The 559,059-nt window shown below is 36.5% G+C and overlaps 30 protein-coding genes and 2 long non-coding RNA genes across 65 annotated transcripts; 20 read left to right on the top strand and 12 right to left on the bottom strand.

The window, feature by feature from the left end:
• Positions 1 to 2,581: 2,581 nt before the first annotated feature.
• On the bottom strand, positions 2,582 to 10,779 carry slc2a11a (solute carrier family 2 member 11a). Of its 4 annotated transcripts, XM_079884609.1 has the most exons (13): positions 10,718 to 10,779; positions 10,390 to 10,443; positions 9,987 to 10,085; positions 9,694 to 9,854; positions 9,396 to 9,520; positions 9,138 to 9,267; positions 8,814 to 8,962; positions 7,141 to 7,328; positions 6,189 to 6,299; positions 5,810 to 5,911; positions 5,248 to 5,323; positions 4,677 to 4,804; positions 2,582 to 2,953 (listed from the first exon to the last, which is right to left on the bottom strand). In XM_079884609.1, the coding sequence occupies exons 2-13, from the start codon at positions 10,426 to 10,428 to the stop codon at positions 2,735 to 2,737; spliced, it is 1,527 nt and encodes a 508-aa protein (XP_079740735.1). In that variant the 5' UTR covers positions 10,429 to 10,443; positions 10,718 to 10,779; the 3' UTR covers positions 2,582 to 2,734. The 4 variants fall into 4 exon arrangements, with proteins under 4 accessions (XP_079740735.1, XP_079740736.1, XP_079740737.1 ...); XM_079884610.1 differs by having other exon boundaries at positions 10,390 to 10,745; XM_079884612.1 differs by lacking the exon at positions 10,718 to 10,779 and having other exon boundaries at positions 2,783 to 2,948; positions 10,390 to 10,515.
• Positions 10,780 to 11,804: 1,025 nt separating this feature from the next.
• tgfa (transforming growth factor, alpha) lies at positions 11,805 to 23,912 on the top strand. 2 transcript variants are annotated; one of them, XM_079884665.1, is made up of 7 exons: positions 11,805 to 12,265; positions 15,228 to 15,368; positions 17,930 to 18,044; positions 19,066 to 19,215; positions 20,294 to 20,403; positions 21,293 to 21,313; positions 21,454 to 23,912. In XM_079884665.1, the coding sequence occupies exons 1-7, from the start codon at positions 12,223 to 12,225 to the stop codon at positions 21,459 to 21,461; spliced, it is 588 nt and encodes a 195-aa protein (XP_079740791.1). In that variant the 5' UTR covers positions 11,805 to 12,222; the 3' UTR covers positions 21,462 to 23,912. The 2 variants fall into 2 exon arrangements, with proteins under 2 accessions (XP_079740791.1, XP_079740792.1); XM_079884666.1 differs by lacking the exon at positions 21,293 to 21,313.
• A 1,602-nt stretch (positions 23,913 to 25,514) lies between these two features.
• hdhd3 (haloacid dehalogenase-like hydrolase domain containing 3) lies at positions 25,515 to 27,587 on the bottom strand. Its single transcript, XM_079884661.1, has 2 exons — positions 26,704 to 27,587; positions 25,515 to 26,420 (listed from the first exon to the last, which is right to left on the bottom strand). The coding sequence occupies exons 1-2, from the start codon at positions 27,031 to 27,033 to the stop codon at positions 26,025 to 26,027; spliced, it is 726 nt and encodes a 241-aa protein (XP_079740787.1). The 5' UTR covers positions 27,034 to 27,587; the 3' UTR covers positions 25,515 to 26,024.
• A 73-nt stretch (positions 27,588 to 27,660) lies between these two features.
• trub2 (TruB pseudouridine (psi) synthase family member 2) lies at positions 27,661 to 30,725 on the bottom strand (the record flags this gene model as incomplete). Of its 3 annotated transcripts, XM_079884649.1 has the most annotated exons (9): positions 30,636 to 30,725; positions 30,447 to 30,532; positions 30,168 to 30,302; positions 29,933 to 30,007; positions 29,785 to 29,846; positions 29,493 to 29,574; positions 28,386 to 28,458; positions 28,145 to 28,281; positions 27,661 to 28,043 (listed from the first exon to the last, which is right to left on the bottom strand). In XM_079884649.1, the coding sequence occupies exons 2-9, from the start codon at positions 30,529 to 30,531 to the stop codon at positions 27,661 to 27,663; spliced, it is 1,032 nt and encodes a 343-aa protein (XP_079740775.1). In that variant the 5' UTR covers position 30,532; positions 30,636 to 30,725. The 3 variants fall into 3 exon arrangements, with proteins under 3 accessions (XP_079740775.1, XP_079740773.1, XP_079740774.1); XM_079884647.1 differs by having other exon boundaries at positions 30,447 to 30,669; XM_079884648.1 differs by having other exon boundaries at positions 29,785 to 29,840; positions 30,447 to 30,669.
• Positions 30,726 to 36,474: 5,749 nt separating this feature from the next.
• On the top strand, positions 36,475 to 43,626 carry entpd8 (ectonucleoside triphosphate diphosphohydrolase 8). Its single transcript, XM_079884615.1, has 10 exons — positions 36,475 to 36,598; positions 36,856 to 36,990; positions 38,117 to 38,234; positions 38,324 to 38,474; positions 38,590 to 38,749; positions 39,714 to 39,944; positions 40,072 to 40,338; positions 42,009 to 42,119; positions 42,271 to 42,405; positions 42,687 to 43,626. The coding sequence occupies exons 2-10, from the start codon at positions 36,865 to 36,867 to the stop codon at positions 42,879 to 42,881; spliced, it is 1,494 nt and encodes a 497-aa protein (XP_079740741.1). The 5' UTR covers positions 36,475 to 36,598; positions 36,856 to 36,864; the 3' UTR covers positions 42,882 to 43,626.
• rab44 (RAB44, member RAS oncogene family) lies at positions 43,619 to 62,146 on the bottom strand. Its single transcript, XM_079884540.1, has 10 exons — positions 62,046 to 62,146; positions 46,155 to 61,291; positions 45,995 to 46,053; positions 45,795 to 45,907; positions 45,594 to 45,707; positions 44,589 to 44,670; positions 44,394 to 44,508; positions 44,143 to 44,241; positions 43,954 to 44,030; positions 43,619 to 43,851 (listed from the first exon to the last, which is right to left on the bottom strand). The coding sequence occupies exons 2-10, from the start codon at positions 61,287 to 61,289 to the stop codon at positions 43,767 to 43,769; spliced, it is 15,879 nt and encodes a 5,292-aa protein (XP_079740666.1). The 5' UTR covers positions 61,290 to 61,291; positions 62,046 to 62,146; the 3' UTR covers positions 43,619 to 43,766.
• A 710-nt stretch (positions 62,147 to 62,856) lies between these two features.
• On the bottom strand, positions 62,857 to 69,604 carry srsf3a (serine and arginine rich splicing factor 3a). Of its 2 annotated transcripts, none has more exons than XM_079884673.1 (7): positions 69,545 to 69,604; positions 69,008 to 69,045; positions 68,652 to 68,862; positions 66,727 to 66,861; positions 63,611 to 63,649; positions 63,318 to 63,404; positions 62,857 to 63,231 (listed from the first exon to the last, which is right to left on the bottom strand). In XM_079884673.1, the coding sequence occupies exons 2-7, from the start codon at positions 69,012 to 69,014 to the stop codon at positions 63,204 to 63,206; spliced, it is 507 nt and encodes a 168-aa protein (XP_079740799.1). In that variant the 5' UTR covers positions 69,015 to 69,045; positions 69,545 to 69,604; the 3' UTR covers positions 62,857 to 63,203. The 2 variants fall into 2 exon arrangements, with proteins under 2 accessions (XP_079740799.1, XP_079740798.1); XM_079884672.1 differs by having other exon boundaries at positions 69,008 to 69,054; positions 69,546 to 69,572.
• Positions 69,605 to 76,939: 7,335 nt separating this feature from the next.
• Positions 76,940 to 88,466, top strand: fkbp5 (FKBP prolyl isomerase 5). Its single transcript, XM_079884616.1, has 11 exons — positions 76,940 to 77,179; positions 80,073 to 80,205; positions 81,583 to 81,727; positions 83,053 to 83,195; positions 84,214 to 84,328; positions 84,437 to 84,593; positions 84,762 to 84,852; positions 85,258 to 85,341; positions 85,643 to 85,828; positions 85,923 to 86,162; positions 87,282 to 88,466. Exons 1-11 carry the CDS (start codon positions 77,136 to 77,138, stop codon positions 87,375 to 87,377), a joined length of 1,434 nt encoding a protein of 477 aa, XP_079740742.1. The 5' UTR covers positions 76,940 to 77,135; the 3' UTR covers positions 87,378 to 88,466.
• LOC307166376 lies at positions 79,490 to 79,711 on the bottom strand. Its single transcript, XR_013822618.1, has 2 exons — positions 79,646 to 79,711; positions 79,490 to 79,547 (listed from the first exon to the last, which is right to left on the bottom strand). It is a non-coding gene; the product is annotated as an uncharacterized lncRNA (long non-coding RNA).
• A 1,411-nt stretch (positions 88,467 to 89,877) lies between the features above and the next one.
• slc6a22.1 (solute carrier family 6 member 22, tandem duplicate 1) lies at positions 89,878 to 102,607 on the bottom strand. 3 transcript variants are annotated; one of them, XM_079884593.1, is made up of 16 exons: positions 102,395 to 102,607; positions 102,036 to 102,257; positions 99,206 to 99,405; positions 98,953 to 99,087; positions 97,838 to 97,978; positions 97,667 to 97,754; positions 96,602 to 96,734; positions 95,939 to 96,073; positions 95,147 to 95,250; positions 94,888 to 95,012; positions 94,667 to 94,779; positions 94,100 to 94,237; positions 93,838 to 93,940; positions 92,274 to 92,374; positions 91,855 to 92,025; positions 89,878 to 91,753 (listed from the first exon to the last, which is right to left on the bottom strand). In XM_079884593.1, exons 3-16 carry the CDS (start codon positions 99,399 to 99,401, stop codon positions 91,682 to 91,684), a joined length of 1,755 nt encoding a protein of 584 aa, XP_079740719.1. In that variant the 5' UTR covers positions 99,402 to 99,405; positions 102,036 to 102,257; positions 102,395 to 102,607; the 3' UTR covers positions 89,878 to 91,681. The 3 variants fall into 3 exon arrangements, with proteins under 3 accessions (XP_079740719.1, XP_079740718.1, XP_079740720.1); XM_079884592.1 differs by having other exon boundaries at positions 102,145 to 102,257; XM_079884594.1 differs by having other exon boundaries at positions 102,036 to 102,117; positions 102,395 to 102,571.
• Positions 102,608 to 104,298: 1,691 nt separating this feature from the next.
• Positions 104,299 to 114,889, top strand: slc6a22.2 (solute carrier family 6 member 22, tandem duplicate 2). 2 transcript variants are annotated; one of them, XM_079884589.1, is made up of 15 exons: positions 104,299 to 104,350; positions 107,038 to 107,231; positions 109,510 to 109,644; positions 109,728 to 109,868; positions 109,947 to 110,028; positions 110,184 to 110,316; positions 111,075 to 111,209; positions 111,327 to 111,430; positions 111,568 to 111,692; positions 111,926 to 112,038; positions 112,129 to 112,266; positions 112,382 to 112,484; positions 112,728 to 112,828; positions 113,107 to 113,277; positions 113,505 to 114,889. In XM_079884589.1, the coding sequence occupies exons 1-15, from the start codon at positions 104,340 to 104,342 to the stop codon at positions 113,658 to 113,660; spliced, it is 1,842 nt and encodes a 613-aa protein (XP_079740715.1). In that variant the 5' UTR covers positions 104,299 to 104,339; the 3' UTR covers positions 113,661 to 114,889. The 2 variants fall into 2 exon arrangements, with proteins under 2 accessions (XP_079740715.1, XP_079740716.1); XM_079884590.1 differs by lacking the exon at positions 104,299 to 104,350 and adding an exon at positions 104,658 to 104,829.
• A 14,384-nt stretch (positions 114,890 to 129,273) lies between these two features.
• On the top strand, positions 129,274 to 130,734 carry LOC307166517 (green-sensitive opsin-2-like; the record flags this gene model as incomplete). Its single annotated transcript, XM_079884937.1, has 5 exons — positions 129,274 to 129,634; positions 129,715 to 129,883; positions 130,000 to 130,165; positions 130,248 to 130,487; positions 130,572 to 130,734. The coding sequence occupies 5 exons, from the start codon at positions 129,274 to 129,276 to the stop codon at positions 130,683 to 130,685; spliced, it is 1,050 nt and encodes a 349-aa protein (XP_079741063.1). The 3' UTR covers positions 130,686 to 130,734.
• A 1,015-nt stretch (positions 130,735 to 131,749) lies between these two features.
• On the top strand, positions 131,750 to 133,866 carry LOC307166516 (green-sensitive opsin-1). Its single transcript, XM_079884936.1, has 5 exons — positions 131,750 to 132,265; positions 132,348 to 132,516; positions 132,603 to 132,768; positions 132,864 to 133,103; positions 133,294 to 133,866. The coding sequence occupies exons 1-5, from the start codon at positions 131,905 to 131,907 to the stop codon at positions 133,402 to 133,404; spliced, it is 1,047 nt and encodes a 348-aa protein (XP_079741062.1). The 5' UTR covers positions 131,750 to 131,904; the 3' UTR covers positions 133,405 to 133,866.
• Positions 133,867 to 135,494: 1,628 nt separating this feature from the next.
• On the top strand, positions 135,495 to 137,749 carry opn1mw2 (opsin 1 (cone pigments), medium-wave-sensitive, 2). Its single transcript, XM_079884370.1, has 5 exons — positions 135,495 to 135,906; positions 135,986 to 136,154; positions 136,334 to 136,499; positions 136,646 to 136,885; positions 137,065 to 137,749. The coding sequence occupies exons 1-5, from the start codon at positions 135,546 to 135,548 to the stop codon at positions 137,173 to 137,175; spliced, it is 1,047 nt and encodes a 348-aa protein (XP_079740496.1). The 5' UTR covers positions 135,495 to 135,545; the 3' UTR covers positions 137,176 to 137,749.
• A 1,104-nt stretch (positions 137,750 to 138,853) lies between these two features.
• Positions 138,854 to 141,431, top strand: opn1mw3 (opsin 1 (cone pigments), medium-wave-sensitive, 3). Of its 2 annotated transcripts, XR_013822599.1 has the most exons (6): positions 138,854 to 139,302; positions 139,419 to 139,587; positions 139,868 to 140,033; positions 140,123 to 140,362; positions 140,483 to 140,908; positions 141,240 to 141,407. XR_013822599.1 is itself a non-coding variant. In XM_079884369.1 (5 exons), the coding sequence occupies exons 1-5, from the start codon at positions 138,942 to 138,944 to the stop codon at positions 140,594 to 140,596; spliced, it is 1,050 nt and encodes a 349-aa protein (XP_079740495.1). In that variant the 5' UTR covers positions 138,854 to 138,941; the 3' UTR covers positions 140,597 to 141,431. The 2 variants fall into 2 exon arrangements, 1 of the variants encoding a protein (XP_079740495.1); XM_079884369.1 differs by having other exon boundaries at positions 140,483 to 141,431.
• Positions 141,432 to 144,586: 3,155 nt separating this feature from the next.
• LOC307166177 (green-sensitive opsin-4) lies at positions 144,587 to 147,210 on the top strand. 2 transcript variants are annotated; one of them, XR_013822598.1, is made up of 6 exons: positions 144,587 to 145,074; positions 145,219 to 145,387; positions 145,681 to 145,846; positions 145,930 to 146,169; positions 146,309 to 146,725; positions 147,044 to 147,210. XR_013822598.1 is itself a non-coding variant. In XM_079884368.1 (5 exons), exons 1-5 carry the CDS (start codon positions 144,714 to 144,716, stop codon positions 146,420 to 146,422), a joined length of 1,050 nt encoding a protein of 349 aa, XP_079740494.1. In that variant the 5' UTR covers positions 144,587 to 144,713; the 3' UTR covers positions 146,423 to 147,210. The 2 variants fall into 2 exon arrangements, 1 of the variants encoding a protein (XP_079740494.1); XM_079884368.1 differs by having other exon boundaries at positions 146,309 to 147,210.
• A 3,909-nt stretch (positions 147,211 to 151,119) lies between these two features.
• LOC307165974 (green-sensitive opsin-2-like) lies at positions 151,120 to 152,547 on the top strand (the record flags this gene model as incomplete). Its single annotated transcript, XM_079884058.1, has 4 exons — positions 151,120 to 151,480; positions 151,622 to 151,790; positions 152,092 to 152,257; positions 152,341 to 152,547. The coding sequence occupies 4 exons, from the start codon at positions 151,120 to 151,122 to the stop codon at positions 152,545 to 152,547; spliced, it is 903 nt and encodes a 300-aa protein (XP_079740184.1).
• A 15,508-nt stretch (positions 152,548 to 168,055) lies between these two features.
• synprb (synaptoporin b) lies at positions 168,056 to 391,891 on the bottom strand. 2 transcript variants are annotated; one of them, XM_079884656.1, is made up of 5 exons: positions 391,827 to 391,891; positions 173,351 to 173,469; positions 170,967 to 171,165; positions 170,187 to 170,378; positions 168,056 to 169,407 (listed from the first exon to the last, which is right to left on the bottom strand). In XM_079884656.1, exons 1-5 carry the CDS (start codon positions 391,827 to 391,829, stop codon positions 169,090 to 169,092), a joined length of 831 nt encoding a protein of 276 aa, XP_079740782.1. In that variant the 5' UTR covers positions 391,830 to 391,891; the 3' UTR covers positions 168,056 to 169,089. The 2 variants fall into 2 exon arrangements, with proteins under 2 accessions (XP_079740782.1, XP_079740781.1); XM_079884655.1 differs by lacking the exon at positions 391,827 to 391,891 and adding an exon at positions 175,128 to 175,221.
• Positions 188,634 to 264,148, top strand: cadpsb (Ca2+-dependent activator protein for secretion b). 10 transcript variants are annotated; one of them, XM_079884483.1, is made up of 30 exons: positions 188,634 to 189,233; positions 209,363 to 209,476; positions 212,436 to 212,768; positions 222,555 to 222,635; positions 223,480 to 223,713; positions 224,924 to 225,045; positions 230,479 to 230,590; positions 232,253 to 232,392; positions 232,972 to 233,038; positions 233,230 to 233,338; positions 233,700 to 233,912; positions 241,009 to 241,145; positions 241,308 to 241,495; positions 242,821 to 242,922; positions 243,677 to 243,740; positions 243,963 to 244,086; positions 247,078 to 247,110; positions 249,210 to 249,316; positions 249,798 to 249,827; positions 252,949 to 253,105; positions 253,248 to 253,389; positions 254,393 to 254,554; positions 256,538 to 256,693; positions 256,828 to 256,975; positions 257,436 to 257,510; positions 257,611 to 257,694; positions 257,849 to 257,881; positions 257,990 to 258,097; positions 261,614 to 261,718; positions 262,805 to 264,148. In XM_079884483.1, exons 1-30 carry the CDS (start codon positions 188,895 to 188,897, stop codon positions 262,979 to 262,981), a joined length of 3,996 nt encoding a protein of 1,331 aa, XP_079740609.1. In that variant the 5' UTR covers positions 188,634 to 188,894; the 3' UTR covers positions 262,982 to 264,148. The 10 variants fall into 10 exon arrangements, with proteins under 10 accessions (XP_079740609.1, XP_079740606.1, XP_079740611.1 ...); XM_079884480.1 differs by lacking the exon at positions 247,078 to 247,110 and adding an exon at positions 246,181 to 246,249; XM_079884485.1 differs by lacking the exon at positions 247,078 to 247,110.
• LOC307166391 (ciliogenesis and planar polarity effector 2) lies at positions 265,006 to 269,552 on the top strand. 2 transcript variants are annotated; one of them, XM_079884714.1, is made up of 5 exons: positions 265,006 to 265,224; positions 265,386 to 265,538; positions 267,847 to 267,971; positions 268,068 to 268,204; positions 268,945 to 269,552. In XM_079884714.1, exons 1-5 carry the CDS (start codon positions 265,119 to 265,121, stop codon positions 269,180 to 269,182), a joined length of 759 nt encoding a protein of 252 aa, XP_079740840.1. In that variant the 5' UTR covers positions 265,006 to 265,118; the 3' UTR covers positions 269,183 to 269,552. The 2 variants fall into 2 exon arrangements, with proteins under 2 accessions (XP_079740840.1, XP_079740839.1); XM_079884713.1 differs by having other exon boundaries at positions 265,052 to 265,224; positions 267,826 to 267,971.
• On the bottom strand, positions 269,480 to 271,471 carry LOC307166392. Its single transcript, XR_013822620.1, has 3 exons — positions 270,201 to 271,471; positions 269,926 to 270,042; positions 269,480 to 269,777 (listed from the first exon to the last, which is right to left on the bottom strand). It is a non-coding gene; the product is annotated as an uncharacterized lncRNA (long non-coding RNA).
• On the top strand, positions 270,895 to 274,995 carry LOC307166390 (WD repeat-containing protein 82-like). The gene is made up of 7 exons (XM_079884712.1): positions 270,895 to 271,261; positions 272,004 to 272,101; positions 272,691 to 272,757; positions 272,855 to 272,954; positions 273,032 to 273,148; positions 273,236 to 273,391; positions 273,474 to 274,995. Exons 1-7 carry the CDS (start codon positions 271,101 to 271,103, stop codon positions 273,561 to 273,563), a joined length of 789 nt encoding a protein of 262 aa, XP_079740838.1. The 5' UTR covers positions 270,895 to 271,100; the 3' UTR covers positions 273,564 to 274,995.
• LOC307166094 (ciliogenesis and planar polarity effector 2-like) lies at positions 285,015 to 289,162 on the top strand. Of its 2 annotated transcripts, none has more exons than XM_079884236.1 (4): positions 285,015 to 285,154; positions 287,459 to 287,583; positions 287,680 to 287,816; positions 288,555 to 289,162. In XM_079884236.1, the coding sequence occupies exons 1-4, from the start codon at positions 285,019 to 285,021 to the stop codon at positions 288,790 to 288,792; spliced, it is 636 nt and encodes a 211-aa protein (XP_079740362.1). In that variant the 5' UTR covers positions 285,015 to 285,018; the 3' UTR covers positions 288,793 to 289,162. The 2 variants fall into 2 exon arrangements, with proteins under 2 accessions (XP_079740362.1, XP_079740361.1); XM_079884235.1 differs by having other exon boundaries at positions 287,438 to 287,583.
• On the top strand, positions 290,490 to 296,001 carry wdr82 (WD repeat domain 82). Its single transcript, XM_079884234.1, has 9 exons — positions 290,490 to 290,871; positions 291,614 to 291,711; positions 292,301 to 292,367; positions 292,464 to 292,563; positions 292,641 to 292,757; positions 292,845 to 293,000; positions 293,083 to 293,152; positions 293,248 to 293,390; positions 294,862 to 296,001. Exons 1-9 carry the CDS (start codon positions 290,711 to 290,713, stop codon positions 294,889 to 294,891), a joined length of 942 nt encoding a protein of 313 aa, XP_079740360.1. The 5' UTR covers positions 290,490 to 290,710; the 3' UTR covers positions 294,892 to 296,001.
• twf2 (twinfilin actin binding protein 2) lies at positions 296,806 to 311,801 on the top strand. Of its 4 annotated transcripts, none has more exons than XM_079884113.1 (9): positions 297,014 to 297,252; positions 303,264 to 303,442; positions 304,217 to 304,312; positions 304,976 to 305,080; positions 305,240 to 305,254; positions 305,752 to 305,877; positions 305,969 to 306,119; positions 306,224 to 306,345; positions 310,418 to 311,801. In XM_079884113.1, exons 1-9 carry the CDS (start codon positions 297,156 to 297,158, stop codon positions 310,583 to 310,585), a joined length of 1,059 nt encoding a protein of 352 aa, XP_079740239.1. In that variant the 5' UTR covers positions 297,014 to 297,155; the 3' UTR covers positions 310,586 to 311,801. The 4 variants fall into 4 exon arrangements, with proteins under 4 accessions (XP_079740241.1, XP_079740239.1, XP_079740238.1 ...); XM_079884112.1 differs by lacking the exon at positions 297,014 to 297,252 and adding an exon at positions 298,299 to 298,425 and having other exon boundaries at positions 303,269 to 303,442; XM_079884115.1 differs by lacking the exon at positions 305,240 to 305,254 and having other exon boundaries at positions 296,806 to 297,252.
• Positions 312,519 to 316,484, top strand: cisha (cytokine inducible SH2-containing protein a). Its single transcript, XM_079884118.1, has 3 exons — positions 312,519 to 313,139; positions 313,748 to 313,905; positions 315,398 to 316,484. Exons 1-3 carry the CDS (start codon positions 313,120 to 313,122, stop codon positions 315,886 to 315,888), a joined length of 669 nt encoding a protein of 222 aa, XP_079740244.1. The 5' UTR covers positions 312,519 to 313,119; the 3' UTR covers positions 315,889 to 316,484.
• On the bottom strand, positions 317,328 to 327,647 carry hemk1 (HemK methyltransferase family member 1). Of its 2 annotated transcripts, none has more exons than XM_079884117.1 (11): positions 327,404 to 327,647; positions 327,101 to 327,277; positions 326,810 to 326,901; positions 325,705 to 325,798; positions 325,421 to 325,552; positions 325,262 to 325,326; positions 325,097 to 325,146; positions 322,450 to 322,555; positions 322,250 to 322,345; positions 321,418 to 321,528; positions 317,328 to 318,132 (listed from the first exon to the last, which is right to left on the bottom strand). In XM_079884117.1, the coding sequence occupies exons 1-11, from the start codon at positions 327,464 to 327,466 to the stop codon at positions 318,090 to 318,092; spliced, it is 1,029 nt and encodes a 342-aa protein (XP_079740243.1). In that variant the 5' UTR covers positions 327,467 to 327,647; the 3' UTR covers positions 317,328 to 318,089. The 2 variants fall into 2 exon arrangements, 1 of the variants encoding a protein (XP_079740243.1); XR_013822572.1 differs by having other exon boundaries at positions 317,369 to 318,132; positions 322,250 to 322,365.
• srgap3 (SLIT-ROBO Rho GTPase activating protein 3) lies at positions 333,954 to 426,592 on the top strand. 3 transcript variants are annotated; one of them, XM_079884564.1, is made up of 22 exons: positions 333,954 to 334,485; positions 358,554 to 358,731; positions 370,934 to 371,096; positions 377,419 to 377,481; positions 387,124 to 387,309; positions 392,453 to 392,581; positions 394,789 to 395,010; positions 395,427 to 395,528; positions 398,286 to 398,483; positions 399,033 to 399,117; positions 401,830 to 401,857; positions 403,935 to 403,965; positions 405,245 to 405,305; positions 405,962 to 406,039; positions 411,762 to 411,896; positions 412,515 to 412,620; positions 413,298 to 413,525; positions 414,192 to 414,265; positions 418,511 to 418,691; positions 422,766 to 422,915; positions 423,166 to 423,475; positions 425,812 to 426,592. In XM_079884564.1, the coding sequence occupies exons 1-22, from the start codon at positions 334,419 to 334,421 to the stop codon at positions 426,247 to 426,249; spliced, it is 3,213 nt and encodes a 1,070-aa protein (XP_079740690.1). In that variant the 5' UTR covers positions 333,954 to 334,418; the 3' UTR covers positions 426,250 to 426,592. The 3 variants fall into 3 exon arrangements, 2 of the variants coding, with proteins under 2 accessions (XP_079740690.1, XP_079740689.1); XM_079884563.1 differs by lacking the exon at positions 403,935 to 403,965 and adding an exon at positions 403,316 to 403,418; XR_013822617.1 differs by lacking the exons at positions 412,515 to 412,620; positions 413,298 to 413,525; positions 414,192 to 414,265; ... (2 more) ...; positions 423,166 to 423,475; positions 425,812 to 426,592 and adding an exon at positions 403,316 to 403,418 and having other exon boundaries at positions 411,762 to 411,784.
• Positions 426,593 to 453,428: 26,836 nt separating this feature from the next.
• On the top strand, positions 453,429 to 494,500 carry rad18 (RAD18 E3 ubiquitin protein ligase). 4 transcript variants are annotated; one of them, XM_079884635.1, is made up of 13 exons: positions 453,429 to 453,622; positions 453,899 to 453,977; positions 454,093 to 454,154; positions 454,309 to 454,379; positions 464,924 to 465,222; positions 465,750 to 465,849; positions 469,212 to 469,393; positions 470,049 to 470,119; positions 470,252 to 470,312; positions 479,011 to 479,130; positions 480,970 to 481,108; positions 487,168 to 487,207; positions 494,272 to 494,500. In XM_079884635.1, the coding sequence occupies exons 1-12, from the start codon at positions 453,572 to 453,574 to the stop codon at positions 487,190 to 487,192; spliced, it is 1,260 nt and encodes a 419-aa protein (XP_079740761.1). In that variant the 5' UTR covers positions 453,429 to 453,571; the 3' UTR covers positions 487,193 to 487,207; positions 494,272 to 494,500. The 4 variants fall into 4 exon arrangements, with proteins under 4 accessions (XP_079740761.1, XP_079740759.1, XP_079740760.1 ...); XM_079884633.1 differs by lacking the exon at positions 494,272 to 494,500 and adding an exon at positions 487,600 to 488,760; XM_079884634.1 differs by lacking the exon at positions 494,272 to 494,500 and adding an exon at positions 488,468 to 488,759.
• Positions 494,501 to 525,459: 30,959 nt separating this feature from the next.
• oxtra (oxytocin receptor a) lies at positions 525,460 to 537,727 on the top strand. Its single transcript, XM_079884643.1, has 3 exons — positions 525,460 to 525,557; positions 525,798 to 526,893; positions 535,448 to 537,727. The coding sequence occupies exons 2-3, from the start codon at positions 525,987 to 525,989 to the stop codon at positions 535,696 to 535,698; spliced, it is 1,158 nt and encodes a 385-aa protein (XP_079740769.1). The 5' UTR covers positions 525,460 to 525,557; positions 525,798 to 525,986; the 3' UTR covers positions 535,699 to 537,727.
• A 54-nt stretch (positions 537,728 to 537,781) lies between these two features.
• Positions 537,782 to 541,067, bottom strand: cav3 (caveolin 3). Its single transcript, XM_079884679.1, has 2 exons — positions 540,525 to 541,067; positions 537,782 to 539,125 (listed from the first exon to the last, which is right to left on the bottom strand). Exons 1-2 carry the CDS (start codon positions 540,633 to 540,635, stop codon positions 538,784 to 538,786), a joined length of 453 nt encoding a protein of 150 aa, XP_079740805.1. The 5' UTR covers positions 540,636 to 541,067; the 3' UTR covers positions 537,782 to 538,783.
• An 11,109-nt stretch (positions 541,068 to 552,176) lies between these two features.
• Positions 552,177 to 553,611, bottom strand: gpr61l (G protein-coupled receptor 61-like). The gene has a single exon (XM_079884639.1). It carries the CDS (start codon positions 553,527 to 553,529, stop codon positions 552,243 to 552,245), a length of 1,287 nt encoding a protein of 428 aa, XP_079740765.1. The 5' UTR covers positions 553,530 to 553,611; the 3' UTR covers positions 552,177 to 552,242.
• Positions 553,612 to 559,059: the final 5,448 nt, after the last annotated feature.

The raw sequence follows: 559,059 nt of genomic DNA, 5'->3' as shown, positions 1-559,059 counted from the left end.
CATTGTGTACGTTATTGAGTGCACTTATTTAATCTCACATTCAATCCCACGACTGGAACTGTGTTCTAGAAATACATTTTATATTGAGGGTAGGTAGGCAGGCGTAGATTCAGAGGCATAAGGTACTGTAAGTATTACATACAACAATGCAACAACTTTTACTTGTAATGGAGTAATATTTGACCAGTAGTGTACTTTCGCTCAAGTAAGGATGTTGTGTAGCCTACTTTGTCCACCTCTGGCTCTGGGTAAGTATTAGCTAATGAGAACGAGTACTTACAGGTGATGCCTACCCAGTTGTTAGCCCAAAACCTATCCAACACAAAAGTACTCAGTGTAAAGTTGACATTTTTTTCTCTGTTGTATTCAAGCCTCAACAGAATGGATATTTCTGTTAGAATGAACTTCTAAACTAATTCTTTAGCTCATCGACGCCATCTATTGACATGATTGTGTCATTATAACAATTATAACTGACAGAGAAAAATGATAATCTAAGGGAACTTCAGTAAATATATGCCATTACTACATATAGTACATTGCACTTCTTTTAAGTTATTTAAATGTTTGACTTTCTGTTGAAGTGTTTCAATTCTTTAAATGTGTATTCTTCCATTGAATGTTTTACTTCCTTAAATTTGCACTTCTGTTGAAGTCTTTTAGTCATTTAAATGTTAAAAGTGTTTAGCCTATGCATTCACACTCATTTGCACAATCCACTAGTATGCATCTTTTATATTTTGAAAAATGTTTATTAAAAAAAAATTGCAGTGTCCCAATTGATTTGAAAGCAAAAAAAAGAACAACAACAACAACATATAGAATAAAAATGGGTACTCGTCATTTTGGGTACTCAATCTCTGTATATTAAAAAACACATTTGTATAAAACCATAGTTAGAGATACAGGAAACCATTTGTTTAAAACATTAATACTGTGGGTACTAGGTAGAATATATATATGTATATATATATTTGTATTTAACACACAGTATAACAAAAACTCCCACTTTTGCTTTTTTGGCCCTTTGCTAAAAGGGTCATGAAACTCTAAACTAACAGAGTTATGTGTGTTGAACACCATTGAAGACAATGTTAGCATCTGTTAGTTTTAAAACTGGTTAATTTTGAGCTTCTGGGTTTAAAATCTGCATCGTGTGTCGTTGTCACACGTGGTGACATGGCAATACACTATAATACTGCGATGACACGTCGGTGTCTCATATTTTCCTATCCCATGAGAAGATGCTGTCTTAATTGTTCATGACAGCATGTGGTGCTCTCCTATGACAGACGTGTCAAACTGTGAGATCAAGTAATAGATGAGAGAGGCGTTCATGTGTTGCAAATGTTTGTTTCCGTGGTGTAAAACTTTGGCTGTGTTGCATTTGGGGATTTCCCCACAACGCTGCCAGGGCAAGACTCTGGCTGCAGGGGGTTGGTTAGCCATCAACTACTGACACATCAAAACTGTATGAAAGAGAGGGGTTTCATGATCCTTAAATAGCTAATCCATTTCGCAGTATCCAAAAATCTTTGGCAAAAAAACAGGCCTCACAAGGTTTGTTGTATTATATGAATGTAGTATTATATGACAATTTACAACTTCAATATTTCTAGGCTTTTTAACAGTCTAGCAGAGAACAGAACTATATTACTTAAGGTCAGCTAAAACAGTTTTATGTCCCTTATGTCACGGACTGCATTTCCCATCATCCCCCCTGGCACCTAACCACACACACCTGAAACTCATCTAGCCCTCATCACCAGCACTATATAGAGCACACACACTCCCTTAGTCATGGTTCTGACATCATCTGATGCTACAGACTACTTACTGCTTTTACCTCATTCAAGTTGATTTCATGTCATCCCTTGTAATAGTGTAGTTCCCTCCTGTGTGTGTGCTCTAACGGTTCTGTAAGGCAAAGACTGAAAGTTAATAATAAAAGCCTATTTCATCTAAGGAACTCAAGTATCATCTCTTACCTGCTCATGCAATGTGTTCCTGCCATATCTGCAAATAAACCTGTTTGAGTTTTACCTCAGTTCAGGTCACTGAGTCCAAGCCTCAGCGTGACACCTTCAAAGTAGGCATGCAGGACTTTAAGTATATTTGCCCATTTGTGCAGATAATCTTGCAGAAATAAACAACTAGATTTAGCTGAATAGTCCTGTTAATCTGTTCTAAACACTAGCAAGAATCATGTGTTTACTATGAACTAAAGCTCTCTGTTGCCATAGAAAAGCATCAGGGGTTCGCCGTAAGGGTGTTGCTGAGTCACATTGACCTTAAGGAGAAACATTCAGCAGAATTGTTATAACTGCACACCCTCAATGACGCTGCCAATGTCAACTTGCCTAAGTGTTATCTGAACTCATCTCCTGTATCAAATGTGCTAACAAAACTACAAATAAAGGTTTCGTTTTTCTTCCCTGATGGGAATCAAGATAAAGGAACATATTTTCTTCATTTCTGAGCAGTTAGGTCTATGGTTGGCAATATCTAATATCTATCTCAGTAATGTGAGACATTAATGCATTATTAATGGATTAATCAAATAAGTAATTCAAGTCGGTTTAGTGATGAAGAAAATATTTAATCAGCAAGTAATGCATGTAAAAAAGAACATGAGAAGATGTAAACTCACTGTGGCCATAATGAACAATTCAGGCATTATTTCAAAGATATATTTCTAAAAATATTAATTTAGTTGATGAGAATGTTTAACACACTATAAGGCAGTGGAGTGAAAGACTTCCCCTAGTTGGTACTGGGCTTGAATTACTTCTGGATCCATTTTGCCGTGTCCACGGTAGTTGAGTCTGTAAAACTCTTTAGTGATCATCGCTAGGGTCTTTCCCTTGGTTTCAGGTAGAACCATCCAAATAAATGAAGCAGTCAGGAGGCATACAGCCCCAAATGGCACAAAGCAATAATGTCCCAAACTGCTCTGCAAAAACACAAAGAGGGCATTCATAAAAAGAAGAAATACTATTCCTAACCAGTATCTACAAATCCTTGAAACATTATATATTTACTTACCAACACTACATTAGACATTAAAGGGACAGTTCACCCAATAATAAAAATTCTTTCATGTTTTACTCACCCTCATGCCATTGCCAATGTATATATCTTTCTTTCTTCAGATAAACACAAAGAAAGATTTTTAAACGATAGTTGTGTGTAAGAAAAATACTAATATTTTTAATTTTTTTAACTATAAATCAATTCTTCAGGTCTACTGTCATACAAGCGATCACGAGAGGAACGTGAAGTGAGTTGTGAAGTTTGCACAAGAAGTATGGATGACCGCCATTTTTGGTGCGAGCTTCTTAAAGGGATAGTTCACTTTGAAATTAAATTTTGGTATGTTTTAGCTTACCTCAAGGGCATCCAAGATGTAGGTGTCTTTTTTTCCACAGTAGTTTCAATTTTGATATTTTTAGGTCAAACCGTTCTTGTCTGTCAGTCATTTAATGCAGGTCTGTGGTCACTGTCTCAAAGAGCATGCACAGAGTCCAAATTAAAACAATTCCCCATCGTCCAAATTTAACAATTCCCCATCGTAAGTACACATTGATGGCCTAAGACACGAAACGAGCGGTTTGTGTGAGAAAACGAACAGTATTTATATCATTTTTACCTCTTATACACAGCCACGTCCAAGTGATCTGAGGGCGCGCGCGCATCCTGCTGTGTGACGTGTACGCAGACTGGTGCATAGATATATACACTAGATGTCGTATTAAAGACATTTGTTCCAATGAACTGCCATAGACAAGGCGACATCTAGCGTATATGCACCAGTCTGCGCACACGTCACACACCATGCACGCGCGCCCTCAGATCACTTGGACGTGGCTGTGTATAAGAGGTAAAAACGATATAAATACTGTTCGTTTTCTCACACAAACCGCTCGTTTCGTGTCTTAGGCCATCAATGTGTACTTACGATGGGGAATTGTTTAATTTGGACGATGGGGAATTGTTTTAATTTGGACTCTGTGCATGCTCTTTGAGACAGTGACCACAGACCTGCATTAAATGACTGACAGACAAGAACGGTTTGACCTAAAAATATCAAAATTGAAACTACTGCGGAAAAAAAGACACCTACATCTTGGATGCCCTTGAGGTAAGCTAAAACATACCAAAATTTAATTTCAAAGTGAACTATCCCTTTAACGCTCTTATGTCACGTTACCCCTCCTTCTCATGAACGCTCGTATGACAGTAGACCAGAAGCAATGATTTTCTACGCACACCTATCGTTTCGCTTCAGAAGACATTGATTCATCCACAGGTCCTATGGATTGACGTCTGGTCTCGGGTGTGGCTTTTCAAGCCTCAACCAAGCAGCATCCATTCAATGACATTATATAGACTCACAGAGATTGATTATTTTTCTAAAAATCTTTGTTTGTGTTTATTTGAAAAAAATAAAGTCATATGCATTGGAGATGGCTCTCAATGATGAGAGAATTAAATTTTTTGGGTGAACTGTCCCTTTAAGACTTGTATTCAGAGAATGTGTTGTCTTTTATCTTAATGCACTGGCAGTTTTTTTAAAACTTATTTTGAACTACACTTAAAATGAGTGAAAAAATATGAATAACTAATAAAGAAGTCATTTTTGCCATGAACAATAAATGAGTCTGTTATTCTCTCACCACAAGGAAAGGGAAGATCATCCCGATAATGAAGAGGTTCAGCCACATTAGAGAGCCAGCAGTCATGTAGGCGGCAGGACGTGCTGTCTGGTTAAAAATCTCTGTTGGAAGGATTCCAGTCACCCCAGCTACCATATGAAGAAAAAAACACATTGTATGAAATAACACTATGGAATTGGTTACATTATATAAACTAGGGCTGCACAATATATTGAAATTATCGAAATATTGCAAATGTATATAACGCGATATGCATATCGCAATGGCTTGTGATAACTGGTCATGAACAAAAGACAAAGAGAATATCACTCACTGCTCTTGGCTGAATAACTTTTGTAGCTTTAATAAGAATCAGTATTTAATTCGTACAGTGAAAACTAAGCAGTGTTTTATTTTTACATTTGATTATTCAGTTTGTGTTGTTAAATAAACCTAATGTAGGCTTATGCTCTTATGCCACAGTAAAACACTGCTGTTCACTTTCAGAAGTTGTAGGGATGTTTTCTTGTCACAAAAATTATTTGAACACGTATGTAGGTTCCCTGCCAAAGTAACGCATGTACTGCCCTACCTGGTCCCATGCCAAAGCTGAGAATGTAGGTGAAGATGCAGGTCATGCTCATGTAAGGCATCCAGGTAACAATATTCTATTAGGAGGAAGGTCAAATCAAAACATAACTGTTATTTGATCTATACTTACACAACCATTTAGAAGGTTGGAGTAATGGCTGCTGAAAATTCGACTTTGCCATCACAGGATTAAATGCGATTTAAAAATATATTAAAATATAGATTTATTTTAAATTGTAATAATATTTCACAATATTAATGGTTATTTTTTAAACAAAGATACAAAATACAAACTTGGTGAGCATAAGATACTAAGCCGCTCATATTTAACCGATGATGACATGACGTCCATTCTGTTGAACTCTCTAGATTACTGAAGTTGGACATTATGTGTCCACTTTAAGGTTAGACATTACATGAGGACTCTCAAAGGTCAACTTCAGAAGTATACACTACAAATGCAGTTTATAGTTTCTGAGCATGCATACGTGTATATAACCTTCCATGTGACTGTGTGTGCTGGTAAAGGGTAAAGGGGTCATACAACATTTAATAATACACACCTCAAGTGAAAGAGCCACAGTGAAGACTACAGCCCATCCTGCCATGAGAACATAGCCGCCCATCAACATCAGCTTCCTACCCAACCTCTCTATCAATAGGTTCTAAACACACACACACACACACATATTTATTAATGTGTAGCCATGTCATTCTAACATAAATTATTCTGTATACAGTTACACTATTAAAAGTGGTAACTTTGGTCCTCCAAAGAAATTATTTCTTAGCAAAAGGGACTAAAACACTGGTCTAGCCCTGAATGATCAGCCAAACATTTTGGACAAATTAATTCACTCACACTATGCAAGTGGGTCAAAGGATTGCCTCTTTTGTTCTGGGACAGTTACATAATTGATAACAGATGAAATGTAGACTTACACACATAATGCAAGCTGTGAATTCACACATCCCAGTGCCAATGGTCACATATTGGATCTGTCCTGCAGATATTCCCGCTTCTTGGAACACATATGATGCATAGAAGTAAATCTGAGGAATGAAAGAAAAAGGCCCTTAATCTTTTGAATTTCTGAGTATGCAAAAAAACCTAAAACTAAAACTAAAACCCAAACACACCAGCACTAACACTTGAAATCCTTCTGAAATCATTTCTAGTTATGTAATTAAGAAGTGTTGGGCACAGGAGAGATTTTACACAAGCTGTACACAAGGCAGGTCAATCAGTCATTTGCTTATTCAGTTCCTCAGTGAATTTACAGAAAAAGGTAAATTCCTTTGCTTTTCAAAGGTATTCCACAAATATTGAATTCTCTGGTTAATTAAAAAAATAAAAAAATTCTTACATTTCTTTTATCACAATATCAGAAGTGATTTTTAAAAGTTTTTGAAAAGTCTCTTATGCTCACCAAGGCTGCATTTTATTTTAATATAATAAAAAAGCAAAAGAACATAATTTTTTATAATAATGTAAAAGTCTTTACTGTCAATTTTGATATATTTAATGCATGCTTACTTTTAAAATAATTTATTTAAAAAAAATCGTACTGACCCGAAACCTTTGAACAGTGTAAATACAGTGAGACTGATATTTTATCAAATATGATGGGGACATGACCTATTCTGACTTCTGCTAACTGCTTTGTGTGAGTTTGTTTGCATGCATTTTTACCCCAGGAAGCATGAAGACTCTGTACATATTCTTTCAAATATTAACATTAAGCCTGCATTCATTCTCATGAACAGCTAGGTGTGTTTTCTTTGGTCAACGTTCAGTTTATGAAGCAATGCACCGGCAATCCAGTTACACTTGAACTTCCAACTGAAAGGCAAAGATATAACAGCAGAGGATTGGACAGAGGCAGGGTCTTACTGTGTCATTACCGCACAGTTGCATGGCACTGCTCAAGACTGCCACAGAGATGAGCTGCCAGCGAACGCTGCGGTCCGTGAAGAGCTCCCATGGCTGTTTGGCACGTTCTCCCTTGGTTTCATTCTGTTCCTGCAGAATCTCATCCAGCTCATCTCTCTGCACCTCACAGCCACGCAAACGCCGCAGTGCTGTGGAACAAGCATGATTAATGTATATAATCATGAGTAAGAATTACATTCAGCTTTCAAATATGTGACCCTGGATGACAAAACCAGTCACAAGTAGCACGGGTATATTTGTGGCAATAGCCAACAATACATTGTATGGGTCAAAATGATAGATTTTTCTTTTATGCCAAAAATCATTAGGATATTAAGTAAAGATCATGTTCCATATGATATTTTGTAAATTTCCTACCGTAAATATATAAAACATTTATTTTTGTGAGTGAATGCAGCAAAATTCGAACATAAGTGGACAACTTTAAAGGCGATTTTCTCAATGTTTCGATTTTGTGCACACTCAGATTCCAGATTTCAAATAGTTGTATCTCGGCCAAATATTGTCCTATCCTAACAAACCATACACCAATGGAAATCTAATTTATTCAGCTTTCATGTGATGTATAAATCTCAATTTCGAAAAATTGATCCATGTTACTGGTTTTGTGGTCCAGGGTCACATATATCAGAATGAGATATTTAAAAGGATAGTTCACACAAAAATGAACAATATGTCAGCATTTACTTGCCCTCAGTGTTAGGGGTAATCGATTACAAGTAACGTGAGTTACGTAATCAGATTACGCATTACTTTTAAATGGACTTTTTTTAATAATAATACAGGTTGCTTTGTTTTCCCATTATTGACTGACAGCTCTCCGGTCCCCATTTTGAGAGAAATCCTGAGTAAGGTGCAGAGGCGTTGTGTGCGCTGATGAATATTGTAGTTCTAGACTAAATGTGAGCACGCATTTACTCATCTCACTTCCTCAAAATTAATAAAAACAGGGAAATCCAAACTCTGAATATTACGCAAACCTGCAACAATTAAATGTATTAAAAAACACAAATATACTTTATGTATTTAATCTCACTTTATTATCCAGTCTTTCCTGCTAACCTACAATGATCCATAGAAAAATATCACATTTGTGTTTCTTTTTGTAATTGCTGATGTTAGAGTGTTGAATTTTCTTCTCTTGCATCCTATTTTTCTGCGTTCCAGAATGGCAGCACAGCTGAAAGGTTTGTTTGAGTTGCGCCCTGTAATGTAAAGGTGTGAATTCGCATTTCCTTTAGCCTGAGGCTTATTCATTTCACATTTGGTGTGAAAGGGTCTTACATTTGCCAAAAGTATAACCTTTTTTTGTTTGTTATTAAAACACAAACAATCAAGCCTAGTCCAGGTGAGAAAAAGTAACATTGTAACGCAATATTGCAACACATTACTTCTAAAAGTAACTTTTCCCAACACTGCTCGTCCTCATGTCGTACCAAACCACTATGACTTTTCTAACATATTTTACTGCTTTTTTCTATACAGTGGACGCCCTTTAAAAGTGAACATTATTAGAGTAAGGTGCTTGTAATGTTAATTGTGTAGGGTTAAGTGAGGCTATCATACCCTGCATTGGAGAGCATATTGAAATATACAACTACACCAATTCATACCCATTAGGCAGGCCTCTTTGTCCCCACAGTCAATGAGGAGGTAGCGGGGACTTTCTGGAAACCAAGGCAAGGTGAGGAGTTGGATGAAGCCTGGGATAGCATTACTGGCCAATAAGTACTGCCAACACGGCTCACTACCTAACACCTCCCTGAATAAAGACAAGCATTTCAGTCATGATAATCTTTTTCGGACATAAAAATAACAAAATAACCAATTTAAATGCACCTCATAAAGTACTCATGAAATAATTTATTTTACATCACACAAAGAAATGGTAAACACTCTCGCTAACTACTTCGTACTGCATCAAATATGTAACGTACCTCAGACTGACCACCTGTCCCAACACCAGTCCAAATGAAGTGAAGACAGCAGAGGACAGAGACACAGCTCCTCGTAAGTGCTTCGGTGCACTTTCACCAAAATACATGGGCTGTACGTTCATACTGATGCCTGAATATAAATAGAGAGGATGGATGGTTTAGAATGATACCAGGAAGAAACTAGCAATCTCAATCTCAACATATAAAGGGCCCATTATTGATAATCACATTTACAGGTATAATATATATAGACAGTACCTGCATTTATGCCAACCAAAAATCTGGAGATGATAATCATCTCAAATGACTTTGCTGTTCGGCTCAGCAATGCAAGCAGTGAACTTGAGAAGAGAAACACATTGTTCAGCAACATAGTCTTCTTCCTTGGAAAAAAGAACATAACAGGGTAAACTATAAAGATTGATTTCTTACTTAAAATTCACTGCATTTTAAATCTAAAACACATTTTAATTAAATAAAACAATTGGTAAGGAACATGAGAAACATGTAATCTGTGACTGTAAATACAACAAGATAGAGACAGAAGTGATTGTACCTCCCGAAACGGACAGACATTGGCCCTGCTATCAAGGCCCCAGTAAAGCCGCCCAATGAGAAAATAGAAACTATAAAGGTCCATATCAGTGTGACCTCATAAACCCCCAACTGTATTCCCCATCGCTCCTGAAATGTCTCATTGACAAACTTTTGAATGAACTGCAGGAAGGAACACAGAACACAAAACTTGTAATTAGCCTTAACAGATACACACAGACAAATAATATGGCAAAAATAAAATGCAACTATTTCTCCTCTTTCACACAAACCCGATGAAACACTGGTCCTTACAACAGTCGGTGCATTCATTATGGCCAGGTTGTATCCATATTGTAGTGTTCCCCCAATAGCTGCAGAGGTCACCATTAATGCCAAAGTGTACATATGACCCTGATTAGAAAAGATAACTATGATGTTATTTTATCTAGGCAAAAAAACAAACAAATCAACTTAAATTACTAAATTAAATTGCAATTAAATTCAACATATATTCTCCAAATGTGCTATCATATGCTGTTTTGCCCCATTGAAGGGATTTAAAATGTGCTTAACAATTTTGTTTAATTGACTTTAAATTTTATTTTTTATAATACATCAATATAGTGACACATGACTTTACAGTCAAATTATTGAGTCATTTAAAAAAATAATCTGACTAATGGAAAAGAACTCCAGCAATAGGACATAATCGTACCTTCTTCTCCTTTGTACTCATGATGTCTTCTTCTTGCATGTGCTAATGATTTGCCTTGAGAAAATAATCCAGAGGTTAAAAAAATCCAAGAATAGAGAATACTGTCAGTTTATTCTGTGCTCGCCATTAAATGAGATATTGGTGCTCCGAGAAAGTTGCGTAGAAAGACACTATGACACACGTCTTCAAATGTTACAGCCAATAAGAAACTTCAGAATGGTCAGTCACGATCCTCACAATTTATAAAGTTTAACTAACCACCCTCTTAACTAGATAAAACAATGATTTTCGAATCCTCTTGAGAACTTCTGTTGAATTAAAAAGGCACCTGCTCCTTACAAACACGTTGGCATTGTGTGTCCATGTAAAATGAGATCAACGTAGTTCAACTCCACCTATCGGAATTTATATATAACCGTACTGTGTTACTGAATTTTTACTTATTAAGTGTTATTTTATTTTATTTTATTTTATATATATAAAAATAGCTTTTAGCTTGTTTACATTCAGTCAGCATAGGCCTACTATGTCATATTAATGGAATAGAAGCATATAATAGCAAAAGTTGAAATAATATTGAGCTTATCCATTTATTCCACTAGAGGGCAACATAACATTATTATAATTTTGCACTCGTTTGCATCCTTCTGAAACTTTTACAATAAAGTTTTAAGGTAAAGGCTTGGTTTTTGGTTGAACTATGAAATAAATTAGCATATACTTTTGGATCAACTTCTAGTTAGGCAACGCAAATAAATGCATAACTGTCTGACCAAAACCTGGACAAAACTTCCGGTCCTTACAAAAAACAATCAACCAATTATGAATCAGGAAACGCACAAAAACGTCATATAACAAAAAGAGAATTTTTCAAATTCATTTCTTTTAAACATAACCAATTTTTTTTTGAGTGTCCCAGTATATACTATGTTCTAATTTTGGCCTTCTGTGTAATCTAATCTTGAGGAAATATATTTAACCAAGTAAAGAAATAGCTACCCGTGGGAGTGGATTGGAAACAGTAGCCTAACGTTACGCCACATCTCACATGTAAAGGTAAACTTGACAATAGATAAGAGGTAGCCAGGTCAGTGTAACCAGGAATCTGCTACTGACAATAATCTGACACTAATAATAAAAACTTCATATCTCTCTTTTTTCAAACACAGTAAACGTTTAACAATAAACTTAAAACTTTATTCACTTCACTATGCAGGATAGTTCTGAAAATCATTGTCCACAATAAAATATGCGGGCTTATAAAATGAAAGCTGAAAACGTATTATTAAATTACTCATTGCGAAAAAAATGTGTTAATAGACGTTTAAACAAATTGTGTTCCAACACTCGCGGTTTCCAGCAATGCACTGCTCTCTTTATCTCACGCTCGCGCGCACGCACACTCACGCACGCACGCACAACAGAAGGATGTCAACTTGGGTGTGGAGAGAGTCCTGCGCTATGAGTAATTTATAAAGTAATTCTGTAGTTTAACAATGTTTTACCACTGATCTTTATCATCATAGTGAATAAGAAAAAAGTTAGCGTTTCTATATCAGCGGTAAGACGGAGTTTGACGTCAAGTTCAAAATACCTGGATTGACGCATGCCGTGATTGTGTTGAGTAGGCTACATGAAACTATGAAGAAAGACGAACACAGTTTTACTATGGCAGTCATATTTCTGACCACTGTGACGGAATATTAACAATATTAGCCAATCTCAAGAATATAGGCGCGTGACTTCATCTATGTTGGCAAAGATAAATGTTTTAATATAAGAGACGACGCCTCGAATCCTTCACCAACAAGTCACATACATAAACGCCTTATAATGATGTATCGTGCTTTTTGGGATACAGTATTTCTTCTCACCGGTGAGTAAATGTATTTGATGTTGTGTTCAGACATTATTTTTATTAGATAACTTTGAAATGTAAATAATACTTCAATTAAGCAAATATTAGAATTATTTGAAATCTTGTCCTTTACAAGAAAATGATTATAGGATGTTGCCACATTTTAAATGCTCATGCCTGAAGTGGATTTAAGCTTACTCAAACTATTAGAATCTTTTTGATTCAGAGGTTGAATTAAAGATGTGAGCTATGAATGAAGCTTTTAAACTTATTTTATTGATGTGCATGTGATTTTCCAGTAGTGTGTTATATAGTTTTATCATGATTTGACAATACTCTAGTCATTAATATTAAACACATTTAGAGGGGTCCACCTTTCTCCTGACACCTGCTGTTCAGTCACATCATTAGTAGTGAAGAACTTGGGTGTCCAACATATAATTATTTTGCATTGTAGTGCAGCTTTTCAGCTTGATAGCATGCAAAATGTGCTGTCAGTGTTTACCAAGATGTGGAAGAAGCAGTGGCTTGCTCTCCTTTTTTGTCCAGCAGCTTCTTTGGCTCAGTAGTCTTGCTCCTGTCATTAACAAGGTTAACAGGGCTTAGTTTAAATATAGAGCCATTCTTTAGTCTCCATCCTTTATGGCTTTGTCCCTACGAAGGCACGTTCCTAACTCGGCAAGCAGTTTCAGTGAGAGAAAGTCAGTCAAGTTTTATGAAATGAATTAAAAATCTCCAGGACATCATGTGTGTTTTTGCTTTCTGTGTTTTAAATAGTAAGCAAATATTTATATGAGGTACATCATGGCATTCATAAACCTGCCTGATGCCCCATAAATTAACTCATTTTATTGACTGAGTGGTTGTACTAGTAGCAGCTTTTTGATTTTTCGAAGACATATATCAGGTCCCATTATCTCAGAAAGTGATTTTGGTACACCAATAGTTAAGGAATGGCAGTTTTGTAATTTGAGAACACCCTTGTTTTCTTAATCTAAATACCTAGTTCACTCATTTAATTTGAATTTGAATTATGTCATTATTTACTCACCCTCATGTTGTTCCAAATCTGTATGACTTTCTATCTTCTGTGGAACATAAAAGTCGATATTTTGAGGAAAGTCTCGGTGTTCTTTTGTCCATAAAATTGAAATCAATGGTCATCAAAACTGTTTGCTTACTAACGTTCTTTAAAATATCTTCTTTTGTGTTCCACAAAAGAAAGAAATGCGCACAGTGATGAATTTCCTTATTTTATTTTATCCTATCTTATTTTTAAATGTATTTTTATTTACCGTATTTTATTTTCTCTTTACATGCAGGTAATATATGTCCAAAGTAACATGGCTCTGACAAGAGTTTAATTTAAAATTTATCAATGTATTCTGTGAACCACTTCCTGCTTGCTGGATGCATATGTTTTAAATATTATCATGGCATGGGATATTAACACTAAAGCATTATTGTAACCAGAAGAGCTTTTCTAAGGAGTTTTCCAGTTCAATGAAACTTATTGCCCTCTCATTTAACAGGAATTTTCATAAAGTCCCAGTGCACACAGAATGTGAACATGCCTTGAGGTCCCAGACTCTCTTCCAAACCATTTTAGTTGCACAACAATGAACATTAGACAGACTGTTCAAATCTGGAAATATTGAAATTTGTATTTACAGATGTAGATGGGATGTGAATCAGTTTGCATGGGGCTTTTGTTTTGTAGGGCTGTCAATATAAAAAAAATCCTTAATTAGACATGATATACAGATTCAATTTAATAATAATAAATCTCATGAACCATTATGAATGAATAGCTCCACACAAATAGCTCTTCACAAGAGTTGCTCAACTAATTTTCAGTAGTTTGGTGTTAACATGTTGCTAAGCTAATAGACAATACTCTAATAAGCATTGAATGAAATAAGTTTATTTATAATCAACATTTTCTTGACTCAACTGTCAACTGCCTATGATGCCTTAACCTTCTTTCTAGGGAACTTTTAAAACAGAGCGATAAACTTTGGGATTTTTGGTGGAGTGCATTAGGCACAGCATGACAAAGATTCTTCTGGCATCATCTTAAGGCACGCTCACACTACACGACTTTTGGCTGGATTTTGCTTTCGCAGACAGATTTCCAAGGTCTGTGACAAAACCCCAGGATCGCGGCCAAATCGGTGCTCGTTGCAGTCTCCAGTGCTTGTTAAATATGAGCATGTCAGCGATGTGATAAGAGCCTGTCGAACAGTCACAGACGTGGTGGCATTTGATATTATCGCCATGTGATCTTTTACTGTGTGCGGTGAAACGACCAGGTGGAACTAATCCAGCCAATCACAGTGCAGATGGTATCAATGGAAAAATCTCGCAAACACTTGCTCGAATTTATGTGAGAAAACATTTTTTCCACTGTTGGTCGGGACTGCCTCTTGACAAAATGTCTTGTAGTTTGTCCACCTCATTAGCATTGTGTCAGGCAACAGATGAAAAGAAACCTTGTTGTGTAATGTGAGCACCACAGCAAATCAGGTAGTCTTTTGTATGCGGAGAGATCCGCTTCACAAATCCACTTTAATTTATCTTAACCCAGTCATTCGCTGTAGCTGTTCTCAAAATAGTTTGAAGGTTAGAAGTCAGAAACTCCCACTATTGTTCCAGGGTATTTTAATTGTTCTCTGAGTCTAAAGTAAGTGGGCTTTAAGTAGCTATTTCTCATTTGTGCTAGACGCCACTCAAGCCTTTTTCTCTCTTGTGTGTGATGCTGTTGCTCCGCTGTTTTCTCATTGCTGTAACGATTATGAGTCTGGCGTTTTTTGACTCTATTGGATCCTCATTTTCACATTTGGGTAAGAGGATTACAAAACTAGATTTAACTGCGACTCAGTAGAAGGGGTTTTGAACACCTACTTAGCTGTCCTCAACAATGCTACTGTTTCATTGTAGTGCTATTGATTTTGAATATGTGCTTGTATTTGATTTGTAGGCTCCCTTTTCACATATGGGCAGGTACAAGAGAATTCTACCTCAACAACGACCATTGCAACCACCACAACAACAACTACCACCTCTACCACAACAACCACCAGCAGCTCGACGACAACCACTACTACTACACGTGTCAGAAGTATGTTCTGTCTGCTCTTTCCTTTTTGCTCAGCTCTTTTTTGGCTTCAAAGGTCAGAAATATAAATGCCTGACTGAGGATTCCGAATAGCCTGAAATAAGTCGTCAGCAATTCCAGTCTTACTTCCCGCTCAAATCTACGTAGGTTTGTAACAATATCCCATAATGCCAGCCTATGGTCTCCATTGGTCCTGTCTCAAATGGCACACTTCATATGCATTTTCGGTCTTGTGGACCTCGGTCTTGGACTTACAATGGCTGCCGCGTGTGTGTGTCCGTTAAGTCCATGAGACCATAGGGTGTCCCATTTCATTTTAGGTTTCAGAAGGGTGCTAGCGAGCGGTCGATATACACCCTCGATGCGCACTTTTGCAGAGCCCGCACTGTTCCGAGCTCCACAGCAGACATCTCTCCGACAGTCAAATGTCATGAAAGTTATGTCGGCGTTATGTCATGAAAGTGCGGACTTGCAAGAAGACCGCGAGTGCTTAGGGTGCCATTTGGGACAGGGCCGATGGCAGCCCATAAACAATATCTACTTTGACCCGCCTCAAACACTGTAGTTGTAGCCTGGAAGAGTTTGGTTTGAGTTGTCAACATGTCGAGAAGACACGTTTTCTGTCCTGCGAAGCCAAATCCACTTTGCACTCTCTTCAAAAGGACGAGGACTTGGCTAGAATTGATAAGTTGATATGGAATTAAAACCGATGGAATCTTTATTGTTCGGAACACTGTGTATTAGAGCTGCACGATTAATCATTAAAAAAACGTCTCGATTTAAAGACCCGCACAATCTTATTCCTAAATGACAACGATTCGGTTATGTCTATTAAACCTTTGACAAGTACGATCACAGCGGAACATTCAATCTCCATTGGCACTGCTGCTGAGCCTGAGAGAGCTGGTGTCATGTATAGGTGTGAAACAGCTTCACAAACAGTCTTTTCAACCACACAGTAGAATCATTATTTCTGTGTGATAGTAATTCATATTCACAGAAGTATTGGGATAAAAGTTCATTGTTCAGATTTAAACTGATTTCTACGGTAGCGATCAAAATAGAAATCACTTTTTGAAAGTAGCTTGACACTTCATATAAAGATTGTATCATTTACATCATTACACCAGTAGGTGTTATTTTGTTTAGTTGTCTATTTAGAATCGTGGGAGAATCATGATCTCAATTAATATATATATATATATATATATGTAGACCAATCACAACAGACTGGGTCATCTGACGAATCAGAGCAGAGTAGGCTCTCGGAAAGGAGTGGTTTTAAAAAGACCTGAATCCTTTATTGAACCGTTTCAGACACTGAGAGAAGAGGTGATGATGCAGTGTATATTATGAGAAAATGTAATTGTTTTTTGGATGCATGTTAAACTCTTGTAGGAGACCTATGAAACAAAATTAGGAACCTTTAAAATATCGTAATATTTTGACTTTGTAATGTTTAATTAATTTTGCTTAACTCGATCTTCCCGTGAAAATGACAGACTTCTCTCTGGTGACACATGCTGGATTTCTCCAATCATTTAGTCTTAATGCTTAAACCCGGCCATTTCAAAGTTGAAAGCTCGCATAAATTTTTGAGTGCAACTCCCACATCTTAAAATCCAATCAACAGCCAATGGAAAGAACCAAGCCCTAAATTGTTTTCTTTTTCAATAATCTGCTTCACTCGGATGCACATCACAATACAGAATATTTGTCGCTGCTTCCATTTCATGGCAACTTTAACCACTTATTTTCTCTGGCTATTTGTTTAAAAACAGTTTAGACCCAATTTTTTACCCAATTCATGGAGTTCCAGTAGTGGACACCTTGTTTTATCATACTTTTTCTCACAATGAATTCACACATGGTAATTGTGGGCTGCTAATACAAAGAGAGCAGGTTTCATCCATTGTCAATTTCAGTTTGCTTTTTTACTCATTATACAGCAGACAGTTTTCATCCAATGTAAATACCTTCTGTAGACAAAGCTCACAATGATTAGAGAAGGGAATTTGTCCATTTTAAGAAAGTACCTCAGATCTTGACTGGTAATCCTAGCTAAGTCTTGCTCTTTCTTGTCTTACACCATGTCTCCTTTTGTACTCTCTTTAGATCAAATGTGTGCCTTAGGGAGGATAGAGTCTGAGAAACCGGCGCGTCTTGAAATAATAGAAACTAAAGGGCTATGATATTCCAGATAATATCAAATCCTCTCATTCTGATTTGTAACCTGGCTGAGAACTTGTAATTTCTCCCTTCTTCTTCTCTTTCCACCTGTGCATTCCACAAAATATCACAAATTTTGCTCTAGCTTTGATGATAACAAAGGCTGGTATTTAATTGAAGTAGATCAAATTGTTTATGTTAAAGTGGTAAAGTAACCTTGCAGGTTGTATACAAATTTATGAGAAACCGAGATACAAGGCAATGGTCATCAGGCAAAACATTTGCAAATACATTTTTAAGAAATTCATGTCTAGATCTTTATTTTTTTTTATTAAACAAGATATTGTCATTAATGTCAGCATTAAACCCAAGTTCTCTTTATTTTGTTCTTAAAGAATTTATAGCAGCCGCTGTCCATTCTCACTTCGATGACTGCCCCGACACCCACAGCCACTTCTGTTTTCACGGCACGTGCCGCTTTCTCATCCTGGAGGAGACACCTGCATGTGTGTAAGTCCTGAGATTTTTTCAGACTGAATATTAAGAATTTGCTGTGTTTAATTTAGCTGCACTCTGACTTCCCCAAGTCTGTTAACAATCCTCATGATCACACTAGTTTTTTTTTTTTTTTGTCAAATTTGATCATTAAAACAGTTTTCAAGCAATCAAATCAGATCTGTGTGTTCAAGCAGTCTTATCATTTTCTGCCATATATTCATCAGTTGATATAGTGGTGGCTTTGTTCTACAACAGCTGTAAACAACTTGCTGTCAGAAGGTCATACAGAGTGCTCAGAGTGTAGAGAATGGATAAGGGTGGTGTGCTGTTTTATTTAGTGCCATCACCACCAGCATCACTATGGCACTTTGTATATGAAATAAAATGTTGTGCATCTTGATCATTGAAAAAAATGACAGTTTCCATAAATCCTAATACTGCGATTGTGGTTTGGGTTGGATTTCTAAAAAAAAAATCTGATGTGTCTTTTTTTTTCTTCCTATTTTCTTTTTTGCTCAGCCAACATAATTTTTTTGATAATAATAGGATTAGAATCAGAAATGCAAAAAAAATAAATAAATTGTATTTGTCACGCCAGTATGAAAAAGCCTAAGCGGTCTGACATGAATTTTGATTGCTGACTCACTTGGATAAATTCTTGCTGACAGAATGTTCATTGAGCTTGTCCATGTGTAGACAAGCACGTTTTGTCCTTTTATTGCTTTTCCGTGTATACATTTGGCACAATAGCAGAATTCAAATCTGTGTTGGTGCTTGTGTCTGAGTTGTTGTCAAGCCTCCTGTTGTCAGGGAATTTGTTTTCTCCATGTCCACATCCGTATGTAGTAGTTCACCACAAAATGCCAAATTACTTTGTTAATTTGATTGATTTTATGAACATTATACTGGCAGATTCCTCACTCAGGAATTAAATGATTATTCTAACATCTATTGAATATACTCATGTTTTGCTGAGCATGTTTTCATATTTTTTCAATGATAATAAAATGGACACTTGTGTATGTTTGTGTAGATGTCATCCTGGCTTTATGGGTATGCGATGTGAACATGCAGACCTCTTGGCAGTGGTGGCGTCTAACCACAGGCAGCAGACTGTGGCCACCATGCTGGTGTTATGTGTGGTGGGCAGTGTCCTACTCATGCTGCTCTGCACTTTACTAAAGTGAGTATTATTCATTTAGCACACATTTCATTTGATTCATTTTGTCGATTTGTTTTGTACTGGTCAAAAGTTTGGAATAATTATGATTTTTTTTAATTGTTTTTGATAGGCTGCATTTATTTGACAATTTATACAATTTAAAAGAAATGTTTTCCATTGTAAGATATTTAAAAATGTAATTTATTCTTGTGATGACAGCTGAATTTTCAGCAGCAATTACTCCAGTCTTCAGTGTCACATGTTCCTTCAGAAATAATTCTTCTCAGTGTTGATGAACGCTAATATTTTAAATGAGTGATTTACAATATTGCCTGACTCCTTAAAGTAACTAATTACGTTACTTGTTATGGAAAGCGCTGTGTTACGCTACTTTTGCGTTACGCTACTTTTGCGTTACTTTTTCTCACCTGGCTGAGACTTGATCAGGTGTTTTTTCACTGAGAACTTTTTTTTCAAGTCTTTAACTCAGTAATGCATTCAACAACATAGCCTGTTAACATGCACCTCATTTTCTTTTAAAAACAAATTTCGAATATTATTATATTCTGACTGATATTTCCTGACCCCTAGAGCTATGTAATGCTATACAAAAGATCTCTTAACATTACAGGTTATATTACCTACTGTTACTGTATAACTTTTTTATTGAAAGTAAAAAAGTAATGTTTTGTTACTTTTGTACTTTTTATCTGTACCCGTGCTCGTCTAAGTGACTGTTGTGGAGAAGAATTTTAATTCAGTAGTTTAAAAAATGTTAAAGCAAATTACCTTAACCGAAAAGTAATGTGCAATACAAAAAATGTTAATGCATTTATAAAGCAATGCGTTACTTTACTCGTTACATCAAAAAAGTAATCTGATTACGTAATGCACGTTACTTTTAATGTTACACCCAACACTGATCATTCTAATATCTAATACATATGTATATTTTCTTTTTCCCAGAGCAAGTTATTTGTTAGTGTTTATTCTGTTCATCTATCTTTGCTGAATAAGCTGTACTATACAAACTTTGAAAGGTCATTTTTTGTGGAAGGTGAAAGAGGTCATTTGTAGACTTCACACATTGTCTTTCTAGTTGTTGGTGGAGACGAGGTGGTTGTGGGCGAGGTAACACCATTTTGTGTTGGTCGGAGAAGCCTAGGAGTATTCTGACGGGTGGGACATCCTGCTGTCACTCAGAAACAGGTATTTTAGTGCTGTATTTCCATTTTTACTACTTTTTTTGCTGAGCTGTTGGGTGATGTGTTATATGTCATGTGGTGCCTAATTATGATCATCAATAGGGGGTGTTCGCATACTGAGACCAGCATATGTGCGAGGCCTTTAACTTTTAATGGCCTATGATTTGTCTTTGCTCAAGGGTTTAAGCTGTTAGTTTAGCCATCTGTTGTCACTCTGTCCTAAGACTGTCAATGAACATGAGACCAATGAGAGTGTAGGATATGGTAACTTCAGTTGGTCAGGGTGAAACATTTTTTAAAAAATTGTTTATTTGGAATAGAAATCTTTTGTAAAAATGTAAAACTCTTGTCTATCACTTTTGATAAACTTAATGCGACCTTGTGGAATACAAGTATTAATTTCTTTCAAAAAATCATACTGACCCCAAACTTGAAAGACGATTCAGTCAAGTGTGTCTACACTTTAGTCTAGTAACATTTTTTCATGTTACGTTGTGAGTATATGTTCTGTGTCTTAGTGGGCAGATTATGTGTGATCACTGGTGGTACAACATATTCCCAGACATAATTATGCAATTAGAAATGGAATTGTTGGAATTTTGTCCATACAAATACCCTCAGTTATCACTGCCAGTCAGCTCACAGTGCAGCTTGTTGACAGAGTATTGCAAACCTTTAATTAGATTTGTCAACAGGACGTTGTCACATACTTTGTCAGCATCGTCAGGCATTTCTAATTGTTAGGTAGAACTGTGACTGTGTTTCCACAATAAGATTTCAATACATTCGCATGCCATCAGGTTGAAGCAAAACATTGTCATATTTGTCTTACATGTGTATGTTTTGTCAATTTTCTCTGCCACTTCCATCTTCTTGTCTTCTCATCTCATCAGAAAATGTTCCTTATGCACAAGGTACTCTTTCTGAAACGTCTTAGTGTAGTTTGATCAAACCCTTCTGTTTTTCTTCTCCCAGAGTCTTATTATGTAAAAAAACAAAGTGGGTTGCAATGACTTAATCCTTTCGTTTTTCATTTCTGTCTATTTCCTTTCAGTGGTTTGACATGCTTTATCTGGAGTTATCCTCCACCTTACTCCTGGACTTCACTATGACTGCGTTTCTCAAGCTACAGACTCGCACAGTTGGTAAGCAAAGCGCATATTGAGAGCATTTCGATGTGGTCAGTGGGAGAAGCCAATCAAACGTGGAACTTTTACATTCAGACAGACTTGAGTCGTTTCAAAAAGGATATTATTGGAACAACAACAGCAATGACAAGAGTTAAAGATGGAACTCAAAAACTGAGAAACTCTGAAAGAAGAACTCCGAACAAGCTACATGGAAATCAACTACAGGATCCAGTGATGTAGAGACAGGGCCCTTTTGAAAAATATACGGATCAATGGCCAGAAACAACTGATCTGGAAGTGAAAGATGATGAGAGAGGTTTTAGAGAAACCATTCTTACTAACAGAGCTTATCTTAAAGCTATAAATATCCTTATAGATGTATGAGACGACATTCTACCGGTTTTGGTCTTTTAAAATTCCGTTATTATAAAAAGGCTTGTAATATGCCTTTAATGGGATGTGCAACTCACTAAAAAGTAGTTTAAGATATAACAACCTTTTAACAATGATATAATATCACATTTTCTGTATCACGTTATGGATAAAGAATGGGAGACTAGTTTTGTTACAATTTAAGTCAGTCAATTAGCATGTAATAATAGAACTACGACTTTTGCCAATTTATTTTAACTTGATCTCCTTATAACAATGATAACAAATCAGCAAACGTGAGAGACTATTGCCGACTTTGAGGGACAAATATGATCTCTTACACATTATAACACTTTTACTCCAATGGAAATCAATATTTTATGTATTATCTTTTTTTTTTATCCAAAATTTGGAAATGTATGGTGAAAATTTCACAATTATGACATGTAACTTCATCAGTTACGCATAGATTCACAAATCCCACTCAATATTTCCTTCATGCACAGAAAGTGCTTTGCATAATGTGCTATCAAAGATCTGTAAGGTAAATGGAGCCTCGGTATGTGCACTTTTCAGCAGCGGTGTGGCGTCACATGACATCTGCATGTTCACATTGGAATGATTGGATGCATGCATGTCTGATCACATAATTGCACGTATTTCACTGTGCACTTTTGCAGTGTACATTTCAGAAACTGTTAACACAATCATCTTTAAATCTGCACTTTACGTTTTCCATGATGGATGTTGGTGATGGCTATTCACGCACTGATAACTCACTTCATTGGGTCATTGCATGCAGAGGCTCAAAGCCATGGTAATAGCAATAATAATGGATGATATTCAGTTTGAAGCACATTATGCTTTTCAACTTATTATGCAAGATAGCTTTTACACTGAAAAATTTTAAACCATGTGTTAATTTTGTTCTCGTTATCTTATCTGTCCCCAAGCTTTTGCCAATGATCTCAAGTTATAAAAAAATGTTGATTGACTCCTTTGGAAGGTGTCAGAAATATTTATATATCTTTATACTGCTACGTTAAAATATGTTAAGAGAACTTAACCTGGTCGGCTTAGAGTTGGCTGTCTTCTGGTATCAGATCATGGAAGCAATTGCTGAAGTCTGATCAATGTGTGGAAAATCATAAGAATTTGATAATGATCCCAAAAGCCCTTGTAAGTTGGAGGGGATTCATTCAGACATTTTTGAGTTATGGTCTTTGTAAATGATCAGCCTGAAAGAACAGATTCAAGATGGTTTATCAATTGATCTATATTTGAATGATCCTGAGACTTAATAAAAAAATATTTGATTTATATGTAAGCAACTAAATGTGATTGATTGAATGGATTGAGGATTACATTTAAGTAAAAAAAAAAAAAAGAGTTCAATGAATGAAAAGAAAATGTGCATATTTATGTTTAACTTCGGACTGATCAAATGTATTTTTCTTCTTCTTCTTTTTTTTTTTTTGAGAGGACTTTGGTTAAAACGCTAAAGTAAGTATTGGGTATTTCGGACTGAACAGTTTTGTAACATGCAGTCATTGCATAACTTCCAGATGTGGAATTGCAGTCAGCCGTGATGGCGATGTCATCATAGAATAACGGATGTTCTGAATTGGCCTTTGCACCAGAGATGATGCTCAGTGTTGCATCTCTTGCTTTGTTCCAAATGAATCCCATTTAAACCTGGTTATCTGCTTATTGACTGACGTTCATGTATGATATATTGTAAACACCAAACGTCTTTCTCTTTAAAATGCTGTCTTGTTTCATGTTGGGGGAAAAATACTTTGTAAATAGTGCGTGGGAATATTATTTTGGTTGTACTGTATATGGAGAATGAGGTGTTTCTTGACTGTCACTGATCATTAGTTAAGCATGAAGGTTAGAGATAGATGATTCCAATATGACTGTCACATGCTTGGCTGTATGACATTTTGTTGAGTGTTTTTGACCTCTTTGTCTAAGTTTGCATATTTTTCCAAATAACACAAAGTGCTGCAAATTTTGGGCTCAACCTGATTCTTTCTTCCCTTCTTATTTCATCAAATGTTTTACAAAGCACGTTCTTTCCCCCTTGCCAAGCTATCCTCCTCTCTTTAAACCACTCTGTCCATTTACATCCTCCATCATCTGAATATTTTAAAAGGGTCAAATGGAAATGCAAACAGAAAACCTCAGGCAGAGCTCAACAAAAAGCCCGCTGCCAGAGTGCTCTTTTTACTGAGGGAAAAGCTCAGCTCTTTTATTTACTTGCTCACCAATTTATTTATTTGTTTGTTTGGCTAAACCTTTTGTGAGATGAGGGGAAGGACTCTAGAGATTATGGCCGAGAGGAGTTAAGCTTGCGCATGAGTGACCAAAATGCTTGCGTGACATTGCGTGAGTATTTTTTAAATTCATTTAATTTGTTCGCCTTTTGTGCTCATAGCCTTTTTTTTTTTTTTTTTGCCTCAATTCTCTCCACTTATTTTATTTATCTATTTATAGAGTGAGAAGTTTTTTCTATCTCGTGTGCCCCAGGAAAGAATCCTTCCTTATTAAATAAAGCTTTTATAGCATCTATGATTCCATGAAGAACCTTTAATATCCATGGAACCATTCCACTACATAAAAGGTTCTTTAGATTATTAAAATGCTCTTCAGGGTTCTTTTAAGAACTGTTCACTGAAAGTTATTTGGGGAAACTCTTAAAAATAAGATTCCAAAGTTTCCACAGTAATTCCATAGAACCATATTATTCTGTGGCATCACTGTGGAAACCCCTTTTTGGAACCTTTGTTTTTAAGAGTTATGCGTCTTTCTTCCCATCTTTATTTGCATATTTCATCTTAACTGCTCTTAACCTCGATCTCCTCTCCATGTCTTCTCCTGCCACGATCCTCTGTTGATGGGTTTGCCAATCCCTTTAAGGTTTTCAATTGGATTGGAGCACAGCCCCTCATAGCCGACTGGCTGAGCTTCTAAAGCCAGCTTTGTTTTAAGCGCTCTGCTGAGGGAACTCCCGTAAAATAGGCTTACGGAGCAGGGAGATAGAACACAAAATAAAGGATATATTCCAGTTGTAGGCTAGTTTACGTGAACATCACCTGGGAAAATAAATACTCCCGAGAACAGCGCTTCTGTACCTTACGTGGAAGAGGACAGTCGATGTCCTGCTGGTGTTTGCCCTCGTAATTCGAGATTTGCCATCTCGTTTTTCGTCCAATTTGATATTCTTTTAATGTCCATCCATAACTGGTATCTGTGCCGGAGCAGATGGGGAGGAATAAGAGTATTTGGGTATTAGGGTTAGTGATCTCCCTCCACGTGTGCCCAGCAGCCTCGGCGGGGAAACAATCATATCAGCGCTCTACAGAAATACTTCCATTGTCCTTAGACATTATTATCTTAACTATATCACTCAAGAATTTCTGTTCTGAATCATTCGGATAATGACGTAAAAAAACAAATTATATAAACGCTTTTGTTTGTTTTGGATTATTTAGTTAATGAAAATGCATATATGGTTACATTTGGTTCCCATCAGTCTCCACACAATAATAATGTAGGCTACTACAGCGCCATCTGCTGACCACCACAATGATTTTTTTTTTTTTTTTAAACAAAAAATATTCTGCACCAGGACAAAAAGACCAAATTAACAAATAGGCAAATGACACATTTCAGAAATATTCACTTTGTTGTGAGTGCTATGAAATAATAATAGGGGAAAGCAATGTAAGATTTCTAATTCTGAAATAGAATTGGTTAAGGGTCCGAGTTTTGTTTTCTGAATAAAGCATTATATGAACTTATTCAATATGTCTTATTACTTTTGTATTTGAGAACTGATATCTGAGCAGTATTTAACCAGAAACCACAGTGGATAACAATCAGACAATTGTCACAAATAAAGTGTCATTTATTGGCAGATCAACAATATAACAACAGTATAATTTAGTGGCAGTATAATTTTATTAAAACTAAAGTGGAACTTTTTTTCTCCCCAGTCCCCACATTCTGACATTCAGGCTTACATCTTCTGTTTCATCATACGAAATGGGCAACTGCAAAAAATATGGTCAATTTAAAAATGAGTTTAATCCTGCAGCAACATTACATCAACAGACTCTCAGTCTGTATCCTGCTGCAATCGAGCTGGCAATTCATCTAGGCTCTGTAATCTATGTTGTGTGGGAACATCAAGGTGCCCATGAGAATCTTGTCTGTCAAGCAGGTAACCTCGAATACCCAATGAGCGTGAGGTCAGGTAGTCGTTCACATAATGGTCCCCGACATGGACTACACTGGAGGCCTGCACACCACATCGCACCAGCGCCTGGGTAAAAATGGCAGGGTTTGGTTTAGCAACCCCAGCTTCTTCTGAGGTCAGAAGAAATGAGAAGTGAGTGAGAAGGCCACATCCCCTCAGGATCCCTTCCAAACGCTTGTCAAAGTTGGAAACAACTCCTTGCTTCAGTCCCAAAGCGATGCAGAACTTCAGGGTGCTATTAGAATCAGGAAACACCTAATGATGACACAATCTCAGATTATGAAAAACAATCTTCCTAGATTTAAATATAATGTAAGACACTTGAGCATAAGTGTATGTACTTGTCTGGCATCACGCATGCATTCAAGCTTTTCAATTAGTCATTTAGAGGGTAAGAAATAACTGGCAATGGAAATTTGTATTGAACAGGCGACCCCTATTGGGGATTTCTGGAATTACTAATAAAAAACTGCTGAAAAACCAATGTTAGTTAGAAGAAAACAAAATAGCTGTTTCATATCTAAAAGGCAGTTCTCACCTCCCAGTTTTCTGGTCCACAAAAGTTGTAATAGAGGTTGTTGGCTAGTTTATCTAGTAGAGCAGGTTCATCTACCCCACACTGGACGAAAGTACTCCTCACTAGTCCAGCCCACCAGACCTGGCTGTCCATTCCCTGAGCTCTGCCATAGTTGGGAAATAGTGTGGATTGCTGCCGGTAAGCTTGTCTGAAAGCAGTTTCGACTTGTGCCGCTGGCAGCTTCAGTCCTGCTCGCTCTGCTTCGCTGCAGTACTGCTCCCCAACCGAGCGCCGGACCTTTAACAGTGTGTCCTTCACATCCCATAATACCCAACGCACTGGCACTCGCATCACCAAACCCGTCTGACAACGTTTTGATCATACAAATTACAAACACACAACCTACAAAAGGTAACGTAGCGCTAGAAAGCAACGTAACAAAAGGTAAACAGACGGTTTACTAGGATGTGAAAAGAGTTTCCCTCTAGGGGGCGCTTGGTGACTCGAAAAGCCAAATCCCCCATTGGGCCGAAATGTCAGGGAGATTACCTTTTGAAATGTAATAATTGAAAAAAATTGATTTTTGTCAATAAATAAATTCGCACTAGCAATTCAATTATTGAAATGCCGTTTTTAGTAAGCCATTATTACAACTGTGGTTGGTCCATCGTGAAAAGTGCGGAGTAAAGTAACAAGTACCACGTGAACGAGTTCGTCATTACAAACGTCCGTACAGGATTTGATCAAGCGATTAAAGGTTCCACTTTTAAAACTGTTTATTTAAACGCGTTATCGTAAATATATCCTGGTATATGTGTGTGATCTATCTACCTACATTTATAACACCAACATTTAACACTGTAAAATTGACAATGAGAATATCATATATTTTTTTTATTGATGCACAATGACAGTATAACAAATCTATAAATTATAGTGAAAAGATAAACTCAGAAATCAAATCCTTTCGTTTTCCCCTCACCCAGTCCCAGGCGTCACTCCATCCACAATCCTATCAGAAGTAGGGCTTGTGAGTTCAACATGCTCTTGACTTATTTGATCAGACTGTCCAATTTGACTTCTGATTTGCTCTTGAACCTTTGCGCTCGAGTTCAACTGGCCAGCAGTCTGCCTGTACATCCCAGATTTCCTGATTTTGCGGGTAGTCTTGCGAAAGTGAGCAATAGCTTGTATAATGCAGTCAGCAGTCCAGTGTTGTCGGGTGAGAGCATTCTCTGCTTTGAAGGGACCGTCTCGTGTACGACGCACTCCAGAACAGACAGCAGAAGTCCGCAGCTCTAGTCCTACCTCATGAATCAATTTACGCAGATACTTCTGAGTCTCATTCACACACCGGACCTCTTTTTGTGCAGAAAAGAACAAATTTGTGGTTACTGGCCTTACAAGTAAAGCAAACCTATACTAATGTATATGTACAGAATATATTATTCAATGTACTAACCCAATGTGAAATGTGGCGGATTGAAATGTATGCATCGCAGACCAGTCAGAATAGGTGGACTTTTACCATGAGGATACAACAAACCCTTCACTGCAAGCTCGTAAGCCTCTTGAGTGCGCAGATCCATCTGTGAATACCTGCAGAGAGACATAATAACATACTCAGAAACACACTATGCATTAACCAAATGTATACACATCGTCTGACAGTATGAAATGTAATATGTAAAATAATGACTCACATGATTAAGGCTTTCTGATTGGCTCCCTGTATCATGGCAAGGACTCTCTCTAGCTTATCCTGGGTAACATGGTCTAAAAAGACATAATAAAGACAAAGTTTACTACAAATTGTTAGTCTGTATTCCATACATAACAAATATGTTTGTAATTTATTATAGCAGTTTCTTGATATTAAAGTCACCATGAAACCAAAATGTACAATTATTGTTGTTTTTTATGGAATATTGATAGCCTGGCAAGCCAGACCTACATCAAAATGTTAGGTCTGGCAACTCACCATAGACACGGCTCAATCCGAGGGGCGGGATAAACGGTTGTCTTTCAAATTCCCTCTGCACGCATCAACCAACCAGAGCGTTTTCCCAACAGCGGAGCTAACGTTAGTTGATAGATTCAACTTTTGAATCTGGCCGGCAAAACTACGAACACATCTTCCTTTTTTAAGAATGACTTAAGTGCCGTTCTTTGCTCTTTTCTCAAAGAAAAACTTAACTCCAAGTCCTCCAGAGTCACGGCCAAAGCCGATTCGAAAGACTGTTCGCCAGAAGCAGCAGCTCTTCTTTGTTTTCAAGTAACGTAGCAGGGAACCGTCGCAACTCTGTCGTCATTATGTTAAGCCCGCCCCGCCTACTCTGTACGCGATGTGATTGGCCTGACCCAATTTAGGTTTTTACAGCTCCGAAAGTCAACGGAGAGTTTCTAGACTACCCTGGCTGCAAAATACATTTTGCTGCCGCTAGGGTGCATCTAGATTCCTAGGCTAGAATATTTAAGTATCTATTATAAATGATTTATCAGTGCACATCATTATTTAATTCATTTGTCTTTATAATCTTTAATCAAAATGACCTCCCCTCCCACTTCTGCAAATCGCTTCTCTGATGACATGTTTTTCGGCACAACCAGTCACATGACAACAACAAGAAAACAACAACAACCATCCAATCAATTCCTGATGGACAAAATTAAGTACCACCCTACATTTTTTTCTAGTCTGAGAAGCCATTTCACTCAGATATACCTCGCAATATGGAAGAAAAGACTATCAGAACTTCCATTTCATGCAGAATTTAAGGTTATGATAATTATTGTAATGTACAAATTACCGTATGTGCTTTTCTCTATGACTCGGGTTGTGTGAGAGAAATCATTGGTGGCTCTTCCAAACTCCCCCTCAAGCGTGTAGTCCTTCAGATATAAAACAAACACAAAAGGCTGCATAAAATTGTCATTATTACAATTAATGCACGTCTGCTAATAGTTCTGATTTGATCATCTCTTATTATAAATTCGGAATCAATTAGGCAGGCAAATATAAAATAAAGAAAAACAGTAAAGCATTCAAATATGAGATGAACTATTACATAAAATAAATATAGGCAGAGCCTCATCCTTTACCCTGGTTACATGTGATCCGCACAGATGCTCCAGCACTCCATTTCCTTTCCCAACACCTAAAACTGAGATAGAAACATTGGGAGAATTGAGCACAGAACACATCACACAATAAATCACTTTAGAACTCAGGGTTTCAATTGTCGGTCACCTAACACTCCAGAGGAAAAAGCATCCAAGCGATGACCAACTCCGACATGAACCTTGTGAAACTGCGGCCCTGTAACTGAAACAGAGGAAAAGTGAATAGCAAGATATATGTACATTATGGTAGTATTTGTTGCACTGCCTTTAATGCATAAAAAACATCTTTGTAATATGATTTTTTTCTTTTGATTTCGGGGTGACCTGGACATGTTTTTGTAAGGTCTAGGCTACCCACTAACCTAGAGGATGGTCTGCCAGAGAGGGAAGCATAGAGGGGGACAATATGAGATCTTTGGAGCCGTTGTTCTCTCCACTGGACAGAAGCTGGAACTTCACTGCAAGCTGAGGAGCTGGTGGAGGACAGGAGTTCAGCTCTGAAGAGAGAAAGATGCAGATGTCAGTTTTATTGATAATCATGTATCACAATTTGAAATAATTTAAATTTGAAATCATTTATCACAAAGAAAGTATACTCGTTATCTACAATGCATTTAATGTACAAGTGACGCAGACACTACCTTTCAGTAAATTGGACTCTATGGTGTCACGAATAAGTTTCCAGTGAACTCCTTGCGGTTTGTACACAGCAAACAGACCATCCATTCTACGGAAAAGACGTGCAGCCTGCGTGGTCATTTTCGTCCAGAAATAAATGTTACAAGCATCAGTCAAATATAAACAAGAAGTAAATGACCGGAATGACTGACAGGCAGGGAAGCAGCAAATTCACACGCTGCTGTGTTGAAATTCTGGCGTCACGTGACCGTCTTCTTCTACTGGTGTTACAGCATCACAGTAACAGTAGCGCCCTTTACTGGATGAAATACTTCAGTTCAACGTGAACGCCATGCTGCCAAGCCAAGGTATTGACCGGTAATTGTTGAAAGTATGCATAACATTGTCGTCTTCCCATCATAGGCTACATTTCTTAATAAACGGGAGTCTGTCCTAGTTTTCAAATTGGGGGGAAAAAAGGTGTCACAAGGTCTAGACCTCACAAGGTCTATTTTTTTTACTAGCATTTTTCTCTAGTAATGGTTTTGTAAACATCTCTTTCAAAACCCTCTTAAATTGGAATATTTTTGTGAATTTTATTCCACTCATCATATTGTGTTGTAGGCTAGGTCTTGTGTAAACAAGTGAAAACAGTAAAACCACACTATTAGTCCAGTCATTTTAAGCAAAAATGGGGGTCAACCTTGGACAAATTGCAACAGAAGCAAACTCAACTGATTTTGTATCCTCAATATGTCCTGAGTAAGGAAAAAAAAAGCATCCCATTAGGGGAAAGTTTCGAAAAAGACCCAAATACAGCCTATTCATATACTTCATTTTTTTCTTAAGTGAATAGGGTAAACATTTTTAACCTTTAGATATCACCATGAAAATTACCGAGTTGATTACTTACATCAAGACAAACAAAAAATGTATCACAAGTTTTTTTAAACGGTTTGTTAACATGGACAAACGGTGCATAATCGAATTACTTATGTGCTAATTTGCATAAATACCACAACAGATGTAAACATTGGGTATAGCCAGGTGAAAATGTCTTGTTGAATCTTTTTGACACATAACTGTAAAATACTTAATGTTAAGGTCTGAATGGAACCCATTTAGGCTACCCATGAGCATTAATACATAGAGGCAGGAAGAAGTACTTTAGAAACCAGCCTTTATTAATTTTTAAGAGATGGGGTTTGGCGCTGGGTCCGTGGGACTGTTTATAGGGGACGAGTCTGAGGGAAGAATAGGAGACAATGGTAAGGAGAATGCAGAAGACAAAAGGTAGTTAAAATAAAAAGTGAATCCCCAGGAACAGTCCCACGGACCCAGCCCCAAACCCCATCTCTGCAATAATAATGAATAAAGCCTGGTTTCTAAAGTACTTCTTCCTGCCTCTATGTATTGATGCTCATGGGTAGCCTAAATGGGTTCCATTCAGACCTTAACATTAAGTATTTTACTGTTATGTGTTAACAAGATTCAACAAGACATTTTCACCTGCATACCCAATGTTTAGATCTGTTGTGGTATTGATGCAAATTATATGTAATTAGATTATGCACCGTTTGTCCATGTTAACAAACAATTTAAAAAAAAACTTGTAATACATTTTTTGTTTGTCTTGTTGTAAGTAATCAACTCAGTAATTTTCATGGTGATATCTAAAGGTTAATTTTTTTTACCCTATTCACGTAAGAAAAAGAATGAATAGGCGTATGAATAGGCTATATTTGGGTCTTTTTCGAAACTTCCCCCTAATGGGATTCTTCTGGGCTTTTTTTTCCCTTACTCGGGACATATTGAGGATACAAAATCAGTTGAGTTTGCTTCTGTTGCAATTTGTTCAACCTTTTTTCATAAAATGACTGGACTATATAGTGAGACTGGTCGTTGAAAGGTGGAAATATGTCAACACACCAAAAGGACAAGAATGTAATTCATTAATGTCAGATTTTATAGTACAATATTTTTAGGACAAAAACAACTGTTTGATATTTTGTATTACGCAAAAAAAAAATATCTGTTTGAATTTTAATAAATTAGGTTTTCCCCATAATCTCAATATCATTTTTCATTCATTTCTAACAAACATAAAGGAACTAGCATCCCTTTTGGTGGGAAAATAGCACAAACATCAGTAAGTTTTTGCAATAGATTTTATGATATTAATAAATGTGACATTTTGTGTAGGCCTAGTTGATTAATCTAATACTTTTAGACATTCAGTCTGTTATCAAATTAGTACATCAACATTTCAAAAGATGGTTAAACAATATCTTAACTTATTTAACTTGTACTAACATTATTATGTTTGTTGCTTTAACTAAGAGATTTTGTTAAAAATGTAATTACACTAATGTTTTTTCCCCCTGGTTGGATTCAACCACCTATTTCAAATTCAAAATACTCTTAAATTATAGAACAATTTTGAGAATTATATCCAAACTTAAATGCTAGTGTAAACTAAAAGTCTTATTATATTTTTGTTATAGTGGTTTGGGATAATGGTGAATGTAATAAAACCACACTGATATAAACTCAAATCAGCTGATGAGATAAGTGTAAAACTCAGCAGTTTTCATTTTGAAAGATATGTCTTTAGTTACACCACTGCCGCACCTATTGATAGAGCAGGCGTGGTTCACATGACTAAAATTAGGCTACACAAATTTGTAAGATTAAATATGATATTGTTTACACAATATGCACAGTGATCCCAAAACATATATTGCAGTTGTAATAAAATTGTTTGAGCAGGTAAACAAAGTAAATGTTTAAACAAATAACATAAAGTGCATTCACTGACCATTCACTCGCCATTAAGGTCTATTTTAAAGAGTCTTCTCCATTGTTCAAAATGAAAGCTTTGCATAAAATGAAGATTTGACCTTTACTTTTGTTTCAATTACTTATGGCATAATTTTAGTCACAATTGACCCTTTAAAGACAATAAAAGGCTGATCAAACATCATAAAAACATATTTCAGTGCAATAATGGAATTAAAGCAAACCACACAGAAGGACCACACTCGTCCTTAAAATTACAGGATATTACTAATAAAATATTACTGATTAGACTAATGAACTGATGAGTATCTGTGAAAGGATAAACAATAATATGAACAGTACACTGACAAAAACAGCCACATGATCTGTTATACATTATTATGTAATTGACAGTATATGAAAATAAAAATGCTCAAAAGTAAAAGCACAACTATGAATTTTTTTTAGCATATAAAATAAAAGTAGCCCTATGTATTTATGTGCCCTCTGTAACCGTAGCAATCCTGTAGTTTTCCACTGAGGAAAATGATTTGTTAAAAGCATTCAAACAAATGCATGGAATTATATGGAAATTAAGCTTTGAACTTTTAGTGAGCTGAAATGGAAAATGGAAATGTATTTAAATATATTTAAATATTTAGATGAGAAAGAGTTCTTTCCTCATCTTTCCGTATTTCGCCAACACTTGATCCATTAATACTAACGCTTTCTCTTCTCTTCTATTCTATATATAAATCGATTTTTTTTTTTTTTTTTTGTTAGTCTAAAAGGGTCATAGCACTTACATATTGTTGTCCTATTGTTATTTTAACTGCTTCTATTATTCTCCCCATTTGTAAGTCACTTTGAATAAAAGCGTCTGCTAAATGATTAAATGTAAATGTAAATGTATTTTGATTTGTAAAAGCACTATACAAATAAAACTGCATTGAATTCATTGAATTGAAAATAAATATACTGTAGGTCATATGATGTAATACTTTATACACGTATACACCCATATTGTTTAACCTTTTTCTTAATGTCTCACCAAACAGAGAACACATGAGCATATGTATCACAAGAAACCGTTTCAAAATTCCTTTTTACAGCTGATTGTGCATTGACACGAATTCTGTAGAGCACAAAAAAGAGGTACGTCATTGTTTTCTCCCCATTTTTTGGGCATCTAAAGTTACATAACTAAGCTGTCACCAACCAAAACCACAAGGATATGATAGAGTGCGATGACCTTTATGCCTCATTATTTGCATATAACCGCTTCACTGCATAGGGTGTTTATATGTTATATGTTAGGGTGGAGAAGTATTTTTCAGGCCACAACAGTAACATTGCTGAATGCGACCAATTAAGAAATTAGTTATAGCAAATAGCAAGTATAAATGAAAAAAAATCATTCTACTTGTGTTCACTTCTCAAAGTGTAGTGAGTTTTAAACCTGTTTTAAGACAATGTCACTGTCCCCACAGGATTATCAAACAGACATTTATGCACCTGCCATTTACTGCTATTACTTATCTCTATTGTATAGGCTCAAATGTTCAAAACATGAATATCTGAACATAAGGGAGTGAGCAACAAGTGTGATCGCGTGATTGAGAACAACAGCTTAGGATAGCAGAAGGTATTCATACAAGATTTAAGCGGTGATTTACGATATGTCCTGACTGAACCGTGTCTTTTTTCTCGCTAATTTAAAATTGAGCGTGACCGTGAACAATTCGTTTTCTTTGTGTTGAAGTACATGCTTAGCTGCAAATCCCTATATCAGGATGCTGAGGTGATTAAACCAAAGGGTGTTTGTCACACGTGTTCCAAATCTAATCGCCCATTTCCATAGCACAGAAATGCACAGAAAGAGTCTGTTTACACTAGTAATGTGTTATCCATATAAAAGAATATCAGTTTTTCTTGCCATATACAGTATCTAAGAGGTAACTTTTACAGTAAAAGTTGCAATGAATTCCAGACTGCTCATGAGTCTGTGAAGGAAATATCCATCCATCAACCAACTACTGTTGAGTTTTGAGTCATTTATTTATTATTTATTTATTGTTAATTAAGGAAAAAAAGAATAATCAGCAAATCAGTCCTATAGAAAAAAAGGAAGACTGACAAGTATATTTTAACATTTAATCCAGAATATACTGCTGTTGCATGTTGCAACTTATTGGTGGACAAAAAGAAGAATGTTGGACCTTATTGATTTCAAGACAAAAACATTAAATGTTTCAAAATATTAATTTTTATGCTTCCCAAGATAATATTCATAACAGATAACCTGAACTGTGTCTTTGTTAGAAATACCGGTTTTCGTTATGTTACTGATACGCAAGGATGCTTAGTCATTTTGCTTTGACTTCACTGAATGGTGTTCAACGCTCCTGTTTTGTTTTAATTTTTAAAAAATTTCCCTGGCCTATACATTTTTGAAAGAAAAGGTTCTATATAGAAAATTAAAGGGTTGTGTCAAGTGCTTCATTTATAGAACCTTTTAGGGGTTCCCATCATGGGATCATTTTATGGATTTTAATTGATTATAATTTCTTTTAATTAAACAGCTTGTAAACATAATTTTTCACAACATTAAATTTAGAAATAACTCATTAAATATGAAAGTATATCATGTAATTTAAGACATTTGTCCTAAACCTTTTTTTACGCATTATTTAAAATTGAGCCAAGCACATATAAGCCTATAAAACTTTTTTCAATGAGTGTATGCTTTTCTGTTTTCAGCCAATTTTTTTAAGACTATACTATAGGTTAATCAGATTTTATAACATTGTGAAGGAGGTTTAATTCTGACAACGTTAACACAACTTTAGCTACAAATGGCAAATCTGTATAAATTAGTCCACCTGTGTAAATTTGTGTTGTGCTACAATGTTAAACCAAGGACGTTAACACAGCAGAGTCACAGAGAGATTAGTTATTAAGTAACAGTTGTTATTGGATGAGATTAGCGTATGGTATCGGTTTTATTCAGATAAAGTTGTTTATCAGTTCCCACATAAGGACGTCCTGTCAGATTCTTTAAGAAAACTTCAATTCAACTTTTGACATTAATACATAAAAAATAAGAGAAGATATGCGGTCCAATGAAGCATTGAGCTTGTAATCCAGGGAGTGTGTGTGTAGCACCTAACTGTGTGTGTGAAAAAGGAAAAGTTAGTGAGTGTGTTATGTGTGTGTGTAATGAGCTGAAGATATATAGGCTACTAGGGAAGTGGGAGTATAACGTCAGTTCTCAGAGGCCGCGGCAGGAGTAAAGGTCTGGAGGTATCAACACTGTACTTACCTGTCTTTGTTATTTGGCCACGTCTCATACGTGTGTTCATAAAGAAAATTCAAGTGGTAAAGGAGAGGAAAAAGGGTAAGACACTTGCTTTTTCTCTGATCTGTTATGTTATATGTCTCGACCTGCCATTCAGCTTTAAAATAACAAAGATCAGTGGAAGATCTGGTTAATCATTCACTCTCTTAAACCTGTAGACTTGAATGGGCATGTGAAGTATAAACAAAGCTATAATTTATTGTGTCTTAACCAGGATTTCACTGTGGCATGTCATGAAATGAACTTTCATATTTGTTGATGAACCTGTAATGCTTATTTTTTTCGTTTCTGGATAGACTGCAGTTATGGGAATTCAGATGAAAGTTATATTATTGGGTGCTGCAATGGCAGCCGTAGCTTGTACAACCATCATCGCTTTGGTTCTCTCTCTTGCTAATCATCAGACTTTGGATCAGCCATACTCAACACAGGTGCAAAGCAAACACGCTCAACTGTCAGTCACGATGTGGTTTTGTATAGACTTTTAATAGATCAGGAGTAAGTCAACCCAAGTAGAAGGCATTCACCAGATAATTTCCTACCAAGTTATTTTTCATGCCTGCTGACATGTGGTTTATTTAATGTAGATCACCTGAAACAGATGTCAGAATTTGCTTTATCGGATACTAGTATTATAAATATGTGTTGGTGGCGACTGAGGATATTTGTAAGCATGACTACTCTGGTCATTCCTAATTCAATGCCTTGATCAACTTTTCACTGCTTTAAAAAACATATTCATGACCCTTTTTGTAGAGGACAAATAAGAGACAGGAAAGTGGAGGGAGAAAGAAGGGAAATGGGATCGGGAAATGACATCCCTGTGAACACATGCACTAGTCATATTTAAATGAACACATTATATTTATATATTTTTTAAAACATACTGTTTAGTGTTAAGATATTCATTAGTAGAATTTAGATTTTTTTTAAGGACACACATTTAACCCTATTTTGAATCATTTAAAATAAACAAATGTTTAAAAATATTTTTTTTTTGTTGATTAAATTAAACATTATCGTAAAACTAGGACCAACAAAAAGATGTACAAAACCTTCTAAAAACAAACAGCAAAATAACACTTTTAGTGTATATTTGAAATGAACGTATATTTGAAATTAACATTGATCTAAATTAATACATTCTGTTGAAGTATTGTTCATTATTTGTTCATGAGACCTGCATTAACTAATGTTAACAAATGGAACCTTATTGTAAAGTGTTACCAAAATAACTATAATGTGCTATTATTTGAAAAATCAGTAATGTAAATTTCACACATGAAAAGTCGGTTTCTTAAAACAATCCAAGGTAACAACAGGAAATATGCATAGCATGTCTTTTAAGACCACAAGCATAATGAACAAGCAAACAAATTCTAATTTCTCACCATAAACTATAATAGTGAAGCACTGTTTTATTAATCCTGTGGAATAACATAAATATGAAATAGCTATTGTCAAAAGTTTTCTCTCAGGAAAGTAATCACACCCAATAAATCAAGTTTCGCCCAAGTTTCGCCCTAATTTATGGAACTCTTTGTCTGACTTCCTCAGTATGGGATTGTGTTTGATGCCGGCTCCACTCACACGGCCCTCTTCCTGTACCAGTGGCTGGGGAACAAAGAGAACAACACTGGAATAGTCTCTCAGAAACAGACCTGTGATGTGGATGGTGAGGACAGCACTGGAAACTTAGACAGCTTTTTGTTCTGTTATGCTGCAAGTTCAAGTACATATGTATTTCTTTTCTTTTTTTAATAGGTGATGGCATATCAAGCTATGTCGAGAACCCTCCGGCAGCCGGAGAAAGTCTTAAGAAATGCTTGGATATTGCCAAAGCAGTGATACCAGAAGGACAGCGGAAGGCAACACCTGTGTACCTTGGTGCCACTGCTGGCATGCGGCTTCTTAGGTGAATCAGCTGATCAACATCTGGTTGATTTATCAGAAAAATGAAAATAATGAAAATGAAATGAAAAAATGAAAAATAAATTTTGCATAAATGATCAGTGTTATCGGTTTCACAGATTACAGGACCAAAGTCTAGCAGACAGCATCCTCGCAGAAGTCACCAAAACAATCCAAAGTTATCCATTTGATTTCCGCGGGTCCAGAATACTCTCTGGCATGGAGGAGGGGGCTTATGGCTGGATCACCATCAACTACCTCTTGGAGAGCTTTGTCAAGGTGACTAATGGCTTTCCAGTACTGATGGAAAACTTTCAGCATTTTTACATTTTCAAAAAAACATCTCTTAGTACGATTTATAAGCTGTTTTCTTCATGGGGACCAAAAAATGTCCCCACAAGATTTTCGGATATTGCCATCTTTTGGGGGACATTTTGTCCCCATAATGTAGGGTTTAAGAGGGTTTAATTTAATATTATGAAAAAGATTCAAATTTGTACACTTATCTATGTGTTTAGAACAATAGTTCATTAATTAAACAACCAACAACCAACATCAATGCAACATCAATAACTTTAAACTAGATATGTGACCCTGGACCACAAAAGCAGTCACATGGGTCAATTCTTTGAAATTGAGATTTATACATCACCTGAAAGCTGAATAAATAAGCTTTCCAAATAAGATGTGTGATTTGTTAGGATAGGACAATATTTAGGCCGAAATGCAATATATGAAAATCTGGAATCTGAGTGTGCAAAAAATCGAAACATTGAGAAAATCACCTTTAAAGTTTTCCATTTATGTTCACGATTGTGCTGCATTCACTCACAGAAATAAATGTTTTATATCTTTACGGTAGGAAATGTACAAAATATATTCATGGAACATGATCTTCACTTAATATCCTAATGATTTTTGGCATAAAAGAAAAATCTATCATTTTGACCCACACAATGTATTGTTGGCTATTGCCACAAATATACCCGTGCGACTTGTGATTGGTTTAGTGATCCAGGGTCACATGTCCTTATCATCTCATATATTTTTATTTGCCATTGGTTCTAAAGGCCATTGAACATTGGTACAATGGAAGTTGCGATACTATATTCATTCTTGCTTTCCAAGTTGTTTTGCCAACACTGAATCAATCCAATCAATAAACAGTAGAAATTATTTTAATGACTCTTAATTACTTCCCTTTGTTAGAACATCCAGTACCTCTTAATGGTTTTCCTTGCAGCACACTTTTGAAGGCCTTTGGATCCACCCTAAAGCAGGAAAGATCCTTGGAGCTCTAGATCTCGGTGGTGCATCAACACAGATCTCATTCATCCCAAAAGACCCAGTGAGATTACCAGATTCAGCTTTTAATCTCCAGCTCTATGGGTACAAGTATGAGTTGTACACCTACAGCTACTTGTGCTACGGCAAGGACCAGGCTTTGAAGAAACTTCAGGCATACCTTCACAAGGTTGGTTTTTAAAGGCCTCACGTATCTGTACCATACCAGTTTTAGCGCTGTTATGTATGTTTAGAAAGAAAGTGTCTTAAATTATGGATACATTAAATGTCTGATGTGGTGTTTTTGCTTCATCCAGACTGCTGGACCAACATCTGTTATCAGTCACCCATGCTACCATGAAGGATATCAACTCAATGTTACTTTGGCTGAACTTTACAACTCCCCTTGTGTGGCCATACCAAACAATTTTAACCCCACGGCTATAGTCACTTTCTCAGGAACGGGAAATTCATCCCTCTGTCTTTCTCTAATGGAGAATATTGTTAACCTCACCGACTGTGCCTTATCACCAGACTGTGGTATCGATGGTGCCTATCAACCTCCTGTCAATGGCGAATTCTTTGTGAGTGTTGCTTTCCTTATCAAATCAACTTCATTAATATAGCATTATATTTAAGTTAGGAGTTTTAATGTAAGGAAGGAAATGAAAACACAATTACTGTGGGAAGATATAGAATAACACAAAACACAACTTATTTTATATTGAATGTATTTTACATTACCTTACATGGACATGCAAAAACACAAAAAGTTATACAATATTTGATTAAGTCTATTTTGCAGTGTTTCCTGCCACAGCAAAGGAAATAAATCTGCCGTCTTAAATATGATGTGTATCTCTAAATAATGTCAAGAAACAAGTTGCCCTAGAGGACTTCACACGAAAACAACATTGGCTTCAATGCAGCCAGTTAATCAGATTAAATTACAAATGACTTTTTGGTTAATCAAAAACATGCAGGGTGACGAATACAGTCTAAATCCTGAACGATTGAGCTGGTTCTTTTAATGAACAGTAACTAGTAATTTATTACATGTAATTTGGATTACGTAATCAGATTAAACAAATGAAGTACTTGTAATTAGATTATATTACTGTTTAAAATATAGCCTACTCATAATCAGACTATAGTTACTTTTTTATTGATTACATGATTACATGTTATTCTCACAATGGCAGTAAATTATTTATGAGTCTTTTAAGAAGTGTTTTCTGCAAAATGCAGAACATTGCAACATTGCATATCTAATCAGCTCCTTGCGAACACATTAATTATTATTTGAATTATCACTCAGAGAGTCATTTAACCACGTATACCTGTCTTTGTAAGGCAAACCAGTCAATCACATTCAAATGTACAAATAATCGTCATTTCATAATTAAATGCAATCCAGGGATTCCCCAACTTTTTTTGTCAGCTGAACCTTTTTTACCTAATATTTACCTGAAGTAAGTTAATAAGTAAGGTCAATAATAAAATAAAAATATTAATAACGACAATGATACAATTAAGCACGGTTCTCTGATGTTGGTTAATGGTCACATGACATGCTGGTAAACAAATAAAATATTTCGGTAACACTTTATTTTACAGTGTCCTTGTTACACGTTACATGTAGTTACTATAGGAATTGCTATAAATTGTGCATAATTACATGCAACAAACCCCAAACGACACCCTAATCCTAATCCTAATCCTATAGTAAGTACATGTAGTTAATTAATATTACTCAGTACTTAAATATATCATTACATTGTAAAGTGTAACCAAAATGTCATCTTTTTTAGTAAGTGTTTTATTTTGATTGTTTTTGTTTCTAAATTAATTTAGATTTTATGATATAATTAATAGCTTTTCATTAAACTCACAAACCCCAGTCTGGGAAACCCTGATGTAATGTTAGGTCAAACGTAATGTAAGTTGTAATGCAAGTTAGGTCCAAAGTAATCTAAAAGTAATCCAAAAGTAGTCCAATTATATTACCTTAAAATGTAATTGATTATGTTACTAACTAGTAACCGACTACAATTTGTAAGTAATCTTCCCAGCACTGTTCACTCTGATGAATCCTTCACTGAACTTAGTCCATCAGAGCGGTTACTAAATGAACAAATAAAGAAGCTCATAAGTTACTCTTTTCAGTGAATCGAATTATCCTCTTTTTTTGTTGTTGTTGCTTTAATTCATAATTTCCATGTCTTAAAATAACTATGTTTCATGTCCATCGCAGGCTTTTTCAGCATATTTCTACACCTTTGACTTCCTTGGTCTCGCCCCAAAAGCTCCACTGACACGGGTTCTTTCCACTATTGAGACTCACTGCAACAAAAACTGGATCACTGTGAGTCCACAGATACTATCACAATACATTGTAATCCTACATTTTATAGTAAAAAGCCTAGTCAGACGCGAAGAGATCACATATGATTAAATGTTTTGTATATTTGATAATGCTGATCCTAAAATCCATGGACCGTTATTCCTTTCCGCAGCTTACTGCTGAAAATCCAACCATTAAGGCGAAATATCTGAGAGATTATTGTGCTTCAGCTCATTATATTATGACTATTCTACTGAAAGGATACAAGTTCAATAGCACCTGGGATCAAATCTCTTTTGAGAAACAGGTAAGGAAAACAGTTTCTTCAATGTAAATTATTAGTCTTCCTTTATTGCAATGCAGCTGTTCAGTGATTCATATGGGACAGTAATGTAATCTGCATTGCTCAAAAGCACAATGACAGTAGCTCATAAACTGATGTCATACCACGTGCCTCAATCAATGAACCAGATGACCTCTGCTCCAGCAGTATAAGAAAAGCACTTTGAGGAATCACCCTTTATATGGCTTTTATCTTATCAGTGTGATGTGGGGATTTGTACTCATATGACCTTATGATGGTTCCAGGTAGCAGACACGGATGTTGGTTGGACTTTGGGATACATGCTGAACCTGACCAACATGATTCCCTCTGAGCGTTCCAGAGCGGTGACAGGAGTGGTGCACAGTCAATGGGCGGCTCAGACTTTCTTCATCGTTTTTGCCCTCTTCCTCAGTCTACTTATTATAGTCATCCTGTTTGTCCGTGATCCAAAGCACTAAGTTTGTGTCATGAGTGAATGTGTATGTTTACAATAATATTTATCACTTATGTTTCAGATATGAAGATCGACAAGCAACTCTTTTGACTACTGTTTGAGATGTTTCCTTTACAAAGAATGAATCTATATTTTGACATTATGATAACAAAAATGAGATGACTTGCCAAAAATATTGCTTTTTGCGAGTTTAATTTATTTAAAGTAGTGTCTTGTTTTGAAGGCTGACTAGTTATACCTCAATGATTTAGTCTGTTCTAGCTAATAATTCAATAAATTGAGTCACAGAGATTTTTCATCATTTATAAACTCGTAGAGTTTATAAAGAATCGTAATACTTTTTTTTATTTGTTTGTATTAATTTTCACCTCCACTCAGCACTTACAGTTGGACTTAAAGCATTTAACAGACATTAAATACATTTATAGTTACATTATGATATGTGATATTATAAAAATGAAGCCATTATTGTGCTTTGTACATATTTATAAAACACTGAAATTATATTTCCCTTAAACACCGATATATAAGCAGCTTATATTTTGCCTTAAGTGTTTGTACACTACCTTTAAAAGTTTGGGGTCAATAAGATTTTAATATATATATTTAAAGTGTAAATAATTCCTGTGATGGCAAAGCTGAATTTTCAGCATCATTACTCCAGTCTTCAGTGTCACACGATCCTTCAGAAATCATTCTAATGTGCTGATTTGGTGCTCAATAAACATTTCTCAATGGTTGTTCTTATTAAAATGCCTGTGGAAGTTGTGATACATTTTTTTCAGGATCCTTGTTGAATAAAAGTATATATTTTTTTCTTTTTTTAAATGTACTGACTAAACCTTTTGAACCGTAGTTCATCTCTGTGTGTGTGTGTGGGAGAGTGTTTTTAACAGCAACCAGATTTCTTCGGTGGTGGTTCTCTTCTTAATGTTGTGTGTTCCTCTTTTCGTTTCTTGCGCTGCACTAACAACCTAGTAACAATGAGAAATGAGTCATTATGCATGGATAGAAAACACACACATATTAAACGAGTAATAATTAGTGTAATGGGTTTTATTTGTTTTGAGTCTTACTCTGCAAGAGTCCTCATGGATTCTGACACATTAGCCCCAGTTGCAGCACTGCACTCCATGAAATGTATATTATACTCCTAATGAAGGGAAAAATACAACCAACCTTTTATAAAAGTTTATAGATGTAGTAGAAATAGATTTATGCAAAACAACTAAGACAGTACTGTTGAAGTCACAATTAACTCTTACTCTGGCCAGATCCGCCCCTTCCTGAATCTGGACTTTACGCTCAACAGAATCGTTCTTGTTTCCGAGCAATATCATGATGGCATCATCAGGGGCCTTTTCCTGTGTGACATTGTCATAAAACAATTAAGGGGAGGAAACAGAGATATAGCCTAGTTTCTCAGCAAAATCACAATTTAGATTTACTAGAAAATATAAGGTCTTATGTTTTGACTGAAATATAAGGAAATTTAAGGAATGAAAACAATGTCTACCCGAGCTTCCGAGATCCAATCTCGAACAGAAATAAAACTCTTTGAGCACGTGATTTCATACATGAGCAGAAGCCCATCAGCCTTGCGGAACACTTGTGAGGTGATGCTGTGAAACCTTACAAAGATTTTTTGGGGTTAAATCACACACCACCAAAGCTCTTTTTTCATCATGTTTTGTTTGTTCTGATGTCTTACCTCTCTTGACCTGCTGTGTCCCATATCTGCAGTTTAACAGTTCTGTCAGGCAGCTCAACAGTCTGTATACAGGTATCAACACCTGCGTGCAACACATTATTAATGTGATGTACGCAAACAAAATAGCTTTAAGTTATAATATGAATTTATACATTTATCATTTAGGGTTTCTTTGTGCATTTTTTTTCCTTTCAGAAATAGTATGTTTTATTTAGTAACTAAATAATATTAATTTAATAATAATTTAGTATTTATAATTTAATATTTAGTAAAAAATAATTATATGATCAATAAGTTATGACAACAAATGTTTTTACATTGCTTTAACTCATCAAAATAAGTTAAGCAATTTTTAACAAATTTTTAAGTCAGTTTATTATAATTTAAATTCATTGTAATAGTGGAGCGGCTAAGTGCTTATGTTTGGCAGAATCGTTCAGTTTATGATACAAGCGTGAAAATTGGCATGAGCAGTCTCCATGGGTCACTTGACGAAAATTGTCCGAGCCACTTGAAATTTCAAGATGGTGGCCATTTTTCAAGATGGCTGACACCTTAGTGGAGCAGTTAAGTGATATAGTGGTTTATTTGGTGATACAAACATGAAAATTGACATGAGCAGTCTCTGATGGTCACTAGACAATAAGCCACCCATCTTGAAAAATGGCCGCCATCTTGAAATTTCAAGTAGCTGTGGGTGGCTTATTGTCTAGTGACCATCAGAGACTGCTCATGTCAATTTTCATGTTTGTATCACCAAATAAACCACTATATCACTTAACTGCTCCACTAAGGTGTCAGCCATCTTGAAAAATGGCCACCATCTTGAAATTTCAAGTGGCTCGGACAATTTTCTTGTCAAGTGACCCATGGAGACTGCTCATGCCAATTTTCACGCTTGTATCATAAACTGAACGATTATATCACTTAGCCGCTCCACTATAAGTTGATTGTACTTTTTTACTTCAGTAATCAATAATCCCTCCTCTCCATCACAACACTCACCAATAGTGGAACGGTAATCCTCAGTGTACTGCCCTTCATGGAAGCGTCTTATGAAGGAAGTCTTCCCCACACAACTGTTTCCCACCATGACCACGTTAAACTGTAATTCACTATCTGAAATTATATGACAGAGTTTGTTGACATGAGTATTAGATATTAAACTATAAGTATTCATTTACAGGACAATGTTTTATGACTCACTCCTGTTCTTTAAATTTATTGTCTGCTTAGTTCCAGTGCTTCTATCATGTTTTATGACTTGGTCCAAAGAAACAAGACCAGCACCAGTGCCTTTTGGAGTAGCTTCTTCATTTCTAGGACAAAAGAAAGTGAAAAAAAAAAAAAGATTTACTATTTTATTTTTTTTATATAAAAGAGATTTGGGATGAACTCTCTCATACCTGGCTTCCATGTTGCTCCGCTCGGAAATCGGTTGGAAAATTGGCTGTGGATCACAAACCTTAACAAAACAGACATTTATTAGTGTTTTTAAAACAAATACAATTTCCATAAAAGATTGAAGTACAAAATCTATGGACATTAAACAAAAGTTTAACATACCGTTAAGTCATCTTTGCGCAGATTGTCCTCGACCTCATCTCCTAATTCGCTCTTATCAGAAGCGTCCAGCCTACCAAGGCCTTGTTTGCCCTTATTAGTGCGTCTGGACCCAAACTTCCTTTTAGTTGAAGGCGACGTCCTTTCTTGGACAACAGGGTTACTGCTTTCTTCTAGCTGACTGCTACTTGTGTGTGCACTGGGGACATCAAGATACTCTTTATTCAGTTTATTTTCAGGGATATTATGCACTACAGACGTCTCAACTCTTTCAAGGTTCTTCATTTCTTGCTTATTTGCCTCTAAGTTCTCCTCTATCTCCCCATCCTCTTTGTCTTCATCCTCCCTTTCTGTTTTGATCTGCTGTCTGGGATTCCTGCGAGTTGACCCCATTTTTCTTCTTCGTCTTTCTGGTGAGTTGGGTTCACTGTGAGTTTTGGAGCTCTGTGATGGTTTCAGCTGAAGAGATTGGATTTCTGAGTTTTCTGGCTTATTGAGATGAGAAGTATTCACTAAGTCATCTGAGTTTGGCTCATTGACGATCAATTCATAATTCGATGAACTTTGAGAAGTCTTATTTAAAGCTCTCTCTATCTCACTAAGAAGTGAATCCTCTGACTGATTAGAGTGATCGTGAATTGTTTGTTCTTCTTCAGCTTTTCCTACTAGGCTCATTTCAGAGTCCTGAGACATCTGCAGATGTGTTTCTGCAGTCTCTGTGTCCTCATATACATCTCTCTTCCCCCGTATTCTTCCTTCTTTGACATTTTTTCGAGTCGAGCCCATCTTCCTTCTTTTCTCAACTGGAACAGTCTCTGGCTGTAGATGTTTGGTAACATCAACACTTACTAACTGATTTTCAGTATTTTCAGGTATTTCAGGTCCAGTTGTTCTACTGGGGTCAGAATTGTTCTGATAATCATTTTCACCTCCTTTTAAATCAGTTGCACTAACTAACATTTCTGATTCAAGATCTATGGTACTGACAGCTTCTGAGGACATTTCCTTGGGCTGACTAATGTTTGATGCTAAAGGCATATCATCCAAATCATCCTCTGCTTTTTTAGTTTCTCTATCCATTGCCATATCAAGTATATCATCCTGGTCACCCATGTTTTTCCCATGCATTACTCGAGGATTTCTCCGAGTGGAGCCGATCTTTCGTCTCTTTTCTTGGGTGGAGGGTATTTTTTGAGAGCTGTTTTCATGAACAACATCATCTTGAATGTTTTTTAATACTAGTGTTGGAAAAACTTGGCACATGGTTTCAGTTTGTTCAGGCTCTGATCCTCCATGAACATGCTGATCAAGGTAATCTGCAGACATGGTCTGATGAATATCTTCGCAACTGACTGTCAAGACAAATTTGTCCGTTGTCCCCCCATAGAGATTGATTGCCTCATTCAGACTATTACTGTCATTTACAGTATTCTCCATTCCCCTTTCCTCACTCACCTCAGATGAGTCATGGATATTGAGAGAAACTTCCTTCACTCCATCTTCTGATTCAGAAAACATGTTTGAAATAGCTGCTTGATGAGAAAATTCAACAGGGAAGTTTTGTTCATCCAGTTTACATTTATTTTCTCCTTCACTGATTGCTAAATGTGGGTCTGTATCCTGCACCTTTGCCATTCCTTTACTATCTGCATCCATTTCTTTGGACTCTACTTCTCTTCTTTGCCCTTTGTTCCCTCTGAGTGTTTTACGTGTTGACCCCATTTTTCGTTTTTGAACAGCTGGAATCGAGTTTGATTGTACATCTTTTCTGTGAGACTCTTCAGGAATGATGCTTGTGATTTCACTTTGTTCAGGAACTGAGTATGTCTCAACATCTCCCAAAGGAAGGTCTGAAACAATCTCAGCAGCTTGATTTTGATCATTTTGTTCTGAGTTTTCTGTCTGCACGTCTGATTTACAAGCAACATCCTGAATGTCATGGCTTTCTTTACCAGCAGATGAACCGAATGCTTGCTGATGTACAAGAGATCCTGTAATGGATTCTTCAAGAGTTAATTTCTCCTCAGACTTTGTGGTACCATCATCAGTTGTATTTTCAGCTTCTCCCTCTTTCTCTTCCTCAACCTCCTCTGCATGTACCATCCCCTTCCCTCTCTTCCGAGTTGATCCCATTTTTCTCTTCTGCAAAGATCTGTTGGAGACTGAATGCATTTCAACTACCTCTGTTGGAGGCACACAAGTGACAACATCCTCAGATGACACATGAATTTGAGTTTCCTCCATAAGCAGGGCATCAGACAAGACAAGATCAGAATGACTTGTAAGGCTGTCTCTAGCAAAATCTGGAGTTCTCTCAGGGACATCTAATAAATGTGAACCAGTATCATCCAGTGCTGGACCAGTTTGTGTTTGAGATCCATCTGATCTTTTCTCTTGCTTTAAATCATCACATAGCTTCAATGACATATCCTCTAGCTTTGTGGTCATTCTCTCCTCATCTTCATCATCTCTTATATTCATGATATCTTGTGTCACATTGTGATCAACCACATTATCCTGGTCTTGAATTTCTGAGAGTGTTTCTGTGTCTTCTTCTCCTGACAATTCTTCTTTCTTTTGTCCTTTGTTCCCTCTGAGAGGTCTTCGAGTTGAACCCATTTTTCGCTTGTGAACAACTGGACTAAATTTAGTGTGTACCTCCTCTCTGTGAGAGTCTTCAGGAATGAGGTTGATGTCACGTAGCTCAGTAATTGTTTTTGTTTCTCCTGAAACTTTATTCTCAACATTTTCATATTTCACTCTTTCAGCATCTCCAGTTTTTTCCTGGGACTCTTCATTAATTTTTGTAAGGGTTTGTGATTCTGTGATGTGAGAGATAGTTACTGCAGTGGATTCCTCAGACACTGAATCTAAACTAAATGATGACTGTATGAAAGCATATTCAGATCCTTCAACAGGACCAACATCATTCTTCTCACATATTTCCATCTCCTGTTCTTTAGCTCCATCTTTTGAGCTTTGTGATGTAGATTTATCTGGACTGGGTTCATCCTCCAAACTGAATGTTTCTTTCTCTACGTTCATCGTAGCTTCACTGTCAAGTGTCTCATTTTCATCATGATATTCTCTTCTTTTTCTTTGCCCTGTATCTCCTCTGAGAGGTCTTCGAGTTGAGCCCATTTTTCGCTTGTGAACAACTGGATTCGGTTTTGAGTGTGCCTCCTCTCCGTGAGTATCTTCAGGAATGATGTCGATGTCACTTTTATCAGGAATTGTGTCTGTTTCTCCTGAAACTTTATTCTCAACATTTTCATATACTTTCAAGTCTTCTACATGTGCATCAGGGGAAGAGGCATTTTGATGAAAATCAGACTCAGTAGTCATATCACTATCCACTGTAACTTTATATCCAATAACTTCAACATCTTTTACTAAAACATTAGCTTCACAGATGTTTTCTTCTGTTCTTTCTGCTTCAGATGTTAAGTCAATCGTTTTGTTTTCTATTGTAATTTCTGAGTGTGATTCTGCGTCTCCCTCTGCTGGCCCTCTTTCAGCGTCTCCAGTATTTTCCTGGGACTCTTCATTAATTTTTGTGAGGGTTTGTGATTCTGTGATGTGAGAGATAGTTACTGCAGTGGATTCCTCAGACACTGAATCTAAACTAAATGATGACTGTATGAAAGCAGATTCAGATCCTTCAACAGGACCAACATCATTCTTCTCACATATTTCCATCTCCTGTTCTTTAGCTCCATCTTTTGAACTTTGTGATGTAGATTTATCTGGACTGGGTTCATCCTCCAAACTGAATGTTTCTTTCTCTACATTAATTGTAGCTTCACTGTCAAGTGTCTCATTTTCATCATGATATTTCATTCCCTTTCTTTGTCCTTTATTGCCTTTGAGAGGTCTTCGAGTTGAGCCCATTTTTCGCTTGTGAACAATTGGACTCGATTTTGAGTGTGCCTCCTCTCTGTGAGTATCTTCAGGAATGATGTTGGTGTCACTTTGATCAAGAATTGTGTTTGTCTCTCCTGATCCTTCAGAGGCATCATCTTGCACAAGAAGACCAACATCAGTCACAGAAGAAACATTCTCAATATTTTCAGATACTTTCAATGTTTCCAGATTTGCAACAGTGACAGTATCATTTTGAAGCAGATCAGACTCAGTCATGTTACTCTCCACTGTAACTGTATCAACAATAAACTCAACTTCTTCAACTGAAACAGTAGCATGATGGATGCTTTCTTCTGTTCTTTCTGCTTCAGATGTTGTTAAGTCTGTCGGTTTGATTTCTGTTTGAATTTCTGAGTGTGATTCTGCGTCTCCCTCTGCTGGCACTCTTTCAGCATCTCCAGTATTTTCCTGGGACTCTTCATTCATTTTTGTAAGGGTTTGTGATTCTGTGATGTGAGAGATAGTTACTGCAGGGTATCCCTTAGACACTGAATCTAAACTAAATGATGACTGTATGAAAGCAGATTCAGATCCTTCAACAGGACCAACATCATTCTTCTCACATATTTCCATCTCCTGTTCTTTAGCTCCATCTTTTGAGCTTTGTGATGTAATTTTATCTGGACTGGGTTCATCCTCCAAACTGAATGTTTCTTTCTCTACATTGATCATATTTTCACTATTAATTGTCTCATTTTCATCATGATATTCTCCTCTTTTTCTTTGACCTGTATCTCCTCTGAGAGGTCTTCGAGTTGAGCCCATTTTTCGCTTGTGAGCAATTGGACTCGGTTTTGAGTGTGCCTCCTCTCTGTGAGTATCTTCAGGAATGATGTCGATGTCACTTTTATCAGGAATTGTGTCTGTTTCTCCTGAAACTTTATTCTCAACATTTTCATATACTTTCAAGTCTTCTACATGTGCATCAGGGGAAGAGGCATTTTGATGAAAATCAGACTCAGTAGTCATATCACTATCCACTGTAACTGTATCTCCAATAACTTCAACATCTTTTACTAAAACATTAGCTTCACAGATGTTTTCTTCTGTTCTTTCTGCTTCAGATGTTGTTAAGTCTGTTGGTTTGTTTTCTATTGTAATTTCTGAGTGTGATTCTGCGTCTCCCTCTGCTGGCCCTCTTTCAGCGTCTCCAGTATTTTCCTGGGACTCTTCATTCATTTTTGTGAGGGTTTGTGATTCTGTGATGTGAGAGATAGTTACTGCAGTGGATTCCTCAGACACTGAATCTAAACTAAATGATGACTGTATGAAAGCAGATTCAGATCCTTCAACAGGACCAACATCATTCTTCTCACATATTTCCATCTCCTGTTCTTTAGCTCCATCTTTTGAACTGTGTGATGTAGATTTATCTGGACTGGGTTCATCCTCCAAACTGAATGTTTCTTTCTCTACATTAATTGTAGCTTCACTGTCAAGTGTCTCATTTTCATCATGATATTTTATTCCCTTTCTTTGTCCTTTATTGCCTTTGAGAGGTCTTCGAGTTGAGCCCATTTTTCGCTTGTGAACAATTGGACTCGATTTTGAGTGTGCCTCCTCTCTGTGAGTATCTTCAGGAATGATGTTGGTGTCACTTTGATCAGGAATTGTGTTTGTCTCTCCTGATCCTTCAGTGGCATCATCTTGCACAAGAAGACCAATATCAGTCACAGAAGAAACATTCTCAATATTTTCAGATACTTTCAATGTTTCCAGATTTGCAACAGTGACAGTATCATTTTGAAGCAGAACAGACTCAGTCATGTTACTCTCCACTGTAACTGTATCTACAATAAACTCAACTTCTTCAACTGAAACAGTAGCATGATGGATGCTTTCTTCTGTTCTTTCTGCTTCAGATGTTGTTAAGTCTGTCGGTTTGATTTCTGTTTGAATTTCTGAGTGTGATTCTGCGTCTCCCTCTGCTGGCACTCTTTCAGCGTCTCCAGTATTTTCCTGGGAGTCTTCATTCATTTTTGTGAGGGTTTGTGATTCTGTGATGTGAGAGATAGTTACTGCAGTGGATTCCTCAGACACTGAATCTAAACTAAATGATGACTGTATGAAAGCAGATTCAGATCCTTCAACAGGACCAACATCATTCTTCTCACATATTTCCATCTCCTTTTCTTTAGCTCCATCTTTTGAGCTTTGTGATGTAGATTTATCTGGAATGGGTTCATCCTCCAAACTGAATGTTTCTTTCTCTACATTGATCATACTTTCACTGTTAATTGTCTCATTTTCATCATGATATTCTCCTCTTTTTCTTTGACCTGTATCTCCTCTGAGAGGTCTTCGAGTTGAGCCCATTTTTCGCTTGTGAGCAACTGGACTCGGTTTTGAGTGTGCCTCCTCTCTGTGAGTATCTTCAGGAATGATGTCGATGTCACTTTTATCAGGAATTGTGTCTGTTTCTCCTGAAACTTTATTCTCAACATTTTCATATACTTTCAAGTCTTCTACATGTGCATCAGGGGAAGAGGCATTTTGATGAAAATCAGACTCAGTAGTCATATCACTATCCACTGTAACTTTATCTCCAATAACTTCGACATCTTTTACTAAAACATTAGCTTCACAGATGTTTTCTTCTGTTCTTTCTGCTTCAGATGTTAAGTAAATCGTTTTGTTTTCTATTGTAATTTCTGAGTGTGATTCTGCGTCTCCCTCTGCTGGCCCTCTTTCAGCATCTCCAGTATTTTCCTGGGACTCTTCATTCATTTTTGTGAGGGTTTGTGATTCTGTGATGTGAGAGATAGTTACTGCAGTGGATTCCTCAGACACTGAATCTAAACTAAATGATGACTGTATGAAAGCAGATTCAGATCCTTCAACAGGACCAACACCATTCTTCTCACATATTTCCATCTCCTGTTCTTTAGCTCCATCTTTTGAGCTTTGTGATGTAGATTTATCTGGACTGGGTTCATCCTCCAAACTGAATGTTTCTTTCTCTACGTTCATCGTAGCTTCACTGTCAAGTGTCTCATTTTCATCATGATATTTTATTCCCTTTCTTTGTCCTTTATTGCCTTTGAGAGGCCTCCGAGTTGAGCCCATTTTTCGCTTGTGAACAATTGGACTCGATTTTGAGTGTGCCTCCTCTCTGTGAGTATCTTCAGGAATGATGTCGATGTCACTTTGATCAAGAATTGTGTTTGTCTCTCCTGATCCTTCAGAGGCATCATCTTGCACAAGAAGACCAGTATCAGTCACAGAAGAAACATTCTCAATATTTTCAGATACTTTCAATGTTTCCAGATTTGCAACAGTGACAATATCATTTTGAAGCAGAACAGACTCAGTCATGTTACTCTCCACTGTAACTGTATCTACAATAAACTCAACTTCTTCAACTGAAACAGCAGCATGACGGATGCTTTCTTCTGTTCTTTCTGCTTCAGATGTTGTTAAGTCTGTTGGTTTGATTTCTGTTTGAATTTCTGAGTGTGATTCTGCGTCTCCCTCTGCTGGCACTCTTTCAGCGTCTCCAGTATTTTCCTGGGAGTCTTCATTCATTTTTGTGAGGGTTTGTGATTCTGTGATGTGAGAGATAGTTACTGCAGTGGATTCCTCAGACACTGAATCTAAACTAAATGATGACTGTATGAAAGCAGATTCAGATCCTTCAACAGGACCAACATCATTCTTCTCACAAATTTCCATCTCCTTTTCTTTAGCTCCATCTTTTGAGCTTTGTGATGTAGATTTATCTGGAATGGGTTCATCCTCCAAACTGAATGTTTCTTTCTCTACATTGATCATACTTTCACTGTTAATTGTCTCATTTTCATCATGATATTCTCCTCTTTTTCTTTGACCTGTATCTCCTCTGAGAGGTCTTCGAGTTGAGCCCATTTTTCGCTTGTGAGCAACTGGATTCGGTTTTGAGTGTGCCTCCTCTCCGTGAGTATCTTCAGGAATGATGTCGATGTCACTTTTATCAGGAATTGTGTCTGTTTCTCCTGAAACTTTATTCTCAACATTTTCATATACTTTCAAGTCTTCTACATGTGCATCAGGGGAAGAGGCATTTTGATGAAAATCAGACTCAGTAGTCATATCACTATCCACTGTAACTTTATCTCCAATAACTTCAACATCTTTTACTAAAACATTAGCTTCACAGATGTTTTCTTCTGTTCTTTCTGCTTCAGATGTTAAGTCAATCGTTTTGTTTTCTATTGTAATTTCTGAGTGTGATTCTGCGTCTCCCTCTGCTGGCCCTCTTTCAGCATCTCCAGTATTTTCCTGGGACTCTTCATTCATTTTTGTAAGGGTTTGTGATTCTGTGATGTGAGAGATAGTTACTGCAGTGGATTCCTCAGACACTGAATCTAAACTAAATGATGACTGTATGAAAGCAGATTCAGATCCTTCAACAGGACCAACATCATTCTTCTCACATATTTCCATCTCCTGTTCTTTAGCTCCATCTTTTGAACTTTGTGATGTAATTTTATCTGGACTGGGTTCATCCTCCAAACTGAATGTTTCTTTCTCTACGTTCATCGTAGCTTCACTGTCAAGTGTCTCATTTTCATCATGATATTTCATTCCCTTTCTTTGTCCTTTATTCCCTTTGAGAGGCCTCCGAGTTGAGCCCATTTTTCGCTTGTGAACAATTGGACTCGATTTTGAGTGTGCCTCCTCTCTGTGAGTATCTTCAGGAATGATGTTGGTGTCACTTTGATCAGGAAATGTGTTTGTCTCTCCTGATCCTTCAGAGGCATCATCTTGCACAAGAAGACCAATATCAGTCACAGAAGAAACATTCTCAATATTTTCAGATACTTTCAATGTTTCCAGATTTGCAACAGTGACAGTATCATTTTGAAGCAGAACAGACTCAGTCATGTTACTCTCCACTGTAACTGTATCTACAATAAACTCAACTTCTTCAACTGAAACAGTAGCATGACGGATGCTTTCTTCTGTTCTTTCTGCTTCAGATGTTGTTAAGTCTGTTGGTTTGTTTTCTATTTGAATTTCTGAGTGTGATTCTGCGTCTCCCTCTGCTGGCACTCTTTCAGCATCTCCAGTATTTTCCTGGGACTCTTCATTCATTTTTGTAAGGGTTTGTGATTCTGTGATGTGAGAGATAGTTACTGCAGTGGATTCCTCAGACACTGAATCTAAACTAAATGATGACTGTATGAAAGCAGATTCAGATCCTTCAACAGGACCAACATCATTCTTCTCACATATTTCCATCTCCTGTTCTTTAGCTCCATCTTTTGAGCTTTGTGATGTAATTTTATCTGGACTGGGTTCATCCTCCAAACTGAATGTTTCTTTCTCTACGTTCATCGTAGCTTCACTGTCAAGTGTCTCATTTTCATCATGATATTTCATTCCCTTTCTTTGTCCTTTATTCCCTTTGAGAGGTCTTCGAGTTGAGCCCATTTTTCGCTTGTGAACAATTGGACTCGATTTTGAGTGTGCCTCCTCTCCGTGAGTATCTTCAGGAATGATGTCGATGTCACTTTTATCAGGAATTGTGTTTGTCTCTCCTGAAATTTTATTCTCAACATTTTCATATACTTTCAAGTCTTCTACATGTGCATCAGGGGAAGAGGCATTTTGATGAAAATCAGACTCAGTAGTCATATCACTATCCACTGTAACTGTATCTCCAATAACTTCAACATCTTTTACTAAAACATTAGCTTCACAGATGTTTTCTTCTGTTCTTTCTGCTTCAGATGTTGTTAAGTCTGTTGGTTTGTTTTCTATTTGAATTTCTGAGTGTGATTCTGCGTCTCCCTCTGCTGGCCCTCTTTCAGCGTCTCCAGTATTTTCCTGGGAGTCTTCATTCATTTTTGTGAGGGTTTGTGATTCTGTGTTGTGAGAGATAGTTACTGCAGTGGATTCCTCAGACACTGAATCTAAACTAAATGATGACTGTATGAAAGCAGATTCAGATCCTTCAACAGGACCAACATCATTCTTCTCACATATTTCCATCTCCTGTTCTTTAGCTCCATCTATTGAACTTTGTGATGTAGATTTATCTGGACTGGGTTCATCCTCCAAACTGAATGTTTCTTTCTCTACATTGATCATACTATTAATTGTAGCTTCACTGTCAAGTGTCTCATTTTCATCATGATATTTCATTCCCTTTCTTTGTCCTTTATTGCCTTTGAGAGGTCTTCGAGTTGAGCCCATTTTTCGCTTGTGAACAATTGGACTTGATTTTGAGTGTGCCTCCTCTCTGTGAGTATCTTCAGGAATGATGTTGGTGTCACTTTGATCAGGAAATGTGTTTGTCTCTCCTGATCCTTCAGTGGCATCATCTTGCACAAGAAGACCAATATCAGTCACAGAAGAAACATTCTCAATATTTTCAGATACTTTCAATGTTTCCAGATTTGCAACAGTGACAGTATCATTTTGAAGCAGAACAGACTCAGTCATGTTACTCTCCACTGTAACTGTATCTACAATAAACTCAACTTCTTCAACTGAAACAGCAGCATGACGGATGCTTTCTTCTGTTCTTTCTGCTTCAGATGTTTTTAAGTCTGTTGGTTTGATTTCTGTTTGAATTTCTGAGTGTGATTCTGCGTCTCCCTCTGCTGGCCCTCTTTCAGCGTCTCCAGTATTTTCCTGGGAGTCTTCATTCATTTTTGTGAGGGTTTGTGATTCTGTGATGTGAGAGATAGTTACTGCAGTGGATTCCTCAGACACTGAATCTAAACTAAATGATGACTGTATGAAAGCAGATTCAGATCCTTCAACAGGACCAACATCATTCTTCTCACATATTTCCATCTCCTGTTCTTTAGCTCCATCTTTTGAGCTTTGTGATGTAGATTTATCTGGAATGGGTTCATCCTCCAAACTGAATGTTTCTTTCTCTACATTGATCATACTTTCACTGTTAATTGTCTCATTTTCATCATGATATTCTCCTCTTTTTCTTTGACCTGTATCTCCTCTGAGAGGTCTTCGAGTTGAGCCCATTTTTCGCTTGTGAGCAACTGGACTCGGTTTTGAGTGTGCCTCCTCTCCGTGAGTATCTTCAGGAATGATGTCGATGTCACTTTTATCAGGAATTGTGTCTGTTTCTCCTGAAACTTTATTCTCAACATTTTCATATACTTTCAAGTCTTCTACATGTGCATCAGGGGAAGAGGCATTTTGATGAAAATCAGACTCAGTAGTCATATCACTATCCACTGTAACTTTATCTCCAATAACTTCAACATCTTTTACTAAAACATTAGCTTCACAGATGTTTTCTTCTGTTCTTTCTGCTTCAGATGTTAAGTAAATCGTTTTGTTTTCTATTGTAATTTCTGAGTGTGATTCTGCGTCTCCCTCTGCTGGCCCTCTTTCAGCGTCTCCAGTATTTTCCTGGGACTCTTCATTCATTTTTGTGAGGGTTTGTGATTCTGTGATGTGAGAGATAGTTACTGCAGTGGATTCCTCAGACACTGAATCTAAACTAAATGATGACTGTATGAAAGCAGATTCAGATCCTTCAACAGGACCAACATCATTCTTCTCACATATTTCCATCTCCTGTTCTTTAGCTCCATCTTTTGAACTTTGTGATGTAATTTTATCTGGACTGGGTTCATCCTCCAAACTGAATGTTTCTTTCTCTACGTTCATCGTAGCTTCACTGTCAAGTGTCTCATTTTCATCATGATATTTCATTCCCTTTCTTTGTCCTTTATTCCCTTTGAGAGGCCTTCGAGTTGAGCCCATTTTTCGCTTGTGAACAATTGGACTCGATTTTGAGTGTGCCTCCTCTCTGTGAGTATCTTCAGGAATGATGCTGGTGTCACTTTGATCAGGAATTGTGTCTGTTTCTCCTGAAACTTTATTCTCAACATTTTCATATACTTTCAAGTCTTCTACATGTGCATCAGGGGAAGAGGCATTTTGATGAAAATCAGACTCAGTAGTCATATCACTATCCACTGTAACTGTATCTCCAATAACTTCAACATCTTTTACTAAAACATTAGCTTCACAGATGTTTTCTTCTGTTCTTTCTGCTTCAGATGTTGTTAAGTCTGTTGGTTTGTTTTGTATTTGAATTTCTGAGTGTGATTCTGCGTCTCCCTCTGCTGGCCCTCTTTCAGCGTCTCCAGTATTTTCCTGGGACTCTTCATTCATTTTTGTGAGGGTTTGTGATTCTGTGATGTGAGAGATAGTTACTGCAGTGGATTCCTCAGACACTGAATCTAAACTAAATGATGACTGTATGAAAGCAGATTCAGATCCTTCAACAGGACCAACATCATTCTTCTCACATATTTCCATCTCCTGTTCTTTAGCTCCATCTATTGAACTTTGTGATGTAGATTTATCTGGACTGGGTTCATCCTCCAAACTGAATGTTTCTTTCTCTACATTAATTGTAGCTTCACTGTCAAGTGTCTCATTTTCATCATGATATTTCATTCCCTTTCTTTGTCCTTTATTGCCTTTGAGAGGTCTTCGAGTTGAGCCCATTTTTCGCTTGTGAACAATTGGACTTGATTTTGAGTGTGCCTCCTCTCTGTGAGTATCTTCAGGAATGATGTTGGTGTCACTTTGATCAGGAATTGTGTTTGTCTCTCCTGATCCTTCAGTGGCATCATCTTGCACAAGAAGACCAATATCAGTCACAGAAGAAACATTCTCAATATTTTCAGATACTTTCAATGTTTCCAGATTTGCAACAGTGACAGTATCATTTTGAAGCAGATCAGACTCAGTCATGTTACTCTCCACTGTAACTGTATCTACAATAAACTCAACTTCTTCAACTGAAACAGCAGCATGACGGATGCTTTCTTCTGTTCTTTCTGCTTCAGATGTTGTTAAGTCTGTTGGTTTGATTTCTGTTTGAACATCTCCAGTATTTTCCTGGGACTCTTCATTCATTTTTGTGAGGGTTTGTGATTCTGTGATGTGAGAGATAGTTACTGCAGTGGATTCCTCAGACACTGAATCTAAACTAAATGATGACTGTATGAAAGCAGATTCAGACCTTTCAACAGAACCAACCTGATTGTTCTCACATATTTCCATCTCCTGTTCTTTAGCTCCATCTTTTAAGCTTTGTGATGTAGATTTATCTGGACTGGGTTCATCCACCAAACTGAATGTTTCTTTCTGTGTTTTAATTTCTAAGTCTGTGTCTCCCCCTACTGGCACTATGTCAGTATCTCCTTTATTTTCCTGGGTCTCTGAATGAAATGTTGTAAGCTTGTAAGAATCTTGAGAATCTTCAGGAATGACAGGGCTGATATCACTTTCTTTATTAACAGTGTCTGTCTCTTCTGAACCCACAGCTACTTGCAAAATGACACTAGAATCAATCTCTAGCATCTTCCCAGCATTATCTTGTGGTGGACCACTTTGTGTTCGAGATATAGTTGATGAATATTCTTGTTCTCTATGTAACTCCTCTTTTTCAGTTGAAACTTCACATGGTTCCTGATTTGAAATCAAAATTGTCTCAGTGCTCTTTCCTCCGTCTTCTTTATTATTTCTTACTTCCATTATTATTTGTGTTACATGGTGATCTCTTGCATCACCCTGGACTGTGATTTCAAATCCATTGTCCGTTTCAGATCCTCTTTCATCTTCATCACACTCTAAATCAGTCAGAGTATCACATGTCATTGAAGCAACATCACAGACATTATTTTCATACTTCATTTCCACATACATCTCTTGGCTCTCTTCAACAGCATCAGTCATCTCATGTGGTGAGTTGGTTGTTGTGGGTTTAGCATGGCTAATAGTAGACGCAGGCACATCAAAACTGCTATTTCCTCCCTCTATAAGTTGAGCAGTAGAATGATCACAATTTAACTCAAGTTCCTCTAATTGTGCATCCTGTCTTGATGATAAACTACTCATTTTATTTTTTCTAGATGGTTCCTCTTTCTGCTTTAGAACCTCCTCCTTGCCTTCTACTGTGTTTACATCTCTACAGTTGTGAGATGTGTTTGTATCATTTCTTGTATCAGGCACATGTTGATTGTCATCACTTAAATTACTTCCTGCTTCTTCCAAAACTTTGTTTGGAACATCAAAATCGTCAGTGTTTGAACCAAATTTAAAATCCAATCCCTTGTTGAGTAATAGAGTACCACGGTGGCTAGATGTTTCAGGTAGGGGCTTTTCTGGATCGACAAGGGGAAAAGCAACCGAATGGTTCATAGTTTCAGTTCCAGCCGAAATATCAGGCTTGTTCAGCTCAGCTCTCTCAGCCAATAGAGACTGATATGAAACCAAAGATGATTCTGAGTGGGACGATGGATCATCTCTTGCCACATCATCCCACGTTTGCACCATCTCTTCTGACATGCTAAACTTTGCTTCGTCTATGACTTCTGCTTTCCTTTCATTCCCTGTCATGCTTCTCGAATGTTCTTGCAAACCTACATTTTCACTGTTTTTCCCTCCGAGAGGCCTACGGGTTGATCCCATCTTTCTTTTTTGACCAGAGGTGCTGGCTAATGGGGTTTCTTGGTGACTCAATGTCTTTAGTTCATTAAACATGACTGAATCCTCCCGCAACAAATCACTTTCAGCTACTGTAGCTGCACCAGAATAGACAGATCCCCCCATTGCCTTGTCTATAGGCATATCACTAACTACCTCATATGAATGAGTGGTTATTTCTTGATGGTGTATTGCATCTTTTTCTTCATTTTCTGAAACCACAACCATAACAGTTGCTCGAGGCTCCCCTCCCAACCCAGAACTTTCAGTTTGAAGGGATAAATTAGAAGAAAAACTTGATGACCTTGATTGCTCGTCTTCTGTGAGAGATGGATGTTGTTCTTCAGAGGCTGATGTGTTTGATTGAGTTACATATTCATCTAAATCTTCAGTGGTCCTCACCTCAAGTTTCCTCTCAACTTTAAACCCACCAGCATTCTTGCGAGTTGATCCCATTTTTCTTTTCCGTTCTGGCAGTTCAGCCTCCATGAGCGAATCCTTTAGACTCCTTGCATGTGGAGGACATTCTAACACAGATGTTTGTTGATCAATACTTGAGCTTTGTGGAAGATCAAACTGGGCTGAATGGTCAATGATGGTGTGAAATTCATTTTTCCCATCACCACTCTCTGCAATCTGCTGAAACCCATCATCCTCATCATCATCTTTCTCAATATTTCTGTTAAGACCTTTAGGACCTCGCCGAGATGAACCAAGTCTCTGGTTCTTCTTGGATCTTCTACCTGACATGGCTGTTCATATGTTTATTTAATGAGACAAACAATGGGCATAAGTCATTTCTAAACATCTTTAACACTTTTATAACAAAACGATTAAAAAGGAAACCAGAGAGCATTAGTGATGCGTCATAGTGATGTATGACTCATAACAAATGTCACGCATGTGCTCTCAAAGCACCCTAACACGCTAGATATAAGTAGATAGATAAATATAAGGTCAAGTGTTATATTTTCAATATAACAATTGTGTCAAAAACAACACATTTATCATCATTCTTTTCATTTGCCATCAAGCCACTATACTCTACAACTACAGTAGTCATTAATGGCATTCTCCTTCCATTCAGCATGTGCATCATTTTACCGTTTTAGGCAGTTTTAGTAACAATATATAACAACTTATGATGATTCTCACATCCTAAATGGAAAACAAATGAGTAATGATAAAGCAACTTTCCATCTATTGTAATCATCTAAATCCAAAAGTGAAAAAAATAAACTTTATATGTAAATGCACATATTGTTGGACAGATGGATAAAGATTCTGTCATGACATTATCACAAAAATACCAAAATGCGTGCGAGACCAAGAGTCTACTCAGATGGCAAGTAAACAATGTGAAAACACATTCCATTAATAACTAAATAACATGACTAAGTATAAATCTACATAATTTACATGGAAAACTTTGCATTTCCAAATGCAAATGACAGAGCCCCCTAAAACTTGTGACGCTAGGAAAGTACCATGATAAACGGATGTTACCTTCTGGTAATCCTTCAAGAATTCATCTACTTTGCAGTCTTGGGGGTTTTAGCAGAGCACACAGCAGAACACTTTAAGTTGCCTATGTTTCTCTTGTGAAGGAAGCTGGGCTGTAGCTTCCTTTTTGCTGCTACCCTCAACTTCCTGTATTGTTGACACAAGTTGCATCGCATTTTAAGTGTGAACGGTAAGCATACAGTTCATGAAGAGAGTTGCTGATCGTTCTTCATGTGCAACTCAGACAAGTTTTTGTCCTTGAAAATTTGCACTTTGAACCATTAATATGTTATATATATATATTTTTTTTTTTTATCTTTTTGTGCTTACAGTACCATATATTGAGGTTTCTCAAACATTTTGCAAGCATGTCCAAAACAAACAGCACAGCACTCTGCTGGCTCTCCAGCGCATATTTTAAAGCTCACTAATGCAACCCATTTACCTTACCATTTTAAACTCTAAATACTATATGATACATTAAAAGGAAAATTTTCATATTACGCTGCATTTTATTTTTTACCTTGAAATACCCTTCTGGGTTGTTCTTTAAAAAAAAGCATTTACAATAAGGTTAAATTAATTACCATTAATGAATTGCACATGAACTATTATTGCAGCATTATAGGTTAGTGATAATTCATAAAACTATCATTCATTGTTGATAAATGCATTTGTACATGTGGAAATATTAATAAACTAGATTAATACATGCTTTAAAAATGTAATAGCTAGTTCATGATACCTAATGCAATAACTAATGTTATTGTGTAATCAGAGTGAATTGTTGAGCAAAGAGAAGTCATGCAGTGAATTCATAAGGAACTTTTTTTAATGGAAGTACAAACAAAAAAAAGCATACAAAATTGGTTTCAAATGATCAACAGACATGAGTTACTCCATTCAGAACCTTTCACTGCCTAAACAGCATAAAATTACATTCCCAGCATTTAGGCAGGATGAAACAATTGCTACCCATTAAGCACAGATATCTTAAGTAAAAAAGGATCCTCAGAACACTATAGGGAAAACACATTTTAAAAAGACTTTGGGGCCAAAAAAAAAAAAAAAAAAAAAAATCCATTGTTTCCCATCATCCTAGTCTGTTGAGGAGGAACGCACAGACATGCTTTCTCTGACAAGGCTGAACTTGAACAATTCTCACTTCCGACCATTGGATCGTGAACGACTGAAAAGAAAAGAAACAAGACTAATTAAATGAGCATAATACTCCAAGCTATGTTACTACACAACTACTTATAACTATAAACTTACCTGCGTGATCTTGAGAAAGACCTTGAAGGTTTATAGTTTCTATCATTAGATAAAGACCTCTCTCTTCTCCTCTCTCTGGAAAGGGACCTATAAAAAACAAGTAAATACACCTGAATGAGTGTTCGTCATAATTACTCACACTGCTAAGGAATTGAAGAAATGAGACAAAAGATGGAGGGCAAAGTTACAGAGCTATATCCATAAGAATAGCCATAAATATAAGTGATGTCAGGAAAATATTTATGGTCATGTGAATACTTCTGTATGATTCTGAAAACATTTAAGTAGCTCACCTGCTCCGACTACGGCTAAAGCTCTGCCTCCTGGGAGACCTAGACATAGATGCAAGAAATACTAACAAGTCAGGGGTCAATATGGTCAAAAATATTCATGACATATGAAGCGCCACGCAATGACAATTGTAGTTTTTTTGCAGAACAGATAATAATCTGCCTTCAGTGAAGGTTTTAGGAAACCCACTATGGGTGAATCAATTTTTAAATCAACTAACTATCAGAAGCAGCAGTTCCAGATCAGCCTTTTATTTGCCAAACCTTTGTGCACTGATCAAAAAGGTTTCAGTATGAAAACTACTGAAACAGAGGGATATAAATGTACTGTTTTGAAGGGGAGAAACTCACTCTTTGGATATTGTAAAATACAAATTACCATAACAAAAAAAAGGTCATACCTCAAAACCACCAAATAAACAATTCAATGTCATTAAGCGGGAGGAAAAGGCATTAACTTACTATTCTGTTTTCAACAAGCTAGTTATGATGCAGTGAAGCTGAGTGCTGATCAGGAGGGCGTAATTTGCGGGGAGATTTTGCCAGATGGTTGCTAGATGTTAACAGCTATACAGTAGTGGCTGAAGATGTCAGTTAGATGAGGACTGCTGAGGATATGTTGTCATGTAGACATTTGGGGAGGGGCATAAGACCCGTTGATTGGTAGTAATTGTGGCGTGGTTGGTTTTGCCGATCAGGTTAACGTTGGAGGAGGTGAAGGAGCCTGAGAGAGGCATGCTCGGGAACCAATGGGCTGGTGGCCATGCTTGGATCATGTGAGCTGATTGGTGTACGCTGGTCACATGATGTTGAAAGAGGGCTAGTTGACTGACTCAGAGGTAGATGAGTAGAGGCTTGGTGATGTCTCTGAAAGGGGGGTGGGGTGGTCAGCTTCATTAATATAAATAGAAAAATGACATAAAACCCAAACAATGAGAAGATTCTTTGGAAATAAGTCATGTGATCAGCTAAAGACAAAAAAGAAGGAACACCTGGGCCCGGTTGCATGAAACCTCTTAAGTGGTTTGACTTAAAGGGGGAAAAAATCCCTGAGGCAAGGGATTTCTTTAAGTGCGTTGCAACAAACGTCTTAAGGCCTGGGTATATTCATTTTCCACATTCCACTCTGAGTCGCGCACAATTGAGTGTGTGAGCTTTTTAAAGTATACTCTTTTGGCCATGAGTGCGGAAAGAGTGCGAGTGCCAAACTTTGTTAGTGGACTCAAGTCCCTCACACCTGCGCTGTTGTAGACGCACCGTCCACACGGACACAAAACTTGGGCAGCACGTTGACAGTTTGCGTGGATGTCCCTCCTGATGACAAAAAATATGTCACATGGCCAGTGCGGAACGTGGACGGCCAGTGTATACTCTGGGCTTTAACCATCACCCTTCTCTAAGTGTTTATATTAAGCGCATTTTGTGATAGTTTCTGGCAAATCAGGGTAATGGAGAAGCGGTTGCTATAGTTACAAAATCTTCCACAGTAAACAGACAACTGACTTTAACATTTAATAAACTATACACATACAATTACAACATGTTATGGAGATTATTATTAAAGGGGGTCTGACGGACAACACAGAGCATCCTAAAATTCGAGCACATTGTTTCTATGAGTGTACGCACACAGGAAGTGTCCAGCTACGTCACACCGGTGGATGCTCTAAATCCTGCCGTGCAAATCACATAGTTTCCCATTTAATTACATTATATTTGTCCACCTAACAAGAGTAACAAGAAATCTAAACCAAACTAGACCAAAGACAAAAAAAAGACTTTAAGGTGAAATTAATCACTAAGGACTTTGTTGCAATGCATAACAGAACTTAAGGGAACACTTAAGTAATTAAGGGAAATAATACTTTATGACAGCCTTAATGTTCCTTAAGTGGACCATTATTTTTTTTCCTGAAACCCATGTTTCACTAAGGGTACCCTTAACCTTAAAAATTTGGGTTTTCTTAACTTACGGGATTTCATGCAACCGGGCCCTGACCCCCACAGCAATTTTTCTTTTTTTCTATCAAATTAATAAAGAAATATCTTACTATTGCAATAATACATACTATTGCACTGTAAAATAAAAATGTACTATTTATTAATAATAATAATAATATTATAGTACAATGTTAAAATAAAAATATGAATAAAATTGTAATTATTATTATGTTATTTTACAGCACAACAGAAAAATAATACTAACATTTATGGTGGTCCTAAGTTTTTGGCTTTCAAACGTTAAACCATTGAGCTTTTATTTTGAAGGAAAACCGCAGGAAGATCTTAACGCTTCTCTTTGTAGGCAACAGACTTATAAACAATTCTCATAACAAATTTGAGAAAATGGTTGGTGCATGTTGCCTTAAACTGCAGAATAGCATTTAGTGTGAATCGAAACTGAAAATGAACAGTGCCGTGCTTTGGCTTTACTCTGAAACATGCAGCACAGCCGTTGTGATTTGATGATCGCATTAAACTATCACACTCACAGCCATGCATTGTCAAAATTCATTTAAAAAAGGTTACCAGGCAACTGCCATTATTTTAACTTGCATTTGACGCTTTGAACCCCCGGCTAACATGCTACGGGTGTCTCGCAGATGGTGCCGCGAGCTCGTGCAGCGCTGTCAGAATCAATCCGTGCATTTTATAAATGGGGTTAGAAAACGTAACATTTTGCAGTTTATTTAGTATTCGTTTAAGGCTATTTCGCGATTTCAATCATCATAATGTAACCAGCCACACACAAAAAAATCCCTCAGATTTAAGCAATTCATGTGGGTCCTACTTTTCAGGACGAAAACATTTTTAGAAATAGGGAAAAATAATATTCAAGGAAACCCGTGAGTACAATTTAAGTAAATTAATATCCCTGATCAAAAACTCAATGCAGTCATTTAGAATAATGGACATCAGTTAGGGGGAATAATGCATTGGTCTTATCAAACTTATCAGGGCAAGCATAGCAAGGGGAAGGTTTCGAACAGCTCTCCCAAATTCATGAAAAGATGCTGGTTTGTCAGTCTCCACACCTAGGCTCATCATTCTGCCCATAACTAAGCTTGAGGTGAATGGGTTAAATCAAAGTTCAGCTCAAGACAAAATCAAAACTGTACCGGCGTCTAGCGGGTGGGCTGCGGCGTCTAGAATCATCACGCGGGCGGCGATTCCAAGAGGGGGGTGGTCCTCGATACCTTGATCGCTTTTCACCACTGGACATTTCAACTCGCACCCGACAACCACATAGTGTCCTGAAGACGACAAACATAGGGTTATAAAAATACTTTGCGGTCAAAGCAAGGCACATATTTCAAGATCATGCAGTCCAACCACCGAGAAAACAAAGCAACTAATAGCAATTAGCTGTTATATTGGTGACATTTTTAAAAAAACATTTACTTCTCAGAGTTATTTTAGTATCAGTGATAAAAATATTAAAACCATAATTGTATATGTAATGTATATATTTGATATACTGTTTTCATTTTAGTTTAAGTAATTTTGTTGTGTGTTTGTCATTTTTAATGTTTTCTTTAATATGTCTATATAGTTTTTATTAAGTTTGGTTATTGTAGTATTTGAAAATAAATGAAAAACAAACTTAAGCTAAACAAAAAAGACAAATGTTGCCTTGGAAACTAGCTGAAATATTTTTATTTTATTTTAATTACCGTTTATTTTTATTTCAAGTACAAAAAAAGGTTTTACCGTTAGTTAATGATAACCTTGTTACATTTATATATATTTTTGTCCATTTTCAAACACACAAGATACAATTCTTTAATCCTTTGCTTAAAGGGATAATTCACCCAGAAATGAAAATTGTCATTTACTCACCATCATGTTGTTACAAACCTGCATGAGTTTCTTTCTTCTGTTAAAGGAGAACTCCGGTCAATTTTAACATTGAGCTCATTTTTTTGTAAATTTGGAGTGCTGTCAATACAGAGAACAACGACAAAAATCGGTGTTGCCTACACCGTGTTATCCTCTTTTTAAAATTTGCACCCTGTTGACTTCAATGGGGCAAGTTTTAAACCTGCTTTTAGCCTCTTAACATCCTTGATGTGTCATTACAAGTGCACAGCTAATGTGAGTGATTCTTTCAGAGTGATCACGGGTGAATCTGACTGCAGTAGATGTGAAAGATATTAATAAATATGATGTTATTTCAGCCAGCGCTCATACCTGTATTTACATCCTGTTTTCGGTCGAAGTCCATAGTAATCGATTGTCGAGTTCACACGCATAGATCACGCGCGTGAACTCGACAATCGATTACTATGGGCTTCCACCAAAAACAGGAAGAAAATACAGGTATGTGCGCTGGCTGAAATAACATCATATTTATTAATATCTTTCACATCTACTGCAGTCAGATTCACCCGTGATCACTCTGAAAGAATCACTCACATTAGCTGTGCACTTGTAATGACACATCAAGGATGTTAAGAGGCTAAAAGCAGGTTTAAAACTTGCCCCATTGAAGTCAACAGGGTGCAAATTTTAAAAAGAGGATAACACGGTGTAGGCAACACCGATTTTTGTCGTTGTTCTCTGTATTGACAGCACTCCAAATTTACAAAAAAATGAGCTCAATGTTAAAATTGACCGGAGTTCTCCTTTAAACACAAATGATGGTATTTTAAAGAATGTTGGTAAACAGAGAGCTGACGGTAGCCATTGATTTCCATATTTTGTTTATACTATGGGGCAATTCCGCGCAAAACTGTCACATCCATAACGCCAACTAAATACCATGGCATTGTGTTGGCATTATGGATGTGACAGTTTTGCGTGGAATTGCCCTATGAAAGTCAATGGCTACCGTCAACTGTCTGGTTACCAACATTCTTCAAAATACCATCTTTTGTGTTCAACAGAAGAAAGAAACTCATGCAGGTTTGGAACAACTTGAGGGTGGGTAAGTGATAAAAGTTAAATTTTTTGGGTGAACTATCCCTTTGATCAGTATAATCTAATCAGCAGGAATCTAATCTTTTGTCTGTTCCAGAGGACTTTGTTCCTAACATATTCTTACCTTCCGTCAAGTTCCCTCACAGCATCAGCCGCATCTCTGGCGTCCTCAAACTCCACAAAAGCAAAGCCGGGAGGATTTCTGGCCACCCATACGCTCCTCAGTGGACCATAATAGCCAAATGCTCTCTCCAACTCAGTCTTGTTACCAGTGTTGCCCAAATTACCAACGTAGACCTTACAATCCAGTGGACAATCACGGCTTAGGGAAGGGTCTGCGGAGGGGAAAAGGTTTAGTTAAATAATTTCTATGTTCTGTATAATTAGTTGTCGTATGTCTATCCAACCTTTTTTTAAGAACATTAAAATGTCTCATAGCTAGGGTGGTATATAGAAAAATGTAATCAAGACGTATGTTACCTCCCATGTCTTCACCAATCCCGAACTCAACTCCACACCTAAAAAACCTGCAAGAAATAAGATCATAGCACCGAGACTATGAATACGCAATAAAAACTGGATGATAAAAGTATCAACTGTTACTTTTAATATGTAGCACAAAAGTGTAACTAAAGAGGCTGTACATTTTGGAAACAATGAAAACACTAGCATGCAACACTGGATCACTCACAGGAGTTATGAAGCTAATTTAAAAGCGGCTTTAAAGGAAAAATAAAATACAAACATACAAACGACAGTAAAACGGTTTAAAGGGAGACAGTGTTTTAACATTCAAAGTCTAGTTCAATTTAAAGCAAGCAGATTTGTTACTCATTACATTCATGTACCAAGCTAAAAGGCTAACATAAGCGTTTAAAGGCCTAAACACGACATCAAAGCAATAACGGCTTATCAGACTGATTTAATAAGCAAATCGGACTACATTATAAGTTATACGCACATTATACAATTTTTCGAGGTAACGTTAAGTTAATAATTGCGGTTTCGCTTCCTTACCGGTAAATCTGCTTTGTTTGTGTTAGCGAAATCGAAAACGCGCCACAGCCACTAACACCTCGTTGCTAACGCGCGCTAATAGTAACCACAGGCCCTCGCGAGCAAATCTACATGTGAAGCACTTCCGGTTCTCTTCATCTTCAGCAACACGGACGTCAAATGAAAAGCTCTCATGCCTAAATAATATGGGAAGGGCGCTACATTTCTTCTCTTTAAACAGCAATCACACACCTGAGATAACAATATATTAATGCTACATGGAAGTGTCGAAGGATGAATGTTGACGCATAGGTCCAGCACAGTTATTTAATAGTCTACCAACATTTCAGGGCTACTCAACATTGTTTTTATTAGTTGATAACATTTACTAATTATTTAAATATTTTATTCATAAATAAATTTGTGTATGTAGATATGCCTACTGTTTATATATATATATATATATATATATATATATATATATATATATTTTTTTTTTTTTTTTTTTTTTTTTTTTTTTTTTTTATTGTTTTATACAATATATTTGCTAAAAATCATTAGGTTACATATTCTGATAAAAATAAATAAAATTATATAGATAGACTAGTGCTGTCCAAACGATTAATTATGATATTATACATATATATTATTATTATTTTGTATATTATTTTGGTGGTATGAGCTGTAAAAGATATTATGACCCTTTAATTAGGAAAATATGGGGTCAATATGTGTGTCAGATCCTCAACAACTCATTTAGGCAAAATCTTGGGGGCAATAGTTCAGCCTTTGTTTTAGGTTAAGTAAACACCAGGGGAGTTATGTAACACGGCTGCCTCATATTCAAATAAAGAGCACTATGCTGCCTGCCTTTATTTTTGTCTCACTAGGCACAGGCAGGTCAGTAAGTATGAATGTATGTTTACATCTACCTCACCCTTTTCATACGCCAACTCCTCTGGGGTTTTGTCATTTATATTTATTGTTGTATACTTAAGTAATTTCGAAACAAAAAGAGCATCCCATTGAGAAACCAACATATATTTTCCTCATTCTTATGTTCCATGTATATTTGTCTGCAAGACAATGTGAATTGGTCTGTTACCACACACGGCACAGAATGTTTTTTTCCGCCCAGATTAGTACGGCACATTCTGTTCTGTTTTTCTTCCTGATGACTGGTTAGCCTCTCATGAACCCTCCCTCTCACTCTCCATAAAAGATATACATACAGACTAAAGCACACACACACACACACACACACACACACACACACACACACACACACACACACACCTTTGGTTTGGCTTTACTTACATGTTGATAAATTACTTGCACCCACATACAATGAAATGACACTGATACAAAATTTTATGGATTTAATGGAAAGCTTCTTTTTAATACATTTAATCCAAAGTTCATACATCTTACAGATAGAGAATACTTCAATACACTTCAGTAGAAGCATTTGTTTGAAAAAAGAACTTTCCATTCTACAATATCTGTTAAATGTCATTTTACTGGTCTAGTCTGAAATCTAAACACGCGTGAGATTAAGACATAAGAGGTACAAATCAGGTGTTTTTGTGAAAAAACTCAAAAACTTTTTAAACAGATTTAAAATTCAATTAAAAAATCTAACATTGAATTACACTGGTAGACTGTTCACAATTTTGTCTGCCTTACATATAGCCTTATATATTGCAAAACAGCAAGTGCCAACTTTTTCACTCGTCTTGGTTCCTGCAAGTATTTTCCCCTTTAGTAAAAGATTGTTTAGATTGCCGCAAATGTCCCTACCCGACTATCACTAAATCATTGAAAAAGGGGTCCTGAATGAAAAAATCCATCTGTTATCACTTAGCCAGACGACTTTGAGGTGCTTTTCTGCCCGACATATCATTGGAGGGCAGTTTTTTTTGGTTATGGCCTATGTTTGGAAGAGTGGTATGCAGCACTTTTAGATTCATGGATGACCAACTACATTTATCAAAATGTGCAATACAAAGAGCACATTGCAGAATGCTGTATCCCACAATTCTGGCTTGGCCTTACATTTCCAGTGAGACAAATGAACAAGTAATATCAGCTGTGACCAATCTGTATTTGGACTCATTTCTAGAAATTTAACAAACTATTTCTAGAAATTTAACAAACTAAACAATGTCTGTTTAACCTTACTATTTTTTTTTAAACCAGGAGGCAGTATGTACTGCAATTTACAAGTAGTTTGAGAGCGCCATTCAGATTTGCAATGCTTTATGGGAGTGGGTGGTCACTGTTGAGCTCTTTTGCCAATAATTACATTTGTATTTCCATACTAACAACAACTTATCCGATTGGTGGATCACTCAACAGGATTATGGAAAGTTCTTCACCGGATATTTGGCAATTAACAATATTTTTTTTTAAATAAGTTGAAATCACATTTGTGCCTTCTATAACCAACGCTTAATCCCTGAGCTTATGCTATGTCTGTCTCAAAAGGTTGTTATTTTATGGAGAAAATGAATGGGATTTTTACTTTCTGGACCCTATTGGGCTCTTTAGTAGTCACCTATAATATAATCCATTATTTACACCGCAAAGGCGGCACAGAAGCGCTTCTGAAGTGGAAATTGTCTTTACAGACTGTTTAATGCTGCTTAGAGGTGGCATTAATGCATTTACACAACAATTTTAACTGCATAATACGAGGGGCTGAGGTAGGTCAGAGCAGGCATAATTTAGTCTGGCTTTTATTCTGCATTGTGTCTTTACACAGAATTTTGAGCAGGCACAGAGCAGCCTTAACTCAGCTGTGGAAAGATAACATATTTGTTTCATCATTTCCAAGTGAGCCTTCAATCTCTTAGATGGACTCACTGTTTTTACAGAATCCATTTACCAAAGGAGGAATATCTGTAATATAAAATAATTCATCACAGTTGGAATGTGATGTTTCATTAGAGCATGTAAGAGCACCATGGCAAGAAGACCTTGGAATATTGCAGACTGGCAAAGGGAAGAACCACAAAAAAGGGTTCACTCTTCTTCTTTGTGTATTAGACATGGTTTAATACAATTCAAGATCTTACATAGACTTCACCTATCAAACTAAAGCTCTCTAAGTTGTTTTCTTCTGTGAACTATGTGATAGATGCAGTCAAACTCCATCATCAGGACGTGTTTTGGAAGTATCCTAATATTTGTAATTATTGGATTTCAGTTTTTCAATTATTGTCAGAGTTGTTGGGGAAACCATTGGACCCAGACCCAATTTTGGCTATTTTTGGTGTCAGTGTTGACAGTGTGGAGCTGTCTAAAAATCAGTGTATTGTGCTTGGAGTCGTTGATTGATTTTGCTCAATTGAAAAAAAGAAAGAAAAAAAACAACAACTTTTTATTAATTATTTTTAAGACAGCAATAATTGAACCCTAACCCCACTACTTATAGTTATTACCCAAAATCTTAATGAAATACATCAATACATTTCTAAGTTGTACAAAAATGTCCTGTTTTTGTCAAAGTTCCGTTATAGAATGCCGGTACAAAGAAGGTTATAATAGACTATTACCTCTCGCTTTTTCCTATGAGCAGGTCTAGCATTCGGGCGAATAAAGACAGTGACACATGCAATGTTAATTCCACTTCCCAGACGTTTGTATTAAATGTAGTTGTAGGCTGAAAACAGACGACGCGTTTGTCAACCATGTTTGTCAAGTTCAGTACCATTTCTTACCTCCGTTGCGCAGATGAGTCAGTCAGAGTCTCCAGTCTCCACAGCACGTGCCACTGTGAACTAGAACATTTAGTTCTTGACGCGCGGACCAATTGATCTGAGAATCCAATGGATAAACGGACAGGATTATTCTCTTGACTGTTACTAAAAAATAAATAAATCTACATTATTTGACGACAAGGTGAAGCTCCTATAATCCTTATATTGCATGCAGTTATTTTAATCGCTTTCCATGCACAATCCCCAATATCCTATCCTATATGAAATATATGTTGTTTAATGTTAACATTTGTAGCATATATTGCTTAGGCTGTGGAGCCATGCATGCCTCATGTTTGTAACTGCTAAAAGTGTAGGCTAGCATAATTTTGTAAAAATTTGTATTATACAAAATAGGAATTATTTGAACAAACTTTCATTTGTGCCATTTTAATGTCTTTTATTTATACATTTGCCAAATAATCATGGGACCTCTTGAGTGTTTTGCATCACAGTGCAGATTATTGATATTCTCTCACACATCTAAATCAGCATGGTGTAATAATAGGTTACACTGTGATCTACAGCAAGTGGTGGAACAAGAACAGAGAAGTTGTACTTATGAAAGTATGGGTTTGTGAAAGTGTGATGCTCAATTTAAACTCAGAGTATCAAACCAAAAATGATCCAAGATTAATTGCAGGCCTACTTAAATATTTAAGAGTAAAAATTTTTTATTTTTTATTTTTTTAGTTTAAATCTAGAACACACCAGATGTTTATTTAATTGAACTGAAACCAGTACCCTAAACCCTGTCACTTTACATGTTTGGAATAATTACTACTGAAACGTGCTCTGCAGATAATGGACAAGTATACCGTAACAGTAAACATTTTTTGACATATTATCACTTAAAGTAAATTGTGGAGGTCTCTGATACTACATCATTTTGTACTTTGATTTATTTGACGCACTAATTATTTAGTAGCTAATTTAAATCTCGCATTGTCACGATTCCCCCGTCCTTGTTCAAGAACTTTTATTTTGAAATTCTTTTGTCTTGTATTGCCTGTGTTCTGTTCCTGTGTGTTTAGCTCCTGTTTCCTTGGTTACCATAGTTATTCATTGATTAGTGTCTTACCTGTTCCTCATCATCCTGTGTATTTACTCAGTTATCTTCTGTTCTTTATTTTGTGTTGACATTTTGTGCTACTTATGGTTCCTGATATTTATTAAATGTGATTTAATCGTTCATCTGCATCAAGCCTCTTTGAATCTGGATTATAAAGTCAAGCCAGCACGTAACACAAATAGGATATGATGGTATGCTAATTAATTTTTTTAATCTCCAATCTTTCAACTATCCTAATAAATTAAATCGGGTTAATGCAAACATACCATGGAATTAAGTGACTGGTTGTGATGGGCCAGCACTATTCATTAATTCCTTAATTGCTCTGTAAATGCAATTTTTTGTTCTTTTGTACGGAGTGGAGATGAGTCAAAATTCTATTCAGTGGTTAATAAACCACAAGCTACAGAAGTTTTAATAGATCTAAATCTCTACCTAAAATATTGCTTAAATTAAGTACATTTATTAAAGTACTGTAGAAACACTTTAAGAGTAAATGAACTTTTCCTGAACTATTTTTATTTCATCTTTTCTAAGCAAATGAAACCATAACAGGCTGTTTACCTCTGACAGAAGAAAACCTTAATCATATTCTGAATCACCACAAAGCCTTTAGTCAAGAATGTAATTTTTGTAATCACCAAATGCCAGTATATTGAAAACATGACCACAAGTGTTTTTTTTTAAACATTTAATTTTCATGTCAGAATCGTGGGGGGAAAATGCTGATGATGAATTAAATTATAACTGAGTGATTTTGATCTGCTAGATATGATCACTGAACACGAACAGGAAAAAAGGTCAAACAAGTTTGGAGTGTCCCCACTTGGACCTTGTTGGCAGCGTGACATATTGGTCTGAATCCTTATCCTTGAAAACCCCCCGCTTGTTTTCTTGTGCCATCCGTACTGAGCTCTGTCGCAGATCCCTGCTGCTAAGATACCAAACGGAGGCAGCATTTTGTTCTACTCTTTTCTATCCTTAAATACTTTAATAATCCAAGAAAAGCTAAAGGTCTGCTGAAAAAAATATTAGAGATCTGTGATTTTAATTCATTACATTTTTGCCACATTTGACAATGTATGTATTCTAAATATTTCAATATTACAAATCAATCAAATAAATGAGCTAAATAGCATTTCTCTGGAATGGATTAACATATCTGCAGAGAATCTTTAATAAACAGAGCCAATCTGTTCTGACACTCACACCATGTTCCTGGATTAACTATCCATCTGAAATGATTGTTTTAAAAAAATCAGGCTTGAAAAGGGAAATCAATTCCAGGCAATCACATATGCCATTGTGTTCCTGCTGACACCTCTTGTTGCTCTGGTGAATGAATCGGGAACATTTTGTTACAGTTCCAGTATAAGAGGTTTTTGAGGCAGGTATAACATGTTGCCCAGTGCTGCTGTTATTCAACATTTGGCATACTAACTTGAAAGGCTGGATTTGATTTAAACTCTTAACATTAATTATAATTTACATTTAATCATTCTGTGTAGAAATTAAATCCAAATATCATTTACTGAAGATAATGCATAGCTTTAAATGTCCAACTGTCTGGCCTACAATAATCTTAAACAGAAAAACATTTCTTTATACACTTTAAGAATATGTTTTGACTTTAAAAGAAAATAAATGCAATTATTCTTCAGTAAAACCTGTTAAATGATAAAGTTACCTTACAATACAAAGTGAAATATATTTATTAAAATTAACAATAAATGTAATTTTACTGTAAAATACTATGTATGGAAGTCAAAAGTAGGCATACTACTTAATGATTTGAAAATTACATTGAAAATGTGAAAATATATATTACATTCAACAAAACAATGCATGTAGGTTAACATTTACAGTATTATTAAAATTATGTGTTTAAAAACAAACAAGTTTCCTTAAAAATTAAAGTAAAGTGACATTCCCAGAGATCCCTGCATGAGGCATAACATTTGATTATATTTTATTTAAATAATAAAGTTTGATTTTGGTAACCAGTTATGTAAAAACAAACAAAAAACAGTTAATTAAAACTATTAATGTTTAGGCTTACAGTGTTATGTGTTACCCTGATGGTGTTTAGGCATGATTAATGGAAACCATTCTGATGAACATTAATTCATCATGTGTTTTTTCCTCATCACCTATATTATTATGGTAATTGTAAAACATATGGAGAGCAAAATGCCATCCAGTAAACGTCTTCATTGTATTTCCCCAGTACATTTCTTTCAGCTGTCAATTCTACCGTAGCCTAACCTTTTTTTTTTTTTTTTTTTTTTGCAATGCATCATATCACTTTAAACCTCCACGTTTTAAAAAAATAATATAGTCGTGTTGTTCTTTCCGCGTATCGCTGTGCTCTGACTGTGTGGTTGTACATGCTGTTCCCAACTTGAGCTGTTCAGTCAGCACACAACGGGTTACGGGTCAGGGTGTCTACTAGGACACTGTGTTCTCATCAGCGCGAGCTACAGTACACAGCCGGAACATTGTGTTACTTTGTGGACAGTTTCCAAGGCCTGCCCTTAATTTTTACACTACATTGCCCTCCCCCGCGTTTACTCCTCCTCCTGTAGTCTCATTTCATTTCCCCTGTCCAAATGTCTCGTAGAGGCGTATCGTGTTGATGATTATTGGTGTGGAGAAGTGTAAAACACTGTCGGTAGAACATCTAGTACTCTCGCGCTGAGAGGGCGGGCTTATTCCTCTTTAAGCCGCTAGGCACAGGTTGTATTTGCCGGTAAGACTGAAGTTGCATGCGGACGGATATATGGTCAAACACATGAAAGGAACGGCCAACAAAAGGGAAATATTGTAAGTCTAGATTTCATGCTTGTTTTGTTTCTTTATCCATCACATTGACTACCTTTTATACTTAAGACAGCTTTCTATGGTGACTACAATAGAAAAAGCATGTTTTCTCATTGTGCTATGCTTTTTCTTCTATAAATCAAGTAAAATATCGCATTGTGGCCTTATATTGTAAAAATAAAATGAATGGATAAATACTTATGCTGGAAAGAAAACTGAAGCTATAATTGAATTTGCATATTGAAATGTGTTTAGCAGCCTGTAGTTGCGTTTTAGATGTAGCTGCTATGGAGCTAACTGAGAGGAAACGAAGCACCACTTTTCAATTCTGGTGCGAGAGAACTCATTGAATGTAAATTTCTTTATTTTGTATAGGCTACACAGTCTTTTTCTCATGAATCCATCAAAGCCACAAAGACAGAAAATGAGAAAAATGCCTATGCTTATGGATTGAAAATGTTTTCTACCTTTACTTTTTTTTACTTTGAGATGTGACTCCTTAGTTTTTCATATTTTTGTAAATTATGTCATTTCATGTCCCCTACTAACCGTTATACCTACTATCACTGACCAGATACGGCTCAGAACTTGGTTACGCTGCTCTGCATATTTTCATAGAATCGGATTTGATTATAACTCGTTTTTTTATTGTAAGTGGCAAGTTGATTCTTGTGGCTTTAACAAGCACAGAAAATCCCTTGTTTTGTGGCATAACCACGTATTTAGGTCTGGCAGGACCAAATATGATGATTTTAGAATTTACCAGAATGAACCAGTTAACCATCATCTGAATATTGGGGTTAGATTAATTTCCTTCATTGTCTACGTGGGTCACACCCTTGATTTCAGTGTCAGAGATTTTTTCAAGAGTTGAAAACCCATCATTCTCTACAGAAAATTCAATTTTAATGTTTACGACAATGTGTATGTCATCAGTACAGAAAGAGTCTGGGTGTCTGACAAGGTGATTAACTAGGAATCTGTGAGTGCATGGTGTGCTTGAATGCGGACGGTATGTTCAAGGATGGAATGAGTCAACTGTCTCTGAAAGCTCATCTTTGTAACAGGAATGCCTGTTGCAATCTCCCCACACTGCGGACATCTGAGACGGAGCTCCAATAAGAGCTTAGAAAAGTCACACCACCTTTAATTAGTCGATCACTGGAGAGAAAGACTTAAGGACAGTTGGCTTGAAAAGCATGAAGAGATAGCAAGGCATAGAGACAAACACAGTTAGACAAACAGACAATGACAGACCAGTGTGAATTGAGCTAAAGACAGAGGAGTTAGTGAGTGGTCAGTGAATAAAACAGACACACAAAGTTAATAAATGCAACAATTAGTGAAGTACAGTACACAATGTCAGGCTTTTTATGCAAGTGCACATCATCTTTACGTTGTATGGCTGATTTTTAAGTAAGATCTATTAGAGGAACTTCATAACATTTGATTCCAAGAAAGATATTTTAGAAGCACTCAGTTGTTAGAATTTAGGATCTGAATTTAGTTAAATTTGTTAACATGATGTAAAGCAGAAAAAACAGTCCTTTTTACTTTGCATTTTTTTGTAGTTAGATTTTTAACAACATCAAATGTGTATGTTAATTCTGTTTCAATTACAGTGAAAAGGCTTCCAGTGCTGTTTAATCAAATTGGAAATGTATTTTTGTCTCTTGTTGACTTGCATCTTCACGGCCTTCATCTTGGGTTTTTAAACTAACTCGTGCTCAAAGAATGATACATTTCCTCAGCAATGCTGTTAACCAGGATGGTAGCAGACTATTTCTGTAGATGCGTCACATAGCCCGGACTCTTAATTTTCACTCTGCCATATTCCCTTTCCAAGACATAAACCCTAAACTCACATGCAGTGAGGTGAATATTTGTGATGAATATATTATACTTTCAATGCAAAAAATATGTTAGTTACAATGATTAGTTTGGCACAGAGCTGCCTGCTTTCAAGTTAAGTCCCTGAAACAATAGACATGGATATTTCTGTGGTTGTCTTCGGTTAGGTATGTTCTGCTATATCTTCTCTTATGCATTAATAGAACTTTTCTTGAAATGAATACATTTCCTGTAACCTTCAGTGTTTTGTGTATAGTAACAAAAGGAAGGTCTTGGATTGAGTGCCTTGAGTCATTGTAGTATCTCATCGCCTCAAGTAACGTGGACCGGACTAAATGTTCCCTTCTCCGTTCTGTTTTCTTCCCGTGCCTTTTTACTAAGTTTCCTGACATAAATCTCACAAGACATCCTTCTCTAGAATCTGAACTTGTTCCAGGAACATAGAATAAAAGGAACATAGTGTTTCGTCGCACACGTTCACAAGATTTAGTGCACACTCAAATAAAATACCTCAAAAACTCTTTACACACACACACACACACACACACACACACACACACACACACACACACACACACACACACACACACACACACACACACACACACACACACACACACACACACACACACACACACACACACACACACACACACACACACACAGGGACCAACTAACAATTTTTCTAGGAAGAAAAACAAAACAGTTATGGCAATCTTGTGAAAAATGTCACAAACACAACGATACAAGCATATGTGCACACTCACATTTGATTTGCATGTACAGTATACAGTATTTGAGCTCGTGCTATATTGACCTTTGAGAGGTTATAATGTCTAAATAGTTTTTTTTTAGGTTTGATATAAAAAATAAATAAAAAATGCCAGTATCACGTAAGAAGGATTACAACATACTTTTGTATGAAAATACCCCATATGAGGAAATTTGGAAATGAGGAAACATTTGAATTTGTCTGAAGATAGCAGTGCCTTATAATATTTGTTTAAGATAAAAAAGTCAAATATTGTATGTTTGTTGTTTTTAGGGGAACACGGGTATGTACGAGTGGCGAGATGTCATCTTTAGAGGATATCTTTTCCACTAACCAGTGCCCAACTGCTGTCTTTACCTCCCAAGGCACAGATGTCACTCCAAACGGTGACCGTGGAGTATGTAAGGTAATCCAATCATTACTAACTCTGTATCACAGCTGTTAGTTTTACAATTTCTGTAGTCATGAACAATACAGTGGGGGTCAAAATGTTTGCAACCATAGTAAAAAAAAAAAAAAAAAAAAAAAAACTTTTATTTTTCATTTTTTTATAATGTAATATAGCATTTTCCATTAGCCTAAACAATATTCAGGATTATTAAATTCAGGATGTCTTCAGAAAGTTCATAAGAACATTGTGCTTCTTAAATATTAATTATTTTCTTTAACATTCTCTTTATTATAGATTTAAAGAAAAGTTTCAATGTGGACTTTTAGACCTCACTGTATGTTGAATGTAACATACATATTTCAAACAACAGAGTCTGCTAAAGTAATATTGCGATAATTTTGTGTGCTTGTGCTGTTGATTCAAGGAGCATAAGGTTTTATTGAGAGAAATCTGTTGAGAGTTAGTTTGAATCTGCTATTTTCTTCAGATTCAGAATGATCTGGTGTTAAAGGGTTAGTTTACCCAAAAAATAGATATTTTTTATTGTCATCATTTACTCACCCTCATGTTGTTCCAAAACCATAAGACTTTTGTTCATCGTCGGAACACAAATGAAAATATTTTAAATGAAATCTGAGCGATTCTTTGTCCCTCCATTGACAGCTACTCAACTGTAAATTTGACGCTTCAAAAAGTTCACAAAGAGATCGTAAAACGAATCCATATGAATTGAGCGGTTTAGTCCAAATTTTCTGAAGAGACACGATCACTTTAAATGATGAACAGATTTAATTAAGACTTTTATTTACATATAAACACTGATCAGTGAACATAAACAGAAGCTCAACCAACCGGGCTTGACGCGCGAGAACAAACCTCTTTCTGAAGCTCAAACGTGATGCGTAACACACGAGAATGAACCTCATTGGTTCTTGCAGAAGCTCAAACGTGATGTGTAACACACGAGAATGAACCTCATTGGTTTTTGCACGTCAAGCGAACATGCTTGAGCTTCCGTTTACCACAACTGATGTGTGCGTTGATGAATGTTTATATGTGAATAAAAGACTAAATTAAACTGTTCAGCATTCTGTATAAAGCGATCGTGTTTCTTCAGAAAATTTGGACTAAACCACTCAATTCAAATGGATTTGTTATACAATCTTTTTTATGAACTTTTAGAAGCATCAAAGTGGTAGCTTTCTTAGCTGTCAGAAATTTTGTCAGATTTTATTCAACATATCTTCTGAAGAGGGTTTGGAACTACATGAGGGTGAGTAAATGGTGACAGAATCTTAATTTTTGGGTCAACTAACCCTTTAATTTAAAATAAATATGAGGTAGTGTAAGGATGGATTGTTCACTTTTTTTCTCCCATACGTCTCTCTACAGATTGTGAAACGGCATGGTATGGAGGGGGAAAAGCCGATGATTGGGGACAAGGTGTTTGTCCACTACACAGGCAGACTCCTCAATGGAAAGAAGTTTGACTCCAGTCTAGACCGCAAGGAGCCTTTTGTTTTCAGTGTGGGAAAAGGTAATAGATTTCATAGATTTATTTTACATTATATATTATATATATAAAAATTTTTTTTTTTTTTTTTTTTCATATTTAATTTTTTTAATTGAAAATGAATGTGTTTTTATTGAAACAAATACTGTGTTGCAAGAGAGAAATGTATTCTTTAATGAAAGAAATCCATTGTGACAAATGGATAAGCAGATAAATCATTATGCGTGCTATGCTATGTATATTAGCATATACATTAATTATAATATTGGCCATTGTTTAGTATGCAATTATTTGGCTCAACTTAATACAGTTGTGGACAGTTCCACGCATTGAATTTTGATAGATTTGCTAACCTTAAATTAAACAATAGTGTAACTGCAAACATAGCAGCATATTCATCATATACCCATCTGCTAAGCAGAACTCCACTCTTCCCCACATAAGAGAAACTCTTTTAAATATCAACAGAAATGTTACAGCAACAAAACATACAGTATATCAATTATTAATTTAGTCCCACACAAATAAGTAAGCTTTTATTTTGCACTTTAAATCAACTACAACTACAAATTAAGTTCAAGAATTGGGCTGTACTAGTTCATTTTGAAATAAATTAAGAAAGCTGCAAATCAAATGTAATTTGTACGTTTTGTAATAGATGACATTGTTTATTAAAAAAGAAAATCTAATCTAAATGTCTCATTTGTATTTTTTTATGTATGAGTTGCACATCCAAATAGTTTGTATTACAATGACATGTCGATGATTCGTTAGTACTATGTCATAAGTGTTTGTTAAATGGAACAGTTATGGGAACCTGATAATTTCACTCAACATTTCTCACTTAAGAGCAGGGCTGAAATTCCTGTTTAATGATATTTGTGGTTTAAGGGGTGTAATTACTGGTATTGTTTAGGCGTGTGGTGCCTCCCTTATTATCTGCTGTTTCATTCCGAAAGAGACAATTTGTCATAAAGATATTAACATAAATGATTTGCTATGAAAATGAGCCACAAACAGTTTTTGAAATGAAAATACTGCACTATTCAGTGTTTTTCAGTATTTGTGGATTATGAAGTTTTAATTCTTAAATATTTATTTATAATAAGTAATATATATAAAACAAAGATATATATATATATATATATAAATAAGTACGGTTACACTTTATTTTAAGGTGTCTGTGTTACAGTGTAAGTATACATTTAAGTACTGAGTAAAATAATAAACTACATGTACTTACTATAGGGTTAGGGTTAGGATTGGGGTTTGATTTAGGGTTATATATTTATCTTATAACATTTACAATAGAATTGAATTCATTAGTAGTGTCTGGTTAATTCACACAGGTCAGGTCATCAAGGCGTGGGATATTGGTGTGTGTTCCATGCAGAGAGGAGAGGTGTGCTTGATGCTCTGTAAGCCTGAATATGCGTACGGTTCAGCTGGCAGCCCACCAAAGGTTCCTCCCAATGCCACACTTGTGTTTGAGGTAGGAACATCAAGCACTTCAAGTGTAACTTCAACGATTTTTTAACCCGCTTTGTTTTGTCGGGGTCGGCAGAGGGTTATTAACAGAACAGTTATTAAGAGTAGGTTTATCACTGAAAAATGTATCATACTTTGTCTACTTTTTAAACAGCATTATGGTAAAAGTGAAACACTATGGCAACAGTTTACTTACCTGTACGATTATGGCATTTTGCTTCGGGCAGAACTGACAGAACAGCAGTTTATTTCATTTGGCATAAAACACTGTGTTTGTAGTCATCCAGACTGAAATGTTAACTGCGAACACTTCAGACTACAAACACTTCAGGCGTTCTCTCCATATTTAAGATTCTTTACAGCCTTTAGCCACTGCCTACAACTCACTGGAAACTGAAAGTAACTCACTCCCGCTAAACCTTTACTCTTTGAATTCTTGCATTTGGGAACAATACAAGTCGACACCATTATGACCAAAAGTTTACTAAGAAGTATTTCCTACTAAAGCAAGGCAGTATTTGACTCTGGGAAGCGTATCCAACAGCAGACTGGTGGGAGTGGCCTTGTGCATTATGGGTGTTGAAAATTTTCTAACTATTTGGCAAAAGGGAAGACAACAGCTTTTTTTTAGCACTGATTTCACACTTTTTTTTGCCTTTTCTACTGCATAGGCAGTCAAGTTTTATTGAAAGCCAGCTGTGGAGAAACTTTGGATTCATGGATTATTTTTTTAAATATCTTGTAGAGAATGCATTATTGGTGTTTCTTCTTCAGCCCTGGATACTTCTGGCTCTGTGGATATTTAGAAAGTGTATTTTTTTATGTGACTTTCATGTAACAAAAAGTTGAAATGTGGTATTTTTTTATTAAAAATCATCCCCTGGGACATAAAATTGCCTGAAGTTGAAGAAACACATGGTTATATTTGTCTCAAAGTGGTGTATACAATGATCCAAAACACAAAAAGCCTCTTTTAGTCTGTTACATTTAAAAGTACAAATGGTTCTACTTCCCATAATTAGATTGAGCTGCTGAGCTTCAGAGGGGAGAAGATTACAGAAGATGGTGGGATCATGAAGAGAATAAAGGTCAAAGGTGAAGGCTATAACAGTCCTAATGAAGGGGCCACAGTCCATGGTAAGTCTGAGAATTATGAATATTCGTAATATGGTTGTAATTCTTAGACAATGCGTTTGGATACAATATTAATTTGGATTACAATTCTGTTTGGTTTCTGTGCCTTAGTACACTTGGAGGGGTGGTGTGGAGGTCGGTTATTTGAGTCTCGGGATGTTACCTTTGTTGTGGGTGAATCAGAGGACGTGGGTGTTCCTTTAGGAGTGGACAGGGCCATGGAGAATATCCAAAAGGGCGAATGCTGTTTATTATACTTAAAGCCCAAGTAAGAATTGCCATTCTGTTCAGATTTTTAAATATTTACTAAATGTTTTATTTTTTATTAAGAGCTGGATTATTTGTTTGGTGTATATACTGTTTGGAAAATACAGTTTATGTAATATAATATAATATAACTATCACCATCTTAACTCAGTCTGTGTTATGCTTTCAGGTATGGTTATGGCAAAGAGGGTAAAAAAGAATATGACATTGGATCAAATGCAGAACTACTATATGAAGTGACACTGAAGGACTTTGAAAAGGTGAGATATTTCATTTTAGACCCATAGTATTTAGTAAAAGCTTTCTGAATGATCCCAAAGCTCAATGAATGATAGAATGATCATATACAGTAGGGCCGCAAAAAAATAAAATAACAGAAGCTGCCTTAAGTCCATTATATTTTTTTTTATGCATTAAACTGTGAAAAAAAAGTATAAAGTATATCAAATATATAAAAATAAAGTATTTAATCATTGTTTTATCGCATTAATACGTAATATAATAAACAGGATTAGCCAGGTTAAAAAATTACGTTTTCAAACATGTGTATCTTCGAAAAAGGAGTGGAAAATCCCAGAATACAGTTAAAGTGTGCCCTCTAATGGTCATAGACAGAACTGACAGAAAACCTAAAATTACTACATTGACAATTCCTCTTGTTTCAGGCCAAAGAATCCTGGGAAATGGACCTTAATGAGAAATTGGAACGTGCTGTTTTAGTCAAACAAAAAGGAACACACTATTTCAAGGTTCGTCTACACTTTTGTCTTTACTGTATATTTACATGCCTATTCTTGCCTACTGAGTTGCTTTTTATATTATTATAGACATGCATCCTGCATTACTTTTATAATACTAAATATATAAAACTAATAATAATTTTTGTCATATATATATATATATATATATATATTATTCCAAACACTAAGAATTCAAGATGTTGTACATTTTTTTTAATTTGAGCTCAAATGCTTTCTACGATCATATTATGTTCTTGTTTTGATGGCAGCAGTCAGGTAATTGACTTCCTTCTTTATACTGTGTATTCAGGCTGGACTGTACAACCATGCTGTAATTCAGTACCAGCAGATTGTAAACTGGTTAGAGATGGAGTGTGGTGCAGAAAAGGAGCAGCAACAAGCCATCCAGTCTTTCCTCTTAGTGGCCCATCTGAATCTGGCTTTGTGCTGTCTGCGTTTGCGAGAGTATTCTCAAACAGTGGAGAACTGCAACAAGGTAGAGTAAGATAACAGTGAACAAAAAATCATCTACAGTATGTGTCTCAATTTTTTTCCTTTTCTTACCGTGTCATACTGGTTTTCATTACTAGGTAATGGAGCTGGACCCAGAAAATGAGAAAGCGCTATATCGGAGAGGTGAAGCGCGTCTGTTGCTCAACGAGTTCAGCCTGGCCCTGGTGGACTTCAGGAAAGTTTTGCAAGTTAACTCCTTCAACCGCGCTGCCCGCAGCCAGATTGCCATCTGTCAGCGCAAGATTCATGAGCACCATGAGCGTGACAAGAAGATCTATGCAAACATGTTCCAGAGGTTTGCTGAACACGATGCTAAGGTATTACACTAGCCAGAAGGACAAATGACAAATTCATTCACTCATGTTGCCGTTTTATGAATGCAGCATTAGGAAATGATTGATTCTTTACTTGAATAAACAATGCTCTTGGTTGTACTCCACAAAGCTAATCTCATTCAAAAAAACGAATACTGCAGAGAGGACATAATCCTGGGGTAAAGCTAATTGACCTTTGGCAAAGTATTAGTCAAGTTAACGAATAAAATCAATGCGTTTCATGATGACTTGAAAGCAAAATAAATGCAGTATGACTTTTGTGCTACATAGCAAGTCTTCCAAAGCCCTGCAATATTTTTGTGGGCGGTAAAGACTAAAATTGAATTTGTTAATGACTGAGAATCTTCCCCTTTTCAGTAGATCTATAAATCAGTGGTTCTCAAACGTTTTGACTCGAAAATGTTCTTCAATAAAATTATTGTTATTGAGGTAAAAATATTTTTTAATTTACATTATTTTAATAATAATATATTAATTTAAACTCTTAAATCATCCTGTGTCCCCCTTGGAAATTTGCTGAGCTTGAGAACCACTGCTTTAAATGTAATGTGTGTATTTTGAAAATGTGCATATTCACAGTTTTAGTTTTTTAAATGTTTTAATTTAGCTTTTATTTATTTTATTTTAGTTTAATTTTGTTATTTTGTTAAGTGTCATTTTATTCGTTTTTTATTTTATTTTTATGTAGCTATTTCTTCTTTTTTTTTTCAGTTTTAGTTTTTTCCAGTTATTAATTTTAGTGCTTCAACTTTCGGTTTATTGCCAAGGCAGCATTTCTAATTTATGTGTAAGTTAATTAACTAATATTTCTATTTCAATTAGATAATAACAACCCTGTTAAGCACATCTCAATTATTAATGAGAAAAACAAGAACCCGTAATGTTCGCATTAAACCTATTTTAATGGTGTTTTGTGTGTGCCATTTTTGGAACAGTCCTTGATCAACATTCTGCATAGGAGAAAAATCATACCTGCTTGTAACAACATGATAGCAAGTAAATCATTTTTGGGCAAACTATCCTTTTAATAATTGCCATCTTTATTGTTTGATGAAAATACTATTCATTTAGCATCTAAAAATGTTGTTTCTCTGTTTGTAGGTGGGCCGATTAAAAAGGAAAAAAGAAGAGAGTGGAATTTCAGATCAGAATAAACAGGGACTAAAGAGACCACGTCTCAGTCAGGACGGCTCCTAAAACTCCAGACACTATTCAGGAGGCCCAAGTAAGGAGGTCAGGCTGTTGGGATGGCTGGCTCGTCCTCGACTGCGTCATAAAATGGAAATGGGTTGGAGGCTTGGATGAGCCCTCTCTAAGCCTTGACCTCTGACCTCATCATCTCCCAGACTGAAAACAAATGCTGGGAAAGATTCTAATAATTAGGTTTAAGGATATTGAGGAGCTGCAAACCTTAATGCCATTCCTACAAGAACAGAAAACAAACAACAACAAACACCAAAGCGCATAATTCTGTGACCACCTGTAAACCTCTACGGTGCACGCCTCAGCTCTCAAAAAGGCATTCATCCGCTGCATTAATGCGAAAGCATATGGTTTAATATTATATTGCATTATAGACTTGAATACAACCAAGTACCTTACCATGTACTGTAACTGTGCAGTATTCAGTGTAATTGCATCGACTTTGTGCATAATCAGATTAGGAGTTTAAGTTTGCAGTGGTGGGGTGTGTACTGGAGGCTTGATGTTTTTTGTATTATATTTGTATAAGTGTGTATGATATTTAGATGCAAGTGACCATAGTGGATAGCTGGACCTAAAAGTGCAATCCTCCCTTTGGAGAAAACCTATTTTGTGACTCTCCCAGCTGTATTCTTTGAGGAGTCACAGCAGGCCCACATTCACAAACACACTTTTGATACTTCTGAGAGACTTGTGCATGCTTCTTTACTGCATCCTGGGAACATCCTAGATTTGGGACTATATTTGAAAATATTAACAGGTTAGTTTCAACCTGAAACCCGGTAGATATGCTTGTCTGAAGTTCAATAGCTATATTTTTGAGCTGAGTTTCCATTTCAGTTTGAAGCTCAAATGCTTTTTAGGCAAATCTTTTGACAAGATAGGAATATTTCAAATAACTGTTCTCTTAAAACCCACTTGTTCATTTGATCAAATACTAACTCGTGTGGTTTGCATGTTTTTCAGTATGTTCCCCATGTTTCAGACAGTTTTAATAATATTAATAATGAACAGTTTGTTAACTTTTTTCTGTTTACCGTTTGATGCATTACAGCAGGCCTGTCAATAAATATTCAAAGAAAACTGCTCAACTTTCTAGTGTTTTTGTTGTCGTTTACACTCAATGTATGACTTTAGACTCGCATTTACACACTCAGATATAGAAGAGGCCAGTCTAAAATGAACACGCTATTCAGAAATACTGTTCACTACCGTTCAAAAGCTAAGGGTCAGTGCTATTTTATTTTTTTAACAAAGTAATACTTTTATGTGTGAAGACGGATAGAAACAGATATATGCAGATTTCTATTTCAAATAAATGCTGTTCTTTTGAATTTTCTATTCATCAAAGAATCCTGGAGAAACATGCATCCACAAATGTTTCTTGAGCACCAGATCAGCATCATGTGACACTGAAGACTGGAGTAACAGCTTTGAATGACGGGGAAAACTTCATTTTAAACTGCATTCAAATATTATTACTGTTTTTACTGTATTTTTTAGCAGCCTCGGTGAGGATAAGAAACTCTTTTCAAAAACATTAAAAACTTTTTTTGAGCAGGCCTATTTGTAGACGTTTAAGAGTCTGTTGTGTTGACCTTGATTTACTGCAATATTGAGGTGTTCAGTTTTATTTTGATTTTAGAAAATAAACGTGATAAACTCCTCACAAATCAACTGTTTCTTGTTTTTCATTGGCATGCCTCTTAGTCGTTGAAGAACAGTGCATCTTTTGAGCCTATACATTCAGTATGCGTAAAATACTGTTAAAATGAGATCCTCTTTTACGCAAGTGGAATTGGAACTATTGACTTGTAACTTGTAATTGAGTCATGTAAGGTATCTCTACATTTCTTTAAGTATGGCTTTCAGGCACTCTTTACACCTCTGCTTTCCAGAGGCCTTTTGTCCAAGGTTGGGGGAACTTTTACCCCCCATTTTGTGTAAAAGTTCCCTCTAGATTTTTTTAATCAAAACAAAACTCTTGTACCATTTCCTTTTAGACAAATTGTTGCTCCAGTAATATTCAATAAAAGTTGAATAGTTCATCATACATTTTGAAATGTAAATTTGTCTTACTCTTGTGGCCTGTGTAATAATTTTCCGTTCTAAGACACAAATAACGTTAGCTTGCGTTGAGTAAAATTAAACAGTCAAAGCCTATTTGCACTGGATATACTGGTTTCGGCCTAATCACCGGCTGCAGTCATGTCCTCATGTCATAATGCACTCACATTCTCGTATAGTATAGCCCTATTGACAAGTTTAGGCGAGTAAGGATAAAACGCACAGTACCTTCAATGCCCTGTAGATGGCGATATCGCTTGTTTAGTAGCAGAAATAAACTGCTGCAGAAAAATGTAATGAACCGAATTCGGAACCTCACAATAACATACTACTCTTTCTCTTGATGCCATAGAAAGATATGGGAAAAATAGAGTCAAGTAGTGTAAAAGTTAAGTACAAAGTAGCCAAAAAAGAGGTCAAGACACTTAAGTAGGCAACATTTACTCAAATACTTTACACCACTGCTGGAGACTAGTGATATAGCCTAGTGTAAATGTGCAGGGTCAATAATTCAATGGCAAAAATGTTGCTCTATGCAAATACTTTGAAATAACCAAATATTTAAAGTAGCCTACAATAGAGGTAAATACTCATTTTAAAACAACCACCAGCAAATAGTATAGAAATTTTGTTTATTTAATTATTTTGTCATTTCATTACTCCTATATTTTTTAGAACCCAAACTGTGCAAGAGTAACAAAATGAGTACAGGCAAAATTCACAAATGAATTTACATTGTAACTTGGCCCACTTTACAAATCCATAGGAAAAGCAAATATTTTTTTTGTAGTGCAAATATTCTGCTTTTTCATCCTCAGCAGTGTGGGTGGCCTTTTTGGTGTATTTGCAAATAGAGGCCTTTAGCCTTTAACCCAGTTGTACACTAAAGAAGGGCACCATAACAGACTCATCATTCCTGAGAATGATACACCGTTTCAAAATAACTTTACAAATGCAACTTGTTACCACTATCATTATATAAACTTATATTTACTTTTTTCCCCCTTAACCTTCAAATTACTTTAATCTCCAATGGTCACTGTGCAAATGAAAAGGCAGTTCAAAACGTAGGATTGTCGTTATATAAACTACATACTAATGTAATCTAATCAATTAAATGAATAAAAATCACACTGACACAGTGAAACAGCAGTACAGTTTCTAACTGACAGTCTGTCATGCCTGACAGCAATGTACGTCTAACGCTATTCTCTAACCATTTAATCCTAGAATTCCTGCTTTCCCCTTTCACCTAGTTGACTAATATTTGCTTGAGTGATTCAAAACAATACTTAAAGCAAACACAAGCTGCTGTCACCAACCCATTTCAACCAGCAAAATATTCAGTCATTTGACTGTTGATTTGAACAAAGCATTTATTAAAACATTATTAACCACTGGCCTTTCTAGTGCATCAGTTATAAAAATGACCTACAGATATTCTCTTAAAATATGCATTTCACTAACAATATAGACAGACTGAACATCTAAGCAGATTTAGGTAGCAAAATATGGTTCTATTTTCTTGAGAATATGCTGAGTGAATGTTGTAACATTTGTACTATAATAACCCCCAACATAATTTACTTTCTTAAAACACAAGCGCTTGCCTATAGGCACAAAATAGCAAAGGGCTGCATGATTGACCCACAAAAACGTGAGACATTTTACTATTCTAAAATACTATTACATTGTGACGTTTGATTGATATGACTCCTTTTACAACGCACAAAGTCTGTCATAGTGAGCTGCACTGGTTAAACCATTACAAACCGTTTCTCTAACTCAAAATAACACATTATCCAATAATTTATAATCCCAACTGTACTGAACATTGGACTATCCACAATGGGGCTGGTCTCTTATGATAATAAATTATTTTTTCTTCCACTATCTTCTTCAGAAGAACTGATATCTTCTGACTGTTTATTATACAGCAAAGCTATCACACTTAAAGATGACGTCAAACTGAGTGATACAGCTGTACGTGGAAGTTATGCGTATATTTTCCATTTCCAGTTTAAAGCGATCAACTTTTAGATGCTTGCTACTGAGAAACGTAGACAGTAATGTTCAATAACTTAATAAACACAGTCATGTACAGTTTGTGTTGCCTTCTTGAAATCTCACGAGATCTTTAAAGGCATTATTGGTATCGAAAGTTGTCCAAAATACAGCCCAAGGATGTCCCGCTCTATCAGTCATGGGACATGTTGTACTTTGTGTTGCGGTCACAGGGTTTCTTTTTGTCTTTCTGATGTCAAAGGTAGATCACTTGCTGGAGTGCAAAGGACACGCAGTCTCTAAAAAATGTCCAAGCAAATAGTTGCAAAAGATTAAAAAAGTACTTTTGCTTATTTGTACATTTATATGTAATTTAGTGTTAAATCATGCATGGAATTACCTGTTTCAGTGTACCAGGGGTGATAAGGATAACATAGATCATCCATAAAGGAACCAACAATGTTGAAGAGAGAGTGAACCACCAACCAACAGCATAGCCCCACCAGGGGTATTCGAATGTGTTATTAAACTTTAAAGGAGTGAATTTGACCAAAGAGAAGATAAATGTACCCTAAAGAAGCAAAGACATTAATTGAATTGATGCTGAAGACATAATAAAGACCATTGATATTCTTCTATAAAAGTATTACTTCCTAATGATCGACTGATAACAGAATACTTCCTGATTTTAACACTGAAAGTGTATTTTCAGTGAAGCTGCATTAAAAAAAGGAAAGTGCTATACAAATAAACTTGAATTTAATTAATAATGGTGAAGAACTAGAATAACACTTGAATCAGAGTAAAACGTGCACTTACTATACACACAACAGGAGTGACATACTTCCAACAGTATTTCATTAGCGTCAAAGGACGATAACCGATCATGTCTACAATGTTTTCATATAGACGATCAGCACCTGAAAAACCAGAGACAAACCATAAGTCTTAGGGGAGATTATACACAAAACAATAAGGAAGAAATGACCACGGCTGCATCCAAAATCTTGAGTAGGTACTTGTTTTGAATAAGTAATTACTTTGCGGCCGCTAAAAAGTATGTTCTATAGTATGAATGTGTGTAGTGTAAATCTAATCTGGACGTACTACATTCACCATGTTGACAGTCACAAATCTTTTCCTGTGGCCTCATGGGATAGTAAAGTGTCCATCATATGTAGGAGAGTATGCTATTTCGGATGCAGCTAAAGGTAAATTACCTATACATATTAAAAGATTGCCTACCAGTTTTGTGCTCAGTTCTTATTGTTTATGATTCATGACTTGATCAACCTTTACTATAAACAGTGCAGCAGTATGGTGGTGGCTTTGCTTGAAAATCTGGGCTAACAACAAAAAAGCTGCTGGTTACTCTAGCCCCATTATTGTCCTTGGTGAAGGCACTTAATGCACCAGTTGCTCTGATAGAGTTGTCCCTGAATAGTATAATTGTATAGTACGATATTAGTTCAGCTTATCACAAGGGTTGTTCTAACTTTGGCACAGTGTTTTAGCAACACAACCTTCAATTCGGTTTAATCAAGCACCATACACATTTAAATGAAGCTATTCTCAAATATTCTTCCTTTATATGTAAATCAAGTTTATTTAGGGCCCTATGATTTCCGCGTTGCAAAAAACACGGATTGAATCACACAATCCAGTCATAAAAATGGAATTTACTGTATAACATAGACTGAAATGGATGACTAAAAAGTAGGGCTGTAAACATTTAAATAACGATATGGACTGGTGTTTGTGAAAATTAAAGTCTAGCAAAAAGACTATTTAAATATGAAGTCCTTATGTTGTGCGTGTCTCTGTGTAAATTAATGGCGTGGTTTCATCAATCAACTAAACATACAATTAAAAGATGAATTCAATTGTTAATGTTTTATGCCTTTACCATCATATTTAGTCATCATTTTGTTTTAAATCAACAACAGATTTTCTAAACCCCATTTCACAGGGCCCTATCATTGTAAACTAAATAAATAAAGTTTCAAAAATAAATAAATAGTTAGTTTCATGATTTCAATTAATTAGACATGCTTTTAATTACTAAAATTTTATTTCAATCTTTAAAACGGATTCCAGAAAAGTTCAATCGGAAAAGTGTGATTTAAAACAAAAAACAAGCTGAATTTGAGAAAAAATAAAAAGGATTTCAAAGGGCCCTATATATTAAATTAGATTGTGTTGTTTAAAAAAAAATACAATTGTGCAAATTTTCTATTGATCGTGGCTGCAGTAATTCACCAAATGATGATCAAAAAGTGGAGAAGAGAATTATAATCAGGCATACTGTATATTCAGTTGTGCAGGGTAGACAGACACATGTACTTTCTGCATTTTAAAGAGGCGGTTTAGTATTGTTACTCACCATAAAACCAGCCAATACATATTGACTGTGCAATGGCAAATAGCAGGAGGGTCATTCCACTGCAGGAATAGTAATCAAATAACTGGAAGATATACAGGCCACCCTATTGAGCCAATGCAAAAAAATATAACAAAACATGATTAGCATTCAAATCTCAGATTTTCTCATTGATTATTACGTGGTCTGATTTAGACAGCCTGAATCAGGAAAGAACAAATATCAAAGATCAAAATAATCCCAGTGTAATGATGAACATAATCACCTCTGTTACCATCAGGAGGCCAATGAGGAAGCAGCTCACACAGATGATGAGGAGGAAGAGTTTACGACGGTGTCCTTGGAGGAAGAAAGTGGGGTTCATGTCTGTTATGGCTGTCATGAGAGCCTCCAAACCCACAAACTGAAAAAGAGAATGAGGTGTAATGACAGTGTTTGGTTTTTAATGCAGTCCTGTCCTGAAGAACTTGCATACCACATTTACTGTAAGTATATCGCATGCACAAAACTCTTGATGAGAATATTGAGAATATGTATCATAATTTACACATTTACTCACAATGTATGAAACATCTGCTACTGTATGTCAAATAGCTTTATAAAAAGTCACGTCAAGTCACTTTTATTTTTATAGAGCTTTATACAATAGAAATTGTTTCAAAGCAGCCTCACAGTAATAAACAGGAAAGTAACAGTTCATTCATTATGAAAAAAGTTCAATTCTTCTGTAAAGCAGCTCTACAGAAGACCATAATATTATTATTCAGCTTCATTCGATATGCAATTTTCACAGTCAAACTAATCATGTACTTGAGAGACAATGTGCTCTCACCTCACTGTCAAGGCCCAGCAGAATAATCATGAGGAAGAAACATATGGACCACAGCTGAGGCATAGGCATCATTGCTACAGCTCGTGGATATGCAATGAAAGCCAGACCAGGGCCTGGCAAAAGAAGTGAAATGTGAATTAATGTGTGGGAAATGTATAGAAAACATTTGTTTCAAAGTGTCAGGAAAACTGACATAAAGAAGCCGCTGTTGTTTAAGTTACCTGACTCTGCCACCATTGAGATATCAACCCCCTGTTCCAAGGCCATGAAGCCTAAAACAGAAAAGATGGCAAAGCCAGCCACAAAGCTGGTTCCACTGTTCAGCAAGCACAGATAAACACAGTCTCTACAAGCAGAAACAAAGCAAGCAGTCAAAACCCATCACAGCAATCTGTCTATTATACAGTCATTAGCTGTTTTTACCCAATTTCATTTATTCATTTACTTTAATGTGGTTTCTCATGACATAAGTTCTCTCACTTGTAGCAGTTGTTGTTGTACTTATTGTAGCTTCCCAAAGCTGTAAGGCACCCAATGCAAAGAGCGTAGGAGTAAAATATTTGTGTTCCGGCATCCATCCACACCTAAAGGCATGAGAGAGCAAGTTCACAACTACTGACCAATCGATTGGGTATTTAGCAATACATGACACATGAAGGGTGAGGTGCGGTTCCACTGAGAAATATCCAAGTTACTTTTTTTAATGCTTTGGTGCCACTGATTATTTAGCGATTGGTTATTTTAAAAGCTTAATCATTTGTTTGGCATTCATCTGTAGAGACTGTGATTAAGCAAAAAATAATAAACAACATCCTATAAAAAGAGCTATATGAATTTTTATTTGTCCCTGGCTGATAAAACAATGTTCTTGTAACATACATTGGCAGTGACTATCAGACTTGAATGCATCATCACATAAAGCAGAACTTTTAGGCTTTTTCAGATGCTAACATAGAAATACACTATTCACCATTTACCTATTCACCTATTTATTTTCATCAACTGAAAAGGTCCATATAATAAAGCTGTGGAATAAGAAAGTGTGATCTCATTCTCAACATTGAGCCCATCATGAAAGGGGAATTTTTAAGTAGAATAAAAGTTTCTAGGTCACTGATATGACTGGCCGGATGGTCACGTGAGTGTACATCATTTTAAACAAAAGCACCAACCAAAGTAATTTTAACTCTTCAGTTGCAAATGTCTTTTCAAATAGAAAAGAAATACTTCATCTACTACTAATATCACTCATTTATCTCCAGATATGTATACCTGTGGGTCTGCAAGGCGTGTTGGATTTGGGTAGAGGTAGAAGGAGATGCCATCAATGGCTCCAGGCAACGTAAGACCTCGAATCAGAAGCACCAGTAGCATAGCATATGGAAATGTAGCAGTAAAATACACAACCTAAAAGATAAAGAACAAGGGCACTCCCATTTTGAGATCCAGCATACCTAATTTGAATTTATATAAACAGTATCAACTGAACTAAGTCAATATTCATGACAAACAGACTGAGGAAACATGCAGACAGATGTAATCTGTATTAGATTTACCATTCCACTGAGCCATACATACTTATAATATATATATATATGAAGACTTCCGATGCAAAAGCCTCTAAGTGCCATCTGAAATTTCCTTCTAGAATGATCATTTTTATCAAGCTTGTATGTTTGTGTTCACTTATTTCACTTTAATGACAATGAAAATTACCTATTAATTGTCATTAAAGTGAAATTACTGAACTTAAATATACAAGCTTGATAAAAATACTAATTTTAGAAGAAAATTTCAGATGGCACTTAGAGGCTTTTGCATCTGAAGTCTTCATATATATATATATATATATATATATATATATATATATATATATATATATATATATATATATATATATATATGATAATGGTCTTTTTTTCAATTAGCTCTTACCTTGCCTGTGGACTTCACTCCCTTCCACACACAGAAGTAGCAGATGATCCAGGCCAACAGGAGACACAAAGCCAGCTCCCATCTCACACTGCCCAGCTCATTCACACTTCCAGTTATATTCAATACTCGCCTCCTACAAGAAAAACTTTTTGTAATTCTAATTTAACTATTTTTTTTATTTCTAAATTCATACATCTACACAATAATTACACTTTAAAGTTGTGCTTGCATTAAGTGTTAGTATACATTCAAGTTATTTAAATGATAAATGATACTTATACTTTAAAATATTATAACTGAGATTTGAATGATGTGCAGCCCCTCTGAAGCTGCACATTTTGCATATAATTACAACATTTTATATTAACTATAAAAAAAAACGTTTAGGATTTCTACAGGACTTTTGAAGATTTTAATAATTGAATTATTATTAGTTTTAGTTATTAAAAAAAAAAAAGACTAAACTTACGAGGCTTCATCTTTTTTATAATATATAAAATAATAATATATACAGTAGTGGTCAAAATTGATGTCCGGAGGGTATATTTGTTTGAACCTACAAGTTTGATAAAACCATAAAAATTAGGAAAATATTTTATATTGTTTAATTATTTTGAATATGAGGAAAGAACAAAACACTAAACTTGTTAAAGGTATCTGACAAAATTATTTGAGCGAAAAAAGCAAACAACAGCTACGGGTTTTATTTTACTTTTATTTGCCATATTTATTTTTTATTTAGCAAAAAAAAAAAAGAATGCATAGAAAAACAAAAAGCTCACAGGAAAGAGCATACATTGACTACAACCTAATAATTTATTAAAATTTCATTGGTCCTCTCTGCATGTGTTCATAATTTCTTTGTAACAGCCTGGCCAAAAATTATGATCGCACAATTTGGCATGTTCATTGCGTTATCACATATAAAACAACAAACTCCAATAACAACTACGCAATATGCTTATAAAATCTTTAACTAATTTTTTATATTTGAGTAAAGGGTGAAGATGTCAATTTTCCTAGGCAGGACATCACTTTTGACATCACATTATTTTATAAACTCACTCCCAAAATTCTTTAACAGGTGATGATGCATTCTCCATTAAGCTCAGGTTTCTCGTCCCTCCCATTCGATCAAACTCGACACAGTTCTCTATAAGGGTGAAGGAAAAAACATGATCTATTAAACAAAAAAACTAAACAAAAAAATTCACAGTTAAATGTATTATAACATACCTGAATTCCACCAGTTCTTACAGCTAGCCCATGGTAGTTCACTACTAAAAGAAGAGAAGAGATAGAAGAAAGCCCAGGCCAAAATGATGATGTAGTAGGCACTGGAATAGAAGATGACCACCTGACTCCCATAACCCAGACCTAAAGAAAAGCAAACCACAACAATCACCCCCTTTCAGATGTTTCTTATGCTGACAGTAGATCAGCCTTTAAATTCAATACCGGTTTGCTTTGAATGTGCTGGAGAGATCCATAGGTATACATCACATACTGTAACAGAGGTTAAATTGATTATTTAATAATGCATTTGTATTGATTATTTATGATGAATTATTATGAATTTACACTTATAGTTTATAGTATGAAATATAGTATGAGTAATTTTGGAGTTTGACTATTGCTGAAACATGAAATTATGAAACTGTTATTATTAATGGATGACTTTTATGGAAATGTGATTGAGAGGTGAAAGGCAGGTGTGGATCTCATACAGATTAACAGAAAAAGCATGTATTTGTTGTAGCCTATTTGTGAAGCTTAACTTTGGATAAGTATCCGTAATCCATTTTTGAGAATTATTATTGCATTCTTTATATATAAATCTCTCACCAAATGGGTGCCTTCATTTTTGCAACCTTACACATAATTCGAAATAGGTTCATTTACAAGTACTGATTTATTTTGAGATTATATATTTAGAAATAACCGCAGCTTTTAAAAACTGTAAAAAATTGGGAAGTTAAGTAACGTGTGTGTGGTTTTCATCTTCACGTGACATTTTCGGTAAACATGGAGTCATGAGATAATGCTTCATGAAGCCAAAAGCAAAACCAATTTTGAAAGCAAGTCAGACTAATAGAGGATTCTGACTCATTAGAAGAGAAATCTGCTAATATGTCATTTAAACAATTACATGATAAACTGTTTTTCAAACTGATTATTACAAAAGTAACTTCTCACATTTCAGACCATTATTGTTCACTATTGCAGTGTATAGTGTTTACTACCTCCAACCATCTAATTGTATCAGCAAACAAACATACATCACTATGGTTGATAATATGCACTATATTGTACATTAACACTGACATTAGAAGTGAACAATGAAAACTCACCTTCAAATAGTGGGCAGATCTTCCTCCAGCAGGTGACAGACCCTTGGCTGGTGTACTGACCCAGAGCAGTCTCCATAAGAAAGAGAGGAATGCCACAGGCAAAGAGAAAGACCAAATATGGAATGAAAAACACTCCTAAAAAAAAAGAGAAATACAGCTGTTCTTAGTATAATACACAAGAAAAAATAAATAAAAACCAGAACTGGTTGAACTGAATTGTTTAAATAGGGTTCACAGTTATACTCAAACAAACCTCCTCCATTCCTGTAACACAAATATGGAAACCTCCATACATTTCCCAAACCAATGATCTGGCCAGCAACAGCTAAGATAAACTCCACTTTACTGGACCACTGGCCCCTCACTCGGATTTTGAGGCTGGTGTCAACTCTTTCTGAATCTGGATAAGCCAGTTTAAACTGCAAATCTGGATCATGCTGCATCTCCATGTCACTGCAAAAAAGCAAACATCTCTCAAAACATTGATGCCAGAGAGGCACAAACTAAGTTTAGAACAGAGTGGTGATTGAAACATGTAAAGGTCAAAAACACCAATGAGTCTTTGTTCAGTGCCATCTGGTTGTTTCAGCTCTTACACTGGAAGCTAGGCAATCAAATAATGACGTTCAAAGTTTCCCAAAGCAGCGTAAAAGGCATCAACCACACAATATCTAAATAAATCATTTTTTGTATTTCCCTAATAGTGTGATGTAGCTGCATGAGAACATACTCGCATTTGTCACTGTTTGAAAACAGTTTCATCAATTACTTTTCAAGACCTTGGTACTTATTGGTAATAATTGTCTTTTATAGAAACTAATAGTAAAAATCTCACTGTATACATCAAATATAATTCATCTTTGTTACAGCTACAAAAGTGATTTTCTCTTTGCATTTTGTTGTTTGATAACAGCAGGGCTATTAGGCTGCTGTCACTTTAAGACCGAATACACGGATCCATATTCTTTCTCAATAGGCTCTAGTCTCAGCCCGCCCAGTTACATCCGGTGCAGCGTCGGAAGCCGTTTTTGCATTCAGTGGAGACAATGGCAAATTACACTCGCTGTTTACAAGAACTTCCAGCGGTTAACGTGAATGATGTTAACAATATTGTGAGGCAGTTAGCTGTCACACCTAAGAGTAAGAAAGAGAAGGGCTTTAAATGATATATTTCGAGCTACAATGACAACTTTGAGGGTGAGTATTCTCTCATATCATGCGAAATCCGACTAGCCAATCGGTTTCTAAAATCGCTGTCTCCGTTTCTGAGAAAATTAATTTTATACAAGTTTTGCCGCTAGTAAACTTTGCTATAGAACGCGCTATGTGGAAGTAAAGACGCTGGCTGAGATTCTACCGGAAATACGTCAGCAGCGTTCGTGCATAGAGTATATTGTTAAAGTTCACGTAAGTCATAAGCAATTATGTTTACAAGTGTAACGGAAGCAAGCTAGTAAGTGCTGTGTGTGTAAACCTCACTCCCCTGGCCTCAAGAGGCGGACTAGCGACAGAAGCTAGATACTGTGGTCTTTAGTGTCCTAGTTAGTGCATCCGCCTCCCATGCCGGAGACGCCGGTTTGAATCCCACTCAGAGTGGGTCGAGTAGGACCGGTTACTTTTGGTGCCGTGACCCGGGTGGGAGTGAGGTTTAAGGGGGTGAGTGTAACAGAAGCAAGCTAGTAAGAGGGCTGATAGCTTCAGCAGAAGCAAATACCATAGATCAACAACCTCGTAGCTCACAGTAGGACTGTCTTTAAAGGTTTATAAGTTATCATTAAAAATCAATTTCCCTATGGAAACAATGAATGGAGTTTTTACTTCCGGAACCTGGCTGTTGCGCTCTATACTTGACATCGCACATCCTGCGATGTGAATATCACGGATGCGCATATCGCGATATCGGTGTTGAAACAATATATTGTGCAGCCATAGAACAAATACTGTTTCAAAGATAGACTGCAGTGTACATATCCAATCTAAAAGCATCTGAATTGTTTTGAAGTCTTGAGTGTTTGCACAAATGTTCTCAATAAGAATTTGTTGGTAGAATTTTAAAAAAAAGTCTACTTAAGATTTTTATTAAATGTAGAGTGCAGTGAGTACATGCTGTTTGTGCAACTCTTCACAGCTGAAATAATATTGTGTCCCTAAAACAGGAGACACTGCAGGGTGCTTAGTCACATTCCCTTCTCTGCCCTCATTTCTTGTGCTGTGACCCTTATAATATGTGAATAAAAATGAAACAGAACGATATCATTTCTTAATGATCCCATGGACCCCTGGGGGTCCGTGAAGGTACTCCAGGGGGTCCATGGAGAACATATTTAAAGCATTTATTTAAAAGACATTCCTAACTATTAAATAACTTTTGAAATAATAATCTATTAAAGCTAATATGTTGTAGAATAGCATTGTTATTTAATGATCTTAATGAAAGTTATGATTTTGCCCACATTTTGATATTTTTTGGTGGAGTAACTGCTTGGAGATTGTAAAAAAGATAGAAGTAATTTTTTTTTATTATTTCTATATACATCCACCAAATCAAAGTCAGTAATATGCTTTTTTTGTTGTCATGTGACATGACATTCAGACCCTCATAATGGTGTCAAGGTCATTATTTTTTATCATGTTGTTTATGAAAATGTACATTTTAAACATGTCAGATGGAGCCAAGTTCAGGAAATGTCTTATGTGAGACTTTTGATATTTCTTTATATATATATATATATATATATACAAGTATATATATATATATATACATATATATATAGAGAGAGAGAGAGAGAGAGAGAGAATTCTAATAAAAAAACTCAAACATTTAAGTATTTGTACAAAATGGTAAAATTCTTCATCAAAAATGAATGAAACCAACATGAATACAAATAAAACATTCCTCTTAGCTTTGCACATGTGTTTTAAACTACATTTTAAAACGACTATAACTTAATTTCATCCTAGACATCCTTATTTGTTATTGACTCTTATACAATAATTTAATTTGATTGTGTCAGGTGGCATGTTAAGCCGAGGTAGGTAAAAAAAAGAAAAAGAAAGAAAGACGTTTTAATTTATTAACTAACCTTACTGTACTGTATGCCTAATTGTAACCATAAACAGCACTTTGATCTGACGCACGAACTGGAGCAGATTGTCCGTGATGATCTGAATACAGAGAAGGAGGAAACTCACTCAGTTGTTGCGCTTTTGTTCATGCCCTTTGGCCTACATTCAGCAGCCGAAGCCGAACACTTGTGCTGTTCAAACCCACGCTGAGGAGAAGCCGGGTGCCAAGTGAAATACTTCTATAAACAAAAGCCAGATAGAAAACTGTTCAACTACGCAGTTAATCTCAGAGCTCAACTGAACCCCTTCAGTGAAATCAGAATGCACTGGAAACAATCCAGATAGAAAACAAAAGCTATACGTTAAGAGGTGTTACCTGATGCAGGCGACCAGTCAGAAGTTTAGGAAGTCTAGCGCATACATTGGCCACGAAAGTTACTTTTAAATCAGCATGCTTCGGTCGTTATTATACAGTCGCTGAAGCCCACCCCTCTCATTCTCCCCTCCAGAAACGAGAAGGGGAAACGAGCCCATACAGAACAGAGAGTGTATCGCGTGTGTGTGTGTGTGTGTGTGTGTGTGTCGACTCAAAGGCGGAGCTTAGCTCAACAGCTTGTAGTAGAGCAATAAATGACAACATGTTTCTAAATACGTCCTTGTCATTTTTGTTGCCAAATTGTGAAATATCTGTTAATTACATTAAATTAAACGAGCAACTGTATTGAACATGAGGTAAACAATATCACACAAGCATGACTGTGTGATTCAATAATCTTTCTAGAGTTTTTGTTTGGTTTTGTTTTTTTGTATATAATGTTTTCACAAAAGAAGCAAAGCATCAAACGTCACCAAGCAACACAGACATTCACCCGGTCTGGAACAGGTCGTTCACATGGAAGCGTTTTGTAATCGGCTTCTGCTCCACTCCGGGTTTTCCAGTTTTCTATTTACCACTAGAGGAACCTGCTGCGACCATAGGCTCCGACAGGCGTCATAGATTTAGTTAGTAAACCTAGTTCTACACAATGTTAGAGATGGATATACATACAAAAATCAATCATAAAAATAAGCAGGGAATCGATTTTCATTATAATTGGCTATTAACTGGTGTGTGGGAAACAGCTGGCAGTTTAAGGCAACGAAGAAAGTGACATATTTTGACTGTAACAATAACTATATGACACATACACCGTTTTAATGACATTTCTCTAGCTGAACGGGATCAGTAGGCTAACTTACTGTAAATATAAAGCGCCAAGTCATGTAACGTTATAGGCTTATATGTCCCCGAACTGTTCTCTTCCAGAGACAAAACCTCTCCCCCATATTTTTTTCCGTCTCCCCCTTACTGTTAATAATCTGCATTCATGCGTTTTTTGCTACCTCAAGTGTTTCAACTCAAGGCTCACTATAAGTAAGCGATTACCATAATCATTTGACAGTTTAAATGCGCACGCGCAAATATCGCATGACGCTTGTTACCATAATTGCCAAGTGGGGATTTTTTTCTCTCCAGTTTTATTTAAATCATTAAGTTTTGCTATTTATGTAGAGATCTTCTGCAAACATGAGACAGCATGAATAAGTGTTTGTTATTACGACAATGTAGATGAAATAGAAAGCAGCGTGGTATTTTATGCCTGGTAAATGTTCTCTCTCAATCAAAATAGAGCCACGCTGAAAAAAAAAAAATTATTATGATTAAAATAATAATTTATGATTGAAAAATGTAATAAAAATTTTAAATTTAAAGTGATGCTAAAAGTCAATCACAACGCAGATCTCAGAGGACACCACAAGAGGACACTGTTGAGCTAAGTGAAGTTCATTCAATGAAATCGTGAGTCACTTTCATGTAAATTTTACCTTGTTTTACTCTGTTCCTAAGTTACTTTGAGTTATAATGACTCTTGGGTAACAAAGTTTCAAGTGTCTAGTTTAAAAAAAGATCAAAGTTATGAATGTGGACCATCGGGTTTAAGAGCTACATACATTTGTATTTGGGTATGTCATTTTCAGAAAATTCTCAAAAATAAGAGGTTAATGGCGTTTCCACAACCCTTCTACGGCTACAATGTTTTGAAAGTAGCCTACTGAGTGATACTGAAATAGGCTAATGCCAGATATTAACCAGCAGCTGTCCTATCTCTCCTTAAATTAAAGAAAAACTGTAAAAATTTACTTGAATGTGATCAGTTTCAGAATTGATACTCTTCCATCTCCCACCAAGATTTATAGGCCTATCCTGCAGGACTGAGAATGGCATTTGCCATGAAATGTGCAGCAATTACTGATTGCTTAATGGAGCACATACAGAACACATGCGATTCAGGTATTTCAGCATTCTTTCCTGTCTGAATGCATTTGACAATGCAAAAGGAAAGGTGTCCAGTTACTACTAATTCAACTTTGAGAGAGAACTTCTGAAAGTAGAATGTATTTTTCCAGGAAGCTATTGCTATATTGTCAGACAGGCTCAAAGATGCAGAAAGATCTAGAAAAAGACAGAGAGAGTAGGGGAAGAAAAAGAAACCAATTGGATGCCAGTTACTCCACTGATAAGACATTTCTGTTTTATCTCTAAGAAAACATACCATAAAACAGGCAGGGGACACACACATGTTGGTATGGTTTTATTTACTTGTAAAGCAGAGAATAATAAACCTGGTCAGCAGTCCTTGTTCAGGAGCTCCTGGAGCAGGTTTGGCCACTCCTCAGTCATTCTCTTTGAGGACATTATTTTGAACTGCTAACCTAGATACAAGCACTGCATTAAGGGGACATACAAAACGGATTCGTCACAATTCACAGGTATTCTGATTACTATTTTGTTGCATTATTACATTACACTTTATTGTTGTGAAACACAGCAGTACTGCTGTAGTTAAAAAAAAAAAAAAAAAAAAAAAAAAATTCAGGCATTGTTTCAGCTGTATGTCATAAGAACAACCATGTCCACAACAGGTAAGCACCTTTCTTATGAATTTTTATCCAATCATTTTTTTAAGCATATAAGAATCAATTGTTATACAATCTGATTTAAATACACATGTGTGGGTGACGAAACCTTAGATATAAAAGACTTTTAGCGTGGGTGTCTAAGAAAACCTGTTTTTTGTTTTTAAGCTGTTTGTGGTGAGATGTTGAAATGATCTTGGATGCATGGCTATGGCAATATGAGGGCTGTATTTATGAATGAAATAAAAAAAGCTTGAGCGTACTAATTTACATTACATTACATTTTCTGCAATTGAAGTTGCAAGATAATATGCATCATTTTAAGGCCGGTGAGTATATTAAAGAGGAAACACAAAACAAAACATTGCATAATAATTATAGGCGTACAGTATGTATAGTACAATTGTAACACTTTACAAAAAGGTTCATTAGTTAACATTAGTTAATGTATTAACTAACATGATGAGCAGTACATTTGTTACAGTATTAATCTTTTTTAATGTAAGTTAATAAAAACACAGCTGTTCATTGTTTGTTCATTCAGGGCTGCCAACTCTCACGCATTGAGCGTGAGACACACGAAATTGACACTTTTCACACGCTCTCACGCCACACATCCATTTTCTCACGCACAGAAAAATTGCGGAGCAAAGAGGTACTTTTAATATTAAACTAATTCTCAGCTCTTAGATTCCGTCAATTTTATTACGAAATTCAGACAAAAATACGTTTGGTGCTTGTAAATGTGACGTGACAGATCGCTAAGCGCCTCAGTTCAAGTGCACGTGAACCGATCATCTGTTACTTTTTTATTTAAAGATGCAGTACAACTTACCGAAAGTATACATAATATCGACCAATTAGTGTTTTTCAACCACGGAAAGAGGTCAATATAACAGCAGGAGAACAATTATGTCACATAACGTTACATTTACCTCAGGAAAGCCATTTAATGACCATAGCATGTTAACTGAATAGAAAAAATAGCTAGAGAGGAGATTTTGCTGGGCACTATATTACATATTTATCATATTTTTACTTATGTCATTAAATAATTGTTATTATAACAAAAACTGCATTATATTTAATTTAATTTGTTATTTTTAACCTTTAATAATACCAGCAGATTGGGCCCTCTATGTTTACAGCATTAGGTGAGATTATTTTTGTAAATAAAATTTAAAATAAACATGTATCCAAATTAGTCAATATTGAATCAAAATCGGAATCAAATCACAAGAATGGAATTGAAATCTTGAATTTTTTGTCAAGCAATAATAAAAACTGTATCCTACCAGTTAGTTACCAAATGTTTTGACAATCACAATTACAGACTCTGTAATTACAGACCCCCCCCCCCCCCCAAAAAAAAATCTCACTCCAAGCTAAACTCAAAAGTTGCCAGCCCTGCATGTTAGTTCATAGTACATTAACTAATGTTAACAAATACAACATTTGATTTTAATAAAGTATCTTAATATTTTAATAAATTAATATTAACTAAGATAAATAAATGCTGTAGAAGTATTGTTCATTCTTAGTTCATGTTAACTAAGATTAACTAATGTTAACTAATGATCCTTATTGTATAGTGTTACCAGTAAAATTAGATTATGTATATAGTTAGTATATATGTATAGTAAATGTGGACATACTGTATATTCCAATAGTCAATGACTGGTCTATCATTAGTTTTTGTAAGAGGTAAAAACACGTGAAAGAAACACGTGCAGCTGTTTGCAGAGCCCACTGATACTATCATTTCCAACAGATGAGGCCAGACCCTAAACACATATGGGCCCCATTCTTCATAATGCCTGAAATATGTTTCATAACAACTACTCTACATTTGTGGAAGTAATGCAGTATTAATTATGCATCGTATTAATTAAATATATCTTGTGCTTAAGGCGTGTAGTAAAACAATACTGATGTAGTATAATAAAAATATGTATTTGTATTTTATAAATGTAGGCAACTGTAGACAAAAATAGGGTTAGAGTTGTTCATATTGTAAATGTATTTATTTTTTGTGTGTTTGTTTTTTCAACCCATCATTAGCATCATGGAGCATAGCTCAAGCCCAGAGGTGAAGTTGAACCTCATGAATGGTGCCCAAGTGCAGGCCAGACCTAAAACCCAGGAGAGAGAGCAGTGGGCCAACAAGCTGGAGTTTCTCTTGGCAGTAGCAGGGCACATCATTGGCCTGGGAAATGTGTGGAGGTTTCCTTACTTGTGCTACAAGAATGGGGGAGGTGAGTGCAATATTGATATTTAATCCTGTTTTTTGTTGTTTACGTTTTTGAGTTATCATATGTACTTAATATAACATTAAAAAAAAATCTTTCAAAAAGTCTCAGATACAAAAACTAAAAAAATCGTTATAGGAGGGGCTCTTCCATAGAGGTTTGTTATTATATAAATATTAATATTTTGGGGTCTAAGGGCCTAAGATCAGTGCCAAACATTCTGTGTTATTGGCATAAAAATAACCACACAAACAGTGGTATGAATACATGCACAAGTGTGTTTTGTTTTTTATTAAACCAACGTTTATGGGATGCATTTTAATTCTGGCTTATAATATGGTGTTGAGTAACTCATTAATGTACACTACTCTCCTAAAGTTTGGGGTCAAGTTTTTTTTTGAGAAAGAAATGAATACTTTTATTCAGCAAGGACGCATTTAATTGACTAAAAGTGACAGTACTTTTACATTGTTTATTTCTGTTTCAGATAAATGCTGTTCTTGTGAACTTTCTATTTAGAGAATGAATAATCACGGTTTCCACAAACTATTTTCTTCATTGAGATAAAGAAATGTTTATTGAGCTCCAAATAATCATTGATTCTGAAGGATCATGCGACATTTAAGGCTGGAGTAATGATGCTGAAAATTCAGCTTTGCCATTACAGGAATAAAGTACATAAAAAACATTAAAATAGAAAACAGATATTTGAAATTGTACCAATGTTTCACAGTGTTACTGTTTTTAGTTATCTTTGGTCAAATAAATACAGCCTTGGTGAGCACATCATGCTTAAATGCTTACAAAATATTTGAATTATTAAAATCATTATTGATTATTACTTGCATGATTGCTTTAGTATTGGTTAAAGTTAACTTAATATTGTATTTTTGTTTAACACATGTTGTTAATTTGTCATATAAATTACTTAGAAATCGAACATTAATTTGTGGACCACCATTTTAGATAATTTCATTTTATTAAACCCTTTTTGTTATCTTTATAAGGGTGAGTTAAAGGAGAACTCCGGTCAATTTTAACATTGAGCTAATTTTTTTTGTCAATTTGGAGTGCTGTCAATACAGAGAACAACGACAAAAATCGGTGTTGCCTACACCGTGTTATCCTCTTTTTAAAATTTGCACCCTGTTGACTTCAATGGGGCAAGTTTTAAACCTGCTTTTAGCCTCTTAACATCCTTGATGTGTCATTACAAGTGCACAGCTAATGTGAGTGATTCTTTCAGAGTGAACACGGGTGAATCTGACTGCAGTAGATGTGAAAGAAATGGATAAAAATGATGTTATTTAAGCCAGCGCAAATACCTGTATTTACATCCTGTTTTCGGTTGAAGTCCAAAGTAGTCGATTGCCGAGTTCACGCGCGTGATCATAGGTAACTAAACCTATGCGCGTGAACTCGTCAATCGACTACTTTGGACTTCAACCGAAAACAGGATGTAAATACAGGTATTTGCGCTGGCTTAAATAACATCATTTTTATCCATTTCTTTCACATCTACTGCAGTCAGATTCACCCGTGATCACTCTGAAAGAATCACTCACATTAGCTGTGCACTTGTAATGACACATCAAGGATGTTAAGAGGCTAATTTTAATAATTTTAATAATTATTAAAATGATTAAAATAATAATTAATAAAATGTTATAAACCTTGGCAAAAAGTATTATTTGAGAATTTCTAAAAAAATACATTCAATCCACATCTTAAAAGTAAGTAATTTGGTCCAAAAACAACTAGAATTCACAAACATCTCCATTTAGAGCTATACAGGCATCTAGTGGTAAACCCATGCAATATCATGTTTTATTTAATTTTATGATTAATAAATTGATGATTTTTTTTTTATTTTTTTTTTTTTCTGAAAGCCTAGTCTCTATTTTACCCGAAAATACTGCATAGAATTTTTTTTTTTTTAATAAAAAAAAAATAAAAAAAAAATCATTATTTTCAATGGCAAAAAATGGACTATAAATATTGCATAAATATTAATAAGTTCAATCAAATTGTCTCAAAATTCTAAATTAAAAAGAATAAATATTATAGAACAAAAATAAATTGCATTGGTTTTTACTGGGATGGAGGAAGTTTCATTTTTAGGTGTCCGGTCATTTATGACCGGGAAGGCCTCCAGTGTGACTGCTAAACAAAGACCATCAGAGGGTTAAAACCGACTAAGTTCAGTACATTACAAGAACAGTATTGATGTGTATATTACTGTGTGTTGATAAATTCATTCTGAGTTATTCATTCTGTCATATAGGGGCGTTTTTTGTGCCATATGTGCTGTTTCTCTTCACCTGTGGGATTCCGCTTTTCTTTTTGGAGACGTCACTGGGTCAGTTCACCAGTCAGGGTGGAATCACGTGCTGGAGGAAGATCTGTCCACTGTTTGAAGGTGAGCAATGATCTCATATACAGTGACTTTTCAATATCACTGTATTACTGCTGTTTACTTCACTTGCATTTTTCCCTCCACAGGCCTCGGTTATGGTAGCCAAGTCGTTGTCCTCTATACTGGAGTCTATTACATCATAATTCTAGCTTGGGCTTTCCTTTACCTCTTCTCGTCCTTCAGTTCAGAGCTGCCATGGGCTAGCTGCAAAAACTACTGGAACACAGGTATCCCATACAGAACAGTGTGAATTATTATAATACTGGGTTATGTAATTTAAATAACCACTGCCTTTCTTTATTTAGAGAACTGCAAAGAGTTTAGCAAGAGCAACATTACTGAATATTCTCCAGAGAAAAGCACATCCCCTGTTATTGAGTTTTGGGAGTAAGTTGTTGGAAATAGCACCCCATTAAAACCAGATTGTGTTAAGTAGAATTTTGCATTTAAGGCAACACATGATAACAAAATGCATCCAGCTAATTAAAGTGAATCACAATAAAGGTTGTAAAACAGAATGATCCCGTATTTTATGCCTACAGGAGAAGAATTTTGGGATTGTCTGAGGGAATAGAACATATGGGTAATGTTAGATGGGACTTGGCACTCTGTCTCCTGTTGGCCTGGATCATCTGCTACTTCTGTGTGTGGAAGGGAGTGAAGTCCACAGGCAAGGTGAGAACTTTACTAAACTTTTTAACAATGTAACACAAAATGAGTGGCAAGATATATTTACCCATGAGCGGGAAAGTGGAATGTGCATAAAGTTTTGTGCCCCATGTTTGTTGTTTTAGCCTGTATGCTACTGTACACTAATGTAATAATAATAATAAATAAACTTTAAGCAGATATACACATTTTAAATTAAACAATTTTACAGTGACTTTTTAAAATTAAAATAATTTTGTATTGTAAAATGTATTAAAAAATAAACATTAATTTAATTTCAAAGGTAAACTTTCCAAATAAATAAATAAATACCTTTAATGGATTTATTTAAATTAATATACATATATATATTTTATATATATATATATATATATATATATATATATATATATATATATATTTAATGAATATTATAAATAAATAAATTGAAAAAGTTTTGTTTAAAATGTTTTAAAAGAATAAAAATGTATTTTATTATTTTAAAGGTAAACAAAAAAAAAACAAAAAACAAAAACAAATAAATGTTTTTAATTACATTTTTTATTTTTAAGTTAAAAAGTTAAATTAAAAAAATTAATGGATTTAGTTAAAAAAAATTCTTCATGTGGTTAAACCTACATCTTCTTAATTCTACATCGAATTATTTTTTTTATTCGAGGTATCAGTATGATCAGTTATCAGTATGTGTGCACTATGGGAATCAAACTCATGATCATGGTGTTGCAAGCACCACGCTGAAACACTCTCTCTCTTCCTGTTTTCAGGTGGTATACTTCACTGCCACTTTTCCCTATTTAATGTTGATAGTGCTGCTGGTCCGTGGACTTACTCTTCCTGGAGCGAAGAATGGCATCATATACTACCTCTACCCTGATCCAACACGTCTCACAGACCCTCAGGCACTGAGCTGCTCTCTTTTGCTGAAAATATAGGACATTTGTAATGTTGAAACCCAAAGTTGATGTGTTGGTGAAATTTTGAATTATTGGATTTTAAAAGAATAATTGATGTTTTAGGTGTGGATGGATGCAGGCAGTCAGATATTTTACTCATATGGAGTTTGTACAGGAGTACTGACTGCTTTGGGAAGCTACAACAAATATGACAACAACTGCTACAGGTACCTAGTTTAGTTGATCTAATGCAACACTCTCCACATCAGAAGTACATCTATATTGTGACATGAGTCTGTTTTCTTTGCCTTTCATTCCAAATTTCACTTGCAACGCATGCTGTCTTTTGCTATTTGTCTTTCAGAGACTGTGTATACTTATGTCTGCTCAACAGCTTAACTAGCTTTGTGGCTGGTTTTGCTATATTTTCGGTCCTGGGCTTCATGGCAGATGAACAGGGAATGGATATTTCAATGGTGGCAGAGTCAGGTAAAAGTCATATTTAAGGCTTGAGTTCTCATAATTACAGCATAAAAATAAGCATACAGCATTATTGCTTTTAGTCTTGGTGACACAATTGTTCTACTGAAACACAATTAGTTTTTTTTTTTTTTTTTTTGCATTATTAAACACTCCACTCACATTATGTGCAATTGGGTTGTGTGTGTCAAGAGTTTTCAAAGAGGGGAAAGGATTTGTTTGATAACTTTTGTTTGTGGCAGGTCCTGGATTGGCGTTCATTGCTTATCCCCGTGCTGTGGCTTTGATGCCCCTGCCTCAGTTATGGGCAATCTTCTTCTTTATCATGATCATATTCTTGGGACTGGATAGTGAGGTAAATATAGCTATACAGACTAATCTTTCTCTATTTAATTCATTACCTCATAGAACGGATACCCTAAAGCTTTTTCTATTAATGTATCAGTTTGTGTATCATGAAGCCCTGGTAACGGCTATCTCGGATATGTATCCCTCCTTCTTCCAAATTGGACATCGGCGTAAATTTCTTCTCCTCTTCATATGTGCTGCCAGCTTCCTTTTTGGTCTGCTAATGGTAACAGAGGTGAGAGTCACACATAAGAACACAAAGATGATTGTTTTAAAGCAACCACAAAAACAAAACCCACACCTGCAGTACCTGTAATTTATGTCTGCAATTTGATCTGTTTTACTCTTAGGGTGGCCTGTATGTCTTCCAGCTTTTTGACTATTACGCATGTAGTGGAATGACTCTTCTTACTTTTGCCATCCTTCAGTCCATCTGTGTTGGATGGGTATACGGTAATTCATTTGTTTGACTTTGCAAAGTTTGCTGTTTAAATGCTGGAACCATGGTGCATGTTTGCATTTGCAACTCTGGCGACCTCTGTTGAAATATTTAGAGAACAACTTCTTAGATGTGTAATTAATCCAAGTCAAAAGTATATTCAATTCTTAGCCAATTAAAAGCAAACAAAATAAAAAATGTGATAAAATGATTTACAGTGTTTCCGAGTTTACTTTTTTTTTTTTTTTTCATTTTAGGTGCAGACCGTCTCTATGATAGCATTGAGGATATGATTGGATATCGGCCTTGGCCCTTCATGAAGTGCTGCTGGAAATATCTAACACCAGCTATTTGCACAGTGAGTATCATTTAAATTCCTTGAAATCTTTTTCTAAGGCTTTTTTTACATATTGTATCCACAAACTGCTCTCAGGACAGTACGTGAAGGTTTTTAGCCACCTGTGACTCTGTGTCTGACACCTGCCACCTGTGTCTGTCTTTAAACTGATAGCACTTCAAAACACAAGAAAGACCTTCTCCTATTCTGAGACTTTGTGCATTGACTCAATGTGACAAAGCATATCAGACTGACTGACGGGTTCCCACTGCTCAGCATTCACTTTCTTTTCTATTTAGGGAACGTTTATCTTCTCATTGGTTAAATACACCCCTCTGAAGTTCAACAATGTGTATGAATACCCCTGGTGGGGCTATGCAATTGGTGGCTTCTTCACCCTTTCCTCCACCCTACTTGTTCCACTGTGGATGATTTATTTGGTAGGCACCACTCCAGGGTCTATGCGACAGGTAAAGACAGTTCTAGCATCAATTGCATTATTTATTTATTGGCAGTCAATAAATTATTATTTTTATATATATACTGTATGTATATATATATATATATATATATATATATATATATGTGTGTATATATATATATATATAATCTTAATTTTTATAATATATTATCAAAATAATTAACACTGTGCATGTTTTTATTTTAATCTTTTTTTTTTTTACATTTTTCAAATCAGAGAGTAAGAGTCTTGTGTACTGCTGCTGAAGACCTGCCAGATCCTAAACGTCCAAAACAGAAGCTAAACACAGTTACTTTTGAGACCTTCACAGACCTATTGACTTTACGAACTGTTCACACACCCAACTCATTACCTCTCACAGACATTGTCTGACTGTTCACTATTATTTCAGCCTGATTTTTGGCCTCTGACAAACATTTTTGACCCATGTCAATTAAAGCAACACCAAAGCACTTTTCCTCTTCGGTCCCCTTACAGGTTAGAAGCGGAATTGTCCATTACCGCTGTTGTAAATTATTTAGCCTACCGCAACCTACCGTCTCACGCACGCTATTTGTTTATCCAGCACCGGCTTTGGAAGTAACAATGTCCACAGACAATGTTGCATGATTTTATGAAAGTATGATGTATTGCGACATCAGAAACGAAGAAAAACAAATGACATTGCTTGCTATTATTTTTTTATTATTATTATTTTGCCATTGTAACGCTTGCCGTAAAGCAAGTCAAATGTAGTTTCTTATGTCTCATTCGAACTACAGATCCGCTACCCGATCTGGCAAACTTGGATAGTGCGGTTATAGCCGATAGAGGGTCGCAAAGCGAATGCAGAAGTACTGTTCACCCTGTTACGAGTTGATGAACCACTGAAACGATTTTGGAAACATTATTTTAAGGTACAAAATAATCTTTGGTGTTGCTTTAAGTGGCACTGTAATGAACATCATATGATGGTTAAGTATAGTAGCCTAATGTTTATCAAAGCATTTCATTTTTTTTAAAAATTTATCATACAGTTAAATCAAAGAGTTCGTATGGAGAATAAATTATTATATATGTGAATTCTGACAGGACAAGGACAAGACTTGTTTGCTTTTTATTTATGCTTTTAAGTGTTACCTAAAAAAAAAAAAGGTCTTGAAGGCCAGGATTGCCAGGTCTGCATAACAAAACTAGCCCAATGGCCAATCAAAAATAGCCAAAAAGTTGCCCTATGACTATATCCCAAACATCAAAACTTAAAATATGTCGCTTCCATACCCAAAATACATATTTTACAGTCACTATTATGCAAATTGAAAACCACTAACGTTACATCATAGTGATGATCATACACACACAGCTCAAAAGCTCCCTACCAGTGTCCCTCCTTCACGAAACGTAACATCTAGTACAGTATTGTCATTGGTAGCATATAAAATATTAAAATACAAGCATTTCAGTCAAATATAATTTATAAAATATGTAAAACCTTTAAAAGTTTCAAAGTAGCCCAATTCCGTGGATTGGCAACCATGCGCTTTTCAGCTTCCCCTTTAAGAGTGGAGTGTGTTTGTCTGACATGTAAAACAAAAATGTTGGCAATAAAATGTGAAAATTACAAATTAGAGTTATTAGTATACAATTGTACAAAATTGTACTTTCTGTGAGATTTTTTTTTTTTTTTCCAATTATATAATTTTTACTTTTATGTGATTATTTCTTCAGTTATGGTTCGGTTGGACAAAATATTCTGATACACTTTCCAAGAAAATATGCAAGATCGCCATCTGCTGGCTAACTAATGTTTTTTTTTTTTTTTTTTTTTTTTTTTTTTTTTATGGACTGGAAAGAATTTTCCTGCGCCATAATAAATATGCCGTTAACACTGACATTTTGAGCACTTGATGTTAAAATCAAGAAATATAAAGAATTAAGAAAACTTGTCCATGTATAAATGAATGCGCCACCTGCTGGACATAAGAAATATATTTCTGTCTTCATGCAAGTGCATTACTATCCTCTTGCTATGCAGGGCTTTGTTGGATAGCTCCATCTACTGGACAATAGTTGACCCAGGTCTGTAACCAACATAGACACCAATATTCAGAGTAGTGATTGAACAATTTGAGTTTTAAAGGATTGATTGTTACATTTGGTCCCTGCAAATACAAGGGACAGGTACACTGCATTGCTTAATACATTGTATATGTACATTTTTATATTTGCAATCAATATTAGACAAGATGTGTCTGCCTAAATGTGCAATGGCATAAACCCATTATTTCTTGCAAAGTTCTTTTATTTTTCCAAGGAATTCAGTGTTTTTCCTATAACCAAATGCAATATGAAATAGAATTGTTATATTTGCAGTTGTACACTTCCATTCAAATGTTTGATGTTAGTAAGATTTTCTGTTTTTTTCTGTTTTTATTTTATTTATTTTTTTTAAAGAAATTAATACTTTTATTCAGCAAGTATGCAATAAATTGTTCAAAAGTGACAGGAAAGACTTCAATTGTTAAAAAAATGTCTATTTCAAATAAATTCAGTTCTTTCTGTTTATCAAAGAATCATATATATATATATATATTTCCATGGTTTCCCACACTTTTACTGTTTTACTGTCTCTTTTTTTACCAAATAAATGAAGCCTTGGTTAGCATAAGAGTTCAAATTGTTTAAAAAAAATCTTGCCGACCCTAAACTTTTGAACAGTGTATGCACAGCATTCAAAGACTTTACTGCCCTGTTATTGGACCCAAGTGTAGGGCAATAGGAAGGCAATATTTCAAAGAGCAAGAAAACAATTCTCCTAAATTACAATTGCAACAGGGGGCTGAAAGTCCTTTCGTTCTGATACACGGGCTATAGGGGGTAATTGTGACCACAGCCCCATAATGAGATCAGGGAAAGCTCACCCATGCTTCTAAGTGAAGGTGACTAAACAGGGTGATCAGATGGCCCCAAATCAATCTGAGATTAAAGTACTTTTCCTAAATCTGCACACAAATTTCTTTCAGCTTCCCTCATCTGATTAGACAACATAAGATATTTTAAAAAAGAAAAGAAAAAACATTTATTAATAGATACACTGTAAAAAATGATTTAACTTTTTATCTTTTGTCAAATCAACTAAGATAATTAATGTGGTTCAGATAACATAATATTTTAATATAACTCCTTCATTACATTAACTCAAATGTTTAATTTTAATGAACTTTAAGGCAACCAGGTAACTTACTTTTTTAAGTTAAGCCAACAGTATTTTTTTAACATTGCGGTTTTGTGCAAAATATAGATGGACACAGTGACCCTAAAAAGTATTTGGACACTTAAGACATAGTTTAAAAATATATAGCAGACAACAAAACATCAATCCGAGTGGCTTCTGCCAAAATAGATTTTTCTACATTTTGATCTTTCTTTCAAATAAATGCCACCTTTGATATTTTATCAAATGTGATGACATTCATATTGATGCATGTGATTTAAATATCCAAATACTTTTTGAGACCACTGTAAATAATATATAGGTTTGCACACCGATGTGTTGATTTTCTCAGTGTATGTTTATGTACTATAGCAGTATTTCAAAATAAGTTCCTTTGCTACACTGTTAAAGGAACAGTTCATCCAAAAATGACCTCACCTCATGTCGTTCCAAACCTGTATGACTTTCTTTCTTCCATGAAGCAGGTTTTTGTCTGCTTTAATTTTTGGCTGAAATATCCATTTATAATATGTGTACATGTGTCAGTTTACAGTTTCATCATCAAACAGGCACATGATGTAAGGTCTGCACATTCAACTGGGCCATTAGGGTAATTGCATATAGACTCTTGCCATATCGACGCTGACCTGGTTTGAGTCTAGTGGCCAGGAAAACTTCCTGTTCATGACGGTGGCTTCCATCCACAGTCTCTTTTCAAGCCAGTGCCGGATCTGTGATAAGCCCTTTTGCGCTAAGATGCCAAACACACTGTTTAGAGGCTAATCCCTATTAAGTGACGTGTGACTTTTTACATTCTCTTCACGCCTAACCTCCCACTCCCTTCACGCCTACCTATCCTTTTCTTGCAATTCTGCTAAGCTCATTCAAAATCTAATTTACACCAAGGTGAAGCTTTCTATATACACCAACGTTCAATAGTTTGGAGTCAATTTAAAAAAAAAAAAAAATTAATATGTTTATTCAGCAAGATCACATTAATCAAAAGTGAAAGTAAAGACATTTACATTGTTACAAAAAAAAATTCAAATAAATATTTAGCAGCACAACTGTTTTCAACATTGATAATAATAAGAAATCTTACTTGAGATCCAAATCAGCGATCATGTGACACTGAAGGCTGGAGTGATGATGCTGAAAATTCAGCTTTGGCATCACAGGAATAAATTCATTTGAAAATATATTGATATGGATAACAGTTATTTTAAACATTTTTACGAAAGTGTTTGTACTGTATTTTTGATCAAATAAATGCAGCCATGATGAACATAAAACATTAAAACATCTATTAAAAATTAAAAAGGTAGTGTATGTTAAGTTTAGTATAATACAAAAATCCTAAATGTCTGAAAATGAGTTTGCCTTTTTTATATGTAGATCCCAATATTCAACAGAGCAATTCGAAAAAAATATATAGCTGTCAGTACATTTTTATCTATGGTAAATGATATCTGAGATTATAACTGATTTTTTTTTTATTTTTTATTTTTTTTGGTGTATACAATTTTCACTCAGAAATTGCCAGTAAATTTCACAATTAATCAAAATGAAATGGAAAGAAATGTTGATCTAGGAAGACTGAAATAGTATTCTTGTGGTCCAATAATCTTTGTTTTATTTACAACTTCAAAAACATTTTTTTTACAGTGGCTTGCAGATTTTGGCAAGTAAGTTTGCAGCTTGTCCTCAAGAATCACCTTTAATTGCTTAATAAGCTCCCAACTCCCTATGATCTGATAAGTTAAGTTAATTTTTATATATATATAACATTATTTGGAAAATAATCACTGGCAAGCCAGTGAAGAGGGACCATAAAATGAACATCTAGGTCAACGGTTCTGGGTCATTTTTTATTTTAGAAACATGCTTTTGGTTACGTCAAATAATTTCTATTGTTGTTTGCTCTTTCATTTTAATGACAAAATACATGAATTTTATAATAATATATAAAAAAGATTCTTTCTTCAAGTGAAGGATTGTGGATGGTGTGTGTGTGTGTGTGTGTGTGTGTGTGTGTGTGTGTGTGTGTGTGTGTGTGTGTGTGTGTGTGTGTGTTCTAGAGGACATTGCTTCAGTCAAGGGGAACAGATGCCATGTTCATGCTTTGGTTTGGCTCTGGTCCTTCAACATGGCTTTGCTATTGCGTAGAAGGTGTGAATCCAATCAGGCAGGATTGAAGCATTAAGAGAGGATGCAAAGAGCCATGGTGTTAACAGCTTGTCAAGGCCTTTTAGTGCCTATAATGGGATAATCACAAGCTACTTGTGGCTGGAAATCCTCCTTGAAGGTGTTGACACACTTCAGAGATGCTAATCTGACAGATGAGACAGGCTCCTTCCTGTTTGTTCACACTCAATGTCCTGCTTAAGCTTGAAACTCATTTTCTTTAGCTGTGACCTTTAAAAAGTCATTTTAAAAGTCATATACTCCATATTTATTTTTGATAAATGGGAGTGCAGTCAATATTGTGGGATTCTCGATTTGTAGATAATGAATAAATATGCAGGTTCTAACATTTTGCTATAAGTTAAGTGTAAAACATGGACGTTTACTATTTACACAAGTTGAAATTTCATAACTTCGTAACTTCATACTCAAGCTGAAATTTGTCATGATTTAGCTAATCAAAGTGGCACTTTACATGGGGATTGTGCGAACTCAATTCTCCTACAAACCTCACTGACTCGCACACACAGTCTGTTTAACAGAGGCGCTCTTGTGGCTTTGGTGTAAATTTAAGACATGTTTAATTTACTGATCAACTTTTGTAACTGATCAAGTCTGTTATAACTGCTTACAATGTATGCATATATTTCAGTTTGTAATAGCTTTTTTTTGGATGCCCTCAGGTAAACTGATGAAGAAGAGTATGATGCTTATCATACATTTAAAAAGTGTTGCATTTTATGTGAATCAAGAGCATCAGAAAAGGTAGATATTCACAATAACCTCTCTCTGTCTGTCTGTTTGTCTATCTATCTATATACACACAATATAAAATATTGTAAATGCAGAATAAATAGCTATTTCAAACAACTACTATAACAAAATGCTAAATATTTCATTTTTTCTTTGGAGTTTTCAATATGTAAAAGCACACATTTAGTCACCTATACTGGGTTATGGTTAACTGATCCTTTTAGAGGTGAACCTCATTTGATGTGGTAAGATAAGTAAGATAAATAAGATAACAGAGTTAAATGCCCCTTTGGTTTGGAGTACGTGGCCCAGCACTTGTTTGTTAAAGCCACTGTCGTTTAAAGCAGTGATCCAAACCAAAACAGATGGCAAGTACAATTAAGTAAATTGTTGATGTCTTATTTGGCCAAAACAATGAACTAATTTTTATCAATTAGCATCAAATCAATTAAATTATCCTTTATGGTAAACGGATGAAGATGATGCTATTCATTGTGTTTAATGTACAATCAGATATGATATGATTAGAAATTATATTGGAAAGACTTTCTAGGTTCTGGACATCTGTCCAGGGTGTTTCCTCTTCCTTTGGCCTGAGATGATGGGAAAGGCCTTAGCATCCCTGTGATCCTATAAGGACAAGTGGTTGAAGGGATAGATGGATGAATGAATGAATGAATGGATGAATCCATTGAAGTGATTATCAAACTACAATTCAGCATCATTTACACTACTAATTGTCAAAAATGATAAAGGAGTACATTTTAGTGAAGGTATTGGGAATACAATAAAGGCACACAACATTTGAGGAGCAAATGTAATTTGTAATGGCATTAGGCCTTTGTATAGGGCTGTAACAGGTTGAATTGGATTATAGTTAAACACATCTCAAGAGTTTGGTCAGGGAATGGGCCAAAAGAATATGAAGGTGTTGCCAATATGGACTAGGCTGCTACTGACTACAATTTGTCAGTCAAATCAATGATCACAAATCACTGAACCTACACACATCTGCATCAAATAAGACTTTTTATTATATGTTTGGGTCAATATTAATCTCTTCCTTTAAACATTGGAGACATGTAATATTCAGATTTTTTTTATTTTTTTTACTTTAGCCACACAAAGTGAATTTATGGTTTAATAAACTAGTTGTTTAGATATACAGTTGATTTCTATGACGTCAACAAATAATATCTCGAAGGGCAATCCAATTAGTGCTTTTTGGCAGAAATATGCATTAAAGAAGCATTGATTCGGATAAGGAGGCTTAGGCTAAAACAATAAACTCTTGACTTACATTGAGCACTAACTGAAGAATAACATCAAGCCCTTTGCTCTTTTACCCAGAAGACACTACGTACCATGTAATTTCTCAAACAACAGGTGATTGGCTAAAAAAGAGTGAGGAAAGGGTGGGTGAGAAAATTCACTGGAATTGGATAATTAGATCTATTAACTGGAGAAGAATTGTTCTTCAGCCAGACGTCATCAATTAAGTATATTAGCTCAGTCACCATTAAGTCTAATTTTATTGCCAACACACAGAATATAATAAATCAATTAATCTGCAGTCAATAAATAACACATAATCTTCACCAATATCTGTATAAGAATGAAATGTCTTTTACAATGAGACATTCATATTAATATTAACAGTCCAGAAAGTAAAAGTCTTTGGTCGCACATTTCCCACTGACCTTATAGGGTAATCTTGATTTGTAAAGAGCATCTTTCAAATCATGCTCCCCGAAAAAGAGTATTCCGCTTTCTTTGAGCCAAACACTTATACAGTGTGTATATGCATGTATGTACAAGTTCTCACAAACTCACAAACCCTCAGCCGCACCTCAGTACATCCTTTCTATTTATCTGGGAATGATTAAGGCACCTTGTGGCTGATTTTTGGCAAAGATTTGAGAAAGGAAGGTAAGTGTGTTAAAACAATTCACTCTCAACAAAGTTCACCTAAAGTAGATAATTAGATCTAAGCTATTATTCTTCCCACAGACTGTTCTTTGGCCAGAAGTATCAAGGTAAGGGAATTAGCACCAGTACACTGAAATGGCCTTATATGTTTTAAATCTGCACAGTTTTCATATCTTTGTTGTCTTTTGATGGAACATATTTGGCGGCATGCAAATCAAAAAGTACAAAGAAAAAAAAGGGCTTAATGCCAGGACAAACCCCATTCTTAATTATTATATTAGTTTGTTTTGATGCAGGAAAAATATTGTTAAAACAGCATGAATTAACTTAATATATAACTGAAAATATTTTTTAGAGTGATATTTGAACTTGGCATTGTGTTTCTAGGTGTTACTGTAGCTCAGACAGTAGAGATTGGCATCATGGGTTTCAGAACGCATGAACTCATGAAACTGATTGCAGGCGCAATTTATACTAATGGTTTGATCCCCAGGGAACACATATAAAGATTATTGCACTGGTTGAATGTAAGCATCTGTAAGCGAATCCAAAAAAGTGAATAAATGTAATAGTTAATTGGACTTAAACTGGAAGTACAAACACATAGCATGCTTTTCTTCAGGAATAACTTTGCTAAAAGCTGTAGACTTACATTTCGTGATAAAACAATCTCAGTCAAAACTAATGTTTTTACATTGATATACTGAAAAAAATTATAAACGCAACACTTTTGTTTTTGCCCCATTTTCCATGAGCTGAACTCAAAGATCTAAGAATTTTTCTATGTACACAAAGTCCATCCACCTCACAGGTGTGGCATATCAAGATGCTGATTAGAAGATCGTCTGAGGCCAGCCACCCGGACAGCTGCTGCAACAATCGGTTTGCATTACCAAAGACTTTCTGCACAAACTGTCAGAAACCATCTCAGGGAAGCTCATCTGCATGCTCGTCGTCCTCATCGGGGTCTCGACCTGACTGCAGTTCGTCGTCGTAACTGACTTGAGTGGGAAAATGCTCACATTCGATGGCGTCTGGCACTTTGGAGAGGTGTTCTCTTCAAGGATGAATCCCGGTTTTCACTGTACAGGGCAGATGGCAGACAGCGTGTATGGCATCGTGTGGGTGAGTGGTTTGCTGATGTAAACGTTGTGGATCGAGTGGCCAATGGTGGTGGAGGGGTTATGGTACGGGCAGGCTTATGTTATGTACAACGAACACAGGTGCATTTTATTGATGGCATTTTGAATGCACAGAGATACCATGGCGAGATCCTGAGGCCCATTGTTATGCCATTCATCCAAGACCATCACCTCATGTTGCAGCATGATAATGCACGGCCCCATGTTGCAAGGATCTCTACATAATTCTTGGAAACTGAAAACATCCCAGTTCTTGCATGGCCAGCATACTCACAGACATGTCACCCATTGAGCATGTTTGGGATGCTCTGGATCGGCGTATACGACAGAGTGTTCCAGGTCCTGCCTATATCCAGCAACTTCGCAGAGCCATTGAAGAGGAGTGGACCAACATTCCACAGGCCACAATCAACAACCTGATCAACTCTATGCGAAGGAGATGTGTTGCACTGCGTGAAGCAAATGGTGGTCACACCAGATACTGACTGGTTTCCGGACCCCCCCAATACAGTAAAACTGCACATTTTAGAGTGGCCTTTTATTGTGGCCAGCCTAAGGCACACCTGTGCAATAATCATACTGTCTAATCAGCATCTTGATATGCCACACCTGTGAGGTGGATAGATTATCTCGGCAAAGGAGAAGTGCTCACTAACACAGATTTAGACAGATTTGTGAACAATATTTGAGAGAAATAGGCCTTTTGTCTACATAGAAAAGTCTTAGATCTTTGAGTTCAGCTAATGAAAAATGGGGGCAAAAACAAGTGTTGCGTTTATAATTTTGTTCAGTGTATATTTGGGAATATATGGGGAAGCTTTTATTTAAAACAGCATACATTACATTTCCCTGGGAATCAAATCTATGGTGTTGATTAGCTACGTTAACACTATTTTCCCCCACTAATTTCAAGATCTGAGTTCTTATTTGAAGAAATCTTAAGTGTGTATTGTGTATTTTATCTTTATCCATTGAATATTTATTTGTAAATAGTTTTAAGTATAAACCTCACTAAAATGTTTAATTTTATTTCTTATTTTCTAATGTCCATTGTTTGCAGTCTGAGATAGAAGTCAATAGAAAAACAGCTTATTTGTCTTCGGCGTATAGTGTCTCATTATGACTTTGGTGAGACTGTTAACTTGGCCTCATCTGGTAGCTTTCACATTAGTTTCAGATTTCACTTTCACTGGTAGTTTTGGCTGGTCACGGGCTTTATAAATTAGATTGGATTAGATCATTAGAAAGGTAAGTGTGAAATCCTAGTGACACTAATTTTACAGGTTAATTTAAACAAGGGTTAGGGGATTAAGTAAAACAAGGATACATGTTACATGTGTAATACTTCAATATGTACTGTATAAAAAAAAGTCTCAATGTAGTCTATACATTCATAGGAACCTATGTGATGCCAGCTACAAAAGGTCAACTAGAGTTCAAGTTGGTAGGTGTATCTACACTGCCAGTGTTATAGCACCTGGCAGGTCATTTGCCAAGTCTGGAGTATCCTGATTAAGAGTTTACCACGTGGTGTTGTATATATATATAAAAAAAAGATACCTGTAAATTTCAACAAGGGTATCAGCTATACGTTAAGTGAAGAAACTTCTCGTTTACTATATGTCTGAGGAAAACTATATTGCTCAGTGCAAAAGCAAAGGTTTAAGCATGGAAATCTTTGATGAGGTATAAAGTAATCTGAATATTTTAATATTCAAATGTTTATGCTTACACAGCACTAATGGTTGGATAGGATTTGTAAAACTTGGACACTACAATCAACAATTTTCAATGGGAGCCTATGAGATTTTTGGAAATGTTGCTAGTCAGCAATCCGATTGGTTAGAACACACAACAGACTAAATGTTTGTGCTGTTTGGTAGAGGCCTTAAAGTTGGCATAAAACCAAAGTTGTGATATAATTTTCTTCCCTATTGTTATATAAAGTGAAACGGCTTCTCAAAGAAAAAACGTAGGGCGGGACTTGATTTTATCCATTGGTAATTGACTAGATGGTTGTGGTTTTCAATGGCTGTGATCTTATGTGAGTGACAGTTTGCCCTGCCCTTGCGCCAATAAATACATCATCAGAGAACAGATTTTGCTGCACGTGGGAGGGAAAGTTGTTTTTATTAAAGATTATGAGGGCACATGAATTTAAAAAAATGATGTGTATGGATAAATCATTTACTGCCATGAAGGACTGTAGACATTGGTGTACTTGTCTTAACTCTATCTACTGCCAGCAGAGTCTTAACCAGGACACTTAAACTTATTACCACCTGGCTTGAAACCAGTGTTGGGAAACTACCTAATAAATATAGCATGGTCAAGCTACAACAAGCTACAAGTTTACAAAAAGAAGCAAACTATAGTAAAGTAGGGTATTGTAAAGATTAAGTAAACTTAATCAGATCTAAGTACTATAAGCATTTTTTGAATGAATGGACATGAGAGTAAATACAAATAAAACTAGAATACAACTGAACCAAAAACAAAATGATGAAAAGCAGGTTTTTATTAAATATTTGGTTATAAAAAGATACAGAATGTAGAACAGGGCATGGCCAATGACTCAAACCAACAAATTGTTTCTTTATGAACCGGTTCGTTCTAAACAAACAGGTACATTAACTAAAATGAATCAGGCTTTCCATCGTGAGAGAGGGGGTGCTCTAGGTGGTTTGTCACGTATTCATTTCTTTGCTCACTCAGTTGTAGAGCAATGCACAATACAGCATGACATGAAACTGTATCGGTTTGATATGCTACGGCACTACTTGTTGGAAAAAGTAGCATGTTACTGGAAAAGCTACACTATTACAGTGAGAAAAAAAACTGTGGTACGGTAACTCTACTGAAAAATGCTGGCAAGTTACTAGAAGCATCGCTACTTTTACTTTTTGCTGTCCATCCATGGAAAACCTGATGCCTGTCTCTTCACTTACCCTGATGACCCCTATCACCTTCGGAAAAATGCTATATTTAAAAATAATGTTGTGCTTTAAATCCCATTTTTACTTTTAGGTGACTGGGCTGACCACAAAATTGAAACTAAAAATGGCTTGCTTATAGTTGACTGAAACCAGGCTAGGTGAATAAATGCCCTCATGTTTTGAAACATATTTGAGGGTTTCCAATGCTATGGCCACATTAATCCTGATATATTTTAAAACAGCATTGTTTTTACGAAATGCATGCTCTCTGTTCACACTACAGTTTACAGTAGTTTTCCAAAAGTTCATCATACTTTTGCCTGGTCGTCCTGCCATCATCAGCCCTTTGCCACTTCCTCGTCCTTCTGGAATTGTTTGTCTGCAAGCTGCTTCACATGTTGGCTGTTGGATTATTCTAATTAACCTTGTGTGCTATATTTTTCATTGAACTTAAGCATTACAGTTGCTATGTTTTGCCGCAAGACAACAATTTTGAGTATATTTTCTGACGTATTTGCAGGAATATAATATGAAGATTGTACAAAGTAACATTTACCTTTAACAACACTATGAAAAGGGGTCCAAAATGGGCTGCCAGCTCACTTTTTTTGGGTTGAATGGATCACATGTCTGTGTTAATGACTAATAATCATCTTTTGAATACCAAATACCTTCCAGTCCACACTATAATGTATACAGTGTTTTCAAATTTATTCACTTGGGAGAGTGATTTTAAAAAGCTGGACACAAATGGCGTCTCAGTGTAGAAAGAAGGCCAAAATGTAGATAAAATGTACATTTTCAAATTTAATGTGGACATAGCTTTAGATACTAAAAAATTTATGTATTCAGTCTAATTTGTTAGCCAGTCTGTCATCCAGCCAATCTGGCCGACTACTGTAGGCTTTGGGGTTCAAGTTTGTATTCACACACTCTGGTTAGCACAGGGTGGCTAGTGCAAGTTAAGGACTGGCTAATCTTTGTGCATCCCTAGTGAGCAGAATCCCAAACAAGACTCTAAACCTATTACCTAATTTTTAGCATTTGTTTGCCTCTGCATAGAGCTTGCAGGCTAAACGAACACTCAAACTTCCCCTGAACAAATCAAACCTGCTATCATCCCTGTTCCAATGGGTGTCTGATTAGTAAACCACACCCATTAACCAGCAAATTAAGTAATTCAATAAAGTTGAGTAGGCTGAAGAATAAAATAATAACGTTGTGCACTAAGTATTTCTTTTTCTGGTGATTTTGAAACCAATATATATACGTATACAAAATCTTTTTTTTACATAATTTTCTTTGTATCAAGATGAAGATATATATGCAGGTACAGCAAACTGAATTATTTACAGTCATATGCATGAAAGGATATTGTGTGTAATAACCAGCCTGATCTCATGAAACATGATCTCTCTCTATAGCACGCATTGTATTTATCGTGCCATTTATATGCAAAAATTTGTTTTTATGTGCATAAGCAGTTTTTGCTTGCATATGATACACACTTTATGACGTGTAATACAAGTACGCACGCACCCCACACCACTAAGGGGTTTACAGTTTGTATTATTTGCATGTAAAAAAAAAAATTTCGTCTATAAATTGCACAATAAATACAATGCATAAAGAGACCCATTGAAAATAAGTTTGTGGAAATGTGGTTGGGTGAGTGCGTGGAACCGGGTTCCAGGTGTCTGATTTGTATGAAGATGAGTTAGGAATGGATTCCAGATTTCAATAAATGCAGATATATTGTTCTTGTGGTTGAATGTTATTTTTTCTAATGTGATGTATTCTGTAAGAAGACTGATCCAGTGATTGATTTGTATACAATTTTTGGATTTCCAGTTTAGCAAAATTACTTTCTTGGCGATAGTTAGAGAAATGAGGAGTGGGTTTTTATTCTTGACTGGGAGATTATCAACTTCTATGCAGTTACCGTGTAAACAGAGTGATGTAGATGGGGGGATTCTATATGATAGTGGAAAGTTTTGTGGTCACTGATATCCAAAATCAGTGAACTGATTGACAGGTCCATGTGGCATGAAAGTAGTCATTTGTGCTCCCAATGTGCTCTGTGAATAGACATCTGTGTCCCTCAAGCCCATTTTAAACTTCTGTCTTGTGATGTGAGTCCTGTTAATTATCTTGTACTGTATGAGTTGGAGGTTTGAACTGTTAGTCATTGAAAATGTATCGTTACAGATTTCCTTCCAGAGGTCGGGGGTTGAGGGAGAAAGCTAAATCTTTTTCTCATTTGGTCATGGGTATTGTAATTGTTGCATCATTATTTGATAAAATTTTGGAAATGAATTTGTTGGAGTTAGTGATTTTCATTATCTCTTCCATTACCTAAGAGGGATGAAGTGGATTATTAATGTTGATCTTGGATTTAACTATGGACTTTATTTGTTGATATTGGAGAAGCCGTTCTCCCCCAAGACAGTACCTCTGGACCAGTGATTAGGTGAGTAGTTCCTTTATGTTGCCATGATGGAAAGTGGACAGGTTTATTGCATAATCCAAAGTCTTCTGTTGGATTTAGAATTTTACGAAAAATTACTCTCATGTTCACACTGCCATAACAGACACCAACAAACACTGATTGAACATCAAAACAAACCCTTACCAACGCCAACAGACGCCGACAGGGGTAACACAATCCAACAAAACCCAACAAACGTGTTTGTCTGCGTTTGTCTGTGCTGTGTGAATTGGCCTTAAGTGTTCTTAATGATTTGGGGGTTTCTAAGGCTGCGTCCACATTAATCCGTTTTATTTTCTAAATGATCTTCGTCTACATTAGGGTTTTCCAAAAGTTGCTTGTTCACACTTAAATTCTGAAAACTCTTAAATCACCTTACTTTGCAATGCATAAAATATAGTAAAATAATTTTATTTAGCAAAATATCCCATCATTTACTTGTGTCCAGGTTGCACTCAAAATCACCATTCCATGTATGGTCTAGAATGCACAACAATACTGGTACAACCATTAATATCTATACAATATGCATCACATGACTAACCATGCGTCATTGTTTTCGAATACCCTAGTTTTCACAGCCAACAGGAAAACACAGGAAAATAGTCTTTTCAAATTGTATCCGCTTATGAGAGCGTCTTCAAAAAACAAGCTGTCTCAGTGTGGACGTAAAGCAAAAATGGTGTGGGCGTAGCCTGAGCAACTAAACTACGTTTTGATTTTAGGATTTCAAAATTCAAATCAAGCATGTGTGCGGTTTAGATATAGGCACCTTAAGCAACCAGCCGTTTTTATAGACCCAAACGTTTGATAATCGGCATGTAGTTTTGTGCAGAGAAACTGTTATAACAGATAAGTGTGCAAAACAAAGTGGTAGCTCATTCAAGTAATGGTTTATAAAAAGAGGTATAAACAACACGAATTTCTAATTTTAGAAAAATAATTTTTCTGTGAAATAGTAACATTTTTTACTTTTTGGAACGAGAAGAAAACATTTAAAACCAATCATTAGGTTGAACTGTACTGTGTTTGCACTTGAACAGGATCGTGACATACTATAGCGTATTATCAGATGAGTATGCTGTGCTTGCTCAGAGTGACACTTTGAACCTTTCTAATCCCTCCAACTAATCTGGGCAGGAGGTGATGGATATCATATCAAAAAGAAGGTTCAACAGGAGGTAAAAAAAGAGGTCATAACTTTTAAGGCCGAAGACAAATCTCCTTAATGGCCACTGGAAAGCCCTCCTCATAGCCTAATGTTTCTCCTGGGAAATGTATATAAGGACCCAGTTGAGTGTTGTAGCTTAACTGTCATACTGGACTCTTCTGGTTCAAGTTTGAACTTTTCTGTTTGAGGATGAATGGCACAGAGGGTGATAGCTTTTACATCCCAATGTCCAATAGGACTGGGCTCGTCAGGAATCCTTTTGAGTACACCCAGTACTATTTAGCAGAACCATGGAAATTCAAGGCTTTGGGTTTCTACATGTTTTTACTGATCATTTTTGGTTTACCTATTAACGGGCTCACATTGCTGGTTACAGCTCAACACAAGAAACTCAGACAGCCGCTCAACTATATTTTAGTCAACTTGGCTCTTGCTGGCTTAATTATGGGCCTTTTTGGATTCACGGTTTCTTTCTACTCCTCGTGCGTTGGCTATATGGCAGTTGGGCCCATTGGTTGCATGGTAGAGGGATTTTTTGCAACAATTGGTGGTAAGAAGCAAAGAAAAAACTATTTGGTCCCAAGAACTGTGATATACTGTTAACTTTCCTCTCTCGCCCTGTACTAACAGGTCAAGTGTCTCTTTGGTCTCTGGTGGTGCTCGCTGTTGAGAGGTACATTGTTGTGTGTAAGCCAATGGGAAGCTTCAAGTTTTCTTCAAACCATGCGTTGGCGGGCATTATTTTCACATGGATCATGGCCAGCAGTTGTGCTGTACCCCCACTTTTAGGCTGGTCCAGGTAAATCTCTTTTATCGAATTGCTAGATATTGTAACCCACAGGAGGTTTCTTATTGTGATTACAAATATTTGGCAAACTTGAATGAGCTAAAATCTAATAACATTTTTTAATGCAGATACATCCCTGAAGGTATCCAGACATCATGTGGACCAGATTACTACACCCTTAATCCGTTGTACAATAATGAATCATATCTCATTTACTTGTTCACCTGCCATTTTTGTGTACCTGTCAGTACAATCTTCTTCACCTATGGAAATCTTGTCTGCACGGTCAAAGCTGTAAGTTTGCTTAGTCCATTTACATTTCAATACTGTCATGAACAATATTGCATCACTATTTTGGTTTTCACCAAATCTTTAGGCTGCAGCTCAACAGCAGGACTCAGCGTCCACCCAGAAAGCTGAGAAGGAAGTGACACGTATGGTCATCATGATGGTTTTGGGCTTCATGGTAGCTTGGGTTCCCTATGCTAGCTTTGCTGCCTGGATCTTTTTCAACAGAGGGGCTGCCTTCTCGGCACAAGGCTTTGCAATTCCTTCCTTTTTTTCCAAAAGCTCTGCCTTGTTTAATCCCATCATATATGTGCTGCTCAACAAACAGGTACGAGCTCTTCAATTATGTCTTAGCTGAAGCCTGGAATCATTTTATGTTCATGTGCTCATGAATGATTCTGTTTCTTTTCAGTTCCGTAGCTGCATGTTAACCACCCTCTTCTGTGGAAAAAATCCTCTTGGAGATGATGAGTCCTCAAGCGTGTCCACCAGTAAAACAGAAGTGTCCTCAGTTTCTCCAGCATAAACTCGCCTCTCTGCCTCTGCAAAGTCCTGCTGAAACAATGAAGATCGGTCTTGTCAAGTTGTATTTATGAAGCATGTGGATATTTATCTATTCCTTCTCTTCAGTGAATTTCAAACTTAAACTCACCAACTCTGCTCATCACTGCTATGAACGGCTTTGCTGGATTATGTACATGTATGTTTCCCTATCTTAAGTTAAAAAAAAGCACAAAAACCCCAAAAATTCTGTTAAATATATAAGTTGATTTATTTGCATGTATTAATATTTGTAAGAATTTTTACAGTTTTAAAAGCCATACAGATCTCAAACGTTTCCTAAGTAAACATCCGTTACCAATTCTAGAACTCCATATCTTTTCTCTGATGGATCTTAAAAAGTTTTATTTTTCTGTTCATATGCACATTCATCACAAACACACAATCTTATGTAAATATTCTTTGAATACTTGTATTAAATAGCTGTATAAATAAATAAATGCATGCTTGCAAACAGAACATTGAACTCTTGTTTTCTTTCTCTTAATATTTTAAGATAGCATACACAGTAATTTGGTTAGGTTATAGGAGGCTTGAAAGAAGGCTTGAATAATGCCTAGAATTCTGTCTTCTCCATAATCCTCTTATAATGAGTTTGCCAACTGGATAATTGCATACTGGCAAACAAACTATTAACTAATAAATCCATTTACATGTCAGTTCATGAAGCCATTCTTAAACTGATTTTCTGACTGCCTTTTCAGTCTAATAGATGTGTAGATGCGTAAACATGATGAACGATATTCAGTAATGTCTTAAAATATTTTTAAATGGACTAAGATTTAACATGAAAGATTTAAGGCATACAAGGAACTTGTAGTGTATAAAAGCTTGAGTAGGTGGAAGTCGCATGAATGAGATGAAGAATTGTGAGCACACTTGGACTTTCAGCTTACCTCAGTGTCTTAAGATGCTGCTTAAGAGTTGTGCAAAGCTAAAAACTAATCCTTGTAGGAAGAGATGGATATCATGCTTAAAGGGAGGGACAAGCCCCAAGGTCCAATCAGTGGCTGTTATGAACTTTGATCTGAGCCAAATAATCTTATTGGTGACACCCGGTTCCAGTTTTGGTCTCCTTAGAAGAGTACATAAGCATGCCTGTTGCTGTCCACTTGGGGTTGACCATCTCTTGAGTTAGCAGCTGCTCATATTTTAACTTTAGATTTAATTTGAACAAGGGCAGAATGAATGGGACAGAAGGGAGTAACTTCTACATTCCCATGTCCAATAGGACTGGGCTTGTGAGAAATCCTTTTGAGTACACCCAGTACTATTTAGCAGAACCATGGAAATTCAAGGCTTTGGGTTTCTACATGTTTCTACTGATCATTTTTGGATTACCCATCAATGTTCTAACCTTGGTGGTTACAGCTCAACACAAGAAACTTCGGCAGCCACTCAACTACATTTTGGTCAACTTGGCTTTTGCCGGCACGATTATGGCCATCTTTGGATTTACAGTTTCTTTCTACTGCTCACTTATGGGCTACATGGCTCTAGGTCCGCTTGGCTGCGTAATGGAAGGTTTTTTCGCAACAATTGGAGGTAAGTGATAACTAACAATCCATTTGGATGTCTTTTTAAAGCGGTGCATTCCAGTGGACTAACTTCTAATTCCTGTCAACAGGTCAAGTCTCTCTTTGGTCTCTGGTGGTGCTTGCAGTTGAAAGGTACATCGTGGTGTGCAAGCCAATGGGGAGCTTCAAATTTTCTTCAAACCATGCGATAGCAGGCATCACTTTCACATGGATTATGGCCAGTAGCTGTGCAGTGCCCCCACTTGTGGGCTGGTCCAGGTAATTGCACTGAAACAGTTTGCAGAATTACTTGAAGTCTACTTTGATCTGCTTACTGTTGCTTAGTATCAGTACTGTTCTTCCAGGTATATTCCAGAGGGGATGCAGACTTCATGTGGACCAGATTACTACACGTTGAATCCTGAATTTAACAATGAATCTTACGTCATGTACATGTTCAGCTGCCATTTTTGTATACCTGTAACCACGATTTTCTTTACCTATGGCAATCTGGTCTGCACAGTCAAGGCTGTATGTATAAGTTTAAATCATCAATGCTTAAAAATCTTTTCCACATACACTAGATGGTCACACTGCATCCCTAACTGGTTCTTCATAAATTTCAGGCGGCAGCTCAACAGCAGGACTCAGCGTCCACCCAGAAAGCTGAGAAGGAAGTGACACGTATGGTCATCATGATGGTTTTGGGCTTCTTGTTGGCTTGGGTTCCCTATGCTAGCTTTGCTGCCTGGATCTTTTTCAACAGGGGGGCTGCCTTCTCGGCACAAGCTATGGCTATTCCTGCCTTTTTCTCCAAGACTTCAGCCTTGTTTAACCCCATCATATATGTGCTTCTCAACAAACAGGTGAGTAATATTTTCACAGAACAATACTTATTTTACAAGAAGTTATTTTGCAATGTTTTCACAGCATATTACTTCCATGGATTAAAAAGTAAAAAGAAGTTTAAAGTATTAAAATATGTTAATATTGTTGTAATGATTCCCTTTGCACTTTAAATATGGAATGAATTCAGTTTCCCCATCTCATTCACAGTTCCGTAGCTGCATGCTGAACACCCTTTTCTGTGGCAAGAGTCCTCTTGGTGATGAGGAGTCCTCGGTGTCAACAAGCAAAACAGAGGTGTCCTCAGTGTCTCCGGCATAGATTAATCCTCTTATCTGCCTATACTCTGTGCACCATCATACAAATGGAATGAGTTCACAGACATGCAGCATATCGCTGACCAAATGGCTAAATGGGCTTTGTAACAGACTCTGTAACTGCTATTTTTTTTCCCCAAGACCATACACATCCATTTTATGGCATTTAAGCAATATAATTCAAGAATGACTGGTTCTGAAGTTAAAGAAAATGTCATATTTACTGTATTTATGGATTAAGCTACTCTAATTTTTTCTCAATAAAAAAAAAATTTCAACTCACCTGCAAAGTGTTTTGCACAATATCCCGTCTACCCATGTACCAATATCATTTCTGTTCTGAATGAGGTCATTATTTTTTTGTCATTCTATTGTCTGTACTTCATGAAATTTTCTGGCTTGATCAGGTCAGTTTCTGTAAATATTTTATAAAATGCTTAGTACATTTAAATAAAAGCATGCATTCAAAATTTGTCTTATTGTTTATTGTCCTGTCACGAACTGTCAAGGTTCTGAAAGGGGACCCAGGTGCAGAATATCTGTGAAGGTTTTTTTTATTAACAAGACTGTAGACAGGGCACAACAAGGAGAGTGAGGTGTGAAACAGTTCGAACAGTAGGGCTGATGACGCGATGACAGGCAAGGATGATGACCACTGAAACCAGTCCTGGGTGACAACAGGCTTGAGGACTGCAGAAGAAGAGGCAGCACCAGGTGGAATGATGGTGAGGAAGACCAGACAGGAACACAAGGAACCAGAGGCTTGATGATCTCTTAGCTGTAGCACCAGTCTAGCTGGATCAGGAAAGGAAATCTCAGGATGCACTGAGCAAACACTTTACTGGAACAAGAGCAGAGATAAACTGCACACACAGGCAAGCGAACAGGAACACACATTATATAAATATTATATAATATAAAGGGACCAGAACACATGAGGATCAGGTGAGCACAATTAATGAAACCAGGACTAGACGTGGACTAAACAAGGGGGCATGGTAACTGGAAATGAGGAGGTGGGACAAGAGGAGCACATGGCCAACACAAACAAAGACAAAACCATGTGCTCAAGGACAAGACAAACAGGGAAACATTAAACAGTGACAAGGTGGACAAGACTGTCAGGGCAGGAACCTGAAAGGTTACTATTTTTTTTAAAGAACTTAACATGAATGTAATAATAAAAAAAAAAAAATCTGCCCTTTCTAATGAAGATGTATCAACCTTTCAGTGATCAGTTCTTAAAAGAACCATATTTTTCTTAGTGTGAAGCACATTTTAATAATCTAAAGAACCCCTTTTCCACTATAAAGAACCTTTTGTGCAATAGAAAGATTCCACGGATGTTAAAGGTTCTTCATGGAAGAGTGTATGTATATATATATATATATAGTATATATATATATATATATATATATATATATATATATATACATATTGTTTGCTTCCTTTTTCTTTCCTTAATATATATTAAATTCATAGATGTTTTCCTCAAGTTTTCATGAAGTATAAGCTTCATGCTATTTGTGCACTTGCTCGTGAGCTGCTTTAAAACAGTTTCTACAATTTATGCGAAGGTATAAAATAAATGCAAATAGATTAATACTTGGTTTTCCCTCCTTAAGTAATTCAGTAACAAAATCCAGTCAGTTGTTTCAAAAATAAAGACCATCCTCTTGGCATCACTGCAGTCATAGATCAATTGTTTAATTTTACATTTTCATTGTCAATTCTTTCCAATGTCAATAGTTATCATTCCGGTTTACTCTTGACTGTGGTGTTCAAACACATCCAGGATTCAAGTGTGCATGACAGGGGCTTGTGAAAATGTGAGTGCTGTATGCAGCCCATTCCACTGGATTATCTCTCATCCTCCTACTTACAAGAAAGATTACACGGTCAAAGATTTGAAACCCTAATCCCCATGAGAGGTGATGGATATCATATCAATCCTGGTAATGAGCCAAGTAGATTCGTTCCAGTTGGTTATGAAGTCTGGTATCCACCAAATCTTCTTAAAGGTGACACCTCTGTTAATTGTGAACTCTGCTAAAGGTATAAAAGCAGGTGCCTGTGGAGTACACTTTTGCTGGTGGTCTCTTTGTAAGCTTGCAACACCTCTGCTCTTGGCTCCTCCTCAGCAGGATGAACGGCACTGAGGGAAACAACTTTTACATTCCTATGTCCAACAGGACAGGGCTAGTGAGGAGTCCTTATGAATATACGCAGTATTACCTGGCAGATCCATGGCAATTTAAGGCACTTGCTTTTTATATGTTTTTGCTGATTTGCTTTGGGCTACCGATCAATGTGCTGACGCTGCTGGTCACAGCCCAGCACAAAAAGTTGAGGCAACCTCTAAATTTTATTTTGGTAAACCTGGCTTTCGCTGGAACAATTATGGCCCTTTTTGGATTCACTGTTACATTCTACTGCTCTATTGCTGGTTATATGGCTCTGGGTCCATTGGGTTGTGCTATTGAAGGCTTCTTTGCTACACTTGGTGGTAAGAAGATTTCAGCATTGATTAATATGTTTTGTTGTTTGGTATTCCATGTTTGACTCATTTTCTTTTTTGTCTACAGGCCAGGTTTCTCTGTGGTCTCTGGTGGTGCTTGCAGTTGAAAGGTACATCGTGGTGTGCAAGCCAATGGGGAGCTTCAAATTCTCCTCAAACCATGCAATAACAGGCATCGTTTTCACATGGGTTATGGCCAGTAGCTGTGCAGTGCCCCCACTTTTCGGCTGGTCCAGGTAAGTCGCTCATGCTCATTGGAGACTTTTAATCAGTGGAAAAGAGATTAAGGCTCAAATAGTAAAAAGTTCTTACATTAACTTTCAAAGTTATTAACAAATATTATGTTTAACCAAATGATTGATGTCAACTAAATTATTAAGTTGTTTTAACAAATTATTTCATTGTTTCAATACAGATACATTCCAGAGGGAATGCAAATTTCCTGTGGACCGGATTATTATACCCTGAACCCAGAATTCAGCAATGAATCCTATGTCATTTACATGTTCAGCTGTCATTTTTGCATTCCAGTTACAACCATCTTTTTCACTTATGGAAGCCTTGTTTGCACAGTCAAAGCGGCAAGTGCACATCACACCACATATACTTGCAATATTTATTGACTTTTAAATATTTATTAAATATAAAAAAAATACTGAATATATTTAAATAATCAAAATATGTACATTTTGCATATATTTAAATATTTAAAATATTATTCTTTCAGGCGGCAGCTCAACAGCAGGACTCAGCGTCCACCCAGAAAGCTGAGAAGGAAGTGACACGTATGGTCATCATGATGGTTTTAGGCTTCTTGTTGGCTTGGGTTCCCTATGCTAGCTTTGCTGCCTGGATCTTTTTCAACAGGGGGGCTGCCTTCTCGGCACAATCTATGGCTATTCCTGCCTTTTTTTCTAAGTCCTCGGCCTTGTTTAACCCATTCATATATGTGCTTCTCAACAAACAGGTGAGCAACATTGGACTTTTAAGTAGGCATGCTTTCATCCATAAATGAATAAATTACAAACCTTCTTTTAGTCTGAGACCATTTTGTTAACCTTGAGATAGTATGACTGCACTACGAAGACGTAAATGGAATGAAATGGCTATTTCAATTCTAGCGTTATTCCTCTTTCTAATCCTCAGTTCCGTAGCTGCATGCTGAACACCCTTTTCTGTGGCAAAAGCCCTCTTGGTGATGAGGAGTCCTCGGTGTCAACGAGCAAAACAGAGGTGTCCTCAGTGTCTCCGGCATAGAATTATTTGCCAACTACGTTTTCTCAATGATTCTTTTAATGTTTTTGAGTCCACTGTCTTCAACAAGCATAAGTCTCCATGGATCAGTTTCTGTAATGCTTTGAAAATCTCTGTAATTATTATGCAGTTGGGCCATGTACCTCTTCTCTCTCTGCCTTGGAACATTTTAGTTTAAAGAAGACTTTTAACCTGACCCAACTTTCTTATTCTCTATTCTCTATCCTCTATTCTCTTCAATAAAAAGAGCATGGGTAGATTAGTTTGCGCAATGCTCAACTCATGGTTTATCTCATGTCTCTCCACCAATGCTTCAACACAAAGTATAGCTCACCACTAAATCTAAGCATAAGCCTCTTTTCTTGTCATCATCACATCAAAGGGTCATGACCAGAATGCTTAAAACCACCCAAGGGTTCAGTGAGAAGCATAATAATACAAAGAACTAAGTCACTGACACGATGCACAATTCTAATCATTTCATTTGTTTGTTTTTAGCTGCTTTGTCAGCTTTTTTATGTATATATTTTCTAAATGTTATACATATTGAAAAGTAGAATAATAAATACATGCATACAAACGTTGTTTTTGGTGATTTGTGTGTGTCTAATTGATGACTGATGGTAACCATGTTAAGATCTACAAACATAAAGCTACAAATTGAGATCAAAAGACAATTCATTCTCGAACTAAACCTATAAACATGACATTTAATTGAATTTAACTGGATTGGACGTGGAGCTTGCAATTAATTTAGTGATTTATATTCTGTTTTATATAAAGTGATTTGAATGAAATGCATAGAAATGATGACTACAGATGTGTGAAATGTGAATATGTGAAATCAGAATGGAATGAAAATAATAATAATAATAAATAAATAAATAAATATTAAAGAAAAAAAAAAAAGAAAACTACATTCTCCGTTGTTTGTAAACCCTTCATCTTATTTGAAACAATTACCTTTTAATAGTATTTAATCACCCTTAAACTTCTCCTTTAATTAAAATAACTGTGGTTTCGATTTTGAGTTATTCTTGGATAATCATATTCCAACATTTTGAGAAAAAAAAAGAGGCTAAATCATCTGGACTCATTTGACCATTACCAGGCTATTTTTCACACACTGATGGCATTATCCCATACATCTCATTGGAGTGACTTCTAATTGTAATTAATCCAAGTAATCTTCTAATTAATCATCCATCAACCTCATTGTCATGATATTTGTAATACAAGAAGCCACAGAACAAGTGCTTAGCACAACTATTAGACCTCCACGACTCTAACCTCCACGACAAACTAACATAAAATTATGGGACTTAATAAGTCTTAATCTGACAGGAAATCCCCTTTAAGTGTGTTATTGTCCCTAATAAGGAAACAAGTGTATTGTGTGTATAAGAAATAACAAAACATCATACAACAATCACATTAAATTTTTTTTTTTTTTAATTAAAATAGAGTGTTGTGTATACTCACTCTGTACTGACAAACAATATAATTTCTTTAATACAAGAATCTCAAACATCAAAATAGTGTCAAGATCCAAAGCTTCACCGGGTGATTAACACAAAAGTGATTATGTCTGCTCTTATCATTCAAATCCCACATTGTAACACCCTCCCCATCTTACGCTCCTGGATTTATCCCTTATAAGGAACCACAGAGGGATATATAAACACACCTGATGCACCTTTGCAAATAAAGAGCAGGTCCAACACAGCAGATTGCATCCTCTTCCAGGTCTGGATCACTAGTAGGCAAAGATGAACGGCACTGAGGGAAACAACTTCTACATCCCCATGTCCAACAGGACAGGGCTAGTGAGGAGTCCTTATGAGTATCCGCAGTATTATCTTGCTGAGCCGTGGCAGTTTAAAGGGCTTGCCGTTTATGTGTTCTTCCTCATCTGCTTGGGTTTTCCCATCAATGGCCTTACATTGTTGGTTACAGCTCAACACAAAAAGCTCAGGCAACCTCTCAACTTCATTTTGGTCAACCTGGCTGTGGCTGGTACCATCATGGTTTGTTTTGGATTCACAGTCACTTTTTACACAGCAATTAACGGCTACTTTATTCTGGGTCCAACTGGCTGTGCGATTGAGGGCTTCATGGCCACACTTGGAGGTGAGAGAAATTAATATAATGTGTGTTTTTGGATTGGTTTGGTCACTAGGTATAGTTAGCTGTACAGTATTTTGGGTGATTTTAATATTGATTTTAATATTATATTTTCTACACAGGACAAGTAGCCCTTTGGTCACTTGTGGTGCTGGCCATTGAAAGATACATTGTGGTTTGCAAGCCAATGGGTAGTTTCAAATTCTCAAACACCCACGCTTTGACAGGAATTGGATTTACATGGGTAGCGGCCATGTCATGTGCGGCTCCCCCTCTGCTTGGCTGGTCCAGGTTGGTCTATTAAGACATTATGCAATTAATTAGTTCTCCGTTGTAGTGTAGAAGTGAGTACAACAAACATTTCAGCTGAATATGATGCTTTTTTTTATTTTGTCAATATACAAGAATATTAGCTTACTTTTAATTTATGACTGTAAAATGTACTTTTCCCAACTAAACACATGGACTTTTGGAACTTTTATTGCATGAATAACGTTCTCTCATAGTCATTTTGTTTAGTTTTTTAAACGAGAAGAGGTTAATCTAAATTTCAGGTGCTTTTCTTTAACAGATATATTCCTGAGGGAATGCAGTGTTCATGTGGACCAGACTACTACACCCTGAATCCTCATTACAACAATGAATCATATGTTGTCTACATGTTCACCTGCCATTTTATGGTTCCGGTCACCATAATCTTCTTCACCTATGGGCGGCTTGTTTGCACCGTCAAGGCGGTATGAAATGTCACTTTAAACATTCCTGTAAATTCTCAATTATTGGAATACTAAAATGACATCTGCCTTGTTTGTTTTTGCTCTCTTAGGCTGCAGCTCAACAGCAGGACTCAGCATCCACCCAGAAGGCTGAAAGAGAAGTAACAAAAATGGTCATCCTGATGGTTTTGGGTTTCTTGGTGGCTTGGACCCCTTATGCCACTGTTGCTGCTTGGATTTTCTTGAATAGGGGAGCTGCTTTCAGTGCCCAGTTCATGGCTGTTCCTGCCTTTTTTTCGAAGAGCTCATCCATATTTAATCCTATCATTTATGTGCTGCTAAACAAACAGGTAAATCATATATCAGACTTGCTGGAATGGAAAGTAACCATTCCCAATCTACTCCCTCAGTTATTAAAGAGTGGCAAAATGTCCCCAAAAGTGTACTAAATGAAACACTGTCTTTTACAGTTCAGGAACTGCATGCTGACCACTCTTTTCTGTGGAAAGAACCCTCTTGGTGATGACGAGTCCTCAACTGTGTCCACCAGCAAGACGGAGGTGTCCTCTGTATCTCCAGCATAGACTTTTGAACTTCTCACAGATTATGTTCTTTTAGTCATTGACCAATTTGGGCATGTAAAAAAAAAAAAAAAAAAAAAAAAAAGACAGTTGAATTAGTTTCTGGTTGCGTTCACTATCACATTAACTGAATTTAGAGCTCAGGGTTTATTGGGTGATCAGTGAACATTGAAACTGTGGTTTTATTTTTATGTGCCGGGAGGCAGAGATTATGTTCTTTTAGTCAATTACCAAAACTGAATTAGTTGATGCATCTCATAAGGTTGTGTTCACTATGACATTAACCTGGTGGACTCACATACATTTGTTAAATAAGTAAAAGGCTTAAAGGGATAAATTATCCCATAATTTACTCACCCTCAAGCCATCCTAAGTGTATATTCTTCTTTCAGCCAACACAATTAGAGTTATATTGCATCGTTTGGCTTCAGAAGGCCTTTATTAACCCCCTGAAGCCGTATGGGTTACTTTTTTCGATGGATGGATAAATCTTAAAAATCTCAGGCGATACTCACTTCCATTATAAAGCTTGGAAGAGCCAGGATATTTTTTAATATAACTTTGATTGTCTAACACACACCTTTGTGTTTGTTTGGCTGAAAGAAAAAAGTCACATAGGCCTATACACCTATGGCTTGAGTGTGAGTAAATTGTGGGATCATTTTCATTTTTGGGTGAATAACCCTTTAATGGGATTTAAAGGGTTATCTGTGGTTATTTTTTATTAACTGGGAGGCTAACATTTATATCTTTGCCCTAAAATGTGTACATATTTTGTAAATAATAAAAAATGATAGAAATAAATACTGGCATTAAAAGAGATGTCTTTGTTTCCATTATTTATGAATTGATTTAATTTTGGTTTGTTTGCACAAATATTGGCTATACTGTATGATACTGAAACTGAAATTAGTTTACCATAATTTAGCATTAGTATAGCTAGCGCACACTATTTTAAATCAAGGAACAGGTATATTCTGATATTTATATATGTATATTCTGATATTTTTGTGGTAATCAACGTTTTACCACAAATGCTGTTGATTAAATAAGTTTTAAGTAAATGTTTAAATACATTTTGGTCACACTTTAGTTTAGGGTCCAATTCTCACTATTAACTAACTATTAACTTTGACGTTTGCCTTAATAAACTCCTAAATGCTGCTTAATAATTAGGTAGATGTTAAGTTTAGGTATTGGGTAGGATTAAGGGATGTAGAACATGGTCATACAGAATAAGGAATTAATATGCTTTATAAGTACTAATAAACTGCCAATATCCTAGTAATTTGCATGTTAATGCAACGGGCTGATAGTGAGAACTGGACCCTAAACTAAATTGTTACCCAAAAATTTTACCTAGAATATTCAGGTTGATCTGACCCTGCTGAACACCAGCAATTATCTAACCATTCTGACTCCAGTCTCTAAAGGTCTTAATGTGAACTGCATGATGATGAGACATAAAACAGTTGGCCAGGGACAAGAGCAGGCATGAACAAATACAACTTCAAGACTGTTATCTCAAAGTAGAGCAAACAGGTCAACAGCATCTTGGCAACAAATGGTCTAATGTTATTGTCAATCAAATTACTTTGTGGAATCCAAGAAGGGTAGTAAAAATTGTATTGTTATGTATTAATAGTCCCTAAAATAATTTGTTTGTTCAGTTTAGTTTATCCATCGCATTGCTCTGAAGAAGGTAAATTTAAGAATCAGCCATGCAGCAAATCCACAAGAATGGAATTGGGAAATCCATGGTCATGACCTTTTATTCACAGGGCAAGCTAATTTTGGACAATTTGCTGTTTGACTTAGTTATAACTTAATAGCGTTTCCAGTTAGGTTGGGTGACAAATTCTTCAGCTCAACTGTATGACGAAAACATCCGGTGACTGCGCACGTTTGGCTAACACTTGAAGCTGTGATTGTATTTTGTCAATTTGCTATTTTAAATGTTTACTTAAACATTAGCATATTTGCTATTTTTCTTTATTTCATACTCATAAAATTGACATTTTTGGATCTGAACGGACTTTCATTTGTGTTCGCGGTCTGCTTCGCTCCATGCTTGCTGCTTTGTTTCATCTGCCTACCTGACACCAGTCTGCCTGCCGCTGTTTGCTGCGCGGTTGCTGCGGACAAAGCGGTTGCATCTTTGCCTGTGTGGTGGTGATGGTGGTCGTGTGTTCCCGTTTGGGGTCATGGAGTTGGCTCGTGGGAAATACGGGTCGACGAGAATGCCTCCACTTTGCAACGCATTACACAGTTTATGCCATCTTTACTGAATTCGTTTTGGACTTTTGGGGATGGACACATGCTGCTCCATATTCTCACTCCGAAGGCGATTTGACTTTCGACTTTGACTTTTCGGAAAATTGTGAGGTGTTTTATGTTTATTGTTTTGATGTGATTACTGTTGCTTGTAAAGCGCTTTGAGCTGTGGAAAACGCTGTATGATAGCGTACATAAAGGCTACCTATTTGTCCAGTTTCTATTTCACACCAAAATCAAAATAAATAAATATAAAATTATGTTTTGCTATTCTTGTAGATATTTTGCATTGACATTTTAGATCATATGCCTCCATTGGTCCGGTTCACAAAACAACAACTTGCTAGACATCCAAGCAAGTAGCATGCACAAACTCTGAATATCAACTTATTGCTACAGCAAAATAGCTCCTAAAAGACTTGATGTACTCTAATTTTATGATTTTTCTTCCTAACCTAACTCAGACCATACACGTATACGCTACTGGCATCTGCTATCTTTCTTTCACCACATTTGGCATATAATTTCAACAATTTCCATGACTTTTCCAGCCCTTTAGGTTTACTTTATAAGGGTTTTTATAAATAGCCTACTTTTAGTAAAAAATGTTTTTATAAATAGACTGCACTCAAATGCCATTATTTTACTCACCATTATGTAGTTCAAAACTGTGTAATTTTCCTCTGTGGAACAAAAAATATTCACGTTGCTCATTTCCATACAACTAACTAATCCATAAAGTGTGCAGGCTAATAACGGGTGTCTGACAGCCTCACGGTCATCGCTCCGACACAAAGCCTTCAAAGCCTCGCGGTCCACTTTCTATTTCAGTCCTATACCTACCTCTCTCGCTCCCTGTCAATTCCCCACCGTAGCCTTCTATCAAGACAAAACCCCACAGAATATATATATATATATATATATATATATAGCCTATATATTGCGATAGGCTATTTCCTATCACAACAGCAGACTATGACTTGTGCCTTCTATTCCACGTTTTCTTAAGCCATATTATAGCTTTGTGTTAGACACCTGTTAAGACACCTTTGTGTTAGACACCTGTTCGTTCTTCACTTAGAATCACCATCGTGCGTGTCTCCGCAGCGCTCATATCGTTTACATTTAAACTTGTCGGGTGAAGACAAGACTTCTCATGCACCTCTGGTTTTGTAGAAATACTAATACGAGCGCATAACCGATCGCAGCATGCATTTTAAACACATTTAAATCATATAAACTTCTTATATGCTAGTTTTTAATATTGCAGATGATAATGAGAGTGAACATGTAAAACATTATCGGGGTGGGAGTTTGGTGTAGGGGGTAGGTCTATGCACGTAGACCACCCAAACCAAGCCCCATTTTAGCACCACCCATGGCCACAGCTGTGACAGGTGAAAATTGTTATATTGAAATAAAACGCACATCAGAGGTTACATTTTGTTATTTTAATGTGTTATTGTGTTACTCTCACTATTGAGCAACATCAGAAAATTATCACATTTGATTTACATTTTATCCTTAAAATAAAGCAAGGTTTGTTTTACTCACTTTGTACTGTCAATCAATATCAATATCATGCCCTAATTTAAGGTCCTAAAAAGGTGAACCAACTTTAAGATTTAAAGCTTCACCGGTTGATCAGCCCAAAAGTGATTATGTCTGCTCTTATCATTCAAATCCCACATTGTAACACCCTCCCTATCTTACGCTCCTGGATTTATCCCTTATAAGGAACCACAGAGGGATATATAAACACACCTGATGCACCTTTGCAAATAAAGAGCAGGTCCAACACAGCAGATCACATCCTCTTCCAGGTCTGGATCACTAGTAGGCAAAGATGAACGGCACTGAGGGAAACAACTTCTATGTCCCCATGTCCAACAGGACAGGGCTAGTGAGGAGTCCTTATGAGTATCCGCAGTATTATCTTGCTGAGCCGTGGCAGTTTAAAGGGCTTGCCGTTTATGTGTTCTTCCTCATCTGCTTGGGTTTTCCCATCAATATCCTTACCTTGGTGGTTACAGCTCAACACAAAAAGCTCAGGCAACCTCTCAACTTCATTTTGGTCAACCTGGCTGTGGCTGGTACCATCATGGTTTGTTTTGGATTCACAGTCACTTTTTACACAGCAATTAACGGCTACTTTATTCTGGGTCCAACTGGCTGTGCGATTGAGGGCTTCATGGCCACACTTGGAGGTGAGAGAAGTTTTTATGTTTTTTTGTTTTTGTTTGTTTTACTTTGAATGCTCTAAGGAATTACTTAGGTGAATGTTAAAAGTAGAGTATGTTTGGCTGTAAATGTAGGGTGTAAATGAATTGTATATTTTACTTGCCACACAGGTGAAGTAGCCCTTTGGTCACTTGTGGTGCTGGCCATCGAGAGATACATTGTGGTTTGCAAGCCAATGGGTAGTTTCAAATTCTCAACCACCCACGCTATGTCTGGAATCGCATTTACATGGGCAGCGGCCATGGCATGTGCGGCTCCCCCTCTGCTTGGCTGGTCCAGGTTGGTCTAATAAGGTCTAATTATGCAATTAATTTGCTCTCCAATGCAGTGATTATAACAATACATTTCAGTTGAACATGAGGCATTTTCATTTTTTTGTTTATCAATACAAAGGAATGGCTTACTTTCAATGTACAGCAGTAAATAAGGCTTGCCCCAATGTAACGCTCACAATGAATTTTAATGCAAATTTTTAACTGCATAGTTTGTACTATGTAGTTGTTTTCAAATCCATATGTACAACAGACTATTCTAACTTAAGTTTCCTAACATCAAGTGCTTTTCTTTAACAGATATATTCCTGAGGGAATGCAGTGTTCATGTGGACCAGACTACTACACCCTGAATCCTCATTACAACAATGAATCATATGTTATCTACATGTTCACCTGCCATTTTATACTTCCGGTCACCGTAATCTTCTTCACCTATGGGCGGCTTGTTTGCACCGTCAAGGCGGTATGAAATGTCACTTTAAACATTCCTGCAAATTCTCAACTATTGGAATACTATGTTAAAAATTGCCTGCTTTGCTCACTTAGGCTGCAGCTCAACAGCAGGACTCAGCATCCACCCAGAAGGCTGAGAGAGAAGTAACAAAAATGGTCATCCTGATGGTTATTGGTTTCTTGTTGGCTTGGACCCCTTATGCCACTGTTGCTGCTTGGATCTTCTTTAATAAGGGAGCTGCTTTCAGTGCCCAGTTCATGGCAATTCCTGCCTTTTTCTCAAAGAGCTCAGCCATATATAACCCTGTCATTTATGTGCTTCTAAACAAACAGGTAAATCATATATCACACTTTTCCTACATATCCTAGACATCCCATTCCCGCTCTTCTCTCTCTCCTCTCTCTATTGTCTATCAATAAAAAGCTATATAAAATCCCCCAAAAGTACTAAATGAAACATTGTCTTTTACAGTTCAGGAACTGCATGCTGACCACTCTTTTCTGTGGAAAGAATCCTCTTGGCGATGACGAGTCCTCAACTGTGTCCACCAGCAAGACGGAGGTGTCCTCTGTATCTCCAGCATAGACTTTTGAACTTCTCACAGATTATGTTCTTTTAGTCATTAACCAATTTGGGCATCTGAAAAAAAAAAAAAAAAGACAGTTGAATTAGTTTCTGGTTGCGTTCACTATCACATTAACTGAATTTAGAGCTCATGGTTTATTGGGTGATCAGTGAACATTGAAACTGTGGTTTTATTTTTATGTGCCGGGAGGCAGAGATTATGTTCTTTTAGTCAATGACCAAAACTGAATTAGTTGATGCATCTCATAAGGTTGTGTTCACTATGACATTAACCTGGTGGACTCACATACATTTGTTAAATAAGTAAAAGGCTTAAAGGGATAGTTCCAAAAATGAAAATTATCCCATAATTTACTCACCCTCAAGCCATCCTAGGTGTATATTCTTCTTTCAGCCAACACAATTAGAGTTATATTGCATCGTTTGGCTTCAGAAGGCCTTTATTAACCCCCTGAAGCCGTATGGGTTACTTTTTTTGGTGGATGGATAAATCTTAAAAATCTCAGGCGATACTCACTTCCATTATAAAGCTTGGAAGAGCCAGGATATTATAATAACTTCGATTGTGTTTGGCTGAAAGAAAAATGTCACATAGGCCTACACCTATGGCTTGAGTGTGAGTAAATTGTGGGATCATTTTCATTTTTGGGTGAATAACCCTTTAATGGGATTTAAAGGGTTATCTGTGGTTATTTTTTATTAACTGGGAGGCTAACATTTATATCTTTGCCCTAAAATGTGTACATATTTTGTAAATAATAAAAAAGATAGAAATAAATACTGGCATTAAAAGAGATGTCTTTGTTTCCATTATTTATAAATTGATTTAATTTTGGTTTGTTTGCACAAATATTGGCTACTGTATGATCCTGAAACTGAAATTAGTTTACCATTAGTATAGCTAGCGCACACTATTTTAAATCAAGACATACAACCCACGTAGTGCTAAAATACAATACAATCCACCCTACATTCAGTTTGAAACAATCCTCTCATTAAGGCCAGAAATCTGTTTGCAATATACTGGACTGAGCCAGACGTTTAAAGTCTCCAATGCCCCATCAACCATTTATTGGCTAATTGAGTGTTTTATTTCATCTTTAATTTAGATAAAGTTTGCAAAACTTTGGAATATAGAAAATGTATAGTTCCTTGACTCTATTGTGTTTTGTATGGCAGACAAATTATAAAGCAATAATAGCACCTTAGTAGACCTAGTTTTGTACATTTTGCTATTGTCAAGTTATAATGGGGTTTGGTCACTGCAAACGTCTAGTCACAATTTAAGAATATACTTTTTTTTTTAATAACGGGTGTATTCTGATATTTACATTTAATGTATTTAATATATTTTTAATAACGGGTATATTCTGATATTTGAAAGGGTATATTCTGATATTTACATATTCTGGTATATTCTGATATTTATATGAACAGTATATTCTGATATTTTTGTGGTAATCAACGTTTTACCACAAATGCTGTTGATTAAATCAATTTTAAATAGATTTTTAAATACATTTTGGTCACACTTTAGTTTAGGGTCCAATTCTCACTATTAACTTTTAACTATTAACTTTGACGTTTGCCTTAAAAAACTCCTAAATGCTGCTTAATAATTAGGTAGATGTTAAGTTTAGGTATTGGGTATGACTAAGGGATGTAGAACATGGTCATACAGAATAAGGAATTAATATGCTTTATAAGTACTAATAAACTGCCAATATCCTAGTAATTTGCATGTTAATAAGCAACGGGCTGATAGTGAGAACTGGACCCTAAACTAAATTGTTACCCAAAAATTTTACCTAGAATATTCAGGTTGATTTGACCCTGCTGAACACCAGCAATTACCTAACCATTCTGACTCCAGTCTCTAAAGGTCTTAATGTGAACTGCATGATGATGAGACATAAAACAGTTGGCCAGGGACAAGAGCAGGCATGAACAAATACAACTTCAAGACTGTTATCTCAAAGTAGAGCAAACAGGTCAACAGCATCTTGGCAACAAATGGTCTAATGTTATTGTGAATCAAATTACTTTGTGGAATCCAAGGGTAGTAAAATTGAATTATTATGTATTAATAGTCCCTAAAATAATTTGTTTGTTCAATTTAGTTTATCCATTGCATTGCTCTGAAGAAGGTAAATTTGAGAATCAGCCATGCAGCAAATCCACAAGAATGGAATTGGGAAATCCATGGTCATGATCTTTTATTCACAGGGCAAGCTCATTTTGGACAATTTGCTGTGTGACTTAGATATAACTTAATAGCGTTTCCAGTTAGTTTGGGTGACAAATTCTTCAGCTCAAATGTATGACGAAAACATCCGGTGACTGCGCACGTTTGGCTAACACTTGAAGCTGTGATTGTATTTTGTCAATTTGCTATTTTAAATGTTTATTTAAACATTAGCATATTTGCTATTTTTCTTAATTTCATACTCATAAAATTGACATTTTTGGATCTCGACGGACTTTCATTTGTGTTCACGGTCTGCTTCGCTCCATGCTTGCTGCTTTGTTTCATCTGCCCACCTGACACCAGCCTGCCTGCCGCTGTTTGCTGCGCGGTTGCTGCGGACAAAGCGGTTGCATCTTTGCCGGTGTGGTGGTGATGGTGGTCGTGTGTTCCCGTTTGTGGTCCTGGAGTTGGCTCGGCGGTGGCATGGGAAATACGGGTCGACGAGAATGCCTCCACTTTGCAACGCACTACACAGTTTATGCCATCTTTACTGAATTCGTTTTGGACTTTTGGGGATGGACACATGCTGCTCCATATTCTCACTCCGAAGACGATTTGACTTTTGACTTTCGACTTTGACTTTTCGGAAAATTGTGAGGTGTTTTATGTTTATTGTTTTGATTACTGTTGCTTGTAAAGCGCTTTGAGCTGTGGAAAACGATGTGTGATAGCGTACATATAAAGACTACCTATTTGTCCAGTTTCTATTTCACCCCCAAATAAAAATAAATAAATATAAAATTATGTGTTGCTATTCGTGTAGAGATTTTGCATTGACAGATCATTTAAATGCCTCCGTTGGTCCGGTTCACAAAACAACAACTTGCTAGACATCCAAGCAAGTAACATACACAAACTCTGAATTTTAACTTATTGCTACAGCAAAATAGCTCCTAAAAGACTTGTTACTCTCATTTTATGATTTTTCTTCCTAAACTAACTCAGACCATACACGTAGGATACTGGCATCTGCTATCTCAGTCTCACAAAGAAATAGGCTAATTAAAGAAAAATATGAAGTCTGCCTAGCCTATTGATCATAAAAATCATCTGGATGCACCTGATGGGGTTAGTTGAGAGAGAATATTAAGAGTGTGCAGAACTGACAAAGAAGCTCAAGTAGCTATTGTTTTGATTTGTTTAATAATTTTGTTTAATACATAATTATCATAATACCATGTGTTATTTCATAGCTTTAATATTCTAAAATGATGGGAAATACTCAGAATAAGGAATGATCAATGCGTTATACAACATCTTACAACTCTCCAAGTTTAGGCTATTATCTAAAAACTATTTTCTTTCACCACATTTGGCATATAATTTCAACAATTTCCATGACTTTTCCAGCCTTTTACGTTTACTTTATAAGGGTTTTTATAAATAGCCTACTTTTAGTAAAAAATGTTTTTTATAAATAGACTGCACTCAAATGTCATTATTTTACTCACCCTTATGTAGTTCAAAACTGTATAATTTTCCTCTGTGGAACACAAAATATTCACGTTGCTCATTTCCATACAACTAACTAATCCATAAAGTGTGTAGGCTAATAAAGGGTGTCTGACCTGACAGCCTCACGGTCATCGCTCCGGCACGCTGTGCAATTGTTTTGTGTGATCCGAGTTCAAAGCCTCGTGGTCCACTTTCTCTTTCAGTCCTCTATCAACCTCTCTCGCTCCCTGTCAATTATCCACTGTAGCCTTCTATCAAGACAAAACCCCACTGAATATATATATAGATATATATATATCAAAGGTCTTCAATCCTGCTCCTGGAGGGCCACTGTCCTGCAGAGTTTAGTTCCAACCTGCTTCAGCACACCTGCCTTTGAATATTCAAGCGATTCTAAAGAGCTTGATGAGCTTATTCAGGTGTGTTTGATTAGGGTTGGAACTAAACTTTGCAGGACAGTGGCCCTCCAGGAGCAGGATATATATATACACATGCACGTAGACCACCCAACCCAAGCCCCATAGCACCACCACTGGCCACAGCTGTGACAGGTGAAAATTGTTATATTGAAATAAAACACACATCAGAGGTGACATTTTGTTATTTTAATGTGTTATTGTGTTACTCTCACTATTGAGCAACATCAGAAAATTATCACATTTGATTTACATTTTATCCTTAAAATAAATAAAGCTTTGTTTTACTCACTTTGTACTGTCAATCAATATCATGCCCTAATTTAAGGTCCTAAAAAGGTGAACAAACTTTAAGATTTAAAGCTTCACCGGTTGATCAGCCCAAAAGTGATTATGTCTGCTCTTATCATTCAAATCCCACATTGTAACACCCTCCCCATCTTACGCTCCTGGATTTATCCCTTATAAGGAACCACAGAGGGATATATAAACACACCTGATGCACCTTTGCAAATAAAGAGCAGGTCCAACACAGCAGATCACATCCTCTTCCAGGTCTGGATCACTAGTAGGCAAAGATGAACGGCACTGAGGGAAACAACTTCTACATCCCCATGTCCAACAGGACAGGGCTAGTGAGGAGTCCTTATGATTATCCGCAGTATTATCTTGCTGAGCCATGGCAGTTTAAAGCGCTTGCCGTTTATGTGTTCTTCCTCATCTGCTTGGGTTTTCCCATCAATGTCCTTACCTTGGTGGTTACAGCTCAACACAAAAAGCTCAGGCAACCTCTCAACTTCATTTTGGTCAACCTGGCTGTGGCTGGTTCCATCATGGTTTGTTTTGGATTCACGATAACTTTTTACACAGCAATTAACGGCTACTTTGTTCTGGGACCAACTGGCTGTGCGATTGAGGGCTTCATGGCCACACTTGGAGGTGAGAGAAGTTTTTATGTTTTTTTTTTGTTTGTTTTACTTTGAATGCTCTAAGGAATTACTTAGGTGAATGTTAAAAGTAGAGTATGTTTGGCTGTAAATGTAGGGTGTAAATGAATTGTATATTTTACTTGCCACACAGGTGAAGTAGCCCTTTGGTCACTTGTGGTGCTGGCCATCGAGAGATACATTGTGGTTTGCAAGCCAATGGGTAGTTTCAAATTCTCAACCACCCACGCTATGTCTGAAATCGCATTTACATGGGTAGCGGCCATGGCATGTGCGGCTCCCCCTCTGCTTGGCTGGTCCAGGTTGGTCTAATAAGAAATTATGCAATTAATTTCCTCTCCAATGCAGTGATTATAACAACACATTTCAGTTGAACATGAGGCATTTTCATTTTTTTAAACACAATTTGTTTATCAATACAAAGGAATGGCTTACTTTCAATGTACAGCAGTAAATAAGGCTTGCCCCAATGTAACGCTCACAATGAATTTTAATGCTAATTTTTAACTGCATAGTTTGTACTATGTATTTGTTTTCAAATCCCTAAGTACAACAGACTATTCTAACTTAAGTTTCCTAACATCAAGTGCTTTTCTTTAACAGATATATGCCTGAGGGAATGCAGTGTTCATGTGGACCAGACTACTACACCATGAGTCCTGAATACAACAATGAATCATATGTTGTCTACATGTTCGTCTGCCATTTTATACTTCCGGTCGTCGTAATCTTCTTCACCTATGGGCGGCTTGTTTGCACCGTCAAGGCGGTATGAAATGTCACTTTAAACATTCCTGCAAATTCTCAACTATTGGAATACTATGTTAAAAATTGCCTGCTTTGCTCACTTAGGCTGCAGCTCAACAGCAGGACTCAGCGTCCACCCAGAAGGCTGAGAGAGAAGTAACAAAAATGGTCATCCTGATGGTTATTGGTTTCTTGTTGGCTTGGACCCCTTATGCCACTGTTGCTGCTTGGATCTTCTTTAATAAGGGAGCTGATTTCAGTGCCCAGTTCAACTGTAAAAGGCGGCTGCTGTTTGTTCGCACTGCTCAGTGACTTTCTACAACTCTGCATTGCCTCAAAGAACGTGCTGATAATGTCTGATGTCCATGTGAGCAGGTACGCGGAGGTATGGAAATACATATATGTAGACAGGCAGGTAGGACATTATATCATTGCATTCGGACCGAATCACACATTCACAGAAGATACACTATATTGCCAAAAGTATTGGGACACCCCTCCAAATCATTGAATTCAGGTGTTCCAATCACTTCCATGGCCACAGTTGTATGAAATCAAGCACCTAAGCATGCATAGAGCTTCTAAAAACATTTGTGAAAGAATGTCGCTCTCAGGAGCAGAGTGAATTCAAGCATGATATGATAGGTTGCCATCTGTGCAATAAGTCCATTCATGAAATTTCCTCACTACTAAATATTCCACAGTCAACTGTTAGTAATATTATAACAAAGTGGAAGCAATTGGGAACAACAGCAACCCAGCCACGAAGTGGTAGGCCACGCAAAATCACAGAGTGGGGTCAGCGCATGCTGAGGCGCACAGTGCACAGAAGTTGCCGACTTTCTACAGAGTTAAAAGCTACAGACCTCCAAACTTTGTGTGGCCTTCAGATTAGCTCAAGAACAGTGTGTAGAGCGCTTAATGAAATGGGTTTCCATGGCCGAACAGCTGAATCCAAGCCTTACATCACCAAGTGCAATGCAAAGCATCGGATGCAGTGGTTTAAAGTACGCCACCACTGGACTCTAGAGCAGTGGAGATGTGTTCTCTGGAGTGAAGAATCAGGCTTCTCTGTCTGGCCATCCGACAGACGAGTCTGTGCTTGGTGGTTGCCAGGAGAACGGTACTTGCCTGACTGTATTGTGCCAAGTGTAATGTTTGGTGGAGGGGGGGATTATGGTGTGGGGTTCTTGGGCCCCTTAGTTCCAGTGAAATGAACTCTTAATGCTTCAGCATACCAATTTTGGGACATTTTGGACAATTTCATGCTCCCAACTTTGTGGAAACAGTTTGGGGATGGCCTCTTCCTGTTCTAACATGACTGCACACCAGTGCACAAAGCAAGGTCCATAAAGACATGGATGAGACAGTTTGGTGTGGAGGAACTTGACTGGCCTGCAGAGTCCTGACCTCAACCCGATAGAACTCTTTTGGGATGAATTAGAGAAGATACTGCGAGCTAGGCCTTCTCATCCAACCAACATCAGTGTCTGACCTCACAAATGCACTTTCTAGAACAATGGTCAGAAATTCCCATAAACACACTCCTAATCCTTGTGGAAAGCCTTCCCAGAAGAGTTGAAGCTGTTATAGCTGTGTGGTGGATTTTTAAAGAATAAAATAGTAAACTGTATATAAAACTAATATTAAAGGAGAAGTTCACTTTTAAAATGAAAATTCTGTCATCGTATACTCACCCTCATGTTGTTTCAAAGCTGTATGAATTTCTTTCTTCTGCTGAACAGAAAGGAAGATATTTAGAAGAATGTCAGTAACCAGACAGTTTTTGGGTCCCATTGACTTCCATAGTAGGAAAAAAATATACTATGGAAGTCAATGGGACCCAAAAACTGTCTGGTTACTGACATTCTTCTAAATATCTTCCTTTCTGTTCAGCAGAAGAAAGAAATTCATACAGCTTTGAAACAACATGAGGGTGAGTATATGATGACAGAATTTTCATTTTAAAAGTGAACTTCTCCTTTAACTCTAACATCTAACCTTATTTCTCTTTTTAGGCCTAACATGATAACACTTTGAAACACAATGTACTAAAACGTTCTGTCCTGTGTTTTTGAATGTTGTATGTTGTGTTGCCATACCCCTTTTACTTTGGTTGTGTGAGTGTAAAAATAACAAATATGGGAAATGAAACTAGACAGATGACTAAGTTTGAACCTTGTGATTAACAATGAAGTAATCATTAAAACAAAGTTTGCTTTACCTAGTAACAGAAGGGTTTGCATATGAAGAACCAATCAAATTCATATAATTTTGCCATACCTCCCTATTCTATAAAAACTATTGTATTCGTGTTAGCTGGTGGGATTCTCAATGGAATTTGTCTGAGATCCTCCAGCCTTGCTTCTTCTTGGGAGAGATTCCCTGAGAACTGCTCTGGAACTCTTCCGGCCGTGATTAAAGCATTTAAAGGACATTTGCTGAAGTCTGTTTGTCGATCATTGCTGCGCAGCAAGAAAGCTAGTTAGGTAAGCAAGTTAGTTAGGTAGACTATATATTAAATGTCGATTGGAGACGACCCAGGTAGCTATATAGAGGACGTTGATTGGAGATGACCCAGGGAATGTCGATTGGAGACGACCCAGATAGTTAGGTTTAGGGAAAAATCTACCACAGCTGCAAAGGGTGGGTCAACTCCATATTAAACCCTACTGATTAAGAATGGGATGTCATTAAAGTTAATGTGCATGTTAAAGGAGAACTCCGGTCAATTTTAACATTGAGCTCATTTTTTTGTAAATTTGGAGTGCTGTCAGTACAGAGAACAACGACAAAAATCGGTGTTGCCTACACCGCGTTATCCTCTTTTTAAAATTTGCACCCTGTTGACTTCAATGGGGCAAGTTTTAAACCTGCTTTTAGCCTCTTAACATCCTTGATGTGTCATTACAAGTGCCCAGCCATGTGAGTGATTCCTTCAGAGTGAACGCGGGTGAATCTGACTGCAGTAGATGTGAAAGATATGAATAAAAATGATGTTTATTCAGCCAGCGCACATACCTGTATTTACATCCTGTTTTCGGTCGAAGCCCACAGTAGTCGATTGTCGAGTTCGGGCGCATGATCGTACGTACTAAACCTATGCGCGTGAACTCGACAATCGACTACTGTGGGCTTCGACCGAAAACAGGATGTAAATACAGGTATGTGCAGGTATGTTAAGAGGCTAAAAGCAGGTTTAAAACTTGCCCCATTGAAGTCAACAAGGTGCAAATTTTAAAAAGAGGATAACACGGTGTAGGCAACGCCGATTTTTGTCGTTGTTCTCTGTACTGACAGCACTCCAAATTTACAAAAAAATGAGCTCAATGTTAAAATTGACCGGAGTTCTCCTTTAAGGCAGACGTGCCAAATCTTTTGGCAATATAGTGTATATATACATGTTTTAATATGTAGACCACTTTTATTATTGATTATTTTACTGATTCATTTTGATGTTAACAGAGTTTCAACCAGTATAACAAAAAATGTTTATAAAAAAATTGCTTACCCTAAATTTATAAATAAGCCTAAAGTTTCTTTAATGAGCATACTGTAGGTTTCAATTTCATTTTTCTTTCAGTCTTCTTAGGGAATTTTAAATAATCTTAATTTATTTTCAGTGGTGTTTGTTCTCATATCCTTAACCAAAAAATAACATCAGTAATCGCTACAGTAAGTCACTAATCCTGAATCTGAGGCAAGGAAGGCTGTAACATTTAATAGAGAATAACAGCACATGTTGTTTTAAATAGCTTGATGGGGTGGCAATTACGCCAGTCAGGTTACATTTACAGTTGGAGCATTCTTTGTTCAGCACTGAACAAATAACTTCTTTAAATGACAAGTACTGGTCTCAAAAAGCAATTCTCTTTCACAGTACATCATGTTTAGTCAGGTTACCATATTTACAAGCATATTTCAGTGCAGTTAATGGCCATTGCTACCTATTACACTCTATGTGCTAATCAACAAACAATGGATCAAATGCTTCAAAATCATGTACTGCTAACATTCAAATCACTAAGTGAAATTTGTATTTGTAAGTCTTTTATTTCTTAAAACTCTTTGCTTTATTGTAGCATTCTAATCCAGTTTATCAGACTGAATGCTGATCTTTTCCACAGCAAAAATCCTTTTGGTGGTAATAAATCCTTAACTTTGTCAACAAGCAAAAAAAGAAAAAAAAAGAAAAGAATTTGTCAACACACCTACTCTCCCATACGTCGTCTCACTTTAACAGGACTGTCCGAATTTTTCACTTGTTTATTTATATGTATTATAGTTTTTGATAATGTTGATTATGCACTTTTTTCTATTCACTGTTTCTGTCTCTCCTGAACTTGTCCTAATTTCTCCCTGCAGTCATGTCGTGTAAGTGTCCAGCCAGTTCACTCACCTAGACCTCACACAACTAACTCTAACAGGATTACGAGATCAGGCTCTGGTACTAAGAAAGGCATTGATTTCTCAGTGGGCACAACTCAACAAGATAAAGATAAGACAAAGATCTGCTTAAGCCAATTTGCAAGGTGCTCACCTAACTGGATACTGGACACTAACCTGCCAGCTCTGGCTAAAGGAATTATGGTTTTAAACTAATTGTTTTCTCCCTCATGGTGAGAAGCATGCAGTCGATTTACATGTAGTCCTGTTCAAGCTATTTTCTGTATATATTTTGTAAATAATAAAATACGCTAGATAAACAAACAATTACATGAAAAGAATGTATACCCTTTAAGTGAACCTCGGGGAACATTAAAATAATACAAAATACATGTCATTACCCCTTTAAAGGTGCTCTAAGCGATGTTGGGTGACGTCAATTCTTGTTGACGTTCGAAGTATAGTCAAACAAAACGGAGGCTAGCTCGACCCTCCCTCCTCCTCATCCCGTCCCCTCCCCCTCCCTCCCTTCCGTGCTTCCTGAAACAGGCTTTTCCTATGTAAATTCGGGACTTTGCGCGTTCCTTCTCCTTTTCCCTCTTCTTTGCTATTTGTTCATCGAAACGTCGTCTCTTTGGTCGTGTGTCGGCCATATCAAAATTCAAGAGAATATAATTCTAACCTTAGTCGTTGTCGTTGTCTAGGACCTCTCTCCTATAGCTAACTTTCTTCATGCTTCTCTCTCCTCCACTCCCCACACCCCCCTTCATGTGCACACGCGCTAACCCCCCAACCCCCACTCCAAAATCATTCTTGTCGGTTATTGGCAAACACTGTTTGTTATGTTTCGTGGTCCAGGTTGGCCCAGTTTCTTTTTATTGCCGTTTGTGGAGCCTGGTCTGTCTACAGAGACCGTAGACAGACAGTTTTTTTTATACAGTTTTTATACAGTGTGTTTAGGGGACAGGCAGCTAGCGGATAGTGAGGAGATGTTTGCTGTATGTGACAAAAAAGTTTTGCCCTAAAAAACGTGTGACATCGCTTCGAGCACCTTTAATGTAGCCTAATATCCTGTCTACTCAGCCTTCAATTATGTTTTTCTTTCAGTTTTAGATGCATCCATCATGCACTGCCTACAATGGATAACATGATTTCACCAAGTAATGTTATATGTTCCTGGATCAACATCTTTGATCCTGGAACAACATTCCAAACCCGAAACAGTACCTTTATACAGGTACACTCTAAAAAATGCTGGGTTGTGTTAACCCAATGTTGGGTCAAATATGGACTAACCCAACGTTGGGTTAAAAATTAATTTTAAAAATGGACAAACTCAGCCGTTGGTTTATATTTTTAATGTAACCAATGCAATTTGTCCATTTTTAAATTGCATTTTTGTCCATTTTTGATTTTGCCCAAAATCCAATTTGTCCATTTTTAAATTGCATTTTTTAACCCAACGTTGGGTTAGTCAATATTTGACCCAAAATTGGGTTAACACAACCCAGCAGTTTTTAGAGTGTAGGCTTATACATACACAAAAGCAACAGATAGGCATTCACAAAATTGACTTGGACTCAAAGCTTACCTGTAACTGTAATATAAGGTGTAATATGATTCCAACGAAGGACCAAAATGATTCCAGAAAAGCTACACTAAAGTTAAATGCTTGAGACATGATCTAGATGTTTTCTACCAGGCATTTTAATATAAGTCCACTATTGTTATTAGTAAACTTACTCCCGTCTCACGCTACATGTGAGACGAGTTTTCCCACACGGACACAGGTAAGATTATTTATTTATTTTAGTTGTTGTTGTTTTTACCCTGTTGACTGACTGAATCAGCTTCTCTGTTTCGGACACAACCTGATTTAGATAGGCTACTCTTTCAAAGGAGAGAGTGGTGTCTACTAACATTCCTTTGGCGACACCTCTAGGTGGCAGGTGGAAATGACATGCAATGGATATGTTATGTTGAGATTTTGCAGTACTAAGTACTCTGACCGGAATGTTTGCATTTCTTAATTTCTAAAATTAACAAATTTATAATAAAAATATAATAAAAATAAAAATATAATAATAATATCACCATACAGTGAGACTGATGCTTAAGGCCCGTTCACACCAATAACAATCACTTTAAAATAACTATAACGAACTATATAAGCGTCCACAACAACGCACGATAATGTTATGATTAATATAAGTACGTTCTGTTTAATATAAGCATGAGCTGCAGTTATTGCCTGCCGCTTTAAATGCTCGAGCAGCTATAGTTTGATTGGCTGTTCAATGTTTTTATCTTTTATCAGTTGGGAAAAAAAACAAAAGTTATTCCAACGATATTGTATTGTATACCAAGATTATTATACTTATCATTGATCAGGTCGAATACTGATCCTTTCCCATCCCCACCTGTTAAGCCATCCATCCCGTTTTCTATTCCCCTCCATGGACCTGGCCCCACATCCCTCCCCCTGACCTTCCACCGTCCACCTCCCTCCTGGACTCTTGTTTTTTTTTTTTTTTAGGAGCGTCTGGTAGCCGCTCTTTAAAGGAGAAGTTCACTTTTAAAATGAAAATTCTGTCATCATATACGCACCCTCATGTTGTTTCAAAGCTGTATGAATTTCTTTCTTCTGCTGAACAGAAAGGAAGATATTTAGAAGAATATCAGTAACCAGACAGTTTTTGGGTCCCATTGACTTCCATAGTAGGAAAAAAATATACTATGGAAGTCAATGGGACCCAAAAACTGTCTGGTTACTGATGTTCTTCTAAATATCTTCCTTTCTGTTCAGCAGAAGAAAGAAATTCATACAGCTTTGAAACAACATGAGGGAGAGTATATGATGACAGAATTTTCATTTTAAAAGTGAACTTCTCCTTTAATGTCACAGTGTCTGGTTTTGTGTATCCCCGGGTAACCACTAGAGGTCTTCTTCCCCCACGGTGTCATTCACTCATGAACTACATTTCCCATCATCCTTGTCTGTTTTATCATTGATCATTGCACGCAGCTGTTTCCCCTCACCTTGTTAGTATCTGTGTATTTATACCCTGTCTGTTCAGTCATTGTTATGAAGTCCTTGTTGAATGTCACACTGCTTTTGGAAGTCTGTTACGTTTGTCCGCACGCACGCACGCACGCACGCACGCACGCACGCACAGCCAAAGAGCAGCCAGGCTGTTTTCTATGAACAAAAACCATCAAAATCAAACTCTAACTGTAACCCTAACCTGGACCTTGGAGGAACTAATCTTATTAAGGCTAAACATGCAGTCAACCTTTTAAAATCTGCTTGCCTAATCCATTGGGAATGGTTTTAGATGTGTTAATTAGAACTTAATGTGTCCTTTGATAACCTGTTGTCTGCTGCCCAGTGTAATTTCAGTAACCAAGCCTATTTAGATCTATCTAAACTGAATGTCAGTTTCATAGACACATACATTGACTTAAAGAAGAGTGGCTTTTTGTTTTCCACAGAGGAAAAAAAGACATGTTTGGAATGGCATGGAGGTGAGTTTTATATATAATGACAGAATTTTCATTTTAAGATAACTTTCAAACGTAAGGCTCTCTCTCTCATATTTAAACAGTTTTAAAGCCAACATTAAAAATGTGTCTATCTGATATAGATTTGATCAGCAAGCTTTAATTTAACAGTACAGTAAAATACAAGGATGGAAAAGGTATGGAATGCATATGAAAATGCACCAAAAAGCATGTAAGAGGATTTGGGTGAAGGACAAGAAACATGGTCACAGCAGAGCAGCAGGAATTGGAAAGGGAAAAAAGCTTTTGTCATTTCTCATCCCCTTCTGTGAAAGCTGCCCATTTATGCCAGTATCCTGTTATGCACTGTGGCCCTCAGCATTTTCGCCATTGTTTTGATGATTATGTGTGCATGTTTTTGATAGTTTCTTGTTTTATACATGGGTCATAAAAAGTGGGAACTCAAAGATCTAAGACTTTTTCTATGTACACAAAAGGCCTATTTCTCTCAAATATTGTGTTAGTGAGCACTTCTTCTTTGCCGAGATAATCCATCCACCTCACAGGTGTGGTATATCAAGATGCTGATTAGACAGCATGATTATTGCACAGGTGTGCCTTAGGCTGGCCACAATAAAAGGCCACTGTAAAATGTGGGGGGGTCAGGAAACCAGTCAGTATCTGGTGTGGCCACCATTTGCCTCATGCAGTGCAACACATCTCCTTTGCATAGAGTTGATCAGGTTGTTGATTGTGGCCTGTGGAATGTTGGTCCATTCCTCTTCAATGGCTCTGCGAAGTTGCTGGATATTGGCAGGACCTGGAACACTCTGTCGTATACGCTGATCCAGAGCATCCCAAACATGCTCAATGGGTGACATGTCTGTGAGTATGCTGGCCATGCAAGAACTGGGATGTTTTCAGCTTCCAGGAATTGTGTACAGATCCTTGCAACATGGGGCCATGCATTATTATGCTGCAACATGAGGTGATGGTCTTGGGTGAATGGCACAACAATGGGCCTCAGGATCTCATCACGGTATCTCTGAGCATTCAAAATGCCATCAATAAAATGCACCTGTGTTCGTTGTCCATAACATACACCTGCCCATACCATAACCCCTCCGCCACCATGGGCCACTCGATCCACAACGTTGACATCAGCAAACTGCCCACCCACACTACGCCATACACGCTGTCTGCCATCTGCCCTGTATAGTGAAAACCGGGATTCATCCGTGAAGAGAACACCTCTCCAAAGTGCCAGACGCCATCGAATGTGAGCATTTGCCCACTCAAGTCGGTTATGATGAGCTTCCCTGAGACGGTTTCTGACAGTTTGTGCAGAAATTCTTTGGTTATGCAAATCGATTGTTGCAGCAGCTATCTCTGGTGGATGGTCTCAGACGATCTCGGAGGTGAAGATGCTGGATGTGGAGGTCCTGGGCTGGTGTGGTTACACGTGGTCTGCGGTTGTGAGACTGGTTGGATGTACTGCCAAATTCTCTGAAACGCCTTTGGTGAAATTAATTCACGGGTAACAGCTCTGGTGGACATTCCTGCAGTCAGCATGCCAATTGCACGCTCCCTCAAAACTTGCGACATCTGTGGCATTGTACTGTGTGATAAAATTGCACATTTTACATTTTACTGCACACAGGTGGATGGATTATCTTAGCAAAGGAGAAGTGCTCACTAACACAGATTTAGGCAGATTTGTGAACAATATTTGAGAGAAAAAGGCCTTTTGTGTACATAGAAAAAGTCTTAGATCTTTGAGTTCAGCTCATGAAAAATGGGGGCAAAAACAAGTGTTGCATTTATAATTTTGTTGAGTGTATATATATATATATATTGTTGTATTTTATACTAGTATACTAGTACTAATAAAAGGAAAACGCAGCTGAACAAGCGTGCAGAAGTTCAACACTTTATTCTTTTATTCTGCTTCTTTTTTACCTCAACACTCCAAGGTAATAGCGACCCCTAGTGGCAGAGCATATTAACCCAGCATAACATTAAGCCAACACAACATTTTCCCCACTTTTAAGAATATTAGCCAAAGGAAGGTATATTAAACATAGCTTACTCCTATCCTGAACAAGACAATAAACAGCTGTTTTAAACATACCTAATTCGCCTAGGTTATCACGTGGAAAGTACATTAAGGTCTCTTATTACATAACACAAAAAAATGCATATTTCTTCATATCCATCAGCAATTACGGACTCCAGCATATCTCAACACATACAATCACAGAAGCAGCAGAACTGTGCAGATACTCTATTCAACATCAACACGTAACATCTGGAAAATTAACAACTTTACAGTAGAGATGTACTATCGTGATGAGATGTACTATCGTGATGAGTGTGCATGTGTACAGTTCATGTGACAAAGTCTTTGTGCCAGATTGGCGGGCGTCTGATTCTGGACTGTCTTTGAGCTACCGGTGTGACAACCGGCGTTGGAACCTCTGTAGGATCATTATCCGAATGGTTTTGACCCGGACATGGTGACAGGTGTATTGCATTCCACACTTTTCCATCATCAAGGACATATGTGTCCTGACCTTTTTGTCTCTGCACTGAACAAGGCGGACTGAATTTCGGCCTGCCCTTTTTCACATGTGTAGGTATCCGCACCCGCACTCTGTCACCTGGTCGTAACGCAGATGGTTTCGCTGCACGTTTGATATCAGTGTAGGTCTTGACTTGAGACTGGTGAGCATGAACGCGAGCTCGCACTGTAGCATCAGTAGAAGCAGAGGGCCGGGTGGGTAAAATGTGTAAGGTTGTTCTCAGTTTGCGTACAAGCAAGAGTTCACAGGGAGCAACACCAGTAGTGGCATGAGGTGTAGCGCGATAATGCAGCAAGAAGTCCCTCACAGAAGTTTTCCAGGGCTTTCCTTCCAAATTTGCAGTTTGAACACAATCCTTCAGAACACGGTTCATGCGCTCCACAGCCATGTTTGATATTTCTGATTGGAAGGAAATCAGCAAAAGTAAGAAATGTAAATTGCACACCATTGTCAGTCACAATTTCCACCGGGTTGCCAAACCGGCTGAATGTTGTGGCAAGAAAGTCTGTGACAGTATCTGTAGTGACATTACTATTGAACGCTATTTCTGGCCACTTACTGTAGTAGTCAACTAAAGTGAGTGCATACCTGCAATCCCAGGTCCCTAACTCGAATGGTCCGACTATGTCCAGTCCAACCTTTTCCCACGGCGCAGAAGGAAGTGGCACGGGCTGAAGTGGAGGCGTATGAGTCTTTGCACTTTTGTCGTGGGTTTGGCAAAGTTGGCACGAAGAAATTGCGGACTGGGCTGAGTGGTCCATGCCAGGCCACAAAAACAAGTCACGAAGACGCTGTTTGGTCCTGACGATACCCTGGTGACCCTGATGAGCTAAATTAATTAGGGCACCCCACAGAGATACTGGCACCACCAAGCGGTATGAACCTCTGAAGACCAGGCTGTCTTGTGCTGCAAGTTCATCCCTGACATGAAAGTATGATGCCAGCTCAGGTGGAAGGTTTTTCTTGTTTTTAGGCCAGCCTATAAGTATTTGCTGCCGCAATGCTGTCAGTTCAGGACAAGCAGTGCATTCTTTGGAGAACTCCTCCAATGAAAGAGCACGGAGTTCAGCAGAGAGGAATGCCACCATATCGGGTTCCATGGTAGAATCAGCATCCTCACAGGCAGGAAAGGGGTAGGCGTGAGAGGCAGTTTGCTGTGACATTTTCGGCTCCTGGCTTGTATGACACTTCATAATTAAAGCAGAGCAGACGTGCGGACCATCTCGCGATGCGCATTCCAGCACGCACCATACCTTTAGTCGCCAGCAGTGTAGTTAGGGCCTGATGGTCCGTCCGAAGTGTGAATCGTCGGCCCCACAAAAATGTTCACCACCGTTCCACAGCCCACACGCAGGCTAGAGCCTCTTTCTCCACAATGGAATATTTTCGCTCTGCTTCTGAGAGTGAGCGAGAGGCAAAGGCGACGGTGCGCTCAGAACCGTCGGCATGAATCTGAGTTAACACAGCCCCAATTCCATAATCCGAAGCATCACAGGTTACCAGCGTATGCAGTGCTGGATCAAAGACTGCCAAAGCTGGGCTGTTCACAATGAGCTCCTTCACTTTCTCAAAGCTTTTCTGTGCATCCTCAGTCCAACTGTAAACACCAATGTTCTTTAAGCATGCCCGCATAGGCTCCACCTCCGAAGAGTAGTTCGGCACAAACCGTGAATACCAGGACGTCAGTCCTAAGAATGAACGTAATTTGGCTGCGTCAGTGGGAGCTGGTGCTTGCAAGATAGCCTGAATATGGCAGTCATTGGGTAGCAGGCCTTGCGCAGTAATAGTGTGTAGGAAGGCTTGTGCAGCTGAACTTGCATTTTTCCCGATTCAGTGTGAGACCTGCATGCTGCAGTGTTGTTAAAACAGCCTGCAGGTTGCGATCATGTTCGGCTGCAGTGCGTCCATACACAATCACATCGTCTAGATAGTTCTGGACTCCATGAAGGCCTTTCAGTATTGTAACCATCATTTTTTGAAAAGCTGCCGGCGCCGAGGCCAAGCCATACGGTACCCGACGAAATCGAAACAGCCCTTCATGAGTGATGAAAGCCGTCAGATCTCGGCTGTCCTCGTGGAGCATCACTTGGAGGTATGCGTTGTTCAGATCGATGCTTGAAAATATTGTGGCCCACTTTAATTCAGTGAATAAGTCCTCCATGTGTGGAAGTGGATGGCTATCGATTATTACTGCCCTGTTTGGCTCCCGCAAATCCACACATAAGCGAATTTCTCCATTTTTCTTTGTTGTCACCACAATAGGTGACACCCATGGGGAAGCATCCACCCTCTCAATGAAGTTTTCAGCTTGTAAACGACAAAGTTATTTGGAAACTGCATTCCTAACCGTTAAAGGAAGTCTGCGCAGCTTTTGCTGTACAGGCGGTACTGATTCTCTTACTTTCACCCGATGTACAAAGCCTTTGGCGCATCCGATGGCCTCTGTTGTAGCCGTCACTTGTCTCACTACGGTAGGAGAGAGGGGTGAGACCACTTCATTTCCAGCAATATGAATGTTTAGGCCAGACACTAAGTCCATGCCCAGTAAAGGGGTCCAGTTCTCAACAACATAGATGCTAGTACTGGCCACCGCATCTCCGTAATATACATGTGCACACAAGCATCCGAGAACAGGCAGTGCTGCTTTAGAGTAAGTCACCAGTTTCACACGGGGGGGTCGTAAAGAAGATGTACTGAAATGACGCTTATAAAGGTGATGAGGGAGGATGGAAACAGCAGAACCTGTGTGGACTGTGAGCTCAAATGGGACAGGGCTCACTCCCTCAGTTCCAATAGTCACAGTGCATTTTATTTTCTCACACAGCGGTTTCCCTTCCACTTCAAGCACATGCACAATTTCGGGGACCTCCATTTCAGGGGCATCAAGAACTTGCACTTTTTTTTCTGAGCGGCAAAACTTTGAAAGCATCGGCAACAGTCCGACCTGTATCAGGCAGCGTGTAGAAAACTTTTAACCCCTCGGCTCCCAGGCATTGTAGTAAAACGGCGCGCTTCCTCTCCTCCGGCCACCGATCTCCTGTAGCATCGATGGCGACAAGATAGTTTTCAAACATCTTCCGCCAAGTATGAATCGGTACCGAGGGATGACCCAGGCATGGCAAGAACAAAGCAGGCGTAGGTAAACTGAGAGTTGCCATCCTCGTCGCCAAATGTTGTATTTTATACTAGTACTAATAATAATATAATACTAATATATATATATCAGTCAATGATGCCACTATGGTAGTTACTGGAATAATTATTTCTATAAATCTCCAAGTAGGACAAGCATTTATTTGTGGTTTTAGTTAGTAGGTTGTGGTGGCTGCAATCAAATGCATGTATTGTGTGTAGCTGTAGCCCCATGCTTTATCATTAAGCCTATGACCATGACCCTGTCTAAGAGCCAGAAGTGACAGATGGATGAACAGAATGACAAAGATTGGACTGCAGTAGAGGAACAGTGAGGGTCAGTCCAGCCTCCTCTTACTTGTACCTCCTAATATCGAACACCATGACGTCTTTTCATTTGCTCAGCTGAGTCTATGATTATCTGAGACTCTGTCCCCTTGAGTAAAACATAAGTGCCACTGCGACATCATGTGTCACCATGTAAGATGATTATTCTGCCATTATGTAATTAACTGTGTAAGCGCTCTTAGGGCCTTTTTAACACTTCTTAACTAGCCTTACAATGTAATGTTAGTGTGAATTTACACTATAATTTAGTACAGTATTGTTAGGGGGAAACAGTTTAGGACCCAAGGACCAAATGTTTGAAAGAAGACCCGGAGTCAGAATTATAATAAATTGAAGAAAAATTTTACTGAAGATAGTTTGAAGTTTTATCAGCAGAAGTCAGCTTCAAGACTCACACAGGAGTTTGTAGGCCGCCCCGCTTACAGTTACAAAGATCATAGCAGTTAAACCCTACACCAAGGTCTAAGCTACGTCCTTGCTTCAGGTTGCAGTTTCTGATTGGCTAAGAAATAGATAAACATAGTAAATTTCCACACATATACAGATAGACGGAAGCAGATCTCCATCGATTAGGCAGCTGACACTCGGACCCTGAAGTTAGGCACGTCAAATCTTCCAGGTCGCAGATTTGGGTTACTGGGTGCCAGCCTGTCCAGAACAACAACTGTCAATCTCCAATAATGCCAGTGGTTCCTTAACCTGTAACCAAGAAGACTAACACACACACACACACACCGACACACAGCTTTTCCAAGGTTGGATTTGGCCAGGCTCTAACTATAAACAGGAGAGTCCTCTCAAAACATCAAGATAATGTGTTCTTTCTCTCAAGGAGAGCTACAATTGGAAAGTAAGGCTTTAACGAAGAAATGGTCCCTTAAACTATTGGCTTCAATGACCCCCTATATGTTTTAACACGTTGAAGACCTTTCTCAAACACAAAACAAGTCCCTATTTCATTTCTGGAAGCCGGGCTAAATAAGCAAGCACTGTTACTGCATTCAAATATCAAATACAGACATTAAAGAATACATGAAAAGAACATTTCAATAATCACTGGTAACTTCTATAACAAAGTAAAATCTCCAGAGAAGTCATTCAACTTTTATATTTAGAAGGAAAAATATTGATTAATATCTTTATTTTAATCACTCATTACATGAAGCAGCAGTGGATTATAATCCACCACCTTCAGTATTTACTGTTAAAATGTTGTAAAAATACTGCAATATATATGTAGAGCTTGTTTGTCTTTTGTTAATCAAAATTATATGTGCATTACTGCCTTGCATAATCATATCTCTCTGTTTTCTATCAAGCTCTTTAAATCACGCTCACTGCACTCTTTTAGTCCAAGGCCTGTAATTGAACAGCTGTAGAATTTCTCAGTGGTAACCTTTAATTTGGCACAAGCAACATGCCAGTGGCTAAAATCTCATGATCACCTAAAAGCTGCAATTTGGATCCTAGGCAGCTGCAAGCAGTTAGCTTCACTGCAGTGCTGGATATACTCTGCAGATATAGAGATGTTAACCACATGGCTCTGATAGGGCTCTGACAGGCCAAAAGATCCTAATTGCTCCCTTACACCCCTTCATTAAAAGGCTTAATGGGGAAAACACAGTAGCTTCAGATGTGGATGTTGTCTCTTTTGTAAAAGACGCTGCAAACAAAGAAGAAACATAAGAGAAGCACTGATAGAATATAAGATAATTCACTTTTGAGTCTCCAAATGGGATTGCTTCTGTTTGAATGTTCCTTTTTGTCATTTCTACCGAGATTGCTAATTTCAGATTCATTGTTTTTCCAGGAACAAACTGAAATGGTAATGATAGCATTCATTATGGTGAAATACATAAAACAGCCATTTAGAGGGATTAGTATAATTTTATTACTTAATTTTAAGACGCAATCAGTTTCCATATAACATTTGTACAGTTTTAAATCCTATAATAAACTGGAACAACAGAGTGACTTTACTGCGTTGGATTTTATCAGACTCTTTTGCATGCATTTCACTGAACACTGTGTGAGGTTAATCAAAATGATTAATTAAAAAAAGATCTCTGATTGGACCTTCAGGGATCCATGCAATTCTCTGACTCAAACCATTTGCTTTTTCCAGGCGCCAACTGGTAATTAATCATTATTCATAGCAGAACATTGAAAAACCCCACATATAACAAAGAAGCATGGTATTTTGGACATGCTACCGTGATAATACCATGTTGTTTGACACTATCATGATAGTTATACTATGTTATTCTTTAAAGTACCTTGGAGAAGTCGAAAAGTAAACACCAAACATAGACTGTTAGAATGTAGGCATATTATGCTAAAAGCCATTCAAATACTGTAGAATTATCACAATTTATCAACAGCCATATACGACACGGTAATGTCAAATGCAAAATAGGTTATATATATCAAGTTAGAACTTTAAGTTCAATGTGACTTAATTATACATTTCACAATAGATTCCAACTGGCATGTTGTAGCTATAGTTTCTAAATGTGTAGGTGCTATTTTTCATAACAAATGCTATACAAATGCGATCAATAAAAAGAGAAACAAGTCAACACTGGCCTTATGAGTACAGTAGACATCAATGGTCTCACCTGTAATTATAGCCTTTTTGTACCAAATGATACAGTTAAACAATTACAAGAACTATGGTAGATTTTCATAAGGGCAGGTACAAGTTAGAATCAAGACTTAATTATACAGTAAACAAATAAATAACAGTATGCGGACTGATCTCTACAAAAATATCACAATTTCTACATCTCATGATAGAAATATCAAATTCACAATGACAAATAATCTGTGATATCACCGAGAAAACATCAGAGTTGGCAGTAATTTCTTTCTATTTTCTTTCTCTTCTCCACAGTCACAGTCTCTCTCACATCTCATTGACAAATATGAGAGGGCCTCTGGATGTGGGACTCCCCACCTGTCCGTACAGCATCGGCAGTCCTAGATTAGTTTGGGGTAGATTGAAGCCTCCACTTGATAAGTCAAAACTCGCCTGGTTGTAGAGCCTCTGGCCAAAACCAGCTCCAGATTGATCAAAACTGGTTTGACTGTACTGCCTGAAGCTGCCGCGTTTCTCAGAGGGAGTTCTGGAGGGATGGCGCTGGGTGGACTTATGCAAACCTGTCTCTTTGTAGGCAAACCAAATATTACCAGCCCAAAGGAAGAAGTTCAAAAAACCAAAGGCCTGCAAGCAGACAAGGATGAATTAGAAATATGGAATTTGTCTACTTGTAAATTGGTAATTTTTATAGGAAAATAATGTTTGTCAAGTCCTTTACCAAGACCTGAAGGTTTAAAACGTTTTTAAAAACCTTAAGTCTGAGAGCTTTATAAAGTAGGCCTGACAGATGTTATCAGTTGCTAGGTTGTTGCTAGGGTGTTGTGTGATTGGTAAGGTACTTTGGGTGGTTTCTAGGCTGGTTGCTAGGCGGTTCTGGTTGGTTACTGAGCCATTCAACAGGATGAAGAACTGTGCCAAATGTAATGAAGCCAACATAATTATAAAACAATAGTTATAAATGCCTGTCAATGATGCACCTTTTAATATAGGTATATTTTTACTTCACATGTAAAGAGTGTAAAGTAAAAATGTACACTACTGTTCAAAAGTTTGGGGTCGGTAAGCTTTTTAAATGATTCAAGCCATTCAAGAAACATTTCCTACTATTATCAATGTTGAAAACGGTGGTGTTGCTCAATATTTTTTTGTGGAAACATGGATAATTCTTTTTCAGGATTCTTTAATTAACAGGAAGTTCAAAACAACAGCATTTATTTGAAAAAGTTATCTTTTGTAACATCATAAATATCTTTACTGTCACTTTTTATCAATTTAATGCATCTTTGCTGAAAAAATATATTCATTTCTTACTGACTCCAAACTTTAGAATGGTAATGTATATCAAGTGCAAGTTCCTTTATTTTCTCTTTCCTACATCGATACTAAACAAGAAATCTACTCACCACAGACATGTTGAGATTTGTCCAGATGGGTTCCTGCAAGACCTCACATAAGTTCTCCTGGGCTCTGCATGCAGACATTAACAGCAGGATTTGATGCACATCAGTGGCTGTCTTCACCCCAGACAGAGTTTTAGCCCAGGCAATTGAGCTTACAAGCCACAGGCTAGAGAACACTAGAGTCACCATGAAGTCCTATGTCGATTGAAAATAAGAAGAGAAAACAGAACAAGGGTCTTGGTGATTCAGTTAAAGGAGTAGTTCACCCAAAAATGAAAATGAGTAGTTCACCCAAAAATACCGTACACAATCGGTGTTGTATAAAAAAATATCCTGGCTCTTCCCAGCTTTGCAATTTAATTTTTATTTTTTTATGTATCCATCATCATAAAAGTAATCCATACGACTCCAGTGGGTTTATAAATGCTTTCTGAAGTGAAGCGATGGGTGTTTGTGATTATAGTTTATAAAGTTTTGAATATAGATATTATTCTAACAAAAACCCATAGCTTCGCTTCAGAAGGCATTTATTAACCCACTGGAGTCTTATGGATTACTTTAATGATGGATGAATGCGCTTTTTGGAGCATCAAAAACTCTGGCACTATGCAATGCCATTACAAATCTGTTATTTAATATAACTCCGATTGTGTTTAGCTGAACGAAGAAAATCGTATATACCTTGGATGGCTTGAGGGTGAACTATTCCTTAAAGTTATATTTAGTTTTTCAGCACAGTGTGCTCTCAGTCTTTTTCTTACAGAAATTTTGAAATGCACTCACAACTACTGGACCTCTGTTCTTCTCTCTGTATTTGTTCTGGTAGAAGAAATAAACAATTGTGGCCAAAAGGGAATAGAGGAAAGCCAGGACTGACACAGTGACGAAGAACTGTACAGATGAAGCATAATCCCCTTCGAGAAAGAGAGTCTCTTTCCTGGTTCCTTCACACAGAGGAGCACTGAAGTGTGCCTGTTGAAGTCTGGGAAGAGAAAACATTGTAATTCACTGCTTTCACAAGTTTCAAGCACAAATAATAGATAGCTTTTTTTTTGTATCATGCATAAGAGTCAAGACTGTGACAATGGGGTGCCACTAATGTGTCAAATATCTTCTAAAAATAGTCACTCACTTCATAGTTTTCTTTAGATTTTACAGTGGATAGTGTAAGGACTTAATTCTTCCTGTCTTGACCCTTACAGATGCCCTCAGTAATTCTCTGTTGTCAATATGACCTTGCGCTTAAACTGACACCTATTGGTGTGGATGCAATATCACACAAAAGCAATTTCAATTACTGACAACATTATACATTTGCTAGTTAGCAATGACTAATTTACTCATCAAGCGAAAGTGGCCAAATACTTAGGGTTACTGAGCAAATAGCATTTGGCTGGTCATATATGAATTCAAAATCCCAGTAGTGGGATAGGTTTTGACAACAGAACTGGTATTTGACATTGACTCGCATAATCTGTGATTGTGTAGTACACGTCCAAGTGAGTTTTATTTGTAGTAGACATGTGGCTACCATGTATCAAAGCTTGAGAGATCTAGCACAAACAACCACTGAGTTACTTCCCCACTCTCCCCTACAGTGTATTGTTTATGTTTATAAAACTATTGAGGAAAGAAATCATTGAGTGCATACTTCAATTGTGTACTGTAGGTTGAATTTGTTTGATAATTTAGTAATGATATCTTTGACTTAAAGGTAGGGTAGGCAATTTCGGAAGGGCTAGCAATAGCAAGCTAGCTTTAAAAGCATGAGATCCCACCCTCCCTTGAGAGCGTCTACAAAGCCACACCTCCTCCAAAACACATGAGCGTGCACAGCTGAGTCTACAAAGCATTAAATTACCTCATGTAAACAACTTACAGAGCTCTTACTCATACCACCTGACTGCTGCAGATTAATTTCAGCATTGATAGTGTTAACATAGAAACGCATAAATCTGAGTCTGAGGACGTGAACAGCTCCGGGTAGAACGTCACAGTTGTCACCTCGTAATTGCGGTTACAAAATGGTGTAAATGCAGCATAAGCTCGTTGTTTTGCTTCAGGAAGAACTGTAAAAAGGCAGCTGCTGTTTGTTTGCACCGCAGTGACTAGTCGCATTTCCATTTCCCTTTGAAATTGAAATTGAAAATTGAAAATACACCCAATGGAAACACGTCAATTTCGCAAAAACTATATATATAGCAAAAATGTTTTAATGCTCACACGAGGTGGGTTTTCAAGCAGTTTAGCACATTTACAGGTCACCTGATGTAGATGGCACGGTATGTTTGGACAGAAGAGGAGACAGAGTTCTTTATTAAACTCATAAAATACAAAAGAATTACAGGAATACTGGATTCTAAACAGCAAAGAAATGCCACAATTAATCAAGACCTTGAATATGTGGGAGAAACACCCAGAAACATCTCATATGTGCCGTTCCCAAGAAAAAGGGCTTTCTTTGCCATTAATGCTTGGATAATACGCTTACATCTCCTTCGATTAAAAATAATGGATAGTGCGGTGGCTGGGATACACGTAAAAATCATGATTTTTGTAATGACATTGCGAAAGGAAAAAATTGACGTTTTAGTCGCATAACATCGAATAATGATAACGCCGTCATTTCGCAGTAGTTTTTTATCGACATTTAGAAAATATCGCAAAAGTATCGCACATCTGTAATGGAAACGATTGTCTGACTGTCTACAACTCTGCATTGCCTGGAATGCGCTGATGACGTGTGCTGATTGGACAAACATTTTTTGGTCCTGAGACTTCCACAAAATGTATATATTTTTTTATATTTACACCATTTCTATTATTGATTGCTATTAGGACGTGAAGAGAGTTTAAACCAGTATGGCGAGCAGGACGAGGTCGAGGGTCGTGGGAGGATGGCGCGAGACTGGTGTGTCGCGCAGGTGTTGCTCATCATTAATCACGCAACCAGCCTCGCGCCATCCTCCCACGGCCTTCGACCTCGTCCTGCTCGCCACACAGTATAACATAAAGTATTTCACAAAATTGCCTGTAACTTTGATAAAACAAAATAATTAAATCCAATCGAGATATCAAATTAAATCTTTTTAATACAACTGATAATACATAATTAAAGTGTAACATACATTTTAATACTTATATTGCATTGTGGTAACAACACTTACCTGAATGGGTAGTTGAAACTGATGCTGATGTTGTTTTGGATTTTGTCCAAACATTCCACTTTAACCATTATCTGGCCAGAATATCCCCCACATGTTGCAAATGCTAAAACAGCACAAAGCTGTGGGGGGAAAAGCTAAATATTAATGAAGTGCCCTGATGATACAGTATAAGCCAGTATGTGGAGGGGACAAAGATCATCTCTCATAACTCCCTATCTGTGCAGAAGCTTTACTTCATCAGAGAAAGTCGAGACAAATTAACCTCACAGAACATTAAAACATTCTGTTTTAATCATCCTCCAGTTTTCTGATTTAAGGTCAATTTAAATGACCTCTCATCAAACTGCTGCACAATTATTCGTGCAAAATTAGACACAGATGCTTTTTAAGTGCACTAACCCCTGCCATTGCTGTAGACCTGGATGCCAGGCACTAACACATTTGTCTGACACAATTTGAATATTTTCCACAGGTTTTGTGTTGTGTTTGGCATAATGAATGAAAGGGCTGGAGGTTTACTTGACAAGTGCCAGGGCTTTATTCTCTGTGGACACAGGTGCTAGATAAGAAATGTATCCAAGTCTCCTGCTATTCTCTCTTTTCCCCAATCCCTTCCCCTCTCTCTCTGTTTCCGATACTACAGCAGATGAAAGGATGCGGCTCCTTTCAATTAAGATTTAATGCCTTTACTGTGTATATAAAAATTAAATACTGTCTGGAATACTTGAGTGTTTGGGTCTGTGTGTGTCAACGGAAGACAGAGACACAGTAAGAGAAAGAGAATGGAGATTTTTTTATGTATTATGTTATTTATTTCTCCATACTTAAGTGGCTTAAGCCAACCAAAAACAGTGTGAATATTTAAAAAGTATCACACATACAGACATCCCATATAAAATATAATAATATCTTTAGAACATGCATACACAGAACAGATGAAGCAAAGAAAAAAAAAAGGTAGCTTCTTTGATGAGTCTCAGATGAGACCCAGTGAATTATGCAAAGATTACCCAGGGGTTGCAGCACATTCAGACAAACACACACACACACACACACACACACACACACACACACACACACACACACACACACACACACACACACACACACACACACACACACACACACACACACACACACACACACACACACACACACACTAATTACCTCACATTTACACACACACACACACACACACACACACACACATATATATATAAATATATATGTATATATCCATACAGTACGTGCAAATACAAATATGCAATTGTGATTCATCATTGTAAAGTCTGTCAAAGAGCTGGATGGCATCGATCTTTTGCACATTTCAACAAGAGCAGATGAATTATTCAAGCAAGAGAGACTAACAGGGAGCCAATGCTGTGACCCCAAAGACCAGCTAATAATTAAACCTGATTTTTGAAAGACGTATTTGCATGCTTAAAAGACTATTTTAAGAATGCAACCATGAGAAACTGCACAAAATACTATCAGAACTTTACTTTTATTAGACACTTTTTGCTTCTGTCAAATTATGGGCAAACCCAATTACATACTGACAATTTTTTTTTGTCATATTATATTTCTATTCTGGTAATACTTTAAGAATTCATAAAACAAATAATATTTTTTATAGCTTTTTTTCTTAAGCTTTTTAGCTTATCTTTTTGAGATAAGTGGTATAATTGTGCCAGTGTGTCTTGTTAAAATACAATTACTAATGCTTTAAAATGAACCCATACTTAGAGGATAGAAATAGAGGAAATAGAGATCTTACCGGAGCAAATATGACCATACACATTGATGAAACGGATTAAGCATCAGCCTGTTGTCTGTCTATGAAGGAGTGTTGAGCTCCTCTGCCAGCCAAAACCCAGAGATACTGAGTGAGTGGACACCATAGAGATGCTTCTACAGGGACACTGTGTCTCTGCTCTGTGTCAGAGAAAAGACACACAATCTACATACACGCACACACACACACACACACACACACACACACACACACACACACACACACACACACACACACACACACACGATGATATACGCAGACCCCTGGCAGATCATATATATGCAGACCTATTGCACACATATATGTATCCATGCACATATTATGTACATGCACTCACAGTCATTGAAAAATAATTAAGCGCATAATAATCAGTACGTAATCCTTGGTAGATATACTGGCCCATTACATCAGTGTTTTACATGCCGAACATAATTATGGATATAAATAAATCTGCCACAATAATGGCCCACTATTGTCTTTAATTATTGTAAATGATTATAGTGGAATCAAGCCTTTTGGTAAATCATTCTTTCCCTAATCATTTTTTGAGCTTAATAACTAAATATCTGGGCTGTTAATGTGAATGATTCAACAGGAGACTTATTAAAATAACATGGAATAAGCTATTTCATCCCAGTGGCAAGATTTGTGATCAAAATTATTACTTCATATAAATATTAATTTAATTAAAGAAAAATAACAAAATTAGTTATTTTTAATTAGCTATTACTTATTACTATTTTTAATTCATTTTAGTATAAAATATTTGTATTCACTTCATTACCTTCTTAAGAAGCTATGTTAATGATACAACAAAAGAAAATGATTATTCAAATGTATATAACACATAGGCGTCATTGATGAAATGTGGAATGCTTCTCTCATGTTTCACTCCTGTAGCCACCTTGTCTCATTTGAGCTGTTATAAATGTAATTATGAATAAAGAACAGTGCCCTGAAAACAAACAAAGCAGGTATTGGTGGCTTCTGAAAATCTGAGGTGAATACTTCCTTTGATCAATAAAAAGTTCATTTACAGAGTTAAGAGATAATTAAGTGGTAGAAAGAAAGAAAGAAAGAAAGAAAGAAAGAAAGAAAGAAAGAAAGAAAGAAAGAAAGAAAGAAAGAAAGAAAGAAAGAAAGAAAGAAAGAAAGAAAGAAAGAAAGTACTTTCTCAAATCTCTTCACACAGTTCTCCTAACCAACTTTCATCTTGGCACAGCAGTTAGTTTCACATTCAAACTGCACTAAAACTACCAAAACACTTCATCCATGTCTCAAATCAAGTTATTCTTCCACCCAACAAACACACTTTGACACTCATAAAACAACAACATAAAAAACACAACAGGTAGCATTACACTGTTTTCCTTTGTATAATTTCTTTACAAAATCTTTCAAATTTTTTCAGTTTTTAGATTCAGAATATATTTCAATATGGTATCACTGTAGAAATGTGACACATTGCTATCTTTAATCATTTTTGTGTTATGTTAGGATTTGAACTTAAAGGGGACCTATTATGCTAAATTCACTTTTACATGTGTTTGAACATTAAAGTTTTTTACAATTGCTAACAAGCGTTTACCAACACTTAAAGTACTTTTTCTAAACTCTTATACACAGCAACACACCTACATCACACAATTGACCAAATAGTTAATTTTCAGTCCAAAACCACATTTTGTTAAATGCTAAAAAGTAAAACCTTTTTCTACATGTACTAACTCCATCAAAACACAGCAAATCCGACTCAAAATCGAATCATTCGGTCAAAACACTAGCACTAATTTTCTATCCAACATGAACATAAAGTCAATAATAGCGAGCGCAATGACTGTCAAAATACTAACAAATGATGGCATTATGAAAACTGCATCAGTTCTACCAGCAGACAATGTGAAATCCATTGTTTTCCATGGTGCCCACATAGAAGGTGGGATGATGCCCACTTGGCAGTTGGTGCCCTAGACTGCATATTCTGCGTATATGGAACAGTGGTACTGGAAACATTGTAGTAAAAGCTTTACATGAAGCAGTTACTGAAATAAAAACATGAAATTGCTGCCATGGTAACTATGGAAGCTTTTTTCCAAAAAGTAAGAAAGGTAATTGTGACTTTTTATCTCACATTTAATTTTTTATCTCACAGAATTGTGAGATAAAAAGTCATTACCTATTTCCATGGCAGATATAAGCTTTCATAAAAATGCAATCCAGCACATTCTTCCTCCTCTCCCCTCTTCTTCTCCCTTGTCCTGATCCAACTTCTTCTCTCCCTCCTACAAATAGTCATCTTCCTCGCCCATTATTTTTCTCTCTCTTTCTGCTCCTCTGAGTTGTTCAACTCCACATTAAACAAAACCAATTCAAAGACTCCCTTTTAGTGTAATGAAAAGAACTTCAGCACCTGACTACCTCCAATTTCTTAATATTTCAGTGATCTGTTACCAAAAAATGCTTATCAGTTGTTTCAATATTTTTGTGTAATATATTTTATTAGTACTTTTGAGTTGCTGTTGTTAAAGAAGTAGAGGTTTTTATACTAAGGTTTGGAACATTAGGTCTTAATTTCTGACATGCTGTGTTAAAACCATAGAGTCTAGACTGTAAAAAATAGGTTAAAACCTTTGTAAATAAGACTAAAAAATATCAGTGTTTTTGGTATTGGATATGCTTATAGGTAAAGAATTTAAGCATTTTAGAAACGTGTTAAGTGAATACTGTGTGAAAACAACATGAACTGTGTTAATGGTATGGTCACAACAGACCGATGTTGCCTATTAGCCGTTGCTATTAGCCTACATCTTGTAAAGACGGGCATTATATAATAGGTCCCCTTCAAGTTTAACAGTTTTGAAAAAAGTATGTAAAAGTGTACAAATTGTTGTGTAGGTGCATAGAGTTTTGGTGGTGTTTGTGTCTAAGTGAGAAGCAAATTAATGTAAAGTGAAATATGTAGTCAGTGAATGCATTTTAAGCTAAAGCAATGATAAATAATGCTCAGTTTAGCCCAAATAGACTGATGTTGTGCTCACAATGTGCAAAGTTTAGAAAAAGTGGCCCAAGTCGAGAAATGTGTCCTATAGCGATTGTAAAAAACAAAACAAAAAAATGTATGTTGTTATACAATGCTGCCATCTGCTGTTCTGGCTCCTGCATGATCTTCCATCAAACATTCAGAATCTCTAGTTGTTATTTGAATTTATTTATATATTGACTTTTATTCCTTATTCTTGTTTTTTTTTATTGCGCAAACAGGCTTTTAATCATGAGCTTACATAAAACTCCCCTAACACATAGGAAGCTTCTTTGTGCTTTCCTTTCAAGCATATGCTCTTGAATCTTATGTTGCTATTACTTTAATTCTCCACTAGGAGGGCTGTTGTGTTTGAACTGCATTTAAAGTAAAGATTTAACTCCACTCAGCCAAGGAGGCGAGAATTTCTGTTTTCCCTTGAGAGTTTAGTAAACAGTCATTTTGTAGCCACAAGTATCACAAAAACGAACTATTTAACTAATTTGAAGACCTGAGCTAGGATTCTCTTCTTATGTGGTCAGCTTTTGCTACAGGATTACCTACCTGGTGTTGATTTTTAATGGAACAATTTGCAGCTCTATTGAAGAAGTGTGTGAGTGTGTGTGTGAGGGGTGGGCTGGTCTGGTAAAGCCTACATTACGGTGACAAAATATCCCCACAAAAAATGGCAATATCTGAAATCCTTATGAGGACATTTTTTGGTCCCCATGAGGAAAACAGCTCATAATCATACTAAGTGATGTTTCTTGAAAATGTAAAAATACAGAAAGTTTTGTGTGATGGGTAGGTTTAGGGGTAGTAGGGAGATAGAATTATACAGTTTGTACAGTTTAAAATCATTAAGTCAATGGAAAGTGCCCATAAAACATGAAAACACAACGTGTGTGTGTGTGTGTGTGTGTGTGTGTGTGTGTGTGTGTGTCAAAAACATATTAATAAATGGCCCCAATTATGAAGTTATTTCACAATTGTCTTGTTCTCAATCTTCTTTTTTTCCGCTCAATCTCTCTCTTTGGCTCATTGCTTTAGATCTCTCATATGCAGGATCCACTCAAAGCTAATTTAATTCTGGCTTCCTATCAGCTCTCTGTTCACATACAGTGGGATTTTTGCATTAGGGCAGACAAAAAATATATGTCCCAGAATGGAGCCAATGAAGCAGGCAACCTTTGGCAAGAAAACCCCTTAGCTACACAGGGGAGAACAGAACTAAATAATGTTCTGCATGTGGTTACAGTAAAAAGATTAAGCTGAAACAGCTTACATGTGAGAAATTCTAACACAGTGAAGAAAAATGCTTTCCTTTTCATTTTCCTATGAAATAATAACGTGGCGGGCCTATGGGTAATTAATTTTGCTTGTACTGAATATCAGAGAAGAAAAATGAATACATTTATAACACAAAAATAATTTCAGAGTGCCTAATTAGAGGTGTCATAATATACAGCGAACAAAAGGGTTTGATTGCGTTGCTGTAAGGAGAAAATTGCAGGTAATTTTACAGATTTCCTCTATCACATGTATGCAATACTGCACTGTTCAATGAATCAAAGCACTTGGTGTCTTTAAGCATGTCAGCTGTATTAATATTTTGTAAGGGTGATACACAACGACTGAGTAATGGGTAAAGAGTGATACATTTCATTGTTTATAATTGACTGAATAGCAGTAATAGCTGATCCCTGTATGCTCATCTAAACCCTTTAGATCGTCTATACAAATACTTGTGTATATTCTGGCTTGTCTCGAAATAAGGAAGGAGTTGGTGTTTCCCGGTGGATGGCAGGTCTGAAGCTCTGACAGCACTGAGTCTTTCATTACGCCTGAAGTGCTGCTGCTCTTCACTGCATATTTAATGACTCTTTTTCTTCTCTCCTGTTCCTAGTTCCTGTCTAGTGTAGGTACAAGAGGGAGAAGAAAGAAAAAGACTGATTACACACTGTTAAATAACGGGAAAACAATGCATATTTCACTGTAATTAAACTGTGATCTAAACCAGTGTTTCTAAACCTTTTGTCTTAGGCACAGTCCCATCAGTAAGGCCCTTTCATCAACACCAAACGAGACGTGCGTTTATTCATTTTTTTAAAAACTTGTTTTATACTTGATATCATTTAGCATTATCACCAATATGATTAAAGTGCCCATTTACAATATTCGCTCATTTAACTAAAAACATTGGGGGAAAAATAGACTCATCAAGTAGCTTCTTTAAAATTGAAGCAATTCACACTTCCTGCATCCCAATTCACATATTATCCGGCCTAAATAGTATTTGAAATTAGAAATTAGTGTCCCAAATCATAGTATGTTGAAATGAGTATTCCAAAGATACCCGGATGGTGTACTTTGTCCAGTTAAAATCCAAAGTGCAATTTATGCAATTGGGCACAGATCCATGCACATTCTAATGGCAAATATTGGCCACAACCCATTGCGCGTTGGACTAGGATTCGAATTAGAACTACAAACACGAAACAAGTGTTAAAAACTACAAAAATGGTGGATTTGCAAAACTGAAAGTTTTTTTCACGGCGTCTTGAAAACCCCACGCTGATATTGATCCTCGTTTTATTTCTACTTTTGTCCCAAAGTCTGCTTGCCATGGTCCATAATGTTTGAACGAAACAACAACAGCGTGAGCTGCCGCTTGACGTAACGCAGTTGTCCATGTCTGTCGCCATGGTTACTATGGCAGTACAAGCGGAAACCAGGGATAACGCGGATATTACGTCATTGACAAGTGACAAGGGATGGGCACTATTTAAAAGTATGAATTTCTTTGAATTTACAAATTCTTGGAAACATTTAGGATAATGTAAGTACACAATTGAAAGAAATATATAACACTGTGCAAGAAGTGTTTGGATATTTTGATAAAAAAATTGTTACATATTGTACCTTTAAAGGTACAATATGTAAGTTTTTTGCTTTAAAAATAGCAAAAATCACTATATCTATGTTATATATTTTTTTTAGTTGTGTACTTACATTATCCCGACTGTTTCCAACAACTTTCAAACCAGGAGAAATTTGTAATTTAATTCGAAGACACGTCACGTTTCTTTATTTCTGTTTTGTCGCCGTCAATGGCGTCATATCCGCATTCTCCCTGGTTTCCGGTCGTACTGCCATAGCAACCAGAGCCCTCTGATAGTAACCAAGGTGACAGACGACAACTGTGTAGTTCGTAATGTCCTATCTGCACGCTGTTGTTGTTTCGTTCAATCATTATGGACCATGGCAAGCAGACTTTGGATAAAAAAGTAGAACTAAAATGAGAATCAATATCAGCGCGGTGTTTTCGAGATGCCTAGAGCTCCACGTCCGAGACTTCGACCGCTGCTACATGTACTTTATTAAACAGGTGAGCACATTTACATAAAACTAATCAATGTTATATAGTTCAACAATGATAAAATGTTAGAATATGATCTGTATGTTATTCTAATGTTGATCTAGCTTACTGCTAGTCTCATACAGACAAACTAACACAGATAACATACATTTCAACACATTCAAATGGTTTAGTGTGATAGTGTAATATTAGACCAAGTGAAACAGCGCTGCGTTACCTCACAAGTTTAATTTGTCTAATAAACTGACCTGTGAGTTGTAATTCTGCACTTGCGTGTAGTTCGGTATAATGAAATGTCCAGATTCCTTTTATATAACCGCGGGACTCGCGTCGCGTGTGGAGCTGATAGCTGTCTCTAGCAATCCCGACCTGCTTCATATCACAGTCATGATAAAAACATCGATGTATTTACTCATCCATAAACATTATTAGATCGGTCGGCTTGACGTTGACGACAAGATCCATTATTCTTAGCAAATGTTGCATCATCAAACTACGCCTTTGTTATTGTAAGAGGTTAGCGACCCCTAGCGGCGAAAAAAATTACATACTGTACGTTTAAGTGCTCTCTGGTTGAGAATCACAGGTCATTCTGGAGTGATCTAATCATCATCATTCTTCTTCATTTGCTCTAATAATGGAGATTGAATGAGGTGAGTGCTAAGATGAGACTCACCTTAGAATGAGAGAACTTGACAGTGCAGATGTAGTCTTTGGTGTCAGTGCTGTTCTGCATGGTGTACCAGATCAAGGACCAGTGCATTAAAGAGCTCTATATTTAGAAATAATGGTACTCTTAAACCCGGCTCTGTTCTAGGAAGGGGTACAGAGAAGTAAATGGCAGACGCCTGCAGCATGCATGTAAAGATGGTCTCAGTGTAGACTTTGATGAACCATACACATCTGAAAGATGACTGAAGAATAAGTGATGAGTTGTTGTGAGTAGATCTTCTGATCAATAAGACCTGAGGACCTATATTTATATAATTATAGATCTAAAAATCTGCACAGACGCACATGAAGGTGCCTTAATCATACTTGTACACAAGTGTCCTTTTTCATTAGATTTTTTTCTTATGAACATGGAAAGAAAACAGTGACTGAAGGAAAAAAAGACAAGAGAGACTTGAAGTGTTTTAATATTTTAGAGAGCTTTTCGACTATATCTGTAAGCACTCAAACTCAGCCTTTGCCATTGACCCACTGAGATGTCACACATTTAGTCATTTTCCCATGACTCTGCCTTGTATTTTCACATTCTGAGTCTGAACAGACACACACACCACATACATTGTTCAATAATGTCACATGGTGAAGAAGAAAGACTGGGCTTTTTTAGATGTTCTGTACTCCATGACATTAGAGGTTTTTGAGGTAAAGGAAACATGAAATGGCTTGACGAGTGCAGATTTCTTTCTCGTATTGATGTATTTCCTATTGAAAATGGAAGATATGGACAGGGCACAGATGAAAAATTGCCAATAGGTTTACTTGCTATTAGGTTGCTATTCGGGAAGGGGATATTCTCATTTTAGAGAGCACTTTATTGGACAAAAATATGTATACGCCCCTAAGTGCAAGATGATATCATCAATATTTTTCTGCTTTCCTGAAGAGTGAAAACGGACTTATTCAAGAGACTGCAACATCTTTGACAATCTATTTGTCAATACATGTGCATATGTTCACTGTTTAAAATCCATCATCTGGGGTGGGGGGTACTTGATGAATATGCAAATTATGGTTGTTCAATTGATTGATTACCAGAACAGTGCACCTCTCCCCACACTCCCCCATCCCCTCTCTGTTGTTTCATTTCAGATCAGTCTAATTGCCTTACACAGAGCGAGTAAACAGTGTTTATAAGAAGATGTTTGTAGAATGAACGTGTCTAGCATGTCTGAATCTTGTACACAGATGTGTTTACACTTCGGAAATTTGTATATTGTTGTAAGGGCAGAAATAGGGAATGCAGCCTTAATATCAGATATCTTATTAAAATTAAGGACTTCATACATAAAGAATGTAATGAATTACCCAGATCTGTTACAGTCTAAAAAAGCATATTTTCACTGAATGATCAGAGTTACGTTTCTTCATGACTGGGACCTTTTTATTTGAATATAATTTCTATTGTTAGTTTCATTAGGCTGTTATTTTTGTTGTTATAAAAATAGTATGATTTTTTACATTTTAATTATTTCCTTTACAAATTTTAAAACATTTGAACTACTGTTTATTCATATATTTATTTTAGACTGAACATTATTATTTATTTATTAAAAGTTTCCAACTTAAAGGGATAGTTCACCCAAAAATGAAAATTTTGTCATTAATAACTCTCCCTCATGCCATTCCAAACCCGTAAGACTTTAGTTTATCTTCGGAACGCAAATTAAGATTTTTTCTTTCTGTCCCTCTATTGACAGCTTCGCAACTGACACTTTGACGCTTCAAAAAGTTAATTAAGAGATTGTAAAACTAATCTATATGAATTGAGCGGTCCAAATTTTCTGGAGAGACTCCTGTTACATACATTTAACAGATTATTTAATTAATTTAGGTTTTTATTCACATATAAACATTGATCAGAAGCTCAACCGAACCTGCTTGATCAGTGAACAAACCTCTTGCGGAAGCCCAAACATAAGGGTGAGTAATTAATGAAAGAAAATTTATTTTTGGGTGAACTAACCATTTAAGAGTAACAATGGCAAGGTTTCATTTAGCATGGAAGGGATTTGCTTGATAAAATTCAAAGCTAATAAATCTCTTGTTTTGTTTTAAATAAAAGAGAAATTTAATTTTGAGTGGCATGAGGGTGAATAGATGATGACTGTGATGTCACTGTGAATGAGTGATTACCCACAACAATCATGCAACATATTTATAAAAGATAATTTATATATATATATATATATATATATATATATATATATATATATGTAACCTATATACTGTATATATATATATATATATATATATATATATATACACACACAGTAGCATAAGGTTAGCTTGTGCTATGCCGTTATATTGGCTTATCTAATGCATTAAACATTTTGAAAACCACACCCTGCATGTACAGTAATAAATAATATAAAGTCAAAGAGAGTGCTGTGTGTAATGTTTTTTTTTTTTTTTTTTGGTATGTGCATGTTACATTTGACAATGTGTCAGTGATTAATTCACATCAGAGGCAGAAGCAGTTCATTTCATTCTCTTCATATTCTGTTTTAATAAATGGGTTATTAATTGAATGATTTGAGCTGGCCTTAACCCTGCCATTTTCTCATCCCTCCTCCTTTTCTTTTTCCCTCCAGTCTACTTTGACTTTAATACCTTAAGTTCCATAATTGCTGTATTTTCAGGATTTTTAACAGTCCTCTTCCCTCCTCTTGCTCTCTATACATAAATAACGCTGAGCATTCAGAAGTGTCATGCCAAATCAAACCGAAGAGACAGATGACCTATCAGATCTTTGTGGCAAGTGGATGTTAAATATGATTTCTAATATACAGTATATATATATATTATAATATAAATGCTGGAACAACTAAAGAATTCAAAACTTCACCAGAAATTGATTATTCTTCAGTCTCCAAGCCAAAAACACTGTAAGCCAATATTAGCTTTACCATACAACTTCAACTCCAACAGAGAAATTGGCGAAACATACATTGAAGCTGAAGTAAAGCAGGGCAGAGAGAAACACAATCAATTATTGATGGTTAAGATGCAGAGCGAGAGTGCTGCTACAGATGGAGCAAGGGTGGGTGTTAGGGGGAATCTGGAGAACCATTTGTGCCAACATCCACCGAAAAAAGCCTGAACCGGAAGTGCTAATTTTTTGGTTTGAGATCAATTAAAAATACAGTGACAAGTGTTGGTGAAACTAAAATATTTGTCTTCTCAAATTAGCTTAAAATAAATGTATTAGTATTTATAGTATTTGGTGAGCTGGTGATTGTTTGGTAGGAAAAATAAAGTGAGTTGTTGTGTGTACTTCAGATATAATTGCTTTTTTTGCAGCAAGATATTTTCATGTTGGTTAGGTTCATCGCCACATTCAAGGAGTGTGATTATTCTGAAATAAACCAAGCACTTAGCTATATTTAGCAAATGTGTGAACATGCAGACGTGTTTTTGGAGAGCACCACTTTTACTGAACATCTGGTGTGATAGTCTGAACCCTTGGGACTTTGTATTTATAGTCTTAACTGTTAATTCTCCGGCAAGCCCCGTAAAACAATGTGCGTGTTACTGTTGAAGGGCCGGGGTATTTCTGTTTTGCCAATTTTTATGTTAGGACATATTCTTTCCCTTTTTCCTCCATTTTCAGAAGTCTCTCTATAATTATTATGCAACGCAGTACAAAAGCTTTAATTTTGATTTCATAGTGGGTGAATAATCCTGATGAATGATTAAAATGCATTCAACATGACTGGAATTCATTTCTCATATCCATCAGAAAAATTCACATAAGTCTTGGGATATAAGACTGCACATAGTTAGGGACTAATTCTTGCCTCAGGACTGTTTATGAAGATGAAATGTATCAGTCACAAGACTATCACGCTGTCACAAAATAACTGAAATATGTATTTGTTTTTTAAGACAACAGATCCTAAATCTTTTACCGTGAATGTTATTCGACATGTCACAATAGTTGAGAAAGAGCAGGCCTCGAATAAGGGAGGGGCTTGTCATAAATCTGACTGTCCTTTTATCAGCTGCCTCTGTAATTTATCCGATTTTCTTCCTTTGTGTCTGCTGTTTATTGATTTTGTCTCTGGCTACAATTGGAAACACCTTATGTTGTGGTTTTGTTAGGACTAAGCACTCATTGAATTGCTGCTCCTTCAGAAATGCCCCCAAAACGACCTTAAAGGGTTAGTTCACTCAAAAATGAAAATTCTGTCAGTAATTACTCACCCTCATGTTTTTCCAACCCTGTAAGACTTTCGTTCATCTTCAGAACACAAATTAAGATATTTTTGATGAAATCTGAGAGCTGGCTCACTCCTTCGTAGGCTGCTATAGGTAATCGATATCTGTTAAAATATCCAAGTGACTACAGTGGCTCAAAGTTTATCAAGCGACGAGAATACATTTTGTGCGCAAAAAAAATAAAAAAATAACGACTTCATTCAACTATTCATTTTCTTCTGTGTGGGCCTCTAGGTGAGTTCACGTAGTGTAACAGTGCAGCGCTTCTGGATTGTACTTCAGAACGTAGGCTCACTATTGGCCGACGCTGGTCATGTGTGTGATCATGCGTGATGCTAATAGTGAGCCTAAGTTCTGACATACAACCCAGAAGCTTCTGCGCTGTTACACTCACTTTTCTGGGATGGCAGATATTGATTACCTAGCAGCCTATGGAGGAGTGAGCCAGCTCTCAGATTTCATCAAAAATATCCTAATTTGTGTTCCGAAGATGAACGAAAGTCTTACAGGGTTGGAATAACATGAGGGTGAGTAATTACTGACAGAATTTTAATTTTTAGGTGAACTAACCCTTTAAGACATGCTACTTTCAGGAAGAACAAACAAAACCCCCTACCACCACGTGGCCTGGAGTCAAACACTTAACCTCAGGTCGCTCCAAAGGGACTGTTGCCATAGTAAGGGAAGTCACATTGGATAGAAAAGCTTCTGCTAAATGACAAACAGCTTGTGAGGACTATATGTCCTTCTGTGGAGTCTAAGTTTTCCATTTTTAGCCAACTTTGCACAAACTGCTGGAGGATGTCATATCTACTAAATATTAATGTCACAGTTATGTTCAGTTTTTGTTTTCTGTCTTTGCTTTCTCCCTGCCTGTGTGTTTCCTTATTAGTTACCTTTGTTACTGATTTGATTAGTCATTCTTTTCAGCTGTGTCCTTTATTAGTTCCCTTTGTTTGTTCCTTGTATTTAAGGCCTCGTGTTTCATTTGAGTTTTGTCCGATCTCGTCAGGGTATCACGGTTGTTACCTTGCCTGCTTTCTACTGAGTTTCGTGTTGTGGATTATTCATTAAAGATTTTTTTTAATCATATCATCTTCGTCGTGTGTGATCAACGACCCTTTGTGACAATTAAAGAGCCGCACAGATTTTTTTTTGGAAGGAATAATCAGTAAATCCTTCAGGAGCTTTTTTCTATCTGACCTTTAAAATCCTTTTCATTGGTGTAACCTAATATTCAGGTTGATATAGTCACATCAAATAATCATATTTTGTTAATAAAAAGATCACACAATACATATTTTGAATCTTGTACTCTGCATGTGTGATTTTGGTTTTATGGTGTTTATAGGGATAGTCTACTAATTAAATAAAAAGATCATGTATGTTTGTTGTCTAAAAATAGTTAAATGATATATATATAACATTTTGCAATAAAGTTTCAATTATTAACATTAACTACGTTCGTTAACATGAACTAAGAAAGAACAATACATCTACAGCATTTAATATTATTAGTTAATGTTAATTTATACATTTACTAATACATTATTAAAATCAAAAGTTGTAATTGTTAACATTAGTTAATGCACTGTGAACTAACATGAACAAACAATGAACAGTTATATTTTTATTAACTAATTTTAACAAAGATGAATAAATACTGTAATAAATGTAGGCTATTGCTCATTGTTAGTTCATGTTAGTTAATATATTAACTAATGTTAACAAATGAGACCTTAGTGTAAAGTTTTACCATACATATGTTTTATGGTTTACGGAGAGTCAAATAATGATATAAATAGTTCAAATATTTGATTATGACTTCTGGAATTTGTAACTGTTTTAAAACTAAAAACAGTTAAATGAAGCAAATGTAATACGAAATATATCATGTGGTGATGTGGTAGGCTAATGTCATATGGCAAGTCCCTGTTTTGCGAGTGAAACACAGAGGTCAGATGAAATAACAGCACATTCTCGGTGTCAACCATCCTCAACATTTTTGCGAACGAAAGGACCCGCTCTCTCATCCAGCACCGCGGACAGCGCCTGCGTCTCACGCGAGCCTCAGCAGGAAGTGGCCATCATTCGCTCTTTTCATCGCGCGCGCCCCTCCCACCCCCTTTCCTCTCGAGTCCCTCGCAATGACTGGCGAACGGAGGCACAGCACAGAACACGTATGCAGCAGCAGCATCTTTACTCTGGGCGAGTGAAGAGATTGCAGTGTCTGCTTCCGCACCCGAAAGTGTGTCAGGATATTCAAAATTCACCAACAGTCGACCAGCCCATCTGAATGCCGAACACTACGTCAACAAACTGATACCTTTCCACGCCGTAAATATCCCACCGTGCGTTTAATTCGCTTGTACGCTTAAAGCGAGAGCAAAAAAAAAAAAAAATGTTGGATCCATCCTCCAGCGAAGAGGAATCGGACGGGATAGTGGAGGAGGAAAGCCGAGAGGTGATGGCTCCTCAGTCCGGATCCATTCGCATCTCCCCCAGCAGGACCAGCGAGAGCTCCGATAGGCTCCAAACCACCAGCCGAGGCTCCAGCGCGCGACCATCCAGCCCGAGTCCGTCGGCCGTCAGCGAGCCAGAAAAGGAGGACGTGGAGAAACTGCAGAGGGAAGAAGATGAACGAAAGAAGAAACTGCAACTCTATGTCTTTGTGATGCGATGCGTCGCCTATCCTTTCAACGCCAAGCAGCCTACCGACATGGCAAGGCGACAGCTGAAGGTAAGAGCATGAGGTGTCCGGGTCTCACCTTGAGAAAAACGTTATGCATCATAACGTTCCTTTTATGTCATGATATTATCAGCAAACATTGGATTAAATACGCCTGCACATGTAGGGTGATATTACTCATAAAGTGAGGGCACATTTGTAAAAAAATCACCATATCCTTCATGGAACACCTATAAAATCACAGTCTTCATTGTCAGTCTGTTTTTTTAAGCTCAGAAGGTCCTGTCGCGAGCCCCCCAAATTCGTGCACATTCGGTCAAATTCGGCCGCACGAGATGAGCTCTAATTATAGATATTCTTCTATATAGAGGTTGATGGACCAAAATAAAGCGGTGTCATTGCCGTAGTACAGTCATGTGACTCGTTCACATTGGAAGTCAGTGGTTGTGTGCAGTCTTGCGGCCATAGGATATTCAGTTCCATTTGCGCCATCTCTCGCGCCACTCATTCATCTTCCAAGGTGACTTTTGGCGTAACAGATGCGAACGCTGAATCCACTGTTCAGAAGGTCAAAAGACATTACGAACGTATTTGTCATGTCACCTAATTTATGTAAATAACTTAATCGTATTTTTACGAGCTAATTTTTACGCACTTATTTATTAAGGCATTTTTTACTCAAAAGCCTGTTGATAAAAAAACAAGTCTAAATGAAGTGCAACGCGTTTAGAAATTATCCTGAGAGTTTTATTTACAGACTATTGACTTGAGACTGGAAGAAACGAAAGAAACCTGTTTCAGTTACTAACATAAAAATGTTTCCTTGTTCAGAGAGATAGCCTATCTTTCAGAGGTCCCAACCAATTCCCCTCAGTTATTGATCCAAGCTTTTCACAACAACATGCTCTGAAACCACAGTTAACAGCTATTACTGCTATAGTAAGTGACAGCGCTCCAGTCTTATACTTACATTCGTATCGTATTTGCTTCCATACACTTTTAAATAAATTAAGAAAAAGCTAAAAGATTTTGATAATTAAACATTACAGTTCTAGAAAGACTGTTGTCAGTGTATGGATTTGACTGGACATTATGTTAGTGTTATTTTCATAGTATATATTTTCGGGCATGTACGTGTAATGTGTAAATATCACATTTTTAAATAAAAAGCTGTTTGACATTGTCAACGTAGCTGTAGATTTGGTTATGCAATATGGCTTCGTCAGATGAGAACACGATAGACTCATTGAAAAGCTACGGATGTATGGGTTCCAAATTATTATTCAATGCTAGGCAGCATCACGTGAGGTCGAAGAGGTCTTTATAGATGTAAAAGCTGTGATCAATATTGGAATACCAATGTTTGTCATTACAAGATGTCAACGCTCTGATCTTCACAATGTGTGCTGATTCAGTCATGTAAGTCAGGGCTGGTGGTATTTGGGTCTTTACAATGAATCTCAGAGTTGAGTCACTGTTGAGGCCCTTTAGGTTCAGTAGAATCACTGCAGTCAATCACTTCAGTGACTCAGAATCATCCATGTGAATCATCGACATTGAAGGACTTCTATCAAGAACAGGGTCGAAAGAATGGTATAACTCATTTAAGACAGCACTAACGTCATTGAGATGCACATTATGGTGAATGGTAAAGATCAGTGGCTTTATTAAAAAACTTATATGGTGTAGATTCATGCACCATCAAACCGAAGGTAAAGGGTTCCAAGATTCAACAAAGAGAGGCTGAAGCACTCTTTTGTGCATCAGGCTATCTTATAGATTTGAATAACACTTTAAATCAAAAATCGAGAGTATAAGCGAAGGTGTTGTAGTGTTGTAATTGTATAAGCGTATAGGAGTGTAAGGTGTAATGTAACGTTTAAGGGAGTGTAATGTATAGTTTTGTGTGGATCAATATGTCAATGTTTATTGGATGTTGATTGTTGTAAACGTAGATACTGTCATGCAAGAAAAAAGTCAGATTTGTCTGACAATAAAGTATTATATCATCATATCATATAGTAGTTTTAAGAATAACCTTTTTTCCCAATAGCATTCATTCAGTAAAAAAAAAAAAAAATCAAAAATGGGATTCAGTTAGTTGCTATATGAGGGCTTGATGTTTACTTGTTTACTCACTAAATATAAATCTGAACAAACTCATTGCATATGGGCCTATTGATAACAGATGGAAAATAAAAAAAGACCAACATATGTACACATTAACTCCAATTTATTATACAAAATAACATGCTAAAGATAAAAACAATAAGTTCAAACTATCAAAAACACTGTATTTTAGGTTTTTCTGGGGTGCCAGATAAAAAAGTTGGATACACACATTAGCATTTTGGGGTTAAGATATCATCACTAAAAATCATAATAATGAAATTTTTTTCATCTCTTTAGGCTGCACTAATTTATTTGCAGAAAGCTTGACTAGTAGTTTTATGAGTGCTTATTCAGCTAATGTGATGTCAGAGGAGTTCAGGGGATTGAAGGTAATGGCTGTAGCATATGTCTCATTAAGTAATCACATTTTTTCTATCTCAAAGAAAAGCTGGTATAAGCTGTTCACGCATTGACAATAAAAATGTGATTTATACATATAAAAATACATGAGAATTCTTACAGCCCCTTTAAAGGTTAACTAAAGCCATATGCATTGGACATTATAATCTATTATAATATAATATTTTGTCCTTTAGTTATAAATCACATCATATGTTGGGAATATCATTATTAAATTTGCTGTCAATTTTACATCCATACTCTTGGGCTGTACTCTTGCATCCATTCTCTAGAGTGTAGCTGCTGGCTAATAACAAAACTTATTCGATTTTTGCTTATTCGCAAAATACCTTGAAGCATCCTAGTGTGCAGTGAGTGTTTGCTGTGGAAAGCAATCAAATCCAGAATTAGATTTAAAATCTTTTCTCTTCTAAAAGGCTGCCGTCCTAGTTTGTTTGAGTTTTTTTTCATTTAAGTTTGGTGCATCTGAAAGGCTTATCATTGTTCATGTCTCCAGCAAACTGCTCATTAGTCAGCCGTCCTCTGCTCAGCCAGTCCATTATAAAATTCAATAATGCTGAATGACAGCCTCATTGTTTCTATAGCATGTGAATCACATTTCATTCTCTTAGTTTTTAGTCCAGGAGGTTACCTTTACTGTTGGTTTTGCCTTAGACTAATTTGTATGCTGTCATCAGCGTCTCCTGTACTCACCCTGGATCTGCTCTCATGAGCCTCTGGTCTGGGCCGACAGCTCTAGCTTGAACCCCAGATGATACAGGCGCACGATAGAGATCTCTCAGCAGTTTTGTTCATGGGCCTTGGGGGAGGATAGAATTTCAATTATCTGTATCCTTCCCGTCTTTGATTTCATCACTGATAGATGGTTGATGTCCACCCGTTTCAGCAGATAAGGTGGTCTCATAACAAGGACACATCATCAGGATGTAGAGGCTCTTACAGACTCCCAAACCCTCTAGCTTTTTGTTGCACCTATAAACTGAAACATTAAGATTTTCATCAGATCAGTACATACAGCGTGTACATCCCGCTGAGGTATCACTCCTCGCAGAGTAATACTGATGGTGACAGCTTTCAAGGGCTCGTTGTCTTTTACTTAGCTGGCTAAGCTCATCTTTGTGTCATTTCAGATGAATTTATCTGCTGATGAGGTCTTCTTTCCTGCCCTTTTCTCCTTTAGCTTTATTTTCATCTTTATCTTCTTCTGTGTTTTACCTAATTACCTGCTTTTTTAGGTCGCAATTACATGTTTGCGTAATAGGATCCGCTTTTAAAAGACATTAAGGTTGGAATCTGTATCAAATTTCAATAGGCCTATACTAATTTCAACTAACATATAAAGTAAAAATCTTATAAACATATCTATAAATAAAATATAATAAATATGAATAATTAAATTTATTATATATAACAAAGTTAGTTCTGGTTCTTGTATTTCGTTCTTTTTTTTTTTTCAGCGACTATTTCTGCAAGTTATATAGTTACACCAGTAGGTGGCGACAAGTGATAGTTATAAGGAGTTATTTGAATTTGTGATTCATTTAGGAACCAGCCAAGTACGAGTGAGTCATTCAGTTGTTCACAAACACGCAGGAATTACGCAATGGTAATTTTACTGTGGCTTTGTTCATAACTTTTTGTTGGCGGAGCAAAAATAAACAAAGTAACTGCCAGTGTTGTGTCTAAAATGGAATTTTAAGTGGAATAGTATTAATGTCTTGTTTACATAACTGGTATATTAAAGCACAAAGCATTATTAAGTTTGGAGAAGATGTCTTTGAAAGTATTTTCTAGAATAAAATAGTTTAATAAAATATTTGCAATATAGTTTTGCAGTATCTAAATATTTGATTTAAATATATAAATATGTAACAGCTGCTTTATTAGATTTATTATACATTGCTTTATTATACAACCCTAAATTGAGTCAGGATAAGGCTTTTATGCTCAGATTAAGAGATTCACATCGGTCTTGAGGTTGCACATTTACATGGTCATCCGTTGGCGTGTACATTTGCATGTGATATCACATGTTGACAGGTTTAGCTTGACTATTGTTTGTATTGCACAGTCACACCTTTGTAAAGGCTTTTGACCTTGTGAAAAACAGCATAGAGGGACTGCGGTGTTGTACTGTCACTCACAGCTAGGCTTTTATCTATGTACAAGCCTTTAGTGGATGCCTATTTGCAATCTAAAACCAATGGCCCTGTTTAGATGTGCAGTGGGTCTGCTGTTGCATTGCAAGGAAACATATCCGTGCATAAATGTGAAAAATGTATTGTTAGGTTATAAATTGATGGAAATATACTGAACTGCCGGTCTCAAATGAGATGCATCACCTTGAGTCTTGTCTGATGTTCACACACTAAAATGTGCCTATCTAGGAGAAATAATGCCTGTCCCATTTAAAAGGCTTTACAAACCAGTTAAATGTCTGCATTGCTGTAGGGCTTGCAAAAGGAGATAGTGAAAGATTTTTCCCTTTATTACAAGAGGCAAGCACATGAAAGATGGGTGAATGGGGAATGAACTCAATCAAACTCTGTGTTTCAGAGTATTTAGCACAATCAAACCCAATGAGAATGACCCTACAGGCCTTCTCTATATGGTCTGAGAGCCCCACTGGTTTGGCCTGCTGGCCACATGATTTTATTCTTGTTCAGACAGGAAGGCAAATCAGAGCAGCTTTGTGTGATGGATGAAGTTACCATGCCTGTATCGAGTTGCCAGGCTCACAAATTCAGTTTCATTCTCCACTGATTTCCAATTGAGGTCTTTTACGGAGCGACACTACCAGCATGTATTGTGTGCGTGTGTATAAAACCTCTGCCGCAATCCCACACGCACATGTTGAAAGACAGGCAAAAGACTGGAAAGAGAAAAATCAAGATAGAAAGGATAGACAAATGTCTAATTATTAATAAAATAAAATGTATTAATAAATCAAATTACTTGTCCATTTTAAGTTCATGAGGATTTTCATTGCAAGGACATATTTAAGAAAATCTCTTACAGTTTACTGACTAAAGCATAAGATGAAGTAAGGATCCAACTTTCATAAATCAACCATAAATCAAATTTGTAGAGCAGTGAAAACTGAAAAATATGAGGGAAGAAAAACATACAAATCACTCAAAAAACAACAACAACAACCAATCCCTTTTGGTCTTGTCTGTGATGGGCTTTGAAATGAAAAACAAAACTGCATTTGCATCAATAAGCCCAAATACATATATTACTATAAATTATAATTCAAGTGATTCCAGGCAAATGTTGCACACATGACACAGTCTGTAACATCAGTAATGCAGTGTGGGTTGTGATTTTATGAGGAATTTCATTTAAAGCAGGTCAGTGAGAATGGGAGAGATTAATGGATCCACATTATATTTGCTATTTTGGTTTCTGTGTATGTCAAATCACTGACAACTGACATTTATAGAACAGTTATGTAAGCACATTTATTTTGCCAAAATGCTTGAAACGAGGCTTTTGCTGTTAAAGATGGCCAATTGTTGAACAGACACGTCCCCGTCGTTCCTAAACCACACCCTCAAAGATTCATTCGAGATGGAGCAGGACTCAGAATGACTGACAGGCAGCCTCAATGTCTTCAGATTGACTCAGAAAGCAATTTGACCTCAGCCAGTAGTTTCTTTTATTATTTAATTCACAGGTGTGATCATTTTGTCCATAAAAATCCATTCAAAACAAGTTCGACTTGCCTATTGTGACTTATCTGAAAAATTTTACTAAGCCTATTATTTGAATTATTTAAGCCTAGAAAAAATGTAGGGCGGGACTTGATTTTGTCCATCGGGAATTGATTGGATCATTGTGGTTTGCTATTGCTGTGATCTCATATGAGTGACAGGTTGCTCCGCCCTCGCGCCAGTAAATACATCATCAGAGAACAGATGTCGCTGCAAGAGGGAAGGGAAGTTATTTTCATTTAATATTATGAGTACACATTCATTTTTTTTAAAAATGATGCGAACGGATAATAATACATGAAACTGGACTATTGATGTTTGCTGGTTGTTTACAGGGATTCTAATACTTAAGGAAAAATATATGTTTTTATTTAAAATAATAATAATAAAAAAAAACATTTAAAACAATACGGAAAGCATAGAAATGAATGTTTAATTCCAAAGGGGAATATTAAGGGTTGAGGAGAGACATAAGGGTCTGTAGTGAAGGGAACAGGTTGAGGACACAACAATGACAGCGACACTAATAGAAAGAGAGTGGAGGTCAGACGGCAGATTAGAGCCAGAGAGACGGCAGCGGTTATGGCAGCTGGATGGAGAAGGAGTTAGTTATGAGAGGTTACTGTGGAGATAAGAGGATGTTTGATTGAAAGGCCAGAGCTGGATCTCCTCTGATGAGATTTGGAGATTCTGAAATTACCTTATTAATATAACAGGGTGAGAGGGATGAATTTTATCGGTTCATTAAGCACACTGAGAGAAAAGGACAGGTGAGGAGAGGAAGAGAACGTGAGAGACTGGCAGATTCATTTTGTCAGAAGTAATAACATCCAGCTGAAAGGTTCTTAAACCTCTTTTAGCAGGTCATACACATTTGAGTGTGAATTATTAATTAGTGGAATAAATGGTGGCTATTTTTAGTGCTGCTTTAATTAACTTATGACCCAGAGAGTAAATTTAGCCTAGCACTCTTGAAAATAAAAAATTCTGATAAATGTAATATTGATTCATCAATATATTGATAAATGGACACACACACACACACACACACACACACACACACACACACACACACACACACACACACACACACACACACACACACACACACACACACACACACACACACACACATATATATATCATTTTAATAATACATGACATTTCATGGACTTTACTGTTAAAGTCATTTCAGTGCAGTGTGAATGTGGACAACAGAACATTTTATGCATCCATATTCATTAATCAAAGCTCATTCTGAAGGCTGTGTTTGGACTTTTGGGACTGTGTATTTATTGCATTCCTAAAGAGCCAGAGCAGTGTGTGTTTGAAAATGTTTGCTTTTGCTGAAAAAGGGTTGATTTTTTTTGATCATATATTTAGGGGCATTGCAATATGTGTGGAAGTCTGTATTTGTATACATATTCTTCATGGCTTTTTAAATAAGTGTTGCTTCGAGAGAAGTCTGAGAAAGACGCTGAGTTGAGGGACATCTGCTCAAGCTATTTGAGCACTTTTCTGTAATGATTAAGAACAGAATAAGAGACCCAAGGATACCATAAAGTGCATTTATATAACAGAGATCAGACAGAATTAGGGAGAGGTGATGTTTTGTTGATGTGAGTTTGGCTTTACAGTTTTTGCCCGTTGCTTGAACACATTTTGCAAAACTTCGCTCATTGTGCCAAAACTCTACACACAAGTAAACATGACACAACACTGGGAAATATACCATTCACATCTGTGTCAAATTGAAACTCTGCTATCAAAACCTAACATTCATTTGTCAAAATGTAACTCTGATGACAAAATGACACATACTTGCATCATATGCATACACTTTCAGATCAGGGGGAACACACTAGTCTACTTTATATAAAACACTGCAGTCTTTGATTTTCACTGTTTATTCAGAAGGAATATTTTCAGGAGGCACATTTTCAAACAACCAAAAATTGTGCAAAAAATAAATTTGTCCACAATTGCCCTTTGGCCAATTACATTACGACCCCGTCGTCTTGTTTTGCTCAGGTCGAATTCAGCTTCATCAATGAAAATGAATTCATGAGGCTGTGCAGCTCCATCCATGGCCAAGATTCTCTGTAACAAAAAAAAAAACATATTACTGTACTACAGTACACATACAGAACCCTCACCCCATCACACAGGTACCCGTGTAGCTCTCCAAATGGATCCATGTGGTGCTGATATGGTACATATTCAGCTGCTACTGGATTTCACCAATACTGTATTGTAAATGTAAAGGACAGTTACACTTACCCGTACATATTCAACTCGAAGTCCTTTGACCCTGACACTGTTCCTCTCAAATGGGACCCTGTAGAGCTGCTTCATGGTGATGTTGTGTTGTCCCAAGATGCGTCTGATGGTGGTGATGCTCACATGGTTTATGTTGTTGAACACTTGCCTGTCTGCAAATATTTTCTGTCGTAGCTGGTGGAGACGGATGGCATTGTCTGCCCTCACTAGGTCCACAACGGCAAGTTCCTGCTGTTGTGTGAACAGGCGTTGGCGTCCTCCCCCAGAAGGTCTTCTAGTCATTCTAGAGAAATACAACCACAAATTGTCCTCGGTTTGCTTCTTTTTCTTACAGTACTTTACTGTATATACTGTATCATCCACTGTACTGAAACATCTCAATATAAGTAATCATGGTATGTTTCACAAAAACTACCACTTTGGCTGCAAAAGGAGCATTAGCACCCTGCAATACCCTGTTGTTTTACATGATGTGGTAATGTGATATACTGTAGTACAGTGCTGTAAATACCATCTGAGTAGAGTAGAAGGTAGAGAGGTGAAGACATACCTGTTTTCTAGTCAGAATGTTCTTACAGATGCCACTGTGAAGCGGCTTAGATGTGGGTGGACTCTCTGCCCAGCCTCATAGTCAGGCCATGGTTGATGACATGGTCCACCAAAGTTGCTCTTATATCATCAGAAATAGGGGTGGGTGCATGGCCTCTTCGACCTTGACCTTGTCCTCTTCGTCCTCCACGTCCTCCTCATCCTCCTCGTCCTTCTCATCCTCCTCATCATCCTTGTCCTCCTCATCCTCCACATCTTCCTCGTCCTCCTCATCCTCCACATCTTCCTCTTCCTCTTGCTCTCCCTCTATCCATGCTTGCAAAGTTCTTGAAATGGTTAAACTGAGGGCTTTTTGTAGCTGGCTGATTGGTGTTCAGTTTTGCAAGTAAGTGTCTTCATGTGTGTATTTGAGTGGTTGCAATTACCCGATGTGTTTTGTATTTTGGATACATGTGTTTTCCAAATGGCACCCTGAGATTTCATTTTTGAACGAAGTGTCTTATGTATGAAATAGAGTGTAGTATGCAGGACCAAGTGTGTTGCATAAAGGAGTAAGTGTGTTGCAGAATTGCAACTAGAGTGCAAAGCAGCGCTTTTGTTTAAGGTATGGGTACATGTGTTTGAGGTATGGTAACAAAAGCTTCAAGTTGTGTTACTTTAGTCTAAGCATGGGTCTATAGTGTTCAAGCAACGGGCAAAAACTGTATTTTGGGTAATGAAGATGATACCTAATTTGTAAAAATTGTTGGAAGTATATTAATTATGTGGTTGTTTTACATGCTTAAGAAGATCATGAATGTGCGTTCACACTTACCATATTTCAGGGACTATGGGTAACTCACTTCTGCCCTAATAAAGCTCCTAATGAGACTTCTAATATTCATGGAAATAAAGTGTCCTGCCTATGGTGATAAATTTGAGGCAAAACTTATGTGTAATTTATGTTGCTATTCAGCACTAATTGGCTTCTCATATTTGTGCACTTTGAAGATAGATGGCTCAATTAACAATGAGAGAAATAATAACAACCCTCTCTAGTGCAGAAGCAAACCAAAAATAAACCTTGATTTGGCGCACAAAGGAATATATTGAATTTTGATGGTTTTATTCTGCTTTAATGCCCAACCAAAAGCCCACATTTTTACCCAGAGCTGAAAAGCAGAACATCACAAAATAACAAGGCAACTAAACGTTGTGTTCACCATATTGTATAGCGTTTAAATTAATTTTAGGATGTTTAGCAATCTGCGAATGTGCTACCTTTTAAATAAAATTTTATATTTGTATTTTAATTAACATTTAAAAAATGTAAAGAAAAAACGATTTTTAAAAAAAATTATTATTAATCTTAAAGGATGTTTCTAGATTTTGGACACAACTGACACAGGAGAGTTCATTAGTCAAGTGGGAACAGTTATTGGCTGTCTGATGCTGATAATCTCAAAACAGTCTGGCCAATATTTATGTCCATCACTAGCCTTGAGGTTTTTCCGCCTAGAGGCATGGAGAGTAGGATGAAAGGAAGTAGTATTAGCCAGAGTGGAGGAGGAAGATTGTGTCACACAATGTAGTGTGATGAACAGCAGTAGCTACTAGTTGTTGTGGCACTACAGCCGTGTCGCTCTAGGAGAGCTGCCTGAACCCTTATTCTAAAGCTTGTGAAAGATTTTTCTCATGCCATCGCTGCCACACACCCACTCTCCCCCTTGTGAACTAGAACACACACACTCTCTCTCTCTCCCTCCCTCCCATACAGCTTTTTCCATATCCTATAATCCATTACAGCACTAGCACTCCTTCCTTTCACCCCCTATCTCTCCCTCTCCCTCTATTTCCTGGCAGACCGGCATGACCTTCTGTTTTTCTCAAGGTCTCTATTTCGACATTGAGCGCGTGAAGAGAGCATCTATTACATTTAAGCATGAAAGCTCCCTCTAACCCCCTTTCATCCCATAATTTTTAAGGGGTGGTGGAACACTTTTTACCAAATTAAGATTATAAGAGCATAGCTATTGTTTTGCATGCAAATATGACCTGGATTCATATCCTGACATGTTCAGCCTCATGTTATTCTTACATCAGTAATATATAAAGTGTTCAATATTTTTGGATATCTGATAAAAAGCACAATATGGACATATTGGCGACATTGAATACCAATATATGTACATGCACACTGTTTTAGAAATGTACAAAACCTTTATACTGATATTCTAAATATATTTACAAGGCACATTTGATTATTATAGAAATATTTTTGATCCCCTAATAACACCTGTACCTCTAAACCTCTAACCATAAAAGAAATGTAACGGATAAATGCACTGTGACAATAATTTTAGTCACAATATAGTATACAGTGACTAAAATTGATTTTTTTTTTTAAAAATCTCTCAAAGAACAAAGTGCAAATTATAATGTCAAATTAGGAAAATTCATTGTCACTGAACATATTTTACAAATGTCATTTATTAAATACAATAAATCAAGTTATTAATTGCAGTCATTCAGTATTCTTTGAACCTAAAAGGATTTGTAAAGATTTGTACATCAGACCCTAAATGTCAATACATAAATGAAGTGTTTCATTGACTATTCAAACATATGAAAATGTGTATTCTACAACGGCACTTTACGCACAAATACTTAAAATTACTAATGTTTTTTAAATACATTTAAAATCATTTTAAATTGTTACATTCAAAATCCATTTAGCTGAAGAGGAACATGCGTGTCGTTTTTGTCATAGTTTGTCTGATCTGACTGCATCTTTTCTGTCAGAGTAGCATTAATTCTTCACAGGAGGAAGCCATCTTACAGAGGCTGTGTGTCACATGGCACAAGTTCTTATTTTTAGCTGGATTAGTGGAGTTTCAGTGCTTTCACCCACACACACGTTAGCTCTCTCTGAGACAGACACACACACACACCCATTAACTCTAATACTGAGCACGCTGTAGCTTTTTTCTGTCACACACACTACTTAGATACCTCTCAGCTCACACAGAAGCACCAAAAACCTTCTAAAGGCACTCTCTGTCTTTCCATCGCATGAGACTTTTTACTTTTCCCATCATTTCCCCCACTTTACTCCCTTACTCACTCTGAACATGTCTTTTTCTTCTCTCGTGCACAAAGAAAAAAGCTGGCTGTGGGCTCTTGTGATTAAAATGCTACGGTTTCACAATCCATTGAAGCGATATATTCTGTTCTGCCGATAGATACTTCACCAACACCCAAATCCTACAACGCATAGTCTTATTGTGCCGTCAATATGCTGATAGAATGTTAGTAAGACAAAGTGCACACACACACACACTAGTCAAGGTCCGGCGATTTAATTGAACATATTTTAAGAAGGCATTTTGTAAAGTTTTGTGTAAGCAAATGCAAAGTATTCCGTTCGCATTTCCTCTAACACTACTGCTCTGAGATGAGCTTCTCTTGCTTTAAGGCTTTATGTTTATTCTAGAATTCTGTATATGCTTGAGGTTGTTTCAAAGGAATGTTTTACAACAGTGTTTGCAAGGCAGCAAAAGAGCGGTTGTACTGAATGCCAGCACAGCTGCTCATGAAAGTCATTTTTGCTTTTGTACAACAGTTACACTATAAACAGATTCTGCATTCTTTTTTTCTGTAATTTTTTAAATTGTTTTAGCAAGACTTTCTGACAGTAATGCAACATTATATATACTATTATTATATAAAGGTTATATTCAAAAGCATTAAAATGTTTACATAACACATATTAGGCCTACAGCCTTTTTTTATTTATTAGATATGATCCTTAGATATTGCTGAACATCTGTCTTCAAAATTTAAAAGCAATGGCTAATTTCTCCATATTTACATTCATTCAAAGCGCTGTTTTTAGAATGAGTCATGAATCATTCGCTCAACTGATTCAAAACACTGATTTATTTAGGAAGAAAACACACCGCCGTGATAACGCTGTGACTATGTTTGGAAATATGTCCGTTGTCAGAGCAAAACCAGACCAATTAACTGGAAATATTGTGTCTAAAATGTTAACTTTCAACGTTTATTGAACTGGTATATAAATGCGGTGTTAAACTCACAAGCGTGCTATTTTTCTGAATACCTGCTGTTTGGATTTTTCTTCCTTGTCCTCATCATCCTCTTACTTTAATAATGCTTGCTTGACTCAATCATCTTAAGCAGAGTTGATGGGAAGTTCAGTTATGCTTTAGGACACGAATTCAAATGGAATCCAAAACGGAGATATTAGCATGCCTTTCAAACAGCACTGATGAGGTGCAAAATGCTGGTTTGCACGGTTATTCGTTCATTTTCTATGTAATGTGCTACTGGGGACTGCGCAGTAGAGTGCCGGTCTCTGCCTTGTGGCTCAGAGACACCAAAACTAACCAGCTGCTATCTTCAGCACTGGCCTTGTGGGTCCATAGCCCTTCTGCGCTCCGAGCATCATGCTAAACATAGAAAATGGCATGAAGGGACGCAGGGAGGGGAGTGGAGGAAAAGAGTTGCGGGCTCCAGGACAATGCAGAACATTGTGTTCCCCATTGGCAGATCAGTATCCCTGAGTTCCATTGAGTCCGATGAAGCTGCTGGGTAATGATTGGTTAGGGCAGTTTTGCAATGCTGATTTTGCTTTAACGATTGAACCCTGTATTCAGAGTGTTCATATTAGTTTACGCTATATGTGTTTGTATTACTGCAGTGCTGCGTGTTTTGTTTTCTTTCATTTGTTCACTGTACAGCAAGCATTATGAAAGTACATGACTCTTTTGGTATTTGATGTCTGGATATTCTCAATGGCACATAATACAAATAGCATCATCATACAACTAAATGAGTATGCATTATCTTAACCACACTATCTCATTCATTCAGTATTTCATCTTATATAATACATGTGTGATTGTATAATACAAATATGTCTTATGTCATCAAATTGAATATTTTCATTTAATATTATATTAAAGTGATATTTCAAATAATTTGCCAGACTATAAAAATGAAAATGACTGTTACTTATTCATGTTACATAGTGCTTATACTTAGTGTTTGCATTGTGGTAATGCCTGCCTCCCAAAGCAGCACATAAATTACTCTTTATTAAGTAGGATTTATATAATAAAATATAATTAATATAATTTAATACTTTGTCTCTACAACAGGACAGTGTAACCAAACATGGAAATAGCATGTTATCTTTCTAGTCCCTTAGAATACTGTTCAAAAGTTTGAAGTCAGTAAGATTTAAAAAATAATTAAAAAAATATTATTTTATTCAGCGATGATGCATTAAATTGATCAGAAATTACAGACTTCTACACCGTTACAAAAAAAGTCTTTATTAAATAAATACTTTTCTTTTAAACTATTCATTTATCAAAGAGTTCTAAAAAAATGTATCATGGTTTTACAAAAATGTTAAGCAGCACAACTGTTTTCAATGTAGATAATAATAAGAAATAATTATTGAGCGCTGAATCAGCATTTTATAATGATTTCTGAAGGATCATGTGCCACTGTAGACGGTTTAAATTATATTAAAATAGAAAACATTATTTGAAATTGTAATAATGTTTTATAATATTATTGATTTTACTGTATTTTTTTAATCAAATAAATGCAGCCTTGGTGTGCATAAAATACCTCTTCCAAAAATGTTTACTTTTTTTTTTTAATTCTTGAATTTAGTGCACAATAGCTCAGCAAAATCAAAATGCATTAATATAATTTATTTTGTGTCTTTTGTCTCATACAAACTTTGAAAGCAGGTGGGAAGTGTGTTCCATTTTAAATTTAGCCTCTTGTTCCATTTCATTTAGTTGTCTGGGTGTAAATTTGACAAACACCTTCATTTTCTCTCCCCTATTCAGTTAAGTAACACTTTTTTTTTTTTCATCTACACCTTTTTTTTGGTGCCAGGCTTGAATGTAAGAAATTGAAAGCCCAAATCCAAAAACAAATTTACATTGAGATAGCTTAAAATTAAATTAGGTTTAATTGAACTTTATTTTCTTTTTTTTTACGAAAATAATTAAGATGCACAATTAAGATTGGATGCAAACGTGATACTTCCCCCTCTGTGGACTAACATTGAAATCACTCGTCCACATTTCCTATCTTTTTCTCATGCATCATCTCTGGCCCACAGCTAAAGCTGCTGCACTCATGCAATTATCATAATTACTAAAGACTCTGCAGTCTGCTGCTGAGTGTGCACACGCACACACTGAAAGCTGTTTCTTCATTCACACAAAAGAAAAGGAACACTTTTGTTTTCACACGGATGAAATGTAAATGACTCTATAAATAAGATGTGGCTGCTGAAATGATAACGTTATTGCAGGAGAATGGATTCATCAGGAGAGGTTGAAGTAAAAAGCACTGTTGATAGTATTTCCAAAGAAAGAGTGTCTCTAGTCTGATTATGTGAAGCTGAAAAAGACAGTAAGTCAACAATGTTCAAGGCAGATGAACCATCTTTTAAGTCTTGTTAAGTGATTCTGTCGAATTGCTCATTGGAGAAATCACTTGACTAGTGCAGTTTTTCATCCTGTGTTGACATATTTCCTATTGAAACAGGAAGTTAGGGCTAAATATATTGGTTTTTGCCTGTAGGTTGCAGAGGAGGAACATTCTTATATTAATTGGACATGGCAGCAATGTTCTACAATTTGGAAAAAATTGATTCTGATAAAAAAAAAATTGTGATTGTGATTTTAAATTGCAATATATATATATATATTTAAGAGATCCAGGTTTGCTGTGCTTGTTTGTAGGGCAGCATTACTTCAAATGAACTTGCATTCTCCCCTGGTAGTGACATTTAGAGGTTAAAATAGTGCGTTTGACTGAGTTTGTAAATGAATCATGCTGTTACAGGGTAATCATGATAAGAGGGATCCATAGGGAATCTATAGGACTTCTACTTGGGAGGATGGGGGTGGATGTACCATTAAAGTACTGATGGATATTGGCTACTCTGTTATGAGAACTATAGGGGTGCTTTGTACAGACTAATGCAATTATATATATTTTAAAAAAAGGTGATAATCTGTACTGTTACACCTTTAAACACAAAAACACAATTGCTATTTTAGTATAATTTATATACAATTGTAGTATTTGTTCATTTAAATATTAAATATTTTCAGTTTACATTTTCATTTTAGTTTAATGGTAAACCCAACATTATGGGGACAAAATGCCCCACAAAGATGGCAATATCCAAAATCATTGTCCTTGACTACGGCAACTGGTTTAGTCCAAAAAGTCCAGTTCTTTGGCAGTTGGTTCTGTTCGAGGTCGGATCACGTTCTCACCACAAACGAACCGGTCCAGAGTTCGTTTTAAAGCGAGGAGGAGGTCTCGGTACGCTTGTTTGGTCCACTTTTGGTGCGCACCCGAGTGTGATTGCCGCATTCACACCTGCCCAAACGAACCGCACCAATGGGGAAAACGAACTCTAGTGCGATTCAACCGAACTAAATGAGGCAGGTGTGAAAGCCCTATGGTGAAAGCACACTAAGACAAGAAGACTAACAGTTTTGAACTATTTGAACTATATAACAATGATTTAATATATAGTCTCTGGATAAAAATATTGTGTATATGTAAGCAATATAATGCAAGTACATGAGTTAACAAAATACAGTAACAATGTTTTAGTGTTTTTTTTTTTTTTTTTTTTTTTTTTTTTTTTTAGATATTTTAATCCAAAAATCCTACTGTGCCTTTAAGTTTTAGTAATTTTGTTATGTCCTTTTGGCATTTTTATTAGACTTTTTTTTATTAAAATATTTCTGAATTGCTTTAATTTTTATTTCAGATTTACATTTAGTAGCACGGAGACACTAAAGTTACATGATGATGGAAAAAAAATATGCGATGGGAGGAAAAAACAATTCAACTTATAAGCTGTTTTCCTCATGGGGACCAAAAAATGTCCCCTCAAGGACAATGATTTTGGATATTGCCATCTTTGTGGGGCATTTTGTCCCCATAATGTTGGGTTTACCTGGCCTAGAGTTGTCAAGTTAGAGTGTTAACATACATCACCTCCTGTATGCCCGTACACGGCCTTCATAAAAACCATTCTGGAAATAAGAAAGAGTAAAGCACACTCGGATATATTGAGGGCTGCAAGCTTTTCCTCAGGGTTATAGTATTCTCGGATACAGACAGTTCAGAAGGCAGATAAAGTCAACTGCCATGTGTGTGTGAAGTAGAGAGGACAGTAGCAGAGAGATGAACACAGATGGTGCTGTGATGCCTCACAGGCACATGCTACTTTGTACTTTTCCACCTTCCTCCTACACACTTGCTCACAGAAAACCCTGTTTCCTTTAGATTTTGTCACACTGGTGTTTTCAAGATGAACGGCAACATAACATCTTGCTAAACTTTTTTTTTTTTTTGGTATGCTTAGCATTAGCAAGCCACCATATGCATGACAGCGCAATAGAGCACAATTCGAGGTTTTGAATGTTTCAGTGATGTGATGAAAACAGGGATGTAAGATAGAAAAAAGGAATACAATAATGCATGTCATTGTATAATTGTACTCTACAATATATCTAATAATATAGTATATGTTTGGGATAATGTACAGTCAGCCAGTCATTTTTTCAAATTATACTCTGACAAAGTCATTAGGAGGAGGGAGATTATATTTTGCGATAATGACTGGCTCACTGAAAACTCTTCTGCTTATTACACTGGTACTTACCAAATGAATAAATAAAAAGTCATGAAATATTGATTTGAGTTTATTTTATTGTGTGGGGAGAAAGAGTGGAGGGATACGAGAGACATGAAACTAGCTTAGCTGTGTAGAACAAAAGTTACCAGAGAATATGTTCCTTACATTATATGAAAATGTTTGACCACAGGATGATCGACCAATCAGAATCAAGGATTCCAGAGAGCAGTTTCACAGTACATGTGCTAGTATGCAGCACTTTACAATAAAATAGTGGTTTTCAAGTAGTGAACCTGCTCTGAGGACATGGATAAGCAGTACTAAATGCAACTAATAAAATTAATCTAACCTTATACAATGGTCTTTTAAAACTTTTCAATAGATCAACCCTTAAAAAGCAAGGGGAAAAATACTTAAATGTTGATGTCAAATGTAGTGTGTCCAAATGAAAAGAAAACACGACCCAGGCTAGATTAAATAATGGTTTAACAAGGATGGTTTGTGCGACCACAATGCGTTTGTGCTGTTAGTTATTGCCTCTGTTGTTAATTGCACTGACATTACATTACAGCCATTAAGTGTTAATGCACTTAATGGCTGTTCCCTTCTCATATTCAGCAGCCTAATATAATATTTGGCCCAATGTTTGCTCCATGTGTTAGGTTGATAAATCACACTTTGCTGTTTGTACGTTTACAGTATTGACATTTTCCTATTTAACCTGTCATGTCACAATTTTGCATCTGGTTGGGCACTTCATGGTAATGTTGGACATTTTTTTTTTTTTTTTTTTTAAACAGCTCCCTTTTGACAGCTCCAAGGCTTTCGTGAAAACAGCCGTTTCTTTCAGTTTTCCCCGTCCATTTGGCCTAAAACACTGTGTTCGGGGTCATCCAGTTTGAAATGTTGACTACAAATACAGAGGTTTTTCAGATTTTCCGTTGCAGCGTCCTTCACTGGAAACTCACTAGACGACATCATTATGACAAAAAAGTTTGATAAGAAGTATTTCCTACAAAAACAAGGCAGTATTTGACTCTGGTGAAGCGAATCCATAGCAGACTGGTGGGAGTGGCCTTGGACGGCAACATGCCCAGTGCATTATGGGTGTTTGGGTATTTGGCAAAAGGGAAGACAACAGCCTTTTTTCTCTGTTTTCTCTAGTCAGGTAGCACTGATTTCAAATTTTCTTTCATATTTCTACTATTTAGGCAGCCAAGTTTTTTTGAAAGCCTCTTTTGTTTAACCCTTTTAAACAGCTCTTTCAGTATATGTAATAATATAATATAATCTATTTCTAAAATATATAAGTTCGTAGTGATTTCTCAAGCTACCCCTAAAAATAAATAATATAATTCTAAAATGTGTAAAATTATATGTTAAATCAAACTTTATAGAATTTTCATTTTTGAGTGAGCTTTTTTCTTTATTTATTTTTTTGGTTTGCTTTTAATAATAATAATTCATAATAATAAAAATTTCATTGTGTTGGGGTACCACATTATATCTATTGTAAAATCTGGGTCCTGAAGCAAAACCGGTTTATAACCACTGCCATAAAACACAGTGGCACTGTAACTCTCAGAGCTTTGCGCTTCTGCTTTATATGATGAGGAGGAGGAGGAGGATACTGTTTGGCCTGCTCTTTTTCTCCTTCACAACACTTCTCTCATTCTGTTGCTTACTCGTTCGTCACTCTGTCATCTTGTGCCCTGATGACATTCAGGCAGAGTGATGAATCACATCGGGAGAGAGAGAGAGAGAGAGAGAGAGACAGAGAGGAAGTTGAAGAGGCGTTCAGTGAAATACAAGATGTATTATGCATGAAAAATCAACATATTTAAAAAATACGAAGGACTTAAGTACACAATTTCTGCGAGGGAAAGTTAAAATTAGAGCGTGCAAGTGAGAGAACTAGTGTGAGAAAGATGTAGCTAGAGATATCTGGCTGTGAGAATAGAGAGAATGTGTGTTTTTGAGTTTGAAGGTGGGTGTTTTTTTTTTTAAAGCAGAAAGAGTATTTTTAAGTGTAGACTTGAGAAGAGACTACTTGTGGGAGTGTTTTGGTAAAAACAAGGATGTATTAAATGTCTCTTGCTAATAAAAAGAAACCCACTGTCCTTTGTCATTTGTTTCTGAAAAATCTCTAACCCTTTTGCGGCAGCACATCATTTACTTTAGTCTTGAACCGCTATAGATCTGGATCCATATTTGAATGTGCAAAAATCTGATAACAGATTTAACGGAAACCTATTAAAGATCAAGTCACTGATTAAAAAGATCTCATTTATAATGTTGTATTATCTATAATAATAACAGATAAATGCATTGGTCTTGTGAAATATTTCTGCGTTTTCACAAATTATCTGAATTTTGACTTTTTTTTCTTTCATTTCTCCTTGTAGATCACCAAGCAGCAGCTGCAGACCACTAAGGACCGCTTTGAGTCTTTTCTCAAAGGAGACACACAGATTGTGGCAGATGAGGCCTTCATCAACGCTGTCCAGAGCTATTTTGAGGTGAATTATCATTGCAACAGCAGAATGAAATTGATCCTTGTCTTGCTCAAGTAATCACCCATGACATTATTGGTTGCTTAACCAAAATGATTGGTTTACATTTTTTTTTTAACATCTACCCTTAAACATTTAAACCAGCCTCAAACTGGTTTGAGAACATATCAGACTTTTTTTTAATTAGAGATGTTATTTTATGTTATGTTATAGTATGTTATGTTGCTGATATTCATCTTCTTCTATATTATAATGATTTATACGCTACTGTTCAAAAGTTTGAGGTCAGTAAGATTCAGTAAGTAAATAATGCTTTATTTAGCAAGGATGCATTACATTTATAAGTGACAGTTACAGACATTTATGCTGTTGTAAGATTTCCATTGTAAAATAAATGCTGTTCTTTTGAACTTTTATATTCATTAAAAAATGATCCGTTCCACAAAAATACTGAGCTTTTTGAGATATTTAAATGTTGAACTGTTTTCAACATTGATTATAACAATATGTTTTTGAGCACCTAAAAAAATATATTAGTGCCTTTTAGTGCCTACCATAGCCTGCAATCACAAAGACAAGTGTGCATTCCCAACAACACATATTTCAGTGATATTTGACAGGTAATAGTGCTATTTTATGCTTGCTTCCCAAAAAAACTTGAAAACATTGAAAGTATTTGACATTAGGTGAAGTATTAAGACATTAAGGGCCAGATTTACTAAACAGGGCAAATTAGCGAGAGAACGCAGTTCCAAAAAAGCAGATGGGAGTGAAAAAGTTTTGCGCTTGATCTACTGATGACACACAAATGAAAGAAAACAGATACAGCTGGATCATTTCACGCCTTTTCAACGCAAACTTTTCACTGCAAGTCTTTAATAAATCCTGACGGTAGTTTTTTAACGCCAAAAAAGGGTTAAAAAACGCTGAAACAAGCTGCTAGTAAATCTGTTAGCAATAAGTGCTTTGCTATTAACATTTTTCCTGTTAATTTGCCAAATTGTCCTCTATAGAATAGTGCGCTGAATGAATGAAAATGAGTTTGGTGTCTCTGTCCGTGTGAGGTCGTGGCATGTTAACCTCTCCTTAAGGCGATTAGCTCGGGGCTAATGATGGCAAACAACAATGATATCATGATCCCGCCCCTTGGTTATTGAACTGTGTGTCTTGAAATGTTGCATAGCCAGTTGTAGTTGCCACACTACAGATTAGTCAAAACATTTAGATGATCACATGCCTTCGTAAGTGAATTATCACGGAGATGAGAGCGCCTAAACAGCCCTTCAGGGCTCTCCTTAGCTAAAACACATCTCAAATACAAGTGTTTACACGTGCTCTGTGAAGAGATTGCTATTCTAATGGATTCAAGTATTGTGGTAAGGTCACTACATTACTACATCCTGTTGCTGCGGTTTGGGCTTCTGTGCATGCTAATTACTTGAGCAATATGACTGAAAGTGGCTATTAGAACACTTTAGACTGCCTCGCATATGAAATCGTTAATACAAATGCTTTGTGTTTAATTGTCATAGTTGTAAATAATTATTTCATGTAGCCAGAAGCAATTTCAAGACTATTTCAAGAGTGTTTATGAGTGCTAACTGAGAAATGTTTATACAGTACATATATAGTACAATAAATAAATATATATGTGTAGCACATCTGTAATGTTTTCTACAGTGCTAACAAGTCCCAGCTTTAACAGACAATTAGTTATGAAATGGGCAAATTGTGAACTGCTTGTAATATTCCTCTAAAATTTCTGAAACCTCTGAAATCAGACTCAGGTTTCTGGAATGTTTCGACTAGAAAAGTCATTGCAGGGCCTGTTTGCTGAACTGTTCATTTCCAAATCAGTGTCATAGCAGGCTACAGAAAGAGAAGCTCACTGTAAACTGCAGTCTGGATTGGGACCAGACAGCAATTTAAAGCTCTATTTGTCTTCTTGAATGGAGAACGATAGAAGGCTTTTAAATGGAATGAAGAAAAGCAGCTGCCAAGCACACCAATTGTTAAGAAAAACATAAATCATGTTTTACTCTCACCTCTATAAACCGGATTTGAAACATTGCGAATAGGAAAGGAGGAGGCAGTTGGAACTCAATAGCCATTTCGTTTGGACTCCCTTTACTCTGGTTTGAATTAGGAAATATCTTCTGAATAATTCAGAGCGAGAGAGAGAGAGAGCCCACTGCAACATTTTTACCCACACTGATCCCATCATTTCAAAGCAGTGAAATTTTACAGTTACCATTGCTTTCCATGGCTTTAATGGCATTGGTTATATTACTGCAGTATTTCACAGTAGATGATGTTGTATCTATCACAGCATAGAATATTAAAGCAAAGCACTGAGGCATAATTTTCTCTAGCAGATTGGAGTGATTGAAAACACAGTGAATGTTTTAAAGTCACCCAAGAGAAACTTTTTGAAGGGAAAATTGTTTTCCTGACTTTATCACCACCTCACCTTTAAAGGTCCAATGAAATGGTTAGGCGAGTGCAACATTTTTTCTTATGTTAATTATATTTCCTGTAGAAACAGGAAGTTTTGATGGGACATATCTATGGACCCCTCCCTTTTTTAATCGCCAGGAGTATTTAGTTATTTAGCCTACTTACATTAGAGCCATGAACCATACTTGGTAGTCAGAGTCGCCAAAATTTGTTAACAAAAAAAAAAAAAAATATATATATATATATTTTTTTTTTTTTTTTTTTTTTTTGAAGACAATAAACTTTAAATGTGCATATTTAACTACACACACACACACACACACACACACACACACACACACACACATATACACTATATCAATATATTAAAAACAATAATTATAAAATATATTTGGATATTTAAAAGTGAATTAAGTCAATGTTTAGGTAGCATATAGATTACTAGCACTCCAATTTTGAATATGTCTTGAATTATTTGTTGCCTTCCCCTTGTCTGTATGACCTGCAGGTTTTTCTGAAGAGCGACCGTGTCGCTAAAATGGTCCAAACAGGAGGTTTATCCGCTCTAGATTGTCGCGAGGTGTTCAAACGCCATATCGAGAAACGTGTGCGGAGCCTGCCAGAGATTGATGGTCTGAGCAAGGAGACCGTGCTGAGTTCCTGGATGGCTAAGTTTGACACCATCTACCGGGGAGACGAGGACCCACGAAAGGCGCAGCAGCGCATGACAGCCAGCGCCGCTTCCGAGCTCATCCTGAGCAAAGACCAGCTCTACGAGATGTTCCAGCAGATCCTGGGGATCAAGAAGTTTGAGCACCAGCTGTTGTACCAGGCTTGCCAGGTGAGTGGGAAACATAGGAGCGAGCAAAGGAGCTTTTTGAGCCAGTAGACACAATTTGACCATGAGATGCTCTGAAAATTATTACAGTGTTTTGGTTATATAAAATATTTAGGTTATATTCACACACACACTAAGAGGTCTGACCTCTTTTTTCCTTCTTTTTTCCTTTTGTTTTGCCTTGAAAATGGAAGGTCATACACACAGGTTGCGATCTATCATTCCACTTGCGATGTTTTTTAATTATTGGTTTATGAACATGCATCAGAATGATGTTTTGGATGTTGCGACGCTCCTCTTTGTGTTGTGCATATCAAGACTCCTACATTCTGTTCCAAGTTTTTGCACTTAATCTACTTTAAATGCAAATACACGTGTTGTGTCAACAGCCCCTTACCGTTCACAGTGTGATGTTATGGTAAGATCCCAACTGTACCGAGATCTAAGTAAGGCAAAGATCCCTCATGACTACTTCAATCAACATAATATTTTCAGATCTAAAATAATATGTTCTTCTCAAGTGAAGGACGTGCTTGGTTTTATTGTCCTTGAATTCATAATAAATCACATTTCCCTGCCTTACAGAAACTTCAATACTGGCACAGTTATGATATTTGTCTAGAAGTACAGAAATGTCTTTGGAGGATAAATCAAGAGAAATTTGCATATGTTCCTGTATTCACACACTGCAGGACTGCAGACATTAATACGGCTTCATCTCATTGGTCTGAAGTTTTTATTACTGAGGTAGAATTTTCTGTTTTTTTAAAGTCGTGCTTGGTTGTGGTTATGTATTTGTGCAAAAGTTATAATCGTTTTCATACAGCTTTTCCCGAACACTATCCCTGTCTTCCATTGTTAGACAAAACAGGTAGTTCCGCCACAAACTGTCACCATTGGCTGAGCCAGAAGTTGACTTGTCGGCACAGCGTTTTCATTCTTTCACAAGTTAATGTGAAATTGTCTCTTCACATTAAACTGGGTTATGAGAATGTATTTTACATAAAAACTGCACACTTCACCTTAAGATAGCATCGTTAACTTAAAAGGTTGTAAGCCAAAAGGTACAGCCGTAAGAAAACACTTATTAAGCACTGGGCTTAAAAAATTGCAGACTCTTATAGTCTTCTTCATATTTTAGCTCTTTTTCCTCAGCTATGTTGAGAGAGATCTCATCTGTGCCTGTGCCATTAAATCTCTCTCTTTCAAATGTGCTTTGAAGATGGCTAACCCACTTTTCCTTGTCTACTTTTCCTGCTAGCTCAGACTTCAGGGTGAGGAATTAGCATACAGTCTCCCCATGTTCGTCACTCAGAAAGCAAAAAAAAACAAAAAAACAGCTAAACTGACAGAAAATCCGTGTTCGTCCATTCTGTTTTTAATGGATTTTATATTGCTCGGATGGAATGCTACAGAGCATTTACTTGGAGACTAAGTTTATTTCCTAATTAAACGTCCTCAATTTGTAAAAATGGGCAAATAGGCATTTGTTGAAAGCACTTAAGGGATCTATAACACGTTGAAAAATGCCTTCAGGGAAACGTGATGTAAGAAATCGTTAATATATCAACTGATCTTCTCGATGGACAAACAAATAGTCAGAGAGTGGAGGAGGGAAGTTCAGCATAAAATATCTTTAGTCCTGGCAGTGTTCGTGCCAGTGTAGTCAAACCATCACAGTGCTGTCAGGGGCAAAATTGCTGCATCTGCCAGCAAGTAAGCCCACAACCGGCAGTTTTCACCACTTGTGTGACACTGTGTGACAAGTATACCTGCAAGCACTGTTTCCATGACAAACAAAAAATGTTTTGCCGCTGATTTTCTGCCAGTTTCATAGGCACTTTTTTATATTGTTGAATGCAGATGGTACATACACTTACAGGAAGAGTTGAAAGTTCTGTCATCATTTAGTCAGACTCATGTGCTCATCACCGTGTTATCAGACTCACATGTGGTTTTTTTTCTTTTCTTCTTATGGGCAATGAAAGGCAGAAGTCTACCAGAATGTGCATGTCCGATTTTTTTCCATACAATGTCAATGTCATACAAAGTCATATGATGTCAAGTTACAAATGTGCCATTAAGTTATGACTTACATATGCCAAACAAATATTCTTTAACAGTTTGGGTTCAAGAAGGTTTTTTTTTTTAAAGAAATTAATATTCAGGAAGAAATGCCTTAAATTGATCAAAAGTGATGGTAAAGACTTTTTACATTGTCGCAAAAAATATTATATTTCAAATAAATGCTGTACTTTTGAACTTTCTATTAATCAAAGAATCTTGGGGGGAAAAAATTATTACTGTTTTCCACAAAAAATATTAAAGTGTTTTGAACATTGGTAATAATAAGAAATGTTCTTGAGTAGCAAATCAACATATTAGAATGATTTCTGAAAGATCATATTAAAATCATTTCACTTGATCAAATTAATGCAGGCTTGTTGAGAATAAGAGACTTTTTTTCAAAAACATTAACAAATGAACCCAAACTTTTGAACGGTAGAGCACCTGGGACCTTATTTAATGATTGAAATTCGTTAATAGGCTTAGAGGAGGCAAAAAGAAATGGTCATAAATCTATAGCTTTAGGATTTTGCAGCATCCTCCAAGGCATATGCTCCTCCAACTCAGTGACACAGATAAAAGAGCTATTTCAAACCCACATTTAATACATCACAGGCGTACATTTGGGATGACTCAGAGGCTTGGGTGTCATATCATCCAGTTGACTAGTCCTTTTATGATCAAAAAGCCCTTGTAATTGCTTTGGGAGATCATCAATTAGCTGGCCAATCACTGCTTTATACTAGCTTTGAAAAACTAATTTGATGAAAGGTTGCTTAATTTTTTTGTTGATGATTTCAGAAATGTTACAACTTGAACTCTCAGCTGATCTCAAAGCAGGCAATAGGTTGGATTTCCGAGACAGCAACGTGTCTACCATGAGTTTGTTTACACATTAAACAAGAATCAATCGGTCCACCAAGCATATTTTGCTTTTGTAGAGTTACAAAAAGCCTCTCTCTTGCTCTTTCCCTTTATCCTCAGGAAGGACTCTGTTGTGTGGGTCGCAAGGCCATGTGTGGGAGGCGTTTTCTCTTGGCTGCCAAAAGATGCTTCATACACCACCTGCAGTGTATTTAATGAAAGCACAATCACACATAATTGGCAAAAATTGTCTGGCGCTCTGTGCATTCAGCTGGAGCAACTGCGCTGTTGACTGCCCTGAACATACACATACCCATCACTGCAAACAAAAACAAGCGATCAGTTGCATTAACTTTCCTCTGGCTCTGTTTTTCCTTTTTCAGAGCTGAAATCATTCATACAGCCACCAAAAAAGTATTTGGACACTTAAAATGTCTAAAATATAATTACATTTAACAACAGAACATCAAACCAAGTTAAATCTGCAAACTTGATGCTAGGTTTTTCACTTTTTATCATTTAAAACCTTTAAACAATTTTTGGTAACACTTTATTTTAGTGTCTTTGTCACACGTGACACGTAGTTACATTAGTAATTTAACTATAAACTATGCATAATTACATGCAATAACCGTAAATCAAACCATAATCCTAACTCTATAGTAGGCACATGTGGTTCATTAGCCTCAGTAGCCTATTTAAACCTTGAAATAAAGTGTAACCCAATTTCTTCATTTTGTCTATGAATTGTGACTGGGTTTTATATTGTCTTATCTAATACAGTGGCAGACATACAAGTATGGCTTAAATATTCATTTTGGGGTTACTGTGTTTTCAGATTTACTACATACTTCAGCAGCAAACATTGCAGGCCATTTGAATGCAGAGGTAGTGAAGCATCTCAAAAAGAGTGTTATTATCAGCCATTTGTGCATTAATAAACAGAAACCTTTTACAGGAAACCTGTCAAATCAGGATGGATGAGTATGAGTTTAGGATTGCTTTCTGATTATTTCGCTACACAATGGTTAATGAACTGTGGCGGGCAGTTGTGGCGGGAGTGTTTTGTCAAATAATGTTTGCAAATAATGCAGCGGAGATGGCGTATTTAATGTTTGCCGGTGCCATGGCGACTGAAAGCAAAGTCTGCATGTCTTACTTTACCGCAGCCTTTCTATTAGTTATACTGATAACATGAATTATCGTTATTTTATGGGTAACAGATTAGGATTCAGTTATCATAGAAGATTTTTTTGGATTACTTTTAAATATCACTGCTTGAATCACTTCTAAGTGAAGTTAGTCTTAGAAAATAGTGAATGTCTTTTGCACTGTATTTAGTGCTAGCTCAAACTGGTCCATTCACGCTCATCTCCCTGCAGTCACAAATAGATTTTCTCTGTGATGCACACCTCTGGTGCCCTCAGAGCCTCCTCATTGAATTACTGAATAGATTCATTCAGCCTTTCCTGTTTCTTCTCTCTCCTTGTTGTCTGTTCTTTGTTGTTTAGTGGACATGTATAACTTTGAATGTTCGCTTCTCTGACAGCTTAGAAAACGCTTGTAAAGAACTGTCTGATGGTATTTACAATCTAGATAGATGGATAGGGCTGCCGATATTGGAAAAAAACCTCATTGCATTGTTATATTTTGCTTTTCTGCGATATACAGTGCATCTTGAATAGCTGTATTTGGAAAGAATTAGTCTTTCTAGAATTATTGGGGTGAAAAAAAATGGGTGTTTACACTTGAGTATTCTCTTTATAAGAACCAACTCGTTTCAGTAACCATAATGTGAAAAGAGGTTGTTTTTTTTAAAGTTCTTTCCACTTGAGTTATTTTCACCGTTTTTGACCCACCCTGTCAGTATGACTAAAATAATAATATAATTTTATTGTGATAATTAAAATAAAAATATTAAACAAAAATAAGAAATGTATTGCAATAATACTAGCCTATTACTGTAAAATAAATGTTTTATAAAAAATAAACAATAATTATATAGTACAACTGTTAAATTCCACTAACATTTACATCTTAATTTTCAAAAGTTAAACCATTGCGCTTTGATGAAAGCCCTAACATAAGTTTATACAATAACAGTATGCTGTCTTTGCCAAGCCTACATACAGTAATTAATGTGTGCATCTGTAAACTGGCAGTGAAATTGTGCTGTCAGACTTCTTCTCTCTGTTCTTTCTCTCTCTCTGAAAGCTCCTTTAATTTGTCAGTCACACTGCTTTGCATTTAAAGCTTCTGTTCATTCCCTCAAAAGCAATTGGAAAAAGTTGATACAACTCATTGCAGTCCAGCTGACCCAACAACAAATGCAGTTTCTTAATGTGTTTTGGAAACAGTAACAGTGGAGGAATAGAGAAAAAGAGAGGTTGGTTCATTGCAGCCGGTGACAGGAGCTGATTATGTGCTCCACTAATCAACAGCTCAGAATGAACCAGCAGGGTTACAGCATACGCACACACACACACTGCAAATTATCATTCATATTTCTATGCTATCATGCACCGAAACGATGCATTTGTTCTATATAATAATGTGCATAATTGGTTGTCTTTTTTTCTCATTGTCCCTCAAAAGAATGTGTCTGCCTCTGCCCTTTTTAAAAGAACAGTTCGGATGTTCTGTCCTTTCATTATTTTACAGTACATGACGAACTGCGGCATATTTGACTTAACTATTAAAATAAAAACCATCAGTCAGCGTATCTGTCTACTTGTCTCTTTTTTTCTCTCTCACTTACTTTTCTTTCTGTCTTAAGGGCATTTTACACAGTTCATGCTAGGCAGTAAACTTTTTTCTATTTTGTTGCATTTTCTATACACAGGAAACATGCCAATGCAATGCACACTGCTTTAGCTCAGTACTAGCACACAAAAACATTGTGCATTTATGAATGAGGCAAATACACTGGCTGATTAAAAAAACACTTTGCAACTAAATCGCTCCCATTATAATCATTGTAGTGGTTTACACTGGAAGCATTCATTGCATTGTGTCTACTCCAGACTTTTTTTTTCCCCATCCGACTAAAATAAAATTGTTTTAGTAATGTGATGTTTCTGGTCTCTGGTATACTAATTAAAATAATGTTTTTATGTAGATGCAGTTGTAGCAGTACAGAATTTATTTATGCGAATTAAATATGCTTTATAAGTCTTGGCAAAGTTGAAATACTTATATAGTTGACAAACGGTGTTTCGTAGAAACGAATTATGAATGTTGTTTGTCGCACTGTCATTCTTATATTCATTGTTCATCGTTTTCAGTAAAGTGAGTACATATCAATCTATCTGGAACAGAAAAAGCAATAGTGACACATGGTAAAAACATTGTTACTCAAATTACTGTCGGATCCAATATAGTCAGCTGTCAGCACTCATCAACTTTTAATGAACAGTGTCTTACTAATAGGATCTGAACCGTTGTTAAAAATAAAGTTCATCCAAACTTTCTTAATGTTAGGATCACAAGAAAGGCAATGTAATGGAAAGACTGTGTTTTCCCACAACTCGGCAAAACGTCAAAATGTCTTATAATCCTCTGAGACACCTCTATCGATTTGTTTCTTGAGTAATCCTGTGTTTGCATCTCTCTCATATTTACTCACCTTATACTTCTTGCGTGAATCGGTGGGCGGGGCTAAAAGGGAATGATGTGGGCGTTTATCCTCTGCAGTGGCGGTCTTTCACACTTTGATGTCATACTGAGACAAAATCCGAAACGAGTCGTGCAGTCGAGTTTTGAGCAGAAGCATGGCAACCACTGTCGCTTTCAGTGCCGCCTCCGTTCTGCCGCCTCTGTCTCATTGAAAATGAAATGTAAACCCTTTGTAATTGTGTACTGTGTAAAATGGCCTTTTTACATGGTACACCAAATCCTTCCTTTTCTTTCTTTTTTGGTGTGTTCTTAATACCCTGCTTTTGCTGACCACTGCAACATGTTTTCTAATCTACCCACACCCCACACACACACATACACTCATACACACTCACACAAAACCTCTGTCACTTCCTATCTGCCAGACTGACCAGTAGATCAATAATAGTGGCCAAGATGTTCAGTCTTTCGAATATATCAGTGGACAGCCGAAGGTCATGCTGTAGGGTTTAGTCACATGACTCAATCTTGTGCTGTCTGCCCTATTACTTCACACAATGTCACAGATGTCACTCTCCCACACGCAGCAGAGGAACCTTGAAGGGAAGAGAGAGAATCAAGCCAGGTGGAGAGGTGGTTGAGAGAGATGCCATGAAGGAATGTGGTGACAGCAGAAAACGGTGAGAAAGAGAGAGAGGTGGAAGAAACGAGCGAGGCTGAGAACACAGTCTGCCATCAGCAAATCTAAATGTGTGAATGCATTATTGATGCAGTGAGTCTCTAAGTTGCGCTTGCCTTTCGGTGAGGATCAAGGAATCGGGGTAACAGCTGTTGGGAGCTCCCTCTGCTGAGATGCCGTCTAACTCCATCAGATCACAGCACTGAAGCGAACATTGCCGTTCGAACCTTGTGCCTGTTGTGTTGGATGGGTGGGTGCTGTATGTAAAACCAACAGGGATTCAGTGTCTTTTGAATTAAAGGGTACAAACTAACCAAATAACAATGCATTTTATGCTGCTTTATGAGAGTGATAATCCACTTACGGCTGTGCATTACAGTGATTTTAGCAAGGTTAAGGTTGACTGCTTTAACATTACCCCTTTATCGGTGTAAAATCAATATAATGCATGACTTCCCATGGCTTGTTGCTTTAATATGCTTTGATGTGAAATGTTTTAATGTTAAACATAGACTACAACACCAGAGCTACAGCTGTTAAATGAAGAACTGAGGGAAATAGGCTAATGCTGACCTCTATACAGACACCCAACCTCCATGTTTTGTTTGCCATCTATTATTAAGGCCAAGCTTTTTGATGAAAGAGGCATTTACGTCCAAACAGAACAAGAGCATGCAGAATAAATAAGGAAATTGAGCTGGTTTGTACTTGGATCTACCAGGTGATTTCCTGACCAGCATTTCAGCTGTGTTTGCAGATGTCTCCTGTAAATTATGTATAACGGCTTATTTGTTAGCTACGTGCATAAAATGCTCAAGAACTATAGAGAGATGAGAGCAGAGGCTCTGACCCGAGCAGCCCGGGGAACAATGCGATCATGAAACTGGTCATTAGGTCATTGTAGTGCTCTCAGTGTGCCATTAAAGTTCATTCTGGTATTTTTAGCTTAAAAAAAAAAACCATGTGAGAGAGACTTTTGAAGACCAAAGGACTTATGATCAATAATTTAAACAAAAGCTTTTAGTCGAACACAATGCAGCTGAGAATTCTGCGCTGTAAAACTGGAAATATACTTTCTCTTTTCACTGGCATCGCAATGCCATCTTTCATTCTGTTCTGGGGGCTGCGCTAGCACAAATGCGCACACAAGAGGGTTCCCGTATTTGCTGAGCCATGCTTAATTAGAACACAGCCCCTGGAGAGCAGGGCAGAAGATAGACAGGGCTCTGGGGACGAGGACTCAACTCTGCCCCCTGTGACAAGGTTTCCCACTCCAGACTGACTGTCGCCATGGCAAGGGTTGCCGTGGTGCTGTCGCCCCTGGATTCTGTGTGGACAGGAGCAGGAGAGTGACAAAGACAGGATGTGATGGCTTTGGATGGGGAGGCTTCAGATGTCATAACACACAAACAGACAGTGACACGATCGCACACCCACACACATGCAACAGAGTTATCAGGGGTGAAGAGATTATTTCCTATTCCATCACATCAGATTTTCCTCCATAGGGGTTCTCCATCTTTCCCGGGGTCCTTGTGGATGTGATATAGTTTATGCTTTACAACATGATTTATGGCCATGTATTTATGTATGAGAGGCTGTATATACGAGCAGTGCAAAAATTGGTTACAGATGGAATATATTAGATGTTTTATTGATGCTATGTGTGGGTTGCAGAATTCTGTGGAAATTCAGGCACAAAAAAAAATAAAAAAGATTTTTTTATCTTTTTTAGAAAGATAGAAAAAAAAGAAGACATTTTGACATGTTAGTTGGTAAAAATGAAAAATATGACTTCAAATTATTTTAATGAATTTAGTTATTTTAATTAATTGAACTAATTTTGTTATTCATCTCTTATTTTAATCAAATTAACAGATCTTAAAGTAACTTGACGTAACAACATAAATTAACTTTCATTTAAATTAAATTAACTAGAATTTTATTTATAGAAATGAAAATAAATGCAATTTTTCCTTTAATCACTGAAAGTCACCATGAAATCAAAATGGACAATTCTTATTATTTTATGGAACATAGAATATTATAAATGATATTTCTGTGCACATCATAATTATTTTTTTTTGTTAATCATGTGCTTATAATCTTTTGTCAAAATGACTTCCTCTACCTATTGCAGTGACATCTCTTCTTTTCTCTGATGATCTGTTTACCGGCGTGAGGGCGGGACAGCTTTCGTTCAGGCCCTGTTTATATCTGATATTAAACCGTGTTTTCTTCAATCTGATCACAAGTGGACAATAAAGGTGTAGATGGAGTCTAAAACTTTTTGAGCTTGTCCACTCTCACACGTCCTTGTAAGCCTAAACTTGACATAAACCCTCAAATCTTGCATTTCTGTTTTCAGAATATGTGTGACCATTTATCTTTTCAGAGTGTGACCCCTGGTGACCCCAGTTATGTCACATATGGAGTGCAGGGAAGTTTTTATGTGGATCAGAACTAATTAGCTGTCTTCTGGAGATGTATTGGTTGGTATTAGTGTGTTGAGTTGTGAGGGCTGATGGTAACCAATGTAACTTTGTGTGTATATGTGGTTGCAGTTGGATAATCTGGACGAGCAAGCAGCTCAGATCAGGAGAGAACTGGATGGGCGTCTGCAGATGGCTGATCAGATTGCCCGGGTAAGTCTCATCATTTGATCACTTACACGTGGACAGAGATGCTCCGGAGGTGCTGTAAACAGAACTGCCATCCGTTCCACTGCAACTCAGTCAATTCAGTTTATGTACCCACATTCAATTCATAATTTAAACCGGGATTTACCTTCAACTAGACCTGTTTGCCTCATACATAGTTCAGTGGTTGTAGCATTTTCCATAGGGACCCCATTTGTCAGTCGACATAATGTTGTAGTGGCAGATAAGGGAACGTCTAGGTTACTAATGTAACTCTCGTACCCTGATGGAGAGTCGTTATGTCCCCCTCCCCACAACCCTGAATTTCCAGCTGAATGGCCGGGACACCGTCTCTCTCAGCTCTTGTGCATAACCCTGAATGAGTGGATGCATGCCGCCATCTTATATGCCCGTATGTACGGGGGAGGGGCTCAGCATGCAAGTTCCACTTGCCAATTCCATTGGCCGTTTTTCTAAAACACAGAGGTGATTGGGGCTCCCAAGTGAGACCCCATTTGGCAGTCGACACAACGTCTCTGTTCCCTGAGGGTTACATCAGTAACCAAGACGTTTTCAATTTAAAGTTGTAGTCATTTTGTTATATGCTTTTTAAAAAAAAAATATATATATATATTTTATGTATATTTTATTATAACCCCAGTAACGATTTCTCATAAAATAAAGTCATAAATAATATCTCGAACACACACACACACACACACACACTGGTCAGACTTAAATCATAACATTATACCATAACAATAGTGTTAACACCAGTGATAATTAAAAATAAAGGTAATAACAATTATTAAAAATGTTATGCTTTATTTTTTGTTATTCAAAACTTCAGGCTGGCAAATTCCCCAAGTTTGTGTCGAAGGAGATGGAGGCTATGTATATAGAGGAGCTGAAAAGCTCAGTCAACCAGCTGATGGCTAACCTGGAGAGTATGCCGGTTTCAAAGGGAGGAGAGTTCAAACTGCAGAAGCTAAAGAGGGGACACAACACCTCCATCATTGATATGGGGCAAGAAGATGAAAACCAGCTGTCCAAGTCTGATGTTGTCCTGTCTTTCACACTTGAGGTAAGAACTGTTCTAGCCTACAGGCAGTGTATTAGTTTTGTGCTCAAGGCCAGGGTTCAGTATAGTGTGCCTTTTCATCGGGCCCAGGGGAGAAAGAGTGATTTTTAGTGGTGGCCCTGCTCAAGGCTTCCATACCTTTGACTTTCTTTGGTGAAGGTTTGTGGCATTTCGCCTTACTTAGACATTCTTGATGTTTCGCACACAATTAACCATTAAGTGTAAAACATATAACCAAAATTGTGAGATGCAGAATAGGTGGCAGAAGTATTTGAGAAGCCCGTTTGGGAAACATTAAGCATTTTTGGGGCTAGTGGAATAGAAATTACAAACATTAACAAGTATTTTTTTAAGGGTTTAGCTGTTGTTTTATCCTTTGAACCATTGAAATGTGCTATTTTAAACATTAATTTAAGTAGTCAGTAGCCTGTGTTATATAGTCGAAAACAAATTGCATTTTTTTTGCATTAAATATCATGTAGCGCTTACTACCACTGATCATAAATATCTTTTTGGAGTCTAAGGGTTTGCCTCTCATCATTTCGAATGAATGAACACCCCTTAGTTTTGATAATGATAAAATTATTAATGATAAATTTAGCAACATTAGCAGCTGCAGCGTTAGTTTAACACATGCGTCTATGAGATTTTAACCTTTACTGAATTTCTAGCCTTTCCTATTGCATAAATTATAGACAGAATGGGCTGCAGCATATTAGAAAAAGGTTATACAGCATTTTTGATTAATGATTCCCGAGGATATTGAATGCCTCTGAGAAATCTCCCCTCTCAAGTCTGAGGTTTTGCTATAATTATACTACCTTGAGCTAGCTCATTTTCAGGGCAGTTGATTATAACTTGGCATGGCTTTAGTAGTCACAGAGGCTGACAGAGCAGTGTTTTATGTATTTGATAGCCTGGCTTGTGTCTTTGGAGTCTATTTTGTTTTGAGGAGCTACGAGCTGGCAAATTTTATAGGTGCTCTGGGTGTGTGTGGATTGATTTTCGGTCCAGATGTAAACAATGCTTATTCAATGAGTGTCAAGAGCAAGAAAGTTGAGTGATAATAAACATTTATAATGTGGTCAAAAGATTGAGCTGGATCCTGATTGGCTAACAGCATGGTAAATGACAGCAGCCAAGGGAACTGCTTATGTGAGTGTTGCAACACATACCTGCATATGAAATAAAACCAAATGTTCCTTCTGTGTAGGTGGTGATTATGGAAGTTCAGGGATTGAAGTCGCTGGCTCCCAACCGCATCGTGTACTGCACGATGGAGGTGGAGGGTGGAGAGAAGCTACAAACTGACCAGGCTGAAGCATCCAAACCAACGTAGGCCATTAATGTCAAGATTCAAAACATTTTCAAGATCATAATTAACATCTACACTGCTCTTTCAAAAGATTGGGGCTGGCAAGATTTTTTTATATTTTGAAAGAAGTCTCTTATGCTCGCCAAGGCTGCATTTATTTGACCAGAAATACATTAAAAACAGTAACATTGTGAAATATTATTACAATTAAGCATAACTGTTTTCTAATTGAATACGTTTTCAAATTTAATTTATTTCTTTGATGGCAAAGTGTAATTTTCAGTAACCATTAATAGTCTTCAGTGTCACGTGATCATCCAGAAATCATTCTAATATGCTGATTTACTGCTCAAGAAATATTTCTTACTATTATTAGTGTTTAAAAAACTACTATTAAAAAAATATTTTTGTGGAAACCATGATTATTTTTCAAGATTTTTAATGAATAGAACTTTTTTGACATTATAAATATCTTTACTGTCACTTTTGATAAATTTAATGCACATCTTTTTTAATCTTACTGACCCCAAACTTTTGAATAGTAGTGTGTATTGTTATAATTGCTTTTAAAATATGTGTAAATGAATGCAGATATGGGTCTTGCAGTGGCTAGGGCCGATATCTGGGGATCAAGTTCGACGGCGTTAGCTTATTAATTATTAATAAGCTACGGTTTATTCATATGCTCTACAGATTTCATTAAATCCATAATATGGGACAGTTTTATAATGGCAGTGCAGTTTCAGGTGTTGTGTCCTCCAACTAGAAGTCTCTTATTTGGCCAGAGGCAGTTACTCAAGGGATGAGCACATGATGTGGTGCTATTTTTGGGCCCTACGTTCCATCATTGGATCAGATGCCAATTTATAACGAGCTAAAGAGCAAGATGGAGCCTGGTAGAGCGAGAGAGAGAGTGAGAAAGAATCAGGAATACAAGACACAGCCTCCATGTCCCCTCAGAAAAGTAATCAGCTGTGGAGAAACTGATTAGGAGTGCGCATCCCAGCGGAGGGGGGAGAGGGAAAGAGAGAGAGAGAGAGAGAGAGAGCGAGCCTCCGGCACTACCGAAGAATAATGACGTCACGTGAGAATTAGCATTTAAATTCTGTCATCACACACAACAACCTTCACTTTTGTGTGCGCAAGTGAGAACTTACACACACCCGCACGCACCGTTTAGCACGCCTTTGACGGGAATAAAATCTGTTTCATATACAAGGTCACCTTCTTTCCCCTCATAGGGAGGAAAACCTACAAGGAAGCATCGTCTTCTAGGACATTTTCTTCCCCCAGTTTTATCCCTTTCTCCGTTCCATCCTTTCCTTACAAGGCTGGGAAATAAGGCTAAAAAATATCTCAATATATTTCAAAAAATATTCAGTATACATTTTTCACTATTTGATCATAAGGAAGAATTTATTTAATTATTTAATTATTTTGCACAAATACATATTTAAACAGTATACTTACATATATTTTACAATCATATTTCACAATTTTTTTTTAATCATATGACTAATACCATGCAGAGACTTTTTAAGTGCAAATCAATCAGTTTGCAGTTGATATATTAATACAGATCCATTTGATTTCATTTATTCACTAAATTAATCACAAATTGAACTTTTTTGCTTCTGAACTTCAAATGAAAGATGCTATTAAAACATTCACAATGTTTCATTTTACATGAACAGCAAAATTATAAATTTATCATGAATATTCAGTATATCTCCCAGCTCTATTTTTCTTCCCATATCACAGCTCCCCTGCTCCTCTTTTATTCTGTATCCACGATTCTGTTCCATTCTTTTCCTCTTTTCGTAACTTAAATTTTGCTTCTCACTCTTTCTCTTCTTCTTCTTTCAACTGTAAAGCACTTAGCTCTTATAAAAGCCTTATGATTATGAGTCATAGAACTCTGTCTATATTCATGTATTCATGCTGTCACTGGCGGTTGGAAACGGAGAGAATTGGCTCATTTTGGCAAAGCATAACAGCGCTAATGGACACACAAGAATGTGTCACATCAAACAGACATGTTGAAGGAGAGAGATTAAGAGGAGGAGGAGATCGAGGAGAGCGAACGATGCAGAATCGAAGAGAAAAGGAAATTTGACATTCAGAAGTACTCAGAAAATGTTATTCAGTCAGCTGTTTAAGAAAAAACCTGTCTTACGTTGTCCCAAAGGCGATCTCACACATACACACGGTTCAGTCATGCATGGCCTTGTGCAGTGTCAGCAACCTCCCTGACACGCCGTTAGCACTGTTAGAATGCTAACCCATCCGTATCCATGGAAGCCATACAAACACTTGCCCAGAAACTAAACATGTTTCGTTCATTAACATAAGACTTCACTATTATTTGTGTTTTATCTGTGCAGAAACCTGCTGTTTATTGACTGAGCATCTGCAATCTTGCATGGTCAACCAGGTGCTAAATTCAGTGTTATAGAGCTCTAGTGTATTTAAATTAAGTCTTTGTAATCAGTTTCAGTGCTAACAAGTCTCTTTTTTCTATATACAATAAATTAGGTTCACCCTCTATTTATATAAATTGTAGATTGGGCCTAATTCACAATATTTCTATTTAACATTGGGCTGTTACTGTCTGCAGAGAGTAAAATTTGTGGATGTATTGCTCCATTACCTTCAGTAATTTGCATAGTTCTTTTTTGTGAATCTGGTGCTACAACAATGCAGACAGAATGTGAAAATGATCAGCGGGTACAATCATTCTTAGTGAATTCTTCCCTTTCATTATAAAATATTTAATATCCCTTGTAGGCCCTTAGAAAAATATAGTGGCAAACATTTGGCCAACAAATTTTCCCTAAAGCTCATATTTTCACATGCAAATTATGTTTTTGCTGATTGCTGTTGGTCTCTATTCATCCTAGACCGTTCAGCCGTTACATGATTATCGCCCCCTGGTGGTCATCAAGCAGATTGACGATTGTGTTTTCCCATCGTTCAGTCTGCATTTGTCACTTCTCTAAGTGATAAATCACACTTCCCACCACACACATAGCAGTTTTTTCCCCCTCCTGCACTAGCTTTCCCTTTTTGCCCTATTTTTCATTTCTTTTTCTCTCCCCCTTTTTCTTTCTGTCTCACTTGACTGCTGCCTCTGAAACGTGCAGCCTGTTTCCACGGCAGCAGATCATGTCACGTGTTCCGGTTTTACTAGGCCAACTTTACCACTCACCGTGTGTGTGTGTGTGTGTGTGTGTGTGTGTGTGTGTGTGTGTGTGTGTGTGTGTGTGTGTGTGTGCAAGAGAGAGTGTATCCGTGTTTTCCTAGGTGAACGTTTCTATACTGTTGCGTCATATTGTTCTGAGATTGTTCTGAGATTGTGTCCATTTATTATTTATAATATCAATACTGATCATATAAAGCATGGTGTGAGCCCTGCTACAGTGTGAGCTCTCATACATGCATGAGTTATAATATTTCTCCCTTTATGACGGCTTTACACTACATGCATATGGATTAGTGGGGGGAGCATCGAGAGATTATAGCAGGGGCGTTTTCTTAAAGGAAGCAATGGAGGCAGTGCTTACTTAGAAAAATTTGGATGAAAAATAATCAATCTTAAAAATAATATGATATGAGATCTAAGTCAGTGACACTAGCAGATAAAGTTTTATATGGATGCACCATCTCTAGTCTCATTGAGATACTAAGGCACAGTGTTGGGGGGTAATGCATTACAAGTAATGTGAGTTATTATGTAATCAGATTACTTTTTGTGAAGTAACTAAACACATTACTTTTAAATTTGCATCAAAATATCTCAATTAAGTAATGCAAGTTACTTTATTATTGACGGACACCTCTCTTGTCCCCATGTTGAGAGAAATTGGGAATTAGGTGCAGTTTGTACGCTGTAAAACAATAATGGTCATTGTTCTATAGTCAAAATGTGAACATGCATTTACTCATTTCACTTGCACAAAAAAAATCTGAAATCCTCAAACTGGATAAAAACAGTGAAAGGCAAACTCAAAATATCTATATATAATATATAAATCATTAATATTATGCAAACCTGCAATAATTAAATGTTAAATAACAAATATACTGTATGTATTTATTCTTACTTTATTAACCAATGTCTTTGCTGCTGACCTTTATGATCCAATTCAACCAAACTAAGCAAAAATGACTTTAGTTAAACATCATATTTGTGTTTTATTTTTTTTACTATCCGAATGAGAAATTCTAAGTTGAGTAATCAACTAAAAAGCAAAGAAAGCAAACTTTTCCTGAGTAAATTGGTAAATTAATAAATATCAGGTTAGTTTAATATTCCAGATTCAGTTACACTCTAGAATGTATTAATTTAATTTAACATTGTAAGAATGCGTACTGCAAACATTCTAAATACTTATTATTCTTTCTTACTTCTCGATATGGATTTAATCTTCCATTTTAAGCTATGGAGGCTTAAAGATCTGTGCAATCGTTTTCCAACTTTTCTTCAAGTAAAGTGAACTTGTTTTAGTACAGAAGGCAGTTAAGACAAGTTTGAAATGCTCAACTGCAATAAACTTTTTTGTAATAAACAGCTAGACAACTCTTTAAGAATATTAGAATAATAAAACTATGCTTCTAAAACATCTGTCCACATTCTTGTATAAGATTTACATTTACAGACCTCTTGGCTGAACAGCACTCAGCTGCAATTACAACTTATGATATCAATAACTGGACTTATAAGGGGAACTGTGTGTAAATCAAATCAAAATAAACTTAAAACATTAAATGGTCTGTAAGTCAGCCAAACAACTGCAAAGAGAACTTTGCCTCGAAGTCTGCCGCACGCCATTGGACTCAGATAATGAATGGGTAGAGAAAGAGTAAATAATGGTAGACTGCGAATGTGAACTCTCGAAATCTTCTTTAGGTTTTTCATTTATTTATTATTTTCCAAATGTCAGACTTGTCTGTTGTGTGGGAGAATCTCGTACCAGTAATCACCAGAGAATATCCTCGGCTGAATGCGTTATGCAGAAAACGTCAGATGATACTCTTTACCCAGTGGTCTGTCTCTCATGCACTTGACATTCAGTATTAGATTTTTACGACCTTATCAAATGATTTGTTGGCAAACTATTTCATCAGCCCTGCCATGTAGCCGAATAGGACTGCAGAGATTGTTTTCCTCCCTGATCAAAGTAATACAATGAAAACAAGGTTTGCGAGATGTCTCTGTGCTCTGCAGTTACGCAGTGATAAAGTAATAAAGAGTGGCCGCGTGTCAAGGAGATCTAATATACCTAGAGAAAGCCATACATTCCAGAGCCCATGGAAGTATAACACTTGGTGGCTGCGCTTTTTGTGTTTTTCTGTGTGTTTTGTGTGTGATATGGATAAAAATGAGTGTATAAAGTACATAGAAGCCTACCATCAAAGGCATGAATGGTGTTTGTGTGTATGTGTGTTCTCAGTTGGGGAACCCAAGGAGACTTCACCACCACGCACCCTCTGCCAGCGGTCAAAGTGAAGCTCTTCACAGAGAGCACAGGGGTTCTGGCCCTGGAGGACAAGGAGCTGGGCCGGGTAACACTCAATCCTTCTTTTCTTTCTGGTGGCTTTGGACATCTGTCATTCTGTTGAGTTTTTTGGGAGTTTGTTTGAGGTTGTCATGGTGGAGTTGTAGAAGTGATGTCTTACTTTGTAATCCTCCTTTTGCTTCATTGATGCCTGTGAATCTCCAGTCTTGAAAATCCCTGTAAAAGAAACGAGAAGTTTGGCTTTTAAAGTTGAACCACTGCTCTGTTTCTGCAGTGAATATTTGATTTTCTTACAGAGGTTATATTCTCAAAGAACGAAATGGGCTTCCTGAGTTAGGATTTGAATTGAATTAACCATGCCCCTTTGGGGGTAATAAAATAAATAATTAACCAAATGACAACTGATTTTGGCAAATTATGCATGTTTATCCCATAATAAGATCAAAACTGTTAACAATGGCATCAAAACTCTTAAAACTAACCTTAACTCTTTATATAATATATTGAGTAAATTATAGCATTCTGGGAAATGGCATGCTTTTCTACATACAATTAATAATAAAAAGCTATGTAATTAAACATAATAGAGACATTTACTATGGTTAAAAAATTTGAGTCCGGAATATTTTTTTCTTTTTATGAAAAAATGTATGTTTATTTATTAAGGGCACATTAAATTGATCAAAAGTGACAGTAAAGATATTAATAATGTTTAAAAGTAGTTCTATTCAGAGCAATGGCTACTGAAAATTCAGCTTTGCTGTCACAGACATAAATTATTAATTAATTCTCACATTTTTAAATATATTTAAAAAGAAAAAAGGGTTAGGGTTAGTTTTAATTTTAATGATATTTCACAATATTTCTGTTTTTATGTATTTTTCATCAAATCAATGCGGCCTTGATGAGCATTTTTTAATTCAAATTTGAATTGCAATTGGCCTTAATATAACCTTAATAAGAAATCGTGAATTGGAATTTAAAAAGCAGTCTACATTCAAGGACTCAGAGGTCCTCTAATTATGAAATTGTTAACATGGTTTTTGATCTTGACTGATGCCGGATGTTTGGTACATGGTTGATAAATGTGTCTTCATCAAGACTGAGGTAGGCAGGCATCTCTAAGCATTCAACTCTAGCTAAGAAATAGATTGAGCCAACTTATCAGAGAGAGAGAGAAGAGAGCAAATAAAAAAAGCACAGGAGAGAATAGAGAGAAACTGGCTCTTCTCTGATAAGGTGCCAAGAGAAGAGCCGCACATCCCAACTCTCAGTGCACAGAGGCATGAGCCAAAATGAATTGAATGTTGAGAATTTCACTAAAAGCGCTGACTGGCAAAGTAATATGTCATTATCAGCTCACACCCAGACTCAGGGATATTTTCCCACACCCACACAACCTGTTTATCCGTTTACTGAATGCTTCATGTGTGAAAATGTCTTAGCGTTTCTAGGGCAGGCGCTGGCTATAGGATTACATGTTAAAGGGATAGTTCACCCAAAAATGAAAGTTCTGACATTCTATCCTGAAAGAAGGTCATATGGGTTCGGAAAGACATTTGGGTAAGTAAATAATGACTGAATTTTCATTTTGGGTGTGCTGCTTTTAATGGTGATAGCTTTGTCTCTCAGTCAGTGGTTGCTCAGTCTGGTCTGAATTGTGATCATATGGACTAATAATCATGGTTCTCTAATGTTGAATGATTAGGTGGTTCTTCACCCAACTCCAAACAGCCCAAAGCAGGCAGAACTCCATAAGATGACTGTGACCAAGGCTTGCCCTGATCAAGATCTGAAGATCAAACTTGCCGTCCGCATGGACAAGCCTCAGAACATGAAGGCTTGTGGGTAAGGGCTTTTGTGGGTAGAGAAATACTTCTCTGTAAAAGTCTTTTGATCATAATGGAGATTACATTCTAAAACAGTAAAATCCACACATATCATCTTTTGTTTCATGGTTAAATGAAAAAGTATGTACACTTCTGTCAAAAGTTTGGGGTCGGTAAGATTTTTTCAAATGTTTTTGAAAGAAGCGTGTTATTCTCACCAAGGCTGCATATATTTGATCAAAAATACAGTAAACCAGTAATATTGTGACATTATTGCAATTTAAAATAACTGTTTCTATTGTAATATATTTTAATGTTTCTGTGGAAACTAATACTTTTTTCAGGATTCTCTAATGAACAGAAAGTTCAAAAGAGCAGCATTAATTTGAAATAGAAATCTTTTTATTATAAATAAATTATTTTATAAATGTCTTTAATATAATTTTTGATCAATTTAATGCATCCTTGTTGAATAAAAGTAATAATATCTTTATATATATATATATATATATTTTATTGACCACACACATTTGAACGGTGGTGTATGAGTTAAATTAATAAAGTAAAATACTGATGAAGCCTGTGATTATTCCATCAGGTATTTATGGGCTGTTGGCAAAAATGTTTGGAAACGCTGGAAAAAGCGCTTCTTTGTCCTGGTCCAGGTATATCTATTATACATAAAATTTTCAGTGAAGAATAGTTTGACTTTGTAATTCCATGTGACGCTATGAAGTTTATTGTTTTCAGTGTCTTGATGAACCATGTACAATTTTAGGTAGTGCATATGACATTGATTTAACCTGAGAACCTAATGCCAAGTATTTTAATACTATTTGTTTCTCTTCTGCTAAAGGTAAGTCAGTATACGTTTGCCATGTGCAGCTATCGAGAGAAGAAGTCAGAACCGCAGGAGCTGCTGCAGTTAGATGGCTATACTGTGGACTACACTGACCCACAACCAGGTAAAACTCTCACATTCACAGATTACTCTTATGTACCACTCCTTTATGGAACTATTAGCACTTTCTGGTTGTCAAAACGTTAGTGTCCATTGTTATTGTAATAAACTCATCTTTGTTAACTCTGCCGAGACACCTGCGTACTTAAGGGGAACTAACTTCATACATCCATCTTGGGTGCAATTGGTTAAAAGGAATCGCAAAAAAAGCCTCAGAAAAGTGAAGCCAATTCTGAGAAAGAGTCTAGAATAATTTCTTTGAAGATGCTATTTGAAATGTTGTATATAGTGCAGCAAAAGTGCATTTTAAGTGTATCCGCCAATGTCTACCTGAATTTGACCTCTTTTTTTTTCTGTGTGTGCAGGTCTGGATGGAGGCCGGGCTTTTTTCAATGCAGTGAAGGAGGGTGACACTGTGATCTTTGCCAGTGATGATGAGCAGGACCGCATCCTATGGGTGCAGGCCATGTATCGAGCTACTGGCCAATCACACAAACCCGTCCCGCCCACCCAGGTCCAGAAACTGAATTCTAAGAGCGGAGCTGCGGCACAGATGGACGCCCCCATCTCTCAGTTCTGTAAGTAAACATACCAGTAAAGCATTTCATTACAATATCAGGACAAAAATTTACTGAAGCTGAGATGGCGAGTAAATTAAAAACATAGCAAGGCTTGTTAATCACCATCTTTTATAAACCGCTCTGTTATTTAGGTTAGAGCCCCATGCCCTCAACCACTTACGGACAGTGACATTGTTCCCATGACAACACGTCACAAAGTGGATAATAATTAATAGATGAATTCAGGTTGTTGTCAGGTTGAGTTAGTAACTCATAATGTCATAGTGATGTCACCTTGCACTCTCAGCACACTGCACAAGTAGCAGGAAAAGGTAAGAGCGAGTGTGTATAGTGGAGCAATGTGTTTATTTCAATGTCCATGTCTTCGCTTCTGCCCGCACGCACTCCTGATTAGCTTTAACATCTGCGTGTTATTCAGCCAATTTACAATAGTTTCAATTATTTAAATTGGTCAGTTTAAAATAGGCCTTTCTTTTTTCTATTAAGATATTATCAACCAAAAAATGAAAATGATGACACCTTTTACTCACCCTCATGTTATTAAAAAAAACCTCTTTCTTCTGCAGAACACATACATTTTGGTCAGTTTCTTAAGCAAAGCTATTATATGGCTTCAGAAGATTTGGAAATTAAGCTTGAACCCTGTTCATTTGCATGCAAAAATCCATATTTTGTCCTTTTGTTTTCCACAGAAGAAAGAACGTTCTAGGGGGTTGGAATGACATGAGAATCAGTAAATAATGACAGAATTATCATTTTTGGGTGTACTGTCCCTTTAAGACGTAAATGGCACCTTTCGTTGCATTACGATTCTGCCACAAATGTTCTCACCAACAATTGAAACACCTGTGAAAGTTTAAAAAAAAAATACTTCACACTAATATCAAGTCCCTTTGAAGCATCTAAATAATAATAGATCCTGCTATTCAGAACCTTGTCTTTTGGTGTGCATCTACTTCAGCATCTGTCCATAGCAATGTCTTATATCACAAAATGTCTCTTAACAGATTTATACACTGTTAAAATAAGTTCAATAAAATATAGCTAACGTTTTAACCTCATACAAAATCTAAAGGTAGAGGTTCTGTGTTGTTTTTCCATTGATTTATTTGTCTTGTTTGTGAATGTTTCTTGTGGTCAGATGATTCCCTCACAAGTTCAGATGCCATTCAATTTTCTCACTATAAGACAGACCCTCTCCCCTCTGAAACATTATTACACTGTGTAAATGTTTCACACTCCACCTTAACACACCCCAGGTGGTCTTGAATGGCACAGAGTAGTGGAATATAACATGCTGTACACACATCCACGAGCAAACATTCCTTTGCTGCAGAAGGTTTTCACAGATTCTGGAATACTATGAAGGTTCTGGCAACAGTTTATATTTATACATAAATATATTAAATATGCATTAATGACTCTGCTTGAATAAAGAGTACATGTATCATAATAACATACAATGATTAAGGTAATATTAAAAGGGAAATGGATACCCTGTGGGAACACTTTACAATAAGGTTCACTTTGTTAAATACAAAGTTCTGTCATGGACCTCTTGATGGCGCAGGCTAATAGGTCCTATAACTTAACCTGCTCGTAATCACATCGTTATCTACAGCCAATGAGCTTGCATGCTTAACCTTCACACTACTTGTGTAGCATTTGCCTTAGCAGTGCAGTGCGCTTTTAGACAGGCTAACTTTCTTTGCTCAACTTCCAACAACACTTTTTCCAAGGCTGATGTTTTAATTTACCCGTAGCCGTGTGTGTTTCGGGCTGGGTTCAGCTGAACGTGTGTTAGAGTCATGCTCCAGTATTCATCCGTTGTCCAAATGACCTCCACATTTACAAATAGTATAGAGGGTTTTGACAATGACAATTATCAAATGATGTTAAATCATTATACTATTTGCTCAGGTGGTTGTGGGGGGTTTCTATTAGCCTGCAACGTGTATTTCATTTGTTAAAGCCACACATAATTTACATTCTAATTGGATATGTTTGAGCCTTTTGGCTCAGGCACACATAGTCTAATAGGCCACTAGAGCCAAGCCTTACGGCCCAAACTACTTAGTTTAGTGGCACACACACACTGGTATGTTGGCACATATATAACTAACACCACATCGGTAAGTCACGAGGGACACTTAAAAAATCGAAAAAGGGGTACACAAGTACACTGCGAGATGCTTCACGTGCCTTATATGCACCTCATGACAGCCCGCATGTCTAACGGCTAGACCCACCAAAATATTCATCCAAAACATAGAACTCTATATAAACTGAATCAATAATAAATTGTAAATGTGTTCAGCATTCTGTAACAATATATTTTCGGATTTTCTAGACTATTTTAAGTCGTAGGATATATTAGTGTATGGCTTTGGCGGGCATGTATACTAAGCTGGGCAGCAGGTGCCTAAGCCCTCCCCAGCTCTACAGCACCCCACAGTTTTCCAATGTAAATCTGTGAGGAAAAATGGAAGTGCAGCGCGCTTTATTTGAGAGCCATTGGGGCAGATTTCAGACTGCCCCGCTTATTTTCACGCTCCAGACCAAGACGATATACCGCTTTAGCTATGTGTATATTAGTCTGCATCAGGTCAGTAACTAGTTGGCATGTCTGTTCTTAATAACAAATTAATAAAAGTTTAAACGTGCTAATGGCCTTTATATAGTTCTGGTGTGTTCGTTTTATGTTTGTTCTGAGAATAGAAATGACTTTCTTTTCCTCACCGGAATTCCTCGACAACTTCTAAAACAACATCCGGAGGCAATAAATACTACATTAAGGCAATACTAAGATAACATTTTATGTGTGCCTGTCAATCAGCATTAGTGCGGCACCCTCAGACTGAATAACATAAAAGTCACCAGACCTCTGCCAAAAGTGTGTCTGGGTGTTCAGCGATTAGAATACAAAGCTTACACAATGTTCATCCTAAATTTCCAGTCAGGAGCCCCTACTGGTGACTGAATTTATTCTCTAAGCAATTTATTTGCTCATTTGTTTTTACCGGATTCAGTGCCTTCATAGAATCAATTTAGAAACTGATACTGGCATCAAATACACATTTGACCAACATTCAAATATACTGTATGTCTGAAGGTAAGTGTATTTGCCAGTACAGTGTTAGTATATGTTTCAGTGATAGTTGAGTCTGATCTAGATTGTATCCTGTGAGAATCCTGTCAAAATCAGCTGCAGCAGAGCACAACGTAATACACCAAAATATAGTCCTTTCTTTCTTTCTTTCTTTCTTTCTTTCTTTCTTTCTTTCTTTCTTTCTTTCTTTCTTTCTTTCTTTCTTTCTTTCTTACTGTCTTTCTTACTGTCTTTCTTTCTTTCTGTCTTTCTTTCTTTCTTTCTTTCTTTCTTTCACTACTCGATCTGACCACCCACCAGTTCAAACTGCACTATCATGTCGGTACAGGTTGTTGTATTTTACGTTGTGTTTTTTCTTCGTTCATGCTTTGCTTGTACCCTTCTTTAGTCCTGCAGCTGTAGTGGAGTCAGGGTTTTCGTGTCTGCTTTTTCCTTCAGCCTTGTTGCTAGTCTTTATGTTATTCTGGTTTGTCCCTTCTTACCCTGCTGTCTTCTAGCTGGACTCAAGGGTAAGTGCTAACCTGTTAGCTAGCACCAGTCAGATAATCATAAAACCATTATCTGACCAATGCAACGTGCTCTCTTTATCCTTTTTCTCTCGTTCTTTTTCTCCTCCTTTCAAATCTCACTCCTCATGCTTTAGACCTAAGTAGATTATTTTACTTTTCAGTTGAACTTTTTTTTTGATGATGGCTAAAACTACAAACTTTCATTATTCTTGCCAGTTTAGGTTGCATGTAAATTAGTGCGTTTGTACTTATTATTTAGCTAAGTTAATATGGTTTATGATTTATTTGCATAATTGCCTTCTCTACATAAACATCACTAGCATCACAAGACCCCTCAGAGTAAAGTAAAAGATGGGGTTTGACTTGTTTTGGTGGCATTTCATTCTTATGGGACAATTCTGAGAATGTTTGGGATGACTGACTAAGTCAAATTTGGCCATTCCTAAGTTTGACCATCAATTCTGTCTACAGTAACAGCAGCAGTGAAGCACTGTACATGTTTGACCACTTGGACTTTACTCTCGAGGGTTCAGTTGCCTTTCAACTGATTTCTTTATTTTTCAACTTGAGCTTTACAAGAGTTGGCAAATATGTAAGTGGAGTATTCTGAATGCCAATGTGAAGGAGCAGGCACTGCCGTCCCTCCTCACCAAGAAATACTCCTAATTATATTTCGTCCGGAGGAAATGGGCCTCTTTGAAGTAGTCCCTAAACCCAATGTAGAACTTAGCAAAGATATAGTTCATTATTTGCACCTGTGTGTGTTTGCCCTTATACTGCTTGAGTAGGTGAGCATTTTGATGTCATGTTATCCATTCAGATGCTGATGGAAAGACAAGTTAATGTTCTTCCTTCTTGATTATTCTCCATTTTTTTTTCACAGAGAATGAATTAATTACTTTTTAGACTTTGTTGGCTTCCCGTTAAAGCCGTGTATCTGCACTAGAACAGTAATGCTAGCCTGTTGGCACGCCACTGAAGTGGCTTGCTTGTCAGTGTGCTCAGCAACCCTTATGAAAACACTGAAAATTTCTCCAGTATTGTCAACTTGCAAATGCTAAGAGAAAAAATGCGGAATGCTAAAAGATAGGCAAGCGGAAAATGTTACTCCAGTTTTTTTTTTCTTCCTCTTCCTTTTTCTTGCATGACATTGGAAAGCACAGTGGAGTGTCTCACTGTGTTCCTGCATGTAAAATACATCCATTTTCAATGAAATATCATATATAACCATTAAAAAAGCATCAGGAGTTATTTTATAGTAGTAAAATATTATTAATAACAGGGTAGGAAATGGTTCCTAGTTTATTACTATCCCCATAAGTCCTAGTCTTATTTGAATGCAGCAGAGCGGTTTTTTGCACAAGCCGATTTAAAACTGTGGAATGTGGAAGTACATTATTTTAATTAAAGTATAATTATGAAATATAAAAATGCAAATGAATAAGGCACATCCTTTAATCCTGTAGGTTTACCCTGTAATTAGGACACATTTGCTTATTTCTTCCCTTTAATTCCACGGTTCATATAGCTCATATAGTCTGTTGTGCATTTTTACACTTTCTTTTTCTCATTTCTTTATTATCCTGAGTTGCTCAGTTATAAGGCTTCTTTGCCATTCATTCTGATGTTGAACTTTTCTCATTTTGTCTGTTGTCTATCCTAGCTCATTTCCTCACTGAGTTCTTCATTCCTACAATCCCTTGTCTTTTCCTGTGCCTCTATTCTTTCCTTTTTTTGTCCTCTCTTTTAGTTTAGTCTACGTCTCTATAATTGTAGCAATGCTTTACTTGGCCAAAGAATAACATAACTTTATCCAAGTTCCTCTAATTAAGCAGATCTGGATAGTATTTATTTGTTTTTGCACTTTATTTTTAGCCATATGTATTCACACATTCACATGGTTATTGTTGTTATCTAGACACACACCTAATCATTGGTGTAACACGATGCACATTCTTTCCTCACATTTTCTCTCATTAGAGCACCTCATCACTGCACAGATTTAGATTATATTATTCTGTTGCTAATAAAGTAAGTCATCAGGGGGTCAGTTTCTTTTTTAGGAATAACTTACCTTTTCTTTTACTGCTTTCTCAAGCACGTGCATAGAACTTAAAAAACTACATAGACTGTTTAGCTGATTTTGTTCACATTTAGCCTATAACAAAAAGCATATTAAAGAACCCATGAAATAAAAAAAACACTTTTTTTTTTGTTGCTTTTATGCCATGTCTATTAGCATTGAGGACATCTACACTACCAAAAGTTTGTGGTCATTGAGGTTTTATTAATTTGCTTAATTTTTTTTAAGTTTATTCAAAAATGATGCATTAAATGGATCAAAAGTGACAGGGATTTTTAGATAAATGGTGTTCTTTTGAACTTTCTATTCATCAAAGAATCCTGAAGAAAAAATGGATCATGGTTTCCACAAAAATATTAAGCAGAACAACTGTTTTCAATATTAATAATAATAAGAAGTGTTTCTTGAGCAGCAAATCAGCATATTAGAATGATTTCTGAAGGATCATGTGACACTGAAGAGTAATGATTCTGAAAATTCACCTTTGCGTCGCAGGAATAAATTAAATTTTAAAATATATTAAATTAGAAAATAGTTATTTTAAATTGTAATCATATTTCACAGTGTTATACTGTTTGAACTGTTTCTTGATCAAATAAATGCAGCTTTGGTTAGCATAAGAGACTTTTTTTTTTTTTTTTAAACACAAACTTTTGAACGGTAGTGTATATGCTAGTAAATATTTACCAAAAACAATAAAATCACTTTTAACAGTATTTTTTTCTTTTAAAGGAAAACAGAGCAAAAATATTCATGACTCATGCTGACCCACACATATTTTTATCAAATCAGTTGAATCAGAAAACATTTCATGGGGCCTGACTTAGTTGATGCTGTTGTACTATTAAATTACATTAGAAAATTCCTGGTTAGTTAATTAAAATATTTCAAAAATGGCAAACATATCTCCCCTAATTTCTTTTTTCGGCATTTGCACTTTTACGAGCACACAATCCATCTTCTCTCTTAAAATGAGTGACATTAATCAATTGCGAATGGCAGAATCTATTGTATTCACGTGAAAGAAACTACATTTGGAAAAACGCCACTTCCTCAAGGCCATCGGTGGCCTTTTACTTACAAAAGCTTTTGATTGAGAGAACAGGAAGAGACCAGGCCCTGATCAGCTCATGCATGCACGTCCAGAATGAATGTGAGCTGAGAGTTATCACTCAGTTCCACATTTGCTAGGTCCGATTGAACTCTGCTTGACTTTTGCTGCAAGTTGACAATGTGAAAGCTCAATGTCCTTGATTTGCCATAGAGGGCTCATTCTAGGTGTTTAGTTTTTTGTGGTGAGAGGAGAACAAATCATTCTCCTTGCTGTTTGCTAATTTCTTCTTCCTTGAACCCACCCCCTCTCCCTTCCTCTCCCATGATTGGCTGGAATAGATGCTGACAGAGCACAGAAGCACGGCATGGATGAGTTTATCTCAGCTAACCCATGTAGCTTTGATCATGCCTCGTTGTTCGAGATGGTGCAGAGGCTCACGTTGGACCACAGGCTAAATGACAACTTTGCATGTCTGGTAAGTGTTTTTTTTTTTTTTTTTTTTTTAAATGCTGACCTAAATGCAAAGCAACTAAATTCAATATGGTTTCCACAGAATGTTAAGCAGCACAACTGTTTTCAGCATTGATAATAAAAAGAAATGTTTCCTTTCAAACTTTCTACCTTTTTTTTATTGTAGGGATGGTTTAGCCCAGGTCAGGTGTTTGTTCTGGATGAGTACTGCGCTCGGAACGGGGTGAGAGGATGCCATAGACATCTGTGTTATCTTGGCGACCTACTGGAGAGGGCAGATGCCGGGCACATGATTGACCCGACGCTGTTGCACTACAGCTTTGCGTTTTGTGCCTCCCATGTTCACGGTAACAGGTACAGGCTTGCGTAAAGATACACTGCGTTATTGTGATGTTAGATGTCGGGAGAGATACAATCATGGAAGCAGGGTGAACGAGAGTGCAGAACCAAGGGCGCTTTGCAAGTCATCAGCATATTTTTGTATTTTTTCTTTAGCATTTATTATATTTTCCCCTGTGAATGTTCTTTATAATTTTGCCAAATTTTGTTTGATTTGTTGTGTCTTTTGTTCTCAATCATTTTTCATTTCTTTTCCACTTTCCAAAGCTCAGCAGTATTCTTTTATCCACTACACTTTTTCCATTCTCCTTTTCTTTTTTGTTATTTTAATTTCCAAATCTCATTGTGTTGCTCATTCATTACATGTTCCTGATAGTCAGAGGGGGTCTGAGTTACAGGGGGCTGGCTCAATGTCAGGAGGGAAAAAGGAGTCTAAAAAAAAGAGGAAATGTAAATCACAGCTGGCCCCTGAGAGCGCAAGGTAAGAGGGCTTATCAGGGATATGTTCATATCAGCATCATAGTTTATATTGTGCAATAGCAGCAAATGTATCTCACACAGGGTGACATTGCTTATACAGCTTAGGATATCTTAAAAGTATACTGTAGCTCACCCCAAAATATTTTTTTTAATCTCATCTTTTTTTTCAGTTGAACACGAGGCGAAAAAAAAGAACTATAAACCTTTTGTTTCTTTTAAGTCATCATGATATTTCATAATGTGACATATTTATCTTAACAATAAGACCAAGATCCTGGAATAAGAAAATATTTTGAATTTTGACTTCATACAAGCCTGTATGCACTTGTACAGCACGTTTAGTTCAGCTTTCTCTTCCCACTGACTTGTTGAAAGTATATTTATTACTGTGCTGAAGCTAGCTGTGTATTAAATATATTTTAATGAAATATGGTGCCCAATTGGAGTTTTGTGACATCAATAGCTGTAAATTTAAAAAAATGGGTTGGAAAGAATGTCCCCCATGTGTATCACAACAGGGTCCCATCTGCTGGGTACAAATACATTTAGAGCCAGTGTATTAGATTTAAGAAAACCAGACATTGCTTCTGGTTAGATGTTCTTTCTGGGCTCAGTGTGCCAGGCCTGTATTTTATTGTTACAAGTGTGATATAGAGCATACTGAAATGTTAATGTGGTTTGATTAGCTTTCACTGAAAATATACAGGGCTTTAAAAAGCAATTATATAGTATCTTAATTAGTTGTAATAATAAATCAGTTCAAAACTTTCTTTAGATTTTTATTACTTTCGTCTTGACTCAACATTGATCTTTCTTCCTAATCAATTTGCAAATAATGGCATGTTTTGCTTGTAAAATAGGCCTGATGGTCTTGGAACAGTAACGGTGGAAGAAAAAGAACGCTTTGAGGAAATCAAAGAACGATTACGTGTCCTTCTGGAGAATCAGATCACAAACTTTAGGTGAGTATGTAGACTTAAAGCATTTATTTAACATTTCACAGCCTGTACTATAGCAAGAAGACTTTGTACACCAGTGGTTCTCTTGGTTTTGTTTCAAGACGCATATTTTATATTGAACATCGAGTGCAATCCAACATCTCATTACATTTTTAGTGTATGAAAGTAGACAAAAATGTCCTTTAAAATCATACATTAAAAATTATATCACCACTGGCTGCGTAGTCCCAACAATATGCAAATTATTAGGCAGAGCAGGGAATTGGACAATTTTGTAAACACATAAACAACAGCAGAGGTGATTTATCAGCTTAATGCATGGAACAAATGCTGGGCCAAATATTGTATTAGGCTGAACATGAGTGGTGCACAGCCATAAGTGCATAAACATGTCAATGTTATTTCAACAACAGAGCTCAAATTATAGCCTGTGCAAATCAAACGAGACACTAGCATGTGGTTTCATTTTTCTCAGTGCGTCTTTTACCTTGTACAGTTTTGTTTGTGGTTTTCAGCATTTGACGTCAGCCACAAAAGATATACGAAGCATTTTCTTTAAAAGAGTTGCATTGTATTATTCACATTTAGCATTGTTTTTTTCCCTCTTGCTGTCCGTAACCCATTTTCGGTTCTCGTCCCACCAGTCAAGAACCGCTGATGTACACCGTTCTGGGTTTTTTTCTCGACATTGCATCCAAAAATGTGTGTATTGTATACAGGATTTTCTACAGACACAATGCAATTTTTGTTGTTGTAGGTATTGCTTTCCGTTTGGTCGCCCTGAGGGAGCATTGAAAGCCACTCTGTCTTTGCTGGAGAGGGTAATGACAACATTGCTTATATTGATTCAGAGTAGCAGCTGTAGAAGGAAAAGAGAAGCAATTGATGGTATTTTGTTCAGTGCCGCCTGCCTCTGTTTACTTGTTCTGCCATGCATCATTATTTAAATAAAAAAAAGTTTTAAAAAGTATGACTCATTCATACCAGGCCAACAACATTTATGTCACTAGATAAAAAAAATTGGGTTTTGTGTTTTTTCACAGGTGCTTATGAAGGACATTGTGACCCCAGTGCCGCAGGAGGAAGTCAAAGCTGTGATTCGTAAATGCTTAGAGCAAGCAGCTCAAATTAACTACCAGCGCATCACTGAATACGCCAGAGTGGAAGGTGACTAGCATTACGCTTTTCTTTCACAGCATTATGATTTTAAAGCACTTAACCGTATGATGATTTGAACCAGAAGGGAACTTTTGTGCTTTTAACTTTTTTTTAAACTCCGTTTCCATTCATTTGAATCGATTTAATGCATAAACTGTGGTCCATATTTGAATAATGTGCTTTGAGTAAATCATCTGTTCTTCTACTTTCAGTTTGTGAGAGGAAAAGAAATTTAGGTTTGGTTAATTAGGATTTTGTTTAAATTGTAGATGAATTTTGATTCATCTTTGATGCAGTTAAGTATATACATGCGATTTTTTTATATATATATATATATATATATATATATATATATTTTTTTTTTTTTTTTTTTAAATACATAAAATGAATTGCCTGCATTTATATTTTATTTAATTTGATTATTTTATTTTACACCAGAGCACATTCTTGAATTACACTGCATCTGTCTTGTTTGAAATAATATACTTGTTTCTTCTACGGTCAATTACTGCTTTTGTTTCTTTCTCTGTTTTCAAGAAAAGTTTCAATGTCTTCTTGTCCATTCTCCTTTTGTGGACTTGTGTGTAAAAAAAAAATGCATTCAAATCCACACAAAGAAGAGCTTCTGACCCTTTCCTATGTGTTGCGATAACATAGAAGATTGGAAATTGGACATTTTTTAGATGCTCTCCACACATTCTCTTTTCTATTATTACAGCTGAGATCAGGATGATAAACGACATCAGGGTAGAGAAATGGTTACAGAGGAGGAAAAAGGAACAAGGAAAATGAGTCGGTGAACAGAAAGGAATGCAGGAATGGGGAATAATCTTGCGGTGAAATAAATTAAGTATGTGGGAAGGAATGGTTGTAGGGTGGAAGAGTCCATTAGAGGAAAACAGGTTGAGGGAAAGAGCAATGAGATGAAGAGGGAAGCATCCATGAAACAATGCCAGGCTGGGCAACAAGCGTGAAAGAGGATTAAAAAGAAGCAAAAGATGGGCAATAGCGATGGGTTTCTGTTTGTGGAGGAGGCATTGAGAGCTGGTTTTGAGGAGGATGTTTGTGTTTAGATGTTTGGAGGTATTTTTAAATCATCGCTCTGAATGAATGCTCAAATGATTGGTTCTGTCGCTTATTTCGAACAAGGTGACAAACCAATGATGCAAATGCCACAAATGGTGGCAAAGTAAAAAAACACAGTATCAGTTTACAATTGTGCCTCTCTAATGGGCCTTGACTGTTTGTTCCCTGATTGAATAAAGTGACACAATTTCCTTAAGTATAACTCACCCAAATATGAATCTGTCATCAATTACTCACCCTTAATTGAAATGCACATGGTTTTCTTTTCTTTAGTGGAACACATAGGAGATATTTCGCTCACTGTATGCTGCCCTTTTCCATAAAACAAAAGTGGCTGAAAAATAGTATAGAATCAGTCAAATTTTGAAATCCATGGAAGAAAGAAAATTATGCTTCAAGTGACAGAGTTTTAATTTGGGTGAACAATACACTACCGTTCAAAAAAAAATTGCGGCCGGTAAGATTTTTAAATACTTTTGAAAGAAGTCTCTTATGCTTGTCAGAGCTGCAATTATTTTACGACATGTATGTCTTCAGTGTCACATGATCCTTCAGAAATCATTCTAATATGCTGATTTGTTGCTCAAGAAACATTTCTTATCATTATCAATGTTAAAAACAGATGTGCTGCTTAACACTCTTGTGGAGATTCAGATCAGCATTTATTTGAAATCGAATTTTTTGAAAGTCTTTACTGTCACCTTTGATCTATTTAAAGCATCTTTGCTAAATAAAAGTATTAATAAAAAAATAAAAAATCTTACTTGCCCCAAACTTTTGAACAGTAGTTTTCCACGTCTACTTTATTCTTCATTTTGTGAGAATTCAAGGGTGATTGTGGTTTAATGGTTTTAACCATCAAATCATGTTGTATTATCCAACGTTTTCCAAAAACAGATTTTATTCTTCTTAATGAGAACTTCCCTTAACACAAGACATCCCTTCACCATAACCGACCCTTGACCCCCTTTCCTCTGACCCCAAACTCTTGCATGCCGGAATCCTCTTTTTCTTTAGGAAAAAAGAGGGAAATGTATGATCATCCTGTCTACTCCTTGGCAACACAAGTTATGGATTTAACCATCCGTGAGTAACAACTCCTCACCCCTCATTCTTTACCTCTCTTCCATCAAATCAACCCTCCATGTCGCATCCTTCTCTGAACTTTTCTGTTTTGCCATTTTCATACAGATGACAGACACTGAGTAGAGAGCGATACGTAATGTTCCGATTCCAATTTCTTTGGCAGAGATGTTCCATCTGTTTGTAATACGACATGACCGATGCATCCGTTCTGCTTCCTCGTGTTCATTTTTGGTTGAAGCTCCTGTTTGTGACTTGAATGCATTTTTACTTTGCTCGCTATTTTACTTTGTCTGAGTGTATATCGTTACTGTGGTGTGGTAGGTGGTTACACTGGGGGGTTCCAGACACATCAACAGGTGACTGAGCTACCAGGAGAGCAGGAGTTAGTACACGTATACGAGCTATAACTTACGTGTTCCAACATCACAAGTTTGTCTTGTTCGTGATTACTACAGCTGTGTGCAATTTGTCATGCAACCGAACAATGGCTATTGTCTCTTTGTTCAGTGTGTCCTTCAGTTGCTACTGTGCTATGTGTTTTTGTTCTTGTCTTTCCAGGTAAATATCTACATGCGTGTTTATTTGCCTTTTTATCATTTTTATTATTCTATATCAAATATATACTAATTCTCTGGAGAGCAACCAAGAGTGAAATGACCAGGGATGCTGCAGTGACTTTGGGCTAAAACATGCCACCTTGAGGAATAATTCTTTTTCCCTCCAGTTCTCCCTTCTCTCTCTCCCTTATTTCTCCCTCTCCTTATGTGGCTCTGACTCTCTTTTTCTTTCTTTCTTTCTCTCTCTCTCTCTCTCGCTCTCTCTCTCAAGTTGAGAAAACTCTAAAGGATCAGAAGGATCCAGGTGAAGCTATGTTTGACGTCATCCCCTGTCCCCTTCAACACATCCTGGCACATGCACATGACACAATTACAGAGAACTTTTTTTAGTCTGAAAGTCCTGTATTCACCATGACACAAGGTCCACTCTTGTGCAGTTCTTTTTTTGTGAAGATAGTATTCTTCTGTCAATATATGCACAAAATTTGGGTAAAAACTTATTTTGTGTTATGTTATGCCTTTAGAAATTGAAACAGAGCCTCTGAGCGCTACACAGTCTGCCTAATGGTGTTACATTATGCAGACTTACAAGAAGTAATTCTATCTTTCACAAATATTTCAGTGGCAGTTTTTTCAATGTGTTAAAATGTGAGTGGAGAATGATTTGCAAATGTTTCTCTCTAAAGCACTGGGAATAAGATAATTGAAGTATATCTGAATCTTGACATCAATGGATTTTCCAAATAAGTGGTTCTCAACTAATTTTGCTTCAGAACTTAGATGTTTCACTTAGTGCTAAACCTACACCACATCAAAATGTTTTTCATGTAAAAGTAAAACAAAAAATATAATTTTATTAATATTACAAACTTAATAATACTGTATTTGTTTATTTTATATTTTGTTAGGTTGAAACTATGCCAAATTCGTTGTCTAATTTTGCTGCATTCTATCCACTAACTAAAGTTAGATTTTACGCACTACATTCGACATCAGCAACAAAATGGAATGCCAGTTTGTTCCATTTAGCTTTGTTTTTTGTTTTGTCAGAACGGACTTGCAAACTGTTTTTGAGACAAAACCCACCAGTTGAGAACTACCTTTCTAAATCACCATCCATTTAAGAGATATTTCGCTTCTTTAATTCCCAGTCCTGGTTTTAGAAATTTGACATTTTGGACACATTGAAAATAGATAAAGTATGAAATTTGGATAATGGTAATCATAGATTATCATTAGATCCATTGTCATTACTTTATCATGTTGTGTTGATGACATCATGGCCTTAGGAAGAGTTAGAATGAGCTTCTGAGCTTCAGAGTGTAGTAAATTTCAGTACAGTGCCCCACAACTCCATTAATAACCCACAAATTTAACAGACCAATAAACCATTGGCATAAAAGTGAACATTTCACACTCTAGACACCAAGATTAAAGAGTCAGACGAAATGATAAATAAGTAATGTCCTTCATGTCTGAAGTAGCATTTCGGTCAATAAATTAAAGATTTTTTTTCTCCTTCAGTGGAGACCTCAGCATTGCTGAGTTGGTCGGTATTTTACTTTATTTATTTAGCTTTTTTTCTTTCTTTTGGTTTTCTGTCTTATTCATTTCATCTTGTTCAGACAAAAGTTGATTATATGTTAAAATCAGAAACACTATTGTGTGTCCTGATGTCCTCATTTCATCAAAGTGTTGCATATGTCTGACAATCTGGTCTACTCTTTCTCTCATGTGTTGGCCTTAAATGAGAAGTCCTACTAATTAATAGTAATATACCAAGATAGATTAAAAATACAGTTTAAGGATTAAATGGATATAGCCTACAGTGGGGTCTAAACGTCTGTGTCCACATTAAATATCTAGAATTCAAATCCGCAATTAAAGTTTTAGGCTTTAGGAAATGTTATGATGTGAAATAAATACGGCATAGTAATGATTCTGCATTTCTTCTGCAAGAGTGACATTGACCAATTTTCAACAAATTTAAGGGTCAGATGTTTTTGCTCCATTGAAGATGCAAAAAACACATTTTATGTTGATTTTTTCATTTAAATTATGATGTCGATAAAATTTAAATCAGAAAAAGAAAAAATAGAACCGCTTGTGGTCTCAAGACTTTTGAACCCCAATTTAGTCGCAAGCTTTTTTGCCTCAAAGATTACAAATAACCGATTTACAGGAGCATTCTAGTGTCTCTGACATCAGTTAGGCATCTTTTCTTGAAGTGTTATGAGTGTCATCAACAGTGTTGTCATTTCTGCATGCTCAGTTAGGTATTTATGACCTTAGCTTCTTTAGACTGCATTGTAGTGCTCATGACATCACAGATTCATAGAATAAATGTATTAATCAACCACTGTAATATTAACCATCCCTCTTCTCCCCACCATTCTGCTCCAGAGAATGTAGCTAACCTAGCTACGCCTGCTAAAAAACTGGAGCATGCCATCCGCCTTGCGGAGTTAGTCATTGAGGTTCTACATCAGAACCAGGACCACCACGCAGAGGTGAGTCTGGACTCGCTCTCTCTTTCCCTTACATTCACTCTCTATTTTTCTTTATCTAGTACAAAATAAGGTTGATTTAAAGTGCCAGTGGCTCCTCTCTTATAACAAAAAAGGCAGCTGTGCAGTTTGCACAGTGCAGTTTGTATTAGTGTAAATTAGTGAAACAACAAGAGTTCACTCTCCCATGAGATCTAGGTCTCTAAACCACTTTCCCTGGATCTATACTCTAAAGTAAGCCTCAGAATACAGATTGTGTCTGTGTTCTAAATGTTAGACAGATTCCTTTGCAATTCCCCTTGGCCTTTTTGAGCCAAGTAAAGGTTTCAGCCGTAATTATAATAATTGGCCTGTTTCAACAGTTACTACTCTAGGAACAAATGCATTTTTGGCATTATTCCCAGATGCAATTTTAAGTATTAGGTAATCCATGGTCTTCCTGAGATTTATAGATTTACTGTATCTTTCTGAATATGCTTAACAGGCTGCGGTCACAAGTACAGGAGACCAGTCGGTACAGTATCATGTTTCTTTTTTTCTTAAGTTGTCATCACATAGTGTACCTTTTCCCTCAAGCATGTTGATTCACGCAGTTAAGGGCTTTTCTGTTATGTCTGGGTGGATGGGGCAAGACGATGCTTAAAGAACATGATGGAATTGACATAAAGTGTTTAGCTTTAGTCTCTTGGATTTCTGGGAAATTAAATACCCCCCCCCCCCACACACACACACACTGATCAAAATGCACAAATTAGCAAAATATGTGAGTTTAAGCACTTTATCTTCAAGACATTATGATAGAACCATCTGTAAATCATTCTGTTTACATTTGTGAAACTACAATGCTAGAACTTCGTTGCTGCCCAACTGGTGGCATCATACTATATAACTATTTGAAGGCCATTTCAACCTTAGAGTAAAAATATCCCCCAATTGTGACATTAAATCTCACCATTGCGACTTTGCTTCTCATTATTGCGAGTTGATAACTCACAATGTGACTATATGTCACAACGTCACTTTAAATCTCGCAATTGTGACTTTTTGTCCAAAAGTTTTGGAAGAAAATTGTTTATAATCAACACTTTGCACATACATCACTCTCTACATGTTCATGTTTTTCCTCACCATTCACTCCATGGTGTTGTTACAGGGAAAAGAGGTATGTGGCTAAAATGAATGCAATGAAAAAGCCCCTTACTGGCTTGTGCATGAGCTATGAAGAGTTCCCTTCCCCTGTAATGTCCCATTCCTCACAACGTGAGCGAATGTATTGCCGCGTCCGACATGGGTTTGTCTTAATTCCACAGCATTGTGCCTGTCAAGTCTCCCTTCAAACTTCTTGAAAGGCTTGCGTCCCCCACTGGCAAGGTCAATGCTCAATGATTCCTTTGCTTCCAGGGGGGAATGTTTACATATTTACGCACCCGCAACACTATGTACCACCTTAACCTTTCCCAATTAGTCGTGTTCCCTTCTGCTAGTGTACTTGAACAAGAGGTCTTCTCAGGTCCTACCCAACCTGAATCAATTCTTTCCATGCACCCGACGTGCATAAATGAATAAAAAAGAAAAGAAAAACTCGCCCGAAACAGACCCTATAAAATTTGAGTCCGACCATACCTTTTTTAGACAATTTTCCTCTGTTACCCGAACGTAACAGAGGCAGAAACGTCTACACATGCCTGCAGCCCAGCATGCCAGTGGCAAGTGGTTAGTTTTTCTACCTGGCTTGACAGGTTTAAATCAGAGACGACAAATAAGAAACACCACAGCAGGTGTAGATTTAAAAGTATTACCATCTTCCGACCTTATTTGTAGATAAACATTAATTCTCCGATGTATTTACGTTAGTTACATTGTTATATATAACACATTGATATATTTGTTTTAAATAATATATTGATAAACGCATGAAATAAATAATGGAAAGTTGGCCATTTTTGAAACAAATGCGGGTCATCTTGGGTCCATTCTGAAAAAGCACATTTATTTCAGCTACTACTATCTGATGTGACCCATGTCCCAGGCACTCGTCAAAGTTTTGGACCCGAACCTGCTCTGGTCTCCTGTCGGAAATCGTGTTATCTGATTGAAGTGGATCCGTGAAGACCTCTAACTTGGACTTAACAATCCCTCGAAATGACCAAATCAATGTCATAACATAGCCCTCTTCCCAGGACCACTCTTGCTGATTTTAATTTACAGTAAAGTTTTTGCATTCAGTCAGTATGTTAATGATAACACCTATCCAGCGCTCCCAGATTAGCAAGAAGGGCCTTGGGGAAGGATTCATGGGTTGCTTGGATTTGGTGTCTCTTATCGCTTTTTACCACACTTTACTTGTCTGTCTGGTTAAGCTCAGCCATATGCATTGCCCTGCTCCACTAGCAATTGCTATATTAAGTGCTGACATTATGAACCAAGTAGCTTTTTCAAGAGTTAAATATGAAGCATGCAGGTAAGTGCTATGGTAAGTCTGGTTTTAGAGCTTGCTATCCCTTTGTAGCAGAGCGGATTTGGGGGAAAAGGTTTCGGGGCTCTTTGAAGCTGTGGGTTTAGAGGGGTAAAAAAGGAGGTAGCATGCAACCAAAGGGAAGGATTAAGCCTCTGATCAGATCCCTGAATGGGGTTATCACTGGTCGGTTGTTTTAATTAGAAGAAAAGTGTTTTATGCCAAGACTGCAAGTAAGCTTGATTGATGAGTTTGAAGAAACTCCTGCTCAATACCCGACTACAGGCCCAAAATTTATGGTCACTTTAAGTAATTAAAGAAGAAATATTCATCAAAGCATATGCTTTGCTAAGTAAAGAAGCCTGCTGCTTGCAGTCTTTGGCGTATCAGGGACGGCAATGTTGCATGATCGCAAGACACATCCCCATCCCAACGGTAGGGATGCAGTGATGTGAACGGTTGAACTACATCTTCCATTTGGAGGGCAAAAGCATGCAGGAATTTCTACCTCACTTGCATGAGAACTGCACCTCCTCTGGCATCTTGACTCCACTGGGAATTGACCTGATATAGGAAAAATGGAATGACCTCAGGTCACAAATATACAAACATTTGCAACACAAGATTTAAGGTGTATCGTCATTTTTTTAGATTTGAATGACAGGCTAAATTTTAATTTAGTTTCTCTTATTTTAATTAACATGGTTACTTTAGAGGGCCTCATAATTCTTGAGATTTTATATAGAAGCTTCATATATTTCTTATGGTGAAATGTTTTTCACAATATTTAGACTTTGTTTTGAAAGCTATGTAGTAGAATTTTCTGTGTTGCAAATATAAATGGTTTAATGTAAGTCAACATAATGCTTAACTTTTTACCTTAACCCTTTAGCCTTGTAAACTGGTTACTTGAATGCCTTATCTATTTAATAAACATTATGACCGCAAACAATAAAGCAAAACATGAACCCCTCAGACCAAAACTCTTACTTCAACCTTATGGCTCAAATGAAGGGCCATTACTTTACAAATAGATTTACAATGTGAACGTGTGGAACATCATATGGCGGACCCTTAACCAGTTTACAATCTTTTTCTTGCCTGAGATTACGTTATACACTTGCGATTTCTAACTTTCTGCTTTTTTCTCCATTCTTTCTTCCTTTACTGGACTATCAAGGCCTTTGCATGGTGGTCAGACCTGATGGTGGAGCACGCTGAGAACTTCCTGTCGCTCTACGCTGTTGAAATGGATGCGGCTCTTGAGATCCAGTCTCCTGAGAGCTGGGACAGTTTCCCGCTCTTTCAACTTCTAAATGACTTCCTCCGTACTGACTGTAAGCACTTCTTCCATCACTTGGTTAAGAGTTCTGAAAGTAAAAGTGTTATAACTCTGGATAAAATAGCTATTATAATGTAAAAGTTGGGTATGTTGCTCTCAAAATTTTCATAACCTGGTATTTTTTCCTGTTTTTACAGATCACCTGTGTAATGGAAAGTTTCACAAACATCTGCAGGACCTGTACGCCCCTCTTGTGGTGCGATATGTGGATCTTATGGAGTCCTCCATCGCTCAGTCCATTCACAGGGGTTTTGAGCGGGAGTCATGGGAGCCTGTAAAGTAAGACACCACTTTCTCAACAATGTGAGGTGACTGGGAGCCAGGGCCTTTTAGGACAAAACCATCACCAAAAAAAATTAAAAATCAAATATACATGAGATAGCAGGTGCAGGCATATCCTCATCCTTTGACGGATATTGTTCTCTGAAAAATCTATGCAGTTAATTGAATGAAACCCTTTAGTATCCAGTTCGATTTTCTCAGGTAAAATCTAAAACCAGTTTGTTTACGCCATTGGAACCATTATAATTTCAATTTTCTAAGTAGAGTGACCTTAACCATGCCTTACATGAGAAAGCTGCCAAACATCAGAGGAAGTTCACCAAGTCCACAATCTATCAGTCTTCAGTTAGTGTCTTGCCGGTTTCCATCTTTTTTTTTGTGAACTAACCCTCATATTGTGCGCTTTAAACAAAATGCTTTTTATCTCCTAATCAATTGTTCTGTCATGCTTGATTTTGGTTTGCATGTTCATTTTAATAATTTTGAACCAGATCCTAACAAACAGATAACAATGTTTAGATGACCTGCTATCTTTAGAAAAGATACAGCCTTCTCAAATATTCCCAGCCTAACACAATACTCTTCTGTCCATTAAGCTGATGCCCCGTGAGAAATATGTCAGTATGGTTTTCTTCATTTGTTTGCTGTCTGTTTTTATGTGTAAAACCCGATCACCGTCCTCTAATCTTTCAAGCTGCTGTTTGTTCTTGCTGTGGAAAAATTCTGCTTTTACTTCCTTTTTATACAAGTGTGCTGTTTTGTCTATATTATTGACCACAAGTTTCTTTCTACTCAGGTCTTCTGTTTAAATGTGCTGTAGATTCTCTCCTTACATTTAATGATCAGTTTTATGTGTCTGCTCTTTATGTGTAAAGATGGTCTTTTCCATTTCTCAGTTTCTGTTTTTTTGTATTGTATGTCTTACATTGCATTATTTGCAGCATTCCACATTGCCACTGTTATGGATTTTTTTGTTTCTTTTTTTTGTCTGTTTCTGCAGGAGTTTAACAAGTAATCTGCCCAATGTGAATCTACCAAATGTGAACCTTCAAATTCCCAAAGTACCAAATCTTCCCGTGCCAGTAGCAGGACTATCTGTTAACCTTCCACAAATGCCTAGCTTTTCCACTCCGTCCTGGATGGCTGCTATTTATGACTCTGAGTGTGTATTCAATGCATTTACCTGAGATCTGATGCATTCAAAAGTCTTCTTGGCATGAAAATGTTTTGAGTGGCTTTAGTTAACTTATCTGCAGTTAAGCATTATTGCATTGCAAGATATTTGCTACATTTATCAATGGTTAAATGACATTCGGATTATGGCTATATACAAGATAACTACAAGTCAAGATGACTTGCCTCTAGAATCATTCTCATGTCAAGTAGCCTGCAAAGGGTTCCAGACAGGCTCATGTGATTTTGTTATTTGAAATGAGAACTGAAAAGCTCTTCATTTTCCTCAATGTGCATGCCATTGAGGTTAAACTGTGGTGGTGAGATCTGGATTGCAACCCAAACCTACAGTCAAGCCAATAGTTTTTTATTCAAATGCAATTCTATACAATCCATACATATCAAGTAATATAGATGGCTTTAAAGCCAAGACACACTGACTGACAACCATTCATTTTCGACTAAAATCACAAGTAAACAACTCATAATGGAATAAAGCTCTTTTTGATATCATGAGGTCTTTAAGTTTAGTCATCCCTCTCATTTCTCCTCTCAGTATTCAGTTATTTTAAAAAAATTCTTAGATTTTTCATTCCCTATTTCTGACCAATGCCATTGTAGTCAATATTTAGCTACTATTTTATTCTCTTTATACTCTAAAAGTGGGACATTAGGCTTCGTTGATTCTTTATTCAGAATTACTGGTAGAATCATGTCAATGATAAGAAAAAACGTTCCTTGAGAATAGCGAGGCAGAGAGGTGTTCTAAAACAGTAAGATATATTGGGGGTTTTTTTGTGTGGAAGGTACCAGTGGGTGTGGGTTGGTAGAACTCCCTGCCTTGTCGTAGCTCTGTCACTGCGTTGGTAGCTGATGCTCTGAAGTAGAGGTTACTTCAGTGTAGCTGGCATCCAAGGCAGTAGAAACTAACACCCAAAGAGTTTAAACATCAGAGTGGGCTTCTTTTTCAACAAATACACTAGATCGCCATCACATTTACAGTTGATCACTGAATCATACCCATTTTAATAAGGAAATAAGCTCAGTTCATACTCTACATTTCTTGAACCTAACCAATTCCAAGATAGCAGCATGATTCACTCTTATGTTTTTACTCTAACCTGGCCCTTACGACACATCTGTCTACTCAGGATGGCAGCGTCCTCAGAGTCGACTGCATGGTGTGTTTTGATCTTGGGACCTCCTATAGTCTTGGTGGGCATGGGTGGTGAGAGAGAGTCTTTACCTACTTTAATTATTTGGCTTAAATGTATAGTTCGCCCAAAAGTGAAAAATCATTTACTCAATCCATGTCTTTTTTTTCTCTTCTTTGGAGCACAGAATGTAATACAATGAAACTCAATGTTTTGGACCCCATTGACTTTCAATATATAGACAAAAATATTCTTCAAAATATCATCTTTTGTGTTCCAAGGAATACATGAATTTGGAATGACACGAGTGAATTTCATTTTGGGGTTGAACTCTTTAAGAATAATATTGTATATATTGAGACGTCTTTAAAATTAACTCCAAGGAGTATTGATTCTCCTACTAGGTAACCAACATGTCATTAAGAGCATTGGCTTCATCTTAAAGTAACAACTTTGCAAGTTGTACCTTTGCAAGCCTTCTCTCACCATGACATTCCCAGACCCCTCTCCTTTAGAGCAAGTTGACAGAGCAAACTATGCATGAATTTAGGTCAGTCCTACAAGGTTTAATAGTCACGCAAAAATGCAAGTTTATTGATGTGTTTTGTAAACACACCAATCTTTTATTTTGCCATGCACTGATTGTGCAATCACATTCCCTATAAAGTACTCATTCCATTTCTGATGGTCATACTTTAGGACTGCCAGTTGGTGTATGGCTAAAATAAAGCGATCTTAAAGTCTTAGATACTCTGCATCTTTCTTAATACCTGAATATCTTGAACTCTTGATATCTAATATCTTACTATACCTGGCAGTAATGGCTCGGGAACATCAGAAGATTTGTTCTGGAAGTTGGATGCCCTACAGACCTTCATCAGGGACCTACATTGGCCGGAAGAAGAGTTTGCCAAACACCTGGATAACCGTATGAAGCTCATGTCTAGTGACATGATTGAGACAAGCGTTAAACGGTAAAATAGTATCTCGTAACTAAACAGACTCAAAATGATTGATGGTACACATGAAGATTTGAAACGTCTGTTAAATATGAATGACATTTAATGCAAGATGACTCATCTATTTCACACACTTTGCTGGTCAACAGCACCAAGGGAGCGTTTGAATCGAAGCTGACCAAAAGCAGCCGTTCCACAGACTTTCGCATCCCACTGTCCTTATGCACCATGTTCAATGTGATGGTGGACGCCAAGGACCAGTCTGCAAAACTGTGTGCCATGGAAATGGGCCAGGAGGTAATTGGCAGAACTTTTTCTGTTGGTTGTGATTGACAAAAGCTTGATCTATATTGGTACTTTCACATATCACATCATCCTCAGGAATGCCAGAAACTTTATGCAGTTGTTTATGAGAATACTTTCATAGAATTGGAAGTGTGTCTTTTCCAAAAGAGTTTTGTATAATATATATAAAAAAACTGTGAGTGAAATCATATTTTATACATATTTTGGTCTCCATTAATTACAATTTCATGTTTGGTCAACATCATTAGTTAGTATTTATTTTGCAAGGCTGCATGCTTTAATGTGTAAACCAGTATATTTAGTGACATACAAGCATGAATTTAGGCACCTGCATCTTTATGATAAATCTGAGTTTAAACAAACAGATGTGCAGTGAACACTGGCTACAGCTGTGTTTATATATGCACTATATAAGCTTGTCTGAGTATTTAAACCTGTCTTCACCTTTTAGAAACAGTACCACTCTCAAATCGATGAGCTTATTGAAGAGAGTGTAAAAGAGATGATTACTCTTTTGGTGGCAAAGGTACGTTTTGAGAAAATGGCTGACATTACTGGATTGTTATAAGTCTAGATGAGTCTAGATAAGTCTTCAATGAGTTATTGGTTTTGTGCCACCTGAACAGTTTGTGGTCATTCTGGAGAGTGTACTTGCCAAGATCTCCAGGTATGATGAGGGAACCCTCTTCTCCTCCTTCCTCTCCTTCACAGTAAGAATCTCTTTTATATTCTAGTACAATTCTTGGACAAGTAATTGTTGTTTGTCTATTTCTGTATTTCAATATGACAGTGTTACTTTACTGTATATTTAAGAGGAGAAAAAAATTCTTATTGTACCTTAAAGGAACTTTTTATTCATTTCAGGTGAAAGCTGCATCAAAATATGTGGATGTCCCTGTGAGTATTAAAAATTCAACATACTGTACATTCACTGATATTTCTCCTTTTTTTTCAAATCCATTTGATGCAAAACTAACTTTTTTTCTTTACGTCCCCCTTCTACAGAAACCAGGGATGGACGTTGCGGATGGCTATGTGACCTTTGTCCGTCACTCTCAGGACATTCTGAGAGATAAGGTCAATGAGGAGGTGTATATAGAGAGATTATTTGATGTAAGTAAGATGCCGTAGCCGCCTAACAAAGGAGGGCCCATCCAAAATGTGGCAAAACAATGGGGCATATGAGGGATAAGTCACATTTTGAGTGCCGAGCCTGGAGACCTTACATCCAGACACATAAGGCCAATCATGACCTGAAGCTTTCAGTCTGCTCCCTAATGTCTCATTACGGTGACTTTCTGTTCCAGCTCTCTGTGCTCTGGTGTTTCATTAGCCAAAATGCATTGGACCTTTGTGCTCTGGTGTTGTCTTAGCTAACGTTCGTTGGACTTTATGCTCACAGCAGTTTCTTGTTTAAGAGGCAAAGTGTCACCAAGTGGATTATTTATAAGACAGTGCTCTCAAAAGTGTGAAATGTATTTAAAACCCAAAAATGTGACATTACACACTATCTTTTACATTTATTTTTAAGTATTAGCAACATTGCTGACACAAAAACAGCTTAGAGAAATAAGACTGCATATTCATATTCATTTATTTTTTGGTTATACCATTTTTTTTATTAATAAAAGCATGTAATATAATGATAATTTTACTCATACTGTAATAAGGGATTTTCAAACCAAAGCAATTCAAGCTTATAATATCGTTTCATGTTTTTTTGCAACTCCAAAAAAACAATTCCTAACTGTTTTAATTAATTTATTTGGTGAGTTTTCTCAGCAAATATTAATATGCAGCTAAAACAATACCCTGATTTTAAATATCAACTGTCGAAGGGTATAAGAGAGCACTGTTCGATTTAGAAAAATAATCCTTTGTGATTTTGTGAACATGTGTCTTGGTTACACAATGGCATACATGTGTGTTTATATATTTTAATAAGAAATGTAACAGATGTGTGGACCAGTGGTTGTTTTGGATAAGTGAGTGTGTGTGAGGGGTTTGTCAGCGTTTTTATTATTATTATTATTTCGTTTTCTGTTTTTGTTTCCAGTATAAATGTGCATCTGAACATTTAGTTGTGTGTCATACCATACTGTAATGAGATGTGTGTATCAGAATATTGTGGAAAAAAGTGTGTATGTGTGTGTGCGTGGCTGTTTGACTGTTAGGAAGAGTATTACGTAACGTTTTGCAGCTTTACTTGCTTGTGTTTGAAGCATTTGTGACACACATCTTATGCATGCCTGTTGGATCTGCCTTTTTATTTAAAATTCAGTGCTTGTGCATTGTGTTTTTTTTCTCCACACTAAGTTTGCAATAATGCAGCAAACATCCAACCTCAAAGACCCACAATGAATCTGGCATGTTTTTGCTTTATACTTTTAGTCTGGCCCTGTTAAAACGTCTTAAGAATTCTGTCCAAACTAGTCATCATCAGTGAAAGGTATAGAGGCATGAAATCATAAGCAATTACAAAAATAGTCAAATCTAGAATGGTAGCTGCCATGTAGTAACAATTGATACTGGACGTTTTAAAGGCAAGAACAGAATAGCAGATAGAAACATGAAGGTTTCTGAAGGCAATGATTCCCTGAGTCATTCCAGTTCGAATTCTTGCTTGGACATTTGCGTCAAAAAGACTGAAACTGTGGAACTTCGTGAGGTTCAGTGTGGTCTTATGAGGTCAGTTGTCAAAAGGCATATTCAGCTGAGGGCTGTACGTCAAAAACAATTAGCAGGATTGATTAGTCACTGTTAATTGCTAATTCAATTATCAAACTTACATTCAGGGTTAGATTTTTTTAAAAAACCACTCACCCAAAGGGTTCAATTTTAAAGCGTATGTAAACATAATTTGTGTTTTCAAAGTTGTAAAATAATTTTACAGATTGTTTTACAAGAAAATACCATTTTAAGTCCATCTACTTCAAAATGCCATGTTTAATTCAGTGTGTTACTTGCCGTTTCTTTGTAATTATTTGTGAAATTAGCAATTTCTGAGTGAAACGTTTCGATTGTAAATCCTACACTAAATTTTTTTTCAGTTTTCAGTGCATGGACATGAATGATACTGGCTTGCTGGGGAAAAATAGGCAAATAAAAAAATCCCCTATCTTGGGACTAGAGCATCAACGGGATCTACAACCCTCTATCTTACAAGCTGAATATCTCTCTCTCAGTATCATGTATTTTTTTTGTTTTTGTTTTTTGTATTATGCAACTTGTGTTACAGATTTTAGTTGCATGCAACTACATTTCTGTATGTCTGTTATATCATTTTCATTACATTCTCCCTCTCTAAACACTTTGTACTCACGTTATCCTAACCCTAAGATAGCATCCTGACTCATTCTGCATTCCTTCTAGGACAAAGTGGAACTTATCTCTAAATGTCCTGATGTTTGATCACATTCTGTCGAGTGGCATGAGTTCTAATCAAATAATCTTCCTGTGTACATCTTCTAGCATGACCCACCTCCTAAAAATCCCACCTCATGCACAAACACACACAGCTCTCAGCCCTGTACACTCACCTGCACTCTCTGCATGCACTGCACGCTCCGACCAGTCAGCTCTTTGAAGAGGACAGGCCAAAACAGAAATCGCCGATCAAACCATCGAATGACCCTAATACAACAAGAAATCTGATTTAATCCACAGTAGCATATCAAGCAATCATTTGTATGATACGTATACAATTAAACATGAATTGGCAAGCCTTCAGTTAAACAGGAAAGGCTATTTGAGAACTGATAATAGCCCACTTCAAAACTCCCAGATTGATCTGTCCACATACAGTAGGAAATCCTCTTCGAGATGATAGTTTACATCATTCATTGAACCACACATGTGCTGTTCTCTTTGAACTACAAAGCATTTAGGTCATTCTGAATAAGCATGGTTCTCAGATTTAGAGATTTACATAAAGATAAATATGGTTTAAGATAACAGTACAACACTTTTGCCTGCAAGTGCCGTATTCTCACTTTTTTTTTTTATTAGTTTATTTCTGAGAATTCTGATTGTGATTGCATTGATTTTGTTTTTGCATTAATCTTGGGGAGTTGCTTTTGGGTTCTGGGGTGATTTTTAAACTTTTTAATTTACAGTTATTCATACACGAGTGCTATTTTATAACATTAAGTATGGGGGTGGGGGGGGCATTCTCATTTGGCTTTTAAAATCGAAAGACTTAAGCTTAAACAAAAGCCTTATTCAAATCATATGTCAGATAACCAGATTTTTTTTAAGTTGTTTGAACCTTAGGTTATGGGCTAAGCTGTAAATGTAGGGCAGATTAAGTAATTGTTTTATTATTAATTATGCAGTTTCCTAATGCATGATTTATTTTTTCAGATGGTCGTACTGCTGGCTCTTGAAATTAATTTCAAATTGTCTGACTAACCTTGGTTCTAAGTGAGGGTGTGATCTTGTAAATGTTGGTATCAGATGTGTGTGTGTGTGTGTGTATGAATGGTGTGCGTCGGTTCGTGTTTTGTAAGATTACTTATGTCTGCCTGTGTGGCTGTTACTGTACGTCTTACACATGCTGATGGTCTTTTGCATGCGTTTGTTTGTCTGTCTGTGTTTTGCTGGAGAATGCTGTGTTTTTGTGCTTTGCAGCAATGGTATACAGCCACTATGAATCTGCTGGCGACCTGGCTGACTGAGCGCATGGAACAACAGCTTCATGTCTATCAACTCAAAATCCTCATCAGGGTTGTAAAGGTATTTTTTTCTAACTTACATGGAAGTGTGTATGCTCTGAAGCTGGAGTGATATGATTCTAGTCAAGGTAAAACCACATCGTCTAGTTCTATATTGCAGTCTGTAATTCGGGTCTTGCTTAGGGATGCGCAATATTGGTCCCATATCGTTTATTGGCCGTGTTTTTTTAATTTAGGTCTACTGGATATTTGCTATATTGTATTAGATATTAAATTATGCATGCTTATTTCCCCTGTTTTTACATTTAGATTACCTTTGCTGCCATCTCTCTAAAGCTAAGCTTTAACTCAACACGGAAAATCTCAACATTAACATCCATTGTTTTTCATACTATATTATGTGCTTCCTCAATTTACTTGCAGTTTTTAAAATAATTGATTTAAAATTGTGTAGCATATACAGTATGTGCAATATTGTGCAAAATTGGCACCATATTGTTTATTGGCAGCGTTTTTTTTTTTTTTTTACATTTGAAATTCTATTGGAAATTCGCTATGTTATATTAAATATTAAATTGTGCATGCTCATTTACCATATTTTTAAATTACCTTTGCTGTCATCTAACACTCAAAGTTAAGCTCGGCAGTATAAGTAGTACTACTTCCTAAATTCACTTGCAGCATTTAAAATGATTGATTTGAAATGAATTTAGACACAATATTTGTACCATATTGTTTATTGGCTGAGTTTTAAATTTAGGTCTATTGAATATTCCCTATATTAAATATCAAATTATGCATGCTCATTTCCTCTGTTTTTAGATTACCTTTGCCGACATCTTACACTGACTTAAAGTTAAGCTTAATAGTAATTCAGTAACAATGGAATGTTGTGCTTCCTAAATTCATGAATTAATAAAATATATAGATAATAATATAGAAATAGATATTTTAATATCATCTATTTATTGGTATTGTCTAGAATTTTAATATCTTGCATCCCTAGGCTTGCTATTTTTTCTGGTCTTGTTTGACATATGGATATTATTTACCATTCGGGGGCAAATATGTCTGATAGTATGTACTGAAACCAAAAATACAATGCTTAAGAAGGTACAAAGCCGGCTGATATCTCTCATTCTTATAGAAAAAATACCGAGATTTTAGGCTGCAAGGCGTTCTTGACTCTACACTGAACAGCAAGTCGTACGATACGGTACGGAACCGGCTGACCCTGGAGGAAGCCACTGCCTCTGTCAGGGAGGGGGGCATGCAGGGCATCTCGATGAAGGACAGCGATGAGGAAGACGAGGACGACGATTAGAGCATCGTGCCATCCGGTGCCACCCACCACCCTGAACCCGACCCATCTATCCAATCCAACCCAACCCTACCCTACCCCAACACTTTAAACTTAGCCTGATAACGTAAGATGCATGTAACAACTCTGATTACCCAGTTAGCCACTCTAGGATCTCCCCCCATCAGCTCGAATTGCCCACAAACGAAGCTATAAAAAAAAAAACAATAAAAATCAAATAATTGTACTAAAGAGTAAAAAGAATGTTGCAAAGACCATGATTGGCAATTTTAGCTGTGTCATATCATAATAAAGAACAACAAACTAGCACCAGTTTTTCCAACTCATTTATTTGAGGAATTTGTTTCTATGTGTTCCTAAGCAATATGGAGTACCATTTGTTTGATAATGTCGAGTGAGATTATTAGGTGTGTCCCTGTCCAATGCGATAACATATATGGCGCTTCTTTGACGTACTCTTACATACATTAATGGTACATTGTTGTGAAGATGAGTGTATGGACCCTTTTCTTTGTCTTGTCTGTTTTTAAAGTGGATGCCAACTGCTTCGAAACTAAAAATGAACCACTGTATTTAAGTTCAAAACTGTTAACTGTAAACGTCTTCTGTGTCTGCTCACTTCCATTGTACTTTTTTCCTTATTTGTGTCGAGGCTCTGTGGCCCTATGTTGCAAATACCCAACTAGCCATTGTCTCACAGGCATCTTAAAATGAAAATGAATTGGTATTCTAGAAATGCAATATTGTCATACCTCCATTTTGATATCTCATGGAGACGTCTTTTAATTAGATGTCAGAAATGACAACAAAAACGGCTATATTTTTGGTTTAGTTTCACTTTTACAGAGGATCTCCCTCTCTATCTATCTCTCTTTTTTAAGTTTGTATGTCCAATTAAAGCCATTCTCTTTATGTAGATCTGTTGAAATTGCTATGTGCCATTTTTTGGGGTCTCACTATTATTTTTGTATATACAATGCTGTACATTGCATTCTGAGCCATTGCTGCATGCCTGTGGGATCCACCTTCTCCAAAAGCTTTTTTGTTTTGTTTTTCTGTGTCAATTAGCTGGTGGATTCATTCTTGCGTTTGCCTTATCAAAGCCAACAGTTGTAATATGCAAGAGCTGTGGCCTCTCAATAAAGATACATGATGTACTAATTTAACTGTAGATTTTGTTTCTTCGTTTTCAGATGTGGCCCTTAAACATATCGTTGGAAAGCTCTGAGAAGGTTACATGTTTGGTGAATATTCTGTGATAATTTGTGACAGGAGAACGCATTTAAAAAAAATCAATGGAATGTGGGTGTCACCCAGTGGCTATTTTTGGTATAGACCTTATTATTCTCAGCAGCTCCATGATAGCAAGGCTGTCAGGGGTAGACTTGCCATGTTTTTAATGGCATCCGCACATGCCGCTGTAAAATGTTGTAAAGCTCCTAGATCACTTGCTCATGTTGTCTGGAGTTTTTAATAGGCTACTGAAATTCCTTGGAAAGATATTTTGCAGTGTTTCGTCAGCAGAACAATCCAAAACATTTAATAACAGCACAACCCACTGAAGAATTGTATGTCTACCACTCACTGCCTCGCTTTCATTCCCATTTAAAACCCTGTGAAAATCTATAGCGTCTAAAAAAAATCTCATACGAACCTCAATTGTTTTTTACATCTTACATCAAACTTACAATTTGGAAAACAACTTGGTATTGCTTTGATTTTATAGTAATTTTAGAGTCCAAATTATATTTTTAATATAGGCTAGGCCTATATATTCTATTAAAAAATGTTTAGTACAGTAGCCACATTTGCTTTACAGTGAACTTAAACGTTTTTACACTTTCTTTGTTCCCCACTTTTTCTTTAAAGAGACCACTGTATTCCAATTTCACGAATAACCATTTAAAGTAGAATTTTCACTATATGTTCAAAAAGGGGGAGACAGTTATCAGGTTAAACTAAAATGTAATTTTTCTGGGTTTCCCTTTTTTTTTTTTTACAGTCTGTTTTTTCCTCGTTGGATAATGGACTTTTATTTTGACGTATTTTATATTGGCGTTTAACCTAGTTGGCTTCACGTTCGCTCAGGATAATATAAAGCACAATAGTCTCTTAATTTATATAATTTATCTAAATTAAAATGTCTGTCCCTCCTGGATCCATAATCGTGTCGGACTGGTACCACTGTGCAGACAGCAGAGAGTTTTTCAGCAAAATACTGCAAAAGAAGAGACGGCGAAAGTTTGGTAAGGATGATTACCATGGATACAGAAGTTAGGCGTCACTACCTTAGGTCTGGTATTTCTTATTGTGAAACATCTAAATGAAAAGGAAAAGAACAACTAAACGAATTATAGCCAACGTATTAAATTCTTCATAAATTATGTGGTTTTTATATATTGTGAAGGGCTCTTGGAGGCGCCGATGATGCCTCCTCATATGAATGTGGACATCGTTCGCTACAAGGTTCTTATCTCGGGAAAAAGTGGAGTCGGGAAGAGCGCTCTTGCTGCCCGTCTCGCTGGCCTCGAACTGCCCAAAATGCATTATGAGACCACAGGTAAACAAACCAACACATTTAAAGTAGTTTGTAAAAAAAAATCCTCAATAAATTCATACTAGGCTACTTTAAAAAAAAAATCGTTTAAATGACAGTGATCCATAAGTGATTCTTTTGAACTTGGGGCGGGTCAACCACATGTCAACAAATATTTCAACTTTAATTATTTTTTTTTTTTTTTTTTTAACTACATATAATTAATTTTCTGAATGCCCCACATCATTAGGCAGTGGTACATATCAAACCTCAAACAAATCATATTTTCCCACCTCTGGCATAAAGACCTTTTTTTTTTTTTTTTCTCAGATTTAAACACCTTTTATTCTCATCTCCATAACGGACAAAATGAAATTGGTTTTAAAGTGATTTTACTCAAAACTTGTTATAAAACAAACATCTATCGGCTGCTCATGTGTCCCTCATAACAATTTAATAACTAAAAATGTAACATTTATGGTAATGTTCATATTTGTATGGGACTGAAGTAGACCAATTGTATAGTCCTTGACATGTCAGGTGGTAATCAGCAAGAAATGCCTTACATTTTAATCGCCTTCCCAAATTCTTCCCAAAAATATTAATGTGACAAGGTTGAGAACAGTGTGACGGGGTTGAAGACTATAACAGGTTTGAAGGGACATTGCCTTCAATTTTATATTTTTAATTGTGTCTCTCTCTGTCCAACATATCTGCATACACAACACTGTCTTTCTGCTGATGTGGGTGCCATTTCTGACATGCTTGTCAGTGTTTAAGGTGATACATTACATCAAATATTAAATTTATAACAAATTTATCGGTTGTCATAATTTTGGTAAGTATATCTTTACTGAAACCATGACTATTTTTTTCTATTCTTAATTCATAAATGAAGTGGAAAAACTCAACCCTGTCACAAGTTTTCAACCCTCGAAACAATGAGTATTCGGATATGTGATGGGGTTGAGGTTTTTTTGCTCAAAATGACCACTGCTCCTCCTGTAGTGTAGGAGAGTAGACCATATTTGGCAGCAATGAAGTAAGTACAATGTATATACTTAAAATCAAAATCAAATTTATAAAAGAAATTCATTTTCCATCTTAACTTTGTGATGGGGTTGCATTGTTAAGCATGACAGTACCCTCCCTAACAATAATAAGCCTCAAAAATATGAATAAAAAGTATGATACTACTTACCATCTTCTACACCACTGTTAAAGAGATGTGAATGATGTCATCTCTGGTAAATGATGTCACATATGGGTGGAGCCTAAATTATTATAGGCGAAAAATGGTTGACATGACATGACTTAGGAACACTTTATAGTCTGTTTTTTATAAAATATCTTGCATTTATTAAGAAAAATATTTTTCACAAGAAAGTAAAACAATTAAATACTTACAATATTACCAAAAATTATAGACCCTGTGCACATTTTGTTAAATATTTTCTAAACAAATTAAGTGAAGTGCCTCAGGGACATCAAAATGCCTAGTGTAAAATAGAAATAATCTTGGAGTTGGAAATAAAGAGATATTATTTTATGATTAAAATAATTTTAAAGCAAATAATTATTTTTATTCATAATAATGAACATACCAAAGTAATGTGAAAAGCTTTTAACATTTAATTTTGGTGGACTGAAATATTACCGAATCCCAGGAATTACCCATATACATAGATGCCTCATTAGCGACCTTTTCTATGGGTCACTATACGTAAGCTGTACGCCATATTGGAATGGTCAGAGCCGGTCCGTGAACACTCGAGAGCAAGTTGACTGTGCGTCTACAACCATAGACACATGTATAAATATCTATATTTGCAACAGATTTTGTCTAGATTTTGTTAAACTAACACAATACAACAAGACAAAAGTGTCAGCTAACACGACACTAAAAGTTACCATAGTTTAAAAAACACATAGTTTAATAAATATAAAAACACAAACCAACACATTCTCACCTGTGGATTTAAATGTTTTTTGCAATGTTGTGGCATCACTGATTCTTACTGTAAGTAATGTTCCAAGATGACGGGCACCTATGTATCTGTAGTGGTCGAATGTGTAATCTATGTATACATATCTATTGCTCACTAATGGTGGCCTTGAGATGACCAGCCACATGACACACCTATTGTAATAAGACACTTCTAGTGGTGAATTAGATTAATAATGGATGATGACAAATATTCTTGCTTGTATGGTATTTGAATGTTTACAGTACAATGGCATTGGTAATAGAGTTACGCTGCTTTCCATCCACACCAATAGGTGTCAGTATGCCTCAATAAAAGAACATCAGACCTGTTATTGATTCCTCTAGGCATAGAGACAACAGTGGTCTTCTGGCCTGTAAGACTAAAGGACAGTGGCCGTGTGCTGTTTTTCCGCTTTGAGCTTTGGGACTGTGGGGAAAGTGCCATGCGAAGATTTGACCACATGTTACCAGTGAGCATCTCCAGCACTTACATTCCCTTAAAGCTACAAATTCTGTTTCACATTTGAATATAGGCTGTGATGTTTATGTCAATCTTCTCTCTTCAGTCATGTAAGGAACAGGTGGATGGCATCCTTTTCCTGTTCTCCTTCACTGATCGTGGCTCCTTTGATGATCTTTCAAATCAGATCTCACGGATCACAGAATCTTCAGATCGAGTGGATAAATTGGTGGTTGGCACCAAGTATCCTTCAGCTTTAGCATCTATTAACAATCAAATGAATATGTTGCAGGGTCAATGTAGTTAACTATTTTATATATATATATATATATATATATATATATATATATATATATATATATATATATATATATATATATATATACTAACTAAAATATAATTTGGGCCTGGTTTTACAGACAAAGCTTAGGCCCTGTTTACATCTGGTATTAAGATGTTGTGATTTGATAAGATGATAAGATTTGTGTTTTGGTCAATCTGATCTCAACTGGGCGATGCTAAATACAGGTGTAAACGGGGTCTAAAATGTTTTGAGCTTTTCCACTTTCGAACACATCCAGAAAACACAACAAAATTACTAAAACTGTAATGCCTGGCTTCACAGTCGAGGCTTAAGCCTAGTAGTCCCAGACTAAAATGCATGTTTGAGCTGTCTTATCTGAACGCAACTTGCTCTGTCATTCTTAAAAGATGCATACCAGTAATATTATTTTCTAAGGCACACTCATAAAAGCTACTTCAATGTCCAAACTGAACTAAGGCCTAATCCTGGCTTAATCTAAGCCATGTCTGCTAAACCAGGACTAAGTTAAAAATGGAAAATATTAAAATAAAAACTAATTTAAAATATTAATAAAATCTATTATTGTATCTTAACTATACTAAAACTAACATTGATATGTTGTTGTAACAGCTTAAAGGTATATTTTTATGTGACATTGTTTTGGCCCTTAACAGTGAAGATTTGACTTATTTATGCACACAGACGTGACAGAGAGTGACATAGCACATTTTCAAGAGGTGTGGGGTCTTCCGGTCTTCCGAGTGGGAGGTGATGTGAGTGCGGGGCTTGGTGAAGTAGCGCCCCTCCTAAATGCTCTTGCAGAACATCTGTGGCACCAGGACTGTATGGCTGCTTCAACTGTCTCCATCTCCCCACAGGCTGCTCTTAGAGAAACAGGCTCAGAGATCATTGTATAGCTTGAATGTGTATTGTAGATCAATTTCACATGTATTGGTCAGTATAAGGCAAAACTCATGGATGGACTATGCTGCTATGGAAATACCCTGAATACCCGATTACTTGAAGTATTATTTGGTTACTAAATGCCTACAAGTTTATTAGCCATTTCAGTCCACTGACAAGTGCAAATATCTGTGAGACAAGAAATAGTCTTTTAAATTGTGATAAAAAAGTCACATAATTAGTCTGCTTAGACAGCTGCAAGAAATAAATTGTTGTATGCATATATTCATAGACCTCAGATCATATATATTGAAGTCAAAAACCATTTATGTTTTTGTTTGTTAACCCAAATTATGACATTTAAAGTAAAACAGTTTAAAGGAGAAAGCAGATTCAAGTTCCTAAAATGCTCAAACATACACTCATGCATTAGGTCTTCACTTCTTTGATTGAATCCATGATTACCGGGCCTTTTGCTGTGTGTTTTTGGGCTTTAATACTCAACAAGCCACCTTTCCCAATTGAAGATGTGACTGACATTGGATCCACATCAGCAGGGAATTGGCACTTCTGACAAACAGCGTCCACAATTGTGCCATCTGATGCCAACTGATTCATCAGGTAGGGAAAATGGAAAAGAAAAGAAATGAAACCAAACATAAGAACTTAAGAGCAAAATAAAATAAAAACATGCCTAGAGATTTCAATCCTATCCAATGCTAAATTATCTATAGAGCCATTAGTTTATTTTGCTTACCTTTTCCGCACATACTTGTATAGTATTATTGGTGGAGGTTACAATAACTTCTTCTGGTGCAAACTCACTGACATTCACTGTGAATATATACATATCTCCAACAGTGCAAATTCCCCCCTTTGAAAAACAGATATTCATGGTTAGTTATAAGTTATATATATATATATATATATATATATTCATATTAATATGTTCATTGTGTTAGAAGTTTGAATAAATTTTTTGCAGAGGTCTACAAACACAATATTTAAAGGAATTATTATTACAAAACTTACCTTTGAATCACCACTTGCCATTGTAGATTTGTTTGGTTAGAAAGGAAACAAAGGACACTTAATCCAGCTCTTTAGTTCACTTAATATTTTGTCTGCTTTGTAATCAGTAAGCTTTTCATGCTCAATTTCTCAGTGAAATTGTCTAGATAGAACAATGTGATGCTACTTTTATACCACAGCCTGGTTTTGGGTGAGGCTTGTATGATGTCTATGTGCAAAATGTATCATATAATAGAGAGAAGAGATTCATCTTGTAGGATGATCATAATATCCCCTGTCTGGTCAGCACTGCATTAAAATGGTATTTTAGAGAGTACCTTAGAAATTTGGAACAAAAAAAAGTATAATGGTAAAACTAAACGATATGTTATATCGATATGATAATTTGATCATGACTGAATAAAAATTAGTCTCAACCTAGCAACAAATTTAAATTAACAACAGAGAGCTGATGCGAAATTCCACATCTACATTACAGCTGTCATATCAATACTAAATAACCAGAAGTTCCCTTGTCGTTTTTCGTGTACGTGATGGAAAGTTAATATAAAAGGGTAGAATAAACAGACCCCTAACTCACTTAAAAATCTTCCCTTCGCTTCGACATTCAACTCAACTCTTTCTGGGACTTTTATTCTAAAACGCTCGCAGGTGTGGTGGCCATTTTGCAAACCGCCTTACTACCTCTAGCTTCATCTCGTCTTCCGTAATCCAGTTCATTGACGAATTTTGTCGGCGGGCTTTTTTAACGTGACAGATATGCACATCTGAAAACTGTTTTCATCTAAAAAATAATATTACGACACACTCGTAACCCACACAGCTGTTTAACCAGATCCAGATCTACTCGCTGTTTTTAACTAGACGATCCCTAACGCCTGGCCAGGCAGAAAGGCCACAATGAAACTCACAGACAATGTGCTGCGGAGTTTTAGGGTTGCGAAGGTGTTCCGAGAGAATTCGGACAAAATCAACTGTTTTGACTTCAGTTCAAACGGCGAAACAGTAATATCGAGTAGCGATGATGACTCTATTGTCTTATACGACTGCCAGGAGGGAAAGTAAGTCGCTTATAAGTTACTCAATGTGATTTTACTACAATTGTGGTGTTGTACTAATTCGGTCTTAACCGCAGTTTTAAAACACTTATATTGATTACAGGCGCATTACTGTGAGATATGTGAAAGGTCAAGATCATCTACTCCCGTAGTAATAAAGGAGATATATGAAGTTTACTGTTCATAGCGAATGGTTTGAATGTGTTTATGCACACTAACGTTAGCGATGTCCGATTCGTGAACGATTCTTTTATTTGAGTCGGATCTTTTCAATGAATCAGTTGAACCGGTTCACTGACTCTCCATTTTTACCAACATACCAAAACCAATTCTCTTCATACGCATTTAGTATTGTTTATAAATGCAAATTATAATTTAGTTCCAAGTTCATTTTGTAATAAAAATCGTTGTTAAGAGCGCTGGTATGGCTTAATCTGAATTATTTAATGTAAATGTCACGTTCGGACGTCAATGACCACGTAATGACATAAAAGAATCGCTTATCCTTTAACCGGATCTCTTTGAAAGAACCGATTCGCGTAAACGAGTCAAATATACAGTGCAATAGAGGTCGCGTGCTAACTGTTAGCATTCACGCCTTCTTCTGAGATAAATACCCGCCTTGTGACTGTAGTCAAATATATTGTTTTTAAGGTGAAGTGTGCCGTGTATATATACAGATATTTTATGTATCTAAATAAGACACCAGATTAACATTTATTTCCTCTTCTGTTCTCTAAATCAGACCCAAACGGACGCTTTACAGTAAGAAGTATGGTGTGGATCTCATCAGATACACCCATGCCGCCAACACTGTCGTCTACAGCTCTAACAAGATTGATGGTAGGACTCTATAAAATTTCAGTATGATGTTGTTTTTCACTTCCTATGCCGTTCTGGTTTGCTACGATGTGGATAAATTATCCAGACGTTTATGCAGAAGTATGTTGTTTAGTATAATTATTATTAGTCATTTTTTTTTACATATGACAGCAGTGTCCTGCAACGTGATATGCTTTATTTCACCCAAAAAATAGATTATTTTTATCACATTTTATTTATACATACTTTTTTTGTTCAATTACGTGCAGTTTTATGACTTTATATTAAATGAGAGATTAAATGGCATATTTGTAACTCTAAAAATTAATGTCAATTTTTTTGTTTGATTGTGGTTTTCTCCTGATGTTTGTGTGAGGCTGTGTCTACCTGTGCCTGCTCTGGGTTGAGGTAGTTGTTTGTACAGTTTTTAGGGTCTGTTATTCTGCCCTGTTAAGGAGCTAACTGTACAGACTACTGCCTTGCCCAGGGTTGAGCCCATTCATCCGACAGCATATACCATACATTTGACACATTCTCTTATAAAGTCTTGTTTTTGTAGCTTTACTTTGAAATTTGATATTTTCTTCTCACTACCAATGTGGTTCTACAGACACTATACGATACCTGTCTCTACATGACAATAAGTACATTCGCTACTTTCCTGGACACAATAAGAGGTGAGAATTAAATTGTCTATTCTTGGTTTCATACTTTTTTTCTATTTGCTTATTGGCTTTTGAGTTATAGTGCTTATTATATTGTATGCTATTTCAGGGTTGTTGCTCTGTCTATGTCTCCTGTTGATGACACATTCATTTCTGGCTCACTTGATAAAACTATTCGCCTGTGGGACCTTCGCTCACCTAACTGTCAGGTAAGCAGTATTTTTATTTTGGGTTGGTGTTTTTCTTGATGGTCTGTCTTTGATTCTAATCTTGGTTGTGTTCACAGGGCCTCATGCACCTGCAAGGGAAACCGGTGTGTTCTTTTGATCCTGAGGGGTTGATTTTTGCTGCGGGAGTGAACTCAGAGATGGTCAAACTTTACGATCTACGGTCCTTTGATAAGGTAGCACCGTATAAAACTGCATCCAAGAAGCTGTAATGATATCTGACTTTAAATGGTAAAAATTAATACATTTGTATCCCACCTCAGGGCCCATTCGCCACATTTAAACTACAATATGAGCGAACATGCGAGTGGACGGGTCTCAAGTTCAGCAATGACGGAAAGCTCATTCTGGTCTCCACCAATGGAGGAACGCTCAGAGTGCTGGATGCTTTCAAAGGAGTTGTGCTCCACTCGTTTGGGGTGAGAAAATAGTTCCGTTTTGAATAAGTTTTGTCCAAGTTTGTTTAAGTGTTTAATGGAGTGTCTCTCTTCCTTACTGCAGGGCTATAACAACAGTAAAGGTGTCATTCTAGAGGCTTCTATCACACTGAAAAAAACTACTTGTAAGATTTACTTAATAAAATCCTCGTAACAATTTGCACAAGTATATTTTAAGTAAATTTTACTGCTATAATATCAAGTACAACTCACGTGTCATTATCAAGTAAAATCTACTTAGTATTGAACATAACGCTCATGAAGAAATTAAGTAAAAATTACCTATTTACATTTAATTTAGAAGCTATATTTATTTAAAGTAATTAAGTAAAGTTTATTTATTGTTTTATAATTAGGAAGCTTGCTTTTACGAAATTATTAAGTAAATCTTACCATTTAATTAAGTAAAATAAGTAGATTTTATTAAAAAAAATTTTGGTTGAGATTTTCATTTACTATATATAATTATGTAAACATTGCTAATTTCTTTTTTATAAATAATCATGAACATAAATAAATAATCATTTTCTCCATATTTTTCACAAATCACACAACTAAAATACAATTTAACAGTTTTATTTTTCAGTCATCAAAAAATGTTCTTCATCCAAAAATGGACATTCACAGTCATCTCTTGACACAGGTGCATTCAGTAAAACTTATACTGTACAGAATTATACTGTAACCCTTGTTTTAAACAAAAATGTATTTAAAAAAAATTCATAAGAAACATTCAACATAGCACTCTCAAATAGTGAACTTTTAAGAATACCATTAAAACCTTGATGTATTAAAACGTCATCAACAGCTGAATGTTTAAACAGTTATATCATGCCATAGCATTTAATACAACTTCATCTTCAATTTTTGAACTTTTGGGGAGAGTTTAATTCCATCAAGCTCTAACAGAATTTTTTGTAACACCTCAAACGTGTATCGCAGTGCTCGGGGGTATTCCAGATTTAGTGCATAATCAGGCCCATAAGCAGCATGCATGCCTTTGCAGTATTGCCGCATCCTGGCAGCATTTCCTTCCCTTCAAGAAGGATGGATACATTGATCGGATCTTCTCCATCAGCACCATGGACGACCAGTATTTTTATGATGTGCTGAGTGATGTCACTGCAGCTGTCCTCCTGCATACAATTTAGAAGAAAAAATATAAGTCTTTTGAGAAACAAAAATAGAATTGCTGAAATTATTTAAAGTGACTTCATTATCACAACAGAATGAACAAACACATACACACATACTAAATAAGACCATATGGTTTCGATTATGTTAACCCTTTGATGCGTATGATTAAACCGGTGTGATTATATAGTGCATTTCAGTAATTTAAATACATTGTGTAGGTAACTATAAAGTTTACTCTTTTTTTTCTTCCACTTCACCAGCCAGAGCTGCACAATTCTGGCTAAAATAAGAATCGCGATTTTTTTTGCTTGGAATAAAGATCACAATTCTCTCACGATTCTGAAAAGCTTTATTATTTTAAAGATCTACAAATCCTGAACATTAGGTTACCAAACAAGATAGAAACAAAATAAGACATAATACTCTTGCTTAAGTCAAATTTAAATAAATGCAGTAAACAAAAAGAATGTAATATTTAAATAAATAAAAAAATGACAATTAAACATTGACAACATTCAAAGGTATTATGCCAGACTAGACCTATTAAAGATTCTTAGCAATAAACACTATCAACATTTTTGGGTATGGTGTTGCGTTGAATAGCGTTGCTTTTATAGACGTTTGTTTCGTCTGGCCGCTGGTACTTTGTGATTGAACAGTTTTGTTTTTAACCATCTCATACTGTAGTTTAAGATAAGTGTTTAATTGAGATAAGTTTATAACATTGCTTTTCATTTATTACTTAAAGCTCAGTTGAAGTTTTTCGATAGCTACTACATTAAAAACTACTAGCGTAACTGAAAGTTCACACATTATTTAAAACAAGTTAACATTCAGTAATAAAATAAGAACAAATACACAAATTACAAGCAGAGATGAAAACTAAATAAAGTTATTTGAAAGTCTAACAGTATATTCAGGTACAGAAATTAATAATTAAGCCTAAATGTAAAATAACACTATGCGTCACTGTATAAATTAAATATAGTTTAAGCTTTGTTAAAGCTGTATTTTATTGTTTTATTTATATCAATGACACAGAAAACAGTGTATATATATATATATATATATATATATATATATATATATATATAATATTAAGTGTGTGCTGTCACTTTAAGACCGACTGCACGGACCGAAAAAACCTGACAAATATCCGTTTCTTTCTCAGCTGTGCACATATGACATAAACGAGAGAATACTTGTCGAGACGACAATTTTGTGTTTATGTGTCCGTTCAAGGGCAAGAAAACGCGAAAGAGGAATCAATTCTGCATTCGAGCGCTGTCTGAAACGCGCCTCTCCCTCTCTCTCTCGCTGTGCTTTGAGTATGTGTGGCTGTGCGCAAAGATAACGCGCAAGTCCCGGTTTTCGGCTCTTCTTCCACGATTAAAATTGAATGTGTAAATTGGCATGTCAATACACGTCCAAATTATGAACTTTCACACTATGATGGTTAAATTTAGCAGCTAAAGGAGAACTCCGGTCAATTTTAACATTGAGCTATTTTTTTTGTAAATTTGGAGTGCTGTCAGTACAGAGAACAACGACAAAAATCTGTGTTGTCTACACCGTGTTATCCTCTTTTTAAAATTTGCACCCTGTTGACTTCAATGGGGCAAGTTTTAAACCTGCTTTTAGCCTCTTAACATCCTTGATGTGTCATTACAAGTGCACAGCCATTGTGAGTGATTCCTTTAGAGCAGGGTTCACCAATCTCGGTCCTGGAGGGCCGCTGTCCTGCAGAGTTTAGCTCCAACCCCAATTAAACACACCTGAACCAGCTAATCAAGGTCTCACTAGGCATACTAGAAACTTTCAAACAGGTGTGTTGGAGCTGGTTGGAGCTAAACTCTGCAGGACAGCGGCCCTCCAGGACCGAGATTGGTGAACCCTGCTTTAGAGTTAACACGGGTGAATCTGACTGCAGTAGATGTGAAAGATATGAATAAAAATGATAATAATTCAGCCAGCGCACATACCTGTATTTTCTTCCTGTTTTCGGTCGAAGTCCATAGTAGTTGATTGTCGAGTTCACGCGCATAGGTTTAGTACGTACGATCATGCGCCTGAACTCGACAATCGATTACTATGGACTTCGACCGAAAACAGGATGTAAATACAGGTATGTGCGCTGGCTGAATTAACTTCATTTTTATTCATATCTTGCACATCTACTGCAGTCAGATTCACCCGCGTTCACTCTGAAGGAATCACTCACATGGCTGGGCATGTAAAAGCAGGTTTAAAACTTGCCCCATTGAAGTCAACAGGGTGCAAATTTTAAAAAGAGGATAACTCGGTGTAGGCAACACCGATTTTTGTCGTTGTTCTCTGTATTGACAGCACTCCAAATGTACAAAAAATATAGCTCAATGTTAAAATTGACCGGAGTTCTCCTTTAATTCGCGAATCACACGCGTGCCGAACCGAATCTTGTGCAATCCGTTCCACCCCTAGCGCGTTATCTCGTTAAATATCATTGGCAGAATCGTAGAGATGCAGGATTAAGATCGCGTGGGGGGAAATAATATGATATATTCTAAAATAACAGTTGAGTTAAAAACTCACACTGGGTAGTCAGCTAGAATATTTTAAAGTTGCGTGTGAAAAGGTTAACATGAGTCAAATTTATTTCACAGTAATGTAGCATTAGTAAAACATTTGTAGAACATGGCATGAGGTAACTGCACTCCAGTTTATATCCCCCTTAAAGGGATAGTTCACCCAAAAATAAAAATTGTCATCGTTTACTCACCCTCAAGTTGTTCCAAAACGGTATGAGTTTCTGTCGTCTGTTGAACGAAGATATTTTAAAAGAATGTTGGTAATCAAATAGTTGAAGGTAGCCATTGACTTCCATAGTAGATTTCCAATGGCTACAGTCAACTGTTTGATAACCCATTTTCTTCTAAATATTTTCTTTTGGAGGTTCAAAGAACAGATCAAAGAAACTCATACAGGTTTGGAATAACTTGAGGGTGAGTAAATGACCCTTTTTAATTTTGGTTGATCTATCCCTTTAAAGGGATACTCCACTTTTTCGGAAATATGCTCATTTTACAACTCCCCCAGAGTTAAACAGTTGAGTTTTATCGTTTTAGAATCCATTCAGCCGAACTCCGGGTCTGACGGTACCACTTTTAGCATAGCTTAGCATAGTTCATTGATTCTGATGAGTCCAGTAGCATTTCTTTCAAAATCAGAATCAATGATCTATGCTAAGCTATGCTAAAAGTGGTACCGTCAGACCCGGAGTTCGGCTGAATGGATTCTAAAACGGTAAAACTGTTTAACTCTGTCATAAAATTTTCTCTTCACCTTTACAATTCTATGGCTTTGTAACGGACTATCGTTTTTGGTATTTAATTAGAATAATTGTCACATATATTTAATTTATTCTTTCAGAAGATGTAGAAACGAATTTTTTACTTTTACAAGGTTCCCTTTAGGCCATCACTGAGCAGAACATGTCCATCCCTTCATCTACCTTCCCTCTCACACTTTAAGGTTAACTTGCACTTTAAACAGTAAAAACAAACTATCATTTAAAATAAAAATATGCTTTACCAGGCAATCTTCAAAAAGATCATCTTCTTTCTCGCCAAGGTATAGAATGAGGCTGCGGATAACTGACTCGCGTCTCATCTCAATGCTTTGTGTCTGTGAACAGATTTATATTGCATCATTACACAACCTTTTATTCATACACAATGAACTCAATGAAATCAAGTGAGAACACAAAAGCATTCATGCGCAAGGAACACTGATTTGAGTACTTAGAGCAAGGTGACTCTACTTCCTGTTCCTGTCTACCTTGTGTTTTGGCCAAAGCAGAACTGTCGCTGACACTGTATTATCTTCAGTACAGATTCTTTATATTTGAAATTTAAGTTGTAATTTAAGACTAAAATTCTAATCATTGAAATCAAAGAACTTTTGACACTAGCACTATTTTTACTGTTTAATACAGTAAAGCTGATTTAAAGCAATCTATATTGTATAAAAAGCTATATAAATAAACAACATGTGCATGCATATATGAGAAATACATTAAGTATATCTTATTTCCAAAAATGTGAACAAGCACACTTTTGATCAAACACACCTGACTCAGTTTGTCCATAAATGGCCTCAGTTTGGTCCCCACAACACCTCCCTTGGCCTTCATCAGGGCAATAAGTTTTGGTGTGCATTGGTCAAGTCTGAACATGAATCTCTGCTCCAGGGAAATTGTAGTAATTCTTCTGAATTCCTCCTTGATCTAATGTGACAAAATGATTCAAGAGTACAACAGCAGAAATTTGGTTAAATAGACTGATGCAGGGAGCAAGGGTTAATTCTGTACAAGGACTGAAGATATCAACAGTGAAGTGAACAATCCAGCACTTTCTTTTGTAATGTACAAGTCCAAAAGAGAAACACTAGTTTGGCATTTCAATTTTAACTTTGAGTTAAGTACATTTCAAGTTTATTTTTTGTTCATGTGCTAAATCAGTTACTGTAGTCAATATTATTATTACATCAAATTACTGTTACTTCCTGGAGGAGTTGGTAACATTTTTAAGGGCTTATAGATTCACCTACCTCAGCTTCACAAAATAGAGCAGGCCATCTTTCTTTGAAATGCTCAGCAGCTGGACTGCCACTCACAACCTCAAGCCTTCGACAGGAGAATGTTTTGGCCATTTTTTCTTGAATCACCTTGGTGTTGTTTTTCTTCAGTACTTCATTAAGAAGCACCTGTCTTTCCATTTCCAGACTGTCTATACTTTCTCCACTAGGATGTGGAGGGAGATAGTTCACCTCTGCTCTCTTCGGTCTTTTACAGTTTTTGGCAGGATTTTTCTCACCAGGGGACTTGTTTTTCAAGGAGTTGATATCAAGTTCAGGAAGAGGTACTTTACGTTTTCTCAGTTTAGAGCGGTAATTTGCCATCTTGTATTTAAGACGTTGCTGCCACCCGTACATGCCTGAAAATGATGTTTCAGGCTCTCTTAGGCATGGATGCATCTTTATCAGAGCTTCTATAACTGCCTGAATTTGAAGACCAGTAGGATAGGCAGTGTAGAGGAATATTGCTTCCGCAACTTTCTCAAGTATGTCAGACGTTATGCTTGGATTCAGAAGGAGTGTGCCATCCGTTTTATTAGCCATGTTTCCTTCGTGAAGGGCCATTTCAACATTATATGAAAAGGTGGGTATCACAAAATTAGTTGGCCAAGATTGTAATCGATGCTCTGGGGGCTTTGGTAAAATGATGGTGTCAGATGAACTAAGTGGGGAACTCTCATCCTGGAAAGACTGATCCATTGGCAGTGGAAAGGAGGAAGCAGCAGCCTCAACGATGGGACTAAACGTGAGAACAATAGAAGGTTCCATCTTAACTAGTTTGATTGTGTCTTTATCCTTAACCACATCTGTTGATGTCAAGGTGAAGAATTCGTTATCAAAATCTTTGTCCATGTACATAACAGTAAAACTCCCTTGGAGTTGAAAATGATCCTGTGCAGCTGCCAAAAGTTCATCTACAGTGCTAGGGATTCCATCTGGAAGGGTTAACTTGTGAACTTTGGTCTCTTCAATGATAACGCGTAGTTGAGTGGGGGAAGACATCATCACCGCCTTGGGTAAGCACAACTTTAAGAGAAACAAAAGACAACGTCTCAATAAGACAAGATAAAATACTATTTTGAATAAAAAAAAAAATGAAAATAGTATTACAATACAAGGTGCATGTATATTAATTAAGGCATGCTATAAAGTATACATTAATAAACATTTGACAAGTTTAAATATGGAATAAAAGCAATAATGATTCCTGAAGTCACGCAACACAAGTTGGTTTCGAATTATTTGAAGTTGTACTTTACCTAGTTTGACAAACAGATGTAGTGTTTCAGAGAAACCATTCGATTGCCTTCCAATGCATAGGAAGCCAATGGGTATATGTCAGGGAGTTGTGACTGCGCAATGACTTTGATTGTGCCAGTCGACTCCAATTTGAAACATCTAAAATGCTCACAGTACCATGCACTTTGCAGTTTCACTACAAAGACTAAGCTGTCATGAACAACGATGATTTGAAGTATTTCAGCCAAGTCAGGCAACCCACCAGTGGAGCCATACACCAACATCATACCAACAGCATAACTGGTGCCTTGAAATTCCACCTTGTTAGTCAAATGAACAACGGTCTCTGCATGAAATTCCTGTGAAAAAAAATCACGTATGTTCTCATTTACAACCTCTAAAGGAACTCTTGACAACTTTGACACAGAGACAGCAGGTTTTTTTATCTCTGAACCACGGAGATGGTATGCAATCATGGACTGGTGTTTCTTGGCCATAGACTTCAAAATGTTACGGAAACAGCCAGTTTGTCTCACTACCTTCTTAAAGAAGCTGTGCTTAGCTTCAAACCTCATTGTCCATAAGGACACTAGTGGGCCAAATTCTTTAATGAGCTGTGGGTAATGCTCTACAAAATGGTGTTTTGGAATAAACTTCCGGTCTGGAAAAAGACCACGAAATCTATGTCTGTGCTCAGCAATTAGGCTATCAAGGTAACCAATGCTTTCATCTGTATGGTTAGGTGACATAACCAACTCAACAATAGCTTTGAGGGACATCAACAACTTCCATGCTTGCTCCTCTTCCGGCACTTTGGTACCAATCATAAGTGGAAGTAGTCTCAGTAAGCACCAATTTTCATGTGCATTACCACCAATGGTTCTACGAGAGACAAAGGTTGGTGGTATCCTTTGGGGACAATTTGTCCTATCTTTCCACTTATATGGGAAATGCTTGATGATTCTGTTTAGCTCTTCAAGAGAGAAATGCCTCTTCTTTATCAAGATGTCTAAACACAATGCCAATTCTACAGGTACAATACCCTCAAGTAAATCGTGCAGTACATCAGGTGGGTAACCTGTTGTCACATGAAAATGATTCAATCTTTGAGTAATTGCACAATGCCTTTTAACTCCATGGCTATGGGTTTCACTAGCCAATGCTGCTTCAACATCCAACTGGTGTTGCTCTTTTGTTCTACCAGGGAATGCTCCTGACCTCACTTCAATTTCCTGAAATTGGGACCGCTCTCCAACACAAAATCTACAAACGTAGGAACCATTGAAACTTTCAACAAACCCACCGACTGACTGAGCCCCCAGGTTATCCGCAATCACAGAAAATACTGTGCCTTTTATGATTTTTCCCAAACAGGGCACAAAAATGCCATCCTCTTCAAAGGTTTTCAAATCCTTTAATAAGGGCTCAAGCACTCTGGGGTAGCCAAATTTCTGAACATCAACTGTCTTGCACAAAACAGCCAAGTAAATTGATGATAGTGTAGACCTTAATTCGGATGGAATATCAGCCAACACCCAGTAGACGCCTGTTACTTTGTGCTTCTTGCGGGAGGTTCCTAAAGGATTACATATTTCAAAGTCATCACAGTAGAGTAGAAGTGAAAGTCTTAACTCCTCTCCAGATAGAAATGTGTTATTCTTGAAGTGGGAACCATCACGAAAACTACTATACTGACATGAAGAACCACAGTGCCTTGCACTCTTCAAAACCTTCTCCTGAATATCACTATTGTTAAGAATTTCTGACAAGGATTGCAAAATTGGTACATATTGGAATGTACATCCCTCTTTTGCACAAAGAATATACTCCAACGGTTCAACAACAGAGAAATGCTCTTTTGTGTACTTATTTCTCTTGTGTGCTGTGCCAAGAGGACCCTCTTCACTCAAGGCTGCACTAAGAGGATTTAACTGGCAAATGCTATTTACCAAATCTGTGATTACCAATTCTTCAACAGGGCAGTTATGGGTTTTTAATGTGTTATGAACAATGTTTCTGATAACAGGTGCAGATGCTGAACAAGTGATAAACTGAAGCTCATCCACAATGTCATCGATACATCTACTAGGCACATTAAAGATGCAGTCCAATTTGAGTAATAAAGAACAAAGATGATCAACAATGACTTGAACTAAATCTTGACTCTCTGTGACAAGTGTTTCATCAGAATTAACTTCACTGTCATCAATCAACGGACTACTATCTTCTGTTGCCTGACTTGTATACGTCTGTAAAACACTACGTTTAAAATCTTCAAGGCAGTGGGGATTGTGCTTCCTACTTCTATGTGAAGCAAAAGTTGAATATATATTACTACTGTAATCACAGTCATTAAAAACACATTGAACAGTTTCGTGCTTTTTCAGATGTACTCCAAGGTGTTCAAAATATTGCCTCTCTGAGTGAAAATGACATGAATTACATACAAGACATGTAAATGAAACAACTTGCCCTAACTGTTCAGTTTGAGTATGTTCTCTAGACAAATGTGTGCGAAGTGCACCCCAACCTGTAAATGAACAAGGACAATCTGAGTACAAGCAGGGTACTGACCGGCCTTGTCCGGTCTGTAGATGTATCAATCTATAATGCTTTAAGAGCTGTAAACGGTTTGAAGTTCTAAATCTGCATTTTTTGCATGGCCAACTCATATTATTGAAAGCCTACTCTTTTTTCCTTGATGACACCAGTGTTGAAAAACATAAATCTGTCCACTGTCTTGGCTCGTCCTAGTGTTAGGTAAGGTCCTCCTGTAAATAAACAGACACAATTTGTGATATTAAAACATTGATCAATGATATAAAAGTTACATCTTCTCACATTCTACAGTATGAATGAAACATACATTACGTTATTTTTTTATTTTTTTTCATGAAATAGTTTGGAGCTCCATAATCAGCTGTCACCACACACGCAAACTATGTTGCACCAGTGCTATTGTGGTAAATTGAATTCATTCATTGAATACCTAAGTAGATCGTAGAACCATTGCTACCAGGGGCATAGTCATCTTTTTTTAAATCTTTTTTTATAAGGCTAAGAAATCAGATGCACTGCTTAACAACAACCTCTAATTTGTATTCTATATTTTTTTCCTTATGAAAATTGGTTGATTGTTTTATGTACTGCAAACATTTGTACATTGCATCATCATTGATTTTATACAATGTAAAAAAACAGAATAAGGCATAACATATATTTCGCAAAGACCGTTCGCAAAGACCCGCCCCCCTTAGTTACTGTCGCTATGTCCGACAAGCTACGCCGTTCTCACGCAGTGAAAAATACATTGCGGAGCAGAGAGGAGACTGACAACACGCTGACAGACAGGACAGACCAGGTTACTTTTTGGTTACGTTTAATATTAAATAAACATATTAAACAAAGTCTCACCTTTCAAATTTGGTCATTTTTTAAAAGAAATTAAAAAAATAAATACCGTTTTGTGGCTCTTTAATGTGTCGTGACAGATCGCTGTAGAGCTGGAGCATCAGTTAAAGCTGCTCGTGAACCGATCATCTCTTCCTTCTAGTTAATTTAATTATTAGCCTCAAATAAACAAACAAACATAAGAAGGAATGTTGTTTTAACCACGGAAAGACGTCAGTACACTCCGTTTTTCAAGTTCAAATCCTGCCATGTTAATCTACTAACTCTCCTGACTGCTTTGTCGGACAAAATGGCGGATGGCGAAGTATGATTGGTCAGATCACCTGTCAATCAAGCTGCCTGCGAATGGTCATTACTCATCACGTTAGGCCTACTTTAGTGTTTTAAAAATACCACGAGATTGCTTGAAAAATACACAAACCATATATTTTCATAATCGTTATTGCCACTAACGATCTCTACGATCTACTTAGCGCAGTTTTAGAAACGCAGCCCTGCTTTTTTTGAGACCTCATTTATGCACGATTTAGTGCGATTGAAAAAAATCGAATTTTTTACACGAAAAACAGTGCTTTGTGAATCTATAAAACTATTGAAAACGGTTCCGATTAAATATAACTAAGTTAATGTAGGAAGTGAATAGGGTTATAATGTTCTATGGATAACCTACGCGCGTTAACTTAACGTTACTATGATGTCATGTTATAAGATGAGCATTAATGTTTATTGAGTCAAATAAACAAGAATAATCAATCAAATCCACACAGACCCATGTTTTATTAAATGTAAAACAGAAAGACAAACTTACCTCAAACCATAGACTGTAAAAGCCTCAAACACGACAAAAAGCAGCCACGCAGCAGCCCGCCAATTCGTCTCTGATCCAAAGTGCGCAGTTAGATTGTCTTGTCCAAACACGCATGTGCGGATTCAAACGCGCTATACTTTTCGATTAAAATTTACTTAAAATTACTATGTTTATGTGAAGTGACTATGAAACGTTTAAATATTACAAGCAAATATATAATAAGATTTACTCTTTACAACCAGTTAATTTATTACATGAATTAAATGCGTAGATATTTAAAATTTTACTTAGGAAATTCTAGTTCTCATTGAATTTTAATTTTATGAAGTAAAAATTATGATTGTTAATTTAATATATATTACTATACCAAAAAGTTCGTTTTTACAGTGTGGAGGCGCCGATGATGCCTCCTCATATGAATGTGGACATCGTTCGCTACAAGGTTCTTATCTCGGGAAAAAGTGGAGTCGGGAAGAGCGCTCTTGCTGCCCGTCTCGCTGGCCTCGAACTGCCCAAAATGCATTATGAGACCACAGGTAAACAAACCAACACATTTAAAGTAGTTTGTAAAAAAAAATCCTCAATAAATTCATACTAGGCTACTTTAAAAAAAAAATCGTTTAAATGACAGTGATCCATAAGTGATTCTTTTGAACTTGGGGCGGGTCAACCACATGTCAACAAATATTTCAACTTTAATTATTTTTTTTTTTTTTTTTTTAACTACATATAATTAATTTTCTGAATGCCCCACATCATTAGGCAGTGGTACATATCAAACCTCAAACAAATCATATTTTCCCACCTCTGGCATAAAGACCTTTTTTTTTTTTTTTTCTCAGATTTAAACACCTTTTATTCTCATCTCCATAACGGACAAAATGAAATTGGTTTTAAAGTGATTTTACTCAAAACTTGTTATAAAACAAACATCTATCGGCTGCTCATGTGTCCCTCATAACAATTTAATAACTAAAAATGTAACATTTATGGTAATGTTCATATTTGTATGGGACTGAAGTAGACCAATTGTATAGTCCTTGACATGTCAGGTGGTAATCAGCAAGAAATGCCTTACATTTTAATCGCCTTCCCAAATTCTTCCCAAAAATATTAATGTGACAAGGTTGAGAACAGTGTGACGGGGTTGAAGACTATAACAGGTTTGAAGGGACATTGCCTTCAATTTTATATTTTTAATTGTGTCTCTCTCTGTCCAACATATCTGCATACACAACACTGTCTTTCTGCTGATGTGGGTGCCATTTCTGACATGCTTGTCAGTGTTTAAGGTGATACATTACATCAAATATTAAATTTATAACAAATTTATCGGTTGTCATAATTTTGGTAAGTATATCTTTACTGAAACCATGACTATTTTTTTCTATTCTTAATTCATAAATGAAGTGGAAAAACTCAACCCTGTCACAAGTTTTCAACCCTCGAAACAATGAGTATTCGGATATGTGATGGGGTTGAGGTTTTTTTGCTCAAAATGACCACTGCTCCTCCTGTAGTGTAGGAGAGTAGACCATATTTGGCAGCAATGAAGTAAGTACAATGTATATACTTAAAATCAAAATCAAATTTATAAAAGAAATTCATTTTCCATCTTAACTTTGTGATGGGGTTGCATTGTTAAGCATGACAGTACCCTCCCTAACAATAATAAGCCTCAAAAATATGAATAAAAAGTATGATACTACTTACCATCTTCTACACCACTGTTAAAGAGATGTGAATGATGTCATCTCTGGTAAATGATGTCACATATGGGTGGAGCCTAAATTATTATAGGCGAAAAATGGTTGACATGACATGACTTAGGAACACTTTATAGTCTGTTTTTTATAAAATATCTTGCATTTATTAAGAAAAATATTTTTCACAAGAAAGTAAAACAATTAAATACTTACAATATTACCAAAAATTATAGACCCTGTGCACATTTTGTTAAATATTTTCTAAACAAATTAAGTGAAGTGCCTCAGGGACATCAAAATGCCTAGTGTAAAATAGAAATAATCTTGGAGTTGGAAATAAAGAGATATTATTTTATGATTAAAATAATTTTAAAGCAAATAATTATTTTTATTCATAATAATGAACATACCAAAGTAATGTGAAAAGCTTTTAACATTTAATTTTGGTGGACTGAAATATTACCGAATCCCAGGAATTACCCATATACATGCCTCATTAGCGACCTTTTCTATGGGTCACTATACGTAAGCTGTACGCCATATTGGAATGGTCAGAGCCGGTCCGTGAACACTCGAGAGCAAGTTGACTGTGCGTCTACAACCATAGACACATGTATAAATATCTATATTTGCAACAGATTTTGTCTAGATTTTGTTAAACTAACACAATACAACAAGACAAAAGTGTCAGCTAACACGACACTAAAAGTTACCATAGTTTAAAAAACACATAGTTTAATAAATATAAAAACACAAACCAACACATTCTCACCTGTGGATTTAAATGTTTTTTGCAATGTTGTGGCATCACTGATTCTTACTGTAAGTAATGTTCCAAGATGACGGGCACCTATGTATCTGTAGTGGTCGAATGTGTAATCTATGTATACATATCTATTGCTCACTAATGGTGGCCTTGAGATGACCAGCCACATGACACACCTATTGTAATAAGACACTTCTAGTGGTGAATTAGATTAATAATGGATGATGACAAATATTCTTGCTTGTATGGTATTTGAATGTTTACAGTACAATGGCATTGGTAATAGAGTTACGCTGCTTTCCATCCACACCAATAGGTGTCAGTATGCCTCAATAAAAGAACATCAGACCTGTTATTGATTCCTCTAGGCATAGAGACAACAGTGGTCTTCTGGCCTGTAAGACTAAAGGACAGTGGCCGTGTGCTGTTTTTCCGCTTTGAGCTTTGGGACTGTGGGGAAAGTGCCATGCGAAGATTTGACCACATGTTACCAGTGAGCATCTCCAGCACTTACATTCCCTTAAAGCTACAAATTCTGTTTCACATTTGAATATAGGCTGTGATGTTTATGTCAATCTTCTCTCTTCAGTCATGTAAGGAACAGGTGGATGGCATCCTTTTCCTGTTCTCCTTCACTGATCGTGGCTCCTTTGATGATCTTTCAAATCAGATCTCACGGATCACAGAATCTTCAGATCGAGTGGATAAATTGGTGGTTGGCACCAAGTATCCTTCAGCTTTAGCATCTATTAACAATCAAATGAATATGTTGCAGGGTCAATGTAGTTAACTATTTTATATATATATATATATATATATATATATATATATATATATATATATATATATATATATATATATATATACTAACTAAAATATAATTTGGGCCTGGTTTTACAGACAAAGCTTAGGCCCTGTTTACATCTGGTATTAAGATGTTGTGATTTGATAAGATGATAAGATTTGTGTTTTGGTCAATCTGATCTCAACTGGGCGATGCTAAATACAGGTGTAAACGGGGTCTAAAATGTTTTGAGCTTTTCCACTTTCGAACACATCCAGAAAACACAACAAAATTACTAAAACTGTAATGCCTGGCTTCACAGTCGAGGCTTAAGCCTAGTAGTCCCAGACTAAAATGCATGTTTGAGCTGTCTTATCTGAACGCAACTTGCTCTGTCATTCTTAAAAGATGCATACCAGTAATATTATTTTCTAAGGCACACTCATAAAAGCTACTTCAATGTCCAAACTGAACTAAGGCCTAATCCTGGCTTAATCTAAGCCATGTCTGCTAAACCAGGACTAAGTTAAAAATGGAAAATATTAAAATAAAAACTAATTTAAAATATTAATAAAATCTATTATTGTATCTTAACTATACTAAAACTAACATTGATATGTTGTTGTAACAGCTTAAAGGTATATTTTTATGTGACATTGTTTTGGCCCTTAACAGTGAAGATTTGACTTATTTATGCACACAGACGTGACAGAGAGTGACATAGCACATTTTCAAGAGGTGTGGGGTCTTCCGGTCTTCCGAGTGGGAGGTGATGTGAGTGCGGGGCTTGGTGAAGTAGCGCCCCTCCTAAATGCTCTTGCAGAACATCTGTGGCACCAGGACTGTATGGCTGCTTCAACTGTCTCCATCTCCCCACAGGCTGCTCTTAGAGAAACAGGCTCAGAGATCATTGTATAGCTTGAATGTGTATTGTAGATCAATTTCACATGTATTGGTCAGTATAAGGCAAAACTCATGGATGGACTATGCTGCTATGGAAATACCCTGAATACCCGATTACTTGAAGTATTATTTGGTTACTAAATGCCTACAAGTTTATTAGCCATTTCAGTCCACTGACAAGTGCAAATATCTGTGAGACAAGAAATAGTCTTTTAAATTGTGATAAAAAAGTCACATAATTAGTCTGCTTAGACAGCTGCAAGAAATAAATTGTTGTATGCATATATTCATAGACCTCAGATCATATATATTGAAGTCAAAAACCATTTATGTTTTTGTTTGTTAACCCAAATTATGACATTTAAAGTAAAACAGTTTAAAGGAGAAAGCAGATTCAAGTTCCTAAAATGCTCAAACATACACTCATGCATTAGGTCTTCACTTCTTTGATTGAATCCATGATTACCGGGCCTTTTGCTGTGTGTTTTTGGGCTTTAATACTCAACAAGCCACCTTTCCCAATTGAAGATGTGACTGACATTGGATCCACATCAGCAGGGAATTGGCACTTCTGACAAACAGCGTCCACAATTGTGCCATCTGATGCCAACTGATTCATCAGGTAGGGAAAATGGAAAAGAAAAGAAATGAAACCAAACATAAGAACTTAAGAGCAAAATAAAATAAAAACATGCCTAGAGATTTCAATCCTATCCAATGCTAAATTATCTATAGAGCCATTAGTTTATTTTGCTTACCTTTTCCGCACATACTTGTATAGTATTATTGGTGGAGGTTACAATAACTTCTTCTGGTGCAAACTCACTGACATTCACTGTGAATATATACATATCTCCAACAGTGCAAATTCCCCCCTTTGAAAAACAGATATTCATGGTTAGTTATAAGTTATATATATATATATATATATATATATTCATATTAATATGTTCATTGTGTTAGAAGTTTGAATAAATTTTTTGCAGAGGTCTACAAACACAATATTTAAAGGAATTATTATTACAAAACTTACCTTTGAATCACCACTTGCCATTGTAGATTTGTTTGGTTAGAAAGGAAACAAAGGACACTTAATCCAGCTCTTTAGTTCACTTAATATTTTGTCTGCTTTGTAATCAGTAAGCTTTTCATGCTCAATTTCTCAGTGAAATTGTCTAGATAGAACAATGTGATGCTACTTTTATACCACAGCCTGGTTTTGGGTGAGGCTTGTATGATGTCTATGTGCAAAATGTATCATATAATAGAGAGAAGAGATTCATCTTGTAGGATGATCATAATATCCCCTGTCTGGTCAGCACTGCATTAAAATGGTATTTTAGAGAGTACCTTAGAAATTTGGAACAAAAAAAAGTATAATGGTAAAACTAAACGATATGTTATATCGATATGATAATTTGATCATGACTGAATAAAAATTAGTCTCAACCTAGCAACAAATTTAAATTAACAACAGAGAGCTGATGCGAAATTCCACATCTACATTACAGCTGTCATATCAATACTAAATAACCAGAAGTTCCCTTGTCGTTTTTCGTGTACGTGATGGAAAGTTAATATAAAAGGGTAGAATAAACAGACCCCTAACTCACTTAAAAATCTTCCCTTCGCTTCGACATTCAACTCAACTCTTTCTGGGACTTTTATTCTAAAACGCTCGCAGGTGTGGTGGCCATTTTGCAAACCGCCTTACTACCTCTAGCTTCATCTCGTCTTCCGTAATCCAGTTCATTGACGAATTTTGTCGGCGGGCTTTTTTAACGTGACAGATATGCACATCTGAAAACTGTTTTCATCTAAAAAATAATATTACGACACACTCGTAACCCACACAGCTGTTTAACCAGATCCAGATCTACTCGCTGTTTTTAACTAGACGATCCCTAACGCCTGGCCAGGCAGAAAGGCCACAATGAAACTCACAGACAATGTGCTGCGGAGTTTTAGGGTTGCGAAGGTGTTCCGAGAGAATTCGGACAAAATCAACTGTTTTGACTTCAGTTCAAACGGCGAAACAGTAATATCGAGTAGCGATGATGACTCTATTGTCTTATACGACTGCCAGGAGGGAAAGTAAGTCGCTTATAAGTTACTCAATGTGATTTTACTACAATTGTGGTGTTGTACTAATTCGGTCTTAACCGCAGTTTTAAAACACTTATATTGATTACAGGCGCATTACTGTGAGATATGTGAAAGGTCAAGATCATCTACTCCCGTAGTAATAAAGGAGATATATGAAGTTTACTGTTCATAGCGAATGGTTTGAATGTGTTTATGCACACTAACGTTAGCGATGTCCGATTCGTGAACGATTCTTTTATTTGAGTCGGATCTTTTCAATGAATCAGTTGAACCGGTTCACTGACTCTCCATTTTTACCAACATACCAAAACCAATTCTCTTCATACGCATTTAGTATTGTTTATAAATGCAAATTATAATTTAGTTCCAAGTTCATTTTGTAATAAAAATCGTTGTTAAGAGCGCTGGTATGGCTTAATCTGAATTATTTAATGTAAATGTCACGTTCGGACGTCAATGACCACGTAATGACATAAAAGAATCGCTTATCCTTTAACCGGATCTCTTTGAAAGAACCGATTCGCGTAAACGAGTCAAATATACAGTGCAATAGAGGTCGCGTGCTAACTGTTAGCATTCACGCCTTCTTCTGAGATAAATACCCGCCTTGTGACTGTAGTCAAATATATTGTTTTTAAGGTGAAGTGTGCCGTGTATATATACAGATATTTTATGTATCTAAATAAGACACCAGATTAACATTTATTTCCTCTTCTGTTCTCTAAATCAGACCCAAACGGACGCTTTACAGTAAGAAGTATGGTGTGGATCTCATCAGATACACCCATGCCGCCAACACTGTCGTCTACAGCTCTAACAAGATTGATGGTAGGACTCTATAAAATTTCAGTATGATGTTGTTTTTCACTTCCTATGCCGTTCTGGTTTGCTACGATGTGGATAAATTATCCAGACGTTTATGCAGAAGTATGTTGTTTAGTATAATTATTATTAGTCATTTTTTTTTACATATGACAGCAGTGTCCTGCAACGTGATATGCTTTATTTCACCCAAAAAATAGATTATTTTTATCACATTTTATTTATACATACTTTTTTTGTTCAATTACGTGCAGTTTTATGACTTTATATTAAATGAGAGATTAAATGGCATATTTGTAACTCTAAAAATTAATGTCAATTTTTTTGTTTGATTGTGGTTTTCTCCTGATGTTTGTGTGAGGCTGTGTCTACCTGTGCCTGCTCTGGGTTGAGGTAGTTGTTTGTACAGTTTTTAGGGTCTGTTATTCTGCCCTGTTAAGGAGCTAACTGTACAGACTACTGCCTTGCCCAGGGTTGAGCCCATTCATCCGACAGCATATACCATACATTTGACACATTCTCTTATAAAGTCTTGTTTTTGTAGCTTTACTTTGAAATTTGATATTTTCTTCTCACTACCAATGTGGTTCTACAGACACTATACGATACCTGTCTCTACATGACAATAAGTACATTCGCTACTTTCCTGGACACAATAAGAGGTGAGAATTAAATTGTCTATTCTTGGTTTCATACTTTTTTCTATTTGCTTATTGGCTTTTGAGTTATAGTGCTTATTATATTGTATGCTATTTCAGGGTTGTTGCTCTGTCTATGTCTCCTGTTGATGACACATTCATTTCTGGCTCACTTGATAAAACTATTCGCCTGTGGGACCTTCGCTCACCTAACTGTCAGGTAAGCAGTATTTTTATTTTGGGTTGGTGTTTTTCTTGATGGTCTGTCTTTGATTCTAATCTTGGTTGTGTTCACAGGGCCTCATGCACCTGCAAGGGAAACCGGTGTGTTCTTTTGATCCTGAGGGGTTGATTTTTGCTGCGGGAGTGAACTCAGAGATGGTCAAACTTTACGATCTACGGTCCTTTGATAAGGTAGCACCGTATAAAACTGCATCCAAGAAGCTGTAATGATATCTGACTTTAAATGGTAAAAATTAATACATTTGTATCCCACCTCAGGGCCCATTCGCCACATTTAAACTACAATATGAGCGAACATGCGAGTGGACGGGTCTCAAGTTCAGCAATGACGGAAAGCTCATTCTGGTCTCCACCAATGGAGGAACGCTCAGAGTGCTGGATGCTTTCAAAGGAGTTGTGCTCCACTCGTTTGGGGTGAGAAAATAGTTCCGTTTTGAATAAGTTTTGTCCAAGTTTGTTTAAGTGTTTAATGGAGTGTCTCTCTTCCTTACTGCAGGGCTATAACAACAGTAAAGGTGTCATTCTAGAGGCTTCTTTCACACCAGACTCTCAGTTTGTCATGATCGGTAAGTCTTCACCAACGCTCCTCAACGGATTGAGAAAGGACTAGAAATGAGTTCACAGAGAGTGATGCCTGTCTCCTCAACATTTGGATTTTTAGGATCAGAGGATGGGAAGATTCATGTGTGGAACGCTGAGAGCGGGATGAAAGTAGCACTTCTTGATGGGAAGCACACTGGTCCGGTCACCTGTCTGCAGTTTAACCCCAAATTCATGACCTTTGCCAGTGCCTGCTCTAACATGGTAAGGCTTAACCATAAGGTAGAAACTTATCTGAAATATTGGTTATAGATGGAATTTGTGCACTTTTTCCACAATTTCTGCACTGGTTTTGAGGGAGTTATGCATTAGCATTCCTGTTCATCTCCATAAATTAAGGCAAATTATGAATTTTATAGGTTTTAGAATTAATTTCGATTACGTAATCGCTCAAAGCTGCGATTACAAAAAAGTCCACTAACATTATTCTGCATGCTTAAGAGGTGTGTTTAGAGCATGTTACGTTGTGAGGCGAATCACGACTACTTCAGAGAACCCAGCACAATAGGAACTACCAGTGGCGTAAGTGTACGCTGAAATAAAAAGTCTCTCACCACAGAAAAACAGCCTTTCCTGTCCTGTCAGCTGTTATACTGCGCTATTGGCACGCACTTTTTAATTGCACGCGCAAATTCGGAGGGGCACGCTGTATATCGCTTCACTATATATAAAGTGTAAAATACCAATAAATCACTTTACTGGTACATCATGTGTTTGCTGAGAAGCATTTGCATGCAGGTATGATGTTCATTCTATTCATCAGGAGCAGTTTCCACGTGTCATCAACAGTCCTTGTTAGCACTGTGTATTCACCGTGGTAACTGTTGTTTCCATAACCCCAAAATGCCACTTTATTTTCATTTTATGTTATTTTGTATATTTTTAAATGACTGGGGTGGCTCATACCAACATTGTATTAACAAAACTGCTATTTAATAGCTTTACCTCATAGGCCTACTATTTATTTATCAGTATTAGTCATATTCTTACAATTTATGTGTATGTTAAGTAAAGGGGGTCAGAACTTGTGTGTAAACAAATTTATCATAATAGGCCTATATAATTCCTAAAAAAAGAAGGCTTGATGACCATGGGAAAATGTAGGTCCCATAGCCAAACGAGAACCACTGGTATAAAGCTATTCAAAACATCATTCAATGTAAATTGTGATAATCGTAATTAATAATCGACAATTATGATTTGTCATAATCGTGCATCCCTATTTTGAGAGAACTTTTCCATCATCCAGTTAAAATTTATGTTATCACTGCGTGTATGCTGCATCAAAGAGGCATGTGCACTCTGATGTGACTGACTTTAAGTATTGAGACTTATTTCTAAGTGAAACTAAATATTGAATGATAAAAAATAATGACAGGCCTTGATTTAAAGCTGATTTTGACTTGAGATTGTGAAAAAACACATTTTTCTGTAGATTAATTTGCACGAAAGAACGAATATTATAGACGTAATTAAAGAACAAACACAAACAAGTGCAAAGAGGTTCCAAAGCATTTCAGTATATATAAATATATATATGATAAAAAAAAAAAAATCACTCAATTTTCTGTGCCATATTCCCCTGGAGGTCTGGTTATAACTATAAATACTGCAGTAGTCACTGTGCACCAGTTTACAATAACTTGATATGTCCATTAAATTCTCACTTCCACAGGCGTTCTGGTTACCCACGATTGATGACTGATGGGCAGCTGTCAGTGTCGTGTTCTTCCAGCAGGTGGCAGCATTCACTCTTCTCTTGGCACACATGGGTTTGTGTGAATGGGACTTAGGACTGTGAGTCCTAGGACTTTTGGACTGTAAATAAATTGGCCTTGATGCCAAGTTGTATTTCCTTGTTGTTTATTTTATATCTGTATTAAAACTTTTTTTGTAAAACATTGTAAAGTAATTTGTTAACATTTCTCTTTTGTTTGAGGTTGCAACAAAATGCTCGATAAAATTGGCTTGTGTGAGAGGTGATGTAAAACATTTTTGCAGACCTGATCTTAGCTAATCAAAATAAAGCAGAACGCATATGTAGATTTAGTATCTTGTGCAGTCTGAAGAAATGTCAATGAAACATTTTTTAAAATAAATGTGTTTATACAAATGTCCAAAGATATGGTTTTGAAGCCTTTCCAACATTTAATAATCATAGCTTGATGATTGTACCTGTCTGTGAGTGAAAATTTATTTTATGCAAGGTTTCTTTTACATACTTTTCTTTTATAATACCAGCATTCTTGTGAATTGCTTATAAAAACAGAAATCTGATAACCAATATCCATTGATCACCCTTCTCTCAAGTTTGATTTTTTTTTATTAAAGTTACTTTGCACTTAATGAGGAAACTTAATGAGTTTAGTTTTGTGGGGGAAAGGGGAGAATGTGAGTTAATTCAATACTTCAAATGAAGATTGTGCAGTTGTAGCTATGTTTTATTTTTAAATTCATTCAATATAGGTTATTTTGCAGCCAAATGGGTATATTTCATTAGTTTTCTCAGTTTAGTTGTCAGAATTACCAACATGGGCACTTTAGGGTTAAGTTTTATTAACAGGCTTCAACTTTTTTTTCTTTTAAGAAAGTCAAATTAAAACTCCCGAACTGTTTAAAATGACTGCATTATTATTGTTTTCTGCATGTTACTTTTCAAATTCCAGCCTTTCGGTCTTAAACTATGAAATCCATAATATAATTTTTAATGTTTTTAAAACTGAAAATATAAACGAAGAGTGAAATAAGCTGTTTTTTAAATTTGATATGACTAATGTTTGCCCCAATAAAGAGTTTTAAAAAGTGTGTACAAAGCAGTTACTGAAGAACCAGCTGTGTCAGTGAACCATAAGAAATCTTGTTTAATTAATCAAAAAAGTGAAATATTGTGTGCATTTAGGATACATAACATGAATTTAACCTTGCAAGACGATGATTTGGCCATGTTATTGAAAAGCACAATACTTAATTTGAAATATAAGATTTATAGGTTTTCCCTCAGCCTTTGTATTAGAAACACCCTCGCGGTGTTAACTAGGTTTTGTTTGTAATTTAATGCCATGGTAATATAATTAAGTATAGTGTTGGAAATGTTTATCAGTAAAAGGGAAATGTATCGATACGATATTAATAATGTGAAGCCGGTAAATCGTATAACGTTAGATAACTTGCTACATGCGGGGATACCAGAAAGAGAGTTGTTATTGAGTCAAATTTGCGAATTACTTCAGCATATTAGTTTGTAATCTCGCTGAATAAAAGACGACTTTAGAGCACTTTACAACATCATGCCGTCTATTAAGACAAAAAAATTATTTTGCCTCGGTGAGAAGTTAGAGTTAACCTGGTAAATATTAGAAACAAAGTCTCTCCATGAATGAGTGTGCGAAATTGTCGTTATGGTGCGAAGATGCTGACCAATGACGCCACAACAAAGTAACTCATTCAGTTATGCAGTTCCTTACCTGTCCAATAGAGGGTGCTACGAGATTTGAAATGAGTCTAGTTGTGGCTTTAGTGAATGAATTGATCCTTAATACATTATTTTCAAATCCAAATCAGAGGATTTAAACAACTGGCCCCGGGGCTGTGCTGGGGGATGGTCAGGCTGTTACCCGAGGCCAGACAGTGTGCCTGCTAAATTTGGGGCAAGAGGGATCGGGTTCCTTCTGCAAGCACACACGATCCTGTCCTAGTTACAGGAGCCTTCTCTCACTCATTTACTGCTCTCACATGCCCTCTCACTTGGATAGCAGACAGTCTCTCAAACACCAAACTCTTACATCATATACTGCTGCTTGCATATAGTTTAGTTTCTGATAGGTTAACGCACAAATCTGGCATTGACCATCGCTTGAAGATAGCTTGTAAAAAGAAGATCTTCCAGGTGACCCGACCTGTGCGTCCAGCTTCATCCAACTTCAGAAGGATCCTTGGCGGGTAGGAATTAGGGCACCACACTGACCCGCCATGTTTCTGGTTCTGGTGGTTACAGAGGAGCTGAGGGAGTTCCTGTCCCGGGCACGAAGTGGAACCGGCCGCCTCATCCAGGTGTTGATCAGAGACGGTGAGTGAGAAGGACGTCTCAGGGGTTCACTCAGTTCAAAGGGAATTTAATGAATCAGAAAGGTGAAGGTGCCAATTTTGGTATCTTGAGGAGTCGAACAAAACAAAAATCCAGCAGTAATGCTTGTGCACACTTGTTGACCAATAAATCAAGTTCACTATTTTAATTGATAGATTTAAAAGAGTCCTACCTGCTTGTAGATCAACTCTTAATGAATCTTAACCATCTTAATCTTAACGAGGCCTAGAAAATATTGGCAATCAGTGAGATAAAACTTTCAGTATTCATATTCTGTTAACACACTAACACGGTATTGTATCATGGTACACTGAGGGTGTCAGAGGGTAATACTGTGGTTCTGAATGATTACCACCATATTAATGCACCATGGCTTTTACATAGTAGCCTAGTCCAAGGTTGACTTCAACAAATAGCCTACATTAAATATTTCTAGTATGGCTCCTATAGCCCAAAAATCGTGGTTGTACCATTGTACTTTTTAATACCTTTTGTTAGTGGAAGATCAATATTCTCTCATTTAATGGCCTTAATTTTCACTTCCTAAATGTTCAAGAGCCATACAGGATTAAAATCTCTATCATCTATGTGGGTCATCTATCAAAACTGTGTAAATATGTAACAGTATTTTCCCATGTAGCCTATGATCCAACTAAAATCTGTACTTCAGCAACAATTAGGCTGTTAAAATAGAAATATGCTTGGACCATTAAATTAATTAATGGTAAACTAAAATGATGACTTTAGGCTGCTTCTGCCAATAAATAGGCAACTTTACTGATATTTACTGATGTAGTCTATCCACTGACTTGGAGTTTAAAGTATTTATCATAAATGGGTAATTTTACAATTTGAATGTGATATTTATTAATCATTTGTTGTGTTTTTATTAGGTGAGTTTGTGAGTTGTTTTACCGCCTAGGTATCAGCTGACATGAGGAAATAGGACCAAAACACATTTCACAATGTATGTTGATTCTGCATTCACATGTTGATAGTAGGTCGGATGACGCGTCATATGACGTCATTTGACGTGGAAACGGAATGGTTCTTGAGGGATTAACTGTGCAGAGGTCATGGAACGATAAACGGTTCTCTGTTGCAATAAAAGCGCTTGTGTGTGAGCGTGCGTTTGCGTACGAGGCCGAGTGTCAGGTAGGCTACTGTTGAAATGTTAGCTCACTAGTCACTATCAGATGACAAGATCCAGTTGCTGGGAAAGAAAGGGCAAAACACTATCAAATTTGAGTGAAGTCACTCTGCCATTGCCTGACATGACGTGTTAATGCACGTAGTAGGCCTACTCACACACACGTAGCTCCGAGCGAATAGTAATAGTGCAGTATTAGGCTACTCCGTTCAAAAGTTTGAGGTCAGCATTATAATTTTTTCAAGGAAAGAAAAGGACGCATTAAACTGATCAAAAGTGACAGTAAAGACAATATAATGTTACAGAAGATTTCCATTTCAAATATAGGCTATGCTAACGTTCTATTCATAAAAAAAATCCTGAAAAAAACTTATCACGATTTTCTCAAATATACTAAGCAGCACAACTGTTTTCAACATTGATAATAAAAATGAAAATTTCTTGAACAACAAGTCAGCATTTTAGAATGATTTCTGAAAGATCATGTGACACTGAAGACTGGAGTTAAAAGCTGAGCAACAAAATTCAGCCTAAATGAGGCTAGTTTTAGTTTATATATATATATATATGAAGACCTCTAAGTGCCATCTGAAATGTTCTTCTAGAATGATCATTTTTATCAAGCTTGTATATTTAAGTTCAGTAATTTCACTTAAATGACAATTCATAGGTAATTTTCATTGCCATTTAAGTGAAATTACTGAACTAAAATATACAAGCTTGATAAAAATTATCATTCTAGAAGAACATTTCAGATGGCACTTAGAGGCTTTTGCATCTGAACTCTTCATATATATATATATATATATATATATATATATATATATATATATATATATATATATATATATATTATTTTTTTTATATATTAAGAATAGAAAACACTTATTTTAAATGGTAGCCTAATAATATTTCTGGTAACACTTTACAATAAGGTCGCATTTGTTAACGCATTTTGTTAAACTAATGCATTAAATAACATAAACTAACAATAACAATGTATTGTTATGCCATTTATGAACCTTTCTTAATGTTAGTTAATAAAATGGGTACTATACGGTTATCCGGACCACATGTGATGACCTACCCCAACCCCGCCCCTAAACCTACCTGTCACTGGGGTTACGACCAACCAAGAGCGATTGTGGTCACGTGTGGTCAGGTGTGGTCCGGATAAGGGTTCAACTTCATATTCATGTTCCTATTAGTTCACAATGCATTAACTAATATTAACAGATAGAACTTTGGATCTAAATGTTGAAATTAATATGAACTAAGATTAATAAATGCTCCAGAAGTATTGTTCATTTTTAGTTCATGTTAACTATTGTAGTCAACTAATGTTAACAAATGAAACCTTATTGTAAAGTGTTACCATATTTCACAATATTACTATTTTTACTGTATTTTTGATCAAATAAATGCAGCATTCACTGTAAAAAATTTCTAACCCTCCCAAATCAAAAATTTCAAGCGACCGATAACATCTAAATTTTTCAATTGGCCCAAGTGAAATTCTGTAAATTATAAAATTAAATTTACAGATTTTCACTTGGGCCAATTGAAAAATTTAGATGTTATCGGTCACTTGAAATTTTTGATTTGGGAGGGTTACAATTTTTTTACAGTGTTGGTGAACAGAAGAGACTTCTTGCAAAAACATTAAAAAATCTTACTGACCCCAAACTTTAGAAGAGTGTACATTTCTAGAAGCTAATTATTTGGAGATTTTACCTTTGAGTTTACATTAGCTTGAAACTGTTAGTGATACTAACCTAACAGTTTAAATGAAACAATTCAATAATGCAGGACAGTTTTGTGCATCCAAAGATGATGGTTGCTACCCAGCAAGCAATTTTGCATTGCCAAGCACAGCCCAGACGTTCAAGGCAAAATTTAGTCTGTCAGTGAACATTTTATAGACGTCTAATCATAGCCCAAGAATAGACTAGTCATCAATAGGAAATGAGTGAAGAAATGAAAGCAAACACCTTGTAATCACTGTTTACTTTGCTTACATGATGGAATATCATACATCTTGCAAGTTATTTTGGCAAAAACGACATGTAACCAAATTCAAGGTTACTTTGGCTTGAAGTGGGTTACACATAGCCAGACTATATCAGGTCTATAGTTAACCTAGATGGTGAAATGAGATAAGATTTCTAATCAGGTAGACTGTGTGGCCATTTTAGACAGCTCCAGCCATTCCGACATCTAATGGCTGTCACAGGTGGATAGACTACTGTCTGTTTGACGCCTGGGATGTATGAAGACGTCTGGATCTGAATAGATCGGGTTGTTTTGGGTTCACAGGCTGCCTTTGATCTCACAGAGATGATATTTCAGGAAACATAAAACAGGTCAACACAGTTTTGGATCTTTCTGGTGACCAAGTCACATGTGTATCCCAACCCTTATTGGTGGGTAGATCAGACCACATGGTCAGGTGCTAGTCAGTGTTCATGGTGATAGAAAAACATGAAGCCATTGCTTTCTGGGCAGTGTGCCGACATACGGTTCAGACACTCAGTTATTTAGCCGGATTGTGTTTATGTGTGATATTCTTTGGAATGAATGTATTTGTATGACAGAACTCAGGGAGGTAGACAGATGTTTATCTTTTCAAATTGGCACATATGTGTGTGCAAACAGCTTTCTGTCCGTGTGTTTTTTAGGGGTGAGTAAAAGGCTGATGGAAAGTATGTGTCTGTGCTAATAGCTGGAATGTGTGCAACCTCAGAATAGCAGCTGCTGCAAAAGACCATCAGGAAATCCCCCTCCAAGGTCATTCGGACCAGACGTGTATGTGGGTGGATGATGTTTGCATTAGATGTGGTTATTGACGCACTAGCTGTTTTGACGTTGTGCTCATTAATGGTTTATTTCAGTTTGGTGCAAAATCTTTCACTCACTCTGCCCGACCTTTAGATGCTTTAATCCACTATTGACAAAGCTGTTGTTTGGACTGCTGTATAAGACTGAATGAAACAACATTCTTGCTATAACAGGTTAGACGAGTGCAATCACGGCCAAGGCCATTGGATTAAAACATGGCAGGGAAGCGTTTTCTCACAAATGACGGAAATTTCTGTCAATGACGAGGAAAGAGTTAATAGTGAGAATCAGACCCTAAACTAAAGTACTTAAAACTATTTAAATGTTTTTAGTATCTTATGTTCTCCAGATCTATCTATCTATCTATCTATCTATCTATCTATCTATCTATCTATCTATCTATCTATCTATCTATCTATCTATCTATCTATCTATCTATCTATCTATCTGTCTGTCTATCTATGTATCTATCTATATTGTCAAATATAATATTATATTTTTGTCTTCTGATTTTGGAGTGAACTGTCATCTGTTAACATAACATGACTGACTGTATATGTTTTATGTCCAGGAAAATTGAATCATTTTTTTATAATAAAAAAAAAAACTAAAATATAAGTAAAATATACTTATATTCTTCATTTAAAATTTAAATATAATCATTACGTTTTAAACAAAAACAGCATTTTTACGTCTGTGTACAAAGAAAATCTGAGGACAGCAGGGAGGGAAGTGAACAGATGTACTAGTAAGTAGATTATTGATGTGATAAGCGATGCGTACTGAGAACCATAGCTGTTAATCTGAGTGTTGACGCCTGAAAGCAGAGGGTGGGGCTCTGGAGGACGTGCACCGGCGCAGTGCACTATTCTCAATGAATCATAAAGAGGACCCATTAGAAAAGATGAAGCCTACCAGTGCACAGTACAGAGGGTGTTCTGGTCGCACTCTTCAGGAAGCAAATTACGTGCGCTTGAGTGTGATGTGATCAGTGTAAAGTTTGTAAACTGAGACAATGGAGAAACAGTAGGATCAGGTGTGACATCTCATCTGTAACATTAAGTGATACATGCTGTCCTGTTTTTCATGTGGGCAATGGGCATGCATTTTTGTGTTGCTTAACTGGCTGATGAATGCAGTCACGAGAAAAAAGGAAATTATAGAAAGATCTAATCATTTGTTATATTGGAAATTCTTACCAGTGGACTCTTAATGGAGTCTTGTTTGAAAACCTATATCTTACAAGTGTTACAATGGTCTGCATTATACAGAACACTGTACATAACAGAGAATTTATAAAGCCAAAAGTCTCATAAATATGACCACTTCTTTTCAAATGGGGATGAATTGCTTCTAAGAACTGTTTTCATAGCGAAAGGCCCTTAAAAATCACATCTGATTGGTATCATTCTCGGTGGAACTATTTCATATCATTTTTTCAAGTCATTTTTATTATATTATATTATATTATATTATATTATATTATATTATATTATATTATAAAACACCAGCAGTATCAAAGTCTCCATTATACCATAAACCAATTTGATCAAAAACAAAGTGTAAACAAAGATACACTAAATATGGTTCAGTTCATTAAATATGATATGATTATCAGTTCATTATTGACAAGAATAGATTGTGATATTAGACATTTCCCAGTACTGGATTGTTTAATACACCAGGCTATATAACTGAAGATTAAACTGATGTGTATTATTGTGTATGTGTCTCTAGGTGAACTAAGCATCATGTGCTATATTGGGTGTAAGATACAAGGTGTGTCATGCGCTTTTTATAGCAGGTTGTAGATAATGGATAATATTTCCCCTTATTTGTTATCAGCAGTAGGCCATTACCCAAGGCTAGCCTTGTAAACACATTTAGATTGATCTATTTGATGCAACATCAAATTACGCATTACGCAACAGGTTTTTGGAATTGTTGTGTGCAATGTTGGTTGCACCAGGTTTGTAATGAGAAAGCTTTTTTATGTGTGTTTCAGAGCAGCTGGTGCTGGGGGCATATAGAGAGCCACGCCAGACCTGGGACAAAGACTATGACCACTTCCTGCTCCCCCTGCTGGACCCTCTCGAGCCCTGCTACATTTTATACCGGTTGGACTCTAAGAACGCTCAAGGCTATGAGTGGCTCTTCATCTCCTGGTCACCAGACCAGTCTCCTGTAGGTTTTAACATCCAGACATGAAGATGTAAAGCTTGACCTGATTAGCAGGAACAGCTTATGCAGCTGTTCATATAGAAACATGTTCTTGGGCCTCATTTATAAAATGTTGCTTAGAAACTGTACATTGATCTAAGATCCTTTCTCAAATGTGTGTACGTGTGATTCAGAGAAAACAATCATAGCCTACACATAAAAAACGAATATGCTCACACAAAAACGTGCATATGCCTCTCATCCAGATGTGAAACACAATTTGCAAGTGTGAAGCCACAAGGAAAAAGTGCGTACGGCTGCTTAGAACCTGACGCGGCGCTAAGAATATTTTCACGTCAAAGACTGACAGGTTTTTTAAACCAGCGCGGGTTTAAGCGTACGCACACTCTATGATCAAATCTGTACATGCGCATGTTTTATAAATGAGGCCCATACAAATAAAAAACAAATTAAAACTAAGTGAATTAAAACTAAATCCATAAAATGATGGGAACCCCTAAAAGGTTATATATATATGAAATGCCTGAAAGGAACCCTTTAATGTTTTATACAGAACCTTTTTTTATAAGAATGTAGCATCCACAAAACGCTATCAACTGCATAAATATATTTAAAACACTTAGAAGCATAGATTTGCAAGATTTTTTTATTTTTTTGTAGAAAATGTAAAAATCGAATTCATTGTAATAGGGTACGCTTCATTGTGGTTAGAGCTGTGAGGATTTATTTTGTTACTGTTTATTTATTTCATAAAGTGAGCATTTGCTTTTGCTACAGGTCAGACATAAGATGCTGTATGCTGCCACTCGTGCCACAGTTAAGAAAGAGTTTGGCGGTGGACACGTCAAAGATGAAATGTTCGGCACAGTTGAGGTACTAGTATACACTGGAATATCAAGAATAATAATGTTGGTAGTAGTACAACTGGTAAATGGTTTTCTCTATACTCTCTATATTCACAAAGCGAGCTTTATCTATCTTTTTGATAAATTTTTATTATTATTTTCACTTCCACCAATTTTATATATGGACCACAATTAATTTGTTCAAACAATTTTGCCTATGTGAATAGTTATAAAGTTATAATGAGGGATCTGCTGATAAATGGCCAACCTGTCATGTGTCTTCAGCTGTCAGTCAAATACCCTGAAGCTGTATTATTTACAGTTGAAAAAGTTTGCAGAGTGGACCACCATGTTCCTTAATTTAGAAACTGGACAACCTGTGGCTGTTGGCAGTGTTCTTGGAAATGCTTACCAGTCATGGTCAACACAGAGAGGACTAAATATATACTCTACATACACATAGAGTAAAATATTGAACAAACAACAACAAAGTTTTATGGGAGGAAGTCTATTTCTAAATTTGACATATTGAAATGACTACTTCAGGTTGTCTGGGAATTAATCTACAATTAATTCAATTACATTTATTTGATTTTTGATCAATTAATAATGAACCACATTATAATAATGGCTCAATAAATACACATACAATTTGTGAGTAAATTTTTTTTTTTTTTTTTTCCATCACCAGGAGGACGTTTGTTTTCAGGGCTACCTGCGACATGTGACTTCATGTTCTGCACCAGCACCCCTGACTGCAGCCGAGCAGGAGCTACAGCGAATCAGAATCACAGAGGTGAGAAACGACTGCGGAGTGCAGACATCCATCTAACAGCATAATTATAGTATACATCCATGAATTACTTCAGCTCTTTGTTTTATATTTCTTCTTATATTTGTTTTTTACTTCAGTTCGTTGTTTAATATATTCTATGTTCAATCTTTACGTTTGCAGTGCAGAGTTAAACAGGTGAGTACTGTGGGTATTGTGTAAAACACATTACTGTGTATGTATGCAAATTGTATGCTGATTACAGTGTCCTTTCAACTTTAATTAAAGGACAAACCTCAAATACTTCAATTAATCATTATATTAACAACAGAAAGACTTTTTCATCTTTTTGATTTGCAACATACAGTACATGTGCCGTAAGAATATAATCTGCCAAAAAAAAGTTTTTTTTACGACCATTAAGATATATATATATATATATATATATATATATATATACCATTAAGATATATATATATATATATATATATATATATATATATATATATATATATATATATATATATATATATATATATATGTATATATATATATATATAAACCTTTTTTTTTTTTTTTTTTTTTTAAAGCTCATAGGAATTGTTTGGGAAAATGTTTTTAATAGATTGACAGGAACTTTTTAGGTCATAATTTACAGTGCTGGAATAAAAAATTGGTTGTGTTTGTGTCTTCAGGTGAAAACTGAGATCACTGTTGACCCCAAACATCAGACTCTACAGGGTCTTGCCTTCCCGTTACAGGCCGAGGCCAAACGTGCTCTACAGCAGCTCGCAGAGAGACGCATTAACTACATTCAACTAGTACGACACAGACATACACATTTATACTTCAGTGTGTTCTTACCAGATACATTCTTACCAAACTAACTAGAATTTTTTGGTTTCTATTTAGAAGTTAGATACAGAGAAGGAAACAATTGAACTAGTGCACACCAGCCCGACAGACATCCGTGATCTACCCTGCCGGATCCCCCTGGATACACCCAGATACCACTTCTTTCTCTACAAACATTCACATGAAGGAGACTACCTCGAGTCTGTGGGTTAGTCACTCCGTCCACCATTCCTTATAAGTATCTCATCTATATCAATTTGTGTTACAGTTATGTAAATCTTTTCACATGTCTTCCTCTATCACTCTCCATAGTGTTCATATACTCCATGCCAGGATACAGCTGCAGCATCAAGGAAAGGATGCTGTATTCCAGCTGTAAGAGTCGACTTCTGGAAGGAGTAGAGAGGGACTTCCACCTAGAAGTGGCTAAAAAGGTAAAACACACTCTATCACACTTCTCACATGTTCATTATGGTTTTTCTCCCGATTTCTCCCAGATTTAAAATCCCAAAACTTTGTTTAAAGTAAACATGCAATGAAAGGTACACTTTGTAATTATTGTCCCTGTAGTGGTTGTTAGACAAAACTGCATGCATTTTGCAGAAGAACATTGTTTGGTTGTGCTTCAGCACAATATGGTTGAATGAATGAACCATGAATATGGTTCCATATCAGTCAGTCACTTTCGGCATTACGTTGACAAACTGACCGTTGTGATGATGAGATCGAGACTCCAATACCTTGAAAATGGTGGAGTGCCCTATGTTATTCCCCGGTCTGATTTCTCTGCACCTCAGAGGACCAATTCGGTTAATACTCAGGGTGATCTGAGGGTTTTAGTGGTAGTTTCGCCAAACCTTTTGGCCCTGCTGGGAAGAGGGGAAACAAACGTCTAATAAAGGGAGGTGAAGAGAATGGTGGCGACTGCTAGGATGGACAGAAAGTGAGAGGGAGAGATAAATGAACTTCAGTTGTACCCTAATTTTCCACAGTTCCCTATTTCCACCTGTTTTCAGGCTAATTTGTTCATCCTGCAGGTATAGTAAAGGAAAAATTGTGATTCTGTGCTTACGTTGTGGGATCTCACACCCAATCAACTTCAAGTGGTAAGAAAACTAGCCAATAAGCATTGGTGAGTGAGATTTGCATGGCAAGCCCCTCCCCTGGACTTATGGGTATATAAGCTCGCCTGCAACTCACTCATTTAGCTTTTTGCTTCAGAGCGGAGCGGTTGATCTTCAGTGCTCTGCCAATCTGCCTTCGAGCTGACAAAGAGGAGACGTTCTGAGTTGGAGAGATGGAGCATTCAGCGGTGTGTTTTCGCAGGAAGAGTATGTGTACAGTTAAGTGCAGCGATCACACCCCTGGGTGCTTCAACAAACAAAAGAGCAGTTTCCCGAAAAGAGCAAGCACAGGTGATGTTTTTAAAAATGCGTCTTTTTAAAAATGGCATTTCACCCGTGTGTCTCTGGATGCGGCCATTTCCTGGCCCTGTCTGACAGCCACGATCACTGCCTAACGTGTCTGGGCCGTAAGCACGCTGAGGCAGTGTCTGTTGATGACTCATGTTCCCACTGAACATGACCATCGCGATGATGAGATTGAGACTCCAATACCTTGAAAACGGTGGAGTGCCCTATGTTATTCCCCGGTCTGGTTTCTCTGCACCGCAGAGGACCAATTCGGTTAATACCTTCGGTTAATACAATTCGGTGATCGGAGGGTTATAGTGGGAGCTCTCCCGCCGGGCCAATCCCCACGGGCCTCCCACTCCTCACACACATTGAAGGTTGTGGAGGTTCCTGGTTAGGCTGTGGGTCCTTCTCATGGGGGACCCAGCATCTCATTTGGAGCTCTCGTGGAGGTCCGGATGTCAATAGAAGCATCAGAGAGCGGGCTTAAGTCCACTGGGAATGACTACTAAGTTGACTACTGGGTCGTAACGAGTGTAGGGCTCGAGTGGAACCCTCCACACTGTCTCGAACGTATGCAGTTGGACAATTGGTCTATCGGGACGAGGCGAGCTGCACGGCATCGTCCTACCCCGGTTCCTTTCTTCCCGAAGGTGTATGAGGAGGTCTCAAAGTCTTGGAAGGCACCTCTACTGCCAGAAGCCGCTTCGCTGCTTCCTCCGCTCTTACTACCCCCAGGTGGTCCAGCTGATTTGTAGACGTTTCGGAGACATGCATGTAGACCTGTTCGCCTCTTCAGAGTCCTCCCATTGCCAGCTGTTTTACTCCCTGACTGGGGGGACTTAGGGGTGTGCGATATTGACAAAAAATTATATCTCGATATTTTCTGGGATTTTCTCGATAATGATTATTAGACGGTATGTTGCTGAGTGTGTTTATTGTGTTGGTACTTTGGCAGGTTTAGGACTGTCGTGGACAGCCGACTCTTAAAGTTTTTGATATTCTTCATACTCTGTGTGGTGGTCAGTTCACAGCAGTGACAGAAATGATTTTTCCCAATGTTTCAATTGATTTTTACCTTATATGGGCATTCTTACCGTTATAAAGCCATTTTTTAAACCTAATTATATGCATGCATCATCTTTTGTGTCAATTTCATAAATTTAATCAAATTCAGGTATAAAAATAAAACACTATAGGGCTGTGTTACCAATCAAATGAAATCAGTATCAACAAAATTCAGCTTTGCAATATTGAATATTGATATTTAAAATTATTTAAAGCAAGAAAAGATACTTTAAATGTGTAATTGAAACCGCCAGTAGGTGGCAGCAAGTCACTGTTAATGAGCGAATCAACTGATTCATTCAAAAAGCTGATTCACTCAGTAAGGAAACACCGCCATGTGTGGCTTTGTTTTGAACTATTTTCGTTGGCGAAATAGAGCAAAAACAGACAATATGGTGTCTAAAATGTAAATCACTTAATATTAACTTCTTGTTTATTAAACTTGTATAATTGTATCTAAATCATGTGATATTGATAAACTTGTATCAATGTCACATTTGTTATCATGCTGATATTTGGAGAAAAACTGCACTCTTGTGATATTTCTTACTAAATGATATAAATAAAGACTAAATCACACAGTAAAAGCGTGCACTCTAAATGCGCACCTGCACTAGTCTAATCTACAAGACTACACGTAGAGTATGCATGCACTCTCTGGGTGTGAGTGAGGGATAGGATATGCTCGAAAATGTCAAATCGCACATCGTTAAAACAACAATTACGATATTATCGCACACCCCTAGGGGGACCCTCTGCATGGATGCACTGGCACACAGCTAGCCCTGAGATCTATGCAAATACGTGTTTTCCCCAGTTAACCTGCTCGCACTGACACTGTGCAAGGTCAGGGAGGATGAGGAGCAGGTCTTGATGGTTGCGACTTAATGGCCCACCTGGACCTGGTTCTCGGACCTGATGCTCCTCACAACAGCCTCTCCCTGGTGGATTCCCCTGAATTCCTACCCATTCTCCTGGGGGTGTTAAAGGGATAGTTCACTTTGAAATTAAATTTTGGTATGTTTTAGCTTACCTCAAGGGCATCCAAGATGTAGGTGTCTTTTTTTCCGCAGTAGTTTCAATTTTGATATTTTTAGGTCAAACCGTTCTTGTCTGTCAGTCATTTAATGCAGGTCTATGGTCACCACCTCAAAGAGCAAGCACAGAGTCGAAATTAAAACAATTCCCCATCGTCCAAATTAAACAATTCCCCATCGTAAGTACACATTGATGCCTTAAGATACGAAACGAGCGGTTTGTGTGAGAAAACAAACAGTATTTATATCGTTTTTACCTCTTGTAACACAGCCACGTCCAAGTGATCTCTATGCAGACTGGTGCATAGATATATACACTAGATGTCGCCTTGGCTACGGCAGTTCTTAACGAATGCCGTAGCCAAGGCGACATCTAGTGTATATATCTATGCACCAGTCTGCGCACACGTCACACAGCAGGATGCGTGCGCCCCCTCAGATCACTTGGACGTGGCTGTGTTACAAGAGGTAAAAACGATATAAATACTGTTTGTTTTCTCACACAAACCGCTCGTTTCGTGTCTTAAGGCATCAATGTGTACTTACGATGGGGAATTGTTTAATTTGGACTCTGTGCATGCTCTTTGAGGTGGTGACCATAGACCTGCATGAAATGACTGTCAGACAAGAACGGTTTGACCTAAAAATATCAAAATTGAAACTACTGCGGAAAAAAAGACACCTACATCTTGGATGCCCTTGAGGTAAGCTAAAACATACCAAAATTTAATTTCAAAGTGAACTATCCCTTTAAATGGTGACAGAAAATACAACAGTTGGTGTTAAGAAGTGACTGTTTCACTCTTTTCTTACCCAGGGTTTACCATTTCAAAGTGTGAAAAGCCCTAATATGGACAAAAATGCACTGTGAATGTCTTTTCATGTTGACTTTAACAAATAAGAGACAATTTATATACAGTTACACTGACAATATATTCTGATTTTTTTTGTGTGTGTGTGTTCTTGTAAATGTGTCTATGTTCATTTAGTTGGAGATAGATAGTGGAGAGGAGCTGACAGAGGAATATCTGTATGATGAGGTCCATCCTAAGCAGCAAGCCCACAAGCAAGCATTCGCCAAACCTCGTGGCCCTGCTGGGAAGAGGGGAAACAAACGTCTAATAAAGGGAGGTGGAGAGAATGGTGGCAACCGCTAGGAAGGACAGAAAGTGAGAGGGAGAGATAAATGAACTTCGGTTGTACCCTAAATTTTCCACAGTTCCCTATTTCCACCTGTTTTCAGGCTAATTTGTTCATCCTGCAGGTATAGTAAAGGAAAAATTGGGATTCTGTGCTCAGTTGTTGTTAAAAACTTTCTTACTTTCTTTGGCTTGTATTTACTCAGTGTTATCAGATGCGTATTCATTTGGTGTGTTAATGTGCATATATTTAAGAGAAAAACTCAGGAATTAATTTTATCTCAGTAAATTTTCTGAGCATATTTTTGTTACATAATCTCGTACATGCATTCACACTCAACTCAACTCAACAAAATTTTAAGCATATTAAAAGTGTTTATTGTGAAATATGGTAGATCGCTCTTATTTTAAAAGTGTTTTTTTAAAGTCTTGAAAAGAAGTTTTGTCCAAGAAGCTTTAAAAAAAAAAACCTGAAATAGTCACAAGAGCAAGAACCTACAGCGATTTCAAAGGCACACTCATATATACACGTACTCACCACAGCCAAATGTGACATGCAGACAAAATGCTATACTTGGCTGCGTGAGAACCAATCAAGTTACAGTTAAGTAACAGATATGTATGGAGGTTTAGACTTGATTCAAATTCATTTTAGGATTAATATTTAAAAATTTTATATGATGATAACCTTTTATGTGTTTTTATAGTTGCAGTTGGGTGTCTTCATTTTTTTCTTACAATACACAAACATGTCTCATAACTCCATTCTTTGATTTACATGGCCCCATAGTATTTACTGTGAAACACATACTTTGTGTATAAGCTTCTATTAGTAATTAGAACAATTCCAAATGAAATATTTTTGTATGTCAAATATCAAAAAAAAATTCAGTATTGAAAATATGATTGTCTAATTGAGTGAATAGTTCAGCTAGTGAAATGTTTAAAATCATCATGGTTAGCAGAACCAAGGTAAAGCTATATCTAAACAAAAACATGTTTTAATTTGTTTCATGTATGTTATTGATGGTTGCCCCGGACTATGTTGACATGGATCATTTATATTTATTTCTCCCCTTTTTTTGTCTGTCAGTGATTAGAGAGAAAGGTCATACACAAGATAATCGTACGTAATAACAATTAATTGTAATTAACAGTAAATGAAAATCTACAGCCCTCTCTTGCATTGTTTATGAACATATTGTTGCATAAATAAATAAAAACTTTCACTGAGTGTTTGGTGGTAATTATTATTTGGTAAATCAAGATCTATTCACAAATTATGAATGTAATGAATGTAAAATCACAGAAGAAAAAGAGGGCATCCCTGCAAAAATACTGCAATTTACACCTGATAGCCTCTAGATGGCAGTAAAAAATAAGCGTTTAGAATAGACTCTGTTAGAAACGCTAATAAATCAAGTGGCTACTAAAATATCAATTTTGAGGAAGTTCCACAGACATACATACATACATACATACATACATAAGAAGAAATGATCAGGGTCCAAGCCAAATTTCGTTCACTTTCTCCAGGAGATCAAGGACTACATCACTTGTTTGGATTGTCAATAAAAAAAAAGCAGAAAAAAAAGACTTGTAATATTTATATGACTATAGTTTTTGATTAATATTTTCAGTACATTTCTGTATACTGTTGTTCTGTAAATAAATAAAAAAAATACTAGAATATATCAATCGCTAAGATGCATTAGGACACAATTTCACAATGTTTTAATGCACGGGCCTAATCAAAAGTTGAAATTTCACATTTAAAAGAAATTATCTTCCTCGAGATAAAAAGCGGGTGTGTCTTTTTCCCCAGAAACTCATTTCAGCAGTAAACAAATGGTTAATTCGGTGACCGCTAGAGGGGGCGGGGCCTCGGCGAATGGGAGGAACCTGATTGGCTTAACTCAGGGCAGGCGCTCAGTTTTCCTGGAAAGTTCTTGGAACGCAAGACATGCGATTTCAGGAGAAACGCCGGTTTTATCCTCGAACGTCAATCACAAACATCAGGAAGCAATTACCGACCACCATCATAATAAAACTCCCAAATGAATAGTTCCAGTGTTATTTCATTACTCACGAGACTGCTGTATGCTTGAATGAGGAAGAAGAGGGGATTGATTATGTGGGTTTCACAGAGCTGTACTTGCCGATGGCGTCAGAGGCGCTAAACACGGGGGGATTCTGAGAAAACCAGTTCTGGGAAGTCAGACGAACTGAACAAGCCAAGCCCTGCAGTGCAGCGCTTCTTGCTCAGTTTTAGGGCTCGAGCTGAACAGAAACGCCGCTCGTTTTCGAGAACCATGTCCGTCGATCTACTCGCGTAGTTTAAACAAATCCGTAGACGAGTCGCGCACTTATATGACAGAATCCTGACCCTCTTGCTCTTCAACAACCTTCCAGTTCGACAGATATCATTTTACTGAGCTGTTTGTCATCGCTCAAGAAAGAACATATTATTTTGCCAGCCCGAGTAAAACCTCAGGAACAAAGAAACTTTAAGGAATCTGGCAGATATCTAACGTTAACCGGACATCTTCACAATGATTCTCTGCGTTCAAGGGTGAGTTTTAGCGGCTCATCTTTCTTTAAATATCACAACAAAATGGATAACATACTATCTAGTTCGTTAACTAAATACAACACATTCTTGAGGATGCGCTAAGCATCCTGTGAAAGGACTCCTAAATTATTAAGCAATTATCTGATTATATGTAAAATAGTACATATACATTGTTTATTGCATTAAAAATAGTGAAACACTTCAGGGAGGTTACATTCATCTGATATTTAAAGCTGTCTGTAATAATTAATATATTTTTGTTGATAGTAATATACAATATAGTAATATGTGGCATTAATAAAAGACCTATATACGGTAACAGGGATTTTTTTTCAGTATTTGTGTCTCTCACATGATTTTTCATTATGCTCCTGTGAATTGAAACTGTTGAAACTCATGGCTCAGAATTAACATTAAATTGAACGAAATGAAAAAGCTTAATTAAATTAGCAATTTCTGAAAATGTGTATTACTGTGCACATTTGAATAGATGGTAATAAGTCAGTAAACAAATATTATTAATAAAATAATACGTGCCTTCTTTTTGAAAGGATTGTAAACTTTGAAGTCCTTAAAATAGTTTTGTTTTATCATTTTTTTTTTTCCAGCCCAAGAGCTCATTTGACTGATACCTCCGATCCGACGGTCAGGTTTCCGGTGGTGACTTTCTCTTCTCCTCGCCGCATTCACTCGGCCATTACCTCATGGGACCCTAGCAAAGATTTAAAAGTTATCTCTGAAAATTTCTGCTATCTGGATGCCTCAGGTAAGACAAAAAAAAAATACATCTATGTTATTATGATTATTTTTGGCAAGTAGAATTCATTCATAAATCCACAAATAATAAATAATTATTCAAGGGTCATTCTGTAAAACTGGTGCCTTTTCCAGTATGCACAATGTGTCTACTCTCAAGTACACACACACACACACACACACACACACACACACACACACATATATATATATATATATATATATATATATATATATATATATATATATACACACACATACATACATACATACATACATACATATACATATACATACATACACACTGCTTTTAGAAAGGTAATTTTTTAGCTATCAAAATTGACCTTTCTGAAAACATAATTATCAAAATGTGTATATACAGCAATGAGAAGTTGGATATGCTTAAAAAAAACGCTTTAAAAAAAACGTCTCTAAAAGCACCCATTTTCTAGGACAGTGGTTCCCAACCTTTTTTCCTGGAGACCCCTATTTTAACATTCAAAATCCTTAACGGCCCAGCCACCCCCTTCACGCCTGCAGACACACATTTTGTTTAATGACAGGGATTACAAAATCAGTTTATTTTTAAATAAATTCAACAACAGCAGACGTCCGGATTTGACTTGCAACATAATGTTATCTACTAACATGTACGAACTGTTCAATTAAAGTATTGACCAAAATGTTTTATAAAATGATAAGCCTAATATTCAAGCCTTTAAAGCATTTTAATGAAACAGAACGGGTCAAAATGATTATAGTTTTTTTTTAAAGATTCTTTATTATCTGAATTTAGATTTTTAGAATGTACATTAGCTTATGTTCCATTAACTGGTTAAAGTTTACAGCAGCATAAAAATGTGGTCTGAGTTTCACAAACAAAAAACGACAGACAGGCTGAATGAAAATGTAAATCCACTTTCAGTCAGTAGGTGGCGCTTATGGAACAGCAGAAATAAAGCTACGGTAACCACGGTAACCTCTGTAAAGAAAGCAGCTATGCTTATAAACACTACTGTTACATTACCATCAAAACATTTCTCATGACCGTCAGTTCCCTTCAGAGATACATTCATAGAATTAATTCATACTTCAATTTATATAATTTCCCTCAGCACTCGTCTGTAAAACCTCTCACTTCTTTCCGCCATTTTTTCAAACAAAACGAAACCAACGCTGCGTGCTGTTGCTTACTTTTCGCTTAATACTGGACAGTGTTAAATAGTTAATATCCTAGCAATCAAATAATTTTAATGATGATTAAAAATAAAATACTAAATTGTAATACTAACCACAAGCCAAACTGTTAACCATTTCATAGCTAAAACAAGAGTAAGCCTGGCGACCCCTCTGGTCGCGAACCACAGGTTGGGAAACGCTGTTCTAGAATGAATGGTGGGGGGTGGGGGTGGGTAATAATAATAACTATTATTATTTCTATATCAATATCCATAAAAGTCTCCAGTAATAACTAATTTCAATTATCCCGTTCTTTTTTCCAGGTTGGTACTGGGGTGCCATCTCTGCCAGTGAGGCCCACTCTGTCTTACAGGAGGCATCGGAGGGTACTTTCCTGATACGGGACAGCAGCCACCCTCTCTATATGTTGACACTGTCTGTTAAAACCAGCCGTGGGCCCACGAACGTACGGATCGAGTACAGTCATGGACATTTCCATCTGGACTCCAGTTCCCCGGTCAGATCTCGCCTGCAGTCCTTCCCTGACGTCCCCAGCCTCCTGCAGCACTACGTGGGCTCCAGGAACAAAGAGGAGGGGGAAAAGACTGAGGAGTCTGATCACATTACTTCCTTAACACCCAAGGAATGTGCGATGTTGCTAAAACTCAAAAAGCCCATCCATCGTCCTCAAGCCTTTCCTTCTTTGCAACATCTCACTCGCTTGGTAATCAACAAAAACACAACTTGCACAGAGCACCTGCCTCTACCCAGACCGGTACTTCAATATCTTAAGGATTACCCTTTCCAGCTCTGAGGTCACCATGGAATCGCACACCACGGCCAATCACGAGGTTGGATGCTGATGTTTTGAAGGAATGCACAGCCCCAACGAGAGGTTTGGGGTCAAAAAAGAAGTGTTGACTCTTGTTTCTGGAGCAAGTTTTTGATGGTCAGCAAGTCTATCTAAATAGATAGATACTTTGTTTTGAATTGACTCAATGAGACGCAAGTCGTGACTCAACCTTCATGTCATACTGTTAAAAGTGTGACAGGTTAAACCACAGGCTTGAAATAATGTCGTTAAACTTTTGTACAGGTCACATGACCCTTTTCAAAAATGGTTTGAAATGAGATCACACAGCTTGTCTGAAACTCACAAGAAGCACATACGTGGCTTGGTCTTCAGCGCCCGAGCTTAGTCACTGCGCTGCCTTGACTGGAATAGTTTCTTTTCTTGAAAGTGTAATGCAGTGAATTTTTTTTTCTTTTTTTTTTACTATTTTAATCAAGATTTACATATTTTTTTCTATGCGCTCAATGTGGAGTTTGTATGTATTTATGGATGAAAGATCCTTTCATTTTATAATAAAAGTGACAATCAAATTTACTTGATGTCATACTGTTTTATCCAACACTTTGTGTCATTTGCCACTTCTGAGAATAATTATAAGAATTATTTATAGAAGAGTATAATCATGTAAAATGCATGGCATGGAGAAAAAAACTAAAATGATGAGGGCAGGTGCTGATTAACTTGGAGAGAGAATAAATTGGACCTTTTTCACAGAATGAAACACGTGATACACAGAATCAAACAATCTGACTCACTCCTCTTCTAAGTACTGGCTTTCCAGTAAGACTATCAAACAAGGTCACTCAGAACTGTAATCTCAGAATAATAGGATTATTGGATGAACAAATGTGCATTAAATTGCTGTGCAATTTAGTTAATTTCAGGACAAAATGTGTTATACAAGATTATTAGATGGCATTCTGAATGTGTCCTGATCGCCGGCCATATAGGTTTCACAGCTAAACAATGTCAAAGAAAAGATGAAAATTTCAGTATTTACATTGTAGTCTAATTCTACATTATTATTTTAAATGCCTACAATTTTGAGGCGTGCTGAAATGAATTCTATGAGATGGAAAAGAGGAACAAAACATGAAGAATGAGAAATGAAAGATGTCTGCGAACAAAAAAGCATTGTTTCCTCATTCTATTTTCTTCATAGTGAATCATTCTGCACACCCTGATTAGTATTTCCCAGAAAGCGAGGCAGAGCTTTTTCTGAAACCCGATCTCAGTGCTGCGCAAGCTTACATAAATTTGCTAGTGACGTAAATATGTAAATAATCTTTGTTCGCAGTAATATATGCAAGAACAACAGTATTAAAAAGGGTGATCAATAAGAATTATTTTAACAGTTGCACTGCAAAAGATTCTTATTTAATGATCTAAACAATAAGATTGCCAAAAAATGCCAATTTTAATCAGCATAAAGACAACAAATGTATTAAAAATAGTTTATTTATCATGGCATTGCATGTCTACAAGAACAATAAATACAAAATGTCTCCGCAATATTTTAATACACATTACTAAAACACAGAAGAGAGGCAGTGCATGCAAAATTCGGCTTCACTCATTCAAAGAGAACAGACAGATTTGGTGTATGCATTGTGGTAGTGGAGCATGTCTGGTTTTTCTGTGGGCTAGCTGAGCGAGCGAGTTAGCGGCAATGGGCCAGCTGTTTCGCAGAATGAGTGCATTACTTCCAGGGAGTGACTAGCGCAGGGTTGGGAGGGGGAGTTCTTAGAAAAGGCTTCAATAATTACCTTCAGCCTACTGCACCCTGACACTTGCACACTGAGCACAAACTCACAATCAATGCAATCTCACCACAACAAACCACAGCCACAGGCACTTACCAATTAAAAGGAAAGCGAATATAAAAGATACAACAACAGAAGGTTACAGCACAAGACAAATAGAAACCCTTGGTTGGTAAATTTCACAAAGGAGCTTCTTGGTAGGATTGGCAGGTTTTTAACTCGGTGCATGCTGGGAACAGGCGAGGAGACTGGCAGTGTGCCACCTGCAATTTGACTGAAGGCATTTTAAATGGGCAATTGCTCATGGTAAAGACTCTAGCTCTACTTAGTGTGGTGTCATACCAGCCAAGATCATCTTCCTGACTGTCTTTCCTAATGTATTTTCCTCTGTCCTTTGTTTCAGTCATCCTCTCCTTTCTTCTGTAAAATGCAAAATCGTGGCCTGTAAAATAAAAAACATAGTGTGTTTACCAGTATACAGTAAATGGGATACTGTTGACTCAGCATCCAGAGATAACAGGGTACTTGAGTTGCCTACTAAGGTTGCATTAGTTATTATTTACAGAGTCGGTTTACCAAATACTGGAGTGATGATCCAGAATGACTTGGACAAAAGCTTTTGCACATGCACACTTTAAAGGAGTAGTTCCCATTTTAAAGATCATCATAATTCTCACAGCCCATTACAGTTATTGAGCAATTCAAAAGATGCATATGTACAGTATATATTATATATGACACAAAAGATATATATGCATATATAAAATGTAAAAAAATACGTTTAATTACATAATATTAAATAACAGGCATATATATATGCACAGTGAGCACACACACACACACACACACACACACACACACGTATATACAGTGCTATGCATAAGTTTAGACACCCATACTAAAGTTGACTAAAAAGAGGAATAAAAAATCATCTTTTGGAAACTGAACTTAATGCCTTAATTTTAAAAATTAGGAAAAATCCAACCTTTAAGGACACCAATTTTCTTTGTGAATGAATAATGTATCGTAAATAAATAAATGTTCTTCCTTAAAATACAGGGTGCATAAGTTTGGACACCCCTATGTTAAATTCCCATAGAGGCAGGCAGATTTTTATTTTTAAGTATTTTTTTTTTATTTTTTTTTTAGGATACTATGCATCCTGATAAAGTTCCCTTGGCCTTTGGAATTAAAATAGCCCCACATCATCACATAGCCTTCACCATACCTAGAGATTGGCATGGTTTTATTTCAGTTAGCCTAATAGCTAGTTTGATTTGCATTGATAGATGATCTTATGGAAAGTACCCCATGCCAATCTCTAGGTATGGTGAAGGCTATGTGATGATGTGGGGCTATTTTAATTCCAAAGGCCAAGGGAACTTTATCAGGATGCATAGTATCCTAAAAAAATAATAACAAAAAATACTTAAAAATAAAAATCTGCCTGCCTCTATGGGAATTTAACATAGGGGTGTCCAAACTTATGCACCCTGTATTTTAAGGAAGAACATTTATTTATTTACGATACATTATTCATTCACAAAGAAAATTGGTGTCCTTAAAGGTTGGATTTTTCCTAATTTTTTAAATTAAGGCATTAAGTTCAATTTCCAAAAGATGATTTTTTATTCCTCTTTTTAGTCAACTTTAGCATGGGTGTCTAAACTTATGCATAGCACTGTATATATATATATATATATTCCACTCCCCTCTTTTTAGACATACACTTGCGAACTTCCCTAAGCACTTCCCCTCGGGGGAATCCCCACCATCATTTTGAAGTGTGTTCCACTTTGTGAAGTGGACGAGGGAAGTTTATATGGACAGACCATTGTACCCTCGATTTTGACAGAGGGAGCGAGTCTACTCCGATGTACACTTCAAGCAGCTCCATCCATATCCCACAATTCAACTTGATTGTGACGTCACAGCAGATCACTCTTAACTCAAGTGTATGATATATTAATTATTTTGGACTGATAATAGTGTATAATATATGAATTGTGCTGAGATTTAATCGCATTTGTAGCTACCTTATGTTCACAGTCAAAGTTTATATTTTTTTCTGTTTACATATTTATATTTATAGTTAAATATATTTTTTTCCTTTTTTGTAATTTTATATTTCTCCAACAGCTCATATACCTATATGATTTTATATATTTTCTCCAACAACTTATATGCATATAGAATGGTGCATAGAACAAATTCATAGGTTAAAAAAAAGAACGCAGCTATGGTCCGTCAGAGGAGAATGGCCAGACTGGTTCAAGCTTGGTTACAACCAAGGTCTGCAGAAACGCATCTCTGAACGCACAACACGTCGAACCTTGATGCAGTTGGGCTGAAGACCACACCGGGTGCCACTCCTGTCAGCTATAAACAGCAAATTGATGCTACAGTTTGCACAGGATCACCAAAATTGGACAATAGAAGATTAGAGAACGTTGCCTGCTCTGATGAGTCTCGATGGTTGCTGTCACTTTAAGACCTGACGCACAGAGCCATTATATCGTTTAATATAGCAAATATACTTGGTTTTATGTGAGCAAAGAATCTGTGAGAATGCGTAAAATTATGCACAATACGTGTAATTCCATGCCGAAATTCAAGCCCTGTAACAGCAACAATATTCATCTGGAGGCAGAGCAAATGAAACAGTGAATGAGGGGAGGAGGATGTGTGTTTGTCAACTCGCTGTCAGAGAGATGAGAATGAGAAAGCGCAGCTGGTATTGTGTGTCTATTCTGCGGAATAAGAGTATTGGGAGCATTTCAGATATTTCAGTATCAATATGTATCGGAAAATCTATATTTTGGACAACACTACATTTGTTAGTTTATTATTTCAGATGCCTTTTTAAAAGACTATGATCGAAAAATTTATATTATATAAAATTCAACCCACCAATGTGGCTAGTAGGATATAGATAGATATATATAGATATATATATATTTATATATATATATATATATATAAATTTATTTATTTTTAAATGTTTTACTTTTTTAAAGCTATGCTAGTAAACTACAAAAAATATATTTACTATAAAAAATGAAATGATGCTTGAATAAAATGACAATTTTAGCATTCCCTGATATTTTCATCCCGAGATACAACTATTTGAAAATCTGAGGGTGCAAAAAAATCAAAACATTGAGAAAATCGCCTTTAAAGTTGACCATTTATTTAAACATTTTCGCGATTGTGCTGCATTCACTCACAAAAATAAATGTTTTATATATTTACGGTGGGAAATGTACAAAATATCTTCATGGAACATGATCTTTACTTAGTATCCTAATGATTTTAGAAAATCGATAATTTTGACCCATACAATGTATTGTTGGCTATTGCCACAAATATACCCGTACGACTTGTGACTGGTTTTGTGATCCAGGGTCACATATGATTTATATTCTTTTGGGTTCTCTACCAATACATTTAAAAATTAGAAATGCAGGTATCGGCGAGTAGCAAAAATGTAAGTGTCGGAAATGTCGGCATTCGTGCATCCCTAGTTATAACATTCAAGAGACATACCTATAAGAGACAAATACCTAAGTACATATTTGCTATTTCCTGTTGAGCAAGTAAATCCTGTAATTACACTGTAACATGTAACATGGTATTACTTTTCAAAAAAAATAAAAAATAATCAATTGAAATCAAGTAAAAAACAACAAAACAAAAATGGCAGGTCACGTTAGCAGAAGAACCTGACCTGTTGGTGAGGTCACAATGGGTTTCCAGATAAAGCAACCCCGGCATCTTTTCCTCTATCAGCTGCTGAATGACTGGAGGATGGCATGGAGCAACCTCGAGGTAAACCCGTCTGGGCAGACAAAGGCATTTAAAAAGTAAGGGAGGAAAAGGTTGGGTGGACAGGATGTTTTTCCAAGTAAACAATATCACAAGCCATTAGTCATGAAGAAGAATAGTAGGAAACCTGAACGCTAATGCTAGGGGCTCTCAGTATCTATAAAAGGACAGCAATGTGTCATTTCTGCGAAAGAAACAAATCTTAAGTGGACACATAATGAGAAACCCTCAAGGAAATCTGAAACCCTACCACTAAGCAAGTTCTCAGCATGCACTGACAAGGAATAATCGACACGTACAATGCTCTCCAGCCTTTATAAGTGTATTACTCATCCATTCTGTGAAATGCTTATTGAATTAGTAATTTTTACGGGCATGGAACATTCCACAAGATAGGTTTTGCAACCGTCAAGCTAATTGTGTTATTTGTTATTGTGCATGCATGTGCATATATGTGTGTTTGTGTGTCTTGGGAGTGATAAGGGTTGGGAGGAGTACTGGGAGAATGATCTGGTCCCTGGAATACTGTTATCAACTGAACTACAGAGAACTGTGTAGCACTCGATTCCCTGAAGCATTTTAGGTATGCTGGGAAAGCTTCTTAGCGTGATTATAGCATACTATTTATACTGTATTTGGCTACAACGCCACTCATACAAGAATATTCAAAGACAACCAGACATTCTGCCAAACCACATATGATGGCGTTAGACAAACACACACTACTCACTTACCCTCGCTTTGTTAAGAGCTTAGAGCACAGACCCAAAATCGGGCGAATCACAGACAGCCCGTCCAAACCCCCGTCCAATGCGGCATGGTCTTCAAACCTTCCAGGAAAGAGATGTGGCTGTTTAAAAGGTTACATGAGGAATTTTCAAACACACACCAAAGGTTAAAGCACATGTTGAGTGTGTCCGCATGTTGGCCTAACCTGAGTATCTCTGTTTGTAAAGTCTTCATGTCCTGACTGAGCAAGTAGGGAGGGTTGCTCACTATAAAGTCAACCGGGTCACATTCTCTCAGTATCGCATCTGCATCTGGGAATACAAAACACATTTTGTTCTCTCGCTGTCAAATGCAAAACATATTTGCGCTGATGTGGCTATTTCATTAAATTATAAAATATCATTTATATGGAAATTCAAAGCTTGAAACTAAACAACAATGTTGACCAATGAGGAAAATAATTACATTCATGTTGAATTACATGCTTGTAATGTCTGGGGATATATTCAGTTGTTGTGTTTGAATCAAACACTATCATACTATATATAAACAGTAACGTTCAAAAGTTTAGGGTCAGTAAGAAAATTCTTTTTGAAAGAAATTTATATTATTCAGCAAGAATACATTTATAATGTTACAAAAGATTTAAAAAAAAGAATATATATACACAAGCAAATATCAACTGTTTTCAACATTGATAATAATAATAAATGTTTCTTGAGCAGCAAATCAGCATATCAGAATGATGAAGGATCATGTGACGCTGAAGACTGAGGTAATGATGCTGATAATTCAACTTTGCAATCACAGAAATAAACTAGATTTCAAAAATATTTTAAAATTGAAAAGTTTAAAATAGTAAAATAGATTACTGTTAAAAATAAAATACTTCTGTTATTTTAAACAGTAATATTTCACAAAATATTTTTTACTATATTTTTGATCAAATAAATGCAGCATTGGTGAACATAAATCGTACTATTACCAACCAAAACCTTTGAGCGGTAAATATTATATGTACATATTATGTATTATAAATATTATAATAAATAAATGGTACTAGGTTCCAGTTATAAGTATATACAGTAATAAAACAATATTTGATTTTCTCATATACAGTAGTGGCCAAAAATGATGGTTAGGTTTTAATAACCCAACAAGTTTGATTAAACCATCAAAATATGAGGAAAATATTTCAGCTTTTTTAAAATATTTTAAAATTTGACCACTACTGTATATACTGTACACACATAAACACTGCCAAAACAAATATATTTGTGTTAATGATCCGTGAAACTCCTGAAAAGCCTCCATTTATGTCTGCTAGCTCAATAAAAACAACACTTAGGAAGATCTTTAACCTTTCTGCAGAAGTACCTTCATTTATGCAGTTAGTGAAGTGCAGCGATTAAAGAGAAAACAACTTCATCTCAGAGCCTAATAATAGTAATGTGGTTAGATCGCAGAGTAAAAATCTGATATTTAGCATTCAGGACAGCTGTTTTAATGCCATTTAGTGGGAAGAGAGGCACAAGCTTTAACAGGAAAAGCCCAATGAATCCCTGGAATTAGCTGAACATTTCCATGTCACTACCTTAGAGGCCCTTCTAGGATTCGGGCTGAACCGTCTGGCTCGATTCCTCAAAGTCACGTTATCTACTAGCACTAATGCTAAATCATTTATGAATGTTATGACAAGGTCCACTGTGAATCTCTGCACCTTTTCAGCTTCTTCCCGGATTGAGAGCGGAAATTTTGTGTCATGGATTTATGGAAAAATAGAAATGGAGATTATTACTGGCAGCTGAAATCATGATGAAATTAGTCAAAATATTTAGTAAACAAACATACAAGGAGAGTGGGATGCGTGGAATTGGTGACCGACACTCAAGTTCTACAGAAATCCGTGGAGCTTTCTGGGGAATTCTGAGCTGTGAATTACGTGCAGGTCTACTTGTGATTCTTTGGCACTGGTCACTTTGGCCAGTCATAACAAACCAACAGAAAGCAAAAGGAAATGGGGCAATCAAATATGCCAGTTACTCCCTCATGCTGCATTTCCTCTCTATTCATTATTAGAGAGGAAATGCAAAGAAACTAACTATAGAATCAAAATAACACGTAATGTACTTCTAGTCTTGACATGACTTTAATCTCTCATCAATAACATTTCTTAAAGAGAGAAAAAGAATGACACCTTGGCTGAGAAGTATTTCCATTCTGTCTAATTCACCTTCATTTATGCAAGATCAGCATGGAAAAACAAACAGCACATTCTAAATAGAAATTCTACACTTTAGGTTTTGTGTTCCGTCAAAATTCATTATCATTTGGATCTTAATGTGTTTCTCCTCCTAAAAAAAAAATAAAAAATCATGAAATTTGAGTAGCTCTCGATAGCTCATTCTGGATAACCATCTTATAACAATTTTTAAAGGAAATACTCAATGTGGTGACCCAAATATCATGTTATTATCTGTATATATATGCATATATGTGTGTGTGTGTGTGTGTGTGTATATATATATATATATATATATATATATATATATATATACAAATATAGTTATATTTATATTCATAATATGTAACTACACCATTGTTAAGTTTGCAATAAAATGTTCTTAAGGCATCTTGCATTTATAAGTTATGTTAAAAGCTGTTAAAAATTAATCATCAGATTACAGTCAGTGACGTAAAATAGACAAGATGCCCAGAAATGATGTTTGTTTGTTGTGTGCTGACCAAAAATTGCCACTTTCAAAGGTTGTCAGTCTTAGAATAATCACTAACTGTTATGATGATTAGTCATTGCGGAGTGTGATTTTTCATGTCATTTCCATCACTCTTACCCTTAATCACATCTAAATGGTGAACATCTAGTCTGTCCTGTAGACCCATTCTGGAACAAACAAAAGAGGATAATAATACATATGGAATAGGCAACATAATAAATCATCAAGTAATAAAGATTTATTTATAGAAGCTTTAGATAGTCGATTGTGAAAGGTTGTCACCTGTTTGCATTTTCCGTTGTAAGACATACTGCTGTCTGGCTTTGATCCAAAGCAAATACCCTGAGCTTAAAGAATCACGGGTACAGATGTTACAGATGACATGCTACATTACTCAGAAGAGCTAAAGATAAATAATTAGGAGAAAGACACAGTGCAAACCTGTGGAATGCTACATAGTAAACTAAGAGAGATGGCTCCAGATCCACAGCCCACCTCCAGACCTCGTAAATCAGTCCTGTGCGATTCCCCCTGTATCAACCGGAGGTCTTCAAGAACCAGACTAACCAGCTCCTAGATGCACACAAACCAGCGGGTCCAAGCGGAAATAAATGTTTTCAGACACACAGTCTGTGTTTATCCAAAAAGTCACATCCATTTGAAGTCCACTCTCAGTTTGTTGCAAAATTCAGACATGTGCTAAGAAGGTCACTGAAGCTTTTCACCTCTGTTTCAGGACGGGGTATGAACACGGGAGGCTTCATCTTCAGGGTCAGGTCTCTGAAGTCCCATTCCTCAATCACATACTGTACAGGCATCCTAAAAAAACACATTCACACAGGCTTGAAATCAATAGGCTTTTAAAGGTCAATAGGCAATCTATCTTCTCAGAGGAGTTTATAAATTGTTTTCCATGATTAAATGCATCTGCTTCTTTTTCACGAGTTATTGATTTGTAACCAGTTCAAGGGTTGGTTCACCCCAAAATGAAAATTATCCCATAATATGACTTTCTTCTTTCAACCAAACACAATCGGAGTTATATTAAAAAAAATATCCTCGCTCTTCCAAGCTTTATAATGGGAGTGATGAGTTTTTGAAGCTCCAAAAAGAGTATCCATCCATCATAAAAGTAATCCTTAAAGGCCTTCTTAAGTGAAGCATGCGCTTTTGTAAGAAAAATATCCATATTTATATTTATTTACTATTCACAAGTCTAGTTCCGACGGAAGAGTGACATCTGACTCTTCCGCTTAATATAACTCTGATTGTGTTTGGCTGAAAGAAGAAAGTCATATACACCTAGGATGGCTTGAGGATGAGTAAATTATGGGATAATTTTCATTTTTGGGAGAATTAACCTTTTAATGTTACTAATAACAGTCTAGTCTGTTTTGGGAATTTGAGGAAATATTATATTAAATGTGTTAATTTAATTTGTTGTTTATATCTCATTGCATCTCAATTTAATTTGTACACTTTTGTGGAAACGCAATAAGGTTCCATTTGTTAACTAACTTAGTTAACTAATGTTAACATGACTTAAAAATGAAAAATATACTTCTAAAGTAATCTGTAATCTTAATGTTGATAATACATTCAAATTAAAAAGTTGTATCTTAATACTATTTAATGGACCTGAGCTAATCAGTGGGTGGAATAAGTCAAAACTCCTCGGAAATGGTTTAGTGTTAATCTTAGAACGTAAATGAATAACAAATAACAATTCAAAAAACTTATATGAGGTTCTGTGAAGGCCTTCACTTGTGCGCACACTCATTAAAAAAAGTTGCAGTGAGGAGAGAGTAAAAATGTCAAATGTACTTTTACCTCATTAGGCGTTTAGAGCATAATTTCCACACACTTTCTATTTCCCTGTCAGTCAGGGTGTCTCTCAGCCTTTTCCTCGGCACACATTCCAGCTTTTAACAAAGAAAGACAAGGACATGGTGTCATGGAAAGGGAATGAGAATGTGTACAATTCTCTTAAACAGTTATTTTACACTTTGTAACCACACAAGACTATGCCTCCACACATTTTCAGTTGAGTATATGTATATGTTTGGAACTTTTACAATGTATAAAACGATTTTAAAAACATGGGGTGAGAGAGAAACTCACAGTTTTTTGGCCAAGTACATGAGATATTATATATTGACTAGAGAGGAGAGGCTCGGAGATGCCGTGCAGTGTGAAGTGTTGAGCCCACAGTCTGACCGCCTGCTCTGCTGTGATCCTACAGTTTGCCGGAGGAGCAACAGCGCCCTCTGCTGCACTCGACGACAACCTCACAACACTCTGCAAAAATCAACAACAACACATTCATTGCCAGTCACACACACACAGTACACATTTTTGGATGCTATATGATTATTTTATTACAATAATAGTGGTCTTTAAATACAAAGGAGATCAGGAACTTACTCTATGTTTTGACACTCCACTGTATCTGTGCATTAATCGAAAACAAATGGTCTTGAACAGCATCGTTCTTTACTGTAAGCTAATCGAGCAAACTGCTTGAGCTGCTTTAAGATTCGTGGAAGAGCTGTCTAAAGCAATAATGTAACCCACATGTGTCTTAGCTCTTGGTAGATACAAGTAACATCAGAATCGGATACCATGTGCTAATGTCCGAGTCGTTTTTTTGAGTCGGATCTTTTGAATCGGTTAAGCGGCAACACAATTATTCATTTGAATAGTTCGTTCACAAATCGGACTGAATCGACTTTGTTTCTCAGTAATTAAATTGAATTTCAGGAGATAAAAATAAAATAAAAACTAGAAGAGGGTCGACTAATTCACAGGTGTATTTATTTTTGCAAACACCTAAATCACGCATTATCTCCTGCCCCTTTACATCTCATGTCGCTTACATTTGCGTTTTAAATACATTTCACGTATTTCAAAAGGGCATCTTGCATTATTAAGATTAAGATGTAGGCCTATCCAGAGAACCGTTCGGATCTGTGCTATATTAGTTTGATGAGACGAGAAAGAATTTCAATAAACAAAAATATGTGCCTAAAATTACTTTATTGGAATGGATGTCAGAATCCACGTTGATGACGCAATGACGGGATTCACTGAATCAAATTTTAACTAGTTCTTTGAGCTGTTCAAATGAACCGATTCGCGTTCATGAAGCGGACTTCCTGCCACTAGTGCGCAATGAATGCGCTTACATATTTCAAAATAAAAGCCATATTAATCTAATACGACAACAAAACGAAAAGGAGAAACCTTTTCATTGAAAAGGCAGTATTTTGTTTATCATGTTTATGCTAAACTCTCCAATTAATTGTGTTAAACTGGATGTAGACCTTTTACACTTTATCTCCAAAAGTGTGATTTTGTTATTACCACTTGAGGGCGCATTAACTTAAACTGCTACATTTAGTGGGTAAGGGACTGTATATTTTAACTTAAAAACGTACGTTTTTTTTTTTTTTTTTTGTCTGGTCCTATACAGTGTATTATGATAACAAAGTAGGTTGATACATAATTTGTGTACAAAGAAATTTAAAAAACTTTGGGACACATCTTTTCCTGATCTCTTCCTGGTTAATTTCAATTACTTTTGGTATTTCATAATATAGGCTACAGAAAACAACTTATACATTATTCGGCTATTAATTAATTGTTGGTGTACTGCATCTTGGAACTACAGTTTTAGTTCATGCATATTATCCCATAGTTTGACAGCACAAACTTCAAAGACAGAAGTACTGAAAAGACTTGTTGTCTGCAGTCTGAGCTGGAGAAGAGAGAGATCACGTGAGGAGAGACTGGATTGGGGGATGGAGAACTGGTGCTGTCAGCCAGATGGGACTGATTGTTATTGTGTGCTGCAGGGGTTGCAGTGTGTAGCCTCAGTCTATTTGTGAGCACCACCACACATGATTTCAACTATAGCCCTGTGTTTCCCCTGAAACACTGTCTCTCAGAATGAACACTCTCCTTATATGAATAAAGAGGGATGAGATAATAAGTCAGATTGAGACGTGTGGAAGTGAAAGTAACTGACATGAAAGGAAAGCTGTAAGGGAGGTTATATGAATATGTCAAAGTACTGAGAGAAAACAAGACATAAAGACATTTTAGACACATTTTTGTCCTTGAAACAAATCTGTGATAATAGCTCACAGTGTGTGTGTAATTAAGGCAAACTGGTGATGCTTGCCAGGAAAAGTGAGTCTTCACCGGTTTGATGGCCTGTGATACTCCAGTCTATACATTTCAGACAGTTTTTCTCATTCAAAGAAACTGCAACAAATGCTACTGTTTGTCAGACCTAAGTGATCAGCTTGAAGTTAATCATAACCTTAGCCAAGATGCAAAGTATTAGGGGTTTTCAAGCTTTTTGATGCCAAGGACCCCCAAATGTGAGGTTTTCCTTGCAAGTAATCTCTTCCTAAAATATAAAGGTAACTACATAATTTTATGTTTTAAAAACCCATTTATATTGTGAGAAAAGCTATGTTGTTTGCAAAATTAAATAATTGTTTTTATATTGCTATACTGTAATGAAGCCAGGACAACATTTTAAATATTACGTTGAAAATACTGACTTCGTAATTTTTTTTACGAATTATGTTGGATATATAAAGTTGTCAATGCAATGTAAATTTATTTGCATAGCACTTTTTATAATATCTAAACATTGTTCCAGAGCTGTTGTACAGTTAACTTTGACAGCACTAAAAATCTTCTAAACATACACTTTACATTTAAAAAAAAGAAGTTGTAAATTAAAAGATTATAGGAGAATATCTTCTACAAGAAAACACAATTTTATTTTTTCTACTTCAATATTTCATGTTTAATTCAATGTGCCATTTCTTTGCAATTGTTTGTTGAGTAAAAAGTGTTGCTAACTTGCTACCATTTTTTTCAGTGTACTGTCAGCTGTGGCATGTCAGTTTGAATATGTGTCATATCTGATACTGTGGGCATCACGAACCACCACCAATCTCTCACAATCTCTTGTCTTTTACATCAATCCATCTCTCTATCATGCTATTTTTCTTTCTCACTTTATCTAGATAAGACGCTCAATGCAGAATTCAGATAAGGCCTTGTGAGCAGAGGGTGTTCCACGTGTATTGGAATATTAGTGTATAGTGTACTGATATTGATTTTTTTTGTTTCGATTTTTAAAAATGCGTATGGAAATTATATCATAAATACTAAAAAAAACATAAATGATACAACCCAAGTTTTATTATTTTGCTTTTCTTTATCCCAAGTTTTACTTATGGTCTGACCCAAGTTTTATTATGCTTCCTGTTTTTCTAGACTTTTAGAAAGGGAAGTTTAAAAAAGTTGGAGTTTAAAAAATGAGAGTCTGAAATTGGCCATAGACATTTCCAGATGCCATTTCCCCCACCGTTTCTGCCTCCTTCTAATAAAAAGTGGGAAGGAAAAGATGTGTTTTTTTACATCATAATTTACATTTATATCAATGCCAGAACATTAAACCGATTTTTTTTCATGCTATTTTTGTCTTTTGCTAATATGACAGAAATAATTTAACCTGGATTCATTGCACAATGACAGGGAATATGCAGCTGAGTGCCAGATGTGGATGATAAAAGAATGGGAAGTATATGCAGGAAATATTTAGGATTTCAGTAACACTTTTCAATAAGGTTCAGTAGTTAACATTAGTTAATGTATTCACTAATATGAACAAACAATGAGCAATACATTTGTTACAGTATTTATTAATCTTTGTGAATGTTAGTTAATAAAAATGCAGCTGTTCATTGTTTGTTCATGTTAGTTCACAGTGCATTAATTAATGTTAACAAATACAACAGATTACTAAATGCTGAAGAAGTATTGTTCAATCTTAGTTCATGTTAACTAAGGTAGTTAACTAATGAACCTTATTGTAAAGTGTTACCAGGTTGTCTAACCAGCTCTTGGCATTATACTTTGGCATAGTTGTGATTGTATAGCAACATAGGATTTTCCTCTCGGTATGTGCTGCAGTGAATCTGAGCAGCTGAAGGTAAGATTTCATCGTAATCCTCTCATTTCCGTAAAATAAATGTGCAGCATGCAGATATTGGACTTGTAATCGAAAGAAAACATAAGACTGTGCATCCAAACATCTTTCCCTGCTTCTTAATGTGTCCAAATTTCATTCATTTTCAGTCGCCTTATACCCTGGCATTGGTCCAGACAGAATCCTCTCTGGCACATATATCCTCAGCAGTGACTCATTCTGGTGTTTTGAGCCTCTAGGAGGAAGCTCTCTTTCTCTCTCTGCTATTCTTCAAGCTGAAATACTGAGAAGAACCTCACAATGCTGCTTTGTCCCTCAAAAACACTGAAGTCATAGTTTCCCAGGCTGCTGCCCCCTGAGATGCCTAGAAGTGATGAAGCGAGAGGAGGGGCACAGAGCTTGGTAAATTGCTTGGTAATTTTTTTTTTTTCCATAAACAAAAGGATACAACACATTATTGTGCCTCTGTAGGGATGTTCATTACCCCGGTATAGCCCATGATGTTCTATAAAATGTTCCCCAACCTCCTTCACAATGATAAAGAGTTAGGCAAAACTCTAAATTGCAGAATAGGTCTTTCTGTCTGTCCACCATTTGTAATTTCTATCTGTCTGTCTGTAGCTCTATTGTTTGTTCTATCCATCATTATCTATCTATCTATCTATCTATCTATCTATCTATCTATCTATCTATCTATCTATCTATCTATCTATCTATCTATCTATCTATCTATCTATCTATCTATCTATCTATCTATCTATCTATCTATCTATCTATGTATCTGTCCGTCCGTCCGTCCATCCATCTCTCTGTCTGTCTTTTGTCTGTCTGTCTATCTGTCTGTTGTTCTAGCTAATGTTTGTTGGATCTATCTGTCCATCTATCTGTCTATCTATTGTCCGCTCTATTGTTTGTTGTATCCATCTACAATTCAAATTCAGTAATTGAATTGGAGTTTAAAAGCATTCTCAATTTATAGTGATGCTTCAAAACACAAAAATGTGACCAAATATATGGCGGCATTGATTATGAATCATTCAAATATCACTAATTAAGTTCACCTGAAGGCTGGATATTGATATCATAAAAATTCTATTTTCACATCAGAAATGCAAACCTCTAACCCTTCTGTTTGCATATCCCAATATAAATTCCTAAGGTAAGCTTGTGAAAGTGCGCTTTGAAAAGGTCAAGTGTCTTGTATGTTTACAAATGCTCAAGATGCTCATGTTGGGCTTTAGGAACTCTTAACTTTTAGGATCAGTGATAATATTAATGATATGTTAGTGACACGTACAACCCAACAACAGCTACACATATAGGAGTAATGCAGCCAAAGATATGCGCTGAAAATAAACTACAACATAACAGGTGAGATATAGGCCCTGTAGTATTTGTATTTTTTTGTGTAAAAGTTATTGTATGGCTCTGATGCCCATATAGCTATTGATTTTGTAACTGCATTCTAAGCTTGCATCTTATGAGTATTTTTCAGTGTCACTCAGACCACGACCCATTTCACTAAGAGCTTTTCTCTTGCACTGCAAGTTCACAGATGAAATGGCATGATGACAGAGCTTTGATGTGGGTCTCTGAGACCACAGGTTTAAACACCTCGCTGACAGGAACTGTCAGGCCACCGTTTCACTTCTCAGAACATACAATCTTTGAACATCTCTGACACCTGAATGAACAGAGCTCTTGTCATGCTCGTTACTTTTGGACATTTTCCTAAATTCATCTTGAGCATCAAGGTTATAGATGCAAAACAAATTAGATGTTAGATTAATACTTCCAAACGCATTAGCACATGCTGTCATATTATGCAAATCAAACTAATTATAAAACACCCACAGAATAAAAAAAATAAAAAAATTGAGTGTGAATTGAACATCTGTGCTGTTTGTTCCCTTAAAACACTTCCCTTCATGCTTCATTTTAGACCTCACAATGTCCTCATGAACGGCAAGTTTGGAATGGATGGAGTGTTAAGTGGTTTAACACTTAACCCCCATTCCCCATTTTCCAGGTAACTGCCACCCTTTTAACCACATTTCTGTCTAAACTGACAAATGCAATGTTATAGTGAATTAGAGATACTGGTGATTGATATGATCTCTTCCCCGAAGATCCTTTCACTCACTTTCTAACTTGAAGCTATTGCATTATCAAATGCATTTTTTTTCACCCTCATGTTGTATTAAGCCCTTATTTTGTGTTGTTTTTATGATGCATCTCTGTAGAATCCTTTAATAGGTCCATTGCAGCATTCAGAGGACAGAATGATATTTCTGAATGACCATCGTCCAGTGCCTGTGTCCTATATGGCTCTGCTTAGGTTTGGTGCCAAGCAAGGTATGATTTAAAAGTCAAATCAATATTTTATGTCCATGTTAGCTGGTCATTATTGCAGAATAAACACTCAGATCAGTAGCTATTTCATGTCAATATATGAATTTAGTATATAATGTACAATCTGCTGGTTATTATTGCAAAATAAACCCCTTCAGGATTACACAACATATGATCACCTTGACAGGGTTTGATTTGCAACAATGACCGATTGATTGTACATGTAGGCCTGTTATTGTCATTTATAGGGAGTGATGCATTTATTGCCTGGTCTACAGGTCATTGTCTGAAGTATTGATACTCACAGCCCTATTCAATCTTTTGTGTGTATAACTTCATATTTTAGTTATCAGTTATTAGAAATGGGATACAAATACAAACATGCTGATACCTCTCTGAGGAAAATGATACCTTGAGCTAAATACATTGGCTTCAGAGAATGTAAGTGTAAACGAAACGCCCTGTGTGAGAGAGAGTGTGTGTGTGTGTGTGTCTGTGTGTGAGCCCAGGGAGGGGTGCATATGGAACTGATTGGATTGGTTGAGGGAGTGAATTCGACAATAGGAGGAGTCACATACGACGCTCGGGCGCTATTCTGTTCTTTGCTTTGCCGCTGAGATTCTAATGCAACGGAGCCCAATTACGCTCAGATAATGCCATCTCAACTCTTCCTTTCAGAGCATGCGGACCTGAGGACCACATAAACGGCATGGGCACAGACACAACGCCACATCGTTCATACCCAAACCTCTTCTTGTAGATAGGAATTGTATTTTCTTCAGTCACTTCAGATGGAAGATCTTGAGCAAGGAGGAGCAGCCTCTCCCCGAGCCCAGCAGCAGCTCATCTGAACGCGAGGGATCGGATCTGAGAAAGCGCAGGTGTGCCCGGGGTGCTTTCAGCTGCTTCTCTCTGAAGGGGAAAGTATCAGGATTTACCAGCCGATGTAACATTGAAGGACACTTCTGAGAGTAACTGGTGAGGAAGAAGGGGAAAAGCTGCAAACTGTGACAGTCGGGGGCTCGCGCGCAAGCTCAACATATCACTGGATTCTACATTTATACCTCAAGAAAGATGTCATCTCAGACGAGGATTAAGAAGGACAAGGAGATCATTGCGGAGTATGAAACGCAAGTGAAAGGTATGTTGGCATGCCTTTTATGCATCGATCTGAGGAGTTTAGATGAACATTATTTCACATGGCCTGCAGCGAGATACTTGGATGTTTACTGATCCGATTCATAACCTGCTTCTCTAAATACACAAAGATTAGGCTACTTTGTTTTGCCCGATTGTGTAAAAATCAAGCTGTTTTTACATTGATCCCTTAAAAATAGCAGCTATTTTTGTTACTAGAGTTACTAGTAGCTTATTTTTCAATTTAGTAGCCTATCTTTTTATTAAACTTGCTACTTATTAGATGATGGTAGTCTTATTCCAGTCCTCAATCTATTCTGTAAATTATTAGTATTTATTTCCATTACATAGGCTACTAACAATTATTTTTCTTCTAGGCGTCACTAGTCAGATGTAACTAGTCCATTGTTACTGGTAACACATTTGGATCTGTGGTTCTAATATCAACTATTCACTTCCAACTAGTACTGTATGTTTTCAATAGTTGTGGTGCCTATTGCATTCATGCTAGTAATTATTCTATAATTTTGTGATTAATGTAGGCCTATTAGATATTTCCTGTTTATAACTTTCCCAATAGTTAGTAGTATCGACTTAACTAGTACTTATTTATTATAATAGTACTTGTTAGACACTAGAATGAATTTGGGTTGTTGCTAGTAACAATTTTTCTAAGAAGTAACTAAAGTAGCCATTCTGGCTAGACTCGTAAGGAGATAACTACTTTGATAAGAGATGTTGCTAGTAGCAGTTGTGATAAACACTCTTGTGTCTTGTAAATAGGACAGCAATGAAGTCCATGCAGTGGTTTGGCATTTTTTCATCAAGACTTGATTGTCATATTCTGAATTCTCACAGCCAGTTTTTACCCAAATGTCTGACTTGGTGTTTGTCTGGCTGAAGTTGCTGCTTTGTAGTCATCTGTCCTTTCCTCATGTCAAAAATGTGTCCAATTATAACAGCGTTAGTAACTTTGATTCTGTTGACATGGGGTTTTGTGCAACCACAGGAATGGTTTCATATATTCAAAGGTGTTTTATTGCAGTGACTTGTGCGCTGTTGCACATAAATTCCTGCTATTAATGGTCTGCACATTAAGTGTTTGTGCATACATTGTTTTGGTGAAAAACTAGAAGGTTGGGTGAGGGTTTTTTGTTGCTGGCAGGGTAGAATGGTGTATTGTATTGTCACCCTCTCTGCACAGATGGGTGGAACTTCAAGGCGACCAGCGAGCTCAGTTAATTCTTCTCCTTTGTTTACAATTTACTTTTGGCAGATCTAGTATTAAAGGGAAAGCAGCAAAGACCATTAATACATAAATTTATAATCAATGTGTATGCAAAGCCTGTGTAGAGACAAGTATTATAGTGATTAAGTGAGGATGTTTAGATGGTGATCTGTTGTTGTGAACAAGATGCATTGCACAGATGTTATATTGTTCCCTCCTATTTACAAGAATCTTTCCACCTCAGTAGAGTCCAATGCCAGTTTGTGTTTGACTAAATGCATCCATTCACAAAGTATTTTAACAGCTCTAGTGTGTGTAGAGTATATTTGTTGTTTGTTCGACTGAGCTTGTTTAGAAACTAACTAGGTTTGGTTTGAAAGGGCGTTCCAGAAGCAGTTCATTGATTGGCTACTCAACAATGACGGTGAAGGTTCAAAGGACCCTAGCCATTGAAATGAAAAGGATGGATAATTTGTAAACTTCAGAGAAAGGGTGGATAATCACGGAGATTAGTCATTAATTATTAATGGCTAATAGTATAACACTTTACCAGTTAGCATCCATTTAAAATGAGTTTCCTTATGCAGCAGAGCAGGGTTTGGTCATTTTACTCAGTTTGTTTTTTTAATATTCAACATTTAAAACTGGTGAATTCCTGGGATTAAGTGTAATGTGATGCACACTGAATCTGCGGTGGGATTTACAAAGTCTGTTTCTCTACTCAAGGATCCCTTCACACTAAACGCCTGTGATTCTCGCTTGAGTAGCTTTTGTTAAAAGAGAGTCTTGCCCCTCAGTGTTTGAGAAGGCCACATGGCTCTCAAGCATAGAGAGGCCCGTCCCATACTTTGGATTTACATAACTTGTGATCTATAATACTGGCACTCTCTTCTTGAACAAATGCCATTAACATTAAAATGTGGATCACCAGACCCCCCCCCCCCCCCCTCGTCTGAAATAAAATGGTACCCAAGAATTTTGAAAATGCCAGAAAATGGCATTTTTGTGTGAATCCAGCTGGACTTGCTTACATTAGTTTTAGTGATATATTTTTATTAGTAGTAAAAAATAATAGAAACACCAATAATAATAATAATTATTATTATGAAATATTTTTTTGATACTGTATTTGCTTTTGTAACACATTTGGTTTGGTGATCTTCAATTTCAGAAGGTCACAGACCATAGTCAGTCTTTGTCAAGACCAGATCTGGTGGTTACACAAGGGAGATGTAGTCTGGAATAGTAATGAGCTTTATCCTCAATCTTTGGGAGTTTGAGCAGCAAGCTACGAATGACACAGAGTGGCTTGTTAATGATAGACGAACCCTCATGACACAGACCCATGCTGGGGCTCTGTTAGCTGATGGAGACACTTCGATTTTCTGTAATTACAGCAAATTAACTATATTAAATTGATTGGATAAAACAATATAATCTTGATGTGGTCAAGAAAATCATTTAGCTCGTTTGATACATTTCTTTGTAACAATCAGTAAAGCGTTTGGTGAATGAGATCCAAATATACATTAACACAAACTGCCCTACTGTCTGGCACCTCTCTGTTGATGTAAACCCAAGAGAATGGTCGTGAAGTAAAACATGTGAAGTGAAGATCCAGAGACATGAGCTGGTGAAGGGCCGCATATATAATCATAATAGAACATTTCACCTACATTATGTATGAAAAGGAGGTTGGAAACAGATAAGAAACTTTAAAAAAATATTCTGAATAATTGAAGTCACTATGAATTATGTAAGAATGAAGATTGAAAAGATGAAGGGTAAAGAAAAGAAAGAAAGAGGTAGGGTCGAGAAATGAGAATGAGGAGTAATTTGCACACATCTTTTAAAGGGGTCATGATATGAGAAATCAAACTTGATCTTTTGACATATAAGAGGTCTTTGCACCATTAGAAAATCCTGCAAGTTTCATAGCTTAACATCCTCCCTATTATAAACAAAGCATTTATTTAATCAAGCTCCAAAAATGTCTCGTTGGAGGCAGGATCTGTGACGTCTTACAGGCAAAAGCATTTGCATATGACTGCCTCCAGAGCAAAATGAAATCATTTACTTACAGTTTGTGTACAAAACTGTACAAAAGTCAACATCTGTCAACAAAAGTTTCTCTGCAAACTCTCCATTACACATCGACGAATAGTTATACATCATTACACCATAGGCCCCGCCCACTAGCATTTAGGTCACTTAACGGCTTAAAGGATTCTAAGTTTTGTTTTTACTTTTGTTTTTAGGGTTCTTAAAGGAATAGCTCACCAAAATATAATTTATATAATTTATAAAAGGTAATTTTGTCATTAATTTCTCACTCTCATATTGTGTCAACACTGCATTATTTTTGATGATTGAATTTTAGCAATTTTACAACTTAAATTTTAGTCCTCCAACAAAGATATCACATGCGGGTGATTAAATGATAACAACTTGTATAACCCCAGGGGCCGCAAATACTAACGACACACTTCAGTGTTCTTTCATGATGTCATACTGGTAATGACATTTAGTCCAATTTTAGTCTTCATTAATGCATACAGTCAAATCACCATGTGAATAACAGAGCAGCAATCACCACATTGTCCTGATAAGTTCCATCTCTAGCGTATGAATCCAGCCAGGTAGCAATAACTCACACCATGACACAAGTGATTTAAATTTGCATTTCATTACGAGCTTCCTGAAACGACGCTAAAGAGACCTAACCATCGCAAACCAATCACTGTGCAAAAAACTAGCATAATATGCATGCTGGTAAAATCCCCTGTTAGGGTGATAAACAATCCTTACGAGCAGCTGTGAGTAAATTAGCATAAGCCCTCCCACTCCCTGCTCGTGCATGTTTTTCATGTGGAACCTTGCTTAATTAAACAGAAGCACCGTGCCCCTGACACATGCACATGCAAATTGCATAATTAATGTTTTGAAATTCACAGGAGCCTTTCAAGCTGTCAAGATGAGTACAGAAGAGGGTCAAATGCAAATTCAATAAATGTACTATTTACTTGTATTCAACAATCAGATTATCACATCCAGACCAAATGAGATTACACTATTGTGTGTCATAATTTCTTAATTTTTGCCCCATTATGCTATTTTAAAGGTTCCTAATTTTGTTTTGGAGTTCTCCTACAATAGGTTTACATGCATCCAAGGTCAAAAAACTATATATTTTTTAATATATAAATTGCACATTACCTCATTTCTCAAAGAGAGAAAATGATTAGTTTGAAATTTCAGTTTCTTTAAACCAACACTAAGTAGGATTTTTTACCTTCAAATAATGTTTCCAAAATCGTTTCAGTGGTTCATCAAGTCGTGACAGGGTGAAAGGCACTTATGCCACTGCTTTGCTGTCCTTTATCTGGTATATCCACGCTATGTAAGATTGCCAGATCGGGTCGCGTTTCTGTAGTTCTAATGAGGCATAAGAAAACTACAAATTTGACTTGCTTTACGGCAAGCGTTACAATAGATTCCAAAATTGGTGCTGGATAAACAGTGAGCGTGCGCGTGCGACAGTAGGATGCGGTAGGCTAAATTATTTACGACAGTGGTAATGGACAATTCCGCTTCCAACCTGTAGGGCGACCGCAGAGGAAAAGTTCCTTGGTGTTGCTTTAAACCCCTCCTTTCCGAGGGCCTACTCTGCTCTGATTGGTCAGACGTCCCAGCCTGTTATGATTAGTCAACCGCTTACAGCGTGTGTCAGAAATGAAGCGCCTATTACCATATCTGAATTTCAGCTCCAGAGGCTTCCTCAGCACTTGATACACAGTGAGCATGTTTACATGCACACCAGTACGCTGATAACTCACAAAAATCAGTTTACTGAAATAACCTGTTATCCAGGTTTACAATAACACAATAACAATAACAGAACAATAACTCAACAAGCAAGTAAACCACATTTACAAGACTTTATTAATAAATCATATTATTTCTTGGTAGTGACGTCAAAATGCAAACATTTACGTATCTTAGTATTTCATTTGTCGGTTGTGATGTTAAATAAAGCATTAAAAACAGAAGAAGAGTATTGCAACATGTCAGCGGGAAACTTACGGCTCATATATTATCCTCTCATGCAGTTACAGATGCAGCATTTTGACTGTACCACTTCTTATTATAAGAGAGCACTCTCATAATTTTTTTGGGTCAATAAAGAGTCTGAGTGTGTGATATATTTCCTCCTCTCTTACTGCAAAACACTTGCTCTGTCTGGATGCGCTTAAATCCACAAGAAAGCGTTTCTGTCACGTATCACACATGAGAACTTCAATAAGCTGACAGAAAGCAGGTTAATGTGTTTACATGTGCTTAAATTGGCTTAAGGGGCAAAAATCTAGCTGTGACGATCGGTTTATGCTTAAGCCGTTTATGACCTTACTCTGATAAAGGAAAACGGGTTAACGCGTTTACGTGATCACATGCATTGTCGGCTTATTAAACATAATCAGGTTAAGAACATACATGTAAATGCACTCAGTGATAAGAACAATGGCGTCGGTTTATCAATTCCAGTGCGAGTCCTTATTCTTCTGAAGTGCATGCTACAACTTCAGCTACAACCACAGTGTTTGAGGCGGGTCAAAGTAGACGTCGTTTACGGGCAGCCAATGAAGACCATAGGCTGGCATTATGCAAATGTGTTACAATGTTACGTAGGTATGTAACAAGGAAGTGAGATTGAAATTGCTGACGATTTGCTGATTTGTCATGCTGTTTGATCTTTAAACTTTGCAGACATTTTAATAATGTCTGGATAATATTTCAAAAAGCATAATAGGGGCACTTTAAAAGGAATAGTTCATGTAAAATTATAAAAGAATTTAATTTATGTTGTTCCAACTGTTTTTTTTCTCTTTTTTTTCTGTGAAACACAACGAAATGATTGGCCAGAATATCAGAGGTTCAAGCTGCTCTTGGAAAGTGGATGGTGATTTGTACTTCTAAGCCCCAAAAAGGACAAAAAGCAACATAAAACCATCAGGAAGGTTGTCAACAGGAGTCACACACTATAATACTTCTGTAGCCATAAGAGAGCTTTCTCTTTGTTTAAAATCTTTCACCCTAAAATCACATTCGTGATCGCAGACATTGGTGCCTTGAGATGCTTCACTCCAGATTCAACATTTATGACAAATGCTGTTGGTTCTCATGTGTCTAATGTCCACAAATATTCAATTTGAACAAGCTCCTTTTGGAGTTTAACAGCCCCTGGTTACTGTCTGTTTTGTTGTATGAAAAAAGAGCAGCTTGGACATCCTTCTAAACATTTACTTTTGTGATACACAGAAGAAAAGAAAATCATATACAGATTTGGAATGACTATTTTGTTCATTAAAAATCAGTTAAAAGATTTACTTTGGGTGATCCATGACACAGAGATTTAATTGAAAGACTTTATTGAAAAATGTTAGAAAAATAGGAAATATTCAGTGTTTACTATATTGCAGAGTTTTTCACTCCTGATTGTTTTTCACAGCAAAGTTTTTGGTCATGCTGGTGCCAATTAATTGTTTTATTTAACACTGAGTTCATTGTTAGATAAAGACACCATCTGTTTTTTTAACCTTGTTGGATAGTATTGCAAGACACAAAACCATAATAGGGGATTTAATGATGAAAAAAAAAACTATATTCCTAAATGTGATATTTCATGTGAAGGCAGAAATACTTTACTACAAGTTCTACCAGTTTTTTTGTTTAATGTTTAGTTCTTTGTCTGAGGTTTTCTCAGAATTCCTACCATAGTCATTTAAAACGTTTAAAGTTGAAAGCATGCACGTACTAAAAAAAACAGGTTTAGCTTGATAAAACAGGCTTAGCTCTACCTCAGTTACTTGTTACTCTCAGTGCTAAGAGACAAAATGAACAGTTTTGTCTGTCAACTTTCCCATGGTTTATTTCCTCAGGTCAGGTGCTGTTAGATTCTTTCTAGAGTGAAATTAATGTGTAGGTTGATTGCTAGTTGACAGTTTGGTCTTAATGAAACAAAGTATAATTGGCCCTGATCAAACATGTTTTCAGGTGGCGTTTGCACTACATGATATGCATTATTGCCTTAAGCTAGTTCTTGAGCAAATTGCTAGAGCAAGTGCAAGGGAATGGAACAGACAAACGCAACAGTTATGGCAGGATGTTCAAACATTGTGAAATGACACAATGGCCAAAGATGTTTGAATGACTATATATATATATATATATATATATATATATATATATATATATATATATATATATATATATATATATATAATCTCGATGATGCTTTAAAAGGGATAATTGAAAGCTTTGTAAATACAAGAAAAGTAAAAAAACTAGTAGACCTAGTCTTGTATTGTAACACAACTGTTTAAACATCTGTGCTTGAGTGTCTGTTTTTTCTTTCCCTTTTGTTTGAACAACTTTTCATGTGGCTTGTGAATTGGTCTACCTTCTCTAAATCTGGGTTGTAGACCCCACTTGACCATACATCACACAGCAGGAATGTAAATGACAGGTTAATGTGATACAGGCCGAGTGGCCAGCAGTGATTCATGGTCCTACCACACACAAACACACTCACAGGCGAACACACCACTCAATAGTTTGTGCAGGGCTGCTTAGTGCCGCACAGTTATGTGATTCATAGAATGCCCTTCCCATTCACTTTCAATGCAAGCAGACAGTGACTATTGCCATAGCAACCAATATTCAATCGAAGCCTTGTGCAAGAATGTCCATTGGACCAAACCAACTCTGACCAACATTTTTATTACCTAATCTTGTTAGTCTGATTCATATTCATATTAATATTTGTTTTGAATATATGTTTTTTTAATATATTTCTCAAAAAAAAAAAAAAAAAAAAAAAAAAAAAATATATATATATATACATATATATATATATATATATATATATATATATATATATATATATATATATATATATATATATATATATATATATTTTTTTTTTTTTTTAGGTTTTTAGGTTACCTGACAAAAGTATATTCTTTTAAACTTTAATTGTATTGTTATTGTGTAGAGGTAGTTGACAGCTTTTATGGCCTTTAATTTTAGAGACTATTTTTAATTCAATTTATTTGTGATACTGCAGGACCAATTCAAATGAACTAGCCAAAAAGGCAATTAAAATGTTGAAAAGAGAAATGCCGTCCTTTTAAAAGACATGGTGTATGTTTTGCAAATTATAACCTAAACTCTTGATATTAGTTACAGTAAAAGGGGCACGTTATGCATCAGCTACCTACTCACAATCTTGAATTTGCCTGAGACCCTTGATTTCCTCTCAGCTGGTTGCTTATTAATAAACATTTTTAAGACCCAGCGGATGAGCGCCAGGCCAAGGGCCCCAGAAGGACCAGGGGGCTGTGCACCTCACCTCCGTCCAAGCTGTTCAGCTGCCACACAGCTTTATTTGCATTTAAATAGAGAGGCTCTGAGTGGAGAAGTAGCTGGAGCTGTAGAATTGGACTTTTTAGTCTTTCCCTTCACGCAGAGGAGCGAGGGATGGGGAGGGTGGATGAGGCTGTTTCCTGCTTGTCCTCTCTCCTTTTCAGGCTTGTCATAATCAGTGTCAGTACAGGGAGTGTGTTATGTAATGGGTCAGGATTTGGCAGCGAGGGCCTGCCAGCTTCCCATCGCCTCTTTCAGTAGCAAGGCAGGACAGTCCAAATGCCTCCTGTTACACCCCAAGATAGGACCTTATTAGTAGTGGTTTTATTTTGCATGTGAAATGTCTCATTGATTTTGAATTTAAATGGCATGAACTGTAGATACTTTATTTTCCTGGCGGTTTAGAACTATATACATGCGTGTTTACAATTATATTGGTAATCTCTCTCACATTTTTGAGTAGTCAGAGTTTGGACTTGACACACAGTCTAGTGCATTTTTTTTTAAACTTATTTATCTGGCTGAGAATCGACCACTTTGAGAATGTTCAAGATTGGTCTGATGAACTATAAAGTGGAAAAACATGTTTTCTTTTGCCTTTTAAGCTGCTAACTGTCATCCCTCTTTTTGAGTATAGATATGAAATGGTTGTTTTCATGAATGCTTTGGAATATGGATCTAATGGTCTCTTTTAAAAGAAGACGCTCAGCAGATTATTGCAGAAGTGAAAGTACTTCAAAAAAAGTTAAGGTTTACTGTAAAGAAAATAAACGGAACTAAACATTATATTATTAAGTGTCCCGCTATCAGGACCCCTGACAGTTACCTGGAGGTTCACTGTCCTGCATAGTTTAGCTTCAACCCCAATTAAACACACCTGAAGCAGCTAATCAAGGACTTCAGGATTACTAGGCTGTGCTCGAAATCGGCCCCTATACCCTCATTCTCTATTCCCTACATTAGTCCACTAATATAGTCTACTTGAAGGAGTGAGTAAAAACGAGTGAGTGAATTCAGACACTGAGTGCGCTGGAAGGACTGAGCTTTTGCATAGTTTGTGCTTGTTGTCTAAAAATCACTTACCAAACTGGCAGCTCCATTAGTTATTAAAAGATTTATCCTGAACTTGTCTTGAAAACTATGTATAACAATTTAATAATCAATTAAGAAAGGAATTTATACCTGTATGATATTACGCTGTACCCACATTGGACCAGCGGTTTGGAAAATAGATGGATGGATGATTCATCTGTGGACGCCATCTTCTGATGGGACGCGGGAATTCGTTCGGCGTGACCCTCACAGTGCATTGTGGGTATTCTCTAACTGTTGAGCGTACATCGGTTGTACACTCATTATTGCGGTGCATAATGGGATTGAATGAGTGCACTCGATAACATCCACAATGGTTTCGGACACCACTACAAAAGGCTGTTCCCTCAAATGGTGCCCTGGGGCAATTTCGAACACAGCCCTAGAAACTTTCAGACAAATGTGTTTACTATAGGACTTTGGCACTCCAGAAGCTGGATTAGACACCCCATGGGCTATGGTTTATCTGAAATAGTTGATACTACAATAATGGGGGTTATGCTCAACAAGCTTCCTTATTCTGTAAAACAGGTTGCATCACTTCCTGTGTTTTGATTGTGCTCCGTTAAATATAGATATATTTTACTCAAGATGCCTTCAAAGGTGCTACCCAAGATGAAAATAACCATTGCAAATGCACTAAAAGTTACATTTAAACAAAAATTCTTCTTCTCACTAACATTTTGATATTAAAATGGAATTAAACACCAACAATAAAAATAACCAGGTAGGTTAGGTGATTACATCAAACGTCCATAGATATCGCTGTCAGTTCATATTTCACTTTCTCCGACAAGCTGATGCGATGAGACTTGTTTCCTGTTTGTTCATGTCGACATAAAGCCTATTGATGTGGTATGGGGGGGGGGGATTTCAAACTACAATGCAATTCAAACTACAATTCAAATAATTGCACTGCAGTGTCGGTTGACAACCAGGCAGAATAACACTGTAGACTTTATCAAAAGTACCAATTTTAAAGATGTAACTTAGAAAACGCAGTGTGCAATTATGCATGTCTGGTTGTGGAAATTTGGTTTGCTTGCTAGTACCAACATATCATCTTATTTCAAAGATTTGCACATTGTGTTAACCTTGTAAACAACTCAACTCTAAAAAATTGCATAAAGCCAAAATGAAACTCCAAGTTTTCAGACAGATTTTGCCATTTTTGTGTCAGTATGCATCAGATGTTTGTGAACAGACTGTGGGTGGCCCGTGGGTGTGCTGTCTGAGTCTGAATCTGGCATAACCATATTCAGGCCTTCTCTTCATAATTGCATTGATGAAGCCCAAGACGCATGACAAGAAACTCATACAAGTGTACATACTTCAGTACTTTAAATCACTTATTGTGGTAATGTGTGTTGGTCATGTGATCTGAGCTTTGTTTTAGGGCTGAATTTGATTTATTTTTCTGTCATTTTCCATGAGTTTCCTCCTCTGTGACCTGAGTTAAGGGGAGAGCAGGTGGTTTGCGTTTTTGGCTGGGGTCCTTGGCGCCAGACAGAGTTTTAAAACCTCAGCAATGGCTGGGGTTCAGGATCCCCTTAATTTATATTGAGTGCTCACTAGAAAGATACAGCCCCAAATTATCACTGATAAGCTCCACACAGCCTGAAGGTAGAAATAATGTTACTCAAATACTAGACTAATTGTGTATAATTGTTTATTGCTGACTAGATCATTTGGGGTTGCAAATAAACATGCATGCATAGGCTAGCTTGTTAAAGTTGTGCTGTTGAGTTTTCTGTCATGGTTTGCTGGCTGCTAAGGAATGTATTTTCACACTTGTAAGCTTTAGTTTATGCTTTGTTGGTTTTCCTGTGTCAAAAAGTTTTTTTTGCAAAATGGTCTTTTTCATCCACACATGCAAAGTTGGTTGATGCAATAAAGCCATAGCCTAGTTAACAATTACTAAAATAAGTGTAACATAACTAAATTTACTCAGCTCCATTAATCTTAGATTAAGGAAAATAAAATCATCATATGGAACTCAAACGAAATGTGGATATTTAGTAGAATGTACAGCCTGTGTTTTCAGACTGGAAATTCAGACTGTCAATCCCAAAAAATGTCCTAAAGAAGTACTTAATAACATCAACGCCTTAAGGAGTTTACAAGGCCAATACAAAAAAGAAAGAAAATCAGATTTATGAAGAGCGGGACATATGCCTCATTAAATGGAGCTCATTAATGACAAGTGAAGCAGAGTTGCATGTCATGGCACTTAAAAAAATAGCTGATGCCCAGCAGGAGTGTTGCTGATACTTATTTTATTTACAGCTTGCCTCTTTCTCCTCAGTTACATTATTGACTGGACAGCTTTAGTTTTTAAATGCGAGTATCGACAAACATGGCAGCACATTTTAGTTTAAGTTAAAGTTCAATGCAGAATTTTCTGTCAAACCCATTTTGTACGGCAATTTGTGAATCGACCTCTTTGTTCCTCTTTGCAGAACTGTTGATAAGCCAGACTGATGCAGAAAGGGAGCTATTTTTACATGGCAGCTTTCTGGAATGAGGTAGTCAGTGTTCTGAAGAACATATTCGTATCCTGAATTATTCCATTGTGGTGAATTGCCCCTCTGTGCTTGACTGCCTGTTAGCAGCATGTGTCATAATACATATGAATTCTGTCCAAGTCCAAACCTTGCTGTTGTGCAGGGTTCCTCAGATCCAGTCATGGAGGGCCACTGCCCTGCAGAGTTTAGCTCAGACCCTGATCAAACTCTCATACTTGTGATTTTCTAGTGATCCTGAAGACCTCGATTAGCTTGCTCAGGTGTATTTGATCAGGGTTGGAGCTAAACTATGCAGGGCATTGGCCCTCCGGGACTGGATTTGAGGAACCCTGCTGTAGTGAATGTTTTAAACCAGAGCGTCTCAGCTGGGTTTGCTTAAAGGTGCTGTATGTAACTTTTTTCACTCTACTAAAGCATAAAAATACCATAATATTTTTGCATATATTGAGGAAACATGCTATGTTCACATACTCGTTTCTCTGAAAAACACATCTACAGCCAGTTATTTTACTTTGAAATGTACGTTTCCAGGCTGGAATGTTTGTTGTTGTTTTGCTCTGTGATACTGCACATTAGAGATGCGCGGATGGGCTATTATTTCATCCGCAACCACATCACAAAACTCATCATCCATCCGCCATCCATTCGCACCAACGTTTTTGACCAATTTTCAAAACCGCACCCGCCCGCCATCCGCTGATTGGTGTATACATATATTTTTCATTTGATTGGTTCAACCGCCCGCCACCGGCCCGAATTTAATTAAAATATAAATTTTCGTCACGTCATCCGCCCGATCCGCGGTTTATCCGCGGAGTCCGCGGCTGTAACCGCCAACCGCGCATCTCTACTGCACATTGCCAATTTACCAATTTTCATTGTCCATTTGCGTTCCTGTTGCGTGTGCTCAAACCGGCGACCCGTGTGAGTGCCGTCCAGTCTGAGGAGCAAGTGGCGGGAGAAACGCTGGTCTCCGATATTTTGAATTCGACTGCAGTACCTATTTCGACCACTAGTCATTCTTACATACTGCACCTTCCAGATTGCTGATTTCACACTGTACAAAAGTACACAAAAATACTCGTGAATTTGCATTTAATTTTGTTTGGGTCCTATTTTCTTTTACGTTGCACTCTAAAAAATTCTGGGTTAAAAACAACCCAATTTGGGTTTACTAAACAGGGCAAACAGGGCATTTACTAAACAGGGCAAATTAGCTTGAGGGTGCAATTCCAAAAAGCGCAGATGGGACTGGAAAGTTCTGCGCTTGATCTACTGAAGATGCACAAATTAAACAACAGTAATGCAGCCGGATTATTTCCATAATGACCAACGTAATCTACCAAAAGCAGCGCAAATTACCGTCTGGTTTAAGACATGCTTTTTTGGGCAGTAAATAATGGCGCAAATACCAGTAGATTGAAAAACCACTGGTGTTAAACCATTCAGTTACACTAGTACTGGAAGCAAAGAGGCATTTCTGGTCACTATAGGGCCATAGTAAAATTCATATTTTCCTCATGCTATCTTTTCTCGTCGTCCAGGCGTTGTTATTTGGCATCTCCAAAAAACAAATAAGAATGTGAATTTGATTGACGTGAGTGATAAATACCAGTATTTATAATGTGTCTTGGTTTACTGTTATCATGCTTTAAAATCATTTATTAGAGGAAGCACCTTATATCTGTTTATTAAAGTTTAACCGAATAATACATTTCTGATTTTGTTGCTTTATAGCTTTATCTTACATAAAAAGATCTGGAATTGTGTGGACCGCCAATGGTGTTAAAGGTCTTTGTCTTTACCCAGATGCTCTTAACCAGCAACTGACATAATTGCAAATGAGCACTGCAATTTTGACATTTTGTACAGCCAGGGAATAAATTCTAAAAATTGGTGCCACACAAGAGGTAGCCAGGAACAAAAGAGGTCAGATGATTGTCTTGTCATGTTGCCTTGTGTAAATGTGCACGTGCCAACATCTCGGCGCCCTCCATCTCTCCTCAGACCTTTTTCCCGGGAGAATACCCGTGCGTTGCCGTAGAGACAGTGTACAGTCATTTTTCTCTGTGAGTGGGACTGGCATGGAGACAGCTGTGATTGAAGGCACGGCTCTAAAAGGGACATGTCTCGAATTCTCTAAAGACGCCAGATCATATAACATAGACACAGGATGCTGATGGTAATACTTCAGCTAGGGAGGAGAAATCAATGCATTAAATAGATGGGAAGCTGGATGGTGGTGTTTCTGTGTGTTCATGTATTTAGTGTGTGTGTTTTGGATCTGTCTGCTTGGAGCAAAGGACAGAATCGCATTATCTTCTTCCTGGACAGTGATATTGTATTGTCTTATGTACCCAATTTCAGTTAATTGATGTCTCAGGCATTCAGCCATGTAGTGCAGATGTTAAATTGACTTTCCATGTGGAGTTGGAAAGACATTTGAACAAGTTCATGTTGTGAAAAGGCTAGGCAATCTAAAGACTGGCCGAGACTATTCGGCTATGATCAGGAATTATGTTCTTGGGTGAATGACTGGGTGTGTATGTGTGTTTCTTTTGTGAGGATGAAGATGACGATGTTGCAATTTTTAAATAACCTGCTACACTGTTTTTACATTTAAATGGTTTTTGCCATCATCTATTGCTCACTTAAAGTTAATCTTTATAATGGTGTGATGCCTAATTTTACCTCTAGCTATATATATATATATATATATATATATATATATATATATATATAGACAAAATAGTATAGAATTTTAACATCAGCCATTTATCAGTCATGAAAATTATTATTGGTAATATTAAAAATATGAAGCAGCACAACTGTTTTCAACATTGATTTGATAATAAGAAGAAATGGTTTGTGAGCAACAAATCAGCTTAATGATTGATTTCTGAAGGATCATGTGAGTCTGAAAACTGGAGTAATGGATGCTTAAAATTCAGCTTTGCTATTACAATTTACTATTATTAAAATAGAAACACTAAATTTAAATTGTAATACCATTTTACAATATTAGAATTTTTACTGTGTTTTGATCACATACATGCAGCCTTGTTTTGCATAAGGGTTTTCTTAAAAAAAAAAAAAAAAAAAAAAATTCTTACCGACCTCAGATTTTTTGACCTGTAGTTTAGATGCTCTGATTATGATAGTGAATAAAAAGCTAATCGTAAGAGCTTTTTACATTGTAGTTGTGTTTCTGATTCTGTACTCCATGATAGCAGGATAGTTATGATCTAGCTGTCTGCACTTATATAACCACACATCAAAGGTTGTTCGCTCTGAAGAATGATGCCACTTAATGATTTGGGCATTATGGGGAAATGGCATCATATAAATGCCACCATGGCAGCTAAATATAATGTATATCAGTCCATTATAAACATAAGCATAAATCTGTGGCCTTTTAAAGTGACTCTAAGAGCTCTGTTGGGTTGATGATGGACTGCAAAGTCTGTTACATTTAGGAAGATAGTTTAAAGCTCAAATGTCACCCCTAGTTCTGTTCTCTGGAGTGCTGGACCTTTTACACAAGAAAGGTCCATATCTCGCACCCTATGTCTGTTCTCACCTTTTCTTATATTGGGTTAATCAGGTAACTAATGGGCTCAGAAGGTCAGATTTGCTGTCATTATGAATGGTCGTTAATAGAACCGATGGGGGGCTTTATCAGATTCAGTTTGAAGTTAATTGCCTGCGGCGTGTGTTATGTAACCTTCGGTGTGAACTCTGCAAAACTGCTGCAGTGGACTTGCTTTACAGATGGCCGAAGAAAAGGGATGCTGAAAGGTGGAGCAAGAGGGGGAAAAACTGTCAAAGATTTAAATATTGTCCAGCAATGACCCCTGCTTAACTCATGCCCACTCATTCATCTTGTGGTTGGGCTCTTATTGCTAAGCAGTGAACAGTGATTGGAAAAGATGCTGATCTAGCTACTATTTGCTACAAGTTGTATGCATACTGTGTGATGCATTGGTGTAGAATTGCTGAATAATATGGATTACACAGTTTTTCCAAGGTGTCTGGTTAAATTAATTATTTAAATGGACTATTTTTTGGTCATGCGGTATTGCTGTAGCCGTAATGCTATGCTATCCATGGTAATGCAATGGCATTTAAGCGGATATTCAGGATTGAGAGGCAGGCCCGGTTCTTGGCAGATGTAGAAGGTTGGGCTGGCAGAGAGTGGGCATTTATCTCTTAATTTCACTTTAAATAAAATGTTACCATTTTCACTTTTCTACTGTCCAGTGAAATTCTGAAAGAAAATACAACAGAAGCCTAAGGCCCAATCCCAATTCTCTGTCTTACCCCTTCCCCTTAGTTTTGAACTCTCACGTGAATATGCAAAACTAAGGGGAAGGGGTAAGACAGAGAATTGGGATTGGGCCTAATAACGAACACAACTTTAACGTGCAAGTGCCATTTCCCACAGAACACAGTTTTCCCATTACCACTATACAGTACTTTAGTTTTTCAATGTAAACACGTGCTGTATTGGTTAGCATTAAAGGGTTAGTTCACCCAAAAATAAAAATTCTGTAATTACCGTAATTACTCTCCATAATGTCGTTCCAAACCCGTAAAACTTTCGTTCATCTTCGGAACACAAATGAAGATATTTTTATAAAATCTGAGCGATTTCTGTCCTTCCAGTGATAGCTACGCAACTACCACTTTGACACTTCAAAACGTTCACAGAGATTGTAAAATGAATGCATAGGAATTGAGCGGTTTAGTCCAAATTTTCTGAAAAGACGAAATTGCTTTATGCTGAACAGATTTCATTTAGGCTTTTATTCACATACAAACATTCATCAACTCACACATCAGTTGTGGTAAACGAAAGCTCAAGCATGTTCGCTTGATGTGCGAGAAACAAATGAGGTTCATTCTCGTGTTACGCAGCATGTTTGAGCTTCAGAAAGAACCAATGAGGTTCATTCATGTGTGTTATGCAACGAGTTTGAGCTTCAGCAAGAACCAATGAGGTTCATTCTCGTGTGTTACGCAGCTCGTTTGAGCTTCAGCAAGAACCAATGAGGTTCATTCTTGTGTGTTATGCAACGAGTTTGAGCTTCAGCAAGAACCAATGAGGTTCATTCTCGTGTGTTACGCAGCACGTTTGAGCTTCAGCACGAATCAATGAGGTTCATTCTTGTGTGTTATGCAACGAGTTTGAGCTTCAGCAAGAACCAATGAGGTTCATTCTCGTGTGTTACGCAGCACGTTTGAGCTTCAGCAAGAACCAATGAGGTTCATTCTTGTGTGTTATGCAACGAGTTTGAGCTTCAGCAAGAACCAATGAGGTTCATTCTCGTGTGTTACGCAGCACGTTTGAGCTTCAGCAAGAACCAATGAGGTTCATTCTCGTGTTACGCAGCGCGTTTGAGCTTCAGCACGAATCAATGAGGTTCATTCTCGTGTTACGCAGCACATTTGAGCTTCAGCATGAACCAATGAGGTTCATTCTCGTGTGTTACGCAGCACGTTTGAGCTTCAGCAAGAACCAATGAGGTTCATTCTCGTGTGTTAAGCAGCACGTTTGAGCTTCAGCAAGAACCAATGAGGTTCATTCTCGAGTGTTACGCAGCACGTTTAAACTTCAGCATGAACCAATGAGGTTAATTCTCGTGTGTTACGCAGCACGTTTGAGCTTCAGCAAGAACCAATGAGGTTCATTCTCGAGTGTTACGCAGCACGTTTAAACTTCAGCATGAACCAATGAGGTTCATTCTCGTGTGTTACGCAGCACGTTTAAACTTCAGCATGAACCAATGAGGTTCATTCTCGTGTGTTACGCAGCACGTTTGAGCTTCAGCAAGAACCAATGAGGTTCATTCTCGAGTGTTACGCAGCACGTTTAAACTTCAGCATGAACCAATGAGGTTCATTCTCGTGTGTTACGCAGCACGTTTGAGCTTCAGCAAGAACCAATGAGGTTCATTCTCGTGTGTTACGCAGCACGTTTGAGCTTCAGCACGAATCAATGAGGTTCATTCTCGTGTTACGCAGCACATTTGAGCTTCAGCATGAACCAATGAGGTTCATTCTCGAGTGTTACGCAGCACGTTTAAACTTCAGCATGAACCAATGAGGTTCATTCTCGTGTGTTACGCAGCACGTTTGAGCTTCAGCAAGAACCAATGAGGTTCATTCTCGAGTGTTACGCAGCACGTTTAAACTTCAGCATGAACCAATGAGGTTCATTCTCGTGTGTTACGCAGCACGTTTAAACTTCAGCATGAACCAATGAGGTTCATTCTCGTGTGTTACGCAGCACGTTTGAGCTTCAGCATGAACCAATGAGGTTCATTCTCGAGTGTTACGCAGCACGTTTGAGCTTCAGCAAGAACCAATGAGGTTCATTCTCGTGTTACGCAGCACGTTTGAGCTTCCGCACAAATCAATGAGGTTCATTCTCGTGTGTTACGCAGCACGTTTGAGCTTCAGCAAGAACCAATGAGGTTCATTCTCGTGTTACGCAGCACGTTTGAGCTTCAGCAAGAACCAATGAGGTTCATTCTCGTGTTACGCTGCACGTTTGCGCTTCCGCAAGAACCAATGAGGTTCATTCTCGTGTTACGCAGCGCGTTTGCGCTTCCGCAAGAACCAATGTGGTTTGTTTGTTTGTTTGTGGTCAACTCAACTCAATCAAGCAGGTTTGGTTATGCTTTGTTCATGTTTGCTGATCAATGTTTATATATGAATGAATAAAAGCCTAAACTCAATCTGTTCATCATAAAAAGTGTTTTTGTCTCTTCAGAAACCACTCAATTCATATGGATTAGTTTTACGATCTCTTTATGAACTTTTTGAAGCTTCAAACTAAGTGGTAGTTGCGTAGCTGTCAATGGAGGGAACAGAACTGGCTCAGATTTTATTAAAATAACTTCATTTGTGTTCTGAAGATGAACATGTATTAATGTAACATAATGCTGTAGAAGTGTACAAATGAATCATGCCTTCACATGTTATTTAGAATACGGTGACGAACAGACAATCACTAAAAAACTACTACTGATATATTTCCTCTGATTAGATTTCACTCCTCTCTTTGTCCAAGGCAAGTGTTTGCCCTTTTACAGCACAGAGAATGTCTCATTGACACAGCAGCATCTGAGTCACTGTGTATCTAAAGAGGATAATCACTGTGTGTAATGAGCGAGAGACTGAGAGATATATGGATGAGTAGCACCCACGATAAAAAGATAGACACTCTTTAATCGAATCTAATAATACACAAATCCACTAGTGGAATGATTTGGAGGCAGTGAGGGTTAAAAGGCAAAGAAGACTCAAAGACGGGCTTGTCTGTGAAAAAAAAGACCACAGAACGGAGAGCTTTCAGCGTCATATAAAGACCACGTCACTGGTATTGTGTTGCAGTAAAACTCTAAGTGCTTATTACGTGCTGGAACCATTTGGTATTGATTTATTTTGCATGAAAAGGGCCTGAGTCTCCAATTCACCATTGTAAAAAGGTGAATTGAATGAACTCTTGTGGAAATGGCGCATGGAAGTATTTCCAACAAGAAGTACTTGTTGAGACTGCAAGGGTTTTCTGAGATGATGCTATAATTGAGAAAGTTTCTCATTGTGTCACAAGCACAACAGGACTTGGCCTTTCTTGACTGTTTTGAGATTGTGCTGCTGCTGGAAAAACATCATAGACTTACATTCTAGAAGGAATCTGAGCCATATATAGGGACCAGAAAATCATATCATTGTGGGTGGACTCTTTTGGCTTTAAGTGGTTTCTAGGGTCTTCTGGATGCTAGCAACCACCCATAACACCCTAGAAACTGCATAGCAATGTGCTAAAAACCACTCAGAATACTTAGCAACTGCATTGCAACCATCCATAGCAGGGCTGTGTGATTAATCGAAATTGTAATAAAATTACGATGTGAGCATGATTTTTCCACCAGCCCCCTAGTGTGCCATATGAATGCAGGGTGCAAATCTAGAGCAAAACAGAGTGGTTTTACCGTTACCACATGAAAGAAAGCACAGAAACAGGCAAGGTGAATTCAGGGCAGGATAAGGACTTGGCCAAAAAAATCAACATCTGTGGTTTGGGATTATTGTGGATACAGGAGAGGTTATGTATCATAGAGACAGGTAATTTGCAAAATCTGTCAAACTATCGTTGCAGCAAAACAGAGTAGGGGCCATTCAAACATAATGTGTTTCTCCGGTTAAAAACAGGAGACGTAAGTCTAGAGACAAATTTTTTAAAAGTTTAACTTTTAGCTTGAGCGCCGCGTACAATGCCATGTCATGCACAAGACGTGAGTGCAACGGAAGACATCCATCTAGCGTGCTTACATAGAAATGGCTCATTCCAAATCAGGTGAACAAAAATCCATAATGCAGGCATTTTCAAACTGCGCAGCATACGAAAAGTGTTCAAAAACTGTTTTAAACATTGATAATAGTAAGAAATGGTTCTTGAACACCAAATCACCAAATTAGAATGATTTGAAGACTGAAGGAATTGCTGCTAAAAATTCAGCAATGAAAGAAAATGGTTATTTTGTATTACTGTTTTATAATTTTTTGTATCATTTTACATTTACATTTAGTCATTTAGCAGACGCCTTTGTCCAAAGCGACTTACAAATTAGGACTAAATTAAGCGAGTCATTATGAATCAATACAGCCAAATAAATACAGCCTTTCTGAGCGTAAGAGACTTGTACAGACCACCAGTGCTCCGCAGAACCACAGCTCTAGACCAACACCTACTGAGAGTACGTCTTGTGAGTTTTAATTACAAAGAACATTTCTGGAAATCTCTATAACACCCTATTTCAAGTCCCCCCATAGACAAATGTACCCACGGCTCAGATGGAAATGGTTTGGGGGTAGGGGAAGTAAAAGACGCACAGTATATAGGATAATAGATAGTATCTTGATAGATAGTTTCTGTTAGAAAACCTTTAAATTAAAGGTTAAGCTTGTTGCCTGTATACTTAGATGATCTTATGTGTATTTTTGGCTCTTTACCCTACTTTTCATACTCTATAATACGGATCCATCATCTCTATTTATTCAGATGGCTCAGTCATCATGTTTTGCTAATATGAGAGACAGGCTATTTGTTTTCATTGAAATCAGATGGTCTCAACTCGTGTGTTTGTTTTTAAAGTGTAATTCAGGGGTACGTCGACCATCGAGTGACACAATCGTTCAGCTATTTGCAAGTAGAGGTTGTGACAGAGTTCGGACTCATCAGATGAGGGTATTAAATCCTTCTGTTAAGTAATTCCTTGCTTCTAATGTAACCGGTTCACAGTGTTATACAGGGGCCGAAGGGACGTCAGGCCAAAATTCACAGCATTCCTCTTCTGAGAGCAGCTATGAGTTCCAGACATCAAGTGAAGCCACAGAGTGATCGCAGCGCACTTAGAATCCTCATTCTTGTGAATAATTCTGTGATGGCTTAGGGTCTCCATGAGAAGCTCAGTTACTATGTGACCTATTTTTTGGCTCTCGCACTGCTGCAGGTTTTTAAACTAGCTCTTTTTACAAGAGTATTTTCAAAAAAGTCCTGCCTGCCATTCATGTGAAACGGTGTCAGATGTTTCTGGGTCGTTCCTCTAGGCTCTCTTGTTTTGTTACACGAATACATGCTGAGAAAAGAGTTTGTGAAAAAGCAGAGAGAAAGAATGAAAAACAGAAAATGCAGAAGTTTTCATGGAGTCTTAGTGAACGGTATCAACCAATAGGGGTTTGTTAGTTTTCTTCTTCTTCAATAAGCTACCTCTAAATAGGGCCCACATGGGTTTTAACTGCAAATAGTGCCAGCAGGCAGTAGCCCTCATTTCTAAAGGAAAAGCCAGGTTCAGTGGTTAACCAAAAATTGAAATGCTACACTGCGGTTCGGTCAACCCAGCACAATATCACAGGAAAAAAAGAACGCACTCCCATTTCAACAAGTTTTTGCAGTTGAATGTAATTGTTAATTCTTCTCTTGTAGCTAGGGCTGCATGATATAACAAAATACAATAATGTGTTTGTGAAAATCACGTAGACTGCCATTTATTTAAATAAATATATTCACTACTGGCTCCAGAGTGCCAGTGCAGCCCATGATACAGACTGCGAGCTGCCCGCATGTAAAGTGCCATGTTTCACTCTGAAACCGGCAGCGCATATGTCCATTTGCACGCAAACCGCCAAACTAAAAGCTCAATGGTTTAACATTTGAAAATGAAGAAATTAAGACAGAAAAATTAGTATTGTAATTGTACAGTTGTACTATGAAATTAAAATTATTTTTGCTAAATAATCGATTTCTTATTTTACAATAGGGTCCAATTGGGCAAAAGGCACACCGGGGTAAAAGGCGCATTCGATTTTATTCTCCTCTAAACAACTCAATGAAAAAAACTTGCCGCAGCACTTTCCCAAACATCCGTGTTTCACGACGCATGTGGAAATGTGGCTGATCCTTGATGCAGTCACGAGCAGCAGCGCAAGTTATCCAATAACTTAAGAATATGTAAAAGAATGGTATTTGAGGTAAAAAAGCACCCATGCTGTTGGGGCTGAAGTCACAATAATTAACATGATGATAAATATCTGGCTATCATGCAACCCTATTTGTAGCTCAAAAGTGTTGTTGTATATGCTAAAAAACCCACAGAATGCAGTTATTTGACACTCTCGACAGCTTGACTGGGCTAGCTCTGAGATGTTGCTTCGTGTTAGCAGCAGATCAGAATTTTCGACCCGAGCAGCTTTACTCAAGTCGATCAATGCCGCAGTGGATTTATTTTATTTCCAGTAAAGCTATCTACGTTAAGTTATGTTTGATTGTGAGCTTTCTTTTGTGTCAGGCTTGATTTGCTTTATCAAGCTACTGTTGTCTAATTGTTCTGTTAACCTTAGTGTGGGGAACCAAAATAATGACATTTTCCTTTAAAGGAAGTCTTTGAAGGAATAGAGGCCTTTTGAAATGGCACATGAAAGAAACTTTGCTTTAACACTGTAGAAACTGGCTGCCTGAGGGACACGACTTACTGTACAACCTACATGTACTTCGCTGTTGTGTTAGTATAATTCTCGCTTTTCTCTCTCTCTCAGGACTGAGGGAACAGCTTGTCAGTTCAATAACACACTGTTTGTGGCAGGAAACCTTTATTTGCAATTAACTGCAAGTTAGTGATTTTTCTGTGAAAACAGGCTCTGTTCTTAAATATTAGTTTATCCAAATAGCAGCAAGTACTACAACACAGAAGGCAAATGGCCATCCATCCATCCATCCATCCAATAAAACCAAAAACTAGTTAATCCAGTAAACCTCACTAATCAAGTGGATTGTGGGATGACTACTTCAAAATGTGTATCCTCACATGTGGATGTTTGATAAGGAACAGCTGCACAGCTGTGGCCTAAAGCTTAGATCATGACAAAACAAGTGTGGATTTCAGTCTCTTACATTTTTTTTTATTAAAGGACAAAGCACAGGTCTGACTTGGTGTACTGAATTTGAAATTTCTCAATTTCCCTTTACCAATTTGCATACAAATTTCCTATTAAGTGGTAGGTTATTTTCCTTCATATCTATATTGGATGGATATACCCTGGGATGATGTAATGTATTCGTATCCAGTAGTCAAGAATGACTGGAATAATCGTGGAAATTCTTTGGTCAGTAGCTAAATGGATTAAATGGATTCAGCCAGTTTGAGAAGAGAACATCTGAACCTAACTACTTTTGTATATGTACACAAAGAGATTTGTGCTGAGTCAAACTAATGTGTTTATGTGTACTCTGTTGCTCAGAGATCCGTAATCAGTTGGTGGAGCAGTTCAAGTGCCTGGAGCAGCAATCAGAGGCCCGGATCCAGCTGTTGCAAGACCTGCAGGAGTTTTTTCGGCGCAAGGCAGAGATTCAGCTGGAGTATTCTCGCAGTCTAGAGAAACTGGCCGAGAGGTTCTCCTCAAAGATTCGTGGCCCGAGGTGAGGCTTATTTGATATGTGCAAGTGTGAATAGTTCAACAAATATTTTTATTTCTGCCATTATTTATTATTTTCCTTGGAACACAAATTACAAATGCCTGATACATATTTCAGCTGCTCTTGCCAAAAAAACACTACAAAAGTTAGTGAAAAATGACATATTTCAGCCTGTTTATTACACAAAGACTTTATTTTGAAGACTTGAAATAAAGCAAAACAGTTTTATGGTTGTTACAGTACCAACATTTCAGTAGTCTGTACTAGGGCTGGGCGATATCATTTTCCCTTAACAAAATAAATATCTTAATAGAAAAATGTATTTCTTAGTTTCTGCATGTGCTAACGGGTGATATTGTTTCAAGTCATGAAACACGTTTGTGTTGCCTGACTTTGATAGCACGTGTCTTCAGCGCGCATATATTAATAATAATACATGTTTTGTCTCTTAGAAATGCACATTTGACAGTAGCTTGAGCTGACAGTAGTAGTAGCTTGAGTTAGGATGCAGATGTAAATTAATGTTCATTAACAAAAACAGTAACGTGTAAAAATTGTAACAACCTCATTTTTATATGGTAAAATTGAAATATTCTGACTGTTGTATTAAAATGAACCATTAGTCTTCCATAGTAGCATACATTTAGATCATGATAACCAGTTAAAACCAAGCATATGCACCTCACTATCATGTTAAAATGTAACTCTGTGGTTTCTATGGTATTTGAATGAAAAACATGAGCATAAATACATTTAGTATAAAGTTTTTAATTACTCTTTTAATACATTTAATACATGTCTACATTAATAATATAATAAAATTTGATATCAATACCATGGTGCAGTTAGTGTTACTACAGTAAATCCATGGTAAATGAGAAGTCTTCTGACTGTATCGTTGTGCACAGTGTTTCTCCTATTTGTCAGCGATGTTTCATCGGGCTTTAAACTAGTTTAAATCACAGAGACATTTATGTTCTTTGCTGAATTCAAGCACTTCTCACTGGATCTCACAGTGCTGTTTAGTAGTTGCATGACCGAGACCGATCATCGAGTAAACGCATCTGCTATAGTAAGCTTGTGCTGTGCTGCCGTTTGAACTTTGAGCCAAGCGGATAAATCAGAAATCAGTCAATACAGAAACTTTGCAGTGTACTTAGCAGCAAAACTAAACTTGTATTTAGAGTACGAATGGGTAATAAACAGAAAGCAAGATAAGAGCCCTTCCTTTATAATAAGGCTGTCAAGCTTACTGAATTCTACACTCTCACGAAAACTCATTATAATAAAAAAAAGCTGTCTTAATTGTACATTGAATATCTAATTTACATTGTGTTTACACTTTGTTGGTTATAATGAAATTCGTGAGCATGCGTTTTCAGCAGTGATAAGCGGAACTTACTGACTAGCACCTCAGATTGGCCATTGCATTCCTGCACTGAACATATATGACTGTGATTGGCCACAATACTCAACGCTTGTAAAAACACGCTGTAAATATAAACCTTTGACGCAGCATGTACCGAAAATATCCGTTAATCATTACTATGGGCACTGCAGAAATACTGGTACTGTCAACTTTATTATTTTTTTGTACAGACTAATGTTGGTAGGATTAGTATATTATGACAACCCTAGTATGGACTATTTCTATGATGATTTTATGATGCATTTTTGGTCCTTGTTTGAGCTTGAAAGCCATGGTCACTATGAACTGTTCTTGTATGAAAAAGAGCTGCATTAAAGTTTCTCTTAAAAAATCCTATTTATTTAGTGCTTGATGGAAAACAATTGACACCTTAAAAGTTTCAAACATCATGATTTTAGGTATGTGATGACAGAACTTAAATTTTTTGGTGAACTGTTCCTTTAATTGTGCATGCCAGATTATGTCTCCTCTTCATTTCTCAGTCTGTTTCACCATTTGTCTCAGTGCTCCTTCAATCAGAGCAGAAATAGCTGCTGGTAAATTTTAATCTCTCTCCTGCTGCTGGACATAATCGTCCTTCAGACAAGGGTTGCTCCTCGTTCTCTACTTTCTGCAAAGTTTAAAGAAGTTGTTAAATGCCTGTAGAATTTTACGCATTAGGATGTTATCTTTGGTTGTTAATTTAAATTAAATACCCTTTTGAATTAAGTGTTTCCTCAAAAGAAAACATACATTTGCTTCACGCTAATCCAAGATAGCCAGTTCTGTCCTCCAATTTGTAGACTAACTGACCCTTTTCTAACGCAACTTTAAAATGTTGCTCTATAAGCAACTGTTCTTATCAGACAAGTTTTCTTCTTTCAACCAAATGCTTATGACTGACATTCATCTGTGCAACACAAAAGGTGATTGTAAAATGTCTTTTTATTGTCCATACAGTGAAAGTTAATGGTGTCCAATATTGTTTTGGACTCCACTAACTTTCATTATGTGGACAAAATGTTCAGAATATCCTCTTTTGTGATTTCATAGAATGATGACAGAATTTTCAATTATGGGGGAACTATCCCTTTAAGACTATGGAAAATTTAACTTGAATATTTTTAAACAGCATTTATAGAATATAAATGTTATAGTATGTTGATTCCGGTGACTAATGGCAAAAGTAACTTATTTAGAATATCATACTGTATGTGTTATAGAAACGTTTCAGCAATGCAGTAAACAGCTACAGTTTTCATTAGGAGTGATTATTGGCTCATGTGGCATCAAGCCAACAATGGATTTTGAGTCTGCAGTAAAACTTCTGCTAACAAAACCTCAATTGGTCACTGTGGGATGTGAAAAATAAAGGATTCTACCAATGCTAGCTCTGATATGGCCGTAGAAACGCATTGTGTCAGCTTGAGATAGATTTCATATTTTTCTGGGAATGATAGGAAAATGAACATATTGAGACAACAACTCTTTGAGATGTTTAGTGTCGGAATTTGTACATATACGGGTTGTGTCATGAATGTAGGTAGGTTTGTTTTGTGAGTGTTTTGCAGCAGGATTGGCGGGTTTAATTAATAGCAGCTGGTGGAGGAGGGCCGTCTGCTGCTGGCTCCCGGGGCCAGTCTCACTGCACCATTGACTACATTACTGCAGACAACAATGAGGAACGGCAGCGCCAATGGCTGCTGCTCTCTTGGCCCTGCGTCTGGCCTTGTTATTCTCTAGTTATTTCTGTTTTTGTACTTCATTTCCCCCCTTCCTCTTTTCTTTGATATTTTGTCAGCTTTTGGGTTCTAGTTTTGCTGACGCAAGCCTCACCACAAGCTGACTCATGCTAAGAAACAAGCACTCACAAATGCAGACACAAACACATGCTTATATTGACAACAAACTTTTGTCTTTTTCAGTGGATAGATGGACTCGGAGTCGGAATCAGAATCAGTTTTATAGTCTCTTCATGAACAAAAAGCAACAGTATGTAGGATTAAGGAACATGTCTTATTTCACTTAACTTTTTTATACACTATACACATTCATGCATGTTTCTTTATCACTCTAAAGTAGTGGTTCTCAATGGGGGCATTCAGAGAACAACGGGGGGCTTTGGAAGCATGATTTTTGAAAGGGGGGCGTTCAGGTGTTAATGGGGGTCGTTCACGAGTTTAAATATATAACACAAATTTTTGTTCATTTATTAATTTTAAGCATTTAGTAATTTATTTGTAATAAACACTTTAAGTGGGCTATTTAAAAAGTGTTAGGACTATATATGTGTTAAATTATGTTGTAAAACTTATGCGCAGAGTGTGATGTCATATTGTGTGTGCACGAATACGTCAGCAGCGCTAAAAAAAACAAAAAAACAAAACATTAATCCGTAGCCGCTCTAGTGTTGTAGACCGGCACTAGGCAGGTTTTTTGTGTTCTTTGCTGTTGCATTACGATTGAAAGCAGTATCAATAATGTCAAAAATATGATGTGCAGTCAGTTCGGGTGTGTGCATGCTGTTTAAAGGGATACTCCACTTTAAAATGAAAATTCTGTCATAATATACTCACCCTCATGTTGTTTCAAACCTATATGAATTTCTTTCTTCTGCTGAACAGAAAGGAAGATATTTAGAAGAATGTCAGTAACCAGACAGTTTCTGGTCTCATTGACTTCCATAGTAGGAAAAAAAATATACTATGGAAGTCAATGAGACCAGAAACTGTCTGGTTACTGATATTCTTCTAAATATCTTCCTTTCTGTTCAGCAGAAGAAAGAAATTCATACAGGTTTGAAACAACATGAGGGTGAGTATATTATGACAGAATTTTCATTTTAAAGTGGAGTATCCCTTTAAAGGAACATTCCACCGTTTTTTCATATTAAACTATGTTATTCCCTTAACTAAGACGAGTTGATACATACCTCTCTCGTCTCAGTGCGTGCAATCAATCGCTCTGGCGGGCAGCGGCACTTTGATAGCACTTAGCTTAGTTCAGTTCATTCATTAGGGACCAAACAGAGATGAAGCTAGAAGCGACCAAACACCTCCACGTTTTCCCTATTTAAATACAGTTACACAAGTAGTTACACGACCAAGTATGGTGACACAAAATAAAACGTGGCGCTTTTCTAAGCGGGTAAAAAGGATAACTATAATGTATGGCGGAATAGCACTTGGGACTCGGGAGCACTTCGACTCGGCGCAGTAAAAAGTCACGTTGGTTCTAATGACAGAAGTGAGAGGGGGAGAGGATTTTTCAGGAGTGATGATATTACTGCGCCGAGTCGAAGTGCTCCCAACTTCAAGTGCTATTCCGCCATACAATATAGTTATCCTTTTTACCCGCTTTATTTTGTGTCAACATACTTGGTCAATTACTGTAACTCTTCATATCTCTGCTTTGACTGCCCACAGCAGCCTACAGTATTGCCTTCAGTAATTTTCTACATTAACTTTCTGCACTGACAAGTAATATTTTTTTTACACGTTTTGCAAGATTAAACACAACATTTTCATCTACAAATATGTAATACCAATTTGCTCATCTCTTTATTTATAGGGGTAAAATCCTTGCATAAAAAAACGATGTATTTCTACACAGACCATGACATGTCTAAAGGAGATAAGAAGGTGTCTACAATAGTGTCACTAATCGCCATTAGTGTGTGTGTGTCCGTGTGTGAGTTTCCCTATCACCACAAAGCAGACTTGTCATTCACGCTGAGCTTTACCAGTCAGAACACAAACTCCGCATGCTTGTGTGTGTTTATTTGAACAGGTTTAGCTTTATTCTTACCATATTTCCTGTTCTTATCTTGCCTCGTTCCCTGGCCTGCGTGTGTTGTTATTGCAGTCTCATTTGATGCGAATTGGTGCTGAGACTTGCAACACACAGTACCTGAATACTAATCCAACCTGCTCTGCAGTTCAGCTCTTTCTATATGCATTAAACCAGGCATAGATGACTTCTAAAGTATACATGAATGAGGGTTGAGGCTTCTGCATTTATTTTGCAGGGTAGCTTGCTGATGGAAATGAATGTAAACTAAATGACCTCTAGATTGTTTTGCTTGGCTGAAATGACAAAAAATGCCATTGCCTACGCAGATTTTTTAATGCAAAGATGAGAATGCATTGAAAGAATGCATTGAGGGCACTGATTGTAAGATGTGATGTTTGCATGCATTCACAAAGCTACTATTCATTTTTTCCCCATGTTGCTAATGACAAAACACAGTACTGTTTGTACCAATCAATTAACCCAAAAAAGAGTGGAAAATGCATTCTTCTGATTAAAATATTCTCTTCCATTATTCAGAAGGTCTATTTCTGCCAGATGTTTCAATGACTGAACACTTTTGTGCTGTTGCAGTGAGTTGATTTAAATATCATTTTAGTAATTCAGAATATTAATGTAATTAATGACCAGAGGACACATCTTAAATACTTCCTGTAGACGAACATGAATATATATTCCAGTATTCCAGCATGTAAACCAGAGTATAGGAAAATTAAGTGCATGGTTAAGTATGTTCCCTTGATTATGTGACAGGCTTATTAAATCAGTGCTAATTTACATAGATCTCGTTAATGTTACTCATTATGGCCATTTTATTAATATATACAACATATTAACCCAAGTCATTTACATTAAATATTTTATACATGCTGACTATAGCGATGTGGTGTTCATTAAGAATTAATTCATAATGTGGCCTAATTCAAATATGAAGCCATACATATGTGTTATAAGCTATGCCTATGCGGCATACACATTGAATCCAGACCGTCAATGGTCATGTCATTGTACTGTTTGAATACTGTTTGGTCTTCATTCTTACATTTATTTAAAGCTGCCTTGACATAGCAAAAATGCATTATGTGAACTGAAGCAATCAATAATAATATGTGAAAATTTGAGGATTTTAAACAAAGCGATGATGGTTTGGACTAAGATGCAGTTCTGGTGTAGATGTGGCAGCACGCAGACTGGATTTGCTGCAGCCTATTGGACAGAAGCCTGAAATCAAACTGCCCTGCAGTACGTTCCTGCTGCATTCCACTCCTCGCACGGCAGCACCTGCCTTCTACCTCCGGCCTTCATTCACTCACTGCCAAGCCTCTCAGAGAGCATGCCAAGACCCTTGGGATCGTATGTGCTTGGAAAGTCAATCTCTCAGACTTAGACATTAAAGGATTAGTTCATCCAAAAATGAAAAATCATTAACTCATTCTCATGGCATTCCAAACTCATGACTTTTCAAAACGAGATATTTTGAATAATTTAATGGTCTTTTCCATGCAATTACTGATGCTTTCAAGTTTCAAAAAGGATGCAAAAGCCCCATGAAGTACATTAAAAGTTGCTTATATTTCAGCCCTTCTCAAGTCATACAGTAGCTCTGGCCAACAGACTGAAACTTAAGTTCTTATTCACGATTATTTTCCTCTCCATTTAAGTTGTGATGAATCTGAAGTAGTGATTTTTTCTTTTTTCTTCTTTATTGTGAAGTACATCCGATTGCAAAGGGTTATTGAAAAAGGAAAAAATGTAGGTTGGGACTTGGTTGAATCCATCGGATTTTGAGGTATGGGTGTTGCACTTAAAAATGAATGTGAACTTGTGGTTGATTTTGGAGGGGTGTGGTTTAAGTCCGTCTGTCGAGTAGGACGCTTAAATGAAACATTATGATGTCAAAAATTTGGTCGAATCGCTCACAATAAGATCTACTGTATAACTTGTATTTACGAAACGTTGAATGAGCCATCACTTCTCTCATGAAAATGAGAAACAGAATAATATTTTCCATGAATAATTACTTAAATTTCTCACACAAAGCTTTAATTTGACTTTCCAAAGCGAACATGTATTTTTCCCCCACAATATTTATGATAGTTGTTGTTTTGGAGTTTGACAGCCCCAGTTATCATTCACTTCATTATTTAAAAAAAATAAAAAAAATAAAACAGTTTGAAAAGTGGCCAGAATATTTTTCCACTAAAAAAAAGCCCATTTAGTCTTCTTGACAGAAGAAAGAGAGTCATACGGGTTTGGAATGACTTGAAGGTGAGTAAATCATGACAGAATTCACTATTCCTTTAAAGCTCAGTGCAATTTAAACGTTCAGATCTTTTGGTTTTGGTTCCATGAATATGGCTAATAATGTAAGATTAATGAGGTCAGAATCGTCAGCAGTGAGCTTTTGAGCTAATCCTTGTCCTACCATTCACTGCTTTGAGGAAATTCCCTGCTCTCTCTCTTTTCCAGCCCTCTCATGGGGCTACAGCTGGGAGCAATCATACATTGGTGGCCTCATTTTGCGTGTTTGTGGATTGGGGGGTGTTATTGGGGGTTGGTGGGCAGGCAAAAATCGTGCAATGTATTGAAGCTTACTTAAAAAGGCGGAAATACATTTGAACTGAGAAGTGTATGCCCCCCTTTCTCTTTCCACTACGGTTCCTGATTTGGCACTTGATTCCTTCCCCTGCTTTTCCGTCAGGAGATAAGCTTGAGCAAGCCACCCCAGACTGGATTAAAAGCTCTTTGATAAAGCAGTATCGAGCTTGGCTCATAAAAAAAAAAAGAAAACACTTTCTTGAATGAATATTGTGGCAGGCGGTAAGAGCGATTGTATGATTATGTTTCATGGCTTGTGCAGCTATAATGAAGCTAAGTGTGAAGTGATTTTGAACCCCACTCGTACTCCGTGTGGGTGTTTTTAAATACAATACGGATAACCGCTTATCACTTCTTAGCATAGGATTAGAGATCTTTAGATCTCTTGCATAGCCTTAAAGGTTAGAAAAGACACAATAATTCACACTCAAAATGTATGACCCTTGTGTCTGTGTACATATTATATATGCATATACTTGGATGCTTCTGCACATTTTAATTTGTAGTACTACACATATAAGCTTGCACTTCATACCCATGAATTATACACACATATCCCTTATGAAAAGGTACTGCAGGTACCATGATACATTGATGGTACTGCCACAGAAACCCTACTTATTCATTTACACACAGTAATTTCTCTTTTTAAATTCTTTCTGACTCACCGGGCTGCAAAGCTGTGAAATACTGGAGTCTGAGAGGGTTTGAGAGTGTTGTTTACAAGGATCCAATATGTGGAGATTAAGAACAACACTATGCTCTGTTCTGACTCGAAACCTCTGAGGATCAGTCCGTTTTGTGGATCAATAACACTCGATTGAAGCTGCTTATCATGCGTGTTTGTATTTATGTATGAGTTACTACAATATACTTGGTAGAATTAGTGTCTAGAGTGATGTGAAATAATGAAAGCCTTATCTTTTATTTTTTAAAGGGTGAACTCACTTTCATCTTTTTCCAAACCCATAATGTCTCTCTTCTGTAGAAAACATGAGAGTGAGTAAATGATGTTAGAATATTGAACTCTTTGGATGTCAAACTGCAAATGTAAAAAATAGTTAAACAAATCTTTATTACTCAATGAAAAATGGATAAAACCATGCACAACAGTTTACAATCAAACCCACAAACCAAAACCATGAATCATCACTCAACTCAGATTTACTAAATTGAAGAAAATGCTCAAATGCTTAAAATTTTTTTTTATAAAAAATAACAACGGTGTTTTGAAGCAAACTGTTACTTTGCAGTTGTTATTGAAACCTCACAAGCAAGTGTTTACAGCCAAGATATGATAAGAACTTTATTTAAATAGTGTTATTGTGCCAGAGGCTTTCAGGGGACTAAACTGGCCCACAAAAAGGATATCACCAAATTCCAGAAGCCCTTCTCTCCTGTCACAAACAATCACGGCACAACGTGTTGTGTAGCTCGCCCAAGGCGGCTGTCATGTGGTAAAACAGCTGACTGTATATTTTTATAAGCTGTAAAGGGCTTTCCATCGGCAGATAAATATTGTAGTTGTATTAGTGTTTGTGTTCATTGTAGGCATGCGAATTCTGGTCCTTAACTATTCGATTTATGACTATTCTGAGGACATGACGAACATAATGACTTGCAGTTAATTCAGTTCAGTGGATCAAGAACCACTCTGTGAGATTCATTGAGTTAGTCGTTAGACTTATTCAGACTGATAGCTAATGAGCAGACTGATTTATGAGTCTATTTGACCTGTTCATTTTAACAGAACTGGCTCAGTAGCCTCATGAAAATAATTGGTTTTGGTATTTACTTTTGTTTAAATGGAACAAGCAGATTTAGAACCAGTTTTAGAGGGCTAAAGGGCTAGAGGGTGATCTCCAGCCCTAGTCGGATGTGCACTACAAACGCCTAAAAAAACTAAGTATATGAGAGTCTTGGCATTGCACTCTTGTTTCAAAGGCTTTGAAATTAGATTAAGAGTTATATGTGATCTTTGGCCCTTTGTATGGATTATAGACCATGAACATTGAAAAAAAGCAATTGGAGAAATGTGATTATGAATCATATGATCCTTTTTTCAGGCCTTGATTGTAGAGTCGGAGCTGTGCTTTTGATCTATTTTCTGAATATTGAAAAAAAAAGTATAAATGTGGGCCAGATAATGTCTTTCTGCATTTTTGGATGGAATAAGGGGATTTCTAATCTTCAGATCTACCCTATGGCCTTGTGCTACAATTGCCAGTTTCAAAAGCAGGGGCAAAAAAAAAAAAGTAATCTTTATAATATTTTTGCACAGTTTGAGTTTTTCGTTTTTCAGCTCAATCGGTGGGCACATTCTTATTTCCTTGCTGCGGCCGTGTTCTGTCACATTGTATTAAACTCCTTCCTCTTCCTCTTCCTCATTCTTACAAATGCAGTGCAAATCTTCTGCATATAAAGTTTATCTTCAAGAGGAAGCTATGCATGAACTGATAGCACTGCTTATTGAGTGTGTCTGACAGTGTGAACCGCAATACTTTTTTTTTTTTTTGCAAGTGACATGATGCAAAATTTTCTTTTCTTTTCTTTTTTACAGCGGTGCGGCACAGTTATCTCCAAAGCAGCAAACTTTAATCTTGTGCATTGGTAATACCTGTGCCTTGGTAATACCTTTTGTTGGTTCTTTCATTTGTTTGTTTGGATGTGTGCGATGGCAAAGCTGAATTTTCAGCAGCCATTATTTCAGTCTTCAGTCTCACATGATCCTTCAGAAATCAAACTAATATTCAGATTTAGTGGTCAAGAAAATTTCCCACATTCAAAGTTCCTAAAGTCAAATTAACTGCTTAATACAAGTCAAAATAGTACATAATGTCCATATCAACTTGACAATAAATAACAATATCAATAAAGTCATTTTAAAAATCAGATCTGGCACAAATAGCACCTTAAAGATGAAGATTTTAAAAATAATGGCCGCTTTCAAAACAGCTGTTTACACTTTTGGAGGGACTTTAACTTTAAAGTTATTATAGGTGTCTTATATATATATATATATATATATATATATATATATATATATATATATATATATATATATATATATATATATAATGTATATATAATGTATAATGTATATATAATGTATAATGTATATATATATAATGTGTATATATAATTATGTAGCATATATACATATATGTATATATGCTACATAAGCTATGCAGTGTTTGTTTTTGGTAAGCTTGTCATTACACCAAAGATCAGCATTAATAAGGTGCTGGTTGGCATATGCTTCTTTGTTTACTGTTTATCCTTATTTGAGGGCAGATTACAGGGCTAATAACGTTCGCCACATGCAGCAGGGAGATATACGTTCCTCATTAGCAGCGATTAGCATTTCACTAACTCTTGCAAGAGGCCACACTTTGATGTTCTCCCCCTAGTCCAAATACTCTCTGAAATAATTGACTTTGCTCCTTGTGTCGTTTATCCAAAGCCTCATCCTGCTATCTCTCGGCTTTTCAATACACTCCACTCAGTTATTTATTTTTTGCACTCTTGTTCTTGAGCTTGTTGATTGGTTAAGGAGATAGGACTAAGGAAAGAAGTGAAGGGTTAGCACAGAACACAAGCTTATGGTCCCCAAAGCTGATTAATTTCAAGCTAGGACGATTTCTGTCTCAGCGCCATTACTTTTAGCAGTGTTAAGGTATTAAGTGATCAGTGTACTGTCAGGTGTGTGTACTGTATGTGTGGTGTGAGGGACTGAATGGATAATGTTTATAATGTAAATGTAAAAGTGTAGTACTATTCATTTTTGTGATCAGGCTCACTCAAAATCAGATTTTCAACTGGTGGACAATAAAACAGGCAGAATAAAACCCAATCATATGACCGAAATATTATTGGGTGTGCTCTCCTAGAACACCCTAGTAATGCCCTAGCAACAACCCAGAACACCCTAGCAACTGCATAGAAATGTGCTGACAAAGACTAGCAACCACCCACTATATCCTAGCATAATGGTGATGAGTTTTGTATGTTATTATTAATGTGAAAATCAAGAGAATCACATCATTTTAAATGTGTGTCTTCAACAGTGGATGATAGCAGTGAGGTTGACTGGCTGCCAAAACACAATTTTTGCTGACAAAGTCATTAAAAGTAATTTAATATGACTGCATTTGTTAGTTTTTTCAGAAAATGATGGCTTTAAACAGAAGTTATGTGCTCAGCATAGGAGAATATTGTACAGGCATTGTGGATTTTGTCTGACAATCTGACAATTATGGGCAAACGAGACGTTATATGGAGAACGAGTCAAACATTTCAACTGGAAGGGAAAAAAAATGCAAAAAAGCAAGTAAGCCAACCAACTTACAGCATTATTTAACATTATTATCCCTTTCTCTGCCCTTCTAGGAAAGAACAACACCTTCTCTCTTCAGTAAACTGCTGGTATCTGGTTTTAAACCAAACTCGAAGAGAAAGTAGAGATCACGCCACACTTAACGACATTTACATCAACAATGTCATCGTTCGCCTGGCTCAGATCAGCGAGGACGTCATCCGGCTCTTCAAAAAGGTCTGCATCTTTGACACCCTTCTTCTTTTCTCACATCTATTTAAATTCCATCATAATCTCATGTGCACTTTCAGCTCATGTAAGTCCCTGTGTTCATTACTTCTTGCTTTGGGAAAAAAAAAAGGTTTATCCATCAGTAGTCTAATCAAATAATGATTGCATTGTGGGATTCAGTATTTCATTTGTATTGCTCTGTTGTAGACTGCATTGGTTTTAATTGGATACACAGTACATTTGTTACACTTTATTTAGATAGTCCACTTTAGACATTCTACTAACTATGAGTAACTTTACAACTACATGTCAAATATCAGTCATTAGAGTATTAGCAGACTGTCCGCTAACACTTTATTTTGATTCACAGACATTCTACTGATTATAAGTAACTTTGCAAGTACATGTCAACTTATTCTACTAACCCTAACCTAACAGTTTACTAAGAGTACTACTCTAACGAGAGTTAGTTGACATGTAGTTGCTAATTAATGAGAGTTAGTTGACACTTGACAGTTGCAAAGCTACTTATATTAAATTGAATGTCTAAAGGGACTATCGAAATAAAGCGTAACCACACATGGGTTATTCATTCATGCAAACAAGATGAGTCATCTAATTTGTTGGGTCTGTTGTCGCTGAAAGTTTATTTTGTGGACTTTTAGGAGTGCACTTGTATATAGAAACTAAATAAACTAAATGCCACAAAACTCCAATTTTCTAAGTAGTGAAGTTTTTCTAGCAGAAGGTCTACTGGTAACATAAAACTTTTCCAAACGTGGGAAATAGCAACACCCTCCGCTGCACCAAAATCATTATGTATTCTTTCACACACACAGGTGACTTCATACATTTGTATGCATTTTCTTGGCAGGCATTCTTCTAAGCACAGCAACGTCTACCTCCTACCTTCTTGCTTAGCTGTTGTAAATGTTAGGTTGTGGATTTTAAATGCCTGCGTACGGTGTATACGGATGGTATGCGACAAAATGATTGGGCATGTCTAAATGCATGCTGTCTCACAGTGTGACTACTGCCTATTTATGCACATTCTCTCAGAGTAAAAGTCATACTGTGGTGAGGAGTGCCGCCACTGGCTGTATTCTCCGTGGTGTGACTTCTGGGCTATATGAGTTGGAACGATGTCAACACATAGCCTGGATTCCTGTGGTGAAATCCAAACACTACTAGCGTGTTTACACCTGGCTGCTTTTCCTGTAGGTGAGGCCCTGTGCTTCCAGCCACCATTCATAGGAGAGTGGTTCAGTGAGGTGACTGTGAACCAATAAAACACACAGAGAGCACCTTGGGAAAGTGTTAATTGCCTGCAGTGAGTGTACTCAAGGTCACCTAAGATACCCTACTCTGTATGAATGTATGCTTGAATGATGCTGTGATGTGACAGGCTCAGTTCAGTTGTATTTATAAATAGAGCTGAGGATACATCATTATAATTTTTATCCGATTTGATTCTGATTCACAAGCTTTCAGTTCGGTTTAATTATAATTCAGTTTGATTCAGTTTTGACTTATTTGATTTATTTCAGTTATGCCCATTTTGCGAAATTCTCTCACAACTAATACTGTTAATAATACAGGGAACCTTATAAATGAGCATAGTAAAAAAACATTTTTTAATTTGTAAACAATATCAGCATAAAATTGATATGTGGATATAAAATGAAGAAACATTTAAATTGCATTTCTAGTGAAAAATTATTATGAATTATAAACTCAAATTTCACTTTAATTTTTTTGAAATGATGAATTAAAAGGACTGGCTCAATAGAGTAATTTGTTCATGAATGGAACATCACTGGTTTTATACCATGGTCTGGGTGAATACTCGATTCTGATTGGCTGCAGGGTGTCCGTTAAAAAGTGTTATACCATGGTCTGGGTGAATACTCGATTCTGATTGGCTGCAGGGTGTCCGTTAAAAAGTGATAATGTACACCAAGGAAAGGCGTCCCGTCAATTGACAGATGACAGTTCTAAATGATTGCGCTGGCTCAAACTCACTGATCAACTGCTGCGGTCGGGTCGCTGTGGCCACGTTGCTTGGCCACGCCTGTATACGGGAGATATTAAATAGTGCGCTCAACTTAATAAATAAAACCGGACGGTTCACGGACGGTTCACGCCTCGCCGTCGTCCATTAATACCTGATAATGGACACCTTGTCGGGCATTAACCCTTACATAATGGACACCTAAATAAACCTTCAGGCGTAACCAAGGAAACCAAGTTATTGTTTGTAACTTGTAACTGAGATTTAGAATGTAAAACTAATTAAATATAAACTAATGTTTTAAAAATGTGTTATTTGGCAAGTGACCATGGTATAAGCGGGTTAATGCCCTTCGAGGTGTCCATTGTCAGGTATTAATGGACACCTCGAAGGGCGAAGGACACCTCTGCTGCGCGTCGGACGGTTCACGCCTCGCCTTCGTCCATTAATACCTGATAATGGACACCTCGTCGGGCATTAACCCTTACGTGTTGTACAGTATGTTTTTGATTTCACCGAAATGAACAGATTTGAAAGAGTTAATCAGAAATTAGATTTTTTTTTAATTTTTTTTTTTTACAGTCACGTTTATAAAACTGTGGCAATAAATATTCTGTGGTATTTCTGTTCAAATTCATCAATCACTTAGCTGAAGCTGATGAAACTATTTTGAAACCAGAACAAAAAAAATTCCTATTAACATTTTTGCATGTTGTCGAGGCTGTGTAGTTCATGGTAATATTATTGAATGTCATTCTGCGATTAAGGACATTTTTGATTACTTTTGGTACTGTTGTACTGTACAGTTGAATCACTCCTTGATGTCCAATGTGAAATATGAATCCTGAGGTCTAGCAACATGAGTCTGCCATCTGGAATGATAATGAATAGCCTTCCTTACACCCTTAAGCTCTTATTTGAACCTTTTCTTTATGTGTTTGGGACATTCAATAGCAGTTAGTAGACACTAACAGCAGTTTTGTCCATGCCAAAGATTTCCAGCACACATTAAGAGGAGAAACCTAGACCTGAGGTCAGCGAAACCTTTTCACTGGTGAGGATGTATGAGCAGCAGAGACAGCTGGGAAACATGTACTGTAGCTTGACAGCATTTTTACGGTCTTACGCTAGCGTTACCAGTGGCAAGATACTGCAGTGTGTCAGTGGCTTTGGCTCTTTCATAATGTTGCATCAGAGGTTTTCACTGAGAGCTCTTCCTATATATTCTATGCTCTTAATTCGATGTATGCAATAATACTGTTTCTCAGTCACCATGGTCTGATGTGGCTCAACAAAAGCATGAATTTGCAATGGGTTTTGTGGGGAAGATAAAGATAAAGGGAACACCTCATTATCTGACAAGATTAGGGCCAGATTTACCAAACAGGGCAATTAAGCGAGAGAGCACAATCCCATAAAAGAGCCAATGGGATTGGAAAGTTCTCCGTGTGATCTACTGACGTCACACAAATTAAAGAACACAGACACAGTCGGATCATTTCCATAATGACCAACAAATCAAGAGCAGCACAAATTAGCGTCTGGTTTAAGACGTGCTTTTTTGGGGGCGGTAAATATTGGCACAAACACCAGTTAATTGACTAGCAAACCTTAGTAAATCATCTTCTCTTAAATACTCTCCTTACATAAATGTTGTGTCTGAAAGGGAAACTCCTACAAATGCATATGCAATAAGGTCAGTCGCAAGAATAACTGTCCACACCTTTTCAGCGCAAATTTTTCACTGCGTGTCTTTAGTAAATCCTGACAGTAGTTTTTTAATGCCAAAAGAGGGTTCGCGCTGACACAAAAGAGGGTTCGCGCTGCTAGTAAATCTGGCCCATATCTTTTGATAATTTAAAAAAATATATATATATATATATTTTTTTTTTTTCACTGATCCTATAAGCTAGGCATTTACTCGGAATATTAGATTTTTTTTAAAAAGATTTATATTTTATAAAATAATTTTTTACATTTAGATGATATTTGCTGTCACTCATATACATCTTCTCATGTAAATAAAAACTTTGATAATAATAATAATAATAATACTTTTTTTAAAAAACACTAATAAAACATTCTCAAATGTAATCTTTATCAAATATCAAGTTACTATATTAATATACATTTTTCAAACTGTATGTTTTAGTGTTGTAATGCCTAAATTCACTTGTAGCAAATCTTTGATTTTATTTTTATTTTTATTTTTCAGTTTACCTAGTCCTAGACAAATTATTGACCATATTTATTGGTTTTATGCAATGAAATCATGAAATGACTTATTTTTAAGTGTTTAATTTTAATATTGTACATCCCTCAATTTGTGCATTTCTCATCAAATTCTTTAAAAATACTTTAAGCTGTTCTATCCATATTAATTGTTTTTTCTTTACTCTACTATACAGTATTTCAACAATTGTCTAAATAAAAAAAAAGGTTAAGTTGATAATTTCATAAAACATAACTCAAATAAGTCTCCTGAGCAGTGAAAGAGCAACCTCTGGGGAACATTATTTGAGCAGTTTCACCTGTTGTTGTTGGTTGTGTGTTTATGATTTGCTTGATGACTTATTTTATTCAACTCTTTCATCAGATGTTTGTGCAATGTTGAGTCTACATGTCACCTAAAGACAAAATCAATACATATGCATGCTTATCCCATTAGTGTGGATGGCTAGATTTGTAAATTGGTTGCAGGGATAAGTGTGTATGTACACATTCATGTGTAGAGAGAGATTATTTTTGATCCCTAAGCACAGGCCTGACTATACTCATGCTGTAGCCTTTATTGATCACTGAGAATTACAGTCCATTATGCTTTACGAACATAAAAGGGTTTCAGAGGGCTTCTGGCGTAATTCATTCTAGTAGACTGGGATCATGCTCACTCGCTATGTGCATTTTCAAATATGACGGATACATCAAAATGTTACAAAATGTTATTTGTGCAGGACAGATCGTTGCAGTAGTGATATTTATATATTATTATAGTATTCATTAATTTTTTGAGTTAACTTATTTTTTTTAGTTTTAGACATTATGTGCTTTTGTTTTTTATTAGCTTTTCTATTGAGCTTTGATTTATTTTTATTTCAGTTTTAGTAACTTTAAAACTTCAGGTAGTTGCCATGGTAACATTTCTAAACTTTTTTTAAGTTTAAGTTTTTCCATCTAATGTTTATATTTTATTTATTTCAGCTTTATTTCACTTACCAAAAATGATTTTTAATATTTTGTTTTAATTAACAGTAACAACACTGCTCTTGGACAGTTGATCTTGAATGAGTGTTTTACGCACTGTTTGATAACATTTTTGTGTTTTCTTTTCTTTATGTATCGTGCATTTTGTCATCTGAATTTTTTAAAGATGCACTTTTTTTTATGAAAAACAATTTCCAGCTTCCCTGGAGTTCTTGCCCTCTTGTTTCTGCCAGATTGTCTCACTTACTTTAGAATAAATGCAGTATATTCTCTCTGTTTCGGCTACAGGTGTGTGTTTGTGTGTGTGTGTGTGTATGCATGTAAGCAGGAGTAGCTTAGCTGTGTGGGAGGAGGTACAACATGTTTTCTTCCCCACCTAGAGTTGTCTTCTTTCCCGTTAACTTGTTTATAGCATTATTAAATTATTATTTTACCACAGGAATGCATAAGCAATTTTCAGTGTCACAGTCTTCATGTGTCTGAATCAGCCTGGTCCCTTTCTGAACCACTGTTTACAAAAATGCAGGAAACAATGCTGCAAAGCATTGAATCAAATGAGTGATCAAATGAAAACATGAGCCTTTTTGCCATTTTGCGGCAATATAGTGCGGTCACCATACAGTGAGAAACATGAAGCCACTAGCCTGATGCTGTTATTAGCTGCTATTAGCTTACTGCATACTACGCATTATGTAGGATATAGTATGCAGTATGCTTTATTTACTAAGTTAGTAGTAGGTATTTCATTACAGCTGGCAGTATAGCAGAAATAATATTAGAGAGTAGTATAAAAAGTATGCTATTCTGCACACATTCAAGCATAACCATAGAAAATGTGAAATAATAAAATACTCTTTCATCAAGACTTTTTGCTATGTGTTTTTTTACTTGCATTTTGGATGTTAGTCTTGTTTGTGACTCTTGGCAGGTTATAAAAAAAGAGCGGGTATTTGTGCCGCATAAACCAGTCTATAAAAATGCGAAAACATCTTTAATATGACACCATCATAAAACTTGCAAGTTTTTAATGGAACTGAACGAGCTGAATGAGTAACTTTTTGGTTTTGTTTTAAAATCAGTTTGACTAATTTGTGACCCATTTTGTATTTGCAGAGTAAAGATATTGGCATTCAGATGCACGAGGAGCTGGTGAAAGTGACGAACGAGCTGTACACTGTGAGTATAATGTCTCTCAATCTCTCTCCCTTTATTTTTCCTTCTCTCTATTTTTCTCGCTCTCCCTCTGAATGGAGCTCTCACCCGCTGTGTCCTGCCATGCACCATGGAAACGCTGACTCTCCGGCCAAGAACAAAAACAGTTTGGCAGTGCGACAGTTTGAAGAAGAAAGAAACTGTTGCTTCACATAGTTTTCTATTAAAGGATGGGAAACTGATTTTTTAGTGAATAATGAAAGTGGTACTATTTGTGATTGTGGTAGTCATGGGAAAATAGTTGATTGGTAGAGACGCCTGTTCCACGCCTTTTTAAGCTTCATAGTAGTCACTTCTTCAAACGCTTCCTCATTGCATTTTAATTTGCTTCAGAATCTGGGTCATTAGGAGCTGAAATCCTCCTTTGATTCCATCGCTTTAGTTTCTTTTACATCAACAGTTTCACATCAACCAAAATGCATGCTCTTTCTTTTTTTCATTCTGGATGAAACCCAAGTAACCTCTGCAGAGGAGCAGGCTGAGATTAATGTTGTCACCCATGACAAGACATCAGAGAAGATTCTTCTCCATCGCTCGACCTGTTCCAGATGTCCCTTTTGCATCTTTATGCAGGTGGCATAGTAATATGTCTCCCCTGTATCCCTGAATGGAACTAGCTACAGTGTAGCTCATATGGTCATTCTCCTGTTGTCTCATCTCTTGACTGCGGCTGTTCATCACAGTGTCAAACAAGTCTAAAATATGAATGTACTCCACCTACCATACAAGATCTAAAACTATAAATAACCATTCTGATGCCATTTTTAAAATACTTAAGAGCACAAACATGATCCTTATGAATCAGAGAGACACTGTTTCTTCCTTTAAAATGTTGAAACGCACTCATATGCGGTTTGGGATCTGCCGCTCTGACGCTGATGTGTTTCAAGGTCACTGACAGGAGTGTAATGTATCGCTGGAGAAGACATGGGAGAGGATCATTATCCTTTCCCTGCCACTCTTCTCTTTCCTCTCTTTTCCTCAAATAAAGCCTTGTCAGAATACCGAATCCCTGCAGAAAGATCTAAATTATGTTCTGCATCATTTTGGTCACAAAATATTTACTATGTACTTTTTCTGCTAAGTAGGCACAGAAATGTGGGCTTTTAACTGTATTATTAGATTATAGCCTGTGTGAAATATATACATATTTTGTGACCTTTGTGTATGTATACTGTATGTACAGTACAGGCCAAAAGTTTGGAAACATTACTATTTTTAATGTTTTTGAAAGAAGTTTCTTCTGCTCATCAAGCCTGCATTTATTTGATCAAAAATACAGAAAAATGAAAATGTAATATTGTGATATATTATTACAATTTTAAATAATTGGTTTTCAATTTATTATACTTTAAATTATCATTTATTTCTGTGATGCAAAGCTGAATTTTCAGGATCATTACTCCAGTCTTCAGTGTCACATGTGACATCCAGTCTATCACATGATCCTTTAGAAATCATTCTAATATTCTGATTTATTATGAGTGTTGGAAATAGTTCTGCTGCCTAATATATTTGATGAATAAAAGGTTAAAAAAACTGCATTTATTCAAAATAAAAAAATATTTTCTAATAATATAAATCTTCTTTACTATCACTTTTTATCAATTTAACACATCCTTGCTGAATAAAAGTATTGATTTATTTAAAAAAAAGAAAGAAAAAAAATTACTGACCCCAAATTACTGACCAGTATATATTGTTGTTACAAAAGATTTCTATTTTTAAAACATTTGCTGCTTCTTCTTTTTTTTTTTTTTTTTACTTTTTTTTTACTTTTTATTCATCAAAGTATCCTAAAAAAGTATCACAGGTTGACAGAATATATTTTTCACAGGCTGAAAAAATATTAAGCAGCAGAACTGTTTCCAACTTTGATAATGAATCATCATATTAGAATGATTTCTAAAGGGTCATGTGATAGACTGGAGTAATGATCCTGAAAATTCAGCTTTGCATCACAGAAATAAATGATAATTTAAAGTATAATAAATTGAAAACCAATTGTTTTAAATTGTAATAATATATCACAATATTAATTTTTTTTCTGTATTTTTGATCAAATAAATGCAGGCTTGATGAGCATTAAAACATTCAAAAACATTAAAAATAGTAATGTTTCCAAACTTTTGGCCTGTAATGTATGTATGTGTGTGTGTGTGTGTGTGTGTATATATATATATATATATATATATATATATACATACATACATACATACATACATACATACATACATACACAAAGTTAGGTCATGAAACTAGATGCTGCAGGCTGATAGGTCCTTAACTCAATCTGCTTGCAATCACGTCATTCTCTATAGCGCACAGCTGATTGGTTCCTGCTGTATCAGTAGCCAATGAGCTCGCTGCTCAACCTTCAAATACTGGTCAGCATTTTCTGTAACAGTTGCAACGCGCTTTCAGAAACCCTCCACCTTCCCCAGCTCCACCTGTATAGATCTGCTATGGGTAATTCATGTATGCTAGTTTGTACAGCAGCAGCAGCATGTCTTACTTGCTCTCAGCAGAGTGTCGTGTGTGTATTGGCAGTAGCAAGTTTCGTACTTGCTCTGCAGCAGCAGCAGCGTAACAGATCTATTCCACCAAAACCAAACATATCAACATTGACATATCCATTACCATGCCAAACACTCTGAGAGTTGTTATGACAGAAATATATTTATACTACAGCGCTGTTGAAGCTTGGTTTCTAGTTGGTTGATGTACATTCTTAGGTGTGCGATTATTTTTCAGGAAATGCACAGCAAAAGTAGTTCCACTCACGTCTTGACCGCATTACAGTGTCATATCCCTTCTTTAAATATTTCAGCTATTTCAAAGGGCCTTGTGGTTACAGCAATCTAACCAACACTAACAAAGACATTGACCAAAGAAATAAATATAACAAACAATAGACTTTTTTAAGTACAATTTGACCATATATAATTTCATATTTGGCCCCTTTGAGATTATTGGCATACAGTATGCCAATAACAGCACTCTATCGCCAATGTCAATAGACACACATTTTCTGTTTTAAATTTCTGGGAATATTGTATAAAATAATAAAATAACAATTTAAATATATTAACATTTTATATACACTTTAAATATCAGTGTCTATGGGATTTAAATTCCCTTAGGTTGACCACTAACTTAAATTATTCAGTAGACTGAGTATTATGCTAAACAGTGTTATGAATATTAAAAAAATTGTCAGACTGTGCTAACCTCTACATTAAATTAGCTTGATAGAGCATGGCTTGCTTATGATCAACTGTTCTTGATTTACAGTTTGACAATAAAAATGAAAGCGAGTCTGCACTAGACGCTTTAAGTATTGATCCTTCTGCCTCTCTTCTGTGGTATGAGTTATGTGTTCTGAATGTAGAATAATAAATATGAATGTAAAGCTTCTATAGTCCCATTGTGAAATTTCTGCATTAGTTTTGCCGTGTGTTTGTGTATTAGGGTGATCAATGGTTCTTCATTTTCTTTCTCGGGCATTAAATACGCAATTTCTATGTATTGTGTCAATCAGACTGAATTTTTCACATTTGTGGAACGTATGTATTTTCAGCAGCTTTTGCCAGGGAACAGGCCTGTAATAAATGAGAGCTGAAGCACATTGAAATATAGGTTGTGTATGAGAACAGCAATTCTTTTGCCTAAATGATGGCATAACAACTCATTATAAATTCTGTAGCTGTAAGGAAATTAGTCTATAGCGCAGTGCCCTTGCACAACTGCACTTGAAGCCCTATTAAACATGCATCTATGCATAAGAATTTAACTGTTGACTTTGGGAGCCCCTCCCCAAAGACATAGACATGTGACTTCAGTTCATGTGAAAGACAAGTTAGAATTGCAGGCCTTCAAACCCCATTTCGGCTAGGTTGCAGCTCTTTCCTCTGTTATGGTGTGGTACAAGGAAAAATCATAATATGTTGATTGCAGAAACTGAAGTCCTGCCTTTCCTTCCTATTCTGTTACATTCTGAACAAGATTGTCATCCATCCTCATGCTTCAGGGTCTTAAAGGCATCAGCCTGCACACAGTGAGGACCATCGATCTGAAATGACGAATGAGTCAGCGCTGCCCATTTAGCCAGTTGAACCTCATTCTCCTTGTCGATCACAAGGTCTTACAAAAGACAGTCTGTCTTTGACCAGTTGATGGAAATAGTTAACTTGGAATTTCTCAATTTTCAGCAGTGCTTAAGAGGTTGAAATGGTAGCAGTTAGGGTGTGTACCACGGTACAAAAGCATGTAGACGTGCTCCAGGCAGTTTGTGTGGAAATGGAAGTTGTATATAAATCATTGCTTGTTAGTTTAAGGTCTCTGGCTAATGCTCAAATGCTGAGCTAATGCGGCTTAGCAAAGGATGAGACTATCCTTGCACAGCTCTCGGACAAACCTAAGTGGCCACAAAACCTCAAGGCAGTGGTGCTAGATGTGAGAATATTTGTTACATTTTTCAACCTAAGAATGGTGAGAATGCACTTCGTGTGGTAACAGCTAAAATATATACTTTTTAGAGATCAGTTTCATTGGTGCTACAATTATTTTATTTCATTTCATTAAAAATTGATATATATATATATATATATATATATATATATACAGCAACCATATTTAGTTTGTTGTAACCAGGAGGAGGAGTTATCCATGAGGTTACATGTGGTTACTATGATCTTATTACAAAATACCTCAGTTAAACTGTGGTTATTTTGCAAGAACTGCAACAAATTTTCATCAGGGCTGTAGCAGAACAGAGTTTGCAATCATATTAAAAGTCATTTGTATGAGACGGTTTAGATTGTATTTCAATATTTTCCCTAATCATAACAACAGGATTGTGTGTACATCAGAATTACACGTGTTTAAATACATCCCAGAGCTGTATCTAATGTCAGCTTTGCCCTAGCTTTGCTCTTTACAGCTTAGGTCATCTCACCTCAACATGCCTGTAAATACAATTTTGATGCTGGAGGATTGCCAGTCATATCCATCAAACCTGCTTGTAAACATGTTCCTTTGCTGTGTTCTCTTTGAGGGGCATGGGCTGATGGGTGACAGCTTTGAGAGGAGCTGAGTGTTAACCTAGATTTTTTCCTGCACTGGAGTACATTGATCCTGTCAAATTGACTCACTAGCGTAGTATTTTTATTCACGATTTGCAGTTTCAAGAATGTCACTTTGAGTGTTGTGGTCTTACTGAGTTTGTAAAAGGTTTTAGCCTATTTTGTGTCATTTAAAAAAAAATCGATTTTTTATTTTATTTTATTTTATTTTGATGGATCAGTTCTAAGCTATATTATTTGGACGTAATGGTACATCCATGCTGATGTCGGCAAGGTCTCTATGTAATAGATTAGCCTAGCGCATTCATTGTAACATTCAAACATGCATGCTACAGCTTCTAGCACCAGATCTTGCAATGGCTGCATCATTTGCACAACCACATGTGAAACGGCAGAGTACACGTCTAAAAATCGGTTAGCTTGAAGACATTTCACACATCTGTGCATGTTTACTAGACCCTGTTTAAGGGGCTGGTGATCTGTCCTGGGGCCAGACACAGCTAGCACTACTCTGAGAAACATCCTTTGCATCCTCTTCCTAATGAGCTTGAGGAAACAGCTTTTTCCATCAGGGAATACTAGGGACATTGGGCCTGGATACTGAGTAACGGTTAATGACTGGAACATGTTATATTAGTTCGAAGAACAAGGCTAATGGTGTAGGTGTATTGAATTTAGAACATTTAACATGACTTCACCATGGTCTGCATGTGTATGTCTACCTTTTGAATTATCTGTGACTGAAATAGTCTACATTTTGTGGTTGATATCATTCATAAAATTATTTTCCGATTTTCTTTTGACTTTAAAGACGTTCCTATTTTTTTGACAGTAACTAGACATTTTACTAAAAGAAAAGTATCACGGTTTCGACAAAAACATTTTGGAGCGCAAAATGTCAATATTGATAATAAATGTTTCTTGAGCACCAAATCAGCATATAAAATGATTTCTGAAGGATCATGTGACACTGAAGACTGGAGTAATGATGCTGAAAATTCAGCTTTGCTATCACAGGAATTCAACAAAAAATCATATTAGTCATATTAATGAAAGATAATGTAAATTATTTCATGTTAAAATATTTTCTTCTATACCAGTTTAATGTCAGAGTTAAGTAATAGGAGTGTAAATATTTACTCTGATTTTTTTAATTAGTTTTTTGGTCAAATCTTGTTTCATCTAGCATTTTTGTTCATTATTGATTATATTACACCATAAATCATATGTTTTGGTTATAAATGTACATATGATTGGGCATCATTATAGTAATTGTAATCCGTTACTGAACTCAGTAAATTATACATTGAATTACATTTTTAGATGGCTTGCTACACTCCTGATAAGTAAGTAATTCGCAGGTTGACATGCTCCATGGAAGAAAGTAAGTAAAATTGTATTTATATAGCACTTTTAACGCAACAATGCACAAAGTGCTTTACACAATATAAAAACACAATCATTACAATACATTAATGAAGAGCTATACACAGTACATAAAGAAACAAAAAAATCAAGACCCAAAATACACGACGCGAGCGGCACGATGTGGCACAACAAAAGACAGCAGAACCCATTATAATCAGTGATGTTGTCTACACTGGAAGCGGCACGACACAACAAATCCTTGACAGTAAACTGATGCCTCGTTCAATTTATGACGTACTCCAAGCACTCGCGATACTTCTCATAGGAAGGACAAATGGATTTGCAACATTGTAGACGCTGTGTTACAGTGTAAATAATGTCAGAATTAAAATTTTGGATTAACTTTTCCTATATGTAAGCTATTCATGGGTTAACTTCCACAAAAAGTGTAAACACGGTGACTCTTGTGCTTTTAAAGCATTGTTTGTTTGAGGGGTTTTACAACTTCTGACTTAACCAATCTGTACATTTTGAGACAATACTATGTTCATATTATACCACTAGAAGCCCAGACACATTTAATCTTTAAATCACAGAGGAAACAGCACTAAAAGCATGCATAGTGCCATCGTGCGGACGCACTTGATGACCTCCTCTGAAATGAGCTGATGATCTGTGCGTGTAAAGTTAGAGTGAAATAGCTGAGTGCATGTACATTAATGTCAGGGAGGGTCGCTGCAGATGAGTAGTCTGCGGACGCCTGCAGGCTGGCTGATTTAATAAGCATTTTATTGAAAACATCGTCTGACGTGCATCTGCCGGCTATAAGGGGAGGAATAAAGCAGGGCAATGGTGCATAGAGCCCCCCCCCCCCCCCAGAGCACTTCTATTGTTTGAGCAGAGAGGATAATGGGGTTGAATAGCAGACTGGGTCACACCAATCAGACATGAGGTAAAATATTTTGCATTGTTGCGAACACCTGTGTCATACACAGGGCCGGTGTACTGACGAAACATTCTACCTATCAGATTGGGCTACCAAACATATATTTGCATTGTTTTAAGGTTAGGTTTTGGTTAGGGGTAGGTATGGACGCTAAAAATATCCTACAAACACCCCACTTCACACACACAATTAACCCCCCCCCCCACTCCTTTCTATAATTTAAAAACAAAAAAATCCACATGCAACCACTAGTACAGTTGCAAATGCAAATTTTGTATTATATTTTATAATAAGTATATGCAGGTCTGGAGTGGACATCGGAAGATTCGGGAGAATTCCCATTGGACCGCTGATAAATAGGGCCGGCAGTAGTACCACTTCGACATAAAGACAGTTTCACACAGGACCCTAGACTGCACGAGACTCAGAAGCCGCAAGTCTCAAGTTCATTTTCAATTAAAAAACACACAAAAAGTGACAAATCGGTGGTAGTTCTAGTAGCGCCGAAGCGAGGGTGTGCAAGCGGTGGTCGTACACCCGAAATCCCGTCATTTGGGCGTGCACAGCTCTTCGTAGCGGTTATAAATATTATAAAAGTATATGGCTATATAAATATTACGCACACAATAAGGTGAGCTACATGATTTCTCCCCCGCTTTCTCTCACACACACATGCATAAGCCTACATTTCAGAAGCGTGTGTCTGGCTTTAAAATCATTTCTAGGCACTACTATGTAGAATGAAGGAAAGTTCATTTAGATTCAGAATAACTAAGGAGGTGATAACTTGTTGATATAAGTTAAATAATTCCAAACGAATGTCCAAAAAATGAAGGATACTGTAAATAAAAAGAGCTCAGAGCTCAAAAAATAAACAGAGCTCACACAGGGACCTCTGTAGTCGGAGTCAGCAAAATGTGCGGTTTTGTTTGAATCAGCTTTGTGTTTCATACACATTTCCTTCAGAATCTCATTGTCTTTAGATCGCCCCCTCCTTCAGCCTCTGTCATCCCGGGCTTGAGTGGAAGGCTTGGACTCGTGGTGGAAAGAGGCAGGATTATGGCTGGTATTTCTGCCAAGTCCATACTCCTATGCATATTCATGAGCTGGCCTGTTCTGTAGAGCTGACGGGAATACATTTGATCCTCCTCAACTGAGAACTGCACAGCTTCCCTGGAATGAAACTAGTCTGGAGATCATTTCAAGGCAGTCTCAGGATTGAGTTGTTTTAAATCACCATAGAGAAGTATAATTTGTTCGATGTTAGTTAGGCCTACTTTCTTCTATCTCAGTTTAATGTGCAGAGATGATATTAAAGGATTAGTTCACCCCAAAATGAGAATTCTGTCATTTACTCACCTTCATGTTGTTCAAACCTGTATGACTTTCCTTGTTCTATGGAGAACAATATTTTGCAGTCTGTTCACACTGCACTTTTCTGTATAATCATGAAGTAAATGGTAAAGTAAAAAAAATACACTATACGCAAGTCTCTTATGCTCACCAAAGCTGCATTTATCTGATTAAAAATACATTAAAACAGTAATATTGTGAAATGTTTCTATTTTTCTATATTGTAAAATTTGATTTATTCCTTTGATAGCAACGCTGAATTTTCAGCATCATTACTCCAGTCTTCAGTGATCCTTCAGAAATCATTGTAATATGCTGATTTGGTGCTCAAGAAACAATTATTTTTATGCTGAAAACGGTTTTGCTGCTTAATATTTTTGTAGAAACCATTTTTCAGGATCCTGCTGAATAAATAGTATAAATTTCTTTCTAAAAAATATGCTTTTTTTTCTTCTGAAAATATTCCCTTGTTCCATTGGTCTCAAATCCAATTTGTGCTTCCAGTATTCCAACAGATTTGATGTTAATGATGCAAAGCCCCTTGTTGTAATTATTTGGAAATGTGAATGAAATTTGGCAGTACAATGGAAGATTATCAGTGAATAATGACAATTTTCAGCCTGTTTATAAAAAAAATAAAAAATAAAATAATTTAAACCGCATTTATTTGAAGCAGGATTTTGGACCAATGAGATCTCAGAGTGGGCGGGGCTACCAAGTGGAACAGCAGAAATTCAAAATATCTCCAAAATATCACTGTCATTTTCACAGCAAGATTTGATCACTTGTATGTGTGTACAGTATGTGTGATGCTGTTAGACTAGTCTTTATAGTAATTTTTATATAATCTTACAGGTGATGAAGACTTATCACATGTACCACACGGAGAGCATCAGTGCAGAGAGCAAGCTTAAGGAGGCTGAGAAACAAGAGGAGAAGCAATTTAGCAAATCTGGAGACCTTAACGTCAACCTCCTGCGCCACGAGGACCGACCCCAGCGGCGCAGCTCGGTCAGGAAGATTGAGAAGATGAAGGAGAAGGTGAGATTACTCTTGTGAGCCAACGGCCGAGCTCATAATGCTTGGCAGAGTGACTCATAATGCCAACCTGTTTTTATGAAACCACAGGGCCGTTGCAACCTAGAATCACATTAATTTCATCTCCTGACACTCTCAAGCAGGATTGTGACCCTTTAAGAGAAATGTTTATCTTATTTCAAGTGGTGTATATATTCTGTGCACAATGGAGGATACTTGGCTTTTAGCTGTTTGTCGTTACTTGAGCCACTGTGGTAGGAAGTAAAAGCCCATTTTTATATCGCATAATCTTAGCTGATGTTCTAAATAGTCTTTTTTTTATCCAAAGTGACTTTCAGTACACTTAATAGATAGACAGTCCCCCTGGAAGAACCTTAGGTTAAGTGCCCTTCTTCTTGGTTAAGAGCTCAAGTGCACAACGGTGATGCCTCTTTGCAAGAATCAAACCAGAAACCTTTCGACAGTAAACCTTAAACTTTGATTCGAAGTCAATTATGTTCCACACAAATGCATCTCTGCAAGTGCTTTGAATTCAAGAAGCTTTTAGCATGCATAATTATTATTAATATTATTATTTATAGCTTTACTGTAGCTCAAACAGCAGAACATGGCACTGGCAATGGCATGGTTATGGGTTCGATTCCCAGGGAAAGCAGGAACTGATAAAAATGCAATGTGTACTGTGAAGTAAGTTGCTTTGGATAAAAATGTATGCATAAATGTAAATATAATTATTATTATACTGATACATAAGTCATATTGATGTATGTATATATATATATATATATATATATATATATATATATATATATATATATATGAAGAGTTCAGATGCAAAAGCCTCTAAGTGCCATCTGAAATTTTCTTCTAGAATGATAATTTTTATCAAGCTCGTATATTTAAGTTCAGTAATTTCACTTAAATGACAATTAATAGGTGATTTTCATTGCCAATTAAGTGAAATTACTGAAGTTAAATATACGAGCTTGATAAAAATTATCATTCTAGAAGAAAATTTCAGATGGCACTTAGAGGCTTTTGCATCTAAACTCTTCATATAAACTCTTCATATATATATACACACACACACACACACACACACTTGGCCAAATTGTGCAGATTTTTTTAAAATTGGATTTTAAATCTGAATTTTGTTTCCCAAATCGTGCAGCCCTATCCTACAATATTGCAAAATACATTAGATGCAATCTCACCTTCTTCCTAGTTACCTTCTCATCGGCTCTTAAAAACAATGTAGGAACTAAGCTTTGATTGAACCTGATGGATGGGTTTATAAAAATGAATGTGGGCTGAGATTTATCTAAGAATGGACAATGAGGTCAGTCAGACTGTAGACAGCCTGGAGACTGATTGGCTGACTTCTCACACAAACCAGATTCAACATTTCAGGTCAGTGACTTCAGCTGTAAATCATCTAATTCATGCTAATTCATAGCTAGTTATACGCACTCACAGGAAGCTAACTCATAATGACTGTGACACTATACAAAAATAAAATTATAAATCACCATACAGGAATATTGTGCTTTTCACATGAGACGTTTTTCATGTGAATGATTTCTGTGTCTTAAGCTAGCCAGCTAGCTCTCTCTCACTCTCACTTTTGCTCTTTGTGCCGCTTTCTTTCTCCCTCTGCTGTTCTCTCTCTCTCTCTCCCTCCCTTCCTCCACTTTCAGGCTGCAATGCGTAGAGATGTTGGCATGAAAGCCACTCAGCCTCACACTATTTATAACCATGGTAGCCATGGATGCTCTGTGTTTCTCTGCAGCCTGACCTGATTCTCCAGGCTAGCAGACTCCGTCATGATCTTAGCACACCTGCAAACCTATAAGGCCTCGATGGACGATTAATTACTAATGTGTAGTTTGATCATGGGGAAATACATTTTGAATTGCACTGAAGAACTGCAATTATAATGCAAAAAAAATAAAAAATAATTGAAATTGGAGAATGATCAGAATTGTGCAGTCCTAGTTTTAGATAGTTAAAAAGAAAAGAAAAGCGAATATTACAAAACAAGTATGACGAAACAGCATACACTGCATAATTGTATGCTGGAAACATAAACGCCACTATTATTTCAGGTAGTATTTAAACTTACATGAGATCACTATAATACAAACCCAGCTAATTATTGTGGCAATGATTAAAAGGCCTTGTTTGAACTATATGATCTCTGTTGCCTTGTATGTAGTAATTCACTACTTAAGTTTAAATAATAGTCTGCACCTTATATTGCTCCTGTCATATTTGCTTTCATACCGCTTTTCACTGTCAACCGCAACTCATTTGATCAGAATTCAAGCATTTGTACTTGCATGTGTACTAATCACTGGTGTTTGTTCTTCATTTAAGGATTTTGTTTTGTCAATACAATTATGTAGCAGTCAGCTGTTATTAATGGTACTAGAGCAGCTGTCTGCTATGAGTACTCAAGCTTTTTGATGAAAAATTCAGCAGGACCCAGCTGGAGCTCATAAGCAGATGAGACTCAGTCTGTGTGTCCTGTTTCAATTCACTGCAGTGTTATCATTGATATACTATCATAGTTTTAATGTTTATTATAGTTACTAGTTTTAATGTTTTGTTTGATTGTTAAATGTATGTATATATATATAATTTTTTTATGAAGTTTTCACTTTTAGTTTTAGTTAATGACAATAACCCCAATTCACTGAAAACTCATTTGATATACACTGCATATTATTCATTCTCTCAGAATGTAGACTTTTTATATCTATTTGTTGTTCTATGCTTTTTACATACTATTAAAATTGTTGGCTGCTCATTCACAGCTTTTAACAACTCTTTCTACTTTATTTTAAAGGTTTTGTTCAAGGTTATTTTGAGTTATGATATCTGTACACTCCAAAAGATATGTTCTATTGTGTCTTTGAGTATACTGTTAACAAATAATTTCGATTTAGTGGAGACTGGAGCTAGTTTCCTCAATGGAAGGTTGTCACAATGGCTTTATCTGTAGCTCAAAAAGAATAGCATGGCACAAGGTCATGGTTTCAATAACCTGGTAAAGCAACAACCGATAAAATGTGTACCTTGAATGAAACGTAAGTCACTTGGGATAAAAATGTCTGCCACATGCAGTACTTAAATGTGAAAGTGAATTTTCAGTCAAAGGTTTTGTCTTGATTTCGAACACAATAATGTTTTCGCAAATTCTATCCTACAAATTAAAAAGGATAGAAATTGGAAAAAATCGTAATATTTTTTATAATAGCCCATGGGTAAACAAGGAAAGACAATTAAACCACTTATTTAGAGAAGAGTCCTTGTGAAGGTAAATGTAACCGTTCTTACTAAAAGGATTTTTTCATAAATATCAGATTGGAGAACATTGTCATATTAATATTGGGGCAAGTAACATGTATTTTATATGTTTAAAATAATTTTATTGTTAATTTAATTAATTTATTCATGTATTCCTGTATATTCCTTCATAAATAATGTTTTGAATTGGTTGTATATTGATCTTATAGCTGAAAAGCTGAAACACATAAAATAGTCTGTAAAACATTTAGAATATAGAAATGTTATTGTTGTTTTTTACCTCAATATTTCAAGCAACGGTATTCCTCTTAAATCAGTGTCAAGTTTATATTGTGACGACTTAGTGCCACAACAAGCCGCGATCACCACATTACTGAAAACAACCAGTGTAGGGGGAAGTTTCTTTTAAAAGTAATAGTTTAGTTTAAAAAATGTATTTTTTAGTAAAAAAATAAACACAAATATTTAAATATGATGTCATTTTCATCAGATCATAAAAGGTCAGCTGCAAAGACATTGGTAAATAAAGTGAGATTAAATCCATAAAGTATATTTGTGTTATTTAAAGGGGACATATCATGCTAAATCCACTTTTTTAGCCCTTAAATGCATTTTGTTGTATATTTGGAGTGTTTAGAAGTACAGAAAAGTTGAAATTATTCTCTTCAGGTGCTTCGTTGATATCTTTATATTCTGTTTTGGCCTTATTTTTCAACCTGTTCTGATTTTTCTGTTATCTATGACGTTTTGTGAACTATTACGTCGCAGTATTTGCAGCGGAACTGCCAAATAAGGACATTGACTTCCAGCCCAACACTTCGAGCAATCCGCCATTTTTATTTCTCGCTGCAATTTTGTAGTCCAAGCTAAAAGATGCAGAAGTTACGAGAGGGTAAGTTAAAATGTTCGGTTGTTGGATGTAGTAACCCACACGCTTCATTACACCGTCTAATGTAGATGAACTGCCGCGCTTGTGACAGGCATGTTTAACTGAAAGAACGAGCAGAGAGAGAGAGACCTGGTCGCGCGCACGCACTCTCTCTCTCTCTTCTGAGCCAGGCGAAAATGTAAACAAGACACCGTCTCCAAACTAGACGCTGTCTTGCTCTCTCTCCCTCGCAATCAAAATTAATCAAAATAAATCAAAATAAATCGACACGGTGGTAAAAGGTCGGAAGACCAAAGTTTCATGTGTAAATACAGTAACACACCATTGCGATACATCCATATGAAGACGTTCTGCAGGTTCGTCGTCTTCATTTTCATCTCGCTCCGGCTCCGACTCTGGCTCGAACATGTAAGGCTGGCTGGACAAGTCTTCCGTTGTTGACATTTTGTTAATAACGTGTGAATAAAAAGTTTCTGTGCCGCTAGATAATCGTATCTCTGCTATCAAACTACAAAAATGGCCGAACGGGGTGGAGTTGAACCATGTCACCTCTGCATCCTGGAGAGGGGGCGGGGTATGAAGTGTCTCAATTGTATTTAAAGAGACCGCACCAAAACGAGTTGCTCTCAGACGCACATCAGAAAAGGGGTAGAAAAGGGTCCTGTGGAGCTATAATAATGAGGAATTCAGACCCAAGCATTGCAGTTCCGCTTTATATAGACTACAAATGTATGATTTATATGTAAAAAGGAACGATTTAAAAGCATGATATGTCTCCTTTAACATATAATTATTGTATTGTTCATTCATTGTTTGAAAAAGCAACTTAAATATTTTGTTTAAAAATTTAAAAGTAATGCATTACCTTACTAGTTGAAAAAAGTAATCTGATTGCGTAACACTAATAATATTAACTGATTTCTTCTCCGTTTTGTTTCCTTCTTCCAGAGGCAAGCCAAGTACTCAGAGAACAAGCTGAAATGCACAAAAGCCCGCAACGACTATTTATTGAACCTGGCAGCCACCAACGCCGTCGTGGCAAAATATTACATCCATGATGTTTCGGATATGATTGATGTGAGTATGCACAATGAGGCATGGGTTTGTTTGTGTGTGTATCAGCTGGGATTTAAACAGTTTTACTGATGAGGGCTCTGCTCCATCTGTTTCTCTTTGCATTGTGGGTGAATTGACTGCTTGTTAATATGGTTTGTCTTATTTCTTTTCTCTAAATGTTTGTTTAGCAACATTCTTATTGAATTGGATTTGTGTACTGATTTTATTCCTCACTCTCTGGTATTTGTGTTTTTATTGAAATATTAATCACCATTGCTGTAACCTTCTAATCTGTTTTGCAGCTTCATTCGGCTACACAAAGGACGATTAAAACTATTATTCTGCCAATCCAGAATGATTTTTTTTTTTTGTCAGATCTATAACAAGAAAATTAAATTACCAGCTTAATTGTACATAAACCTATTTTCTGGATTTAATTCACAAAATATCGTTGCATATACAACAACAGGCTTTCAGTGGCACTGGTATCATCCTATCAAAAATATGCTGTGACTGGATTGTTGATGTGAAGTATACTGAAATATTTCCCCTCCTGGCTCGTCTCTGCTGTTTCTGTCATGTTAGCATTAGTACGCATACTGGAGATAAACCAAATCTCTGTGATTTTTGCTGAGAGATGCAAAGTGTGTCCCATTGCTGTCCATCAATACGCCCTGATATCCTGAAGCAATTTACAAAAATACAAACCCACACACACATCTGATACATCTGATAACAGCAAAAAGGCGAAGAGGAAACATAAGCTATTATAGATAACTTTTGAGCCAATATATTTTCCTCTATGCAAACTAGCACTGTATGCGTATCTTTGTAGTAACTGTTTTGTTAGGGAATGTTGTATTGGACAATGAACATGTAGGCTTTTTCTATACTTTTTGAATTAATTTGAAATATGAACAGAATTTAATTTCTAAAACAGTTGACAGGTTGAAGTTGTAAGAGCTCTGTAAGGGCTCTCAGTTAGGTTGTTGACATAGGTTTACCTTTAAAACCACTAATTGGTAGAAACCACTGAACCAAAAATCACAAACTCCCACACCCACCACTGGGTATATAGAAATTCATGTGGTACTTGTGGCCTGTCGTGGTGAATTAGGACGCCTTGTTACCTTGAACTTTGCCAAGGTACCTTATACCAGAAATTTACGGTTTGCTAGCGGATCCAAAACTTTTGAATGATCACAACCCATAGTATTGGTGCTTCAAAGAAACCAGGAGGGCTTTACATACCCTCTGTTAAAGGGATAGTTCACACAAAAATGAGTTCTGTCATTTATCCTCATTTACCCTGTCATAATTTAGTTTCTCTGTTGAACACAAAAGAATATATTTTGAAGAACTGTATATTTTGAAAACTACATTAGACTAGTCTTTTATTGTATGGACTAAAAAAAAGTGAATTAACTTTTTTCCCCATTTCAAATTAGTGAAATATATAATAGTGGTTTCAGCATTACTGATGGACACAAAAAATACATTTTAAATTTACTTCTATTTATGGTTATGATCTATGGTTATTTGCAAGTGCTGAGAATTAGCACCATTGCTGTAATTAGACCAAGAATGTGTAAGTACAGATCTAAACTTGGCGATATTACTAGCTTTTTACAAATGTACACCTACATCTCCTGCAGCTTTGTAATGCTAAATAGAGTATGCCACAGGCTATGACCGTGTAGTGTTTGCACTCAAACACTTTAGAGCATAATATATGGATTTATAGTCCAATAGAGCAGTAACTGCCTCATCGCAATGACTCACAGAGGTTTAAAGTTTCCCTCAAGCAATCTTAAACTTGCTCCACGTTGCTAAAATAGGTTAGTTGCACATTTGTTGCACGTTTAAACTAATTAGCTAAGATATCCCACAGCGCTTGTTCTTCTAATTATAGATACTGACGATCTCGAATCTCCACAGAATGAAATTCACTCATTTACATCACGTAATTTTAATGACACTACTATCCACGGAGACACAGGAGATGCTACCTGTCGTACAGTTTGTCTTGCCAGAGTGACATGTGAAATCTCAAGTCTGCTAAAAATAGACATCACCATGGAAACATTTTGGCAAATAAAATTTCATTTATACTGTCTTCATAGGAAGAAAGGGTTGGGGTCTTTCGGATTGGTGTTCATCTAAATGTCATGCAGGCTCGCTGTAAGATATTTTATCTCTTTCTTTCATTTTTCTTCTTCTTTCCACAGTGCTGTGACCTCGGATATCATGCTAGCTTGGCGCGCACATTAAGGACGTACCTTTCTGCCGAATATAACCTGGAGACCTCTCGCCATGAGGGTCTGGACATCATTGAGAATGCTGTAGACAACCTGGACCCTCGCAGTGACAAGCACAAGATCATGGACATGTACAATCAGGTCTTTTGCCCACCCATGCGCTTTGAGTTTCTGCCGCACATGGGAGATGAGGTATCCGTCCTTCAACTTACTCAATAGTATCTTATTAATGGAACAGGTCACCCAAAAATGAAAATCCTGTCATTATTTACTCACCCTCATGTCGTTCCAAACTGTATGACTTTCTTACAGTTGAGTTCTTAAAGATTATCCTGGCCACTTCATTTCAATATAATGAAATATTTAAAAAATACCATAAAACAATCATTTCACTTCTTGTGCACTATAGTGCAAGCTGTATATTAGATTTGCGTAAAAATAGACAGAATTTGAGTCATTTTTTGGTTTAGAACCGAAGAGAGTAAGCAATGACAGAATATTCATTTTTCGCTAAACTATTCCTTTAAGAATAATGAAATACTAAATGTTTAGTAAAAACCATGTCAAGACATAAATGTATGACGGTGATAAACTTCTGTGCATTTCAGGTGTGCCAGGTGAGTGCGCAGCAGCCCGTGCAGACAGAACTTCTGATGCGTTACCACCAACTGCAGTCCCGCCTGGCCACACTCAGGATTGAAAACGAGGAAGTAAGAATCATCACAATTACTACATTCAGCATTTTATCATGGACATTATCATGCTATTCACCTCTCTATAATAATTATTTAGGCTCAGCCTCAGATGTTACACCCACAAGACCGTTCACTGACCGTGATGCATATTGCATACTAACATAACAAGGTTTTACAAAATTGCTAGCTTTAATGTGACTGGTTTTATCTAATTTCCAAAAAGGCAGGGTGTGCAGGTCTTTATCAGTCTGCTGGGAAACAAAGTTACGGTGCGGTAACTTTACCGATACCGTTCCAGGCAGCTACACTGAATGCTTCAGTAGAAGATCTAGTCAATTTAATTTGTGGATTTTAGAGTTCAAGGCATTGAATCTTGAGAGGTATTCAGAGTTTGTTGGAGCACAACTGTATATTCTACTTTGTTCTCAAAGTTATTTACAAAGTTAAAAAAACTGGTTGGTTGAGTTACCTTGTCAATCAGAGATGACCCTGTCTAAGTGGGGTTATGTTAGAACAAGCTACAAAGTGGACCCATACATCGAACCCATAAGATGAAACTAATGAAACATGAAAATCGTAATATACCCTATTATCTTGCTCAGTTCATCATGATTCATCAGTTCACATTAAGACATTTCACGGTCAAAAAATCCAGTGTCTACTGTCAATAGTGTAGAGATGTATGAAGCATAGCACACACAGAAGTCACTTTCAGTGGCAAATCCACAAAATCTATTGCCCATACTCGAAATTTCTGATCATGTGGATTCCTATTGAAATGAAAATTCAATTTGCGAAAATTCAAGGAACAACGGTAAACGTGACTGCACCTTTATTCCGAAGATAAAAAATGTGTCTTTGTTAATCTTTGAAGGAAGCAAGTTTCCTTTTGGGCTGATGTCATCAAGCCCTCTTATAATTTTCAATCCCTCCACTTCAAGCACCTGACGTCACATTATAGCAGTAAATAGTTTGCGAACTCAAGTTCCTGTTGACTTTAACACCTGCTGGTGCAACCAAATGCTTTGGAAACTCTTCAGTTCTATTTACACCTGCTCACTAGAAAGATTCATCAGCTTCTTTAGTGTCATAACTCTGCAGAAAGCCCAACTGCCTCTCTCACACGAGTCTTTAGCACTCAAAGAGCTCCCAGCTTTACTCCCATACATTTTTTTCTGCCGTTTTTAAAGCACTCAAGAGAATACTTCAGCCTAGCAATCAAACTCATTGCAATTTAGTCCATCTTTCCTGGGAACTGTGAGTGTATTTTTAGCATACTCATCTGTTAATGGTGTTTCTTTTGGGAAGGACCGGTTATCTCCTTGTTTGGTCTTCAGTGAGGGTAATTCTTTGTCTTGGGAGAACGAATACAACTCAGGCACATTACCAACCAACTAAATGTATGCAGGTGCTAATGAACTTTATAATAGCTCCCGTCTGTGTGTATTGATGACTTCATCTTGCCCTTATCACTTTGTGTCTCATAACCAGCTAGTAATGGATAATTTTGTGTCAAGTAGGAAATGTGTCACATTAATCTGTGGGGGCCTGGGGCCAATTTACACACCGGTCACTATGATCTTTGGTCCTGGGGTCGAATGGAATCCAAATCCTGAAGAAATCAATGGGATCTCTTGAGGGCATAGAGGTTTAGGAAGTTTTCAAGCTGTATACTACTGTATGGTTTGGCTGTTGACGTTAAGGATGGGGATCAAATTTGGTTCCGATATTTGAGCCAGCATATAGTCTGGGCCATTGCTCAGTTTTGAGGTTTTAAAAGTTTTACCTGCATAAGCATTCAACTAGGCTGCAAAACACTGTGGGCTTATATGCATCAAAGTGACACATAGATGCTATTACAGACACAAGGTTGAAGCTCATTGTACACTTTTTTTTTTTTTTCTTCCTGTGATTTGTTTTCTCAACCAGTGCACACATATTTTGAGTCTTTCAATATTCTTAAGCTCATATTGTGGGTTTGAATGTATCACAGTGCCACTTACCTGTTATTGCAAACCTGTTCTTGCAAAACAATAAGCATTTTTTTCATGTACAATGGGCACAGAAAATGTTATTGTAAAAGTTCTCACAATATTGTTTTTTTCTTCTGATGGCTTGATCAGGCCAGTATTTTATTGTATTTTTCATACCCTGCCAGCATTATATGACAACAACATGATAAATAAGTATTTTACATTTTTTATATGTCAGAAAATATGTTTTATAGAATAATAATATTTTTCATTAAACATTTCCTTTTTCAAATTAAAATTACTATGGAAGCCTCTAATGCCTCATAAAAAATAAATAAAAAGGAATGTACGTCTTATTTACGTGTTTTCAGATTTATTTCTTATTTTAAACTTTAAACTGGTGTAAAACATTACTGATTTAGGTATCATTTTAAACCTATTCTAAACTGATGCTTCCAAGATTAACAAATGGTTTTTTTTACGTCACTGTCAGGTGTCCAGAAATATACACTACCTTTCAAAAGTTTGGGGTCAGTACGATTTCATGTTTTTGAATGAAGTCCCTTGTGCTCACCACAACAGTTTTGCTGCTTTTTTTTTTTTTTTTTTGCAGTTTTTCAGGATTCTATGAAAAATAGAAAGTTGAAAAGAACAGCATTCAATTTTAACGGTCACTTGTTGATCAATTTAATGCATCCTTTAAATAAACGCTAGTGTAAATCTCTTATGTAACTTATATTCTAAAAGTTCATAGTCATCTTTTCTTCACCTTACTGAGTCCCTGCTATGCTTTAATTAGGTACGCAAGACTTTGGATGCCACCATGCAGACCTTACAAGACATGCTGACAGTTGAGGACTTTGATGTGTCAGACGCCTTCCAGCACAGCCGATCCACAGAGTCCATTAAATCCGTGGCTTCCGAGAGTTACATGAGCAAGTTAAACATTGCTAAGAGACGAGCCAATCAGCAGGAGACAGAAGTCTTTTACTTCACTGTGAGTTTTCTCAAACCATAAGCACTGGGCCCACCAGTACGCTTTTTATTTTTAGGCCATTTTTATATGACATATAGTAATATATGCAATTAATTGTAATTTAAGTTATTGACATATGTAATTAATTCAATTGTTATTCGATTGGCAATCCTCCTAAGTATTAGTTATTTCAGACATCAGAGGGCCAAACCCGATATCATCCATTTATAAGATGAAGTCCTGGTCCTCAAGATCTCTGGACTATCAGTAGATCTTTAATGCATGGTTCTCCTCAGAAATCTATCTGCAAACACCGATATGAAAGTCTACTCGGCCTGTCCTATCTATCCAAACTCAGTCATCACACATGAATCCGCAAAACATTCGTGACAAGGCATATGCCTCACCAATGAGACGGAAATTAAATCCTCCTATCGGAACAGATTGAATTTGCAGCGTGCAAAGTTCAGCAAAATCTGTTCTTTGTTGCCCACAGCACACATCACTCCCCAGTTTTAGTCACATCCCATTAAAATCATTAGCTCACTGACGCCTTCATCTGTGTCGCAGAAATTCAAGGAGTACCTGAACGGCAGTAACCTCATCATTAAGCTGCAGGCCAAGCATGACCTTCTGAAACAGACTCTGGGGGAAGGTGAGTTGTCTGTTTATTAAATAAGTTTCTCTCTGCTCTCTGGAAATGCTGAGTGTCAGCTAAGCCTCTGGCACTTAATTGCAAATTTGGTCACTGTTGGGTACGAAATTGAAAGTTGTTGCTGCACAGCGAGTTCAAGAAGTTTATATCTAATGGATGGTTCTGGGCTAATTGGACAAGACATACAGAAGTGATATCTAAAAGTTTAAGACCAGACCTCTAGTGAAAATTCTTCTTTTTTGCATCTACTTGTCTTATTGAAAGCTGGTAGAACTGAGATGAACTCCACAAGTTTGGGTAATTTTCAACCTAATGTTTACAGTAAATCTCACACCTATATTCCACAGTGTATCGCCGTAGTCAATTTAGACCTACATTTAGGTTGTTAATAAAAATTGGAATTAAACAATCAAAACAAGCATTGTATCGACACACTAAAACTGGAGGGGGAGGGGGGGCAGATAAAACACTGTTGTAGATTTTGTTGATTTATTATACCAATGCCAAAGACTTAGCCTAGAAATCTAGACGCACCCTAGCGGCAGCAAAATGTATTTTGCAGCCAGGGTAGTCTAGCAACTCTCCGTTGACTTTCAGAGCTGTAAAAACCTAAATTGGGTCAGGCCAATCACATCGTGTATAGAGTAGGCGGGGCGGGCTTAACATAATGACGACAGAGTTGCGACGGTTCCCTGCTACTTGAAAACAAAGAAGAGCTGCTGTTTCTGGCGAACAGTCTTTCGAATTGGCTTTGGCCGCGACTCTGGAGGACTTGGAGTTAAGTTTTTCTTTGAGAAAAGAGCAAAGAACGGCACTTAAGTCATTCTTTAAAAAGGAAGATGTGTTCGTAGTTTTGCCGGCCAGATTCAAAAGTTGAATCTATCAACTAACGTTAGCTCCGCTGTTGGGAAAACGCTCTGGTTGGTTGATGCGTGCAGAGGGAATTTGAAAGACAGCCGTTTATCCCGCCCCTCGGATTGAGCCGTGTCTATGGTGAGTTGACATCAAGATGTTAGGTCTGGCTTGCCAGGCTACCAAAGACTTTCTTCAGGCAAATAATAATGTTTCAGTCAAAGACCTTTTTGAAGTAAATGCCTCAAGAAAATCTTTGACTGAAATGTTGTTATCTAATGATCAGTGTCTGAAGAATCCATTTAAATGATTTAACAAAAAAGACTGCCATTGTGCGTGCATTGGTGTAAACGCGCTTCCTATTTGTTTTTACAAACTGAAGGATAATATTTTCATTTAGTTAAAAATTACCTTGAATATTCCTTTAAGTCTGCGCCCTTTTGTTGTCAGATGATTATAGAGACCCTTCTTTCATGGCCACATTTCCCATAAGACCTCTTGTCACTTCTGTTACGGGCAGTTTACGCCCAATCAATCAGCTAGTGGCACCGGGGGGGGATTTCAGCAGCTGCCTGTGCGGCAGCTCATAATCTAATGACGGCACACTGTGGGACTCCCCAGCTGAGTCCAGCCATCTATGTATATGATAGCTGACCAGTCCTGGCCTCTTCCCCTCACCAGACTGTGTGCTCAATTACACTTCACCTCTTCGTCTGAGTAAAAACCAGACACTCGAGGCTAGCCAAGGTGTGTGCGTTAGTTAGTGCGTATGGTGCATATACACGAGTTTATCACATAAGGTTGTAGCAGGTACCGCCCATGTTTTTAAATTATTCACCTAATTGACCCTCAATCCATTAAGCCAATTAGCTTGGCACATCTAATTCTCTCCGATAATGTTATCAGGAGTTGCCATGGCGCCAGCCACCTGGCTTAAATGCTCACGCTTATCATTTGAATGAGTGATGTAGAAGAATGAACTGTCTCTGTTTGTGACTGTCCTGTAGGTAAACCAGATCCTCCCTAACCGCTATCCAGAAACTTGTTTGGAAAGGATTGAGAGTCTTTTTTTAACCCCTGAGCTGGCAAGACAAAAAGCCTTTCAGTTTTTGAAATGATTTTAGAGGGCAAAGCAAAGGCACACGGGAACCACTCCATTTGATATGCAGATTTAGTGAAATGAAATGATTTGAGGGGCCACTTCAGATCACTAAAGTACCCATGTAAAAACATTAGTGGTTCCACCTCATTACATGGCGATTCAGAATTGAAAAAACTTGATCCGCGTTAAAGGCAGGTGCTCTTGAGATGTGTAATTTTGGGTCTTTTTTCCTCATTTTTCCCCAAACTGACATTTAAGATTTAACATTCTTGCATAATCTGGGATTTTTGTGACATTCCTGTGTGTTTTGGTTTGTGGGCGTGTATATTTTTCATTGTTTGTTTCGTTGCGATACCAGGGAACCCTTTTGGGCACACTGAATATTGGGACAAAGAGCTTAGTGAGCTGACACAGCTTTCGCTCAGTGTCACCAGTGTGAAATGAATCCCTTGATGCACACCCACTCTTTACATACCCTCATACACACAAATACAAACACACACTCATTTAGCCTCTTTTAGTTCCCTTATGTGACCATCTGACACCCCGCAGGGCCCTTCCAAGGTTTCTAGGGTGACCAGTGCTCCTCTTTGTCTCAAGCGCAGTGTGGCTGCTAACCCATTCATCTTGCCTTCAATAGTGTTGGCCAGTCTCACGATAGCCCTCAGTACACTCTGACCGCGCTTTAGAACCCAGTGCATGAGATCATACTAATAATGACATTGCTGACTCCTCCCTCTTTTATCTCTCATTTTCAGGAGAAAGAGCCGAATGTGGAACTACAAGGTAAGAATTCTGATGATGATGAAATTCCCACTTTTCAGAAACAAAATAAAGGTTCTTAATTGGCTTCTGTGATTGCATGAAGATCCATGGAACATTTACATTGCACAAACGGCCCTTTATAGTGGAAAAATGTACCTTTTGGAACCTTTATTTTTAAGATTGCATTGCTGTGAAGAACCCTTTTTGGAGCCTTTGCTTTTAAGATCGAAGATATTCTCTTAGCTTGCTTTTGCTACAATATCTAAAGATTTTTGTCCAATTAAATGGTCTCAACTTGTCAGGCCATGGGGTCATTAAAGAATAAGATTCAGTCATCATACTTCTCATCCATATTCATTATCAATATCCATGATTATTGTTTTAAATGGGAAAAAAAGGTTATTTTATCACAATCACAAATGTTTTCATGGCATTTTTAGACTAAAAAAAAACAAAAAAAAAAACATTATTTGTCGGTCCATTTTCTGCAGGTTCAGCTGATAAAACAAACTCTAAATCACATAACAAGCTCTAGTAAAAGCAAGAGAGGGAAAATAAAACTTTTTTTTGATATTTCTCAGCCGTCAAAAGGGGACTTGTCCTCAAGCTGTCACTGGCAGGGGCTCAACTCATGCTGGGTTATCCAGAATGTCCTCTGACAGTCTGAGAATGCTGAGAATAGAGCCTTCCTGGTAAACAGATGCAGACCTGTTCTGACCTCTCAGTTGGATGACATCTACCAGTGTTGCCATTGATAATCATATGCCCTTTACTTAAATTTTAAAATGAAACCTACGCTACACTATAACGCAGTTATGTAGCTGCGAATGATTGGCCGGCACATGTGTTGTTGCAGCAACATATAAAATTGTACTTGCGTAGCTAGTAGCATATGTATTCACATACTTGAATAGACTGTTTCAGACCTAAACAATAAAGTGAAGTGGTATTTGGTCACAATGTCTATACTTAAGAATGCATAGATTCTCTATGGACTCTAATTCCGTTGAAAACATACAACTCGCCCATCTCTGTTAATGATTAATCACGTCAGCAAATATAAACAACAGCTTGCGCTATGCCCTCAGGTTTACAGCCAAAGTACAGTGCCATGTCATGTTTGACTTTGATTGCATTTATTTACCAATCTGTCACAACAGCAATTGTTTCAATAAGGGCCCGATTCAGTGCTCCTACAGGGAATAGAAAACTCCCTGCAGTTGTTATCGGGTAATTTGAGGTCAAAAGCATTGTGATGTAATTACGATCTTTTAAAGAACAACAGTTAATGCCTGTTGCTTATTTAAACCCTTCAATATCGGCTGTTTCCTCCACTGAGACATATGCAAGAGTTAATGGCACGATTGTGTGGACAGGAAAGGGTTGTGCTATATAGATTTAAGGTCTTTGATATACGTATGTGATTCAGAGGGAATTTTGCTTGTGTTTTTGTTCCATCTAACCATCTCCATTCCTCAGACCCCCAACCCTTCCCCCGAAACCACAGAAATTGCGGAAACCAAGGCCTCGTTCCATCTATAACCATAAGCTGTTTAATGGCAATATGGAGAGTTTCATTAAGGTACCCACTGACTTTGGTGCTAACAGTGCCCTCTGGTGGGCTGGAGGGATGGCTGAACATCTGTCTATCTTTTCTGACTGACTCATGCTCTCACACCCTCTATTTGCTTCTGTTAATTTCAGTCTTTCGCCAGGTGGCGATGATGCAGATGATAAGGGTGGCAGCTGATGCCCTCCTGCCTAAATAGAGACTCAGCAGGGCTCAATAGTTGTTAAGCAACTGCCTTGATGCATAATTTATGCAATTAAGTGGTCGATTACCCATTAAACTTAAACTATTTTGTTTAAAAATACATTTTAAATAGCAGAGAAAATGAACTGAAGGGCATCACGTTCTCCACATGTCTCCCTTTACTGCATCTCAAGCCATTCAAGCAGCCGTCCTAATGCTATTCCACCCAGTCACCACAACGACACCGTCGTCTCCATGGCAATTCTGTCGTCCCTTCCTCTCTAACTGTGATTTTTCTCACCTCTTTCACTCCTCTGCTCTGCTCTACGCTGCTTTGTGTCCTAGGGGAAGACGGAATGCTCGTACCCGCAATCAGGTACTGTAGAATAGGGCCAGCCATGGACTGTCTTTACCTTTCAGATAAGGCTGTAATACATTTGCTTAGACAAATGGCTTGTCTTTGTTTCTTTCCACAAGAGTTCAAAGAGAAATTCTAATGAGCTTTCTGTAGCGACCTAGGATGAGTTGCTATCAGCAGCCTTGGCTGAACTTTTAATAATTTTTTCTATTGTGTAATGCTCTGAAGGACAGACATGCTTAATGCTTTGCTTTTTTCTCTACTAAAACAACCAAAGAAAATTGTTACTTTTTTAAAGGTGCACCAAGCAGTTTTGCCATTTAAAACATTTTTAAAAGTTCTGCACATATTGATACGCAAATATATTAATTTTGTTACACAATTAGTGCTGTCAAATCCATTTATTGTGATTAATCGCATCTAACATAAAGTTTGTAAATATATTATGTGTGTGTGTGTATATATGAAATATAAAATATAATACTTTACACACACTCACACGTGTGTATATGTGTGTATGTGCATATATATATATATATATATATATATATATATATATATATATACACACACACACACACACACACACACACACACACACACACACACACACACACACAAACTTTTATGTTAGATGCGATTATTCGCGATTAATCGAAATGACAGCACTATACACAATAAAATTAAAATAATGTACACTCACATAAGATAAAAATCCAGTCATAGTATTGGCCTTGAAAAATCTGTTTTAATTCTATATTCATATTCCACAAGAAAGTATGTCCAATAGCATGAATTACAGAGATAGTAATGGCCCAATGATGCGACTTGCTCCATGTAAAATACAACAGTTTTAATTAGGTTTATCATGATTGTATGTGATATTAATCATAATTTTAGCTACTATTATTAGTACTTTTCTGTTCTTTTAAATGAGGGAAAATGTGCAGGTGCACCTTTTAATGGGATAGTTCACCTAAAAAAAAAAAGTTCACTTTTGTCATCATTTACTCACAATGTATGACTTTCTTTCTTCTGCAGAGCATAAAAGACAAAAAAATTGGGCATAAAATGAAAGTTAATATATTGGGTCCATTGTTTGACTTACATTGTATGTACAAAGCTGTCTTTAAAATATTATATTTTGTTTTCCTTTAAAGAAAAAAGTTTACAGGTTTGGGATGACATGAGAGTGAGTAAATAATGACAGAATTGTCATATTTTGGTGAACTATCCCTTTAAATCTCAGCCGCTGCTTTAAAACTGGTGCCATTTTGTAATGATTGTTGTCTTTCAGGATTCAGGTCAACCCATTCCTCTGGTGGTGGAGAGCTGTATTCGATACATTAATCTATATGGTAAGCGGTTCAAGGAAAGGTCACTAATTGATTGCAGATAAACCTGCTGACTCAGGAGCTACTGGAAACCATTAAGAGAGCTCTCCAAAAACAACACAGCCCCTTATCATTCAGAGAGCGATCCACACTCTGAATCACAGAGACACAGATGCTAATTTGAATAAGGACTCATCTGTTGTAAGTTTTACTGTTCCCGTGATGCTTTCGAAAAAGTTCCATATAAAGTCCATCTGTCAGGGTGAAACTGAAGTCAGAGAATTTAGAGAACGACATCGGTTTGGCTGCTAAATATGCTGTGGATAGATGATTTATTATTCTGCTAGAGACTATAAATGTTTATGGATGTCAGGGCAGAAAATGATAATGCTATAAACTCTCAATTCTCTGTGCTGCCTCAAAGATTGCTAACAGGAACCTAATCTACTCTTTCTGTGAGATTATTGCTTTAAGATATCAGGCTTTCCCTCAGGATCTAGTGAAATCTTAGAAAATGACTGGAACCACTTTAACAAAACTCATATGTGCCAAAAATAAAGTATCCCTTAGAGGAAAATGTTGCAATTTCTTCTGTGCTCATCTTGTTTTGAACTAAGATAATGCAATATCATGCCTTGACAAGTTTGCGACTCATGTTTCTATTTATTTTCCTGTGCCAGGGCTGCAACAACAAGGCATATTCCGAGTTCCTGGATCTCAGGTGGAAGTCAATGATATTAAAAATTCATTTGAAAGAGGTTAGTCCCCCTAAAGATGAACTGTGATTAATTTTCGGTTCTTTTTTTTTTTTTTTTTTTTTACTTTCTGAACTGTGAATGTTGTTTTCCGAGTAGAGGGTGAAAATAACATCATAAAATTAGATTTGAAAGCAGGTTTCAATTTACCAAAGCTTTACTGTTTAACAAATTGATTCTACATTTAGCTCATGTTTGCAGATAGAGACAATCATGTGCCTGGTTTTGAGATTCACATATGGTGTCAGAGTCTGTCATTTCTTGGGCTTTAACATCATCGTAATTACCATCATTGCACTGAAACATTCACTGCCTAGAATTTCCCAGAATGCACTGTTGAAACCCCTGAGTGTGGGTTGTTTGCTATATTCTCCCTTTTTTGTAATTAAGTATATTGTAAGAACATGTACAAGATGAAGTACAATAGCAGGAAAATCACCAAAAAATGTACAATATTCCTCTTCCCTTCCTAAAGGTCTAAATCGGATTGTAACATTAGAAATAATAATAAGTCAGATATGGAGGACAACCGCATATTTCATCTACAAGTGAGATGCAAGGCAAACAAATGGTACTAGAATAATATCAGTCATAAAAATTGTACAGTGATCTTGTTGATAAATAGCTATGTTTTAATGTGCAACCTTGTTACAGGTAATTGAATCATCAGCATCCTAGTATACTAGGATGATGATTCAATGATATGAATCAGCTGAACATGAACACAAATTTGGGCACTAGCATACAGCTTGATCCACTTAATATACACTGCATGAAAATTGGGATTTCCGACCCCGTAAACGGCCGTAAATCTCCCTATTTTTCGGCAGTTAACGACAATTTACAGCCTGTGAACGTCGCGTTCGTCTGTGCCGAATATTGTCGGAAACGAACCATGACGTATGCAGAGCGCTCGCGCCGGAGGTGTGAATGGCTCTAATTACCATATGAATAGCAGCTCCCGCCAGAGAAAGGCTTGAATTTCCTCACTCACTATTGGTTGAACCCACGTGGTTTAAACAAGAAAAATCACTCGTGATTGGTTGGCAGATCTGTTACTATTGGTCACCCTCGCTCATTATAAATTCAAAAAATTATAATATTCATATAAATTATATATAAATTATTTTTTTATATTCATAATATGCTATTCTGTGGTATATTCATGTCATTGTTAACCTATCGACTACTACACTATTACCATCAAGGACATGAATTTATAAAGGAAAGGAAAATTTGCCAGGGACATGCTGTTTATTCAAAGAAAGAGCTTTATTAGCACAAACACAAAACAATACACCTATGTACAAAGCATAGATCATCTGCACACACAACATATTGGAAGCTCAGTGTCTGTTTTCATCTTCGGAGCTGTAGGTGACTAGCGGCGCTCTCTCTGAATTCGATCCACTTTGAAAACGTCTGTGGTGTGTTGCCCTGTATTTAGGAGTCGCCTCTAATCTCGACTGCAGCGTAGCACAGAGTTCTGTGAGCTCCTGGCTGGTGGTTGAACTTCATCGGACATCAGATCTATGGTGGCGCACTTCCAAATGCCCACGTCATCCTCACCTAGCACACCGTCTCGCTTCTAGCAGCTGTAAAAACAATACAGACAATCAGTACTGTGATGCACTGTGTATGGACACAAAACATCTATTAATGCACATGAAAAATAGTCACATTGACTAAAAATCTTACCCTCTTTCTTCTCGCCCGACTCCGAGCTGAACTCTTCACAGCTTCGGCCTGCAATGCCAGATCTGGTTGTTTGTACCTGAAGCTCCTGCGTGCTGTCTCGTAGTATGTCTTACAGGCAGCTGGAAAACAATTAAATGAGAGTGATATGAATAAAAACAACACAAGTCACAGTAAAATGAAACAAGGAGAAAACAGTAAAAGTTACTTACAATGTCGTCATGATCAGTGTCATGAAAATCTGGACTTGCAGACATGGCTCTGAGTAAATGTGAGGTTACGCCCTCGTTATGAGGCGAGGTTACTCTGTGGAAACATGTATGATTAAGATCGTAAACTATAACGGATCTATTTTCAAGAGAATGAAAGAATATTCTTTGAATCTTACCTTTAAAATGTTTGTAAGTTTATATGAAAGTAAAAAAATAAAAGAATGTAAGATTCTTTTTTTATTTTTTTACCTTGATCCAGTTCGTAGCGCCCACAATTTGTCTCAGAGTTGTGAAGATGGCATACTGCTTCCTGTAAATTACAGGATTATTTACAAGTCGCCTCTAATCTCGACTGCAGCGTGGTACAGAGCTCGGTGAGCTCCTGGCTGCGAAAGGACGGAGGTCGCACAATCCATCCAGACATCCCGCCGACGATGCCGTCTTCCTCATCAGACATCAGGTCTATGGTAGCACACTTCCGAAGGCCCACTTCATCCTCAGCTAGCACACTCTGTCTCGCTTCTAGCAGCTGTAAAAACCAATAAAGATAATCAATACTGCGCAATACACTGCGTATGGACAACACACATCTATTAATGCACCTGAAAAATAGTCACATTGAGCAAAAACTAATCTAATAAATCGTACCGTCTTTCTTATCGCTCGACTCCGAGCTGAATTCACCACAGCTTCCGCCTGCAATGCAAGATCTGGTTGTTTGTACCTGAAGCTCCTGCGCACTGTCGTGTAATATGTCTTATAGGCAGCTGGAAAACAATTAATTGAGAGTGATATTAATAAGAACAACATAAGTCACAGTAAAATTAATAAGAACAACATAAGTCACAGTAATATTAAACAATAAAGTTTACTAGTTTGTTGACCAGGAATCATTACCTTTACAATCTCCGCTCCGTTAACATTCTGTCTCTAAATATCCCACGTGTAACAACTGAATTTGGTAAGACAGCTTTTAGTTATGCTGCTCCTTGGTGTTGGAATTTACTCCAAAAGGTTTTGAAGCTTTCTGTTCTTATCCCACTTGAACATTTTAAACAATTACTTAAACAATCCAAATTTGAACAATGCACATGTTTTCAATGAGCCTTTTATGTTATTTTCTTTTATGTTTATTTATTCTGTTTTGTGATTCTGTGTAACCTGTGTAATTGTTGCCCCAGGGCTCCCTTGTAAAAGAGATTTGACTATCTCAATGGGACATCACCTGGTAAAATAAAGGATAAATAAAATAAAATAAAAAAAATAAAGGAGAAAAAATGCAACCGGGTGAAATTCAAGAAATACACACCGGAAGCAAACTATGCTTTTTGAAATTGGGGTTTTATTCTGACTGCTGTTTAAAATAAGTGACAGCGGTCAATGGAAGCACAATTAAACACATAAAAGTCTGATTAAGAAAAAAGTTTGCCTTGTTCGAAGAGATTTCACAAGAAAAAAAAATAGATTTCACTAGTTAAACAAAAAAACAACAACAAAAAAAGAAATTGTAGAAACAGTTTACAGTAAATTTGAAGATGACAATCAAATGTCACAAAAAGCTTAACCAGTGGATCAATGCCCAAATCCACAGAATACTTAACTCAATTCATACTGAAATACAGTGTAATACATTGCAACTGGTCAGATTTAAATTGATTTCTCCAAACCAAAATACGTTACAATTAAATATGATAACACAAACTGGAATACGGCAGTGGCTGAGGTAACGTTAGGCCTAAGTTACAAGAGAAATAAAAGCACTTTAACAAAGCCACAACCCACGTTTAATCATGCCATGCGGAACCAGAAATATGCATTTAACCATTAAGTTATACTGTATAATCACAGAATATAGATTCAACTAATTAACAGATTTATCAAATAAACATGCCATCAGAAAATTTCCCCCATAAACCATGAAACGTACATACCCAATCCTTTACCGTCCGATCACCACGAGGTTCACTCGTCACACATGCGCTCCAAATAAATCTATAAACAAAAATGTACACATCAAATGTTCTTTTAACTTCGCTTCACAACTTATTTGTGCATATTAAAGATATTGGAGTAATATTTACCAAGAAAGAAGAACGTATAACACAGAATCCGCTCGATGCACGCACCGTCATGGAGCTCTCCTGAACAGTGTAAAATGGCGTCTCTGGTCGCGCGCACGCGTCCAGCACAAGTGAATAGTAGCGCGAGAAGAGAAGGATTTCTTAAAGGGGCCACACACATTTTTAATGCAAAATAGAAACGAGGTATATTTACACTACTACTAGGCCAGAAAAGTAACAAAAAAGTTACTTACACACAATATTGTCATTATCAGCATCATGTCAATTGATCTAAGTAAAAATATATGCACAGAATTGAGAAAATAGTATTTAGCCTATAGAGATAAATTGTGGCCTATCACAGGGCAAACATGTGAATGTTCACGGTACATTTTATGCAAACAACTCTAATCGTAGTTGTAACTCTATATGTACAGTAGGCATAATTCTTGTCATTGCGTGTGTGTATGCAGCATGAGTCAAATACAATCTTCTGTTTGTGTTGTATTATGCACAGTGGTTGGGCTCTAAGAGATTGTGATGCTGTTTGCATGGAATGCACATTTTACCTTTGTGGCAAAGCCTGATTGAAATTACTTGTTGAAATAAATGGTTTTGTGTCTTTTTTACATAACATTGGCTATTGCTAATGACACATAGTAACTAATCTAGCTACTTTCATTAAATATATCAATTTAAGCTAAAGTCTATAATTAGGCTTTACTGAGCCTGATCTATTAATACCAGAGATTTTCTTAGAATTAAGTAAATACCTTTTAGAAAAATGTTACCTGGGGTCTCACCGGGACACGCAAATATGAGTCGATCACCCCTATTTTATTCAAACTCCACTGGCTACCTGTCACATTCAGGATTGATTTAAAAAATTTACTATTTGTGTATAAAGCTCTTAACAAACCGGCCCCCAATATCTGACCAATCTCCTCTGCCCGTACACTCCATCTCGTACTTTGAGATCCAGTGATCACTGTGTTCTCATCGTGCCCAGATCCAGACTTAAAAAATGAGGCGACTGCACTTTTGCGACTGCAGGCCCAAAACTTTGGAACAGTCTACCCCTCTATATCAGACTAGCTCCCTCAATTTCCATCTTCAAAACATCCTTGAAAACTTATTTATTTTCTCTTGCTTTTAATACCCCTTGACTATGATACAACTATTGGCTTTTTTTTTTTATTTTTTTTTTTTTTTTATTGTCCTGTTTCTGCCCTGCATTTTATCTATTGCCCTGTACAGCACTTTGGTCAGCCTTGGCTGTTTTTAATTGTGCGTTATAAATAAATATTGTATTGTATTGTATTTTTTTTAGAATTAAGTTAATACCTTTTAGTCACCTGGGATAAAACTCCCCCTGCTACCCTCATTTGCATTTGTAAAGCTCACAGCAGTCTCATTTACATGTTAAAGCATTAGAGGGAGGGGTGTCATGGGGCAAGCAAGTCCCACGTCAATTTCCGACAGTTTGCAGTGTTGCCTGTAAATTGCCGTTTGCAGTCGTAAACCTGAACTTTCACGACAATCTACAGCGCCGGTAACTGTCGAAAATCCCACTTTTCATGCAGTGATATTAAGTAGATCAAGCTGTCTGCTAGTGCCCAAATTTGTGTTCATGTTCAACTGATTCACATCATAGGGAATTTAGGAGTGGATTGAGATGAAACTCTTTTTTGTTGACCCTTTCTTAATAAATTGCATGTATTCATTAACTGACTTATTTATTTAATAAAATATTTTCAGGTGAGGACCCACTGGTTGATGATCAGAGCGATCAGGACATCAACTCAGTGGCAGGTGTTCTTAAGCTGTATTTCAGGGGGCTGGAAAACCCCTTGTTCCCAAAGGAGCGTTTCCTGGATATGATCTCCACCATCAGTGAGTGTTGCATTCACATGCAGGAATGCTCAAAATGTCACTGGAGTGATTCAATCTGAAATTACTCCATAGATTCCTGTTATCTGTTGTATGCTCTTATTGGAACTTGGCTTTATCTTTCCAATTCTTTTTTTTTTTTATGTCTGTCAAGAGAATGTTAAATGAAACACAGATTGTGTTGTGTTGTGACTTGTGATTTCTGTTTTTTTTTTATATATAATTTTTTTTATTAATCAAGAATGCTTGAAATTGATCAAAAGTGACAGTAAAGATATTTATGTTGTTCGAAAGTATTTATATTTCCAATAAATGCTGTCTATTCATTTTCTATTAATTAAAAAATCCTGAAAAAATATATCACTGCTTCCACAAAAACATGAATTGCATTTTACAATATATTAAAATAGATAACTTATTTTAAGTTGTAATAATATTTCACAATATTACTGTTTTTACAGTATTTTTAAAAAATGCATCCTTAGTGAGCATAAAAGTCTTCTTTCAAAAACATTTTTAAAAAATCATACCAACCCCAAAGCTTTGAGCAGTTTGTAAACTTTGAATGTGGAGCTGTGGCTTGTTTTATTTGAATGTTGGTTTGTCGGTTACTTGTTTCAGAGCTTGAGTCATCCGCTGAAAGAGCCCACCACATCCAGCAGATCATCGTCACCCTTCCTCGCACCATCATCATTGTCTTGAGATACCTGTTTGCTTTTCTCAATCAGTAAGTGGCCGTTTCGTGTACCATACTTTGAACCAGCTGGTCCACAATCACACACGCACATACATTCTCAAAAGCGGGAGGCTAATCTATAATTTTACCGCATTACCGTCTTCACAGCTTCTCTGTCTTTACACTGTAAATCTCCTAGTAAATCACCATTTATATGAATAGCAGCAGTCTCAAGCAAAGACATTCATTATATTTACAAAGAGCTATTCAACAGCCCCCACTGTTCTTGTCTAATTTATGACCATGTCTGTCAAGGAGTGCTTTAGAGAGTATTTACGCCAGGAATAAAGCCATCAGTCTGTACTGTACTATACCTGTCCTCTTCTCCTGGCTTTTTATTAATGCTTCCTGTCCTCACCCTCCCCCAGACCAAACAGAGAATTTGATTTCACGTCATGAGTTTTCCCTCTGACTTCTTCCCCACTTTCATTTGCTGTCGGTGCCCGCAGCTCTTGCAGCTGTGAACTTCAGTCGAGAGTTCCCAATGAGAGATGAGCTCTCCTCTGTTGAAAGATAATGCACTGTACATGAAGATGAATTCTCTGGAATAAAGTTATGAATGAATGTTTTGAAATAGATGAATACGTTTTTTAAAAAGTTACTCCTGCAGTATTAGATCATGTAAAAAGCTTTTTTTTCTCTCTCTCTCTGTCTCTTCATCTTTCTAGTCTGTCCCAGTACAGTGACGAGAACATGATGGACCCATATAACCTTGCCATCTGTTTTGGACCCACTCTGATGCCCATCCCGGACGGTCAGGACCCTGTGGCCTGCCAGGCTCATGTTAATGAGGTCATTAAAACCATCATCATGCACAATGAGGTCATCTTCCCCAGTCTGCGAGAGCTGGACGGCCCTGTCTATGAGAAATGCATGACTGGAGGAGAGGAGTACTGGTGAGTTTGAAGATTTTAGCTGGATTTTGTTGTTACTGAGGAATGTCATAATTTCTCCATTAAATCCAGCTGTGGCTTAAACTGAGCTCTACTCCAAATGAATGGGGAGTTTAGCACTCAGGTCATATGTAGATGAATACCTTTGGATGACTTTTGGAACTTATAGCTAAAAGCTATATTTTTACTTATAAAACAGATGGTTATAAAATTTGATTGAACCCGTACAAAAATGATTGTAGTGTTACAGTGGTGGTTGGTATCAGATGGAAAATAATATGGTTCTTTTACTGTATATATACTATTGTTCTAATAGATTAGCAGATTAATATTCCATGGCTTTCACATGATATTCCGGGGTACTTAATGGAAGTGGTTTGCTTTCATATATAATCAAAGCAAACCACTTCCATTAAGTACCCCGGACATTTAGTAATAAATGTAAATAAGTTCAATAAATGTGACTTGTGGCTTTTAGTCCTCTATGCTCATCAAACCATTTGATGGAGTCTTTCATATTGATACTATCAGGATTGATAACTAATGGCATGACATTGCAAAACTGTAATTGCCATGGTTTTTCCAATGCTGGCATTATCACATGTGCAGCTATTGTGTTTACTGTGCTCTTAAACGTCTCCCTCTCTTTGTGTTTGTATATTCACACAGTGACAGCCCTCATAGTGAACCAGGCACCATTGATGAAGCAGACAACTGCACCGAACCACACACAAGCGATGATGGTACACCCATTTTTGCAATCATTCATTGCTTTATACACACTCTTATTATTGTCTCTTATGGAAGGATGTTGTATTCAATTCTATTGCATAAGAGACCACAAATAATCAAAAGCAGAAATCAGCATTTGAGGTTTGTAGCTTAGTCAATAGAAGCACAGTCAGATTTGTATGCTAGCCTTTGGAGTGAATGGAATCAAAACGACCACATATTGCTGCTTAAAAAACAGAAAAGTTGTGTTTGTGTGTGTGCGCACGCACATGCATGGCAAACACCTAATTGATGTCAAAACTGGCATTGAAACATCTGGGCCATAATCAGTTTGATCTAAACAGTTGATCTAAAAAAAATACAAATAAAAGAAAATACAGATTTAGAAATTTTGAGGAAAAAAATGAGTGCAGTCAAAGTCTCATATTGGCTGTGGTTGTATGAATAATATATAGTATATATATATTATTCATACATACAACCACCGCCAATATGAGACTTTGACTGCGCTAATTTCTTTCCTCAAAAATTCTAAATTTGCATTTGTGTCGTGTTTTCCAGTAAAACATCTAACTGTCCTAATATGAAATGCATTTACTTGAGCAGCAAGAATGTCTCAGATGTTACATGCTTTTAGTGAGTATATCAAATGAAATAGATTTTTCTTCCCCCTCTGGTAAATAGTTTGTTCTTGTTTTTAGTATTAATAAAAAATTTCCAGTGGGATAAAAAAAAATGAATTTATGATATATTCTCTGAAACCAAGTCATATTGTCATTTTTGTTTTTGTGTGTACAATTTTGCTTTCAAAATGTTTTTTAAAAAAAAACTATTAGGTAATAATAATAAAGGTCATTTTTATTTTTCGCTTTTAAGGTTTTTTTTTTTTATTTAATTTTATTTTTTACAGGAAAACAACCAAAATACTGATTAAGAAGATATAAATAATAAAGAAATGCTTCATACACACCAGGTTGTGGTGTTTGGTGAATATTATGATTGACATCTAGTTCAGCCAATCAGAGTTGTGCCCTTTAAGCAGTGTGTATCCTTATTGGCTGGTGGGCTATGAGGAGATAAGAAAGATGAAAACTGCCAGCACAGATTCATACACGGTTATGTGAGATTCCAGGTCGTCTTAAAAAGAGCCATTCTCTCTGCTTTTTTCCTCTCCCCCGCCTCACCCTCTTCATTTCTCAAATATAAATGATAACATTGTCTAGCAACGTTTCCGTTGCTATATTAAATGAAGAAGCAGACGGAAATATCTCTTTCGGCCCAGTTTCAGCAATCTTTGCGCTTCATCTCTCTCTTTCAGCCCCTGGTTTTCTCTGCTTAATTGCCTCCTCCTTTGGCTTTATCAGTTTGTTTTCCTTCTCTCCCTCTCTCTTGCACACTCTTTGTTCAGGGTGAGTAAACAGGTCTCACGGGGCTTCCTGCGCCTGCTCCCTTCATTTACTGATTGATGGAGCTGCACTCGCTCGCTAACCCAAAACATCAGCCACACCGCTGATACTATCTCACGCATACAGCATGCTGCTCATTAAAGAAGTCATACCAAGTTTTTTTTCAGTTTCTCTAAAACGGTTCACCCTTTAACTGATGAATTAAGAATTGATATTTTTTATCACAAAAAATAGAGCATTGTTTGTTTTTCTATTTAAAGGTGCACTTTTTTCCACTTTAAGGTGCTGTAAGCGATTTCTGAGTAACACTCTTGATAAACACACCCCTCAGTTCATTGCTCCGCCCCCAGAATTAACGAACACGCAATGCAATAATAATTCCTCTGACCTTTTCTTTTTTGTAATGTCTTTCAGCCATCTCTCTTTCTACAGTATTTCTTCAAACCTCTTGCTCACTCTCTCTTCTCCCTCATCATGAGTGGACACGCCCCCTACTGCCGATTGGCTACTAGTGTATTGTGGTGCTCAGTCCGATCCACTTTCAGCAGCGTTTCTCAGAAATCGCTTACTGCACCTTTAAAGTTTTACACATAAAGAAATTATTACTGCAGTTCCTTTTACAAATTTTTAAAGTTGGCATGAAAGGGAAGTTACAATAATCTTCTCTTCCTTATTGTGAAATATATCGAGTGAAACAACTTCTTGAACAAGAAAAAATGTAGGGCGGAACAGAAAAAGAAATTAGGGGCGAGACTTGATTTTGTCCATCGGTAATTGATTGGATTGTTGTGGTTTGCTATTGCTGTGATCTCATGTGAGTGACAGATTGTCTTGTCCTCACGCCGAAAAACAATAATGATGTGCATGGATAAATCATTTATAATAAATACTGCAATATTCCATAAAAAGCAAGAAATGTCGATTTTGATTTCATGGTGACTTTAAAATGGAGTACATTCAGATAATATAAGTGACCTAGTGGGCTATCTATTTTTAGTTAAAATGTGGAAGGCTTCCTGTACAAAAACAGTCTGTTATGCTGCTTGCAAACTGGTTTTTGTTATCCTATTATTTTAATATATCGTCATAATCATAAACAGACTGGTTTGTAGCTCAAGTTTACTTCTCATTCTTACATTTAGTCGTTTAGCTGAATAGGTAAATCATTCTTCTAGTGATTTACCTATAGCACCTAATTAATCAGAAATCCAGCACCTTCACAGGAAATAGCTTACTTCTGCATTGAAAAATAAGGTGGATTATAAAAGACAAATTGTGATTGAATGACCAGCCATGTCTTGCAATTTTGAATTAAACGCATACTTCAGGATAAATGACCCTTCTCTCTGGAGCTCATCAGCTAAAGCCCACCTTATGCATGACTTCAGGACTGTTTGAAGTCACATGCTTTAGCTCCAAAACAGCGTTATCTCAACTTTCCCTGTAACCCTCGACACATGCTGAGAAACCGCAATCAGATTCTGAGCCTTCAATCCAGCCAATCAGGTGCAGTCACAATGGAAACAATCAGACGACATACAGAACAGCAAAGGCTGATTTTCTCTCTCTCTTCATTTCCATTCTTCCTCTTTCCTTCCACTTCTGTGCCATGCCTGGATTTAATTTCACCCCTGGGTGGAGATCCTAATGAAACTGATTGTTTTTTTTTTTAGTTGACTTGGAGATTTCTGCCAAACGCTGATTTGCTCTGTATATCTCCTTAACCCTGAATGACCCCACTGTCTGTTTGCCCCTGGCAGCGTCTGGGGTGGGGGGTGAAGCGTGAACTGATCTGTGGTCATATGATGGCATTGGTCACGTTAAATGGAAGCTGGGTGGCAGATTTGATAGGATTTAGATAAAGTCCAGTTTGCATTTTTAGTAGCCCATCTGTATTAGAACTGTGCCTGTTTCTTTGTGGTCCTGATGAGATCATATCCTCTGATGTGTAAGACCATAATGTGATGACTGTGAATCTTTATGATATGGAATATAGGGTCTATTTGAGAAATAAATTAACCTTTTGCTGTGCATGAGCCTGTTGATGTTGAACAGTATTTTTGTCTTAGCAATATTGCATTGTTCAAAAGTTAGTTTTTTGTTTTGTTGTTGTTGTTGTTTTTGTGTATTAATACTAACACTTTCTCTTCTATTCTATATCTATTTATAAAAATAAAAAAAGATCGGAGCACTTGCATAATGTTGTCCAATTGTTAGTTTAACTGCTTCTATTGTTCTCATTTGTAAGTCGCTTTGGATAAAAGCGTCTGCTAAATGAATAAATGTATATGTAAATATATAGTGTGTTGGTGTACTTGTACAACTATCTTTGTGAGGACCAGTTTGAGTTTTAGACCATTGGAGTGAGGACAAATAGAGTAAAGTGAGGACATTTTGGCCGGTCCTCACTTTCTGAGACCCCTTTAAAGGCCTGTTTGAGGGTCAAGACTTGGTTTTAGGGATACGGTTATAATTAGGTTAAGGGTAGGTTTAGGGTAAGGGTTCGGGTTAGGCATTTAGTTGTGATGGGTAAGGTTAGGGTAAGCGGCTAGAGATTGCATTGTGTCAGTGAATGTCCTCATAAAGATAGATGTACAAGAGTGTGTGTGTGTTCAGTGTTGTGCAGTAGTTTTGCGTTAGGTCTGGACAGACAAATTGGAAACTGATCTGGACATGGTGTGTGTGTGTGTGTGTATGTATGTTTTGCTGAGAATCAGCTGGGAGCATGACAGATTTGAGTCTGTTGCAGTGCTTTGAAGCTCTTTGAAAATTTGTTGACATAATTCTCTGTGCAAACATGCTAATGAGCCCTAGTTTCACTGTTCCTCTCTCTTTCTCATACACACACAGAGGTGGAGCAGATTGAAGCCATCGCAAAGTTTGACTACATGGGTCGGACTCCTCGAGAGTTGTCCTTCAAAAAAGGCGCATCCCTTTTGCTGTATCATCGTGCATCTGAGGACTGGTGGGAGGGCAGGCACAACGGGGTTGACGGCCTCATACCCCACCAGTATATAGTAGTACAAGACCTGTAAGTATCTATACTAAATAATTACTTTTTTAATCTAATTAATTTGAGTTATTTTATTATTTGGTGCGTAACACAAATGTTTTTTGCTACGGACATGAGTGGTACCTCACTGCCGCTTGTTGAAGAAAGGTCCTACTATTACTTTTTTTGAGTAAGACTTTGATGTTTGCATCAAAACTGATAAAATTGGAAAAATCCTATAGGAACCTGAGCCATATTTACCAGGGGGCGTATTACAGAAACGTTCTATCTTAAGTCTTAAGTTAAGATCTGACAAGTTAATTTAGGATTTTTCACAAATTTATATTACAGAAGCAAATCTTAGTTGATTTAGGATTTTACAAAATTTCCTCTTATCTGTAGTTAGGAAATCTTAAACCCCTCCTTCGAGTTCGGTAATCAGCTCAAGGTCTGTTACCAATCAACCAATACGCGCAAACAGCTGCTGTGAATTAACACGGAAAAACTTAGATAATAGAAATAACTGAGATTAAAATGGAGAAACAAAATAAGTGGTGCTTTTTCATTAAGTAAAGTTTTGATAAGCTTGGTAGAAAAGGCAAAGCATAATCCTTTTATTTCATAGGAGTCTGTAATTATTTGTCAGAGTTTTGTTGTCAAAGTGCAGCACATAATTTGGGTGTTCACAAAGTCTTTCCACCATCAAACATCGCTGTTCTTCATCTTATATCATTAATAAATGTGACGTCATTCTCAGACAGGGCTATTATTATGTGATTTTTATAGTTGGCTATGGTTTTTTGTGGCGTTAGGATGCTTCTGTAATACCATTTTCCTATCTGTAGTTAAGATAAGATTATGTACTTAAGAAATGTCATTTTGTAATAGCTTTTGTCCTAAATGAGGTCCTAACTGAAATTGCCATGGTTACCAAACAGATAAGATAGGATCTCTCTGTAATGTGCCTCCAGGACGTCATTGAGACTGTGGACTTGTACCAGTAAAGGCTGGAAAACACTTGCATGATAAAGAGTTGCTTTGGTATTGGGATCCTGCGGGTCCTGCGGGATCTGGTGGAAACGGGTGGTTTTACCTTTGCTGTTCATTTACTTTTGTATTTGTAGTGTATTATATTGCGTGTTTTGATAACAGGTTTTGATATCCTCCAACTGCATGGAATCATAGTCTGAAGCTAAAAAATCAGAGTCTGTGCCTATCGCACACTATGTGTTTTTCTGTGAAATCTGTCAACTCTGATTGACCAAAATCTGCCAACTGGCGCAGACTTTTGGCAACTATTGTTAACTTATCCAGAATGCAAATCAGGGCAAAAATCTGAGCAAAAGTCATGTAGTATATTCCAGCCTTAAGTAACAACATAGCAACATGCTAAAACTAATCAGAACCCCTTAGCAACTTAGCAGTTTCACCAACCACATTTTTGTCAGAAAAATGTAGTTACTATTATGCACGGGAGTCTTGGCACTAGTTACAGGACAGTTCAATGCATGTTGTCTTGTGAAAGTGTTGCACTCTGGGTAATATATGACTAATCAACCAGGCCATCTGGCCTGAGTTCATACCTTAATAGCTCAAGTGAGAATCAAATAGTTCCCGCCATTAACACTATACACTTTAATTAAACTTTAACAGCACTTAGTGGCAGTTGAAGAATGCTCTGAAGTCTTTGGCAAGGGCCGTGACACTATAGAAGCCTAATTGTGTTTCTGAAGTACCAAGCATTAGCGGCACCCTAATGTGCTAGGCATGCATTTATGTCAAAGCCTGTTGTGTGCACTGGGACACGACATGCTTCACTAAGGCTAAAGTGAGCTGAAAGAAAGACAACCTTCTCTCTTACTTTTTATAAGGTCTTGAGATGACATGAAATTGCAGTGTCCTTGAGTTGGTCATATTTATATCAACGGCTGATATTAACTGTCCTACCGCTGTTTCAGTAATTACTAAAATGATGACATGCTCATTATCTCTTTGTATGGTTTAACTGATGTCAGTTTGATGAATGAGTTTATTAAAAGGGTCAGTCCATGCCCCATTCCTAATATTGCAAGATTTGACAGCAGCAAATAAGGAAAATTGAGGTTGCTAAAATGAAAAGAGCATGGAGACAACCCGTTGCCAGTTACACTACAGGCTGGAATAACCAAAATCTTTGATCACAATAGTTATTTTTGCTGTAAATTCAACACCAAAATGCTTTAAACACAACATAGCCATATGATGTTTATTTTCAGTAATCTAGTGACTTAAAGGGACAGTTCACCCAAAAATGAAAATGATCCCATAATTTACTCCCCCTCAAGCCCCCTCATTCTAGGTGTATATGACTTTCTTCCTTCTGGCAAACACAATCGGAGTTATATATAAAAAAAATATCCTGGCTCTTCCAAGCTTTATAATGGGATTGAATAGTAACTGAGATTTTGGAGCCCCAAAAAAGTGCATCCATCCATCATAAAAGTAATTCATACGATTCTAAAACGAAGCGATGCGTTTTTGTAAATATGAAATATATCCAATGGAAAAATACCCATATTTATAACTTTTTAAACAAAAACTTTATAAACTAAACAGCGAGTCTAGTTCCGGTGGAAGAGTGACCTCTGACCCGACACATGACGGATTGACGAACGCGGAAGTGCAGAGGATAGAGCAAAACAAAATGGTGGTCACGATTTAGAAGTCTAAAACAAGAATTTTTTAAGAGAAATGTTGGAGGAGCTTGAGTTTGTTACCCAGCCCTGTTTATTTGAACTGCGAGAGCCGTCTACTCTCACCTAAGCTTACGCTACTCTTACGTCATACGCTTGAATTTGACCCTCTCGTGAATGCGTGGACGGATATTACCGGAAGCTAGTGATTAGTTTATAAAGTTATAGTTACGGATATTTTTCTTACAATAACGCATCGCTTCACTTTAAAAGGCCTTTATTAACCCCCTGGAGCAGTATGGATTACTTTTATGATGGATGGTTGCACTTTTTTGGGCTTCAAAATCTTAGTTGCTATTCACTCCCATTATAAAGCTTGGAAGCTTGGATATTTTTTAATTTAACTAAACTAATATACGATTGTGTTTAGCTGATAGAAGAAAGTCATATACACCTAGGATGGCTTGAGGGTGAGTACATTATAGGATAATTTGTATTTTTGGGTGAACTATCCCTTTAAATGCTTAAAAAATGAAAGGTACACAAAGTTCGAGATGAAATATTTTGCAAATTGCGAGCCAGTAAATCGCTGAATCCATGTTCATCAAACATCTTGTGAAAAGCCATACCAGAAGAATGGACGCTGTTTGAGTGGATCAGCTTCCTGTTAATGGCAATGGTTTTGAAATTAAGTGTTCAACAAGTATGTACTTCATTGTAGTGTGTTTAAAAGGCTATCAGTAAACAGGACTGCTCAAAGATTGCATAATGAAACACTTGGGCTGTTGACTTTTTCGGAGACTTTTTTTTCCCATGAATGTGACGCTCAACAGCTTCAGATTACCAAACACCTTCTGCTGTCGTCTCCCAAGAGAACTGTAAAAGCAGGCCGAGAACATGCTGTGAAACTGTGATCAGTGGATGTTTGCTTGCTGTGGGCTGAATGAGACATGAAGTGAGAGGGATGTTGGGGCTGCTGGGACTGAAAAATAAGAAACCAGATGCTTGTTTCATTGCCAGCTTTATGTACATTTGTTTTGTGTGTGACAGTTTAGCTGGTGAACATTATGATGTACTCTACCGTTCAAAAGTCGACTGTCTTCATGATGTCTTCATGATAATTCAGCTTTGCCATCACAGGAATAAATTCATTTTTTAAATATATTCAAATAGAAAACTGAAAAAAACAAAAAACAATTACATTTTTAAGTAGTGTACTTAGTTTATATATCCTACATTTTAAAATGACTTCACTTATATAATCCATAAATTTGCCTGTGGTTTTGTTTTCAAATTACTGATATGATAAATAAGTGTTTTATTATTTATTTTAATTATTTAGGTCCATTTGTTAATCAATCAAATTGCACTGCTTGGAATCTTTCATAAGCCATCAGTGGTCTGCAGAGAAACATACGTTTTTTTGTCTCTTTCTATTTAGGGATGATGCGTTCTCTGATAGCCTGAGTCAGAAGGCTGACAGCGAGGCCAGCAGTGGACCTTTACTGGACGATAAAGCCTCATCCAAAAACGATCTGCAGTCCCCATGTGAACCTTCGCATGATTACAACTTTGGCGGGGTCATGGGCCGGTCAGTGGCTGATTACACAGAATTCTGCTTGCATTTATTCCACATATTTTCAGTCTCAGAAAAAAATAATGATCTAAATTATCCTGTTTCTCCTCGCAGCTTACTTACTCATCTCTTAAGGCTTGTTTGTGACACGAATATTTAACAAAAATCGTTAGACTGTATAGTATTTGCATTCAGCTTTGAGCTAAAACACAGTGTGACTGTCTGTATTTAAGCTTGTTTGCAATCTCATTGTGTATTTCTGCAGGGTTAGGTTGCGTTCGGATGGGTCTGCCGTTCCTCGACGCCGCAGTGGCACTGACTCTCACAGTCCTCCACGAGACACACCACCACGGGCCGCAGCCTGCCCCAGCAGCCCACACAAAGTGGCGGTCACTAGGGGCCACATAGAGAGTCCCGAGAAGAGACGTTTGGGAACCTTTGGCAGTGCGGGAAGCATTAACTACCCTGAGAGGAAGGTCTATCCTGAAGGTCACCCGCTCAGGCCTGTTCCAGGAGCAACGAGACACAGCAGCCTTGGGGACCACAAGTCCTTGGAGGCTGAGGCTTTAGCTGAGGTGAGCGAGAGCGGGAGCACATTTTTTAGATTCTCATTCAAATTCACAGTATTATAGAGCAAGACAGTGTTATTTCAGAATCACTGAGAGACTATTATTGTTCTTATTAATATTTTGAATTAGATTTTACCTTTATACTTTCCATTTTTATGGTCTATATGTATGTAAAGTTAACATAAAGTTACACTAAATGAAAATGGGTAATATAGTAAATCTAGCTGAAATTTAAAAAAAAAAGTTACAATTTTTGCATATTTTATTTCAGTTATATGTTATTTCAAGTAATGAAAATGGGTAACGCTTTATTTTATCGTACTTTTTACACGCTAAATGTAGTTACTGTCATCATAAGTATATATATATATATATATGTATATGTGTATATGTGTGTATATATATGTATGTGTGTAATATATTTATGTATGTATGTATGTATGTGTGTGTGTGTGTGTGTGTGTGTGTGTGTCTGTTTGGGTTTGTGAGAAAAAAAACACTATTTGAAGTATCATTCAAGTCAAGGCAGAGATTTGGAAAGAAAAATAATAAACAAGCACCATTAATTATTCACAAAAGTTATTAAATTAAATTAATTAAATTAATTTTCTATTAGTGCTGTCAAATCGATTAATCGCATCTAAGATAAAAGTTTGTGTCTATATAATATATGTGTATTGTTATAGTTGTTATAGTATATATATATATATATATATATATATATATATATATATATATATATATATACATACATAAAATAATAAACTGTATACACATACACATTTATTATATAAACACAAACTTTTATGTTAGATGCGATTAATCGCGATGATTTGACAGCACTACTTTCTATACAATCTTATTTAAATTACCCTGATTTAAATACATGATATTTAAACATAAATTTCTATTGCTATAAAATCGAACATTAAAATATTTTCATTAAGTGTACCATAAATCCTCCTATATTTTGTACCCTTATAAATCAAAGCTCAAAAGGATTCAGAAATACTTTTAAGTTATAGTCATGAAAGCTTTTTGGTCTTTCTCTTTGAGCCTTGCAATTAGCCCAGAATTCTGTGCCTGAAGAAGCTGGCAAGATTGAGTCCAGCAGAAACAAAGAGCTGGCACTAAAGACAGATATCAGCATGAACGAGATAGGCTGGCACTGATCCATCTTTTTCATTTGCACACAATTAAATAATGAAGTCTGTGGCACATGGAACAGTTAATGATCTTTTGTAATGGCCCCTTTGTGTCTACGCTCACCTAATGAAAAGAAAACGGCTTATGTGAATACAGACATCAAAATGAAGGCATGATGGATATTGTTGGAGAGAAATGTGTTGTTTTGTGAATTGATAATGCATAATAAGCACAGACTACATGATCTAAATAACATTACTGCTTGATGTTCAGTTTGTGGTGTGTGTGTAAATGTGTTTAGGGGTGTGTGTGGGGTTATTGATGACGTCTGCTCGGTAATAAGACCTTGCGAGGTACTTTTTTTCTGCGTGAGCATGTGTCTTCATGAGCCTTTTATCTTCCGAGCATTAAACTTTTATGGCATGCTCAGCTGCAAGACAGAACGGAGATGGTCGGTCTTGAAAGAGGAATGGAAAGCAGTGAGTTTATAGTCTATCAGGACGGCAGCGACGCTGTGTGTATATCAAACATAATCTGCCTCCGTGATATACTAGACCGCTCCGGAAGAAAGTAAGATGAATCCCCAGGAAAGATGAGAGATTTCTAAGGCCATACAGCTCCATAAATACTTTCTGTGCAGAAAAACAACAAATTGAAGTTATCAATCATTTTCTTACAGCATGGTTCTTATTAGTGGTGCTAGAGGATTTAAACAAATCCCTAATGCTTGACTTTGCTATATTAGAAAAACTTGACAAGTTAATACAGTTAATCAAGTACCATTAGGAAAGCTATTTTCAACATAATGCCTAAAGAAATAGATGAATAATTGTTCAGTGTTAATCTCACTCACTGTAATCACAATTACAGACAAATAATGTGATAACATATATTCAACATGACACAATTTTTATTAAAAAAAAAAAAAAAAACTAGGTTATGAATAAAATGCTTGAAAATAATGTTTAAAATTAAACCAAATGTTCATTAACTAAACATTACTTTTGTTTAACTCAAAACATACAGTTGAAAAAAAAAAAATATATATAGAGAGAGAGAGAGAGAGAGAGAGAGAGAGAGAGAGCATATATTAGACAATATATTAGGCATTATGTTAAAAATAGCTTTCCTAATGGTACTTCATTAACTGGATTAAATTGTCTTAACTTAAAAACTGAACAATATTTTTGTTACAGGACATTGAGAAGACGATGAACACTGCACTTCATGAGCTCCGTGAATTGGAACGGCAGAACACAGCCAAACAAGCTCCCGATGTAGTTCTGGATACGTTAGAACCGCTGAAGAACCCGGTGAGCTCAGAGCCGGCGAGCCCCTTACACACCATCATGATCCGAGACCCGGACGCGGCCCTGAGGCGCAGCAGCAGCTCCACCTCCGAGATGATGACCACCTTTAAACCGGCGCTGTCCGCCAGATTGGCCGGAGCCCAGCTCAGACCTCCGCCTATGAGACCCATGCGCCCCCCTCCCACGCAGCACCGCTCCAGCAGCTCCAGCTCCTCTGGGGTGGGAAGCCCTGCCGTGACCCCCACAGAGAAGATCTTTCCTAACAACGCAAGCAGTGCTGCAGCTTCCTCCGCCAACTCGGGCGAGAAACCCGGAACCATGTAGCCCGTGGTGTGATGCAGCTACCTGTGCCGGTGAGGGCGAACCAGGGCACGATGCTGCAGCGAGGAAGTTCAGGAGTGCTTTTCTTTCCATTTTCTAATGTATTTTTTGAGCCTAGAAGATTTCGAAACTGAAGCCTAGTGGTCGGCACGTGCTCTTACGCGTTGAGCCTGGTTGTGGATGATATGAGTTGAGTCTGGCTCAGGTGATCTCCCACATTCCATTCTGTTCTTACCATAATTTCCTGTCCTCTCTGTGAAAGAGACAAAAAAAGTAAAATACAAGAAAAAACTAATTTTATAGGGTACATTTCATGCAACTGAGCTGCATTATATAAAGTATGATTAAAAAAAAATCCTCGTTTTTATATCATTATTAATTTTACCTCAGAATTAATATTAAGTTGTCCTTTTTGGCCTTCTTATTCTTATGTGAACTTTATTTAGAGCAAGATTCTCTGCACTGGTTGGCCAGAAGAGTTCTGTTATTCATTGGAGGACTGTTCTAAGATAAGCGATAAGACCCTCCTTCAAGAACTGGACTGTACATATAATAGAACCAAACGGTCACTCAAAGACTGTCTAACATGGCCACCTTTGAGCTGTTGTAAATAGAGATATACTGTACTTGAACTTGTAATGCCTTTCGTTTGTAGAATAAGCGATATACATCTAAGTAACAACATAGCCAAGCTGTATACATATATGAGATGCAGAAAACCAATATACCAACTAATTCTAAGAAACCTGTGGTAAAATGTAGTTTTACTTGTATATAAAGTTTGGGTAGATTCTTTTTTGTACAGCCGAGGACATGACCAGGCAGGGAGACTAGAATGGCAAACGCTTTTACAACCAATAAGCAAACAAATAATGAATCAATAGTCAGTCTGAGCCATTAATATTATTATTAGTTTGGAGAGTGTTCTACCTTTTTCCTAATTTTTGTTTGCTAATACAAAAAGCAGTTCTTCATGCTTCATTCTCTAAAGTTACATGGTTTTAGGGTATTCCCGTGAGCTCCCTCCATATTATTGCAAGCATCCATCAATCTATATACTATAAGTATCCATATACTCTGTCAACTGATTATATGAATATTAATACTTGCTAAAATAACCAGATGTTACACAAGTGGCCAGTGTTTTTGTGACCTCAAAAGGGTGAATCAAACAATGTGTCCATGTCATAGTAAAATAAATCTAGGGATGCACCGATATGAACATTCTGGCCGATACCGATAACCGATATTCCTTTATATTTGAAAGCCGATTAATCTAAACCCAAATTTTACTACATAATTTTTGAGAGCCTGGTTACAAAAATATGACATACGACAGACTTGTGTTGCACATGTTTAACTGTGTTTTCTTTTATTGAAGTGATTCCAATAATATTTCAAGCAATTCAAAACCGTAATGGCGAACAGTTTGAAGTTCTTCACCTTAAGTGTCTCATCTGAAGGAAATAATCCATTATTTATCGGCTTTAATATATCGGCCAAATTTTCGTATCGGGCCGATAACAATAAAAATGAACCCATATCGGCCGATACCGATATGGTAGCCGATATATTGTGCATCTCTATATAAATCCTCAAAATAGTTCTCATTTTCTTATGCAAAATATATTTTTATAATTTTTTTTGTCTTGGCTTTGGGATAATCTGGACATCTTGTTGTGAGATTCACCCAAAAACAGTCTTGTTTATGTCAGATATATGGTGCAAAGCACTGCGCATTTCCCAGTGTAATAAATTATACATTTGTAAATACATACCGCTCTCTCTCTCTGGTGAGGTACACAACCTTCCTCCCAATCTAAATTTTCAATAGCCTAGAGAAACCAGCTCCAACAAGAGAAGCTTCACTGCCCCCAATCTGTCATATCATCTCTGGTTCATCCTCAGCGTTACCCCTCCTCCCTGAGCTGTGCTTGAAGAGGGAATACCCAGTCGTGAACAAAATTTGCCCGACTGACCTAGATATCCACTTAAATACGCTGAACCCAAAGCTTTAATCTCATCTTCAATGATTTTACTTTTACAGTTTGCCTTAGGATTTGCCACTTCACGCAGTCCAATCAGTGTGACCGTATGCGAGAGCTTGTGTAGCTTTGAAAAAATATATAAAAAACAGTACTGTTACTACGCACAAGAACTATTTAGATTTGCATTTAAAGCCATGCTTGATTTGTTACATCACGTGTCTGAGTTAGGCGTTGTTGCCATGCTGATTTGCGCTTGCGTTAGGAGCATAAAAATTTGAAAATCACTTTCAAGACTCCATGCCCTGTTGCTGCCATCTCGAATTTCTTTTAACAAATGATTAGGCAAAGACTGGTAATTAGCTTCTGTCTGAATTCCTCAGCTTTGTATTAGCATGAGCCTGTTGTCCGCATGTGAGGGAGATCGACGAGCACGTGCTTCTCTTTACCAATAAGCAACACTGTTCAAAGAATAATAGTGCTGCCTTTTCCTACAACACACTCTGTCCCGAAATACATTAGCTTTCAGCCAGGAACTGGGTCTGTGACTGCAAGGATTAGGCTCATCTCAGGAAGGGATTCTAATTTTGTTCTAAAATCTTACCATATCACTTCCCAGTAGGCACCATTTAAACAAACGACATGCATAAGGACTATTATTTACGATTACTAGGGCACACATCTATTTCTGGATGTTCATTTGAATTCAGTCACTTCTGCATAATTACACCTGGATGGGTGAGGGCTTAATTCTATTTACAGTAAGAAAACGTGCAGAATATTGCAATGCATTATTCATAATCATTATAGTCATCCTTCTGTGATTTGAAGTACAGGGTTCCCATTGAAAACCGGGAATTCTTGAATTCCAGACCTTCAAAAGTCATTTACATGAAAGTCGGTAAAAATGTCTAAAGTGAACACAGGTATGAGTTTTTCCTGATATTCTCAGCCCGATAATAATACATTGGCTAGAAATAAAATGTTATTTAAAAAATGGCTTAATTATATTTACAGTAAAGGAAACAGAATATTGCAATGCAAAATTCATAATTTGATGTATAAAAGAGACTTATAGGGTCGTCCTTTTGTAATTTGCAGTACAAGGTTTCCATGGTCATAGAAAACCGGGAAATATCAGGGAATTAAAAAATTACGATTTTCCGGCCTCGAAATCACAGGTATGCTATAGTTCATACAGGTATGCATTTTTCTTGTTCTCAGCAGGAACATAAATAATTGGCTAGAAATAAAATTTATAAAAATTATTAAAAATATATATATTTTTAATATTGCTACTTACTACTAATATAACCTCATCCAGTAGGCTAATCATCATTTAAAATAATAATAATAAATGTGTGGGAACCCTTGCCCCTGGTTTTACAGACAAGTCTTAAGCCTAGTCTAGACTAAAATGCATGTTTTAACTGAAAGCAACTCGCTCTGATAAATATTAAAATATGTTGGTGCCATTGTTTTGTCTCAAGATGCACATCAGTAATGATTTTTTCGAAGGCACGCTTATAAAAGCCACTTAAATGTCCTAACTGAACCAAGGACAAATCCTGGCTAAATATAAGCCCTGTCTGTGAAACCAGGCCCTACAATACCAGTTGAGTCTTGTTTAGTGTGGATTTACCAGATAAACCTTTCTTTACATATAAGGGCTAAGACAAATACTGCCCTCTGGTGGCCTTATTTGGCCTATCCCTTCTCATAGTCTCCCTCTGGTGGTCAGTGCTGGTATTGCTCATTCATTGACAACGCGCAGGAAAAAAAAAATTTGTTGGCAGAACTTGAAGCTTTTTGGTACAAATGTGAAATTGCTACCACATTTCTGAAAGTTTTTCATACGTTCTACAACATATCTTGTCTTACTGTCATTGTAGGCGTTCCTAACTCTAGCTTGCACTAGCAGCCATGCACCAAAGGTTCACATAAATCAGTGTATGTTGAGAAATTCACACCCTTGGATTTTCATACACTGTCTTTACTCATGCTGTAATCATGCCTTTGTGTGTTATGAATTTAAATACTTGAGTATCAGACTTCTGCTCGTTCTGCTGGGGAAATCAGTGTATTACATTCTCACATATCTGTTGTACAGCTCATATACTGTATAGTAGCGCTCATGTAACGAGCCGATGTTTGATAATAAATTATATAGAGTTTACAGAAACTGCCATAGGTAACATACTCAAATAGTCATGGCCTTTCAATCCATGTTGTGTCATTCATCTCTGTTTATCTCTCCTCTGCCAGTGAACTCAAGGCTGTGCTGTGAAAAGCGTATACTTTTGCTGTTAAGTTAAATCTTCTACCCAATCTAATGCATTGCAGTATTTAAGACTGTGTTGGTCTGGTAATAGGATGTTGTATGGTACTTGCACGATTTCTAAGGCACTTGGTGCATCCCTGTACTTAATGGACTGTATGTGATGTTACTGGAAGTATGTTTTGGGAATGTATGCAACATTGGGAGTGTATTGTACGTATGCCACAGTGGGTCTATATTGTATGTACGCAAAGATAACAGGAAAAAAAAAATAGGCTTTCTCCTTCTCTGGACACAATGTTCAACAGGACAAAAGTGCCGTCTGTCTGTAGTAGTGGGTTGTGAAAACGTTTGTGTCAGTTTTTTTTTGGTTTTTTTTTCTCTAAAAACTTTTTGTCTAGTGATGCTGTTCTTAAATGTGTGTTTGAATGGTTGGATTACCCCTCTGTGATGTTATCCTACACCATCCCACTGTTTGGATGTGAACCATTCTTAAGTCCAAATAAATACTTTTTTTTTTAACCTTATATTCAATTGTTGTCTCTTTTTTCATTTTAGTTGAAATTGATTGATTGAAGGCCATGTCATACAATGCTTTTATTCATAATGCAACACATAATATGAATCACACTTGCTTAGTTCTGTTTGAAAACTTACAACATCCAGATTTTTCAGCCCAAAGAGCAACAATTTTAATATTTTATGAACACATTCTTATTACTACAGTATACTCTTAATTAAATGAAATGATAACATTTTAGAATATATATATGTGTGTGTGTGTGTGTGTGTGTAAATTATTACAGTGTGTGTTACATTTTACATTTTCAATCAAGTTTTATACTTAATTATGTGTGCTTAATTGACACAAGTACCTGTAGTGTCATGTCACAAAATTCAAGAAATTAACAACATAATTTTCAAAATGTTGTTGTTGTTTTTTTTTTTTGTTGTTGTTTTTTTTTTTTTTTTTTTGTGGTAACTTTAACCTATGAGGTTCCATTTGTTTATAGTAGCAAACTAAATGAGTTAACGAACTAACAATGAAAAATACTTCTAAAGCATTTATTACTTTTAGTTTATGTTAATTTCAAAATTTACCAATACATTTTTAAACATTATTAAACCCAAAAGCTGCATCTGTTAATATTATCTAATGGACCTGAGCTGACATGAACTAATAATGAACAGTTTAATTTTTACTAACTAATGTTAACAAAGAATTAGCTAACGTTATCTAATGGGACCTTATTGTGCCACCATTTTTTAAACGTAACCTGGACATGTTTTCGTGAGATTTCTCAATGTGTTTACTGGAATGTAGTGCGCTTGCTACACCTTCTTGCAGTACTGAGTCCGGCCACTAGATGGCAAGAGAACGATGGGCTCTAGATGGTAAGTCGAACGAATAAAGTCTTTGAAATATAGAACATTTTTGTATGGGTTATTATTTGTGACACCAAATGTGGTCAAAACTGTGCCAATAAATGGAAACCATTAAGCCCGCAGTAAGTCTGATGTCTTTCAAAGTGCATTTTGATTTTCTCTGAGTGCAATAGCGAGATACTGGCCAATCAATTTCATTTGTCATAATGCTACACAGTATAAGCAGCCAATCAGGCATGGAGTGTAGATAAACAAAATCCCATTTGTTACACCTGAGGGACTCTTAGTAAACAAGACGTAAACATGAACAATATAACTCTCTCCTTTCAATCATTTATTACTTACTCCCAACATGCTTCCCTCTTCCCTGTTTTGAAGACATTGTGAGGACAATCCACCCCTTACAAAAATTTACCATGGTTTTATTATAGTAGGCCTAGCCTAAAAGTGTATTATATCCATGTTTTTTAGCTTGTTGATTTCCATTTGTACAACCACAGTTTTACTACAAATAGGCCTACCATGGTTAAACTATGGTCAGTGTAGCAAAACCATGGTTAATACCATAGTTTAAATATTAACCAAATGTTTTTTGTCACCGGCCCACCGGTGGGCCCAAAATCATTACATATTTAAAACAGTAATATCCTATAACAAACATAAACTAATCTTGACAAACTATATATCATTTGAAAGCTTACAAACTCTAGTTTTCATATTTGGTGAATGATTTTCAAAATAAATTACAGAGGAGCTGTAATTTATCAATTTGCAACAAGAATATTTTCATATTCCTAAGGCGTGTTCAGACCTTTATTTTGAAATAGCAATGAACATGAAAAATCATGAAAGAATGGTTGAAACCTCAGTTTGTTTTCATGCCAAGAGTTCAAAAGATATCATCCATTCAATTATTTTAGAAAAAAAGATATTAAAATGTTTTTAATAACAAATATGGAAATGGAGGCGCCCTTATATGGGCAGTAATGGAGTCTGGTTGTCACCTAGTGAAAATGTTTGGTACTGCGCCCAAACAAAATCTCACTGAAAGCTCATTTTTTGAGATATCAACCTAAAATTTGAAACACAACTTACTCAGATTTTTGGCTTTGATTTTCTAGCAGTTTTAGAGTCGGCCAGGTTTTAAAAATATATATTTTATATAAAATATGAATAATTAATTTTTTTACATTGTACATTTTCATACACTCAAACTTCTATAACTTTTTTTTTGTTTCACTTGCTTAATTTATTTCACTTCAACAAAAATCTGCCAAATGTCTTCTTTAAAACAAGACCAATTTTATGTCTATACTCCAAATCATTCTTTAATTACAACCATTTAAAGTCGAAATGTGCATTTTCATGTATATTTAAAAAAAGGGGGGTGACACTTAAAGGGTTAATGTTTGTAAGGGATAACGTCACACTTTTGTATTGCTTGCTGTTAAAAACGTTTTGGTCACTGATCTATATAATGACTGGCTAGCTCATGACGTTCTAAACTGCCAGCAGGCAGTGAAGCCACGGGAAGTGTTCGAGCGGCCATCTTGCGATTCCCTACCAGCATTCTATATAGATCAGTGGTTTTGGTGTGTTTTACACTGTTAAATATGTAGTTAAAATGTCACATAGAATATTAAATGTATTAGACATTTATAACATGTTCATTAAATAATATAGCAGGCTATAGTAGGATAACTATTATATTACATAACACTGTCAAAGAGCATATAGCCTACAATACTTTCCTTTGTAATGTTTTTGTAATGGCATCATGAATATTAATGCAAGGATTATTATTTTTCTGATGTTTATGAATAGGTAACACACTTTTATCTTCTATGATATGTTTAGGTTTTACTCATATTGCTGTCTTGCACTCGATCCTTTTATAAAAAAATAAAAGCATTTCCTCTCTGTTGTTGTGATTGTGAAGTATGAAGTGTTATGACAGCAGGGCTTGGTAGGGTGGATAGATGTTCAGACAGAGCTACCAAGAACCCTTCAAAACAACGTGAAACTGACATTCAAGATCAACACACGGCACCAGGGAAGAATAGTGCAACCCATACGCCTTATGTATAAAGCATTCCAGTCTACTGAAAATGCAACAGCTCTAATTTCAGAATGATCAAAACAACTCCAGTCCAAACTAGATTGCTTTTTTACGAAGCAAGGAATGAAAAGAGCCAATTGAATTTTAATGGGTTAAGAATGGCTGCAAACAGGTTCGAGTTCTTTCTACGTTTAAGGTTTGAAACTTTGAATTGGCTTAATTTTCCTCTACGTTTATAATGCCGTATTCAATCGCTGGAGGGGGTGTGGCTAGATAAAAGAGGCTGGTCCTCTCTGAATCTCATTAACGTTATCATTGACAGTTGTGATGGATAGGATAGGGTTAGGGTAAGGAGCTAGAGATTGCTTTGTTTCAATGAATGTCCTCAAAAAGAGGTACAAGAAGTGTGTGTGTGTTCAGTAAACCATATATACCAGGATGCCTATGTGTGTGTGTGTTCAGCCCATATTCTAGGGGTGCTAATATGATGGCTGCCTCTTAGGCAACAACTCGAAATTCTGAGCAGCTTTCAGTAAACATTTTGACTAGATCCGTGCTCTGTAAAATAAACCAGCATTTAAATTGCGGAGCATCATGCCAGGGCCACTGAACAGAGCCAATATTTTATTATTTGAATGAAACAAGTAAAGCGAATGTTTGTTTATATGTTTATTGTGCTATATTGTGAGCCGAATGATGCAGTTATTTGGGCTAAATTAAATTTCTCATTCTACTGAGCTTTAACTGGACAATCAATGTGAGTTTTTTTCTGAATCAACAATGTGTACATCCTTTTCCAGGGTTGTGGTGTCTGCTTGTAGAGGCGAGCCTATGTGAATGATTGTCATAATATTGATCAATATTCTCTGGGATGCCTAAAGTTTGTTTTTATTTTTGTCATAGGCGTAGATTAACATTTGAGCTGGGGGGGCAAACCAAGTGTGTTCACACTTTACATTTGAGCTTTTCTATAGTAAACTCTGTGTACCATTCAAGTGGTTTTACTGATTACATATAGCAGCAGCAAGCTGAGGTTGTCATGGCAACCGCACGCGAATTACTTGTGCTACGTCTATTTTTGCAGGGCTAGCGATAAACACGTTGAAAATAATGCACTATTAATATGTTTGTCAAAAGAATCTCAAAGTAGGCTTTTATCTGGTCACAACAAAGTTCAGAGAAGTTCAGAGAATGTAGACCTACACTGGTACACAATTTGTATTTTCATAATTTTAGTAAAAAAAGAAATTGTAACTTGATGGATTTGTGATATAGGACCTAAAATCAAATTCTAAATCTCATCAATCAGTCTTGTTTAAAGTAAATGTCTTGTTTTTAAGTAAAAGTCTTTTTTTAAAGGGGTGGTTGAATATGATTTCACTTTTCTAACTTTATTTAGTGTGTAATGATAGCCTGACTACGTCAGACTTCCTACTTCAGCTAATTTCATTTCGCTCCTGTAGTCAGTCTGAGATAGCAGCGTATCTTTCAGTTTTCCACCGGCCTGAAAACAGCCGGGCCAATCAACGAACAGAGGGCGGGCTGAGAGCCGTGACGTAGACGCTGATTGTACCGTGGTGGATGCGTACTTGCGTAGATTTACTTCACATAATCTGCAAAAGTCGTTCACAGCCATGTTCACTCCGGTATTTCGCTCAATGGTTTAGTTTTTGCATCATACATGTGTTTACAGTTGAAGTTAGATGCGGCTGAGCATGCGCATAACACACGCCATAACCAAACGTTATGTGATTGGCTTACGGGTAACCAATGATTTTAAACTTCAGACAAGCGCCCCCCCGCGAGAGAGAAAACACTTCTCTATTATGCTATTCCATAGACTGTAAAAAAAGATGGACGACGCCCCTTCGCTCTCTTCCATTGATGAGAACTGAAGCCGCCAGAGTCCCGATATGGCGCTGACATATTGGAACTTGAGTCTGCGCAGTAGCGATTTCGGGACCAGACCTGCGCAGTAGTGAGCAGGAAGTAAAGCCGCGAAATCAACGCTCCGCCCTCACTCTCGCAGGGAAAGTGCATTCTGCACACTTTTTAAAAAAATGATTGCAGTACGTCAAGAGGCTTGTTAAAATAAAGTAAATACAATCTCCTCAGTCCTCCGAAGATCCCGAAAAAAATGTCCGTTGGTGCTTCAGTGACTACTTCGCTCGGAGAACCTGTCAATCACAGCTGTCAATCATGACGTTACACCACCGCATCACGTAACTAACGAAAAAACAACTTATTTTTGAAACAGACACTTGAACTTACATCAGTGTGATAAAAACGACAGCAAATGAAAGAAACCACCTTTGGAAAAAAGATATTTGAAGTGTAATTTAATTGTTTAGTTGGTCTCACGTCCCGTTGAACGGGGAGGAGGGGCTTATGACCTATACTAGGACCAGTCACCGGGGGGCGATCGAGACGTTTTGGCTTCACTTTTCAGGGCTTGTGCGGCACGCTTGTGCTATTCCATCCAGACTCTCTCTACGAAGCAAAGTGAAGTAGCAGAGTCTGGTATTACCAGGCTAGTGTAATGATGCCTTTTGAGCATAAACAACATCTGCAAATTTACAACGCTCAAAGTTCAAAGGAAAGGGAGATATTTTCTTTAAAAGAAATTGCTTTTTAAGGACTACAACAAACGGCTGGTAAGGATTACACGACACTCCTCCCTAAAATTTACATAAACCCGCGATTTATAGATCATCAAGACAGAATATGCTAATCAATGACTAGAAGATAACTACACATAAGCTACATAAATTCCCCAACTAACCATTCAGAAATGTTGTCTACATGTTGTCACTTCTTCTTGAGTCTCTCCATCTTTCTGACTTCGGTATGAACATAAAAGGCTAAAGGTTTTTGAAATTTCCAGTGTATGTCTGTGTGAGGTAAAAGCATGGGGTAAAAGGACACAAGATCTTGAAGCTCCGCCCCCTGTGCTGGGAGTAGCAGCTCATTTGCATTTAAAGGGACAGACACAAAAACGGTGCGTTTTTGCTCATCCTCAAAAAGTGACAACTTTAACATGCTATATAAACAAATCTGTGGGGTATTTTGAGATAAAACTTCATACACACTCTGGGGACATCAAAGACTTATTTTACATCTTGTGAAAAGGGCATTATACCACCCCATTGCATTATACCACCCCTTTGCAATAAGCAAGGGTTGGTGCACAGAAAACCGTTTGAAAACGCACTGTAAATATTAAAATCCCAATAAAACAATCGAGTGAACTATTCACCCATTTTTTAAAAAATAAGTCAGTTGTGTGGTTCATGTAAACTCCACATGCAGCTAAACAAGCAGCACTTTCTACTCAATAAATCCAAATTAATCCACATGATTTAAGTAATTTAGCTACACTTTGGGATATGGGTTCAATGTAGATTAACTTGAATTATTTAATGCTATTTTTCCATCAGCTACTGTATCTAAAATGGCCTGGTTTAAATCAACATTGTTAATCTGTGTACAACGGCTAGAGAAGAATTACAAGAGGATGATTGTGAAAGTTTCTCTAATTTGGCTTTTTCTCTGCGATGTTAAGCAAGCAAATGAGCACATTCACTGTAATTAAAATGAATTGTAAGTGTTTATGTCAGAACATGTCTGACATAAACACTATATTTATGTCTTACTGCCTCTCATTTTTACTTTATTGGGGCAAATGAACAGCTGGCAGTTACTGCGCTGATATAAAACCCTTGAGGAAAATTGCCATCAGAATTGCATAATTTAAAAGGAGATTGTAAAATAGCTGTATGTGATGGACATTGTGTTTTGTTTGTTTGAGAGAAAAAGAATCAGTGCCTATATTTTCTCCAGATGCTTAACAGTCAGGAATAACAGTTCTGATATTAAAATGCATAATGTATATTTCCTGTATTCATGTTTAAAGATTGTGTGATCGTTGGGACTGTACTGAAAACAATTTCATGAATATCACATGTTTGGCTTATAGTTTTTGTCCCTGCTAGGAAAGCTAGGAGATTACATTTTCTACTCAGCCATAGTCTTCTAATGGGAGCTGCTTCATTTTATGAGCCAGGGCCTTGGGAACATATTTTTTCCAGAGAAAAAGATAATTTAGACATCTCTTCATCTTTGTCTATTGATATATATTTATGTTCTGTCATGTTTATGGGATCTCTGGCTATACTCTGGCCAAGTTCACAAAAGGGCAAGAAACACAAAAGAGAATAATAAAAAAGTGAAATGCAAAAGGAATTTAGACACCATTGTAACATTCATTTTGTACTAATGTATTGATTGATTGTGTAGGCCGGCTGGTGATAGGTGAAAATGTGTTAACTATAACTCACTTGAATCAAGGCAAAACAAGCCACTCTGAAAGATTATTGGCAGGGTATCAAAAACAGCATGCAAAAAAGTTGGTAAATGTGTTGTTGTTGGCAAAGGTGTCATTGTAATGCATGTGAACTTAGATCAATGTGAGATAGTGTGAGTAGAGCAGTAAATTGATTTATTATTATACATCACTCAGTGAGAGTTACATGTCTTCATGACTCTCTTTTCTCAAGAGACAGCTATAATCACATAATGAAACAAAATCTCTTGGTTCAGTGTCTTCACTATCTGCTCTCTGGAGAGACGTTGACTATTGCTTCTCTTGTTCATCTTTACTGAGGCAACTAAAAAAACTTTGTTCTCATCCCCAATGGGATAAAAATCCCATTGTTCTCATAGACCTTACATGAAGCTTTCACAAAGATGTCATTTCTGTTGTGCAGTACAGTAAGTTACAGGGATAGTTCACCCAAAAATGAAAATTTGCTGTTAATTTCCTCACCCTCAGGTCATCGAAGAAGTCTTTTTTTATTCAGTAGAACAGTAAAGAAGATTTTTTAGCTGAAACTGTGATCCTTGATCATTCACATAAAGCAAGCCAATGGCACAGAGTCAAAAAAAAAAAAAAAAACATAAACAAGCAAGACAAAATTAATAACCATGGCTCCTGATGATTCATTGAGGTCTTATGAAGTGAAACATTTTACTGAAAAAAAAAAAAAAAAGAAGACACCTACATCTTGGATGGCCTGAGGGTGAATAAATTAGCAAATTAATTTTTTGGGGGAAACTATCCCTTTAAGTTACATTATAAACTTCAACCTTTTATCAGTTGGTAAGGCAAGATTGTCTGTGACTTATCGGGTGAAATATGGGTGAAAGAAAATGACAGCATTTTGAACAACATTAGGGTGAGTAAATGATGACAGAATGAATTTTTTTTTTTGAGAAATATTACCTTAAATTTTCAAATTCATCATATAAAGTATTATTAATTAGAATTCTGTCATTTCATTAGTTCTCACCAACACATTTGCCTGTCATTTCAGCATCCCTTCAAACCCTTAAGGAAGTTGTGATGCTGTCACAATGCTGATACCATGGTAACGGCACATATACTTGCTTGTGTATTGTGCTAATGCTGGTGCAATCAGTCTGAATTAGTGTAGTTTGGCAGATGGCTCTCTGCGCTGTATTTCACATGCACTCAACGGATCGATACAGCACCTCATTACAGAGCCCAAAGCAAGAGACAGATCACACACCAGATAAAAGGAGCGGATTCCAGGGAGGGCTTATATCAATGATGATCAAATACTTTGAGTGGTGGTTTGACTTCAGACAGTGGACAGCTTATTCAAAGATCTTTCTTGTCCATACTTGAAGCTAAACTAAGCTTGCACCAGTCACTTTGGTAAGAAAAAGTGTGCCAAGAACAGCAGCAGTTACTTGTTACTTGAGTTGTTCTTCATCATATACACATTTTAACTGAATACTTGATCTTACAGTTGGTTTTCCAAAAATAAGAAAACATCTCTTTAGACCATTTAAACAATATATATTTTGCAGATCATCACCACAACTTAAATATAACAAAGCCTCACGACTGTATAATATATTAGCCTATATATTTTGACGATCTTTGGTCTCATGGTCATGTTAATTGTTTAATAGGCTATATTGTGGCGGGAGGAGCAATGGGATCACAGACACAGTGGGAGTGGTGTCAGGCTTCAGAGAGGCATTTATTAAAGTAAATAAACATAAAATGTCCAAAAAAATTGGGAAATAAAGTGTTAAAACAAAAGGGGATCCGGTGTCCTCGTCGTGTCAGGGAATCGTGAAGGATGGGTCCAGGTCCGTCGGTCGCACGAGGGGGCGGAGGCTTCGGCATCGCGGCTTGTCCTCTCTAGGCCCCGACAACTGCGGGGAATGGCGGCGTCACGCATGTTTCCCATTTTGGACCTCGGGTCCGACGACCTTTGTTGGCCGGCGCGGAAATCCCTCCGAACTCCCTTCCTTGACCCACTTGAACACCAGTGTGCATGCACAGGGAAGAAACGGTCTCTCGAAGAGAGGCGCGCTCAGCATTTAACAGCGGCGGTGATGAGGCTTCTTTCTCGTCAGGTGTGACTGAACACGCCGCCAATTCTCTTCTTCATCGCCCCTCCTCTCCATTCACACCCACTCCAGTCGGGAACCTGGCGAAGGGCGGCGAGTTAAGGGACTGGGTTGTGCTGATTACTAGGGAGAGGCAGTCGACCCGTCACAATAAATATAAGTTTTAGTTGTCCAAGATTATGCTAACGAGTGTCTACAGAATTTATAGATTTATTTAATTAAAAGGTTGTACCCTTACAAGGTGCCTCCATCATTTTAATGAGAAAATCTTACATCTCAGTCTGTAAAACTAAGTAGGCTAAATATGATATTTGAGCCTAAATGTGGGGAAAAAATACTTTCAAGTATGTTGTTGCCTAGAGATTTTGCTGTTTAAATACATTAATAACAGTCAGTACCCAACGATTTTCTGTCCTTTTTACACCCCTGAACTGTGGTAAATGTCAATGTAAACCTGAAAGGCAAATTAGCACAGTACTTGTCTTGGCAGCATTATAAGTGACTGCTGAGGGGTTTAATTGCAGTGTTTTTTAAACCATTAAAAGAAACACGTCTGTACTTTGCACCCTTCCAGAACTGCGCACTTACACCATGAGCAAAATGTCATAGCAGATGCTACCAATATCTCCTGTCTGCAAAACTGAAGAAGTATTTGTCTTTAAAATCCATGCTGTTCTGAAGGGACCATCGAGTTGTCAAAAACAGTCTGCCCATGCTGGTGAAGTCTGGAAACAGCAAGACTTTAATTCTGCAAATGTCTCTCTAAGGGAGAACACAGTCAGCCGTAGACTGCCTCTCTGAGAGGGCATCAGGGGCTACAGGGACGTGCTCCGGGTGCAGAGAGAGCACTTTGGACCATACCCATAATCCAGCAGTAATCTGTTCCTAAATGCTAGGCTCTGGCTAAAGGTGATGAGGGGTGATAGAGCGCAGTGCACAGCAATAAACAGGAATGGGGCTTTGGGAAAAAAAATTGACGACTATTGAGCTTCTGAAGGAAGGGTCCCCACCCTTTTTTTTTTTTGCTGATTGAATATCAGTTAACACGCAAATCATATAAAGGAATGTATGGAGTAAGTTAATGCTAAAATATTCCTCTTTTACAAAGCATTTGTCAATTGTTGTCAGCATCAGTCAACATCAAATAAGAATTTACCCAATTTACTTTGAATGTAAAAATTTCTTCATGTAATTGTTTTCCCCTGATGTCACCAATACCTCTTTCCTTCAACTCTTCCCCTCCAGCTATACTTGTTAGATACCACTTTTTGCGATCCCTTCAATTCTGATGGATAAAATTTGTACAAATTATGTATATATATTTTTTTTGTTACATACCCAATTTCACTCATAAATACTTAACATTGAGAAGTAAATGGGCCAAAAGCATAATTTCATGTTAACTTTATTCCTCCTTTGTGGAAAAGCAAAACCCGAAATACATTGCGGCTATTTTTTGCCAATATTTGCGTTTTGTGCTTTTTAGAGTTGTTCTTTGGAATAGAGCTACAGAGTGTTCAGATATATGCATTATTTTAATCATAACTGAAATATGATTTTTTTGTACAGTTAAAAACAATTAAATATTTTCTGTGCAGTCCTAAAATGTTTCAGGCCAAGAATTTTTGCCAGCGGCATTGGTGATGCTGCCCATGTTTACAAATAATTACCAGAGGACATTGGATCTTAGCTATTGCAAATTGTAAGTGACCCCGGGGAGCCAAATTACACATTGTTGCAGCTAATGAAAATGCATAGAGCACACTGTGAGGCCGAATGAGGGAAACAAAACATATTTGGGATATTTAATGAATATCATCCTTGTGTTTTTTTTTTCTTTGCATCCTTGATGTGAAATGTTGCATGTTAACATATACCTTACCTGAGTTAAAGAAAATGTAGTGTGTCCTCGTGTAGCACTGAGTGGATGAAATGGACAAGAGAGTAAAGAGTAAAATAATGTGTTTGCATTTAGCCCTGCTATATAGCCTTCAATCATTGAAGAAAAGCTGGAACAGTTCTAATTTATGACTCACCTACAGTATAATGGTTTGTCATATTAAGCTGATCTCTGTGTAGGAGACATTAAAAAGCAAGATTACAGACAAACGCTGTATTATGTGCTCATTGACCTGACATTTAAGAATTTTACTAGTGAGCTTCAAAGTAAAGTTCAGTCTTCATGTAATCATAAGGAACTGACAGGCATATGAGTGCAGAGCTGGTCATTTCCTGTTGCCTTTTGTCCTTCAAATAAACGCCACTGAAATTTGTCCCCATGTAATTAGTTTGAACTATCTAGTTCATGATGTGACATACAACAAACAGGACTTGGGTCATACAGTTACTTTGATATCCAAATACAGTCATTTCAGTTACTTGAATGTGCTTCCTGGCTTTTCATACTGGATTCAGTCTTGAACCTGAATTGCGGTACAAATATACAAAACTGTTATTGTCTTAATTCTTCATAGGAATTGTTTTGGACTTTCTCTTTTTCAACACCAGAAGTTAGAGAAGACAATACAGATGAATTCTGGGTTATTGTTGTCTGCCTTACAATACAAATACATCTCTGACAACCGCTACTGCTTTCTAAGAATACCAATTGGTTATTACTGGATTAATGACTCTATTATTCTACAATTAATTGGTGAAATAAATGTGGAGGTAAGGTTAAGCAATAGTCTAATTGCTCACTTAACATCCAATCGCATACTTAAAAATCTGTGTCTTAGAGGTTAAGAGCTCATGCTGAAGCCAGAGATGACTTTGTGCTCTGTTTGCATGAATGGACAAGAGAAGAGCAACAGAACAGTAAAGGCCAAACCATCTTCCACAAACATTGCTATTATACATTAAAGAAATGCTGAAAAATAAAGTCTCATTTGCATTCTTCCAAGCATGAACTTGGGAAATGAAAAAATATATTTTTTTACATTGCTTTTCTTCATTTTGTTGTCATGAATAGTGACTTGATGTTGACTCCTTTTGCATGTCATTCTAGGAAGTCTGTAATATGAAAGAAAAAAAGCAAGCAACCTGTTAACATTCCCATTCATCTCAATACACTTGCACTTGGACCCCTCAAAATGCACGATTTGAAATCTACCATCTTCATAAACTCCTGTGACTAATCTGGAGCTGCAGGTAAATGACTTGACATTTTTAAGTTCAGCCAAAACATATTTGAAATAATCAAGTTCCATGAAAACTGCCACAATTACCTATTTTTTTAAATGCAACATTACAAATTTGTTTTATTTGACCATTCTCCATATTTGGAAATAATCAGCTTGTATTTCTTTGCAGAAAGTGTTTTTGGTTTTATTATTTCTATTGTCTGTAATATGGTTGCTGTGTAGTTTAATTTAGCAGCTGCATTTCTGTATACAGAGCTCCTAAAAGCAGGTGTTGGTGAGCGCTCACATTTCTTATGTTTCTCTAAACTGACAGGCTGTCTGAGAGCTGCTTTTATATAATCTCCTCACATCCTCAGATCTGCACATTTGAATTCTGAACAGTTTCTGGGAGGAGATGTTTATATGTTAATGGTAGTGCTGGAGGGGAGATTTGAGAAAATGATAACTTATTTTCAGTTGTTTATAGCAGTGGTTCTCAACTGGTGGGTCATGACCCAAAAATGTACTGCAGTTGCAGGTCTATTCTGACAGCAGGGAAACAATGCTACTGACACTATGCAAATAACAGAATTCAACCTAGCAAATAATCATACATAGTCACGGTAAAAAACAAAAACCATATGCTTATCAACTTTTAAAAAGGAGTTCAAATGCTTCTCACACCATTTGTTGTTGGCGTCAAGGCCGTGTGACCAATCAGCGCTAATTCAGTTAGCCAAATCGGACAGATGGTAACATGGCATGTTGCTTGACATCCCTTCATTCTCAAAAACTATGAACAAAATATGGAACGTAAAAGAAAGGATGACTCAGACTACATTGAACACAGGGTCACATCCAGCAAGGACAAACATGAGTCACAACTCCAATGTAAAATTTGTGTTATGAAGCAAAACATTTTGAGTACCACCGGTTTATATGATAAAAGTATTATGCATTAATGATCAGTATTATTATTGCATTATGTAGCAAATTCAAAGTTCTTATCACTGTTCTGCAATAATTTATCATATCATTTTTTATAATTTTTAAAAAAAGGTGCTGTTTTTATTTGCAACATAATACATTTTTTAATGATACCATACATATTATGCTATAATACTTGGTATAATTTGCATTAATGGAATAAAACTTAGGCTATACTGTATAAGAATGCATTTTAGAGTGTCAGGGTCTATCCAGCAAAATATGTTTTGTATATCTGCATTTAGGTCATTTTTCATTCTAGTAGCCAGTGCTTTGCTGTAACAGAATATTTGGCTGCCTTTTTGATTGAAACCCAAGCTAGAGCAGCCACATGGACAAGATTGAGGTGTGACGGTGTATTTAGTAATTGAACGTCATCCTGTTCCAAACTCGATTGCTGCTTGCAGTGGAACAGCTCTGAATAGTTTAATATCACCTTCTGAGCCCAAGGCAATGAATGTCTGGTTGACAAAGAATCTGGTTACCTTCAACATTGAGCGTTTCTGTGTGTGTGTGAGAGAGAGAAAGCATTTTTGTATGCAAATAATTGCTTTTGCAGGTAACAACCTTTTTTTGTCATCTCATGCCTTTCAGAACCTGAGAAATTTCATATGCCTATTTGTTTGTGCCCATATGTCTCTGTCAGAGTTCATGAGTTTTCTTATTTGTTTGATCTGGAACCAAAAGTAGTTAATTAAGGAAACCCAAGTGTTTCTAATTCTTCTAAAACAAGGAAAACAAATGAAAACTCCCAAAGAAACTAAGTGAGCAAAGAATGATCTTGCCTTCGAAATCCTAGTTAAAGAGATTGAGCTCTGAAGATGTATTGGTTTATCCTCAGGTATTCAATCAGTCAGACTAATTAAATGAATTGAGCCAGAGAGAACTGATTGCCTGTGACATTTACAAGTCCCCTGAGAGCATGTGCATGTGTTTGTGAATTGACCTCCATAATTATTCTTCAACAATCAGAGGACAAGAATCAAAACTGGAACTATTTAAATAATCTGTGTGATTCAAATATTCTGTTATCTGTTGTGTAAAAGCTTTCTCAAAAAGGATAATTCTGGCTTCATTTTCTCTAAACCTCAATGATCCCCCCCCCCCCCCCCCCCAATAGATGTAAGGAAGGAGGCTCTTTTTAATGTACTGAAAGTGAATGGTGACCATGGTCTGTCAAGTTAAAAAAAATGAAAGTTCATAAAAAATAAAAAAATTGCCAATTTGTATTGTCATTTTCCTCACTTTAATTGAGGATCAGGGTCATGCCATGATTGCCAGGGCTTCTGCTATTCCAGATGCTCCACAACCAAGATTGAAAATAATTTATAGATAAAAAAACAATAAAGCCTCTGTCTTATTTGCCTTCATATTTAATGAGACTGGGCCATAGGGGAAGATATGGACAGTAATGTATACTTTAATACTTTAAAACTTTAACATAACTCTATATCAGCACTTGCATTCCAGTAATTGAACAAATCATTATTTTATTCAATATACCAGAATCAGATAAACATTTGTGTATATATTTTATCTCCTGTAGTGAGCTTAAAATTGGACTAATGGCAGAAGAAATGGTTCATCGTTTAAAATAATCATTTTTTGTATATGTCCCTGTGTGTGCTTTACATTATCAGACAGAACTTTAATTATTATCCTTTCTGGTTTGATCAGACCAGTGAAAGGTAGGGTAGGCAATGTTTTTCATAAACACTTTAGTTATTCTGGTTGAAACTCTCTTCACATCTTGATAGCAATCAATGATAGAAGTAGTAAATGCACAAATATCATCTGTAGCGTAAGTGCTCTGAAGGGAAGGTGGGATCTAATGCTTTCAAAGCTAGCTTGCTATTGCTAGCCACTCTGAAATTGCCTATAGCCTACTCTGCCTTGATTGTGATCAAATATGGCACGACTGGCAGGGTTCAAGCCCTGTGTTTAGAAAGGGAAATAGAAATGAAACTGGAAAGGAGAGTTCCCCAAATGTTCCATTTCACTGACCATTTGCATGCAAAAATCGGAGTAAGCGAGCGAGATTATAGTCCAGTCATTTTATGAAAAAAGGTTGAACAAATTGCAACAGAAGCAAACTCAACTGATTTTTTATCCTCAATATGTCCTGAGTATGGAAAAAAAAAGCCCCGAAGAATCCCATTAGGGGAAAGTTTCGGAAAAAGACCCAAATATAGCCTATTCATACGCCTATTCATTCTTTTTCTTACGTGAATAGGGTAAAAATGATAACCTTTAGATATCACCATGAAAATTACTGAGTTGATTACTTACATCAAGACGAACAAAAAATGTATTACAAGTTTTTTTTAAATTGTTTGTTAACATGGACAAACGGTGCATTAATAAAGGCTGGTTTAAAGTACTTCTTCCTGCCTCTATGTATTAATGCTCATGGGTAGCCTAAATGGGTTCCATTCAGACCTTAACATTAAGTATTTTACTGTTATATGTCAACAAGATTCAACAAGACATTTACACCTGGCTATACCCAATGTTTAGAACTGTTGTGGAATTTATGCAAATTAGCACATACGTAATTAGATTATGCATCGTTTGTCCATGTTAACAAACAATTAAAAAAAACTTGTAATACATTTTTTGTTTGTCCTAATGTAAGTAATCAACTCAGTAATTTTCATGGTGATATCTAAAGGTTAAAATTGTTATCCTATTCACGTAAGAAAAAAAATTAATAGGCGTATGAATAGGCTGTATTTGGGTCTTTTTCTAAACTTTCCCCTAATGGGATTCTTCGGGGCTTTTTTTTCCTTTCTCAGGACATATTGAGGATACAAAATCAGTTGAGTTTGCTTCTGTTGCAATTTGTTCAAGGTTGACCCCCATTTTGGCTTAAAATGACTGGACTATTAAGCATGTATGTGAACTCATCTGTGCATTAGTGGCACAGCAACTGTGTTGCGCTACTGTAACTGTACCAAGATTTTATTCATTCTGCAATTTTCAAGTCATTCTACACATTTTCCCCTCCCAATTGAATTGAAGTCTGGTCTCTGACTGTGTCATTTCAGAATATTTCATTTATTTACTTTTTACTTAAGGTCATTGTCCTTCTGGAAAATAAAACTTAAGTGATATCTCTGGCTGACTGAAAGCCATATACCCTGTGTCTCCATCAAATTTTCCAGTTTCTTAAAAGAAGCCCTAAGGTACAGGCCTTATCCTGCGTCAACCGTTCTTGATTGATGAAAGGGGAGGACTTACTTGGGCAACACAGTGCTTAGCCTTCAGGCCAAAGAGTACAAATTTAGTTTCATCAATTTAAAATGCTTCACATGGCTTCTAGATCACTGCAGTACTGTTGGCGTTTCTCAAAATTGGCCTTCTTTCTGCCACTTTCCCAAAGAGTCCAACACATGAAGCATTGAAAAGATTGTTGTTGGGCAGTTTCTGCTGTTTCATCCAAGCTCTTTGGTCACCATTCTTACAATTGCCTGTTTGGTCAACAACCTGTTTGTTGTCCAATTTAAGGAGAGCCTGATTGAAGGCGGAGTTGAGTCAAAAATGTCCATTTTATTATGTGGACTTCATAATGCTCCAAGAAAAACATGATGTTTTTACAAACATTGTCCAGATTTATCTGAAAGTTCCAGATGCAGTTCCTTGGTCTCAGTGAAAGCAGTGAAATTAAATTCTCAATTAATTTTTTTTCTTGGAATTTCTGGATGTTTTTTTAGAGCCAACTGGCAATTATGCTGTATTAGAACACTACTGTAATATCATGCTTCAGCGTTTATCTTTTTAATGGTCATAGCAGCAAATTTAAATTAGGAAGTCAATAAAGTGCTTCTACTGTACTTGCACTTGATAGAATGTTTTTTGATTTAGATAAATAAATAAAGCTTAGTCAAATGTCCATTGTGGATATTGAATAACCAACGCATTTTGTCCAATTGTATCTCTGCCAAGACATAAAATGCTGAAAGCCCCTTTTTTCTACCCTTACAGTTTTTACACTAATGCTCATCAATGTCCAACATCCAAATCTAAAATGTATCCTGGTGGTCATGGTCTGTTGATTTGAGAACCCTATTATTTTCATGTGTCTTGGCATTTAAGACTGCAGTCACACTTTGCTATCCATTACATTTTGCCCACACACTATTCCCACAAAGAGAGGCACCTGTACACATTGGAGAATAACCTCTTTCAGGTTTAAGTCATTTGGAACATGTTCCTGAATTAGACTTGTCAGTCAGCCTTGTTTGCAATCATGTAAAATAAGTAGCTAGTAAAATGCAATTGAACCTCAAGGTAGCGTCAAAATGTGTGTTTTACTTTTCAATACTCGCATGTCATGCTTGGAGCACTTATGTTTGATGATGTTGGCTATCCAAGTCAAGCCTATAGGTAATCAGTCACATATGTATGTGATTTTACTTATAGTGAGCAGTAGCAAAAACTTTTTTTTTACTGCAATACTGTATGAAACCCTCTTTATTCCTACTCATATGTCTAAATCACTCTGTTATGTTTTGTTCACCATCATGAAAGTGAGCGGCTTTGGCCTCAATTTTTCTATTCTTGCAATATTATTACTCTATAATTCCTGTTCGCATTGAATCTCTTTATTTGATACAGTAAGTACACTAACCTTTCAGAAAACATACAGTACAGAACAAATGATACCTTAAAACCGTAGACTGTATTCACATATGTCTTTTTTCCCCTCAGCCTTGACATTCAGAGAAACAAGCAGTGTTGGTCAAGTTACTTGGAAAAAGTAATTAGTTACTGATTACTGATTACTTCTCCAAGAAAGTAATCCAGTTACTTTACTGATTACTTATTTTCAAAAGTAATTAGTTACTTTACTAGTTACTTTACTATTTTGAAAAATGCCCTTCACAAAGGTTAAAATATCATAAATATGCCGATTTATATATGTTAAAGCTGACTGAACTGATGAGAATACTGATTCGGAATAAATTATATTTACAACACACACACAAAAAAATCAATTTTTTTTCCTGTTCTAACAAATGTTTTTACTCGGACAAGTGAATGACCGACCGAAGGACAAATGAAAAGGCTTGAATGTTGAGCCCTGGTATATATTTTTTATTATTATTCATTTATTTACCCATAAACCTGTCTTTAGGAAGCCATAAGTTACAGTGGCAAGAATAACTTTGTGAAACCTTTGGGGGTGGTGGACAGGGTTTACATTAAGACAGGAGTTTGCCTTAATCTAGTTGATCATGCATTTCTTTTCTTTTATTCCACAGCTGATGTGTGCAGTTTTTTTTATTGCTTGCATTAAAATAATTTTCTCTTGTTTTGTTTTTTAATTGCAGTCTTTTTCTTCTGCCATTCATGCTTATCAGCTCCATGCAATCTTACGTTTTTCTTGGTTCAGCTGCACACAGTCTGAAAAGGTTTTTTGGCAGTTTGCTAAAATAAAAGACCCATTCTAAGAGCTGTTGACTTTTCTACCTTGGGAAAGAACGTTAAACGAGCAACTTAAAAAGGCATGACAAATCATGACATAAGACTGACATCACTCACAACGTACCAATGCATTATCCCTCATGAACAAATATAACGTCTGATGTTTGCACGTGCATACAGTTTACCATTACGACATCGTTCATGCATAAACATGACGTCTGAACACGGACAAACGGTGCGTGTTGACGCGTCAAAATTCACGCGTTTCGTTTAAAGACTTTTGAACGCGATCGCTTGCCATAGTGTTTACCACTGACTTCGCGGCGCTCATGTCATTGTCACTCACGAGTCACGGCTCACGTCGCGAGACAGTCTCGCAGTATAACGCAGTAACGCAGCCTGCTTACGGGGAAGTAACAGTAATCTAATTACTGTTTTTGCAATTGTAATCCCTTACTTTACTCGTTACTTGAAAAAAGTAATCGGATTACAGTAACGCGTTACTTCTGCCCATCAGTGGAGACAAGATAAAGGAACAATGTGTATTGAAGTGCATATGGAACCGACTTATTCATTCAATCTCACTCCTATGGTTATGATCACTGATTTGGTTTAGTGACACTCTGTGTGATGGGGAGCCTCACTTTTACTGTCAAAATATTTACAATGTAGTGTTTTAAAGTCCTCGTGAACCAGAAGTTGCAACCGACTTTACTTCAGTGTTGTGACATATTTCCAAGTAAAAAGTTGACAACTCTCTTCTGACTGCCATTATCAATCTCTTTATTTTTTCCCCTTTTTGAAAGTTGTGAAAACACTATTGTGAAGTTTTTCTTTTACTATTTGAGCAAATGGGAACACAAAAAATATATTTAATGTGGTCTCTCGTTCAATGCTATAGAAGTTTACACAGCTATGACGACTTCTGCTTCTGAGAAACCCGGAAATGTGAATCAATCGATCAAATCATGTGAAAAGGGTCAATTGAATACAGGGCGGGGTTTTACTTTAGCACCTCCTCTCCATGGCTGCATCCGAAAACTTGAGAACTTAGGCAGATGACTAGTTATCAGGCAATGACTTTGGTACCTCAAGAAACTGATTTCAGACATACTTCTGAGGAAGCGTAGCGGTTTAATGATCTACACCAAAATAGAGCGAGCTTTGGTGATAACTAAACAAATATTTAATAACTACAGTAGTATTTTTTCACTAGAAATGTCATCAGAAGTAGAACACGTTGGTCAAAAATATATTTACACACAAACTGACCAGCAACTGCCCGCAACTTTCAGATGCCATCTTTATTTTTTTAGCTCGACTGTCACTGAAGAGAACGCACATTGTGGGATATCAAAGGCAGCGAAGGATACATCTATGCTGCCTTCAAAAATCGAACAGATGAAGGTATCTCAGGAGACAGGAAGTGAAGCCAACAGTGGATCCGGATGTGCCTTGATTCCTTCTTACCTTGGAATACATCCTCCGAAGGCAGAATCTTTAGGTTTTCAGATGCAGCCATCTCTTCCTCGAAGCAGACTGACAGTTGGAGGGGAGATATTAGGCACGTTTGAGATGCGCCTCACCTTAAATGTAGACGAGAGTAGGCGGCTGCAGTGAGGGGAGGAGTGAAAAAGTGCAGGGAAGACGGACAGTTCTCTCTTTAGTGGATCAGACAAGATCAAATGCGGATATTGAGGGACTCACACTTGTTGCTAATAAATTGGATGAAATTTAAGTTCTGTTGACGTCAGAGGAAGGCGGCCCACACACATTTCTAACCGGCGTGCATCTTGTGGTGACTGGTGATTGGTTCTGCACAGATTTTGCTAATCGTTTCGTTTTTATTCGTTGACGAAAATGCCAATAGATTTTCGTCATAGTTTTTGTCATTCAAAACTAGTTTTTATTTAGTTATCGTCTCATTTTCATCTGTGAAAAAATGTCGTTGACGAAAATAATGACGAAAATTATTCGTCAACGAAATTAACACTGGACTACACAAGCTTCTTCCCGGGTTAGTGACATCACTAACCCTAAAATGTACATAAGACCCGCCCCTGGGAACGTGATTTATAGATTATCAAGACAGAATATGCTAATCAATGACCAGAAGATAACTACACATAAGCTACATAAATGCACCAACTAACCATTCCCAAATGTTGTCTACATGTTGTCACTTCTTCTTGAGTCTCTCCATCTTTCTGACTTTGGTTTGAACATAAAAGGCTAAAAGTTTTTGAAATTTCCAGTGTATGTCTGTGTGAGGTAAAAGGACACAAGCCCTTGTAGCTCCGCCCTCTGTGCTGGGAGCAGCAGCTCATTTGCATTTAAAGGAACAGATACAAAAACGGTGCGTTTTTGCTCACCCTGAAAAAGTGACAATTTTAACATGCTATATAAAATATCTGTGGGGTATTTTGAGCTAAAACTTCACATACACACTCTGGGGACATCAAAGACTTATTTTACATCTTGTGAAAAGGGCATTATACCACCTCTTTAAAGCAGCACTCAGTAGCTTCGGGATTTCTTCGCTGTATTCTCGATTTTTGCTCGCAGGTTTCTCTCTAGAGCTCCCCCCACAGCTTCGGAATAGATATTTGACAACACTGTTGTAAAAACTCGTTGGTGATTCTCAGACACCAGAGGCTATAGATCAACGACATCAAAGCAGATGGGACATTCTTTAAAACGTCTTCTTCATTCGGGTTCGAACAGCGTGAGGGAGCGCAATAATGACAGCATTTTAGCAGATTTCTTTTGGCCGTAAAGCAATTGTTTACATCGCGAGACCTGATATCACGCGAGACTTCCTGACGCGGCGGCCCGCCGGCTCAAAGTTGCAAGTGCGTATTTTCCGCTCACGGGCACCAGGGGGGTGCGAAACGACCACCATTCAACCCGAAATAAGTAATATAACCATTCCAATGACTCCAAAGCTGTTCAGTTAAGGTAAAAAAAGTTACTTAGTTCACCTTTAACTTAATTATTTCTGTTTATTAACACGGATTAATTGTTCACCACAAGACTAGTAATGTGAGCTAACAAAGTAAGGCCTAATCATTATAAGGATTAATATAAGCATTACAATGTGTCTTCTTGACCCCTTCAAATGTTTTATGGAATAAATCAAATGATCATCAGACCAGCATGGCTAAACATGGTCTAACAACTATTAGCTCTAGGGTCATTTTAATAAAATTCAACAAATATACAAATTGTTAAAAAAAAAAACATATTTATATCTAAAACATAAATTATTTGTTAATTAAAATATTTAAATTTTAAAGCATGTTGTATTCTAATTTAAGGATTCTGTTCCTTATTACTTTAATCTTTATTAGGCTACTTTACCATCTGGTTTTTGCAAATGTGCCTTGACTGCCTTCCTTCGTAAAATCATAATGGCAATCAAAGTTTCTGTCAAAATGCCATACTTACTTTAATGTTTTTTTCAAACGTGTGTCATACTGACGTTACGTAAATTCAACCGGAAGTGACGTGGAATGTAGGAAGTGTTTAGGCAATGCGCGGGAGTTTATTGTTGCTATCTAGAGAGCTGGCGTTCTAATTAATTTGTACAGATTTTTTTATCGTACTAAAGCTAATAACAGCACAGGAATTTGCGTAGATGGCTCAGTTAAATGAAGTGGACTTACCGCCGAACCTGTCATGTCTCAAAGTACGTTCATATATTCAACTTTGCTTAACGTTAGCCCTGTTGTTAAAACAAGATTATCCGCTGCTCACATATGTATAAGATACACACCAATGTGATTATGTTCTTGTTTCATGCCAACTGCTTCCCTGAAATTTAACAAAATAAATTGCATTGCATGTTTTTGTACATCATCATTGAGAACATGTCAGGAAGCTCAGTGTCATAGATGTCCAGTAGTCAGGAGGGATATGCAGGTTTGTTTGACATCAGATCTTGTATATTTTGTGTTTGTATTAGAGCATGGACAATCTCCTCCGATGTCCTATCTGCTTTGAGTTTCTCAACATCACCATGATGACCCAGTGTTCACACAACTGTACGTATTATATCACTTTTACAGTTCAGTTTATATCCATTTGATGTTTTAATTGACATAATTTCTAAGCAAGACACTAAATTATTGCTTCTTTTCTTTTTGGTATTCCAAACAGTTTGTTCTCTGTGCATACGGAAGTTTTTCTCCTTTAAATTGTTGTGTCCTGTTTGTAACTCGGTAAGATAATCTGAATATCTATCTATCTATCTATCTATCTATCATGTAAAAATAATATGAACGAGTCTGTCTGTCTGACTGTCAGTCATATTTTAATTAAGTTAAGATTTCCAGTAAACAGTTTCCATTAATCTTAGTTCAACTCTCCTTGCAGCCGTCAACAGAACAAGACCTGAGGAACAACAGATTATTAGACGACTTAGTTCAGAGCTTCCAATCAGCAAGGTAAAGTTTATTTCTTTTTAAAATATAAGCATTTATTCCAATAAGTGCTGCTTTTTTATTTATATGTCAGTATGTTCTGTTTTTTTTTGTGCATTTTGCACTGTTATGTGGGAAATCTGGAATAATGCAAAATGGATTTAAACATGGTAAAATGTTAAAGGTCCCATATTCTTTTGATTTGATATCTTTTATTTTGAACATGTAAATACAATAAAAAATAAAAAAAAAATCAGAGAAAAAAATAAATATATAAACAACAAAATAAAACTCCATACTTTCCAGTACTTAAAAAGAAACCTCTATTTACATGTACAAAAAGGAGTAGGAAGAAGTAAAACTTATGTACTCCTACCTCTTTATACCCCTACTACTATATTTAAGGCAATGACTACAAAATAATAAATCTACAGATATAATAAATCTATAATGGATTTAAACTTACCCTTCATTGATGTTGTAAATTTTGTTTTATTGATGGGTAAATATCATATCCATACTTGTAAATGGAAAAAATGTAAGCCCTCCTTTAATATATTTCTATGTGATTTTACTCAAATGTTTCAGAGCTTCAAATACTTCAAAAAACGTAATAGAAAGTCTGAAACTTTATGTCTCTCTTTATCAAAATATTTACTTTTTTAGTATTTTCATTCCTTTGATGTATACTGGCTACGTGCTTGTCTTCACCCTTGCTCCTTTTCTTTTTTTTTTTTCTTTTTTTTATTCACACTTTACCTCAATGAAGTGTCTTACAGTGTTGTTTGTTCCCTGTCTTGTTCTGTACATTCTGCAAAAAAAAAAAAAAAAAAAAATCTATAATCAATGAAAATATATATTCAAAAGTTCTCTTCAAATACATATTTTACACCTACACAGCAATATTTATACACATACTATAAATTATTCAATATAAGCTCAGGTTATTGTTAGCACTGTATTTCTTTGTACCTCTGGAATATAATTTCTTTGCACATCTTTTTAAAATGTAATATGTTTGGACATTGCTTTAACTCATTATTTAGTTTATTCCACAATTTAACGCCACTGACAGATAAACAGAAACTTTTCCTAGTAGTTCGAAAACTGGGAGTCTTAAAATTTGACATTCCCCTTAAATCTTAGCCCCCCTCTCTTTCAAGAAACCTTTTCTGTATATTGCCAGGCAATAAATTGTTTCTAGCCTTGAACATAATTATAGCTGTATGAAATTCAACCAGATCAAGTAGTTTTAATGCTTTAGACTGTAAAAATAAAGAGTTGGTATATATATATATATATATATATATATATATATATATATATATATACAAATATCCAGTGTTATGAATTATTCTTATTGCTCTTTTTTGAAATATAAATAATGATTGCAATGAATGTTGTTATGCGTTTCCCCAAACCTATACACAATAATTTAAATACGGCAACACCAGTGAACAATACAAAATGTAGAGTGATCTGTACAAATGTGAAGGTGTACCCATCTTGTACACCTTTCTGAAGTTTTAGTTTAGGTTTTGATGTCCTTAAGAATATATTTGCGGTATAAGTACCAAAAACCATCTCAATATATTTTTACAGCTCCTTTCTCAGAAGCTCTGCTAAGAAATGTTCATTTTGGCCTGTTTACTTAATATTCATGAGCCTCTCTTCTGATTTGCCTGTTGTTTTCTGAGTGACCCACCATTGGTGGCGGTGGTGACTGAAGGCGGTGACTGAGTAGTTCTGACATCACATTTATACTGAATTCACAATGGCTCGTGAAAAGGCCAAGGGGGTAATCCAGCATCCGGAAAGTGTACCTTCTATGGGGGCATCCATTGGCTAACAAGCCATCACCTGCTGTTAGCATTCCATTGACTCCCATTCATTTTGGCGTCACTTTGACAGCGAACAACTTTACATCTGAGGCGTTTAAAGACACTATTTGTCCATTGTTTATTTCTAAAGAAACACGACAATGTATAAAAGGCTCCATTACTTTGTATCTTACGTTATGGCCCCGTAGAAGCAGTTTTTGTAAAAATAGGCTAACGATTGCGTCATGACCATGCGACTCTGTCGCACAGTACTGCGAAGTGTTTCAAAAAGACACTTTTTTTCAATGACGTACGACTCGCATTGACAGGGGAATGTCCGATCTGTCCGCTTACACGGCAGGTCCGAATTAGGGCTGTCAAAATTGCTCAAAAATGACGTTCGAATATTCCCTCTAAAAAACACACGAATATTCGAACTATTCGAACATCTGGTTGCGCATTTTGTCAATGACGCACATTATGTCACTAACAAGACAAATTAATACAAAGAGACATAACTACTTGTATAGGTAGTAAATTTAAGTTTAAACATATTTGACAATGTATTACCAACACAAAACCAAGTAAATAAACTAATGGCCAAGACCGCAGACCTCACTCTCGCTCACTCGCAGGCACTCTCGCTCACTCGCAGGCACTCTCGCTCACTCGCAGGCACTCTCTCTCTCTCTCTCTCTCTCTCTCTCTCTCTCTCTCTCTCTCTCTCTCTCTCTCTCTCTCTCTCTCTCTCTCTCTCTCTCTCTCTCTCTCTCTCTCTCTCTCTCTCTCTCTCTCTCTCTCTCTCTCTCTCTCTCTCTCTCTCTCTCTCTCTCTCTCTCTCTCTCTCTCTCTCTCTCTCTCGCGCGCGCGCTCACGCTCTCTCTGCGCATAACGGTTTAAATTAACAACAACAATAAGCACGTTGAGTGCTGATCAAGAGTTTTGTGCAAGCAATTTAAGGTCGCAACTCTTGTCCCAAATATAGCATGCTTTATTCAGTGATTGAAACAAATTTATTAACATTAATTGAAGTTTTACAGTATAGAACCGACATTGAACGCTCCGAGCGAGCTGTGCTGTGGTAAACATGGAACTTTTCTGTTTAACGTTAAATAAAATGAGGCACACAATTCCGAGAAATGTGACAACAAAGAAATTTTACCCTGAGGTTCATAAAAAATAAAGTGCTATTAAAAAAGAAAAAGCCTACTTACATTCTTGGTGCTTGTATTAAAAAAATGAAAAACTGACTGCAATTTATTCCATTGTCTTTTTAGTGCACTGTCAACTTTCAGCAGTGACGCTGTGCTAGACAGTGCGACTCGTGTGACCTGTCCCTCAGGCAGCGCGCGCGCCCACTCGCAAAGCAGACAGCCGCGCCTCTGCTTCCGCGGGCGTGTTTTTCCATATTCGAAATTCACATTCGAATATTAATTTTCACGTTCGAATTCCTGTTTTTTAAAACTATTCGAATATATATTCGAATTTAGAATATTCGTTGACAGCCCTAGTCCAAATGCACTTCCGATTCATATCAGATTTATTTCCACATATGAATGACGTCTGAAACCTCAAGTATGACTGAGGTCCCGCAGTTAACAGGTTTGTAAGTTGCACCCAGCCGCATCAGAAATGTTCATAAGCTTCTAATGACTTAAAGCTTCTAAACTCTTGCATTGTGTAGGCACTGATACCATAAACCAGGTAATTGACTGTGTCAGGGTGTGTGAAAGGTGGTAGTGCTTCTGGGTCTTTCATCCATTCTGTAGCTGCAGGTCGTTCGGGTCCATGTTGTTGATGCTAAGCAGTTTCTCTAAATAACGCTGCCTGGCGTTGTTATTTTTTCTCTCCCGATAGAGCCCCTTTCCTTTCGCTTCCTATTTCTCCATTTATTCAACCGTATCTCAAAAATGCAAACGAATATCAAGCTGCTCTTTCTCTCTCTGTCGCTATTTCTCTCGGTCTCACTGTCGAAGTAACCATGGCGACAGATAGCGTTAACCACCTGATATGGCGGCGCCTTCCCGGAATGCAACGCGGAGTGAAACGTGTGACGTTATATTCTCATTCTCTATAGCAAAGCTATACTAAATTTGTGCCCTTATGTCTTGCAAAACAATTTTAAATCCTGCATTAACTTTTCATATGGTATTTTCATACATGGTTATATATTAAAAAACCTGCAATATGCCCTTTAAACTCTTTAAATAATATTTTCTTATACGATCAATTGATCACTCTGTGAATGATTTACAATTTAATTTCTGCAGAACTCTAGATCTTTCTGACGAATTCTACTGCTGCAAAAAATGTGTTGGCCTGAATATCAGTCTGACAGAAAGTCATTTGGGGGTTAATTAATGGGTAGTGATAAAATTGAACAGGAAAAATTAATTGCTTTATATTCAATGGAAAATACTTTGATATTGGTCCATTTTTGATATATTGACAGAGTGTGAGGTCATATTCAGTCTTCATTTGCTCAAGGATTTAATCTCAGAAGGTAAAGTTTGAATCTGGTGCATGTGTCACTCTGCATATATAGAGACTTCTCTTATTGGAATATGTTGGTAGACATGACTATGAATAGAATCCAATGAGTGACTTATTAAACAGAAATAAGCTATTATGAATTATAAATACCTTTAAAACTACATAAATTCTACATAAAACTACATAATCTGATGAATACCATTCTCATTTTTTTTGTCTTTGTAACATTGATTAAGATTCAGCTACAAAGTCCCAGACATGCTGATTGACTGCCAAAATATGTTTGGTCACAAGAGTTTCTGCGAATTGGCACTACAAATGTTGTTCCTATGAATGACAGCCTATATAAACTTATGCTTCTGTTCTGCCGTGTGCATGAAACTACTATCCCTGACAGTGTAACTCTAAATCCATTAATGAAAGGATACTTTAAAGTTTAAGAACTTGCCTGAAGGTATCAGAAAATCAGCTAATTCATTAGAATTATGAGATTTACTTAAGAATTAATGTTAGTCCTTTATTGAATGCAGTGTCTTCCATCTCGTGACAAACTTGAAAAAGTAATTCATTTGACCTAATGTCCTAGTCTGCCTTGACATTCGGGATTTCCTTTAACAATCAAGTGGGTTTTTATTTTCAATATTCAGGTCTATATCTTTGGCATACTTCAACTGCTGCAGGACTCAAAGCAGCCATGTTTCTCTCCAAAGAGTCTTAAGTTCTCAGACTGTAGACATACAGACATACAAAGTCTTCAACTTACCTGAGGAAATTGAAAATAAATTGACACGAAATGTGTGTGTGTGTATATATATATATATATATATATATATATATATATATATATATATATATATATATATATATATATATATATATATATATATAACCTTTAAGGACACCAATTTTCTTTGTGAATGAATAATGTATCGTAAATAAATAAATGTTCTTCCTTAAAATACAGGGTGCATAAGTCTGGACACCCCTATGTTAAATTCCCATAGAGGCAGGCAGATTTTTTTTTTTTTTTTTTTTTTAATATTCTTTTTATTAAACATTTTCGTTATTTCAAACAAAACATATTAGAACCCCCCAAAAAAAAAAAAAAAAAAACACAGCACAGAAAACAAAATTACATACAGCATCTCATCATATGATTGTACCTACATTTTATCCAGTTTGTGTTTATGACCTTTTAATCTTCAAACATTTTAGAATATTCTCCCATTTTTTAAACGTGCGATTTACCATTGAGACAATACCTCAATCTTTCTAGAGTTACAACTTCTGATATCAGAGATTTCCACATCTGATTAGAGGGGGCATCGCTACTAACCCATTTGATCATTATAGCCTTTCGAGCCAGCATTAAGAGAAACTGAACAGTCTCTTTGTGAGCTCTCAGAGGGTCAGGTATAAGCCCCAGTAGGCACATGAGTGGGCTGAGTGGGGCTGTCTGTCCAATCACCAAACTGATTTCCCTGCATATTGCCTGCCAAAATACCTTGATGTTCTTGCACTCCCAAAGACAGTGATATCTAGTGCCCTTAGCTGCGTTACATTTAGGACAGTTCGGAGAAACACCTGGAGTGTACTTGCTGTATATATAAGGTGATATGTAAACATTATGTAGAATGGCAGGCAGATTTTTATTTTTAAAGGCCAGTTATTTCATGGATCCAGGATACTATGCATCCTGATAAAGTTCCCTTGGCCTTTGGAATTAAAATAGCCCCACATCATCACATAGCCTTCACCATACCTAGAGATTGGCATGGAGTACTTTCCATAAGATCATCTCTCAATGCAAATCAAACCAGCTATTAGGCTAACTGAAATAAAACCATGCCAATCTCTAGGTATGGTGAAGGAAGTGTATTTTAAGGAAGAACATTTATTTATTTACGATACATTATTCATTATTCATAGAAAATTGGTGTCTTTAAAGGTTGGATTTTTCCTAATTTTTTTAATTAATGCATTAAGTTCAATTTCCAAAAGATGATTTTTTTATTCCTCTTTTTAGTCAACTTTAGCATGGGTGTCTAAACGTATGCATAGCACTGTATATATATATATACTGTGTATTGTAAACCTGCTATCCTATAGTAAGACTTTTCCCACGTGTACCTCACATTAAGTGTAAAAGTGCTAGGTAGTGAATAGCCAGAGTGCACAGTAGTTTTTTTTTTTTTTTTTGCGATATTGGTTTTTAAATCAGTCTCTCTAGGTGCCATCAATCTCCTCCATGTTGTTTGCCCATGAATGTGCCTAATATAGTTGGATGGTGGAGTTTCAGATGGCCATCAGGATGAAGAGGAAGATGCCTTATGGGACAGTGTTTTAATTTCCTGTTTTCTCAGAGTGATGATGTCAAAGGCATGTGTCATCTTTTAGGACAGGGCATTGGGGACAGTTGTTAAGGCCTTTGGTTTAGACATAGCTTTGTTTTTTTGTGCCTTTCTTTGGGTAGTGTATCTTGGATAGAATATCTTTTTGTGATTTATTACATTCATATATGTGTACATAGTAATGAATTTACAAGATCACAATCTCAATTCAAACATCCACGGGATCTTATTCCTAAATGAGAATGATTTGTCTGTCTATTAAACCTTTGACAAGTACGATCACAGCAGACCATTCTTATCTGGGCTGATCCAGAGGGAGCAGTTGTCATGTATAGGTATGAAACCGTCAAAAAGCTGTGGTCTTTTCAAATACACAGTATCATTATTTAGTTTACAGTAATTCAAATTGTCACAAAAGTACTCTGATAAAAACACAGTACTATCAAAATTAAATTAAACGTAAAAAACGTCTAAACAGAGGAGAGTCTACTAGCAAAGAGAGAGCACGACAGAGCTTGTAATAAAACGAAAATCAGCATTGGCTTGGCTTTTCTGATATGGCGAGAACTTAGGGATTTATGATGATGTAAAGGCGAGGGAAGTGAGTTAGGTATTTTATCGGACAGATAAATTGCCATATGTCGCTCTCTAACAAAGTTCATTGTAAAGCATTATATATTGTGAAGGCTCATTTCATAGCGCTTTGTAGCGCTGTGTTGGAATTTATTTCCCTAGGAAGTACCGTGTTTATTAATGAAGTAAAGTCTTCAGCTAGTCAGCTTATCCTTCCCATCTATAATCGCTATATCTCTTTAGCCTAGTAGTGAATGTTTTATGAGCAGTGGGTTAACCATATTCTCATAACCGCACAGTAACGCAGAGCCGAAGCACAACCAAAACAATGATCTTCCACAGAATGCATGCAGTTTTGTTTAACCAATAGAGGGCCAACATTTTCATAGACTGCAGAAATTAGCATTTTGTCAGAACCTCTTGTAAATTCCATGTTATTGAGTGTAGTTGTCTATTCAGAATCATGGGTGAATTGTGATCTCTATTTTAGAGATCTGTGATCGTCTAGTTTTTCCAGAATCGTGCAACTCCAGTTCATAGTATTTTTTTTTTTAAAGAATTTGTGGAATAATCATGTTTTAGGTAAGCTGAGTGCCCATTAGCAAAGATGGCAGATTTCCAATCTCCTGCTGTCCTGTGCCAGGCATTGAGTTGAGTGGGAAGGCTAGTTTTCTCCCTATATTATAGACCTTCTTTGTCACAATGAGTGCAATTAGCCTTGTTTCCAGGTCTGAATATCGACCCGTCTGAGCTACTGCTGTTGCAAGCTCATTGTCTTTGATTCTTCCTTCTCTTGTTGTCAGAAGATCAAGGAGCTTCCAAAAGATATCCAAGTTTTGAATGAATGAATTTTCACTTCCATACAAACTGGAAAAGCCTGTTTTTTTCTGCCTTTGTAGGCTTTTTATTCTTAAATCCAGGATGTTATACTCTTCAGTCATGGCTATTCTTTATAAACCTGTTCAAAACTGCTGTTCCACTTTGTCCTGTTTTCTTAGCTGTAATGTGCTGGTGATTATGCAACGTATGTGGTTCACTACAGCAATACATTTTCTCTGTGGGTTCAGTTTGCCTTACTAGATTCACATCAGCGCTTTGGGGACTGAAAGTAGACAGGATTTTCTGTGAGGGGGTCCATGAGGGTTTTTTATGGTCCTGGCTGGGTGGGTAGTTATGCCTTTAGGTACAAGACTGCAATTGATTTTTAAAAGCATTACTGAAGAAAGGCCAAACAATTAGGACAGTTTGTTGTTTATAAGTTAAAGGGATCAAATCATAGTTTTTTTTTTTTTTTTGCATGCAGTCCCTTTATTAGGTTAGTCAAGGTTATTTCTCCAAACAACCATTTTCCACCATCTGCCTGATCATGTTTTATTGTCTTTTTTTGCTGCTGTGTCTTTAAGACTTAAGACAAAAACAGCCTGTTTACATGTAAAACGAGTAACAGTGTGCACCCAGTGGCATAATTTACACATGATGATATTTCAGAAGCACATATTACACACTCTCAGATACTTTGAACACATTTTCCCAATTTTGCCTATATTCGGTGCATAAAATGGGCATCCTGAATCCTGTTATTTAGGCTGTTCGGCTCTTGTTTTACAATCTTTCTTGACATTTTCATTTACTCTCAACTGACTGCAAAGAACCTACAAAAGCACATTTGTTAATTCGTTCAGGGGCCAGAGGTATTATTTTGGGATATACGGTAGATCCACATAGTGAGTTTTTAATAACCTCAGTCACGGTTCCATCCTGTAAATGGAGCTTTCAGAACATGTATTAAATCTCATTTTTAGCTTAACAGGAAGATTGGGATTGAGGCTTTATCTCTCCTTTTTTCTTAGGGTAATGGGTGAAGATTGGATTTTATTTCCTTTTTTAGCTTTAGTCTGTTTGTGGGTTTGGTGAGAAGTTAGATCTTTTCTAATAGCATTGACATATAAGGAGGAAAACTGATGTCACTCTTCAGATGTTAATGTAGACCAAAAATGGTCACAACCACTTTAATGCCAATTGGGACACCTTGTTTCTTTTTCTTAAACGTTTAATTTTGTGTGCATATATGTGGACTAACGGTCAAACAAAGAGAAATAAAAGGTTTCAATATGGAAAGTGGCGTTTGCACACCTCATTGACTCCACTTTATGGCTCTGTAATGGCCTCACAGCCACTCACTGCGTTTGTTGGCTTTCCACATTTCCACTGGAATTGCGAAACCGACAGGTGCTTGCCTGCATGCATTCACTCTCTCTCACACTTCCTTTTATGTACTCTTTTCTCTTTCTCGCTCCTTCTGCCCTTCTGTCGTCCCCTCAAATTATTTTTCACTATTTCGTCTCTCACTCTCCCTCAGTGGGGAAGGGGAGATATTCGAAGGCTTACACATTGTACAGAGAAGCACAGTATTGCTGTCAAAAACACTTTTACTGACAAATTGTCACCTTAGTGTCTCAGATGAAGGATGCTCAAACAGCTTTTTTTGTGTCCTTGGCCCAGTTTTTATATTTTATTTTTATTTTTGATATTAGATATTGTATGTGCCTTGCATATACCTCATGACCCAAAGTACGTGGAAGACCCTTTTATCTCTGTAATTCTGGAATAGAGCACTTAGGCGTAAAATGTGGTTTATAATTGCTTTGAATACAAATACCGCTCAAATGTTTGGGGTCAGTAAAGCGTGCATTAAATTCATCAAAAGTGACAGTAAAGACTTTTATTTTGTTTCTATTTCAAATACATTAAATGCTGTTCTTTTGAACTTTGTTCATCAAAGAGTCATGAAAAAATGTATCACAATTTGCACAAAACTATTAAGCAGCACAATCGTTTTCAGCATCTATAATTAGAAATGTTTCTTGAGCGCCAAATCATCATTAGAATTTCTGAAGGATTATGTGACACTGAAGACTGGAGTAATGATGCTGAAAATTTAGCTTTGCCATCACAGGAATAATTTACATTTTAAAATATATAAAAATAGAAAACTGTTATTTTAAATTGTAATATTTCACAATATTACTGTTTTTACAGTATTTTTGATTAAAAAATGCAGCCTTAGTGAGCATAAAAGTCTTCTTTCAAAAACATTAAAAAAGCTAGTGTATATGGCACAATTCCAGTTTATAGAATGCTAACTATTTTTGAATGGCCAAAGTATATATAAAGTGTCAATTTAATAAACTTATGTTAACATGACTAAATCTAATTTAAATGTAGTAATGTTTCATAATATGATTAAAACAGTGAGTTAACCAGAAACTCCAACACCATTGTCAGCATTCACACTTTTATGAACATGTTGTTTGTAACTCTCCATCTCCAGGCAAAAGTTGTGTCACTCAAATTTGGAATCACCCCCTATTTCACCTCAAACCCCAGCTATGATGATCAAAGGCAAAGCAGCGAGACAGAAGGGCATCAAAAAGGAAGCAAGCACCCTCAGTCATTTTTTCCAAAAGAAGACCACCATGACCCCAGTCAAATCAGAACCAGTGGAGGTGTGCTTACTGCCAGGCACCATCAAACTAGAAAGTGTGGCGGAAACAGCAATGGTAAAAGAGGAGAAGATGGATATATCAGCTTTTCCTTCCACATCACAAAGCAGTAAGCCGGTGGTTAAAGGTAATTAATGCCACCTATGCCATTTTATTGCATTTATATTGTATGTTTGGTATAACCATGCATATTAGTTAAATGTAAAAAAATAAGGGACACTTGTAATTGTTTTTCTTGATTTGCTAGTATATATTTAGTTCTTGAATGTGTAAATTGTGGTATTGTCATTTTGTGATTCTCTTGTGTGAAACTTTATGTGCTGCCGTCTTGACCAGGTCTCTCTGGAAGAAGAGATAGGAATATCTCAATGTGATTTTCCTGGTTAAAGGAAATAATAATAATTGGATTTAAAAAAATATGTTTTTATTCAGTCTAATACACTGTAATTTTTGTCTGTTGTCTAAGAAAAAAACCCTGGTTGTCTCCTAATGCATTGATTGGTTTTCTTCACAATAAGTGCATTTTATATATATCTTTAAATCCTTTTAATCACATCTGATCTTTTTTAGATTTAAATGGAAATGACTTTGTGTTTGTGCTTTGCCTAATTGTGCTTTTTCTAATAAGCAATAATCTTCAATAATTTGTTGCAGTGGAATGTCCTGTCTGTGAGGTGTGTGTGCCCGAACAGCACATTAATAAACATCTGGATATGTGTCTGAGCCGAGACGATAAGAAAGAGGGATTGAGAAGGTAAGGAGAATATTTGCCCTGTAATGCAATAGCAGTATGTGAAGTTTGATGGAGAAAATGGTCTTATCTTTCTTTGACTGCAGGACACATTTTGTGATTTTCTAGAGAATCACTAGATGCTGCTAATTGACCTGCTGTTATTCAAGTTCAGAATCGTCAGTTTTTGTGCAGTAGGTCAACAAAAAACAAATTAATAATGAATAACAGACATTTTAGACATACTAGTAAAAGATATTGTTCATTTTTGCCAATGAAAAATAATCCAATCCAGGATCAAATGTGGACAAGGAGAGTGATGCAAATGGCAAAACATTTCAAATATCTTGAAACACCATTTATCCAATAAGTGGAGCAGAACTTATTTCTGTATTGTTTGTCTAGTTGTCCATCAAGCTCAATTTTCTTAGACCTGTTTATTTTTCTACCTAATCAGATACCCTATACATTTTTTCTCTTATGCATGTGTCTGAGTTAGTTGGATAAAGTTTAACAAATGAACTGATTGCTGAAAAAATTTTCTTGAATAGATGGTTAAATTTAAGATAACCTCGTTCTGTGGGGAAAAATTATGTCCACTTAAAAAGTAGCTGAAGAGTACTTGTTGTTAAAGAATGGATTCAATCCTTATAAAATAACATTCCCTATAGATTGTAGCTTGTCTCCATCCCTCCCCCTCTACTTACCCACCCCTTTTCACCTGAGGGACATTCTGAAGGGCCGACATTCGGTGTGCATGTGTGATTGACAGAAAGAGTGATTTCATTTACTGGACACCTTGAGGGTAACGTGATGAATGAGGGTGTGTGTCAGCATTTCTGTGGCCTTTAGCCCATCCTGACATACTAATGCTACAGGGATGAATGAAATTAGCACCTTTTCATGCTTAACTCAACTGTCTCTATTTTTGTGTAATAGTGTTGGATCTAATACTTGATATTAGGTATAAGTAATAATTCAAACCTTAGTGATTTCCTTTCTTCTGTGGAACACAAAAGAAGATATTTTGAAGAACATTGGGGTCCAAACTACATTGGACCCCACTGACTTTCATCACCTCTATAAATTTTGTTTTCCACAAAAGAAAGTCAGTTGTACAGGTTTGGAATGAGGAAATGATTTTCATTTTTTGGTGGGCTGTTCCTTTAATCGCTACAGCTATTTAATTGTACTGCCTGAAGGCTGTTGTATGCAGTATAATTGAAAATGAAGAAATGTTACTGTGTTAGTCATATTCAAATTTATACTACCTTGTAATCAGGTAAGGATGTATACTAAAAGCAATTTGATAAAAAGAAAAATGAAAGCAAGAGAAAATGGCCTGAAAGAAAACGTTTCAATGTATTTCATGGACATTCCACTTGCCACTTCCTTTCATTGTAGATCTGACACATTTCCTCAAGGATGTCAGGGAAAGATAAAATAATGTATGACCCCTATAAAGATTAGAAAGACAAGTAAATAGCAATACAGCCAACTACCAGAGCCATGCCATCCTGACAAACTGAGCAACCAGACAATGACTTTTCAGAGAATTGACGAAAGGACCAGCAAAACAATGACAGAGTTGAAGAGCTGTTTGGCTGACATCAGAGAAACTGTCCTGATAGCAACAGCCTCTTCACCACTTGAGATTCACCTCTGGGACAGTGCCTGGGAGAAAGACATTTCTGAGAAAGACCGGCATTAAATCATGTAAAAGCCATGGGACAAAAGCTGAAATATTTTGGTAGTAAATTTTGTGGTCTGACAAGAATTAAGTTCTTTGGCTTAAAAGCAAAGCACTATGTTTGGTGAAAAATACAACCCAGTACCAGTTAACGCCTAATCTGCCTCGGTGGCAGTGTCATGTTTGTGGGATTTCTTTTTCAGATGGTGGAACTGGAATGTTTGTTGGCATCAAGGCCCAAATGGATTAAGCCCAATGCATGCAAATCCTTGTTTCAGTCAGCCAGAAATTTGAGTTAGTTACTTTCTCACATGACAGTTGAACAAACTACACTTCAAAACTATAAAGTTATTGGTTTATAGTTAGTATTCTAGACACATACTTGAATCCAATTGAAAATTTGTGCTATGACCTGAACAGTCACTCTCCATCTAATTTGAATTGTTTTACATGTCGTAAAACCGATAAAAACAGCTGTAACACACACTTGAGGTACTTGAGGTTCATTTTATATTAATGTGACAAGTTTTTTGCTTTTCTCGAAAACTGATAATAATAAATGGAATTTCCCTTTGAATGGTTTCTAAAGAAATGGTTTCTTTTATCTTTTTAGGGGCCAAGCCCCAAAAGGGCTGTAGCCCCTATTGTATCTGTTAGTTTTCTTTCTTTTCTTTCTGTTCTTTTTCTTCTTCCCGAATGGAAGTCTATGGGAGCCCTATCAATGGAACATAGTAAAATGATGAAATCTGTCACACTTGTAGTGATAGTCATGAATAGTAATCTGACCAATTTTGGAGTTTCTAAGACCAACTCTATAGCTCTTTTGAACCCTTTGTTCTAGAAAAATTACATTTAGTTCAACAGATTCTTCTCTTCATGCTGATCCCATTCAACAATTTACATTAAGACTCCATCCATTACAGTAGTGGCCATTTTGAAAAGCACAGTATGCTCCTTTATTTTTCGATGCTCCTCCAAATTTTGTCCAAAATCTGACCAGATGATCTTCGAACTGAGCTGCACCGAATTGTCTGAACAGATGTTTTTATTGTTAATAATCTTTGTTCAAAAGTTATGTCGTTGCGAACTTAAGTCGACCCAAAATTGGTTCAGAGGCTGTATCTCGGCCAAACTTTAAACAATCAATATGAAAATTGTCCAAAATCGGCTCAGATGATCTTTGGACTGAGCTACACAGAAATTTTTTATATTCGCTACCGTCTCCGAATGTGACCTTGCCTGTGTTTGTTGTCTTATTCCAGTTAGCTTAGCATACTAACCAGTTGCCATTCTTTCTATTTTGGCTCTTCAGCTATCAGGTCAACCATAAGTTACATTAGCATTAAATTAGCTTAGCATGCTAATCTGGTTAAAATATTAAGTAATGCTTTGATGTGCCCATTTTCACACTGAAAGCTCTCCTCGGCAGCCTGGTGAATCAGCGTCAACTGAGTGGCGTAACTTACTAAGCCACATGCCCCAAACCTTTCAGGTCGTGGGTTCTAATCCCATGTGGCACATGCCCAGACTGCAAGAAGTACTATGGCCAGAATTGGTGTAAAAGGTGCTTTTGTTCCAGACATTTTCTGAGACGGATCTTATTAAATATAACACATTTATATACACTTTCTATATGACAGTTTTTTTTTCTCTCTCTCTAAAATGACTCTGGGACTTGTGTATGCTTTTGTTTCAGTGGTAGAAGGCGTAAGGGGATGCCTAAGCTGTTGTACTCTTTGATTGCTGTTCCAAAGCTCAAGAAGATGCTTAAAGAATGCCACCTGTCCACTCAAGGCAGCAGAGAGCAGCTCGTGCGACGCCACCAGGAATTCACCCACATCTATAATGCACAGTGTGATGCACTCAACCCCAAAACAGGTATAAAATCAGAGATCAATAACCAAATGAGTGAATGGATGGTGAGGCATTCCTTTGAAGGCATTGAAAAACATAGTCGGGATTCCATGTTACATGTAATTTCATCAGACATGAAAATGAATGACAACTGTATGCTGTGGCCAAGCCTGAATTGCTGGTAAAAGAGAGTTTAGCTGGTACAGTTTCACTCTGTCCAGCGGTTGTAGGCGGTAGAATATAATTTATATGCTGGAGTTAGTCATCCTGTGGGGGACCCTGGCAGAAAGATGACAGGGCTGGTGGAAAAATACAGTAGTTTCATCCCTCAAGTTTTCTTTGAGTTACTGCTTCGCTTCTCACTGACCCTTTCAGAGCGGAATTTATCTCTTTTCATTGAGCTGTCAAAGGTTTTGTTGGAAAGCTTCTATTTTTCTTTTATTCACCTGATGTTACCATGGTTTCTGTTTAAAAGCTGGTCTTGTTTGAGTGTTTTTTTATTTATTTTTTACCTGGAGTTCTGTTTTGTTATATACAATAGCAGATTGAATTGATAAATTACACTACTCAAATTGCTTTGGTTACCACCAGTTTTTTATCAAGAAAGATTTGTAAATGAGAATCCTATGTAAACTATGTAGTTTATAGTTAATATGTTTGCTTTTTCATTTGACAACAGCTGAAGAAATTGCCAGAGAAGTTGAAAACAACGAGAGGTTAAAGAATCAATTGGACCGTAAACGAAAACCTGTATGTACTACTATGGATTGTCATTTTTTGTATATACCGTCAAATCGAATAATCGCATCTAACATAAGTGTTTGTTTTTGAAACAACTATAGCGTTTAGATTTTTTTTCTCATAATGGTTTGTGTTTGACAGGTAATCGTCACTACGAAGAATCAGACAGCTGAAGAAATTGAGGAATTACACTCAATATACCGTAAGTCCTGACACTGAATAACGAATGAGACTGTTGCTCTTGTCAGTTTAGAGGATGCGCTGTCCTTGCACTGTTAAAAAATTACGTTTGAGTGATGTCACAACAGGGTCAGATTCATTCTCCTGCTTGTCCTCTGCATTATAAAATAAAAATGTCTGTTTGATATATGAACAGAATAACATGGACTACTTTCCCCTATCTCAAGGTTGACTGAGAATATGCACTTTGTATTTTTGCGGCTAATTATCAGCAAAGGATTTTTGCAAATGTTTTTTTGCTGTGGTTCCAGCACAATATTTTTACAGTGTTTGAGCCGTTCTTGATATTACATAATGTGTAAAGTGTACATTAAGTCTTTGTGATGTGGAGGCAGGCTGTCTATGTGTAGTTAGGTTCTGCCATCAAGTTATTTTGGTCATAAAAAAATTCTTATTCTTGTTTTAGTTTTAATGCAAAAAATGCACAATTACACATTTGAATCACTCATAGCACTTACATCAGCAATGGTTAGATTCTCATTTTTATTCTTTAACTGACCCAGAAAGTCAGGACTGAAAGAAAATCCTGCTATCAATGTCAAAATCATTTGCAATATAAAAATATTGTTTAATTATGGTAAAGAAGTTTTAGTGTCTATGCTACAGTGAGTTTCTGGGGAGAAAATGGCTGTCAGATTGATGGAACAGCTACGATCATAATCATCAAATATTTCTTTCAGATTTGCTGCTTCAATGTAATGCCATGTATCATCGGTGTGCTCTGCAAGGGCATTTGCAATTTCCGTTTCCAACTTGTATGTCAGATCGTGTTTTTCAAGTGCAGTTTTGGACTCTATGCAGAACTGTGCAGATTTATAAACTGAAAACAGATTTAGCTACATCTTGAATGGAGTTGCACACTTTCATTTTAAGTTTCTCTCCTGATAATTGCGATATGAATAATCTCACTTCAGTTACCCTCAGTAGTTCTCAGCCTAAATGTTTTCCAGAAACCTTTGCCTTTTGTGACTCCAAGTTCACTAAGCAGCTAGAGTGTGTGTATGAGGGAGAGAGAGGGGAAGAAAGATCCCTTGAGGAGTTGGAGAAGGTGGTGATCAATACGACAATACCAACAGGCAGGGTTCGTACGGGTGCTTGAAATCCTTGAAAGTGCTTGAATTTTGATGTTGTGTTTTCAAGGTTTGAAAAGTGCTTGAATTTTGGATAAAATGCTTGAATTTGTAACTATAGGCTATTTCTTTCACAAGAAATATCTTTCTGACGAAATAGTTCTTTATTAAATGGAGAAAGAAAATGTAGCCCTTCAGAATCAGATACAGATTGATTTGCGTTACGCTGGCCAGAGCAAAAGTAGGCGGAGTTTTCATTTTGATTTCCGCGGTTGTTTGGATGCACCGTTTTTATTGGCCACGCAGCGGCAACAGTTGAACTATTTTAAACTTTGATCGCTGAGCTCCGCTTTGGTCCGAGTCGCGCGGCGCAAGCCATTGAAATATATCGGTTTCATTTTATAGCGCAGCGCGGTCCGCGTCCTATCTGAAAGGGCCATTAGTGACAGAGTGCTTGGTGTGATAATGTAATGTAAGTATTGCATGTCTGTTATGTCACGTTCATTTGTGGAATATGCAGTGAACATTGCCAAAATTACAGAACTGTAACGTGCAAATTAACCTGCAAACGTTAGCCCAGTGCATAACAACAGTCGTTGATTGCTGAACTGAAATCAGTCAGTGTCATAATAAGAAGTATATTGTATACTGTAAGGTTTAGGATGGCCCTATGCAATATTTACACTGCTCTATTCCAGTAAATGTATTAGCTAACGTTATGTCTTGGCCCAAGACATCTTGGCAATGAAATACATTTATCAGGCAGGTGCCTGTGTGTAACGGAGGCCAGCTAGTAGTTGCTGTGCGAGTAAACCTCACTCCTCTGATCTCAATAGGCTCTCTAGCGACAGACGCTAGAGGCTGCAGTCTTTAGCCTCCTTGTTAGAGCGCCTGACTCTCATGCCGGAGATCCGGGTTCGAGACCCGCACGGAGCGGGGTGTGAAAGACCCGGTGAGAGGGGTTACATTGGTGCCGTGACCCGGATGGGAGTGAGGTTTAGGGGGGTGAGTGTAACGGAGGCCAGCTAGTAGTTGCTGTGCGAGTAAACCTCACTCCTCTGATCTCAATAGACGCTCTAGCGACAGATGCTAGGGGCTGCAGTCTTTAGCCTCCTTGTTAGAGCGCCTGACTTTCATGCCGGAGACCCGGGTTTGAGACCCGCACGGAGCGGGGTGTGAAGGACCCGGGTGAGAGGGGTTACATGTGCACTCAGATATTGTTCAAACAATGTCTATATCAAGAATGTGTCCCAAAACGGGAAGGCCTGTCAAATATTTCTTTTCAAATCCTAAGTCTTCATATTTGAAATTAATTCAGTTTTACAGCCTATAAATCACATTATCTGGTAAGCAATATTTGGACATTAATATAATGAAAAGTATATTATTCATATGCTTTAGGCTATATACGTGATACATTTTGAAGAATAAAACTTGTGATTGGCTTAAATATTAGGGCTGCACAATATATCGAAATATTGCAAATGTATATATTACAATATGCATAATTGCATATCGCAAGGCTGATAAAGATATTTTAAAGATAATTTAAGTTAATTTGACACACTTTAAGCATTATCGTATCGCATATTGAATATCGCATTATTTAATGAGTTATCACATATCTAATTTTTCTTCAATATCGTGCAGCCCTCTGCTATTATGAAACATTTGGCTGTTTATCTCTTTTGATGTGATAAAAACACTAAATAATATTTTTAACTATGTATTGTTATGTAATTTACGGTAGTGTAAGGTGCTGGAAAAAGCTTTAAAATGGACCTGGAAAGTGCTTGAAAAGTGCTTGAATTTGACCTTGGAAAAAGTGTACGAACCCTGAACAGGGTCCCAAGATCGATCTTGCCTCATTAAATGTTCCAATCTGCTTTAGAGACCCAGCTTAGAATGCTTACACCAAAAAAATCAGACAATGGGCTCCAAGCTTTAAAGATACTGTCCACTGTTTAATGAACTTTTGCTGAGAGGGCTTACTTTTATCCCGTCCATCATTTTGTGTATGAGTCATTATTTTAAGTCGGATCTTTTCATTCAATTGGTTGATCTGCTTCACAAAACTGATATGAAAGATTCATTCACAATTAAGCTAAAAACTTGTTCCAGTTGTAGAAGTTAACAGCCTAATAAAGGAGATGATTATCATTGAAAAACAATGTTCCTCACACTAAGCTATCGTATGACTCCAGAAGACTTTAAACATAGTGCACAAGTCTTATATGGACTGGTTTATGGCATTTTGGACGATCTTTTTTTTTTTTGAAGCTTGAAATCCTCTGTTTGTTTGGGGACTAATGACAAAAGTGCCCAGTAAAAATCTTTTTTTGGGTTCCATGGAATAAAGTACGACATACAGGTTTGTAACGAGTTGAGGGTCTGTAAATTATTCTTTTTTGGGGGAACTATTCCTTTAATTGTTTCTGTTTATGGATGTTTATCCTCACATATGTCTTCACATTTCCTAATGTTGTGTCCTCTGTTAACTTTAACTCTTAAGGTTTAGTCCCTAGTGCTCAAACCCAACCCATGTTTCTATTTGACATGCACAGTTTACAGCTGTTAGTCCTAGTGGCGTCTCTGCCATAATGAAAAGCCACTTACCCTAGCAACCTTATCCCAGAGGTCAACATTAGAAACAAAGCCATTTAAGGTGGATTGGTGTAATTTTCGCTAAGTGTGAAAACATGGTAATCGTGTAAAATTGACCTAGCAGGAAAAGATTAAAGCCACTGTGCGATTAGAGAAGCCAGACTGTGATGTCTGAGACAGGTTGTTGAAATATTGATGCGCAGCACAGATGGGTTCTATAAATAGAGCCATGCTGAGATAAACTCTTGATTAATCATCAAAAGGGCTCGATGATTCACCAGCCTCATGGAGTGTCCAATGATGCGGGGTGAATAAGACACACACCCAGAAATCTAGCTTTTCTATACAGGTTGATCTTAAATAATGAAAATAAGTTCACCGTTAAGCAACAGCGTGAATATTTATGAAACATACATTTGCTTTTTGTTTCATTCATTCTTTCAATCATTAGTTTTTTTGTTTCATTTATTCATTTTTTGTTTCACAGATGTTTGAAAAGTTTGATCATTTGCAGGATGAAAATTCAGTATCTGAAAAATTAAGTGTAAACACTATGGGAATAGGGAAATGTAATTTCAATTTTGGAGAATAAATAATGTCTTTTCCCCTAGGATGTGTGTTTACGAGGACCCACATTCTTTTTTTTCTCTTGAAACATACATGTAGCATTATACCTTTTATTTACCCATATTCAATCCAACCATCTCCAGCATGTCTGTCAGAAAGGATCTGTTTTCTTGTACATGTGTTTAGAATTTTGGCACACGTGTTTGCCTGGAGAGGTTTATTTTGTTGAATGATTTTGATGCAGATTCTCAGTTTAGTCTGTACAGTATAATATTGTTTATAGATGTGAGTTCTGCTAGTCATTACATTTGTAATCCTTTTACTTTCTATATGTGTTTGTTATAATATAAATACACAAAGATACTAAACTCAAGAGCTTGTCGGGTGACTGGCCACTATCAGATTTGGTCCTGCTTTTTTCCATAGTAAATAACTTAAGTCTTCCATGAAGAAGCCTCAGATTTATTTTCTAAGTGTTCCGAGTATGATGCAATGTGACTTCAGTATGAAAAGGAATATTTAGACATTGCATGTCTTTAAACACTGTAACATTAAACCCACTTCTTACTAATGCTTTCAAGATGTTCACAACATGTTCATACTTTAATGTAGACTATGACCAAATAGGAAAACCTGTTGAATTCAAGATCTGCTGTCAAGTGTTGTTGTTTTTTGCATAGAAGGAGATCTGAAATAGCAGGAGAAAGCTATCCGTTAGCATTCCCATTCTTCTGTTTTTCAGGTTGAAAGCATTGTAGAATTATGAAAGTAGACTTTGTTAGCTATCCATAGGTCACTTCTTCAGTATTTTTTTTTATTTTTTATTTTTTATTCTAGAAGCTCCATAGCCTTTTCTGACTATAGCAAAAATGAATAAATTCAAGAACTGTCTGTTTGGTATGACTGTTTTCACAGTGTAAAATGGTGTTGGCTCTGGAAGAAGGGTCTGATTTCCTTGTTTACTTAGTGTCTTCAGCGTAAGAAAGAATTGTGCAAGAGAGACAGATCAGATACAGCTGGTTGGTGGCATGGCTTGGGTTAAAAAATTTTTTTTTTTTATTAAGGTCTGCATCCTGTGCAGCATGTTAGATGTTAGATACTTTTATTGATTCCGTGAAGGAAATTGCAGTGCAACAGCGAAATAGCTGTTAATCAACACAGCATGGTACAGCATACTACAAAGTTGTGCATGTGCACCTAATATATAAAAAATACGGGATGCACAAATGCTCAAAACAATTTAAAACATGCAAGACAACAAAATTAGATTTGGGAATTGAGATTTTCATGTTCCGTTTTCCAATCTACTTAATGATTCCGGATCTGAAATTATTTCTTTTTTTTTTTAACTAATTTTTGAAGAATTAATAAATGGAGCTGTTTTTGCATGATATCAGTTTGTTGTTTCTAAAGTGTATCACCATGGGTTCTCTGGGGATTTTCAAAAAAAAATAAAAAAAATTCTATAATGGTTTTTGGTTTGAAAGGTTATTTTTTTCTTAATTTCCTCACTGTAGTGTTTTGTTACTGAAGCTTTGCTCACATAAAAAGTCAGTAATTGCTCCAACAGTTGACTACAAGTCATTCATGAGATAAAGTTCCCTATTTAGCAATTCTGTGATTACCCAGCGGTGGTTTGTGAAAAATGGCACTAAAAAGGGTTTCTAATGGAACTGCCAAAATGGACTTTCAGCTTTTGCAGTAATTATTAGAACGGATATCAGGCTACCTTGCCACAAAGCCCATGACTAATGCACACCATGTTCAATTGAGATTAGAGGCCATGCGTTCCAGTGTTTTCAGTGAGTCACATCAGTGTGATTGAGGTAAAATTACTCAAGTAATAGATATCACTAATTAATTTAGCTAATTTTTCAGTTTTAATGTCTAAAACTTGAGCCGTGAGTCTAACAGGCCCCTGCTGGTCAAATTTGTTGTATGTAAAAATACATCCTTTCACATGATTTTCTCCTTGATTCTTTTAACTCAAAAGTTAAAAGTGTAATTGATGATATTGCTCCTGTTAAAGTCAGGAAGAAGAGTGGCAGACAAAAAGCACCTTGGAGAAACTCAACAGCAGTGCAAAATATGAGAAGACAATGCAGAAAAGCAGAGCGCATGTGGCGGAAGACAAAACTTGTAGTCCATTATAACATCTACAAAGACAGCCTTCATGCTTTCAATATGGAACTAGGCAAAGCTAGAAAGACTTTCTTCTCAAATATTATAAACAGTAATTTAAACAACACACGCACTCTTTTTGCTACTGTAGAGAGACTGACAAACCCCCCAAACCAGATTCCCAGTGAAATGCTCTCAGAGAACAAGTGCAATGAGTTTGCTTCTTTCTTTTCTGAGAAAATCAATAATATCAGAAAGGTGATCAGCACATCCTTGAGTTGCACTGAGGTCAGACAGATCAGACCACCTGAGAAAGTAGTTACTATGTCTGACTTCAAAGAAATTGATGGCAAAATTTTGGAAGAAACCGTACAGCACCTTAAAACATCAACCTGCGCTCTTGACACACTTCCCACATCATTTTTCAAAACTGTGTTAAACAGTTTAGAAGCAGATCTTCTAGAAGTACTGAATGAGCACTGTGCCAATGTTCGTCCGACTGTTTGTACTGTACTGTATTTTATTTTTTATTTTTCTAAACTGTTTTAATTATTCTTATTTCTTTTTAGTATTTTAATTTCTTCTATGTAAAGCACTTTGAATTGCCATTGTGTATGAAATGTGCTATATAAATAAACTTGCCTTGCCTTTCACATGCATTTTTGCTTAAAGGCGAAGATCCAACTTTATGTATGTTTTTTGCAAGACCCCCCTTTCCACTAAACATTTTATTGGACTGTCCCGCTTTTATTGCATGTAGAAGGCATTTTTATGAAGTAAACTCACTTAAGGACTTAGATCTTATATGTTAATGATAAAAATCTTGTATAATATTAATTTCTATATTTTTTCTGTTTGGTTGTTTTTATTTTTATTGTATATTTCTTGTATTTTTTGTAATTCAGTTTTTGCCAAGATAGCCACAGATGCTGACATGGCATTAAATAAAACTATACTGATACTTATCATTTGCATGTGTTTTTAAGCCTTTGCAGTTTAAATATTCAAGCAAAAGAGAACTCAGTTTTGTACTCGCACTGTTTGTGAAGTTTTGTGCGCACACATCTCAGACAGCCCACGAGTACTGAACGGAGTTCTCTTTTACGTGTTGCATTTTGAATGGACAAATTCACACAAAATTGTAAAAATGCAATGTCTAAAGTGATCATAAACAGTCAAGAAATAACACGCATTTGTAACACTATATTCGATCTGTGCATTCTCTCTTAAAGTGACAGCAGCCTAATATTCTTGCTGTTGTCTGTTTTTAATGTTAATCAAACAACAAAGGACAAAGAAAAAAATCACTCACTGCCCTTGACTGAATAACTTTTGTAACTTTAAGGATTAATCTATATTTCATTTATACAGTAAAGGCTATGCAGTGTTATTTTACATTTAATTACATACTGATTATTGATCATTTAATTTCTGTTGCCTAACTGAAACCTACTATTAGACCTACCTGAAAATCCTGAAAAGCTCTGTTCATTTAAAGGAGAGTTGAAAAAGAGGGGAAAACTCCCAACGTCCAACTTTAGAAAAAATCCTTAGCGTTGAGCCGTGCAAATGCTCAACCTTATACATGTGTATGTGTGCTGAGGATAGAATGCAAATATGATCAATTTAACCCTTAGACCTATTCAGTTATATCAAATATACCAGGAATAGAAACAGGATTTATATGCTGTGTTAAAATCAGACACAGATGCATGTCAGGGTCTGCTGTTGTTTGAAAGCAATTTGCTTCTGTGATAGTGGGCTGTGCTGGATATCTCTGGATCTTTTATCTTGCAGGTGTTCAGTCGTCATTATTTCAGCCGATCTCCTCTTGGGCCTTTTGGCCTATGTGATTTTAAAACCAGGCCACATGACATTTCATCTGCTTATGTTGGTTTTCACCACTACATTCATCATGGTCTGCCTTGTTATGCCAGCGCTTTCAAAGTTACTGTGTTTTTTTTTCCATGGCAACATTATGTAATCATTTATTATTATTTAAAGGAATATTCCAGGTTAAATGTTAAATAAACAAGTCAGCATAAAATATTCACATTATTTACTTTAATACACGTTCCTGATCTTATTCACCAGTGCACATTATTGCAAAAAATAAAATAAAAAATCTATTATGCTTTGCCTCCTGGAGTGTTCATTGGGATATAGAATGCTTATTTTTCAAGATTCAGAATTTGATTTAAAAATGTACTTATTCCTTAATTTCTTATACTTATTGATAAAGTACAGTTGAAATTAGTACTAAACACTGTACTTCTGCCTTTTAATTATTTTTCTTAGGGAAGCAGCACAGCAGCGATTTTTCCCGTTTGATTGCCCAGGTCAGAGGTCGTCTTGAGTCCAAGAGAACACTGATCAAAGAAGAAGAGGGGACGTCAAAAGAAGAGACCGACTCCAAAGGTCCCATCTCAGTTTCTTTTCAGATTGAGTTAGATGTTACTGTACTTAAGCCTCTTTTTTTTTGAGAATATGCTTATTTGAACATTGTTTCATCTTGAATGATTGATGATTTAATGATCAGCAAATTAATTAGAAAATATGACATTTGGCTAAGGATATCGTATATAATCGCAATTTGAATACTCGATTGATATTTAATTGGTATTTAATTTATAATTAAATTAATGTTGACACTGTGTTGGAAATGGTTGCTGCTACTATAGTGACCCATGGAAATTTAACCTACTTTCAAAAGCCAACTAAACAAAGAATGCACCAATCTTTGTATTTATTTATTGGCCAAAATTATTCAGATGTCAATATCTTTGTTAGAGAAAGTATGTGAACCCCTAGTATTATCAGGTAATTGGAGTAGGCTTTTTAAATGACACAAATATCAGATGTATTTATGAAGCCGTGAGTACACCATCAAGGAAGAATTGAGAATGGTGTACATGGCAGAATAAAGAGGAGGAAGACAATATTGACCATCTAAAGGCAAGGAGGCAGCAGATACCTGTTGGATAAATGTTTTGTGGACTATAAGGGTCTTTTTGGTTTAAATGAGAAGTGTTACATTTGGCAAAACTTGCATTCAATAAGGAGTTTTATCTCAGATGTGAAAGGTGGTGACAGTGTAATTAGCGGCTGCTTTGCAGTTTCTGGATCACAATGGCTTGCCATCATTGCTGGAACTATAAAGTTTTATTAGGGACATGTTAAGGCATCAGTCTGTGAGCTGACACAGGAATCCCAACATCACTGAGAAGAAGCAGTGTTGTATTGAGAAATGGACCTAAATTGCTCCAGTCTGATGTGCAGGACCTATCCAAAGTTTATGGAAGCATTTGGTTGCATTATTGCTGCTCACAAGGCGAAGGTTCACATACTTTTTCCAGCAAAGACATTGAATCTTGGACCATTTTACTTTATTAACAAGCGAAAATATGCAATTTGTGTTATTTGTTTGATAAGACTATCTTTATCTAGTTTTAGAACCTGAATTATGATTAAATGTATGAAGAAAATGCATAAACATCTCAAATCTACAACCACTGAACTTGACAGTGTTACTATGTACAGACCATTTCATTCACACACACACAAACACTGTTTGAAACTTGAGTACTTTTGTGAGGCACCTTGGCAATTGCAGTAAACAAGAGCCTGTAGACCCCATCGCCTACTCTGATGATAAGGTGCCAGCCTCATGCTGTTATCACCAAAGCATTGATGGCTCTATAGATGGACTTCAGAGTCAATAAGCAGTTAGCAGTGTAGAAAAATATGATTTCGCAGTCTGGAATGGTTATCTCTTTATCGGTCAGTTTCAGCACAATCGAATTAGTTTCAATGGGTTTTGGAATTGTCAGTTCTCTAGTAAAGACTGTGTAAAAATTGATTTCTGAGGTGTGTTTATTATTACAAAAACAATACCTTTTTCTTAATTTTCCAAAAAGATGAAACTGTGTTTACCAAAAGGGTGTGTATTGATTCATCCACTGTCTTTTCTTTCTTTTTTCTTTTTAGAAAGAAACAGACCTTTTGTTAGTGTGACTTTTGATGTGACTCAAATGACGAGTAACCAAGACCAATTTTTAATCACAATTGGCCCTTGATGAGGAATTTTGAACCCTGATTACATCTACTTGACAAATATTGATTAATAAAAGTTAGCAAAAAACAATCTTATGGTTGTCCCAATAAATTATATCAAAGGGTTTCACAAAGTGTTTTTTCTAGTGGTGTGTACATAACTGATATGTATTTATATGTATTTCTTCCATGTCTTTGCAACAGGTGCACACAACAGCATTCAGAACACCCCCCAGCCTCTGGTTTCTGCACTGCTGAGGGTAAAGAGTGAAGAGATGGAGGGGGTAATTGAGCTTCCATCAAGATCATCAAGCCCTACTATGAGCGAAGTGTCAATCAGCAGGTACTTCTGTTCGAAAGCGAACCATCTCGTTGCCATCACCATGCTTGCCATCTTTGCCAAGCGAACCATCACCCTCATGTCGTTTCAACCCTATATGACTTACTTTTTCATGTGGAACACAAAAGAAGATATTTTGTAGAATGTTAGTTACTAAAACATTTTGATCACCATTGCCTTCAATTGTATGAGCAAAAAATAACAGAGACATTTCACAAAATATTTTTGTTTGTGTTCTTAAAAGACGTTTTTTATGTTTTGAATGACATGAGGTTAGTAAATTATGAGAATTTAAATTTTGGGTGACCTATCCCTTTAAGCACAAGGTATGTGAGGCCATGCTAAATTGCTGAGCTTTTTGTCTACCAATGTATTTTAGCCATGAATATTTTCAGAATGCAGCATGCCCATTATGACATTCAACTAACATATTTAATGTGATCTAGTCAATGACATCTAAATCCGCATCCAGAACCAGCTGTTTTGTAAAAAAAAAAAAAAAAAAAAAAATGTATGTGTGTGTGTGTGCATGTATGTGTATATATGTATATGTGTGTGTGTGTGTGTGTGTGTGTATGTATATAATATGTCAAGCGAATTAATTACATGATGTTCTGCTTAATTAATCTAATTATTCACAATTTAATCATACATCAAAACTGACTGAGAAATTACCCCCAAAACATCATTTAAAGTCACTATTGTGTTAAATGAGAAAAGCATCAAATAGACATTACAAAAAGTAGCTTTTGAAAGAAATATTTTATTTGATTCAACACATTTTTTACACAAACTTTTAAGCTACAATGGCCATGATTTTTTTATAGGTCTTTATAGGTCATATTTACAATTGCAAGTATTCTATAAATGAATGCACTTTGAAATCATACATTTTCTAATTAGTTTTCATGTGGAGAGATTTTGTGGGGAAGATCTGTCAGCATAGACAGTCATTCATCATAGCTTAATATTTATTCAGTTCAAGTTCAGTCAGAGAAGCTTATTTTTTATTTTTTGCCTTTGTTTTTTAGTCAAGGTGCCGTCTTTAAATTTTCCTTTTTGGTAAATGTTTTGTGCTGATTTAGAATCAGTTAGGTATACACCTAAATGTGGTCTTGATAACAAGTATGCTTTTCATTTAGCCACAAAAATTGAATAGATCCTTGGACTTGCTTTGATTTGTCTTGGATTATGTGATGAAATATATACCATTCGACCACAACCTGAGGGCAGTTCCTCCCTGCCTTTCTTAGTCTAGTCCACTTCAAATACGGCATACGTCAACATCTCTAGTATTAAATATCACTGTTATTGGAATCCTGAGATTGAGAACACTTTCAGTTGTGGAAACATTCTAAATCATTTCCAGTGCCCTCTCTATGCTCTGTTCCTGACTGTTTTTAATGAAGGTCTTTTGCTCTGTAATCATCATGTGAGCTGCTTAGGTCAAGGTGGGATGTTGACTTTGGCAGAAAAGAACCTGTCAGTCACTAAGGAAATGGATTCAGAGAATTACTATTATCTCACAAGCTTTCACATACTTTGATATTTTTTGTATTAGCTTTTTGAAAACAGCTTCTTTTATTGATTTTCACAAATTTTGATTTGCCGTATAATGGGGTTATGTCATCAATTACAAATACTTTAAGTATCAAATGCATTGAAAATACAGTAGAGGAAATGATAAAGTATCGAACATAAGTATTTATCCTATGAGAGCTTCAGTGGCTGTTGTCCAGTTATAAATTGGTCGTGGTGATGCATTTTGGAGCCAAGCTGTGGCAGTGGCACATTTCAGATCTAAAAGAAACAGGCTTTTTTTTTTTTTATAACACATCAGTCTGGCATTACTTTAAAAATGTTTTTTAGATGCTGTTAAGGCTTCCATTACCAGTCTTTTTCCTGAATCTACTGAAAAAAATAGTGTTACTACTAATAAAAGTAAACTTGGACATAAAGGAATATCAACCATTAGAGACAGTTTTCCAATTACATAGTGATGTCATCATTGCTCCCAACTAGAGTTGTCACTAACACATTTTCGGTAGTTGATACAAATACCAGACATATTTAATTTATTCATTATTTCATCTTGTTAATACTGTTAAAAATTATTTAACATTTATTAATGATCTGTATTAATGAATTCATAAACAGTGGCAACTCTGTTAGACATTAGTTACATTAGGCTACAGATGTAACCATGTAATTTATGTGTCCCACTTTTTACATTTACTTACAAAACCAATTGTTTACTTGAATAACTCACCTAGTTCCTTCAGTGTTTTCAATGTGCATTAAAGATGCATTTTGGACTGCATTGTCCTTTGTGGCACTCAAAATGCTCTTTATACTTTGAATGTGAGCAGCTGCTGCACGCTGCAAAACAATGCCCTGGCCGTAATAGTCATTTTACAGTCATTGTATTTGGTGCACCATTATATATTTTGGTGCAGTGCTGTAATTTGTTGTGGTGCCAATGTTAAAGTCTCCTGAGAAACTTTAGACTGGAATTTAGTTTTTTGGAAGATATAAAATGTGTGATGAAGTTCAATCAGATGTGGTTGTTTCATTATCTGTGTGGTTTTGTTGACTGAAATGTAGCCGATGTGCTAATCACTTTTAACCAGATTTCATAAGAATATTCATGCCAGGTCATGCTAATCTTAAAATTGAAGTTTGCCATTGAGGGAATTACAAGAATGTAACCTTTGTATAGAGTTTACGACTGAGCAAGAATAATCTTTGCCATTTTACACTGAAAAATTAATACTCGCATGTTTACTCTAAAGTGTCTCTCGTTGTTTGACTGTGCATGTCACCTTTTGTAGGACACACAGCATTTATTAAACTCATACATGGAGATTAATGTAATAAGGTGTTCTCTGTGTGTTTGTGTGTGTGTTGTGCAAAAGGGCACTATAATTTGATTTATTTGTTTTATTCATTTGTAAAAGGCCTTTAGTAACAGATGTTCATCATTGTGTTGTTAGGAAGTGGGTTGATTGTTTTACCAAGGTTATCGTGAATGATAATGAGGAAAGCATTTTCATTTTCCTGTTTTTAGTTGGATTGCCAGACGTATCAACACATTATGAATATTTAATGTAATGTATGATCTTTCACATCTTGCTGTTTTTCACATCAGCCAGTGCCTGATTTAGTTGATTTTTGGAATATGTAGCTTTGGCACATTCTTACATCTGAATGTTTGATTTGCTGTCAAACGAGTCAAAGGTTAAGGTAAATTTTAGAGATGCATCAATTCACCAACGTTGGCAGCTCCACTTGTCACAAATTCTATCTATTAGAGGCTCACAACTGCAGCTCCTACTGGAGTCGTGGGATTGATGGTGTTCTGCTTATGCACTCTGGGTAATTAACTGATACTAGGATTCTATTCGCTTGGATGGTTCCTGTATTCTAGGGATTAGTTTGTATATGCTTATTAAAATATTGTAGACCATGAACTGCATATTTTTTTTGAATACACTGTCCTTTTCGTTAGCACTTTGCACTTTGCATTTACAGCTCATGCTGTAAAAATGCTTAAAGCTGTATTCTGGAGCAAGTCCTCTGTTTTGTACTACATTTCAACTTGTCTCTCAGTTTGTAAAAGCACATAGTTCTTACAATTGAAGTCTTTGTCAGCCTTTCATTTTTTTTTTTCATTTTTTTTTTCTGATTGTTGTTAAAGAAAAGCCCTGTTCGCACGGGATAAGTATACCTGGTGACCTCTAGTGATTTGTAATAATTGCGGAGGTTGTCTGTGATGTTAATCCTGTGCAAATTGGCCATGTCTGTAATTTGTGTAGTAAAAATTCCCCCGCAAATAACCTACCATATTTCGCCGAACACCGATCCTGTGATAATACTAATCCAGGGCGAATAGGGCTAAAGTCTGAAATTCCAGTTTGAGTTGGATGAGTTGATCTGCTTTGTGGCGTTTATACACCCTGAAGTTATGTATTTGAGTGCTTTTGTTGAACTGTGACATTGAGGTGATTGAACCAATCAAAATTCTGCAGGTAGAAATAGGTTTTGAAGTTTTTCTCCTTTGAAGTTTCAGTTGTACCATGACCTCTGAATGTGATTCAGCAGGAAAATGCCATTTTACCGTTTTTGTGGTCTTTAGGTAATATGAAGTATGTGGCTGCATGTGTGTAAAATTAACAACAAAAAAATATTTTTTCTATTATTAGCATATACATTTGAGTGAAAAGTAAAAAAAAAATTAATTCAGAGTTTGTTAATTTGATCTGGCTCCTTTTTTGCTTTAATAACCCCAATATTTCTATGGAAGCAAGGAAATCTGACTTTTTGTATTAAGGGGTTGTATTTGATCAGTAGAAACATAGAAAGTATTTGTGCTGTATTGAAAGTGTCTGTCCTGTAGATGTTTATTAAATTGTACATTTGGTGAACATCAATCTTAGCTCTTCTGGGTCTACTTGATCCCTGAATCTAAAACAAACTTTGGTTTAAACTATGACAGAATGTATTACATCCCATCCTTATTCAGGGCAGAAACAGATGTGTGCGTTTGCCTTGTTGTGGTTTTGTAAATGCCTTTGATACATGTGGCTCCCTCTCTTTTTCTTGGTTCTCTCTTCCACTAAATCATCTTGGTCCTTCTGTTTTACTAAATTAAACTAATTTCAGACCTTGAATGTTTACAGCTTAAAGCTGCATTAGGCTGCACTTAAACCATCATATACACTACCAATTAAAAGTTTAAATTAAAACACACCTACTTGTTTTTTAGTATTATTTTCTTTTTTTTCTTTAAAGATGTTCATATGTAGGCACAAATTGTGTCTACAACTGATTTTAAGCATTTAAGAATACACCTTTTAATAATTATAAAGTCTAATATTTCCAAACTTTGAGGTTAAAGTTCACCAAAGTTCAATCTTAAAACGCTTGCCTACCTCCTCCACCTACTTGTATAAGAATAAAAGTAAATGGAGCGCAAAATTTAGGTTAGCCACATGTTAGCTTATTGAGCATATGCCGCATTAGCTTTTGATTACTAATACTTTCAGTTCCTGGTATGTTTTTATATATATTTTTTTTATATCATCCAAATTAAAGTCAGGGATGACTGTGGACTTTTTATTATAATGCTTTTTTCTTTCTCTCATTTCCCACTTCCTCCTTTGCAACCAATTCCCCCCATGTCACCGCTCTCCTCTTTCCATCACTGCCTCCAGCTTCACAATTTCCGCTCTTTCTACATGACAGATTACTGTTTTGATGTGTCCCCCATGCTTTTCATCTATAGAGACCACTTCTGTAATCATTTCTCAAGCAGAGTTGGACCAAAGCACCTATGTGGCAGAGACAGGGCCTTGTGTCTTGACTTAAGTTATCATCACTACTAGTGTCTCACAATTATGCCCATGCCTGCAGAATCAGGATATTTTTGAGTGAGAATCATGTGCCTTCAGAAGACACCTCATTGTCAACTGTCTATACCTTGTCAAGACGTTGATTCTGACAGCATGCTCAATCGCTGTGCAGATATCATGGAACATCATGCTTGTGTCTAAGAACTGTTTCCAGTGCTAGTGGAAGCTATGTAGAATATTAAAATATGGCCATTTTCCAGTCTGAGTCAAACTGCTAAAAAATCTGCCATGTTATGAATGAATATGAATGTAGATATCTCCCAGTTGAGGGGAACCAGAGATTGTATTGATTTATTCCTAATTGGTTTCTCCGATTTCCTACAACATCTACAATACAATAAAACCTCTGAGGTTTTAGAGTAGAATACCATTAAAACAAACATATTATAAACGCATTATGCCTTGGAAAGCTTTTTAACATAAACTCAAAAATGTTTCACACCAAGCAGGCGAGTTTATATTAATGTATTTGACAGTGCAAATCATTCATTATATAGTTTGTAATGGAATTCCTCCAACCCACAATGTTTTGTAATAGACCTGGTTAGACACTCGTACTGATAAACAGGCCCATGCTGAATCTTTACAGATTTTTAAAAATATTACATATGATATATTAACAGTTTTTTTTTCTTTTGTCTTTTATTCCAGCTCCATCTCAGACATTTTCTGTTAAAGACATGGGACTCTAGTAAGTAGCTCTTTACATACAAAAAAATTACATGTGAAAATGACATTTCACACTTCACATACACAAATACAAATAGTTAAATGAAAATGTGTGCACATCATATACAATTATTTTGCTTTGTTTCTTATTGTGCACGATTCATTATAACATGTTATCTCCAAATATTTCCATGAATTATTCTTCATGATATAAGTTATAATGTAAAATATCCCCCCCCCCCCCCCCCCCCTTGTATATTTTTGGACATATGCCACCATTCAAAAGTTTGCGATCAGAAGGTTTTTTTGTTTTTGTTTTAAAGTCATCAAAAGTTACAGTGAAAACATTTATGTTACAAAATATTTTTATTTTTATTAAATGCTGTTTTTTTCTTTTCTTTCTATTCATTAAAGAATCCTGGGAAAGAATTAAGGAGCACAACTATTTTCAACATTGATGATAACAAGAAAAGTTTCTTGAGCAGCAAATCAGCATATTATCATGTGACACTGAAGACTGGAGTAATGGCTGTTGAAAGTTCAGCCTTGCCATCACATGAATAAGTTACATTTTACATTAAAAAAAAAAAAGATTGTAATATTTCACAATACAACTGTTTATACTGTAATTTTAGTCAAATAAATGCAGCATTGATGAACATAAGAGACTTCTTTCAAAAACATAGAAATCATACCAACCCCGAACTTTTGTTAATGATGGAGAATTTCATGTTTCATTTTCTTGTTGAATGTTCTGCACTTACTGTAGTCTCGGACACTTAATTTCAGTAATGCACTGCTGATTTTCCCATGTTCATTTTTTGTTACTTTCTGCAATAAACATGCGGTCTATCTACTCTTTGAAAGGATGTTGTCCCGCAAAAATCCCTGTGAATCTAACGAAGACCTAGATTCTAGCTAGATTTTGTTGGCTTGGGTTGTATCTCTCTAGTTCCAGCACATCTGGAGTGTGTAAGTTGTTCTTTCAACGAGGGATTGCTCTTCTTTGATTGAGTAGTGCCCCCCACTATGAGCCACTCACTGGGGGATAAGAGTTCCAAGCAGTAGCTGCTCAGTTCTGTCTAGAGACAACACACACACACCCATTACCCATGAGCCTGCCTTGAGGATCCACCTCAAAACTTTTTATAAATGTGCTATGGAAAATTGTATTTGTGGGGTAGTGTTATGTCAGACATGATATTAAGGCTAGCTGGTGTGCCAGGGCTTCTGTTGTCTTGACAAGATAAAAAAAGTATCTGTTGCGTTTCTCTGTTTACAGAAATTCTTCAGTCTCTAAGTATTGAAGCCAGTGCCCTTGGATTTAAAGAATCTCTATCAGCATTAATCCATGAAGATGTCATCTAAAGGAATGTCAATAAATCATAGTTTGTTCTTAAATACAGTTTTCTTATGACTATCATTTACAAAGGCTTAGCAGACTTTTGTGCTGTCACTTAAACACCATCTGACTACATTAATTGGTTATGGTGAGAGATGTTATCAGAACTTAATGTGAAACTTTCTCTTTTGAATCCATGTATACATAATAAAGTCAAAGTGTTTTTTTCCCTTTTTTTTCTTCTTTCTTTTGCACATAACAGACGTTTTGGCCAGAGCTGACCAGATGGTGATATTGCACTTTTTACAGCTTTTGTATGTTCTTGGATAGTGGAGATCACTGATACTGGTAGTGCAGCTCATCAACATGCATGTCCGACCCGCTTGCTTACAATAACCCAACCACATTTAGCCACGTAAAATGCTTGACATAAGCAAGATCAGAAATGGTGCATGATTAATGTTCCAGATTTTTTTCAGAAACTTTTCTGTCTTAGCCAGAACAGAACTGTCATCTTACTAATGAAGTGAATTCTCACCACTCTGTCATCTAAGGTAGGCCAGGGCTGAATCCCAATACTTCTACTAAGTACTGAGATTTGGGACATTGTAATCCTAATTAGTAGTTGACCTAAATAGATCTGTTCTGTAAATACTGAAATATTTTACATACTATTCACCAAACAATTTGACAGCAAAAAAAAAAAAAAAAAAAAAAAACAGTTTTAAGGTAGATTTTGAAACTGATACAAGAGGGAATGTCAGAATGGCTGATTTATTGGCTATTATATCAATATGTAACTCGATGATCCTTAGCCATAATTTATAAATTATAACTTGTAGCATATTGTCGTTACAAGGGCCTAATTTTCTTCAGTCAGAATTTAAGAATCTAGCTTGAACTTTGAAGCTAAGATGAAAGATTTGTGCATTCAATTCTCAGCTGTTTCAATTTTCTCTCAGATGTGAAATGTTATCTCATAGCGGTTTCTTTCAGCCTGTTCCCAAACACATGAATGGTGAAAGATGTAATGTGTTTCCAGAATAGATCGTCCTTTTAACGCCCTCGTCATTGTTTATGAAACGCAAAAAAAATCCCTCTACTCAAACTGTTTGGTTAAACCTTCATCAAGACGTACGGCTGCCATTGTGTCCCAGGCGATGTCATTCGTTCTCCTTTTGAACTGACTGTTTTGGGAGCCGTAAGCAGGCGCTCAGTGTCACTCACTGTTTCTCGAGCGCTTTGTGTGATTCATGAACCAAGAGACTGAAAGGACCTGATTTGTTTGTGTTTTCTCATTAAGCATATGGATCAAATATTTCTTATGAATAATTTTTTTTTGTCTATGGCTCTCAGAAGGCTTATCTGCAGACCCAGCTCCTGCTTAATTGATATACAATAAATCTCTGTGCAAAGGCATAAAGAAGGGAGGAAGCTGGTTTATTTGTGTTGCATCAAATCCCACACACATTCTGCTCCCAGCATACATCTGAGCCAATTTCCATAGCTCAGGGGGTCTCAAGGAGTCGGACCCCCCTTGGTGGTTAGAGAGTTTGAAGCAGAAACCTGTTACATATTGTATAAAATTATACAATAAGTGTTGCATTTTTCAGCCTGGCCTTTAAAGGGCACCTATTATGACTCTTTTCACAAGATGTAAAATAAGTCTCTGATGTCCCCAGAGTGTGTATGTGAAGTTTCAGCTCAAAATACCCAACAGATCATTTTTTACAGCATGTTTAAATTGTAATTTTTTGGGGCTCAGAAAAACGCGCTGTTTTAGTGTGTGCCCTTTAAATGCAAATGAACTGCTGCTGCACGGCACAGGGGGCGGAGCCTCACGAGCTTGCGCTCAGAGTCAGGACAATCTCATCTGATAATATCAGAACAGAAACTCTCAGTTGCGGTGTTCATTTCGACTCGGAGTCGGACAATAATGCCCACAGAGCCAGAGAATATATGCTGTATGGACATAGAACAGGTATAGTTTAGTTTAATTATGGTTATAACTTATTTGTCATCTGCTTTTATCCACTAATACAAGCCTGCTGTAGCAAAACCCGTCCGAATGATGACCAAAATATACTGACGAGTTCAGTGAAGTTTATTGTACATCACACAAAAGATGAAGTGTTAGTTTTACTCCAGAGAATCTCTGTAAGAGCTAATAAACACAGTATAAGAAGTGCGCATTAAAGTCTTATCCATAAACTCTCTCTCTCTCTCTCCCTTTCATTATCAACAACATACACAGCGAAGTACACAAAACACTCGTTACAACTAACAGTAAACAAATATACACACCTTTTCAGTGGGTGCTAAATAAACTGGTAAACCTTATATCCGTAAAATGACTCGAAGAGCTGTCATAAAGAGCGCGCTCGCACCAGTCACGTTAGGCCTGTTGCTCCGGAGAGTGTAAGCTTGATCACAAACAGTACAGATCCATCCTTGAGTAACAACGGGAGTAAATAAAGACTGCTATGTTCATTCTTACATCCATCAACAACACACCTCAATCGCTTAGGAGACATTCTTGTCTACAGCTGCTCAAGCGTCGAACAATGGCGGACTGTGTCCAGCTCACTCAGGGCGGGTCTGGGCTCAAACTGAAGTGTCACTCAACAGTCGTGGGAGGGGCCTGCTCAATTCTACGTCACATTGCACCGAATTTGAGAACAGCTCATTCTGAGACAGTGCTTATGATTTATTGAGATTGTAAAAAAACCACTGGGTGGATTTTTATCATTCTAGGGTGGTTTTGCTCACACACTGCCAACACACATTTATGTTCAAACCATGCCAAACGCACTGAGTCCGACACAGTTGTGTTCAGTCAGTCGATGAAAACAGTCTTTAAGTGTGTTCAGTTCAGTCTTGAAATGTTTCAGCTAGTTGTTAAGTGTGTCTCCAGCTAAAGCTTTAGTTAAAATGAACCTAATATTATGTTTTTGTTTAAAAACATTTCCACATAATTTAGCTCTCCTGGAGTACTTGCATGGACTGTTGGAGACCCCTGTCATAACTAGAATTAAATTTACTTTAAAGTTTGTTTAATCTAAGACAAGTGCCACAGTTTTTTCATTTGACTTCTGAGTGAAAACATTCAATGCAGCCTCTTCATGTGAAACTGTCTCCATATGGACAGCTGTGGGATGTTTAAAGGGCTGTCTCTTTCGCAATCACACACTATTTCTTATAAACTTGTCTGCATCTCAGGATATAACAAGCTTGTTCAACATGCAACCTTGGCTTGTACCATCACTTTTCGCCATCATTCACTTAACAAAAAACAATGTTTAACTTTGTGGACACATGCAACATTCACCCTCATATATTTATTTGCGTCATATGGACTGTTTCTGTCCTTTACTGAATAACACTTCCCAGAAGAGCAACGGCTGAGATGTTTACTTATGCACATCGTCTAAACTTGCAGTACCCTTTTGACAGTGAAGGTCCTTGACACGCATTGGCTTGTTCAAGCTATAAAGCCATCTTAAAGCTCCTCCATTTCAGATGAGGCGAATCAATTAGTTCCGTTTGCTGATCTGGAAGATATTAGGATCATTGGATGTTTGGATAAGTCGTAGCAAATGTCATGCTAGTAATCCAGAATCATAAACCAGAACCTACGAAGAAATCATTGCATTTTTCTCATTCTTTGCTGGTTTGTTAAGCTTATCCTGAGGGTTGCCTTTTGGCATCTATAGCTTGAGTATATTAAAAACATCTGCTTTAATCCTCTCAGCCCCTTACAAAATCCCTTGGTTGTGACATGTTTGATGCATCTGTCATTAAGCACTGGATTTTTTTACCAGTTTGAATTCAATCTGTAGTCATCATCTCTGGATGATTGCTTCACCTTTGGACCTATTCATATTTATCATTCAGATTTTGTATTTAAGTACATTGAGTAGTAGGGGAACTGGATCGGAAAGGGCCGCAAGCCAAAATTCGGGTTCAAATTCAGGACGCCCTTTTTATTCTTTAAAATCCAGGATGCATTTGTTATTGGCTAAGGCCAATGACACCTTGATGTCATAATTAATTTGTATGTTATTTATGTACTTTGATCACATGAAACTAATTGCCATTAAAATAAATTATATATAAATAAATACATTTATAAATTGCCATATAAATATATTTATAACAACCATTAAAATAATAAATTATATACAGATTTATATACTTGTACAGTTTAATTTTATGTAATATTTTTGTGATTTTAATGTGGGAGGACACATTTAGCTGAGCTTTAGCTAAACTTCGCTTTTGGTTAAACTTTATATTTTTAGTTAATTAAAATGAACCAATGGATGGCCCTCTGCAGTATCGCTGCAGACCCACTTTTGGATTTCACTTTTTAAGTGACCCTCAAAAATCCCTTTGTTCTGTTGTAGGATGAAAAAAAAAAAAAAAGAACATCAATGTTTCTGAATTTTCAAAGAATTTATTATCTAAGAAGATCTGGTTTTGTGGAAAAGAATAGGATATTGTACAAGACATGATCTTAACCAGAATGTACAAAGAGAAATTGGCATAGAAACTTGATTTTCAATAACTGAGACACTGTACATACTTGAAAGCGAACCCAGACCAGTCTTTCTAAATGATAAAAGCATGCCCTTGAGAAGCTGTGGCATTACTCGTCCTTACAAATAGTGGTCACACTGTGAAATTGGACTTCATCCATGATTTTGTTTGTGAAAAGGCATTTGTCTGCAGACTCAGAAGGAGCTTTCTGACTATTAGGCCTTACAGCAACTGCAGTCAGTGATGTACAGGATCCAAAACACTTGCACAGCCAATCAATGCATGTGAACTAGAACATTCTTGGAGTTGTTTTTTCCTCTTTGGTAACAGGCATGAGCTTTAATGAATGCAGTCATCACCACGGTTTGTGCAAAAATGGAACATTTAATGATATTAACTTGTCTTCCAGCCATGCTGTAGGTCTAAAATGATGTTACTTCATGAGTATCACAATTTTAGGGAATGATATGCTTTTTTCATTGTTTACTGGATTGTGTGCAAAATGGATTATAATGCTGATTTATTTAGACATCTTATTGAACTGCAAACAGCTTACTCTGAGTTCATTTTCTTAGCATAATCATGTTTTTTAGCACCCTATGCAAAAAGCAGTCAAGCAGATGAGAGGAAACGGAGAGACAGAAGTCACATCTGACTGATTTTGAAAGAACTACAAAAAAAGTTTTACTGTGGTGTGCATTACGGGGGGGGGCACTGAACACAAATTGAAGATAAACTGTCTAAAATGAACAAGGGGCTTAGTGAATGATTGTCTTAGTGTGAGCTCTAGAGAGGAAATAGCTTCAGTTGCAGGTTTCTATTGCAGTTTTTTTTCTCCTTTCTTTCTCTCTAGGCTCTGCCATCTCTGTGGACACCATGCTGCTGCTCTAATGCCTTTTAGTTATTTAATCATCATTAGTCTTTGAACTGTATTTTCGCCCCACGTGTATATTTTAAAAATGGAATTAAAAACACTACTATGGAGATAAATTGGATGCAATTTGAATAATGTAGCAACTGAACGCGTAAAGGAGAATTTTTACAGTCTGCAATAATGATTATGCAATAAATGTCTTTTCAGTAGGGATATCTGTACCTCAGCTGTTTTGTAACACTAGTTTTTGTTCAGTTATCTCTTTCTGCTCAGTTTAACCTGTGCTAGTGCCAAACGAGCCCATTTGAACCATGTGAATTTCTCTCTCTAGACGCAGTGAGCGAGTCCAGAGCAGCCGGTTACACTGTGAGGTCTCCATTCCTGTAGGGAACAAGCTTGAAGACCCAGTGAAGAAACATCCCAAGTTCATTATGTAACAGTATCAGTTTCGGATTTTTTTTTTTTTTTTTTTGGACTGAATGTGTGGTCTAAATATCTGAACTGAATGAATTCCATTGCCAACATGTTATGTACAATAGTTTAGCATTTCTTCATATTCCAATAAAACAAACAACAAAAAATGAGGTATGTATGTAATTGATTCATCATTCATATGAAACTCATTATATAATGAAAATCAAGGATATCTGTCTGTCTGGAGAAATACCTGAAGAAATCGATCTGTTAGAATTCTCATTCATCTCAATTGCAGTTGCTCAACTGATGCAGGACTCCCCAGAAGCATGCGGTTTGAAATTGACATCTTTTCTTCTGAGTGGATAATTACTTTTGAGCTGGAGGAAAGGGATGTCAGGAGCAACAGATCTGTGACGCAGATAGGTCTAATTTCTCTTTTTTTAAGAAAACAACTGTAAAAAAAACAATATAAAAATAACATTATTAAATATTTGCTTTTTTTCCAGAATACCCAAAACTTTTAACCTGCAGGGGCTAAGAGGGCCATGCTAATCTGTAAAACCTTGACCCTTTAGTTCTATGTGACCAGATATTTAAAGGTACACTCTGTAACTTTTACCCCTCTAGAGGTTAAAAAAACAAAACCGCATGCATTTTGCGAAATAACGTTGTGCTTCAGCTCTGCGTGACTGCAGATGAATATGGTTCTTTCTCATAACTAAAAAAAACTAGTGAAATTATCCTGCTGCTCATAAAACATTCATAAAATGCACGGGCGAGTGACATATGTACGCAATTTCCAGCGAAAAAATCCCGACAGGTCTAAAATATAAACACTTATAATAGGCTTACTATAGTGAATCATGATATGACAAAAACATGTTTTGGAAAAAGGATTGTGTCGATTCAATTGTTTTTTTAAATGTTACATAGTGAAAAATTACATAGTGTCCCTTTAAGAAATTATTTTACCACTCGCTTTTGAACTGTTCCCAATTGCGCTGTCAAGTGTAATCAATAGTGAAGGTTTCCTGAGCTCAAGGTTTTTGATGTTCATCCAGCCAGATAAACAAACTCATAAGCATGCACAAGCCCTGTAAACTATCTTTGCATGCAAGTCGTATCGCTTCTTTCTTGTATCAGAACTCCACTCTACACAATTCTCTTAATGACTACACGACTAAAAACATTCTTTCGAAATGATTACACTTATTTACAGTGCCAAAGCTGCACTGCACCTCAAAATGATTACAATACATAGAACAATCAGCTGTAAGCTCGAGGCTAGACTGTAGTACATTAAAATTAAGATATGAAAATTTGCATAAAATATGTAACAAAAATGTATTCACTTTTCTAAAACAGTTGTTATATCAATGTATTTGTTGAAAATTAGTGCTAATATTTTTTTTTGCATGGGTTTAGAATAATAAATGTTATGTCGATGTTGCATATACTGTACATATACAGTGATTAAAATAATGTTCACGTCCTATAAGAATTGCTGTAATTACAAGATTGCAACTGAGCTTCTCTTAAAAGCTTGTCCACATCCTTCACAAATATTTTTTTATGGCAAGAACAAAGAAAGCTCACCACTGGCTATAATAGCATTTAAATAAATGATACTATATTACATTTTAAATGGTGTACATGTGACAGGCTTAGGAAACGTGCACAAAAACACTTGGCACCATTTGTAACTCTTTAATGGAATTAGCTAAAATTCTTTGCATTGGACATTTCTCAATGGGAAAAAGTCGCTCACTTGCAGTCTTATTGTAGCAGTTCTGCTTCAAGGCCTCTATTTGTTGATTCTGCTAGTTGATTTCTCGTATATTTTTGAGTTTACCCTTTAGCCCTTGAAGGTTTTTCTCCCCCCATTTCTCTACCTATGTAATATACAGTATTGCATCCCCTCTCCTTGTCTAGGGGACAGCAGAATTTGCCTGTCATTTGTAATTATTGGTCAAGTGTTCACCATAAGCTGCTTTTAAATTGATTCTGTGTTTGTTTGAATGTGCACTGTAGGGGCAAGATAATTCAATCTACTCAAGGTCTAAGGAAAAACAACACAGAAGAGACGGGAATGTAGGTTAAAAAAGGGGGTTGTGTGCAATCAGTATGGTAATTGAAAACAGAATGCAAATACAGATCAAAAAAAGTGACAGAAAGTGAAATACATCAGTTTTTCTGAGTAGGCAAGCCTCTAAAATAGTTAGATAGACAGATTTCACACTTTAAATGTGGCATTTCCCCACAGCATTGTGGTATAAAAATGTGCTTGCCTCCATTTTCTGCATTTTCTATTTCATATCTCTAATATTATTCCTTTACTGTTTTTTCCTTTAAAATGCTATTCTTCCAGCTTTCACCTCCTACATTGCTCCATGTGTCTTGAATTTCTTTACCCTCTATTATCTATGTCCCCTTCTGTTTGAGGCTGGAAAGCTCCTGTGCTTGTCATCCATAGTCATAACACCCTGACTTTGGGTTGGGAAATGCGCTCAAGCAAGCAGGGGGCTTATCATCAGAGCCAAGAATCAAAAGGGATGTGCACACACTGACACTCCCACAAATCCTTCTGAAAACACTACTCTCTCTCACACACACACACACACACAGCTTTCCATAGCAACAGAATGCACATACAGCATTGCATATGAACAACATTTTATTTCCAAAATCAGAAGGCTTGTTGATTGTTTTGAAATCCTTTTTGTCAATCAGTTTAACGCATTTTCCGTTTTCTGCAATGTCCATTTTCTGCAATGTGCTTTTGTTTGTTCTTGATGCACTGTGCAAAAGAAACAATTCCACAAATCACAGTCTTCTTTGAATGCTGAAATTCTTTCAGCTGATTCAGAAAAGTGGTATTTTTTTGCATCTGAGAAAACAAGGACCATTTTGCATTTAAAAAAAAACACAAAAAAAACATAGTTAACATTAGTTTGCATCAGGATGATACTTAAGGAATTTTCCTAAACTTACAAGACCTGATCATGATTATGATGATTATTTATCTATTAATTCTCATTTCATTTCTCCATCCATCCATTCTCCAAACAGCTAGTCCTGTATATAGGGTTGCAGGGATGCTGGAGCCTTTTATTTATGTATTCAATTAGTTATGCATTTATTTTCTGCAACATGTTTTTGCTGGGGTCAGACTGACTCCAAACAAAAACATAATTAAAATGAATTAATTCCGGTCATATTTCAGAAATGTGCATGCCTACTTAGTGGTAAAATAGAGAGATAAACCTGCAAATAATATTTGACTGGATTTTAAATAGGTTAGATTCACTTTATATGAAATTATGAAACTTTTTATTTATGAAGTTTTTGGGGGGTTAAATAAGAGTTAATTTCTAAATTAACATTATTTTTACATATGGAAAAAACAAATATAGGCTTAAAAGTCTTCAAATAAAATAAAAACAAATACTGATGTTCAGATTATGAGCTCAACCCAAGAATGCAGATGCAGAAATCTTGCCATGCTAGTCTCCAGTGCAGGTTGATATTTAGGGAGCATGAGCAACATGACCAATCGATAGCAAAACAACACCGACCAATTTGCTGTGATCCCTGAGGTGCTCCACTGCAGTACATTGCTTTGTGTTTCTCTGTCTTCTACAGATTTTACACATATGCCCATCCCTTTCCCTATTTTACCCGTCTTCTAGCGGCTTCCTCACCCACACGAACTCCCCCAAATGTGAAAGCTCATTGATCTCGGCCCCACCGGAATTAAAACCCCTAAGCCTGAGCAGAACACTGACTGGGCAGTTTGTTGCCCGAAAATGCTACCAGACATTCGGCTGTGAGCACGGAAACATGTCCCAGTACAACTCTGCTCCACTAACAAAGTCTGTCCAATCTCAGTTCACTTCTGCTTCCAATACATTCCCACCAAGGGATACAAACAAACCAGTCATGAACTCTTCGTAATTCCCTGGAACATTGCCAAGAACTCTTGGGTTTAGAAACTTCCTTATTTTCAGAGAACAGCATAGCGTAGAATTTGAGATGTAAAATGGAAACTTAGCTTAGAAATTATAGCGAGAGATAGGATAATTAAGTTGCACTCTACATCACAATACCGCTTGCCAGCTGTGGTGAATAACATTTATTCCATGACTCACATCATTACATCTGCTGCACACTGTTGGTGTCAGTTCGCACGCATATGTGTTTTCTTTCTCGCAGCCAAGAACTTTTGTGTCCACAAAGGTAAGTTATCATTCAAAATGGAAACAAATTTTCAATGTTGATATTTTGTATTTGCCATGACTTATTGTTTAAAGTCAACATGAAATGGCTTTCACAAAGCCATTACACCTCCATAATGTGATGTATTTCCATCAGGAATTGATTGGATTGTGAATGGAGCCAGACCTGTCGAGTCTGTGTGACTCTTCTGTGAATCTGAGGGAACCACTCAGGATGACCTTCAGGTACCAGTAGTTTAAATTAATCTTTAGTTTTGTACATTGCAAAATGGAAAGCACACTTCCTTAGGCAACTCTACCATTATAATTAAAAACGTGTTCAGAAAAAAATAATCTTGAAGTTAGCTGACATCTTGGGAAGAAAATTCCATGTCAGGATGTGCTGTCACCATGAGCATCCCAAACCCATATAGTGTGTATATGTATAGTGTGGGCAGATCATCTTGAGAGGCAGGCCAGACTTTCAGAACACCCAACACCCACTTTTTAGGATACTTTTTGTCCAAGATGTAAAGGTTTTGATAACTTAGTCAAGTTCGTCATTGATCATCCCAATGATAACACCACATATACAAAAATATAAATATATATATATATACACATATATTTTCAGGTTTGTGTTCTGTTTAGTTTGTGTCCCCAGTTCCCTGTTTATTTCCTGTCTTTTCCTTAGTTGACAGAGGCTTTGTCTGAAATTGCCCCCTATACCCTTAAATAGGGCACTATTTAAGGGGACAGACATTTGCAGTGGTGTCCGAAACCATTGTGGATGTTATTGAGTGCACTTATTCAATCCCACAATGCACCACAATAGTGAGTGTACAACCCATGTTCGCTCAACGGCTAGAGAATACCCATAATGCACTGCGAGAATTGCTGAATGAATTCCCGCGTCTGACCAGAAGGCGGCTTCCGTAGCTGAATCATCCATCAATTTACCAAACCACTTGTCCAATGTGGCTACAGCATAATATTATATAGGTATAACTTCCTTTTTTAATTGATTGTTAAATAGTTTAACTAAGGGTTATACGTAGTTTCCATGACAGAGTTTAAGATCAATCTTTTCATTACTACTGGAGCTGCCAGTTTGCTAAGTTTCAAATTATTATTAAACCGCAAGCACAAACTATGCAAAAGCGGCAGCCTTTCCCTCGTTTTCATTCACTCCCTCAAGTGATTAATTGATTAACATTGATTAATCATACACAAAAACACCAGGGATGTGTGTTAAGAAACTACATTTTGATCTCATATCGACTTTAAAGTTTTCTTCACATTCTACCATGCAAATTAGGATCCATGTGACCTTTCGATCAAACGACCAGTGCATCTCACAAATGATTCCCTTCTGCGAATGACACCACCAAACTATTGAAAATGTTAGATCTGAAGATGGTGTAATCCTTTCAAAGCAGTGTCTGAATTAGTTCTGTGCTGAAGGTGCTTAATTATTAAAAGGTGTCGCTATGGTGCCGGAGATAATACTGCTGTATTTGTTGTGTTTCTAAGTCTTGTTTGGTCTACCAGGCCCTGATGGAGAAAGGTCACAGTCATTAGATGAGGAGAAGGACTGCAGAATCTCTTCAGCTTATGCAAGCATGTCTCCTTTGTGTGCTTGAGGAGAAAGATGGAGGATGAGTATACTGCAGATTCATTGAACAATATCAGTGTGGATGTCTGGGAATTTAGTATCTAAGTATGGTTTATCTTGGGCACAGCTCCTGTGCATGATGCAATTTTCAAAGTTAAACTACTTTTAAATTGACATGATGTCTTTTAAATGGTGGGATGAGGGAGATTGACAAACTCAGTTATAAAATGCATTTGCTGTGAACTGCAGGCCAGTGGCAGAGGTAAGTAGAGGAGAAAGTGTAAACTGCTTGTCTCCAACATAAAGCACAGTATTGACTGAAACGCTTATTCTGAAACCAGTGCATTGAATCTATTACAAGTGAAACAAGGGATTTTAAGTAGGTTCAAGTGTGGACAAACCATAATAAGCTCTTAAATTAGCTTGTTAGGATTGTAATCACGTGGAGATTTGAATAATGAGTATAAATTAAAGGATTTGATTCGGTCAGTATGAGTGTGTTGAAGGAATCCAAGAAGGAATGGACCGGAATGAAGAGTAGCAGAGACTTTTTGTAAATTATTCTTACATTGGCGACTCATGAATAATGCATTGCGGGTGAAGGAGAATCAGTCAGGTATAAATATAGTGTCTTTTGTGTTGTGTAGTTTGATGATAACGGAAGTGCTTCCTCTGCTAGCGTGTGCAATTGAATTCATTTTTATCAATTTATTGCAATAACATTTTTTATTTTGAGTAGAATTTCAGAACAGAATAGTGGATGGATGATGTAAATAATATTATTGATTAATTTACCACATTAATGCTTTCAGTTTCAGACAAAATAATAGGCTTTTGGCAGTTGAAATGGCTATTCCTAGTGAAAAGGGCCGGGAAACTGCTCTATATCATCATTAGTGGCCTTTGCCATATCTAAGCACAATCAAGCTAGTGTAATCTGAATTATGCACATTTTCTAGTTGACTATATGGTTGAATTTTATATATTTGATGCCTGTTTTAGTGCAGCCTGTATAGTTTAAAAAATGTTTTTGAATAAGTGACCTATTCTCTCGGACAGGTAATGTCAAGCCTGTGATGTGAATTTTTCATGTACAGCACAGTAAATGTCAGTTTCATTTAAAAAATATGATAATGCTCAGACCCAAATCAGTGTATTAGCTGTATTATCTCCCCAAGCCAGTTGTAATCTTCAAGGAACAACTAGTAGCATTGTGAGTATTAAAAAAGCTTATGAATTACAGCAGCAGTCCAACCACTGACTGTACGTGGGACAGGTTAAAATAAAGTTCAGTGGATTCAGTTGTTTTTCTCAGTTTTGTCACCATGAGGAGGAGAGAATGTGATCAATGTAAATTATAGAGATATTAACAGCAATCATGAGCACAAAAGAGTTAATTAACCCATAAAATAAGCTCATTATCTGCTTATTCTCACATGTCTTATTCTACTTTATTGTGGGCTTTTGTGAATAGAGCTTAAATATGAAATTGGGGCATTTAATGATCACATGATCAGTAATGGTCACCAGCATTTAAAATGACACTGAAGTTGGGTGTTTTTTCTGTTGTCATGTTCACAGTTTATATTATAGTTTACTTTTTCAACAGTCTAACTGTAACTAGTACAGTATGTCTTCATCAGCTCAGGATAAATACATTGGTTGGGTCTGAACATTGTCATACTTTTCAAATGATTTTCAAAATGGAAAATGTGAACAAAAACCCATAAATACATATTTTGAATGTCTGTTTCAATGAATATAAAATATTACCAAACAGAAAAAAAATCTCACAAACATTATGGATGTAAGTCATTGCCACAAATAATTAATTATAAAAACAAAAAGTACAGTACAAAAAAACAGCCTTCATTGTTAAACTCTTTTGAAAAATTTATATTAACATTATTTTAATAATATTATAGGTATACCAGGGGACCATGGGAAGAAAAAACTTGAAATTTAGCTGCTTAGTTTTTGCAGTGATACTTAAAATTGTATCCTTGTTTTGGTTTTGTTTTCAAAAACATTTGTTTGAGATGAAACAATAACTGATGGATCAGCAGTTGATCATATTGATATTTCAGTTGATAATAAACCTGTAATATAATTGAAAATAAAGAAGATATGAGGTCTTATTGTCTCTTAAAGTAGATGTGCATGCGCGCCACTCACTGAGAGTTTCAAACTTTCTGAAATGAAACCTTCCTTGTGTTGTTTCACGCTTCATTTAAAGCGGAATGTTATGCAAAGATTCAGGTTCCTGCACTTGGGCTTCGGAAATTGGGCTTCCCTTTTCGTCTATGATTATTGAACACAAATTGTTTGTTGGCAAGTTTCACTTGAGTAAAAGCAACTCAGAAATGACTTTTCCCACTGCTTTTAGTTATTGTCCAGCCATGCAGTGGACCATGTATAGTGAAAGGCCTACACCAGAAGAGAACCAGATTGATTGCTCTGATTTTCTCCCACTGCAATCTCACGGGCGGAAAGGTGAGTGCTCCCATGATGCATTGCCTCTCAGGCGTATGTGACTCCCACAGAGCTCTGTTCTCTCTTCACTTCTTGACCCCTTCTTTGAAGGGGTGGCATTTTCAAATAAAAAGGAGACAGAAGTAAGTAAACACTGCACTGAGCAAACTCTGTAGCCAAACATGTATTTCAGAAATATTAGTATTGCTGCATGAGGCATACAATTATGATTTTATGACCATATCATATGATAATGATTAATAAATGCTAAAGTAACAGGATCTTCATGTTACTGTCCTGAATGTAAACATGATATTATTAAAAAAAGAAACAGCACTTGACATTTTCCTATAATCTAGTGTCAATAACTGATGGCGATAACACTCCCTCCTTGTTTTTACAGCTGATTCCTTATTGAAGAGCCTTCTATTATCAAATTTGCTTTTCATTTTTACACCTGAATGGTGCTGATAAATGTAACACCGAAGCCTTGTGACGGCAGATGGCTGTATGTCTGAAGCTCTTGATTAGCTCATAAAGGCATAGAAGCAAACATCAGCAGCCGATGAGCGAGAGGACCAGGATGAACCATGAAACTGATGTGATTCGCCCGTTCACAAGAACACACAGCTGATGAAAATATTACAATCAGAAGACATTAAATGAGGTATTATAATGTTTCTTAATGTATTGAATAATTAAAGAGTTCAATATTCTTCTTTTTTATTTTTATACTCTTAGCTATCAAGGTTCTTTTTTCGGCATCACTGGTTCCACAAAGAGCCTTTCCATTACATAAAACGTTTTTTTTTATATATATATTTAGTAGAAAAGGTTCTTTAGATTATTAAAATGTTCTACACCAAGAAAAAAAAGTTCTATTAAAAACTGGGGGACCCAAAAATGGTTCTATGGCATTGCTGCAAAAACCCCCTTTGGAACCTTTATTGTTCTCTCTCGCCTTTTGTTGACTTTGGCTTTTGGCTTGCTTAGTTGGGAACATTTAATATTCAAAAATATGATCTACCTGCAATGACACCATTATATGAGAACTGAACTGAACTGTGAAAGTGGTTGTTTCTAAAAGCAAGAGAAAGTAAACTTTTTAAGAGAAAATGTAATATGTAGCCAAACATGTACTTCCAAAATAGTAAGTAATTTTGGACAATTTGTATGGTTTTAATTGACATTTTTATGTAGCTGGAATGAAAAATGGGAAAATACCAGCAACATCAAACACAGAGTGCATAGATAGGCAAAAATATGTACATACTGTTGCTCCACAGTAGAATTTTCCTTATTTGTCAATTGGAAGAAAAGCCCTAGGGAGAGAAATAACCCTCATGCACCAACAATCACATCTAATTTGTGTTCAGTATGGGTTCTATCATCTCTTTTGTGATGCTATGGGAGATATCTGCCATCCCACAAGTCACATTAAGGTAGAGAAGATATGGAGTAGGTTACTGTAGAATCTGTAACATCCAGCTTGATCCCAATCTCTTCTGCTGCCTCCAGATGGCCTTGAGAAATTGAAAACAAACCATCCTGCTGAGGATTCACAACAATGGCTGATGAGCCGCTGAAGCAAGACATTTTCAGGTTATCTTGCCTCGTTTCTCCTCCTTGCAGGTCCTTCGCTCTGCTTGTGAATGTGAAAGTGACTGTGCTTTCAAGGGAGAGATCTGTTGTGTTTTTGTGTAAATGTAGCATGCGCTGTTCTGTTCTGTTCTTTATTATAATTTACAAAGATCAAGATTCTTGTTGTAAAACTAGATTTGTATAAAAACTCACACATAAGTCACACATTAGTGATGTTCTGGGGCCTCATGTATAAACATTATTTATTCGTTTGTTTATTCATTTACAATTCTGATTTTCTTCTCAGGTTTTGTCCTTCATATGATGTAGCCAATAATCTGTGAACTTGCAGTTCATGTGATTTATGATGGTGGAATGCATCTCAGGTACCCCCTGATCTTTTTTATCATCAATATACAGACTTCAAAATAACCTGAATTGCTTTTCACCAGATGATGGTTGAACTTCAGACTACCTAAGCTATTCGAACCGCTCCATCTAACCAACAGAGTTCCTGGGCAAATTAAATGTGATTTTATGCAGTGCAACACACTGAGGGCTAGTGCGGAAATGCACACACATTTACACTGCTTAATACCACGGGAGTAGTGGGTTGCGACTTCTATTTAACACATGAAAAAAGCCCTAATTTAATTTAGAGGGAAAGAATGCAGGAAAAATTGAAAGTGAGAGAGAAAGCACATTTTACATACAGAGAAATCCTTCAAAGCGTAATGGATAAACCTCTGACTTCTACCTCTCCACTGTATTACAGTCTCTGAACACACTGTGTTCTGAGTTGTTTTCCTTTAGTCTATGTAATTCCAAATCCATTCAGGAGGAGAGGTGCGCAGCTGGCTTTCGCAGATCTTGATTTTTTCTTGTACTCTACGTGCTTTACAGTCCCATGGGGGAATTTCTGGGAGCTGTTCCGTTTGTGAGAGCCCTTTGATCTATGAGATTTCATTCATCTTCATTTTTACATTAATTTCAGATTTGTACTCTATTTAATTATAAATAATACAAATATTAGAAGTGAGCAGCTGTGTTGGATGACATTTTTAACACTGCCTGCAGAGAGTTTACTTCCTTCTAAATAAATTAATTTGGATTTTAATGAATTCTTTTAATGCATCATTGCTTGTGTATTGAGACCACTGAAGCTGATTCTTTAGCTTAAACCGATGTTGAACATCAACCATCATGTTTACTGCACAATTCTGCACTTGTAATCCTCAAGTTCAGAGCATACGGCTCATTTATGAATCAACTATTCGCTTTCATAGGTCTTCCACACACATATGCTTGACGTTGATTAATCAAGTTGAGCGTGAAGCTTTAATCATGTATTCATATTAATCATGCTCATCTGGAGAAGCTCTTTTACTCCGTGTTTAATTACAGGCAATTGTTTTGACAGGTTTTTTTTTTTTTTTTTTTGGCCTAATGTCTTGTTTATTTGCATATTTGCAAAAGATTAAAGATTACCAATCAAAAAAGGCTTACCAATCAGTCAAACTTTTATCAACTTTGCTAGGAATTTTCCTTCATTTATTCCTTTTCTCAGTGCTTTGGAGCAGCAGGGAGGAGTGGGGTAAGCTGTGCCACTTCTTACCTACTCATAGTTTTCACGTTACATCACACCCTTGATTTTATAAAAAAAATAATGTTGTTGCTGTTGTTTTTTAGATTAATATTATTAGATTAAATTAGATAATAACATTATTATTACCTGAATTCTTGTCAATTTGCCTGAATTGACAACATGCAGGTCAATTTTTTGCATAGGGAAATAAATGAGATTTAGTTTCAATAAAATGTCTTGTATTGATGCAAAATTGCCCTGCAGTCATAACTGCATAGAGGGCAAAACAAGGCTTTCCTCCATTGATCGCAAGTCATTTTCACCAGGTTTGTACTAATATAGTAAGACAGTGTTATTTAAAGACCAAATTCAATATACACCTTATTGATGATGCATACTTAGCACAGGCAAGCAGATGAACCCAGAATATAAATACAACATGCAGTTTCTCATTAAGTGCTTTAAACCATTATAAAGAAAGTGCTTAACCATTTAGCGCGTTGCGTTCATATTTTGGGCACATCTTCTCACTTGTATATAGTATGCATCATCAATAACATGTATACTGAATTTGATATTTTAGGTTGCATCACTGTAGTAGTACATTAAGGCACTTTAAGTGTTTTTCATGTTAAGCATTTTACAATGTCCTGCTGTTTTTATTGAGTCACAAGTGGCCAAAATTTTACTATATATCAAATTATATTTCAGAGAGTGCAAAAAGGACTTCCTGTGGCACAGCTCACCCCATGTTATGGGTACATTGAATTAGGTGAATATGTGTTTATACGAGCAAATACTGTGGTGCAGGATCTATAGATTCTTGTTCTGTTTATACATTTAAATGAGTTCCACAGGCTTGGACTGGATGTCTCAGTACAAACTGAATTAAAATCAATGCTGATGCATGAAGTATGCAACTGTTCTCCTTCCTCATCCTGCATCCTTCGACCTGTCTGGTAGACAATATGGTAGGCTAACTGAATAACAGCTGAATGTGCTGCATCTGGCCGAGAACACGTCAGCCAAATGTCACCATGATTTACAGTAATATTAGTAGAATTTATAGAGAATCATTATGTCTTCATGTGTGCGGTGCAATAGAAGGTTGAGAGTGTCGAATCCCGAGATGAAAATGACAAATTAGTGTCGGGGCGAATGAGGGAAGCCAATTTGATGGCTTTGAATTTGTCCTCTGAATGAGGACGCTATCCAGCGTCACTGTGGCGCCATTATCAGGTCGACATTTGAACAGCTTTAGTAAGCATCATTTGCATTCACTGCCTGCACTTGCCATAATTGCAGCATGGGATACTTTCTTAGAAACTCAAATTGAGAGTCTTGCTTCATGTTGATGAAAGCCACACTTGCTTCAAATGTCAGATGATCAGGGTAAGAAATTAGCTAAATTTGTGATTTATGTATAATTTAACGTGATATGCTCCATAATATTCTAATTCCAGTTGGTATCTACAGTAGTTATCTAGGCACAGATTTGTATGAATTTGAAGAAAACACCCTTGACTATGGACAGTCTAGGGGTTAGTTACAACGTTTTAGTTGTAGTTTCAGTAATATTTACTTCATAAAAATGACTCCCCGGAGATTTGATATTTATTTTAAAGTGTATAAAATTCCATTTCATCAAAGCATAGCCGCATCCTCAGAGGTCTGAGCAAAAGCCCTGAATATTCACAGAAACCGAAATCTATATACATCGAAAGCAGTGTTGGGGAGACTGAGTAACTAGTTAGGCTACATGTAACTGCGTTATGTAATTTAATTTTAATAATTTAATGCTTTACAGTTACTATAAAAATATCTGTAATGAAATTACATCTACTTGTGAAAATGTTAACGATTACAAAGGGGGTTACATCTGAATATTTTCTGTAAAAAGTTATATGTTACAGTATATGATCACGCTATCGTTCATTCAAGGGATATTAAACCATTCAAGCTCTATAAGACGGAAAAATAAGAACTTATTTTACTGGCGGTCACATTGATAGGGACAAAAACAGAAGTATGCCAAAATGTCTGCTTTGTCGAGTATCCTCATAAGTACAGGCTTAAATGAGTTAAATAAAGCTTTAAATGACAGTAAAGACTAGAGTTGTGAGGACATCGCCGTGTCATGTGCGGCCGGTCTTAAAGGGACAGCAGCCTAATAAACCCTCTGCTATGATGTCTGTCATTAATGTTAATCAAAGAACAAAAGACAAAGAGAAAATCATTCACTGCTCTTGACTAAACTTTTGTAGCTTTAATAAGGATTCATCTATATTTAATTTATATTTTATGCAGTGAAGACTGTGAAGTGTTTGATAAATTGATTCAGTTTCTGTATATTTCCTACCTGTTAGATCGAATGTTTAAAAATATACTGTCTTTATGTTGTTTCTTCATTAATTTGGAGATTAAATGTGAAATTATTACAATATAAAAATATATTAAACTTTATTGTTAGGTGCGATTAATTGTGATTGCTATTAAAGGTAGCAGGTAGGATTTTTATAAAAAACTTTTTTTTCAAATTTGTTTAAACTGTCTTTATATACCAATACATAATTAAAATGTAAGTGCTCTGAAAAAGAGAGTATAAAAATCGAGTGACTGTAGACCTTTTAATCTGCAATAAACACAGCTCATTATTTCCATTCGGGACGAAACAATTGATTGGTTTGGGCGACTGTCACTCACTCTCGCAACCATGGCTAGATCTTGTTGCTAGATCTGCCCATATGCGCGCGCACCCGTTTGATTTGAGGAGTGCAAGAGGCGCAGAACCTACGAAGAGTAAAATTATGGCAGAGAAAGAGCATTCAAAATTCAAAGCACCTGCATATTCAGTCAGCGAAGGCAAACAAGGCAAAAACTACTTCCTCGCTCGGACCCTGGTTGCCCGCACTCTTGAACGACCTCCTCTGCTTCGCCCCCCCCCTCGACCCCGGACCTGTCCTCGAACCGACGAAGCGGTACTTGTCTCCGGAGTGTAAACTCATTAGAGTCAACAATGTTTTCATCATGGAAACTCGCAAAACACCGTAAATGTTATGAATCTTACACGAAATTCACCTTCATCACAGTGTAACTGATGGTAATGGAAAAACGTGTATCAATGCAACCTGTTTTTAGCTTTGCCTTGTAAATATAGCTCGTTAACTATAAATATAGCTTGTTACCGAATCAAACAAAGTATATTTTAAACTTTACCAGTATCGATATGCTAGCTTGATAGTGAGTACTAAAATAAATCTTATTTGTTTATATTTATAGTGATAAAGTTAGGTATTTTATTACATGTGATTCTGACATGGTCACTGCATGCACTGCGCTCCTTCCTCTCCACTCGTCTCAGGTAAATAAATGCGTCTTCCAGCTGAGCCTGAGCGTTTGGCGTCGCGCGCTCATGTGTTTTGGGGGCGTGGCTTTGGAAGGAGCTCAGAAGGGAGGGGGTGGAGTGAATGGAAATAATTAGCTGTGTTTACAACAGTCGTGAGAGATCTACAGACACTCGATTTTTATACTCTCTTTTTCAGAGTACTTAAATTTTAATTATGTATTGGTATATAAAGACAGTTTAAACAAATTTGGAATGTTTATTTTTTTAGAAAAATCCTACCTACCCTGCCTTTAATTAGTTAATAAAAAAAAATTATCGATTGACAGCATTGAATAATATTCATTTGTTGCATGCCGGGTAACTTGTAATCTGTAACCTATTACATTTTCCAAAGTAACCTTCCCAACACTGATTCAGCCATTGTGATACCTGTACAATATTTACAGCTGCTTTTGCTTTTATAGGTAACAGCCATAATTGTCCAAACTGTGAATTTGGAGGATTCAGTTCAAGTTTTAGAGGTAAGTAAATGTCATACTTTGTTTCCAAATGTTTGGAAAATAATTGGCTGTCATAAAATGCTGGGCACAATTATCAAAAATAATGTTAATATTATTAGATTAAATTAGATTATACTCACTTTTTATACTTTTTTAGATTACAATATAACTTATTATTTTTATTATTACCTGATTTCTTCCTATGTTTCTTCTAATGTTAAAGTGTTTCGCTTTAATGTTAATGAATACATGCATACATTTTTTTTTATATAGGAAATTAAATTAGATTTAGTTTCAAGTGCATTCATGTCATTTTGATTAAATTTAGGCTATCATCACATATATAAAAATTGTTCACAGCTCATATATTTGTACTTTGGTCTCCTGAGTTTATAAAGCTTCAGTCAAGAACTGAGAGGCTGTAAATACTTCGGTTAATTTTTGGGAAGAGGTGAAAACTGGTGGTAGCGGAAGTTGAATGGTTACCTCAGGGAGAGGTGAAATTTATAACCCAAGGGAGGTATTTTTAGAGCTCCTTAATGGCAGGTTTTATTAGCTTCCTTCTCACAGGAACTGGACTAAAATACTTCTTTAAAGACAAAATAGAATGACATAATTCAAGCACAAATTACCACATTAGAGCACAAATATCCTGGTTTATGTAGACCTAATGCATAGTCAAAAATAGACAGTGTTAGTTTAGTATCATTGATGCTATTATATTTAATGTTTTTTTAAGATTTTGTTTTTATATTTTATGTTTTCATTTTAATTAGATACAGTTTTAGTCATTTTGTTTGTTTTTGGAGGGTTTTCTTTTAAAAAAAAGTTATTTTAATTTTATTAATAACCCTAGATGTAGATTCAGATATGAGAGCTTAAATCAATAAATATGGCGGACTATCACACAAATACAACTTTAGTAACATCAATATCTCACACAGTAAAGAAAAAAACTCATTATAAATCATAAGTAGTAAACATGTGGTTGTTTCTTGACCACACTGTGGCCATTTAGCATTCTTGAACCGGTGTACTTTAGAGTCACGTTATACTATGTTTCTCATGTCACAAGCCTAATGATTTGTGGTTCTGTTTTTCAAGAATAGTGTTGCAGTTTAAATTTAAGAGGTGCATAGGTTTATGTGGTGGTGCTTGTTTAGCTTCCTCCAGGGATTTTACTGTTATGATGCCATAATTTTGCCCTCTCCTTCAAGTTTCAGTTTGTATATAGCTTTGAGGATATGGGACCTACTGTCTTGACCTATATGGTATGTGCTTGCAAATCACAGATCATATTTTAAAATAGAGATCCTCTGTTTCTTTGCCGATAGCTTAAACAGGCTTATTTGCGTGAAGATCTCTTCCATCCACATAATGAATTGCCATGCAACACTATAGGCTCAAATGAGGGAATTTTTCATGTCAGACGCAAAATATGTTTCGCAATGGACTTCACTGATTAAAATGAATTTCATTGTCATGGACATGTCAAGAAGTCCACAATGGGAAGGAGGAAAAACAACTTTTTCAGACAGATTTTGGAAAATTACACCTATTTTAATCCCAAGACTTACTTTAAGTGAGTCTACAGAGCCAAAGTGCTTAGCGTGCATTGTGTCCAAAGTCATTAAATTCACTCTCTGTACATTTTCCAGCAGTGTGAAAAATTCTTCAACACTTTATAATCATTAAAAGGTTGTTTTAGAATAGGAAGTGATTTAAAGGCCAGTGTTTTATCTGTTGACAGCTGCCATATGACCAGGGTGTCATTATCAGTTTGCCCCTGAGATTAGTCACTTCTTCCAAGAATTTGCAGCTTGCAATCACCTTCCGTCTCACGTTATAGGTCATTGTTTGTTGAAGCGATGTTCCCAAGAGATTTTTATGACTAAACATTATTAGAATTATGGTTTTCACGTTGGGCTATTATTGTGGTTTAATCTATTGCAGATTAATTTTTCTTTGGATCACATGTAAAAAGAAAAAGTAAATCGAGCGGAAACCTATAGTGTCGCATCTTTTCATGTACCCTGACTCATAGACAATTTTTTCGCAGTTGTTTTGTTCAGTCAGGGTGCAGGTGTGATTGAAGACATATTAAGTGTGGTGAAGAATGTCCTCTTGACAATTTCAGAGAATCTAATGCTGTTGTTGCTTACCTGTTGTTTGCCTTTCAAATGCACATCAGTCTTTGTAGGGACCGGACATGCATGATCCCAATAATTTTTCTGGTCTGTAGTATTTTTTAGTAAGTAGGAGACAATTGAAAAGATTCTGTAGTGGATGAAGTTTCAGAGATTCTAATGCAGTAGTTATTTACTTTTCAGAGTAAAATAATCTGAGCAGAGTCTGACTTAATGCTTGAGGTGAGGTTAGCCAGAGAAGCATTCAGATTTCTGTCTCCGAGCTGCTTTTACTGAGTCTAACATGTAAGTGCTTTTATTAAAATCATTGATCAATGCCCTGATGTACTTAGGCGTTCGGAGGTGATTTCATGCTGTGGTAACACCTCCAAGAAAAAACAAACTAATTAGTCTAACTTTTTTTAATGCAATTACAATATTGCTGAAATGTTTTGGCCTTGATCCATGCAGTTACAATATATCATTAGTCTTAGAAGGAATCAAACCAAATAAAATAGCTATATACTTTAAAAGGTTTGGATTCAGCAAGGACAAATTAAATTGAGAATGTAAAGAGACAGTAAAGACAGATTTTATATTAAAAGATTGAAAAACTAAACATTTCAAATAAATGCTGTTGTTTTGTTGTTAAATGAAGAATCCTGGAGAAAAAAAAAATCACGGGGTTCAACATTCATATAATAACAAATGTTTCTTGGTCACAAAAATCAGCATATTAAGAATTATTTCTGAAGAATCATGTGTCTCTAAAGACTGCAGTAATGGCTGCTGAAACTTTAGATTTTCCATCACAGGGATAAATTCATTTTCTGTGAAAACAGTTATATATGAAATATATGAAAGCATATTATAGCAGTGTATATTTATATAGGGAGCAATACTACCACTGATTTGCCCCAAGCACTGAGAGCCAAAAATTTCTGAATTTACAACACAATTGAAAATGGAACTATTGCTAAAGCCAATCCAAATACACTTTAGTTTGAACTCGTTCTCCCTTCATGCCTCTGCTTCATTTAATCAGTCAAGTGCTCACCCTGCGGGACACAGTGTTGTAGGTTTCAATGGTTTATGTCCCCACCATTGGCTTTTTCCCTATGCTCTCTGGGATTAATTATTGTTGCACCTGAATTCAGATTCATTGAAGTCCTGTTTCGTTTTCTCTCCGTCTCTTACCATCACTGCTGGCACCAGACACTCCAGTGAATAATTTTTTCTAGTCTATGTAGAATTTTTTAGAAGGGATGGGAGAACTCAAGAGATTCAGTGGAGAATGGAGGTGAATTTTAAGAACTGCCCTTCACTTTTCCACACTCTCATTATGGCTGTGCTGCTTTCAGAGTTACAGTATATAGCCAAACATGGTCTCTCCCAGAAGGTCACAGTGCTCTTCCTAGGTCTATTTGTTTGTGACTCTCTCACTTGTGGCTACTGTCTCTCACACGCTCTCTCATGGATGTTTGTTGAGTCTGTCAGTTACGCAGCAGCATGTGTCAGTGGGTGCATACCAAATGTGAACATGTCGATTCTCTTGTCTGAATGCCGCACACACATTTCATCAGGCTGATAGGGTTTATGACGAGGTCAGTCAAGGACACAACACGTTTCTTGTGTTTAAGTGTGCATGTGCACAATACCCTGTAGCCTGAGGGAGACATGCTAAATTACAGACCCTTTCCAAAAAATTAGAATATCATGGAAAAGTTTATTTATTTCCATAATTCCATTCAAAACGTTACACTTCCATAGATTATAGATTCAGGGCCCACAACTTAAAGGGATAGTTCACTTTGAAATAAAATTTTGGTATGTTTTAGCTTACCTCAAGGGCATCCAAGATGTAGGTGTCTTTTTTCCGCAGTAGTTTCAATTTTGATATTTTTAGGTCAAACCGTTCTTGTCTCTCAGTCAGATAATGCAGGTCTGTGGTCACTGTCACAAAGAGCATGCACAGAGTCCAAATTAAAACAATTCCCCATCGTCCAAATTAAACAATTCCCCATCGTAAGTACACATTGATGGCCTAAGACACGAGACGAGCGGTTTGTGTGAGAAAACAAACAGTATTTATATCGTTTTTACCTTTTGTACACAGCCACGTCCAAGTGATCTGAGGGCGCGGGCGCTTCCTGCTGTGTGACGTGTGCGCAGACTGGTGCATAGATATATACAATAGATGCCGCCTTTGCTACGGCAGTTCATTGGAACGAGGTGACATCTAGTGTATATATCTATGCACCAGTCTGCGCACACGTCACACAATAGGAAGCGCCCGCGCCTTCAGATCACTTGGACGTGGCTGTGTACAAAAGGTAAAAACAATATAAATACTGTTCGTTTTCTCACACAAACCGCTCGTTTCGTGTCTTAGGCCATCAATGTGTACTTACGATGGGGAATTGTTTAATTTGGACGATGGGGAATTGTTTTAATTTGGACTCTGTACATGCTCTTTGAGACAGTGACCACAGACCTGCATTATCTGACTGAGAGACAAGAACGGTTTGACCTAAAAATATCAAAATTGAAACTACTGCGGAAAAAAAGACACCTACATCTTGGATGCCCTTGAGGTAAGCTAAAACATACCAAAATTTAATTTCAAAGTGAACTATCCCTTTAAACAATTTCAAGTATTTAGTTGTTTATTTGTACATAATTTGGGCTTCCAGCCCATAAAACCCACGAAAACAGGATTTCAAAAAATTAGAATATTACATGAAATCACACAGTAATTACACAGTGATACCATGGTCATTGAACCAGGTTTTGGTTCTTTTGGCAGTGTGGGCAGGTGCAAATCCTGCTGGAAAATGAAGTCAGCATCTCCATAAAGCTTGTCTGCTGAAGGAAGCATGAAGTGCTCTGAAAATGTCCTGGTAGACGGCTGCGTTGACTCTGGATTTAATAAAGCACAGTGGACCAAAGTCCTCTTTTCTGATGAGAGCAAATTTTGCATCTCATTTGGAAACCAAGGTCCCAGAGTCTGGAGGAAGAATGGAGAGGCACACAATCCAAGATGCTTGAAGTCCAGTGTGAAGTTTCCACAGTCTGTGTTGGTTTTGGGAGCCATGTCATCGGCTGGTGTTGGTCCACTGTGCTGTCCACTCAACGCAGCCGTCTACCAGGACATTTTCAGAGCACTTCATGCTTCCTTCAGCAGACAAGCTTTATGGAGATGCTGACTTCTTTTTCCAGCAGGATTTGCACCTGCCCACACTGCCAATATAACCAAAACCTGGTTCAATGACCATGGTATCACTGTGTAATTACTGTGTGATTTCATGTAATATTCAAATTTTTTGAAATCCTGTTTTCGTGGGTTTTATGAGCTGGAAGCCCAAATTATGTACAAATAAACAACTAAATACTTGAAATCGTTTAAGTTGTGGGCCCTGAATCTATAATCTATGGAAGTTTAACGTTTTAATTACATGTGTAATTACATGGCGGTATTTTTTAAAAAGGTAAGTACTTAAAAACATGTATGTGCACTAAGTGCATTGTATCAAATTATTAATTTAAATGTTACAGCCTGATCTCATGAAATGCGTCTCTATATTCACATTGTATTTTTTTTTTCGTGGAAATGAGTTTTTGCGTGCATGATGCGCAGTTTTCGCGTGCATATGATACACACTATATGCCGTGTAATACACACCGCTAATCCTACCCAAGGGGTTTACAGTGCGTATCATATGCATGTAAAAATGAATTTTCACGTATAATTGCACGATAAATACAATGCGTGCTATAGAGACTCATTTCATGAGATCAGGTTGGTAGATTAAAGAGTAGGTAAAGTGGGATCCTCTTACAAATTAGCATTTTGAATCATTTCAAAAACTAAATGTTTTCAAAATGAACACATAATGATCCTCAGCTCATTTCGAGACATGATAACCTGCTGTTCAGTGAGCGAGTAAGTGACCTGAACTAATTCAATTCCTACTGATTTGCCAACCCAGCTTACGTTGCATGCATGCTAGTCTGACTCAAAAATGGTGCTTTCTATTTCTGTGTGATCCTCAGGACATTTCTAACAGATTTGCTGCTTTGTAGCCCTGAGCTCACTGTCTGGCCATAACACTGCTGATATCAGGAGGACCAGAAAATCGAGGGATATTTGGTGAGGCTGAGAACATCGAATGAGTGACCAAGAGGAAAAAAATGTAAGATGTTGAGAAATATATCATGCATGCCCCACTCACTATGCCCCCAAAGGGTTTTAAATTATGTTGGACATGTTAGCAAACAACATGTTTCTTTTTTGTCACATATACTTTGTTTTCATGCAATATATCAAGTGTTCGTACAGAACTCTATACAGTACTCCAGAATGCCCATTCAAACTGAGAGGGCACGTGCCCTTCTCAAATCTTTGAGCCAAATGGTTTTTGAATGCAGCTTCAAAATTAGTTCCCTCATTTTAGTAAATCATGGCCATGTTGTACTACAGTAATTCGTTCCCTCATTTTGATTTGAATTAAAACGAGGTAACAAAATAGTACATGGCCACGATTTACTTAAACTAAGAAACTAATTCTTTATTCGTGGGCACAATAAATATATTTTTGGTTGCATGTCATGCACTGGCTCCGTAAATCAGTCCAAAAGTTTACTAAATGAAAAGTTTTAGCTCTCTGTGAAAATGACTTTTGCAGATTGACCAAAATCAGCGTGTCTTTAGGTAATCTGTGTCTCAGGTGCTGCAAATATCTTTGAAGGACTACAGAGAACAGCCTCTGATTTGCAAAATGCTCTGTAAACGCAGAGAAAATATTCAGTTTTAACCTTGTGGGTGTCCAGTACTTATGTTTTAAATTAATTTGTTTGGATAAACTACAGAATATGTGGCAGCCAGAATCGATGCAGGACCGTGCCTCCTCAAAATAACTAGGTGGACCCCTGTTGTATACTATAAGATTACAATTTGCAGTTTGAACTGCAACTTTGAATTGATATATATTACAAAATAAGATTACAAAATAAAGTTCCTTCATTAGAAACAAAGGATTGATTTGTTCTAAAGATAAAGTTAGACCCCGGGCGTTCTCTGTATCAATATACTTCTTTGGTCTCTTAGCCTTTCTCTCTCTTTCTCTGACAGGCTAATAAGGTAATTTTGTTTACTAAGAAGATTAAATTTGTTTCAAGTAAATGAGGTGTTGTAGGCTGGGATTTGCTCTTCTTTGAATGTGGTTGGTACATTAATTCCCACACATCCAACGTACACTTCATTACACATTCTGGACTTTTTAAGTATACAGGTGCTGGTCATATAATTAGAATATCATCAAAAAGTTTATTTATTTCAGTTATTCCATTCAAAAAGTGAAACTTGTATATTATATAGACTCATTACATGCAAAGTGAGATATTTCAAGCCTTTATTTGTTATAATTTTGATGATTATGGCTTACAGCTTGTGAAAACCACAAAATCAAAATCTCAGAAAATTAGAATATTACATGAAATCACACAGTAATTACACAGTGATACCATGGTCATTGAACCAGGTTTTGGTTATTTTGGCAGTGTGGGCAGGTGCAAATCCTGCTGGAAAATGAAGGAAGCATCTCCATAAAGCTTGTCTGCTGAAGGAAGCATGAAGTGCTCTGGAAATGTCCTGGTAGACGGCTGCGTTGAGTGGACAGCACAGTGGACCAACACCAGCCGATGACATGGCTCCCCAAACCAACACAGACTGTGGAAACTTCACACTGGACTTCAGGCATCTAGTATTTTGTGCCTCTCCATTCTTCCTCCAGACTCTGGGACCTTGGTTTCCAAATGAGATGCAACATTTGCTCTCATCAGAAAAGAGGACTTTGGCCCACTGTGCTTTATTAAATCCAGAGTCAACGCAGCCGTCTACCAGGACATTTTCAGAGCACTTCATGCTTCCTTCATTTTCCAGCAGGATTTGCACCTGCCCACACTGCCAAAATAACCAAAACCTGGTTCAATGACCATGGTATCACTGTGTAATTACTGTGTGATTTCATGTAATATTCTAATTTTCTGAGATTTTGATTTTGTGGTTTTCACAAGCTGTAAGCCATAATCATCAAGATTATAACAAATAAAGGCTTGAGATATCTCACTTTGCATGTAATGAGTCTATATAATATACAAGTTTCACTTTTTTTACGGAATTACTGAAATAAATCAACTTTTTGATGATATTCTAATTATATGACCAGCACCTGTATTACCAATTCTGTGGGTGTATATCATCGTTAATCTCTTGTTTTTTCTTCATAATTGAATTATATTGTTGTTGAAACATCCCTTTTATATCACAAATTAAAGTATATATGAATACTAGAATGTGTATGAAAATGATGTATGCTCTATTTCCTTGGAATTTTTTTTTTCTTTCATTTTGTTTAGATTGAAATCTGATGCAGAAGTATTTTACATCTCATGAAAAATGTACAGATGTTTTGTGTATTGGAATTCCGAATTCAATGGCTTTGGCAATTTCCAAGTCCCATTTTCAGAGAGTCCGGATTGATCTGAAGATCTCTCTGGATGAGACGTCTTCATTCACTTTATGCCTTTTCTTATAGAAATACTCAAATATGACCATATCCAATTTCATTTGAGAATAAGCCCTCACATCTTCTATTTATGAACCACCTCCGTGTTATTTTCATCTTATCTAGGTGCTGTCAGAACAAAAAGAAAAAGAACCCTTGAGAGCAGTGAGATTCTGGAAAGTGATGCTATCTCACTCCATAAACAGCTATAGTGCTGCACGCTTAAGAAATACTTAGCGGAGCCTGAACTGTGCCGTGTTCATTTCATTTACTGGTGATTTAAAAGGAATCTCAACACTGGCCTCCAAATATTTCATTTTGATGTTTCAGGCCTGTCTTGAATTTATATCTGAACATCTGATCCAGTGATATCTTGTCATGCTTGTCTATGTTAATTCTCTCTCAGCCTTGAAGTGTACAACACCGCTGCCAAAACCCCCAGAATGCATCACTTCACGGATGCCAAGATTTAGGTGTGCTTATCATGACTGTTTTCATTAGCATTTGCATGTACGCTATCGTTTAGCAAACATGCCCCACAGGATAATTTTTTATTTTATTTTATTAGATAATTTCTAATTTTGTTTAATACATTATTTGAATCTGTAAACGTAATGTAACTCAATACATCAGTCAATACATCATCATTCCTTCTTCCAAAACAAGTTTTTGTCTTATCCCACCCTGATTTACTATGGTAAGCCTACGTACATATGCACACACACACTCGCCCGTGTGTGTTTTGTCATATCTGTAAATTGAGAAAAGTTGATCCGGCTACTTTGACGTGTGTGGTGTGGGGGTGGCAGAGGTTAGTTTTCACACACAACGAGTGAGAAAGGTTGACATGGAGCACTAAATCTCCAACCTCCAGGGAATCACACATTTTTAAAAGACAGAAGAGAGTCTGCTGGCAAAAAGAGAACGTGACGGAGATCGTAATAAAATAAGAATAAACATTGGCTTAGCTTTTCGGAGATGGCGAGAACTGAGGGATTAGAAAAGTTGTAAAAGCGTTTTTATTACTTTATAGGTGAGTAAGGTATTTTATTGAACAATTAAATTGCCATATGTAGCTCTCTATCTGAGGCCATTGTAAAGCATTATCTATTGTGAAGGGTCATATTTATCTGCACAGTCACACAGAGCCAAAGAACATGCAGAAGATAGTTTTGGTTGTTCTTTGGCTCTGTGTGACTCGAGGGCCAAAAGTTACCTTTAAGAGTTTTAAGTCCCTAATGAATATTATTATTATTATTAGAAATATTATTAGAATATGTATATATCCCTTTCATTTTACATGACTATAATTACTGAATGTATATTGTGCATATGTGTATATAATACTTGAGCACAAACAGTTAAAAAAAATCCCGTTCTGAACCTCGTTGTTCAAAAAAAAAAAAAAAAGTGTTATTTTTGGAAGTCTTGGAGATATTTTTTTAGTGAGCTAGTCCTCATCAAAAAATCTCATCACAATTCCTAGAAAGGTTTTGCATTTTATAATGGGCAAGTTTGTCAAATCTGAATCACTGCATATTTTCACTTAGTTATCACCAATGATCACTGGTATGTTTAATGCCTGGTTTGTTATTTTCTTTCTTCATTTTTGTCAACACTATAGAATATCCTTGAACATATGTGAATCATTTACCATTCAAATATGGATCTGCACTGGTCAAATGTGTCTGCCAAGAAACCTTTCTGGCTAGTGGAAATGGAAATGTTTCCTCTATTGTTATGATTCCACAACCACATTGTTCATCTTCTTTTTCAAGCATTTCATTAGCATTGTTAATCAGTAACAGTTTTATAAATTGTGTTATGATTTTGATCCCACTCTGTAAGTCTAAATGTAGAATCAACACAAAGACAATATGAGGCACTTTTTTCCATTAGAAGAATGGAAATCTCATCTGTAGCTTTGACTTCAAGGAAACTGCTGCATTTCGATAGCGTGATCAGCAACGTGTTCTCTCTTCTCTGTTTTGTGTCTTTGTCCTCTCTCTCTCTCTGTGTGTACACATATGTCTGTGTGAAGGTAAATACAAAGTCAGACTACCCCTCAGTGACTTGATTTAATTTAATTCTCTGCATTCAGTTTATTATCAGATAAGCAATGTACCCATACAGGATTTACATAAAATCTATCAATGTACAATGTAACATCATAGACGTAAATAATTTTTTTTTCTTTTTTTTCTTTTAACAGTGTAATGATACACTTAGTGGCCCTTGATACATGCTCTGTATATTATAATGATTATGTAGATATAGAACAGACACTCTCACATGGCTATCGAATAGGTAGCAATGATCCATGAAAGGCCAACCACTCATCGGCTGTAACTTAGTTTCCTATGGCTGCAAGGTTGACTTTGGACCAACCTTATGTAAAACAATATTTACCTTTCTTTGACGTCTCTACATCTTTTAGTGTTGATTACCAAAACAGCATTAGTCCTTTAGGGGATTATTCTATATTAGATGGATGGATGGATATTGACATTATATATATATATATATATATATATATATATATATATATATATATATATATATATATATATATATATATATATATATATATATATACATACACTGTATATATATATATATATATATATATATATATATATATATATATACAGTGTGTATATATATATATATATATATATATATATATATACAGTGTATATATATATATATATATATATACAGTATATATATATATATATATATATATATATATATATATATATATATATATATATGAGCACAACATTTTGAACAGATGTGTTCACTCTTGAATTAACAGTGATTCTGTCAATGCAGCTCATTATACATTTGTGCATAACTCTGAATCAACGCATAACTGACACATTTTCTGAATATTGTATTCATTATGATCACAACTTGTAATAATTGCTTTAATTAGCTCATTGTTTCTGCCTTAAAGGAATACATAATTTTAGCTAACTGCATGATTTGTATTACCTTAGATCTGTACATTTCTGACATTATTTTGTCACCTCTGATAACTCTAAATTGCATTTTCTGTAAAGCTGATTTGAAATTATATGTATTATGAAAAGTGCTGCAAATAAATGTGAATTGAATTTCTATTTCTTCTAGTGCTACAATATTAGCCAAGCCCAAAATGGCCACATACAAGCTCTTAATTGTCTTAACCTCAAATTATTTGTCAGGAAATTGCCAAATGTAAGCAAAAGCTCTAGGTTACTTAAAAATCCATTGCTGTCTTACAGACATTCTTTTGGCAGAATATGGGAAGTTTGATTCTGAGTGGTTCAGGCAGAGTTGTGTGGAATGATACATCACAGTGAAACATGAGTTGCATGGTGATGCTCCAGAATGGTCTCTTCAAAATTCTGATGATAAATATAATATTATGCATCTCTACCACAGTGAAGCATATAAGGTGGCACTGTGTGGGGAGTCTTTTAAGCTGCTGGTATTGGTGAGCTACTTCCCTGGAAAAAGTCATTTAATGCTTTGGATTACAGGAGAATATTGCAGAATGGCTTTATTTCCCCTAATGAAAAGTTGTTATCTAAAGACAAATGGTCGGATGTAATAACAAGAAAATGCTCCTGCTCAAATTGCAAAGACAACCAAGAAGTGGCTTGAGAACAAGTCCATCAGGCTCATGTTATGGCCTGGTCAGAGTCCAGATTTAAACCTTATAGTGAATATTTGGTCTCACATAAAACTCAAACTAACTTGGAGACATTTTTCAAATACTTGTGAACTGTTTGAAGCCATTAAAGGAGAACTCCGGTCAATTTTAACATTTTTTTGTCAATTTGGAGTGCTGTCAATACAGAGAACAACGACAAAAATCGGTGTTGCCTACACCGTGTTATCCTCTTTTTAAAATTTGCACCCTGTTGACTTCAATGGGGCAATATTTAAACCTGCTTTTAGCCTCTTAACATCCTTGATGTGTCATTACAAGTGCACAGGTCATGTGAGTGATTCCTTCAGAGTGAACACGAGTGAATCTGACTGCAGTAGATGTGAAAGAAATGGATAAAAATAATGTTATGTAAGCCAGCGCAAATACCTGTATTTACATCCTGTTTTCGGTTGAAGTCCAAAGTAGTCGATTGCCGAGTTCACGCGCATAGGTTTAGTTACCTATGATCACGCGCGTGAACTCGGCAATCGAATTATTGACCGGAGTTCTCCTTTAACATTGAGTGGATGGAACAACATTGACTCTTCTTCATGTAAAAAGCTATCTGCAAGTTTACACAGAGCTTACTTTATCTAAAGTTACTTTATCTACAGTATTTGTGAAATTCTTGCTAATTTTCTGTTGGTTAAGACCAGTAAAAGACCACTAAATATTGTGCCATTTTTGGCTTCGCTTTTTTTTTCTTTTCTTTTTTTATACATTCAGAAGAACATTATAGAATATCTCTTTCTCACTTCATTATTTCATCTGCTTTGTATTTTGTACAGCACAAACCACACATTTTACAAATAAATACACCCTCTGGCCTGTCTATCTTCAATTATTTTTTAATTGTATTCATTTTCCCATTTATTTGTTTATTATGGGACGGCTGACCATTTCCAGATACTTTCTTAGCATCGTTTTTGTTTTAACCAATTATACCTGCCAAAGGGAATAAAATTTGAAAATTAAATTATGGTGGAGTTGTGCCAGGGATGATAATGAAAACCAGGCGCTGATAGAGGAGACCCGCTGTAAAAATAAGGATCTGGATCTTTAGGAAGGAAAACAGCTTTAAGAACATCAGCAAAAAGTATGCTTTTTCCCGACTCTTATGCAACCGATTGTTGTTTGAAAACTAAAGGAGTTGTTTAAAATTTCTAGAAGAAGACCAGGCCTGTTCCCTTCCGCCACTGCAACCACTGAGAATAATGAGTGAGCTTTGCTGTAAATAAACAGTGCAGTCAGAAGAATACATCTCCTATAGGGTCATCCAGGTCCCGCTATTTTCTGTTGAAGAAGCCAGACTGTTTTTGAAGCTCAAAACAGTGATTATCTAAGGTGACAGCAGTCATATTCTGAGCCCCTCTTTGCTGGCCAAATGAGATTTTAGGATGCTGCTGTGGTAGTGATGGCGTTATTATCCCAATAATGAGCCTTACTGCGTGCCACATTTACCTTTGATTCTCCACGAGTATCATAGATACATTTAGTTAAGCTCTGCAAGTCATTCCACAAGAGCTGTTTGGGTAAATTTGTTTAAAATTGAAGTTGACATGCGAACTCCATTCAGTGACTTGGCCACTGTATGAAGCGTCTTGAGATTTAACTAGAGATTCCACTGACAGGTGTAATTTACTGCTCTTTGTGGTCTCAGCAAGATTTCTCTCAGCAATGCGACAGGGATTCTTTGAACCTACTTGCTATATGAGGCAGCTGACTTGCATATTATCATCAAAGGTCCTGGAGGCAGAAATTTTGTTTGGAACATAACATGCAAAGTGATTTAATGCAAATGAACTTGCAAATGAAAACACCATTCACTTTGCACAACATCCTTTCCTTTCAATGACTTATCTTTAGGTATGGTGGCCATTGTTTAATAGGTAAGATAGATTATCGGAGTCGAACAAACCATTTTCTTACAGTGACCACATGGGATGTTTGAGGTTCTGTGACGTCCAAACAAATGAGAGATGGTGAGATACCAGTGCAGCACCAGTGGGGATGGAAAACATGAAGGTTGCTGTAGCATGGAGTGATTTATTCCTCTTGAAGCTGACCTGTTTGACACATTGAAGACATTCCACTGATGTGTGTTATGAGTGACAGCAAAGTGGGCGATTCAGCACAGTCGATTGATTGCACAGTGTCAGTCTATAATGATAATTTGGTGCTCTTAACACACAGAATTTTTCTTTGTTATTGCATCCATTACTTAACTTTGAACTATTGCAGTCCATTTAGATGACTTGACATATTCCGATGACTTGACATATTCCAATCACAGACAGACTAGCAACATATTTCGAGAGCAAAACACATGTTCTTTGTTCATTCATAATAAAAAACATACCTAAATTTGAAAGCGTAACAACAAATTTTGCCAATGCATTACAAGGCTTAAATTCTAAGTTATGAAAACATGTTATCGTTTGACATAAGTTATGTAATTTCCGTAACTGACTGTTGATGTCCTTCCTTGGTCGACACTATTTTATAAGCGTGTTGACTTTCAGAAATCCTCCTGTCCCTGGTATGCAGCGCGTCCACTGAGAGATGCTGACGTAGATCGGGACTCGGGCATTCAATTGATGGAGTGTGATAAGGCCTGTTTGGGGCATACTAATAAGTCATCTTGAAGTAGATATTCAAAACATGAGCTGCATCCTCTCACATGCCACCAAAGATAAATGTTATTCAATGATAACAGTTCTGGCTGATATTTTGTATGAATGAGTCTGATATTTTTCTTAATATACTTGAGAAAGATGTCGTATTAATATTTATCTATAACCTTATTTAGTTTAAGGATATTTTGGTAACACTTTACAATAAGGTTCATTAGTTAATGTATTAACTAACATGAACTAACAATGAGCAATACATTTGTAACAGTATTTGTTCATCTTTGTGAATGTTAGTTAATAAAAATACAGCTGGTCATTGTTTGCTCATGTAGTGCATTAACTAATGTTAACAAATACAACCTTTGATTTTAATAACTTATGAAAAAGTATTGTTCATTCTTAGTTCATGTTAACTAAGGTATAATGAACCTTATTGTAAAGTGTTACCGATATTTATATTATCTCCTTTACAAAAAGGGAATTTCTCCTCCTGATTGTGCTCTATTCCCATCATAAATCATTTTATTTGTTTGCTCTAAAAAAAAGCTTAATTTTCATCATAAATGCCTTTAATAAAAAGGAAAGATTATTAAGGCTGTAAACATGCAAACAAAAAGCACACCATTCAGGCTTCGGACTGTTTCAGAGGAGCTTACTGATTTGCAATAGAGCACACGGACCCCTAGTGGAAGTCATGGGTATGTTTGGATAAGGAGAACCATTGAGAAGATGTATAAGTGGTGATATCGTGACGCTCTCCATTCAGTGCGAGCCGAGTGAGAGCAAAGGAGGTTCTCCACATCTAGGACTCTGCTTTACACCAACTCTGCCAGCTGGAAAATTAATAAAATGGATAATAATTGTAAGTACTTGCACAATTAAAAATTATATTTACAATGTTAAAATTCAATGTTAAAATACAATTAAGTTATATTTTTTATAATCTTTAAATGGAAAATAACTGGATTAATGCATCTATTTAATTTATAATTCATTAAAAACATGCTTATAAGGCTACTATTTGTAAAAAATGAAAAAAATCAAGGTTGAATGTGCTGTATTACATATATACATACATATATAATGTTTATTGTGTGTATAGTTCACAGCAGTAAAGGTTGAGAACAACAGAGATCATCACCGAGCAGCAAAGGGCTTTCCCTGTTCCTGGGGATCCTCATAGTGCCACCTGTAAAGCTAAAAGGCTGCTTATGTACTGGCTGATTATGCGCAAGGAAAAATAATAAGTTATCTGACATTTGTGGAGAAGCAGGTGTGCGCTTTTGGCACCATGGAGGACATCCTTTGGTCTTTCAATGAGTCAACTAGAAACTCCAGCGTCACCAATGAAACTTACGGCGTGAACCAAACGGTGAACCCCCTGAAACGGAACGAAGAGGTGGCAAAAGTGGAAGTTACTGTACTGTCCTTGGTGCTCTTCCTGGCACTAGCTGGTAATCTTTGCGTCCTTATTGCAATCCACACAGCCAAGCACAGTCAATCTCGCATGTATTACTTCATGAAGCACCTCAGCATCGCAGACCTGGTTGTGGCTGTCTTCCAGGTTCTTCCTCAACTCATCTGGGACATCACATTTCGCTTTTATGGACCAGACATACTTTGCAGGTTGGTGAAATATCTTCAGACCGTTGGGATGTTCGCCTCAACGTACATGCTGGTCTTGATGTCCATAGACAGATGTATAGCAATCTGTCAGCCACTCCGTTCTTTACACAAGCGAAAGGACCGTTGTTACGTGATTTGTTCGTGGGCACTAAGCTTACTTTTAAGCATCCCACAGGTTTATATATTCTCCTTACGGGAGGTGGGTTCAGGAGTATACGATTGCTGGGGAGATTTCGTGCAGCCTTGGGGAGCGAAAGCCTACATTACATGGATTAGTCTGACAATATACATCATACCAGTGACCATTCTGAGCGTCTGCTACGGACTTATAAGCTTTAAAATATGGCAAAACTTTAAAAGGAAGACGAATAAGGACCCGTGTATCACTCTCACAACCAAAGCAAAGAAAAGCAGCGCGCTCACGCGGGTCAGCAGCGTCAAACTTATTTCCAAGGCCAAAATCACCACTGTCAAAATGACCTTTGTCATCGTACTGGCTTATATAGTGTGCTGGACTCCGTTTTTCTCCGTTCAGATGTGGTCAGCATGGGATCCTGAAGCACCAAGAGAAGGTAAGTTTCTTGAACAGTTTGATAAGCGTTTTATCTGTAGGGCTATGCGAAATGGATTACATGGAGACGAGGGCTCATTGTTTACTGTAGTTTATGGCATCGGTGAGGGAAGTTCGAGTAACAATTGGTTAGTCTGGGGATTTTTCATTTTATTGCTATTTTGGGGAAGTTACAAAAGTTTTCCCACCCCAATTTTGCTTCTGGATCTACATTTCTTGAACTTATACAGTAGCCAAGGTTTATTCTTATTAAAAAAAAAACACTTTTTTGATATTCTTATCTATCTATCCATCTATCTAAAATAAATAATCTTTTACATTATCTAAGTTATTAAACTGCTAACAAAACTGATATCAAGACTATACGGTTAAAGTTATCACAAATTAGTTATTACAAGTCAGCCAATAATCAACCACAAACATTTTAATGGTAAGAGGCATTAATAATAATAATAATCACAAATGTTTTTTCATAAACTTAATAGTTAATAGGACTAAATCATGAAAACATAAAATTACATTTAAAAAATAAGGTCGGTATTTGCAAAATATCAGTCAACAAATGAAAAATAGATAAATTAAAGAAAACTTAAATATATATTTTTCTAGCCAGCCATCTCGATGGCAAAAAGTGACCCAATCAACCTGAATTCACCCTACCTCACTAATTAAACAAGGGATTCTAGCTTATACACTATAGGCTCAATCAGTTTGTTGGCCAATTAGGAAGGCTGTTTGCTATTGGAAGTCTGTAACTTTACTTAAAGAAACTTTCCCCATCTCACTTTCTTCTAGACTGATTTATTTTCTTCTATCATGCTAAGCTATTCTCACGTTCAAATGGTTTAAAGTTTAATATATACAATTATCAGTCTGGCACTACACAGTTATAGCCGACCAAATTAAAATGGTAGCCGAGTTCATGTGAGATGGTTCCTGACCATGACTATTTTGTTCTTTCAAGTGTTCTTTTCAAGGCACAAGAAAAGAAGCTGGTTTTAATGTATTGCAATTCATTGGATAAGATGAATAAGGTTCTATCAGTCCAGATCTAGGATTGCTTTGGTGGGCATCTTACTTTTAAATCACTACAGATGTACTCCGCTATAAACGCCAGAGCTATAAAGACCGGCCTCGGGGAAACATTAATATTCAGAAGAGCTACACCGCTTAAATCATGACCGTCTGCAGTATGAGAAATCACCCACCCAAATAAATCCAGGGAGAACTGGTGATAAATAACAGTTGTTTTGAATAATAGAATGATCCAGCTTTATGGCATTAATGCTGCATTACATTTGATGAAATCATGTGCTCGAAGTCAAATGTTTTTACATGCACACAAAAGTCCAAGTTTTCAGTACGAAGGAGACATTTAGGAACCCTAAAACTTTTGAGCTTACATAAACAATACATTATTTAAACATACCAATTGATGGATTGTTAAGCTCAAAAGTTGGATTCATCAGAGTTACAAGGTTACTGCATGGCCTCTCTTGTATGTTTGAAATAAAATGTCAGTGAACAATGTTCTTGCCATGAGATTTACCATGTTTGTCCTGCAATAAAGAGAGGAAGGTCAGGTCACAAGTCGCACACTTCAGAGAGAAAAATGTAAGATTATCAGACTCAGAGTAAAGAGAGTGTGAGATACTGACTTGCATCATGACCTCCACCATACAAAATATTTAACCATGATTATTCACACATCATGGCAAGTTCAGGACAACATTCACAAAGCATAAATATTAAGACAACTTTGAACAGATTTATACATAAACAGTGACTGACACAGCCATATGGAATGCAGTTACTAATGACATTTCCCCAAATGTGTGAAACAATATGTTTCTTTTGGCCAAGACCAATTGATTAGATTTATAACACTGATGATCTGATGTGTTCAAACCTCAGCTGCGGCTATAATAAGATTAAATAAAAGCCGAAAACAGCCACTTCTTGTTGAACTTGCTTATGTTTGCTTTATTTTGAGACCGTTTAGTTTGGCAATGTCATTATAGGTTTGGCCACTAGATTTGTTCTCATCTCCATGATTCTTACTTTAATTACAAGAGAAAAACAGCTTTCCACTAAGTCTTTCACCTTTTTTTAACAGTAAAACATTAGGACAAATTACACTCACTGACCAGGGCTTCTAAAATGAAGTTGCATGGACCTTTTATCTTCATTTTGTAAATATACACAACTGTTCAAATGTTTGGGGTATGAAAGATTTTTTAAATTATTATCCAGCAAGGACACTGATCAAATGTGAAAGTAAACCAAAAAAAATCTATTTCTAATAAATGCTGTTCTTTTCAAAAATGTATTATAGGTTCGCAACATTGATAATAATAAGAAATGTTTCTTAAGCACCAAATCGGCATATTATTTCTGAAAGATAATGTAAGACTGAGCACTGTAGTAATGGCTGCTGAAAATTCAGTTTTGCCATCACAGGAATAAATTATATTTTAAATATATTCAAAAACAAACAGACAGTGATTTTAAATAATAATATTTCACATTATTACTTTTTCACTGTATTTTTGATCAAATAAATGCAGCCTATAGATTCAACATTCAAAACGACTTATTGATCCCAAAATTTTTAACAGTAGTGTTTTAAAGATCAAGTACCTTAATACTATAATAGTTTTTAGCCTGATGAAAAAAAAGTACTTAAGTAGATCATCTTCTAGCTTTGCATCCTGTTCAAATGTTCTGTAAATCTTACTTGAAGTGTGCAGAACAAAGCACTTTTGCATGCTGGAAACTCTTTTTCATTGCTTCATATTAAAGGATTTAATTCTCTCTCTCTCTGTTCATTGATCTAACTGCCGATAGTCCAGAGATGTGCTTGCCCAGTTTTCTCTGACTCCTGTGAACTCAGCACAAATAGGAGGTTGAAACTAGCAAACAGAAAAGCAATACTCTTGACTGGAGCCCTATCTGGGTTTGTTGCTTACTCCTTCATTTCTAAATTAAATTTCCTTTACTCTGAGAGACTGAAGGATCAAACGGAGAAACTTTGTGTCTGGATGTTTGATGCGAATGACCACACAGTTGGTCAAAAATGTACACTGAAAAAAAAGGTTCTTGTCAACCTTATTTAATCAATGTGTACAGAACATTAATATAATATTTTTTTACCCACCAAAAATGTTATTATTATTTACTGGTTTGGTCTTCTTGAAAATCTGTGATGGTCATGGTTGTTTGTTGAATATTGGGAATTATGCTGCTTTCACATGCTGATGGAAAATTCCTACTTCCCACTTCTGAAGTCGTGATTATGAGGTCTTCACATGAAGTGCTTTGTTGTCAGAAAGAATAGGAATAAAAGGTAGTCCAGTCATTTTATGAAAAAAGGCTGAACAAAGTGCAACAGAAGCAAACTCAACTGATTTTGTATCCTCAATATGTCCTGAGTAAGGAAAAAAAAAAAAAACATTAGGGGAAAGTTTCAAAAAAGACCCAAATACAGCCTATTCATACGCCTATTCATTCTTTTTCTTACGTGAATAGGGTAAAAATTTTAACCTTTAGATATCACCATGAAAATTATTGAGTTGATTACTTACATCAAGACAAACAAAAAATGTATTACAAGTTTTTTGAAATTGTTTGTTAACATGGACAAACGGTGCATAATCGAATTACTTATGTGCTAATTTGCATAAATATCACAACAGATCTAAACATTGGGTATAGCCAGGTGAAAATGTCTTGTTGAATCTTTTTGACATATAACAGTAAAATACTTAATGTTAAGGTCTGAATGGAACCCATTTAGGCTACCCATGAGCATCAATACATAGAGGCAGGAAGAAGTACTTTAGAAACCAGCCTTTATTACTTTTTAAGAGATGGGGTTTGGCGCTGGGTCCGTGGGACTGTGTCTGGGTGACGAGTCTGAGGGAAGAATAGGAGACAATTGTAAGGAGAATGCAGAAGACAAAAAGTAGGCAAAATAAAAAGTGAATCCCCAGAAACAGTCGCACGGACCCAGCCCCAACCCCCATCTATGCAATAATAATTAATAAAGTTTCTAAAGTACTTCTTCCTGCCTCTATGTATTAATGCTCATGGGTAGCCTAAATGGGTTCCATTCAGACCTTAACATTAAGTATTTTACTGTTATATGTCAACAAGATTCAACAAGACATTTTCACCTGGCTATGCAATGTTTAGATCTGTTGTGGTATTTATGCAAATTAGCACATACGTAATTAGATTATGCACCGTTTGTCCATGTTAACAAACCGTTTAAAAAAACTTGTAATACAGTTTTTGTTTGTCTTGATGTAAGTAATCAACTCAGTAATTTTCATGGTGATATCTAAAGGTTAATTTTTTTACCCTATTCACGTAAGAAAAAGAATGAATAGGCGTATGAATAGGCTATATTTGGGTCTTTTTCTAAACTTTCCCCTAATGGGATTCTTCTGGGCTTTTTTTCCCTTACTCAGGACATATTGAGGATACAAAATCAGTTGAGTTTGCTTCTGTTGCAATTTGTTCAAGGTTGACCCCCATTTTGGCTTAAAATGACTGGACTAAAGAGGACACCAAGTTTATTCTTGCCTATTTCTTGTAGAAATCTTATTTTAAGCCAGAATGTCCCATTCGTTGACAACCCTATAAAATACCAGCGCTATTGAATACATTCACAGCTATCTAGATCTAGAGTTTGTGTCAAATAAATGCCATTTTTGCTGTGTATAGTGTAAATCATAAAATGTGCTTCAAATTGTTATTCATATATGTAAATAAGCACTACATTAATGACAAGACAAGGCAATGTAGCTGTTGTGGAAAACACTAAAAAAGAATACCAGTCAACGGCAGCAAGCGTTCTCTCCTCCGCCATGTTTAAAGTTTTTATATAAAACTCGGTTATCAAAATGATCTCAAAGTTTTCCAGTAGTAAATACGACTTGACAGGGCATTTATGTCCAGTTTTTAACTAGGAAACGCTTATTTACTGATAGCACGTGAAGGCAGCAATAGCTGTTCTCCGTTTCTCCATATTCAGACCTTTTTTTTCACGTGAATGCACATAAATGTGTGGTTTCATAGTTTATACACTATGTTTTAAGATGTTCTCAGCTTCTCAGATTCCCTTTTGCTCTTCTGTAGAGTCTGTGGTGTACTGTCAAGACCGGCATAACTGATTTTCAAGATATTACTTCCTTTGGATGCTTTTCCCTGTAGGTGTTTTTTCCCCCTATATAGCCTAACCAGTGCAACATCTTTGGTTGTTTCTCTATTCCTGACACAGACATGTCTTTTTAAAATGCACCACAGTATTTTCTGAAAGACTTTTTGGGAAAAGGGCTTCGATGGAATCATGGTTCATGTATCAGATTCTTCTTTTTTACCTTCATGCGTCATCCTTTTCTCTGGAGAATGTATTTATTTCACAGCCCATATACATAGACCTCAATAGGCATGTCACGTTTAATCGCAGTACACAGTCAGTCAGACTTTTGATTACTATCACCTGCTTCTCATTTCCTCTTTGCATACTAACAATAGTATTTGAGGACTACCCAAGTATGGCAAAGTCATATCAGTATTCTAATGGTGATTCAGACCATGTTAGTGCTCAGATTTTTGACCTGGTTTTCTATATGCATATTATTTGCAGGTTTTGGATATTTTTTTTCCCTCAAGTGAAAATACCTGAACATTGATTGTCAAATTGTTGTCTTAAGATATGATCACATTAGCAAAATGAATGCAAAATCGTGCAGACCAAGAAGATTCATTGCCAACAGTGTGTAGATGTATGAAGCACAGCTCACACAGAAGGAATTTAGTTGCAGAATTTCTATTTCTATGGACTGCACATTCTGTATTTCTATTTCCAGTGTTGGGGTAAATTTAAATTTGTGGAAACAGTGATCGTTTTTTTCTCCAAGATTCTTTGATGAATAGAAAGTTCAGAAGAACAACATAAATGGCTTTACTCTCTCTTTTGATAAATGTAATGCTTCCTTGCTGAATAAAAGTATTCATTTCTTTTAAAAACATAATGACTCCAAACTTTTGAACAGTAGTGTATGTCATATTTTGCCAAAGAAGCTATAAGTGACTACAAACCATGGTTTTCACTTCTACTCATGCCTGAGAACACCTCTTTCCCACGATGATAATACCCCAGTAATGAATGACCTTGATTGGCTCATTGCTTTAATGTAAATAGGAGCCAAATGAGTTTACCTCAGTCAATCATCTCCTGCTTTCTAGCTTAGCAGATCTTTCAGCATTGTTATGAGCTAGCAAACAATCTGTTGTTTATTCTGTCTATATTTGTCTGCTTGTATAAGATATTTAAGAAGGACAGCTCAGTGACAGATTGCATGATTAAACCACAGTCCACCAACATTGTTTTTTATTTAAAAAAAAAGAAGTAATCTGACATCATACTTCTCACACCAATTATTTTTCAATGCCACATAGGTTATTCTTATCCCTACAAGATTGGAGATAGTGATAAAGCATGTCTGAGCTTGGGAAGCTGTGCTGAATGACACTGAAGCTTTCCTTGTTTTCCTTTTTCCTTTCTGGACTTCTAAAGATAAACAGTACAGTGGCACAGGCCCTCATTAAGATACTTTAGCCAAAATAAATCGCTTCATTTGCAAATGACTGTTGAATTATTGTCTAATGTCTTCCCAGTGATTTGTTTTCATCTTCCCCAGATTGCTGTTGTTCATTTAGATACGATCTGTGCTAATATTAGATCTGAGGTATTGCTCTGTATGTGGTTAAATACAGGACTTCTAAATACATAGCTCTCAAATATCAGTTCGGCAGGAAATATCACTCTTATACTGAAAAATAATAACCCCAATAGTGTAGGATTTCCTTTGAAACAATTTTCACTCTGATTTTTGAAAAAATAATTACAAAGAAACGGCAAGTAACATTGAATTAAATGTGAATTTTTGAAGTTGAAAGATTGAAATAGTATTTTCTTGTAAAACATAGTCATTTAATCTTTGTTTTATTTACAACTTTGAACTTGGTAACACTTTACTTACACACTTTAGTTTAGGGTCCATTTCTCACTATTAACAACCTTGCCTCAATAAACTCCAAATACTGCTTATTAATAGTGAGGTAGATGTTAAGTTTAGGTATGGGGTAGGATTAAGGGATGTAGAATTTGGTCATGCAGAATAAAGCATTAATATGTGCTTTATAAGTAATAAACAGACAATATCCTAGTAATATGCATGCTAGCAATTAGTTAAAAGTGAGAATCGGACCCTAAACTGTTACCAAGTATCTTTAATAAATTAATTATGCCTTGTAATTAACCTTATAATGCATTGTTAACCACACTTACAATACATTAATACTTATCTATTCATTAAACACACCTTTAGAAAGTATAATGCACCAAAACACATAACGAACAACCAATTTCAGATGGAACAAGGAGTCTGCATATTATAATGCATTTTAACTTTGGTTACAATTATTTATGATATGAAATTGAGGTCATGTGCAATTATTGAACTTATTTCATTGAAGTAATTCATTTCAAGAAAATAATTTTAACATTAATGATCCTTATTCATATAATTTTATGTTCTCTCTGTATGTTTAATTAATATCCTTACAAGGAGACAGCAGAGGCGTATGTAATGTGTAAGTGTGTAATTTCAACAAATAACTATTAGCATCTCCCAAAACATGGACATGGATTTTCGCAGTGATGCCATAGATAATTATATTTGTTATTTGCTGGTTTTCGACATAAAACTTGGTGAATTGATTTCATTGTGTAGTATTAATAATTTTTAAACAGGATTCTGTGATAACCGTGCTCATTTTGGTCACTATAATCATGCAATGAAATGTTCATGCCATTCATCTCTAGTTATGATCAACTATGATCAACTAAAATGGCTATAATTATAATTATGTGTTTTTACAGTATACTATGCAAAGTACAATTTTATATAAAACATTTTTTTTAACTCTGATTCTGTTCTTTTCTCTGACAATTAAGACATATATAGGCCTACAAAAACTCTTTAGGTCTAAAACAGTGTGGATAGTTGTTAATATGAGAGTTAATATGAGACATTATTTTAGAGATTTATGTATTGTATTACATGAGTAGCTCTTGGCCACTTTCATTTTTAAAAAGTAGCTCTCAAATGAAAAAAGGTTGGAGACCCATGCCATAGAAGAACCATTTTGGTTCCTCAAAGAACCTTTCAGTGAATAGTTTTTGTTAGTGTGAAGAACATAAAAAAAAAAAAACAATCTCAGAAACATGTTTCCACTATATATGTATACATTTTGTGGAATGGAAATGTGATGGATGTTAAAGGTTCTTTATGGAACCATCAATGCCAATAAAGAACCTTTATTTATAGTCAATATATAATTAAATACATTAGACACAATATTACGAAAGCACTGAGCGCAGAATATTTAACCTAAGGTTAAAACTAGACCACCCAGTTGGAATACAATGTGTGTTCTGCTCTTTACATTGTTTAGTTAAAGCTGTTTCTTTTCCTCTACAGCAATGCCCTTTATCATCTCCATGCTGCTGGCCAGTCTGAACAGCTGCTGTAACCCCTGGATCTACATGTTTTTTGCTGGCCATCTCTTCCATGACCTTAAGCAGAACCTGCTTTGCTGTTCCACGCTCTATCTGAAGTCCTCTCAATGCCGCTATGATCCGGAGCAAGATTCCCGTAAGAGCAACTCCTCCACCTACGTCATCAAAAGTACCAGCAGCCAGCGGAGTATCACCCAGACCTCCGTCACATAAACCAGATGCACCTCAAAACCTTTTGTTTGCTTCACGATTTGAAAGTCAGATGAAGGACAAAGAAAGCTAAAATGTAAAGCCACACAAGACTGCAATGCAAGCTAAATGTCACGCTCGGTTTCCTTCGGCTGTGTTTTCGTTTGGGAATCATTCAGAATGCCATTTTAATTACTCCACTTCCCGTATTCTTATCTCTGAGGACATTGAGCATGCAGCAGTCTTCTGTTCCTTACCTTCATGTATTGTGTTTCTAAACATTACAGAGGAATCGTTGTTCGATTCTGGCCATGTTTATGGTCTAGTCACCCGTCTTCATCGTTTGAATGGCTATCTAGTTGTGCATACACATTCCGTTTGACCTCATAAATGTGTCTTGGTGCTGGGCACGAAAAAATTTGCTGTGCTTGATGTAGCTCATGAAAGCAGGATGTGGGGGAATTAGCTCTGATGATTGTGGTACAAAACACAACAGCTGTTATGTGCCGCATAAAAGCTTCGTTCACTGACATAGATCTGTTTAGGAGGAGCAAAGTTTGCATATGGCCCGAACAGCTAGATGGATTTACACTTGGCCGATTTTCAAGCCACCAGATCGGATTTCTGTCGGTCTTAAATGTGTCTTAGAATGTCCAAGTGTAAATGTGATGTAAACATGCACAACCACTGAACCTTAAAGGAATAGTTCACCCAAAAATGAAAATTTTGTCATCCATTACTCAACCTTATGCTTATTCAGATAAAAAGGAAAGAAAAGCAGTGAAAAGTAATACAAATTTCACTACTTATTGTCAAAGATGAAGTTGACATACTTTGTACTGAAGATGACAGTAGGACTATATCATTTCATGAGCTGTTTACACGACACCGTTTTCAACAAAATACTTAAAACTTTTTATGTGTTTTGGCCGGTCATTTACAACGGCGTTTTGGGGGCCTGAAAATGCAAACTTTTGAAAAGTGCACGTCTTGATGATATGATACCGTTATCGTCTCCATGTAAACAACAAAAACGCTACTTTGTGAAAACGGTGACGTCATGCGTGTGCATATTACGTGTTCAGTCTGTAGGCGCGTAGTGTTTCTTTACAAAGTGACATCGCCAACTACTGGCCTGGCATGAATAATACAGCGTTTTTAGTCGTTTTCGCGGATCCGTTTAATCGGGGATCATTTTGACAAGTTGTTGCCTGTACACAAAAACGCAATGACTTTTTTTTTTTTTTTCGTTTTTAATACAGCGTTGTCGTGGAAACACCCCTTATTCATTATAAGGAGGCAACTGTCACTCGCTACACAAAACAGCTTACAGTACATGCAGATTTGAATACAAGATGGGCTACTGAGAAATATGGCCAGTTGCTTATTTTTAATGAACTTGATTTGTCAAAATAGATTTTTTTGTTTGTTTGTTTGTTTGTTTGTTTTAAGAACACGAGCACTTTTCATTCTTGGCACATACATGTTCTTGTTATCACTGTTCTTCATTATTTTACATGTAAACTTTACTGTCCAGCTTAGAGGACCACATCTCTTTGCAAAATGTTTCTGCAATGCATCATGGTAATCAAATATGACAAACACCTGATTTGTTTTTAAAAGTGAAGGACTGGTTGTTTACTCTTTTATGGTTGTTTGTCTTGTGTGAAAGAGTATTGTAATCAGTAAGATTGAAGTGTTTATTCCACTTACATATTTTGCTTAATATTGCTCTAAATACTTATGATTATGTTTGTTGCTTCATCTTTATAAAATAGTCTGAAGAAAACATGTTTAAGAGGACAAGGAAATTTGACATAATTGGTTACGAGTGCTGCAAGATGAGAAGGAAAAGAGAAAATGATAAAGGCAGTATTATCAGCAAAATATATTTATTTTATAAGGTTTAAATACTCTATTCACTGAAACTATTGTTACTTTACCATTTAAAAAGCTACTGATTTTTTCTCCTGAAAAATATAATGCCTATTTACATTTAATATGTGTAGCTGTAGATTTTATTTATTGAAATAAATTGTATGTGTTGATGTCTAACTGTGAGTAAATGTGTTGACAAGTGGAATATAAAAAAAAGCCATCTAAAGTGAAGAGTTGAAAGCAAATTTATCACACTGTATAATCATTATATATTTGTGACAGCTGTACACTTTCATATTTATTAGTGGAAAGGGAAAAGTGTCTTAAAAAGAATGAAACATTACATCATGAATTCAATGCATCAGTTTAAATGAATCATATCTAATGTCCTATTCGGTGACAAAAATTATTTGTTGAATGAATTAGTTGTAGTGCGGCAAACTGTAAATTTGCTTTACACAAATGAAGCTAGATAAATGTTTTATTCTCATCAAAAAAAACAACAACAACAACACCACACATACACTCATTCATTTTTTTTTAACCTAGTATATATAAAGCACAATTCAAACCATTATTGTTTAAAATGAAATGTTTAATTAGTAGTTGTACAGAATACACCTGACATTTTCATGATAAAAATACCACACTCAGCAACATACCAATTTTAATGTCAAACTTAGAAACCCCATGATATCAGATAAGACTTATTCTCCATTGTCAGTCAGAGATGCACTTTCACAACGCTATCTCACGACCAATTTGTACGAATTTGTATGAGTGATAAAAAGGTGGCTAATTCTCACTCGATTTGTCTAAACCCACGCGATGGGCAGGTTTAGGGGCGGGGTCAGGGGTAGGTCATTCGTATGAATTCATACGAATTGGGCAATTCGTAAAATATGTACGATTTAGCAAAAATCGTACTAATTCGTACGAGTGAGGTCGTATGAATTCGTACGAATTAGCGACCTCGTAGAATTCGTACGAATTGCCGTGAGATCAGGCTGACTTTCATCATACATACAGTGTGTCTCTCTGAACAAGCAGGTTGCCTAATTCTGAATTGCTCCCAAAGCCTCTTACATACACTGAGAACATAAAACAATGCAAAGGGCAGCATATGCATTTCTTTCATTTTTAGGAAACTTTCACCCAAAATCAGCTATTTGTAAAATAAAACATTTTCCTCCAAGGACCGAACATGTAAACCTTGACTTGTCTAGGAAATCTAAACCTCTTTGCGTAATGCCACCCGCACACTGCTGAAAATTTTCCCCAGAGCTTCGAAAAAGGGGTCACAGAAGGTGTGGATGCAGAGAGAGTAGATTCGACTCAGGCACTGGGTCTCGATCAGATAGCTCTTAATGCAGGGCATAACTGCCCAAATGTGACAGAAGGAGATGCAGGCAAAACAGAAGCCCCACAGCAGCGCCACTGGGATGCCAAAGATGGCGGACAGCACTCGGTAGCACCAGTACTTGGAGACGGTGAAGGTGGTGTAGCTGGCCTTCCACACTCCATCCATACTGTGGGTGCCATCGGGCTCGGCTATCACATCCTCAAAATCCACCTGGGATTATTGGGGGGGAAAAGATATGGTTACATTACTGGCTAATACAAATGTTCAAGAACCAGAGATTTGCTGCCAAAGATTAGCCTATTGAGCAAACAACAGTCAATGTTATTTAGCAGGCATGCGGCATGGGTTTGCTTCTGGTTGTGCTCCTAAAATGGATGATGATTAATTCTCCAAACATCGACATTTGATACCAAAATCCCCCCCATCAGTAGAAGGCAGCTTGTTTATTTTAGCTTCAATCTCGTAACAACTATAGAGAGTAGAGGAACTATTTCAGTAAGGTATTTAAAATCTTTATGTAACCTCTATTTAAGAGCTGACAGAGAAATATCTAATATGCAGTAAATATACTAAATGCAGTTTGGACTCTATAACGCGCAGTACTGACAACATTTGGAATTAAACTGAAATGAGAGGGAGATTATTGGAAATCTAAATCTAGAAAAAAGAAAGAGAAAAGAAAGAAATTTGTACTTTTATTCATCAAAGATAGCCTACATTAAATTGATCAAAGGTTTCAGATAAATTGTGAAAATATACAAGAAAATGTATACCAGTTTCCGAAACAATATATATACATATATATATATATAAACATTTAGCAGCACAAAATTTCAATATTGATTATAATATCAAATGTTTTACCAAATCAGCATATTAGAATGAAGGATCTGAAGGATCATGTGACTCTAGATAGATAGATTGTACTTCTCACTGTTTATATACTGTTTATTACATATCTATATATAGTAAGAAGTACACAATGTCTTGCTGATGACAACAGTGATCTTACACTCACAGTCAACAGTGAAAGAACACCATAGTGTAATTTTTACCATCCTGTATAAATTTATATACACGGATCAATAAATAGCACAATTTCCCCAACTAATCTAGTGAATTATTTAAACACATGGGAGCTACTGAAGAAGTCACTGTCTGACACACCCTTTTACCTCCTTCTATAAATACTGATAGTATGGCCTGTCCTGGCAGAAGTAGGTTTGGTGCTATTTTTGGGTCATGCCGTGTAGCTGCATCATAAAGTGTAGTGCAGCTCACACACAAGCAAGTCTGTCTCTACGGACCAGATCAATCCACTCATATCAATTCCACCATTTAGGAAGTTAGTGAAAAGTTTGCATGCTTGATCAGTTTCTCAAAATGTATTTATAGCTCTTTGTCAAATATATGCTTATAGTGCTATTTTGACTGAACATTAAGGTAATCTACTTTTTTTGTGTGTGCAAGCTATTCAGTTCTGCAAATACTTCCCAAAACCAACAAGTTTTTTTTCTTTTTATTTAAATGGCATTTCAAATGAAATAGCAAAGTTTGAGTGTCAAATTTGTTAACACAAAATATTCTGCCAAACCAAAAACACACATACCTTCACAACGTCTTCATTGATCTGCTTTGGGTCCCTGTTGATCAAGTCAATCTCCTTGGTGTGACTATCCCTCAGGATTTTCTCCTCGTTGGTGTTATACTGGTCCGCCATATTGGGGGCCTCTGGCCCAAGACTGGTCAGAGCAGGATTTATGTATTGCAGAAGTGTCCGAAAGGAAGGAGAGTAAAGCAAACTAAGTTATCGCCTGAAGGAAAAGTGTTGGAATGGCCCCACAGTCCACTAGTCCCAGTTAATTCTCCAATCTGTGGACTGACGACACGCCTGGAATGCGAGGGACAGCTGCACCGGCCAGGGCTCCTGTCTCTCTCTCTTGCTCACGCTGACTGTCTCACTCAGTACGTTACCCTCCTCTACCCCCACCCATAACCTATTCTGCCCCACACAGCCCATACTGCCCAGTCCATAACTCACACACTTGGTAAAAGCACCTCTTGAAGGGGAAACCAGGGACCATGTCACATTTCACACACGGCTGCGGGGTCAGCCAGGCAGGAGTTGCACTGTGGCATGAATTTCCACTGTGAAGTGTTGCATCGAAAACCGACGCCCCAAAGACTTTTTACAATACATACTGCCATTTTCAAAGCATTAATATGAGGTGTGTTAAACTATTTCAGTGTTATTTCAGTATTGTTGAGAATGAGATGCTGTTTGTATTATTATTTTAAATAAGCTTTTATTTTTGCATATTCCGTCTTCATTTTAAATTCAGTTGGAGTATTTTGTGTGTGTGTGTGTGTGTGTGTAATTTATGTGATTTTTTTTTTTTTATTAAGTCTATATAGTTTTAATTCATTTTTAATTCCGTTTTAGTTTTAGATTTTTATCAAGAAATTTAGTCAAATAAATTCCAAAACATGAGAAATGTTGTCTTGGCCACTAGCTGAAATATTTTTTATATATATATATTTTCATTTATTTCAGCATTTATTTTAATTTCGAGGAAAATACAAATGTAATAACCATGTTCTGTTAAAATAACTTTTAACACATAATAACACATAAAATAATATTTTGTTAACATTTTAAAGCTTATATTCTCCCCAAAAAAATTAAAATTTATAAAAATTAAAAATAAAACAAAACAAACAAATAAATAAAAAATAAATGAAGATGGTATTTTGCACTGCTAATTACGTTCTGGGATTGAGATAAAAAGGTCTCTGTAAGGTATTTGCGTGTCTGTGCATCACTTTGCATTATATCATTGACATAAACAGCATAAAATTTGCTGCTATTTATTATTTAATAACCACTAATTATGTAACAGTTTCAGCTTTTGTGTAATCCTGCAGTTGCTTTACATCACTTTTCATTATTACTGTATGTCTATCTTTATAATGAGTTACGCTACTAGAAGGTTAAAAAAAGGATTTTTGAACATTCTTTGCTCAGATGCACCAAAAATAGGAACGGGGATCTTTAAATGTGCCGGAGGTGTGTGTGGAATGTCTTTCTGCTAATTAGAGAAATATTATCAGTGTTCTGTGAGCTGGGATGGGGTTCAGGTCCTGAGGGAGAGAAGAACAAAAATACCCCACCCAGACATGCCTGTGTCTACCGTTTATATCTGTGGGACTGTTTATAACAGTGGGGAGTGAACCAACCTCGTCTTTACTTTTAGCAAAGATCCACACACAGGCCGCTCTACTCTTTACTACATAAACAAGCAGAAGAATATTCAAATGTGCGAGTTAAAATTAGAAGCTGGCTGCTGTATTAATATGCAAACCTAAAGTTTGAAGTTTTCGTTTTCAGCAGCCAAAGCTTAGTAATCAGTACTGTTTTTAAACAAGTGATTTTCTAAGCAGATGAAACGTAGTATGAGGAAGGAAGGAAGAAGATGAGATTATTCGCAAACTCTCCCATGAGCAGCTTTTGCCTCAAGAGATGTATTGGGGGATAAAAAAAAAGTATTGTTGATACTCATCTATTAGCTCTTCCAGCCATTTTGGTGTCCCAAGTGTGAACCAGGGATTTGCATCAGGTCAGCTTTACACATAAAATATCTCAAATGATGATGACTGCTATTAAAAACCTGTCAAAGAAAGATATGTGATCAATGCAAGCATCATTGGTATGCTTTTAGTCATGTAACTGTCAACCACAGCACACATTCTCACAATAACTTTCATCCCATTTTCACCCCATACAGAACACTGCACTGTAAGAAAAAATAGATTATTTTAATGGTGCTATTGTAAAAATGTTATGCTAAAACCTGTTAAAGGTGCTGTATGTAACTTTTCTAGTAAAATGAATCCTTTTTTATTGCCGGTGTGTGAAGGGGTTGTAATCTTACATTAAAATGATCCACTTTGCGGGTTTTGCTACTACCTCGGAAAGCAAGTATTCTTATTTTTATGTGAAGGTGCCGGGTCGGATTTACCGCGAAATCCAGTGACGTGACCTGCACGCACGCTCCCGAGCCTCTCGCCTCGTCTAGCCTACTGACTTTGCACTCAACAGCGACGACACTGCAACTTATGACATGGACTTATGACTTATGCAACTTATGACATGTCTGATAACACTAAGAAATGACCTGCTCCCAGCACAACACAGACTCCACATATTGATAAAAAAAAAAAAAAAAGAAAAGAAAACGTTTTTTCTGCTGAAGCTCGTAAGGCCAGACGTGAATCGCATGAACTTCGGTGAAAAAACACGGCTCAACATCGGCAGGGCATTAAATCATGGAGAAACCTTATCTACAAACCTAGAATGTACATTTCCTGAAGAAAATGTGAAGTGGTGCTTGCAGTGGCAAAATTCGGCACTGTTGATAGGGTTCCATACTTATCATTGTACGAGCATGGAGCATTAGTTCAACGTCAAGCTGATAAAAGTAGCCTATTATTGTAACGTTACAGTGGGAGGTTACCTTAGTTTCCAGCATGTTGTGTGATGCTTTCTCCGGTGTGTTGCGTCTCAGTCTGAAGGTACCCACAGTGCTCGCTCAGAAATTCGAGCACGCGCAAGAGCACGCGCTTGTAAACTTATTGGTTGCAATCTGAAACATCACCGCAAGAGGTCGCTGAAAACTACATACAGCACCTTTAATTGGTTAACAGTTTAACAAATGTGCACGGTGAATAACTGTAATTGATCTAGCATTACATGAAATGAACATGAAATTAAATTTACAGTTTTTGGAAGTCAATTTTAAATATGCATGTCCAACATTATATGAAACTAAAGAGAAATACATGTATACTTTATGTATTTATGTAATTTTCAGGAAACATTTGCATTTAAAAGCTGATCCTGCTGTGTTCTGTAATGCAGATAATATTTTTCCAAACTAATTCTGATGAATCCCCAGCATTTCCCAAAGCTTCTGAAGAAGGGGGAGATCGCAGTGTCCAGCACATTATGCCAGACCACCTTTATCCAGTGCAGGTTTATGAGCAAGAGCTGCACACTGGGAACTATCAGCCTAAACAGGAGAGAAGGCAGATAAGTCATTATTAGCTTTCTGGACTTCTTTTAGACTTCAGTCCAGATTTTTTGACACAGCTGACTACATTTTCTTGGCTGTACTTTGGAGTCAGATAAGCCTTTATGGCAAATATATTGATTTACCTGACAAACCATGCAATTTTATGTGCACTTGGCTATTAGTTTTTTCTGGAAAAAATGGTATAATATGTGATGTTCCACAAAGCTCTAATCCTGGACCCACATGTTTCAAATTTTCATTAACAGGGAATGCTTTGTCTATAGGACAGATGGAGGAATAGCAGTCACCTCATATGATCTAAGCTTATGTCACAGATGTAAGTGTGTTATTGGTCTTGAACTTGAGCAAAACAGTGATTCTATTGTAATTAGAACACATTTAAAGTGGGGGAAAAAAATCACCACACATTATAAAAGCTGTTATAGATTATGTTTAATTTTTGACTGGCTTAAAAGGCAGGGGTGGAAATGTTACTATAGTAACTATTGATTAAAACACTGTGTTTATCAGTTATTTTCTGTGAACAGGCAACACTTTTAAGGTTCAACATTAACATTGGTTAATGCATTACAAGGTCATGATCTATAAAGAACAATATTTTGACTGTATTAATAAGTTAATATACAGTATCAGTAAGTTATTGTATTTTTTAATAAAAAATGTTGAATGTTAACACTTATTTTTAATAATAATAACAATACAACTAATATAGCCTATTTTAGTGTTAAAAATTAGTACATGGGGAAAATAAGGTTAATAAATGGTGTAAAAATATTGTTGATTGCTCCATGTTAGTTCATCTGATTACAGTTCTGTTATCAAAACGTTGACATTAATTCATGTTATAATGTAATGTAATAGTATAATTTTTATATACCATATATTTATAACATATTGCCAGATCCTTTCATATATCAAACTAATATGTTAGCCCTTAATTATTATGGATAGATGATGACGTCACATTTTTGCTTAATGGGAATTTATTGTTCACTCACTCGTGACTCACCAAATACATGGTGAGTCACGAGTGAGTGAACAATCAATAATAACAGAGGACAACAAAGAGAAGACCTGCAGCCAAAGCAGCAGAGAAACGATGTGGTAAAACCCTCTGGTTCTAGACTCTTCTGGACACCTTAAACAGAGCATGAGTCTCAGTCAAAACTGCTCACTGAGACCGGCTCTGCTATCACATCCTCAAAGCTCACCTGAGTGGACAGATACATCATGAGGGAAACTATTTTAGGCTTCCGTAACTTCTATAACTCATCCCAAACATCTAACTGATTACTGATTACTCTGAGTAAATTAGAATCCGTGTATGTGTATTAAATACACATGTTAGACATGCAGGACTTTCAAAGATAAATTTTGTCTTTGAAAGTCCTGCAATACCAATGTCTAACATACGAGGGCAGTGTAGCATTACAAACGAAGTAGCACCCACTATTGGTGTTGATGTAAGACAGCAATACTGAAATACATTCAGGTAAGGGTCAGCTATATAATTAAGAGATTTTAATTGGAAAATTAAACTGTGTTTCTAGGACATTTATGAATAATACTAGAATATAGGCCCACAAGTTGTCCCATTTATGTTGACATCGAGCCTTTGTCTCAGTTATAAAATGTTTAGGATTTTAAAATGTTCTTCGCTCACACACACACACGCACGCGCACACACTTTTTGAATTTTGTCAGTTTGTCTAAACAGTTTTGAGGTTGATTGATCTAATTTTGTGTCTCTGGAAAATAGTGATTTATGACAATGTATTATGTTGAATATCACAGTTTTTTTAAATAGCAAAATTGGATGTTTTTAGAGTTGGGGAGTAAAAGTTGTAGTTTTTATTTTGAAGCAAAAGTGGCATGTTTTTACTAGTTTTGTTATTTTTAAATGTACTAATTGTAATTACTGGGGTTATTATTTAGTATTTACATGAATTAGATGTACATTTCAGACATCTTTGCTTTTATTAAAACCTATAGTTGAAAGTAAAATCATTACATTTGCATATAGTGTTGCTATTATGAAAAATCCGTATGTCTCATGTAATCAGTGTTTCAACAGTGGAAAGATGTCAATAAAACTACCTTGTGTGTAACTGAGTTGTATACAAACATTTCAGCTTTTATTTGAGTGTAAATATTAAATAAATAGCAGTTGATTATAATAGCTCTGTTGTTAATGTTAACCTCTAATATGATAGTGTACCAAATGAGAGGGTTCTCTGTATCGGCTGAGAAATTTCATATTGGTGCACCTCTAATATATATATATATATATATATATATATATATATATATATATATATATATATATATATATAATACTACATCCCAGAAAGGCCATTAGTGTCAAGGTAATGTATACTTGCCTGCAATTCTTTGAGATTTTCATTGAGAAAAAAAAAAGTTTTAATAAAAACAAAAACTTTTTATTTTACCTTTTGCCTATGAAATCACAAGGAGAATCCTTGTCCTTGTGTTGAAGCAGCCACAAACATCTGCATTCTCCAAACTTTATAGCCATTAAGAGATCATCTTCCAGAGCCTCCTATTAATAACCACTGTCAGCCTTGACTGTCTGTGAGAGGACATGTTTTTCATCTGAGAGTTGGAACATTTTTAATCTCTCCTGACTGTCCTTCCAGAGACTCATATGCGCAAGGATAGAGGATGATGAATTTACTGCTAAAAAATCCTGAATTCTATGATACTTATCAATATTATGTCCATAAATAGGAGGCACCTTGTCTCAAGAGATTCATTTTTCTGACAGAGAGAAACTTCAGTTTTCACCTTACTACAGAGAAACTCTTTGGATAATCACACTGATTGTGTAACATGACTAATTCCTCACACGGCTCAACCTGAAAACATCTGGCTTCTGGATATGAAGGATTCAAGTCTATTTTGCCATAGGGTTGTGTATGATTCAGAATTGAATTTAGTATTCATTTCATGTGAGTGTGATTCTTTAGAGGTTAAACTTTTTTTTTTAAATGTCTAACAAAAAAAACAGTGCACTTTTAAAAAGAACACTTAAAGGGATAGTTCATCCTAAAAAATTAAGGTTTTTAAAAATGATATCACTGAATGATCCCATGTGATCTTTAGTGAAAAAACAACAACATTTAATGTATTATTTAACAAAATTCTTGTTCTAGTTTAAATATTTTAAGATGCTTCTTTATGAAGCATATGAATTCATTTCATCTACTCTATCAGCAATTAAAGTTAAATTAAGTTTAGCACTATATGCACTCACAATTTTAATGTTATTTCCATTAAAACAATGAAAAACATAGTACATAACTGCAATCATATGGATTCAGTGCATTGATGTAAAAAAGGCAATCACGATCATGACATGAAAACCCTCTTTTGTCACTAAATTGATATAATAAACTCTAATCCAACTATCTTAAGTGGATTTCAGCAGCAGGATTCAGAGCGCTATGTTCCAACACTCACACCTGCCCCTCCATCTGTTACTGCAGTTATGGATCATTCTATCCCAGATTTACCCCACCCAAAATCCTGGTTTGAACCAGCACATTCAAACAAATTTGTATCCGTACTGCTCAGTTGTTACGTGGCACATGCAAACCAACACATTTTAGACCTCTGTCCTCATTTCATAAACAAATTAATTAAACAAAAATAATAATTTTGACACCTATTAAGGGAATAAGGAGTTTGACTATTCCTAAACAACACAGAGAGAACTAACAATAAGTGTTAAATATGTAAAATTCTGCTTAAACTTCTGCTTTGGCTTTGTGTAGCACCTAAAAAGTAGCCTACATTTACTTTATTTCGATAGTCCACTTTAGACATTCTACTAACTATAAGTAACTTTGCAACTACATGTCAACTAACTGTCGTCAGAGTATTAGTAGACTGTCTGCAATAATATCTGCTAACACTTCCAATGGCATTCGTTCCAATGAAATGCCGTAGTCAAGGCGACATCTAGTGTATATATCTATGCACCAGTCTGCGCACACGTCACACAGCAGGAAGCGCGCGCGCCCTCAGATCACTTGGACGTGGCTGTGTTACAAGAGGAATAAACGATAATAAATACTGTTCGTTTTCTCACACAAACCGCTCGTTTCGTGTCTTAGGCCATCAATATGTATTTACGATGAGGAATTGTTTAATTTGGACGATGGGGAATTGTTTTAATTTGGACTCTGTGCATGCTCTTTGAGACAGTGACCATAGACCTGCATGATATGACTGTCAGACAAGAACGGTTTGACCTAAAAATATCAAAATTGAAACTACTGCGGAAAAAAAGACACCTACATCTTGGATGCCCTTGAGGTAAGCTAAAACATACCAAAATTTAATTTCAAAGTGAACTATCCCTTTAACCACTCCCCTCAAACCGTTAGTCTGTTATGAGCAGAGATGGAGAGGAGGAACGCTAGAGTAAAACCCTGCCCTCTGTTCAATATTCCTTTTCACTGGGAAATACGTCACAACACTGGAGAAAAGTCGTTTGCAACTTCCGGTTCACGCGGACTTTAATACACTTTTTGAGTATCTGTACTTTACTTAAGTATTCTTTTTTCTGGAAACATTTTACTTTAACCTCACTACATTTGAAAGACAAATATCGTACTATTTACTCCACTACATTTCTGTCAAGGTCATTGAGTAGAAAGTAGTAACGTCAGTCGTCAGTCAGTGGATGATTTTCATTTTCAACGTTGGGTTTGGTCTTCTAAATGCGAATTTTGTCATTGTTTTGGAGCACACTAGCTTATAGATAACAGTAAGGCTAACATATTATAGCCAAAAAACTTTTCATAGACACTTTAAATAGTATTTGAGGGAACAGCCAGTTGGGTGTCCCAAACCATTGTGGACGTTATTGAGTGCACTTATTCAATCTGACATTCAATCCCACTACTGGAACTGTGTTCTAGAAATAAATTTGATATTGATATGAGGTTATAGGGGCGATTTCGGACACAACCAATATCTGATTAACGTTAATATTATTACTAGCCTTCTCGACTAGATAGCATCCTTCTTTTTTCTTTTTTTTTTACCTTGTAGGATGTTACAACGGGGTCCCTGGCTGCCACTCTGTATATTCTTCCATATATGATCCCAATGTTAAAAACAAGCAACTGAAGTTTATTTAAACTTTCATTTTATTTGAGGTATCTTGATGTTTATATAATTGGCTATTTAATTATACGATTATATGTACAATAGAATAATGTTAATGATCATTCATTTGTGTCATTCAAACACCAATAATTCCAAAGATTTGATAGGGCACCAAAGCACTGTTGCTCAATTCATATGCTAATAAGGAAATCTTAAAGACATAAAATGGTCCATTTAATTCTATTCTAACACTGTGTCTACACCGGACGCGAGCGACGTGACGAAAGCAAGCTTGAGGCTGTCTACACTGGACACGACAACAGAAGTAGGCTACGTCAGAAATAGAACGGGGCATCAGTTTGCGGTCAGGAATTTGTCGTGATGCGTTTCGCATCCCGTGTAGACAGCATCACTGATTATAATGGGTTCTGTTTGCTTTAATCGCTTTGTCACGTCCTGTGTAGACACAGTGTAAAAGGGTCATAAAAAGTTTAGAATCAATAGTCATGAAAGACTAAAGCCCCTTTCACACAGAGATTCCGGAAAATATGCGGATAAAGTGATCCGGGATTTGACCCGGGTTCGTTTAATTTTGGTTCATTCACACTGCCGGTGATTTTCAGGAATCAGAGAGTGCGTTCACACACAAGCCGTAAAAATCCCGTAAAGACACGTGACATGACATGTAATGTCTCAGCAGCCTCTTAAGTTTGCTTATGAGCTGTGATTTCTCTCTCGAGAAACCACGCATGTGCATTTTTTTTCTCTGATTCGATCATAAACTAGAGCATTACGTACCGTTTCACTAGCGGGCGAACGATCCCGGCTTCAGCGTCATCACTACGACACGGCATTTTTATATAATAATAATAAAATAAATGATATTTTAATAATCATGATATGACACCTTCACATTTTTGTTCTTCAACTTACGTTTGTATAACAACATATGGCCTATTGTCACCCACACAATGTTTAAGCAGTTCTTCATCACTTTATTATTGTCCATCGTGGAGGGGGGTGAGGTTCTCTAATGATCATCTGACCATGATTCCCCCCTCTTTAATCATTTTCCTTTAATCTTCACTTCAACATGTCTAAATCCTTTCAGGTTCTATTTTTGCCTGGCCTTGTTGTGATCATAACAGGGACACTCAAGTTTATGAATCCCTAATCACGCCACATGTACCTCTCTCTCTCTCTCTCTCTCTCTCTCTCTCTCTCTCTCTCTCTCTCTCTCTCTCTCTCTCTCTCTCTCTCTCTCTCTCTCTCTCTCTCTCTCTCTCCCCCTCTGTTTCTGACTCTCTCGCTCCTCATGCATGGCTCGTGGTTTTATTGTTAGAAGTGACAGATCAGGTCACTCTCTATTGAATCACTGATGAGAAAGGCCTGTTTTGAAACAGACTAATCCGCAGTAAGATGCTAGCTTCTGAGAATATGGTTCCATTCTGTTTTTCCTTCACATAGTGCAGTGACTATCTTCATAATGACTCCAAAAGACATAGATCATAAATCTGTCTCATTTCATGCCTGCACCTTCCATGTTCGTGTCATATTTCACCCTAAAATGACCACTGAGAATAAAGGGGATTACAAAAAATACTCACAAGTAATTCATTCACAACAGTATTTCTTGTTTATTTAGGGGTGAAATGTGACCTGAAACACTTTTATTTGTACATGCAGTTCCTTCACACCACGGCCATTTACACGTGCAGCAAACGGACCTGCCATGTTTACTAACTAAAGAATGGAATATAATGTACAGCCCAAGTTACATAATTAAAACAAATTCAACACCTAATGTGCAATATGAACCGGTAAAGAGGTCATTGTTGCTGTTTGCTGAGGACAAACAAGCTGGCTCCTGATTTTTGCCCTCTGTTTGTTAAAGTTGTACACTAAAAGGCAAAAGACCATAAAATTGCATGTTATCTCAGTCTGTAGCATGGTAATGATTAGTATTGCTCTCAAAGGTTACATTAAAAGCCTACATCTCAAACTATAGGTAATTTCATCCTGCATAAAACGGTTATTATAGTGCAGCTTATAAAAAGAGCTAGCCTGAAACCCTTTATTTCAGCCAATCTGCTAGGACGATACTCAAAGGCGCCCTGTTGCTATGCAAGTCCCTGTCTCATCACATTTCCATGGTTACAGGGCAACAAAGAATTAGCAATGAACATCAGAGCTCCCTCAGATACAAGTTTTTTCCTGAATGAAAACTGAATTAGGCTTGGTGATGGAGTGAGAAACTTCTTAATATACAATACAGTGGGCTTAGAGTGAGGCATTAAAGCACATTTCAAATGCTATGTAAGAAAAATGTTTTATTTTCACAGAGAAAAAAAATATACATATTAATATTAATGACTATTTGTGTCATCAATATAGTGGCTGCACACACAATTAACAGCCATAAATTAAATAATGGTAATTATTGAGTACGAGTGTTGATATTATGAAATGAATGAATAATGACTGAGAGTAATTCTCAATTAACTTAACATTTTAACAGATGGAAATAAATCAACATGTAACAAAAGGAATTTGATATTTAATCTTATCATGAATACTTACTATTGCCACTTATCAATAGGAACCATAACAACAAATTATGGATAAATAGATTACACTAGTCCGAAGATCATTTAGATCTGAATTTGCATGGATTTAAAGGGTTAGTTCACCCAAAAATGAAAATTCTGTCATTTACTCACGTTCATGTCTTTCAAACCCGTAAGACTTTCGTTCATCTTCAGAACACAAATTAAGATATTTTGAATAATATCTGAGCGATTTCTGTCCCTCGTGTGTTACGCATCACATTTAAACTTCAGCAAGAACCAATGAGGTTCATTCTTGTGTGTTAAAGCTCTCAAATTTCATCAAAAAGATCTTCATTCTGAAGATGAATGAAAATCTTATGGGTTTGGAACAACATGAGGTTGAGTAATCAATGACAGAATTTTCATTTTTGGGTGAACTAACCCTTTAATATATAATTAGTCATGCACATATATAATGCTCTTCTTAATAAAAACAAAAATTCAAAAGTCATGACCCTTATTCATACAAGTACTCACATATTTTCCAAGTCATTCCTCAGGGATCTGGCCAGGTAACCTGGCACCCTGATCCACAGTATTCCTCGGACTGGAATTGCCACAACTGGGTCTGGTGGTCTCAGCCGTGCTGGTGGTCCTTTGCAGAAACTGAAGAAAGTTTTCATGGATGGAACCTTCGTGACTGGAGGCTCGAAGTTCAACAGGTCTACTGGCGCAACATTTTCTCAGTTTTATCAGTTCCTCGCGGATCTGTCGGTTCAGAAGGCCGTAAAAGAACGGATTCACAGCAAACGAGGAATACGCTAGCCAAGTGACGGCTTCTTCGATGTCCCCTGGGCTCTGAAGCGGAGTGGTGATGGACATGTAAAGGTGGAAACTGAAGTACGGGAGCCAGCAGATGAGAAACTGGCCCACAATGACAACCAGGGTGATGGCAGCCTTTCCGCCACCAAAAACTCTCTCAGGAGACAATCTCTGGGGCAGGCTGCGGGTGGTGGTGATGATAGTGGTCTGGCTGTTGATGGAATCCGAGCGACGCTTAGCTTGGTTGGCCGTCCAGCTAGGCAGTGGTACGTGTTGACGGGCAGCTGTTCGTGCGACTTTGTATACATTGCAATATACTGCAAAAATCACAACAGCGGGGACCAAGAAGCAAAGCACGCTGAAGAGAATAGCGAAAACCTTCCTGAGGCGACTGTGGCTCCAGTGTAAAGAGCAATGGGCCGCTGCGATGGAGCTCTGGTTCCCATAAGCTGGCCAACCGAGAAGCGTAACCAAAGCCAGCAGGATGGATTTGACCCAAATGAAGACCATAACTCCAAGCGCAAGGTTTAGAGTCATCTTTACCTCGTATCGCATAGGATGAACAATATAGTAGTAGCGTTCAATACTGATCGCAGTCACGGTAAGAATAGAGGCACAGATGAGGAACACGTTTAAAAAGATGTACACCTGGCACTCCAGAACGGTAAACGCTACAGTGCTAAAGAACGGAGAACTAGACACTATCCCGAGAGGCATCAATAATATAGCACAAAGCAAGTCAACTGCACAAAGATGACAAACAAACACATATTTTTTCATGTGAGGAGCTCGGGCAATGGCCACCATGACTCCGCTGTTGCCCAATAGTGCTGCCAGGTTAAGGGTCACCATGCAAAACAGCCCAACAAGATCCTTAATCTGGGATTCCGAGTGGATGACCTCCTCCATGCTGGGAGGGGTAGGCTTGGTTGTGATCCGCTGGCCGGACGTGTCATTTGGAGTTGTGTGATTGGTCAGGAGACCCAGCATCAGACCTGGCACAGCTTTCTCCATACTTCACCGGCTCGAGATAGAACCAGGCTTCTCCATGCGTAAATGTTGTTTTCTCTTCAGTTTGTCAAGCGTTTGTGTTGAAACCATCTCTGAGAAGAAACGAGCAGATCTATTAATACTGTATTTCATGTGATGTCATGTCACAGAGCAAAGTTTATAGATACTTATATAGAGATAGATTTACATTTACATACATTTAACAGACATGTTTGTCATAAATGTGACTTACAAATATAAATATAAAATATTAATTTATTTTATTATATATATATATAATATTTGTAAGTCATATTTTAAAGGGATACTCCACTTTAAAATGAAAATTCTGTCATCATATACTCACCCTCATGTTGTTTCAAAGCTGTATGAATTTCTTTCTTATGCTGAACAGAAAGGAAGATATTTAGAAGAATGTCAGTAACCAGACAGTTTCTGGTCTCATTGACTTCATAGTAGGAAAAAATATATACTGTGGAAGTCAATGAGACCAGAAACTGTCTGGTTACTGATACTCTTCTAAATATCTTCCTTTCTGTTCAGCCGAAGAAAGAAATTCATAAAGGATTGAAACAACATGAGGGTGAGTATATGATGACAGAATTTTCATTTTAAAGTGGAGTATCCCTTTAATAAAAGCAATTGCTTTATATTGATAAAAGCAGTTGTTGTCGAAACAACTATTGTAAGCTGAAAATTGTTACAAATAAAAAAATATATGAACAAACCGCATCGATCGATCGATAGATAGATAGATAGATAGATAGATAGATAGATAGATAGATAGATAGATAGATAGATAGATAGATAGATAGATAGATAGATAGATAGATAGGTTAATATAGATGCTGATGTAAAGTTAGAATAAAAAATTTAATTAATATATGAAAAATATAAATATCAAAGTGACTCTGTGTAGCTTTCAAACTAAATATATCAAAAAACAGTTTTTTGAAACCCTAAAGTTGTAAAGAAAGTGATGCTGCATATTGCAAACCATATTCTTTAAGAGGATAACAGAATATTATGCCATGATTCAGTGCAAAGGGTCATTAAAAGGATTTGTGACTGTTTCATACCCATAATGATTATGTTAATCTGTAACGCCTCCATCACTCATCATTCAGTGAGAGAGAGCAAAATTCCCTTTCATGTCAAACTAAACATGCAATTATTATCAGAATACTAAAGCTGTTATTACATACACACACTAAACACTTGAGTCCAAATGGAAAGGAAATTCCCTCATACAAATCCTGAGTGCATATTGGTAATCATTTCTCCAAGAAAGTACAGATCATTCCCAAAATCACAGTGTCAATTTCCTTTTACTTCAGTCTTCATGGAAAATCTCATCTATTATTTTTTCCCCCAACCCACTCACCAGGTCTCTCTATATGCTAATGAGGGCAGAACAACATCCTGTCCTTTCTTGTTGGCAACTGACAGATTGCTTTCACCCAACGGGAGCATGTTTTTTTGTACAAATGGGTTGTTGACCGTCAGAGATCAATGAAGTTGGAGGAATACATGACTGTTGTTGTTGTTTTTTGTCAGTGGGAGTCACACATGAGTCATACCTGATTGTGTGCCTTGACCTCCCCACAACACCCATCTATACGCGCTGACCCGTCCCCTCCCCCGACCCACAGACACCAACGGCCCCAGGAGCTTTTACTCCTTTCGCTAGAAATTCAAAAACACATTTTCCACTAAATTAAAATGAATGACCTACTGTCATGTCAGGTTGTGTTTCACTGTTCTGACTTAACCCCACATGTTGCCCTGACACATAACATTAGAGAAAGAAGACAATGTGAGTTTTCTTACCTGTCAATGTCTGGGATTTTGATTTTTCTTTGATTCTCCAATCAGATTTGAACATCTGGACGTATGTTCACATCTAAACTTCAGCAGACATCAAAACAAGTGCAGTGCTAGCCCACAGGAGGCCGCTCGACATCTCAGGTGAGTTCAGTGGAGAGCAACCAGAGTGGATCATGATCCATCAAAAAGTATTATCATCCAGGAAAGCCCCGGCTCTAAGAAGCAAAGTTTAAATAGGTTTCCCTTTTCATCTAACAAAACCCAGGTGAAGCAGAAAGGATATGGTCCCACCTGCTCTTCCTGTTTCCAGTAGTGTTGATCAGTATTCACACCACTTAGGCCGGTGTCCGTCAGGATGCTCTTCCACAGTGTCCGGTGCTGTGGAGGGCTGTGACTGTCACACATTGTATCTCTGTGATTTTTTTTCTTCCTCTTTCAAACAGACACATACTCCTCTGTCCTCCAGTGTGGCAGTCATCCCCTGGGTCCTACTGCACACCATTAAACTAAAAGATATTTTAATGGTCCATTGTAGCACGACCAAGTCATTTTTGTATTATAATAAAATAAAATGCATTATTATTATTTTTTGTGAATTCTCAGAGACCCTACATGTCTCGTGTATCTTATAGAATAGATATCCTGGACCATTCAAAGATACCAGATGTTTGGAAGTTTATCAATGAAAAGTTGTTTCCCTAGGTTTTTGAAAATGGATAACAACATAATTCATTATATTTTACAGAATAATTATCATTTGTGTTTCAATTGAGTTTCTCATACACTGAAAAAAATGATTCGTTGAATTCATTAAAAAAAATGATCGTAAGTGGTTGCACACAATTGATTTTACCTACATTTAAACAAATGCATTAAGTTGTACTAAAATTGATTAAGTTCAACTTAATGCATTTGTTTAAATGTAGGTTAAATCAATTGTGTGCAACCACTTACGATAACATTTTTTTAATACATTCAACGAATCATTTTTTTTTAATTTCCAACATTACGTGATTGGAAATGCACATATTTATAAAATATGAGGTAAACACAATGTAGACAAATAATTACATAAACTTAGTTTAGACAAATGTTCATGTATGCTTACTAGAAATTGAGATTTATGTGTTAAAGCAACACCAAGGAACTTTTCCTCTGCGGTCGCCCTACAGGTTGGAAGCGGAATTGTCCATTACCACTGTCGTAAATAATTTAGCCTACCTCATCCTACTGTCGCACGCACACGCTCGCTGTTTATCCAGCACTGGCTTTGGAATCTATTGTAACGCTTGCCGTAAAGCAAGTCAAATTTGTAGTTTTCTTATGTCTCATTAGAACTACAGAAACGCGACCCGATCTGGCAATCTTACATAGCGTGGATATACCAGATAAAGGACCGCAAAGCGGTGGCATAAGTGCCTTTCACCCTGTCACGACTTGATGAACCACTGATACGATTTTGGAAACATTATTTGAAGGTAAAAAAATCCTACTTAGTGTTGCTTTAAAATGCTGAAGAGGCTATTAAATGCAGACGTGTCTAGTGTGCAGTGCATACAAAAAAAAATCTGCATTTGTGTATTATACAGTACAATATAATTGTGTATTACATTTAATTAAAACATTGTTTGACAATGAACAGGGGTTGGACAATGAAACTGAAACGCTGACCAATACAGTGTTGGAGGTTTCAGGCCTATATGCGTGGCCTGGTGGCGAATCTTCACTGATTTTACATTCCATCAGTAAGACCAGAGTGTGAAGGTTGAATTAGCAGAGCAATAGCATCTGTGCATGAAATATTGCAATCCACACAACATAATGGCAGACATATCAGACTTCACAAGAGGACAAATTGTTGGTGCGCATCTCGCTGGCTCATCTGTGACTGACAGCAAGTCTTTGTGGTGCATCCAGAGCTATAATATCCAGGGTAACGCCAGCATACCACCACGTAGGACGAACCACATCCGACAGGACAGGAGTAACTGCCGACGCAAGAGGAAGCTTTCTGAAAGGGATGTTCAGGTTCTAACCCCGGGTTGTATCCAAAAAATATAAAACCACAGCTGCCCAACAGCAGAATTTAATGCGGCTCTCCTGTTTCCACCTAAACTGTTCGTTGGGAGTCAATATTCATGGTCGGGCTGCTATAGCCAAGCATTCGGTCACTTGTGCCAATGCCAAACGTCAAGTTTCAATGGTGCCAACAGTGCAAATCTTGGGCTATGAACAATGCGAAACATGTATTGTTCTTTGATGAGTCCACCTTCACTGTCTTTCCCACAACCATGGGAGATTCGTTGTGGAGAATCCCCAAAAAAGCCTCAAAACCCAGACTGTTGCTGCCCAGAGTGAAGCACGGCAGTGGACCAGTGATGGTTTGGGCTGCAATATCATGGCCTTCACTACTGTGCTTGATGGGCATCACTGCCAAGGACTACCGGACCATTCTGGAGAACCATGTGCACCTAATGGTTCAAGCATTGTACCCTGAAGTTGGTAGTGTATCAGCATGGTAATGCACCAATACACACAGCATGACTTGTGACAGAATGGTTTGATGAATATAAAAGTGAAGTTGAAGGAGGCCCTACTACACCATACTAATATATTACTGTGGTCTAATGCAGGTGTTTCAGTTTTTATTGTCCAACACATACAGTACCAGTCAAAAGTTTGGAAACATTACTATTTTTAATGTTTTTGAAAGAAGTCTCTTATGCTCATCAAGCCTGCAGTTAAAAAAAAAAAAAAAAAAAAAAAAAAAAAAAACAGTAATATTATAAAATATTATTACAATTTAAAAAAAATGGTTCTCTTTTTTAATATATTTTAAAATGTAATTTATTTTTGTGATGCAAAGCTGAATTTTCATCAGCAAGTACTCCAGTCTTTGGTGTCTTATGATCCTTCAGAAATCATTCTAATATGATGATTTGATACTCAGTTATTATCAATGATGGAAACAGTTGTGCTGTTTAATATATTTTTTTGGAATACTTTTTTCAGGATTCATTGATGAGTAAAACGTTAACAGCATTTATTCATAAAAACAGCATTTATTCAAAATAAAAACATTTCTAACAATATAAATCGTTACCATCACCTTTTATCAATTTAACGCATCCTTGTTGAATTAAAGTACTAATTTCTTAAAAAAAAAAAAAGTTATTGTTCCCAAACTTTTGAACGGTAGTGTATATTGTTACAAAAGATTTCTATTCTAAATAAATACAGTTCTTTTTAACTTTTTATTCATCAAATAATCCTGAAAAAAGTATCTCAGGTTATAAAAAAAATATTAAGCAGCACAACTGTTTCCAACATTGATCATAAATCAGCATATTAGAATGATTTCTGAAGGATCATAAGACACCAAAGACTGGAGTACTTGCTGATGAAAATTCAGCTTTGCATCACAAAAATAAATTACATTTTAAAGTATATTAAAAAAGAGAAACATTATTTTAAATTGAAATAATATTTCATAATATTACTGTTTTTTTTGTTTTTTTTTTAACTGCAGGCTTGATGAGCATAAGAGACTTCTTTCAAAAACATTAAAAATAGTAATGTTTCCAAACTTTTGACTGGTACTGTACATACATACATACATTTTTTTTTTCATGTTTTTTCCTTTTTTGCACATTTTGTCATTTATATTCTGTAACATGGGGTCAGGTGAAATTACTGTAATATTAAA

Source organism: Squalius cephalus, assembly GCF_949319135.1.
Source record: "Squalius cephalus genome assembly, chromosome: 10".
NCBI lineage: Eukaryota > Metazoa > Chordata > Actinopteri > Cypriniformes > Leuciscidae > Squalius > Squalius cephalus.
This window is presented reverse-complemented; position numbering and strand designations above follow the sequence as displayed.

Coding starts and splice junctions, on each gene's coding strand:
- LOC307166390 (XM_079884712.1), top strand. CDS start 271,101: ATGAAACTCACAGACAATGTGCTGCGGAGTTTTAGGGTTGCGAAGGTG. Junction 271,262..272,003: donor TACGACTGCCAGGAGGGAAA/GTAAGTCGCTTA, acceptor TCTCTAAATCAG/ACCCAAACGGACGCTTTACA. Junction 272,758..272,854: donor TTTCCTGGACACAATAAGAG/GTGAGAATTAAA, acceptor ATGCTATTTCAG/GGTTGTTGCTCTGTCTATGT.
- slc6a22.1 (XM_079884592.1), bottom strand. CDS start 102,167: ATGAACAAAAGCGCAACAACTGA. Junction 94,780..94,887: donor CTCAATGGTGGCAGAGTCAG/GTAACTTAAACA, acceptor TTCTTTTGCCAG/GCCCTGGTCTGGCTTTCATT. Junction 93,941..94,099: donor GCCTCCTGATGGTAACAGAG/GTGATTATGTTC, acceptor TTGGCTCAATAG/GGTGGCCTGTATATCTTCCA.
- hdhd3 (XM_079884661.1), bottom strand. CDS start 27,033: ATGCGAGTGCCAGTGCGTTGGGTATTATGGGATGTGAAGGACACACTG. Junction 26,421..26,703: donor GTGGACCAGAAAACTGGGAG/GTGAGAACTGCC, acceptor TGTCATCATTAG/GTGTTTCCTGATTCTAATAG.
- rad18 (XM_079884632.1), top strand. CDS start 453,572: ATGGCTCAGTTAAATGAAGTGGACTTACCGCCGAACCTGTCATGTCTC. Junction 454,380..464,923: donor CAGAGCTTCCAATCAGCAAG/GTAAAGTTTATT, acceptor CTCCATCTCCAG/GCAAAAGTTGTGTCACTCAA. Junction 469,394..470,048: donor TGCACTCAACCCCAAAACAG/GTATAAAATCAG, acceptor ATTTGACAACAG/CTGAAGAAATTGCCAGAGAA.
- LOC307166516 (XM_079884936.1), top strand. CDS start 131,905: ATGAATGGGACAGAAGGGAGTAACTTCTACATTCCCATGTCCAATAGG. Junction 132,266..132,347: donor TTTTTTCGCAACAATTGGAG/GTAAGTGATAAC, acceptor TCCTGTCAACAG/GTCAAGTCTCTCTTTGGTCT. Junction 133,104..133,293: donor ATGTGCTTCTCAACAAACAG/GTGAGTAATATT, acceptor TCTCATTCACAG/TTCCGTAGCTGCATGCTGAA.
- entpd8 (XM_079884615.1), top strand. CDS start 36,865: ATGGGAATTCAGATGAAAGTTATATTATTGGGTGCTGCAATGGCAGCC. Junction 38,750..39,713: donor TCTTGGAGAGCTTTGTCAAG/GTGACTAATGGC, acceptor TTTTCCTTGCAG/CACACTTTTGAAGGCCTTTG. Junction 40,339..42,008: donor CTGTCAATGGCGAATTCTTT/GTGAGTGTTGCT, acceptor TGTCCATCGCAG/GCTTTTTCAGCATATTTCTA.
- tgfa (XM_079884665.1), top strand. CDS start 12,223: ATGATGTATCGTGCTTTTTGGGATACAGTATTTCTTCTCACCG. Junction 12,266..15,227: donor TACAGTATTTCTTCTCACCG/GTGAGTAAATGT, acceptor TTTGATTTGTAG/GCTCCCTTTTCACATATGGG. Junction 20,404..21,292: donor CTGCTGTCACTCAGAAACAG/GTATTTTAGTGC, acceptor TCATCTCATCAG/AAAATGTTCCTTATGCACAA.
- fkbp5 (XM_079884616.1), top strand. CDS start 77,136: ATGGTCAAACACATGAAAGGAACGGCCAACAAAAGGGAAATATT. Junction 84,853..85,257: donor CACTGAAGGACTTTGAAAAG/GTGAGATATTTC, acceptor CTCTTGTTTCAG/GCCAAAGAATCCTGGGAAAT. Junction 85,342..85,642: donor AAGGAACACACTATTTCAAG/GTTCGTCTACAC, acceptor CTGTGTATTCAG/GCTGGACTGTACAACCATGC.
- LOC307166094 (XM_079884235.1), top strand. CDS start 285,019: ATGATGCCTCCTCATATGAATGTGGACATCGTTCGCTACAAGGTTCTT. Junction 287,584..287,679: donor GATTTGACCACATGTTACCA/GTGAGCATCTCC, acceptor TTCTCTCTTCAG/TCATGTAAGGAACAGGTGGA. Junction 287,817..288,554: donor AAATTGGTGGTTGGCACCAA/GTATCCTTCAGC, acceptor TTAACAGTGAAG/ATTTGACTTATTTATGCACA.
- srsf3a (XM_079884673.1), bottom strand. Junction 66,862..68,651: donor GTGAGGGAACTTGACGGAAG/GTAAGAATATGT, acceptor TGTCGTCTTCAG/GACACTATGTGGTTGTCGGG. Junction 63,405..63,610: donor TTTAGCCGTAGTCGGAGCAG/GTGAGCTACTTA, acceptor TGTTTTTTATAG/GTCCCTTTCCAGAGAGAGGA.
- LOC307166391 (XM_079884713.1), top strand. CDS start 265,119: ATGTCTGTCCCTCCTGGATCCATAATCGTGTCGGACTGGTACCACTGT. Junction 265,539..267,825: donor AATGCATTATGAGACCACAG/GTAAACAAACCA, acceptor AAAGAACATCAG/ACCTGTTATTGATTCCTCTA. Junction 267,972..268,067: donor GATTTGACCACATGTTACCA/GTGAGCATCTCC, acceptor TTCTCTCTTCAG/TCATGTAAGGAACAGGTGGA.
- wdr82 (XM_079884234.1), top strand. CDS start 290,711: ATGAAACTCACAGACAATGTGCTGCGGAGTTTTAGGGTTGCGAAGGTG. Junction 291,712..292,300: donor CAGCTCTAACAAGATTGATG/GTAGGACTCTAT, acceptor GTGGTTCTACAG/ACACTATACGATACCTGTCT. Junction 293,391..294,861: donor CCAGTGCCTGCTCTAACATG/GTAAGGCTTAAC, acceptor TCACTTCCACAG/GCGTTCTGGTTACCCACGAT.
- LOC307166177 (XM_079884368.1), top strand. CDS start 144,714: ATGAACGGCACTGAGGGAAACAACTTCTATGTCCCCATGTCCAACAGG. Junction 145,847..145,929: donor TTGTTTGCACCGTCAAGGCG/GTATGAAATGTC, acceptor TTGCTCACTTAG/GCTGCAGCTCAACAGCAGGA. Junction 146,170..146,308: donor ATGTGCTTCTAAACAAACAG/GTAAATCATATA, acceptor TGTCTTTTACAG/TTCAGGAACTGCATGCTGAC.
- hemk1 (XM_079884117.1), bottom strand. CDS start 327,466: ATGCTGTTCAAGACCATTTGTTTTCGATTAATGCACAGATACAGTGGA. Junction 322,556..325,096: donor CCATTTAGATGTGATTAAGG/GTAAGAGTGATG, acceptor TTGTATTCCCAG/ATGCAGATGCGATACTGAGA. Junction 318,133..321,417: donor CATTGTGACCTCACCAACAG/GTCAGGTTCTTC, acceptor TTTATTTTACAG/GCCACGATTTTGCATTTTAC.
- synprb (XM_079884655.1), bottom strand. CDS start 175,151: ATGTGTATGGTCATATTTGCTCCG. Junction 173,470..175,127: donor GTATGGTCATATTTGCTCCG/GTAAGATCTCTA, acceptor TTCCCCCCACAG/CTTTGTGCTGTTTTAGCATT. Junction 170,379..170,966: donor AGAACAGAGGTCCAGTAGTT/GTGAGTGCATTT, acceptor CAATCGACATAG/GACTTCATGGTGACTCTAGT.
- rab44 (XM_079884540.1), bottom strand. CDS start 61,289: ATGTCAGGTAGAAGATCCAAGAAGAACCAGAGACTTGGTTCATCTCGG. Junction 45,708..45,794: donor AATAAATTTAAAGAACAGGA/GTGAGTCATAAA, acceptor ATATAATTTCAG/ATAGTGAATTACAGTTTAAC. Junction 44,031..44,142: donor AAGGGGCGGATCTGGCCAGA/GTAAGAGTTAAT, acceptor TCCCTTCATTAG/GAGTATAATATACATTTCAT.
- twf2 (XM_079884112.1), top strand. CDS start 298,315: ATGGTTCTTGAGGGATTAACTGTGCAGAGGTCATGGAACGATAAACGG. Junction 298,426..303,268: donor CGTACGAGGCCGAGTGTCAG/GTAGGCTACTGT, acceptor GTTTCAGAGCAG/CTGGTGCTGGGGGCATATAG. Junction 303,443..304,216: donor GGTCACCAGACCAGTCTCCT/GTAGGTTTTAAC, acceptor CTTTTGCTACAG/GTCAGACATAAGATGCTGTA.
- cadpsb (XM_079884480.1), top strand. CDS start 188,895: ATGTTGGATCCATCCTCCAGCGAAGAGGAATCGGACGGGATAGTGGAG. Junction 209,477..212,435: donor CTGTCCAGAGCTATTTTGAG/GTGAATTATCAT, acceptor TATGACCTGCAG/GTTTTTCTGAAGAGCGACCG. Junction 257,882..257,989: donor CAAAATATGTGGATGTCCCT/GTGAGTATTAAA, acceptor CCCCTTCTACAG/AAACCAGGGATGGACGTTGC.
- opn1mw3 (XM_079884369.1), top strand. CDS start 138,942: ATGAACGGCACTGAGGGAAACAACTTCTACATCCCCATGTCCAACAGG. Junction 139,303..139,418: donor CTTCATGGCCACACTTGGAG/GTGAGAGAAATT, acceptor TTTTCTACACAG/GACAAGTAGCCCTTTGGTCA. Junction 139,588..139,867: donor CCTCTGCTTGGCTGGTCCAG/GTTGGTCTATTA, acceptor TTTCTTTAACAG/ATATATTCCTGAGGGAATGC.
- gpr61l (XM_079884639.1), bottom strand. CDS start 553,529: ATGGAGAAAGCTGTGCCAGGTCTGATGCTGGGTCTCCTGACCAATCAC.
- slc6a22.2 (XM_079884589.1), top strand. Junction 110,029..110,183: donor CCTGTTATTGAGTTTTGGGA/GTAAGTTGTTGG, acceptor TTATGCCTACAG/GAGAAGAATTTTGGGATTGT. Junction 111,210..111,326: donor CACGTCTCACAGACCCTCAG/GCACTGAGCTGC, acceptor TTGATGTTTTAG/GTGTGGATGGATGCAGGCAG.
- oxtra (XM_079884643.1), top strand. CDS start 525,987: ATGGAGGACATCCTTTGGTCTTTCAATGAGTCAACTAGAAACTCCAGC. Junction 526,894..535,447: donor TCCTGAAGCACCAAGAGAAG/GTAAGTTTCTTG, acceptor TTTCCTCTACAG/CAATGCCCTTTATCATCTCC.
- srgap3 (XM_079884563.1), top strand. CDS start 334,419: ATGTCATCTCAGACGAGGATTAAGAAGGACAAGGAGATCATTGCGGAG. Junction 403,419..405,244: donor ATATGGAGAGTTTCATTAAG/GTACCCACTGAC, acceptor GTTGTCTTTCAG/GATTCAGGTCAACCCATTCC. Junction 411,897..412,514: donor GGATATGATCTCCACCATCA/GTGAGTGTTGCA, acceptor TACTTGTTTCAG/AGCTTGAGTCATCCGCTGAA.
- cav3 (XM_079884679.1), bottom strand. CDS start 540,635: ATGGCGGACCAGTATAACACCAACGAGGAGAAAATCCTGAGGGATAGT. Junction 539,126..540,524: donor TCAATGAAGACGTTGTGAAG/GTATGTGTGTTT, acceptor CAATAATCCCAG/GTGGATTTTGAGGATGTGAT.
- cisha (XM_079884118.1), top strand. CDS start 313,120: ATGATTCTCTGCGTTCAAGG. Junction 313,140..313,747: donor ATGATTCTCTGCGTTCAAGG/GTGAGTTTTAGC, acceptor TTTTTTTTCCAG/CCCAAGAGCTCATTTGACTG. Junction 313,906..315,397: donor CTGCTATCTGGATGCCTCAG/GTAAGACAAAAA, acceptor TCTTTTTTCCAG/GTTGGTACTGGGGTGCCATC.
- slc2a11a (XM_079884609.1), bottom strand. CDS start 10,428: ATGCAAGAAGAAGACATCATGAGTACAAAGGAGAAGAAG. Junction 10,086..10,389: donor TGAGTACAAAGGAGAAGAAG/GTACGATTATGT, acceptor TTTTCTAATCAG/GGTCATATGTACACTTTGGC. Junction 9,268..9,395: donor TTTGGTTGGCATAAATGCAG/GTACTGTCTATA, acceptor ATTTATATTCAG/GCATCAGTATGAACGTACAG.
- opn1mw2 (XM_079884370.1), top strand. CDS start 135,546: ATGAACGGCACTGAGGGAAACAACTTTTACATTCCTATGTCCAACAGG. Junction 135,907..135,985: donor CTTCTTTGCTACACTTGGTG/GTAAGAAGATTT, acceptor TTTTGTCTACAG/GCCAGGTTTCTCTGTGGTCT. Junction 136,500..136,645: donor TTGTTTGCACAGTCAAAGCG/GCAAGTGCACAT, acceptor TTATTCTTTCAG/GCGGCAGCTCAACAGCAGGA.